We start from the raw sequence: 576,716 nt of genomic DNA on the forward strand, positions 1-576,716 counted from the left end.
ATTCTGCTACTGCTATTTTAGTATTGCAGTGAGCCATACAGCAGTATGTGTTTATCTATACACTGTTTTAAAAGTGAAGCAGTTATACATTCAGCTCGACACTCCTTGGACAACTGTAATCATCCAGTCAATATCCAAGTAGTCATGGAGCAAAGTAGGCCTTAGGCCATGGACTGTTTTAAACTCTTATAGACTATGCTTGCAGTCTTCTATGCACCTGCAAACTTGCCTTTTATATGTTCGATTCCCCCGTCTCTATCCTTACACTTCCAGCAAACACTCTGTCACTCCTGTTATAGTTTTGTAGTTATTGATCAGTGTGTACTAATCCATTCACTATATTAAAACACTAATGGGTAGATGTACAATAACTGCCATATCCCCAGGGATATGCCAGTTATTGTGCACTGTGACATCATCACTATGGATGTGCCGTATTTAGAATATGGTGCACTATGGAGCAAAAACGGTACAGATATGTGATGTATCTGTGCCGTGAAGGCTGCGCATTGCTTAAGTTTCTAGCAATGCTCGTTGGCTCTATGTTCGCAATGCTGAGACAATCCTTTCACCTGGTTCGAGCAAGTGCAGGGTTTTAACGCAGCATGAGTTCAAAAGTGACAAAGTGAAATTTTTTATATTTCACTCAGCCACTTTTAGGAGGTGTTCCTGCGCTGGAACGCCCTCCCCCCATACCCCTGCTTCAAATCATTATAGACTATGCATACACTGTTGTATACAGTAGCAAACTTGCCTTCTATATCTTCAATTACCCAGTGTGTATCGTTACACTTTCACTAAACACTCTTACACTACTGTTTCAGTTTTTTAGTGAACCATACAACAGTATATGCTTATCTATACACTGTTGTAAAAGTAAAGCTGCTATACATTCAGCCACACACTCTCCTTGCAGAATTGTAATCATTCAGCCAGTACCCAAGTACTCATGGTGGAAAGTGTGCCTTAGGGCAGTGTTTCCCAAACTGTGGTCCGCGGACACATTTTAAAAGCACAAAAACGTTTCTTGTATAATTAGCAGCCTTCCAGCAACAATAAAAGTGTCAAGAGAATGCCAGTGATTAATGTACCTGCTGGAGCTGAGGAGAGTTTTGTTCAGGGGCAGATTTGATTGAACTAATGTAGCACAGAGGGTTAATGTGCCTACTGCAAAGAAGGTGTATCATGCATCTTAAAAATCAGTATTTTATGTGCATAGGTTCGTGGTTACTGCTTTTGTCACAGAAATTCTTTTGTTACTGTGCACTTCATAAGTGACCATCATAATCTAGCAGAAGGACCTATAACCTGTCATCACAGAGCCGCTTGCAAACTGCATGGTACCAGTTATTAACTTATATTTTTTCCCAGTTTTTCATTATCCTGATGCTGCTAAAAAGATTTATTTGGGTGGAAATGCATTTTTTATGTTAGTCAATGCTAGCTACTGTGTTATGTTCTGAATCCTGAGTTTGTGCTTTTCCAGACCAAGCACTCTTTAAACATTGTATATACACACTGATTTACATGTATGATTCAATGTCTCTATATGTGTGTGTGATGTAAAGTGCTCTGACATCCTACAATGGTATGAGACATGCGATACAACAAATGAAATACATGTGGCAGAGGGGCTATTACTTCAATATTAAATACTAAGTGCCAGATGTACAATCTGTTTTATATGTTTTATAAGCACTGGTATCTTTTTAAAAATGATCCAGTGCTCGGCCCTAAGGTTCAGAAAAATCCTGAAATCACTTATAGGAGATCTAAATCTTTAAAAGATTTAATTGTTAGTAGTGAATTTCAGGAAAGAAAGAAGGGTTCTTCTGATTGGCTGAAACAAAAACCGGGTTTTAAGAAATGTGCCAAGTGTAAGGCATGTCAACATGGCATGATCCGAACAAGTCTTAAAACATTTTTTAACAAAACTGTAACCATCAGGAGCTTCATAACTTGCAAGAGCAGCTTTGTTGTTTATCTGTTACAATGTTCATGCCCAAAAATATATATTGGCAGTACAACTGTACCTGTCCATCAAAGAATCTTACAGCACAGGCGAGCAATTGTCAATTGGGACAGAACTTATCCAGTCGCTAGACATTTTGAGACCCATCACCAGAGTAATCCCGAGAGTCTACAGTACACCTGTATAGCAGAAGTCCCCAAGAGAAAGAGAGGGGGGGGGGGTAAAGAAAGGGAAATCTGGAAGTTAGAGACATATTTCATCCTAGATTTCAACTGTAAAGAACCATATGGTCTCAATGTGGACGAGGATCTTTATACATGTCTGTCTTAAGAAATGTAAAATAATATGAAGAAGAGTTGAAACATAGGTGCGCATCTGTAACCATTAATTAATTGAGTTTTTAACTAGGAATATTTTTTCTTTAAACAGGTGTAGTATTGTTTGAACATATAAGAAATGGACCAGTATATTTAGAATGTTCTTGCATTTTATGAATTATTTTGCATTTGCACGTTAAGACAGAATTTTAGTACGGATTGGGAGTGAAAATTATACTGCTATTGAGTGGAAATGTTTACTATAAGAGAGATAAATCTAGTTTACATAAGCACTTGCACTTTATTATTGGAGTACTGTATTGAAAAAGAGTGAAATGTTTACATTGAGAAAATTATCAAAGTTTACATGAGGGTACTTTCTCTTTTTAAAGAATTTGTTATTTATAATGTGCGTAAACGACAGCAATTGGTTGTTCCGTACTGAATTTTGAATTGATTTTTCTTTATTTTTGTTGCAAATGCATAATTTCTAGGAATGTTGTATTAGCACTTTATCTTCTTGCAAGGATAAATAAATTACTGGAAAAGGCACTTGCCATCCACCATCGAAGGTAAGACTTTAAGTGAGAACTCTTTCAAATGCACTTGCACTTTAATTATATATCGTTTACATATGGCAATCCATGCTGAATTTTTGGATATGTTTTTAGAGGAATTGATATTCCCTAGTAATATACATAATGAAAATGGAAAAAGATAGCAAAATGCAAAATATCTTTTTTTTATAGAAGTAATAGGAACCATTGTGACAAGGTAAAATGTCCAAGTGATTACTGACTAGGAACACGTTAAAAGATGGCCGCCATATTCCAGTCAATTGTGGTTTCTGTGTTAAACACTGAGTCCATTCTTTGTTTTTACTATCCCTGTGACGTGTATTTTAACCAGGTGAAAATAATGGTGAAACATCGTGAGCAAGGGAGCGTGACTCCTGAAACGCGTCGATGTAATTGTCATTTTTAATTAAATAAAAAGGACTTCTTTCAACCTACCTTGGAGTGCCGGATGGTTTGCTGTTGGAATTGGGGGAGATCTCATAAACAATATTGAGCGGCGGGACGGATCGCCGCTGCAACCGGCACCGCCAGTGCTTTGGAAGCACGCCAGTACAACTCGTCGAAACTTGGAGCCACACGGAGACAGGCGTGCCCCCCGGATTTGCTTGCAAGTAGAACCCGGAAGCGAGGAGTGAGCAGAGCTGCACCTGGATTGCTGGGAGTTCGGGGTCGGAGGATCGCGGAATCCCGGTAAGGTGACGCGGCTATACATCTCCTCTCCAAGCGGGGGTAACCACGCGGCAACGGGAGCTGGGTCGTTTTTGGTCGCACGTTTGTAATTGTGCAGTGTGTACGACCGTTCTGTTCTGGAGTAAGAACGGATATAACTGTAAAAAAAGTACGAACTTGGTAGGAAGTCCTGCAATTGGAAACATGAGTGATGAGGAATGCGCAGCCAGGGAACTAGAAGCCCAAAAACTCTTCGAGGAGACGATGCGACCTGCGCAAAAGGAGAGAGGGGCAGCTGCCCCAATAGGCAATTCATATTTAACGCAACAACTGCAAAGTTATGAAAGATTGAAAAAGAGGGAGATCTCACGATGGTGGGAAGTTGCTTCCCTACATAAATACCTGGAAGTGAATCGTGTTCCGCGAGGATTGAGAATCATGATCACCCCCTCATACGAAAACACTGACATAGAGATGCTCGGAGAATGGGCAGAGAATAGCGCGGCCAGTTCTATCAATATGGTGCGCATTCTACTAAAGTATGCAGAAAAAGAACGTATAGAAGTGGTGGCAAAAATCAAAGAGTTAAATGAGATCCTTGAGAAAAATGCAAACATTATAAGAAGCAAAGTAATCAGCATAGTTACTAGTCCATAGAATGCAAAAGGTGACAACATGCTAAAATGCTGAAATGAATCGGGTTTAACAACACTTAATTCTCACCCTCCCTAACTAGCATATTATATTATATCTAAGAAGGTCTCATTGGGTTTTAGCAGGGCGGCCCCATACCTCAAGATCCTAGTGATAAGGGATCACATCATCTTCCACCAGCTCTCTGCATGCGAAGCACCATCAAGTGTGTGTTTAGGTGGACTGCGTGAAGCAATATAAAACGTGCCTAAAGCCAGAATTTGGCTGCCGGTGCATGTATGTTATGTCTAGGAAGGTGCGAAGATAAGACCTCACAACAACCACTGTGTCGAGTTATCCTTGAAAGCTTCAGCACTCACTGTACAGACCCAGTTCACTAAGCAAAGCTGATATCAGAGAAACAACATATTATTCTCGTGTGAATCCAAAAGTGCTCTACTAGGCTCAAAGCTAAAACAACAGTTTATGTGTCGTGTGCAAAAGCAGCAGAAAGGAAAAATGGCGTTTAATTTTCTAATAAGCTCATGCTAACTTAACACAGCATATAGGCAAAGCGTATCTATATGACATCCCCCCATGATCCGAGCACGGATAAGACAAGATAAGATAAGGGACTCATTTTTGAAGTGCAGAGTTCAAGAACGATAGTCAGTTCAAATTTGAGTAAGTGAGAAAAATACTTTCGTCACTCAAAAAAAAAAAAATCTCACCATCTTGACAATTTGAGCAAAGTCAATAGGTCTGGGACAAGAACATTTTAGATATAATTCCCCCCAAAAAATCGGAAAAAAATCAATGCAGTCAAAGTCAATAGTTCTGGGACATGTAAATTCAGTCATCATTTAAAAAAAAAATCAATTTTTTTTTTCCATGTTAACAAAGTCCTCCATTAGTCTCAGCCCAGGACTGAATATGCAAAATAAGCAGCAACAGCTTCCAAAAGGAAGTCACTGTTATCATCCGAAAACAAATCAGCCATCCAATTTAATAGCGGGAAAGAACATTCATGCTCTTCAATTACCGGAGCCTCTGGCACCATCAGAGGACAACTCGGTGGGTTCTCAATGGATATATCTTGCGCCGCTGCAAATACATTCCAACGACCCAGTACTCAATGCATCGCTGCCAAGGCCATAATCCTTTCGTCGGAACAAAGCAACTCATGAGTAACTAAGGGACTCATGAGGTGATTAAAATCCACGTCAGGAGAAACCATCTTGCAGAGACACAAATCCAGGGCCCAATCGAAATTGCAGCTCAGGCAATGAAAGACAGGCTGGACACATGTAAAATAGGAAAATCGAAACGATAATCCATACGCTGCACCTAAGGTGGCGAGCGGCAGCGTACCATAGTATTCAAGCATTCTGTTGCGAAACAGTGCCAGGCAGGACTGAGCGCCTTGAAACACAGGATGGGCATCCATTTTTAACAAAACAAAATATCACCAGAATGCCAGCAGCAAACGCCAGTAAAACAGAAAACCCACCGAACAGGCTTGAAAAGATTGAATGAAAGAAAGCAGGAATGACTCCAAATATCTTTTCTAATGAAGTCACAAGACCGCTGCTAACTATTTTTAAAAAATTGGCAAGGCCCGAAGTGGACGGCGCGTTAAAGATTGTATGAATCAGTTCACTGAAATGCAATGGCAGGTCAGTATTTAATAAAGCTTGCACCTCTGTGCGGGTGTTGGCTATGTGAAGGACAAATGTTTCACGAGCTGAAGTCAGCGCAACTTCTTTTTGTGACAATAGGGCTCTTATTCTACTCATTCCATTGAACTCTGCCTTCAAGGTTGGAATTCGCGACCAGATGGAAACATCCGAGTTCCCATGCGGAGGAGGATACAAAACATTTTTACAGCACACCACACGTTCAGAGACTGTAACCACATAAGCGATGCCTTTCAATAACCCACATCAATCTTCATTATTTAAAAGTAAATAGCTGCCGTTTGCCAGTAATGTGAAAGGGGGGACTATTGCTGGAACGGGAGTACCTTTCAAAACACAGGCTAAATTAGGCTGTTCTTGGTTGCAAGAACCGTGCAATTGGATATGTCTACACATTAATGAGTGATCAGGCGTTTCTGTGCACTCTTCACCCTTGAGATAAACTTCCCTCCCTTCTCTAAGGCATCTGTAAGTAAAAGGGAGCGGCTTCATGGAGGTATGAAGTACCCAGTGGCTCTTATCTACCAATGGCAAAATATTTCATACAATTTGTAAACTTAAAGAAAGCAAACAGTAACGTAATTAAACCGTGGATAAGCCACGTTGCAGCCGTGTTCTCTGCCACAGAGAATGGTAAAGACTCCAACTTTACAATGTGTAACATGGAAAAAGATGCATCTCTCATTGAAAGCAAACACTGCTTATCTGTCAAATTAAAAGGGGCAAAGAGAGAGGAGACATTCATGTAATTCCAAGGCACTTTTCCGGCCTTAAGTGTCTGCAGGGTCCATGCAAACTGCATAATGGAACGCAATTGATTTTGACCATGGTATAACACAGACACTTCATCTTGCACAATATCAACAACAGACGATACAATATTATCCAATGTGTAAATGCGGGAAGAAAGCGTGTTAATGCTATTATCTACAACTGCAAGCACTTTCTCAAAGTTAGCTTGATCAATAGCCCTAAGGTGGGTAGCCGCTTCAATCTGTGATGTTTTCCAGATTTCATTATAAACCGCATATATCCATCTTTTTGATCTACCACTAGCCGGGCCTTTTATAAAATCATTTAAATCAACATCACCCGTTAGTTTAGATAGATGCAGTTTAACTGATGCCAAGGTAAAATGTTGGAGCCAATTCTGACATAATTTGTCTATTGAATAAGTGGTGACAGAATGGTCATTCTCAAAATGGGGATCGGCCCTTATTTGTTTGAAGCCATCAGCTAAACCCAGAAAACGATGTTGACACGAATCAGCACCTCTGTGCCACAACAGCCAACCATTAGGATCCAAACTGGATATATTAAAGGACGAGTTATGCAACAGAGTTTGCAATTCCCTAATGGAAAATTTGGTAGAATTACCCCAACCTGAATATTCTTCTAGATCAGGTATGGAAGGAGTATTCCATTTTTTAGAAGAAGCCAATCCAAAGCATGTTTTTTTCGAAATGGTAGAGTTCAAAAATAACATATGATTAGGGATGAGACATGCACGGTGCAAAGCCTGAGTGCAATGGCCCCTGCCGACTTTTAGAACCCCAAATTGATTTAAGGTCAATTGTTTCCTTCCACAACTCGTAGCCTCCAGCAGCTAGCTGATGGAGAAAGGACCTCGAATACAATAACTTAGTATCGGTAAGTCTAACCTTGGACACAGATTTTTCTGTCATTTTAAAATAAAATGAAGCAGGATTGGACTGATTAAAATAAGTGTACTTTTTCAAAAATGGACTTGAACTGCCTTGTAAAGGAGCCGGGCAATGCTCCCACTGTGTATAATTTACAGTATTTCTTCCGGAACTAGTTTTGTGTAAAAAGTGGTTGCCAAAATGTTGGAAGCAAAATAAATCACCATAATTAGCAGAATCTAAATATAAATCTTCAGCATCAAAGGCAGCATAATATTTCAAATCAGAAAACAATGCCTCCACGGCCTGAACATCCCAATCATCAGAGCGTATGTTTTGTTTCACCACATCCCCCATGTTAACTCTAAGCACATTAGGGACATTAATGACTTCAGTGGGGCCATGGATTTGAAATTTAACAGCATCCCATACAATCCCATCTAGGACAGGCCAAGCAGTGATGTTAACAAATGCCAAGTCTCTCTTCAGTCTGTGGGCAGAATGTGAGGAGGAAAGGGGTGCCAATGTTCCATTTAGATGTCGAATGCATGTTCGCTCTTCGACATAGTGTCCGTTGACTAACCGGAAAAAATAAAACACAAAACCAATTGACATAAAAAGGTAAATTGAAAAAAGCACTAGCCAAATATATGTCCAAGGAGAAATTAAAAAATGTTTTTTAAATAAACTTGTATATACTGCAATCCGAGAGGGCTTTCCTGATGTGTGCGAGACAGTGTCAAATGGAAATCTGGATTCTGTGGCCAAACATGTTTGCAAATCAGGCATTGATAAGTCAGTTGGGTAAGTGTCTATTTCATCAAGGTTAGTACCAGGCAATGTACTTAATAAAGGACTGGAAATTGTAGGCATCTCGATGGCCACCTCCGGCTCAGGATTAGAAGCCGTGGCCAAAACAGAATTTCTCACAATCGAAGGACAGGAGACCGCCGGTGTCATACTAAGAAGAATCGGCCGCTCTGTGTATCTTGACATTGTCAATTGAGATAAACCTGTTTTCCTTACGACCTGGAAGTGGTGGTAAAATTACTGTTCTTGTGCCCTTCACACCAAGCACAGGAACTGGAGCTCGGTAGGAGGGTCCAAATTATTTTTTTGTTCTCGATCTTCTCCCGAACCAGTTCTCCAACTTGGGGTAGCCAGCCAACTACCGGCATCTGCAACGCATCGTCCGAAGTGGAGGGCAAATGTTCCTTTGCAAGACTGTCTCTTGTCTTTTGTAGAGTCTGTAAAACATTGCAAAGGAGGCAGCGCTAGCCACCGAGTCTAGACCGTCAAGGTCCGGTACATACATCTTGATACCAAAGAGCATTTCGTATGGGGTCCGCCCACCCAGAGACCTTCTAGGGAGATTATTAAGAGCACGCTTCACGCCATTGAGATGGGCTAGCCAGTTCCTGTCAGTGCCTATAACTCGGGCTGTCAAAGATTGCTTTAAGTCACGGTTCATTCGTTCCACTACACTATTACCCTCAGGTCTGTATGGAGACGAAAACTTGACTTGGACCCCCATCGAAATCATGGCATCCTTATACGCCTTAGAGGCGAAAGCCGGACCCTGATCCGAATGGAAGGTACCACAGGCAAAAATCCCTACAAAGACGCGCAAATCTCTTATGACAGTCCGTGAATCAGCGCTGCGATGGGGCCAGACCCAGACAAAGCGTGTGCATGAATCAACTGCGACTAAGATATACTTATATGCAGTATCAGAAGAAAAAGGACTGCAGTGATCTAAATAAACACATCCTAGTGGTTTATTAGAAATGTACAACTGTGTCTGGGGCGGACGCGCAGCAGTCGAAGGCTTAATCTGCTGGCAAATGTCGCATTGAAGGACATAATCGTGCGTCTGTACAGTCCCCGCCACCAAAAACGTTGTTATAACTGAGACACAGTGGCCGAAACGCCCGCATACGCAGACGCAATACCTTCATGCACCGCTGTGATCAATGTATGTCTGCGATCCGAGTTGGTATTGAACCGCTCCCCAACTTCAGGAATTTTCACATAAGGAACCTTATCGGGACTTAAGTGGTATGTGTACTTCGAAGGGAACTCCGTAGGATATTTACTTCCCTTCTCAGTGGCAGCAACAGCTGCCAAGATATCATCATCAATCTTACTTTTGGACCGTGTAACTGCTGCAACTAAATATGTCGATACTGCAGATTTCGCTGCCTCATCAGCAAGCGAGTTGTCAACAGCGTGTACTCCCACGCGCTGATGACCTAAAGTGTGAATTACAAACACGAGCGGCAACTGCTCTTTAAGCTCAGCCACCCGGACCCAGATCATTTTATGTTTTATTGTGCTACCCTTGGAATCACGAAAGTCATTTTGAATCCAAAAGAACAAGTTCTCATTGTAAGACTGGACACAGTAGTAAGAATCACTTACAATAAGAGCCGTCACACCAGGATCAGCATACTCCAATGCAAGCATCAGAGCACGAAGCTCTGCCAATTGTGCGGTGCAGTCCCCTAGTGTCTGCGTGTGCACGACACTGGACTTGAACTCATCGTTCACCATGGCACCGACCACAATGGTGCATGTGGAAACATAGGCGTGTTTAGAACCATGCGCAACCTGCGCCGAACCATCAGTGTAAATGATGCAGTGGAAATCCTCCAAAGGCCTCATAGCTAAAGGAGCTGAATGAACGAATTCATACTGTAAATACTCCTGAGACTGTAAGAAGGCATCAAAAATAAACGTGACATCCGGGGACGTCAATGAAGCAGCCCATTGTATCCACCGAGGGTGCAAAGGTTTTGAATTAGGTACACTAGCTTTCGTAACTGCCTCCAATGCAGGACAAGGGGTAACAACTAACATGCGTTTTCCCTGTGACAGAGCACGTTCCTTAAGAATCGCCATCTGTACAGCCGTCAAAACTTTCTCCACAGTGGAAAATCGCATTTCAGCCGAAGTGTACAAGTGTGACTTGTAAGCAATAGGTACTGTGTCTCCTTCGTTAAAAGTCAGGTAAGTGAAACCCACCGTCCCAGGGATGATTCTTATCACCAGGTTGGTGTGGTTCTCACGTGTCGGTAAGAATTTAGAAGCGAGCAGATCAGCCAGCAAAGATTGCAGGATAGCTGAGTGCTCAGGCAGCCAGTTTGATTTGGTAAAAGTTGGTTGTATCAAAGCATACAAAGGCTTGATACGCTGGGCATATTCAGGAATATATGTTCTCCCGAAATTCAAAAATCCCGGCAAAGACTGTAATTTTTTCAGAGTTGTCGGAGCGCGCAGCTGTGTGCATTTCTCCAAGAAGTGAGGAGCCAATCCTCTACCTTCATTGTTGAGCTCGTAGCCCAGGAACAACACTGTATACTCTGCAATGTGCGATTTTGCAAAGTTGAATTTGTAACCGAAGTCCGCAAAGCTACAAATTAAGCGGTCAACTCGACACAGATGCTCCCAAAGTTTGTCGTCTGAGAGATAAATGTCATCCACATACGAGCATGCATCAGGATCGATTCTCTCCAAGAGAGACTATGCGGGCAGTAAAAACCCCAGGACTATTTATGTAGCCCATAGGTAAACGTCAAAATTGTTTTTGCACACTGCCGCAAGTAAAGGAGGTCCATTGGGAACTCAGACCGTCCAAATGGTGGGCATAAAAACCGTTGGCAATCTCAAGCGTGGTCTTAAACCGCTTACGCACAAGACTATCCACCAATGCAGAGCTGTGAGTATTTTGTACTGCACAGGTACGGCAATGCGAGTTTAAATGCCGGTAATCCAATACCAAACGGTACGAACCGTCAGGCTTGGTCACATAAAAAGAGGGTTATTCATTGGTGGCACACATGTTTCAATCACTCCTTGATATTCCAATTGTTCAAGGATTTCCGCAACGGAAACCTTAGCTTTACGTCGAATGGGATATTGAGGTTGAGGCTGTGGCTGAGACCGCAAAGGAATCTCGTGGTGTGGGGAAAATTGATCCCAACCACACTGTGTACGGTACCGAGCCCGCGCCAGAGCCTTAGCCCACTCTTCTGCAAAATTCAGCGCATGCTCCTTCGAGACTGTGTGCGCGAAACTGGGGAGGATTACCTCCTCCCCTCGCGGAGCTGCGAGAACAAAAGGTGGGGGCCAGTCAGCCTTCGCTAACAAAATGTCATAAGTAGTCGTGAGATTTTCCCAAAATATCCCTTGTATGGTACGCTGTATGTCACCCTCTATTAAAAGGACTATTTCATAAAGTCTGTCTGGGGGAGCAAGTCTAGTGTCAGCTGTTTCCAGTACAACATAACGGTCAGTCGCTGTCACCTTCAGTAGTGGACGCAGGGCCTCTCGCACTATGGTAATCTCCGCCGTGCTGTCCAGCAAGGTCAGAGCCCATGTCAGATTCCGAAGCCGCGTTCTCACTATCTGTGGCATATCTCGCTGTTAAAGCGGCGACTTTCTTCTTTTGAAACTGGGGTCTCTCCGGTGTAGAGCCGTCCTGCTTTCCTGCACTGTCTTTCGGGCGGGGCTGATCGCGTCCTTGCTGGGCACCCTGACCCCCACCGCCTCCTCCACCACCGGTCGCCGAGGCCGATGAATCCTGAAAAGAACGAGGAGAGCATTGATCAGAAACCTGAAAACGATCAGGTGATTTAATCGTTGCGCGATCGCGCAAGTCATAAACACGTTCTGTGGGGGCTGGCAATGGAGACGCAGGACAAGACTCCTGTTTCTGTTACTGTTGCTTTCCCTGTTTTTGTTTCTTAGGCCAATTTTGCTTTTTGGTCTTGGGCTGGACGTCTGTCTCTGACTTTTGCCCTTGGGGTTGGTTTTTCTCTTTAGTAGAAAAAGGCTTGAGACCCCTACTATTGCGGCCCACGGACTTATAAGCCACCACAATAATCCTCGCTAACTGACGGGGTTTCTCGGCATCGGGAAGCGCCTGCAAAGCATTGGCCACCTGAAAGTTCAATCAATCAATCAAGACATTTATAGAGCGCACTACTCACCCGTGGGGTCTCAAGGCGCTAGGGGGGGGGGGGTGCCGTTACTGCTCGAACAGCCAGGTCTTGAGCTTCTTCCTGAAGGAGAGGTGGTCTTGGGTCAGGCGCAGGTCGGTCGGGAGGGAGTTCCAGGTCTTGGCGGCCAGGTAGGAGAAGGACCTTCCTCCTGTTGTCGCTCTTCGGATGCGGGGGACGGCGGCGAGGGCGTGGTTGGTCGATCTGAGGTGGCGCATGGGAGCGTAGAAGTTGATTCGGTTGTTGAGGTAGCTCGGGCCTTGATCGTGTAGGGCTTTGTGTGCGTGGGTGAGGAGACGGAAGGTGATTCTTTTGTTGACGGGGAGCCAGTGCAGATTTCTCAGGTGTCCGGAGATGTGGCTGTTTCGTGGGATGTCGAGGATGAGTCTGGCACTGCATCTCCCTTGACATTAGCAAGTACGAGATCGCAAACCACATCAAAGGTGCCACATAGGCGCATACCCAATTCAACAGCAGCCTCGGGTCCGTGCTCATCGTGAACACGCTTAAGGACCGTAGGCAGGACAGTCATAGACGGAGTGCCGTAACACCTTGCATAGACCGCCGCAAATGTTCTGCCCCAGGTCTCGCAGTCACCGATTTCAGGGGCCAAGTCTTTAGGTAAGCTTATCTTAAGAATCCTGTGTTTTTTACCAGGAGTCGTGTTAGGAAATACTGCTTCCAGCTGGTCAAATTTCTCTGCAAGCCAGAAAGGAAAATTATCCTTATCCAGGGGACGCTTGCCCATCACTGCATTGACCATCACTGGACTGAGCTTCATGCCGCCCTGTCCTGCAGGAAGCGACGCACCACCCGGGGCCCCGCCCAGGAGATTACGGGTTATGTATTGTACTAACGACCGAATCACGCTAATCGCGACCACATGTAGTCGTCTTAACTCAACCTCGGTACATGCACCGTGTTGAAGATGAGGAGTAAATCCAGCCAAAACAGGCCAATTTGCGCCCGGAATGGACAAAGGACCTAACCTCAGAGCTGTCAAAGAGTGGGGGAGGGCGCCACCAAACCAAACGCGGTGCTGCCAAGTATCTATAGGTACTTCCTGTGCCCTATACGGAGTATATTCATTCGGCACAGCAGTGTGAGTGTATGTGTGGAACACACCTGAAGTTCCGTCCACAGCTGGGAATGTCACCCACGAGTAAAAGATTTCGTAAGGGTAAGCTACCTCTGCACTCACCACCATTATCACCGCCATGCCATCCACGAGAACATTATACTGCAGCAAATGGTTGCGCACCTCAATGCGACTATGCAGCGGAATGTCCACCGCGGCCATAACGACACAGGAAGATAAAAGGACAAAGTAAACTTTTTAGCACAACTGGGTTGTAATTCAAGGAAACCGTTAGAAAGATTCAAGCTTGAAAATACCTATTTACAAAAATAGGTAGGTTTTTCCGACACAACCGTTTTCCGGAAACGATAGTGAAGGGGTTAAGAATCGAAAGATGTACTACTCAAGTGTCATGTAATAAGCCCACCGAAAACGTTGGGCGCCATGTAGCAGGGATCCTGTTCTTCTACAGAACTGTGCATAGAGACTTGGAACCTCAGTAAGTTAGGGTGTGCCAAAACTCACCTTAGTACCCAAAATCCCCTTACCTGACTAGCTACAGTGTCTCATTGGTCATTACAAACTCCCAATATTTTGACAAACCAGAACATGGACTTAGATTACCTCAGGTAACGTGGAACACATGAACACTCTTTCGTTATACAGCCATTTCAATTCAAAAGAAGGAGTAAATGAGGACGCAAGCATATTTGAAATGTTTATTCACTAATGCAGGGTTCTCAAACGCAGTATCTTAGATAATACCAGCAAACATATTATAAGAAGCAAAGTAATCAGCATAGTTACTAGTCCATAGAATGCAAAAGGTGACAACATGCTAAAATGCTGAAATTAATCCGGTTTAACAACACCTAATTCTCACCCTCCCTAACTAGCATATTATATTTTATCTAAGAAGGTCTCATTGGGTTTTAGCAGGGCGGCCCCATACCTCAAGATCCTAGTGTTAAGAGATCACATCATCTTCCACCAGCTCTCTGCATGCGAAGCACCATCAAGTGTGTGTTTGGGTGCGCTGCGTGAAGCAATATATAACGTGCCTAAAGCCAGAATGTGGCTGCCGCTGCATGTATGTTATGTCTAGGAAGGTGCGAAGATCAGACCTCACAACAACCACTGTGTCGAGTTATCCTTGAAAGCTTCAGCACTCACTGTACAGACACAGATCACTAAGCAAAGCTGATATCAGAGTAACAACATATTATTCTCGTGTGAATCCAAAAGCGCTCTACTAGGCTCAAAGCTAAAACAACAGTTTATGTGTCGTGTGCAAAAGCAGCAGAAAGGAAAAATGGTGTTTAATCTTCTAATAAGCTCATGCTAACTTAACACTGCATATAGGCAAAACGTATCTATATGACATCCCAGGAAAGCTTTATTTCATAAGACAGTAAAGAGACTACAGGAGAAAGATGGACTCCTCATTAAGCCCTCGGATAAAGGAGGGAAATGTTGTTTTGTGGGGGAAGGAGCAGTATAAAAAAGAAGCTCTTAGTCAATTGCAGGATTGTAGTTGTTACAATAAAATCCATCCCAAAGAGTATGATAAGGTAGTGACAAATTTCTTTGTGAGGTTGGATAATTGGAGGGATGAAGGGCTCCTCAGCTGGGATGAGCATAAGTTTATTAAAAGAGAAAAACCAACCATCTCAGTATTTTACATGCTCCCAAAGGTGCATAAGAACCCCACTAGCCTGCCAGGGAGACCCATCATTTCATCTTGTGGCAGTCTATTTGAGAATGCTTCCCGTTACATAGATTATTTCTTGAATCCTATAGCTAGGTCCCTTCCCTCATACATCAAAGATTCAACCAATTTTTTTAAAATGTATTTTTGAAATCCGATGGGACAGTGAAACTATGGTCTTGTTGACATTAGATATTGCTATGTTGTATACTAGCATTAGACACGTAGACGGCTTGAGAGCTAGCGAATATTATCTCAATAGAAGACCAGCTCGCTTTGGGGCCCAAAATAGGATGATCCTGGAACTAATGGAATGGTGCCTCACCAAGAATATTTTCTTATTTGGCAATGATTTCTTCTTACAGGAAAGGGGGACCACGATGGGCACCTGTTTTGCCCCAAATTATGCCAACCTACATCTTGGCTGGTGGGAGGAACGGGTGCTCGGGGGTGGTCCCCTGGACCATTGGACAGAACATGTCCTGCTGTGGGTCAGATTTATCGATGACGTCTTTGTGCTGTGGCAGGGCACAGAGACGGACATTGAACTATTCATTAGTGACCTTAATCAGAACACCATAAATTTTGAGTTTGTGGGCCACCACAGCAAGACCACAATAGATTTTTTAGATGTCAGAATAAGACCAAGTAATGATAGGTTGGAAACAACAGTTTTTCGAAAAACAACTGCTGGGAACTCTGTTCTCCATGCGGATAGTGCTCACTCTGCCACATTAATCAGAAGTATTCCTTTTGGGGAATACTACAGAGCAAGGGGAACCTGTAGTAGCGAAGAGGAGTTTGACAAAATTGAAAAAGAGATGACCAATAGATTCATCCAAAGAGGATATAAACAAGGCATTCTTAAGGGAGCTGCGAGCAAAGCTAGGAATCTAAAACGACACAAGATTTTATTTGAACCCTCAAGGACCAAAAAACAGAAAGAACAGAACAAACAACAGGGAAACCAGATAAACTCCAGATTTATCACTACTTTTAATGTAAAACATAGGGAAGTAAGATCAATTCTAAAGAAGCACTGGTTTCTTGTTAAAAATGATCCAGTGCTCGACCCTAAGTTTCAGAAAAATCCTGAAATCACTTATAGGAAATCTAAATCTTTAAAGATTTAATTGTTAGTAGTGAATTTCAGGAAAAAAAGAAGGGTTCTTCTGATTGGCTGAAACAAAAACCAGGTTTTAAGAAATGTGCCAAGTGTAAGGCATGTCAACATGGCATGAACCAAACAAGTCTTAAAACATTTTTTAACAAAACTGTCACCATCAGGAGCTTCATAACTTGCAAAAGCAGCTTTGTTGTTTATCTGTTACAATGTTCATGCCCAAAATTATATATTTAACAACAAGGGGTGGTGATGGACAGAGTTTCTGAATTAAGCAGAATACTCTCACCCAGTCAAGAGATCAGGGCTAGATCCAACACCGTTTTTTAGCTCACTGCACCATCCCAGTTCAGAACCTGGCTATATGCAAATTAGTCTGTTCCTGTCTCAGTGCATGATGGGAACAGGGCAAACCAAACTACCAAGCCAATTCTTACACTGGGAAGGAAACAAGCTTCCGGGGACCGGTTTCTGGCATTTCAGCCGTCGTCGGCCCGGCTTGCTTGAATCCTGATGGTGCAATGAGCAAGGGACTCACATCTGAGTATACCCTTCCACGCTTAGGGTGGACAAAATATTTAACAACAAGGGGTGGTGATGGACAGAGTTTCTGAATTAAGCAGAATACTCTCACCCAGTCAAGAGATCAGGGCTAGATCCAACACCGTTTTTTAGCTCACTGCACCATCCCAGTTCAGAACCTGGCTATATGCAAATTAGTCTGTTCCTGTCCCAGTGCATGATGGGAACAGGGCAAACCAAACTACCAAGCCAATTCTTACACTGGGAAGGAAACAAGCTTCCGGGGACCGGTTTCTGGCATTTCAGCCGTCGTCGGCCCGGCTTGCTTGAATCCTGATGGTGCAATGAGCAAGGGACTCACATCTGAGTATACCCTTCCACGCTTAGGGTGGACAAAATGTGAGCTAAAAAACGGTGATGGATCAAGCCCTGATCTGTTGACTGGGTAGGAGTGTTCTGATTAACTCAGATACTCTGTCCATCACCACCCCCTTTTTGTAATTATTTTGGCCACCATGAGTGTGGAAGGGTATGCTCAGACAGGAGTCCCTTGCTCATTGCACCATCAGGATTCAAGCAAGCCGGGCCGAAGACGGCTGTAATGCCAGAAACCGGTCCCCGGAAGCTTGTTTCCTTTCCAGTGAAGAATTGGCTTGGTAGTTTGGTCTGCCCTGTTCCCATGATGCACTGGGCCAGGGACAGACTAATTTGCATATAGCCAGGTTCTGAACTGGGATGGTGCAGTGAGCTAAAAAACGGTGATGGATCAAGCCCTGATCTGTTGACTGGGTAGGAGTGTTCTGATTAACTCAGATACTCTGTCCATCACCACCCCCTTTTTGTAATTATTTTGGCCACCATGAGTGTGGAAGGGTATGCTCAGACATGAGTCCCTTGCTCATTGCACCATCAGGATTCAAGCAAGCCGGGCCGAAGACGGCTGTAATCCCAGAAACCGGTCCCCGGAAGCTTGTTTCCTTTCCAGTGAAGAATTGGCTTGGTAGTTTGGTCTGCCCTGTTCCCATGATGCACTGGGCCAGGGACAGACTAATTTGCATATAGCCAGGTTCTGAACTGGGATGGTGCAGTGAGCTAAAAAACGGTGATGGATCAAGCCCTGATCTGTTGACTGGGTAGGAGTGTTCTGATTAACTCAGATACTCTGTCCATCACCACCCCCTTTTTGTAATTATTTTGGCCACCATGAGTGTGGAAGGGTATGCTCAGACATGAGTCCCTTGCTCATTGCACCATCAGGATTCAAGCAAGCCGGGCCGAAGACGGCTGTAATGCCAGAAACCGGTCCCCGGAAGCTTGTTTCCTTTCCAGTGAAGAATTGGCTTGGTAGTTTGGTCTGCCCTGTTCCCATGATGCACTGGGCCAGGGACAGACTAATTTGCATATAGCCAGGTTCTGAACTGGGATGGTGCAGTGAGCTAAAAAACGGTGATGGATCAAGCCCTGATCTGTTGACTGGGTAGGAGTGTTCTGATTAACTCAGATACTCTGTCCATCACCACCCCCTTTTTGTAATTATTTTGGCCACCATGAGTGTGGAAGGGTATGCTCAGACATGAGTCCCTTGCTCATTGCACCATCAGGATTCAAGCAAGCCGGGCCGAAGACGGCTGTAATGCCAGAAACCGGTCCCCGGAAGCTTGTTTCCTTTCCAGTGAAGAATTGGCTTGGTAGTTTGGTCTGCCCTGTTCCCATGATGCACTGGGCCAGGGACAGACTAATTTGCATATAGCCAGGTTCTGAACTGGGATGGTGCAGTGAGCTAAAAAACGGTGATGGATCAAGCCCTGATCTGTTGACTGGGTAGGAGTGTTCTGATTAACTCAGATACTCTGTCCATCACCACCCCCTTTTTGTAATCAAAATTATATATTGGCAGTACAACTGTACCTGTCCATCAAAGAATCTTACAGCACAGGCGAGCAATTGTCAATCGGGACAGAACTTATCCCGTCGCTAGACATTTTGAGACCCAACAGTTTTAAAAGCACAGAAACGTTTCTTGTATAATTATCAGCCTGCCAGCAACAATAAAAGTATCAAGAGAATGCCAGTGATTAGTGTACCTGCTGGAGCTGAAGAGAGTTTTGTTCAGTGGCAGATTTGATTGAACTAATGTAGCACAGAGGGTTAATGTGCCTACTGCAAAGGTTTATCATGCATCTTAAAAAGCAGTATTTTATGTGCATAGATCCGTGGTTACTGCTTTTGTCACAGAAATTCTTTTGTTACTGTGCACTTCATATATCAAGATAATCTAGCAGAAGGACCTATAACCTGTCATCAAAGAGCCGCTTGCAAACTGCATGGTACCAGTTATTAACTTATATTTTTTCCCAGTTATTCATTATCCTGATACTGCTAAAAAGATTTATTTGAGTGGAAATGCATTTTTTATGTTAAAGTCAGTGCTAGCTACTGTGTTATGTTCTGAATCCTGAGTTTGTGCTTTTCCAGACCAAGCACTCTTTAAACATTGTATTTACACACTGATTTACATGTATGAATCAATGTCTCTATATGTGTGTGTGATGTAAAGTGCTCTGACATCCTACAATGATATGAGAGGTGCTATAAAACAAATGAAATACATGTGACAGAGGGGCTATTACTTCAATATAAAATATACTAAGTGCCAGATGTACGATCTGTTTTTATATGTTAAAAATGATCCAGTGCTCGGCCCTAAGGTTCAGAAAAATCCTGAAATCACTTATAGGAAATCAAAGTCTTTAAAAGATTTAATTGTTAGTAGTGAATTTCAGGAAAAAAGAAGGGTTCTTCTGATTGGCTGCAACAAAAAACGGGTTTTAAGAAATGTGCCAAGTGTAAGGCATGTCAACATGGCATGATCCGAACAAGTCTTAAAACATTTTTTAACAAAACTGTCACCATCAGAAGCTTCATAACTTGCAAAAGCAGCTTTGTTGTTTATCTGTTACAATGTTCATGCCCAAAAATATATATTGGCAGTACAACTGTACCTGTCCATCAAAGAATCTTATAGCACAGACGAGCAATTGTCAATCGGGACAGAACTTATCCCGTCGCTAGACATTTTGAGACCCATCACCAGAGTAATCCCGAGAGTCTGCAGTAGACCTGTATAGCAGAAGTCCCCAAGAGAAAGAGAGGGGGGGATAGAGAAAGGGAACTCCGGAAGTTAGAGACATATTTCATCCTAGATTTCAACTGTAAAGAACCATATGGTCTCAATGTGGACGAGGATCTTTATACATGTCTTTATACATGTCTGTCTTAAGAAATGTAAAATAATATGAAGAAGAGTTGAAACATAGATGCGCATCTGTAACCATTAATTAATTGAGTTTTTAACTAGGAATATTTTTTCTTTAAACAGGGGTGGTATTGTCTGAACATATAACAAATGGACCAGTATAATTAGATTGTTCTTGCATTGTATGAATTATTTTGCATTTGCACGTTAAGACAGAATTTTAGTACGGATTAGGAGTGAAAATTATACTGCTATAGAGTGGAAATGTTTACTATAAGAGAGATGAATCTAGTTTACAATAGCACTTGCACTTTATTATTAGAGTACTGTATTGAAAAAGAGTGAAATGTTTACATTGAGAAAATTATCAAAGTTTACATGAGCACAAGCACTTTTTTCTATGTAATGGTTTACATAGGCACAAGCACTTTTTCTAAGAGGGTACTTTCTCTTTTTAAAGAATTTGTTAGTTTTTTTTTATAATGTGCGTAAACGGCAGCAATTGGTTGGTCCGTACTGAATTTTGAATTGATTTTTCTTTATTTTTGTTGCAAATGCATAATTCATAGGAATGTAGTATTAACACTTATCTTCTTGCAAGGATAAATAAATTACTGGAAAAGGCACTTGCCATCCACCATCAAAGGAAAGACTTCAAGTGAGAACTCTTTCAAATGCACTTGCAGTTTAATTATATATCGTTTACATATGGTAATCCATGCTGAATTTTTGAATATGTTTTTAGAGGAATTGATATTCTCTAGTAATATACATAATGAAAATGGAAAAGATAGCGAAATGCAAAATATCTTTTGTATAGAAGACGTAATAGGAACCATTGTGACAAGGTAAAATGTCCAAGTGATTACTGACTAGGAACACGTTAAAAGATGGCCGCCATATTCCAGTCAATTGTGGTTTCTGTGTTAAACACTGAGTCCATTCTTTGTTTTTTCTATCCCTGTGAAGTGTATTTTAACCAGGTGAAAATACTGGTGAAACATCGTGAGCAAGGGAGCGTGACTCCCGAAACGCGTCGATGTAATTGTCATTTTTAATTAAATAAAAAAGGACTTCTTTCAACCTACCTTGGAGTGCCGGATGGTTTGCTGTTAGAATTGGGGGAGATCTCATAAACAATATATATATATATCGCAGTTTATGTTCTCACGTGCACCTGCGGCTTAAATTATGTAGGAAGTACAAAGCTACAGGTGCACGTGAGAATACTGCAACACCTAAGGACAATACTCCATAATGACCAGGCCTACCCGGTGGCTCGCCACTTTAAAGATGTCCATAATCAGGATTTGGACTGTCTCAGGTATTATGTGGTGGGAGCCATTCCAAAACTTAAAAGAGGAGGCAATCTGGAGTGCTTACTGAGACAATTAGAAACTAAGATGATTTTAGAGTTTGATGGTATGTGGCCCAATGGATTGAATAACATTGAGGAAATGCATAGCTTTATATACATTTTAGAACCATACCAGGAGGTTGCATTTTAGCAGTTTTACATGTAGATTTATTAGTCTATCCCCCATACATATCTTACCATGTTAACAATTTCCAAGATATAGGTTCCCTAATATTGGAAATAATGTTTTTGAATGGACAGACTATGCAGGATAACACACAAGCATAATATACATTATTTTTTTATATTTATCCATGTATTCACACTGCTTATCATGAATTTATAAATTGGAGGTTAGGGTTATACTATTTCTGATATCTGTTGCTTTTTGTTGGCATATTATATATTTTTTGATATCTATCAATGTGTATATAGCATCAATTTGATACAGTATGTTCGTATTGTCATGTGAAAGAAGAGATGTATATATTTTTATGAAACAATTTTTATATAATCTGAAAAATCAATTACAATGTATATATGCTCATATGCATTTGAAGTTGTTACATTCCCCTTTTGTTTTTTCAGTCTTTTTTGGCTGAATTTCTTATTTATTTCCTCAAGTATGATTTTTTCTGCATTGATGAATTTTAGAAGATAATTTATATGATTTTAACATATGTTACAGGGCTCTGTAACAGATCTGTGTTAACAATATTGATACGCTTCTTATACCAATCGGTTATTTTGCACCTTAAATTCAAAATGCCTTCTTTGCACTTCAACTTTGCACAACTTTTTTGCACTTTAAAATTCTTGCTGCTTTTCACTATGAATGTTTACATTTTTTTGTGGTCATGTAAATAACAGACACTATTAGTCATGATTTTGAGCAGATAGGGTCTGAAGAAATCTGTGTTGCATTTATATTGATATATTGTGATCATGTGTCATTTCTATGTTTTGGATTCATCCATTATTATTACACCACCAGCTAAATATGTTGGAACTGGATAAATGGTATATATTTTTACATGTGCATATTTGGATTTAACCAGTTATATTGCACTATGAATAATTTATTTACACGAATCACATTGCGCATTTATGCTGCTATAATCTTATGATGACTAACAATCAAAATATATGTGTAAACATACTATGTTTAGTATGTTTTCTCCCTTCATGACCACGTGATATATGATGTCACTGTTTAGAGCGTGCATTTGCACACACACACATAAAAAAGCAACAAAAACTTTAATGACTTACAGCGTGAACAAGGGCTCGTGTAGCCTGAAACGCGTAGCTGTTTTTCAGTGCAGAATAAAATCTTTGCACCTGATCCTGTGGTCCGTCTCCTTTCTCGCTGGTTTTGCTGGGTAGCTTGCCGGAGTTGTTGTGGAGCCTTTGTTGAATATATTTATATATCTATATCTATCTCGCTGCTGAACCTAGTTTGTATCCCTTCACTCACCGGCGGGTGCTTTGAGCGCGAAGACGAGAATCACACTACTATATCCCAGCTGCAAGGTAGAAATTCACCATCACTCGCACTCGATATATATATATATATAGATAGATAGATGGATATCTGATAGAAACACGTAGTGATAGATTCCTTACCATAGAATTATCCCCAGGAGTCAGACTGGATCCGGAAAGTTTTTCGTCAGCAGTACCGCTGCGCGTCGCTAGGCGTCATCGTGCGGCTCTGCGTTGGCGCTGTGATGACGTCGTCGGAGCTACTTAGACACGCCCACGCGCGCTGACATCAGTTCTTTCTTTTTCCGTGCCAGCAAGCGCAGATACGGGAAGAGCAAGTACCCCCAGTCAATTTTTGACTGACTTTTTCGAGGCCTTTTACCTCATCCTTTCGAGTGGATCGACTCCTGGTGTTGTAGGGATGCCCGGTTTTAAGAACTGTGGGGACTGTCATTGCATGCTGTCGGTGACAAACCCCTTCCGTGTGTGTCTCTACTGCCTGGGGAGCGACCACGACCCCAAGTCGTGGCCGAGTGCTGGCCATGGCGCCGAAGACTTTGCGGATCCGGTCCCGAAAGTTGCTTGAAGCCCGGAGTCGGCTCTGCGCCGCTCGAGGTCCCGTGGGAGGTCGAGGGACCGGTCGCTGAGTCGTCCTCACCACTCCTCTGGATCTAAGTCTTCGCACTCGGGGTCAGGTAAGGCGAAGCACACCAAGAAGTCGTCGAAGAAGTATTGTCGCTCTTCGACTTCCCCTCGCCTGTCGCGGCTGAGCGTGTGGGCGGTTCCACCCCTGCGGCTCCGACGCCTGCCCAGGTGCAATAGTTTCTCGGGGCCATGGCCTGACTCTTTGGGCCGTCTGGCCCGGCCGGCGCGCCTACGGGCCCCCGTGGGCCCGACAGGGGGTCCTGCCTTACCATCTCCGGCGGCTCCAGCCCCGGTGCCGCCTCCTGCTCTGTTGCCGCAGGCCCCCTAGGGATCCGGGAACGGACCCCATCGACTCCGGTTGACCTCGTAACACCTCCACCGGCACCAGTCTCCCCGGCACCGCTTCCGACGTCACCCCCTCCTCGGGACAACGTCGTCCCCAGCTTCAGCCCTGACCCGGACACGGTGCCGAATCGGCGTCGCTCGATGCTGATACAGACGTCGATGTGGCCTTTCATGCCTTATGTCCGGCCTCCTTATTTTGAGCCTGTTCCACAGACTTCAGAGGAAGTGGAGGACTGGGAGGGGTCTGAGGACTCTCTAGCACAGGACTGTGCTTATGAACAGGACTGGGCCGAGGAATTGGGGGAGGCCAGTGGTCTTGATACCTCACCTGACCCTGGCATGCTGTCTCCTACCGTGGCTACGGAGGAGGGAGTCAGTTACGCAGTGGTGTCGCGCAGGGCAGCCGAGGCTCTCCACTTCGAACTCCCTACGGTGGCCGTCAGGACTAACCTCTTGACAGAAGTGCTCCAACCGGCTCCTACCTCTTCGGATCCCTTGCTGCCGTTTAAGGACACGTTGACGGACGTTCTTTTGGGCACCTGGTCCAGGCCCAACACAGGGGCTCCTGTGGATAGGAATGTGGCCCGAAGCCATCGCCCGGCTCCGGGCGACCCCCTCTTCCTCACCCAACATCCCACCCGAGAGCTTGGTGGTCCAAGCTTCAGCTTCCCAAAGCACGTTCCCTACCGCACCTCTGGATAGGGAATCCAAGAAGCTGGATCAGTTTGGCAAGAAACTGTTTTCATCTGCCAGCTTAGGCCTGTGGTCGGTGAACACCGCATGCCTCTTGGGCCGTCATACCCACTCTCTGTGGGACATGGTTGCGTAGGTGCTGCCCAACGGCCCGGAGGAGGCCCGGGCAGTTCTCTCCCAAGCGATTGCAGCCGGAAGAGATGCAGCAAAGTTCACCATACGTTGTGGATACCGCCGACTCACTTGGCAGGTCGATTTCCACGATGGTGGCACTTAAGCGCCACGCCTGGTTGAGGACAACTGGCTTCTCGGGGGATGTCCAGAGCACCTTGATGGACATGTCCTTTGATGGCATCCGCCTTTTTGGCAACAAGGCAGACAGTGCGTTGGAGCGCTTCACGGACTCCCAGGCTACAGCCAAGTCCTTGGACATGTCGGCCGCTCGGCCTCCTCCGCCTTCTGCTTTTCGCTCCTTTCGTGGCCACCGAAGGGGCGCCCCACAGGGTTCGCAAAGCCACAGGCCTCAGCCGCAACAACCTCTGCGTGGCCGCGGGCGTGGGAACCGTCGAGACGGTTTAGGGGGCCAGCGGGCTGGACAGTCCACTTCCACTCCCGCAGCATCATCTTCAAAGCCCTCCTAGTCCGACTTTTTAGGCCCATCAGATGCCAGTGGTGGACGAATGCGCCATCATTTCCACCACTGGCGTGACATCACTTCTGACAAGTGGGTGCTGCAAATTGTCCGAAGGGGCTACTCCCTCTTCTTCGAGGCAACCCCTCCAGCCATGCCACCTCAGTACCACCGCATGTCGGGGGATCACTTGGAGCTTCTCCAGCAGGAAGTTGCGGCCCTCTTGGCCAAGGGGGCCATCGAGCGTATTCCGACGCCAGAAGTAGGTCGTGGTTGTTATTCCCACCACTTTCTGGTCCCAAAGAAGGACAAAGGGGGCCTGCTTCCGATCTTAGACCTTCGGAATGTCAATCGCTTACCCCGGAAGGAGAAGTTCAAGATGCTCACGCTGGTTCAGGTCTTGTCTACCCTAGACCCGCAAGACTGGATGGTGGCATTGGACTTGCAGGATGCCTATTTCCATGTCCCCGTCCTGCCTGCCCACAGACGCTACCTGCTATTCACAGTAGGCCACGAGCATTTTCAGTTAACCGTGCTCCCCCTTGGCCTTACCAGCGCCCCTCGGGTGTTCACGAAAGTGATGGCAGTAGTCGCAGCTCATCTGCACAGATCAGGGGTTTCAGTCTTCCCCAATCTCGACGACTGGTTGTTGAAGGCAGGCTCGCCCCAGTCAGTTGTCTCCCACCTTCAGACGACGGCCGACCTCCTGCATTTGCTGGGGTTCTCCATCAACGTGCTGAAGTGGCATCTGATTCCCTCGCAGAAGCTCCTTTTCATCGGGGCGGTTCTGAAGTCGGCATGGTTTCTGTTTTATCCTCCCGAACAGCGAGTCAGGAACATTCAGGCTATGATTCCGATCATTCGGCCTCTGTCCCGGGTTTCAGTCAGGATGACCCTTCGGCTGCTGGGCTTGATGGCCTCCTCCATCCTGCTTGTGGATCATGCCAGATAGCATATGCGGGCTCTGCAGTGGGACCTAAAGTTCCAGTGGGCACAGCATCAGGGCAACCTGTCCGATTACGTCCAGCTCTCGGAGGGCACTCCACGGCAATTGCAGTGGTGGTTCACAAATCACGATTGGGTCAATGGCAGAGCCCTCTCCCTTCCCCAACCGGAGCATACAGTTGTGATGGACGCGTCCTTTCTGGGATGGGGCGGCCACATGGGAGAGGCAAAGATCAGAGGCCTCTGGTCTCTGTCAGAGTCCCAGCTCCATATCAACCTGCTGGCACTGCAGGCATTCCTTTCCTCTGTCCGGGGAAGTGTAGTGCAGGTGTTCACGGACATCTCCACCGCCATGTGGTACTGCAACAAACAGGGCGTGGTGGGGTCGTGGACCCTATGCCAAAAGGCTCTGCGTCTCTGGGCTTGGCTGGAACATCAGGGTATGTCCCTGGTGGTTCAACACCTGGCAGGTTCTCTGAACGCCAGGGCGGACAAACTCAGCCGTTGGTGCATGTTGGATCACGAATGGCGTCTGAACTCAGACGTGGCGCAAGGTCTCTTTCAGCAGTGGGGAGAGCCTTGGTTAGATCTGTTCACCAACGAAGAGAACGCGCAATGTCATCAGAACACTCGCTCGGCGACGCTTTTCATTGCGAGTGGAATTGCGGTCTGTTGTACGCCTTTCCGACTATACCACTTCTGCCCAGAGTGCTGAAGATCAGGTGCAACTGGGCCCAAGTCATCATTGTGGGTCCGGACTGGGCTCAAAGAGTATGGTATCCCAAGCTACTCAGTATGAGCATCGATTCCCCGATCCGTCTGCCTCTTCGGGAGGATCTTCTGTCGCAGCAGCAGGGGACGGTCCTCCACCCGAACCTGTCCAGTCTTCACCTCCTTGCGTGGAGATTGAGCGGCGGCAGTTGACGTCTTTCGACCTGCCTCCTGAAGTCTGTAATGTTATTCTGGCAGCCAAGCGTCCCTCCACAAAAACGGTATACGCCTGTAGGTGGAATACGTTTGTGGCATGATGCACAGCAAAGGCTGTGGATTCCCTTTCTGCCCCTCTTTCAGAGGTCCTGCTGTTTCTTCTTTCTTTGTCCCAGCAGGGCTCTGCTCTGGGCACTATCAAGGGCTATCTCTCGGCCATTTCCGCCTTTCTAAGGCTTCCAGATCAGCCTTCCCTTTTCAAGTCCCCTGTTGTAAATAGATTCTTGAAAGGCATCATGCACATGTTTACTCCGGTTCCTTTCGTGGGAGCTCTGAAGTCGAGCTCCAGGCACTAAAACATTTTGTCCATGCAGCGAGCCTTCCCCCGATGCCTCCCACCCAGCCTATGGACCCGCACCGGACTGCCTAATTCTAGGATGGAACCTGGCTCGTGAAGGAAGACGGGGAATCCCGCCGCATCGAAACCCGAAGGTGATCGGCGCTCCCCTGCCCTCTCCCGACCCCAGGACACCGTCTTACCTGAGACGCTGGAGCCGGAACACGCTTGAGCACCAGTCCTTGCTCCCGCCCGCAATCTCTATGGGACGCCCTCCACTCGTCGTCATCTGGGGAGGCCAGATGCCCCCTCTGATCCAGAGGAAACTCGGTGCACGAATCCCGAGCGCAGCTCTCCGTCTCGCCGCGCCTGATTGAAAGATGGCGGATCACCAGGACCTTCCGGACCAGTGACAATGGCAACAACCAACCTGCAGGGCTCGTAGTCAGAGGCACAGGGGAGTCGCGCCGGCGTTGACCCCCGGCGACCTGCCTCCGACTCACCCCTAAGCGGCCACCACGCAATAAGCAGAGCCCCCAACTCCCCTCCTCACCCCTGCCTGCCCTACAAATGGTGGCCGAGCAGGGTCGTCCTAACCAGCCTCTCCAGGAGTCCATCGTGAACGGGAAAAGGCGAGCTTCACCCACCAGCAAGCCCCAGTGACTACCCTTACCACAACACTCACCCCGAGCCGCCCTCACCCGGGCGATGAGCCGGGCGATGAGCCCCACCTGACTTCAAAATGGCGGCCCCCGAAGACAATCGCACCCAGCTATCTCAGGCCACTCTCTCTCTCTGAAATAATGAGACAATATTGTGCCCCCTCTTGCTCATGAGTCTCCTCCTGCCTCAGATCTTTCTTCCTCCAGCTGCTCCTGCCCCAAACCGGAAACAATCAAGGAACGCTGCGCCCCGCCTGACCAAAAAAAAAAAAAGTGGCTGATCTCAATCACATCGCCATCTGAGACTCTCAGCGCTAGAGGCTGCACCTTTGCCCCTGCCCTCTCTCCCAGCTGCCTGCACCTAAATCTGGAGACTCGAGTTCCTGTGATTTTCCAGGCCTCCGCTAACCAGGCCCTCCCCGCAGCGGCCACCGCTTCGCTCCCTTGGTCTGTAACTAGCCCTCCTCAAATTAGACACCATCCTCACTAAGCCCTCTCCCTCTACCCAGTTAGAATGCCTTACTCCACACCTCCCTCCCTTAACCCTCTCTCCTCACCCTACATAAAACAGCACAGCCGTAATTCCTTCTTGATCTCCCTCCCACCCATCCTCTCTCTGAAATAAAAAAATCCCTAAACACAAACTACTCAGACAATTCCCGCAATCCCTCTTTGCCGACCTTTACCATTCCTCCGCCTTAGGCCAATTAAAAATGGATCTCATATTCCACACAACCAGACCCACCTATTGGATATCAGTCCTGAGAGACAGATGCCAAATCACCAAAACGACCAAGACGACCCATAGCTGCAAATTCTCCTTCTACGCCCCCTCCCCCCTGCCACTCTGTGGGATCACCTCGGTGACCATCTACTCTAACGGCACAGTCCTTATCCAAGACAACAATGCCAACCTGGAAGCTTTCGACCTCCTCTTCCCTTCCCTACTTACTATCAGCACCCCCACTCCTCCCCCTGCCCGCCGATCACCCGCCACCTGAAAAGCCAATCTCCCTCAAGGAACTCTCACCACACTCCATCTCCTGCTACCCCATCCTCCATAGCGCATCCTCTGACAACCGGAATTCCTCCTCTCGCCAGGGAGACGGCCCCCTCTGCTTTACCACTCCCCCCCAGACCCTCCCCCACCACGGATCCCACAACACCCTATGCTAGGTACCCACTCCGCAAGACTCCCCCCCTGTCCCCCTCCCCCTAACAAGAACAATAGGTCATCTCTCCCCATCTCTCCCCATCCCCATCAACCCATCTCCTCCACTGACAATAGAAGTCATCCTAAATCCGCCAACGCTCCCCCGCGACAAAGAGATCACCCCCAACGGCACCCCATCCCCCGTCAAGAAGAGATGGATTGCCGCCTCGCCAGCATTGAACGCCTACTCTCCTCCTTACTACAGGGCATGAGTCTCATCCTAATCAACTTCCCGTCACTCCCCCTCAACACCACCCCCTGCCCCCTTGCCCCCTCCTACACCCACTTTCAGCCTCCGAACTCCCACCCCCTAAGCAGACAACCCACCCTCCCTTCCCCCAGGCCCCGCGACCAAGGAGAGCTAAGGAAGCGATCGAGCTGGCCTCCTCCTATTTCTCCCCTCCAACCCCCGACCCGCACTCCGCTATCCAGGTAATCTTTGGGACCAGAACTGAGCCCTCTGTCCAAAAAAACCCCAGATCCCCCTCCTCTCTCATCACCGTCCCCAGGGAACCAATAAACGAGACCCACCGCTCTAACTGCATGCTCATAAACTCCAGGTCTGCCTCGAAAAATGCAACAGAGCTAGCCGAAGCCATTCTCTCCCATGACATTGACATTGCCTTCATCACCGAGACCTGGCTCAATGATTCCTCCCCTCCGATCCCAGATATGCTCGTACCGCCGTGGTTCTCTATCATCAAGAAAGATAGAATAGACCAAAAAGGCGGAGGTGTGGCAATCACCACAACAATAACCTATCGGTGTCCGAAACTGATAACTACACTTACAACTCATTTGAAGCCTTTCCGGCAACATCAAAACCACCAACAATAACCTAGTGCACTTCTACCTCCTATACCACCCCCCCAGGCAACTCCGTCACTTTCATAGAACACCTATCTGACCTAATCGCACATTGCTCGCTCCAAAAATCCAACAATATCATTCTAGGCGACCTTAACCTTCACTGGAATGATAAGAACAGAGCTCCTGTACAAAGCTTAAATAACCTCCTTTCCAACAACCTCACCCAGCACTGCTCTCAAGAAACCCACAACAAAGGAGCTATCCTGGACGCCAATCACGACGCAATCATCATAGACCACATCCTGCCCGTCGGCTGGTCAGACCATCACCTTATCCTATTCCACCTCCCACATCAGACCTTACCTCTGCCCTCCATCTCTAACCCCCCCTCATGATCAAGAAACATATTGCAGATCAACACAGAGGAGTTAGAAGAAAAAATATCGTCCCGCCTGCCCATCTCCCCGGTAGGCCTCTCCACTGAAGAACTCACAACCCACTACAACGTTACCATGTCATCCATCCTTGGCGAACTAGCCCCCTTGAAACTGAAAAAATCCAGGAACACTCTCTCCAGATCCTGGTTCAATAAGGACATTAATGAGGAATGAAGGCAACTCAGAGCCTCTGAACGCCTCTGGAGAAAAGACCCCTCCTCCAACCGTTACGAGGAACTCAGAGCATCAAGAAGAAACTACAAACAACATATCAACAACGTAAAATCCAACTTCTTCTCCAACGCCCTGGACCAGGCCAAAAACAGACCAAGAGAACTCTTTGACATCATTAAAAAACAAACGTCCAAGTCAACAGCATCCCTCGTCCATCCCTCAAAAACCTTATGCGACAACTTCGCCAACTTCTTCAACGAAAAAATCAACTTGATTGAACTCTCTCTTAACCTTCTTCCCCCAAAAAAAGACTGCTCTCCAACAAGCGAAGTCTCCCAAAAAAAAGTCCAGCTACAAACTGGTCCTCCTTTGACCCCATATCAGAATCGGAAATCCTCAAACTTATCTCCTCCTCCAAGCCTTCCTCTTACATCCTCGATCCCATTTCCGCCCAAATGGTCAAGGAGCAGAAACTCTCCCTAGCTCCACTTTGGTGCAAAATCATAAACAGTTCTCTAAAAACTGGCACCATTCCAGACTGCCTTAAAGTCGGCCAAGTCACTCCTCTTCTGAAAAAGCCAGACCTAGACGCAACCGACCTGAATAATTTCAGACCCATCTCCAATCTCCCTTTCCTTGCCAAAGTCCTCGAAAAATGTGTCCTTGGTCAACTGAACAAACCAATATTGACAACATAAACTTGCTCGACCAACACCAATCTGGGTTCAGGAAAGGATACAGCACCGAAACTGCAATCCTCAACATCATGGACGACATCTTCAACTCCCTCTACGCTGGCCATTGCGGTCTCCTCATCCTCCTAGACTTGTCTGCCGCTTTTGACACTGTAGACCACAGTCTTCTCATAAAAGCTCTCAAAGAACGGGCAGGCGCAGAGAAAGTGGTCCTTCAGTGGTTCTCCTTCTTCCAAAACCGCTCACAAAGAGTAAAAATCAAATCCTCTGCCTCCGATCTCATTCCCGTTAACAGAGGCATACCTCAAGGCTCCATTCTCTCCCCTCAACTGTTCAACATATATATGGAGCCTCTCACCTCCATTCTGAAAAAAGCGAATACCCCCTTTCATCTCTATGCAGATGATATTCGGATCTCCTTGGAAACCTCCTCCTTTAACGACATTCAAAGACTCAACAATACACTCCATGAAGTCCAAGAATGGCTATCAACGAACCACCTCAAACTCAATCCGGGCAAAACCGAGATCCTCCTCATCTCCAACAAGGACGAAAACCCGCAAATCGTGGAATGGCTGAAAGCTATTGATGCCCTCAATGGAAATCTCACCTTGGCAACCTCGGTCAAATCACTGGGAATCACCCTTGACCACAAACTCTCCATGTCCAATCACACCAAGAACTCCGCCAAGAGCACCTTCCTCAATCTGAAGCTCCTTAACAAAATCAAACGCCACATCCCTGCCTCTGACCTCAAGCAAGCCACCCAAGCCCTGGTATTATCCAGACCCGACTATGGGAACGCAGTTTTCTCCGGGACGGCTCACTCTCACCTAGCCCCACTTAAAACCACCCTCAATGCTGCAGCCAGAATGGTCACCGGAATCAAGAAATTTGACCACATTTCTCCTGCGCTCGGAGATCTAAAGTGGCTCCCCGTCGAAATGCGGGCCAGTTTCAGAACTGCATGCCTCACACACAAAGCCCTGCACACAGGGAAAACAGAATACGTAGCCTCCAAGCTCAAGAAAGCCGGGCAAGCGAGAAGCCTCAGGAGTTCCAACTCTCTCCTACTCATTCCCTTAAAAACGCTTAAACATAAGACTGCTGCCCGCTCTTTTGCAGGAAACGCCCCGAAAATCTGGAATGCCATCCAAGTCAACATCAGAACCACCCCCTCCTTTTCAAAATTCAAAAGCCTCCTTAGATCTCTCTACCTCAACCGCGCCTTCCCGAACGCAATTACGTGATTCTCTCATCTCCACCAGGCGACAACTCTAGTTGTGCGTCCCCTAGGCCTTGAAACTACCTCATGACCCCTCCCCCGCAATGCCTCGCCTCGCCCCCCTCGACCTCTCTACTCCAACGGCTCACCGCGAACACTCAGCAGAACTATAAAGCCTCCTTTCTGAACATTTTCTCCCTCAACGGCTTACCTCGGACACAAAGCAGAATCTGTAAAGCCTCCTTTTTAAAAAAAACTTTTTCTGTATTTCTCCTTCAATGCCTTTGCCCTGTATTTTGTCTCCTTTTTCATCATGTTGTAAAGCGCTCCGATACCCTCGGGTCTGGCTAGCGCTATAGAAGACTTCCAAATAAACTTGAATCTGGTTCTTACCTTTCTGATGTGCACTCCCTTTGAGCCACTTCATAATTGCCCTCTTTGTCTTCTGACTCTAAAAACTGCTTTCCTGTTTGCCATCAACTCTGCCAGAAGAGTTAGTGAGCTCCAGGCTCTTTCTTCTAAACCTCCTTTTCTCTCTGTCCATCCGGACAAAGTTGTTCTGAGGACTCGTCCTTCCTTTCTGCCAAAAGTTGTCACCGCCTTTCACATCGGGCAGACCATCACTTTGCCCACCTTCTTTCCGCCTCCACATCCCTCTAAAGAGGAAGAGAGGCTCCACCGTCTGGATCCAAAACGTACGCTCTCCTTCTATCTGAGTCGCACACAACAGTTCCGGGTGGATGACCAGCTCTTTGTTGGCTACGTGGGCACCAAGAAAGATTGGGCTGTGCACAAACAGACCATCTCTCTGTGGGTCGTTCTGTGCATAAAGGCTTGCTACTCCTTGGCTAAAAAGGAGACTCCGGTGGAGTTGTGCGCCCATTCTACCAGGGTGACGCGGCCACTACTGCTCCTTGCAGGACATTTTTCAGGCAGCTACGTGGGCCTCACTGTACACTTTTACCAAGCACTACTGCCTTGACAACCAATTCCGGAGAGAAGGCTTCTTTGACCATTCTGTTCTCCAGGACTTTCCGGTGTGATCTTGGTTTGCAGACCCACCACCGGGGTTGGTATTGCTAGGGTATCTATTCTAAGGTAAGGAATCTGTCACTACGTGTTTCTTTCATATGCACAAGGTACTTACCTTCTGTAACGATATATCTGTAAGAAACATTAGTACGGATAGATTCCTTACCGCCCCACCCATCCTCCCAGTTCTGCTAAGTGTTTTCTAGGTTTAAGGTCATCCCTTTCAGGGCCCTAGTATCATGGCACCAGTGGTCAGTATCTCGCATGGCTCTGTGTTCCTGGCGCTGAAAATTGTGTACAGAACTGATGTAAGCGCACTTGGGCGCGTCTAAGTTGCTCCGACGATGTCATCACAGCGCCAACGATGCACGTGGAGCCGCACAACGATGCCTACCGACGCGTAGGGGTATTCCTGACAAAAAACTTTCCGGATCCAGTCTGATGCCTGGGGGTAATTCTAAGGTAAGGAATCTATCACTACTAATGTTTCTTACAGATATATCGTTACCGAAGGTAAGTAACTTGTGCTTTAACTATCATGCTCTAGTATGCATGCCACAACTAAGGAGCCTGAGGGTAGGCAGAGAAAGAGAGGGAGGGTGGTGGGTACGCGCGGCCTACTGATGAGCAAAGCGCAGGGGGGCGTGTGTGGTAGCAATAGCATCTGTAATGTGCATGGTGATCAAGGACACAGCCGGGCCGGGTCTGCGGGGACAATTGCATCCTCGAAGAGGTGCAAAGCTCGGAGTCTAGTGGGCATATGTCGCGCATATTCTATAGAGCAGAGGTGTCGCACTAAGGGCTCCCAAACCGCCTTGAAGCGTGTGTCCCGCGCCTGCAACCTTGCCGTGAGTAGCTCCATCGCCAGGACCTGCCAAAGGCGCACAAACCAGGAAACTATGGGCGGCGCCTCTGTTCTCTTCCAGTATAAGGCGATGAGTTGTTTAGCTGCACCCAGCATTTGGAGCGTAAGGATCCAGTCGCTGCGGGTAAGCGCCTTGAGTGTGGTAGGGTGGATGCCAAGGAGGATCGTGCTCACTTCCTCAGGCAGGGGGAACTCCAGCACCCCTTTGATATGGCTAAGCACCTCCTTCCAGAAAACAGCCAGGGTCGGACACGTCCACCATATATGCACAAAGTCACCAGTCGCAGAGCCACATCTCCAGCACGTCGGTGAGGCGGTGGGAAACATTTTGCTAAGACGTAGAGGGGTGTAGTACCATTGAGTGAGCAGCTTATAGGCGTTTTCCCTCTGTGGGATACTGCGGTACACCTTGGGTATATCCCGCCACAGTCTGTTCCATTGGGGGAGGTCAATGTCTTTTTCCGACGCCAATTGCCATTGTCTCTGATAGGGGTGTGCAGGCGTCGGTGTAGGGTGCTGCAGTATGTAGTATATTTGCGAGATTAGCCTCCTCAGCCCCCCAAGGGAGCGTGCCAACTTCTCGAAGGGCGTATACTCCCGGGTGGCCGCTTGATACATGTCGTCACTCACAGTCCAGTGGCGCAGCTGAGCGTGCTGCAAGCCAGCCGTCTTCGGCACCCTAAATTCCTCCCTGCAGTCCTTCCAAGTCTTGGGCGAGCCCCCAAGGAAAAGGTCTCCAACTACTCTGCAGTCCCCTTGTGTCCATTGGTCGAACGCCCGAGTCTGATGGGCCGGGGGGAACTGCGGGTTCCCCGCTATCGGGGTGTGCGGGGATGGGAACGTGGTGAGACCTCGAGACACGGCTACACTATCCCAGATGTCCAGAACCATTTTTGTGGGGACTGCAAGGTATGCACTTCTGGAGCGTGCCACCCGCGGGAGCCAGGGCAGATCCCATATGGTACGTCCTGTGACCGCTCGATCCATGTGGAACCAATGCTTGTCGCTTTCACGTGAGCCCCACTCTACCACAAAGCGGAGGTGCGCGGCCCAGTAATAGTGCACCAAGTTGGGACATGCCAGGCCGCCTCTATCCCTTGGTTCCATAAGAACCTTCTGCGAGAATCGGGGGCGCTTCCCGCCCCAGATGAAGAACGTGATCTCGCGCTGGAGGCTCCGAATGCAGTGGAGCGGGATAGGGGTGGGCAGACATTGGAATAGGTATAGAATTCTAGGAAGGATCAACATCTTAACCGCGTTAAGGCGTCCCAGCCATGAGATCATCAGAGGCTTCCACTTCCGAAGGTCCTCTAACACCGCTTTGCGACACTCCGTCCGGTTTACCGAGGACCAGGAATCTAAGCGGGGGTAAGGGTAAGGCCCAAGTACCTGATGTGGTTCTCCGCCCATTGATAGGGCACAGCCTTCTTCAGGGATGGGATGTCCTCCGCAGGCACAGTGAGGTTGAGTGCCCAAGATTTAGTATGATTTATTTTAAGGCCTGACGCTTGTTCAAATAGACAAAGCACCTCGTGGACCGCTGGGAGGGATTCACGAGGGTGCGTAAGGGTGAGGATCAGGTCGTCCGCGAATAGCGCCACCTTGTTGTCCCTCCCCCCATGGGCTATTTCATGTATTCTAGGGTCGCGCCTTATCAGTGCCGCAAGGGGTTCCACTGCAAGGGCGAACAGGAGCGGCGAAAGTGGGCACCCCTGCCTGGTGCCTCTGTGTATCGTCAGCGGTGGCGTTAATTGACCATTTACCCTGATTCTGGCCTGCGGCCCTAGGTATGGGGCCATAATACTCGCTATCATTTTGGGGCCTAGACCCAGTTTCTGGAGGACCTCTTTCAGGAAGGCCCAGTCCACCCGGTCAAAGGCCTTCTCCGCGTCAAGCGAGAGAAGACAAGCCGGGATGTCCCAATGCCGCACCTTGCCCACCAAGTGTGCCAGTCTGCGCACATTATCGGCCCCCTGCCGGTCCCGGATGAACCCCACCTGGTCCGGGTTCACCAGTCCCGGCATGTAGGGGTCGAGTCGCTTAGCCAGTATCTTGGTATAGATCTTCAGGTCGGTGTTCAGGAGGGCGATGGGGCGGTAGGAGGGACATAGCGCAGGATCCTTCCCCGGCTTCGGTATCAACGCAATCTCCGCCATTCCCATATCAGGGGACGGACCAGATGTGTCTGAGAAAGAGTGGAACAGCCTAAGCAAATGGGGGCGAAGTTGAGTCTGGAAGATTCGGTAGAAGGTCAGTGGCAGGCCATCTGGCCCCGGAGTTTTCCCCGCGGGGAGATCTTTAAGAGCCGCAGAGACCTCATCCTCCAGTATGGGCTCTTCCAGCTCCATCGCGCATACCGGCGGTAGCGGAGTTCCCTCGTATTCAGCGAGGACGGCCGCTCGCGCCTCCACTGATGTGGATTCCCCCGCGTACAGAGAGGTATAGTAGGCTACAAAGGCATCCTGTTTGGCTCTTTCAGTGATGGCACTAGTACCATCCTGGCATTGTACAGTAGCAATATGGGCTCTGGCTGCTCTCGCCCTCAGTCTTCCTGCCAGCAGGCGTCCCACCTTGTCCCCCCCCTCATAGTAGTTTTGTTTTAGCGCTAGCAAGGAGTGTTCCGCCTTGTTGGTGCGTAGGAGGCGAAGTTGTCCCCTAAGGTTCGCTAACTTCCTCCTGGACGCCAGGGAAGGTCGGTCCTTGTCCTGCGCCTCCGCCTGTTTGATCTCACCCATTAGGTCAGCCTCCAGCTTATAGGCCGCCCGTCTTCTCGCTATCGCCAGGGAGGTAATGTGACCCCGTATGGTGGCCTTAAAGGCATCCCACACTACCGGGAATGGCGTTTCCGGGATATCGTTGATAGTGAAGTACGAGTCTATGGCTTCACGGATGCTGTTAACATCCTCCGGGTCCTGAAGGACGCTCGGTGGGAGGGTCCATCTTCGTTCCCGGGGAGTTTGCGCCAGTGGATCCTGCAGTGTCAGTGCTACATGCGCGTGGTCCGACAGCGAGATATCCGATATGGCAACCTTCAGCGTGTCCCGCATCAGGTCTAGGGAGGTAAAGAAGTGGTTGATGCGCGAGTAGGTGCGGTGGGAGTGCGAGTAAAAAGTGTAGTCGCGAATCCCCGGGTTATGATAGCGCCACACATCGACGAGTCCTAGGTCCGTAATCTGCTCCCTTAGCGTGGCTGACATCGCGCCCGTGCCGCTAAACGCGTTGTCCCCGCGCTCTATGTCTGGGTCCCAAACTAGATTGAAATCCCCGCCTAGTATTGTGCGCGGTTCGCCGGTCTGAAACTGTTCCCGTAGGAGCGACTGGAGATATTTATCTTGCGACTGGTTGGGTGCATATACATTACCTAGAGTGAACTGCATCCCTCCCACCTGAACCGTGGCCCGAAGGAAGCGTCCATCGCCACTCTTGTAGGGTTTTGTGGATCCCCGCCTAAAGCCAGCTCTGCACAGAATCCCCACCCCGCCGCTTTAGTGTCAGCCGATGCCCAGAATTGTGTGGGGTATCTGGGATGCGCCATGCGTCTAGTGTCCCCCCGCAAAAGATGTGTCTCCTGAAGGAAGACAATGTCAGGGGAATGATGGAGAAGGTAGCGCCATACCTGATTCCGCTTATTGGGGGAGTTAAGGCCTTTGACATTAAGCATCAGGACCTTTAGGGGCTTAGGAACGTTCACCGCCATGACACTAAGGGGGTTAGAGCCGCCTCATCACCCAACATCTCCCACCCTGTGGAGCGAAGGGGGTCAGCCTCCCCCACCCACCGCAGTCGCGCAGGCATCTCCGATAGTCTCCGAGCCACAACTCTACACCAAGGGAGAAGAGGCCTAGTACAGGAAAGGCTCAGATGAGAAGTAGGAAGAATAGTACAAGTAGGAAAAAAGAAAGTACATAGAGGGTATATAACCACAACAGGCCAACATGGCCGTAATATAATGTCCCAGGTTCCGGGCATCCTCTACCCGAGGGTTTGGATGGTCTCAGGAATGTCACTTCCTAAGGGACAAAGAGGGGGGTGTTCTGCTAGAAAGGTGGGTCTCGGTTGCCCCGAGGCCCGTCTGCCCCGCTGCCCAGGGCGGATTCGGAGGTCGTTAACACAAGTTCAGCGCAAAGGTAGACGTGGCTCATCAATCGGCTCAGAAGCGCCAGGCCCCAACGGTGAGGAGACCACTCCTGGACTGTAGGACCGCAGGGACCGACCCTCATGGTCCCCTTCAGAAGAGCAGCTGCACCCCATGTCACTTCTCCTCAGCCCCTTTTCTCGCTGGTGACTCATCAGGGCCACCTCCAGTGCCCAGCTGTCCCCACTCATCGGGGTGGCGGGTTCAATTCCAGGGGCGCACTCTGCCAGCGATGTCTGGGAATGTAGTCTCATAGGGGCCGCAGTAGTGTAAAGGTCGTCCTATCGCCTTTCAGGGGGCGCCAAGCCACGGTAGTTGTCTATTACAATATCAGGGATTGGGGCGGTGTTCTCCTCGCTGGCCGTTGATTACCTAAGGTCGGGAGCTGGTCCTCTGCAGTTCACGGAGTGCGGGGCTTCGTGAGGTGCCCCTCGCGGTCATCTTCAAGGGAGCGAATGTGTTCTATGATATCCCGCTTGGCCTGGGACGTGGAGCAGGCATCCATTGGGGGTGTTCGGCGACGTCGAGTCACCGTGGTCCAGTCCGGTCGGGCCGGGAGTCTCTCTTGGCGCTTGGGGCGGAAGGGGCTGCGCTCCGGGGATTCCGAGAGTCCAAGCAATTGTGCCGCCTCGCGGTAGGAGCGGATGACTCTGCGCTTGTCCTCCCAGCGAAAGATGAGGGCAAAGGGATGTCCCCACTGGTAGGGTATGTCGAGAGCCCGCAGCTTCTCTGTCACCGGGCGGAAGACCTTCCTTCTATGCAGCGTGTTGGGGGCCAAGTCTTGGAAGATTTGGATCTTGTGCCCTCCGTAGCGTAGGTCCTGCTTGTCCCTCGCCGCTTTCAGTATGGCCTCTTTCTCCGTGAAGTAGTGCACTCGAGTTATAATGTCCGGGAGGAGGCTCGTCTTGCCTCCCGCACCGAAGATCCGATGGGCACGGTCCAAGAGTGGCGGGGGGGCTTCTTCATTGCCCCACAACTCGTGCAGGAGTAGGGCCACATAGGCCATGGTGTCAGTCCCTTCTTCCCCGAGTGGCACGCCCCGGATACGGAGGTTGTTGAGGCGCCCCCTATTTTCAAGGTCCTCCTGCTTGACCTGGAGCTCGATGTTTTGCTCCTCCAGGGCCGCCACTCTCTGCCACAGCTGCTCCATATCTTCCGTGCGCGTATCAACAGTTTTCTAGAGTCCGTCAACCCTGTCTCCCAGCTCGGTCACTTCCTTGCGCAGCTCTTTGACGCACGAGTGCACCTCCGATCTCAGGGACCCTATCTCCGATTTCAGGTCTGCCATGAAAGATGACATGAAGGCCTGGGTCACCGGCGGGGAGGCAGCAAGAGGCGGCGGCACCTCCTCCGTTGGCGCTGACGCTCCTGCTTTGCCCCACATGGCAACCACCGATGTGTCCTTGGACGCCGACGCCGAGTCCGCCCTGCCCCCTCTGCCGCGGGTCATTGTCAGTCCGGAGCGCAGGGCCCAGCCACCCGAAGCGTCGCCCGGCTCCGTGGGCGCGAATCCTCGATGGCGCTGCAGTAGCGTGGGGGCTGTTTAGTAAACCACCAGTAGTCTTCTCCCCTCTCGAGCACCTACTCACATGCAGACCCGCTTCGCCCAGGAGATGGGGTAAGGCCTGTGCCCTCAACAGGCCATAAGGTGGCACCAATGTGTGAGCGGACCGCTATGGGGGCCAGCTGCCCCCTCGAGCCAAGGACGCTGCACCATTCACCCCCGCGGCACGTGACGGTCCCTCACGGGGGTAGCCGAGGTGCACTCCGCTCCCCCACCACTGTCGTTCCTCTCGGGGGGGGCAAAGGAGCAGCGCACAGATCACCCCAGGGCCCCAGTGCAAATGGAGGGGTACTCACGCGGCTGCAGTCGTTCCTTCCCCTCGTCCCAGACCGGCCGGCCAGGCCGCGGGGGTGCAGGCACCAGCGGATGAAGCGGCCCGCCCAGCCGCTGACAGCAAAGTTCTCTCCAGGCAGGGGGGCCGGGCCTCACTCCCCCCGCAGCACCCATCCAGTAGGCAGGCCCAGTCCGGCCCGCCGGTGAGGGGAGAAGCGCGCGAGCCGCCTCTGCAGCCACCCAGGCAGCGTCGTCTCCTCCGAGGTCCCCTCTGAGTCGGGGGGGTGGAGGGTCCGGTCCAGCGTGGGCACCCAGGCAAGGGCAGCGGGCTGAATAGCGGCGCAGGGCCGAGGCCAGCGAGCACCCCTCGAGGCAGGGCCCCGTCGCACTCACCGGGTGCCCCGACGGGCAGCTGGTTCGGGCACCCGGGCCAGAGGCGCCAGTAGGAGTAGTCAAGATGGCGGCTGTGACTCAGTCCGGGGGCGCGAGATGGCGGGCAGCACTTGTAGTGGGCCTAGTCGTGGCGCAGTAGCCCAGGGCGCTGCCGAGGCATCAGGCGGTAGGCAGAAGGGGGTTGCAGTGGAGACAGGTCACTAGGGCGCCCCCGCGGCAGCCCGTGGTCCCGTGGTCCCGTGGCAGGGTCCCCAGACAGTGGGTTAGCCGGCGCTTTCCCGCGTCTAGCGCGGCCTTGCGCCTCTGCCAAAGCCGGGTCCTCTCATAGGGCCGGCAGCCGAGCGACCCCCACACCCTTGCCCGGGGGTCGCCCCGACGCCGGCAACTCCGTCCCCTCCGTCCGCTGGTCTCGCTACGCTCAGTCCGCGTACAGGGATACACCTCCGAAGGTCCTCTGGTGGCTCCGATCACCCCCTCAGCGTTGTGCGCCGCCCGCAGGGGAAGCGAGGCCAAGGCTCCGGCCGCCAGACGCGGTGAAGAAATGGTGGCGGTGCACCGGCAGCAGAGCGTCAAGGTCTCCAGGTGCCCTCAGCCGGGTCTCTCGCACCAAAGTGGCCGCTCCGAGGGTCGCCTCACGTCCAGGGCTCAGATCGGAGACAGGGTCCCCCAAGTAGCCCCCTGAATGTCGCTTTAGAAGGCTTATTTAGGCAGCGGGGCAGCGGAGCTCACTCGAGGTGCGCCCGTTCACATCGTCGCCTTAGCCACGCCCCCCCTTTAGCCATTTTTTGGCTAACCTTTTTTCAAGGTGTTTTCTGAGTCTTGGACTCATCGAGATGTCCCAATGTAGGACCGGATTCAACCCTGTGGATCCTGTCATCAGATGATGACCATGACTGATCCGCACCTCGTGTGCCTCTGGTGCTTGGAGCGCGACCATGACTCAAAGTTGTGCTCCGAGTGCCGGGCCATGAATCGGAAGGCTTTGCGGGAGCAATCCCATAAGCTGTTGGAGGTCCATTACTCAGCTCTGCCTCGCTCCCCTTCTCGATCGAGAGGAAGGTCCAGAGAATGGTCACAGAACCTGCACTCCTCGTCCCATTAAAAACCCATGCGGCACTCAGGTAAGCACAACAAGAAGTCAAAGAAGCATAGATGATCTTTGACTACACCCCGTCCATCAGCCGACGCAGGACACAGGAGCATCTTTCCGAGACTTCTCTGCACCTCCCCACTTTTCCGGGAGCCGGAGCATCTCCTGCCCAACTACAAAAGTTTTATGTGGTCCTGCATCTTTTCTTTGGGCAGCCCCGCTCCGCTGGCGCACCTTTGGTCCCTGCGGAGTCAGTTGGGGGCCCACGCATTTGATGCCAGTGGCCCCGGCTGCGGAGGCCCCCCGTGGATCCGTTATTGGATCCGGACCGATGTTGGTTGTTCCAACTCGATCTTCCCCAATGTCAATCCCGGCGGTGATGCTCCCAATGCTGACCTTGCACCCACAAAGCATTGACCACATCCTCATCACTGACGTGGACATGGAGCCAGACCTACTTCAGTTTCAACGCTGGAAGGGACTTTTGTCCCTGTGTTCATCTCTGGTGTTTATTTTGTGCCAGGAGGTGGTGAAGAGGACTGGGATGGGCAGCAGGACCCTTTACCTGACCAACTTGAAGGCCCCATGGACTGGCGGATGGACCTGGGTGAGGCTAGTGGGTTGGATACTTGAGACACTGGCTTGCTTTCTCCCCTTACCGTGGCTATGGGGGAGGGGGCTTCCTTCACAGTGGTGGAGAGGAGGGCAGCCTAGGTCCTTGGCCTCAAGCTCCCTTCGGTGGCAGTCATGACTGACCTCCTGACATGACATAGGTGCTTTAGCCTGTGGCTTCTACCGCTTAACCTTTTTTCCACTTTAAAGAAGCACTCACTGATGTCCTTCTGGGCACTTGATCCAAGCCCAGGACAGGGGTTCCTGTGAACAGGACAATTGCCCGCCGCCATCGCCTGCTCCGGGAGACCCAGTTTTCCTTACGTAAAATCTTACCCCTGAAAGCTTGGTTGTCCAAACCTCATCTTCCAAAGGTGCATTCCCTTCTGGACGCCCTGATAGGAATCCAAGAAGCTGGACCATCATGGGAAGAGGCTGTTTTCTTCCTCAAGCTTGGCATTTCGGTCGGTGAATACTGCTTGCCTTTTGGGCTCATACTCCCATTTCATCTGGGATATGGTTGCACAGGTGCTGCCTCAGCGCCTGGAGGAGGCCCTGGCAGTTCTCTCCTAAGCAGTTGAAGATAGGAGAGTGACAGTGAAATTCACCATTTGTTGTGGACTGGACACCACTGACTCACTAGGCAGAACAGGAGCCTCATCGGTAGCGTTATGATGCTACGCCTGGTTGAGGACTTCTAGCTTTTCAGGGGAGGTCCAATCTTCCCCCGATGGACATGCCCTTTGATGACACTCACCTTTTCGGCAACAAGGAAGCCTTGGCACTTGAGTGCTTCAAGGAATCTTGCGCTATGGCCAGATCCTTGAGCCTCATGGCTACAATCTGTTCCCCTCAGTCAGCCTTTTGGCCCTTTTGTGGCTATGGAATGAGTGCCCAGCCATGTCCTGTCCAGCCCAGCCACTGAGTCATGCAAGCTGTCCAGTCTCTGCTTGGCCACGGACATGGGAACCAGTGTCCTCATGGGTCAGGGAGCCAGCTGGCAGTCTAGTACACCCTTTCCCTCTTTGACACTGCCTCCAAACCCTCCTAGTCTGACGTTTCAGACCCATCATCGGCCAGTCTGAGGCAGAATTCACCATCACCTACTCCGGTGGCAGTCCATCACATCGTACAGGTGGGTTCTGCAGATAGTTTGCAGGGACTACTCCCTCCCCTTCAAGACCGCCCCTCCCTTATGCCACCCTCCTACGACCTTATGTCTGAAGATCATTTGGCATTTCTCTGGAAGGAAGATACGGCTTTCTTGGCCAAGGGGGCCACAGAGATGTTCTTTGTGCCAGAAGTAGGATGTGGTTGTTATTCCTGTTACTTTCTAGTGCCCAAAAAGGACGAGGACCTGCGTCCTATTCTAGAACTCTGGACCCTCAACTTCTTCCTTCGGAAGGAGAAGTTCAAAATGCTCACTTTGGCCAGGGTCCTTTCTGCCCTCGACCAGGGAGACTGGATGGTAGCTTTGGACTTGCAGGGTGCTTATTTCCATATCCCCGTCCTGCCTGCCCACAGACATTACTTACGGTTCATGGTGAGCCACGAGCACTTTCAGTTTACTGTGCTCCCCTTTTCCTTACCAGTGCCCATCTGGTGTTCACAAAAGTGATGGCAGTGTTCGCAGCTCATCTGGGCAGATCAGGTGTACCAGTCTTCCCCTATCTTGATGACTGGCAGTTGAAGGTGGGCTCGTCCCAGGCTGTCGTCTCCCCCCTTTAGACTGCAGAGGACCTCCTGCACTCGCTGGGGTTCACTATCAACATGCCAAAGTCACACCTGACTACCTCTCAGATGCTCCCTTTCATCGGAGCGATTCTGGACACTGCAGTTTCGGGCCTATCCTCCCGAGCAGCCAGTCCTGGATATTCTGGCTATGATACTGATGTTTCAGCCTCTAGCCTGGATTTCGATGAGAATCTCTCTGAGGCTGCTGGGCCTCATGGCCTCCTGCCGGTGGATCATGCCAGATGGCATATGCGGGTTCTGTAGTGGGACCTGAAGTTCCAGTAGGCGCAGCATCCGGGGAATCTTTCTGACTGTGTCCATATCTCGGAGGGAACAGCACACCAACTGCAGTGAGGGCTAACAAACCAAGATTGGGTCAGAGGCAGATCCCTCTCCATTCCCCAACCAGATATGACAGTGGTGATGGGCCGGCCACCTGGGAGAGGCAGAGCTCAGAGGCATCTGGTCTCAGGGGAAGTCCAGTCTCCATATCAACCTTTTGGCGCACGGGCGATCAGACTGCCACTGAAGACATTCCTTCCCTCTCTCAAAGGAAAAGTGGTGCAGGTGTTCACGGACAACACCACTGCTGTGTGGTACTGCAACAAACTGGGCAGGGTGGGGACGTGGACCCTTTGTCAGGAGGCTCTGCGTCTCTGGACATGGCTGGTACATCAGGAAATATCCCTGGTTCACCACCTGGTGGGTTCTCTGAACGCCAGAGCGATCAAACTCATCCATCAGTGCCTGGTTAATCATGAATGGCGTCTCCATCTGGAGGTGGCCCAAGGTCTCTTTCAGCGGTGGGGAGAGCCTTGGTTAAATCTTTTTGCCTCCGAAGAGAACACACAGTGTCAGCTGTATTGCGCGTTGGAGTTTCCAAGGCAGTGCTCGCTCAGCGACGCTTTTCATCGCAAGTGGAGCTTTGGCCTCCTCTACCCCTTCCCACCTATGCCACTTCTGCCCAGAGTGCTTCGGAAGATCAAGCACGACCGGGCTCAAGTCATTCTTGTGGCTCTGGATTGGACACAAAGAGTCTGGTATTCTGACCTTCTGAGCATGGCCATCAATCCTCCGATCAGACTGCGCCTATGGGAGGATATTCTGTTGCAGCAGCAGGGGATGGGTTTTCACCCAAACCTGTCTAGTCTCCACCTTCTTGCATGGAGATTGAGTGGCAGCAGTTGATAGCTTTCGACCTTCCACCCGAAGTCTGTGATGTCATTTTGGCAGCCAGGCGTCCCCCCACTATAACGGTATATGCCTGTAGAACAAATTTGTGGCTCGTGCACAGCAAAGGCTGTTGATCCCCTTTCTGCCCCTGTTTCTGAATTCTGTTGTATATACTTTCTTTGGCCCAGCAGGGCTTAGCTTTGTGCACCCTTAACGGTTATCTTTTGGCTATCTCTGCCTTTCTGAGACTTCCAGATCAGCACTATTTGTTCAAATCTCCCATTGTTAATAGGTTTCTTAATAGCCTTACTCACTTGATTCCTCCGTCTCCTTTCATAATACCTTCATACGACTTAAATTTGGTCTTGACGTTTCTTATGTGTGCTCCCTTCGAGCCGCTTCATAATTGCTGTTAGATCTGGCACCATTGGCGTGGGTCTCCCTTCCATTTTTTGCTGTTGCCTCATGTGTTTTTGCTCCGTTAGATGCTTTGGGCACTGTGCCACTGCTATTCAGTGCCACAGTGCAAGTGCTCCCTATTGTAAATTGATGTATGGATTAGTAATTCCATGTTTGGCTACTTTGGTTTACTTGTCAGACCCTAGTCTAGTGCACTGAGTGTGCCAAGGCGTGTTACCCAAATGATGCTAGTGGGCCTGCAGCACTGGTTGTGCCACCCACAGAAGCAGCCTTGTAAAATGTGTCTAAGGTCTGCCATTACAGAGCCTGCGTACAGTCTGGTACTGTCATGCTGACTGGGCAAGTGCACCCACTTCCCAATCCCTAAACCTTCCCTTTTCTTCATATCAGTCACCCCTATGGTAGGCCCAAGCACAGGGTGCATTGTAAGTATAAGGTAGGACAAGCCCTGGTGTGTGGCATGTCCTAATAGTGAATTACAGCCATTTTCGTTTTTGACTATTGCAAGGCTACCTGTTCTCCATAGGCCAGAATGGGATGTTAGAATCGTTACATTTTATCATCCTAACAGGCTCAGAGAACATGGTAGAAATTCGAGTTTAGTATGCCTGAACTCAGAATAATAAAATACATCTTTTAGTAAAGTTTATTTTAATATTCTGTGTTTGCAAATACCACTTTTAGAAAGTAGTTATTTGCTTGTCTAACCATTCAAACCTGCCTCAGCTAGTTTGTGTATTCCTATGTCTGGTTTCTGTGATTGACAGGGCTGGGGAATTCCAGGAGACAGACTGAGTCACCCAGTGGTGAATAGAGATCTGCATCCAGATGGGAGGGAGGAGTGCACCTGAACTTTGAATAGGGCTGTGCCTGCCTTCCACAATGCTGGCTCCACCCCCTGGGGAGCAGCTGATGTCTCTGCCCTGTACACTGAAAGAAGAGAAGGAGTCCTGTCAACAGAGTGCTCCAGGACTGTACTTGCCTTCCACAAAGCTGGCTCCACCTCCTGTGGGGCGTCTGATGTGCATGCCCTGCACTGTGAAAGGAAAGGAGACGTCTGGTAAACAGAGTGCTCCAGAACTGGTTTGGACTGGGCAAAGGCCCCTCTCCCCTCAGAAAACAACGGATTTCTGGGTATAAATATTGGGACCCTGATCCCATGAAATTAGATCACTTTGGACTACAAGAAGAAACCTTTACTGAGGAGAGGAACCTGAAGAAACTGAGGAGAGACTATTCCCAAGCTGAAGTGCTGCTTAGGGGATTGGCCTGCAGTGGTTGTCTTACTGCCAAAGGAAGGAGAAAGGAACTTTGTAACTTTGCTTTCAACTTGTGAAGGATCTCCAAGGGCTTGGAAAAGAGCTTGCCTCCTCCTGAAGTCTCAGGGACAACAGCCTTCACCCCCCAGCTCCCCAGAGTCCTTGTGGAAGTGCCTGCTGCTGTTCTGGGCCTTCTGAGGAACTATGTGTCGCAAGGAGCTGGAAGCGCGACTCAATGAGAAGAAGCGTGTTGCTGTGCCTGCCGTCGCAACTCCGGAGAAACAAGGGTGTTGCCGCGGGAACTGTCGCACTGCACCGCATCAGAGAGAATCGTGCCGCAACAAAGAGGAAGCGTGTCCCCGTCGCTGCTGCTGCCGTTGCAACTCAGAAGGAGGGTGTCGCCGCTGGAGCTGTCGCACTGCACCGCATCAGGAGAAGAATCTCGCAACGAGGTCGGAGTCTGTCGCCGTCGCTGTACCTGCCGTCGCAACTCCGAAGGAGGGTATTGCCGCTGGAACTGTCACATTGCACTGCATCGACCAAGAGCACCTCGCATCCCCGAGAAGCGCGCCGCCGTCGGAGCTGCTGCCGTCGCATCTTGAATTTCGCCGCTGTAGTTGTCGCATCGAGCGGAAGCTTCACGCATCCTTGAGAAGAGCGTCGCCGCTAGAGCTGTTGCCGTCGCATCGTAAGGGTGTCTCCGCTGCAGTCCACGCATCGAACCGAAAGCTTCTCGCATCCCCGAGAAGCGTGCCGCATCTGGAAGATCTTCACGTCTTTATTTCTTTGCACCTGAACTGTGCCGTATTTCCCATCGCTGCGACATTGCTTGTAGTGGAAGCGCAACGCAACTTAAAGTACATTGACGCAGAGTGTCGCATCTAAGAACTGAACTGAACTAAGCTTAATCTACCATCTTAAAGTAATCATAGTGTGTATTTTTGTCGTTTATGGTCTTGTGGTAACTCTATATAAAGTCTACTTATTTTTTATATAAAACCTGTGTGGTGTCCATTTGTAGTGTTGTCACTTGGTTACTGTATGTGGTCACAACTGCTTAACTTACAAAGCCTCTGAAATAAGCCTTGAATGCTCGTGCCACGCAACCTAGAGGGTGAGCAGGGGTTATTTTAGGTGTGTAATCCCCTTTCACTGACTAGAGGAGAGTGTCCCTTTTTGCCACAAGCACCTACCTGTGCCAACTAGAGACCCCCAAATCTAACAATTGTCCTCTCAGGCTCCTAAGCCTTAAGACTGCTTTCCTGATTCCAGGCTCTGTCTTCCAACCTTCCCTATCTGTCTGTCCATCCAGATAAAGTGGTGCTTCGAACAAAAGCTTTGTTCCTCCCTAAAGTGGTCATGCCCTTTCAGGTGGGACAATCCATTACTCTGCCCACCTTTTATACACCCCACATCCCTCCAAGGTAGATCAGCCTGCACTCAAAACATGTGTTGTCTTTTTATCTTGATCATACCAAAGACTTCTCGGTGGACGATCAACTCTTCATTGGCTATGTGGGTGCGAAGAAAGGTCAGACAGTGCAGAAAATGACCATCTCCCGATGGAGTGTCCTCTGCATTAAATTGTGCTACGCATTGGTAAAGAAGGAACCTCCTGTGGTGTCACATGCTCACTCTACTAGAGCAACAGCAGCAATCACTGGGTTAACACGTGGAGTCTCAGTCCTGGATATCTGTCAGGCAGCAACGTGGGCATCCCTACAAACTTTTACCTGACACTACTGCCTGGACAGCTAAGTCCGGAGGGATGGGTACTTTGCCCGTTCGGTCTTCCAGGACCTCCTAGTGTGATCTTCATTCTCAGACACTCCTCCGGGGTTGGTATTGCTGTGGTATCTATTCTAAGGTAAGGAATCTACAACTAGAAGTCTCTATCAGATGAACAAGTTTCTTACCTTCGGTAACGATGTACCTGGTAGAGACATATTCTAGTGTAGATTCCTTACTGCCTGTAGGAAGCTGGCTCTGCATATACTATACTAAAGTAAGGTATAGTATGTAGGGAGTCCCCAGAGGTATAAGAAAGGCTAAATTAGGTAAGTACTAACGGCTCTCTTTGTGGTAGTGAGGGTGAGCAGTTAGGCTTATCCAGAGGATGTGTCGAGCATTTCTTGTATTCACTCAATCAAGACTAATGGCACACACTCAGAGACTGAATCCAGATGACTTGGGTAATTATAAAAAGGTATACTTATGTTTTATTCTTAGAACCAAGCAGGACTTGGCACAGGTATGTAAACTATATTCTCAAATGCACGACTTTACAAGGAAATGCAGTTGTGGTTGAATTTGCATCTTTACAGGTTGGTATTGGTTCAAAAACTAATTTAAATTACACAGTAATTACTTTTGGATTACTTTTAGATTACTTTTAGATTACATTGACTACTCAGGGTGGTATGCCTATATACCATGCTGGGGTTCTCACAATACATGGTAAGTAAGACTTCTAAAGATTTGCAGTGTAGTTACTTTTTCTCCATACAAAACATCAGTTCAACAAAAAAACATCTTAGGGACAAAAACGCATAACATTGGTTGCTATGGGACAAAAATGGTTATCAGTCTCACAGGTAAGTACATGTCTAACAAGTGGGAGTTATAATGGTTAGGACCAAGGTTCCCCAAGATCTAGGTTGGAACTCAAGTTGCACCACCAGTGGCACTGGGGCAGCCGGGTGCAGGGGCTAATGGGGCCATTGGTCAGGGACTGCTCACCTGCAGGCCACTTGGCTGTAGGAGCAAAGCTCCTGTTGTTAAGATCCGCACTGCAGGGGCCATCAATCAGCACATGAGCTTCACCATCAGCGACACAGGGGCGGCCGGGTGCAGAGGGCCAAGGCGACGGCGGGGACCCAGTGGATGTCAATGGAGATCTTCAGTTCGGCAAAGATGCTGCAGGCTTGGGCAGGGAGACTTCCTGGAGGCGACCATTAGCTGGAGAGGTAATTTGGGATCTTGGGGGATGCCTGCACACCGTTGATTGGGCCACAGAAGGCCGTGGGGAGTCAGGTGCAGGGGTGTCTTTTGGCTGCGGGTTCTTCTAACCAGCTCCGGTCGGGGTACCCTTCAGGTTGAGGCTGCATGGTCGTCTTGAAGCTTTAGAGAGGTCGGGATTAACTGATCCCAAGTCAGGATTGCTGGGGAGACCTACTCGTAGTCACTCGAACTCAGATCGTGGGCATTGTGTGCAGAGTGGTTCAGAACCACGGAGCCGCCTGGATCCGGATCCAGTGTGCGAGTCTTGGCTTGAGCAAATCCGGTGCTCACGCGAGATAACCTGTTAGATGAGTGCAGGTCCGGTACTCCGGGCTCTGGGGGTTGCTGGCTGCTGGACTCGCCGGGGTTCTCGCTGTCAGCACACTGAAGTCTAATGTGTAAAGAGAAAAACGCATTTGATAGTACAACTAGGGAACAGACCAATATGTAAAGCACAAAAATCAATTAAAAATTTAACAAATTCAATTTATTAATAAAATTACAGTTTCAAATTTTAAAAAACATAATCACTACAATGTTATTAAAAGATACACAAAATTATGTATGAAAGAAATATTCGTGACACAATTATACAAGAAAAATACATAAGACGTAGGTGGCAAACAATACAATTTATCGTAGGTGGCAAACAATACAATTTATCGACGCGCGTTTCGGCGTTGTCAGAACGCCTTCATCAGGAGCCACATTCAATCTGTAAAACATGTTTTAAAAAAAGAGTTAGAAACAACTCTAGATCAGAAAATTCCTAACCAATAAACAATATTTTAAAACATCTCATTGTGCTTACATAACAAGGAAATCCCTACAAGAAGCAGTTACCATATGTAGCTGCAACTGATACAAACTAGTTAATGTATATTTGAGCAGTAATTCAACCCCACAATTATGTTTGGGGGGAAGAGGGGGGGGTTTTAGGTGTTTTCAAGGTCTAAATGACATCAGACTATCTGTCGTTTATCAACTGGTAAGTATCAAGTGTGTGCACTATGCCATTGTTAAGGTTATTACATCCGTTAGATGGTAATAGTTTAGACATAACTTCTTCTCTGTCTTCTTACCTAGTGAACACTGGATGGGTGCTCTCTATTGGTTCTGGATAAAATCCAACATCTGTTTTCTTAACGGTACTCTGAGTCACCTGGTTAAAAAGTTTTGGTCTGAAAAAGATATATTAATTAACCATATGTACCCCTATGATCAAAAAGTTGTTCTTGGGGGGGGGAAAAATTGAAATCAGTTTGCTGCACTTCTAGATACAAGCATATTTTTATAATTACAGTGCTTATTTTGTAAAGGATCATTTAACAGGTAGCTCTTCTACTCAGTCTCTCATTATGTCTGGTTTTTTCTGGGAATTTACAGAAAAAATGAAAACCCTTATTTCACGTTTTCAGAGAAGAGGGAGGTATCGAGGATCTCTCCTACGTTAGCACACTGAAGTCTAGACAGGCTAGCACCAAAGCAGAAGGTGTCCTCTCCTTCCAGTGTCAGCACAGCTCTTCTGTCCTTCCTTCCTTCCTCGAATCTGAGGAGACAGGGGTGTGCATGTCGGGACCAATGGGTCCCTTCCTTGGGGTGAGTACACCCCCTATAGTCTACCCTGCAGTGGGATGGGGGTATGAGCCTCTTCCTGATTGGTTGGGTCCCCTCATCTCCAGATGTAGGGGACTGAGATGTGTGCTTCACCTTGCCTCCCCCACCTGAGGGGTGGGGTTGTCAAAGGTGGGCACACCTGAACTCCTTGCTCGGTTTTCCTGCAGATTCTCCAGCCCAAAGTGGGGGTCCGACCGGGTGGTAGCCATTTGCCGGGGGCAGCAAAATGCAGGGTCAGCGTACAAAGGTGGCAGGCCTTTGAAGCTTCCCCTTTCATGGACCCAACCCATCCTCGGGGGGGGGGCATGACACCTCTGCACAGGATGGGCTTTGTTTCTGGACCCAGGGAGCTGAGGCTCTCTATCCAGATGTCCAGAAACCTGTCTGGTGGCGGCAAATGGCAGGCAGACGTTCAGGGTCCACACTAGGGCTCGTTGCTTTTCAGGGGGCATCTCTTTAAGATCCCCTCTGTGTGCTTTGTACATTAATTCCCACACTGGCATGTGGGTTTAATGTCCTGAGAAGTTTGCTACCAAACTTCTCATATTTTAGTAAAGCCATTATGAAGCTGTGGAGTTTGTAATGACCAACTCCGAGACCATATACTCTTTATGGCTTTACTACACTTACAAGTCTAAGAATGGACTTAGACACTGTAGGGGCACAGGGTTCTAAGGGTGGCACAATAGGTGTTTCAGTCCTTCGAGGTCTTCCCTGGCCTTAATGCCCTTGGTACCCAATGTACCATTTACAAGGGGCTTACCTGTGGCCAGAGGTGAGCCAATTGTGGGTACAAAGGCACAGTTTTGCGAAAGAACACAGGACCTGGGAACCTGATTGGCAGGGACCCAGGGCACACCAAGTCAAAGTGCATCATGTGTCAGGCAAAAAGTGTGTGTGGGGGGATAACAATGCAAACAGGGGCACTTTCCTAAAAGGTCCTAGTTTTGCCTCACCAGTGGTCAGTCTTTCATGGCTCTGCGCTTTTGGGGTGGAAAGTAGTGTTAAGAACTAACTTCTGTGTGCCCTGGCGACGTCTATGTAGGTCCTGCGACGTCATTCAGACATGCAGGATGCCGATGATGGACGCGGTGCAGATGGCCGCCACCTACCGACGTGCAGGGGTACTGCTAAAGAAAAATCTCCAGATCCAGACTGACTCCTGGGGGAAATTCTAAGGTAAGGAATCTACAACTAGAATATGTCTCTAGCAGATGCATCATTACCGAAGGTAAGTAACCTGTTCATTTAATTTAATTATTTGTATTTACTATAATGTAACATTACATTACCCTTACTTAAACCATCAAAACCTCCGTTCTACCCCTATACACAATCCATTCCTGAACTCTAAAGCCCCTTACTACTGCTAAACACAACCAGCCCTAAGCTCTAAAAAAACCTTATTTCTTACTCATACCTAAACCTAAAAATAAATAAGATGAAAACCACATTTCCATATAATAAATTACAAAACTGATAGTTAGAATTATTATTCCTGTTTTTTTCATTTCAAGCTACTTTAATATTGATTACTTTACATTTAATTATCAAAAAGTAATTGCATTTTAACTTATAAATTAACTAAATAAATTCAAATTAAATAAATGTACTGACAGTATTACAAATTAAGTCAATATTTCTTAACAATATATATGTATGACCTCTCCAGCAGATTCCTTGTTGCCCATCTTGATTCTCTGCTGAGGATAGTACTTCATTTTATTTCTTTTTGACTCCTCCCTCTTCTCTCTTAGTGTCTCTCGGTGGGTGGGGTACCTCCGACTCCGCACTTAACATCTGGCAGCTTTACTATCTGTCAGTCGTATGACATTGCAAAAAAAAAAAATCTATATCCAATCGGATGTCCAGGGGAACGGGTCCATATCTTTGCATAAGAATGCTACCCTAGATAAGTAACTTTTCTTCGGGCCATACAAGCATGCTATTTATAACAAAAACCCTATGGTGTGAGCAGAGAATTTTTTTTAAAGAAACATTTACAGAGAGCACAAGTCAGACGTGCGACCAATCAAATGATGGGTTGAAGAATGCTGAGCCCACCCTATCTCAGTTTGACTTTTTATGTGCACTGTGTTACTAGATATTATTAGAGTGAGATCCCTTTTTAGTTTATCCATGTGTTTTATATGAATTAAGGATTCCACTATTGATAGGGGGTTCTTGTTGATTGAGTGACTCAAGGCATAATTTGTTTTTGCACTGTATTACCCCACCATTGCATAAGACAGCGTGCAACTCCACCGGAAGTACTCCATATTTAGTCATTACTTTTGATCCAAGGCTTCACTGCCACATCCATACTCATAGGTGGCAAACACCTGAACTTGAGGTGATTGATGGTTGGTGACAGCGGGTTCTAGAGCTGAAAGCACAGGCCTTTGTTGTTGTTGTTTTTTTTTTATCTATCTCTGCCCCAGCTGGGGACGTAGCCTACTGGCTCTCTACTATAAAATCAGTACAGTAACCAAATAAGTACCCAAAACTTCCATTCATGGTGTGTGGTGTGTTGATGTGAATATTGTGCAAGGATAATGTTTCTTGGTGAATAGATTGCACAGGATGTGTACCTGCAGGTTTGATGTATTCCTTTATGGGATACGGCATCAGGATTTAGTTTGTTCTGGGTACCTTCTTTCTGTTGGGTTGGGGGAATCCACACCTGATCGCTGCCAGGTTGTTCCGTGTTTACATTGAACCTGACCTCCCTGTCTTCTATAGTGAGTTTTGCCTAACAACTAGACAATCTTGACTTTGGATCTGGTTGCAATTCATTCTTCCACTTACGATCTGCAACAGGTTATTCTCTGCCTGCTCAAAAGCATGGGCTATGGTTGTTGTCATGATATGGTTAAAGTGAAGAAAAACTATGGTTTCCTGTTATTGTACCAGCATTATGATATATGCTGGTCCCGTTGGATCAGCGTTTTGTACATCATCTGGGTGTCGATGGCACTGCACCAGACCAGACAGACATTCAGCCAAGAGAGGACAGTATTGCAGCTGTATACTCCTTTAAGTGTTGGGACTAAGCCCTAGACTCTGAAGGAGACATGCTGCTGTTGCCTAGGAGACAGAAGATGAATTGCCAGGTGTACAGAGAAGACCTGCCTTGCTGACTAAGAATGTTAGCGCGTGACCCAGCTGACTGCTGCCTTGATGGATGACTCCGCAAGGAAGTTAACTAGCCACAATCAATGCGAAACTGGTAGTTCATCTGGTCGGAATGAATAAGAAGCAGCCACTGGCGGACAAGAGGTCAAGAACCAGTGTTTAATTTAAAAAACATTAGGGTTTAAAATTCTTCCTAGGAGGGTGTCGCCCAAATCCACTACCTTAACTTCTCACGTTTACCCCTTGGCAGTTTGGGCCTCTTCTAGGTACCTGCACTACTCCATACATGCCTGACCCCATCTAGATCTCCAGGTTAAGAGTAATGGAAACGTGCCCTTGAGACGCAGCGGGTTCCAGGATCTAGGTAGTGGAGTCCTGGTCTCACCGTAGATACCAGGAAATATAGTGACCAGAAATAGTGTCCCTTAGATCTTCTGTAGGCATTAGGGCCTGAACTCTGCAGTCTGCACGAGCTGGACATTCACATAAAGATGGGGACCCCCCTTCAAATGCACTTTTAGGTCTGGGAGAAAAGGGAGAAAATAATCAAAAGTAAGCTCAACACTTCCCACTTGACCTATATGTCTTTTGTTAAGGCTATATCAGCACAATCGGGCCCTTTGCATGAGAGACCAGATTCACAGCAATTTTATATTTTTATTGACCATTGTTTTTATTTTTTTATTTTTCATATGATCGTTTCATTTTTTTATCAAAAAGGATTAAAAACATGCATTGTATTCAGAATATTCCTCCCTTGTTTTAATTTCCAAGAATGTTATACATTTAATATTTTTACAAAAGGAAAACAATCACTGTGGATAAATTCATTCACATGAAGTTTCTTTTTTGACAACCCCTGTGTATTGAACCACCAACATATGCTAGCCTCTTACACACACATGCATACTCATTCATACTCCACAGCATATCGTACCCTCCCAAGATCACACCCGCTAGATGGTCATACAAGAGACATGAGCAGATTGAAGCCCAGTATGGCGGTAGCACCATCCTGTCCCCAGAAAGAAGAATGACACCAGCTTGCAGCACACCCCTTGTCTCAACTAAATGTTCCTCAAGACCAGATACTTTGCCCCTTGCGGGGTTGCATGTGGCAATACAAGGTTTTAATGTGTGGCTAAAGGCCACCCACCTAGACCAGTAACATGTTTTCTCTATTCATGGCCACCTTGGGAAGCCAGGAAAGAAATGTTATTTTGCTATAATTAAAGCCTAAATATCTTGGTCTTTGTGGTTCCTGAATGAGGGCCGGTGCGCATTCACACAGCGCACCTGAGATTTTGGATCAACAGCTGCAAAATCTCCTCTTTCAGGAACATCATGTACCTCTGGATTGCACATTGCCTGCTAGGAAGCAGGTCATCAGAATTATACCAACCAAATTGTTCTGGATATGACATTTATACAATGCTCATCGTGTTGGACAATATTCACACACTGTTCATCCCATGAGCGTATAATAGTCGTACGCTGTCCATCAAGTGAGGATATTATATTCATACCATGCTCATCATGTAAGATACACTACTTACTAACTGTCCGTCACGAAGATATGATATTCATGCATTCAATCAGGCAAAGACAAACCATGGCCATTGTGTAGGCTAAAATATTTACACACTATCCATCACAAGATGGTATAATATTCACACCGTCCATCACCTGAGGGTATAATATTGACACAGTGTCCATCACATAATGCTATAATATTCACACAGTCCATCATGTGAGGGTATATTATGTACACACTGTCCATCACAAGATGGTATAATATTCACACTGTCCATCACCTGAGGGTATAATATTGCACACTGTCCATCATATGATGGTATAATATTCACTACAATAGACATACAATTATTTGAGGGTTCGAGGGAAGTTTTTAAGACCTAAACACAGTTATAACCCCCCAAGCAAGTTATAAAGAACAACAACTAACTGTGGGTCTAATGATCTGCTCAAAACATGATATGTATAGCTGGCTATGTGTCTGCTAGTACCGTGTTAGATAGAAGACAGACTGGACAATTAACCACTGTGAAAAATGTCCATCAGTTACTCGTTCTTAGTCACCCAGTACATCATATGGTCTACTCCACAGTAGTTTGTCCACCACTCTATCCCCATAGATATGTGTCGGAGATAAGTAGTGTGGGATGGATGTCTGGTAGGTGTTCTTCACTCGTAACTGAGAGCAGTGCATAAATAATAAGTGAAAAAGAATATATAGAGTGTAAGATTGGATAGTGCATACAATATTCGCTTTATTCTGGGGTCATGCACCTCCAATATTAAAAACAACAATAGTGCAAAAAAGTCAGGTGGTTCAAACAAATACCTTCTGACTGGGTAATCTGGTCGACATGTTTCTGCGGACTATGGTCAACTAATATACCTGCCGCTTCCTCAGGACCCATAAACTTAATTGCTACTGCTTACGTGAATTAAATAATAAATACAACAGGACATTCGTGAACAGAAAAAAGTGTCACCTGTACACTTCCATTTTCCTCCTTTAGATCAAAAGGTCCGATTGTAAATAGGCCAGCATATCCACATGAAATGAGATATAGAAAAAATAATAATAACACCTTCATTAGTAAGGGCTACAAAAGAGACATTGCTAAGATAATATTAGTACCACATCTTGGTCAAGTGACCTTAGTATGTATTTCATTGTGTAAGTTATCAATGCCTCATCTAAATTTGTAAGGGGAATTGCCTCACCTCACCTGGCAAACAGCTCAGGAAAATGAAGCACCGCTCTATAGTGCAGAGAATGTAGAAAAGTCAAAATTAAAAATCTGCGTCAGGTAGAGCCAGTTCAGAGTCACAGCCTGTAGGTTGCTAGCCAGCGCACCACAGGGGCTGTTGAACTTACAATACTCAAGTTTCTTAACATTCTTAATGATTGGCAAATTTACTTCAATGCCGTCAGGCGTGAAATATCTGTATAAAAGTCTACTAGATAACCAATTTGCACGTTTATATGGCCATCGTGATGTGAGATATAATTGCCTCTAATCCCAATTTATTAACTTGGGAATTAAAGTCGTCACATTCTGGCATTTGCTTTAAAGAACCTAACTCTTAGTACTCAGACAGAGCCAAGTTTGAACAAAGTATGAACAGACTATGAACAAACTGTCAACTCGGTTAAGGTGCACGCATGGGGGCGCGCCCACGCGCTGTAATTCATTGTTATAGCGTGCTCACTCTATTTAGAAACATTTCGAGCTCACTCTTTTTAAAAAAAAATCATTTCCAATTATCCCATCGTGCAAGCAAGGGGTTAATCAGGATCTCTCCTGCACCCTTACCTCTCCGTCGGTACTTCAGGCAGCCGGCCGGGCTGTTTGGGGAGGTGCCGCGGGAGAAGACAAACACTTCCTTATCGTTTCTACTCGAGCGTGATTGGTCAGACACGCATCCACTGAAACTACCCAAGCTTCTGGGAAATGTAGTCTGATTCGCGCTATGCACTCTCGCATGAGTGGAGAGTGTTTGGACTACACATGCTCATGGGAAATGTAGTCATTTTTGTGGCGAGCCATTGAAATAGCGTGATAAATGTAAATAGTATCGTGATCTTTTATAACCTGATTGAAATCAAGCGCGCTATTAAGGATACTATTAATCATGAAGTGTAAGCGCTATTAAGGTACTGTTAGTGAAACTTCATGGTTACTATACTTCCAAGATATTAAGGGATGTCTCCACAGGCGCTTTCGTGCACTTTATTACATTTATCACCGTGGACATTAATAGGAGACAGATAGGTTCACGGCCTTATAGATATGATTACAGTCAGTTGGAATAGCACTGTTATTGCTGATGTTAATCAATATGGTCAATCACTCCTATAAGCATTTAGCGGAGCAACCACACTTTGTCGTCAGGATACTAGCAAGTGGCCGGTGTTATTCATGCCAAATCTGTATAAGTCAGTCACCTTGCAAGCCATATTACTGTTCATGAGATCATTATGGAAAATCGTGAGGTGATGATTCTATAGTATCATCCATGGGATGTCTTCGTTCAGCCCCGATTTATCGCAATTGAGTCTGTACACCCATTTTTGCTCTATTTTAAACAGGTGTTTGGATACATCCGTGATATGCATAGGGATGTTGGGTTGTTCTAGTACAGTCCATTCAAACTCTGTAGGTTTATGCCCTACTTGGATGTAGTGATTCGTCAACCTTGTTGCTTGTTTTTTGCACCTTATTGTGCTCTTATGTTCCGACATACCTCAGTGAGCACGGGCAAGTAATGAGGTAAATCAGATTGCTACTATTGCAATTTGTGAACCGCTTTTGTTCCCAGGGACGGCTAGTCCCTATATCGATTGATGTGGTGTGTTTAGTCTGCGGGCACGCGGCACAATTGCCACATGGATGATGTCCTCTCACTGGTGGCATATTCCATATTGTGCCCACTTGATGGATCTCCTTAGGTGGGGGTGTGGTGTGTATCAACTTATCTCTTAAGCTAGTTGCTCTTTTAAAAGCAAAAAGCGGTTGAGCCAAAGACTCCTTCCCGGTGTTCAAGATCTTCCAATGCTTTCGGACTATGCGTTGGATTGCATTAGATCTTGTGCTGAAAGTGTTCACGAATGTTAACCTTTCGTTCTTTTCTTTGGGGACCGGTGGTTCCAGTAGAGCTTCCCTGTTATTATTCGCTGCTCTCTTCATTGAGCGCTTAATGAGTTTCTTCGGATAGCTCCGTTCAGCAAGTTTCACAGCCAGGTCTTCGGAATGTTTTTTTGAGTCTTCTTTAGTGGTGCAGTTACGCTGTACACGCAAAAACTGTCCATACGGTAAGTTATCACGTAAGGACTTAGGATGGCAACTGGTGTACTGTAGTAAGGAATTACGGGCCATGGGCTTCCTATATAGTTCTGATTTGAGGCCCTGTGGTGTCGCAGTGATCAGCAGGTCTAAGAATGCCAATGAATTTTTTGCACTATTGTTGTTTTTAATATTGGAGGTGCATGACCCCAGAATAAAGCGAATATTGTATGCACTATCCAATCTTACACTCTATATATTCTTTTTCACTTATTATTTATGCACTGCTCTCAGTTACGAGTGAAGAACACCTACCAGACATCCATCCCACACTACTTATCTCCAACACATATCTATGGGGATAGAGTGGTGGACAAACTACTGTGGAGTAGACCATATGATGTACTGGGTGACTAAGAACGAGTAACTGATGGACTTTTTTCACAGTGGTTAATTGTCCAGTCTGTCTTCTATCTAACACGGTACTAGCAGACACATAGCCAGCTATACATATCATGTTTTGAGCAGATCATTAGACCCACAGTTAGGTATAATATTCACACCATCCATCACATGAGGGTATAATATTCACACCGTCCATCACATGAGGGTATAATCTTGATACACTGTCCATCACATGAGGGTATAATATTCACACTGTCCATCACATGAGGGTATAATACTAACACACTGTCCACCATATGGATATGATATTCATACTAAGCTCATTGCGTAGGACAGAATTGTGTTGTCGCTACCTCCCTGGTGATATCATATTTGATGGTTACTTTTCACATTGTCCAATTTCCCTGTATGACATATTCAGTTGTATTAACAGGGGGTCCTTGATACTTTTCGTCTGTAGGACAGAATATCCACATACTCTCCATGTGAGTGTATAATAGTCACATTCTGTCCGTCATGTGTGGAAATGATAATCATACTATGGTTGTTGTATCCAATATAATATTCCTGAACTGTCCATCATGTAAGGGTGTTATTTCCATACACTGTTCATCATGTAAGGGTATAATATTCACACATTGTCCGTCGTGTAAGGATGTGATATTTATAATGTACTTATCATGTAAGATATATCAAAACACTGGCCATCAAATAAGGATGTAATATTCATGCACTGCCCATCATATGAGGATATGATATTCATACAATGCTCATCATGAAATTCCTTAGCTACCCACATCAGATCCACTGAAAACCTTCTTACCTTGAGAAGATTAGTCCAGAACTGGCTCTTCTCCACAGAACAAATATACTCACAACACAACAGTATTCTAGAGCATGACAAACTATGCTTCTCAGGGCATAAAGATGATGTCATTATATATGTCTTCATTGTACGTTGAACTATGCTTCTTGTTATAAGCATATATATCTATATAAGGGGGAAATGTATAGTACACCACAAGATACATGTGTATATAAGAAAATTTCATAATTGTTGCTTCTATGTACATATAGGTGTATATATAGAGTGTGTTATTTGCCTGTTACCATAACTTTGAGAACTGTCATGACAAAATGTGCATACTTCACCACAAGATAAGTGTACAGAACTGACCATGTAAATATTGCTGCTTCGATACACGTATAGGTATTTTTATAGAAGTGTTTTCTTTAGCCAATAAAACCTTACCAAGTGTCATGTGCATGTAATGTCAGTTTCCCCTGTAAAGATTGTTCCTCCTTTCAACCTTTGCTCTATGCCTCCACTCTGACTCCTCCCAAACCTTTCTGATCAATGTACCCCCAAATATCCTTCTCAAACTTCTCCTCCTTTTTAGGTCTCAGCCTGCGATGGCTGCGCAGACATGCACAGTCTCGCTGGCGAGATTTAATGAGATAGAGAGAACATCACTAGCAAGGTTAAGCCCCGCCCCTCTTCTCCGTTGGCTGGCCTCCTAAACGGTGGGCAGTCATTGGAGAAGAGGTCCTAGTCACCTTCTTCTCTCTCTTTAAGCCCCGTCCTTTTCAGATTGGGTTCCTTGACTTACTGCTGAAGTAAAAGGTTTCTTATCTTTTTTATGGGCCCAGATGGCCCCATAAAGAAGATAAGGAACCTTTTACCCCAGCAGGAAGTCAGGGCGCCCAGTCTGAAAAGGACGGGGGTTAGAGACAAAAGGCTCCATACTGCCAGTAATTAAAACCCCTCGTAGGCAGTGGCGTGCGCACGCTGGGAGGAAACACTGCAAACTTGAAACATGAACATAAAACCGACCCACATGTTTTCAAATGGTTTCCAAATGATGGCGTTAAAAATGCAGCGTTGATGAATAAATGTTCCCCTCTGTATGCAGGCTGCCTTCATGCATATTTGCGAGGACCTGAAACGCACAGCAGTTATTGCTCGCAGTTGCGGTCAATAACGCTTAGTTACTATCAGTGCTCCTGCTGCATTTCACCTTTGAACTCTGTGCAGCGTGCTGGTGCCGTCTCTAGGCAGCCGCTGCGCTTCGTGGACGCATGCTGCTTTAAACACTGCACTGTGCCCATGGAAGCATAATACCGCACTGTGCCCATGCTGCATAACACTGCACTGTGCCCATGGAAGCATGCCGCATAATAACGCACTGTGCCCATAGAAGCATGCCTCATAACACCGCACTGTGCCCATGGAAGCATGCCGCATAACACAGCACTGTACCCATGGAAGCATGCCGCATAACACCGCACTGTGCCAGCGGAAGCATGCCGCATAACACCGCACTGAACTACCTAGCTGATGCATGCCACAGCCTCCCAGGATTCCATGCCACACTGAGGCACGCCATAGGCGCTACTCCATGGCCATCATGCTGTGGCACGCCCCGGATCCTCCCTACAACATACACTTGTTTGGCGCAAAGGGCACATTTGAATTTAATGTATTCTTAAGGTTCCCGAGCAACACATATTTTGGGGAGCCCTGTACTGGGCGAATTTGAATTGTATTACCCATTCCCTGCTGTGTTTAGTCCACATTTTGCTAAACAACAGTAATGTATGTTACTCTGTAAAAGGGTCAAACAAAAACAGCTGAACTGTGACTTGTTTGGAGCCCCAGAAATCATTAGGATGATGTTGTGAGCGGGGGGGGGGGAGGGGTGGGGGTAGGGGGATATTACAGCTGGGGTCGAGGTACAGGTGGATAAAGGAGGAGAGAGGTCTTGATAGACAAGTAAAATAGGCAGGTGTTAAACAGAGCCAAGTTTCACTTTCCAGAGGGGCTCCTTGGCAGGCGGGCGCCCTGTGCCATTGCCCGCTCTCCCCAGCCTTAAAACGCAGGCCTGGATACGGACGTGGCGGCACTTTGCTGGCCACATGCTCTACACCTCGTGTTGACTTTCAGTGCCCGCTTGAGTGATGCCTTATCAGCAGTGGGTGCCAGGCCAACAGTGCCAGGTTATGGTGTTTAGACACCGCAGGGTCCCCCCTCCCCCGCACTAGTGTACACAGTGTGTGTGTGTGTGAGGGTCTCACCGCTGGGGGGTTTGCTGTTGCGCGGGGAGTGTGTAGTGGGGAATCTCATACCTAATCAAGGCGAACCAGGCTGGTGACCACACCCACACTGCGCCATCCGTCAGATACCGCACCACACTGAACTATGCGGTGCACTACCACATCACACCACCACTCAATGCCGCCCGTCAGATACCACACAACACTGAACTATGCGGTACCCTACCACATCGTACCCCACTCGAGGCCATCACTCAGATACCGCACAACACTGAAGTATGCGCTGCCCTACCACATCGCACCGCCACTCGAGGCCATCACTCAGATACCGCACAACACTGAACCATGCAGTGCCCTACCACATCACGCCGCCACATGAGGCCATCAATCAGATACCGCACCACACAGAACTATGTTTCCATTCTACAACTTTAATGCATTTTTCAAACTTTTGGGCGTCTGAAAAAAGGAGCAACACTTATCTAAGACATAAGAAAACGCTATTTGGGAGGTAAATTGTGACCGACAAAACGTTTCACTCGTCACCGAGAGAGCTGGATTTCTTGGATATATAGAGCCCAGAAGCAGCCCTAGGTGCTTTACATGCAGTCCTTGCTGCCCCGAGGACAGTGGTCGGGTCCCTCCGCACATTCCACAGAGAGGAGCCCCAGCACTTCTGCAGATCCAGGGGTGTGCACCACCAGCCGTGCGTGCACATGTTATGTTATGTTATGTTAGTGATTTGGTAAAGCGCAACAGCTGCCCCAGCAAAGAGGCGTCCCGGCGCTGCTAGACCAGAAGGATCACATGCTCAAGGACAGTCAGGCAAGTAGAGGAACCTATGGCAGTGAGAACAAGATGGCCTTGATGGCTTTCCGAAAAGCTAGCAAATTCTCAATACCACGGATGTGGGCCGGCAAAGTGTTCCATAGTTTGGTCGCTAACAGCCGAAAGGAGCGAACGCCCATACGACAGAGTTTGGTACGTGGGACCTCCACCAAGTATTGCCCCGAAGAGCGCAAACTCCGGGGTGGCCTGTACCAAGACAGCAATGGGCGTAGTAGAACCGGTCTCCCGGTTTTAAGGATTTTAAATGCCATGACAAGGGCTTTAAATTTAATCCGCGACGCAATCGGGAGCCAGTGTAGTCTTCCAATCGTTGCTCTAGCAGAGCATCTGCGAGGGAGCCCAATCAGAGTTCTTGCTGCCAGATTCTGGACTCGTTGAAGTCGCAAAATCTCGGCTTTGTTCGCCCCTAGGAGCAGCACGCTAGCATAGTCCAGGCGCGAGATGATCGTGGCTTGAACTATGAGCTGGCGAGCTGTTGGTTCAAAGTACTTCAGGATAGGTTTTAGGCCTCTTAGCAAGCCCACACAAGTAGCTGCCACTCTCTTTGTGTGGGACTGAAAGCTAAGCGAGGCATCCATCCATACTCCCAAATTCTTCACTAGGGGCTTGGGTGTTGGTATAGTACCCAGAGATGCCAGCCACCAGTGTTCGTTCCAGAGGGCAGTGTTTTTCCCTGCCAGCAGAACCTCAGTTTTACTGGCATTGAGTTGCAGACAGTTCTCAGACATCCACTGGGCCACTGCTGCCATGCCATCTCTAAACCTCGAGGCAGACACCGATGGCCCTTCAGCTAGAGCAATGACCAGCTGTGTATCATCCGCATATGATACCAGCTCCAGGTCCCACTCTTTAGCCACGACCGCCAGGGGTTGCACATATAAACTAAACAAAGATGGACTAAGTGCCGAACCTTGCGGGACTCCCTGGCCAATAGAGTGAGACTGAGAAATATACGGTGGTGCCGAAACCCGAAAGGATCTCTCCTCTAGGAAAGATCAAAACCACTGTAAGGCAGCTCCCGTGATCCCTACCCCCTCCAATCGGTGCAGAAGGATCTCATGGGAAACCGTATCAAAGGCAGCGCTGAGATCTAACAGAATCAGCGCTGCACTTTGACCGGCATCGAGGATCAGCCTTAGATGTTCAGTAGAGGCAAGGAGGGCAGACTCCGTGCTATGGCCAGGCCTGAATCCGTTTTGCGACGGATCCAGAATGTTATTTTGGCTCATGTACTCAGAAAGAACATTATTAACATGGGCCTCGGCAATCTTGGCCATCCATGGAAGAAGGGAGATTGGCCTAAAGTTTTCGGGTTTGGAGGGGTCTAGTGAAGGTTTCTTAATGATGGGAGTAACTTGTGCCTGTTTCCAGGCCTTAGGAACTGTGGCAGTGGAGAAGGACAGGTTGAGTATTACACCGATCGGCTGTTGAAGGTGCGCCAGGGACTCCATAAATTGAGCAGGCCTCATAGGGTCAGATGGCGAGCCCGATTTCACTTTCCTGCAAAGTTTGACTAGCTCTTCTCCAGAAATCTCTGGGATAGATGTTAAAGTGGTGTCCCCCACCCTATTGTCTACAAGATCATATAGACCAGGATGGTGCAACGGGAAGGTCTTATAGATATTGTTCACCTTTTCAATAAAAAAGATAGCTAGTTCTTCGCATTGTTGTGCGGAGGATATCTTAGATATCCTAGATCTAGAGTTCTTCAATTCTTGCACAATTTTGAAAATGCATTTGGTGGGATTCGAGCTAGATTTTATTTCCTCCGCATAGAAGGCCGCACGCGCAGAACAAATCGCTTTGTGATACACCTTCAATTTTGCCAGATAGATTGCTTTATCATCCTCCTTGTAGTCCCTTCTCCAAGAGCGCTCGGCTCTCTTACATTGCTTCCTTAAAGCTCTCAGGATTTCATTATACCACGGGTTTGAGATGGACCTGCGACCCCTAGTCCATTTGACAGGAATGAGCGCATCAAGACCTTTCACAATCCAGTCGCAAAAGGCCGTATACGCCGCCTCCGGGTCAGCTATATTTTGAAAGGGTAATGTCCCTAAAGAAGCATGGAAGTCCTCCAAATTAAGTTTGTGCCAGGGCCTTTTTTGGACTCTGTGCACCCCCTCCACCAATAAAGGCTCCGGGATATCAATATTGACTTTGACCATACACGCACACCTGCTAGCGTGATGACCCCTCCCCCACCCCGCTACCCACCGGGGCCTCCTTCAAAGCAGGGCTGCCCTCCTGTTCCAGAGACCATTCTGTAGTGGGTGCGGTTTAAAGGGTTTGGCGGCTATGGGACCAGACGGACTCTTTTTAATCACAGCTTTACCAGAACAAAAGTGTGTGATCACAGGCAAATAAAGCCATCCACCGGTGACCCAGTTCTCGTGCCCAGAAATATTCACAAATGAGCACACCAACACGAAGCGCTTGTTTGTGATAAAGCGATTGCTCCGTTGAGCATGGATGCTCCTAGAAAGAAGCAGCTCCATGGCGCTTTTATGTACAAGTTAGTCTCCGGGTGTCGGGTTAAGTTTCTGTGACATGCACTTAACTAGAATAAAAGAGCTTGAGAAAGATGACGATTTTGCTCATTAGCTTCTGTTCATATTATAAAACCTGAATGTTCCTACCCTCTTTTTTTCCACTTGATTGCAAACACCTCTCAAATCACGAGCAGATCATTTTACCTGCAGTGTGTGGCTCTGTGTTTGTGGCTATGTGTGTGTGTATGTGGCTCTGTGTGTGTGTGGCTCTGTGTGTGTGTGGCTCTGTGTGTGTGTGGCTGTGTGTGTGTGTGGCTCTGTGTGTATGGCTCTGTGTGTGTGTGGCATGTGTGTATGTGCAGCTCTGTGTGCGTGTGTGTGGCTCTGTGTGCGTGTGTGGCTCTGTGTGTGTGTAGCTCTGTGTGTGTGTGTGTGTGTGGCTCTGTGTGTGTGTGTGGCTCTGTGTGGCTGTGTGTGGCTCTGTGTGTGGCTCTGTGTGTATGTGGCTCTGTGTGTGTGTGGCTATGTGTGTGTGTGGCTATGTGTGTGTGTGGGGGGGCTCATGTGTGTGTGTGGCTCTGTGTGTGTGTGGCTCTGTGTGTGTGTGTAGCTCTGTGTGTGTGTGTGTGTGTGGCTGTGTGTGTGTGGGGGGCTCTGTATGTGTGTGTAGCTCTGTGTGTGAGTGTTGGTGCAAATGCAAAAGGTCTCGCATTTGATACAGATTAAGCTATTGGCATTGTAAATGACAATGCCATTTATTTATCTGTTTTCAAAACCAACACATAAATAAAAATGTTGTCATTTACAATGCCAATAACTCTAACTTTTGCAAAGGCGAGACCGTTGCATTGTAAATGCTTGTTTAGCCATGTCACCTAACTAACAGCCACACAAAACCACTGCTTACAAAAACAACACATTACTTTCCCTTTCAAGTCCATTCCCATCATCCTATCCCTACTCCAAACTCTACTAAACACACAAGAAATTAAGAGCAAGGACAAAATATTATAACTAATCTTCTAACTTTTAATATAGGGTTCCAGAGTAGCATGCTACTCGCCGCAAAGCGCTTCACCATCTCGTCGGGAGTATTAAGCGCTCCATAAATACCATCTACAATTACAATCATGTAAATACACTGTCCATCACATGATATTTACACATTGTCCATCATCTAGCAATATTTTGTTACTATACTTGTTGTGTATGATATATCTCATAGAGACTTCTAACTGCAGATTCCTTAGCTTAGTGAAAGAAAAGTTCCCTTGAACTAGACTTCAATAACAGATAGAAAGAACAATCTATAACTACATTGACAATATTTCTGCCAAATCCGCAAATTAGTCTGAAAGTGGAAGTCATGATTTATTATGTATATAAATGTTAAAATACAATAAAAATTACAATAATGTACTAGACAACACAATCCTGGAAGCTAAATAAAAGCATTACATAACAAATCTTAACATTCAATTATGACCCGCATAATTGGTACACAAAGACAGAAACAGTAAGACAAAAAATGTGGGCAATACAGTTCGTATATTCAAACTCCTATTTTTGGCATCGATGTTATGTACTGAAATAATTGATGTATCGACAACGATGACAGAGTCTTGAATTATACAGGACAGGAAAGCGTCGACGCGTTTCGGTGGATTTTCCAGATTTTGGCCACCTTTCTCAAGACTGAACACAATATCTGTCGTAACCAGGGGTCAATGAAATTTCCCCTTGTGTGAGCAGGGATGGATCGATTCCCAAACTGAGTCCCTCTATCTACGGGGATGTTGCAGAGTGCATAAAATCAGGATAATAGGCCTGAAAAAGGGACGAGGATATTGCATCTGTTAATTAGAATGGTATCTCCCTATTCGGAACGTTAAAAAGCGTCTCTTTGTCTTTAAAACACCAGGGGGTAGCCTGGATGAATGGCCGTCGGAGGGTAACTGTTAGTTGGAATGTCGAGCCATGAGGATTGCTCCTATGTAAGCAATGTGAGGCTGAGCCCTCTTCACGCTTGGGCACTCGTTGCAGGGGTAAACCGCTTGTAGGTCGGTCCTCGGTGCCCAGCTTCTGTATTTTCCGTAGCGTGTTTGAGAGGATTCCTTAGCTTAGACATATCCCCAGGCATCAGACTGGATCTGGAAAGTTTCGGGAGCAGTACCCCTGCGCGACATTGGGTGGCATTGTTTGGCTCCATGTGGCGTTGTCCGTGCTTAAAGTGATGTACGCTGCGCCTATGTAGATGCCACCCCGTGCCCTGACTTCAGTTCTTTTCTTTCAATGCCAGTCAGTGCAGATTTGGAGAGAGCTACCCCTAGTCAATGTTTGACTGACATTTTTTGACTTTTGTTAGATCCTTTTTTAGATTTTTCTCCGGGTGTGACAGGATGTCAAAAAGGAAGGCTGGCTTCAAGCCCTGCGGCACCTGTCACCAACAAATGTCAGTGATAGACCTGTACTTTGTTTGCTTCTGGTGCCTCAAGCGTGACCACAATGTGACAACCTGCATCAACTGCCACGCTAAGCACCCCAAGGCCTTGAGGGAAGGCACTCCCTCAAGCTTCTTGCTGCCTGACGTGCAACGCCGCTACTGTGTCGATCCTGGTCGAGAGGAAGGTCCCGGGTTTTGCCACGGAGTCCAAGATCCTCGTCGCATTCGAAGTCATCTTCAGGTAAGTCCCACAAGCGTAAGAAGTCAAAGAGGTCTTTGACTTTGCCTCGTCTGTAGAAGTCATCTGACGAGATGAGGGAGCGTTGTCATTCGAGGCCTGGCTCCACGGTTGAGCCTGCCCCAGGGCTAGGTCTGCGCCTCTAGTTGTTTTGGGAATTGGAGGGACCTCCGCCCAACTTAGCGAGTTATATAAGGCCATGCACCTCATATTTGGGTGGCCTGTTCCCTCGCCTTTGTGCCCCACGGGTTTGGGAGGGGACCCAACTTGTTCTCTGCTGGCGGTGTTGCCCCTGGCTCCAGTCAGCCCCTTGGATCCACAGATGGATCCGTACAGGCGCTGGTCATACCACTTCAACCTTCCTAAATGCTGGTCTCGATAGCCATGCTCCCGGTGCCGTCCTCATTCTCATCCCTGACTCCAGCACAGACACTCTGGTTTCATCTGATGCTGACTCGAATGCCGACTGAAGCCTTGTCTTACTGGACGGTGCCCAAACCCTGTTCTTATGGGCTGGGACTCGGGGAGGATTGGGATGGGTTTCTGAGCCCTGAAGAATACCAGCCCCTATACCCCAACATGGACTGGTATGCGGAATTAGTGGACACCAACAAACTAGACACCTCTCCAAATACTGGCATGCTCTCTTCTATGTGGCTATGGAGGTGGGGGCTTTGTTTGCTACGGTGGTGAGAAGCGCGGCTGCGGTCCTGAACCTTAGCCCACCCTCAGTGGCAGTAAAGTCTTGCCAGAGGGGCTTCAGCTGGGAATGAGCCCCTCAGAACCACTTCTTTCATTCAATGAAGCTCTCATGACGCCCTGCTGGGGACTTTGGCCAAACTCTGCACAGGGTATGCTGTGAATAGGACAATTGGCTGCCATCGCTACTCTGCCCCAGGGGACCCCCACTTCCTCATGCACCACCCTACCCCAGAAAGCTTGGTGGTCCAACCCTCTACCTCCTGCGCAAATCCCAGGTATTCTCTGCCATTCCACCGGATAGGGAATCCAAGAGGCTGGACACCTTCGGTAAGATAATGTTTTCTTCCACCAGCCTGGCACTGTGGTCTGTGAACCCCATGTGCTTTTTAGGCCATTACTCCCATGCAGGATTTGGTTGTGCAGGTGAAGCCCATGGGCCAGGAGGTGGCCCAGGCCCTATTCTCCCAGGCTATGTCTTATGGGAGGGCACAGCAAAGTTCACGATTCAATATGGGCTAGACATGACTCACTGGGCAGAGAGGTTTATTTGTCTGTGGCCTTACAAGACCCCACCTGGCTGAGAAAAACTGGCTTTTCCAGGGATGTCCAAGCGTTGCTTATGGACATGCCCTTTGATGGCTTCCGCCTCTTCAGAAACCAGGCAAGCTCCGGGCGGGAGCCCTTCAAAGATAGCAGAGCAATGGCCAGGTCCTTGGTCCTTTCCATGGCCCCTCACCAACACCAGTCTGCTTTTCGCTCCTTTCATGGCCATGGAAAGGTCTTCCAACTGCGTCTTTACCAGCCCAGCCACCATGGCATGCAAGCTTCCCAGCCTCTACACGGCTAAGGACGCGGTACTCACAGACCTCTTGGGTCGAGCAGCCAGAGGTCAGGCCAGTCCATCACTCCCCCAGCAGCAGCCTCCAAACCTCTTTAGTTTGCCCTGTTACCATTATGGACACCCTTTGGGTAGCAGGATATGCTATCACCTGCCCTATTGGAGGTCTATAACATCAGACCGTTGGGTTCTTCAGAATGTCCGAAAGGGCTACTCCCTCTCTTTCATGACTACCCCTCAACCCATGCCACCCACTTGCGACAGGCTGTTGGAGGACCATCTCTTCTTGCTCCACCAGGAAGGGACAACTGTCTTGGCCAAGGGAGCTATAGAGTGGATGCCGATGCCAGACGTAGGTCATGGTTGTTATTCTCCAACTTTATGGTGCCGTTTCAATGTCTTCCTCAAGAAGGAGAAGTTCAAAATGCTCATGCTCGATTAAGTCTGGTCTGCCCTGGAGAATGGATGGTAGCGTTGGTCTTGCAGGATGCATACTTCCACATTTCTGTCCTGCCTGCCCACGGGGGCTACCTGCGGTTCACGGTGGGCCATGAGCACTTTTAGTTCACCATGCTCCCTTTTGGCCTTACCAGCACCCCTGGGGTGTTCACCAACGTGATGGTGGTGGTTTGCGCTCATCTGCAGAGATCAGGGGTGCCAGTCTTCCCCCTATCTTGATGACTGACTGTTGAAGGCAGGCTTGCCCCAGGATGTTGTCTCCTTCCTCCAGACTACAGCGAAACTCCTGCATTCACTGGGGTTCACTAGCAATGTGCTGAGGTCACACCTGACTCCCTCTCAGACACTCCCTTTCAACTGAGCTGTTCTGGACGCTGTGCAGTTTCAATTCTATTCTCCTGAGGGGTGAGTCCAGTATTTTCAGGCTATAATACTGATGTTTCTGCCTCTCTCCTGGATTTTGGTGAGACTGGCTCTGAGGCTGCTGGGTTGTAAGGCCTCCTGTATCCTTCTTGTGACTCATGCCCGCTGGCATATGCAGGCTCCGCAGTGGGACGTGAAGTTCCAGTGGGTGCAGCATCAGTGAAATCTATCTGACACGGTTCAGATGTCGGAGGGAACTGCAAAAGATCTGTAGTGGTGGCTAACAAACCATAATTGGATCAGCAGCAGACCCCTCTCCTTTCCCCAACCAGATGTGTCACTCCTGGGATGGGGCAGCCATCTGCGAGAGGTGGAGATCAGAGGACTCTGGTTTCAGGTAGAATCCAGGTTCCACATCAATCTACTAGAGCTCTGGGTGATCCGGTTGGTATTCAAAGCATTTCTACCCTCCATCAAGGGAAGGCTAGTGCAGATGTTCACGACAACACCACCATGTGGTACCGCAACAAACCTTGTGGGGTGGAGTCATGGACCCTTTGTCAAGAGCCCCTGTTCCTCTGGACATGGCTGGAACAGCAGGGCATGTCCCTGTTGGCTCAACACCTGGCGGGTTCTCTGAATGCCAGGGTGGATGAACTCAGCCAGAGATGCCTAGCAGATCATAATGGAGTGTCCATCCGGAGGTGGTACAAGGTCTCTTTCAGCAGTGGTGAGAGCCTTGGTTAGATCTGTTCACCACCATTGAGAGTGCACAATGTCAGCAGTTCAGCGCACTGGAGTTTCCAAGGCAGCTCTCGCTCAGAGAAACTTTTCGTCTTGAGTAGAGTTCAGACTTCCTGTACACCTTTCCACCCATACCACCATACCACTCCTGTTCAGAGTTCTTTAAAAAATCAGGAATAACCGGGCCCAATTCATCCTTGTGCCTCTGGACTGGGCTATGAAAGTTTGGTATCCCGAGCACTTTAACATAGCCATTGGTCCTCCGATCAGGCCGCCCCTTCAGGAGGATCTTCTGCCATAGTAGCAGGGGAGGGTTCGCCACTTGAACCCGTCAATGCTCCTCCTTAATGCTGTGGAGATTGAGCAGCTTTCAAGCCTCCGCCTGAAGTCTGGACTGTTATTTTGGCAGCCATTCGTCTCCCCACCAAAACTGTATAGGCCAGCCGGTGGGGTAAGTTTGTGGCATGGTTTGCAGAGAAACAGGCTGACCCTCTTTCTGCTCCTCTCTCTCTCAGGTCCTTCACTTTATCCTTTCTCTTCCCAGCAGGACTCTGCTCTGGGCACCCTAAAGTACTATATGTCTGTCATCTCAACTTTTATGCGGTTGCCTGATCAGCCACCCCCTTTCAAATCCTCTATTGTAAATAGGTTCTTGAAAGGTTTGCAACACGTTTACACCTTCGCCCTTCATCATGCATCAGTGGGACATTAATCTGGTATTAACTTTTATGATGTGCTCTCCCTATAAGCCATTGCAAAAATTGTCTTCTCAGGATACTTACCATCAAGACCGCCTTCCTTGTGGCAATAACATCTGCCCGGAGAGTCAGTGAGTTTCAGGTTTTGTCATCCAAGTCACGTACCTGAACATCTACCCAGACAAGCTGTTCTTCACATTAGAGATTCCTTTCTGCCAAACATTGTCCCTTCTTTTTATGTAGGCCAGTCCATCACTCTGCCTACCTTTACACTCTGCCACTGCACAAAAGAGTTACGGATGGACGACCAACTCTTCGTGGGATTTGTTGGAGCGAAGAAGGCAAAGGCCGTGCAGAAACAGACCATCTCCCGATGGATCGCGCTCTGCATTAAGATGGTATGTATTGGCCCAGAAGAAACCCCTGAGGGTTTGGGTGATCATTCCACCAGAGCTAAGGCTGGGACCACTATGTTAGCACATGGAGTTCAGGTCCTGGATTTCTGTCAGGTTGCAACGAGGGCTTCCCTACACACATTCACAAAGTATTTTTTTTAATGTATTTATTAATTTTACAATCAAATAAGACAGAACAAATAATATCAATTATAACTGAGGGAAAAAAATAAAAAACAATCATAGTATGGATAAATACTTGTTCCAGGGACATTTCCATGTGTAATGCACAATATTGCAGGGCTTTACAGTAAGAGATGATGAGCAATACAGGGAGACAATTACAATCATCGTTAAGAAGCAGTAATAACATTGTAGAGGATCAATATGTGGCGAGAGGTCCAAGGAAGGTAAAAAAAACTGCCCATGGGAGCAATACACTGAGCAGCCACTCAAAAACGATTCCCACGAGGGAGCCCAATAATATCCCGTCACTGGCCCCTGCCGGAAGAGAGAGAAGGATACCACAGTTATCTGGCTACGTTTATCTGATGGTCTTGAAATAGGCTCCAGAAATTCTTGGGAAGGCTCTGCTATATAATTCAGATTGTGTATTGCAATATAGCATATCTCTGGACCTTTGCACTATGGTGGGAGGGGGACCTCTGACCCAGTGCATTGCCACCACACGCTTAGCTAACAGCAGCCCCATGTCGGGTAAATGCCTAATACCTTTTTGCGAATGTGTTTGGAGAAGCCAAGCAGAGCCAGTAGTGGGTCAGGATTCAGATTCAGAGTCTCTCCAGCAATATCACTAAGTTTCCAGAAGATGGCCATCCAGTAGTTGGCCACTTCAAGGCATAACCAAGCCATGTGGATGAACCCTACAGGGTCAAGACTACTTATTTCACATCTCGTGGAGTCACGAAGACCATATTTGTGGAGACGGAACAAGGTGTAATATACTCTATTGATAAATTTAAAATGTATAAGGAGGTGCCGCCCATTCAGGGAGACATGTTGTGTGGCCTCGCAACAGTATCACCATGTGTCGTCATCTAGTACCCTTTCTAGATCAGTTTGCCAGTTGAGCCTGGCTTTAGTGAAATGATGTTTCCGATAATATTGGGTAAAAGAGTAAATGTTTGAAACAACCTTCTGAGGGGATTCTGCCCACAGCAAGAGGGAAAAGGGGGCCACTTCTGGCGGTTTGGACAGTTTTTTTTTTAAAAACAAATTTTATTGCCTTTTACATGTTATACAACAAGGCCTCTCTCCGCGGCGTTAACAGGCGGTTCGGACAGTTCACCGCCCAACATGCCACAAAGTGCTTGCCTAACCCTATAATAGTGAAATGTTGTCAGAGGGGTGCTGTCCATCCCATTAGAAAAAATGTCTTCCCATCCCTGTCCAACTCCGTCCTCAAAGAGGTCACCAATACGGGTAATGTTGAGTGATGCTGCACCTCCGGTTCAATGAGAACCGGCAGCCAAGAGCACAATTCTACTGGTGCTAATGGAGAATATAAAATTTTAGCTGCCTGCTTCTTCAGTATGTTGTACCATGCATGCGTAGTAGCATTGATTGAATCAAGTATACCAGAGCGTCTATACGGGGCATGGAACAGGAACGAAGCCAGTGAAGAGGGCGCAGCCACAACCCTCTCTATGTGCAAATGAGGTGGAGGGGCTTGCTGGTGTAGCCAGTAGAAGCAGGCAAACATTGTGCCGCATAATAGTAAAGTTCCAAGTCCGGGACGTCCAGACCTCCCATGGAATAAGGAAGCGTTAGAACATCCCATCTGACCCGTGGTTGTTTACCGGCCCAGGCTAGTTGAATCAACATCGACTTAACCTGCTTAAAGAAAGGAGCAGGGAGAATCATCTGTATGTTGCAAAATGTGTTTCCTGAAGGATGACATTGGGCTGGTGTCTCTTGATATATTGGAGCGCTATTCCCCTTTTGAGTTTGCCTCCCAATAATAATATAATTTTAAACAATATAAACAAAACTATAACATTCTATGAATAATACATATACTATTCCCACTCCAGTCTGTGCAACAATAGGGAAAGTACTGGACCTAGGAGGGGTAACATTTACCATACCCACACCAGTCAATGCAACAGTAGGGAAAGTGTTGGACACAGGTGAGGTAGAATTTACTATTTTCTCTCCTGTCTGTGCAACAGAAGGTAAAGCATTGGACCCAGGGGGGGGGGGGGTAGCATTTACCATTCCCACTCCAGTCTGTGAAACAGTATGGAAAGTATTGGACCTAGGAGGGGTAACATTTACTATTCCCACACCAGTCAGTGCAACAGTAGGGAAAGTGTTGGACACTGGTGGGGTAAAATTTACTATTTTCTCTCCAGTCTGTGGAACAGAAGGGAAAGCGTTGGACCCAGGAGGGGTAGCATTTACCATTCCCACTCCAGTCTGTGAAACAATAGGGAAAGGTTGGGCTCAGGAGGGGTAAAATGTACTATTCCCACTCCAGTCTGTGCAGTGCAACATTAGGGAAAGCATTTACTAATCCCACTCCAGTCGGTACAACATTTGGGAAAGGTTGAGCTCAGGAGGGGTAAAATGTACTATTCCCACTCCAGTCTGTGCAGTGAAACAGTAGGGAAAGCATTTACTAATCCCACGCCACTTGGTTCAACAGTAGGGAAAGGTTGGGCTCAGGAGGGGTAACCTTTACTATTTCCACACCAGTCTGTGCAACATTAGGGAAAGTACTTCACTTCAAACACATACTTTTTTTCATACAAGTATTAATTTCATAAAAGTATCAAACTATTAACTTAAAATTAAATATATACATAAAAAAACTATTAAAATAATTATACATAAGGAGGGGACAAAATAGTTGAGGTGGAAATATAGCTGGACAGAGGCGCAAAACCCTGACGCTTACAGTGGAGAAGTGTGGCTCACTGGTTAGAAGTGGCAGACCCTGAAGCAGAGGTCGGCCCGGGACCAGGGTTCAATTCCCGACGCGGCAGGGTCTTGGGTCAATGTCCGCGGACTGGATAATTCTCGCTTAGGTGCCTATGCTAACCATGGGTCCCACTCTGCAACTCTGGGCAATAGCTTGCTTAATCTCCACAACGGCCCCAGCAACGCCGGGGATGCCTGGCTTCACCTTGGGGTGCCCTCTCACAGGGAAAGCCAGGACGGGTTGCCCAGCGGTATACAGCGCCAGGACACCACGTAACGAGGTAACAGTGCGCTTTACAAGTATACATACATACAAGTATACATACATTTTTTTTTTTTTTTTTTTAAATTTGTTTTATTGTTGCATCAGAGTATACGGTACAGTGCAAATAAGCCGTTGACGTGGCCTCAACATTCAGCCATGCGTGCAACGCGTTTTTGTTTATACAACTGGTACAAATATCCATTTCCTCCAGAAATCAGTACATATCATGCAACCATGTTTGCAGGTCAGAAGACAGTGAGCCTACATAGCCAGGAGGACAGTGAATGATAACAGGAATATAAAGTCCCGTCTCAAATGGCGTTGGATCGGGGCCTGTTCAGTCCATAGAATGGTGTTACCAGAAAACAGGGGGGGACAAAACTGTGGGGGGGAAGCATGTGGGCGCTAGCGTGGTCGAAATACCGGTGATGGGCGCCGGGGAAACGGATCCAAGGAGCTATTCAGCCTGCGCTCCAGAAGGGTGGGAATGCTATCAGGATGCAGGGGGTATCCGGAACCTGTCCCAGGGAGGGGGACAACAGACAGATATCAACGGTCTTCTCCGGCCGGGGGGGGGGGGGAGGAGAAGGTGGGTCGCCCACTCGCGTGGACTGTCGAAAACTGTAGAGGAGCATGGCCCATTTCATGGATATGGGAAATTTACGCGCACCCCTGGCTTCTTCTTCTCTAAGAGCATCCTCTTCCGCCGCCGCCCATTTACTGACCGCCCCGTCCATGCTGCTATAGGGGGACCTTCCGGGGATCGCCAGCGCATGGCTATGCATCTGTTCGCCAGCAGGAGCGCTAAGGACACGAAGCGTCTATGTACTGGGGCTTGCTTAGGGACATGGAAGATGCCTAATGCGCTAGATTCCCAGGTGGAGAGTGTAGTGAGACCTGTCAGGTCTGACAGTGTGTTGTGTACCGCTTGCCAAAAGGGGTGAAGGTTTGGACAGCTCCAGAACATGTGGCGAAAGTCTGCAGCAGGGGAGCAGCATCTGGGGCATAAGAATGGTGTGGAGGGATAGAACTTCTGTAATCGCGCTGGGGTGAGGTACGCCCTGTGTAGGATATAGTATTGAATGTTCTTGAAGCGGGCGTTCCTAGAGACGCGTTTAGGGGCCTCGAGCGCTTTGGCCCACTCCGAGTCATGTAGTGCGCGACCCATGTCCTCCTCCCATGTAGCCCGCAAGGTCGTCAGAGGTGCGTGTGAGAGTTCCCGGATGGATTTATACAGCCAGGTGACTAAGTGGCGTCCCACCCCCATACGCAGGACAGCGTGTATTACTGGATGCGTGTCTGGCTCGCCAGTACGGAGGTTAAAATGGGGCCGGTATCCATCAACCAGCTGGCGATATCTGAGGAATTGGCCCGGGGGGAGCCCGTATTCAGCGGTCAGGCGGTCAAGTGATTTTAACTGGCCTTCCTCAAAGAGCGATTCTAGATCCATGATGCCACAGCGCGACCATTCGGTAAAGAGCGGAGCCGTGAAGTAGGAGTCTTGCCTGGGGCTGCCTATCAGTGGTAACAGCGGGGAGTACGGAGGCCTATTAGGGGACATTCGGTGGATCCGCATCATGCACCGGCGCGCTATCGCCACCTGGAGGGGGTACGTGCGCCGTGGCTTGGTGCCCGGGAGAAGAAGACGGGTGAGTTCCGGGGTTGCGATTCTGCCAGTCGAGGTGACAGTCTCCTGAGGGTAACGGTCCGCTGTCCATTGATCGGGGTGGACCAGCGGGCGTATGACCTGCGCATAACGATCAGCCAGAATTTTCCCCAGGATTTTACAGTCGGCCGACAGGAGCGTGATGGGGCGATACGATCCCATGTGGAGTGGGTCTCTGTGGGGTTTGGGAAAGGTGACAATCACAGATTCCCGCAGTGACTGGGGTAACCTCCCTTGATGAAGAGACGCCTCGAACACCCGTGATAAATGGGGGACCACTAGGGGCGAAAATGTCGAGTAGTACTCCAGCGGGAAGCCGTCCAGTCCCGGCGCTTTATTCCGGGACATGGCACGGATTGCCTGAGTGATGTCAGGGGGTTTTATCTTGGCGTCAAGGGTGCGCTTGTCTACATCCGAGATTGCGGGCAGCGTCAGTGGGTCCAAAAAACGATCCACAGAGAATGGGGAGTATTGGGCCGGGGTCCCGTACACTTGCGTATAGTGTCGCTGGAACGCTAGGAGGATCTCGGCCTGCGAGTGCACCAGTACACCGTCTGGATCGACGATATCCGTGATCGGCTTGATTTCGGTATCCTGCCTCGCCATCCAGGCTAGTAGCGCTCCAGTTTTGTCTCTGTCCTTATGTACCCTAGAGGCGTAAGCCCTAAAATTGTATCTTCGGAGGTCAGCGCAGGCAGTCTGATACTCCGTTTTAGCTTTGGCCGCGAGCACGGCGTGCTCCTCCGAGTCGTCTGGCCGTTTAGTGAGTGCGGCCAGAGATTGTTCTGAGGCTTGGAGCGTCCGTTCCAAGGTGCGGCGGACTCCCACCACCTGCTTGATGCATTCTCCCCGTGCCACCACCTTAAACGCGTCCCATTCCACCAGTACCGACGATGCCGTGTTTGTGTTGTGCGTAAAGTAGTCGCGGATACTGGTTTCGTGTGTGTCTCTGAATACTGGATCTGAAAGGCAGTCCCTAGGGAGGCGCCAGGTGGGGACAGGTGGGTGCGGGGGGCGCCAGGTTAGGCGAATGATGTGAGCGTCATGATCCGAGAGAATCCGACCCAGGTAATCTGTGGAAGTGATCTTAGGGAGGATTGGTGCAGAGCAGAGGAAACGGTCCAGGCGGACCCTGAGGTTATGTGGAATCGAGTGGAAGGAGTAAATGCGAGCCAGTGGGTGTAGGTGTCGCCATGCGTCAGTGAGTGCCCAGTGCGTGGTCCATGCCCTGAAGAGTTCTGCCTGTCGGGGAGCCGGGGAGTGTGTGGGGGGGGGATGGGAGCGGTCCAGGGTGGGGTCCAGCGTGCAATTGAAGTCACCTCCCAATATCCACGGAACTGTAGTGAACTGGGCTAAAACGCCCGTGAGGTGGTCCCAAAATTTATCCTGATCCGTATTGGGGGCGTAAATACTACCAAGGAGTATACCCTGACCATCAAGCATTCCCTCTAGAAGCGCATATCTGCCCTCTCTATCTATCACCCGTCGAAGCTCTCGGAAGGGAGTACCTGGCCTGACCCAAATTAACGCGCCGCGCGCAAACGCTGAGTAGTGAGTGGCACAGAAGGTCCCTCGCCATTTGACCTGCAAGCGAGAGAGTTCGGTGGTGTTCATGTGCGTCTCTTGCAGGAACGCAATACTGGCTGACATACGCCTAATGTATGAGTAAACAGAGTAGCGTTTGCTGGGCGTGTGTAGGCCTTGCACGTTCAGTGTAAGGACATTAATGTCTGAGCGTGAGTCTGCCATTCGTACGGTGTCGTGAGTGGGAAAGGGACCCCCCTGTAGCCCCCGCCGGCCGCCGGTGTGTATGTGTCACGTGTACTCCTAGTGCGCCAAGCTTCCACAGTCATGGGGGAGGGACTTAGGGAATTAACAACAAATAGAACTTTGGGCGGGAAACAGTCCCAATACTGAGGATATCTCACCGGAGGTGGCATATCCAAACTAGTGTCCCACTAGGGGAGAAATACAACGGATATCTGCGGGGGTGGCAGCGTGTGTCGCTGCTGGGCCTGTGCGCGGATCGGGCTCTGGCAGGATAAGCGTCTATCGCTCGCAAGCGCTCACAATTATTAGACAAAGCAGTCTAGGCTCCTAGACGTCGCGCAATACAATAGGCCACCATGAAAAGGATATAACAGTGAAAAGTTCTTTCATCATGAAGAGGTGCCGGGTTGGTTGGCCAGGGTAGCGTCCAAGGCATGCATCGTAACTAGGGGGGAGGAGATTGGTCCAATCCCCGACATTGTTCCGTCACTGTCCCGGTCCTTCTCAGGGGTGAACAGGTGCGGTCGACCTTCCAAATCCGACGCTATGGCTGACGTGTGCAGTCCGGTCACCGCTCGTAAGGCTTCTCGTCGCTCTTGCATGATTTGCGTGGGGTCGGGTGAGCCCGTGGGGGATGAGGATTGGCTTTTGGGGCGGCCTGATCGAGCACGGCTCGCACCTCGACGTCTGGGGCGTCTGAAGTCGTTGTTGCGTGTTCTCTGGGGTCCAGGATTAGGGATTATTGGGCAGTGAAACTCAGTCCAATCCTGTGCTTCCTCCGCCGTGTTAAAAAAGAGGGCTTTCCCCTTGTGCAGTACTTTCAGGCGGGCCGGGAACAGCAGGGAATATTGAAGATCATTTGCGCGGAGGCGCCTCTTGACGTCTAGGTAGGTGGAACGCTGGTGTTGGATCTCTCGGGCATAGTCCGGGAACACCATAACGTGCTGGTCTTCCACTTGTAGGGGGCCCGCCGTCCGGGCCGCAGGAAGCACCGCATCGCGGTCTCGGAAGTGCAAGAATTTAGCCAACATGGGTCGCGGAGGGAGGCCCGGCTTGGGCGCCCAGGCCGGGACCCTATGAGCTCTTTCAATGGAAAAATATGCCGACCTTTCCGCCTCCGGTGTGAAAGATTTGGTCCAGAGCTCCATGTATGTTAGAGGGTCCGAGTTCTCAATTCCTTCCGGCAGGCCCAGGACGCGGATGTTACAGCGCCTCGAGCGCCCTTCCAGGTCCACTGTGCGTTCCTCGAGGGCCGCCACGCGGTGCAGGACCTCCTTCAGTTCCGCCTCCTGTGTTTTCACCGCAGGTTGCAGCTCGGACACAATCCGTTCTCCGTCTTTCACTCTGTCCGCCAACTTGCGGTGGTCGTCGCGAATCAAACTGATGTCCGTTGTCAGGACGCCCAATCTCTCTTCCATTGAGAGGCGGAACAATTCGATTGCCGCCAACACCTGATCCAATTTTGCCGACAGGGTGGGGTCGGTTTGCGACGCGTTGGCTTGCGTCCATGTCCTTGTTTGTGGCATCCTCTCGGGGGCCGTCTCGGGGACAGTCGTCATCTGCGTGGGCCTCGTTTTCCCCATGAGTGCAGTCAGAGATGGGGAGGGCCCGGCCCTCCGTGCGCCCCGCAATCAGTAAGCCCCCGCTCCTCCGTGTATCCGGGCGGACAGCAGCTCGGTGCAGATCGGGCTCCTAGTCTCTCTTGGCCACGGGGCGTTCACTCTCCTCCTACCTTCTGGGGGACCTCCGCCAGAGTAACTTGCGGCATCAAGGGGGCGACAGCCCAGGCGTCAGGAGATGCACAGCAGAAGGGCACTGTTCCTGCAGTCCAGGCTTCTCCGGAGGGGTGCTTGTCAGTGAGGTCGGTCCCCCGCCTCCTCAGGCGACCCCGGGGGCCGAGGAGCCGGCGACCAGGGCCCGGGGAGGGAGGGGGGGTTGATGAGTTGCCCCGGTGTGGTGTGCTGTCGCCTCGGGGTCAGTGGAGCACCGTCCCTGCAGAGTGGAGCCCACGTCGATCACGGCGCCTCGGTCCCCGCGGGCGCCATTTTAAGGTCAGGCACCCGGGTCCACCGGGCCACACAGTGTGAAAGGAGCGTTCTGGCTCCCCCCCCCCCTTTTTGAGCAAGGGCCGACGCCCTCCGCGGACCCCCGACCGGCCCCAGAGGGGATAGGAGGCCGCCGGGTCACCGGCACCGAGATCCACGGGAAGAAGAGGGGGGGGGGAAGGGGTCGGCACTCACCGCCTCCAGATGGGATCGAGGCCGTCCGAAGGACCCCACGTCACACAGGTGGCACCCTCACTGGCGTCCCTCAGTCCGTGGCAGTGGGCTGATCAGTACTGGGATTAGGCTCCCGGTCGCGCAGGAGCGCCGATGTTGTGGATCGCCGGGATGGCGGCCGCCATCTTGTGTACCGGGCTGTCACCGCAATGGATAGCCCGTCTTGGCGCGAGAGCCCGCGGGTCGGTTACCCCGCTCCTCGCTGGGGTGCTGGGGCCGCTAGTCGTCTTCTCCGCCAAGGGCCGTCGCCTCGGGGACAGGCACTCAAAGGCGCCCACCGCAGGCAGAAGGAGCCGCGCCCGCCATCTTGAATATTCGGCGCTCGGCTCCGGTGTTGATGCGGGACGGTGTCAAACGCTCGTCCGCAGCTCCCGCAGTTTGATCAGAGGACGCCCACCACAGGTAAGCCTCCGTGGAATAGTTTCTGTAGGCTGAGGCTCCCAGCGATCTCAGGAAGTGGGCAAGATGCTAGCCCGATCGCGGAGCCTCAGCAGGACACAGCCGCCATCGTGGCTTGCCAAGCCACGCCCCCGTACAAGTATACATACATACCGTGTCACAGGACAAAAACAGTAGAGACTGCTGGTGCCGGATTAACATTTCAAGGCTATAGATGAGTATATTACCACAATGTGTGATTAATGGACATAAGGTCCGATCAACTAAGGGGGGGGCAGCGGGGGTAGGCTGAACCGGCTGTTGACCAGGCATCTTTTAATGGAGGGGGACGGCAGGCACTTTGCCTTGTTGGGGAGTGGGTAGTTTAAAATCCACTGGCAGGGGGGCACAGTGTCTCCACCGATGCAACCGCGAAGTTTCATTCTACCACATAATATGGGAATGTCCCCACATACAAACTCTATGGGAGAGGGCTACAAAACACATGTAGAGAGCGGTAGGAAAAGAGATTGTCTTAACACCCCAATTGGGACTCCTTAACATATGGGAGGTTACAGACCTCATGGAAGTAGAGGAACAAATTACCACGCTGGGATACACACTGGTGAAACGTGCAATTGTAATGAAATGGGGGGTGGAAAAGAGGCCATCGCCGAAGGGTTGGACTAAGGAATTAGACTAGTGTATGATAGCAGAAAAAGAGGTGTTTAAATCAAGAGGCTGCCCTAAAAAATGGGACAAAAAATGGAGCAAGTGGAATGTATACCGGGGTGAACTGTGTATCTCACCTACCAGGGAGATGGAGATGAGGGACAATACCCGAACAACAATGGGACTTAACGACTGATTTACTACTGATTCTTATTGACTGTATGACGAATGTAACTGTATAACTGTATACAAACCAAGAAATGTGACTTACTTGTTTGAAATCAATAAAAAGAGTTTTAAAAAAATAAAATAACTATACATTTTTCAAATAATTTATAGAAGAAATAAGTTAATAATTATTTCATTAAATTTACACCATATAGTCCTACATAACTAGAAACACACATTTATCATAAATCTAAACTAAACAATTATAATAATTACACACTTTACACAATTAACAATTAATTTGTAATATAATAAACTATAATTAAACAATTATTTAATTAACTTCCCAACCTATACCCCTGCAATCCGAACAACCTGCACCTAAAATATAACTTACAAAATATTATTTACACAATTTACATACTTAATTATCAAATAAATAATTAATACTAATTAAAAAATATATAAATTAATTATACATACCTCAAAAGCTGCTATAAAACAATACATTACTATTTTACAATTACATTAAAAATATAAATAACTTAAAATTACAAACTATATTTAAAAAACATTAACAATTGCACAAACAATTTAAAAGATATACAATTAAAAGATTATTTAAACACATAAAGAAACTTAAACAATATTTCTTACCTTAAACATTCATATTTCCCCCGCACAATATTTTTGCACACAATATTTCTGTGTTAAGATATTAAAAACTCGATATTTCTGCAACTCGATATTTGTAACTAGATATTTTGTCCGAAAACTCTTCGTTGCACAGATCCTCCTCCTCCACCGACTTTGTTTTTCAAATTTTTTGTGCAGTTTTATGTAGCATCAACACCACCCAAGGGTATTGAAGCTCTTTACAATTGCACCAGTTACTTTTTTTGTGCAGTTTTATATGGCACCAACACCACTCAATGGTATTGGAGTGCTTTACATCAGCATCAATTACTTTACACAAGGACACATATATTTGTGTAGGCATGGTGAGATTAAGTGATTTGACTAAAATCAAGGATGTTAAGATGAAGCCGAAGCTAATACCCAGTTTACGAGCTCCATTGTCGGCAGCTCTGGCCTTTACGCCACGTCCTCTCCCGAAAGGATGCCATATCATCACCCTCGCTTCGGCCTCAGTTCCACATTTTGTGATTACAGATAAATCACTTAATCTCCCTGTTTCTAAACACAACAAGGACAAAAGCCAGTAAGTTTCACCTGTGCGAAATCTATTGTTTTTAGGTCTCGGCTAGACAGCGCATGTGCTACTTGACTTGCCAGTGCATGCACTCTCTCAAAGAGACGTGCTGTGTTCTATCTGTGGGCTTACAGGCCACCCATCTCCTACCATTGGTAACTTCGGAGTTGCTCTCATTTTCTTTGATGCCATTAGTAATGGCATGTGGGCATCCTACCCTCTTCTTGGGTTTGTACCACCCAAAGCGCATGGACCAAGTACATGTCTCCTTACACTGCTCCCAGTTTGTGCAACTATTTTTTCTTTGTTTTTAAGCATTTGTAGGAGCACTTGTGTTTTCAGGCTGTCTCCTTTCTACACATACCACTAAATTGCATGTGTGTGCACATAAACAAATGCATTTCTTATGAAGTTGTTAAAACACAAAGCTCTTGTTTATTTTTCATTATTTTTCGTTGATTCAATGGTATTGGAGTCATCGCTCAGTCATCCGTATTACCATAGCGTGAACTTCGAGCTGATGGTATTGGAGCGCTTTAAGTGCTTACCAGTTACATTCCACAACAAAACATTAATTTTTGTCTCGGATCTTGCTTCAATTCATTTTTTTTTGCCCTTTCCTTGTTGCTTCCTCATGCCCTAACCCATTGTTGCTTGCTGATCTCCCCATCCCCTCCTGCTTGACTCGACCCCCCACTACATCCCTCATCGCTGTTGCTTTTATTTATTTTTGTATGACCAATGGTATTGGGGCCCTTGGTCTGTCCTCTGTCTAGCCATAGTCTCACTTGTACACATTTATTTATTTAGTTATTTATAAAGTTGTCATACATACCACTAATATGTATATTCACGTACCCAATGAATATATTTCTTAAAAAATTGTTAAATCATGAACAGCACTTGTTTATTTTTTTGCATGATCCGATGGTGTTGAAGTGCTCCGTCCGTCCTCCGTCTTGCCATACTGCGAACACGAGTCAATGACATTGGAGCTTTAAGTGATCACCAGTTACATTCTACAATGACACACTTATTTTTGTTGCTGATCCTGCTTCAATTAAGGTTTGTTCCCCTTCATTGTTGCTTCCTCCCGCCCTCTCCTGTCGTTGCTTGCCCTTCTCCCCATCCCCTCCTGCTTGACCTGCACCCCCTCGTTGCTGCTGCTTTTATTTATTTTTTATTTTTTTAACGATTAGATGGCATTGGAGCGCTTGTTCCGTCCTCCATCTTGCCAAAGTTCTAACACCAGCCGATGGTATTGTAGTGCTTTAACTGCTCATCAGTTACATTACACAATGACACATTCATTGTCGTGGGCAGGGGGAAGTGTAAGTGATTTGCCCAGAATCACAAACTGTTCAGCTGTCACCAGGATTCAAACCTGGTTCCCCAGTTCCCCTGTCTGCATCTCTGGCCATTAAGTCATATCCTCAATTCACTTCAGAGCTCCTCAGCTATTTCTCACTATCACTTCCAAAGTTGTTCAGCAAGACCTCATCAACACCGAACAAGCATTGGGAAAGCCAATAGATCTTGACAATGCCCAAGCTTTTGGCCTTGTCAATATAAATGTCTTTTGGCCATGTTGTCTAGTAGCACATCCGCTTTTCCGCGTGGCTGAAGGTCACTGAAAAAAGCACTATGATGCAACCAGCGCAGGCCACTTCATAGCGCTTCTTTGTGTTTGGAGGGGCATGACAATAAACTCAACATGGGGGGGGGGAAGAGACTCGGCGTCGGCTTAACATACTGTGAATATGGGCTTTGAGTGATTTTCAGCCATGCTGAACAGCAGATGTGCTGCTAGACAACATGGCTAAAAGACATTCACATTGACAAGGCCAATAGTTCGGGCATTGCTGAGACCTATTGGCTTTGCCGATGCTTGTTCTCCATGGCTGTTATCTGCCTCTTGGCTTCCCTGTTCATTTTTCATCTCCTCGGGATCAACCCACTGCCAGTGCGGTTCCTTTCAGCGGTTCTGCTCCTGGCTATGGGGGTCACTTATGAAGAGTGGACGCTCTAGCCATATTCATCTCTAGTGTCCTCCACTTCCTTCAAAGCTGCTTTCCTGACAAGTTTGGCCTCTGCCTACCAACCACGAGCATATAAAGGATTACTATCTGGTGCACGCAGCATAGCAGCCAGAACTCTTTCATGATAGAAGTAGCATCAGTGATTGGATATTTAAAATAATGCTACTCTGTGTCCTGCTCTCTTCGCATGCCACTAAAATTAATAAAATTAAAATATGCGTCATGTCTTTCGAGGTCTTCCCTCACAGATTTTTCCCCCAAAATGGAACATTTCCAAATTCTGCAGGTTATTTGGGACTCTGCCTTCCACCGTGATTTTTTTTTCAGGAGTTCTGAAATTGTACAGAAAATACTAGGAATATTAATCAGGCCTTTTAAAGCTGTGGGTAGCCTTGAGGTAACTTCAAAGTAGCCCTACGGTTGAAACAGGAAAAGTTAAAAAGGGAAAGGTACAAAAAAAATCCAGTCAGCGAAGGGGAGGCCACAGTCAATTAATTATGCACAGGTCACTAAAATAAAAGTTGTCCAGGCCAGACCTACCACTAAAGATGTCCCTTTGATGTTGTAAGGCATCAGCTGCTCCGTGAAAATAATGTTCGAACAAACCACCAGTGTTCAAAGCGCACTGCGGCTTTTTACCTGTGAACGTAAGTTTGGTGTTACTGCCTGTGAGAGTGTCCCTCACCTCGGATAGGTGTTCGCGCGCTCCTGTCACGCGGTGGACGTTGCCCTCTGTGCGCACCTGAGGTCGGTGGGGTTTTCCTTCGTTGCGCAGTTTTCCTTCCCTTCTTAAGGAAGGCGGCGGTGCATTTCGGGACCCGGGAGCGCGAGGGAGCAGTGCCGAAGTATAAAGGGCGCCGGAGGGCAGAGTTCAGTCTCCAGGCACAGGCGTCAGCGGTGCAGCTGCGGGACACGCTGCCATGGCCCTCCCGGCGCCTCTGTTGGTCCTTCTCGCCTCTCTTCACGCCGGTAAGTGGCCAGACCTCCACTTTAATCCTCGCCTTCAGCCATTGCTTGATTGGTGCTGGTGGTGGGGACCGGCGCCCATTTTGGGGACCGGAACTTGTTTTACAGCAACAGACTTTGACCCACAGCAAGAGAGATAACGGCAGAACAAGGAGGAGGATATAAAACATAGGGGAACAGTGACAAGGGCGGAGATCAGGCATAAAGAAAAACCCGCAAGAGTGGGATAAAGAGATATGAAGTGTAGAGGGGTGAAAAAAGATTTGGAATCAAGACCTCTGTATTCGCAGCAGAGTCATACACCAGCTCCAAGGGCAACTCCAAATAATAATTGTTGGTCCCTGTACGTCCTATTTTTATTTAATATATGTATTTAATAAACTATGCAGTTTCAATGGCAGCCCTTCCAAACTTTGCAGTAACCTCTTTGTGGGTCAAGGTAACAATTGTAGTTCTAAAAAGATCAGGAGTAAATGTTTTCAGGGTGGGAATGGAGCAGCGCTAAAATTGAAGGTGGTCTAGGAGATGTTCCCTGTGGAGAAACACAAAAACTAAAAGTGCAAACATATTTTTATATAACATTTACGCATGTAGAGCCATATAGAGTGACCAACTGGCATGCGTGCAAATTCAGGATAGTATGTGTAAAAATCCAGGACAGAGGGTCAAAATTCAGGACGGAAGGTCAAAATTCAGGACAAAACTTCGGGACAAAAGTTGTGCTTTATCGACACATCAGAGAAAGTTGCGTGATAGTATAAAAGTAAGTAAATAGAAAACCACTTGAGCACAAGTCAAAATACGTTTTATATTACGTTGAGACAATCGTGCGCCTCAAGGTTATTCGGTATGCTTGCAGCTTTGGGCAACTGTGCAGGTCTTTTTGTGGTATTTCATATGATAATCTATATTGTTACTGTGCTGGGTTTGTCCAGTCTGATATTTTGTTTACAACTCATGGTCCTAAGCAGGAATGTTTGTTGAGAGAAGTGGTCAGGAAGATCTGCTCGGAGAGACTTTGTTACAAGCATCTCATATCTGAGTGCCATTGTGAGATGTAAAGCGGTACACTTAGGAGAACTAAAGGGAGGATTGCTGTGAGGAACCCACTGTAGGGAACGCATTATGGGTGTTTCAGCAAGTGGAATTTAAAATATGGAATCTGACTTTGCTTTGGGGGCTTCACGGAGAGTTGTACTAGCTGATGGAAGTCGCAAAGGCATTTTTCCCTGCAACTTTCTTAAAGAAGGCACTGTCTATACACTATTACATAGTTTATTTTTGATACCTTGCCTATTGTTACAAACACAATATACATCTCAAGCACAGCTCATGGCACTACGAGGCTCTCCCTAACACCTTACACCTAAAACAAAACATGCAAACATTAACAATTACTAGTGTAACATTCAAGTAGCAGTTGGGTGTCACTCAGAATGTCATCTACTAATTCTTTCATCCATCATTCAGTCTTTCACCATTCATTCTGTCCTTCCATCTGTGTGACCATCCATATCCAAACCTTTTTAACCATTTGCAAACCTATCTATCATCTGTCCTTCCATCCATCATTTCACTCATCCATCCCTTCATCCAACCTTTCACTCCTCCATCCACTCCATCCTTTCACTCATCCATCCACTCTTCCACCCATCGAACCATTTACCCTTTCACCCAAGCTATCCTTTCACTCATCCGTCCACCCATTCACCCTTTCACCATCCATCCATCCTTTCTTCCAGCTCTACACCCTGCCTTCACTCATGTATGCATTCTTTCACTCATCCATCTTTACATCCTTTATTTCACTCATCCATGCACCCATTCGCCCATCTATTCTGTCAATCGTCCATCCATGCTTTCACTCATCCATCCATTGATCCTCCCTTTCTCTCTCCATTCCCCTTTCATTTAGTCACCCATCCTTCCATCTACCCATCCAGTTGCAGACAGAAGAGGTCCATCAAGAACTTCACCTTCGCTGTAGTTCCTAAAGCAAAGGGTGGGGTGGGGGAGGGTACAAAATGCCCCTGCACAAAGGCAATATGGTCCCGGATACGACTCAGAACACAATTCATGTAACACTTGTTGTTAAATATAAACAAATTCCAATTGAACAGAATTAATCTGTATCCGAGGAGATGTATGATTTGTAGATAACAAATTGATTTGCAGTGAACCCAACACACATGAATCTGAAGCCAAGGCTACTTTATATCACAAATTTATTTGCATAGTCCTAAAACTAATTGATCCAGAAGGCTGCAAAAAATTGCAGTAGAAAGAAAGGTGAAGTAAAGGGGTGCTCATGTGAAGTGAAGAGAGATAAGCTCGAGGGACAGAGTTAAAAAAATGCAGTACAACTCAAAAAACAAATTAATCAGTTGAACAAACAAGGCCTACCCACTCATTTATATATACATCAGTAGAAAACATTAGGGGAAAGGGGCATGTGAACAATAGGGGTGTAAGCCTTAGGGAGGGGGAAAAGCCGTCGACGTTTCGACCCAGGCGCATAAAACGGGCAATTGCGGGGCCTCTGCTGCGGGTCTTCTTCAGGACAAGGGTGGGAAGGACGGGGACTGGACCAGTGGACCAAGGGTGAGACAATGGGGTCACGTCAAATCAATTGGAACGGGCCACCAATTCTAGATGTATCAGGAATTCCAAGGGATGGAGAGGGTATCTACTCCAGCTGTGCTTGATATATATCCACACCTAGCACCACAGCCGTCTCAGCGTGGAATAAATTCACTACAGGTAATCAAGTAGAAGGCGTGGTGGAGGGAGGACAAACCCACGTGTAGTACCAGTTTCGAATATTATGGCAATCCTTGCACAATTGTTCTTGGCGAGACGCGGCTCAGGTTTACTGACAGAACGCGTTGGGATTTTCCTCCATGCCTTACTTCGACTAAGAGAAGAACTCCACTCACGATATCGTCTGTATGGAGTATTTTTTGATCCAATGAAACCTTCCTGCCCCTAATCCTTTCGCCAAGAACGATTGTGCAAGGATTGCCCACCCGGCCCCACTGCTCTTACCTGCACGAGCCTGGCTGCATACGGTTATTACATATCAGCATGCAGATAGTTGCAGAATTCCAGGAGTGCTCCCAGAATGCTTTGAGAATTCCTTAAAAGTTGTACTTGTATTCCAGATAGATGTTAAGTTATGTGATCATATGTTGATTTCTAAAGCGCTCTATCATTGGGAGGGCATCTTGGCACTGTGCAGGTGTGGGCATATCCCCTTCTTGGGCCTGGTGGGGTTAGTTGAAAGCCAGGTATTCAGCTTGTTGCAGAATTAAGGGGGTGAGGATGAGGCTTGAATGGGTAGTGGTAGGTCGTTTAACCCTTTATGAGCGATGCAGAAAAAGGCTCGACCACCGGATCAGGTTCTCTGTATGCATGGGATGTGAGCCACTAGGAGTCTGGCCGAGCGACGGTGTCTCAATGGTTTGTGGAAGCAGATACTGTTATTGAGGTATGCTGGGACAGTGTTATGGAGTGCCTTGAAAGTGTGGTTGAGGAGTGCGGAGCTGCTCATTTGTCATCATCATCAAAGCTTTATTTCGATATGCAAGATATCATAAAAGCACATACAAAATATAAGAAACCACAATTCATAGATATTACATTTTAAAAAGAAGGTTACAATAAAAACTTAGCTAAAACTAAGGTCATTTGTGATTGGGGGTGGGGCAGTGGAGCTCTATGATGTGTAGTGATGCAGATGCTGCTGGAGAGGTTGAGAGGGATGCTGACTGCTGAATTCTGAATGGTTTGATGATCCCAGTGTATCTAACAACCCTTACCACTAGCTGGTTAATGCTTATCTGAAGGCTGGCCATTTTATAGAAAACAATTCCAGCAGCAATGTCATGATTAGAGACATCCACAGAAGACAAACATGCAAACTACAAAAAACACAGGAGGGCAGCTTTTCATGAATGACATTAGAAGCATATCCAAAAAACCAAAGTCAGCACCAAATGGTTAAAGGTGCAATTCCGGATTACCAAAAGCAAATTATTAATGTTTCTATGTGTCCTTCATGAATCGAAGAGCGAGTGCATTGGTGCTGCACGTTTCAGCACACCAAGTGCTTTAGAACTTAAGTTCACAGTGTTATTTTTAAGTGTGATCACCCTTTCTTTTTCTGAGACTCTCTGTAGAAACTCATTTCTACTTAGGAAAACATTCCAGTCGTCGTTTACAAATGTCTCACTGCCACCAAGAAGAATTTTTTCATATCCATTGCTTTCTCAAGTATAACTTGAAGCAATGTGAGATGGTGTCATTTAATTTTCCTTAGCACCGTGCTTACACTTTTCGGCTTTCTAACTGATCAAAATATTTCCTTTAATACTATATTGTCTAATATAAAATATATTATATTATTCACCGCTTCCACATTTTATAGCCTCTTCCTTTGAATACATAATTTAGTCCTAATCAATATTTAATTATATAATGTATCTGTGTTTACTTTTAGAACCTATACATCAACCTATTGCTATCTTTTTTTGTATGCGTACAAAAGTAAAAATATTTAGCTCATATTTATGATTTTTCCGCAATAAAGTCATCTGAGCTTCATGCATAAGACTGCTTCATCTGGGGGGAGGAGCTTGGCGGGCATCCGAGATGGCCGCGTGAGCACAGCGCTCTCCGGACCCCCGCCACTCCCGGCATGATATCCTGAAGATATCCGGACTCTTCACGAGGATTTGTGTAGAGGACGCTGGGCTGATCTTCCTGGAACTTTTGGAATTTGATTTGGACCCGGGGTGACGAAGATACGGTGTTTCGAACTTTCGTGATCCGCCCTCGAGGTCCGCCTGGGACTGGGTGAGGCTCTGTGGCCGTCTTGGAGTTGAACAACAGCGGCAGGGGGATCGACTTGTGGGTCCCCCTCTTAAGTTTCGGTTTCGATTCTGCCTCAGACTGAGACATCTGGCAGGGGAGTCTGGCCTGGGCTGGTGTCCGGGGCGCGAGACGGCTGTCGGGCCTGTGGCTGGCTTTTTCTCCTTCTGGCTGGTCCTATCCTAGTGGTACCCTTGCAGCTGCTAGTTGGCCCTGACGCCCTACTCTCCTGTCGCCATTCCGTCGAGCCTGGTAACCCTCCTGGTGACGCAGTTTCCGACATGGCGGGCAGAGGGGACCGAGAGACTCGGAAGACCAAGACGCCCCTGCGTGGGGGCCCGGTCCAGTCTAACGTTATGGACCGTTACACCCATTCGAAGGGGTCCCCCGGAGCTGCCCTGCCTGGCCCAATTGCGGCCGACCACATTGTGGATGCGTCAACGGAGCCGTCCTTACAGGACATCATGGGCGCCATTTCTGGCATGAAGGAGGCGATAGGCCAACAATATGAAGCCTTGGCCCACAAAATCGACACCGTGGCCATTGATGTGAACTTGATTCGGGCCGACCTGTCTAAAACCAATGAGAAGGTGAAGTCATTGGATCTCAAGTCATCCAGCCTCACGGCAGACGTCTCGGAGATACAAACGGAGATTGGCAATCTCCGCAGGGTGAACGATTTCATGACCCGGCGCTTGGAGGACTTTGAGAACAGGGCACGTCGCTGTAATGTGCGCTTGGTTGGCGTTCCGGAGAATTCAGAACCTCACTCTGTTGATCTCCTGGTTGAGGACCTGATTCAGAACTACCTCTCTCCGTCTGGACTGAGTAAATTTTTCGCAGTGGAGCGTGCCCATCGTGTCCCGGGGGGCCAGGGTAAGCCGGGCGCCCCGCCGAGGCCTATTGTTTCGAAACTCTTCCATTATAGAGATCGGGACGCTATCCTGCAGGCCTCGCGTGTGAAGGGTCCAGTGGCCTTTGCGAACGCCACGGTGAACTTTTATCCGGACTTTTCTCAACAGGTCCAGAGACAGCGTATGGGCTTCCGTGGTGTCAAGAAACGTCTCTGGGACATGGGATTACGCTACGCTATGCTTTTTCCGACCAGGCTGCGTGTTGAGTACAATGACCGAACCTTTTTCTTTGATCGGCCTGATTCTGTGAATGACTGGCTGGACTCGCTGCCTGACCGACCTCCTACGACTGAGTCCGCCGCCCACCCGGGTGGTGCTGAGGGTGGTGTTGAGAGCTGAACAATTCGTCTACACCTGGGACCTCATATAGAGTGACTTCTTCTGGGAGTCTATGCCTAAGTGCCTCTTCTGTTTGTTTTTTCTCCTCGTTCTCTGTCTTGCTCGGGGTGGCGGGTGGGCCAGAGCCTTTCCTCCTCCGGGGTCTTTTTGTAGAATAGGGGTTCTTGGGCGACAGGCACACTGCATGTTGGGATGGCTTTTTAGCATTTTGCAGGGGTGCAGGGTGGGGGGTGTTTTCTTGATTGTTGGGGGGTGGGTGGGTGGGAAGTTCGATGTTTGTGTGTTATGTTCTCAAGGCGGTTCTATCTTGCTACTGATGTTTATTATGTCATGCTCATTGGAGAGGGGTTTCGGCGTTGCTGTGTGGGATGGGGGGTAGCGGGTTGAGGTTTGTTTCGTGGAATGTTAATGGTCTGGGGGATCGTATTAAGCGGGGTGTGGTGTTGCGATGTCTACGACGCTTGTCTCCAGATATTGTTTTTCTACAGGAGACTCATTTGGTGGGCAACACTTGTCGTGCAATGAATAGGTGGGGCTATCGCCTCGCCGCACATTCGGGGTTTACCACGGGTTCCAGGGGGGTGGGTATCCTTGTTCGGGCTTCCCTCCCCCTAGGTATTGATGATGTGATCCTTGATGATCGAGGGCGCTACGCTGTCCTCGTGGGTCGTTATGAGGGTCGTTCCCTCTCCCTATTTGCTGTTTATGTGCCCCCCGGCCTACAAACTTCAACCTTTTCCAACTTGGGCCGTGTGTTGTTGAACCTCCCTGATAGTACTCTCTTCATTGCAGGTGACTTTAATTCTGTGTTCTCCGGTCTACATGATCGTCACCCCCCTAGGGATACGCCTTCGGCCCAGCTGTGGCTGGGTGGGTTTCTGGAAACGTTTGGCTTGGTGGATTGCTGGAGGCTTATGCATCCTACTCAGCTTCAATACACTTTTCACTCCGGGGCTCATGGGAGTCTGTCTCGTCTGGATTATTTCCTGATGCCCGCAGCCCAGTCGCCTGCGGTGCGTGAGATTAGGCACCTCCCCCGGGGCATCTCCGATCATTCTCCGCTCTGGTTTGTTTTGAGCTGGGGGTGGAGGCGGCGGGCCGGGTGGCTCCTATCAACCCGTGGTACCTTACCTCCCCTGAGACCCGTACCCTTTTGACTAAGTCTTTGGACGATTACTTTTTGGACAACGAGGGTTCCGTCTCCTCTGCGGTATCCCTGTGGGAGGCCTTTAAGACAGTGCTTCGTGGGCAGGCCCTTTCCCTTATTGCTGAATCCAAGAAAGCGAGGAATCGGGAGGTGGTGGACCTTGAGAGGGAGATTACTGAGAGGGAGGCTGACCTAGAATCGGATGTTACTCCGGATAAACTCCACGCCCTGGGTCTGAAACAATTTGCTTATAGGTCTTTGGTCACAGATGCGGCAAAACTGATGTTCCGGGAGCAACAGGGTCGTTTGTATGATGTGGGGGACAAAGCGGGTAAATTATTGGCATGGTTGGATAAGAAAGAGAGGGCGAATCGTGTGGTGCCTGTGATTCAGTCTTCGAATGGTGTGAGAGTGACGGACCCGATTGGAATAGTTGAATGTTTTGCGGAGTACTTTCGTGTGGTTTATACCCCTGTGTCTGGACGGGATGTTGCTGACTCTCGCCTTTTGCTGCGCGATATAGCTTTGCCCAGTGTTTCCGACTTAGACCGTGTTTTTTTGGAGTCCCCTTTTACTACGGACGAGATAGCGACTGCCATTCGCTCACTCCGTTCGGGCAGAGCTTTGGGCCCGAATGGGTTGCCAATTGAACTGTACAAGTTACGCCCTGACGGGGTGGCGCCCCATCTTCGTGCCATGTTTTTGGAGTCCCGGGAGCGGGGTATTCTCCCGTATGATCAGCGTTTGGCTACGATAGTCGTAATTCCCAAAGACGGTAAACCGCGGGACCTTTGTTCGTCTTATAGGCCCATTTCCCTGTTAAATGTTGAGCCCAAGGTCCTGGCTAAGCTCCTGGCGTCCCGCCTCTTGACGGTCATTAGTGGCTTGGTTCATCCGGATCAATCCGGATTTATCCCACATCGCAACACGGCTCTTAACCTACGTCGTCTTCACGGTGCTGTTGCGAGGGCGGGGCTTCTGACAGAGCCGGCCATTTTGGCTTCGCTCGACGCCTCGATGGCTTTTGACACGATAGAGTGGCCCTATCTTTGGGCAGCTCTTGAAAAATTTGGTTTTGGACCTGAGTTTATTGGTTGGGTGAAGTTGTTATACGCTGAACCCTTGGCACAGGTAGTGGTAAATGGCAGAGTTTCTGTCCCCTTCTGTCTTGGTAGGGGGACCCGTCAGGGCTGCCCTTTGTCTCCACTGCTTTTCGCGCTTGCCCTGGAACCGTTAGCTGCGTGGCTTCGATGGGAGCCTTCACTCAAAGGGATCCGTTGATCACCGGATTTTGAGGACCGCGTCTCCCTTTACGCGGATGACATTCTTCTATATCTTACTTCCCCGCGTAAATCATTAAATGTTTTGTTTGACGTGCTTATTTCGTTTGGTGCCAACTCGGGCCTAGTTATTAATTGGGCTAAGTCTTGTGTGTATGTCCTTTCGGGCGTTTTGCCCCCTTTGCCGGACAGATTTCCTATCCAGGTGGTCCAGTCTGGCTTTAAGTATTTGGGGATTTTTATTACACTGGACTCCTCACTCCGGTTCGAGCGTAATCTCCTCCCCCCGCTTCTTAGATTGCGACTGGATGTTGCCCGTTGGCGCAAGCTACCCCTGTCTCCTCTGGGCAGGGCGGCCCTTTTTAAAATGATGTCCTTGCCGCGGTTCCTCTATGCGCTTCAAAATTCTTATGACGACATTCCCGCTTCCTATTTCCGAGAGATCGAGAGTCTTCAAAGGCAACTGATCTGGGACGGGCGTCCGCGTATTGCCCTAGCGAAACTTACCATCCCTTGGTATGACGGGGGCATGGCGCTCCCCGACATCAAGAGATATTACTGGGCTGCTCAGCTGTCTGCCATCAACCACGCGATGTATTCCCCGGGTCGGGATCCGGCCTTTGAGATGGATAGATTCCAGCTACCGGGAGGGGACTTTAATAGAGCGCTTTATTCTAGATCAGCCGGGCGCCATCTTATGGGCCCGTCCAAGATCGCGGTCAATGTGTGGCGAGCAGCCAATGTTAGTTTGGGATGGGAGAATCGACTCACAATGGCGACTCCGCTTTATGCTTCTGAACGTTTGGGGTGTCTCTGGTCTACTAAGGGCTTTGATCGCTGGGATATGATTGGGATATGTAAGGTGGGTGATGTCTGTGTGAAGGGTAGCGTGAAGTCTTTCCAGGCCCTTCAGGCGGAATACGACTTGAGTGATAGAGAGTTTTTTCGATATCTACAGGTCCGACATGCCCTGACCTCAGTTCTGACTCCTGATGTGGCCCTGCCCGAGTCCTCCCCCCTTGAGGATCGCATACTAGATGGGCACCTGCCCGATAGCACTATCTCCCTTATTTACAAGAAATTAATTAATAATCGCGCTGATTTATTGGTCCGACTTAGGGAAATGTGGGTCGGTGACGGATTGGAATTAGATGACGAGGATTGGCAGTCAGCACTCTCTTCTCCAAAAGAGGTCGCCATTCCCGCCCGTCTTCGTTTGGTGCAGCTTAAGATCCTCCACCGGGTGTATGTAACTGGTCCGCGTCTGGTTGTAATGGGCTTTACCCCGGATGGCTTATGTAAGCGTGGTTGTGGGATGAGTGCTACATTTTTGCATATACTTTGGGGGTGCCCGGTGGTAGTGGCCTACTGGATTGCTGTGCTTGAGGTGATGTCTGTTGTGACTGGTGTTACCCTGCGGCCTGAGGCCCGACGATGTCTGTTGAACGTGTGGGAACCCACTGATTACTCTGTGGCCCAGACCAGATGGGCGACCTTGGGGTACATGGTCGCGAAGCGGGACATTGCGCAGCTCTGGGGCGCATCCAGACCTCCCGACGTTTCGGTGTGGGAGGATAACATGGACTGGTCCATGTTCCGAGAGAAGACTGTCTATGTGGCTAGGGGCAGACCCAGGGCGTGGACGAAAATTTGGGGTCAGTGGAATGCTTATCGTGGAGAAATTTGCACCCCTCCCTTGGTTGACACTTCCGATGTTACCCTGTCTCCCTAGGCTGACGTTCCCGAAAACTTTTCATTCTGTTTTAGGATTTTCCTGTCCTCCCCGCTGTCCCCCTCCCCCCCCGGCCTTGCCGAATCTCATTGCTTTACTTTTGTCTCCTGATTAGTGGCCTTCCCCTCTGCCATCTGGGCTGACTTCATTGCTGCATTCGCCTTGTTTGGAGTTCGTTATTTTTAATTTTATGTTTCATATAGAAAATGGTTGTGTCCTGTTCTACGCTTTGAGCAATACTTAATCTATGATCTGTGCCTAGCCGCGTACGTGATTACTGGCTTCCTATGTTGTGCTTTGCGCATTAGCGGCCAGCCTGTGTGGTTGTAGGCCCATCGTTGTACTTCTTATCTGATTGCTCAATAAAAGTTTTTAACCAAAAAAAAAAAAAAAAAAAAAAAACGTCATCTCATATTTGAAGTAGTAAATTGGAACACCATTCTGTACATTTTTCATTTTTCATATCCTTTACTCACCTTCGGTCTATGCTTTCATACAGCCTTTAATGACCTAATGTGTTCCATTACTGTACTCTAAAGACCCAGATTTACACACAGAGTGAATGTACAATGTCCGTATCATTCATGAAAGCCAAGATTTACAAACTGTTTATCTTCATACTAATCCACCTCACATGAGCCATCATCTACCCATAATTGGCACAGCCTAACATTTTTCTCAGCATTGAACACTCCAGTCATATATTCATACCCTACACCTATATATTTTACTCATTATTTTATAATACAAGCTAATAATGTATTTCAAATTTTCATACCTTCGATTTTTCTTTTAGTATTCATTGCATGGCGGTGGCTTTATGTGGGTTTTATTTAATAAAATCAAAACACATGAGCTACACTAGTGTGCCAGAGTAACATATTTATCAAGCAGTTACAGCCAATTTATTATTGTCATGACTTTGACACATTCTTTTATTTGCTTTTGTTCAGTTATGGTTCTCTTATATTTGAGATTGACTGTGCATTCTAAGAGATAAATCACAAACTGAGAATACAAATTCAAAATGCTTTAATCACATACTTTCTGGCATGGGCATACTAGTATCTTGTTCACATGCTACAAGGGAAAACTCACACAAGACTCTCAGAAACTCTATTCACCTCTCCTAACCATGGCATGAGATGTACTTGAAGTTTTTTATATGTTATATGTGAGTGTATTCCTGAGACTGAAGCTAGCACTCTAGCTAAGATCAAGGTAAGTTCCACAGTGATGCTCCAATATCCTGCATTAATTGTTTTCCTCTTTACTATAACTTCTGATTAATATAAATCGGTTATCACAGTTCCTACAGTTAGGCTTCAGCAACAACTTCCTGTGCCTCCCATCTGCTTTCTATATGTCACTTCTAACATCACTTTCCGTGTGTTCTTCATATACGTTTTTGTGCCTATTCCTCTATCCATATTTACTGCTTCTTGCATATGACTAATTTCCAAAAGTATCATTCCTTTTACCTCTAACTATTTCACCATAAGGTGTACGCCAAATCACACAGTAAGATTGACAGCTTCTATGACATGATATAGAATTATTGACAGTACATTTCCTTCATATCTTCTAAATCAGTCTGTTTTCCTTGACTACCAATAAACTATTCAGATAATCTAAATATGACCTGCTGTGGATGTATGTGAAAAGTACATAATTATCAATAGATTTCATATAGAAATACCCATTTTCCGATACCATATCCAAATGAGACCATGAACATAGCTAAGCCATTATAGTGTGTATTCCGTATACTCATCATTGGACAAATGTGACAATATTATCTTTTCCTACAATCGCTTATAACGGTTATGGAATGAAGGTGCAAAGAAAGCCCCCATAGCCGTCACCTCAACACTTTGAGATAGAAGTCTTCACCAAACATGAACTCTGTATGATGTGGCAGAAATGTAGTCATTTTCAATAGCATCTTGTTTTGCATACTATGAAGAATTCCCCAACATTTTTCACAGCTTCCAGCACTTTATTGGGACCAATTCGCATTTATAATTATTCTGAATTTGATGAAAGTAAAATATAGTGTGGCTTACAAACAAACATATATAATTTTATCAGGACATTGCAGTATTTTGATTGCAAGTTTATTTAATATGCGTATTGATAGATTTTTAGTTTATGAACCTTGACTTGCTAAAATAGGGTGCCCTGGCCATTTCACAGTGAACATATGCGCTTTAGGAAGAAAATATATAATGGGAGGTCACGTGCTGTTTTGTTTTCAGAAATGACAATTCTTCATCAGACAGCAAGTAATCCCTCTTTTTGCCAACTTATTAGCAATTTTTAAAACTCATGTTCTCTTATTTGCTTTTTCAAAGTTCTGTTATGGTTCTCTTTTATTTGAGATTGACTGTGTATTCAAAGAGATGAATCACAAACTGAGAATACAATTTAAAAATTCTTTAATCACATACTTTCTGTCATGGACATAATAGTATCTTGTTCAGATGCTGCAAGGGAAAACTCACAGAAGACTCTCAGAAACTCTATTCACTTCTCACACTCTCCTAACCATGGCTTGAGATGTACTTGAAGTACTCTGTTTTTATATGTTATATGTGGGTGTATTCCTGAGACCGAAGCTAGCTAGCTCCATCCTACGCAGACTGGATTTAGACCCCAACAACGCACTGAGACGGCCCTTCTGGCTGCGGTAGAGGAAATTAGGAAGACCCTTGATAATAGAGGCTGCGCTGCCCTTATCTTATTGGACCTCAGCGTTGCCTTCGACACTGTAAATCACCAGCTAATGATATAAAGACTGAGGGATGTCAGAGTGACTCCACTAATGCACAAACAACAGTTGATGGACAGAATGCAGAGCAATGTCATACATTCTCTCCAGTACAGACATCTGGGCCTAAATCCATTGTTTTTTGCTCACAACACCACCCCAGTTCAGACATGGTCATATGCAAATCAGCCTTGACCCTGTGCCTCATGGGAACAGTCCAGCCCGAACTGCCAATCCATGTCTTCCTTGGCCCGGAATCAAGTATCCTAGGACCGGTTTCTGGCTATCAGCCGTCTTCAGCCAGGATAGCTTGACTCCAGTGGTGTGGCGAGCACGGGACTCACGTCTGAGAATACCCTTCCCACTTGGGGTGAGCAATGCAAAAACAACAGTTGATGGACAGAATGCAGAACAATGTCATACATTCACCCCAGTACAGAGATCTGGGCCTAAATCCATCGTTTTTTTGCTCACCACACCACCCCAGTTCAGACATGGCTATATGCAAATCAGCCTTGACCCTGTGCCTCATGGGAACAGTCCAGCCCGAACTGCCAAGCCATGACGTCCCTGGACCGGAATCAAGTATCCTAGGACCGGTTTCTGGCTATCAGCCGTCTTCAGGCAGGATAGCTTGACTCCAGTGGCGTGGAGAGCACTAAAATTGCTACAGTCTTTCCTACAAAACAGGGTTTTTACAGTCTTCGAACAGGAATGTTCTTCTACACAAATACCGTTGACTTGTGGGGTCCCACAGGGATCTTCCCTTAGCCCCACTATGTTCAATGTCTATATGAGCTCGCTGGCTGAAACGGTATGCCCATTTGGTGTACAAATCGTCACATACACCGACAACACTCCGTTAATTATCTCCTTGAAGCAATTTAACCAACTTGACCCTGATCTAGCCACCTGCCTTGAGAACGTCTTTAACTGGATGAGTGATTCCTTCATGAAACTCAACGGATCAAAGACCGAACTCCTGCTTTTAGGGAAGTCTGCTCCCCCAAACATAGACCACCTCTGGCCTAGCTGCCTTGCCCCCACGTTCCAAAAACAACAAAAAGTCTTGGAGTTTGGCTTGACGGTAATCTCGATTTTAAAGAACAATCACGCATAGTGGCAGCGAGTTGTTATGGTCTTCTAACAATGTTTAGAAAGTTACTCCCCCTGCTCCCTTTTGCTGCTAGACGGCTGCTGGTACAAGCCCTTGTCCTATCACAACTCAATTATGCCAATGCCATATACCAGGGAGCCCCCCAGGCCACCACCAAAAGACTTCAAATAGTACAGAACTGTGCAGCCCGCATGCTGTTGAACATTTCCAGACGATCCTTTGCAAGACCCGCTCTTGTTACCCTGCATTAGCTCCCTATCCAGGAAATAATTCGATTTAAGGCTCTGTGTATCACCTATAAGTCATTCTCTGGAAAAAGCCTGCCTCCGATCCGTCCCTGGATCCAACCATATGTACCCAACAGAGCCCTTAGATCTGAGAACAACATGCCTAAATCGTGTCATTGGTGGCAAACACGCACCTACAGTGCAAGTAAAAGAGCAGCACGGCTCCAGGTCCCCAATGTCCTTTATTTTAAATTCCACACTGGTGCAAAACACAAGACCAGCGCATTTCAGCCATAGTCTTTAGCAGGGTCATAAGGTTCCTAAAGTGCAAGTTGTGCTTTTAAAGGCATAAACCCTTTACCCCACTTCCATTGAAAAACAACCAGACTGCTAACCGAACAGTAAATATGGCGTATCTTTTACACCATTGTTTTGGAAATTATTTATATGTTTTCAATAACGAATTCAGGTAAAGTACCATATTACTACATTTTTGATTGTCATACAAAGTGTAGAAAAAAGAAGAAAGAAAAAACACGGTAAAGTACCCAAAACATATCCAATTCCTGGTATATAACAATATGAGAATCCAATTATAGCAAAGAGGTACATGAACATATATCAATTCATATATTTCTGTGATATTCGTTAAAAACAATGAGTCAGATAGAATCAGAGGGGGGAAACATATACATAAGATCATGAAACCACGTATCCCATATCTGTTTCTATATGAGTATCTCTGATCCTTATATTTTCTAGAATTCCATACTATATGACATCACAGGGATGCTGTTCACAGAATTAATCATCTCGTTTACAAAGACACTCACATTTCTTGTGCTATATCAACAATTCTTTACAATGGCCAATGGTTCCTAAGTGATACAATTCTATCATAAAATGCTACATAGCAATAGATTCAATTAATTAGAACCCAATACAGTAGATCAAATAAGGTGCAAATGCATATTCAGTAGAATCCATGTGCAACATCTGCAATCATAATGTCAAAACGACATATCAAAGTGCAAGGTACCACAAAACTCTGGTAATAGGATCCCTCTATGTAGATTGAATAAAGTGCAAACGCTTGATATGTCTGCATATATGCCAAGTAAAGTGCAAATGCTTTGTAAACAACAACCCCTATGCAATATTCACATACAGTACTATTGACTCAGTTATATAAGAGATTAGTAAAAGATTAGATACTTTCCCATTTTAAATAACATCTTTCAAACATCTAAAATTAAAAATCCTTAAAAGTGCATAATCAATAGAAGAGAGTCTCAGTTTAAAGATTGTTGTATAATTCTGCATCTGTATTGAGATCATGTGGGGACCCAGTGCCCATTAAGATAATCATTCTCTATTCTGCTCTCCGAAGGTCTACTTCTTGATTTCCTCCCCTCTTTCTGTTTACGACATGTTTAATTCCATAATATTTCATACAGTTTATATCTCCATTGTGCGTCCCCCATTTATGCTTTGCCATGGCATATTGGAAGTCCTGATTTTTTATCGCACAGAGATGTTACAAGATGCTTCATTTCAGCTTATTTACAGTACTTTACACATATGTTTTACCGCATCTGCACTTCAGGACGTACACCAAGAACTCAGTGGCACAAGTAATCCATTCCTTTATTTTACTCATGTTTTCATATTTCATTTTGAATTCAGTGGCGTTCCGGCCATGTATGCAAGCTTTACACTTTAGGCATTTCCAGAAACCATTCTTTTTTCTCCCAATCCAATTTGCAGAATTGTTTGCTTCCAAGACATCAGGTTTCATGTAACTATTAGTCAATAGATTTCCCAAAGAAGCTGTTTTTCTATATGTGATGTTATGAGATTCTGGTAAGGAGTATTTAAGATCCCCATCCTTCTTCAGAAGCTTCCAATTATGTTGTAGAAGTTCTTACATATCCCCATTAGACATATGAAAATCCATAATATATCTAATGGTTTGCATTTCTTTTTCACCTGGAGTACCATTTGGTTTAACTACAGGTAATGTTTCACGTTTTTTCAATTTTGCTCTTTGTAAGGCACCAGTTAAAACCATATCTGGTTATTCGCGTACTCTGAATCTTTCATACATTTCTGGTACTTGTTGATCAAAAACAGACTCCTCTGAACAGCTTTGCAGGGCTCAAAGTTGTTCTCCACAGGGAACACTCCTTTTAAGTGATTTTGGATACCCATTGTTTGCTTGCAAAATACTGTTTGTACTAGTAGGTTTCCTGTAACGCTTGATATAAATTTTGTCTCTTTCGAAATAAATACCTATGTCCAAATAATAATCTCTTCATCCTGTATGTCATAAGTGAATATCAGATTGAATCAATTGCTATTTAAATTATTCAAAAACCGCTCCAAGTCTGATCTCTCTCCCTCCTAAATCAAAAATAAATCGTCCATGAAACGAACACCCAGGATTACCTGCTCCATGTTTGATTTATTAGGCTCACTCCGTGCTTTTTCTGCCTCCCACGTCCCGTCAGTAGGTTTGCGTACACCTGTGAAAATTAGTTACCCATTGCAGTTCCCTGCACTTCCAAAAAGTACTTGTTAAATTTAAAAAAAACTCTTTGATGGAAGCAGAAGTCAGTCATCTCTGTCAGCATATTAAAGTGTTCCAGGAGTGAAACAGAACTAGTTTGCAAGAAGTATTTACACGCATTAATACCATCCTCATGTTGTTTGGGTATATATAAAGAGACTACATCAATTGTAGCCATATGGTAATTGGATTTCCATGGTAAATCACTAATCCTGTTTAAAAAATCATGTGAGTCACACAGATAAGATGACAGGTTTTCTACATAAAGAAACAAAAATGAATCTTGAAGTGTTTTCTAACAAAGAGCCTATTGAACTAACAATTGGTCTTCCTGGTGGATGCATGCTACTCCTGAGCACTTTAGGGAGGAAGTAAATCGTAGGCATAGTTGAAAGCATATATTTTAAGTAATTATACTCCTCCATGTCAAGCAGATTTCTGTCATGCCAGTTTTTTTTAGCATGAAACAGAAGGTTTTCATATACTCATCACTAGGATTTTTTGGAAGTTTCTTATAATGGTCTCGATTATTTAGTTATTTTATTTGCTTCAGCCAAGTACTTTTCCCGGCCGAGTATTACAATATTACATCCTTTGTCACTAGTTTTGATTATAATTCCACTATCTTGTTGTAAATCTGCCAGTGCTTCCCAATCTTCCAACGTCATATTGTAGGTTCTGTTCCTAAGCGCTGGGAGGCCTTCTGGTAGCCATGCGCTCTACAAATGCTATTTCATTCATTCATTCATAAGATTGAATTTTTTTGTGTCTTTTTGTTCCTTCAATTTTTACTCCCTTGGAAGCTATTTCATTGAATCCTTCAATCATTATCTCCTAAAATAGGTCGATCTTATTTCTTGCAGGGAGCTGAGGACAAAATTTCGATTTTAATTTGCATTCACTTTTAAGTATTGTATCTGTGGGGATCTCTAAGTGCTCACTTAACTTTAGATCTGACATGTCATCCATAGCACTCTGTTCTATATCAGAAGCTTCCATTTCCAGGTTCATCAGAGATCGTAACAGACTCAATTCCCTTGTTGTTACTGTTGACAACACTAATTTATTTTCCTCTTTCTTCTTTTTATTCTGTCTTTGTGAATAGAATTAATTTTTAAGATTAATGTTCCTTGCAACTTTAAAAAGATAAATTCTCGCATTTATAAGATTAAATCTTGAATTCGGACAGAAAATTAATCCCTTATTTAAAAGGTTTATGTAGCATTCTATTAATAATTTTGTAGAAAGGTTGATTATTACATTGTTGTATTTTTCTTTGATTGTTAATTTTTGTTTCTTGTTCCCGACCTCTTTTTGCCCAATTTAGATCATCTTCTTTTGGGGAATCTCTTTTTCTTTTTCATCATTCTTCTGCCCTCCTGCTCGGTACTCATTTGGTAAAGTCTTATTTCTCCAGAAAAATCCAATCTGCGAAATAAAGTCATGGGGCTTCGTCCCCCGAGCTAACTTCAGAGCTCTCTACACTTGATTCTTCCGCCATCATCCTAATCTTATTAGTGTCTATTGTAGAGATGATCAACTTCCTAGAGAAAGTATAAATTCTGCTTTCAGCATAGTCTTTTCTATCATGGTTAAATTTGTTTGTCGTATTTATTTTCCAGGTCTTGCTCATGTTTTTCCAGTTTTTTTCTCCATGCTCACATGGGCATCATTAATTTCTTCTGTCTCCTGCAGATTTTCCAAAATATCCTGCAACTCCTTTATTTGTTCCATAGTGTTAGCTAACTTTCTTCCAGCATGTAACACCAATGAGTGCATGAGCTTGGGCATTATTGTGACGCCAGCCTTTATCACCCATATCTACACATCACTGTTGGGATCTGCATACAAACTATAGTCCTTCGGTTTGACAGACCTACTCTGTCACAGACTGTACTGCAAAGCATATCCTCAGTACAATGAAGTTCCGAGCGAGGTTTTGACAAACTTGGTGAAAATGTTTCAGGGCTGATGGCCTCTCTTTGCCATTGTTTAGTCGTTTTTCTTGACTACATTTTTCAGCATCATGCCAGTAAGTGGCAAATTCAATAAACTCCTAGGTTGGGATCGTTTGCTTTCTGATATCTGTTATGTTCAACCCATTTTTCTTCACTAATCATTTCCACCTGGTATTAGTACTCTTTTAAACTGAAATGAGGTTTCAGCTACTACTTAATCAACTTGGATGGGCATAGCAGTTACTGTTAACAACTGTATTTCAAAGTTCAGGCTTGGGGCACGTTTAGAGTTTGGTGGATGGCTAGTCCGTCACAAATGAGGCAGATACCCCTTCTAGCGTATTAAAAGTCCATTAAGACACAACACACTTGTGATAAGGCACCCAGGTACGCTGTTATGAACTCTAAATCAGGCCATTACGTTTTGGGGGTCTTAACTTCTCATCAGGACCTTTTTCCCCTGCTTGAAACCGGGATTGCAGAGCCCTCCCTTTCTTCTTATTTGCTATTCTACCTGCTTCTGGAATGTTTGTTTGCAGAACACAAGGAAAGTACTTGGGTGGTTAAAGCTACAGGTCATGAGGAGACCTCTGTTTCTGTGGAGGAACCTCTTAAAGTGTGAGCAATAGTATGGTATCCTTTTAGAAAATGTAATGTGATCTGTATGCTGTCTTCTTCCTGTTGTGTTAAGGCAGATAAGAGTACTTTGTTGTGTTGGCATGAATGACACTACTTCCCTGTTCGATTTATGCCAGCACAGAGCTGTCTAGCAGCATCTTACCGCTGTGATTGAGATGTAGTTTTTATATTTTCTAACTTGAAACAGCAAGGCATTATCTGATAACCCCTCCCCTGGCAGTCCATTCAAGGTGAACGCTGCAATGGCCCGCACTTGGACCCTACCCACCTCAGACCTGTTCCACCCACTCCTGCCACCTTTCGCCCCTGTGCTCCTTTTCCTGTCTATTTCTTTTCTCAACTCCCATCTCCATATCCCTCAGTCTCCCTTCAGTGTGGTCTTCATTCTCATCTTCCACCTGCCCCACCCCCTGCTCCCAGCCACCTACATGGCTTCTGGCTCCTGCAGGCTTCCTGACTACATGCCTCTGCCTCACTCCTGTCTGCCCCACCCATTCTAACCTCCGAGTTGCTTCTCCTCCTCCTCTATTCCCTCTCTCCACTCGTGTTGTCGATCTCTGACCGTGTGTGCCACTATTGTGCTACCTCCATTGTCTGAGCCCATATGTTTCTTCTGCTGTCTCTAACTTTTTTCTGCATCATTTTTTCTTCCACTTCACAGCCAACTCCTCTTTCCCTCTGTCCTAGCACACACACTCATCTGCCCTCACTCCCCTCTCTGGGCTTGCACTTCCATTTGTCCCAGTGTGCGCGTCCTTCTGCGCCCAAAGACATTTCCCTCATGCCCCAGATGCATCGAATCTGACTCCAGCGCTCTCTAACCATCCCACATCCTTCCTCCAGGTCGGCTAACAACTCCTCTTTGCACCCCGGCTTAGCTGTACAGTGCCAATCTCAGCACACTTAAGTACCACTGTTTCTCTTTCCCACCACACCCTCTTGGGCTCCCCTCTATGCCTTTATTCTGCTTCTCACCTCATCTGCACCCTTCTGTCCTCCGCTACCTCTCCTCAGCTTATAGCTGACCCGTTGCCTTCACTATGCCCTGCTCTCTTCACGATGACTTGCTACGACCAGCAGTGTCTTCCCGGATCCTACAGCTGCTTCCATCGCCCATCTGATCCTCCTAGCCCAGACCTCCCCCAGCCCCTCCTCTGCTTGCTCCCACCACACCCTACTGCCCTGCCCAATTTAGACCACGTTGGCCCTCCTGTGCCCTTTGCTGCCTGGCCACCTCACTACACTCTCCAGCCCCCCTTCTAGGGCTCTCTTACTCTTGTTCCGCTCTCATCTTACAGTTCCACCAATCCACAGCCAGCTATCATCTGGTCTTCTGACAGTAGCATTTGCTGCTCCCATAATGCCCTTCTTCAGTCCTTTACAGCATTTTCCAATTTTCATGGGCCCCTCATGCCACACTCCACCCTTAAATCGAAAGACTAGGAGTCTGTCCAGGCTGGGCACACGGGTTTCCAGAATATTAAAAGAACTTGTATTTTGCTGCCATAAGTGGAATGGGGAGATGGTTTACAGGTTTGTGCCTATAAGATACAGGATTACAATTCAGGAAAATATGGAAGGATGAATACCAATATTATTGCGTTACTCGCTAGTATTGTACAGTCTGTAAGAAACATGGCCCAGTTGTGTGAACAAATGCAGTGCTTAATTAACGGTGACTACCTTGGGCATCACATTCTCAAATTAAATTCATTTATTACCATATTTTTTTTCCAGGCCCTGGGGAGAGCAGGCCTCCAGACATGTGATAAGCACCCATAAAGTGAAAACATACACAACTGTAGTTCCTGAAAACCTGGCGTAAATGTGCCAATTAAGGGTCTAATCCCCAAAATATTTTATAGTGGCGTTCTCTTTTACATATTCTTAAATTCCTTTGCGAGTAGTATAGAAATGCACAACTCCATATGAGTAAAAGTGAACAGACGGTACATGCCTGTCTATTTGTAATAATTGCCTATGAATGTAGTCCCATTTTATTCCAATCTTAGATGTTTAGCCCGATTCACAAAGGCATGTAAAAGGTTACTACAGGCGTAAAACTTTCTGTACTCCAAACTACCTTTGTAAAGAGAACCCTAGGTAAGGAAACGCCCAAACATGCACATTTTAAGGGGCTATGGAGGAAGAGAGGGCTGGGAAAAGGTGCAGAAAGTACATTTGGTTACTTTTCACCTTAAAGCTCACTGTGGTCTATCGGATAACCCACCTTCTTCACAACTTTTCATTTTTGTTCTTGTGGCTTTTTGTTAATCTCCTACACATTGGAAATCTGCTCAGCTACTAGGATTACATTTACTTTGCTTACTTTATTCGAAACAAGTTTCATAAAAGTACAACACACAATATCCAAAATAAGCTATACACAAAAATTAAAATTTTCCACCAGTAAACAGATTATTAACATAAAAATTATTTCAGACAATGGGCAAAAATTTTGACCTAATGAACCAAGCATTCGCCACATATTTAGCCACCCCACAAATCATATGCATTGAAATGACATTTGTTTGTAAAATACGCATGGCTAATCTATGTTCCCTCACCCCTAAATTCCTACAAACAGGTTTCAACCACCTATCTCTAGGTTTTTTGTAGGCTACACAAGCAAATAGGAAGTGTCCTAATGATTCTTTCGGGCAGGGACAACCTGGACATTTAACCCCTGTACCGCTATATCCCTTCCAACCTTCTTTGAATGTGTTAAGAGGTAAAATGCCATATCTGAATTCCAGAAACAAAGTTCTATCTCGAGGGACCTGGATAAAGTCCAAAAAGGGCTCCAATTTTCCAAGGGGCTTATGATCAAGGAAGGAGTTGGTTAAGTGGCCCCAATTTTGGTTCCTAAGATCTTTTGCAACAACCCAATCCCAATATAATTTCTTTACAATTGTTTTTGGGGGTGGCATTTGAGAGATCCAACTCTCCTCCAAACCTATGGCTTTCACGAGCCTCTTTAGATTATTCAACCATTTGATTTTGTTGGCTACATTCAAACTAATCAACTCATCCAAAACCATGGCATAGTTAGAGAGTTCTGGGGTCCTTCTAAGACGAACCCAAAATAACAAGGGGCGAATTTGCACCATATCTACTATTGATTTTTTGCCCAGGTCTAAAAATAAGGGTTTCAAGGGGGACGATAAAGGTAGCGAAACCATATTTCTAATAAACTTATTTTCCGCCACTTTTAAAGCTTTTGTATTTTCCGCACCCCAAAGTTCTGAACCATAAACTGCCGCCGCCAGTGCTTTCCCTTCGTACACTGCCAGGGTAGGGGCTATGGGTCTGCTAATAGAACGTCGCTGGTTTTTGAGAATCACTCCTGCCACCCTTTTAAGGTTTAAAACCATTTTAGTAATATGGGCAGACCAACTCAAATTATTACAAAGTCTTACTCCTAGGTAATCAAATTCTTGAACCACCTCCAGCGCGGTGCCATTCAACAAGAGGTTAACCTTCCTATGTTGCTTTTTCGATGTTAACACCATCAACTTTGTTTTAGAAGTGTTTATTGTCAACCCTCTTTCTTTACAAAAACTGCAAAACCGATCAAGCAGTTTCTGCAGACCCATAGGGGATTTAGACATGAGAAGAGTGTCATCGGCAAACAGGAGAGTAGGTGTTTTCTCACCGACAAGGGTGGGGGCATCAGCCTGGTCCTCCCTCAAATGGTCTACCACCCCATTAATAAAGAGGGAGAACAAGGTTGGAGCCATCACACACCCCTGTCTCACTCCCCTGTTTACCGGAATCCTCTCAGTCAGTTGACCCTGAGATCCCCAGCGGATTCTGGCATAATTTCCATCATGAAGTTTAACAATAAATTGTAGAAGGTAACTAGGAAAACCCATATCAGATAAGACCGACCAAAGCTTAGTCCGTGGGATGACGTCAAATGCTGTCTTCAAGTCTATAAAAGCCAAGTATAGACTACCCTTCATGATTAGCACTGACTTCCAACAGACTGCACAAAATCTGAAGACCTGATCTATTGCACCTATATTACTTCTAAACCCGGCCTGAAAATGGGACAAGATGTTATTATCCATAAGCCAAGATTCTGTGCGATTTATGATCACCCTTCCTACCACCTTCTGAATGGTGTCTATCAGACTTATTGGTCTGTAATTAGAGGGGTCATCCCTTTCGCCCTTTTTAAAAATAGTTATCACCTCAGCGCCTTTCCAGGAATCTGGAACAGGGTGACCAGCCTGGATCAAGTTCATCAGACACGAAATATACTTAGCCCATACATTTGGGTCATATTTTAACATATCCCCTGGAAGGCCATCTTGGCCTGGGGCCTTCCCGGGCAGTAGTTTAGAGATAGCATCTAATACTTCTCTCTGCGAAAATGGATCTATATTATGGATCAAAGTTTCACAGAGCATGTTTCCAGGGGTATTAGCTAATTGTGGTAGCGAGCTGTCCAAATTATCCTCGCAATATAACTTTAAAAAATGGGAATACCATTCCTGCTCCGTAATGTGATTTAAAATCATTCCTGCTCCCTTGCTATCTAAAATGTTGATTAATTTCCAAAAAGTAACAGCATTTTTCCCACGTGCTGCTTCCTTGAGCTGCTGCCAGTGCTCTTCCTCCCAGGCTCGTTTTGCGGATTTTATACTTCTTGTATAATCTTTCCTGGCAGCCCGAACGGCCACAGAATCCTTACTTTGTATTGCTTTGGTTATTGCTTTCCTCTTGATTCTACAATTACTCGTGTACCATGGGTTACTTGTGGTTTTAAAACCATTAAAACCTGATTTTGCCGGTTGCTTCTTACAAAAATGGGCTCCTATTTTACTTATTAAGTTACTATAGGATACCAACAAACTGGGACCGACTACCTTAACTTCAGAGAGGGGCAAAGCTGTCAAACTACTAATTTCTTTGGATACTAAATCCGTAATATTTTGGAGCTTCCCCTCATCACATTTGACTACATTCCATTTTAGCTTCCTATTATTATTTACAGGGAAGATTTCTTTAGTTAGCATCTCAGTTACCCGACTAGGTTCACGGCCACGTACCCACCTAAGATTACATTTACTAATTTAAGCTGTCCAGGCCTCTAATGCTGAATAAGCGCACAGCACCCTGCGATAAATAGTTCTCGCTGGTTTAAATATTTAGCAAGTAACATATTAAGACTGACACAATCTGTAAAAACACTGAAACCACAGCCATGTGATGATGAAGTACCCAAAGAAGGCTGAAAGAAGTCTGAATTTATTCCTTCGTTATTACTTGTAAAGATACCAATGGTGACGTATAATGCTAAAAGTCACTGGAAAATTAACCTTTGGGTTGGCAATCCAGCTAAAATCTCTTTCTCTGCTTGGGGGAAATGCTGTCTTTAAAAAATCAATAAAGGTTTACATCCTCGCTTGAGCTATTTGTGATCGTAAATTTGGCCAGCTAAAAAGAGGGCAGTGGGTAAAAAGCAAACTTGTGTTATGTTCATACATGGTTCCAAGTTTTCATTAGGTCTCAGAGAACCAAAGAGGCTAATTCAGAGTTTTCTTGGTGGAATTTCTGTCCATCAGTATGACAGATGTAGAGCCTTTGCCCCAGTGGAGGTGGAAAGTCTACCACAGTTGAGTTCTTCACATGGCAGCAGACATTTCTCCACTGAAGTAGCTCTGGGAGGAGAAACCTCTGGTGGAAATTCCCACAATGTGTTTGCTGCATGTTGTAATTTTCACCATCCACTTGGACACTGAAATCTACTCCTAAATTGATCTGGAAGGGTGGGAGTGGTGCTTTTTCAAAGCCACATATTTTGTCTCCCTGTCATGTAGTTGTGCATCCCGTCATGTTAAGGAGAGTAGACTCACCTTTCTGAGAAAGTACAACACCATTACCATGGTGGACTTGCACAGGTTTGTCTCCACCTGCCATGGTGGAGTACTAGTCACCGTCGGCTGGGAGGACACTTCACCACAATTTCTGGCGGTATTGCAACCAAAACTTAGCATACCCAATGATGGAGACAGAGTGGCCTCTGCCGATGCTGTCCACCAGAGAAGCTGATGAAGGACCCTACGTTATTTCGGTGATGCTCCATTCCCACCCTTCTCCTAGTCAGTATCATGTGCCTGATCTGCATTCATTTGTGTTTTGATTGAACCCTTGTAATTACTTTTTCAAAACTTGTGTTTTCAGTATAATTTTAGTTTTGTGATTTCACCATATCTCTGTAGGAAACTACAGACACCTAACCTTATTGCCACTCTTCCATGGAGCATGAGGTGATCAAGAATCCTAAATGTAAACATAGAGACATGTATAAATCTATAGACTTAACAAAAATGAGTAAGCCTTTGCATTTGTTTTAATTGCAAACATATGCAACAAGCGCTAAAAGTTTCAAAGTAATAAAAAGTAAAAATACAGTTGTCTAAAGGTGGAGTGCATGTTTGCAAAAAATAAGCAAATATGACCCATTCAAAATAAAGTAAATACGAAATGAGAGTTTAAGCAAGCAATCATGTATGAAGGCATTTTGAAAATGCATTTTCTTTGTAAAACCTCAGGCTATGGAAAGCTAACTGATACATTCCAACTACTATATTCAGAACCAATGACCTCTGTAATTCTGAGGCCACAGCCTTTTCTGGATAGTTATGGACTTACTGTTCTTGCCCCATTGTCTATCATCTGCTTCATAATGTGCAGATTGTAACAAAAAACAACTTTCTAGCTGAAACGGATCAAAAGTTAATAAAAGCACTGGCAGAGCCAATAGGTCTTGCCTTTAAAAGACAATTGCCGAACTATTTGCATTGCCAGTACTTGTTTATATTGGGTTTTGCAAAAAGAAAGCAATAATTGGTATTGCTAATACTTCCGGCCTTGTCAAGGGTGTACTGTTTTATTTTTAAACATAACATAAAAATAAAAAAGTTGCAAAAATATAAAAATAAAGGAGTGAGCGAACAGTTCATGCACACTAGGCCTGGCACTGAAGAGATGAAGTGGGCTGATTTACTGTCATATGATGGATGATTTGGTGGGCAGAAGCAAAATGTCAACGAAAGAAACACATTACAGTAGCGATTGCGACTGTGTAGTTAAAGTTGGGTAGAGTTTCCATAGAAAATACTCTGTTTGATTCTTTAATAACTTTGCGTGAAACTTTTCCCAAAAAAGTTCATCCACTTTGGCTCTTTCACGGATTGTTTCATGCCAGACTGTGAAGCAGGGGCCAAGAAAAGCAGAGAACCCCATAGGCACAAGTTTCCATGTTTATTCTGAATGGCTGAACGGAGTGACACCAGATTTGGCAAAAGGTTAGAACTTTGCTCAGAAGGTGTGATTTTTGTGATTTGTTGTCGCCGGGCTTTCCCGTGCCCGTATCTGGGGGACAGGAGTTCCTGGCCTGAAGTGTTTCTCCAGCTCTAAGCGTGGCGGGAAATCTGCATTGTGCATGTGGGAAGTGAGCAGGGGTCATGGGGACTCTGCCACTCCCACTGCAGCCCCCAATGATAAACTAATCCTGTGTTTGCCCCTGGTAGGACCACTTCACCCCTTAAAAAAAGTTGTTTTTCTGTGGCGGCCACATGCAAAAGCCACCATGGGGCTCAGAGTATCTGGGAGAAGTAGTGCCCTATAAACTCATAAAAGAGATTGTTGGACCCGGTCCTTTGGGCAGGTTCACCCCGTGACTTTTTTGCTTTTTCCTAGCCTGTTTTTGGAACCTGGATTGGTGATTTTAGGCCTCTGCGCACTTTTTCACTGTGGTACAATGTAATGTGCGTGTGCTCTCTGTGTATGGATGGTGAGTGACCTGCCCTCCCATAGGAATGAATGGGGAATATGTATGCCCATGGTAGATTCCTGATGCATGGGGAGTGCAGGGTCGAGTTTGATATGTGTGAACTCGTGAGAATGAAGGCTGCAGAATGGTATGTGCGGCATGGCTGTGTCTAGTCTAGAAGCGCTACTTTTAGAAGTTGGCATAATTGTGTAGTGAGTCTGCTGGCACATGATTGGCTGATGGGCCTGGCCCAGGCATGCCTAGGCCTGCTGGTAGATGGACTGTCTGGTGAGTAGGACGGGGTCTGCAGGGCCCCGGAGGAGGGGGTCTGAGTCAGCCGTAGATGAAAGGCCCCCATCTGCTGTCACGGATGGGAGGGAAGAGCTCTGGTGGTGCCAGGCTGTGCCTGTCAGCCCACCCTGCTGCCTCTCCCTCCGGATGGCCCACTGTCACCTCTGACCTGAGGCTGACAGGAGAGGGAAACCAGATGCACCCAGGGCTTAGGGCTCGCTTACACAAAGACTTCAAAAGACTTCAAAGCCTTTTCTGTGTATAAGAAGGGGCTGTGTTCCCTTCCAATTTGTTCTTGTTCTTACTTCGGACTGGAATCTACCAGGGGCGGGCGCTGCCCAGCCCCTGGATGCCTGGACTTCTGGGGGACCCCTCTGCCTGTCCTGGAAGGATGGGGGACTTTGCTTTACCCTGGAGGGACCTTGCTGTATCCCCCTGAAGGACTTGGCTGGACTTGTCCCTTTAGCGCTTGGGAGCGCTTATTCTGGCCGTTAGCGCTGGGAGCGCTTTATTTGCCCTAGCGAGTGGCCCCCTCGCTTATTTTTTACTTTTATTTAACTTCGGCTGCCCACGCCGTGGTTGCCGCTGCCCGGGGGCCTAAAGGTGCCCAGGAGCCGCCGTTCGCCTGTGCACGGCCGTGGACGAAGCCACGAAGGGGCCGCGACCTGATTGGCCGTCCCTCGGCAGGAGCCGCGCTCTGATTGGCCGTGGCAGGAGGCCTGTCCCCGAGAGCCGCGCTCCGATTGGCCAAGCAAGCTACACGTCAGAGGAGGCTCGTCCCGAAGGCCGCGCTGGGATTGGCCCAGCGCTCGTGGACGCCTGGGGGAGAGACCGGAGTGGCGGCGAGGAAGAAGATGGCCGGTGAACAGGGCTCCCGTGTGTGTCGGGGGAGCCCTGCAACGAGCGGAGAGAGAGCAGCTGAGAGTGCAGGCGGGGCTCCGTGGTGAAAGAGGAGCCCCGCGCTGCCCAGAAGAAGAGACCGCCCCGCGTCGGAGTCCCGGTGAGTCTGGGCGGAGGGCCGGGTAGAGTGGGGCAGAGGTGAAGGGAGGGGCGCCGGGACACATGGTCGGTGTCCGCGCCCCCCCCAGGGGCGCGAGCTCGCGCCCATTGCCAGTGCGAAGCCACGAGGGCTTCAAGGGCGGCCCCGGTAGGCAGTGGGTCGCCCCAACGTACGTAGAGCCCTGAGAGGCTCCAATGCCGCATCGATATTTACGAGCCTGCAAGGCTCCAGCCGGCATACTCGTGTTTTCGAGCCCTGATGGCTCCAACTTGGGGGCAGAATTGTTTAGAGAGCCTGTGTGGCTCAGAGGGCCAGTGAGAGCCCAAGCCGCATTTTTGTTTGGTGGCCAGAGCCTGAGAGCTCCAACGTTTGGGGCATGTGTACTTACCGAGCCAGATGGCTCCAACGCCCCACAGCTGTGTCAAGAGCCTGTGTGGCTCCAACGTCTGTGTAGTGTCGCCCAGAGCCTGTGTGGCTCCTACAGTTTGGCGCAGTTTTGTCTCCTAAGGGCTAGCGAGAGCCCTGTCGCAGTTTGTCTCCAGCTGCCCAGCAGTTAGTGGGCAGCTGCACCGTTTAGGCGCAATTTCAGGAGAGAGTCCCTGTGTGGGACAGCGAGGGCACCGTGGTGCCAGGCCTTCCCAGCTGCGCAGCACTTAGTGCCAGCTGCAACGTTTAGGCCCTTGTGAGTGTTCCCAGGGGCTCAGCAAGTAGTGGGCCCCTGCATCGTTTAGGCCCCTAACATTGAGACTCAGGGCATTCTAGCCCCAACAAGGCCAGTTGGCCTAGGGACTGCCACAGGTGGTGGCTTATGTAGGTTTTGCGCAATTGTATGGTTCTTGCACCTCTGAATGTGATTTCTTGCATCATGTCTTATTCCTGCACCTCTGAAAGTTTTTAGACATCATGTGACTATTGCGCTACTGTATTATTCTGGTACCTCTGAATGTAATTTTATTGCATCATGTGCTTTATTCTTAACACCGCTGAATGTGTAGGTTTATGCATTATGTGTTTTTCTTTACTACTCCTCTGAATGTGTTTTATACATCATGGGTAATGTGTTCTTTCTTAGACCCCTAAATGCTGTGTGATACTTAGGGTGTTGTTCTTTTTAGTACAGGTGGTCCTAGTGAGGTCCTGGTCCCCTGCGTGACAGTCTCCTAAGGGGTTAGGGTTGCGTAGGTGGTACTTACCTGTTCCCAGTAGTTACTGGATGTGATCTATAACTGTTACTTTGTGTTACAGTGAAGTTTCTATACTTTTATTCTAATTACTGACAAGTATTTCTATATCTGCAAAGTGTTGATTCAGACAGTGGCCCATGTGGCCCTGTCTTGTAAATAATCCCTTGTGAATATTGCCGTGCCAGTTGGCACAATGTACATGTGTAATTTGTATCTGATATGTTTTGACAATACAAAAGTTATTTTAATATAACCTTGTGTGGAGTCTCTTTTGTGGTGTACCTAGTATGTTGCTGTTGTGCGCTGACGCCAATGCTTTACACATCGCCTCCGAGTTTAGCCTAGACTGCTCGTGCCAAGCTACCTAGAGGGTGAGCAGGGGTTATCTTGGCGTGTGACTTCCTTGCCCTGACTGGAATGGTGGTTTCGGCCTGGCTTTGGCGTCAGCCTTAGCCTACCCGAAATAGCCGGTTTCCTACAGAGATATTTTAAATTATCATAGTCTAGCTGTGGTGGCCCAGAGACAGTGAGAACACTAGAAACATGTTCTTAAATGTTTGTGGCTCTGCCATGAGTGAGGCAGGCCACACGGTAACTCCTCTAAATGTTTTTCAAAGTTACCCTCACTCTGCTAGGGGGTTTCATTATTGACCCCAGGAGAGTTTTTATATAGTTTCAGCACTCTTAGAGATTGGGGTTTGTTCAGAGGTTCTCAGGTGTGGGGCCTTGTTTTGGGGGTCCTAAGGTGGTGTTTAAGGTTTATTGAAAGATAAAGAAAAATTCATGCTCATATTTTGTAGAAATTGTAATTCTTTAGTGACAATACAAAAATTGACAATGGCGCTTTGTCTTAATGAAGGTAATGCTAATGCTTTATTGATTATTGCTAGTTTAACAGTAAATCAATATAAGTTCTAATGAATGTCATTGTAAGGTGGTATAATTCCCAGCTATTTTAATGGTGTTGCACTGGTCTATTATGATATGTTTTTCTCCTTTTATGACTATGGTGACACCCTGACAAAGCTAGCGGGCCTACCGTTTGATAACTATACACCTTTATATTGTGTCTAGTATATAGGGGTGGCTCGCTAGGGGTGTTGGACTGTTAGGAGGGCGCAACTTTAGGTACTTCTACCTGCACATAATTGTACATTATTACATAATATTAAAGTAATGCACTGCATGGACAATAATTTATTGAGAGGTGTTAGTTGCACTAGCTCAGACCACTCCCCTAAGTAGGCCTTGGACTGCTCTGCCTCACTACCCTGAGAGAGTCAAGAGCTAGAACAGGGAAGTTGGTTCCATCAGCCAGAAGATTGCAGACTTATTACTTGAGAAGTGCACACCTCCTTTCAAATTAATAACCCACTTTCTTACATTGGTAGGAGTTGGACACAGGGCGTGGCCAAAGGCAGTATGCTACAAGGGGGCACCTGTAGGGGACTTGAGTGCAGGTCTTGGCACCCACCAGCAGTTGGCCTTCATCCTCATTCCTCTAAATGATTACAGTGCTCCTTGGTGACTTACAATATCCTTACAATGTACAGCAGGGGGTACTTTATGACATATACCCTTACACTATGAAAAAACAGGGGGAGAGGAGGATAATTAAGTCTAGGTCGTCCTCCTAAGGGTCAGTAAGTAACAAAGTGGATCCCAGTCATGGGACCCTAGGACCTAGCTCAGCTCAGGTATATGATTGTTCTGAATCATAGTACCTAGAAGAAAGAAAAATTTCTTTCTAGTGTCCCCTCACTCACCGGGGTTTCCCCACGGTGACATGCTTCATCATTGGGGCCCTCCCAGTTCCCTACGAAAGGGGCGTGCTGCGACTCACGGACTACGCAGGAGCACTTCAGTGTGAAAGACTATGTGTGGTGCAAAAAAGAATAAGTGGAGTTGGGTGTGTGTGAGTATTAAAAATACCATACTTAGTGGGCCTAACTGTTTTATTGAGCTCCTATGTAGGTATATTAAAAGTGGGGTTAATGTCACTGTAGGGCAACCTATAATGTGGTTGACTCAGTGATCTATATGGTCGACATGTTTCATGCTACCCCTAGCATTTCTTCGGGACCATGCTGGGACCAGCCCTGCATATGCCACTCCTAAATCCCAATAGTGGGGACAGTGAATCTATTACTGTAAATAAGTGATATTATTTGCATGCATTTCTAATAAAATACATACTTCTGTTCCTCTCAAATAGTAGGTACTGTAAAATAAAGCACATTGTTAAAACCAGACCTTCCCCTAGGGAAGGCACACATAGTACATTTGTAAGCCACTCTCATTCTGTGATAATAAAGAATGATTTGCGCCATATTGGCGCGTGCAGGCTCTCCAAATCCTTAGTCATAAAACGTTGTGAAATTTGTTTGTGAATTCACACAAATAAACAAGACAGGACTTGATGTGATCAAAACATATAACATACACAACATATACATAGTACACAGAATAAGAAGAACTTCAATAGTTACTTTTTAAAGCGAAAATTGACACTTCCTGGTCACTCTGGGGGGTCAATTTCACTTATGGGATACACTGCTGGAAGAACGAAGTATATATATACATAAATCGTTAAGTCGGAAAAACCACCTTCGTAAATAATTAGAGTGGCTTTCTCCAACGGGACAGAGATATAATACTTACATCCTGTGTTGTGAAATCGCGTATCTCTACCTACTCAAACACCTCCCCGGGACCGCATCTTGCCTTGTTCCCGCCGGGTTGAGGTTTATGTTTGTTCCGGTGTTTCGAGCTAGGGAGGGCCCGCCCTCAGCAACTAGACCGGTCCGACTCTGGCGGCCATTTTGGACGTATGCTTCTGTCCGCATGTAAACGGAAAGAGAAGAGGGCTTGTATTCCCGGGTTTCAAAAACTCTCGTTTGTTGCCGGTTCGAGGCTGGCCTTGGTTTATGTTGTATCCACATGTTTTAAATGTACATATGGCGATTCTTATTACCATAGTTTAAATATATTACGATAGAATTAAAATAACTGTGACAGAATTATTGCGTGATATGCAAAGTAGGGGCCAGAGGGATGATATCCAGTGTATTAATGATAAAACCTCTGTCTAATGACTTTGCCAATTTTAGAAAATTTTAGAAAACGGGCATATGTTTTCTTGCAGTAGGGGTATAAGTGTGAGGTTGGATGATGAATTTTTGATTTATTGGGAACAACCAATCACAGTCAGAATATAGCTGGTAATGGTGGCATGCTGCATCTGCGATGTTCCACTATCCTTGTGCTCACCTTGCGTGTGGTCATTCCAATATAATGTAGATTGCAAGTGCATGTAATCATATATACTACCCCGCTGGTGTTACAATTTGACATCTGCCTTAATTCCCATTTGGTTCCATCATAAAAAGGTCACATTTTTCGGTTGAAGTAGATTCCTTTTTTGAATGGCTGAACCAGCAGGACAAATTCCTCAAATTCCCCATAACCCTCAGCAGATCCCAATTAGTGTTCCTAGATCTGAATATCATAGCAGAAGAGGGTCATCTGAAAACGACAACACATTTCAAGGCAACAGCCCGGAACTGTTTACTAATGTATGACAGTTTCCATCCGAGGCATCTGAAACAGAACCTCCCCTTCAGACAATTTCTGAGGTTGAGGAGAAATTGCTCGAGTAAAGATGACTATAAAACACAGGCAGAAGACCTAAGTGTAAAATTGCAGGAACGCAATTATCCTGAAAAACTAGTAAGAAAGGCAAAGAAACGGGCATCCAACAACCATAGAGATGCTCTTTTGGAACCAAAGATGAAGAACACAAATGAGAATCAAAGACCGATCTGTATTACCACGTTCACAAAGGTATCAGACCAAGTGACAAAAATAGTGAAAAAACACTGGCCCATTGTTAACAGTGGGGAATTAACCATCCCAGTCCCAATGTTCAGCCACCGACGAGCCAAGAGCCTGAGAGATCACTTGGTCCATACGCGTCCAAGATCCAGCCAGCCTCCTGCTAGACATCAAACCCTACCCACTGGCCACTATGCATGCAACAACTGCAGCGTCTGCCATTTGACAACCAACACGAAAAATGTGACCTTTAATGATGGAACCAAATGGGAATTAAGGCAGCTGTCAAATTGTAACACCAGCGGGTAGTATATATGATTACATGCACTTGCAATCTACATTATATTGGAATGACCACACGCAAGGTGAGCACAAGGATAGTGGAACATCGCAGCACCATCAGGTGCAAGAGAACCACAACAAGAATGACGAATCATTTCATCGAATCAAATCATACCCCTAATGACATGCGGTGGGTGGTGTTGAAAACTGCAAAAACCAAAGAAAACCAAGAAAGGTTTCTTCATGAACGCGAACGATGGGTGTACAAATTACGTACGGGGTGCTTTTCACTAATTAAGGATTCATAATCATGTTTTTCCTCCATCAGCGGGACTTCCCATGAAGTCTGATATCAACATATAGAATAGCCAAATGAGACCTCATTGTTATGGCAGGCACGCTTCGTTACGTCACTGATTATGATGCAGCATGCCACCATTACCAGCTATATTCTGACTGTGATTGGTTGTTCCCAATAAATCAAAAATTCATCATCCAACCTCACACTTATACCCCTACTGCAAGAAAACATATGCCCGTTTTCTAATATTTTCTAAAATTGGCAAAGTCATTAGACAGAGGTTTTATCATTAATACACTGGATATCATTCCTCTGGCCCCTACTTTGCATATCACGCAATAATTCTGTCACAGTTATTTTAATTCTATCGTAATATATTTAAACTATGGTAATAAGAATCGCCATATGTACATTTAAAACATGTGGATACAACATAAACCAAGGCCAGCCTCGAACCGGCAACAAACGAGAGTTTTTGAAACCCGGGAATACAAGCCCTCTTCTCTTTCCGTTTACATGCGGACAGAAGCATACGTCCAAAATGGCCACCAGAGTCGGACCGGTCTAGTTGCTGAGGGCGGGCCCTCCCTAGCTCGAAACACCGGAACAAACATAAACCTCAACCCGGCGGGAACAAGGCAAGATGCGGCCCTGGGGAGGTGTTTGAGTAGGTAGAGATACGCGATTTCACAACACAGGATGTAAGTATTATATCTCTGTCCCGTTGGAGAAAGCCACTCTAATTATTTACGAAGGTGGTTTTTCCGACATAACGATTTATGTATATATATATACTTCGTTCTTCCAGCAGTGTATCCCATAAGTGAAATTGACCCCCCAGAGTGACCAGGAAGTGTCAATTTTCGCTTTAAAAAGTAACTATTGAAGTTCTTCTTATTCTGTGTACTATGTATATGTTGTGTATGTTATATGTTTTGATCACATTAAGTCCTGTCTTGTTTATTTGTGTGAATTCACAAACAAATTTCACGACGTTTTATGACTAAGGATTTGGAGAGCCTGCACGCGCCAATATGGCGCAAATCATTCTTTATTATCACAGAATGAGAGTGGCTTACAAATGTACTATGTGTGCCTCCCCAAGGGGAAGGTCTGGTTTTAACAATGTGCTTTATTTTACAGTACCTACTATTTGAGAGGAACAGAAGTATGTATTTTATTAGAAATGCATGCAAATAATATCACTTATTTACAGTAATAGATTCACTGTCCCCACTATTGGGATTTAGGAGTGGCATATGCAGGGCTGGTCCCAGCATGGTCCCGAAGAAATGCTAGGGGTAGCATGAAACATGTCGACCATATAGATCACTGAGTCAACCACATTATAGGTTGCCCTACAGTGACATTAACCCCACTTTTAATATACCTACATAGGAGCTCAATAAAACAGTTAGGCCCACTAAGTATGGTATTTTTAATACTCACACACACCCACTCCACTTATTCTTTTTGCACCACACATAGTCTTTCACACTGAAGTGCTCCTGCGTAGTCCGTGAGTCGCAGCACGCCCCTTTTCGTAGAGAACTGGGAGGGCCCCAATGATGAAGCATGTCACCGTGGGGAAACCCCGGTGAGTGAGGGGACACTAGAAAGAAATTTTTCTTTCTTCTAGGTACTATGATTCAGAACAATCATATACCTGAGCTGAGCTAGGTCCTAGGGTCCCATGACTGGGATCCACTTTGCTATATACCCTTAGACCACATGCTGTCATTGTAATGGTTTATTGACAATACTGCTTTAAATGTCTAAATAATGGTCAGGCTATAGCTGGTGAATATCAGTGTTTGTTCGATTCTTAAATATTAGTTCTTAACATATTTCAATACTTACCTATAAAGTCACTTTAACAGGTGCACACAAAGATACATAATGATAATTGTGATCATAGTCCATGATTGCCATCGACGACTTCAAGTGGCATAATAAACCATAAGGCCGATGGCAGAGTGGTTTGTAAATTTCACCAGAACCTCCCCATTGCAAACTATTGCCATATTGCACATTGTTTTCATGATGTATTTCATATAATGCATGTTTATTTTGGGATAGTTAGCTTGAAAAAGTTGTTTTCCTCAAAGTGCAGTTAACAATGGGCACTAATTGAGATTACAGTGCAGTGTTTAAGTTTTATTTACCTCTCATGAGTAATCTGTTCATAAAATAATAGGCATTTTCTATTTAAAGACTTCAGAAATTAAAGGACAAATTGAAGGATAGCTGGAATCATGGCTCTATATCAGCGTTATGCAAATAGCAGTGGCAGCTGGCAGGGGGCGGGAGGTGGAGAGCGGTGGGTGGGAGTGTGGTGGGGAACAAAATATTTTTAAAACCCTTACCTCCTCACGCTGTGGCCACCTCTGTCTCACCTCCGTCATTGCAGAAGAGTCCGGAAGCACACAGGCTCCCCATAGCCAATCACAACGCTGCAATGCAGCGTTGTGTTTGGTCTGAGCGCCATGGATCGGCGCTCAGATGGGGACTGGTGGCTTGGGCATATTCCCCTCCAAGCTGTGTAATGCAGTGTTCCAGCGGAAATACCACGGTAATCTCGCTTTGGAAAGTCTAGGAAATGCGGCACCATTGCCTCTGATTACCGCTACCCTGATTTCCGCTAAAGGTCGATGGATCTTTGCCACCGTTTATGACCAGGGAGCTTCTACATAAACATGAGCAATTCACAAAATGCAAATAAACATTTTAGCCAATAATGAGAGTTGTGCCCAGTTTTAAAGGGATTCATTTTCCAATCAAAATTTAAGAATCTCTGACTCTTCATTCAGTAGTCCGGTATCAATCAGGTTACAGAATTGATAACAGAAAAAGTAGGTTAGCACAAAGCATCATAATTTGCAAACAGCAGGTTCCATAAAGGAAATAATCCCTATTCTAAGACAATGGGGCTCAAAAGATGTCAGTCAGGACTCATGAAAAGTCCCAGAAGCAAGAGTGAGTTTGCATAAGCCAATCAATAATTAATAATGGCAGAATCTCCCATGAAGGGAAACAACGAATAGAACAAATAAGCCTTGGCAAACCAATTAGTCAAAGCACAAATCAGAATGGAATTAAACCTACAAACTAATCTGCCTACATCTGCCTACATTCTGCTCTCCATCAAAGGTCTGCCCTCTCCTTCCCTGCATCTGTAAATCACTTCTGCTCTCTCCATTTCTGCATCGGAGTCTGAAAATACCTTGCAGCCTTGCATCTCTAAATCTCTGTCTGTCTGTCTCTCTGAAAGGGCTCCTAAAGTCTTCCTGTCTGTGTTCTGAAAGGCATCCTGTCTCCTCCTCTTCTCTCTCCTCTCTCTGCTTTCTGCTCTCTTCTTTCTGCTTTCTGCTTTCTCCTAACTAGGAACGCGTATATCAAATAATAATGTTACAAAGCATGTAACGTGACTTTCTCTTCCTCCAACTGCAATCCAGCATTCTCCAAAAGGATACCTCCACCCATCTGCAGATTTCATACGTCATCTCAGAAAGTCAAAGTTCCTTCCCACGGTACTTTCTGCATCTTATTTAATACAATTTCATCTCCCAACCTTCCTTTTAAAAGAGACATTTTATTTCTAACTACACACATGTCATGAGCTGCAAAAGAACCTTTTTTAACTAAGCAAGAAACATTAAACTTGGTAATGCACTTTTAAAATACGTGATTTTCTACTCTCACTAAAGCAAAGAATTAAATGAGGCTTTGTTCAACATTTCCAGCAACTACAGAGATAAAACTCAGACCAAGGTTACAGCAGCAAATCATGCCTCTGTTCTCACACGGAGAGCAACATTCCTTTGCTTTTCTTTAAGGTCGGCAGAAACTAACAGAGCAAGCTGAATCACAAGCTTGTTCTGTTTTCTACATTATAAAATGTTGTGCTAATTGAAATGCAAGTTATTTTCTACTAAAGCACATTTAACAGTTTTCACAAGTTAGAGTCACACTTTCAGAATGAGAACATCTAACTAAACACATTTAAATCAAGCTTTGAATTACTTGCACATGGGTTACATAAATTACTAAATAAAAGTGTCTGGCTGAAGTCTGTGGATTTCAAGAGCTTAAGTTTTCACTCTGTGGCACAGAAATGTGAGTGTCACCTTTCAAAAGCAGCTCTATATTTCTGAAGCAAAGGCAGGTTTTCCATTAGTAAAGAAAGCACAGGTTTAGGCTCTTTCAATCCTCCCTCTGATGATTTAAAATCATCACACCTCTGAGGATTTGTAATCATCACTCCAATTTCATTTCACACTTGAGATCAATCAGATCATATATAGCCAGGCTCAAAGGTTCAGTGCAGAGTTCTATTAGTAGCTTCTTAGAACGGTTAGTTTTCAGCAGAACAGTTCTTTTTTTTTTCTCTTTGCTTTTTCTTTTTTTTTCTTCAACAATCATTTTTCCTTTAAAGCTTTTGACAGTTCTCAGTCATTGTTTCAGCTTTGCTCACTTCTCTTTTTGTCTCAAGCTTGAAATCAAGGTGGCTTATACAGTTCAAATCCTGCATCAATTGTGACATTCAGTGCTTTGTCCATGCAACATGACTATTCAGGTGCTGGATATCTCCGACAGAGCACCATCGATCTTTTGGACTTTCTCAATCCAAGCCTTCCACCTTCGCCTTCACTTTGTTCTGATTCAGACGTTTCAGCTATGAGTGTAAATGTTTTCCCAGGGGACAACTGCAGACTTTTCGTGTATCCCTTTAGCCAGCTTTCTTCCACTCTCACTCGTAGGCCCACAGCACTAGTTCTTTCATCAGAGGCTGGACCTGGCTCTTTCACCACTTCGCTATCAGTTTCATCCGAGCCAATTTCCACTTCTTGCTTTTCGAGTCCCACCTCGGTTTGCTTTAGTGCTGCTTCAGACTCAGTGTGTTCCCTTACAGCTTGACTGACCCTCTCCCGTGGCCTTTCGACCACCGATGGCATCTCTTCTGGAAGAGGAGCTGTTTCATCAAGGGGACACTGGACCCTACGAGCATGGAAGACATGCACCCAGTTCGGAAGGCCATCATTCTTCAGAACAATCGTTGTGACAAGGATCATTTGGAATAGTCTTTTCCATCTTAGTTCCAACCAAGTCTTATCAATGTCACCATCTCTCAGATTGAGGTTGTCGCACAATTCACTATGCAGATCTCATGTAGCCACTGCAACTTGGCGAGAAACTGTATGCACCACATCAGCCAATCCTTCACAGCAATAGCTCATCTTCTCATCTGCATTTGTCACAAGTGCTTTTACTGGTACATCATTAAGCCACTCTAGAAATGTTGAGACACAGTCCTTTGCAAAGCGAGACTCATCAGTGTCTTTTTGTTCATTGATTATGCTTGAAACGTAAGGTCGATAGCTACAGTGCAATACTTGTTCAGTCTGTAGTTCTGCACATATCATTTTCTGGACATCATTGATAGAGTGGGTCTTTTGATCTGATTTCAGAGAAACTGTCAATCTATACCTGGAGATCGATTTTTGCAATAACACATTTGCTACCATGTGGTTGTCATCTCTTCTGGTTGTATAGGAATCAGACATTTTGATTACAGTGTCCTCTTGCATTCTTTTGAAGGGACCTTCTGATCTCCTTATGTGACTCAATGTAGCATGTGTCCTTTTCCCTGCATTCATTGGTTGACATGTCACATCTCGATGACACTCTCCTTCTGTGAGCTTCCTAAACATTTGCTGATATCTATATTTTCTAAAGAAACGTTTCATTGAATCCCTCTCTAAGTGTGTATGTCCATGCATGTATCCTCTCATTGGCAACGACAAACTGTCTGGCAACATTGATCTCTCATCAGCAGATGCTTGGATATCATTTGCGTTTTTCTCAAAATCTGTTCTGATCCATTCTTGTTGTTCTTCCTCTGAAACAGTTTCCTGTACACACTTCAACTCTTCACAAGTGTTCGATATTGACATCAACATTGGATAGATAATGTCCTTTTCACATTCACATGTGAAATTTCCCTTAAATGTGTAAGCAAAGAGGACACTATATTGAGCAACCAAATTAGCATCTATCTTTCCAATTACAATTGTTACTCTCATTTGAGCAGTTAGACTGCATTCTAGTAAGGGCATTCAATTTTGTATCTTGTGCTGAGGTAACTTCTCGTAAACATTGGCCATCTGTAAAATTGACATGATCAGGCTCAATCAGGGGTTCATCGTCAGTGCCTAACCTTGGCTTCATGCATTGATCCATGACACCTAGGCATTCATGTTCAACTTCATCACAAACAGTAGACTCAACACATCTGAATGATGACATGTTTCAATCTCAAACTATTTCAGTAACAATTCCCTAAAACAAGAAACCATTTCAGCTACTTGACATTCCATCATTATATCCTCACTCTTTTTGTGACTGAAATCAACCACAGCTACTAAGTTAAGGCAGCTGGGCATTTCTGTGACGATGGGGTCAAAGGTCATTAGGAAAAACGTCACAGACTTTTGAAAATCTTCATGTTTTTGAACAGGCACTGAGAGAGCGTAGCCCTCCCTCTCACTGCAAATTGGTGTATATTCTATTGAATAAACTTGCATCCCTAGTGCCGGGGTCACGACACATTTTCTCTTTCGACTCTAGGCATGCTTTTGTGTAATTGTTGTCCAATGGACACAGATCAGACACATCCTTGTGTGTCAGCCTCAGTAAAGGTTTAGCCACTAGGGATAGGTCTGGTGTCAACTGTCTACAGTAGCCAACCTTTCCCAATAGCATTCTGACTTCTTTCTGAATTCGAGGTGGATCCATCTGGTGAATTGCTTCCACTCTCTCTGGTGACACCTTTCTAGCTCCTTCTTCAATCATGTGTCCCAGATATTGATCTCCTTTCTGGCAGTAGTCCTGACTATCCTCATTATAAACCTGACAGATATCAATAAAGGTAAGCCATTCGTCAGAACATGTAATTTGAAAAGGTATGTTGGCTGGATCCGGTTCCACAGGACAACTATGCTGCTAATCTTCTGCATTATTCTGTACTTCTCATTGGGTTTCGGTAAACCTGTGATTAGAGAGTTACATGAACTTCTAATCAATTTCTCCAAAAGTCCCTCGCTCAGTTCATTTTCAATTCCTGCAACTGTCTCTTGTGTCAAATTGTATGATGGTGTTGCTGTATACATAGCATCTGATTCTAATTTGACTAAGACTGGTTCTGCACTTTCTATTAATTCGACATCTTTCGCTGTGAACTCCCATACTATTTGGTTCACTGTTTCTTCCAAATCAGAGGGTAATTTTCCAACTGTAGTTTCTGAAACCAATCCTTCAGCTGTCTCTTGTTTGCCATTTTAAACTCTACATCCTCATCAGGAGTCTGACATTTAATATCATCTGGAGTACAGTAAATTGTGCAGTTTAACTTGCACCACAAATGTTTTCCTAACAGGCCTACATTACTTGAGTCACAAAGAACAATTTGGTAACCTTCCTCAAATGAACCTAATTTTGCTAAAACCTGCTCTAAAATGGAGTTTGCAATCTGTCTGTTTAGAACTCCTACAAATTGGGCCTTTTTCCCCTAAGTAAGGTAGGTCTGGAACTTTCACTGTCCTCACAATGGATCTGGTGATCTCAGAAAAATAAGGACCAAAACTGTCACTTTTAAATACAGCAGACTGTTGAAACGTGTTCTGATTTTGGTTCTGAAAATAATTCAAATTTGCTTTGGACAACTCTTTTAAGTTAATCTGAGGGTTTCTCATATTTTGTGGGACCATCTGGGCTTGGAGAATTTGTGTCATTGGTACCTGTTTCTGAATTGACATTTGCTTTTGCTGAACTGGCATCTGCATTTCTCCCTCTATTTGTGCATTTCCATTTACTGCATCAGCTTTAAGTCTACACTTCCTCTTCCAAGGCTCAAATCTGTTACAAAGAAGGCAAAAGGTCACTTTCTTCAGCATTACGACATCCATACTCGAATTTGAACCAACCAAAACTTGTATACCTCTGTCCTGTAAAACACCAGATCCTCCTTCAGCACCTTGTATTCCTGCTTGTAGAACCACACCTTGTATCTCACCTTCATCATTTGCAATCCCATCTATCAACTTTCTTTGCCAACCCCCCACATTTTGCTGAATGTATATACCGATCTGACCAAAGATCATTAATCCAATAACAAATTGAGACACAAAGAATCTCATTTCAATAACATCAGCACACTCTCTCTTGCTGTGCTGTTGACAATTCTGACACACTCTTTCACAAAATTCATGAATCAAATCTTTTAGTTCTTGTAACGTTCTCTTGATCTTTACCCAATTAGGATCTTTTGGTGGCACTCGGTCCTTCAGAAAAGTAATCTCTGCTTCATTTTTCTCCCTAACAACAGAAGATGGTGCATTAGTGCAAGACTCTCTCATTGTCTCCTCACTTGCCCCTTGCACAACAACTTTACATTCAGACCACAATTCAATTGGCTCTGCAGTTTCAAAGAACATTTTGAAATTAACTCACAACACATCTGATATTTCAACAAATCCATCAACTTGTGTGGTATGCATAGCGTTGTCTCTCAATTTTGGAAATTTGTTCTCAAATGCTGCAAGTTCACCTTTGTCCCGTGGTACATGAACATGCGCTTCTCCCACTATATCTCTCATTGGATAAGCTGAAGCTTCTCCCTCAACCTGGGCATTGTTTTCCTCAGCTAGGTCTGGTGGTTTCTTTTTTTCCCCATTTCCTTGCTGGGTCTGGTGGTTTCTTTTTCTTTTCATGTTTCCTTGCTAACTTATTTCCTAATTTCTCAAAACCCTTCTATTCACAACTGTATTTCACCCATTCTGTAATGTGTAATCGCATTCGTGAAGAACGCGTTGTCTCACTTGCTTCATCATCCATCTGTTTCCTGAAATTTTTCTGAAATTGAAAACTTCCTGAAACATCAATCTCATCTTTTTGGGCAAAATCAGTCAGTCTGTCACGTATATTTTCTGCACATTTTGTAATTTCCTTACTCAAGTAAACTAAGTCTTTTTCCTAATACTTTTTCAAATTCTCAAGATCTAAACCTTCCCTGACAAGTTCAATTTTTAAATTTGAAACATTAAGTGGTCTCTCCTTTTCAGGTTCTAGGTCAAATTGTTCTACCATGTTTTCTGTCTTTTCAATCCCTGCTGCTTCCTCAAACCATGGTCGAAAAATCCCATCTTTAATTAACTCTGTTTCTCCCTTTGCTATTGGTGTTGTAAAGGCATTTTTTTCTCTATCTTTCAATGCTTGAACTGTCTGGGGCAGTTTCTGTTGTATAATCTGTGAATTCTGATATGTCGAGATAAATCCTGATACTCCTTCTACAATTCTTTGAGCTTCTTGAGTTGGAACCATATTAATTTGGACAGTCAAAATGTGTCCAAGCATTGTTTGTGCAGCTACAGTTTGTAATATTTGTACCCAATCAGTCACAATTGGAGCATTAACACCCGGAGGTATCACTATCGGTATCGAATCAACGGGTGGTGGGGCAATTTGGAACATCTGTTGAGTTCCCTCAATCTGCATTTCCTTTAGTTCAACAGAAGCAGTAGCCACTGTTGTACTTGCTGGTACACTATTATCAGAATTTGTACTGGGGACCACATTAGGTTGAGGACACTCAGTTAATAATGCATCCAATATTCCATCCCCTAAATATCGGTTTGAGGCTCTTTGTCATCTATAATTTCCTCCTCCTGTATCTGATTCTTTACCCTTTCATCCTCTCTTTCTTTGTCTCTTGCCATCTTTTCCCACAAGCTTAAGGCTTCAAATTGTGCAGCTCTAGATGGGGACTTTATTTCAAATACCATTTCTCTTAATCTGTCAATAATTTGCAGTTCAAAAGTACCAAATTTTGGAAAACTCAAAGGACCCTCTTTCTCAGTAACCTTGCACCATTGGCGAATCCACAAACATGAAAACAATCCCACATTTTCTAACATAAAATGTGCAGGCGTTCCATCAGGTGGGGTCTCGTCACTGAACCAAATCGAATTTGTCGATTTACCTCTCAAAAGTGACTTAAAACCTTTAAACAATTTCATTTCTGCAATAATTCAATCCAATGTTTTGATTCAATTCTGTAAATGTCAACTTTTTCCCTCCAATCCTGTTACAGTTTACATTTTTGAAGACTTTCAACCAATCTCGAAACGGTAATCACACAACGAACCTATCACAGCGTGGCTTCACTCTGATGTCACTTTTCCCTCGCTTGCAGCGGTTCACCCTCCTTTATAATTTTCTCACTCCCTCACGCACACGTCCCATGCATACACTGAAATGATCACTTACGACCAAGCAATTACTTCGCTGACTGAACGTCCACAGTCTGACTGTACGTCCACAGTCGTGTAATTGTCTCTGAACTGGCAACTGTGTGTCCACGAAACGACCGGACAATCACCTCAACTGATAGGTTACAATCACTCAGTAACCCACGGCCAGCGTGTCAGTTACTCACACACTCACACATTCGCACCCCCTATCTTGTTCCGGGTAGTCGATGACGTCTCACGACTCCCTTAACAATGGTCGACAATTACTCTGGGTGTTCAATACACCCGAACCACTTAAGCTACTCCTGGAGCCTAAGATTTTCCCGGGCTGCGTGTGCTCCCAGCCTGATCTCCTTTCATACAACAGGCATTCCCACTCCACAAGACATCACGACATAAACACCGCAAGACATCACAACATAAACACCGCAATCTAACACACTACATACAATTACCGCAACTGCCGTTACCACACCTGGAATTACCACAACTGGAATTACCGCATACCACAATCTAATTCAATGCAATTACCACATATGCCATTACTGCATACCATTATCTAATCAAACGCAATCACCGCAAATGCAATTACCGCAATCAAAATGTAATGCAATCCGAAATTACCGCAAATGCGCTGCTCCCTATTAATACTCACACCTTCTTCAGTAACCGCCTTCTTGGACCGCCTTCTAATACCACTTTGCCAATCTTCAAGTTCTGGGCATTGGAATCAGAAATCAGGACTTTTTGGGGCTTGGGCCTTATGCTAACTTGGGCAATTTTTTCCAGGGCATTAACCTAAACTCTGCTCCATCTGGTTAAGGTGTAGAACCATATCTCTGCTACCATCGTGTTCCAGCGGAAATCCCACTGTAATCTCGCTTTGGAAAATCTAGGAAATGCGGCACCATTACCTCTGATTTCCGTTACCCTGATTTCCGCTAAAGGTCGATGGATCTTTGCCACCGTTTATGACCAGGGAGCTTCTACATAAACATGAGCAATTCATAAAATGCAAATAAACATTTTAGCCAATAATGAGAGTTATGCGCAGTTTTAAAGGGATTTATTTTCCAATCAAAATGTAATAATCTCTGACTCTTCATTCAGTAGTCATGTATCAATCAGGTTACAGAATTGATAACAGAAAAATTAGGTTAGCACAAAGCATCATAATTTGCAAACAGCAGGTTCCATAAAGGAAACAATCCCTATTCTAAGACAATAGGGCTCAAAAGATGTCAGTCAGAATTCATGAAAAGTCCCAGAAGCAAGAATGAGTTTGCATAAGCCAATTAATCATTAATAATTGCAGAATCTTCCATGAAGGGAAACAAAGAATAGAACAAATAAGCCTTGGCAAAGCCAATTAGTCAAAGCACAAATCAGAATGGAATTAAACCTACAAACTAATTTGCCTACGTCTGCCTACATTCTGCTCTCCATCAAAGGTCTGCCCTCTCCTTCCCTGCATCTGTAAATCACTTCTGGTCTCTCCATATCTGCATGGGAGCCTGAAACTCCCTTGCAGCCTTGCATCTCTAAATCTCTGTCTGTCTGTCTCTTTCAAAGGGCTCCTAAAGTCTTCCTCTCTGTGTTCTGAAAGGCATCCTGTCTCCTCCTCTTCTCTCTCCTCTCTCTGCTTTCTGCTCTCTTTCTGCTTTCTGTTTTCTCCTAACAAGGAACGCGTTTATCAAATAATAATGTTACAAAGCATGTAACGTGACTTTCTTTTCCTCCAACTGCAATCCAGCATTCTCCAAAAGGATGCCTCCACCCATCTGCAGATTTCATATGTCATCTCAGACAGGCAAAGTTCCTTCCCACGGTACTTTCTGCATCTTATTTAATACAATTTTATCTCCTAACCTTCCTTTTAAAAGAGACATTTTATTTTTAACTACACACATCTCATGAGCTGCAAAATAACCTTTTTTAACTAAGCAAGAAACATTAAACTTGGTAATACACTTTTAAAATACGTGATTTTCTACTCTCACTAAAGCAAAGAATTAAATGAGGCTTTGTTCAACATTTCCAGCAACTACAGAGATAAAACTCAGACCAAGGTTACAGCTGCAAATCATGCCACTGTTCTCACATGGAGAGCAACATTCCTTTGCTTATCTTTAAGGTCGACAGAAACTAACAGAGCAAGCTGAATCACGAGCTGGTTCTGTTTTCTACATTATAAAATGTCGTGCTAATTCAAATGCAAGTTATTTTCGACTGAAGCACATTTTTCAGTTTTCACAAGTTAGAGTCACATTTTCATAGTGAGAACAACATCTAACTGCACAGCTTCCCACAATGGTAATTGCTTATGTCTTGGGTGATGGTGATCACCTTTATGGATGAGTATATTTAATTTTTCATTGCCCCTTCAATGTTTGACCTCTGCACTGAGACTGCCCACTGAGGGCCATGTTCAGCTCAGGTTCGATGGCACCTTTCAGTAAAGTTGACTACCGGTAGCTTTAGTGCGCCAGTAACTGGACGGAGACCCGCACTTCATTCTGTGGAGGTCCCTCAACAGCTGTTGCCTTGGGAATGGCTTCGGGCATCACCAGCCAGAGTTTGACGCCGTTTTTTAAAAACCTTTTAAAAAGATACTTTTAACGTTTGCTTTAGGGCACTCTGATTCGGAGGTCACTTTATTGTGCACCTAATCTTACACAAGCAAAATACCTTCTTCAGTACAGTAGCAACTGCAAAGAAATATATTTCACTCACACAGAGCAAGTGAACAGTTTCCCCCTTCTTCAAAATGCAAATAAGGTATTCTCTCCGTCACTTCCGGTGATATGAACAGGAAGGACGATGTGCTTTAGATGACACATGGCCTTGGTCCTTTTAGATTGTGTGATTTTAGGAGGCAGGGCTTAATTGTGGATAAAAACACATTTCACGGATGAAAGACTCACACAAATGGAGGCCTTGAAACCATAAGGCAGGCGGTGCTTTCAACGGTCTAGTCAAGACCATTACATTGCTCTCTTCAAGGTCTCTGAGGTAGGGAACTGGACTCCATGGTGCACTGCACACACGTTACCTGGAGGGTGGAAAAGCTTTTGTTCGCCCTAGTAGAGTGTATATGTACCAATAGGAAAAGTGTATCCATGACCCTGAAAGGATCTTTACCAATATCTTCTGCTACAGCGAGCTATAGATTGGAAGTCGACTTTGAAAGGGTAATCAATGGGTGGCAATATACACTACTGCAGCCCGCCCAAAAACCCACAAGGCAGATGAATGAAATGAAATTAAATTAAATTAATTTGTACTTGTAAAGCGCACTGCTGCCCCAGCAAAGGGGCGTCCTGGCGCTGTACTCATACCGCTGTGAAACCCTTCCTGGCTTTTCCCTGTGAAATGTCCACTCCTGGGCACCCCCAAGGTGAAGCCAGGCATCCCAGCGCTGTTTGGGCCGTTGTGGAGATTAAGCAAGCTATTGCCCAGAGTTGGACCCATGATTAGAATAGGCACCGAGGCGAGAATAATCAGGTCCAAGGAAATTGAGCCCAAGACCCGCCGAGGCGGGAATTGAACCCTGGTCCCGGGCCAGACCTCTGCATCAGGGTCTGCTGCTCTAACCATTGAGCCACACTTAAGAGAGAATCGAAGTACCCATAATTAATTAGCAAACCAGCCAGAAAAAATATCAAGAAAGGCAATGAGGACTTTTGAAGGTTGATTAGTGCTGTTTTGAAACACCCAAACTTTCAGGGTAGGTTGTTTTTATAAGGAAGGCATTCCCTGGTCTGGCAGCTGGAATAGGACCACAGCTTAGTGTTCGAGGGGGGAGCAGAGGTTTAGATGCCAGTGGTACAGCAGGTGTAGTGACACCCGGTCCCATCGAACCCTGATAATTGCCATAGTTTACCACTGAAACAGCAGTCAAAGGGGCCATTTTCATTTCTTGCACAAGGGCCAAAAAACTTGTTATTTGAATTGCCTTGGATAGCAGTTTCTAGCATTTGCAATCTTTACTCCGATTTCATAGGCCTAAACCCATTTTTTCCAGTGTTGGTTCTACAGGGTCACAATCCCAACAGCTGTCAAGATAACCTCTGCCTTTGTTAGTGAATTCCATTGAGGTGAACAGTTCCCGTGGCTTTCCTAAAATATCGGGGTGGCTACATCCGTCCACTTTCAACTTCGGTGACCCTTCAGGTAAACAATCATTCATTGACCGCACTGTGATGCTGCACGTTATTTTTGTCTGAAACAAAATATGGCAATCAGCTCACAGCTCACATCTACCCCTGGCTTGCCTCTGGTACATCTAGTACACTAAACCCGTTATCATTTAAAATATTTAATGCCCTTTCCCTTAGTCTGTATCAAATACAATAGTGAGTCACACCACTAAGTGGCAGTAGCGGGAAATCAATTCCTCCCTTATAGTGTCTGTCTGCAGTGCATGGCAGCTGGACCTGCTACGGGTCTGCTTCTTGGCCATCTCTCGTTTACTCAGCATATTTGGCCCAATCTTCAAATTAATATTTTCACAGTTGATCTGTGGTGGGATCAATCATACTCTCCTGTAGAGTAAATAAATATACATGGATTTCAAGTAAAATAATTTGAATACAACTACCTGGAAGCTGTGCACATTACTTTCTTGTTTCTGTTTTTACTATTTTCCAACTCATATCATCTGTGTTTTACTTAGTTCCATCCTGCCTTAGTCTCAGCAATCTGGAGCTGCCTGGACATGGCACGTGAGGTCAGAGGAGTCACCAATAAATAAAGGATTGTTTTTAAAAAAAGATTTTTATTTGCATTTTTAACCAACATAAACACGGTCGGTGGCCTTTGACACGGTCCATCATAAAATTTTGATGGACTGGTTGTCTGGGATTGGTGTGGCAGGGCTTGCATGGAAACTCATACAGTCCTTCTTAGCCGACAGGTCCCAAACAGTAGATCTGGATGGCAATACATCTAAGCCATTCTTACTCCCATGCGGGGTGCCACAGGGCTCATCTCTGAGCCCTATGCTTTTTAATATATATGTGGCTCCTTTCGCTGGAGTTATCAGGGCCTTTGGCTTCCAGCTCACCTCCTATGCTGACGACACACAAATTGTGTTGTCTATAAGCAAGGGTAGTGAGAAAGAGACCAGGGAGCACTTTCATAAGTGTATGAGTGCCATATCCCGTTGGATGTCATCTAATTGTTTGAAACTTAACTCCAGTAAAACTGAGGTGGTAAAGTTTGGGAACAATCCCTTGGTGTGGACACCAGAATGGTGGCCAGAAGAATTAGGGCTTTGCCCCACACCAACCAAGAAGGCTAAAAACCTTGGGGTAGTGGTGGATGATAGGCTTATCATGGGGGACCAGATTAGCCAGGTGACCTCAGCATGCTTTATGATTCTCAGAATCATAAGGAAAATAAGATTCTTTCTGACAGAGAACAGTTTGAAGACAGTGGTCATGGCCCTGATAACATCGCGGCTGGACTACTGTAATAGTCTATACCTGAATCTGCAAAAATGTCAGATGTATAGACTTCAGTTAGTTCAGAACGCAGCAGCCAGGCTGCTGTCTGGCATCCCCAAATTTGCCTCTGTCAAAGGCGAGCTTAGGAAGCTACATTGGCTTCCTATAAAACAAAGATCTCACTTTAAAGCGCTGTGTATAGTCTTTAAGTCCATTAAAGGTATTGGTCCAGAATTCCTCAGGCATAAGTTCCAATGGTATGAGCCTAGGAGGACACTGAGATCTACCAGTGCCAAATTAACACAAACTCACAGGATAAAAAAACTCAACTGGGGAGGTAGGAGCTTTATCTACTGTGCCTCAAAAGCCTGGAATGAGATACCATTGTCTCTTAAAAATGCTCCAAATCTCCTTATGTTTCGGAAGAGCTTGAAGACGTGGCTTTTTTCACAATGATACCTCAGCTAGTTTTCGGAGGCCAATGCTTAGCGCCAGGACACCCAAGGGTAATCGTGCGCTCTATAAGTGTTAATAACATAACATAACATACCATATACAGATCCATACCCCGCCTCCATTCCTCCACCTGTGGCGGTGACTGCGCTTCCCACCCCCTTGCCACATCTCTCTTCGCCACCACCAGGGCCAGCATAGCAAAAATTAGGTGCGGACGGCTCAGGTCCACATCATTAGCAATTCCTAACAGGACAAACTTAGGTTCCATGGTAAGCTCAGTCTCCAGAACCTCCCCCAGCTCTCCTAGTATCTGAGTCCTGTAAGTGCGGATAACAGGGCACTCCCATAGAATATGATAAAAGTCCCCTTGTGGGTGTCTACATCTAAGACAGCAAGAATCACTGGCCCATCCCATACAATGCAGCCTGACTCTATCGTAGTAAGCCCTATGTAGTATTTTGTATTGGATGAGTCGTAGCCGTGACTTTATTGCCACCTCCCTGTGGTGCATTAGGGCTGCTTCCCAGTCCACCATGTCCATCTCACCCACGTCCTGTTCCCAAGCTGCCCTAAGTTTCCCCAGTCCATCCGGTACATTATTATTCAGGGTCTTGTACGTCAGGGAAACCAGTTTGTTGGGTACCTGTTCCTGCAGCAAATGCCCCTCTAACAGGGCATACTCCGGCAAGGGGGAGGGGAGCGCCGGTTTAGCCCTCCATGCATGGCGTAGTTGTGCATATTTAAGGAAATGTGTGGGACAGAGGCCAAACTCCGCCTGCAGGGTTTGGTAAGATTTAAGGTCCCCTCGCGCCATCAGGTCCCCGAGAGTGGAAATCCCAATGTCATCCCACCCCTTAAACCCTCTGAGTTTGTGGAGCTCCTTCAGCCAAGAGCAGGACCATATCGGTGTCTATTTTGTAGGTTTGTGCACCCACCCCATCATCTTTGTCACCCTATCCCAGACCCCTATGGTCACTTGTGTGGCCGGAAGTAGTCGTCTCCTACCCGTTCCTCCACATAAGTAGTGCAAACTGGTACATCTGGCCATAGTGTCCCTTTCCAAATGATCTGTAGGGTGGTCAGCCGATGCATGAAGCCAGTCATTGATCGGCGCTAGATGCTCAGCCCAATAGTAGGCCTCCATATTCGGTAGCGAGATCCCTCCATTATACTGGTTCCTCTGGAGCGTGGCAAGAGCTATTCTGGGTTGTTTTCCCAGCCACAGCAGGAGCGCAATTCTGCGTGTATCATTGTGAATGTCTGTCGGGGGAGCAGAAAATATTAATTTTGTAGGGCATCCAGGAAGCGGGGCAGCGTGATCATTTTAAACATTGCGGCTCTGCCTAGTATCGTGAGAGGGAGAGCTTTCCATCTAAGAGTATACTCCACAAAGTTTGCCAGGACCCGCAAGATGTTCTTTTGATAGAAATGAAATGATGATTGAAATGATTACGCTCTTGTATAGCGCACGACTACCCGTAGGCATCTCGGCGCTTGCTTAGGGAACCCGTCCTGGTATTCCCCTGTGAGATACCCCGGCAGGGTGTCCACAAGGTGAAAGCCAGGCATCCCGCCGCGAGGGGCCGTAGTGGAGATTAAGCAAGCTATTGCCCAGAGTCGCAGAGTGTGACCCCGTGAGTTGAGTAGGCACCGCAACGAGAATTATCAAGTCCGTGGAATTTTTGAGCCCGAGACCCGCCGAGGCGGGGAATCGAACCCTGGTCCACGGCTGATCTCAGCTTCCGGGTCTGCCGCCTCTAACCACTGAGCCACGCTTCTCCGATAGGACACTGCCCTGTCAATTGTCAGGTAGATACCCAGATAGGTAAACCCTGCTTGAGTTACCTGGAAGGCCCTAGGCAGGGGTGACCACAATACTTCCTTCCACGGACTATACAGAATTGACTTGTGCCAGATTATCGTATACCCCGAAAAGGAGCCATATCGGTCTAAGAGTCTAAACAGAGCTGGGACTGTAGTGTCTGGCCAGGTGATATAAAGTAGTATTTCATCCTCATATAGCAAGATTTTCTCTTCCTGGGTATCTGTAGGTGATATCCGAAATCCCCTTACCTCCGCCTCCTGCCGAACTGCACAGGCCACTATTTCAATAGTGAGGGCGAAAAGCAGTGGGGACAGAGGGCATCCCTGCCGTGTCCCCCTTCGGAGAGGAACCTATTCACGTTAACTCGGGCTCTAGGATTGGCATACAGGAGTCCCACCCACTTACGAAAGTTAGGGCCAATGCCAAACTTAATCAGAGCCGCCTCCAGGAAGGGCCAATGGACCGCGTCAAATACTTTTTCAGCGTCTAGAGAGAGGAACAGGTGTGGAGCATCTCGCCCCTCTACCTCCATAAGCCAATTATGGGTCCGCCTCAAATTTTGCCTCGTCGCCCTATCCGGTAAGAACCCGGTCTGGTCCTGATGTACCAGGCCCGAAATTACCCGATGCAGGCGGAGAGCCAAAATCTTTGCCAGGAGCTTCTCCTCCACGTCAGGAGAGAGATCGGGCGGTAGGACGCACAGTCCTCCGGAGGCTTGCCTTGCTTATATATGGGTACAGTCGTGGCCATTCGCAGAATACCCTCCTGGGCTGCATCTTGGAACAATGCTAATAGGTGGGGTGTCAGCAAGTCAGCTCCATTTTTGAAGAATTCTGCCGGTAGCCCGTTGGGGCCCGGTGACTTCCCCGGCCTTACTCTGGCGATGGCCTCCCTGATTTCGGTGACTGAGATATCCTCCTCTAAGGTCTCCCTATCCTCGTCTGCTAGGGTCAATGTGGAGACAGTAGTCAAGTAGTCCTCAATCTCTGCCGGGTCACCCAGATCCCTGGCTCTATAGAAGTCACCAAAGTACGTCGCGAATGGCCGCAAAACCTCAGCGTTCCCCCTCTGCAGTTGTCCCTGCTCATCTACCACGCCCTCTATCCACCTGGCTAAATAAAGGATTGTTGAGCACCACATTGTGCCAGGCATTGTGTTACAATGAAGATGGATCCTTGTAAGTTATGAGCATAGGTTTTGTTGTATATGAATCTAGGATCCTAATGTAATTTCCCCGATTCATGCCCATATATAGGTATAAATCACCCTGTCCTTATATAGGCACAGAAATCATAACCATATTTAGACTTAGCCTATGCAGTCCAAATACGTCACGGCTACTTCCACTAGTTCCGAGAATCCACAACGATTTCTTGGAAAAACTCGCCTTCAGCAGTCAGGGACTTCCCCTTGCTTGAATATTGATTTATCCAAGAACTCAAGGAGTTTTCACAGAACTGAGTCTTTGATGACGGTATTATGTCCAACCTTACGTCCAACTCGGCACCTTCAAGGTATAAATATGCCCACACTTGCCCAGGCAAACACACGGTGGTTTGGAGCAGTTCGACTATCTACCTACACGACACAGCTCGCCGCAGCAAGTGCCGACAGAAGCCGACCCTCCAGCAGACGCACTGAGAGAGACGCTGTCTTTTCTCTAGCCGAGAAATCCTGCTCCAGTGTTTCCAGGCTACCCTTGCGGGTTGCTGGGAAATCGGGACCTGAGAGAGAGATACAAGACCTCCTTCATTCTAAACCAAGGTACGGGGCTGATTAGACCCTTAGAGAATTCTTGGAATAGATTCTTGGCAAAGAATAGTAAAACTAAGCTACACCTCACTTACTTCTTCCCTTGTTCTAGACTTAGGTTAGGTACACTGGGGTAGGCGTATTTTAGAAGCACCCGTCGAGTACTTTTAGTCTTTATTTATTAAATGTATGTATTCTATGTATTTTATGGCTTAGAAACCATATCATGCTTTTACAGTATTATTTTATAATACTCTTCGTACTGTATGCATTATACTTTGCAACCAGTATTACGATTGTACCAGTTCATTTCTGATGCATGAGAAAGAAGACTGTTCAATAAATACCCTTTTTATTGAAAATGCCAGTCTCTCTACTTCTCTGCACCTCTGGTGACACGAAGCATGCACGATTGACTGAGTGAAATAACTATCTGTTGTTTCCGCGACTCTAGAGATAATTTTCTTATTCTTGGTAAAAAAAAGTTGTCATGTTTATGCGGTTATCAGAAACTAATCCCTTCTAGTGATCTCTGAGCTAGCTGGCACTCACAATTAAGTCTAATATACTCGGTAGAGACCTAGTCGACCTCAGTCCTACGTCTAAGCTACAGGATATATTATTCCAATGCGCAGAGCCTATTGGGAATATAGGAACTACACTACATGGCGCCCAACGTTTGGTAAGGCGATAATTTAACGCTAGATACTAGAGTAACTCAGTCGTGCTTTTCACACAGACCCCTTTTTTCCCGTAAAATACTCCAATAGACGTCTGGAGTGGGTGAAAGGATAATATCCGCCAAAACTGAGTAGGACGAAAAATCCTAAGTATTAGTTTTTAGTTTGTTCAATGTTGAAGGATAAAATGTTCCAAAATATTGTGCACCTAATCCTTGTTTCCTTGAAACTTGTTTTGCAACACTTCCAGTCAACAAAAATGACGGATATTGACGAAGAATTAGAAAGAGTTGCAGCAGCAGCTCAAGTAGTTTTAGATGACACAACTCTCCAACAAAATGACCCGGGTACTATACTAATCCCGGTAAATGTAAGAAAAACTTTAACTTTCAAACTCATAAATAATGGAGTATCATCGAGAGGTGGTAAAGTAATATTTGTCATAGAGGCACATGAATATCGACAGCAAATGCAGTAACACATGAGTTCCACTACTACAAAGTAGAGGAACATCCAGCGGAATACGTTCCTTACGATGGCGTTGAAATTCCCTTAACTTACCAAGAGCATCAGCTCTGGTTTAAAGGTGCCCTACAACATCAAAATCACATGACTAGGCTCGGTCCAATAGGTAGACCAGGAGCAACATGGCCGGTGCTAGCCAGCTATACACCACATCCTGGCATTGAAAAAATGACAGGTCAAGAACTGTTAGCTCAGCTAAAACAGTTAATTAAAATACATAAACAATTGGTTCAATATGTCATGCGGACCTTAACAGTCCAACCTACTGTAAGGATTCCACAGCACACCCCTCACCAGGGGAACACAAACAAAATCACACCACAGACTATAAAATCAGTCATTGGTAAATTGCCCGCAAAAAGCGAACAAATTCCATTTTGGTTAGCCCAAAAAATTACTCAGATAGAGGCAGTATTTCCTGATAGTACACTTCATGAGAAACACAGAATTCTGACAATCTGTTTACCAATGGGGATAGCACCACATGTGGAGGACTGTGACACTTGGGGTACAGTCCTCGCTTCAATCTACACAAAAACACATGGTGCCCCGTCTATGGCGGTAATACTAGACGTTCTAAGACAGATTCAAAATGAATAAGGTCCAGAACCTGCTTTAAATCTCGGTATGAAGTTACTAAAAGATTTGAAACAGGTCTCCGCTATACTATTAGCCAACATTAAAGGTGAAGCAGCATCCGTGGCGATCTGCCAAAAACCAAAAAGAAACAGATATAACAGAGCAACCATATGAACTTGCAAGAATTATTGAAAAATCCTATGAAGAACTAGGTAGAGATAGTTTGGGTGGGAAAACACTAAAACCCCAACTAACTGAAAATCCTGAAAATGTTTTTATTAAAAATAATCTCACTACTCCTAAAAAGAAGTGGGAAACACTAAACAAACACTTTCTATAGAGTAGCTTTCTCAGTCCAGAGGAAGGTCTCCCCAACGGGAGCCATCTGAAAAGAGGTGCCACCTCAGAAATAGGGATAACTCAGAAAACCTGATAGATATCAAGATACTGATACACACTCCTCTCGTACCTTTCAGACTTCCTCGCAGAAATCCGAAAGAAGAGGACGATCAGAACAGAAAGAAGAACGCGTGAAGTCCAAAGACGAACAGCACGTTCCAAAAAATAAGAAAACTCAATTCACCAAGAAGAAGGTAGCAAGTGTAAAGATCAGACATGCTGAGGATCTTGAGGACACAACTCAAGAACGGGGAGTGGGCCCAGACAATGCTAGACAGCTCAGCAGAAGTCACCATAGCTCGCAAGATCCTAAAGGATCATCTGGAGACAGTGGACTTGAATGAATACATTCAAGTTGAAACTGCCGACACCAGGGTTAGTGTACCCCATAAGTTAAATGAAGTAACACTCCGGATAGAGGGGGACATAACTAGGAAAATTAAGGCACTCTTCTGGGAGAAGCTATCTAAGGGTTATGACAGTCTTCTAGCTGAACAAGTCTGGCCACCTGAATTTGTCAGGGAGTGCCCACGTGGCGAAGAAATCATTATGCCAGCCTGCTCAAATCACATTGCAATTCATAACAAGTACACATATGCCAGAAAATGGGCTGTAGCCCAGGCTCCAGCATTATACAAGAATCACGTAGGATGGGATGAGGATTCTCCCCACCATAAAATCCAGTTAAAAACTCAACCAACAATGTAAAGGCAATATCCTGTTAAACAGGAAGCTAAAAAAACAGGTCAGGGAGATTTTAAATCAACTTGAATACCAAGGGGTGATTGAAACATGCACCTCATTTATGAACAACACCTTGTTTCCTGTCTCCATGCCAGACAATACATATCGTCTAGTTTTGGACTACAGACACTTAAACTCTTGTTGCAAAACTTTTGCAGTACAAAATGCACACAGTGCAGCACTGATGAATAACATCGTGCGGAAAAAATATAAAACCACATTAGATATTTCAAATGGGCTTTTCTGTCAAAACATAGCACCGGAAAGCAGGTACTTGACCGCTTTCTCAATTATGGGGACACAACGATAACTTTGCCGTCTCCCCCAGGGATTCAAGAATAGTCCAGGGTTATTTTCAGCAAGAGTAACGGAGTTACTACAAACGTATGATGAGGCATTATCCTATGTCGATGACATCTATCTTACAGATGATGATTTGGACGTGCACTTGAAAAGAGTGAACACCATAATACTTGGGTTCGCTTCTGAGGGGTATAAGTTCAATTTTAAGAAATCACGAATTTCCCACCTCAACGTCCTATTCTTAGGATACGTTTCTTGAATTTTGGTAGAACATATGTTCTAAATTACGCAGAAAGGGTTAAACCTCTCTACGAACTAATCAAACCTGATTTCAAACCAACCAATTGGACTCAAAAACACACAGAAATGTTACGTTACGTGCAAACAGACATGTTAGCAAAAACACAGTTACAGGCACGTGGCAACGTGCGCAACCTTGTGATCCGAATCATCCCAGGGAGATGCGGATTCACAAACCTGACCTTTAATGGAGGTGAAAAGGTACCAATAGCATATAAATCACACTTGTACACACAAGCTGAAATTAAATTCACTTCTACAGAAGAAATTCTGACAGCGGTTCAAACTGCAGTACCAAAAGAGAGAGCCCTAGCGCAGGGTATACGCATAATGATCGTTACACCTGTACCTGCCTTAGAGGCAGTAACGAAAGCAAGCATTCCAAATGCTAAGGCTTTACATCTGAGATGGATACAATGGGTCAATTCTCTTGCTGCAACAGACGTTGAATACGTTTTTTACCCCTACTTGAAAACACAAGAATTTCTACAATACAAACACGAATGTCCTCTGCCAATCGAGATCCTGCCGCTAGAACATAACGGATGTATAATCTATACAGACGGATCAGCACAGCCCGCAATTAGGGGTAAACAAGCTTATAGTGCTGCGTGCGCGATTGTTAAAGGTCGCTGGCACGAAGGTAAAGTTAGACCTATGGTCACTAAAACTCAATCACTCGGAGACTGTACAGCTCAGCGAGCTGAACTACAGGCTTTCAAGATGGCGCTTGAAAATACCGATCGCGAATTCCCCACACTCATAGTGTGCGATTCATATTACTGCATCCAGTCTTACAATGAATACGTGCAGAACTGGGTTCAAAATGGTTTCAAAGACGCAAAAGGTGGCACAATTAAGCATAAAATGCTTTAGGAACAAGTAGTTATTTTGCAAAAAGAACTACAAAAGACTCACGTGATTCATACACTGAGTCATCAGCGTGATGGCGTTCACGTTGCAGGGAAATCATTGGATGACGAAGCCGTAAAGGCAGCTGTGCAAACGGCTTCCGTAGCTGCAATCACTCGTTCTAAAATGAAAACAGACAGCGAAATAATGCAAGCTGTCACCGCTTCAGTGAAAGACAGTGGTAAACCACTCCCGAAAGGCTTTCCAGTAAAATACTCGTATATAACTGATGCAAATAATGTTCCTTTTGCTCGAATCCCTGGAGTGGGGGATAGGGCAATTCCAAACATGGAACATAGGTTAGGACTAATCTTAGCAGCACATGAAGGGCTAGCCTCTGCACATGCAGGAGTTTCCGCCACAGTATCATTATTAAAACAGAGATATTGGTGGCCCCACATGAGGAAACAAACTAGAAACTATGTTCTAGAATGTGAAATCTGCCAAAAAATCAAAGTTTCTACAGGGAAAAGACCTGCAGAGACGGCCCTTCTGATTTCAGATAAACCATTAGCGTGTGTTTACCTGGATCACTGTGGTCCCTTACAAAGGGATAGAAACTATAAATATATCATGGTCGCAGTGAATTCCTGCACAAAATTCATTTAGATGTGGCCTCAGCGCTCGGCTGACTCCCGAACTGTTATGAAAGATTTGCGAGTCTTTATCGGCACATACACAATCGACACGCTACATTCTGACCAGGGTCCTGCGTTTAGCTCTCGAGCTTACAAGGAGGCCATGACCAGCTTGGGCGTTGCATTGCGGTACTCAAGTCCATTCCATCCTGAGGGAAATGCGGTAGTGGAAAGAAAAAACCGTGACATAAAGCAATCTATAACAGCTAGGGTATTAGGCTCGGGTGATGGGATGGTCAAACATCTAATAAGTGTCCAACGTAGTCTTAACAATCTGCCAAGAAATTCTCTGGGTGGAATCACTCTATATGAATTACTGTTTGGTACTAGAATGATAATCGAAGACCTCGATCGTCAAACTTAAGTTGTGGAACAAAAACCCTTTGATATCAAAGATCGTTTGGCTGTTTTACAGGACTTAAATGAAACAAGAAGAAGTCTGAGCAACACAACGCAAAAGTCAACGACCACTGAAGAAAAACCACCTGTCCCAGCCAGACCTGTCTGGATTCCAAAGATTGGGGATCTAGTCAGGGAAAATATTGCGGTAAAGAAGGAATGTGGGCCTTCTTATAGAAAGCAGTACTTGTCTTCGCAATCCACGGAACAAGATCAGTGCTACTACCGCCCCTTGCTGGTAAAAGGGAGAACAGAGTTGTATCGATCGACCTGGTCAAACCACATCATGTGGCCGATAATAAGTAGTAGGCCTAGTGGACTCCCAAGATGTAGCAGACGACCAAATCTTGCTACAATCTAAGAGGTTCAAACTGAAAGACTTATCACCTTTGATAAACCTGCAGTAAGAAAAGAAGGACTATGCAACAAAGCCATGGAACTTGTACCTCTTGAAACACAAATTACAGTTTGTCAAGAAACACCTGTCTACAATGATATAGCCTCTGACTATACTGATATGACAAAAGAAGAAAAAGCTCCAGCGATTCCAAACAATCCTGATGCAATTCCAACAATTGACAGAACTGCCTCTGGCTATTTCATCAACTTTGATACATTTTCTGAGGATCCCAGCGAACCTGAAAATAAGCCAGCAAACAAAAAATTCAAAGAAAAGATAACAGAACTCTTTCATCAACTTGAAAATACATATCTGATTTCACCATGGGTTGAATTTTGGATTGTGTTAGGTGTACTTTTTCTCCTACTTTGGCTCATTCTCGTTTTAAGTTTGGGAAAAATGATAGATGGAAAATACAGTACAATAGACACAGCAAGTAAGAACATCAACTTTCTCCTGAAACCTCACAAATCATCTCATCGTGAACGAAGAGGCCTGTCATCAGTAAACATCACAGCCGTTCCTATACCTGGAGGTATAGCATGGGATACAACTAATTGTGACATTTATGGCCCGGTGGAACGGTTGAAGATTCTACACCAGTTTAAGGTTTCTTTGAGTGACTTTGTCTCACCCAGCACATTTTCTGATGATTGGGACTTTGAAACTGTTAATAACATGATGACAGATTTAGAAATGTCAGCTAAATTCACAAAACATGAATACCTAGAAGGGTAATCAGATTATGAACAAATGTATTGTTTTAATCATTATGGTCACCATTATTTGCATAAATCTGCAAACCCTAGAAATGTTTTTAATTATAATCAATGGGAACATTGTCCAACGCCACCAAAGGGTAGCTCGAAAACATTTTATGAAAAGTTTCCATACAACTCAGGGTTTAATGTCACAAATCCAGAAACGTTTTATTTAAAAAATGTGAATAAGACAGGAATGAAAAACATGCTGACCAATACTAAACAAATTTATTCTGCAAACTTTTATGCTCAGCTGTCTACATTAGGTTTTGACTTTTGGAAAGACAACATTGAGACAAAAACTGTCTGGGGCACAAAAGATTGGCAGGTACAAGGTTTAGAAGCCTTATTTAGAGCCTGCATCATTCCAGAACAAATAATGTTTTTAAATGATACAATTCAACAAACATCTTGTCTTGGCTTGGCTAAGATAAAAGATTTAAACAAACCGTCAATACCTAAACCCACGCCTGACAGTAATACCACTGCAGATGAGGAGGTAGACGTGAAACAGATTATAAAACACAACAGAACTAATCCTGATTGGAAAAAATGGTTAATCTGGCCCACAGACATGAATAACTGTCAAGATAGATTCCTGAACAAAACACAAGGGTTCACAGTAACCAGGCCTCATTCAAGATACTCCCAGAGACAACATACAGGGATAGTTACAACATACAGTGTAGGAAAACTGTGCCTTGAGTGGCTACAGAAATCCACACTTCCAGAAATTAAACAGTACTTATCTTTAGTTAAAGAAGGCGTTGACTTATGAGACTTCTTACTTGGACCTCGTAAGCCACGTCAAAAACTTTTCATATACGCCGGTATATACGCTGCTTACAATGAAGCATGGAAAATCACACAAATGGAAACTGCAGAAAGAATACGAGAAATTGATCATATTAATTTAGAGAAAGCTCTCTCTGTAGTGGACAATGGGTTAACGACTATGTCCTCCAGAATTTATTCTTTGGACAGCATTGTATCATCTGCCATTGACATAATAGAGCAGGACTTGCTAATGTTACAACATGGCCAGTCTCAATTACGTTCTATAATGCTGCTAGGCTGGACGTTACAAAATCTCCGTTCAAGCTACGTGCCATGGCGTCTAATCAACACCATGTCATTGTTTTCTGTATTTAACCTTACAGATAAACAAGGAGCAGACTATACGGTGCTGAGCGTAGAAAAACTGGAAAGATAACCATTAACTGTTTCTGAGAGCCTGTCGTGGAATGGTTAATACATGGCACCATCACGATACCAGTGACGATTTTCCAGTTTCAATAATGCTTAAGACACATACCAGCAGGCATGTATGAAAGGTTGGGTAAAGAATACATTAAGTCAACCTGAAATTTACCATACACACACAAATGTTGGAGTGGGGGAAAGGAAGTATTTCTTAGTGGTAAAAATTGTAAGAACTCACTAAGTGGTACACTTTTATGTGAAGGTATTAATTTACATGGAGCCTGCAAAGGTTCTTCAAGTAACCGCTCTTGCCACCTGCACGGTTCACCAGCAGCAGTGATAGAACCAATTTTCAGGCAGCTTTCCAATGGCAGCTACGTTATGCTCAATGATCACAGATGTTGTGGCATGTTGCCAGGAAAAACGTATCTAGTTAGTGTGTCAGCCAGGGTCACTTGTTGTATGCAAGTAATGTTTCCATAAAGCAAGACAGACAGGGAGTCGGCTTTATGGCCTTCACTGAATATCTCTTCTATACCAATTGATACTTTAAGCAGAATGAAAGCCATTCTTTTGCAAAAAACTGTGCCACTGATCTCGTATAGAGAAACGTATGATCTGCAAGTTGCAAGGACTTCTGCAGAGATACATGCATTATTATCAACAAACTGCCCAGTACATTTCGCAGAAATGTTAGGTAAAATCTTAAACATGTCTGATACCAGCGGCATCGCACATGTATTTAAGATGATTTTTTCGGGTCTGTTAGCACCCTTTGAAGCAGTCCTCGGCATTTTTCCAAATTTTGTGCACTGTGTGTTCGGTGGCCTGCCTCTCATTTTGGGACTCGTAGCAGGAATTCTATTTTTGTTTCTTCTGCTCTGATATGGCAAGTCCAGTCACCAACGACACCCAGACTACCATGGAACAAGCTCTCCTAGCCATGCGGTATCGTGACAGGATTACACAGATTCTTGGCTTGGCTCGTTTAAGAGATCTGAATACCACTTGGTTCCTTTCGTTCAGACCAATCTGGCAAGATTGCATCTTACCTGTTCTACGATGCCTGCTTTGCGGAGAAGAATGCGTGTTGGACATATGTCTTACACTTCCATCAGTACTGCCATCGGATGTTGACGCCTTGCTAGGTCCGGTAACGACTCATGCATCGTGTTGCCCCCAACGGCTACCAATCCTGATGACGGCATTCATTGAGGTCTCACCGGCAAGTCTAACTGATGTTGAGATACGAGGAACAGCAGGCACACAGGTACCATTTGATATGAACATGGCTAACGCGGCAACTGGAGCTGACGGCGATGTTTCTCATCTGTGCACATTTGATCTACTTGATGAAGTAGTTCCACTTTCACCTACTATGGTAGACAATTTCTTTGCCAGCTTAGACGATTTGATGTTTTCTCCTGGCACCGAGAGTAACTTTTGAAATCTGCACACAGCGTTCCATGAACTCTGAAATTCGACCTTCGCTTTTCAAAAACAAAACTTCTAATTTGGGAACTTTATATTTCTACAATTTAATTTGAACTTTTTTCGAAATTGAACTTTTTCCTTTTGGCACAGAGTAATCTGCTTAAAGTAGAACTATTCTTAGAGAACAAGAAATTCTTTTTGAAACACTTCCTAGTGACAATATTTGGCCTTATCCTCGAAACCAAAACAATTTTTAAATTCTGCTATGAGATGGTCTCGCCCTTTTCTTTCCTGTATTTAAGAGACATTTTCATGAATGTAATTACGTGATTCATTCAATTTGCATTACCGATATCACACTTTATACTTAAAATGACATCATTTCCTTTAAATGCATACTATAGACATACTCATTTTTTCGTGTACAGCCACTTCAAATGCGTATTTTGGTTGGGATTGTAAACACATACTTTAGATATGTTTAGATGCTTATTAATTAGTAAAGTTGAACATATTAAAGTGGAGTGGGTGTTGTATATGAATCTAGGACCCTAGTGTAATTTTCCCGATTCATGCCCATATATAGGTATAAATCACCCTGTCCTTATATAGGCATAGAAATAATAACCATATTTAGACTTAGCCTATGCAGTCAAAATACGTCATGGCTACTTCCACTAGTTCCGAGAATCCACAACGATTTCTTGGAAAAACCCACCTTCAACAGTCAGGGACTTTCCCTTGCTTGAATATTGATTTATTCAAGAACTCAAGGAGTTTTTCACAGAACTGAGTTTTTGATGACGTTATTATGTCCAACCTTACGTCAAACTCGGCACCTTCAAGGTATAAATCTGCCCACACTTGCCCAGGCAAACACACGGTGGTTTGGAGCAGTTCGACTATCTACCTACACGACACAGCTCGCCGCAGCAAGTGCCGAAGGAAGCCGACCCTCCAGCAGACGCACTGAGAGAGATGCTGTCTTTTCTATTGCCGAGAAATGCAGCTCCAGTGTTTCCAGGCTACCCTTGTGGGTTGCTGGGAAATCGAGTCCTGAGAGAGAGATACAAGACATCCTTCATTCTAAACCAAGGTACGGAGCTGATTAGATCCTTAGAGAATTCTTGGAATAGATTCTTGGCAAAGAATACTAAAACTAAGCTACACCTCACTTACTTCTTCACTTGTACTAGACCTAGGTTAGGTACACCGGGGTAGGCGTATTTTAGAAGCACCATTTGAGTACTTTTAGTCTTTATTTATTAAATGTATGTGGTTCTATGTATTTTATGGCTTAGAAACCATATCATGCTTTTACAGTATTATTTTATAATACTCTTCGTACTGTACGCATTATACTTTGCAACCAGTATTACGATTGTAGCAGTTCATTTCTTATGCATGAGAAAGAAGACTGTTCAATAAATACCCTTTTTATTGAAAACGCCTGTCTCTCTACTTCCCTGCACCTCTGGTGAAACGAAGCATGCACGATTGACTGAGTGAAATTACTATCTATTGTTTCCGTGACTCTAGAGATAATTTTCTTATTCTTGGGAAACAAAGTTGTCATGTTTATGCGGTTATCAGAAACTAATCCCTTCTTGTGTATTCGAGAAAGTTTCTAGTGATCTCTGAGCTAGCTGGCACTCACAATTAAGTCTAATATACTCGGTAGAGACCTAGTCGACCTCAGTCCTACGTCTAAGCTACAGGATATATTATTCAAATGTGCAGAGCATATTGGGAATATAGGAACTACACTACAGCCCCAGCAGGAGCAGCATCCATGCTGCTCAGCCCATCCACTTCAACTGGCGCTCATCCAAACACAAACACTCTCAACATCCCAATTACCTCATACGTTGACTGGACAGCAGGGAAGAGAACATCAATAAGCATCAAAGGGGAGGATGCAGTATACTCAACAGTATTTTACAACACATTGCAATGACACGCTGCTTACCTTAATCCGCCAACCTTCTGAGGGGTCCCCTATTTAGTTCTTTGCAAGCACAGGCTACTGGAGTCACAGAGGCTTCCTCCCTGGGGTGGGGTGTGTTAAAACACTGCGTCCATATAATTTTGTATAGCGTTTATTGTGTACATCATACACTACCAACACAATGTCAGTTCCGCTGGTTAGCTCCCCAGTCTCCAACTAACATGGAGAATGTGAACATTCCTTCCATGAGCTGACCACCTGCACTTAAAGCTAAACTCCCTACTATACAACTACAACAGATAAACAATATGGGCATGCATGCTTACAATGATATGAATAACCAAAACAACAAATATATCTAAAATAACAAACAAATCATGCTGTGTAAGAACATGAAAAGCATGTGCATAAAAACAAACCATGCTGAGTAGGAACATGAGAAACAAAACATGCTGTGTAGGAACATGAAAAGCACATGAACTAGTGCATGACATAATCTCTAAATCACACATGTACTTTTCTATACCTCCTGGCAGATCTGACAGGAGGAACAATTCTTCTCCCTTTGTGAAGATCACCAGATTCACTCATCTCATCCTCATGTGCCCCAGCTCCAGGCAGAACCATGACATCCTTTCACTTCACTTGCTCCCACATCATCTTTTCTTTCAGCTTCCTGTATCTTGCATCGATATTGTCACTACAATACTTCACATACTTTAAAATATCATCTATGAGCTTACTTTGCCAGCTAAGCATATGCTGTTGAATTATTTGACTAATTTCTGATCTCAATCCATACACAGTGGGGCTACGGGGTGCGGTCGCTAGTGAAATTGAGCCTAGCCCAGCCGTAAGGAACAGCGAGGAGTAGAGGAGAGGAACCGGCTGGGCAAGATCGGGGTCAGCAGCAGCAGCGGCATGAGGTGAGGCCCGCTGTCAGTTTTTTGGTCAGCCGAGGCTGAGGCTGAGGGGGGAGGACTGTGGGGGGTGTATGGGCCCTGAGCCTGCATACAGCCTCCTTACAGCCTACATACAGCAGCTGACACCCGAGACACCTGCAGTGGCAGGAGCAGGAGTCTCGAGAGATACCCCTGAAGTCAGCTGTTAGGAGCTTTGGTGCCACCCCAGTTGTGCTTCAGCTGTTCACTTATCCGCCGTCCCCCGTTTGGCTTAGCAACGAGGAGCACCTAGAGAGCACTCAGAGAGGCAGAGAGGCTTAAGAACGAGCATAAGAGCAAGCGGGAGTCTTGAGACCAGTATTGGAAAAAAACTTGACACCAGGAAGACTGTGGCCATAATAGACAGTCAACAGACAGTCAACAGACAGTCAAGACAGCTACCTCAATCTAGGAGCTTATAGCATCTTGCACGCAATAATGCGGTCTGGAAAGACAAGGCAGCCGGCACAAGTAAACCCTGCCAAAAAGATGAAGAGAGCAGTCAAACAGTTCCTAAACAAGGGTGGCGCCGAAGCAGACGTAAAAATAAAAGACGAAGTCTTCATTTTAATTTCTCCGCTCCTTACCAATTCCAATCCCGAACCCTCGACAAGCGGGATAGTAAGCAGTACATGCAGCGACCCAATCCTGACCAAGCCATGTTACCAACCCAAAATTTACACAAAGTTCTCATTTCTAAAAGATGCTGGGCCGGTACTGTGTATAAACAGCAGCAAAGTAACTAATCTCCCCGAGCCACTCCAACCTCTACATGCACATCAAGGGGAACTCCAGTTGGTAGAACAACAGCAATGGCAGCAGCAGTGGCAGCAGCAGTGGCAGCAGCGGGGGCCATCTGCAGTCTCCAGCAAAAGCTACGCTAGCGGAGATGTGGACTCTAAAGAGGGAGAAGTTGCACCGGCTATAACTAAGAAGGCAAAACTTCAGGGACCTGAGAAAAGCGATTACTCGGGACACAATGTCCTGAGTCATCCGGAGACACCCTCTCCTACAACCATTGCAATAGACAATGAGCGCAATGAGTGCAAGCAAAACACACCCGGACAGGCAGCTAGCAGCAGAGCATCAACTACAAAGGGCGGAGAAGAAGGTCCGGAGGAAAAAATGGGGGCAATGATCAATAACTGCATCCCCTATAACTATAACAGCACCTCTGACAAGCATGTCAAGGACGGATCCCTAGACAAAATGTCCCCACAGGCACAGGAAGGAGATGTGGAAACTTATGGAAACCTGAGGCTCAGCATTGCTTCTCATGATTCCCCACAGCAACTGGACATGCTATTAAAGGCCAACATGGAGGATGATCATAACTGTAACGAAAACCGCCTCATCCTGGGCACCTTTGAGCAGGACTCATCGGAGAGACTGGGGTCACATAAGCACAAGGAGGCGTGCAAAGAAAACATGAGCACGGCTAACATGAGCAAAGAAGATAGTAAAGACTCCTACAATATACAAAAAAATACCAACGTTGGGGAAATACCGTCAACACATGATGGCCAGGAAAAATCTAATATTCAACATGGTCTAGTCTCTCTCTCTGTCACAGCTCAATCAGCTCAATCTGTCTGTAACACGAATCAGGCACCAATAGGATCAGTAACGTCTCACGGAACTGAACCTGAGTTATCATATCTTACTCCTGAAGAATGGGAGGAATTGGTCGCGTCTTACCCCACTGCCTCTGGAGGCAAGTCAGAAATAAGAAACAACAATTCTCCAATATCCAACATTGAAAAAGCTAAGAGACAAAGCAAAGACGACGTCTGGTGCACTTTATTGCGAACAATGCAAATGTCTGTGAATGCACTGCAGTACCATTCAGACAAGATGGACCTCCAGCTGTCAGTCCTCAACACACTCTCCATTTTTGTCGCTGGCATAGACGACAAGTTGGCAGACCTTAACAACCTGATCAAGAGGGCCCAGTCAGAGACAAAATTCGCCCAGGCTAGCTGCACCTGTTTAACAATTGTGGACAAGCTAGCAACATTACCATTAGCACTGGACAACCTCCTTGCCAACATTAGGAAAGCAGTGCCAGCCCAAACAGTACCTGGCGTGGCCCACACCAGCAATAGTAGCCACCAAACAACAAAGCCAAGAAAAGCCCAGGGCCTCGCGGCCCAGGCTAAGCTAACTGCAAGTGCGGCCCAGACAATAGACGGGAGGCAGGCTGCTGAGGAAGGGGACTTACCCACTTCAGGGCCAAATAACGGTGCTCTAGCCGAAAGAACAACAGCAGCCCTGACGAGTAAGACCACTCAACCCAGTAAATCCCCGGAAAATCAAGAACCGATAGAAGGTGTGCAGTTATCGTCCAAACAGCGGAGAAATCAAAGGAGGAAGGGGCGAAACCAAAAATCCATCCAGGCACTGCCACACAGCAAGGATGAAATATATAGCCCCCGGGCCGAACCCACGGACGATCAACTAATCTATCCTTGTATGGAAGAAGCAAACGCGGTCCCAGGTCGGGAAGAGGAAAATAACCCAACCCAGGATAAAGCACTGGAAATCACTGTGCGTACAATCGTCAATGACTCAATCATTGATGGTTTGGTACAAAAACTGGGGACCAACAGCAGGATCATGATAGGGGAACCACTGATAACTACAACATTATCAACAAATGGACCGCCGGAGCCAGCAGGGGAGAAAACAGCCTCACAAAGAAGTACTTGCAGGGAGGGGGAGACAACTAAAACAACAGCGCAAAGTATGGAGAAAGCTCCAGCAAACAACATCCAGCTTCTTGGCCTGACTATACCAGTGTGGAGGCCATCACCATTAACAGAGGTCTCAACAGAGACAGAGAACACTCAGGATTCACAATCCGGGCAGTCTGGTATAACAACTACAATTATGTTTCACCCAGAGTATATATCAAAGGGACGGGTTGATATATTAAACAGAGGTAACATTTTGTGTTTACTAAGGTCCATCAACTCTTTAAAGAACATAAAATCCACTGACCTGGAGTCAGTTGAGTTTAAAGAATCGCCTGATCACCCATGCACAGAGTCAACGAAAACAGTCTGGGCTACACCAGACCTAGTTGAGAGAATCCTAAAAGTAAAAAATAGGTTCAATGATTGGGGCATCAAACTCCAGCCACTTGAAAAACCAAGGTATCCTGACCCCTTGTTGGCCGAACCTAAGCACCAAAAGAAAACCCTGGCTCTGGACAACCAAGCCCACGATTATTCTCAGTGCTGTGAGGGGCGCGTAGCAACAGCAGAGAGCACAGGGGGAATAGAGAACACATTGCACTTAGGGCATATGCGGACAGAATCAGATCGACACCAGAGTGGAACACAGTTACCAGGACAATAAACATCAAAACTGAAAGACCGTGACACTCTGAGAGGCATGCACTCCCACTCAAAAATTCACTGAAAATCTGCCCCTGCAATATCAATGGGCAGGGAGATAAGATCTCGGACCCGGAACTGCAATCTTACCTGCAAAAATGTGATATAATTTCACTCCAAGAAACATGGACCGGCAACCAGAAGCGCTAAATTTGGTCACAAAAAGGGAGGTCTAGCGACATACAGCTCCATAGGCAGTATTTTTGCAGCAGAACCCCTACCATACAACCCAGCACCACCAAACAAAATACAAGTAATCCGAATCACTCTCCAGGGGAAGACAAGAAAAGAACATATAATACTTGTGAACCTCTATCTGCACCCACGCGATAAAAATAAAGGGAGTCAACAATTAAAGGAGGAGCTGGTGAAAATTATAACAGAGGAGAAAACAAACAACTAGATAATAACTGGGGACTTCAACCTATACATGATGAGGAAACTAGCTGTTGACATCAACTCAGAGGAGGATCCATTTGCTTGGGAGGAAATGCCCCAAGACATCAGTACAGATGGAAGATCCACAAACACCTTGAAAAGTCTGCTGTCGTTCTTAGAGCAACTGGGCTCACATGCATTAAACGGCAGATTTCCTGGAGATCGCCCACAAACAGCAACACTTAAAAATGCATCAACAAGGTCCACAATTGACTACACATTCTGCTCTCGCCATATGTTCACAAGAGTAAAATACTATTGCATTGGAAGCGTAGATTTCAGTGACCACTTACCCCAAGAAATCACAATAGAAGATCAATCATTATACAAACTGCCCCCTGCAAACACAATCTGCTCAGAATACACCAACAACGAAAGAAGAGTAAAATGTAGAACCAATGATCCCGAGGAACTCCTCTCTTTAGCAAAACAAATCTGGGAAGAAGGGAAAGCAGGCAATCCCGATATAATTGTAGGCTGGGAGGCATTCACAAACGCCCTACGTAACAGCTATGGAGATTTAAAGGGCCATTCTCGAAACAGGAGAATAAAGTGCTATCAAAATCTACGGTCAGGCCCCATCCTACGTAACAACGGCAAACTAAAACAGCTAAAAGTATGGATTAACTACAAACTGCGGAGGCTGAAGAATGATCACTCAGCACTGCGAGAACTGCGGCAGTTAAAAGCTACCCGGAAAAAACTTATATGGCAAGCCAAAAAGGAAGCCGAGGAATCCCTTTGGGCTACACTTCTGTACGATATTAAAAGCAACAATAGTGCACAGTTCTAGAAAAAAATGAATGCCCTATCTAACTCGCAAGGTCAGCACATCAGCTCCAACGTCACAGAAGATGCTTGGATAAGCTACCTCGAATCCCATTTTAACAAAATACAGACTCCCCAAAGTGGTTCAAATATCCCAGCGTCCAGCATGGAAACCCACCCGCACCAGCGAAACCTCATGGCAGAACACAGCCAGAACCTCATGATTACTAAAAACCAAGTTTACAAGAGAATTTTGAAGGGTAGGCGAGAGGGAGCTCCTGGCCCAAACGGGATCCCACCTATACTATTCAAACAAGATCCTGAATTTTGGGCCATAGTCCTAAAACCTATATTTGATAAAATCCTACAGACTGCAATAATACCATCATCATGGAGGGGCTCAATAATCTCACCCATTTATAAAAAAGGTAACAGGAGTGACCCAAAGAGCTACCGGCTAGTAGCTCTTCTGAACAATGAGGCTAAATACTATGCCGGGGTACTTTTACAGGAATTAACAACTAGGGCCACAGAAATCAGAGCAATACCCTATAATCAAACTGGATTTTGCAGAGATATGGGCACTGCTACTAACATCTCTGCCCTCTCACTAATGATTGACACTGCACTTGTAATCTGCTTCATTGATTACAGTTCAGCATTTGATCATATAAACAGAAATATTCTGTGGCAAAAATTAAAAACGTTAGGTATCCCACCATTACTCCTGAGACAACTAATCCTTCTGCATAGTAACACCTGGGTACAAATAAAGTTGGGGGCAGGAGACCACTTATCAAAAAAGATCAACACAACTTCAGGTCTAAAACAAGGGTGTGTACTTGCCCTGACACTTTTTAAACTATGAATGGCCGAGCTTTCAGTCCAACTCAATGGAATTAATGGGCATGACCCGAAGCTAGGAGGTCGTCAGCTATCCAACATTCTATATGCAGACGACTTAATCATCAGCAGGACACCCATAGGACTACAACGCCTGCTGGACACTACATTTCAATACTCAGACATCATTAGACTAAGCATCAATCAAGATAAAACAAAAGTCATGTGTGTAAATCAACGGAAAACAAAAACAAAGTACAACTGGCACCTGGCAAAAGTTAAGCTTGAAGTCGTGCAAGAATATAAATACTTGGGAGTCATGATCGATAGCAAAGGCAACTACAAAGCCCAATGTGAGGCAATAAAAAAGAGGGGATTAACAACAGCGATTGCACTAAGGAACTTGAAAAATATAACCGCTGGGCCAAGCTTTCTCCCTCTAATCAAGGTGATACAGGCCATACTTATTACATCAATCACATATGGAAGTGAAGCCATGAGAGGGAGGGACGCGGAAATATTGAACTGCATCATTGCTAGGGCGCTGAAAATAATATATGGGCTGCCTGGATACACATCTCCTGCGCAAATGCGGCTTGAATTTGGGATACAAAGACAGGAGCTAGCCAGAAAAGGAGCTTTTGTTAAAACCTGGTTCAAGATCAAAAAAGGGCAGCCAGAAACACTAAACTTCTACTTGTGGAGAGAAGTAGAGACCATAGAAACCTGCCCAGCCAGACACTTCTTGGACACTGCACTGAACCAGCTGAGGGTACGGCAACTCTGGGTAACGTCGGGGACTATGACAAGCTTCAAAATAATTGTGAACAACATTGTTAAAAAAGAGTCCTTTATACAAGACAAAGCGGCCCTGACTGAGCGTTCACATGGCTGGCTCACTATTCAATCTTACAGTAAAGTGTCTCCTCAAGCTTACCTACTCGCTAACTTCTCTAAAACCACCAAAGAGAAGTTTCTGAAATTCAGGTTAGGTTTATTGCCAACAGCATACCATCTGCCACCTTGTTTGTGCCCGCCAAAGCCAGCAATGTGCCGCCTCTCCGGGGAAGGAGAGGAGGACATAGTCCATATCATAACCATCTGCCCTAAGCTGATGCGGGAACGCCGGTCACTACTTAGACCAATGTTTAACAAAAATCAAATACGGTCGTGCCGACAAGCAGTGCTTGCAAGCTTCTCTGGCGAAGATATTCAATTAAGCTGCTACCTGGTAAAAAAATTTAACTGCAGCGGACCTTCGATTAAAACAGACATCAACGGATCATAGATGAAGCTGCACTGGAATAGAGATGGCGACGACCTTTTACTCCTTTGCGCTCACATCTGTAACTGTGTTTTTAAGCACACAATTTTAAGCATTTTGTGCATATATAAGCCTCAAAGGAAATGATCAATAGCCTATTTATCCTTGCACAAACTAATGAATGTTGAGACGGGATGACGCACTACAAATATGCATCTGTTAGCATGTTTTTATTTTGTAGCCAAGACTCTCACTAGCGGGGCAATTCTGTCTCATGAACTGCTGCTAACCTCAAATGATAAAAATGGAGAAACAAGACTACGGGTTATCAGGGTTGAGGGAGTGGATCCTTTCCGTGATCTCAACGTGTGCTTTTACTTCTGGTCATAAACATATTTTAAATTGATGTTTTATTGCTTACAAACGATATTCAATCATTTTGTAATGGGTTTAATTAACTGCACAATAAACATATTACTTACTTATCAATCCATACACAAATCTATACAGGAAATGTCCCATATCATTATCACCAAAGAATTCAAATCTACTATATTGCTTAAATACCTGCAATAACCTCTCATAATATGCATGCACCGACTCCTTTGGTTCTTGAGTTCGACTATCTATTTTAACCCAATCCGTTTCCTTTGGAGGAATTTTGCCTTTCAAGAAAGTAATCACCTGTTGATACTTTTTCATCACATCCTCTGAAGGCACACCTGTCTTTGCATCTGTGGAATACTCTTCAGTTGGCCAATCAATAGTAATCTTACTATTACTATAAAAGTCCACAAATCAGTTGGTACCACTATGTCAAACAGGCCATCCAAATCTTTCAACAAAACCTTTGAAACTTTCACAAACCTCTCTACCGGTTTGTACCATTCAACTTGATTCTCTCTCAATCTAGGGAAATCATTTGAGAAAGATAAAATATCCTGTCTATTCCAAGAAACATGAACATATCCACCACCAGGAACTCTCATTGGACACACTCTCTCAACCTGTTCTACCTCTCTTAATGGGAATGTAGATGTTTCCTTCGCAGCTGCATCATCCCTCTTTCTTGTTCATCTACCTCTCCATTTCTTCAGAATATTAAGTATGGACAAAATTTGCGAATTCGCGGTCCGCGAAATCGTGAGAAAGCGAATTCGCGATCCGCAGAATTCGCGAATTCGTGCGAATTTGCGGATTTCTTTTTTTTGCGTGTTTGCGGGGGTTTTTGCTTATTCGCGGACCGCTTGCAGCGCACCGACCGCCCTCTTGTGCGCGTTGCGTATTTCCGTTTCCGGGCGCTATTGGCAATGTCGCGTTGTGAGCGGCGCGCTATTAAAAGTTTGCACATGGTTTTGCATACTCGCGGGGGAAATATCGCGCGAACTTACCCACGCGGTCCTCAATGGGCACGGCCATCTTGTTTTTCATTCATTGCTATGGTTCTGTGCATTCTTTCTAATCCTCCTTTCATCTGTGCAATCCTTTCTTTCTTTGGACTTTTTTTTATCTTTTCTACTCTATATCTATCCCTCTTGTTTCTAGATCTATATTTTGTGTTTTTTTCAACTTTTCGTTACTTTTAAAGCTACTTTTTAAACTTTTTTTTATTTACTTTTTCCCTATTCTTTCCTTTTTTTTTTCTTTCTGCTGTACCGGACCATGGCAAAGGGAGCCGGGAAGGAGAAGGGGAAGGGTCCCGCACCCCGTACCCGGCTCCCTTGCGGGCGGTTATGAGGGGAGGAAGTGATGGCCAGGGAGACATTCAGAGCGGTGGAGGTGTCCGCAGTGATCTTTTATGTGCAGCGCCACCTCCCCAAGACCGTGGCAGCAGGGGGCAGGATCGCGGCAGGGTATGGCCTCCGGGAGCTTCGCCAGCTGTGGGAAAAGGTGTGCCGTGCCATGCGAAGGGAGTCGGGGGTCCGGCGCACCTACCAGCAAGCGACTCACCGGTGGTCGGACCTCCTTGACCGCGAGCAGGACCTACTCCACCTGCTCGGTGTGGCGATCTCTGGCCTTGGTGAGTAGCTATTTAATAACTACTTTGTTTTCTTCTGCTCTGTGTTATATTGCTAATATATGTTTTTCCCGAAGAGCAAGAATGCTGCCAATTCGATTACATTGCAGGTAAATTAACGTTTAAATAGTTTCTGTGATTGCAGATGCTCGCCTGCTCAGTGGGGTTGCTACTATGCGAGGTATGATTGATAGGTTCAGGTTGAGTATATTATGACTTGTTATTAGTAGTAGTAGTAGGACATTTTTTAGTGCTCTGCAATCATGATGACGGACTGTGTCTGTCACGTCGCGTGCTGCTGAGTGCTGGCAGTTGTAGTAGAACCTTTTTGTTGTTGGTTTAGTTAGGGATTTACATAACTTTCCAAGTAGACGGTCTGCGAATCCAGCAATACTGTACCAGTATCCTCCTAGTTGACCAGATCAGATAGGTCAATACATGTAGTGCAATTCTTGCTAATTTGTTTCCCCGAGATAATTTAGGATTGTGGTCAAAGAAATCAAATATTTCCCAAAAACAATCATCAATGTTTGTGTTTATTTCATGATCATCAGCACCTCCCAGGGGCAAGAGGATAGCACCACCCCAGACTCCGGCGGAACAGAGTGGGCAGGAGGAACGGTCCACTGCAGGCTCTTCTGATGGCCCCAGTAAGTAGTTCTGTTGTTAATATAATTATACTTCCCTAACTCTATTTTTTACAAAATAGTCTTTGATCTCCTTGTACACTGTTTCTACATTCTTATCCTGCCTCTCTACCATCACTCTCTGTGCTACTACTATTTACTATTATTTATGAGTCGGTCTGTGTAGGTAGCTAAGCTTGCCTAGTCGGCAAACGGTGTTAAACAAAACTCTGATCCAGCAATAGCTCTAGAGGCACTCAGTGCAGTCCTCTGGGTTGCCCTTGCTGTCTATTCCAGTCTTCTTAATGTTAGTGCTTTGACAATTTCCAACAACAAAATGTCAATATCTACCAAGAATAAGCTAGTAGTTGTCTTTTTGATTTGATAGTAGCACATACCATACCGCTAGTGTTTCAGGGACTATTCTGCACATACAGAAGTATGGACAAGAGAAATAGGACATTGTTGATGATAGGTGCAGTTCGACTTTCCACATACCTCAGTCAGAAGTAACTGTGCGGGACTCGGGAGCCCTCACCTTGTTGGAACTTCAAGTCCTCCTGGTGGTGATGAGGAGTAGTTGGTTCTGTCTGTAATTATAAAAATGTTGCACGTTAAAGAGCAAGCATTCATCAGTTGCATGTTATGTCTAAGCATATAAGTTAACACCCTCCCCAAAACCGTGACTTCTTTTCACTCCCAATAATAAAAAATTGTTTAACATTTTCTCTTCCATTACGAGACGAAGTAGGGGGTGGTGTATGGCATCTAAAAATATGACATGTTTTTTCTAGGCGTCACAACATCTGATGCAGCACTTGCCACCACCTGTGCCGGGGCCAGCAGCGTGGAGGGGTCCACTCAAGCGGCGGCGCCACCAGGAGGAGCTGTGGGGGATGGCTCAGCAGCGGCGGACGGTGGTAAGTTATTATTATACTCCTAACTTATTGACATTTTAGAGTAGGCTCCCAAAGGAGTGTATGATGTACTGTACAGTAGAAAGTACACTACTACAAGTACACTGTACTGTTAAGAACAGTTACTGATTTAGAACTACATTTTTTTTTAGCCAATCACGGAGAAGACAGTCACCCTTGACTTAGCAATAGCATTAGCGGCGGTAGTTCTCGAGTAAGCAATGGTCCCCTCTATTTGACTTCAAATCAGCTGGGAAACTTTTATCGTGAAGCCAAGTCATATCAGATGAACTTGAGGGATGTGATGAGCGAAATGGGAAAGAACTTAGGGTCAATGGAAGGACAAGCGAGTCGTAACATTTATGACTAAAGAATGATACGTGTTTTTGAATGCAGGCAGAGGTGGCTGATAGGAAGGAATCAGATGCATGGCTGCTTGAAGCAAGGATGGTTGGAGGAGAAAGAAAAAATTACTGCCTGTGTGGGTCAATCAGAAAATTCATGTGTGGTGTGCATTGCAATATATCATTTGGGTGAATCTCAAATGCAAGTCAAGACGGTGGCTTACCAAATAAAATGAAGAGGGTGTTATTTGGTTGTTGAGAAAAAGTAAAGTTGTTATAGTTGAGACATTAAGAAGAATGATGGACGTTTACTTTGGAAGCCTGGATGGTATCTTCTTCCTCATACATAGCAGAGGTGTATGTAGAGCAGACGCTCAGTGCATGAAGAGTGTTACTTTGTTCGAACAGCATGTCCGTGCCAGAGTAGCAAAGCAGAGGAAATCCAAATACTACAAGTTGTGATTGTTCTGAAACTCTCCCTTGCCTAAAGTAACAGTACCGTTGTTTACTTTGCAAGCACAGCATATATTGTGTATGTATTGTATAGTTGACAATTATATCAAGTCAAGTCCCTTCCTCCGGCAATTATGGTTACCACACTCACTCCCTAGTTTCATAATTTTCTTTCTGCTGTGTTAATCATGGGTGGACTATCGCTGTTGTTCACTCAATCTATCAGAATAAAGCACCTAAAGTCATGCATCACATAAGCAAAGAGATCATGTGATCGGCTGGAGACATGATTAGAAATGAATAATCTTCATTTTCCTTTTGTAGTACTGAAGGCCCGGGGGGGGGGGGGGCAGTGCGAAATATAAATTACATTGAGCAGTAGGCCTTGATGTAACCGAGTATGGCCAGTGCCACCCCTATACAAAAGTAAGAGCTTCCCTATCCCCCCCTGCATATACTGCTTAAAGTAATGCATGCAAGTCTGCGTCATCATGGCTTGTGTCTCTTTTTCTTGGGTGCAAGCTGACTGAGCTGGCATTATGCCGGCTACCACAAGTTCACGTACAAGTAATTTATTTCGCAAAAGTAGAGAAAAAAGACGAATACTGGTGTACTCTCTGACTATATATTGAGTCCATAGTGCTGCCTAGTAGTAGAATTCCTGAAACTCCCACTGTTACAGACCTACAAAGACGGCGGAAAGATACATGCCAAAATGTTATACTATGCTTCCAAATTGCTAGTGTTACTGTGAGACAACTTTCTGTTGAATTATTTTGTGTTATTGTTAAAGAGTATTGGTTACATTATTTTTCTTTCTTTCTTCATATAGATGCTCCCAAAAAGCTCACCAGAGGGGAGATGGCTGTCCGGGCCAGGGCCCGGAAGATGGAGGCCATTCGAGTTGAATATTGCTGGCTGTGGGCTTGGGAAAACGAGGAGGGAACATCAACAACCTCCTCCAGCACTGCCACCATGTCCCCCAGCCAGCAGCCTCCATCCCAGCGCCGTGCTCGGACAGCCCCCCACCGCCGATCAGCTGCAAGACCATCATCAGCTGGCCCCCGCAGAGCCTGGAAGGCACGCTTGCGCCGCCTAAGCCTAAGAGTCGACTACCTTGAGCGCAAGGTGGACGACCTTGAAAAACAGCTCCGGGACCTCCGCAAGGACCGCCTGTCCAAACACCGCCGGAAGTGACTCTGTCCCTTGCCCCTTTTTTAAAGACTGTTGGGGGGGGAGGGAATCGGGAGTTGGGGATTATTTATTTTTGGACTACTTGAAATGGACAATTGTTTGGGTTAGGCAGGGGTGGGACTAGTTTATTTTTGTTAGGGGAAATACATCATTATTCATTTTACATACTTCAACATAGTATACCCTTTGATCTTATTTTGTGGGGTGGTGGGCGGGAGTTACGGCACGTTTGGTTTTCCTCAAACTTACCAACATGAATTATCTAAAACGTCCAAAAATGTTCAAAAGTGCCGCTAACAGAGTTAGTGAATTCATTGGCCTACTAGTACTTTACTTGTACTACTATCAGTCTCTCCTCCGCATCCTAGCCCATCTTTCTACCTCCCCCAAATGCTTATCTTACCTGTGATTCGTGTTTGAGAATAGAGCTAGGCACAGCGCTGGCTGCATGGGAAATGGCGATTACACCATCCCGGACCGAAATTACGTTGTTGTGGTGTTAGTAGTAGGATTGGTACCACACTAGCAGTAGCAGCATATGAAAAACAAAGTAAAAAAATTAGACATTGAGGGGCCTGAGAGGAGTATTAGAAGGAGGAACAGTAGCCTAAGCACTGCTGAAGATAAGTATGGGGAAAAAAGAATTGCATGGATGATTATGGCTACAACAAGAACAGTGACACAGCAGCGTAACACAAGCAATCGATGGTGGGCATGAAATTCAGAATTTATTTTAAAATACTCATTGTTGTTTTTTTACCCAGAATTACACTATCCTAGGATTCATCTAGCTGCCTTAAAATTGAGTTGAGGAGGTTGCTTGCACCTTATCCTCCCCAGCAAGTGTGTGGAATTATTGTTGTAATTTACTCACACCTCAATGAAAACCACACAGCCCGGGAGAAGAGGGTTAGGGTTTGAAACTTGGATGGGAATGGGGTTTGTGGGTAAAGTTTTGTGGAGAGAGGAAAAAAAACACAGCATGGACAAAAGACAAATGAAGATAAACAAATCTTTGGATACGAAGCTATTCATAAATCTTTTAAGGGACATAAAGGAAGTGCATGCACTACTGCATGCATGAAGTTATTTGCTAAATGGATAGGTTTTTGTAAAGTAAGTAGTACTTTCTACAATGTATTATGAAGAAACAACAATGTGACAGTACAGGGCTGCAGTAATTACACAATTTCACTTGCCTATCTGCCCTCAGAGAGAAGAACCACTTCGTACATTAAATTAGTTTAAAAAATAGCAAAGAAAAAAGTATACAATGGTTGGAGGGATGAATTGAAGCAGAGAGCAAACAAATGCACAGTGTCACACTCACAGTAGTTCACAGCAATAACATTACTTAAAAGATAAGTCGAAATGAAGATGGATACTGTAACTGTATGTTGTTGTAGTTGTCCTGTTGAATTTGGGAAGTTGCATGCATCCAGCCATTCCTCTTTCGCGGTACTCCTCCATTCCATCTGACGCTCCGCCGATCAATGTTGGGGACCAGAAGACACCTTGTCCACTGCCTGCCTGGCGGATGCTGAATTGTGGGTCACTAAGCCTGAGGTCATCCTTTTTGTCATTGCACAGGGTAAAAGCCGGCCTGTAATTGTTGATGGGAAAACAGGAAGTGATATTAAAACACCACGGAGAAAAAAATATAAGGTACGCTGTGTAGTGCAAAAATAACACTTTCAGTTTCAGAGTCGACAGTATTACAAAACATACAAGCATCATTTCGAAAGTGCGAAATTTGAGGATCTTTCCCCTCAAGCTATGTGTAAAGTGTAAACAGCGATTTCAGAACCCTAACCCTAACCCTAACTCTAACCCTAGGCCCTAACCCCCCTTTTTCACCATGGATTTTGTCAAAACCACTTGATTCCGATATTAGACCTTCCCAGCAATGCCCCAGGACCCGCCAACCCACCCGCAAAAAAGCAGAACCCCCCCAAACAGGCGAAAAGCAAAAATGGAAAATCTCATACTTAGAATATTTTCGGCCTAGTTCCCAAATCACTTCATGCGCGCTCTGCAGCTAGGCCCTAACTCCCCTTTCCAACCATGGATTTTCTTCAAACCACTTGCAACCACTATTAGGCATGCCCAAAATTGCTCAAAGACCCCCAACCCCCCAAACAGCAGGAACCCCCCAAACAGCCCCCCCAAAACAGGCAAGTTAGCAAAAACAGAAAAAGAAATTCGCCATGGATTTTGTCCAAACCACTTGATTCCGATATTAGACCTTCCCAGCAATGCCCCAAGAGCCGCCAACCCACCCGCAAAAACGTAGAAGACCCCCAAGCAGGCAAAAAGCAAAAATGCCAAAACGGGGACTTAGAACAATGTAGGCCTAGTTCCCACATCACTCCATGCGCGCTCTGCAGCTAGGCCCTAACTCCCCTTTCCAACCATGGATTTTCTTCAAACCACTTGCAACCAAAATTAGGCATGCCCAGCATTGCTCAAAGACCCCCAAAACGCGCTCCGCAGCTAGGCCATAACTCCCCTTTTCCATCATGGATTTCCTTAAAAACAAATGCAATCAAAATTAGACTGCGCCAGCAGTGCTCCCAGACCCCAAAACCCACCCCCAAACAGCCCTCCAAAAACAGGCAAGTGAGCAAAAACAGAAAAAAAATTCACCATGGATTTAGTCCAAACCACTTGATTCCGATATTAGACCTTCCCAGCAATGCCCCAAGACCCCCCCAAACAGGTAAAAAGCAAAAATGGAAAATCTCATACTTAGAATATTTTCGGCCTAGTTCCCAAATCACTTCATGCGCGCTCTGCAGCTAGGCCCTAACTCCCCTTTCCAACCATGGATTTTCTTCAAACCACTTGCAACCAATATAAGGCATGCCCAAAATTGCTCAAAGACCCCCAACCCCCCAAACAGCAGGAACCCCCCCAAACAGCCCCCCAAAAACAGGCAAGTGAGCAAAAATGGAAAAAAAAGTTTACCATGGATTTTGTCCAAACCACTTGATTCCGATATTAGACCTTCCCAGCAATGCCCCAAGAGCCGCCAACCCACCCGCAAAAAAGCAGAACCCCCCCAAACAGGCAAAAAACAAAAATGGAAAATCTCATACTTAGAATATTTTCTGCCTTCTTTCAATTCTGTCCAAGCGCGCTCCGCAACTAGGCCATAACTCCCCGTTTCCATCATGGATTTCCTTAAAAACAAATGCAATTAAAATTAGACTGCGCCAGCAGTGCTCCCAGAACACAAAACCCACCCCCAAACACCAGGAACCCCCCCCCAAACAGCCCCCCAAAAACAGGCAAGTGAGCAAAAACGGAAAAAAAATGTTGCCATGGATTTAGTCCAAACCACTTGATTCCGATATTAGACCTTCCCAGCAACGCCCCAAGAGCCGCCAACCCACCCGCAAAAAAGTAGAAGACCCCCAAATAGGCAAAAAGCAAAAATGCCAAAACGGGGACTTAGAAAAATTTAGGCCTAGTTCCCAAATCACTCCATGCGCGCTCTGCAGCTAGGCCCTAACTCCCCATTCCAACCATGGATTTTCTTCAAACCACTTGCAACCAAAATTAGGCATGCCCAGCATTGTTCAAGGACCCCCCAACCCCCCCAAACACCAGGAACCCCCAAACAGCCCCCCGAAAACAGGCAAGTGAGCAGAAACGGTAAAAAAATGTCACCATGGATTTAGTCCAAAACACTTGATTCCGATATTAGACCTTCCCAGCAATGCCCCAAGACCCGCCAATCCACCCGCAAAAAAGCAGAACCCCCCCAAACAGGCAAAAAACAAAAATGCATAATCTCATACTTAAACTTTTTCGTCCTTCCTTAAATTCTGTCCAAACGCGCTCTGCAGCTAGGCGATAACTCCCCTTTTCCAGCATGGATTTCCTTAAAAAGAAATGCAATCAAAATTAGACTGTGCCAGCAGTGCTCCCAGACCCCAAAACCCACCCCCAAACAGCCCCCCCAAAACAGGCAAGTGAGCAAAAACGGAAAAAAGTTGTCACCATGGATTTAGTCCAAACCACTTGATTCCGATATTAGACCTTCCCAGCAATGCCCCAAGACCCGCCAACCCACCCGCAAAAAAGCAGAACCCCCCAAACAGGCAAAAAACAAAAATGCATAATCTCATACTTAAATATTTTCGTCCTTCCTTCAATTCTGTCCAAACGCGCTCTGCAGCTAGGCAATAACTCCCCTTTTCCACCATGGATTTCCTTAAAAACAAATGCAATCAAAATTAGACTGTGCCAGCAGTGCTCCCAGACCCCAAAACCCACCCCCAAACACCAGGAACCCCCCCAAACAGCCCCCCAAAAACAGGCAAGTGAGCAAAAACGGAAAAAAAAGTCACCATGGATTTAGTCCAAACCACTTAATTCCGATATTAGACCTTTCCAGCAATGCCCCAAGACCCACCAACCCACCCGCAAAAAATCAGAACCCCCCAAACAGGCAAAAAGCAAAAATGCATAATCTCACACTTAGAACATTTTCGGCCTTCCTTCAATTCTGTCCGAACGCGCTCTGCAGCTAGGCCATAACCCCCCTTTTCCACCATGGATTTTCTTCAAACCACTTGCAATCAAAATTAGACATTCCCAGCAATGCTCCAAGACCCCCCGACCCAGCACTGCAAATCTAGAACACCCCCAAAGAAACCCCAAAAGCCTGCAATACTGGAATATTCAAAACATGCCAAATTGCGCTGTTCACAAAAAACACAAAAAACAAACAGCAATTGGTTTCAACAGAGACAGACAGCCATTGCTGTCCACTGCATGCCATCTTCTCATTATTCACTACCTGTTCTACTTTTTGTCCACATCTTCTTCCGAAAATGAGGGCCCACAGGGCAGCCTCTCCTGTCAATTTCAGAAGTAAGTCTGTCAACAATCAGCAAGCATGTAGTCAGTCAGTAATTTCAGTCCCACTTGAGGGGACTCGTCTACGAAGACAAAGCTTATTTGTTCTCCATAATCCATCCATCTGCCTTGAGGGAAATGGATAGGGGGAGTCTGGAGGAGGAGGATAGAGGAGCATGATTGAGTTGTGAACTTGTGAACCTCGGGAATACAGACTGCGGCACCTTAAAATCAATAAAAAAATAAGATGAAGACAGTGCTGCTGATGAACTTGTTGTGATTAGGTGATTAGAGTTTTGTTGTGGTAAAAGTTGCAAAACAAAGAAAGACACAGAGGAATAAAAGTGAATAAGGATGAAAAAAAAGGAGGTAATTTTCAGGCCTCGGTGTCAGGGAAGTAGAGCTCGTCCTCAAAGCCTATGAATTGAGACGGGAGTAGGTCAGGTAACAGAGAAGAACTTTCGTCTGAGTCACCTACGTCGGTGTCCTCTTCTTCCTGCGTGCATTCACGTATTTTTGTAATCGGGTGGTATGAAGTGCTGATTCATCTTGATTATTGTTAACCTCTCCACATTTTTGGGCAAGAAGCGGGTCCTTTTTGAAGTTACAATGGCACCAGCAGCACTGAAAACACGTTCAGAAGACACTCTTGCGAGTGGGCAAGACAAATCATTTAGAGCCAGGTTGGTGATCAGTCGCCAATGAGGCCTTTTCCGATACCAATACAGCAATGGGTTCTCATTAAGACAGACCTCTGTTGGGTCATCCAGATAGGCCTGCAACATCGACTCAAGGTTCTCCAGGGTTGCTCCACTTTGCGTACCATCTGTGGCCTTTGCAGCAGTGGACCGAGCAAACCCTTGCTGAGTTAGCCAATCCGCTTCCGACAATATTTTTTTGGGTAATTGCAAACACAACAGTGATGGACAGAATGTGGATCAATGTCACACATTCACCCCAGTCCAAAGATCTGGGCCCAAATCCATCGTTTTTCCCACTCCACACCACCCTGGGTTAGACAATGGCGATATGCAAATCAGCGCTGACCCTGTGCCCCATGGGAACAGTCCAGTCCGAACTACAAAAGCCATGTCCTTCCCAGAACGGAAACAAGCATCCGAGGACCGGCCCGGTTTCGAGGTAACACCTCTCATCAGCCCGGCTAGCTTGATTCCAGTGGTGTGGAGTGCCTGGGACTCACGTCTGAGCATCCCCAGTACACTTAGAGCGGTAATTGCAAACACAACAGTGATGGACAGAATGTGGATCAATGTCACACATTCACCCCAGTCCAAAGATCTGGGCCCAAATCCATCGTTTTCCACTCCACACCACCCTGGGTTAGACAATGGCGATATGCAAATCAGCGCTGACCCTGTGCCCCATGGGAACAGTCCAGTCCGAACTACAAAAGCCATGTCCTTCCCAGAACGGAAACAAGCATCCGAGGACCGGCCCGGTTTCGAGGTAACACCTCTCATCAGCACGGCTATTTTTTTTGGGCCTGGTGCAGGTGAGGATGATGATACGGTCGCTGTGTCGTTAACGGCTGTGAGGGAAAGTGACTCCCTTCGGCCACGGATTCAGAAGTGGAACTTGGCGCTGGATGGCCTGCTGATTCAGTTGTACTTGTGCTGCCTCCTTGAAGGTTCTGCCGCTCTTTTTCGAACCGAGTGGCTGACACAGCTAGCCAATGTTTGTACTTTGAAACATCTGCTTCATCAAAAGGAATGAATGTTTTGCTAGCCACTGCCTTTTTGTACCGTGGATCTAGAATAGTGTCACAAATGTAATGTTGTTGTGTATGTATGTTTTTAAGCCTTTCATTGTGAAGTAGGCGCCTTAATAACTTTTCCGCCAAATCATATGCTTCTCGCTTTTCAGCATCATCTCTGAACGTTGAAGACACGTCCTTCAGTTGGTGCTCTAGCATGCGCAACAATGGGATAGCTTTGCCCAAAGAACAGTCCTCCCTGCTGACTTCACTCGTGAAGATCTCAAGAGGACGAAGCATGTCTGTCAGGCTTGCAATTAGCTTCCATTCCTCCAACTCTAGCCTCATCTCTTTCTGAGTAGAACCCAGTGTATAGACATACTCATTTATTACCTCCCACTGCTCAGACTACGCTCAAGCATGTAAAAGGTTGAGTTCCAACGTGTTGCCACCTCCTGGATAAGTCCTTTGACTGGCAGTTTACGTTCATGTTGAATGCTCCTCAGCTGCTTCCGGGCCTTAAAAGAATGGCTGAAATGTGTGCAGATTCTTCGGCAGATGGTCAGTAATTTGATGACTGGGTCTTCTTTTTTCCAGAATTCTTGCACCACGATGTTAATACTGTGCGCCAAACACGGCACTCTGAAATATCCACCATTAGACATAGCCCTAACTATATTACTGCCATTATCCGTGGAAACATAACCAACTATGCGATGTCTTGGATGCAGCCATTCATTGACCTTCCTGTTAAACTCCTCCAAAAGGTTAGGTGCAGTGTGAGATTTCTCCATGGCAAACATGCCTACTGTTGCATGTTTGCGAGTAGCTTGAAAAACTTTGTCCGTGTCAAAACCTGCTTGTTTTAACTGTTCGTTGACCCCTGCAAAAGAGACCCAGTGTGCAGTGATGCACATGTAATCAAGGGCTTGGCAACTGGTCAACATCTCTGTTGTCAAGTGAATAGTGTGAACAGCACTCTTCTGCAAAGCTGCCCCAATCACCTCCAGCACATCTTGATGTAGTGCTGGAACCGCAACTCTGGCAAAAGAGGACCGGCTAGGAACCTTCCATTTAGGGCAGACTGTTGCCACAAATTCTAGAAAACCCACTGTTTCCACGAAAGAAAATGGGAAAAGGTCCAGCGCTAGCATTTTAACCTACTTTGCGTTATACATTGGGTGGTTGCGTTCAAATGGCGCCTCCGACCAAAACATGCTGCTAATGGTGGGCTGGACCGTTTTACGTGATGATGATGATGATGCAGACTTCACACCAGTTAGGCTCATTGATGTAGTTTTTTACATTGGTGTCTGTCCCACACTCTTAGTGTGCCTCATACATGTTGCAGGGGTAGAGGGTGTGGGCGCTACCACTGCAGTGCTGCTGCCAGGGGTACTGGGTGTACCAGAAAAAATGTCGGTCGGTTCTTGACTTCCCCCCATGCACAATCAGCCCCTCTTCGTCAGCATCAGATGCAATGTGAATGGATACATTTGGATCAGTTCTACTTTGGACTTCCTGGATCTTACTTAGGTGCGCATACCACTGGATAGGGTGGTGTTTTTTGAGATGACCTCTCTGGCCTCCGGTACCATAGTTGGTACCAAGCTTACCCCGACTAACTGATACTTTACAAATCAAACAAACAAGGATGTTTTCTGCCTTTTGGCTAACAGTAAAGAAGTCCCAAACTGGGGACTGGAGATGTCTGCTGGTGGTGGAGGTGCTACTTTGACTTTCAATGCCAGATGAAGTGGAGGATGGGCGTGGCTGAATTTGTTTCTGTTGTTCACTTACAGCACCAATACTTGAGGTAATGGAGGTCGAGCTGGATGGAGGTCCCTGCCGGCCCTTCTGACTAAAAAAAATGGAAGCTCTAGGTCGTGTTGGTGTTGTAGTTAACTGCGTTGGTGGTGGTACCAGGGCCACGCCGCCCACATCCCGCTCAGCAGCCATTCGGGATAGGGTGAAAAAGTCAGTCTGCTGCATGCCCGCTGGGGCTAGAGTGACGTCTGTGATGACTGGGTCATCGTCAGACTGTTCATCAGCAGCAGAAGACACCACTTCTTGTTCGTCGTCATCACCCATAAGTCGAAGTCTTGCGGGAACCTTCCTTTTAGGCTTAGCTACCTTTGTCGGCTCATGGCGTGCCTCACTGTCAGACTGCATTGCTGGGTTCCAATCAAGATCAAGGTCATCTGAATGAAGGGGGCTTGAAGAAGAACTTGTAGTAGTAGTAGTAGCAGCCCTCCTTGACCTTTTTCTTGCTGGGGATCTGGAAGACAATGGATCATCCTCAGGAGGAGTGGCTTCCTCGGATGATACCACCACTTGAATATCAATTTCCTGATGTGCCCCTACTTCTGGAGGAACAAGCGTTGTAGGCAGTTGTGCCGCTCCATGAACCTCAAGTTGCACAACTCCATGCACCTCTACTTGCGTCTCTCCTTGTGCATGTACTTGTGCCTCTCCTTGCCCATGTACTTGCGCCTCTCCTTGTCCATGTACTGGCGCCTCTCCTTGCCCATGTACTGGCGCCTCTCCTTGCCCATGTACTTGCGCCTCTCCTTGCCCATGTACTTGCGCCTCTCCTTGCCCATGTACTTGCGCCTCTCCTTGCCCATGTACTTGCGCTTGTACTAGTTGCACTTGTGGTTGTCGTTGCGGCTGTGATTGTTGAACACTCGCCAGCTGAGTTACACCCGGCGTTGATTGGATGGTACTTTTTTGTGATGAGCCAACATCACTGGTCGATGGTGATTGAGAAAGTAAAGTGGCTGCCTCAGCAGCACTCATGGTCTTGGACCTAACTTGGCGTGGTGGCACTGAGCCCAATGAGGCGGAGGTGCTGCTTCCAGCTTGGTCCCCGGTGGACACCGCTGCTGCTGCAGGCGTAGTTTTTTTTCTCCCCAAAAAGGTGTCGGGGGCACACCAGTCTCCTTGGTAGGTGGTGCCACTTGCTTCCTCTGCTCCTTCTTACGGGCAGTGGCACTGGCAACTTTTTCGCTGAGGCGCTACGGCCACCTTTCTTTGGGCCCATCTTCAGATGTCAACACAGCAGGCCGCAGTTGCAGGAGTTGTCTTGTCTGTGGCCACACGTGATGTCACGTGACATTGTGCTGCACACACCGCTGCAGGACTTAATCCTGGCACTGGTGGTTCTCTTGTACACCTAAAAACAATGGAAGCCAGAGGAACATCAGTTAAACGCCCCCAAAAGTCGAAAAACACACAAAAATCACCACAATCCAATGCCATCCATGCCCACAATTATGTTTAAATTCAAGGCACCCCACAGAAAGACTTGGTCCATGCACCACTGAGTACCCCTGGGCCTAATAGAAGAAAGCAAGGCAAACTGGGTGCAGGCCTGAGCACACTGCCTGGCTTCAAAATGGGCCCTTGACCCCCAGCTACATGGCCAGTCCCTGCCTGGACCAGGCCTCAAAATGGCCCCCACCCACATAGCCAGGCCCCAGCACCACCCCAAGAAGTCGAAAAACAAACAAAAATCGCCACAATCCAATGCCATCCATGCCCTCAATGATGTTTAAATTCAAGATACCCCACAGAAAGACTTGGTTCATGCACCACTGAGTACCCCTGGGCCTAATGGATGAAAGCAAGTCAACCTGGGTGCAGGCCTGAGCACACTGCCTGGCTTCAAAATGCCCCCTTGACCCCTACCACATGGCCAGGCCCTGCCTGGACCAGGCCTCAAAATGGACCCCACACACATGGCCAGGCCCTAACACCACCCCAAAATGTCAAAAAACACACACAAATCACCACAATCCAATGCCATCCATGCCCTCAATGATGTTTAAATTCAAGACACCCCACAGAAAGACTTGTGCACCACTGAGTACCCCTGGGCCTAATGGATGAAAGCAAGGCAACCTGGGTGCAGGCCTGAGCACACTGCCTGGCTTCAAAATGGCCCCTTGACCCCCATCACATGGCCAGGCCCTGCCTGGACCAGGCCTCAAAATGGCCCCCACACACATGGCCAGGCCCCAACACCACCCCAAAAAGTTGAAAAACACGCACAAATCACCACAATCCAATGCCATCCATGCCCTCAATGATGTTTAAATTCAAGACACCCCACAGAAAGACTTGGTTCATGCACCACTGAGTACCCCTGGGCCTAATGGATGAAAGCAAGGCAACCTGGGTACAGGCCTGAGCGCACTGCCTGGCTTCAAAATGGCCCCTTGACCCCCACCACATGGCCAGGCCCTGCCTGGACCAGGCCTCAAAATGGCCCCCACACACATGGCCAGGCCCCAACACCACCCCAAAAAGTCGAAAAACACACACAAATCACCACAATCCAATGCCATCCATGCCCTCAATGATGTTTAAATTCAAGACACCCACAGAAAGACTTGGTCCATGCACCACTGAGTACCCCTGGGCCTAATGGACGAAAGCAAGGCAACCTGGGTGCAGGCCTGAGCACACTGCCTGGCTTCAAAAGGGCCCCTTGACCCCCACCACATGGCCAGGCCCTGCCTGGACCAGGACTCAAAATGGCCCCCACACACATGGCCAGGCACCACCCCGAAAAGTCGAAAAACACACACAAATCATCACAATCCAATGCCATCCATGCCCTCAATGATGTTTAAATTCAAGACACCCCACTGAAAGACTTGGTCCATGCACCACTCACTACCCTTGGGCCTACTGGCTAGTGTGGCTTTACAGGCACCCCAAAATAAAATAAAAAAATCCACATATAGTGAGCTAAAATTCAATGACATAAATGAGATTTAAGTTCAATTAAACTCACAGAAACAGTTGTATCATGCACCCATGACTAACCCTGGGCCTACTGGATACTGTGGCTACCCACAATATATTTTTTTAAAGTTGTGAAAAAGTTTTAAAATTGTAGTTGCAGCAACTGCAATGCCCCAAACAAACAACACCAACTTACTTGTAAAATCTCAAATCCAAAAGTGAAGTCCAAAAAGTCCTCAAATACAAATATCCAGCAGCAACCACAAAAAGTAATCCTTCCAGCTCCAGATCCAAATGAAAAGTGACCAGGAGATGGACAAAGCACTGGGAGGAGCCTGCTGGACAGGAAGTTGGAGACTCTGGGGCACTTTCTTCCTCCCACCCCCCCTCCCCAAAAAATGGACTCCTTCCACAAAAAAGTGCAGCCAAATCTCAATCTGAGGAGTTATTCTGATCAAAATCATGATTTTCAGAAGGTTTATGCTGCCTGCGGTGGATTTCTTGTGCAGAATTGCAATTTTTGCAATTTCGGGAAAGCGAGCTGTTCAAATCTCCCACCGGATGTCAGCTGCGCGCCGCATCTACGTGTTCGGCATTGTTTACTCCCGCGATGCGTGATCGCGGGCCCTTATGACGTACTCGCGTTGTCAAACTCTCGCTGTGCAAGATGGCAAACCGCGATGACGTAATTGGGGTCGAAAAACTCACGCGCGATCACGCAGCAAGATCCAAAATGGCGCAGCACACGCAAACCGGGAGAAAAACAACTTGGCGGACTATTGTATTTTACAAGCGCGACCAAGCAAAATAATTTGCAGCTTGCGAATTTGCGGATTTTTGGGTTAAATTCGCGCGATTCGCGGACCGCGAAATCGCCAAAAATTTGGATTTTACGTCCATACTTACAGAATATACATGAATTCTTTTATCTTTAATCTCCTTCCTGACGCGTTCAAACTTTTCAAATCCTTCGCAGTAAATTCTGATCTATATGGTTTTTGTAATATCTTTGACTTTTCTACATCTATTCCAAATTCTGTAGCCACTTCTACTATTTTCTCGTGAAGATTCTTTGCTCTCCAAGTTATACTTTTGCACAAAAACAACAATTCATCATCTCTATATGTACCTTATCTGTCTGAACTTATTGTACCAATAATCATTTCTTCCAAATCCACTCTCAACTTGCTTACATCTATATTTTGTGGTGGGGGGATTCTTTTCTATTCCTTTTGCCCACTCCTCTAGGTCATCTGGCAAAAACCCAGTAGAACTTCCTGCCACTGGAGTGACCGGTGGTACTTTCCTCCTTGTATCTACTGGTGAAATTCTCTTCGGGGTTTCAGCCACTGTTTCAAAATTTGGGAGATCTAACAACGAGACATTCAAATCAATCTCACTAGTTTGACCTTCTAGCATCACTACCTCTTTTCTAACACTATTCTGTGAGACTGTCACCGTTTGTAATTTGGGGGTGTCTTGTTTATTACCATTCAATGGAATTCCAGGACCAATTGTTACTGGTACTGTCAATGCCTCAGTATTTAAACCTAATTGATTTATTTTCTGAATTATTTCTTCTTTTGTCTTATTCAATGCATCCCTTTCCTTTTCTTGTAATACTCGGGTAACTGTTGGATCATATAGAACTTGTGGAACTAATGGAGTTCCTATCATTGGTGCACTTGGAGTTGTATCGCTAGCATTCTCTTGATAAGGTGGAGGTCTTTTAACTAAAATGCCCTCTAATAAATCATCATCAAATTCATCACATCCTGCTCCAGTCATACTTATGTGTTTTGTTTTTTCTTTACTCCCTACTTGATCCTCAGCCATCAACACTGGATACAAGGCCTCCGTTACTACAGCTCTTCTCCATCTTTTCAATTGATCCCCTCAAGTGTAAAACGGGTATCTGGGTAAAAATCCTCAATTAATTCTTCTACCTCCTCTGTATTTCTCTCGTTCAAATGCCTCAACTTCCCATTCCTCCAAAGCTTTATACTGGGTTAACCTAGGATTTGGTTGGTGACCCGTGAACTGGCAACTCGGCGCCGCATTTTCAGAAGCCTCAGACCCGGTGGGTTCGGGCCAGACGTCATAACCCCCCGGGTGCCCTGAAACCTGCCTGCTACCGGGCTGATGAGAGGCCGTCGGCCCGACACCGCCAACACTGAGATCACAGACCCGCTAGGCTGGGGCCCGCGACAAGATCCCCTGCAGCATTCAGCAATCCGTCTATCTACGTCCCAAATCACCGAGTAGGCGGTACAATCGGGACTGAGTGAAGGGGCCCGGGAGGCGGGAGGATCCCCTGGCCCCGGTCGGGGTTATCGCTGGTCTGCATGGTGGAGGAGTTACCGATGGTACAAAGCACGGGAGGGAATGCAGCGATCAGCGAGTTGTGAAGAGGCAGATCCCAAAGCAGTGGCCTCATGTCTGCCGCGTATTAGAAGTCGAGATCTCTCAAGACCAGCCACGGAGGAGAAGGGCAACCTCACGACCTGTCCTCCTGGCGCCCTATGGTGAAGAAGGTATGTTGTGAGGGGGAACACCACAGCCAAACCAAGGCCCCCCTGCACTCCCATTCATTCATCAGTGCATACAGTGTGAGGGGATAGGGAGGGTCAACAAGACACACACGAGAGGCAAGTTTCTGCACCCCGGCTGCAGGGCCCAACGATACAACGCTGCAGCCCCCCCCGCCCTGCTAGCCCTGTCTGACTGACGGAGGAGCCCGGGACGATCCTTTGGCTGGCCGGCAATGCAGTCGGGAATACCACAACACCAACTTGCTCACTACCTGGTGGTGGGTCCACAGTTGAACCATCTCATCGCTACCAACCGGTTGGAACGTAGATTGGCGGTGTCGGAAAGACAGAGCCACTGTTGCCCTGCTGTGACCTTGACGGAGCAATAGATCGCTTTCTGGACACAACTGCCAAGCAGTCACACAAAAGCAGCACGCTGGGACGTCGTTGATGACCCTCCCCGCCTTTGGGGCATGTGAGACGAAGGGAGATGCGGTGTGAAGGTATGCAGGGGACGGCACTAAAGAGTTGGCCGAGTGGTGTGCTACGCACACAGTGGAGCAGTGACACGTAGAGGACATCAGTGGGAGGTGAGGAGTGACGGAGGCAACCTAGAGGGAGGCAGAGGCCCCCGGGTGAAAACCTGCCACCAGCAGCTGGCCATAGATCAAAGATTGGAATAGGACGGTGTTGGGCGCTGTCTGCCGCAAAAGGAGAAGAGTGGTAAAAACCCCCCTCCCAAACCATGGGTTGGCAATGCGCGGTGGGGACACAACACGTCCCGGATCAGCAGAAAGTGATTCCTCTGACCCCGTGGTGACCAGATCAAAAGAGGGTCCCCGTGCCGAAGACTCAATGTCCGGCAAATTAGACCGAGTCCTAGCAGCTATCGAACAGTCCAGAGTAACGTTGGAAAACAAATTCGGAGAATTGGCCACACACCTCAATATTCTTTGTAACGATCACAGGAAATTGACGGATAAGGTCACCCTGAATGAACAAACGGTCCAAACCATAGAGCCACAGGTCCAGCAACACCACAACGCCATAAAAGATCTGCAATCCAGGATAAAGGTGTTGGAAAACAAGACGGACGATTTGGAAGGACGTTCTCGAAGGAGCAATATCCGAATTATGAATCTTCCGGAGGGAACGGAAGGGATGGACCCGATCAAATACATCACCTCCTGGATCACCACATTCACGCCAGTAAAAGACTTAACCCCCTACTTCTCGATAGAGAGGGCGCATAGGGTCCCGACTCGCAAACCAAAACCGGGCCTACCCCCTCGGCCACTCCTCGTGAAGCTCCTACATTATCAGGATAGAGACACCATCCTCCGTGCAGCCTGGCAACATGGGTGGCTACAAGTGGAAGATAAACAGGTCATGCTCTTCCCCGATTACTCGCGAGCTGTTCAGCAACAGAGAGCCCAATTCCTTGCAGTTAAGTGGCCCTACGCCAAACGAACATACAATATGCTCTACTCTTCCCTGCCAAACTCAAAATCATCCACAATGGTACAACTCACTTTTTCACGGACCCCAAAGATGCTGACACCTGGGTGGAGCAACACGTGCACCATTCTACAAGCGACAGCGATCAACGAAATGCACGACAGTCCAGGACGGCGTTTTCGAAGGGTCACTCTCACGCAGCTAAGCGTGCAGCCAGGTTCGGCCACTACCAGCTCCCTGGATCTCGCACAAATCATATCGGAGCGCAAGAAAGCATTACAAGCAGTAACGGCACTGAGTCCCGCGGAGAGAGAGTTGGATGTAGAGAGAGGCCCACACCTGTTCAGCTCGGAAGATGAAGGCAGCGACGCACACTCGTCTCGAGAGGGCTAGTTGACACCTCCAGTAGTGACCCCTCAAATGGCTGACACACTGATATAACAAAACAACGGTCCTCTGAGACCTCGATCCAATGTATGGGCAGACGGAGCGACATTCACGACTGGCGGCATCATAAATGGACTGTCCAGACGTGGTGCAACAGTCGTAACCGTGAACAAAATTCCAGCCAGGAACCGATGACCAAGAACAGATATGGTGCTAGAGGGCACCTCCATGATGTGGTCTTCTAGACGGGCAGCCGCGACAATGGAGACCGGGGAGAAGCGAGCCACCACCCCGCAGCAACGGACTAAAGTTTACATATGGAAACCAGTTTGGACGTACCGCCTCGTGCGGTAGGTCCCCGAAGTTGGGACAGTTCCCCAAAGGTTCAAGTTACCCCCCCATCTCTCTCTTATCCCTCAGGTATCCTCTCGCAGGCAAGGTGACAGGAATGGACAATGCAGATCAATTGTAAGTAGCAGGTGGTGGGTGGATGGATGGGCTCGACGGGTACAAGGATCACTGTACAACGAGGGTACGCCGATTCTCATGCACAATACATGACGCACAAAGTCCCTAATACAGGCATAACATTTATCACTTTGAACGTCAGGGGGTTGCACACGGCCCACAAGTGGTATTCCATCTATGCATACATTAAGAGACAACAGGCCCAAATAGCCCTCCTCCAGGAGACGCACCTGACGGAGAAGGAGGTAGCCCATCTGCGCAAAAAGTGGTGGGTCATAATCTGCGCCACAACGTACTCCGCGTTTGCCAGGGGTGCACTCATATGGATAAGGCCAGGGGTACCATTCAAAGAGCAAACGCGAATCATAGATAAAGATGGGAGATATGTGTTGATGGCAGGGTTATTAGAGGGCCAATCACTGCTTATAGGGAGTATATACGCCCCCAATGGAGACCAAGACCAATACTGGGATAGACTCACAGGCGTGTTGGCCCTTCACACATCGACGCCATGGCTCCTGGGGGGAGACTACAATTGCACATTAGATGTGCACCTAGACAGATCACATTCCCCACCACTACATTTGCCTGCATATAAACAAACTGAGCGCTTCCGGCACTGGACGGATAGATGGACGTTGATGGATGCCTGGAGAGCTAGAAACCCAGCTGTCAAACTCTACTCCTTTCACTCTATCCCTCACAATCTAAAAGTTAGGCTTGACAGGTTTCTGTGCTCCGCGGCACTCTTGCCCAAAGTGGAACACACAGAGTACTTGGGCAGGATAGTGTCGGATCACGATGCACACATAGCGACCCTGAGATGGTGACTGCCCCATCCCCCAGTCCCGACATGGAAGCTATCTCAAGAATGCCTCACCGATCAGGTGTTTCGCCAAGTCCACGGGGAATTCATTCAGGATCACTTCCAGCAAAACGCTGGGACGGCATCCTCCAGATTACTAGAATGGGACACATTTGAGGTTTGCGCCAGAGGACACTGTATCCAACAGGTGGTGGGGGCAAGGAGGGTACTGGAGAGCGCCTTACAAACTGCAGAGACTAGATTAGCTGAACTATCGAAAGCTATGGACCAAGGGACAGCTACACACTAGCACAGTTGTCAGCAGCTAAAGCCTCTCACGCAGAAACAATGCGGGACCTACGCAAATACAACTTTCACGCTTATGCAGCTAAAGTACATCGGGAGGGTAACAGAACGGGGTCACTATTGGCATGGCGAGCCAAACAGGACACCGTGGCGCATCCGATCACAGAACTCATAGACACGGATGGACACCCCAAATACTCCCAAATTGACATATTGCACATATTTCACTGCTACTATGCCAAAATTTACCGCGCTCCAACCAGGGAGACACCACGAGAATTGGCCCAGTTTCTGGACTCATTGCCCATGCCTGAAGTCTCGGCCGCAGATAGAAAGGAATTCGATGGGAAAATCACGCCTGCAGGCATAACGCATGCAATTAGGTCGTTAGCAAGAAAGAAGGCACCGCGAATGGATGGCTTCCCACTTGAGTACTATAGCACGTTCATGGCCCAGGTGGCACCTCGGTTGACAGCTATGTACAAGGACGCACTAACCAGAGGAGTGCTCCCGGAATCACTTCGAACATCGGCCCTGGTGACATTCCCAAAGCCGCACAGAGACCCCACACTCCCCGCCTCATACAGACCGATCACGCTTTTAAATGCGGATTGCAAAATCTTGGGGAAGATATTGGCCGACCATTACAGTCAAATTCTCCCAGCGTTGGTGCACCCTGACCAATGCGGGTTTGTTCTATGACATAATACCTCACAATACCTGCGTAGGCTATTCCATATTCAAGACAGAGCAAAAGACCGATTCCCACTAGCAGCATGCCTGATCTTAGATCTAGAGAAAACGTTTGATACCTTGATATGGCCCTACTTGTTCGCAGTCCTTCGGAAAATCAATGTCGGCCCCATACTCATGGCCTACACTCAGCTCCTCTACAGAGACCTTATCTCAAGGTACGAATAGGCAAGCTTATTTCAGCCCTGTTCCCAGTAGCGCGTGGGACTAGACAGGAGTGCCCCCTTCCTCTCTACTCTTCGCCCTGGCAATGGAACTTTTGGCCATAAGATGACGGCGGGAGGGAAAGGCATGGGGAATTTCAATAGCTCACGTGACGCATTGCGTGTCACTATACGCAGACGATCTTTTAATTTATGTTCGGGACATTACAAAAGATCTCACCCCAATCTGGACGACGCTGCAGGAGTTCGGCGAGGCCTCGGGACTCAAAGTTAACTGGGAAAAATCACAGGTTTTCCCACTTTGGCACCCTTGGAGGTAGCAGTGGGCACTCAGACAGTAGCGTGGAAAGCCACGGCCCCCAGATATCTGGGAGTGTGACTGTACCATACCTCCGAAGATCTCTATGAGGGTAACCACCGTAAATTGCTAGCGGGCTTGCGAACAGCGGTGGGTTTCTGGAAGACACTGCCCCTGGCGCCCATAGGCAAAATGATTATGGTCCCGAGAATGCTCTCCCATTTTACGAATCTCCCGGTCATCCCCCCGCGTTCCTTCTTCCGGGAACTAAACGTGATACTCACAGCTTTGGTATGGGGAGATGGTCGTCATAGAGTAGCACTTAGCACGTTGTACCTGCCTACAACGGGTGGAGGTTTGGGAGCTCCGTCCTTCGAATCATATTTTCTGGCAGCGCAACTTCAATGGCTGTCTCACTGGACGGCCGAAAGGCACGTAGGAGAAACAGTAACAGAAGACGGTAGACTACTACCCCTCCCCGCTATTAGAAGAATGTTACTGCCGGGCACCAAACCGGTACGCACGCACCTGCTACATGTCTCTATAGCCCGCAAATGCATGATGCGGGTGCACCGCATGTCAAAGGGGCGGCCATTATACTCACCGTTGCTCCCCCTGGTGGGATTCCCCCGAAAGAGTGCATAGTTCACTGCAGGTGCCCTTCGGGTATGGACCGATCATGATGTGACAGAGGTAGAGGCACTGTTTCATGAGGGGCAACTGAAGACGTATGGTCACTTGGTCGAATGGTATGACCTCCCGCAGGGACAATTTTTAATACACAGGCACCTCTTGGACAGCGGTCACCAGTGCTGGGATCTTCGGGACGGGGAGCCCCCGACACATCCAGCATTACACACGATATTACGAATGGGAACAGGTAGACACTTAATCACCTGGCACTACAAAGCGATCCGGGAGCTGGTTAATGTCTCCCTAGATAGACTGAGACAGACGTGGGAGGACGAGGTGGGTCGGATATTCCATGACTCGGAATGGAACCAAGCTTTAGAATACCCTAAAAAGGTCTCCAGAAATGCACGGTTTAAAAACATATAATTTAATATCCTACACCGCACATACCTCACTCCAGACAAATTGCACCGGTTTTACCCTGACACACAATTCACATGCCTCGATGCCAAACACAGGAAGCGAACTTTTAGACACATGTTTTGGGACTGTCCCACCATACAACCATACTGGGCAAGGGTACATCACATGCTCCGAACAACGGTGGATATCCAGAACATATCCATGTGGGAGGCATGTGCTCTGGGGGTCCTCCGGAGAAAGAAGTCAGTAAAGTTGCAGTGGCGCTTTGCATCATTAGCCATCCTCTCGGCACAGAGGAATATAGCCATGCATTGGAGAGCCTCTGCTGGGCCTCTGGAAGCAGCTTGGGTGGGAGCAATGAATAAAAAGGGGGCAGCGGAGGAAGAGACCCTGAGAGAGGAAGAAGTAAGGGGTACACGTAAACATCCAGAAGCTATGGAATGGGTGCAGCTATTACATCAGTTTTAGCAAGAGACAACAGCAGGGGAAACACAGGCAGCAACACAGTCCCTGCCCCACACCCCTCCTCAATCCCCCGCGGCACGGCTCCGGACAATCGCAGAATAATATATAGGCAAGAGAACCAAATAGATCAGCTGGGTTGAGTCCCTAGAATGACTACCCATGCCCGCGCACTCCCCCCACGATGATCACAAGATGTGGCAGTTAGACCCGTGCCCAAACAACTCACCACTCAGCACAACAGATCATTCTTGCCGACCTACAGAGTTCCCCTTCCCTCCGCCCCTAGGGTTATCCCCTTTTCTCTTTCCACGGTTCACAGTTGAGTTCTTATCGGCAGGTTTTACGTCGACTTAAATATACGGAACGAATGATTAGACACACTAGAGGGGAAGGCATGTACGGATGGAGGGGGAGACACTATACCATCTTTCGGCCCCAAGTGACACAGCAGCTCAGACACAGCAGAACACATGATTACCCAAAGGGACAAAACAGCAGTAAGCCGAAAAGAATGATATGCTAACGTATTTTGAGAATAGGAAAATAAATGTGATCGCTATCTCTAACCAGTACTGGTGCACAATATGTGCACATAAGATTGCTCAACTGTGAAATGTCTGATGTCTCACATGGAATATTGTAATGCAAAACCCTAATAAACAAATTTAAACAAAAACCTAGGATTTGGTTCTAATGAATTCATCTGATTTCTCAAATTCTGAAGGATCCTCACATTGAACGTACCATGCTCTGGAAAAGCTAGAACACCATCATCTTTCGTATATTCTACCCAATTTTCCAACCAGACACAAGTATGATATCCTCGTTCCATCATCATAAAGGAAGCAGGCGTGTTAGGAGGTGGCATATAAATTCCTTCCCTAGTACCTACACGCTTGTCCTTCTTAAAGAAATTTTTGATTTTATTCTTCCGACTCCTGTGACCAACTAATTCAATAAGCAAACTTCAGACAAATTCTCCGTATTCTCATGTATTCTATTTGTTAACACTCGTCCTATACCAGGGCGTCTCACACCAACCTTCCAATCAGGGTGCACTACGTATTCTCTTCCGTAACCAATACCAGCGCAGTTATTGTCTACTGGCCAATCAGAGCTTTCAAGACACTCACTTGTCTAACCAATGCCAGCTCTTTGTTACGTCAGTATTACTCCTACTACTGACCCGCCCTTTACAATCTGCACATGTTACACGCCCACTGTTTCAACCAATACCAGCGCGGCTCTCTGTAATGTCAGTATGACTCCTGCTACTGACCCTCCCTTCACAAGGTAAAACGACAATTTATTTTCTAACTTTTCTTCACAAATTTCTATTAGTAACAACTTCAAAACAGCGCTACTCTGTCTGCTTCACTTAAGCTTGGAAATGACCTATTACTCCTCTAGGGATATTCCTCTTTTGGGATAAGGCCAAAGTTTCACAGGTGGACCCTTCGCTATCACTCACACTCTACTCTTACACAATATATTCCCTAATAAAACACCTACAGCCCTCCATAGCTTTTAGGTATTATGACAACATACAAGTAACCTTTTGCAGTGTGATTTCCTTACCACACTCTTCTAAATTCCATTCCCGGGATTCCCAGGTATCTCTGTACCTGTACTTCCAGACAACATAGAACGCAACACTAACTCTTAGGGCCCCATTAGGATGGCGGGCGGATCACCCCCACCAGGCCGGCGGTAGCCACTGCCGGCCTGGCGGGGGCGATCCGCCCGCCATCCGTGCCGGAATGACTCCCCACCATATAATATTGGCTAGGGGGTCCGCGGCGGACGGAAAGACCGTCCGCCTCTTTTCCGCGCGGTCGACATGTCGACCGGGCGGAAAAGGGTTCTATATGGTGGCGGTGTTTTTCAGACACTGCCAGACATATTAGAATGTGCTATTGTGAATGCCTTATGAAAGGCATGCGGGCCCCCATGGACTCGGGTGGCGTGGTGCCTGTTACATTGTGCTTTGAAATGCACAACATGTATTTTTTGCATTGCGGAGGGGGGTGCTTTCAGCACAGCACCGCCGCAATGTTAAAAATATGGGATGCGCCCGCCACTGTGGCAGGCGCATCCTAATTACCCCCACGGGACCCCCGCCCTTATGGCAGGCAGTCCCATTCACCGTAAGGATGGTGGGCGGACAAAGTCCACTCGCCATCCTAATGGGGCCCTTAGTGTTATACCCCCAGATTCATCAAACCCAAATTCTGCGAATTATAAATTGCGAGAAATACCGAATCGCAATTTAGAATTCACAGAATGGGATTCATCAACAAATTCAACCAAAAAGAGCGATACGCAAACGGCCGCAATTGCCGTTTGCGATTTTTCTCAAATCGCTAAATAAATTGCAGAATCGGCCTTTTTCTGAGAACAAATTGCGATCTCGCAATTACCGAAATCGCAAATTGCGATCTCGCTAATTGCGAGATCGCAAAAACGGGAAGTCGCATTTCAAGCACTGTGATGACATCACAACCAGGAAGCAGGCAGTTCCCTCCCTCATTCTGCATACTGAGCCTGAAGTGGAAGCAGCACTGGCCAGAGCTCCACTCCAGACCACCTCCAGCTCAAATTCAGGAGACACCCCACAGTAGAAAATGTCCCAGGGAGCAGTTCCACAGGAAGGAAACGTAAAATCAAATTCTCTGAGCAAGAATTGGAATTCTTAATTGAGGGAGTGAGCAAAGACCATGACTGGCTCTTTGGGAAGGACTCGAGAAGTGTGCCTGAGGCGGAGAAAAGGCGCATTTGGATGCGCATCCCCACCAAAGTAAATGCAGTTGGAGTGACCCAGCGCTCCATAGAAGATTTGAAGAAGAGGTGGTATGACCTCAGAGGGCGTGCCAAGGAAAGGATTGCAGAGAGGCTGGGGGAGCGTGTTGCAACTGGAGGAGGAGAGCCCACCGTACCACCCAACACCCCACTGGAGGACCTCATGGAGGACTCCCTTAATCCCGAGGCATGCGTGGGAGTAACCCAGCTGGACTCCTCCCTACCCACCCAGGAATCCCAAGGTAAGTGCCATGCGACTGAGACCCTGTCCCCTAACAATGGCCATGACCCCAGAGCTACCCATTAGAAACCCCAGTCATGCAGCCCATGCACACCAGAAAAGCCCTATTGCATTGTGGGACATGTAGTCTGACCACAATTTCCATTTAGCCCCATACAGCCAGACCTGTCCAGTGAGAGTCAATCCTACAGTCAGTCAGGGAATGCCAGCCTGCATGCATGTAGAAACCTTCCATGTGCAAGATACATGTCATTAATCAACGTCCACTTTACATCACAGGTGGCTCTGAAGAACCCAGCACTGATAGTGAGGTCCTGCAAATAGACGACAATCCCGAGGACACCGAGGGAGACGTCCATCCTTCCCCTCAACCAGGACCATCAGGGCCAGCACCAGCAGTAGTTCCACCACCTGCCCCTGTGGACAGGGCCACCTCAGCAACAACAGGCGCGCCACAACCACCCCGTGGGACACCCACGCCAGTGGCACTGGCAACTACAGCAGCTGCACGGAAGCAAACAAGGCGCACAGCCACTGTGAGATCACAGTCCAGCGGACTGGTGAGGGAGCAGCGTGACAGAACACCACACGCCGGTAGGGGGGTGAATATGCGGGTACCTGGCCTGTCAATTGAGCGTTGTATGCTCCGCGTACACCAAGAGCAGGCACGTCACCTTGCAGCCATCCACCTGCAGATGCACAAGACTGCACGGAATGTGGGAGAGCTCTCTGACAGAATGGAGAGGATTACCACGGCAGTCGAGAAAAAACACCCAGGCCATGTTGACCCAGCGGGACGTCAACCGGCGCCGCCACCGCCAGCTGCTGACCCACCTGTCAGCGTACACACGCTCAAACCACATTATTGGGAATGCCACCTCCCAACTATCACGTCGCTTGTTGGCGATGCAAGTTCAAATGGTGCAATGCTGCCAGGATGTCGCCAGGGCACTGTAGCAAGTCACCACTGCAGTGCAGAGTCTGCAGGTGACTGGCCATGGCCAGGCAGGTGGGGGGATGACGCAAGTGAGGGCAATTCAAGCCACAGCAGCCTGTCGGTGCCATTGGTGACAGTACCTCGCCGCAGCACCTGGCCCACTGCTGCCTCACGGGCAAATGCTGAGGAAGATGTGGAAAGGCGACTGGGAGCGTCCGCCCGGAGGCGCCACTGACAATTTATTGTGTACCATGCAGGGCCATGCTGATGAAACAAGCATGCCCTCCTCACATACATGGGGATGTATGAATCAATACAGCTCTCATGTAACTGTTAGTAAAATGCCACATTATTGTGAATAAAACAATAATATTTATTCAGTACCAGTTAATCAGACTCATGTCATTATTTCTATTGTCATGCATGAGTGAAGTGTTGGGTGAAGGGAGTGGGTGCACTAGAAACAGTTAATTTTGATTTGGTTGCGGTGCCTGTGTCCTTCAGCAGGATTCTCCCCGCGTGCATGACGCACATGTGCAGGTGGGCGGTTGTCCCCTTCCGACTCACTGCCAGAGATCTCTACAGGTATCCTGCACTTGGTAGCAATGTTGTGGAGTATTGCACACACTGCCACGATGCGGCAACAGACCTCAGGCTGGTATTTGAGGGCCCCACCAGTCTTGTGAAGTATGCGGAATCTGCTCTTCAAAAGCCCAAATGTCCTCTCAATGCAATTTATTGTGCGGATGTGTGCAGCATTGTAACGCCGTTGCTGCGGTGTGGCAGGGTTGAGGTATGGGGTGAGGAGGTACTCACGGAGACCGTAGGCGCTGTCACCTAAATGAAAGGAGCAGAGGGTGAGTGCCTGTTATGCGCAGCTACATGGTCACAATGTAATATTTGGTGGCATGTGTACTTACCTAGAACGTGTCCTTCGCCAAAGTCTCCCCTGGCCAGTCGTGTGTGCATGCCTCTGTGCCGGAATATGAAGAAGTCATCTGTGCTCCCCGGGTATTGTGCCACTATGTCCGTGATGATTGTCTTAGCGTTCCACACCATCTGGATATTCAGGGAGTGGTAGGACTTGCGGTTCCGGTACATGTATTCGTTTTGTGCAGGTGGGCAGATGTGGATGTGGGTACAGTCAATGCATCCGATTACATGTGGTAATTGCGCAATGTTGTAAAAAGCAAGCTTGGTTTGATTCAAGTACTGTTGGGTGGTCGGGAATGTGATATGATGGTGTAGCCGGGTCAGCATTTCCTCCAGGAAACTCCTTAGGCAGCGGGACATGGTGCTCTGGGAGATCCCCCCTGCAATGGCAACTACCCCCTGGAAGCTTCCGGAGGCCAGGAGGTGCAGGCTGCACAAGACCTGGACATGGGTGGGCACGGCATTGGTCCTCCTTGTTGGGTGCTGCATCAGGGGGTCTAGGTCCCGGATCAGCTTAGTGATTATTGCCCCATTCAGGCGGTACTTGGAGTAGATTTGCTCCTCAGTTTGGCCCAGAAGGGTGATCCGCAGGCGGAATATTCGCTCATGGATCCTGCGTCTGTTCCTTGCTGCAGCCTGGAGCCTTCGCCGCCTGACCACCATGTAGAGTCCTTGCATTGTGAGAGTCCTCATGCTCCAACTGCGTCTCCTTATGTGTGTTTGGTCAGGCCTGCACCTGTGGCTAGTTTAGTTTTTTTTTTGTATTGACTTCATGGTTACCACCTGGTTTGGGTTCTCCTTAAATTGCGCGTCGCAAATAGCGATTTTCTCATTTTTCGCTATTTGCGTGTTTTCATGAATTGCGTTTACGATTATTTAGCGAGTTCGCACAATATTTCGCAGAATACTTGGATTCTCGCTATTTCCGAATCGCTCAAGGGGTTCCACCTAGATTCTGCGATTTATTTTGCGAATTCGCAAAATATTTTTTGCGATTTCGCAATTTTGGACTTTTTTTATCATGACTTGCTTTTCTTTTAATTACGATCGCAATAGCTAATTCGCAGCTATTGCGATCGCAATTTTGGTTGATGAATCTGGCTGATAATCAATAATCGATAAACACCAAACTAATCAATCATAACAATAACTCTGCTACCAGAAAAACTGATCCAGCGCAAGGCCAGGGATGAATAATTCACAACTAAAATATTTCAATGGGGCCCATACACATTTTCCCAAATGCTCATCCACGCTCCCTGGCTAATCCGCTGGGAGGGGGGTCCAGTTTTGTAATTCACTTAAGTTCTAATTAGTTAAGTTACTGTAAACTTAAACAATTTAGAACAATATTCAATATCTAACTAATCTTCACAGATCTACACTCTTTCCTCTGGTTGATGGACCATTAGTTGAGTTAGTTGATGGTGATATTAACAGTTATCTAACTAATTCACAGAGCTCCGTGAAATAACCACAGATTCTGGGTAAGATTCATGAGTTTATCTAAAATTTCAGTCATAAATTGAACACTCAGTAATACAAATTCACAGTGCAAACTCCATCATTCTTCACATGGGAGAGAAAAATTAATTTAGCAAATACGTTTCTTGATACAAAAATACATTCAACAAATCAATGCATAAGAGTGGATAGATAGAGACAAAAGGCAAAAAGAAAATACATTTGCAAAAGAATATGCAAATTTCGAAACAGGATAATAGTTACCTAATTTAGAAAATACCGAACACCACCCCTCTGACAAACCCGACAAACCAGGGGGATTCCCTCTCTTACACTCTCTCTCCTCGATATTCTTCCGCAATCTTCGAATCTAATCAAGCTGTGATTTGAATCTGAATCTTCCCAGACTGTTCTCTCCTTCTTTCTTTTAGCAATCGATATGACTTGACACTTGATTCTCCTCTCAGCATCAGCAACAGTAACTCATTATCATTCTTTTTTTTATTTTATTTTTTATTTTTTTATTAGCAACTCCAATACAACAAACAATAAGCTTTTCAAAGTACATCCAAAACCAAATCATATAAGCGTAATATTTGAAAGGAACAACAATCAAAAAAAAGAAGAAAAATAGATAAGTAAATAAATTAAAAAAAACATGATATTAAATGCAGAAGTCAGAAAATGCAAAATTGTCTAAAGCTTCCTATGCTTTTGTATGATTGTTTTAGCTAGATAGTATTTTGCACATTATTTTGAGCTATTATTAAGAATTAGCCGCAGCTGCCCAAGCTATAATAGGGGACCAGATTTTTTCGCCTCGTCTCTTAGATTTCAAACCCCTGGTGGCATAGATTGCTATTTCATGATTGTAAACACCCAAAAAGCGTGCAAGCCACATTTGGAAGCACGGGGGGGGTTACTATCCTTCCAACGTGCGGCCAATATTATTCGATACACAGCGACTCCAATGAAAAGCATAGCTTCTTCCCTGGGGCTCAGATTTTATGTGCCATTGTATCCAAGCAAGCAAATAGTAGGTGACTCGGGCAAGGCTCGACCAAAAACCTCCTGCCAAAATTCCCATATCATTTTTCTATATAGTATCAGTTTATTGCATTCGTAGAACATATGTAGAAGTGTGGCGGGTCCATAGTTACACCTGGGGCACTGATCGTTACTACTTTTGCCCCATGAGTACAGTATTGCTGGGGTGTAATAAAGATTGAATATTGTTTTATAAAGTTGTGCTTTAAGATTAGTAGAGAGTAATAATTGTGACATCATTGCCAAGACCTTATCAATATCTATATCTGGATTTTCAAGTCTATTTGTCCATAATATTTCTGTGTGTTCTATGTCATCAGGTGATTTTTTGGTGTAAGTGAGAATAAATTGTGCCAATTCTGGTGGAAGGTCTCATGATATCTTCAATAAGGGGTATTCTATCCCAACTTATACCTGACAGCTTGAGATTTATGATAGTTCTTACTTGATAATACTTTAAATAATCTGTAATGGGTATATTAAATTTGTTCTGAAGGGTGACGAAGTTAGCCTTCATATCAATACCGATGAGGTCAGAAAGGGAGATAATTCCCAATCTTTCCCAGCTAGGTGAAATCATATTGTTCACATTTTGAGGAAGCAGAGATGAGTGCCAAAGTGGGGTGTACCGGGTTAGTTTGGGAATTAGGATATGTTTGCTAATTTTTGACCATACTTTCCATGCCCCAATAATAGTTTTAAATTTGTTTTTTTTTTAAATAACTGGGTTCAAGTTGTCTTAAAAGTAGTCCTCTGGCTTTGTGGCCAAGGGATAATTCATAAATTGACGGTATTCCCGATTCCTCCCCGTTGATTGCAGGATTAAGCAAGGGAGCAAATTGTTGTAAAAAGGCTGCCCAAAAACATAAGAATAGATTTGGAATTGCAAGGCCCCCTCTATCAAACGGTAGGGATAACAATTTAAGCGACCTCCTAATCTTGCCATGTTGCCATATGAATTTGGAGATCTGGGAATCGAGAATTTTATTATATTTGTCTTCAACTAATAAAGGGATTGCCCTGAATAAATATAATATTTTTGGAAAGATAGTCATTTTTATATAATTTCCTCACCCTATGATTGATAAATGAAGGCTATTCACCCTGGTAAGATTTTGTTTAATAGAATTAATAAGTGGTTCGTAGTTACTTTTAATGATACTATCAACCTTGGCAGATATACAGACCCCTAAGTATGTCGCTTTGCTTGTTCTTCTTGCATCAATCAGGTCGGTATTGTCTGTACATAATATAATAGTTTTGCTTTTATTAAGAGAATAGCCTGAATTTGACCCAAACTGGTAGGTAATAGCCTCAACTCGGTTATAGCTGTATCTGGGTCTGGAGTTAAGATTGCTACGTCGTCAGCGTAGGCTAAGACTTTTGTTTCAAAAAGTCCTATCTTCACTGGGATGATTCTGGTGTTATCAAGAATTTTCAGTATCAGAGGGTTGATATAGAGGGCGAATAATATTGGGGAACATGGGCAGCCCTGTCTTGTTCCCCTTGAGATGTTGATAATACCCGATTCACCCCCCATAATTTGGAGTTTAGCCTTTGGGTCAATATACATGGCTTTAATTGACTTAATAAAACTATGTCCAAAGTTGTAGTGTTCTAAAATAGCCCACAAGAATTCCCACGACACTCTATCGAATGCCTTCTCGGCATCAAGAAGGATCATTGACATCTGGCCGCCCGTTACTGGCATAATATCAAAAAGTGATATTGCTCTACGAGTATGTTCAGTGGTACCCTTCCCTGGGATGAAACCATGTTGCCACGGACTAGCCAGATGCGCAATGATCCCCCTTAGCCGATTGGCCAAGACTTTTGCGTATAATTTTCAATCTGAGTTGATCAAAGAGATCGGACGGTATGATGATGGGGAATCGGTAGGATTTCCCTTTTTGGCAAAAATGATAATATTAGTATCTTTCCAAGACGCGGGAGTAGTACCGTTCCACTGTACCCCCCGGAATAGATCTAATAACAGTGGTAATATTATATCTCCTAGAATTTGGTATAATTCCAAGGGTATCTTGTCGGGGCCTGCTGCTTTCCCCGAGGCTAATTCTGCAAGTGCAAGCTCAATCTCTGACATAGAGATTTCTTTTTCCAGGTCATTTTTAGTAGTGCTGTCTAAGCTATTATCAGGAGAGGTTAGGAAATCTTTGAGAAAATTCTTTATATCTTCTTTATTATGGATGATATCATTCTTATATAATTTCTGATAGTAATCTTGGAAAATCTCCACTATTTCTTCCCTTTGTGTAAATTCTTGACCATTCATTTTTATAGATGAGATTGCATTGCGGGTCGTTTTTTGTCTTGTTCGTAGAGCTAGTTGTTTTCCAACCTTTTCCCCATTCTCGTAAAGGTCTTTTTGGTGAGTTCTAAATGTTTCGGCAGACTTCTGAGTTAGTCCTTTATTTAAGTCAGTTTTGAGGATTAGGATCTGGTGAAGTAAGTTAGTCCCATCGGATTTTTGAGCAATTATTGTTGTATGAGCAGCTTCTAACCTTGCTAATTCCGCTATTTTATTGTTATATTCAGTAGTCTGCTGTTTCTTAAGTCTGGCTACATAACTAATGGTCTCTCCCCTGAGTACAGATTTAAAACAGTCCCATACGATGTTTCTTGGGGCACTGTAGCGATTTGTATCAAAGTAGCCCTGAGCCCAATTCCTAATGAAGTTAATATATTCTCTATTAACCAGAAGTTTTCTATCAAATGTCCATACTGAGGGTTTTTTAGTGGTATTGGTTACATTTATAGTGAGGACCAAGGCATTATGGTCAGAAATTAGCTTTGGGTGTTTGATAATGGTTGATTGGGCAGAGATGTCTTTGGTAGTGAAGATGTAGTCGATCCTGGAATATTTACTATGGGGGTATGAGTAGAATGTGTACCCTGGTCCCCCTTGATGCTTAAGAGACCAGATATCAACCAGATTGTGACTAGTTATAAGAGAATTAATAGCCTTGAATACCCTAGGTTTACGACCTGTGTAGTTTTGTTTTGTTAAATCACTACGGATAGGGTCGAGTGTAATATTAAGGTCCCAGCAAAGATCAAAGGACCGGGCCAACCTGCCAGTTCCAATTCTAGGCTCTCAAACAGCAATGGTTCGTCAACATTTGAGCCATAGACCGAGCAAAGGGTGAGCCCAAGCGCTAGCTCTACAATTACCCATCTACCATGTTGATCTGATGCAAAACGTACGGGTTTCCCTATATGGTTCTTACCTAGTATGGCTACCCCTCGGGTATTTGTAGTTTGAGTTGTGGCAGCGAGAACATTATACCCCTGAATTTTAAGTAAAGTTTGTTTTGCCAGGGTAGATGAGTCTCTTGAAGACATATAATGTCTAGAGAATTCCGCTTGATTATCTCAGAAAGCCGTCCACGTTTGTCACTATCATGTAGCCCTGCGATATTCCAGCTGCAGATAGTTATCCTCCCCATAGATCTACAGAATATTTTCCCATGCTTCTGCTGATATTCATAGTTGTAGCAGAAAACGTATTTTTGTCAATCATTACTTTTATTCGGATTATTTGGATTATTTGATATGGAGTTGTTTGCATTTTTAGAATTTTTTTCCCCTTCCCACCCAGCCTCCCCAAACTTGACCCACCCTTTCTCCCCCCCTCCCCCCCCCAAATTAAGGCAGTTCCAGTTCGACAGCTCCTGAGCTGTCGAACTGGAACTGGGATAGTGAAATACAGTGCGCCCACCGCATGCCACTCACTCTAAAAAACCCCGCAAAACCCGGAGCATATCCTAGGGCCATCCTAATTTACTTTGGCAATTTTCTTCTTAGACAGGCTGTGTTTGAGAAGGCCCGGCCCGAAGCTAGACGAACCTTCAAAGATATTACATATTTTTCACGCCCCGATTTTTGCCATACCACTGTTGAGAAAAGGTGGAGGCTGCACCAACTTATAAAACCCTTCCAAGACAAAAAGGCAACAGTGTATCTCAATAACCCAGCACGGCTCAAGCTTATATATGGGGGTGAGACAAGGTTCTTCATTTCCGAGATTGCCGCACAAGAATATCTCGAGAGCCTAAATTAACTCTACAAAGACAGAGTGCAGTTGGAGAATCGGATAAATTAATTTTGACTTTGGTGTGCCCATCTGGGATCACGAAACTATACGGAGATATACTAACACTCTTCACCTTGTCAATAATGTCACCTTGGGGGAGGTTGGTGGGTCGGTGGGGTTTTTTTTTTGGAAATGTTTTAGTACTAGCATATGGTGGTGGTCACTAGCGCAGAGGCGATAAGATAGGCATTTTCTATTCGCAATGAGAAGCACTTTTGTATCATAAAACTCATTATCATTCTAAAGTCACTCTAGTTATAGTCTTCATTTCAACATGTCCCACCTTCAATAGTTGCAAATATTAGTAAAATACAAAACATGATTGGACAGGGCTAGGGGAGTCTTCATCACACTATGCTAACATATTCATTTTTATTAAATTTCTATTGTCTCTCAAACCCTTTCCCTTTAGCTCATTCACAAAATTGTATTCCCATACATGTATTGTTGCAATATTTTATTACAATCATTATAGGCTCCATGGACGAGGGATACATGTCTTCCTTTTCTCACGTCTTCTGACCTTGCTCTTTGGCAGTTATTCAACTTGATGGTCATTAGGTCACATTGCGATTCCACTGAGCATGTGCGGCTCCCTTTAATCCAGCGCCATTTTCCTCCCTGTGTTATAGACTTAACGGGCCCAAATGTACACTACTAACAAAAGAATCATAAACAGATGTTATTTTCTCAAACATATACTTTTCAGTGTTCACCACCTGCTTCTACTCTATCCCCTGTTATTATTAATTTTCTGAGCAAAAACATTAACAACAGCAGCTGTCTTTTAAATTTAAGCAAGCAGATGCCGGGCATGCAGTGCTTCACAATCATAGGTTAGTCCTTCTTGCGCATGCGTGAGAGTTTTTCCCTCTTAAGATGAGTTAGTCACGTTATCTCTACGTAATTCTGCTTTGCACCTGCGCAAAGAGCTTTTCCAAATTTAAGCAGGTTTTAGTCGTGTTACACTGCATTCCACATTAATTAAGCATGTGTAAAGCTTTTTCTCCATGTCTCGGTGTGTGGTGTATATTAGTTTAATCACATCTATGGTTTTAACGGTTAGCAAAAGTTAATGGAGGATTGCTCAGAGCAAGTTTCGTTTTCTTGAATCCTTGCTCCATCAATGTCATCTGCCAGGCAGCTGCGTTGCCACCTGTAATGCTTTTGTCAGTGTTTATTTCACTAAACGTTGATCGACAGTTAATGGGTATTACCAGCCGATTTCACTATTTCAGTAAACTCACATCCATCACGTTAGGAAATAGACGGAGTAGTCGCCGAGTTAATTTCACCTTCGCGCTTGACTAAAAGTGAAAATTACTTCAAAAGTCTTGTGCTTTTAGTCACTGTAAATAACGCGCTTAGCTAATTTCACCCTCGCGCTTCAGTGACGCTGCGGAGCACTCCCGAATCTCGCGCTTGGCTTAAGATGCATCTTTTGAATCAGACACAAAACTCCATCCACGTGCAAAGTCTCTGGCTCAAACAACGTTGTTTTCGAAGATTTAGATCATCAGATTTAATTGAATCATTAAATAAACATAGCAGATATAAACACAGTCGATCCACATTACTTTCAGTATTTCTTTCGAAATCTAACTGCCCAAGACTTTAAACTGAACAAAAACAAACGTTGCAGGCTATTTTGTATACCATGGAAGATGTAGCGTTTCAGAAGTGTTCACTTAATTTAATTTCTCTCTTGCTTTTAACTCGAGATAGGAAGCCTTTGTTTAAATAACAAGCTGTCATGAACGTGGAAATATCTCAATTTCAACAAAGTTAGACACTTACGTGTGTCTGTTTAACTATAAGGCAGCTTCTGTTTTAAATAAACAGTCAATTAAGGAACATAAGCTACTTGTTGTTTTTTTTTTTTTTTTAGTCTTAAGTTTTTAAATAAACAATCCACAATTAAAGATGTGAAAAGGAAGGTATACAAGCCTGAGCCTTCTTGATGATGTCGAGTTTTCTTTCCAAAATTCAAATTACTCGGTCTTCTTAAAGAGTAATTGATTGAATAGGCAGCACTTTCTTTTAATGAGGCAGCACTTTCTTTTAATGCGTGAGTTCGTTGCTGTGATCAAATCGTCGCCAATTTGTAATGAAGTAAATCACCAGGAAACAGGATTACTTCAGGTTGTAGGTTTATTGAACACAGCTGTTGCAGGTCCCAAGAAACTGACATATGGAATGTCCCAAGCTGGTAGAAACATTACACATTCTAGATTCATATGACATGGGAGCTTATGTCATCCACCCAGATCACCACACCACCCTTACATACTTTTGACAAGTACCACTTCCTCTCATCTCAGGCATGTTGTTATGGGTATGTTATCTGAGCTGTGTTGCATGAGTTCCTTGATTAATTGTCACTAGTCAGAGGGATACTGCTTTGGGACTAATTCATAAGCTAAGGTCTCATTAGAAAGATGTATCCTATCCATCGGGAGAAAAAGTTACTTACTTTTGGTACCCCTATTTCTAGTGGATACATAATCTTCCCACAAATTCATTGCTACCCTCCCTTGTCTCCGGAGAGCTAGTGGTGTGAGTAATAATATTTCAATGCATTTTATGTGCTGTATTTGTTGCTAGCATGCCTCTCTGACTTTCTCTTCTTGATGGGGCGTGGGGAAAAATAGATCATGGACTGACATCAATCTCCTGACTGGTACCTAATACACTGCAGTGATGTGCCAGCATTGGAGAGCCATTGCTAGAGAGAAAGTTTTCTTGACCACTTAGCAGTCTGTGAGCAGTCATAAGGTGAAGAATCTGGGGAAGATTATGCATACACCAGAACTGTTGTCACCAGAGGTAATTAATGATTTCTTCATTTTATAACCTACATTACAAAAGAACTGGTTCTGTTGTGTTCTAATTTAAATTATATTTGAGAAAAGCAATTTGTTGGAAAACGTGCATTCTTACAGTGCCAGGCACTGACGAGCACTTCCAATTGGTTGCACCCATCGGAATATATTCTACACGTGTTGGGCAAAAACAACTCTTGAGGGAAGGCAATTGATATAGATAGATTTTCTCTTTAGTTCTCAATAGAGGAACTTCCCCTCTTATAAAATAGGAATTGTGGCAGGTCAAAAACACAACTTTCACAAAATCACCAAAGGCATAGTTTGTTACTAGGACTGAATTGTGATGAGGAATCGCTCATGACACCATGCCCCTGAAGAGGGAGTGACAGTATCCTGACTGTCATCTAACTTCTTCATCGACCCTGATGACATGGCGTCAAAAGCCATCTAAGGTAAGGCATTTGCAGTTAGTATAGTAACTCTGCACCTCAATATGCATGCTTACTCTGACTATATATTGATAATCGATATTGTAATGGTGATATTTTAGTAGTTCGATACTACCAACCTTGATATGTTTACCTTCAACCTGATCTACGTGCTTTCTCCATTAAAAAGATAGATCCTGAATGGATCGAGAAAGGAGCCTAGTACTGTTACAATGTCTACTCATCCTTACGCTACATTGTTTCTTCTCCTTTTCCTACTCTAGTTTCTAGCCTGAGTGCAGTGCGATGGTGTGCTATCACTGACCAGGAAATTCAAAAATGTGAGGGCATGAGAGGTGCCTTCTTGAGTGCCAGAATTTCCCCTGCGCTGTCTTGTGTCAAGGCCTCCTCTGGAATGGACTGCGCCAAGATGATAGCGGTAAATTTTTCTTTTATGAAATTTATATGCAAAACTATATCCAAATATTCAACAATTCATAGTGAAGAAGGCTCATTCTTTGCTGGGCACGAAAGATACTTTCCATACACCCGCTCCCCTTCACAACCTGCTGACAGGCATTTCTTCACCTACAACTGTAGCGCTATTTAATTATGCACCTCTGTGCAGGCGGTGACATGTCCATCGGCAGAAGGAACGCAGCCCAAAGTCCACATACCAATAATCTGTGAACCTGCTGCTACCTTGTTAGCAAATTGCTGCTACAGATCCCACCATTGCATAACATGCAGAGGCCAAAGATTGTGTTTTACTGAATGTGGTTGACCTGCGGCTAAAGAGTAACTGAGCAGTGTGTTGTGAGCAAGGATGATGAAATGTGTCATAATTTTACAGAAAGGGCTTGGCCGGCGATGTGAGCAGACGCGTGACTGCGGAGCTCCCGTCGCCGTTGGGCCCATCATTGGCTATTTACGCGGGATTCAGGAGTCCAGACCCGCCACACACCTCCCTAGTGCCCCTGACCAGCTGGGCAATGTGTCCGGACTCGAAGCCTCCGTGCTCCGGCTGATAGACGGCGGAAACGAGCGGCCGGCTCGCTACGAGAGGGGCCGCCCGGTCCATCCGCCATCTTGAGACCTCGGAGGAGGCGGCCTGGGGCGATCACTGGCTAGAGCGACCCCCGCCCTTCCCACACGGGAGACTTGCGGCGCCCTTACCTGTGGCCGCAGCGGTGTGGCGGGGTGACTGGGCGGGGGCACCTGAGAGGCTTCTGGGTCCGGAGCGCCCCGTTTCCCGCGCTCCGGGGTGGAGCTGAGAGGCGGCAAGACCCGGTATCTGGCCACAGTGAGGATCGGAGGCACTGCTAGCCTCACCTCCCCGGCGGGCTGCGGAGAGAGAACGGCCCTGCGGAACCGCCGCGGGAAACAGCGGGGATGATCAGAGCGGCGATCTGATGTGGACGGTGCCCCTGGGGAACTTTGGAGAGCAGACGAGATACAGCCTGCGGGGAAACGCCGTGACGGCGCGATTTCACAGCGGCTCCTCCTTGGGGGTGAGTGCAGGCCTGGGACTATAGTGAGTGGCACTCTCTGGTGCTGACCCCCCCCACTCTAGGGAACTAGTGGCCCCCGCTGGGGACGAGCGGATCTGCTCATTGGCCTGGCTGGCCGCGCATTGGGAACGGAGGCACCGTGGCCTAGAGATCCCTGGACTGCCTGCTCTGCTGCGTGGGGTGTGTACTGGGAGCTCGTTGCTGTGGGGAGTGACGTTACGGGGCCCGGACCCCCTGAGTGCGCTGTGTCTTCGCGCCGGTGCTTCCCACCACCCCCCCTCTGTGCTTCCACCCAGGCGGCCTACATCGGGCGAGGGACCTGACGCGGCCTAGGCGACACCCTGTGGACCACGCGAAGGATGACGCGCACGCGCACGAACAGGAACAGCAAGGCGGAACCAGCGCCGACCCCCAAGGGGAACCCAGTGACGGCCATGTGGGGCAAAGTGGGAGTGCCGGCGGCCAGTGGTGGCCCACCCGCAGAGATGGCGGATTCCCCCCCGGTCACGCAAGCGTTCATGGCCGCCTTCATGACCGACCTTAAGACTGAGATCGGATCCCTGAGGTCGGAGGTCCACTCATGTGTCACGGAGCTTCGGAAAGAAGTCACGGAACTGGGGGACCGTGTGGACAGCCTGGAGAGAACCGCGGACACGCGCACCGAGGACCAGGAACATCTATGGCAGCGCTTAACGGCCCTGGAACAACAGAACATTGAACTCCAAATCAAGCAGGAGGACTTGGGGAATCGGGGAAGACGGAATAACCTCCGCATCCGCGGCGTGCCGCTCGGAGAAGAAGGGGAGGACGTAATGGACTTTGTGGCACAACTCCTCCACGAGGTGCGGGGCGACGAGGATGTGTCGCCTCCCACACTAGACCGGGCTCATCGTGTAGCGGCGCTTGCGGGGAGATCGGGGCTTCTCCCGGATATCATCACACGGGTGCACTTCTTTGTGGAAAAAGAGGAGATTTGGAAGCGCGCTCGAGACAAGCCGGACCTGCAGTACAAGGGCCACAAGATTCAGCTCTTCCAGGATTTAGCGCCTAACACCCTGAAGCGGCGACGCGCTTTCCGCCCAGTAACGGAGAACTGCGGTCCCTGAACATCCCGTACCAATGGGGCCATCCCTTTGCACTTATTTTTCAATGGGAGGGTAAGCGTAAATCCTTGCGATCCTACCATGAGGCGGTGCGACTCCTCAACATTGCAGGCTCTCCTCCGGGGAGCCCCTCCAGACACCCTCCAAGCAAGAGGACACCGCTTACCCCGGACTGGACCACGGTGCCGAGGAGACAGCGTGCGACGCCTGTTGACGCGCCAACGACTAGCCAGGCCAGGCAGGAGGTCATCGCCCACATTAGAGCGCTGGAGGAGGCGGAGATCGACCGTGCAGACCGCTCCCCTGCGGGACGGTCCTCCACACCGTGAGATGGACAGCACACATGTGTCGCTCTACTTGAGGTACTGTTCTCTTATACCCCTCCGGAGGGTGGGGGGATAGTTGTGGGCGGGAAGGAAGTTGCTTGGACTCCTGATCCCCTTGTGCTGGGCCTAGGAAGGTGGGGGCTCCATACCTTCTAGTGTTCCCGGCCAGTTATGTCCCACCGAGACTGTCTCCTGGGGAGTGACATCCCGATGGACATTCGAACCCGTGGGTGTAGGATGCCCTACTCTGGAGACAGTGTACTTTGGCCCAGTTGGCCACGTCTTTACGGCCTAGGCCGTCAGCCCTTCAGGCTGCTGAAAGTTTGGCTTTCTCATTTGACTTTCTTTTTTCTCTTTTTTCTACCTTTCCTTCCTTTTTCTGTCCACTATGGGGGGGTGGGGGATGGTGCGAGGAGCAGAGGCGGGCCCTTTGGGTGGGGCTCTGAGCTGGTGGGTGCTCTGCCGCGCGTAACTTTGCGTACTAACCTTAGGGACCCCCACGATGGCGAGTGATATAGCCAGACCCCTTAAGATTTTATCACTCAATGTCAAAGGCCTTAATTCACCTAATAAGCGCCAACAGCTCTGGCATTACTTCCTGCAACATGACCCAGACATCATTTTCATACAGGAGACCCACCTTCTTCAGGCAGATACGAAGCGCATGGCGCACCCTAGATACCCCCTCCAATTCTGGGCTACAGCAGATACGAAAACGGCAGGGGTAGCGGTTTTGTGCAAAGCTGGCATCAGGCGGGGTTCTGACAAGCTCTTCCGGGGTGGTGACAATCGCTTCCTCAAGGTATCGGTCGAGGTGGGCTCCCGCCGTCTTACATTGTGCAATGTGTATGCGCCCAACCTGGCACAAGATCGCTTCCTTCGGGATCTTTTGCGTGCTCACGTCCTTCAGGGTGGGCCCTCGATTGTTCTGGGGGGCGACCTTAACCTGGTCTGGTGCCCTACGATGGACCGGAGTGTGAGCTCCTTTCATGGGGCAGGGGCGATGTCCTCGGCGCTACGCAAACAGATAGGCGATTTGGGTCTCTTCGACGCGTGGCGCTACTTCTCCCCCGACAAAAGGGACTATTCTTTTTATTCTAGTGCTCACCGCTCTTATTCCCGCATCGATCATCTGTTCGTTTCGCATGACCTGCTTTGTGATGTGGTCGATGTGGAAATGTCAGACATATCCATCTCGGACCATGCGCATGTGGAGTTGCTCCTTAGAGATCTACGGAGTGGTCCCCCTAGGGAACGGAAGTGGCATTTGCCCCCACACCTCCTCAGAGATACAGCGTCGGTTGACGACATCCGCACGGCCATTGCCTCCTACTTTGAGTTCAACGATTTGCCGGAAACGCCGTTCCCGGTGGTGCGGGACGCCTTCAAGGCTACAATTCGGGGTCACATCACCTCCCTCGAGATTGCGAGAGCGCGTGAACGGAGGGCTGTAGAGGAGGGCCTGATAGCGGATTTGCGGGGGGCAGAGGCGCAGAATCAAGAGGAATCCACTCTGAAGACGCGGAGACACCTAGCGAATCTGAGGGGGCAATTGCGCATGCTACGGGCGAATCGGGCGGAGAAATCTCTCTTGGCACTAAAGCGCATGCATTTTGACGGTGGGGACAAAGTGGGGAAGCTTTTGGCGAGACGGCTGAGGATCAAGGCGGCCAGATCCCACATAGCGAACGTGAATCTCCCAGACGGGTCTCAGGCAACGGCGATGGAGGCTAAAATGAAGGCGTTCCGAGACTATTACGCCTCCTTGTACACGGCGGCTCCGCCGGGCGCTATCCCGCCGGAGGAGGTTCTGGAGCAGTATGGCGGGACGCGCTTGCATTCCGAGGCGGCGGAAAGGTTAGAGGAGCCACTCTCGCTTGCCGAGGTGACTGAGGCCATCAAGGATCTGAATTTGGGAAAGACACCGGGCCCTGACGGCTTACCGCTTTCCTTTTACCGCCTATTTCGGGAACAGCTAGGTCCTTATCTTCTCAGACTCTTTGCTTCCTTCGATGGTGGCCAGGGTCCCTCTCCGGACATGGGAATGGCGGAAATAGCTCTAGTCCCTAAGCCTGGGAAAGATCCGGCGCTTTGCTCGTCATACCGCCCGGTTGCGCTGCTTAATACTGATTTTAAAATTTACACGAAGGTGCTGGCTAAGAGACTTGATCCCCACATGCCGGACCTTGTTGACCCTGACCAAGTGGGCTTCATCCGGGGCCGTCAAGGGGCAGATAATGTGCGGAGACTGGCACATTTGGTGGGGAAGGTGCATCACTGGCACATTCCGGCGTGCCTCCTGTCGTTAGACGCTGAGAAAGCGTTTGATCGCGTGGACTGGGGGTTTCTCCAAGCGGTCCTCTGTAGGATGGGGCTCGGCCCAAGGATGATTGCCAGGATCATGGCACCTTACGGGGCGCCGCGGGCGAGGGTCAGGGTGAATGGGAGGTTGACAGAACCGTTCGCCATTGGCAGAGGGACAAGGCAGGGCTGCCCTCTTTCGCCATTGCTGTTCGCCCTGGCGATTGAACCGCTGGCGGACTTGATCAGGCGTAACCCAGACATATGCGGCGTTCAGATGGGGGGGCAAACTCATAAGGTGGCGTTATACGCGGACGACCTCATCCTCACTCTAACGGAACCGCGACAGTCCTTGCCGGCGCTTCGTGAGGTGCTTTGCTCCTTCGAAGGCGCCTCTGGCTTGAAAATTAATCACGATAAATCGTGGGTGCTTAACCTCACGATCCCTCAAGCCGATGTCCCTCCCCTGGAAGCGCTGTGCCCCTACCGGTGGACGGACCAACATATCCGATACCTCGGCCTCTCCCTGACTCCCTCTTTGGGAGGCTGGTCGGCGCTCAATTGTGCGGAATGTCGCAAATCCATCCTCACTGATCTACAACGGTGGAAGCCTCTTATCCCCTCTTGGCTGGGAAGATTGAACGCGATCAAAATTTCTATATTACCCAAAATACTCTACCTGTTCCAATGCCTTCCTACACCTATCCCTCTGCCGAAGATTAGAGCCTTGCAAAGGGACTGTACTAAATTCATTTGGGGGGGCAAGAGACCCCGCTTCTCTCAGTCACTCCTTATGGCCCCGCGAGATCGTGGAGGACAAGGGTGCCCGAATCTTGTGGACTATTATTGGGCCGCTCATTTGCGGTTTGTAATAGAGTGGGGTATTAGGCGGAGTGAGAAGGGGTGGCTACATCTGGATCGGGCGGTCACGGGTCGCACAATCTGGAACCTTGCTTGGACCCATAGGGCGGGACGGTCCCCTAGTGCTTATTTGGCGGTTCTCACGAGGACGGTCCTGGACGTGTGGGACAAGGTGGCGGTGCGGAAAGGCTTGACAACTTTCCCCTCACCGCACACCCCCATAGAGGATAATCCATGGTTCCCACCGGCCAACCACACTCCCGCCTTTCGCAGGTGGACACGAGAAGACTGCAAAGTCCTTACGGATCTCTTTGACGGAAGCACCATTAAGTCCTTTGCTCACTGTCGGGAGGAGTTCCATCTTCCCCCAGAGGCCGAATTGCAGTTTTTGCAGTTGCGTCACTGGGCCCTATCGGATGCGATATACCCTGGGGCCACTCGGGCCTTCACCCCGTTCGAGAGGCTGGCCCGCTCTGGTGCGGGCACGAAGGGCCTTATATCGAAAATTTATCAGATTCTGCAGCATCCTCTTACTCCCCCTGCTCACCCGTATCAGCGACATTGGAAGGAGACGCTGGGCGCTGATGTTGAACATGCGCAGTGGACCCGCCTCTGGAGGGATGTTCCTAGGGTGTATCGCAGCGTGCCGCAACAAGAAAACGCGTATAAGGTAATGACGCAGTGGTACTATACGCCTCAACGCCTACACAGGATGTTCCCCTCTGTACCGCCCGGTTGCTGGAGATGCCATCATGTGCCTGGTGACTTCTTGCACATCTGGTGGACCTGCCCTGTGATCGCTATCTTTTGGAAGGAGGTGTTGAGCCACATTCGGGGGGTGCTGGGATTTCCTCTGCCTGATGCTGCTAGTACAATACTGCTGGGACTCAAACCTGTTGACCTGCTGGCCCTGACCCGCAGTGACTGGACCTTAGCGATGCAAATGTTGGGTGCCGCCAGACAACTTATCGCTCTGTATTGGAAAAAGGTGGAGGCCCCCCCTCTAGCTGTATGGTTCGGCAGATTGTGGCAGGTCATCACTATGGAATTACTCTCGGCTAGGCTACAGTCTAGCACGACCCACTTTGAAAAGGTTTGGTGGCCACTAGTGACCTATCTTTGCAAGAGCGAATATGCTAGGAATATGCCCCCAGCGCTGCGAGCATTGCAACTTGTGAAAGATGCGGTGCTCCCCTTTACCCCTCGCAACCTGTGACGTGAGAATGGACCCTCTGAAGGATGCTCTGATGGCTACGGCCCCCCCCCTCTCCCCGGGCTCTCTCGCCCTCGCAGCTGTGACTGTCCCCCCTAGTTTCCTCTGCTCTTCCTCTCTGCTCCCTCTAACCGCTGCTTTACTCTTTTTGCTGCCTACTACTAGGCCTCTGGTTGAGTGTTAGGCCCCTAGGGCCAGTTGTTTGTTTCTGTTTGATCTGTTTGTATCTGCCCGCCTCGCGGGATGATGTATAAGGCGGGGTATCACTGGGGTGTGCTGGACTGCGCTATTGGACCCCCTTCTGGAGCAACTTAATGGGAACTGGACTGCTCTTGATGTGCAGGTCGACAAGTGTGATTGGAGATACCGACCCACGCAGAGTTCACACCATGAGTTTATTCACGCGGCCGGCCCCATGAGGGTTGTAGGCTTATCGCTGTGTCAATGTGACCCTTTTATTATGTGTGTCTCAAACTGAGACTTAATAAAAAGATGTTGGAATAATTTAACAGAAAGTAGGGCTTTTGGCAATCATGTAGGTGTGTAAATTTCTCACTCTAAAGTAATTTAGTAAATCGTTGCTCTGTGTTTATGGGTGTTTCTTGAAATTGCCTGGTAGAGTTAAGACTGATGCCAATGAGATGAATCCGGCTGTTTCAAAAAGTTGAAGTTAGGTTTGCAACTACGGTAATATGGGAATGCACACTTACATTTGATATCCATAAAATGTAAACAGAAATTGATAACCCATTTGCTCACACCTAATATTATGCCACTATGGGGCAAAATTATACGTATGGGGATCGACTCAGTGAATTTAGTTGTGTTCATTTCGTAGTATGGATGCCTGTAAAAGTTTTTGTGGTTATTGAGAAATCTTTTCCAGGCACATTTTCACCTGGCGTGGTTGTGAAACTCTCAAGGGATTTAGAGTTCACCGGATGAGATACTTTATCACAATTGTGATGGATTTCCCATCCTTATCACCGGTGCCATAGACAGTAATGCACTTGTAGTATGGCAGACTGGACATAAAGATTATGTTATGTTAACTGGGTATTTATAAAGCGTACAGCTACTCAATAGAGTGTCCTGGCACTGTAAGACCTCAAGACAGGGCTGACAGTTTGCTGTCTTACACTCGACCGATGTACTATTGCTGGAATACCCATGTTTTCAGTGACTTTCTTAAAGTGAGAATGTCCTGCACCTGTCTAAGTGCTAAAGGCAGACTGTTTCAAAGTCGAGCGGCTTGCACCTGAAAGGAGTGTCCGCCTATACGAGCGAGGAAAACTTGGGGGTGAGCGCCTGCTGCAGTGATGAGGACCAAGGTGTGGTGCAGAATGTAATACTGGACTCTTTTCGTGATATAAGAAGCACCTGTACCATGGAGAGCTTTAAAGGCTAGAACTAAAGCTTTGAAACAGATCCTCTTGCGGATCGGTAGCCAGTGAAGGGATTTCAAATGAGAGGACATCTGTGTTCAATGGACAAGCATAAGTATCGCCCTAGCCACTGCGTTCTGGACCACCTGCAGACATTCCAATAAATATTCCGGTAGACCCAGGTACAGAACGTTTACATAGTCCAGCCTAGATACAATTAAAGCCTGGACCACCGTTTTCCTGTGTGCAACCGGAAGAAGGGGCAAAAACTGTTTTAGCATTTTGAGCAACCCGACGCAGGACCCCATTACAGCTTGAATCTGGGCATTCATGGATAAATTATCCTCTAGCTTAACCCCTAGATTCTTGACTGTCTTTACCAAAGCTGTAGGGGGGCATGTCCAAGGGCCACCATTTGCGCCACACATCGCTACGGGGGAGACCAAAGAAAATGATCTCTGATTTCTCGGAGTTGCACTTGAGTTGAGTCAATTGAAGCCAGGAGAACACCTCTGATAGGCAGGTGTTGATCACATCTCCTCTAATATCAGCGTCCTTATCACAAGTGAAGAGCAACTGCGTATCGTCCGCATATGATACTATTTTTGCTCCATGGGCCTTAGCCAAATGCGCAAGTGGGGTCATATAAAGGTTAAAAAGTGTTGGACTCAAGATCGGGCCCAGCGGGTCCCCCATTTTTTATGGGGAGAATGGGAGCAACAAAGGGTAGGGACCAAACCGTTTGCTGACGGTCCTTCAAACAGGAGGAAAACCAGTTGAGTACTGTGCCCCCAAAACCGCACTCCTGGAGTCTTTGTAGAAGCCGGTCATGGGGCACAGTATTATAGGCCACAGATAAGTACAATAATATCAGCACGGCCTTCCCTCCCTTGTTTAACCGCATGCGTGCGGCATGATTCCCCCCCGTACGCTGGATTTTGCGAAAGCGCACTTTACATGACGAGCTGGGCTCGTCATGAGCGTGCGAGGAGGCTACCTCATGACGAGCCCAGCTCGTCATGAGCGTCGAAGGGGTTAAAGTCCCCTTAATAACCTCAGAGACTTCCAGAAGCACTGTTTCAGTGCTAAAGTTTGCCCTGAAGCTGGACTGGCTCTGGTGAAGCACTTGATTGGCTTCAACATATGTGGTGGTGATGAGATTCACATATTTTCCCAGAGCTTTAGAAAAGAAGGGGAGCAAAGATATTGGCCTGTAATTTGAGGCTATCTCAGGATCAGATAAAGGTTTTTGTAATAGGGGGAGATTTTTGCCTTTTTCCACCTGTCGGGGACCTGCCCATTCTGCAGTGAAGCATTAAGAATCAGATTAACCGCAGGATTGATTATCTCCGCAATAGATGCCAATACTTTGGCTGGGCACGGGTCAGAAGGTGAACCTGATTTAAGGGCTCTCATAATTTCCAAGGATTTATCCATGGGGATAAGGGGAACTGTGTGAGAAACGGTCCCTTTACCCGAGTGAAGGGGACAGAAACTCCAAATATTCACCACAAACTGGGGGCTGCTCAGGGAAAGTATCTTGTATATTTCTAATTTTTTCATGGAAGTAAGAGGCCAAGTGGCTAGTCCTTACTTCAGTGGAGGTCAATGGCCTGACAGCCGCACTCGGAGATGAGAACTCTCTTACTATTTCAAAAATGTATTTTATTATAAAGATACATCCGTGAGTTCCAAAAGGGTTTCTCAATTTATTTTCATGGAGATTAGTTGTTGGAGCTCCGTGGTCTGTCCAGTGCTTGAAAAGATTCTTAGCACTGATCTAACTTTGTTGAATTTGCAGGTCTCTGTTACATCCAAGGATGACAAGGAAGATATTTATAATAAAAGAAGATTTAATCTTAAAGATAAGTACAGCACTCAGATCCAACAGAGTGTTTCTTCATACAGCTCCAGCCTTCAACTGAAGAGCTGGAGCTCAACATTCCATAACTGCTAAGCAACACAGGATCAAAAGATACATTCCTATCTAATACGCAATACATTTTTGAAACATATACAGTAAATAATTAAACATAAAATCACAAATGATTAAACATAAAATCAGAGAATATAACACACCTCTCCTCCAATATCAAAAACTAGAAACAAAATAAAGCTAAGTAATGTCATCTTCAAGATACTTAGGTTTAAATTTCAATCTTGAACTGGACTTCATGCAAGAATTGGATAAATTAGAAAACAAAGAATAATAATTGACAAATTAAGATGAAGAAGCATCATTGACAAATTCATCAAGATTTTCAACACAATTTTCAGCATTTTCTTCCGAGACTAACCCATCATGTTGTAAGATGTCTCCTTGGGAAGTTAAGTCACCAACTTGCAAAGACATACTCCCTGTAGAACGAACTAAATCATCTTTACCATAAAAAACATCACCAGATTCAGGGGTATTATCTGGATTGTTCACCTTAGCAACATTTCTTTTACTCTACCATTTCCCACCCAAGACCTGACCTTGACAGCATGTTCACTCACATTGAATATTGTTGACTCAGGATAATATCTTGAACCTCTTACTTTAAATGGTCTCCTGATCCTAACTTTGTCTTGTACCTCAAACAAATCATCAATTCATCATATCTAATTTTTGATTTAATTTGACATTTTTCTACATTTCTTTTAATTTGATCAAAACAGGGAACACTCTTCTCAGATTTAGTTTTCCTGACAACGCACTCTCGAGACAACTCATTGAAAGATTGCCTCCCTCTCAGCATAGCAAACGGAGTTACTCCTGTTGTTGAGTGGGGAGTATTGTTGTATGACCAAATTCTATCACTCACTACCTCTTGAACTTGTAAACCTGAAGATGAAGCTAATTGGATGGAATCTTTTAAAATGCGGTTCACTCTTTCCACTAAACCATTTCCTTGTGGACTATACAACGCAGTGGTTAAATGTTTAATACCAAGATTACTTAAAAAATAAAAAATAAATCATTTTATGTGAGACAGATTGTACCCCATTGTCTGATACAAGAAAAGCAGGTATACCTTCAGATCTAAAATGTTGCGTCAAAAACTTGATTACATTTTCAGTATTAGGATCCCTCGTGAATTTAAACGACACCCACTTAGAATAGTAATCAACCACAGTTACGATACATCTAAAACCTTGGTTCAATCGACCTATAGGCCCCAAAAAATCTATGCCTAATTGTTCCCATGGATTTTTTGGAAAATTAACGGGACATAAAGGGGAGTTCGCAGCATGCACATACTCAACGCAGTTATTCAATAACGTGTCTACACAAATATCCATGCTGGATCACCAGTAAGGGAACCTCTCATAATGAAATTGCTTTCAAGACTCAATTCCTCCTTGACTTTTGAAACAAGCATTTACAATGCAATGGTTTTGCCTTTGTTAAAGTTTGAGCTATTGGCATTGCTCTTGACAATATTTTTATTTATTTATTTTTAACATAAATAAATAGCATTGTCATTTACAATGCCACTAGCTTGATCTCTCGCAAATGACACACACAAACACCCACAGAGAGCCCCCCAATACACACTCAGAGGCCTCCCCACACACACCCACACAGAGCCCCCCACACACACACCCACACACTGCAAGCCCCCAACACACTGCAAGCCCCCCAACACACTGCAAGCCCTCACACACTGCGAGCCCCCCCACACACTGCGAGCCCCCCAACACACTGCAAGCCCCCCCACACACTGCAAGCCCCCCCCACACACTGCAAGCCCCCCCACACACTGCAAGCCCCCCCCAACACACTGCAAGCCCCCACACACACTGCAAGCCCCCACACACACTGCAAGCCCCCACACACACTGCAAGCCCCCACACACACTGCAAGCCCCCACACACACATTCAAGATGGCAGAAGGGAGTGTCCCTCTCATGTGTTCTGAGTTCCCTCCCAGATCCAACTATATCGAATGAGGAACTACCCCCTCTTCCTGTTCTGCACACAGTTTCCCCTCCTGTGAGTTGAGATGATTGCTCGAGAATTTCTTCTGTATGAAAGCCTCTGTCACCTGGCTCCCCCTTTGTGATCTTTGTATGAAAAGGAAGACCACAACAGTCTTGCTGTCTCCAGATGTGGGTGTATTGCTTTGTGGAAGCACAACTCTTCACAACAAATTATTATGCTAAAAATAGTTACTGTGGAAAGGGTGTCCAGCAGATCATACTTAGTTTGTTTTGGCTTTCAGGCAGCTTAAGAGCACTTTTAAGTTTGGCTTGGTAGCATAGCTGTCATCAAACCATGCCTGACGAATAGAAGATAGAAGATAGATAGAAGCTACATCCAGTGCCGGACCGCTGGGGCCGAGCCGAAGGAAAGTGGCGCTTCCAGGCACAAGCAACTCACACGAAGCCGTGGCTGCGGCCTGGGTCGCATTAACCCTGCAAGTGAGCGCGGGTGGCGCAGCTGACCCTGAAGGTGTGTTGATAGAGAGCTGTTGAGAGCTGCTACTGAATGACATCAAAGGGGATAAACATTTGATGAGAACCAGATTAAAAATGTATTTTCTGTATCAATTAAGGGTCCTCTCAAAATAACACGTCCTCTTGGAGCCATCCAAACCAGGAGAGCGGGAGGGGGGAGAGCGGGAGGGGGGACGGCGGCGGGAGGAGGGACACGGACAACCTGAAAACTCACCGGACTGCTCCCAGGAGGCGGCGGGGGCGCTTGCGGTGTCCTTCCTCTGCCGGGGCCTGGGCTCTCTTCTCGGGTGCCGCGGGCGGGGCTCTCCTGCACCGGGGCCTCGCTGGCAGCCGCACTCCTTTCTCCTGGCATAGAAAGACCGGCGCCGACTTCCGGCTTGCCTGCGGCCCGGCCGGACCAGATTCGGGGGCGTTCCCGGCTTTCGGCTGACGTCGCGTGACGTCGGCAAAAGCCAAAGAATCTCGGGAACGCCCCCGAATCTGGTCCGGCATTGACGGACAGGCCCCTCGTCCAATGGCTAGGCTCCATTTATGGAGCCAGCCAATAAATGACGAGGGCCGACTTTCTCTGGGCCAGCCATTAGAAATATTTTTTTTACAATGGTTTGAGAATTATCTAAAGAAGAGGCTTGTAACCAATCAGATTGAGAAATAACTTCTTCCGTTGATTTAAAACCTTCAATCAAGGTAACCACTACCTCTTTGTCATCAACGACAGTATCGAATTCAGAATTATTTGAAAGACACCTTGATTAAAAATCAGCTTTAAAGTTTTTTCCCCCGGAATATGTCTCATTACAAAATTGTAGTCATATAGCTTAGAAAAAAGGTGAACTAACCTGGGGCTGGCATTTCTCAATCCCTTATCATTCCATATGAAAATGAGTGGCTTATGATCTGAAATCAGGACAAATTCTCTTCCCCAAACATAAGTTGAAAAGTGTCTAACACCCTACACACAAGCAAGATCCTCTTTTTCTATAGTGCTATAATTTTTCTCTGATGAAGAAAGTTGACGGGATGCAATAGCAATAACATTTTCATTGCCATCAACCATTTGACTAAGTACAGCACCTATTCCAGCATTACTAGCATCAACTGTAATGTAAGAAGTGGAATTTTCATTGGATGGTTTAAGAGCAGGAGCACCTATTATCAAATTCTTTAGGCTTTCAAATGCAATTTTTTGTTCATTTCCCCACATAAACTTAACTTTGTTCCTTGTCAAGAGTCTCAAAGGTTCACTAACGAGTGCAACATTTTGAACAAATCTTGAGTAAAACTCCCTCAACCCCAAAAATGACCTCAACTGATCCTTGTTAGAAGGTTGGGCACATTCTCGAATAGCTTTTAAGAGGTCTTGTTTAGGACTAATACCACTTTGTGAAATGACATGACCTAAATATTCCACCTGATTCAGTAGGAATTTACACTTTTGTTTCTTGACTGTCATACCATGTTTGTTCAGAATACCTAAAATTTGATCTAACTTGGTGAGATGTTCTTGGACAGTATTAGTAGATATTAATATGTCATCCTGGTAAGCTAAAACATCTTTAACATCACCAAAAAGTTGAGACATCAATTTTTGAAAAACTGAGGCCGCTGAGGCCAGGCCAAATGGTAGTCTCAAAAATCTGAAAGGACCAAATTTTGTGTTGAACGCGGTTAAATCTTTAGAATCATCATGCAACTCGATTTGATGATAGGCCGCCCTCAAATCTATTGTGGAAAAAATCTTAGTACCTTTTAGTTGAGCTAGCAATTCTTGAATGCGTGGCAGAGGAAAGCAGTCAACTTATATACTCTTATTTAATGATCTTAAATCAATATACAGCCTGAGTTCATCACAATTTTTTTAAAGTGTGACAACTATGGGAGAAATCCATAAGGATGAATCAATTTGTTCAATCACACTCTCCTCACATAGTTGATTAAGATGATTTTTAAGCTTGTCCCTAATACTTAGAGGCACGTATCTAACCTTGTGAATTGTCGAAATGGCATCAGGTTTTAATATAATTTTGTATTTGAATTCTTTAACCGAACCTAACTTATCTGAAAATACAGCTTGGTGTTTATTGATTACAGTTTCTAAAGAAGAGCATTCATAAAGTACTGAATTGTCATTGCTAGAACTATCTAATGAAATGGGATTGTCAGTGCCCGGTCTAAAAACCATTCCAAATTTTCCTTGATCTTTCCAGCCAAGAATATTAAACCCTTTTTTTGCTATATAAACTTTTAACGCAATGGTTCTGTCTTCAAAAGTGAGACTATCATTAAAGTATCCCATCATGTCAATTTCTTGTCCGTCAAAAGCTACTGTGCGTATGTCAGGGGGTATTAACTCAACTCCTTTCCATTCTTTAAAAAAAAAACAACACATCAGAAAGAATGGTGACAGGAGATCCAGAATCCACGGTAACCTTCACAGATACATTGCCCATTTTTATATCACACACTGGATCACTACTATTAGAGTTTTGCTGTGAATCAACCATATCTACAGACAACAGAATTTTCTTTACAGTAGTTTCCTCCTTATGAGATCCTAAATCATCAAAGTCTACAGCTTCTACATACATTGTTTTAGATTTAAATTTACATACATAGGTAAAATGTCCAATTTTCTTGCAATTAGTGCATTGTTTCTTTAATGCTGGGCAAGGGGGAGAATTAGCTAGATGTGATTTTTTTTATTTTTTTAAAAAACTTTTTTATTGTGGTGTATCAGCAAAATAGCAGATGCATATGCACAACTGCGTCCATACAGGCAATGATAAAAGGTTTGAAGCAGGTTAAGTAATATTACACAGACTTCGGTCCACAACCCGGAGGTCGGACGGCATCAGAGTAGAGCAGAGCCATAAAAAACACAGCAGCATCAGCCTTGGACACAAACAGGGTAATCACACCACTATTTTCATTTAAACAAAACAATACTCTAAGAGAGAAATCCAGCAGAGAGAGTCAAGATAGCCCACACTCCACCCCAGGGGTCCAGTTCGTGTTAGTGATGCTACAGCGCCCTAGGCCTTGTTGATGTAAAGCTGAATGATAGGAACATCTCACATTGCGCTAAGGGAATAGAGGGAGATAAGAGTAGAAGCCAGTCCCACCCTCCTCAGCCCACACACCCGCCCCTAGGTCCTCTACGGGGCATCGCCAGTTCCGCCGTTGGAGAATCACATAGGTCGCCACGGAATGCATTCCAGTGTCCCCACTTCTTATCCCACACCGCGGGACAGCCCCTTATTTTATATACGGTTTTCTCATCTATCATGCATTGGTCCATTGCGGCCACCCATCTCACCACCAGTGGTCTGTCCGGGGAGCCCCATCCCATCACTATGGAGCGTTTGATCAACAGAAACTCCAGTGCCGCCCACCGTAGTTCGGAGGCAGTGAGGTGGTTCGGCCCCCAAACATTGAGGACACATTCCTTGGGCGATGTGGAGAGTGGTTTGCCCAAGGAGCTGCTCATTTTCCGCAACGCAGCCGACCAGAACTGCTGTATCACGGGGCAGTCCCACAGGATATGATAGAAGGTCCCAGGGAGACCGCACCCAAGCAGGCACAATGCATCGGGTCGCCGACCAATCTTGGCCAGGGTGAGGGCGGACATGTATACTCGGTGCAGCACTTTTAGTTGGATCAATCGAAACCTGTGGCATATGGCCGATTCCCTCGGGGACATTAGCGCTGAGCGCCACTCATTGTCTTCCAAAGGACCCAGGTCAGCTTCCCATTTGGCCCGCAGTGGCAGGAAGGAGTCAGGAAGGTTGTTGCAAAGCTTACGGTAGGTCAGAGATATGGCCTTTTCAGGAAGAAGTTCCGACAACAGCCTGTCCTCCAAAGGGGAGGTAGCAGGTATGGAGGTGAAGTCCGGAAAGGCGGCCTGTAGGGCGTGTGTGATTTGTAGGTACCGAAAATACTCGGTGGATGCTAGGTCATATTTAGCTTGTAGGTCACTAAAGGTCAGCAATTTACCTTTATGTAGGAGGTCACTGATCTGAGAAATCCCTATCGCGTCCCACCGATCAAAACCACGGGAAAAACAAAGGGAGCCCAGACGTTACGCGGACCACAGAGGCGAGGTTTTGGTAAGTTTGTCAGCCCAGCCCAACCTTGTATTGGTTCTGTGCCAGACGGCCACCGTATGTGCCATAGGCCCAACGTACCTAGCTTTCGTGGGTTTACTATACAAGGCCCCCAAGTAGCCCTCTCGCCCCGTCTGGTCTCTATCTAATAAAAAGGCTGGGTTCTGGGGTGAGCCATGTATCCAGTGGTTAACCACCACCAGCTGGGAAGCCCAACAGTAAAGACGGAGATTAGGGAGGGCTATTCCCCTGTCATACCATCCCTGAAACAGCTTACTGAGAGCAATACGAGCAGCTCCGCCATCCCAGAGTAACAGTCGGTGCTCACTTTCCACCGTCCTGAAATATGAATCTGGAATGAAGAAGGGGCAGTTCTGTAGGACATAGAGGAAGCGCGGGAGCGCTAGCATTTTAAACAGTGCCGCCCGTCCCAGAAGAGAGAGCGAGAGGGAGCGCCAATGAGCAGCATCGCTACGAAGCCTGCGGAGTGGGCCCAGCAAATTACGATCATAGAATTGTTGGAAGTCAGGGGTAATGAAGATACCAAGATATGTAAAGCCTTCAGAGGCTAAGGTGATCGAGAACCCCCTAGGCAGGCGAGGCGGTGGACCATGTAACATGTACAGCACCGATTTGGACCAATTTATGGCATAGCCCGAGTATTTTCCAAAGTTGGTAAGGACGTGGAACATGCTGTTGATGGAGGATTGAGGGGACGACACGTATATTAGGATGTCGTCGGCGTAGAGAGAGATCTTGTCAACAGTCTCTTCGCCCCACCATAAGCCTCTGATTGAGGCATCCGTACAAACCCAATGAGCCAAAGGCTCCAGGGTGAGGGCAAACAACAAGGGGGAAAGGGGACAGCCCTGTCTGGTGCCTCGATGGAGAGGAAATCTCCGGGATAGGAAGTTATTGACCCAGACTTGGCCAAAGAGGTCTGTATATAAGAGACGCACCCATCCGATAAATTTGGGTCCGAAGCCAAAGCGATGGAGGACCTCAAACATGTAGGGCCACTCAATCGAGTCGAATGCCATCGCTGCATCAAGGGATAAAATAGCGGCATCCTGGGACCAGGTGGGCCGGCGGCTCAACACGCTCTGCACCCTACGGAGATTTAGCGCCGTGTTACGGCCCGGGAGGAAACCGGACTGGTCGTCATGAATAAGGGAGGGGAGGACCAGAAGGAGCCGAGTCACCAGTAATTTAGCCAGGACTTTGGCCCCAGCGCTGATCAAGGAAATCGGCCGATAGGAGCTACATGCAGTGGGGGGCTTGTCAGGTTTGAGAATGACCGCTATAGAGGCCAGTCTTTGATCGAGAGGGAGCACTCCAAGTTCCAGGCTCTTCGTAAACATATTTAAAAGATGGGGAATAATATCAGGGACCATTCCCTTCAGAAACTCGACTGGGACTCCGTCGGGACCCATAGCTTTCCCGGAGTTCACAGCAAAAAGCGCCGTGGTGAGCTCGTCAGTGGAGAGGTCGGCGTCCAGGGCAAGCCGGTCAGAGTCCGAGACGGTCGGGAGGCGCATCTCCTCCAACAGTTGTCTAGATTTGGCAGCCGAGTAGCCACTACCAGCGGTGTATACATTTTCAAGGTGATCGGCGAACACCTCCGCAATGTCCTGGGGGTCCACTACCACAGATCCATCAGGCCTAGTTATGGATGACACCCATCTAGATCCCTGGTCGAGATGCTCCAGCCAAGCGAGCATCTTGCCTGCACTGTCTCCTAGTTCGTAGATCCGATGACGCCTGTGGAGCAAGCGCGCCTGTGCCTTCTCTTGGGTCAGCGCTTTGTAGATCAATTGTTGGGCTTGGAGACGTTCAGCCGCGGAATCCGATGGTGCCGCGTTATAGGACGCCTCAAGGCCGATGAGAGTGGTTTCCGCCTGCGTAATGTGCTCGGCATGTTTACGCAGGTGATTTGTCTTAAGGGCTAGTGCTTCACCTTTTACGACTGCTACGTAGGCCTCCCAGAGCGTAACAGCCGAGTCCACCGAGCCCACGTTTTCCGCAAAGTAGAGTTCGGTACGCTCCCGCAACGCCTCTCTAATGTCGGGAACCTGCAAGAGCCAGGGATTAATAACTATAGGTCCCCTCACCGACTGGCGATTGTAAGTTAGGTCCACCATGAGCGGCGAATGGTCGGAAATACCGCGAGGGAGACCTCTCGGGCGGACAAAGCAGGCTATGTCTGCGACGGGGCAGAAGAAATAGTCAATTCTTGATGTACTGTTGTGTGCATTAGAGTAGTACGTGAAGTATGGAGTGTCTGGGAAATGAATGCGCCAAATGTCTTTTAAACCTAAAGCCTGGGCGAAGTCCGCCAGGTCCGAGCTCTGACGATATGAGCCCCTCTTAGGCTTACGGTCCAGGTCGTCGCACATCGTGGCGTTGCAATCTCCACCAATTATGAGTGTGTCCGGGGAGAGGCCCAACAGTTGAGTGCCCAGTTCTTTGAGGGAGTCTCGTACCAAGGTTGGCGGGAGGTATGCAGAGATGATATTCAAGGGACGCCCCTCCCAGTAAGTCTCCACAATAGCAAACCGGCCCAGGGGGTCGGCCCAGCAGCGTGAGTAAGTGAGCGGAAGAGATTTCCTAACTAAAATCCCAGTACCTCGGGATCCAGGATAAGCATGGGCGGATTTTGCGGATCCACGATTCGCGGATTTAGCGGATCCACGGATCGTGGATCCGCAAAATCCGCGGATTTAGCGGATTTGCGGATTGGGGGGCGGGGCTTCATCGAGTGTGTGGGCGGGGCCAAACGGACGGGGCTTCCACGCGAGCGCACATGCCTCTTGTGTGTCTAAAAGGTCAGAGACCGATCAGAGCAGCATCACAGCGGATTTTCGATGGTATATTTGGGAAGAAGGCACATCTGCCCAGCCTCCCAACGCTCACGATTTTTTTTGGGCTGATGAATGAGTCACTGCATTTGCGCTTCAACTAGTTCCAGCGGCCAAGTGTGTGCTACTATGCAATCGCGCCGAAGTGCGCAGGGGTCCCTTGAGTGAAATGTCCATCATAGTGGGTAAATGGTGGGAAGACGGTGCACACCTCGAGTGTGTGGGCGGGGCCAAACGGACGGGGCGTCCATGCGAGCATGCCTCTTGTGTGTATAAAAGGGCAGAGACCGATCAGAGCAGCAGATTAATTTTGGGGCTGATGAATGAGTCACTGCATTTGCGCTTCAACTAGTTCCAGCGGCCAAGTGTGTGTTACTATGCAATCGCGCCGAAGTGCGCAGGGGTCCCTTGAGTGAAATGTCCATCATAGTGGGTAAATGGCGGGAAGACGGTGCACACCTCGAGTGTGTGGGCGGGGCCAAACGGACGGGGCGTCCATGCGAGCATGCCTCTTGTGTGTATAAAAGGGCAGAGACCGATCAGAGCAGCAGATTAATTTTTGGGCTGATGAATGAGTCACTGAATTTAAGCTTCAACTAGGGCACATGCTTTATTGATATCTGCAAGTGTTTCCTGTTGAGGTTTATTTTTTTGTGCCAGGACCGTCGTGCCCGAATGAACCCTGCCCTTCATATTTATTCAAAAGACACCACCGTTGAAATAATTTACGATGGCGCCGGCAAGCTGCCAGCGCCATCCTGCAATAGTTACTTAATTAGCTTCAACAGGAAGCTCCAACTGTTAAAATAAAGCAGGCGCTCGAGCCCCTGCTGTATCTTATCTATTAGAGCTTCCTGTTGAAGCTAATTAAGTAACTATTGCAGGATGGCGCTGGCAGCTTGCCGGCGCCATCGTTAATTAGGCTCGCTTGAACTTTTGACCGCAAAATCCGCTCCGATCGCGGATTGCGGATTTTCGGCAAATTCGCGAGAGTTCGCGGATCGCGGATTTGCCGAAAATCCGCAAAATCCGCGATCGGAGCGGATTTTGCGCTCATGCTTAATCCAGGAGTAAACCCAGCATGGACCAAGAGCTTGTAACCCCCTCGCTGCAGCGCCCGACAGGTGTTGCCGACCAAGTGGGTCTCCTGCAAAAGGACTATGTCATGGGAGTGGCGCCTGAGGAACTGGAGGACCACACCTCTTTTTATTTTGTGACCCAGACCATTAACGTTCCATGTGAGGATAGTAAGGTACCTAGAAAGTAGTTGAGCCATGGCTGCGAGATTGGGGGGTCGAGTATATGGGGCGCCCCAGAAAGAACCACCAACGGCAGCGGGGCCACGGGGCCGCTCGAGGCATGGGACATCTCAGGATACGGTGTCTCCGGAGACCAAAGGGCAGCCAGGACAACAGGCCAGGCACTACGGGACCCTGGACGGACAGGAAGGCTAAACTAAAGACGGCTCCGCTGGAAACGAGGATAAATGAGCAAAAAAAAACTAACTGTAAAGACTCTGCTAAGGACAAAAATGAGCAATATGACAGCAGCAAAACAATGCCAACCCCTCCCACCCCCCGCCCCCTACCCCCACCCTGCTTCCCTGCCCGCGGATTCAAAACTATCCACACCCCAACTAGGCAGAGTGCCTGTCGCCCTCCCACTCGTAATCGGGGCGCTGAGGGCCCGACAGTACCACTTGCCCGACTGAAAAACTTTATGAATTTACTACACATTGTAAAGTTGTACCATAAGACTTAAACAGCATTCACACAATAGAAAAGTTACTTGTCAGTCAGCTGGTGTAGCCCGATCTCGGCCGAAGGAAACAGGACCCAGAGATAGAGGTCAGCGCAAAAAGGAAAGTGAGCCGCCCCCGGCAGCCCCATCGATCAGGCAACAGCCGCATGGAGGAGACCCCAGTGTTCTGTGGCGGGGCCAGTCTCTACAAGGGGTTGTCATTCCACTCCATCAAGAGGTCCAGTGAAGAGGTCCTGACTCTCAGGCAGACAGTCCTCCCGCATGGTCGCATCCGGCGTAGATCGGTTCCGTGGAGAGCCTCCCGCTCTACTCCAACCCTCTAGCCAGTCCCACACCTCCTCCGGCGAGAAAAAGAACCATGTTTTCCCATCCTTTTCGACCCGAAGTTTCGCCGGGAAGAGCATGGAGTATTTGACGCCCTTCTCGCGCAGCGCTCTCTTGACCTCTAGAAAGCTGCGACGCCTCGCCTGCACCTTGACTGTGAAGTCCGGGAAAATGGAGATGCGAGTGTTCTCCAAGAGAAGAGGTGGACCAGATCTGGCAGCCTGTAAGATAGCGTTACGGTCCCTAAAGTTAAAGACCCTCGAAATGATGGGACGTGGGGGGGCCCCCGGCTTAGGTTTGCCCCCAGGGACCCTGTGCGCTCTTTCAATAGAAAAGTAATTCTAGAGCTGTTTCGGTTTGAGATGCGTTGTGACCAGGGGTTCCACAAACAGGTCGGCCGAGGGCTCCTCCATTCGTTCCGGGACCCCCAAAATGCGGATGTTGTTCCGTCTCGCCCTCCCTTCATAGTCGTCCAACTGGTCACTCATCAGCTTCTGCTGTTTCTGAAGCTGGGCAACTTGCTGCTGAAGAGTTGAGGTATCGTCGATCAAAGCTGCTGTCTTGACCTCCACGTCTTTTACTTTCGTGTCGATTTTACGCAGGTCAGCACGCAGGAGAGTCACCTCAATGTTCACGGAGTCGATTCGAGTCTCCAAGGAGGAGCGGACCCCAGCGATGGCCGCCATCACGTCTTCAAGGGTAGTCGCCTTTGCTCCCTGCGTGGGGGACGCAATCTTCGGTTCGCCCGAGGGAGCAGGCTCCCTGTTGTCTCCCCTGGCGCCCCAGGAATTCTTATTAATCTGTCTCTGGGTTGGGGGCCGTGACCCCTTGCCGGACGCCATATCGTCTCACTAGTAGGAGCCAAGCACAAACCGGGCAGGGCGGCACCGAGGTAGAGAATGAAGGCCGGCACGTCCCCACGGCGTAGGAGCAGAGCAGGAGCACCCCACACAGGACCCACGAAACCACTCAGCACAGCACACCTCACGTGAGTCAAGGGGCGCGGGAATCCAGGTGCTGCGTGTGGGGCGAGGCAGGTGGGGCCAAGGAGCAGACGAAGTAAATATGAAGGAGGGCAGTCCCCACCCCCGTTTTGGCGCAACTACGTGTACCTGGTCTCCTGGTGCAGCAATGTAAGCTCAGGGGAGGTGGGGCCCTCTTCGGTGCAGGTCGGAAGCGCCGAGCCCATGGGCAATGGGGGGCAACACAACCAGTAGCGCCCCCACCACTTCAGACCAGGGTCGGTTGGCGGAACAGCCCCAGCTAGATGTGATTTTGAACCACATCTAAAGCATTGAAATGGTTTATCAGTTTTTCTCCAATCACCTTTGGTAGAAGATTTGTCTCGTTGAGTGGCAGATTGTGATGTTTATTGTGAAACTTTATTCACTGGTTCAGTAACCAGGGGCTTGTTGTTTCCAAGTTCCTTGGAAGCTGAAACAGATCTTTCAATGCCCCTTGCTATTTCTAAAGTTTCAATAAGTGACGGGTTCCTACGGCATAATATTCTTTCTTGAACCTTGTTACTGTAACAATTTACAACAATCTGAACCCTGAGGTATTGTTCAATGGGACCCTCAAACTCACACGAAGCAGCAAGAATTCTTAATTCTGCTTAAAAATTACATAACTTTCAAGTTCTTGTTGTTTTTGAGTATAAAACTTATGTCTCTCAACAATTATACTTGGCTCATCTTTAAAATGTTTTTCTAATCTCATCGCAGCTTCAGTGTATTCATTCCAATCATCTGAGGGTGGGCGAATAATTTCTGTCCCTCAACACCCAAAGCATTATATAACATAACATTTTTCCTGTCAGGAGAACATTTTACTCCACCTATAGCTATGATATAACTATTGAAGGACTTAAACCACTGAACCCATTTAATTTTTGGTGTGCCAGGTTCTGGAAGAAAAAGGGAAGGAAGTACTACAGTTTGAAGAGCCATAGTAAACTGTATATAATGTAAAGTAAGTAAAAATAAACAAAATTAGAATAAAATTATTATTAGTAATAAATGTGGTGAAAATAAAGGTATTAGTCACAATACTGTAAAATGTTCAAAAATATGAATAAAGTTCAAAGAGAAGTACACAATATTCAAATTAGAAGCTGTGCTCCATATTCAATTCAACTGCTGTGCACATCAGAGAACTTTTATAAAAATATGCACGATGAATTCTCTGTAAGATGAAGTTGGGTTTTAACTGTGAGCATCAGTGTTTTATAATGGTGCACAAAGTCACGTTTAGAGAGCGTGGAGATCCCATCCTCGTCGCCAAATTTATGTTACATCCAAGGATGACAAGGAAGATATTTATAATAAAAGAAGATTTAACTTAATGATAAGTACAGCACTCAGATCCAACAGCGTGTTTCTTCATCCAGCTCCAGCCTTCAACTGAAGAGCTGGAGCTCAACATTCCATAACTGCTAAGCAACACAGAGTCAAAAGATACATTCCTATCTAACATGCAATACATGTTTGAAACATATACAGTAAATAATTAAACATAAAATCACAAATGATTAAACATAAAATCAGAGAATATAACAGTCTCTTTTTCTATCCACTTTCAGGATTGTTGTCATACAGTATTATCCATTTATTTCTGTACTCTGAAAAACAGATTGCGTCTGTAAACTGCCCTCCTCTATGTGTGTCTATGTTCCTCTCCAGTAAGTTTAAATGCTTTTGGAAAATAGAATCTATTTTTTGACCCAGTAGATCTCTCAGCGTTAATCTGTTATGCTTTCTAGTATGGGTAATCCTTGTCTGTGCATGCACTACCTGTCCCACTGTTGTATATCTAGGATCTCCTGCACTTTTTCTATTATTACACGTAAAGCCATCACACAGTCTGTCTGTAGTGGCATTGGTGAGTCTAACCATAGCCATCCTGTGTCTGGGTGTAATTACCATTCAGGTCTTACCTTCTACTCACTCTGAAACTGTGTCACTTTAAAAGTACACCATGTCTGTGTATTTTACTGCACTGCTTTGGGTGCATGTTGAATGTTTGGGCAGCATTTGGCTGGTGGTGTCCATGGTACTTGACACCCACAGCGCACGTTTGGGTGACCCCATTCCCATAGGCAGAGGCATGCGGCAGGGATGTCCTCTCTCCCTGCTCCTCTTTGTCCTCGCCATTGAACCACTAGCGAAGCTCATCTGTTGTGATGCTTGAATATGGGTGTGGAAGTGGGTTGGAGGAGAAGATTGAGAAGACATTGTTCTTTTTCTTATGGACCCTCATAGTTTGAGCCCCTGTGTCCTAGAAATTCTGAATTTATATTGACAGGTCTCAGGACTACAGGTGAATTGGAACAAATCACTCCTAGGTCTGCTACAGGGCGATCGCGAGACATGACCTGGTAATCTCAGGTGCCAGTTCGGTAGCTCAGTTTCCCTTATCTGGGTGTCTTCCTCTCCAAGACCCTGATTTAGCCTAGAGCCATAACCTACCACCTCTGGTCACGAAGATAGAGCATGATTTGCAGAACAGGACCCATCTCCCTCTCTGTGTGTGTGTGTGTGTGTGTGTATGTATATATATATATATATAGATATATATATATATCTATATATATATTCACTGAAAAAACCATAGGTTATAGACCATATATAGTTAGGAATTAGCATTTAAAAAACCTTATTTTACTCACACAAAACCATTGAAATTCCATATATAGTTAGTTGCACTAACTATATATCGCGCACCCGCAATCCACTGCTGATGATGTCACATATTACATCATTCATGACATGGTCAGTGACATCACTGATGACATCACTGATGACATCTCAAATGACATCACTGATGACATCACTGATGACATCTCATTTGACGTCAATGACCACATCACTGATGATATCATTCATGTGACAATACAATGCATCTCCTCACATTTTAATATAACCTCTGTTTCACCCAGTGTTAAATACAGAGTATAATTTTTGAAACCATTGACACACCAATACTAGTTACTAAATACGCACTCACTGATTCCTACGTCTACACACACATTCACTCATTCACCCATACAATCATTCATACATACAATCACTCATCTTTACAACACTATCATATGCACTCATACACCTATACAGACACTCACACTCTGCCACTCATCCATGGAGTTACTCACACACCTAGTCAGTCCTGTAAAGAATCAATCACACTTCCATTTTCTTGTCTATACAGTTAAACATAGAGCACCTTACATTTTCAAACATATACTAACACATACTTACTTTCTTATACAATCATTGATACAAGTACACATTGATCTGCACAGAGTCACACACCTCCCAGCCAGCCACACACACACTCAGTCTCCCATACAAATACTTGGACAATCAATCAATAACCCATATAGTTAATCATATAGCTACTGATCAACACATGCAGCAGTTTACAGAACAACAGACATAATGATGCACAAATTAAGACAGTTTAGTCACTAACCCATGCACTCAGTGAGACACATTTAATCACTCACTCATACATTCAGTCACGCACCTACTAAATCCTTCGTCCAGACACTTATACATCTACTCATTCTTCAATATGTAAAACATATTTAAACTTTACAGAAACACACAGTCACTGGATGATGTCATCAGTGATGTCATCAGTGATGTCATTTGAGATGTCATCAGTGATGTCATCAGTGATGTCACTGACCATGTCATGAATGATGTAATATGTGACATCATCAGCAGTGGATTGCGGGTGCGCGATATATAGTTAGTGCAACTAACTATATATGGAATTTCAATGGTTTTGTGTGAGTAAAATAAGGTTTTTTAAATGCTAATTCCTAACTATATATGGTCTATAACCTATGGTTTTTTCAGTGAATTTTCAAGGTTTTGTAAATGCTAATTCCTAACTATATATGGTCTATAACCTATGGTTTTTTCAGTGAATTTCAATGGTTTTTTAATAGCAAATATCATAAGCTGTCGAATGTCAAGTACGTGGTAAGTGAAAACATTTTCGTGTTTATGCACACTGATCTGCTTTGAATGGTGCCCCCCCCCCCTCATTTCTATTAGGAGTACTCTCTCTTTGCAGATAGTGAAAGGTAGTTAACGCAGGCCTTTGCCCCCGTTGTAATCCGTCGTGCCTGCTTCTCTCTCCATTTGATTGATTGTTATCCAAGTATTTACTGTTTTAGAATTAGTTCTCTTTGGTTCATTCTCTATTTACAAACAAACACAGAGTCGCAATACTCTGTTTAGTCTTTGCAGATAACGAAAAATCGTGTAAAAAAAAAGAAAAGGAATCGAGCAAAATCAGTAGGCCACTAATGGGATCTCTTTTTGACCTCGCTAAAATAGAAACATTAGGAACAACCCCTCATGACAAATACAAAACTAGTGAGATGAACTGAACTCCACACAATGATGGCTGCAAAACAGCTCGGCTCCGCCACCCACCCCGCCCAAAATAACGATAAAGAGCGGCTGCCATGATTGGTTGCGGAATGGCCACGACGGAGCTACGAAATGATGCTGCTCTCATGCTAACCCCAGCTTCAGTCTGAAACATCCAGAAACACTGTAGACTACCAATTCGATCAGTTCCGGTAGCGCCCCAATGTAACCCGGTAGAGAAGAACTAGCCCTCCCCTCTTTCACTGATGGTTCTTGTTGCCTGTCCCTTCTGTTCTCATTTAACAGAACTATTTAGCCTGCTGAAAGGGGTTGTGTTCCGACCGCTGGTTGGTGGAGACATTTTGACTATATTCTGGACCTGCGTTGTCGCGTAATGCGTCATATGACGCGCCGCGTTAGTGCATCCGGAAGTCATCCGGGGCGCGCAGCGCGTAACGTAAGCATAACAAGTCATGTGACTCGTTAATAAAACTTTACATTGGTTCATTTTACTTTTCTTATTGTAATGATGAAAGGCTTGCTCATATGACCTAAAAATTACGCTTTTCATTACTTCCGAACATTATTTTTTCTTAAATATATGTTATAATGTTCCAGGCTAATGTACTTTCCCGGAAATTTTACAACTGTCCTGCAAGTAAAATATATTCTTTTTTCGAGAAAAAGAGCGTTTCTTCGTCCCATGATGGAGCCGTTGAGCAAAAGAGGGTCGACCTGCTGTCTTAGTCGCCGATACGCCTGAATATGAGATTCTTATCGATCACTTTATGTTGCAGGAATAGAAAACACAACAGCCCTTGACCATTTATCTTTACTGCGTTCCTTCGTATTATACCTTTTACCCTTCATGTAATTGGTCTGCTTTATTTCACTTGCCTTTTAATGATTCTAAAACAGTGACTATTATTACAAACTTTACCAATGTATATACTACTACCATGTTTTCTTTTAAAAACCTTTATTGTGAAAATTTCATTATACAAATACGAGCCTATAACCACGTGGGCCGGCCACGGAGCAAACTGTAATCGTATGTGATGAGTAGACATTTACACTGTAGAGGAACGTAACGGGCGGGCCATTAGGTTGCAAGAACTAAGGTGTCTAACAGTTATGGAATCGGTGGACGTACATTTTATAATTAAAATACGACAGGGCCAGTTACAATAAAATTATCTAGATATACATTTGCGGGCAAGTACCATGGGTGACGTTAATTCGAACTTTCAACAGTACAGTAATCAATAACACATCAGAACTTAATATCAATAGGGATGTCGAAATATTCAATCAATTCTCGTCCCCGCCCGCCATGTGCTTCAAAACTGCATACGTATCTCGTGATTTCAAGGTTCTGCAACCAGTACACAACAAGGAGTTACGAGTCCCATTTATTCCGGCGCCATTTTGGGCGAGGACGGGCAGGTCCAGGATATAGTCAAAATGTCTCTACCAACCATCGACTATGATGATGTTCATATGCTGTATTTATTAGAGTAACACTCATCTGCCCACATGAAATTAATTTACCACAATCTAAACATGTCATTTTAATCTTTCCAAAGTTCTTCTAAATATTTGGGACCGTTTCCCTTGCCTCTGAAGCTCTCAGTGCCACTTCTTTGATGAATGTACTAGCAGGTCAGGGGTTCTCCTCCAAATCTCTCTTTTATGCAGCACTATAATTAATTGGTGCCACCTCTCCATATGACGATGCATGGTATAGTTACCACAACTATATATTTTTTCGTTTCCTCTGGAGAGTTCATCGTGGCAGATGAAGCGTGTAACATACCGGGCATTTACCTTTTTTTGCATGTACAGGAAAGGAAAAAAAAATCGAGCGTTCGAGTTCTTAGGTGTCCCAGGGCCATTTTAGTGGACCAGGCCCAAATCCAAAGAACAGCTATCTCACAGGCTAATGGGGCGACCCACGCCGAGTTTCAGCATTGTAGGATGACCACACAAGTACAGCAACTTGCTAGACATCACCTCGGTGCCATCCGGATCTCGGCGCCCCACTGCAGATGAAGTGCCTCTCAACTATGAAACCACCAGAAAACGCTTGAGTCAGCTTTGTGTGAAGCCGCCATTTTGATTCAATCAATAGCGTCCCCCTGCACACATTCAGGGACCTGGTCGTGTCTTCAGGTCAAACGAATTTGGGACAAGATGCAGAAAGGAAAAGGAAAAAAGTTCCGCCGGACCCCGGGAGGTGGCCGCCTATGTCATGGGCGATCTTAGGCCACACCAGGGCAATAGTGAAGCTGCAGCAGGTGCAAATAAGCTTCAGACAGTGTTACAAGCGCTGCTCAGAACTCTCAACTATGACACCACCTCGGTGCCATCCGGATCTTGGCGCCTTGTGCTGGTTCCGGCCTATTCACACATCGGTCCGCTACTGACGCCACCTCACAGGCCAACGGGGCACCCCACGCCGACTTTCGGCGCAGCATTGTAGGATGGCCACACCAGTGCGGCAAATTGCTGGACACCACCTCGGTGCCATCCAGATCTCGGCGCGTTGTGCTGCCTTCGGCCTATTCGCCACAAGTGCGCACGCAACTCAGCTGCATAGCGAGTGAAACACCAAGGGGCGCCCCACTGCAGCCGAGGAACCTCCATCTTGGGGGCGACGCACAGCATCACATTGCTTTCCAATGCAGTCAGATCCTCAAACAGCCCCCACTGACTGACGCGAACTCACAGGCCAACGGGGCGCCCCACGCCGACTTTCGGCGCAGCATTGTAGGATGGCCACACCAGTGCGGCAAGTTGCTGGACACCACCTCGGTGCCATCCGGATCTTGGCGCGTTGTGCTGCCTTTGGCCCCATTCGCACATCAGTCCGCTACTGACGCCATCTCACAGGCTAATGGGGCGCCCCACGCCGACTTTCAGCATTGTAGGATGACCACACCAGTACAGCAACTTGCTAGACATCACCTCGGTGCCATCCGGATCTCGGCGCCCCACTGCAGATGAAGTGCCTCTCAACTATGAAACCACCACTGTGACATCCGGATCTTGGCGCGTTGTGCTGCCTTCGGCCTATTCGCACATCGGTCCGCTACTGACGCCATCTCACAGGCTAATGGGGCGACCCACGCCGAGTTTCAGCATTGTAGGATGACCACACCAACTTGCTAGACATCACCTCGGTGCCATCCGAATCTTGGCATCTCAACGCCTAGTGGTATCTTCCATACAGAAAATATTGTTACGCTACCTTTGGCCCCATTCGCACATCAGTCCGCAACTTAGACATCACCTCGGTGCCATCCGGATCTTGGCATCTCAGCGCCTTGTGGTGTCTTCTCGTCAGAAAATATTGTTGCGCTGCCTTTGGCCCCATTCGCACATCAGTCCGCTACTGACACCATCTCACAGGCCAACAGGGCGCCCCACGCCGACTTTCAGCATTGTAGGATGGCCACACCAGTGCGGCAACTTACTAGACACCACCTCGGTGCCATCCGGATCTTGGCGCGTTGTGCTGCCTTCGGCCTATTCGCACATCGGTCCGCTACTGACGCAAACTCACAGGCCAACGGGGCGCCCCACGCCGACTTTCAACATTGTAGGATGGCCACACCAGTGCTGCAACTTGCTGGACACCACCTCGGTGCCATCCGGATCTTGGCGCGTTGTGCTGCCTTCGGCCTATTCGCACATCGGTCCGCTACTGACGCCGCCTCACGTGCCAACGTATTTTCTCCGCATTTTATACCCTATGCCGCATAACAGGTCATGTGACTTGTTTATAAAACTTTTCATTGGTTCATTTTACTTTTGGTTTCCTAATGATGGAAGGCTTGATCATATGACCTAAAAACAACACTTTTCATTGGATGAAAACTTTTTTTTTTTCCAAACGATGAAAGCCCCACCTTGTTTCTGGATGTTTCAGACTGAAGCTGGCTTCAGCATGAGAGCACCACCATCTCGTAGCTCCGTCGTAGTCATTCCGCGAGCAATCATGGCAGCCGCTCCCCACCAGAAGCCTGCAGGAGTCGGGGCCCCCAAAACTTTTGATGAATTCTCAAGGCGGAGGGGACGCTTTCGAGAATGGGGTCCAAGACCTAGCAGACAAGCGTCCGATTTCCAAGGTGTCCCAGGGCCATTTCAGTGGACCAGGCCCAAAAAGGAAAGAGCCTGCCGCCATTTTGAGAGTCCTGTGACAGCCGCCTATCGCTGCACCGCAAGAGTGGGCGCAACTCAGCTGAATTGCGGCTTTTGACACAGTGGACCAAAAACGGACGGAATGGCAACTGAAACGGTAAAGGGGCGCCCCACTACAACAGATGACACTCCACCTGGAGAGGCCCGTTCACGCCGCCTCCCCCGGGGCGCCCCACGCCGTTATTCGGAGCAGCATTGTAGGATACCAAAACCAGTGCGGCAACTTACTGGACATCACCTTGGTGCCATCGTTCTGCTGCCTTGGAACTATTCGCACAACAGTTTGCTACTGAAGACCCACCCCCCGCGACGCCCCACGCCGTTATTTGCTGGGTGGCAACTTACTAGACATCACTTTCGTGTCATCTAGATTTCAGCGCGTTCTGCTGCCTTGGAACTATTCGCACAACAGTTTGCTACTGATGACCCGCCCCACGCCGGAAATCTGGACGTTGTGCTGCGTTGGGACTATTCGCACAGCCGACCGCTACTTCGTTGTTTTTCCCTAAAAATGTTTATATGTTATTACTATTTTTGTTTTCTTGTATATATTTATAAATTATTAAAGTTTTATAATCTTACTACTTTGTCGGAGTGCTATATATTTTTAATGTGACACATAATTGTAAAAACTTTGATGTACAAAGAGTCATCCCTGGAATCTTCCGCTTCACGCTCGGTCCCCTCCCCAATCACAATACAGGATGGTTTTCAGATAATAGCAACGCTTCTGCTGTGACGGATCTCATCGAGTGTGGGCCTTGATCTACTATAACTCCTTTGAAGAGGGGTGAATCTTTACAGCTGTGGCCATAAACTACATCTGCAGGGCTAGCTGATACCCTAGGACCAGCCTGGACAATCGGACACAGAGGAAAAGGAGTGTCAGAGGGTGCAGTAGTGAATAGGGCGAAAGGGAGGTGTCGGGCGGGCACAGGGTGTGATTCTCAGGAAAGAGCAGCGCAGATGGGGGGAGGTTTATTACCCATGCATAAGACAGAGAGCGGGGGTGACCACTGCCTGGGGGAGATGCTTGCGAGGGTGGGGAGCCATGCTAAGGATCGACAGCGTGCACAGAGTGGGTCTGGTCAAGGCATCTAAAATGGCTGCCGTGCACGACAAAAGTGTGGCATTTGAAAAAAGACAAGATGGCGCAGACAATGTTTTTCAACACTTCCTGATTTCCTTCGAATCGAACGTTAACAGACGTTGGGGCATATTACCAAAGTTAAGCGATATTTATCCCTAACGATGCATTGCAAAGATTTTTTTACCGTCAGAAATTATCGCAGATAAACCTTGCTATTATCAAAGTTTATCGCAAATACGATAAAAACCGACCGCAATGCATTAATATCGCTGAAAACTCAGCGATATTCATGCATTACCGAGCTAATCCTCTTAGCCATGTTATCCACCTCCCATAGGATAACATGGCTAAGAACTGCTCAGGGCAGCTGTTACTTTTTGGAGATATTCGCGCTTATCTCGAATATTTCCAAAAGTTGATAATAGGAGATAGCGATGTTAGCGACTGTTTCCAGTCGCTAACATCTTGGCATGCCCACTTTGCATGTCATTAGTGATAAATATCACTCACATGCAAAGTGGGGCCCAAGATGGTCGCTATCTCCTACTAGCCGTCGCTAACTGGTGTTAGCAACAGCTAGGTAATACAGATATAATTTTATCTCCGCGAAGCGGAGCGCTGTTACAGATATATATCTTGTTTTTGAACGTTAATTTCTCAAAATGCACTGAAGCACATATATTGAGACCTAGCAAAGGCACATCGGGCTACCAGTCCCTAATATTTTACCAAGTTTCGTGCAAATCCATTCAGCCGTTCGATTATTATTATTATTTATTTTTTTTGCCCCGCGGGGCCCTTTTAAAACCTCCACATCAAACCTAGGGGATCAGCGAGGATCTACTATGCCCCCTTATGGTCATTTGCCCCTTCGCTTTGGCCTCCTCTTGTCTCTCGATCCTACCGAGAGACAAGATGGCGGCCGCTACGGACTGTTTGGAATGTTTACAGACACCGGAGAGCCAATCAGCTTCGCTTCGCAAAGCTCCGTAACGCGAAAAGTACGCGAAGCGGTGCGCTGTTACAGATATATATCTTTTTTTGAACGTTAATTTCTCAAAATCCACTGAAGCACATATATTGAGACCTAGCAAAGGCACATCGGGCTACCAGTCCCTACAATTTTGCCAAGTTTCGTGCAAATCCATTCAGCCGTAAGATTATTATTATAATTTTTTTTTTTTGCCCCGCGGGGCCCTTTTAAAACCTCCACATCAAACCTAGGGGGTCAGCGAGGATCTACTATTCCCCCTTATGGTCATTTACCCCTTCGCTTTGGCCTCCTCTTGTCTCTCGATCCTACCGAGAGACAAGATGGCGGCCACTACGGACTGTTTGCGGCCACTACGGACTGTTTGGAATGTTGACAGACGCCGGAGAACCAATCAGCTTCGCTTCACAAAGCTCCGTTGCGCGAAAAGTACGCGTCCTAGGCCGCTGCCCGGTCCGCGCTTACAGATATATATCTTTTTTTAAACGTTAATTTCTCAAAATCCACTGGAGCACATATATTGAGACCTACAAAAGGCACATCGGGCTACCAGTCCCTACAATTTTGCCAAGTTTCGTGCAAATCCATTCAGCCGTTCGGTCTAAAAGTGAGGCCAACCGCCCTATGGAAATTAACATGGGAAAAACGCGTTTTGGGACCCCCCTTTTTTCTCGGCCCCCCCTTGACGAACCCCCCCCAAATTTTCAAAGGCTGCTCAGAAACAAAATGTGCCATTTTCCTGAAAATTTCAGCCAATTCCGTCCACAAACGGCAAAGTTATTAGACATAGAATTTTCAAAAATCCCATAGAGAAAAAATCCTAACTATATATACCTACTGGCGACCGCCAGTAGGTAATATATATATTGGAGGGCAATAACAAAAATAAAGTAGCTGGAGTCTTAGGTCATTGCCTAGCACAGGTTAGCAACATATTTCTTGGCTCGGATGATCACTAGGTGAACCTGGGTGATAGATAGTGCTTAATTTGAGCAGGTGGTTTCCGCTGCTTGGCAGCGCCGCTTGTGACAATCTGCCGCACAGTGGCGCTGTCTTGCGAATTTATAGATGACCGCAACAACAGTTAGCCACTTTATAATGTATAATGAATTAATAATGATTACTTGCCATCCAAGCCATTCTTACAGCTTAGGGGGTCTGAAATAGTCTGAATTATCACACTTGTAGGAGTGTGATGGTTAGTAGTTGTGTGAATATTAGGTTGGTAGCATGGCAGAGGCAATGTGTGGTGCAAGCTGCAGAGGCCTCCTGACGGGAGCCCTGGCACTAATATTTTTTTTCACATCAAGCACTGGCGATAGGGTCATGCAAGATATAGTGAATGAATATTTAAATGGTGACTGCCTGGATAACATGGACTGCACAATTAGTCAGAGGGAAATTAATGTTCTCGAGGAGAAACATCTGGGTAATTAAATGCAAGCTAGTCATCTAGGTAAGAATGATGTTATCCCTGTGGAGTGTAGAAAAACTAAGCTGCACTCCCACTCCAATACAAGAGAGGCCGTAAACCCAGAAACGAGCAAGAGTAATTACCACACAATAAGGACTAGAAATTGTCCCGTTACTCAGGTCCTTTTAAGTAGCACTTTATTGTAAATATTTGGCATAATAATGGGCATAGGTTGAATGAAGTCTGAAGATATGTAAGTATTAGGTTCTTACCTGTAAAACAGAGTTAAAAATTAATATATGCAAGGGATAATTTAGATATGAACATAATGGATTAAAAAAATAAGAAATAATGCAACCAAACCTTTAGAGCAGCATAAAAGATGAGAAGTGAGTAGAGGGCGCCTACTCCAATATTCTACGACCAAAAGTGACAATAGATAGTACTTCATCGAATAAAATATTTCTTATACACGAGGACAATGTTGTACTAGTCTTGGTAGATGGGAAAACTCCGAAATTGAAGCCCACCCTAAATAGCTAATAGTTCTAATGGAAGCTAACACTCACACTCTAGGGTGTGGAGCCCACATGGTTTGGTTTAATAAAAAATGAACCATTGATGGTCGCTTAATATGGAGTGATGATTTGGTAGAGGCTTGAACATGGGTGAGAAGAGCATTAACATGAAGTTTAACATACCAAGAAATTAGAAGCAATTTAACTAGCAAGGTCAAGTTGGGATGCTGCACTTCTGGATGTGCCATCACAATCTCTCCTGATGAGGTTCTTATTTGTGAGGACACAAGCAAAGAATGGTCCTTCCATGCAGCTTTATCGTCTGATTGCTCACTAGCATGGTACATAAATGCTTAAAATTAACAACAGTGCCTTTGTTATGCCCTATTAATATGGTGTTTGCTCACTAGAGACATTCCTTACTGGCAATAAGCCATATTCTCTTTATTCAATCACTGCAGGTTGCTTTTTCTTACAATAAAATGGTTTGTTAGATTCTGTAACCTTGTACTGTCATCCCCACTTGCGAAGCACCATGTTTAGCCTTGATTCTAACATCCCTCATCCAAATTTGAGGATTTACTTTTCAAATGTGTCCCCTTCGACAGGCTTCACCGCTCTCTTATATCATGTGGATTAGAAACAATTATTTTTTAATACATTTGTCAGTGTGTTTGACGCTGTCAGAACTGCACACTGACTTATCTAGAAATCAACTAGAGCAGAGTACTTTCTGAGGGACCCTCTGCATAGCCGACGTATGTACCATTACCCCTTTTGATATGTGTGGGAAATATCCAGGAGAGAAGGACTACCTGGGAAGTTAGTCTCTCCACGTGCGTGCATAGGGACTTATCCCAGAAGTCCCCCTTTGGAGAAACATCTTTCTCTACATATATGCTAATACCATGGGTATTGAATATCATGAGAAATATATGCACCTTTAATTCAGAAAGAGTCGAAGTTTAGAAAAATCCAGCATCCTATATAAGAGAGTATCCAGCTCCCTCGCCTAATGTGATGATAGCTGGAATAATAACTTCTTAATCAAAAATTCTCAATTTGCATGGCCTTCCAATAGGCAAAACCTCTCTTTCTGCAAGAAGATCTCATTGTCTTCACTGGCACTTGCAGCAAGCTCCCTTAAATTGGTATCTTCCTTGTTCCGGAAATCTAACAGTGATGCAGGGTCAAGTGCTTTTACCAACTTAACCTACTCAGTAGGTTATACTTCTGCTTTTACTGTGAGCCTATCCAATTTTCCTGAAAAAACTAGTAATCAACGCTCTATCTAGGCTTCTACTATTCACTGCTGACGAAAAACATGTAGTATACTCTGTGATCTGTGTCTGCTCTCTGTGTACATAACTATTCACCACTCAGATACCCTGGGACTACATTTTATTTACAACCTTATCACCAGGTTACCTCCTGCACATCTGCATGCATCAGTGACCATACCCTAACGAACAATTTCCTATCCATGTTATGTTGTGGCTCCGCCTCTTTCTCTGACTGTGAGAATATCAGATAGAGGCACTCTTCTTGCAGGTCTAAACCTGGACATTAAAATCTTGTATTAAGCAAATTAAGCCATTTAAAACAACTGATAATATAAATGTGGTCTTACATGATTCTTCTCTGATAGTCCACTTTGGATATTACCCAAGTTTACACCAGAAATAAAGACGGGACGATTGGCATATATAATTCCAAAATGAACCCTGTAAGAGAATATTAGAACCAGCAAAACTAAATATCTAACTTCCAGTGCATAGTCATTATACCACTTCCAGAGTAATTTCTAAATAAGACGAAACCTGAAGTGGTCTTTCCATGGCATTTTACTATGAATTTCCTTTGCTTAATGACACTGGTTGACTTCTCAAAACAGGTGGAAGTCCAGTTTTAGTGCCCAGGGTATGCCCTACTACCTGATGAAGAAAGGTGGCATCGTGCATTTTATACTAAACCAAGAGATGTGGCTTATTGGACACACCTAACGTAGATGAGAAGGTATTTAAATCAGTTAACTCTTGTTCAGTGATGAAGAAGCTAAAAGATTTAGCAAAAAAATTGCAAAACACAATCCATTTATCTGAACTTGAGTGCAGTATGTAGTATTCACATGTCTGATGGATAGTGCATGAAAAGCATAGAACTTTATTATTATTATTATTTTTTTTTATTGGTCAGCTTGAGAATACACAAAGAAAATACAATAACCGTTGATTAAATCCTGGCAAACATAATAGAATCCAATTACACATCATTGTAAACATTAAAATCAAAATGCATAAAGCAAAATATGAAAGAAATGCATTGGGGAAAAATTGGTGTGCGTTAATCTAACGAAAGAGTATACAGGCTACAGAAACCAAGTAACAATATTAACACTACAGACAATTAATTATTAAACCAAAGCCTAAAAGGCCCCCAGATTTTCAGACCCTTTTCGCGCCGCCTCTTACCCCCTCTCAAAAAAACTGCTGATTCCAAGTTATAAAGGGCTAATATCCTTGCGTTCCAATTTAGAAAAGTGGGCGGGACCGGGTTGATCCATTCCGAAGTTATACATAATCGAATTAGCGACATAAAAATACACAGAAGCGCTGCCTCATGGAAGGACCTAGCCACAGACATATCTGACTCACACCCCATAATGACCAGTTCTGCAGATGGTACCGGCGATAGCTTAAGAGACGTATTAATGAATGATTGAACATCTTGTAAAAATTAGTCTAGCTTAACACACGAAAAATACATATGTATGTCATTAGCTGCCAAAAGACCACATCTTGGACACCCATGGACAGTGGTACCTCCCCATTTCGATATTTTAGCGGGGGTGAAATACAAGTCAAATAGGGCCACATAGCTTTGAGAGCGTAGGCTCCCAGAAATTAACATGGAGTTAGAAAGTTATAATGCATAAACAACATCCAAACCACCCTTCCCTAACTTAGCTTCTAATTTTGCGTTCTGTACATCAAGGTCGTCCGGAAGGGCCAATATTAAATTTTGGTAAAGATCGCCAATGCAAGCCCTCCTTAAGATCAAGTCCATAAGTGAGCTTCTAGATAACGCAGCTGGAACGGTATGAAGAAGCTGAGTTAGGTAACTACGTACCTGAAGATACTTAAAAAATTCATGAGTATCCAATCCATACTTGTCTTTTATAAATGAAAACGAAGCTACACTACCACCATGAGCTAAATCACCCAATACATTAATACCCAAAGAGCTCCACCTAAATGTAATAGAATCTTGAAAGATAGATGGCAAAAGCCTAGCCGCAGTCAAGGGTGTATAAAAATTGATATTGGTGATGGAACAATTCTGGCGCACCTTCCTCCAGACTGAAAACAATGCTAAAATAACCTTGAACTTTGTTTTTTTATAGTAGCTGGGTTCTATAACTGAGAGAACAGTCCCATTGGCATCTGCCCCAGGCCAATCTCAAAAATAGAAGGACTACATGCTGGTGGAAGAGAAGCTCGTGTGGCAAAGAGTGGGACAGCCAGATGCTGTACAAGAGCCGCCCAGTTATAAAGCAATAAATTAGGGACTGACCACCCACCCCGACCTAGTGGAAGACACATCCATTTGGCAGCCCTACGCGGAGAATGATAACTCCACAGGAACCGATTGCAGCATCTTTGCGCACTAGAAAGACTAGGTTGGGCAAATTCCAGGGGTATAGTCCTAAAGATATATACATTTTGTGGCCGTACCAACATTTTCAGTACATTCCTCCTGCCAAATAAGAACAAATTAAGATTTTCGAGCCTTTGCAGAGTAGAATTCACAGTATCTATAATGGGCAAAATATTCATTTCCGGTAGTTGCTCGACTGCAGCGGTAATCTTAATACCCAAATACATAGCACTTTGCACGACTGGAGCATCAGACATTCTCATGGCCGATGACTGAATAACCTGTTTTTTTTAACATTAAGTTTATAGCCTGAAAGTTGTCCAAAGGCTACCGCCAAGGTCTTAATTGCTGTAAACGAGAGAGACACATTGCTAGTGAGAACCACAATATCATCAGCGTATGCCAATGCTTTGAAATCAACCGTATTGATCTTAACCGGCTGGATGTTACGGGAAAGCTCTATCTTGCTAATAAAGGGGTCGATATATAGGGGAAATAGAAGAGGTGAGCAGGGACAGCCCTGCCTTGTACCCCTGCCGATAACAAAAGGTTTTGAAATAACCCGAGATTGACAAGGTTGCTTCGGGGGCTATATACAATGACTGTAAGGCATGAATAAAATTTGGGGAAAACCCCTTCCAATGCAAAACCTTCCACAAGAAACCCCAAGCAACCCTGTCAAACGCTTTTTCCGCATCTAGCGGAGACCGTGTGACTTGGGCCCAATCAAGAAGAGCTATGACACGGCGGACATGGTCCGCAGTGTCCCTTCCAGGAATGAATCCATGTTGGCGGATAGAAACCAACGGGGAAACTACCAATGCTAATCTAGAAGCCAAGATTTTCGAGAAGATTTTGGAATCGGTGTTAATTAAGGAAATCGGGCAAAATGAAGCTGGATCTAGGTCAGGCTTACCTTTTTTTTTTAAACAGGATGATAGTTGTTAAACGCCAGGAATCTGGGATCCTACCAAGCTGAGCTTCCCTAAGAATTAATAAAAGGTCCTGCTGGATCTCAGCCCGAAATGTGGTGTAGAATTCCAGAGGGATAGAATCAGGACCCGCTGCCTTACCGCTGCCCAACGAGTTTAACGCTATATCTAGCTCTTCACATGTAATAGGCGCAGAAAGAGCCTCATTATTGTAGTCCGAAATTTTCAAGGTAGTGAGCCCCTCTATGAAGGCACTAAACCCGAGGTCAACTACTTGGTCACTAACTTCCTCAGTATACAGAGACTGATAAAAATCTGAAAAAACTGAAACCACTCCTGCAGGGGTATCCTGGACAACCCCCTGAGAGTCCTGAATTCTGCTAATACGGTTAGCTAATCCACGCTGCTGGAGTCGTTTGGCAAGGACCCGGCCCGATCTTTCGCCATACTCAAACATCATCGAGCGGTACTGCAGGTACCTGGATGCAAGATCCTGTCCAAAGAACTCCAGCAACGAAGCCTTTATACGGGCAACACGCGACTGACTAAGGAGTGTGTCACTACCCGCTCTAATCATATTGGTCAACTGAACCTCTGCACAACGCAATTCCTCCATCCGCCCCCTTATTTGATCTTGAATTTGCTGCTGGCGAAAAAGGGAAAAGCTTTTGGTCTCGCCGCGTACTGCGGCCTTAAGTGAGTCCCAGACAATGTTACTAGGAGCAGAACCCCTATTAATATTCAAAAATTCTATCAGCCAAGGTTTCATATGACCTATATAAGTTGGCTCTGACAATAGCTTTCTTTCAAACGTCCATAGTCTGGGTGGTCTGAATCACTCTGCCCCTGGCTCAGATTAGGGCGTAGGTGTTAACTTTTTAAACAGATAGGTCTTCAAGTTCTTCCTGAAAGACAGTAATTGCAAGTCTTCCTTCAGGCTGGCTGGTAACTCGTTCCAGATTTGCGGGATAAGTACGGACAGGGCTTTGCCCCCTTTGGATTTTAACTTAAGTCTGGGTTGAAACAAGTTGGAGACTTTACTCGAGCGCAAGGCTCTACCTGGAATGTGCTTCCTCAGACGTTGTTTGATGTATTCCGGGGCATTACCAAAAATGGCTTTATGGGCCACGCAAAGACATTTGAACTGCACTCTGAATCCAACAGGCAGGCAGTGCAACTTCCGGAGCAAAGGGGTTGCATGCGAATTCCTAGGTAGTGAATAGATCAATCTGGCTGCGTCGTTCTGAACAACCTGCAGTTTCCTCAAAAGCTTCTGCGGAAGGCCTAGATACAGGGCATTCCCATAGTCCAGCCGCGAGATGACTGTGGCTGACACTATGGATTGTAGTCCTTGTGCCCAAAAACATTCCTCAATGATACATTCTCTCCCCATTCATCTTCACTTAGCACATGTAGGCCGTAGCAACCCTTCCCAATCCTGGGATCAAGATCTACCAATATGCCAATGATACCCAATTGATGGAATTATTTATTTTGTCTTTTCTAACTGATCACAATGGGAAATAAGATTGTGTCCAGGGTAAAATGTCTTACTGAAGAATTTAATATTAGGGTTTGGTGTTAGGAGCCTCACAGCAAACATTTGGTTGGATCTGTTCAGTAGCAACTCTTGTGCAGGCGAGAGCTACACCTTAGAATACCTCGAGGGATGCTAATAGCTGGTAATTGCTGCCATTCAGAATAAATAAGTGTGTCTTCATTCATATTGTCTTTTCTGTAGGCTAACAAGGTGGATGCTGTGACACTGAGTGGTGACCTTATTTACGAGGCGGGAAAGATGTATAATTTAAAACCCGTTGCTGGAGAGGTATATGATCAAGGTATGTTGAGAAATTAAATAAGTTATAATTATGTAATCATTACGTGCATTTTTAACACCTTTCTTCCACTGTGTTGTTATAAAGACATCTGTAGGTATCCAGAGATTTAGAACTTTGAGTACAAATATGTGGAACCCTAGACTGGAGTTCTTCTTATTTGTCTACTCTTAAAAAAGCCGGTTAGTGGCAACATTGAGCAAAGTCTAATTTTTGGTGGCTATGTGGCTGATTCAAAAGCATTTATGTGGTTGGAAATTAGTGTTCTTACAGGCTATTCAGAATTGGTCCTGAAACTACAGAGAGGGTACAATCCTTTCTATTTGTACTAATTATACATGAATAATCCCTAAATAGTACCATAGTACCATTTTCTTCCCATTATGGATGCGTTGTGGCCAATTCTCAAAGATAAGAATGGGCACTACAGGAGTACTGCTTTATGCAATCTAAAAGAACTTTGTGAATAGGCCTCTATGTGCCCCGCGCCCCTCTGTGCATTACTGATGCTGTTGTCCTTGTGGTTTTGCCATCTGCTCTAACTTGTGTTCATTCTTTAAAATTAGTGAAAAGGTACATTATTTTCAGGCCAGTATATGAATGTTCTGCCTGGACAGAGGGTGTGCACTGGTGAAACATACTTCGAAATTATTGACACTCTCTTTATTAAATGCTTCTTCTGATTGAGCCTCCCTATCGTAACCTTCTCTACGTTCTTTATGTAATTAAAAAAAAAGTGCCTTAAATGATAAACATTTTTTAATCTAGCGCTTTATGTTGCAATTTTGATATTTCTATGTAAGTATCAGGTGGTACTACTAACCAATTTTATTGTATTTGATTGATCAGTCTCAGAAGGATGAAAGGCTTATTTTGGCCTACCAAAATTTGAACTAATGACATAAGGGTCAACAACAAGCACTTACTCAATGAACTATAATGTTCTTTACATATCTTGTATCTAAACCGGGCATGAACCTTTATGTATATATGGACAATGTTGTATTTGAACAGGTTTTATTTATGGTAGACAAATTGATAACAAAGGCATTGCAACACAATAGATGTCACATATTTTAACCAAACATGTTGCTTGATTTTAATTGTATACTACACATAATAAATGCAAATCTTTTCATTCCAAATCTTCAGTGCACTTCTCTCCTTGCAACCTTTTAGTGCTTAATTTGGGATGGTGGTTGCCGGTTGGAGGCACCAGCACTTACTTTTCTGATATCAGATATTTACCAAGAGCAAGAGAGGGGAAAACACATAGATTGAAAATACGGAGGAAGGAAAGATGGCAAATCCATCTTAAACAGAGAGCAGAAACCAGCAAGTGCAAGAAAAAGGGGCAGGGAGTGTCTGGTAGCGGATTAAAGACTACCGACCTTGGTTTTCGCAGCGCCGACTTTTAAATACACCAGCTGACGGCTTCTCAGCAAAGCGTCGAGCACCACAGCACTGCCTTTGTCTTAAGTGAAGTGACTCCCCTGCAGAGGCATAAACGTTCACTGATAAATTCAGCAGGCGCCTCAACTGAGCTGTGATTATAAGTAATGAGTACTTCAGCAGGTACCAGCAGTGGTTACCCACGTTGAAAACCTCACACACGGACCACTGACAATCAATGAGACACCTACGTTTGTGTATGTTGGAAGTACTAGCTGCAGTTTATTAAGCATTTGATTTAAAGCATGAGCCCCCAACTTACTTTATTGGGGGCCATAAATCAGTTGTGACAGTCAAAACATAAATCACATCTGACAGCTGACAACATATGGTAATTAGTGCATGCCGTAATCAAGCCATAAATCATTTAAAGTATCATCTCACGTCATAGCCTGTTCGCCATTAATCATAATGCCATAAATCAATTCAATGGTTTGAGAGGAAAATTGAGTCTTTGATCTGGTGCTATCATTTTGTGTGTGGGGGTACTCCTTTTACCATTTGAAGGCTTAATTGGCTACCTTTGACCATTCGTTGTGTCCTGCCCTTCGGCAGACCTGGGCTGCATGTGCCATGTTTCGTGTACCCCTCACGGACTGTCTTACCCTGTCGTAAGCTATCCCAAGGTAAGCAGCTTTGTCTGCCAACCCACTCTCTTGGGTGTGGCCTATCCATCATCCTTATGCTCATCTCCTTACCAGTCTCACCTTTCTGCAACATTAGCTGCTTTCTCACTAGTTCTTCAGGTGTGGGTGGGTCTTTTCCTAACTCGCTGTCCTGTCGGCCTGCAGAAAAGACGGGGTCCTAGCCATGGCAGCCTCCTTTTAACTTTTTGAAACCCCCTCATGGTGTATTTTAAAAATTGCCCCTGCCTTCCATTGGCAACCCCCCTCACCTGGGGTTGAGGGTGCAACATCCGGCCTTCTTAACTTTTGCTCCTTTTTAGGGCAACAATCCTTTGTCTGGGCCTTGGTGGGGTTTCCGCTCCCTCCCCTCCATGCCCCATGAGGGCCTTTTCTTTTAGCTGTCACTGTTGGCCCACCTCCTTGGGCTCTGTCTTCCCTCCTTCCTTATTGATACTTCCACATTCTCTGTCTCCCCCCCCCCTCTCTCTCTCTCAGCTGTGTGTGATTTCTCAAATTTCCTGCCTCCTGCAAATTTTCAAAATCTGAAAGAACTAAAAGTCTGCCCTACAGTAAATTATGGTTCTATTTGACTATTTACTGAATTCATCCCCTACTTTAGTAGTTAAGGACATACAAGTCCAAAACATTTGAGTAACCTTACACTCGTAAATGTTGAATAGCCAAAAGTTACTGAAAAATGTAAGACTAAATTATCTTGCACAAAATCTAAATTTACCTTTGAGTTCAAGATGAGATGCCCATGTCTAACACCTCAACAAACAACGTTTATTAGGACAATAATTTCTAAACAAACATGTATACACTGTGTCTAAGGTAATAGGAATCTTATATAATCTAAAAACTGGGGTATTATATGCTGTCTTTTTTTTATGTTATGGAAGTCAGTAAAATTGTATGTCTCTGCCTCTTTGGAAGTTGAGAATGCTAGCAAATAAAATATCTTAGAGTTGAACAACGACATATATTTGGTAAAGAGCAAGAGGCAAGGGATTCTTTATTACAAGCTTACTGCAGTAGCCTAGTGTGGTGCCAGTCAAAACAGGTTACCATACTTCAGAGGTCTTTTGGACTTCATAAGGTTTTCAGACATGGTTGCCTGCTAGCTGGTGTCCTTCCTCCCACACCTGAACTACAGATCATGCACCAGCCCGCAGCACCTGCACATCTCGAAGAGACATACAGGCAGACAGGTCGGTCAAGGCTGATGTACTCATTGCAGTCAAAATCCTTCATTTACTGGTCACTTGCCTCAATTCTAGATGCCACTGGACAGAGAGCCACACCAGGTACATACACCATCTGAGTACATGCAGTGCTTTGCCACAATATTATGGTTGAATTGTTTACCTAGAAAATATATTGCGTACGGTCGATTGACTACCAGTTTATCATCAAGATGTAGTTAAGGATAGTACTTGTAGGTTGATATTCAAAACTTTATGTGACAAGGCAGCATGTTATAGAATGCAATGAGAGGTAAATGAACACCTGGGCCTCAAGATAGGGTGTCCTTGTGACATGAAATCCTATTGTTACCCCATCAAACCACTGAACTCAAAGATAGTTTTTGATACAAGTATTTATAAAGCACAAACATCACATTAGAAGGAGGCAAAGCAATGTTTAAATAAACATTACTAAAGCCAGTAGATCTTGCCTATAAGACCTATTGGATCTGCTAATATTCTTAGCCATGCTGCACAGCATTGTGGCTCTTGTTAAACACACCTGCGTGAGGCTACAAAGAACATCTTTTTTATTTTTTACCCATAGAAGATGAATCAGGAAATTTTATAAAGTAGCATTAAAGCACTGTTTTAAAACAGAGCTCAAAAGTGCTTTTAGATAAACCCATAAAATAATGGATGAGTGGGTTGCAGGAGTGGGTGGGAGAGTGCAATAACGCGGGAGAAGCAACAATAGGGAGAAAGAGCACAGGCAAAAGAGAGCAATGTGAAACATGGCAGTTCAGAAACACACTTCGACAGACAGAGAGACGCGTGGAGTGAGGTGGAGAGAAGCACATGGGTGAGTAGAGAACAACACAAGTGCAGGTGGAGGTTTAGATGCACACCGGCATAGAGAGAGGGGGTAAAAGCCCAGAAGGGAGACGACTGGAAAGCACATGCGTTTTCATGGAAGTCTTAAACAAAAAGAAAAATGTAATTCCCTAAAAGTGAGCATACGACTCATAGAAGCTGGCTACTCAAAGGCATGGGTAAAGAGTAATGCTCTATGGGACGGACAAGCGCAAGATTGACAAATAAACATCTAATATCAAGTAGGGAAATAAGAGTGACAGAAAAGCCAACCAGTGGTAAGCAATGTATGTTCTTGGTATCCTCACAGTATGTCTTTCGCAACTAGACAACATGCACTGTTTCAGGCAGGAAACAAAACACACAAAAAGATCAGATACAGCTAGGTTGGAGAACTAGAAGTGCAAAAATGAAAAAATCAAGATCAGTAAAAATTAGAATCTAAAACATATCTCTAGCTAAGTTAGTATCAGTGTTGACCAGCATAAAGCAGTCACACCCTTTATAACATGTACAGCTTTGTGTGCGATGCGAGTATCCCCTTGGTGGTTCTGGCCAAACTCACACCAAAAGTTAAGTTTATTTGTTTCACTGGCAGATTATCATTTATATGTTACCTGAGATTTTTCTGTTATGGCGCCATCTGCCAGTCTGCAGTAGGGCCAATATAAATATAGGATATCTAACAATTTAAGAGATTTGCAGTTTGAGATAAGACCTCGATCCATTCGATTCATCAGCATGCAACAACACTCTTATAGTGCAGTCATAAGCAATATAACAGTTATTAGATTAAGCTCTCTGCTAAAAAGGGTTATTAACATAGTATGCATTTACTAACCCAATAAATCCATGGAAAACATTATTTGAAGCTTGTAGTGTTTTGCGCCCATGACCACATAATATGGTCAAGGCTGCAAATCTGTGCTAGAAAAATGTCATCCCAAAGCAGTAATAAACAGACATACGGGCAAGAGCCAGATGTGACCCTTGAGCGGCTGCTTATTACAGACTCTGTCGTCAGCGGCCCACTGTACTATTTTATATAAGGTTCTTAATAAACGAATTCATGCGGGTTTGTCAAAAAATGTATGATTGTTCAGAACCAAAACGAGGACATGGTCTTCCCTAAATGATTTGCTTTTTTATTACAAAAAAGGCACATATGCAACTTCCTGTGAATTGGGAAAGAAGCTAGCTTATGAAAGTGAAACATGTTTTTATGATTATTGTAATGTACGCAGAAGGGCAACACTCCCCATATTCAAGTGCCAAACAATAGATGAAAGTAACTGAGTTATCCAAATTTATGTATTGTACAAAGTGAAAATCATGTTCCAAGAAAGCAAAGGGGTGCTTGTTCCACAGTATTTAAACATTCCAGAGAAATGCAATAAAGAACTAAAATGAACTGTTAACCACTGCGAAGTATGATAATTTCCAAAAGAAGTGAAAACATCTCTGATCAGATGATTTATGTCGCGTTAAAGGATCACATTTAGTACCAGCGTTATGTACCTTAAACGAGACAAAAGTAGGAACAGAAAACATTTGGACAATTTGTATATTTCGTTGCCTGTTCAGGCCACTTGACATGCAGCAGATGGACCAGAGATTATTTTTTGGCATGCTATATACATAACATCATGCTCTCTTCACGGGACAAATCTTAGCAGTTGTAAAACCAAAATGACAGCTCCTGGCACCCCAGGGAAAGGTATGCTGTGTGGCTGTCAGTGAAACAATGAGGGAATTTAGAAACAAGCACTCTGAAAAGGGATCTCTACAATATCAGTCATGGCTCAGAAAGGGTAGCTAAACAAAACATATTTCATACATAAAGAGTCTGAAATGTAGCTCAAAAACCAAGGCAAACTAAACAGCTTCTTGTAAAAGTGACTGCTGAATCTACTAGGTGCCTCACAGAAGACAAGAATAATAAGCAGTTGGAAGTTATTACATTGGCTAAATGCTCTTAGAAACAATGCCCCATTTTAGGTTAATAAAACAAAATGGGGTGATGACACAGATAGTACATAGGAATAAGGAAGGCACATAGGGAGAGTGAAAAGTACAAGGAGAGACTGCTGGAAATGATGCTGGAATGAAGTGCTTCATGAAAATAAAAGAGTTCCCATATAGCTCGCAGTTATGGAAGGAGGCAATCGCAGAGGTGGTAAAGAGGGTATTTTCCAGAGGAGTGACTAAGATACGTTTGATAGCCTAAAATAAATAAAAGTCAAGCAAATGCGAATGACAAAAGCCAAAGCCAATGGTAAGCAGTGATCAAAATGCACTTGTAGGAAAGCTTTTAGCAGACCCCCTAGAAATCTTTGCAACCAGACAGCGGGGTGGCTTCGACCTAAAAATGATGGTTAAATACAATATACATAATGAAAGACCACCCCGTCCGTTGAACCCTGCAGGTGGGCTTCAACTGATGTGGACGGAGCATCCTGTTGAAAAACAAATCCTGAAGAAAAAATACTTTGCAAGTGCACTCTAGGAACTGTATGCCATCAAGTGTCACTGAATCACGTGCTGTCTGGATTTAAAAACAAGTGTTTACTGTTAACTGTGAACCCACTCACCTGTGATCAAGGCTTTGCAATAAACTGAAACGTGTCAGGGAACAGAACATGCTGTAATCTTTTCTTTGAAATAATACGTTTGGCTGGCTCATGAATTGGGCTTCGGCAATTTTTCCTGTGGATTTGTTTTTCAACGGTATGCTCCATCCGCATCAGTTGAAGCCGCCCTGCGACTATTTACAGAGATGCTGTGCTTGGATATATATATATATATATATATATATGTGTATATGTATATATGTGTGTGTATATATATATATATATATATATATATATATATATATATATATATATATATATATATATATATATATATATATATGTATGTATATATATATATATATATGTATATTACCTACTGGCGGTCGCCAGTAGGTATATATAGTTAGGATTTTTTCTCTATGGGATTTTTGAAAATTCTATGTCTAATAACTTTGGCGTTTGTGGACGGAATTGGCTGAAATTTTCAGGAAAATGGAACATTTTGTTTCTGAGCAGCCCCTGAAAATTTGGGGGGGTTTCGTCAAGGGGGGGCCGAGAAAAAAGGGGGGTCCCAAAACGTGTTTTTAACATTGAGTTTTCCATAGGGCGGTTGGCCTCACTTTTAGCCCGAACGGCTGAATGGATTTGCACGAAACTTGGCAAAATTGTAGGGACTGGTAGCCCGATGTGCCTTTGCTAGGTCTCAATATATGTGCTCCAGTGGATTTTGAGAAATTAACGTTCAAAAAAAGATATATATCTGTAACAGCGGACCAGGCAGCGCTCCAGTTCGCGTACTTTTCGCGTTACGAAGCTTTGTGAAGCGAAGCTGATTGGTTCTCCGGCGTCTGTAAACATTCCAAACAGTCCGTAGCGGCCGCCATCTTGTCTCTCGGTAGGATCGAGAGACAAGAGGAGGCCAAAGCGAAGGGGCAAATGACCATAAGGGGGCATAGTAGATCCTCCCTGACCCTCTAGGTTTGATGTGGAGGTTTTAAAAGGGCCCCGCGGGGCAAAAAAAAAAAAAATAATAATAATCGAACGGCTGAATGGATTTGCACGAAACTTGGCAAAATTGTAGGGACTGGTAGCCCGATGTGCCTTTGCTAGGTCTCAATATATGTGCTCCAGTGGATTTTGAGAAATTAACGTTCAAAAAAAGATATATATCTGTAACAGCGCTCCGCTTCGCGTACTTTTCGCGTAACGGAGCTTTGCGAAGCTGATTGGTTCTCCGGCGTCTGTAAACATTGCAAACAGTCCGTAGCGGCCGCCATCTTGTCTCTCGGTAGGATCGAGAGACAAGAGGAGGCCAAAGCGAAGGGGCAAATGACCATAAGGGGGCATAGTAGATCCTCCCTGACCTCTTAGGTTTGATGTACCATTTTGCCAAGTTTGGTGTAATTCCGTTCAGCCATTCAGGCTGTAGACGTATCTAAATGTCCTATGGAAAGTTGCATGGGGAAAACACATTTGAAAGTGTTGAAATTTAGAACCAATTAAAATGTTACTTTGGTTTTGTATTTGTGTGTGATGAAAGTTAATTGGTTATTTATATATCTAAAATGAGAGGAAACCACAGCCATTTTGTGATACTACTGTCTGAGGTACATTTGTGAGGAATTTTTGGTGCTCAATTTCTGGTGTTTGGTTTACACAGTACTAACACTTCTCCTACTTTTAAAAAGGTGAGTTGTTAATTTGTAAGGGGAACTATGTTGTACACTTTAAGATAATTTGAAAAATGTTTTCTGTTATTTATTTACAGTCCTTCTGTTATACTAAATACTTGATAAAGTTAGTTTTATATTATGTATTACTAAAAACGATAAATGAAAGTGATTATTTTTTTCTGCAATTTACAGCAAGCAATTTCAAAATAAAATGGCTCACAATGAAGAGACCGTGGCAATTTCTTTTGAATTATCCACTACATTTATTGAAATTGACAGCACCAATAATGAAGTATTCTCAGAAGGAGGAGATGACTTGAATGATTTTTTGGATCAATCTCTTGATGGCGAATTTATCGAATGTTTGGAGACCATAGAGTTACAAGAATCATCATTGCAGACTTTTCATGAGGAGATTCCAGATGAGATGATTGAAGAGGAAATTCCTGATGAGGACATGTTACTAGTTCTTTCAAATTTTGAAAATTCAGAAGAATAAATTTATATTTAGAAATACAAAAATTGTTTGAGACATTATTCATTTTTATTTTTAATTTATGAGGTTGTAGCGAAGTGATTGTAGTATAAAATGAGACTTATAGTATAGAGTGGAAAATTTTTATGTTACATGGTAAGTTTACTCATATTTACTTTCCTTCTTCCACTATATTATCTCCAATGTGTATTTGACATCTCTTCTTCATCTCCGGCCTCCTTTCTCTCACTGTCTGTCTCTGATGCATCTTATCGCTGCCATTTTGTGTAATTACAGAAGAGAGTAAAATAAAATAGTTCGGAACGTGAAAAGGGGGCAAAGTAGAGTACCCCTCACCCCCTAGGCCTTCTCAGGCGGTCCCAAAAGGATCAGTTTCTGCTTTCCTGAGAGATTATGGTATGAGTTCCATATACCACAATAACTTGCATTACAACATGCAAGATATCTATCTCCTATTACCAACTTTTGGAGATATTCGCGCTAAGCGCGAATATCTCCAAAAACTAACACTTGCCCTGAGCAGTTCTTAGCCATGTTATCCAATGGGAGGTGGATAACATGGCTAAGAGCATTAGCTCGGTAATGCATGAATATCGCTGACTTTTTAGCGATATTCATGCATTGCGGCCGTTTTTTATCGCATTTGCGATAAACCTTGATAATAGCAAGGTTTATCTTCGATAATTTCTGACGATGCTTAGCGGTAAAAAAATTAGTTGCTAAGCATCGTTAGCGATAAATATCGCTTAAATTTGGCAATATGCACCAACGTCTGTTAACGTTCGATTCGAAGGAAATGAGGAAGTGTTGAAAAACATTGTCTGCGCCATCTTGCCTTTTTTGAAATGCCACACTTTTGTTGTGCACGGCAGCCATTTTAGATGCCTTGACCAGACCCACTCTCTGCACGCTGTCGATTCGTAGCATGGCTCCCCACCCTCGCAAGCATCTTCCCCAGGCACTGCTCACCCCCGCTCTCTGTCTTATGCATGGGCAATAAACCTTCCCCCATCTGCGCTGCTCTTCCCTGAGAATCACACTCTGTGCCCGCCCGACACCTCCCTTTCGCCCTATTCACTACCGCACCCTCTGACACTCCTCTTCTTCTGTGTCCGATTGTCCAGGCCAGTCCTAGGCTATCAGCTAGCCCTGCAGATGTAGTTTATGGCCCCAGCTGTAAAGAATCACCCCTCTTCAAAGGAGTTATAGTAGATCAAGGCCCACACCCGATGAGATCCGTCACACCACACGTGTTCATACTATCTGAAAACCATCCTGTATTGTGATTGGGGAGGGGACCGAGCCTGAAGCGGAAGATTCCAGGGATGACTCTTTGTACATCAAAGTTTTTACAATTATGTGTCCCATTAAAAATATATAGCACTCCAACAAAGTAGTAGGAATATAAAACTTTAATAACTTATAAATATATACAACAAAACAAAAACAGTAAAAACATTTAAACAATGAAGAGACCGTGGCAATTTCTTTTGAATTATCCACTACATTTAATGAAATTGACAGCACCAATAATGAAATATTCTCACAAGGAGGAGATGACTTGAATGATTTTTTTGATCAATCTCTTGATGGCGAATTTATCGAATGTTTGGAGACCATAGAGTTACAAGAATCATCATTGCAGACTTTTCATGAGGAGATTCCTGATGAGATGATTGAAGAGGAAATTCCTGATGAGGACATGTTACTAGTTCTTTCAAATTATGAAAATTCAGAAGATGTTGCCTGGGGGTGGGTCGTCAGTAGCAGTCTGTTGTGCGAATAGTTCCAAGGCAGCAGAACGCGCTGAAATCTAGATGGCACGAAGGTGATGTCTAGTAAGTTGCCGCCCAGCAAATAACAGCGTGGGGCGCGGCGGGGGGGGGGGGGAGGCAGTCCAAAGTTCCGTTAAAAGGGCAAAGGAAAGGATCGGTGGTTTGAACCATCAGTCAAAAAGGGGAGGGGGTGCAACAATTTTTCCTACCGGGTCACACTGTGCTTTCACCGGAACTGAGGTCTGCAGGATTCTAGTCATTCAAACTGAGGCTGGCGCCAGCATGGGAGCGCCGACGTCCCGCGGCTACAGTTTCGTCACTCCACGGGCGATCATGGCAGTCATTCCCCATCGGGGGTGTCTGCGGGGGTCGGGGACTCCCGCGGCTCCTCTAGAATCTTCAAGGTCGTGGAGGACTACGGTGGTGGAGTCAACCAGTGACCGGGCCATTTCTTTATGCTGGGCCCGCTCTTGCCAGGTCGACCGCCATTTTGAGAGTTCGGTAGCTACTGGCGATCGCGGGGTCAAATGAGCGGACGGGCTCCACCCTGCCGGGCGAGACGTTGCAGCATCGCCACAGTGGAAGAACCCTTTTCCGGGCGCCTGGAGCGCTGAGGGTGCAGGTGGGAAGCCTCCACCTGGGGAGGCGGGAGAGGCCTGTTCGCACCGTCTCTCCCTCCCAGTGCACCCCACGGCGTCTCGCTTGAGATTTGTTATGGCCGGACCAGGCGATGAGGACGAGAGGGGGGGGGGGGTCGGAGGCATGTGCAAGACATCCCCCCCCCAGGGTTGTTGCAGCAATTATTCAAGAAAGAAGAAATGTCCCGTCCGTCTTTGGGCCGGACCTCCGGTGGATGGCGGCCGGACACCCTTTGCTCTGGCCCCATGAACGGGTTCCTTGGCTCATCGGCTGCAGCCGGATCCCGTCGGCCCCAGCCCCCGGCCGTTGGTGGCCGGACCGGGAGAGAGTGTGGAGGGACAACCTGCAACTCTCAAGGGCCACCGCGGCCGGACTGGGAGAGAGAGGGGAGGGTCAAGGACACGGACATTCCCCCCCCCTAAAACTCTCCAGTGTTGTCAATCCCCCTGGCCGGGTCCCGCTGGCCTCGGCCTCTCCTCCGGCTACACCCTACGTGATGATCTCCTGGCCGAGGCGTGGCAGCAGGACCCGCCTTATATGTGTTGCTTCCGGCTGGGCGTAGCCGAAAACCTGTTGCCCTTTGGAAGTTTCTAGAATGGGGCGGATGTCTGCTGACTTCTATCTTTCCCAGTTTGCCGTTATTTGGCCGTGGCAGGCGGTGGGACAGACACGTTTTGGGGCAGTGAGTGGCGATGTTTTCAGGTTTCTTATTACGGGCTTACTTCTAACGTTTCTTGTTTCTAGGACAATAATAGGTTTTATCATTACGTATTGTTATCGTTTCTTTGTTTGTTATTTAATAAAAAGTTCATCAGTGGCCTACTGATGTTCGTTTTCCTATTCTTTTCTTTCCAGGTTGTTTCATGCTAAAGTTTCTGTTAACAGGATACAGTGATCACTTCGTTATTATTGCATATGTCCTTTTCACTAGGGGTGCTCTCTTGTCGGGCCAGATGACCTATCTCTAGTAAATGGTCCGGGTGAAACAGGTGCATCAATCAGTGGGGAGTAGATAGGCATGACAGATTACAACGGGGGAGAAAGGTCCGCATTACGTACCCTTTCACTACTTGCAAAGATTTTCCTACGTTTATTTGCAAACAGGGAATACCTCCAAAAAGAACTAATTCCCAAACAGTCAATGTTCGGACAATCAATCAATCAATGAGGAATGAAATAGGTACGACGTGTTAAAGGCTTGCGTTACCTACCCTTCACTATCTGCAAAGGGAGAGAGAATATTCCTATTCTTCCTCGTTTGCAGGCAGAGAAGATCCTTAAGAGAACCAACTTCGAACAATTCAATGCTCGATTCAAACAATCAACAAGGGGTACTGTGAACACAAATGAACGCCGCTTATGTACATACACATTGCTATTTTCAACAGGTTGTTCCTAATGTTTCTATTTTAGCGAGGTCAAAAAGAGATCCCATTAGTGGCCTACTGATTTTGCTCGATTTCTTTTGTTTTTTTACACGATTTTTCGCTATCTGCAAAGACTAAACAGAGTATTGCGACTCTGTGCTTGTTTGTAAATAGAGAATGAACCAAAGAGAACAATCAATCAAATGGAGAGAGAAGCAGGCACGACGGATTACAACGGGGGCAAAGGCCTGCGTTAACTACCCTTCACTATCTGCAAAGAGAGAGTACTCCTAATAGAAATGAGGGGTGGGGGGCAGCATTCAAAGCAGATCAGTGTGCATAAACACGAAAATGTTTTTACTTACCACGTACTTGACATTCGACAGCTTATGATATTTGCTATTAAAAAACCATTGAAATTCACTGAAAAAACCATAGGTTATAGACCATATATAGTTAGGAATTAGCATTTACAAAACCTTGAAAATTCACTGAAAAAACCATAGGTTATAGACCATATATAGTTAGGAATTAGCATTTACAAAACCTTTAAAATTCACTGAAAAAAACATAGGTTATAGACCATATATCGTTAGGAATTAGCATTTAAAAAACCTTATTTTACCCACACAAAACCATTGAAATTCCATATATAGTTAGTTGCACTAACTATATATCGCGCACCCGCAATCCACTGCTGATGATGTCACATATTACATCATTCATGACATGGTCAGTGACATCACTGATGACATCACTGATGACATCTCAAATGACATCACTGATGACATCACTGATGACATCTCATTTGACATCAATGACCACATCACTGATGATATCATTCATGTGACAATACAATGCATCTCCTCACATTTTAATATAACCTTTGTTACACCCAGTGTTAAATACAGAGTATAACTTTTGAAACCATTCTCACACCAATACTAGTTACTACATACGCACTCACTGATTCCTACGTCTACACACACATTCACTTATTCACCCATACAATCATTCATACATACAATCACTCATCTTTACAACACTATCATATGCACTCATACACCTATACAGATACTCACACTCTGCCACTCATCCATGGAGTTACTCACACACCTAGTCAGTCCTGTAAAGAATCAATCACACTTCCATTTTCTTGTCTATACAGTTAAACATAGAGCACCTTACATTTTCAAACATATACTAACACATACTTCCTCTCTTATACAATCATTGATACAAGTACACATTGATCTGCACAGAGTCACACACCTCCCAGCCAGCCACACACACACTCAGTCTCCCATACAAATACTTGGACAATCAATCAATAACCCATATAGTTAATCATATAGCTACTGATCAACACATGCAGCAGTTTACAGAACAACAGACATAATGATGCACAAATTAAGACAGTTTAGTCACTAACCCATGCACTCAGTGAGACACATTTAATCACTCACTCATACATTCAGTCATGCACCTACTAAATCCTTCATCCAGACACTTATACTTCCACTCATTCTTCAATATGTAAGACATATTTTAACTTTACAGAAACATACAGTCACTGGATGTTGTCATCAGTGATGTCATCAGTGATGTAATTTGAGATGTCATCAGTGATGTCATCAGTGATGTCACTGACCATGTCATGAATGATGTAATATGTGACATCATCAGCAGTGGATTGCGGGTGCGCGATATATAGTTAGTGCAACTAACTATATATGGAATTTCAATGGTTTTGTGTGGGTAAAATAATGTTTTTTAAATGCTAATTCCTAACGATATATGGTCTATAACCTATGGTTTTTTCAGTGAATTTTCAAGGTTTTGTAAATGCTAATTCCTAACTATATATGGTCTATAACCTATGGTTTTTTCAGTGAATTTTCAAGGTTTTGTAAATGCTAATTCCTAACTATATATGGTCTATAACCTATGGTTTTTTCAGTGAATATATATATATATATATGTATATATGTATATATGTGTGCATATATATATATATATGTGTATATATATGTATATATATATATGTGTATATATATATATATATATGTGTATATATATATATATATGTGTGTATATATGTATATATATATGTATGTATATATATATATATATATGTGTGTATATATGTATATATATATGTGGGTATATATATATATGTGTATATATCCCCGCTTCACGATTGCCGGAAAAGAGACCAAGGCTGTCTTGGCGGTCCGAGTCCCGAAAGCCGGCGCTTTCCAACAATTCTCTACAAGGCTCCCTATTCCAAGGAACCACTCAGACTCTTCAGGTGCTGTATCCAAATTTATTCAGCAAGGGAAAAACGACGCGTTTCGGGGGTAAACCCTTGATCACGCTCGTGTGTACCATAAACCACCATGTTTAAATACGTGAACAACACACAGTAAACACATCATGTGACAATCAAAGGAACAACGGCGGCCATTTTGTAATGTGCAAATAAACATTACCTAAATCATAAAGATATTAATAGCTCCTTTCCTGATGGAAAATTATACGTTTTTTTGCACTGAACATGAAAAATATATAAATGTATAAAATATATTTCATTGTGATTATTTGTTATAATTCATGTGACAGTATACAAGAATTGTTCGTAAACCATGCCTTCAAGGGACGAACTTTCACTGTCTAACGCCACTTATGAAATAAGTATTTGTGGAATGAATAACATTTGTTAATCATACTGCATGCCCAAGTGGGCAGAATTCTTATCTCAGTTATTGGGTTCTCAGCTGAATATATTTTGGCCGCCGTTGTTCCTTTGATTGTCACATGATGTGTTTACTGTGTGTTGTTCACGTATTTAAACATGGTGGTTTATGGTACACACGAGCGTGATCAAGGGTTTACCCCCGAAACGCGTCGTTTTTCCTTGGAATAGGGAGCCTTGTAGAGAATATGTGTATATATATCTATATGTATGTATATATATATATATATATGTATGTATATATATATATATATATATATATATATATGTATGTGTATATATATATATATATGTATGTATATATATATATATATATATATGTGTGTGTGTGTATATATATATCATATCAAATCCCAATTTCACACACGAAAAAGGGGCACGCACACGAAGATTCTCAAATTGGCTGTTTTAATGAAGCCTGGTGTCTCCAGACCAGGCAAAAGATCACTGAGACGCGTTTCAGCTGCACTCAGCCTTTCTCAATCAGTAAATTAACATAATTGCCAACTGTTTAAAAACCCCATACATCTTGAACATAGAAAAGGTTCTGCTTTCAAAATACGAAAACTTTAGCAAGCAGGAATGTTTAAACACATGTAATGCAATCGAGCGCGCTTGACCTATTGTGGCACTATGCAAACACATTGTGAAATTCCGTGACCAAACTGATCCATGACACAACACTTGCACTGTTAGCGCTGCACGTTGTCAACAACATTAAACCTGCCAACATTTGTTATGCTATTGAAATAATAATATAATCATTTAAAAGACCTCTTTTAAAATGTGTCAAATCGGGGCATTTAAAACATTATTTGAAGCGTTGTACTTTGAACATAATAGCACTTTCCCAAATGTACATGGCAATGACGTGCGGCAAATCACGCACACTGAGTTTGCACGTGGCATCCCCACACAAAGTAAAGTAAAAGCGTTATTGCAGGAGTCCCATTGTCTTTACTACTCCTCATGTAACTTATCGAAGTAACTAGGAACACATAAACGTTCATCATAAAATATGAACAAAATGGTTTTGCATGGTGTATAGTCTTCCCAAAAGGAAATCGTTCAAAGTTTAGACATTGAGCCAGGAATGGAGACATCCTCACCGCGAAAATATAGCCACAAATCCTCACCGTAAAGCAACAATGTTGCAGGGTGCCCAGCACCAGAGTTTACTTCGGAACTTCTGAGTGAGACAGCAAGCTCGTAGCGAAAATTATATATATATGGATGTATGTATGTATAAATATATATGTATATATATATTACCTACTGGCAGTCGCCAGTAGGCAGTTATTGTTAGGACCTATTTTCCAAAGGAAATTCACAACATTCTATTTTCAATAACTTTGGCGCTGGTTGATTAATCTTCGCGAAATTTTCAAAACTCGTGGGGCGCTCTAGTCCGCTCCTATCCTGAAAGTTTCGGGGTGATTCGGTAAGCGGGGGTTGAGAAAAAAGAGGGGTCCCAAAACGTGTTTTCCCCATGCAGTTTTCCATAGGAATTTTTAGACACAGTTACAGCCCGAACTGCTGAACGGAATTACACCAAATTTGGCAAAGAGGTACTTGTCTGAACCAAGAACCAAGGTTGCTGAACCTTGGTTCAGACCTTGTTAAATGGTGGGCTAGTTGGCCCCCAGGGACCTTCAGGATTGAAGAGGAATTAATCCCCCAAATTAAAAAGCGCCACAGGGCGTGTTTGCAGACATGTCACCTCAGGCCCCGCCCCCTTCCTTCACCATTGTGCAAACGTGCCCTGTGGCGAGTTGTAAGTTGGGAAATTAATTCTCTTTCAATACTGAGGGTCCCTGAGGGCCAACTAGCCCACGAGGTATCTCCAGTATGCGCCAGGGAGCTGCGTTCAGAGGCCACGTCCCTTTTTGCAACACCTTGCAACGCAGCTCTGTGGCGCTTACTGGAGGTACCTAGTGGGCTAGTTTGACCCTAGGGACCCTTAGGATTCAAGGGGACTTAATCTCCCAATTTTGAACCGCCACAGGGTGTATTTACACAGTGGTGAAGGGAGGGGACAGGGCCTGAGGTGGCGTGTGCAAACACGCCCTGTGGTGTGTTTTAAATTGGGGAATCGATTTCCCTTCAATCCTCAGGGCCCCTGGGGGCCAACTAGCCCACCCGTTGTTTCCAGTAAGTAACACTGCACTGCGTTGCAGAGAGATGGTGCAGACGGTGCCTCTTTTTACACCTCTCTGCAACGGCGCTTACTCGAGGTTCCTAGTGGGCTAGTTTGACCCTAGGGACCCTCAGGATTCAAGGGGACTTAATCTCCCAACTTAAAACAGCCACAGGACGAGTTTACACTGTGGGGAAGGGAGGGGACGGGGCCTGAGGTGACGTGTGCAAACACGCCCTGTGGCACGTTTCAAGTTGGGGAAATAATTCCCCTTCAATACTGAGGGCCTATCGGGGCTAACTAGCCCACCAGGTGCTTCCAGTAAGCTGTGCTGCGTTGCAGAGAGGTGGTCCAGGCTATGCTCCTTTTTACACCTCTCTGCAACTGGAGGTACCTAGTGGGCTAGTTGGACCCTAGGGACCCTCAGGATTCAAATTAAAATGGCCACAGAGCGTGTTTACACAGTGGTGAAGGCAGGGGACAGGGCCTGAAGGTGACGTGTGCAAACACGCCCTGTGGCACGTTTTAAGTTGGGGAATTAAGTCCTCTTTAATCTTTGAGTAACTGGGTCCAACTAGTCCACCATGTACCTCCAGTAAGCACCAGAGAGATGCGTTGCAGAGAGGTGGTCCGAGGCCATGCCCCATTGTACACCTCTCTGCAATGCAACTATGTGGCACTTACTGGACATACTGGTGGGTTAGTTGGCCCCCAGGGACCCTCAGGATTCAAGGGGACTTTATCCCCCAACTTGAAACGCCCACAGGTCGTGTTTGCACACATGTTATCTCAGGCCCCCCTCCCTTCACCAGTGTGCAAACGCACCCCGTGGCACATTTTAAGAGGTAGTTTTAATCCCCCGGCCCTATTATATACTAGGGGCTTACAGAGGAGGTCATGCTAATCACAGGGGACCCCAACGCATAGTGTTCCCTAGTGTATGTAGGTGTTTCCACTCTATTCTAAGTGTCTTTTAACATATCACTGCCTCTAGGACTCTAGAACTCGCGCACCCGCAATGCACTGCTGATGACGTCACATATTACATCACTCATGACATGGTCAGTGACATCACTCATGATGTCACTGATGACTTCTCAAATGACATCACTGATGACATCAGTGATGACATCATCCTTGTAATAGAGTGGCAGACCTCCTCTCACCCTAATATAACCTTTGATACACACATACAAAAATAGAAACTAAAATTTTCAAAACAATGGACATACCAATACCAGTAAAAACAACCTATTCAGTAATTCCAAGATCCACATCCACATCCACTCATTCACCAACAGTCCTATATAGCCCCTCATACATGTACTCACTCGTCATATGTACTCCTACACCTATACATCCTGTTACACACCGCCACTCATCCATAGAGTTACTCACACACATAGTCACTCATGCTAATAAAGAATCAAACCTCTATTTACTTGCATATACAGTTATACACACACCACCACACTTACTTCTACAGAAACTTACACATACTTACTCTTTTGAACAATCACTTATTGAAACACATACTTATTCATACAGGAACTCTTCCAATCTCTCACTCTCACATATACTCACTTATATACACCAATACTCACATATACTAATTTAAAATGCTTTTGGGCAAGGGGAGCTGCATGTTAGCAGCTCCCCTTGCCCAAAAGCAATGCTGTCTCCAGCAGGAGGCGGGGAGCTGGCAGGGACAGTGGGGGGCATTGGGTCTACCCCCACGGTCCCCATCATAGAGGCCAGGCCAGGGGGTGAGGCACATGGGGCCACAAGTGGCCCAGGGCGGGCACTCAGTCCCCCTCCCATTTTTTTTTTTTTTTTTTACAAGGAAGGCCGGCCCCAGGGGTGGGGTCCACGGGGCAGTAATTGCCCACAGGAGAGGGGCAACGAGGGCCTCCTCCCAAAAAAACAAGGTGGGCAGGCCCCGGGTGATGGTGTCCCCGGGGCCAGAAGTGGGCCTTGGGAGGGGGGCCATGCGGCTCCCCTCCCAGGAAAACAAACAAACGAGGCCAGGCCCTGGGGGATGGGGTACCCAGGGCCAGAAATGGCCAAGGGGAGGGGGGCCGTGCAGCCCCACTCCCAGGAATAAAAATCATAAAAACAAGGCCAGGTCCGGGGGATGGGGTCCCCAGGGCCAATTATGGTCCGGGCAAGGGAGGCCATGCGGCCCCCTTCCCGTTTTTTTAAAAGAAAAAAAATCCTCAGGCCCTCCGGAATGGGGTCCCCAGGGCCCCAAAAATACTAAAAGAAAGGGGCCCACCTGGCCCCCCTTCTAAAAATATATTTAAAAAAGAAGATCCGGCATCGCGCCGGAGCTCCCGCCTCTCCCTGCACCACTCTGCAAACGCGGCGCATTCTAAGTTGGGGGAATTAAGTCCCCTTGAATCCTGATGGTCCCTGGGGGCCAACTAGCCCACCAGGTACCTCCAGTAAACCCTACACAGTGAGATTGCTGAGAGGTGTTATAAGGCCACGCCCCTTTTTACATCACTCTGCAAACACACCTCTTGGCGCACTGCTGGTGGGGCAATGAGGTCCTCTTGTGTCCTGAGGACCTCAGGACACATGTGGACTTCATCCCCTGAGCAGCAGTGCACCAGGAGGCGTGTTTGCAGAGTGGTGTAAAAAGAGGGGCATGGCCTCAGACCACTCTCAGTAATCCAGCTTTGTGGGGCTTACTGGAGGTACCTGGTGGGCTAGTTGGCCCCCAGGGACCCTCAAGAGGCAAGGGGACTTTATCCTCCAACCAAGAGCGCGCCGGGAGGTGTGTTTGCAGATTGGTGGACAAAGGGGGTGTGGCCTGTGTCCACCTATCAGCAATCCCACTATCTGGGGCATACTGGAGGTATCAGGTAGGCTAGTTGGCCCCTAAGGGCCCCCGGCAGCGAAGGGGACTTTAATCCCTATCCATGATTACGCCAGAGAGTGCATTTGCAGAGTGGTGGGGAAACGGGGCATGGCCTGCTACGGCAACCTAGCAATACTGCTGTGTGGGACTTACTGGAGGTATTAGGAGGGGTAGTTGGCCCCCAAGGTTGTCCTTGGGGCCAACCACCTCTCCTATTACCTCCACTAAGTCCCACACGGTGGGATTGCTAAGAGGTCTTCGGAGGCCACACCCCCCCTTTCTCCACCACTCTGCAAATGCGCCTCCTGGCACAGTACTGGTTGGGGGATCAAGTCCACTTTACTCCTGAGGGACTTTGAGGGCCATGAAGCCTTCCTGGTACCTCCTGTACATCCTACACAGTGGAATTCCTGAGCACTAGTTGGCGCCTAGCCTCCTTTCTGCACCACTCTGCAAATGGAAAAGATTTTTACTAATGTTTTTTGGCGTAGAGGGGATGTACGTTGTGTGTAGTGGAATTATGTGGTATGTTGTGCAGTGAAATTATGTGAATAGAAAGTATGTGGTATTTAGTGTATAGGAATTATGTGGAGTGGGATTATGTGTTTTGGATAGTAATTATGTGGTATTGTAGTCTGTGTCGTGGAGTGGTAACCTTAGGTTTAGTCTTCCTCGTTTCCGTAGAAGCTAAACTATAAACTCAATGACACACAAAAAAAGAAGTAACCATTGAGGAGCACTTCTGGACCTAGTCGGAGGTATGAGCAGGGCCACGGGAATTATGTGACTGTTTGGCTGCACCAATTTTCAAATAATTAAACATTTTCCGCATTTCCCAAATATTCCATCATTTGCTGCCTAATCTGCAGGTTCAAACAAAAAAAGCCTTGTTTCTAGCTCAAACGGCTCAAATGTTCCCAAAAATGCAGCGTCATGTGTTACAGCGTGGTGGAAGGGCCTTTGCAAAGCTGGAATGGTCATGTGTTACTTATTGCAAAATGTGGGTGTTAAACTGTTACTAATGGTGCACAACCCTCTCTTCTTTCTGTGCCTCACTTGCCTCTTTCTGCATTTCTTTTGCTTCTTTCTGCCAATTTCTTCTCTTTCTGCACCTCATTGTCTTCTTTCTGCACTTCTCTTGCCTCTTTCTGCACTTCTCTTGCCTCTTTCTGCACCTCACTTGCCTCTTTCAGCACCTGTTGCTTTTTTATGCAGATCTCTTGCCACTTTCTGCACCTCTCTTGCCTCTTTCTGCACCTCACTTGCCTCTTTCTGCACTTCTCTTTCTTCTTTCTATCTCTCTCTTGCCTCTTTCTGCTCCTCTCTTGCCACTTTGTGCATTTCTCTTGCCTGTTTCTGTAGTTCCCTTGCCTCTTTCTGGTCCTCTCTTGCCTCTTTCTGTACCGTACTTGCCTCTTCCTGCACCTCACGCTCTTGCTTCTGCACCTCTCTTGCCTCTTTCTACACTTCTCTTACCTCTTTCTGCACTTCTCGAGCCTCTTTCTGTACCGCTTTTACCTCTTTCTGCACCTCAACTGCCTCTTTCTGCACTTCTCTTAACTCTTTCTACACTTATCTTGCCTCTTTCTATATATCTCTTGCCTCTTTCTGCATCTCAGTTGCCACTTAATGCTCTTCTCTTGCCTCTTTCTGAACCACACTCTCTTCTTTCTGCACCTCTTTTGCCTCTTTCTGCTCCTCACATGCTTCTTTCTGAACCTCTATTGCCTCTTTCTGCTACTCTGTTGCTTCTTTCTGAACTTCTCTTGCCTTTTCTGCACCCTTCTTGTCCGTTTCAGCACCTCTGTTGCTTATTTCTGCACTTCTCTTCTTTCTTTCTGCTTCCCTCTTTCCCCTTTCTGTACCCTCCTTGCCTCTTTGTGCACCTCTCCTACCTCTTTCTGCACCCCTCTTGCCTCTTCCTTCACCTCTGTTGGTTCTTTCTGCACTGCTCTTGCTTCTTTCTGCACCTCATTTGCAAATTTCGGTATCCCTCTTGCCGCTTTCTATACCCCTGTTCCCTCTTTCTGTACCTTTCTTGCCTGTTTCTGTCCCTCTCTTGCCTCTTTACGGACCTCTGTTGCTTCTTGCTGCACCCCACTTGTCTCTTTCAACACCTGTTGCTTCTCTCTGCACGTCTCTTGCTTCTTTCTGCACCCTTCTTGCCTCTTTCTGCACCTCTCCTGACTCTGTCTGTACCTCTCCTGACTCTTTCTGCACCTCTCTTGCCTTTTTCTACAGTTCTCTTGTACTTCTTTTGCTTCTTTCTGCACTTCTCTCTCCACTTTCTGCACCCCTCTTGCATCTTTCTGCACCTCTGTTAGTTTATTAAGCACTGCTCTTGCTTCTTTCTGCACCTCTGTTTCAAATGTCTGCACACCTGTTCCCTCTTTCTGCACCCCATTTGCCTGTTTCTGCAACTCCCTTGCCTTTTTCTGCAGTTCTTTTGCCTCCTTCTGTTGCTTTTTGTTGCACTTGTCTTGCCTCTTTCTGCACCCGTCTAGTCTCTTTCTACACCCCGTTGCATCTTTCTGCACTTCTCTGGCTTCTTTCTATACCTCTCTTGCTTCTTTCTGGACCCATCTTGTCTCTTTTTTCACCCTTCCTCCCTCTTTCTGCACCCCTCTTGCCTCTTCCTGCACCCCTGTTGTCTTTTTCTAAACTTTTCTTACCTCTTTCTGCACCTCTCTTCTTTCTGCACTTCTCCTGCTTCTTCCTGTGCCTCTCTTGCTTCTTTATTGCATCCTTCTTCCCCTTTTTCACCTCTCTTACATCTTATGCACCACTGTTGCCTCTTTCTGTACCTCACTTGCTTCTTTCTTCACCTCTCTTGCCTCTTTCTGTACCTCTCTTGCCTCTTTCTGCACCCTTCTCCCCTCTTTGTGTACCTCTCTTGCTCCTTTCTGCACCCCTGTTCCCTCTTTCTGCACCTTTCCTGCCTGTTTCTGCACTTCTCCTGTCTCTTTCTGCACACTTGGTGCCTCTTTCAGCACCTCTGTTGCTTCTTTCTGCACTTCTCTTCCTTCTTTCTGCACTCCTGCTTCTTTCTGCATATTTTTTGTAAATTTCTGCATCCCTCATGTCTATTTATGCACCCCTCTTCCCTATTTCTCCACTTGCTTCTTTCTTTACTTCTCTGCTTTTGCTTCTTTCTGCAACTCTTGCATATTTCTGTATCCCTCTTACCTCTTTCTGCACTCCTGTTCCCTCTTACTGTACCTTTATTGCCTATTTCTCCATCCCTCTTGCATCTTTCTGCACCTCTGTTGCTTCTTTCTGACCTGCTCGTGCTTCTTTCTGCACATATTTTGCAAATCTCTGCATCCCTCATGCCTCTGTCTCCACCCCTCTTCCCTATTTCTTCATTTGCTTCTTTCTGCACTCCTCCCTTGCTTCTTTCTGCACTGCTTTTGCTTCTTTCTCCAACCCTCTTGCATATTTCTGTATCCCCCTTATCACTTTCTGCACCTCTGTTCCCTCTTTCTGTACCTTTATTGCCTGTTTCTGCACCTCTCGTGTCTCTTTCGGCACCTCTGTTGCTTCTTTGTGCACTTCTCTTGCCTCTTTCAGCACCCCTCTTGCCTCTGTAAGCACCTCTATTGCTTCTTCTGCACTTCTGTTGCCTCTTTCTGCACCTCTTTTTGGTCATTCTGCACTGCTCTTGATTCTTTCTGCCCCTCTGTTGCAAATGTATGCATCCCTCTGACCTCTTTCAGCACCACTCTTCCGTCTTTCTGCACCTCTGATGCCTCTGTCTGCACACCTGTTCCCTCTTTCTGCATCCCTTTTGCCTGTTTCTGCAACTCTTGCCTTTTTCTGCAGTTCTTTTGCCTCCTTCTGTATCTCTGTTGCTTCTTGCTGCACCCCTCTAGCCTCTTTCTGCACCCCTGTTGCTTCGTTCTGTACTTCTCTTGCTTTTTTCTGTACCTCTCTAGCTTCTTTTTGCACCCATATTGCCTCTTTTTGTATCCCTCCTCCCTCTTTCTGCACCTCTCTTGTCTATTTCTCTACCTCTGTTGCTTCTTTCTGTACTTCATTTGCCTCTTTCTGTACTTCTTTTGGCTCTTTATGTACCTCTCGTACTTCTTTCTGGACCCCTGTTGTCTCTTTTTACACTTGTCTTCCCTCTTTCTGCACCTCTCTTGCTTCTTTCTGCACTTCTCTTGCTTCTTTCTGCACCTCACTTGCTTCTTTAAGCACCCTGCATCCCCCTTTCTGCAGTTCTCTTGCCATTTCCTGCAACCATTTCCTGCACCTCTCTTGCTTTTCTGCACTTCTCTTGCTTCTTTCTACACCTCTGTAGCTTCTTTCAGCAATTCTCTTCCCTCTTTCTGCACTTCTCTTGCTTGCTTCTGCCCCACTCTTGCCTCTTTCTGTACCCTCTCTCCTCTTTCTGAACTCTCTTGACGCCTTTTGAATCCCTGTACCCTATTTTTGCACCTTTACTACTTGTTTCTGCACCTCTCTTGCCTCTTTCTGTACCTCTGTTGCTTCCTTCTGCAACTCTCTTGACTCTTGCTGCACCCTTCGTGCCTCTTCAGCACCTCTGTTGCTTCTTTCTGCACAACTCCTTCCTTCTTTCTGTACCCCTCATGCTTCTTTCTGGACCCCTCACGCCTCTTTGTGCGCCTCTCCTACCTATTTCTGCACCCCTCTTGCCTCTTTTTGCACCTCTGTTGGGTCCTTCTCCACAGCTCTTGCTTCTTTCTGTACCTCATTTGCACATTTCTGCATCCCTCTTGCCTCTTTCTGCACCCCTCTTCCCTATTTCTCCACCTCTCTTGCTTATTTCTTCACTTCTCTTGCTTCTTTCTGCACTGCTCTTGGTTCTTTCTGCACCTCTTTTGCAAATTTCTCTATCCCTCTTATCTCTTTCTGCACCCCTGTTCCTTCTTTCTGTGCCTTTCCTGCCTGTTTCTACACCTTTCTTGCCTCTTTCTGCACCTCTGTTGCTTCTTTCTGCACTTCTCTTGCCTCTTGCTACACCCCATCTTGCCTCTTTAAGCTCCTCTTTTGCTTCTTTCTGTACTTCCATTGTTTCTTTCTGCACCCCTCTCTCCTTTATCTGTATCCCTGTTGTCTCTTTGTGCACCTCTCCTGGCTCTTTCTGCACCTCTCACATTTTTCTGCAGTTCTCTTGCCTCTTTGTGCACCTTTTTTTCTTCTTTCCGCACTTCCCTCTCCTCTTTCTGCACCCCCTTGCCTCTTTCTGCATCTCTGTTGCTTCTTTCTGCTCTTCTATTGCCTCTTTCTGCACCTCTCCTGGTTCTTTCTGCACCCCTGCTGTTTCTTTCTATACCCCTGTTTGTCTTTCTGCACTCGTCTTCCCGCTTTCTGCACCTCCTTTGCGTCTTTCTGCACCTCTCTTGATTCTTTCTGCACCTCTCTTGCTTCTTTATGCACCCTTCTTCCCTTTTTTGCATATCTCTTGCCTCGCTGCAGTTTTCTTGCCATTTTCTGTACCTCTCTTGCCTCTTTCTGCACCTCACTTGCCTCTTTCTGCACTTCTCTTGCTTCTTTCTACACATCTGTTGCTTCTTTCAGCAATTATCTTGCCTCTTTCTGCACTGCTCTTGTTTCTGCACTTATGTTGCTTTTTCTGCACCTCTCTTGCCTCTTTCTGCACCTATCTTTCCTCTTTCTGCACTTCTCTTGCTTCTTTCCACACCTCTGTTGCTTCTTTCAGCAATTCTCTAGCCTCTTTTTGCAATTCTCCTGCTTGTTTCTGCACCTCTCTAGTGTCTTTCTGCACCTCTCTTGCCTCTTTCTGTACCTCACTTGCTTCTTTCTGCAGCCCTCTTGCTTCTTTTTGCGCCCCTCTTTTCTCTTTCTGTACCTCTCTTGCCTCTTTCTGCACCCCTGTTCCCTCTTTCTGTACCCTTCCTGCCCATTTATGTACCTCTCTTGCCTCTTTCTGTCTTTAGCTTTTTTTACATTTCTCTTGCTCTTTCTGCACCCTTCCCGCCTCTTTCAGCACCTCTGTTGCTTCTTTCTTCACTTTTCTTCCTTCTTTCGGCACCCCTCCTGCCTCATTCTGTAACTCTCTAGCCTCTTTGTGTAACTCTCCTACCTTTTCTGCACTCCTCTTACCTCTTTTTGCACCTCTGTTGGTTCTTTCCGCACTACTCTTGATTCTTTTCTGCACCTCACTTGTCTCTTTCTGTACTTCTATTGCTGCTTTCTACACCCCAGTTGCTTCTTTCAGCAATTTTGTTGCCTCTTTATGCACTTCTCTTGCTTGTTTCTGCACCTCTCTTTTCTTTCTGCACCTCTCTTGCCTCTTTCTGTACCTCACTTGCTTCTTTCTGCACCCCACTTGCCTCTTTCTGTATCTCTCTCCCCTCTTTCTGCACCCCTCTGTGCCTTTCCTGCCTGTTTCTTTACCTCTCTTGCCTCTTTCTATACCTCTAGTGCTTCTTCTGCACTTTCTTGCCTTTTTCTGCACCCTTTAGGCCTCTTTTAGCACCTCTGTTGCTGCTTTCTGTACTTTTTCCCCTTGTTTCTGCACCACTCCTGTCTTTTTCTGTGTCCCTCTTGCCTCTTTTTGCACCTCTGTTGGTTCATTCTGCACTGCTCTTGCTTCTTTCTGCACCTCACTTGCCTCTTTCTGAACTTCTCTTGCTTCTTTCTACACCTCTGTTGCTTCTGTCAGAAATTCTGTTGCCTCTTTCTGCACTTCTCTTGCTTCTTTCTGCACCTCTCTTGAGTCTTTCTGCACCTCTGTTGCATCTTTCTGCACTTCACTTACTTCTTTCTGCACCTCTCCTGCCTCTTTATGCACCTCTGTTGCTTATTTCTGCACTTCTGCTGCCTCTTTCTGCACCTCTGACTTAGAGGTAGTTTTAATCCCTCTGCCCTATTATGTACTAGGGCCTTACTGGGGTGGTCATGCCAATCACAGGGGTACCCCGACCCATAGTGTACCCTAGTGTATGTAGGTGTTTTTACTGTATTCTAAGTGTCTTTCAGCATAGCACTGGTTCCGGGCCTGGTTAGTCAGTCAGTTAGCACCAGTACCAGTCAGCAGTAAGTTGGGGGCACAGGATGACTTTGCAAAAAGGCCTCTTTCTGTCCCTCTGTTGGTTCTTTCTGCATATTTGTTGCTTCTGTCTGCACCTTTCTTTGTCTTTCTGGACATCTGTTGCCTCTTTTTGCATTTCTATTGCTTTTTTCTGTGCTTTTCTTCCTCTTTCTGCACATGTCCTACCTCTGTAGGCATAGTTAGAAATTAGCATTTAAAAAATCTTTAAAATTCACTGAAAAAACCCATAGGTTTCAGGGACATTATAGTTAGGAATTAGCATTAAACCTTAGAAATATACTGAAAAAAACATAGGTTTCATGGACGTTGTAGTTAGAAATTAGCATTTAAAAAACCTTTGAAATTCATTGAAAAAACCATAGGTTTCAGGGACGTTATAGTTAGAAATTAGTATTTAAAAAGCCTTTAAAATTCACTGAAAAAATCATTTGTTTTAAGGAAGTTATAGTTAGAAATTTGTATTTAAAAAATCTTTGAAATTCACTGAAAAACCACAGGTTTCAGGAAAGTTATAGTTAGTTGGACATTTCACTCTTACAAAACCAGAGAAATTTGGCCGTAATAGTTAGTTGAGCTAACTGTAACTCGTGCCCCTGCAATGTACTGATGGCATCATATATTACATCATTCATAACATGATCAGTGACATCACTGATGACATCACACATGACATCACTGATGACATCATCCATGTGCTAATCTGATATACCTTATCACACCATAATATAACCTTTGATACATCCACTCTAAAACACAGACTACCATTTTCGAAACCATAGACACACCAATACCAGTTACTACATACCCATTCACTGATTCCTAGGTATACACACACATCCACTCATTCACCCATACAGTCACTCATACATGCAGTCACTCATCTATACAGCACTATCGTGTGCACTCATACATCTATACAGACACTCACACACTGCCACTCATCCATAGAGTTATTCAGACACCTAGTCTGTCATGCAAAGAATCAATCACACTCCCATTTACTCACCTATACAGTTATTCACACATCATCTAACTTATACATACAGATGCTAACACATACTTACTCTCTTATACAATCACTGATACAAGCACACACTCATCCATACATGCACTCTCACAATCACTCACTCTCACATATAGTCATTTATATACTCCAACACTCACATATACTGCCTTTCACATATGTAGTTACTCACACATGTACCACTGAGACATCCATTCACTCACCAACACACCCATACACACACTCACCCACCCATAAAGCCCTTCACAGATGCACTCTCACACCCATACACCCAGTGAATCACCCACTCACACATCTATGCACACACCCCACCCACCCACAAAGACACTCAGGCAGCCATACAGATATTCAGACAACCAATCAATAACCCATATAGACACTCATGTAGCTATTCACCAACCCATGCCGCCGCTTACACACCAACTGACAAACTGATACAGACATTCACACAGTTTAGTAACTAACCCATGCATTCAGTAAGATACATTAATCACTCACTTATACAGTCAGTCACGCACCTACTAAATCATCCATTCAGACACTTATACACCCACTCATTCTTCAATACACATTGGCATATATATATATATAAAACATATTTAAACTTTACAGAAACACACAGTCACTGGATGATGTCATCAGTGATGTCATTTGAGATGTTATCAGTGATGTCATCAGTGATGTCACTGACCATGTCATGAATGATGTAATTTGTGATGTCATCAGCAGTGTGTGCGGGGGGGGCGCGAGTTATAGTTAGCTCAACTAAGTATAACTGCCAAATTTCTCTGGTTTTGTATGAGTGAAATGTCCAACTAACTATAACGTCCCCGAAACCTGTGTTTTTTTCAGTGAATTCCTAAGGTTTTTGAAATGCTAATTTCTAACTATAACGTCCCTGAAATCTATGTTTTTTCAATGAATTTCAAAGGTTTTTTAAATGCTAATTTCTAACTATAATGTCACTGAAACCTATGGCTTTCTCAATGAATTTCAAAGGTTTTTTAAATGCTAATTTCTAACTAAAACGTCCCTGAAACCTATGTTTTTTTCAATGAATTTCAAAGGTTTTTTAAATGCTACTTTCTAACTATAACGTCCCTGAAACCTATGTTTTTTTCAGGAAATTTCTTAGGTTTTTAAATGCTAATTCATAACTATAATGTCCCTGAAACCACCTATTTTTCATTGAATATATATGTATATGTTTACATACATATATATGTATATATCAGCTCAAAACATCCTCATAACCAAGAAAGACGCCGCACTCACAGGTGAAATTCTCTTGTCGGTTTTATTAGCAAAAAGCGGGACGCGTTTCGCGTAAGCCTTTCTCGACCACTATCAAAATAAAGTAGGGCAATTTTAATCTAGTGTTGCGCTGCGCGTCATAACATTCCATCACAATAAACAAAGGACAATTAATTTTCCTCAGATCAAGCATCAGCGCCATTACTTAAAGTGCAGTGCAAGTGTTAAAGTATTTACATAATTTACAATTTCACGATGTTTTGTGGAAAATACAATTATTGCGCCCTGGATGGGCAGATTAATTGATAGTACATCTTGAAGTTCTTACTTTCATAATCAAATTAGATTTCATAGTAAACATTAAATAACTATGTCAAAATCAAGACATTATTTTGCACGATTTAGATAAAGAAAAAGAAAGAGAAAAATTATTATTAAACCCTTGATGGGCCAACTCAAATGGATTCATTATTAAATAAGCAACCACATTTTTATATATCTTACGATCTAGTCCTTCATCTTAAGATTAAGTAAGAAAGTATTTGGCATGATATTGTACCACAAATTAATTTGTTAAACACTATATCATGTGAGACAGGGACAATGTTATGTTTCCAATATTTACAATAAATGGATCGCTAACTCTTCTTCTGTATTCAGACCTCCCGAATTTTTAGTTTGGAGATTAATTATGTACCTTGATTCGAGCTTTCTTAACCGAAGTTCTCGATTCCCTCCTCTCTCGGTGTATGGTATATGGTCAATGCAAAAGAATTTTAACAAGTTCCTATTGCTTGAATGATGTTTGGCAAAGTGCCTGGCAATAGGGTATGTTGGATCTTTTTTTTCAATTGCTCTGGCATGTTCGAGAATTCTCTTTTTGGTGGGATTGATCTTGCTGCCTATGTACCATAAATTACATGGGCATATCAGCACATAGACACAAAATGGCATGTTACAGGTAAGGAATTTGGTGATTTTCCTTTCTATTTTTGAACCTGGCAGTGGATATGTTAATCTCTTGCTGCTATGTTTACACACCTTACATTTAGTGCAAGGAAAAAATCCCATTAGATTACTGACCCGTGGATTCTTTTTCACTTCTTCCAAATGACTGTGGGTTCGACTGTCTTTTAATGATCTACACCTCCTATAAGTTATCTTGGGATAGTTGGACAAGTCTTGTCTTATCACTGGGTCAGTTTGCAGGATGTGCCAGTTGTGTTTGACAATTTTGGCAATGTTATGTATCTCACTGGTATAGGTCATAATTAATCTTGTATCAGATATACTGGAATCCTTGGGTGGTCTGTCTCTTTCTTTCAGAAGACTGCTTCTTGGAATTTTTCCAACACGTTTAAGTGTCAAATCCAGCAGGTTTCTTGAATACCCTCTTCTTTCAAATATTTCAATGGCCTCTGTAGCAGCTTTATTGAAATCTATTTCTCTAGTGCAGTTTCTTTTCAGCCTTAGAAGTTCTCCATAGGGAATACTTCCTTTGAAGGGACCGGGTGACTGCTGTTAGCTTCCAAGATTGAATTCCTAGCCGTCTGTTTTCTCTGGTTTTGTATGAGTGAATTGTCCAACTAACTATAACGTCCCCGAAACCTGTGGTTTTTTCAGTGAATTTCCAAGGATTTTTCAATGCTAATTTCTAACTATAACGTCCCTGAAACCTATGTTTTTTTTCAATGAATTTCAAAGGTTTTTTAAATGCTAATTTCTAACTATAACGTCCCTGAAACCTATGGTTTTTTCAGTGAATTTCTAAGGTTTTTAAATGCTAAATCGTAACTATAATGTCCCTGAAACCACCTATTTTTCATTGAATATATATATGTATATATTGACATACATATATATGTAAGTATATATATATAGCTGACAGAGACACTTACTTGCAAATGCGAACCAACTGCATGCTGGATAATGCAGTCTTTCAACATTAAACAGCGTGAGTGTTTCCGGTTGTGATGCATTTCAGGTGAGGCCAACACTACTTCAGTGGGATGGGCCGATCAACAAAATGAGGAAATAAACTGACCCCCAGCACCCGAGGCATCTGATGATGCTAATCGCCGAAACGCGTAATGCCACAAATCAAAATAAATGGTTTTTAAATGTTCCGCCGTGTCCCCTTATCTATTTTTACCGAAGTGGATATTCTTGGAAATATATATATATATATATATATATATGTATATATCCAAACAAAAAGACATGCGCCATTTGCCACGGCACACGGACCACACCAGCATACTTGACAGAGTTCTATAATTATTTGTGAAAATACAGGCATAGCGTGTTTCGAGTTTCAACAACTCTTCTTCAAATGCCATCAGCTACCATGTTCGTGGGTTCGTTAGGGTTTTAATAACGTAACTCTAAAAACTGTGAAAAAGGACTTGAGTTCATTCCTTCCAGTTAAAGGGTCAGCAGTTCAGGAATTTTCTCCACGCTCCTTTCCAAGCATAACAGCAGAGGTGAGTACTTCACAATGTTACGAGTAACCCCCCAGTGGCTCTTATATCTCAGTTACCTCTGTTGTTCAACTTCAAAACTTAGTATCCGTTCGTCAGGGACTACATTGCCCAGAATACTCCATTGCTGCCCTTCACATTTACACTGGTTTTCACTGCCGATTATGGTAAAAGCCAAATTGTACAAAGTGTCCCGAGTGCAAATCATGCATTCAAAAGGAGAGAGTTCCATACCTCGGTTTTCATTGTACTATTAACATTTCACTACCACGTAGATGTCATGTAGCTTTTCATGTTTCCCCAATTGTAGCTTCAAGTGTGTCGTGCTCAGGAAAATCCTCAGCATACCCTTGCTGCACAAATGTCCATCCACCAAGTTCGGGCAGGCCCCTCCTGGGGGCCCTTCCAATACAAACTCAGTTTGTGTAAATTACAGCAGCCGGAGGGCACCCTTTTAAAGAAGCTCCACGCTTCATGTCCCAAAGCTCTGACAAGAAAAGGTGCCTCTTCCTCGCGGGTCGGGGTCCGTCTTGAGATGTGTCAGGCATCTCTGTTACGTCCAAACAAAAAGACGTGCGCCATTCGCCACACCACACGGACCACACCAGCATACTTGACAGAGTTCTTTTATTTGTGAAAATACAGGCATAACACGTTTCGAGTTTCAACAACTCTTCTTCAAATGCCATCAGCAAACATGTTTGTGGGTTTGTTAGGGTTTTAATAACGTAACTCTAAAAACAGTGAAAAAGGACTTGAGTCCATTCCTTCCAGTTAAAGGGACAGCAGTTCAGGAATTTTCTCCATGCTCCTTTCCAAGCATAACAGCAGAGGTGAGTACTTCACAATGTTACGAGTAACCCCCCAGTGGTGCTTATATCTCAGTTACCTCTGTTGTTCAACTTCAAAACTTAGTATCCGTTCGTCAGGGACTACATTGCCCAGAATACTCCATTGTTGCCCTTCACATTTACACTGGTTTTCACTGCCAATTATGGTAAAAGCCAAATTGTACAAAGTGTCCCGAGTGCAAATCATGCATTCAAAAGGAGAGAGTTCCATACCTCGGTTTTCATTGTACTATTAACATTTCACTACCACGTAGATGTCATGTAGCTTTTCATGTTTCCCCTTCCCCAATTGTAGCTTCAAATGTGTCGTGCTCAGGAAAATCCTCAGCATACCCTTGCTGTACAAATGTCCATCCACCAAGTTCGGGCGGGACCCTCCTGGGGGCCCTTCCAATACAAACTCCGTTCGTGTAAATTACAGCAGCCGGAGGGCACCCTTTTAAAGAAGCTCCACGCTTCATGTCCCAAAGCTCTGACAAGAAAAGGGGCCTCTTCCTCGCGGGTCGGGGTCCGTCTTGAGATGTGTCAGGCATCTCTGTTACGTCCAAACAAAAAGACGTTCGCCATTCGCCACGCCACAGGGACCACACCAGCATACTTGACAGAGTTCTTTTATTTGTGAAAATACAGGCATAACGCGTTTCGAGTTTCAACAACTCTTCTTCAAATGCCATCAGCAAACATGTTTGTGGGTTCGTTAGGGTTTTAATAACGTAACTCTAAAAACAGTGAAAAAGGACTTGAGTCCATTCCTTCCAGTTAAAGGGACAGCAGTTCAGGAATTTTCTCCATGCTCCTTTCCAAGCATAACAGCAGAGGTGAGTACTTCACAATGTTACGAGTAACCCCCCAGTGGTGCTTATATCTCAGTTACCTCTGTTGTTCAACTTCAAAACTTAGTATCCGTTCGTCAGGGACTACATTGCCCAGAATACTCCATTGTTGCCCTTCACATTTACCCTGGTTTTCACTGCCAATTATGGTAAAAGCCAAATTGTACAAAGTGTCCCGAATGCAAATCATGCATTCAAAAGGAGAGAGTTCCATACCTAGGTTTTCATTGTACTATTAACATTTCACTACCACGTAGATGTCATGTAGCTTTTCATGTTTCCCCTTCCCCAATTGTAGCTTCAAATGTGTCGTGCTCAGGAAAATCCTCAGCATACCCTTGCTGTACAAATGTCCATCCACCAAGTTCGGGCGGGACCCTCCTGGGGGCCCTTCCAATACAAACTCCGTTCGTGTAAATTACAGCAGCCGGAGGGCACCCTTTTAAAGAAGCTCCACGCTTCATGTCCCAAAGCTCTGACAAGAAAAGGTGCCTCTTCCTCGCGGGTCGGGGTCCGTCTTGAGATGTGTCAGGCATCTCTGTTACGTCCAAACAAAAAGACGTTCGCCATTCGCCACGCCACAGGGACCACACCAGCATACTTGACAGAGTTCTTTTATTTGTGAAAATACAGGCATAATGCGTTTCGAGTTTCAACAACCCTTCTTCAAATGCCATCAGCTACCATGTTCGTGGGTTCGTTAGGGTTTTAATAACGTAACACTAAAAACAGTGAAAAAGGACTTGAGTCCATTCCTTCCAGTTAAAGGGACAGCAGTTCAGGAATTTTATCCACCCTCCTTTCCAAGCATAACAGCAGAGGTGAGTACTTCACAATGTTACGAGTAACCCCCCAGTGGTGCTTATATCTCAGTTACCTCTGTTGTTCAACTTCAAAACTTAGTATCTGTTCGTCAGGGACTACATTGCCCAGAATACTCCATTGTTGCCCTTCACATTTACACTGGTTTTCACTGCCGATTATGGTAAAAGCCAAATTGTACAAAGTGTCCCGAGTGCAAATCATGCATTCAAAAAGAGAGAGTTCCATACCTCGGTTTTCATTGTACTATTAACATTTCACTACCACGTAGATGTCATGTAGCTTTTCATGTTTCCCCAATTGTAGCTTCAAGTGTGTCGTGCTCAGGAAAATCCTCAGCATACCCTTGCTGCACAAATGTCCATTCACGAAGTTCGGGCGGGCCCCTCCTGGTATATATACACACACACATATATGTGCATGCATATATTTGTTTATATGTACACATATTTTATGTCTATATATGTTGGACATTTAGCTTATTGCTGCCTCTATCTCACACTCTTGACTCCTACCACTTCCCCGTAAGTAGGGTGCCATGGGGCCGAAGGCATAGATAAAACCAATATTTGCTTGAGAGCTGTTCCTTCTGGGACTTAGAATTTCATGGAATGTTCCAAACAGACATTGAAATAGAAGGAGACACAAGTTATCAATTGACAAATGTCATATTTATACAAAGTTATAAAACTGTTGAGGATACAAAGATACAGTGATGGTGCATTGATGATGTGTATCAAACATGAATAACAGTGATTAGCAATGTGCTGCATTATGGATACTGTGCATTGCCCCACTCTGCATCACAATGCTCATTTGATTAGGTGTACCAGGTGCAAACCCAGACAGTGCACTGTGTCACAGCCACTGTGGTTCCCAGTGCTGGTACATGCGGCACCCGGATGGGGGACAGCACATTAGTCTTGGCGGTTGGTGACATTTTTGAGTGGCGTGGCAACAAGATCAACCATGAATTTCACTGATCGAGGAACCAATCTGAACTGGTCTATCTCTCCCATGGGGCATAAGGAAGGTTTCTAGCATTGGCAAGATGGCAGCCGCGTGGCTAGATGGCGGCCGCGTAGAATGGCTGTGTGCGATGAAGCAGTGGAGATGAGCGAGCAACCCTGGTTCTGGCTGGAAATGCTGTGTGGAAACCCGCACAAATCGGCAATCTACGTATAATCTCCACACAAAAGTTTGCTAAAAGCTTTCTTTTTTCTGGGCCAGCAGGCTAGGCAGAAGGAGGAGAGCGGAGGAGATTGGCAGATCGGCAGACCGGAGACCGGAGAGCAGTGAACGACTCATGTTCCTGCCTCTTACCTGCCGCGGGCCCATTGGACGATTGCTCCGGGAGCTAACGCTAGCGGTGAGAGCGCTGACATTGGGAGGCAAAGCTTATGCGGAGGGGAGGAGTACGGTGATACGAAGCCCGCAAAGCCAGCGAAGCCTGCGGAGCAGGCAGGAGAACCCCGCATCGGCAGGAGATTCGCGAGGGAAAGGCGCTAGCGGGAACAAAGGTCGGAGAATAGCCATGGCGCCGAAACCTAACACGATTTCCAAAGCAGCCGCGAAAAGGAAAGCCACCGCCGAAGCTGCAGCAGAGGCCGATGAAGAAGACGCCCAGAAGATGAAGCAGACGCCTCCGGTAAGGAAACATCAACATGGGAACAAAGTTAAGCCGGCTGTTACCCCTATCATCAGTCTGTTAGCTAAAATGGGTAAAGAAAAGGACTCTAAGACTGGCGCGCTGATTGTGGAGGAAGGGCAGGAGAAAGTGGCCGTAGGGGGTATAGCAGGAGTGGATGCTGAAGGGGGGGGTAGTCATACCCCCCTCCTCACTACCGGAGTTAATAGCCGAGCCTCCCTCCAGCTTAATAGAGACCAACCTAAAGACTACTGGGCAATCTAGTGATCCGGTATCAGAGAATGAAGCAATAGAGGCTCAGGAGGTGGCAGGGGAAAACTCAGAGGCTGCAAATCTAGGCTTAAATGAGACAACAAAAGATAAAACGGAATCTGCAGTATCTCAAGAGAGTGTCTTGGGAAATATGGTGAATTATCCTGGCCATGGAAAATTAACTGACAAGGACAAGGACAAGGAAAAAACCCCTAGCGAATGCTTCTTTTCCGTTTCAGAAGGGGGTGAGTGGTCGAAGGAGGATGATAGCTCGATACAGGAAGGAAGTAACTTGGATACAGAAAGTGAGCCAGAACATTCTCATATATCCGCAGCTAGACCACCTGCTGGGATTAAAATCCAGGAGCTTAGTTGGGACCACTCGTCAGCCACTCCATTGCTTGGGAGCCCACATGTGGAAGCCGCACAGTAATCCCTCTTAGAGGCAATACACAAGGAGATCCTTGCACACAGGGAAGAGACTCGTCAGGACAGCCGTAAGGCACAGGCCGCTGTTAGGAAAATGCAAGGCGCTGTAAGAAAACTGTCTAAAGTGTGCGTCAACTTAGGCGACCGAGTAACAAACTTAGAAGAAAGAGTGGTCGCGGCGGAGACGGAGTCGGCGGAGGCCATAACTAAGGTGGACGCCCAAAGTGCCCAAATAACGGACATTCAATGGAAGCTGGAAGATCTAGAGAACCGGCAAAGGCGGAATAACCTCCGAGTGCTAGGGATACAGGAGGGGGCAGAATGGTCAGATGCGAGAGCATTCGTCATAAGGCTCTTCGAGCAAGCATTTGCAGATTTACCAGGTTGGAACTGGGCTGAGGAAATACAGCGAGCACACCGTACCCCTTTTAAGCCAAAAAAACCTACAAAGGAAGGGGACAAGCCTAGAGCGATATTGATATTCTTGGGCAACTACCTATTGAGACAAGCGATATCGGAAAAAGCAAGACCAGACTCAAGAAAAGCCGTTGGGGAGATATCGTTCTTTGTCAGGCCCGACTTCTGCCGTATAACAGTTGAGAGGCGATGGAGGTTGAGACAGCTGATCTTACCCTTTCAAGCTAAGAAGATGCAGGCTTACTTGATCAACCCGGCACAGCTGAAGATAATCAATGCTGGTAGAACATTGTACTTCACTTCGGAGGTGAAAGCCAAAGAATATTTGGGCTCTCAAGTGGCATGAGTCTGTCGAAACAATCTGTATCTTTTGTTTTCCCTCTCTTTTTGAGTAATATATACAATGGTATAATGTCAAGCCCCGATAAGATTGTTTACAGGTAAAAAGCACGGTATTATGGCTGTATTATGGCTGTATGAGGTATGGTGTGCGGTTATCTTACGGCATTAAGCTATGAAGTCAATTATCGCCAGTTCTTTTGTTTTTTTTTATCCAGGGCATGGATCTTATGAACGCCTTTTGAGAAATTTCATCTCCACCGCTTTAATCGACTCTCCATCACGTGCACAGACCAGGTCTGAGCGCCTTACTTGAGTGGGTGTGTGGGTGGTGGGTGGTGTTGGGGGTGGCAAGGGGGGAATGGTGTGGGGGGTGGGTGGGAGAATGGGGGAAGGGAGGGGGAGGGAGGGGAGGGAGGAAAAAGCAAAAAATTAGATGTTTGTGTATAAAGAGGTTTTTGGTTTCAGTCAGGGAGCCTCAACAACAACAATTGATAATTCAAGACTTTGTCCTTTATATTATCAGGGAAAGATAATACAAGTCTATGCCACACATTAAAATTTGCTCTATCAATGTTGCTGGACTAAATGATTGGAGGAAGCGCCAGAGACTGGGTCACTTTGCCAGATTTAATAACTTAGACATTCTTTGTGTACAAGAAACACACTTGCCATGGGGTAATAAAAATCTATTAAATATTAGGGGCTATGAGATATTGGCCTGTTCATCTCAAACTTCAATGGTCAGGGGGTGGCCATTCTTGCCAGACAAAGTCTAGGTGGGGCAAAGAGAGTGAAGGCGGATAGCTCAGGAAGATGGGCGATAGCAGAATTGACCCTGGGATATACGCTGTTTACCGTGTACGGCTCAAACTACGATGATCCGGAAGTCTTTGATATCCTAGAGGAAGAGCTAGTAGACTGGCCGACGCCGATCATAATGTGTGGGGATATGAATATTTCGGTCAATTGGAATATGCTAGGTAGCTACTCAGGATCTAAGCCAAAAGTGTTTAGGTCGCTGACTTTGCTTATGAGATCGCATGGGCTTGAAGATGTGTGGAAGGTGAAAAATCCCACTGAACTGGGCTTTACCTATTTCTCTTTCCCGCATCAAAAATATTCTAAATTGGATTATTTTCTCCTCTCTTCAGACAAGCTCTCTAAAGTCAACATAATGAAATTGCCCAAATATATCTCTGACCATAATCCACTGATTTTAACATGTGTGGTTGATAATGTTGAAAGGCGACAAACAAATTGGTCATTCGAAAGAAAGCTTCTTGCAGACGTTAGATTTGTGAGACATATAAGGCAATGGGCTAAGGAATTTTATGAGATGAATAGGTATAGCGCCTCTCGCAATATAGTTTGGGACACATTTAAAGCGTCTCGAGGGGGGAGACAATAAGCTGTTCAGCTAGATTGAGGAAGGAGGATAGGATGAAGGTTGAAACCCTGATCGGGGAGCTGGGTATAGTAGAAACGCAACATATTAAAGAATTAGAGCAGGGGGTTGATGGTCAGGCAAGCTTAAACAGAATGGCCATCGTTAAGGCTGATCTCCAGGAGGTATTGACACAGAAGGAGTCTAGAGAGTATCAGTCTTCAAGGGCGAAGCGTTACGAGACGGGGGAACAAGCAGGAAGAGTGTTAGCACTCCGGATCAGGCAGGAAAGATCAGGAAATCTGATCTCCAGCATACAGGAAAATGGGACTGAATATACTGATCCGAAGGAGATTTTGAGAGTATTCCAGACCTTCTACCAAAATTTATATGATGAAGAGGGTGGGGGGGCAGTACAAAGTCCAATCCTCAAAGATGATGGTCCCAGAATTAGATGAAAGAAGTAGGGAGATGCTGGAATGTGATCTGTCTCTGAACGAGATAAAGTTGGCGCTTCAGGAACTAGCAGCTGGTAAAGCTGCGGGACCTGATGGGATTCCCCTTGAAGTTTATAAGTGTTTAGAGGAGGAAATTGCCCCAATACTGCTGGATCTATTCAATGGTATAGTGCATTCAGGGTTAATTCCCGAAACCTGGAGGAGACAAATATAGTCATATTTCACAAAAAAGGCAAACCCAAAAACATCCCAGGCTCATATCGTCCGATCTCTCTTATTAATACAGACAACAAACTATATTCCAAGGTTTGGGCGAAGAGGTTGGGGAGAATCATTGGTCATCTGGTCTCCCCGTGGCAGCATGGGTTCGTGCCAGGTCGAGGCACTACCGACCATATAAGATGGGCTATAGCACTATTCGATGCCCATGCTGCCACGGGTGGGGATATGGCCATGATCCTTCTTGATGCTGAGAAAGCATTCGACCGTGTGACCTGGGAATGTCTGTGGGGGATCTTGGCCGGAAGAGGGTTTGGGAAGAAGAGCTTAAAGGCAATCAAGGCAATGTATAGTGACCCCATTGCCAGGGTTATGGGTCAAAGCTCGGATAAGATAATAATCAGAAGGGGAACCCGGCAAGGGTGCCCCTGCTCCCCGATCTTATTCTCGCTGTATATTGATCCTTTGAACCAAAAAATGTTGCTGTCCGAACAGATCATTCCGGTGACATTAAATGGCCACACTACCAAACTCCTGGCATACGCCGACGATTTGGCAATTATTACAACGGCCCCCCAACAAGCTATGGTTGAGATATGTCAGCTGGCTAAGGATTTTGGGGCATGGTCAGGATATCGCCTGAATGAGGAAAAAACACAGATTATATGTACTAATAATATTATCAAGCTGGATCAAAGATACGTGGAATCAGCAGTGTATCTGGGGGTAAGGGTGAATGCTAATGTGAACAAGATTATTGCGGATAACTATCTCCCACTGATAGATTCAATTGAAAGGGAGCTTAAGAGGATAGACGTATTACATTTATCATTGATTGGCAGGGTAAATGTATTGAAAATGACTATGTTTCCCATGCTGCTCTACCTGTTTCGTGCCATACCATTGCTACTGGAAGAAGGGACAATCAGGAAAATTGAAGCAATATTTATTCGCTTCATCTGGCAGTATGGGAAAGTTAGAAGATCGATTGCCCGTATGTCTCTACCACTTGAGAGGGGTGGCCTGGCGATGCCTAACATTAGGCTATATCATTGGACTTGTTTGTTGGTTCAAATGAATGTATTGTTTCAATGTGATCTGGAGACAGTAGAATCCCAGCCTGAGACTCAAGTACTTCCCACTATTTTTGAGCTCTTAGTGGGAAGGAAGGCGATAGGATTGTTGATGTGTCAAGTTGAAAGGAGGTACTACAAGAGAGCAAGATATAAGATTCTGATGGGTGCATGGGGAACCTGGAAGTTGGTAATGAAATTTTTGAATATCCCAAAACTCCACGCTAATATTGATATATGGAAATCTAACATCTTTGCCCATGTAGGCCAAAACATAAATAGCCGTTTGTGGAGGGAGCAGGGAGTTAGGCGTCTAAAGGACGTTATATCAGGTAATGAGATCCTCGGCTTTAATATACTGCAACAAAAATTTGGGCTCCCAATGAGTCAATGGTTACTATATGCGCAATTAGCTCAAACAATTCGCTCATTCAGGCCTAGGCTATCTCCCTTGTTGAGCTATCCAATCGTAGAATATTTGAAAAAGGGAGGCAGTAAAATTAAAATATGTTATAAAAATCTTCTACAGGAGCTGGAGGATGACATGGAAAAGACAGAAACCACCCTAGCTCAAAAAATTGGTGACCCAGATGTGGACCTAGATTTAGCCATAGTACTAAATAAAAATATTTTTGTCTTCAAATCTGAGGGCCCAGCATTACAAGACCCTTTTTAACTTATATTATACCCCTTCAAAAATGTTTGCCTGGGGAGTAAGAGATAATGATAGATGCCCTAGGTGTAATATGGGTCCGGCAGGTTTACTCCATATGTTTTATAAGTGCCCGAATCTGACACCAATTATTAGGGAGATACAGCTATTTTTGGAGGGGCTGCTAGAACAAAACATCGTTATATCCCCTACCGTGGTTTTAATGGGCACGGATGGTAAACGGAAGGCAGAAGGTGCGGTGGAAGCCCTGGTTTTCATTTCTGTCGCTATATTGCGTTTATTAATTTCCGCAGGATGGAAAGATACATCTGCACCTACTTTCCAACAGTGGTTAACACGGTTCTTAGGAATGCATAATATAGAGGAGTGCCTGTATGAGTTTAAGGGTAAGAAAACCCGTGAATTGGGCAGAAGCATATGGGCACCGGTCAGAAAATGGAGGGAATCTAGGCACTGAAAATATAAAACGAATTGTATATAAGACTCGACGGTCCTCATGCCTACTCTGGTGTATGTTTTAATTTTATATCCTGTATTTTTCTCTTTTAGCCACATCGTTTTTCTATTGCTTTTATATGATATTATATTACATTCTATTTATTGTTGTTGATGTACTTATATATTCTGACTGTGTAATGAATTGATATATGTAAAGACCACTTTTTACCTTAAATACCTGAAACATCTCAATAAAAAAAATGAAGGTTTCTAGCATTTATCAGAACAATAACAGTGAAACCTGAGGCAGGATGTACTACATGTCCAACATTAAATGTTTTACAACAATACCTTTTGTTTGTAATGCTTGCAGAGGAGCGGGCCCAGGGTTAGGTCGTATACAGAGTAGCAGTACTCTCATCTCCAGGTACTAATAGACTCTTGGCCCACATCCTGTTGTACTCTGGAGATGAGAGAGGAGCCAAAGTGTGGAAGTTGCACAGTGCCGGTAACCCCTTGGAGTGCGGGTCCCCAGCGTTGCTTGGGCTATTGTTACGCCACTGTGTGAAACGCTCACACAGCAGGAAAGAGTTTTGGGAAAGCCAATGAGTGAGAATTAGCTTTAGACAAAAAAGCCCAGACAATAACTGTGAACATGGCACATCTGGTACACACAACGAGTAAAGGTGAAAGGATGAATTCAGGGGAGATGTTACATATTGTTGCTATCACCAGGAAAGAACTGCAGCAATGTTTCAAAGTAAGCATTAGTTCATCTTAAAAAACAGAGTCTCGAAAAGAAACTAGTTAACATCCAAATTATCTAAGCTGTAGTTATCTGAACATATTGATTGCACTAAATAAATTAATTTAAAGATTTTTCACTCACCTTCACACAACAATGCCGTCAGTACACAATGAATAAAAGCTACTGGGTGGGTAGAGTGTCTTCAAGTGAACATTGAAGATGGACTGTTGAAAAGGTAGCTTTAACCATAACAAAAATGTGAGAGGGTGATGGCATCACGCAGGGCTTTTATGCCCATTGCCCTATGAGACCAAATTCCCTCTGAACCAGTCTTGTGTCTGCTGCATCCCCTCTTGCTATGAGATCTATGGGTGGAGACAAAGTCAGCCCGTCGATGCAGGCTTCATGATAAGGCTTCTTGATCAGGCTCAGTATGAGGGGAGCAAAGACAGTTGCTTTTAGCATTGGTTGAAGACGGAGGCAATGCATTTTTACATTGTGGAAACTGGAAGGCTGTGGCCCTAATGATGAAACGGCCTCTGGCATTTGTGAAAGGCAAACCAGCTGTTTGAAGTGACTAGTTTCTCCAGTATTAGGGTGTCTTTCATAGATTCACATGCTTGAATATTCCCCGTCATCGGAGTGGGAGTCCCACTGTAAATAAAATAGCAATAACATACTAATAATATGTATATGTAAAACATAACACATGAAATACACATTAGAAAAAAGGCAGTAAATGCCTAGACATAATGCCACATAGGAATACATGAAGAGAGAAAAAACACTTGTAGTCTATTCCTGTCATTATGCTGGTCCAAACTGTAGCCAATTAGGCGCCAGCAGCCCTCCTGAACCTTCTCCTCAGAGCTCAGTACCTCAGATTTTCTACCGCCCGTCGTGTGTAAGGGAGTCTCCCTGAGCTCTGCTCAGTTTTCTCTACTTCTTCAGGTTTTCCTGTGTCTTCAAAATGTCTACAAGTAAGAAGTCTCTCTTCAGACCTTGCTCTTCTTGTGGAAAGCTGCGTCTTTATTCAGAAGATCCACACAGTAAGTGTATTTACTGTCTTTACCCCGACCATGATGTGGGTAAGTGGAAGTTCGGTAGAACTTTTTCTACAAAACCTCTAAAGGACAGGGAAGGCCATCTCCTGCTGTGGCTTCAGAGACTTAAGGACAAGGATGGTGTACTTTCTGATGCCGAAAGTCTCACTTCTGGTCGTTCCCAAGCAGTTTCAAAACGTAGTAGTGTGCAGGAGTTGCCCTCACCTTTCATCAAGAGGAAAAGATGTCTCTCTCTTTGGCCCCTGCGGTGTCTTCACCACTACCTACTACTTCCACGCCCACGAGACCTGGCTCTCAGGCGTCTACTGCATCTTCTACTCATGTTTCTGTGAAAAAACATGTCTCTGCGTCGACGTGAGCGTCGACAGTCGTTCCGACGACGAAATCTGCCGTCTCCGGATCGTCGACGACGACAGTGACGACGACATTTGCTTCAGGATCGTCGACGACTGTCTCGTCGACGTCATCGTCGTCGACGAAGGTAACCCTTAGTTTCAAGACTGTGCCATCTGTCATTCCGATTGCTTTGTCGTTGACGAAGAAGCCTCCCCCATCGACGACCAATTCATCGTCGACGAAGAGTGTAAAGAAATTGCCTTCGTTGACGGTCTCGTCGACGAGTGCCCCCTCGATGACTGCCCCGTCGACGACCGCTCCATCGACGAAAAAGAAGTCATCTTCGAGGCTCCGTCAACGCCATTACTGTCGACGGCGGTACCGTCGACCATAACAGATTCTGCCAGTGTGGTTCCATCGTCGTCGCCAGCTCCATCGACGACTTCTTCTGCGTTTGCCTCTCTGTCATTGCTGCCATTGTCATCCACTGTGTCTGCCAATGTCAAGTCTCTTCACCAGCGCCGCAAGGTGCCTGTGGACTAGATTTCCATCGCCAGTGATCCACAGCCTCCCTCGCCCTTGTTTGCCACAGATTCGGAGCAGGACTCGGAGGAAGATGTACACAAGTCTTTTAGAGCAGCACGTAGTCCACCTAATTTGGTCATCAAGTGCCAAGATTATAGTAATGATGATGATGACCAATATTTCCAACAGGAAACTACGCCGGTTCAAGTTCCTACTGCGACGTTACCCTTGTCGCTCATCTCTAATCTCCCGAAAAGGGGGTGGTGATGAATAGAGTGTCTGAATTAAGCAGACCACTCTTACCCAGTCCAAAGATCAGGGCTTGATCCATCACCGTTATTTAGCTCACTGCCCCATCCCAGCTCAGAACCTGGCTATATGCAAATTAGTCCGTCCCTGGCCCAGTGCATCATGGGAACAGGGCAGACCAAACTACCAAGCCAATTCTTCACCAGAAAGGAGACAAGCTTCCGGGGACCGGTTTCTGCCATTTCAGGCGTCGTCGGCCCGGCTTGCTTGAATCCTGATGGAGCAGTGAGCAAGGGACTCATGTCTGAGTATACCCTTCCACGCTTATGGTGGACAAAATGATTCAGAAAAGGGGGTGGTGATGAATAGAGTGTCTGAATTAAGCAGACCACTCTTACCCAGTCCAAAGATCAGGGCTTGATCCATCACCGTTATTTAGCTCACTGCCCCATCCCAGCTCAGAACCTGGCTATATGCAAATTAGTCCGTCCCTGGCCCAGTGCATCATGGGAACAGGGCAGACCAAACTACCAAGCCAATTCTTCACCAGAAAGGAGACAAGCTTCCGGGGACCGGTTTCTGCCATTTCAGGCGTCGTCGGCCCGGCTTGCTTGAATCCTGATGGAGCAGTGAGCAAGGGACTCATGTCTGAGTATACCCTTCCACGCTTATGGTGGACAAAATGATTCAGAAAAGGGGGTGGTGATGAATAGAGTGTCTGAATTAAGCAGACCACTCTTACCCAGTCCAAAGATCAGGGCTTGATCCATCACCGTTATTTAGCTCACTGCCCCATCCCAGCTCAGAACCTGGCTATATGCAAATTAGTCCGTCCCTGGCCCAGTGCATCATGGGAACAGGGCAGACCAAACTACCAAGCCAATTCTTCACCAGAAAGGAGACAAGCTTCCGGGGACCGGTTTCTGCCATTTCAGGCGTCGTCGGCCCGGCTTGCTTGAATCCTGATGGAGCAGTGAGCAAGGGACTCATGTCTGAGTATACCCTTCCACGCTTATGGTGGACAAAATGATTCAGAAAAGGGGGTGGTGATGAATAGAGTGTCTGAATTAAACAGACCACTCTTACCCAGTCCAAAGATCAGGGCTTGATCCATCACCGTTATTTAGCTCACTGCCCCATCCCAGCTCAGAACCTGGCTATATGCAAATTAGTCCGTCCCTGGCCCAGTGCATCATGGGAACAGGGCAAACCAAACTACCAAGCCAATTCTTCACCAGAAAGGAGACAAGCTTCCGGGGACCGGTTTCTGCCATTTCAGGCGTCGTCGGCCCGGCTTGCTTGAATCCTGATGGAGCAGTGAGCAAGGGACTCATGTCTGAGTATACCCTTCCACGCTTATGGTGGACAAAATGATTCAGAAAAGGGGGTGGTGATGAATAGAGTGTCTGAATTAAGCAGACCACTCTTACCCAGTCCAAAGATCAGGGCTTGATCCATCACCGTTATTTAGCTCACTGCCCCATCCCAGCTCAGAACCTGGCTATATGCAAATTAGTCCGTCCCTGGCCCAGTGCATCATGGGAACAGGGCAGACCAAACTACCAAGCCAATTCTTCACCAGAAAGGAGACAAGCTTCCGGGGACCGGTTTCTGCCATTTCAGGCGTCGTCGGCCCGGCTTGCTTGAATCCTGATGGAGCAGTGAGCAAGGGACTCATGTCTGAGTATACCCTTCCACGCTTATGGTGGACAAAATGATTCAGAAAAGGGGGTGGTGATGAATAGAGTGTCTGAATTAAGCAGACCACTCTTACCCAGTCCAAAGATCAGGGCTTGATCCATCACCGTTATTTAGCTCACTGCCCCATCCCAGCTCAGAACCTGGCTATATGCAAATTAGTCCGTCCCTGGCCCAGTGCATCATGGGAACAGGGCAGACCAAACTACCAAGCCAATTCTTCACCAGAAAGGAGACAAGCTTCCGGGGACCAGTATCTGCCATTTCAGGCGTCGTCGGCCCGGCTTGCTTGAATCCTGATGGAGCAGTGAGCAAGGGACTCATGTCTGAGTATACCCTTCCACGCTTATGGTGGACAAAATGATTCAGAAAAGGGGGTGGTGATGAATAGAGTGTCTGAATTAAGCAGACCACTCTTACCCAGTCCAAAGATCAGGGCTTGATCCATCACCGTTATTTAGCTCACTGCCCCATCCCAGCTCAGAACCTGGCTATATGCAAATTAGTCCGTCCCTGGCCCAGTGCATCATGGGAACAGGGCAGACCAAACTACCAAGCCAATTCTTCACCAGAAAGGAGACAAGCTTCCGGGGACCAGTTTCTGCCATTTCAGGCGCCGTCGGCCCGGCTTGCTTGAATCCTGATGGAGCAGTGAGCAAGGGACTCATGTCTGAGTATACCCTTCCACGCTTATGGTGGACAAAATGATTCAGAAAAGGGGGTGTTGATGAATAGAGTGTCTGAATTAAGCAGACCACTCTTACCCAGTCCAAAGATCAGGGCTTGATCCATCACCGTTATTTAGCTCACTGCCCCATCCCAGCTCAGAACCTGGCTATATGCAAATTAGTCCGTCCCTGGCCCAGTGCATCATGGGAACAGGGCAGACCAAACTACCAAGCCAATTCTTCACCAGAAAGGAGACAAGCTTCCGGGGACAGGTTTCTGCCATTTCAGGCGTCGTCGGCCTGGCTTGCTTGAATCCTGATGGAGCAGTGAGCAAGGGACTCATGTCTGAGTATACCCTTCCACGCTTATGGTGGACAAAATGATTCAGAAAAGGGGGTGGTGATGAATAGAGTGTCTGAATTAAGCAGACCACTCTTACCCAGTCCAAAGATCAGGGCTTGATCCATCACCGTTATTTAGCTCACTGCCCCATCCCAGCTCAGAACCTGGCTATATGCAAATTAGTCCGTCCCTGGCCCAGTGCATCATGGGAACAGGGCAGACCAAACTACCAAGCCAATTCTTCACCAGAAAGGAGACAAGCTTCCGGGGACAGGTTTCTGCCATTTCAGGCGTCGTCGGCCCGGCTTGCTTGAATCCTGATGGAGCAGTGAGCAAGGGACTCATGTCTGAGTATACCCTTCCACGCTTATGGTGGACAAAATGATTCAGAAAAGGGGGTGGTGATGAATAGAGTGTCTGAATTAAGCAGACCACTCTTACCCAGTCCAAAGATCAGGGCTTGATCCATCACCGTTATTAGCGTGGAAGGGTATACTCAGATGTGAGTCCCTTGCTCATTGCACCATCAGGATTCAAGCAAGCCGGGCCGATGACGCCTGAAATGGCAGAAACCGGTCCCCGGAAGCTTGTTTCCTTCCCAGTACAAGAATTGGCTTGGTAGTTTGGTTTGTCCTGTTCCCATCATGCACTGGGACAGGAACAGACTAATTTGCATATAGCCAAGTTCTGAGCTGGGATGGTGCAGTGAGCTAAAAAACGGTGATGGATCAAGCCCCGATCTTTGGACTCGGTAAGAGTGGTCTGCTTAATTCAGGTACTCTGTTCATCACCACCCCCTTTTCTGAATCATTTTGTCCACCATTAGCGTGGAAGGGTATACTCAGATGTGAGTCCCTTGCTCATTGCACCATCAGGATTCAAGCAAGCCGTGCCGACGACGCCTGAAATGGCAGAAACCGGTCCCCGGAAGCTTGTCTCCTTCCCAGTACAAGAATTGGCTTGGTAGTTTGGTGTGCCCTGTTCCCATCATGCACTGGGACAGGAACAGACTAATTTGCATATAGCCAAGTTCTGAGCTGGGATGGTGCAGTGAGCTAAAAAACGGTGATGGATCAAGCCCTGATCTTTGGACTGGGTAAGAGTGGTCTGCTTAATTCAGGCACTCTGTTCATCACCACCCCCTTTTCTGAATCAATTTGTCCACCATTAGCGTGGAAGGGTATACTCAGATGTGAGTCCCTTGCTCATTGCACCATCAGGATTCAAGCAAGCCGGGCCGACAATGCCTGAAATGGCAGAAACCGGTCCCCGGAAGCTTGTTTCCTTCCCAGCACAAGAATTGGCTTGGTAGTTTGGTTTGCCCTGTTCCCATCATGCACTGGGACAGGAACAGACTAATTTGCATATAGCCAAGTTCTGAGCTGGGATGGTGCAGTGAGCTAAAAAACGGTGATGGATCAAGCCCTGATCTTTGGACTGGGTAAGAGTGGTCTGCTTAATTCAGGCACTCTGTTCATCACCACCCCCTTTTCTGAATCATTTTGTCCACCATTAGCGTGGAAGGGTATACTCAGATGTGAGTCCCTTGCTCATTGCACCATCAGGATTCAAGCAAGCCGGGCCGACGACGCCTGAAATGGCAGAAACCGGTCCCCGGAAGCTTGTTTCCTTCCCAGTACAAGAATTGGCTTGGTAGTTTGGTTTGCCCTGTTCCCATCATGCACTGGGACAGGAACAGACTAATTTGCATATAGCCAAGTTCTGAGCTGGGATGGTGCAGTGAGCTAAAAAACGGTGATGAATCAAGCCCTGATCTTTGGACTGGGTAAGAGTGGTCTGCTTAATTCAGGCACTCTGTTCATCACCACCCCCTTTTCTGAATCATTTTGTCCACCATTAGCGTGGAAGGGTATACTCAGATGTGAGTCCCTTGCTCATTGCACCATCAGGATTCAAGCAAGCCGGGCCGACGACGCCTGAAATGGCAGAAACCGGTCCCCGGAAGCTTGTTTCCTTCCCAGTACAAGAATTGGCTTGGTAGTTTGGTTTGCCCTGTTCCCATCATGCACTGGGACAGGAACAGACTAATTTGCATATAGCCAAGTTCTGAGCTGGGATGGTGCAGTGAGCTAAAAAACGGTGATGGATCAAGCCCTGATCTTTGGACTGGGTAAGAGTGGTCTGCTTAATTCCGGCACTCTGTTCATCACCACCCCCTTTTCTGAATCATTTTGTCCTCCATTAGCGTGGAAGGGTATACTCAGATGTGAGTCCCTTGCTCATTGCACCATCAGGATTCAAGCAAGCCGGGCCAACGACGCCTGAAATGGCAGAAACCGGTCCCCGGAAGCTTGTTTCCTTCCCAGTACAAGAATTGGCTTGGTAGTTTGGTTTGCCCTGTTCCCATCATGCACTGGGACAGGAACAGACTAATTTGCATATAGCCAAGTTCTGAGCTGGGATGGTGCAGTGAGCTATAAAACGGTGATGAATCAAGCCCTGATCTTTGGACTGGGTAAGAGTGGTCTGCTTAATTCAGGCACTCTGTTCATCACCACCCCCTTTTCTGAATCATTTTGTCCACCATTAGCGTGGAAGGGTATACTCAGATGTGAGTCCCTTGCTCATTGCACCATCAGGATTCAAGCAACCCGGGCCGACGACGCTTGAAATGGCAGAAACCGGTCCCCGGAAGCTTGTTTCCTTCCCAGTACAAGAATTGGCTTGGTAGTTTGGTTTGCCCTGTTCCCATCATGCACTGGGACAGGAACAGACTAATTTGCATATAGCCAAGTTCTGAGCTGGGATGGTGCAGTGAGCTAAAAAACGGTGATGGATCAAGCCCTGATCTTTGGACTGGGTAAGAGTGGTCTGCTTAATTCAGGCACTCTGTTCATCACCACCCCCTTTTCTGAATCATTTTGTCCACCATTAGCGTGGAAGGGTATACTCAGATGTGAGTCCCTTGCTCATTGCACCATCAGGATTCAAGCAAGCCGGGCCGACGACGCCTGAAATAGCAGAAACCGGTCCCCGAAAGCTTGTTTCCTTCCCAGTACAAGAATTGGCTTGGTAGTTTGGTTTGCCCTGTTCCCATCATGCACTGGGACAGGAACAGACTAATTTGCATATAGCCAAGTTCTGAGCTGGGATGGTGCAGTGAGCTAAAAAACGGTGATGGATCAAGCCCTGATCTTCGGACTGGGTAAGAGTGGTCTGCTTAATTCAGGCACTCTGTTCATCACCACCCCCTTTTCTGAATCATTTTGTCCACCATTAGCGTGGAAGGGTATACTCAGATGTGAGTCCCTTGCTCATTGCACCATCAGGATTCAAGCAAGCTGGGCCGACGATGCCTGAAATGGCAGAAACCGGTCCCCGGAAGCTTGTTTCCTTCCCAGTACAAGAATTGGCTTGGTAGTTTGGTTTGCCCTGTTCCCATCATGCACTGGGACAGGAACAGACTAATTTGCATATAGCCAAGTTCTGAGCTGGGATGGTGCAGTGAGCTAAAAAACGGTGATGGATCAAGCCCTGATCTTTGGACTGGGTAAGAGTGGTCTGCTTAATTCAGGCACTCTGTTCATCACCACCCCCTTTTCTGAATCATCTCTAATCTCCAGCATATGTTGGACGACTATAATAGACGTTTCCCGTCATCTCAACAGGTGCCTGCAGTCCCTTCTATTCTGCCGCCTGTTACGGTACCGACTCCGGTTCCTCTGGCGCCTCTGCCAACTTCTGCTCCTCAAGTTCAAATGTCAGTTCAGATACACATGACTGTGTATGCCAACAAGAAGGATGAGGTTTCTCCAGACCGCGAAGATGGTGAGGTTCGAGATGATGATGATGACGATATGGCGGAGTGGGATAACTACCAAGTTCAGACACCGTCCCCATCTCCGGTCACACCAGGAGATTCTCCTCCTGTGGATATTGCGAGTGTCCATCAGCTAATGGATAGGGCGGCGCAACGCTTTAAGTTACCTAGAGTCCAGAGGGAGGGGGATTGCTTCCTCTATGATTTTAAAAATCAGCCATTCAAGCAAGTTCATACTGTTCCCATTATTGACTTTATCTGGGCTGAAGGAGTAAAGTTGATGCAGACCCCAAATTCACTACCGGCTCAGATGCCCCGATTGGAAAAGAAGTATAAAGCACCTGTCGGCACTCCAGCGTGCCTCTTTGGACAGCCAAAACCAGATTCGGTGGTTACACAAGCAGCTCAGCGTCGTTCTCGGAACCCTGCGTCTGCTGTTACTGCCCCACCAGATCGTGAAGGTTGTCACATGGATGCTATAGGCCGTAAGTTTTCCACGATGGCATCCACCACAGTGAGAGCGGCCAATGCTTTGGCCATTTTGGGGCATTACGACCGCCAGATGTGGGCAGACATGTCAGCTTTTGTGGCCTTGTTTCCGGATGCTTCAAAGGCGGAAGCTTTGCAACATCTCCAAGAAGGAGAGAGAACATCGGAAGAGATAATTGATTGTGCCGTTGACATCGCCTGTACTGGTTTCCGACAACTCTCTGGAGCGGCTGTTCTACGCAGGCAAGGTTGGTTGCGTTCCACATCTTTCCGACAAGAGGTACAAGCGAAGATCCTGGATATGCCGTATGACGGCGAGTCATTGTTTGGGGCCCATGTTGATGAAGCGTTGCAGTCCATCAAAAAAGACACTGACACTGCTCGCTCTCTAGAAACCTTGCAGTTTCGGAAACAGCCCTTTCGGGGTGCACGTGGACGCGGCACCTCGTCTACTTTTCAAGGGGGAAGCAATCAATATCGCTCCTACAACCAAGGCAACCAACGCTACTCTAACACCCAGCAACAGTCTTCCCGACAACAGTCTTCTAAAACCTATAGAGTGAAATCTTCTTACAGAGGATCTGCTCCCAAGCGACAATGACTTGCCTTTACCCCAAAAAGTTGGAGGTCGAATCTCCCTGTTCTGTTCTCAATGGTCTCCATCACCTCGGACCGTTGGGTTCTGAACATCGTGGGGAAGGGCCATGCTTTAGAGTTCATCAAACTTACTCCGCCCACTCCACCTTCCGGACCACCACCAGCACACATCAAGGAACTATTACATCAAGTTCACCTTATGATACAGAAGGGTGCCGTCGAAGTGGTGCCCAAGTCTCAAAGGGGGAAGGGATTTTATTCTCGCTTTTTCCTTGTCATCAAAAAGACGCTGGATTGGCGGCCGATATTGGACTGGCGAGCACTCAACAAATATCTCAAGTGCCAATCCTTCCGCATGTTAACGCTGGTGGAGATCTTACGATTACTCTCAATGGGGGATTTCATGGCAACTATCGACCTCCAGGACGCCTACTTCCATGTCCCTATTCTTCCGCGCCATCGGAAGTACTTGCGTTTCCGCGTGGGACGGAGGGACTTCCAGTTCAGAGTACTGCCTTTTGGCCTACGTTCAGCCCCTCGCGTCTTTACGAAGGTGTTAGCTCCTGTGGTAGCTTATCTGCGTCTTCAGAGTGTCCAGATTTTTCCTTACCTGGACGACTGTCTCCTAAAATCACAGTCTCGCACGCAGCTGCTTCAGGACACTCGTCTTTGTCAGGAGGTGTTTCGCTCCCTCGGTCTTTCCATCAACATGGCCAAGTCCCAATTGCATCCAGCGCCCTGCAAGAACTTTCTAGGGGCCACGTTGAATACAACTCTTGCAAAAGCATTTGTATCTCAGGAGCGTCAACAAAAGATTCTTCAATTGGTGTCTCTTCTACGGACAAAACAGTCCGTTTCAGTCCGACTATTAAAGTCATTTCTAGGGATGGCGTCATCGTGCATTGCATTGATTCCAAATTGCAGACTACGGACACGCCCCATTCAAGAGGAACTGGATGGACAGTGGCGCCAGGTCACCGGTTCCTTCAACGACATAGTCTGTGTCACCACCCATATGAGAGCGGCCCTCAAATGGTGGGCGCGGCCATCCAATCTTTCAACAGGGTTGTCGTTCCTTTCCATCACTCCGGAACTTACTCTGACGACGGACGCCTCATTGGAAGGATGGGGTGCTCATCTTCAAGGCCTGTCCATAAAGGGCAAGTGGACTTTGCCTCAGAGAGCCTGGCACATCAACCGGCTGGAGCTGATGGCCATTTTTCTGGCGCTCAAGTCCTTTCATCTCTTGATTCAAGGAGAGTCAGTTCTTATTCAGACAGACAACACAACCAGCAAGCATTATATAAACATGCAGGGCGGAACAAAGTCTCCAATCTTGTCTCATCTGGTGCAGTCGATCTGGGACTGGGCTCTAAGTCACCACGTCACTCTCACTGCAGTCCATCTCCCAGGAGTCTCCAACATCTTAGCGGATTCCCTCAGCAGGTCCACGTCATCGACCCACGAGTGGGAGTTACATTAACCGTCACTCGAGGTGATTTTTCGGAGATGGGTGCGTCGGCCGCTGGATCTCTTTGCCACTCCACAGAACCGGAAATGCCCATCTTATGCAAGCTGGCATCCCCACCGAGGGTCACAGGGCAATGCCCTTTTGATGAATTGGTGCAATTTGTTTGCTTACGCTTTTCCTCCAATCCCTCTGGTGCCTCGGGTATTGTGGAAGATGCGGAGACATCCTTGCCACATTCTTCTGATCGCCCCCAGATGGCCTCATCAGGCTTGGTTTTCAGAGCTGCTTCTTCTATCCCAGTGCGAGCCCATCCATCTTCATCCTCGGGTGGACCTCCTCACGATGGACAAGGGTCAGATTTGCCATCCAGACCCCTCCTCTCTGAATTTGTCAGCTTGGAACCTGAGCACCTTGAATTTGCTCATCTAGCCATCCCGCCAGACTCTAGAGACATTCTCGCTCAGGCCAGAGCTCCGTCAACTGTTAAAACCTACAAACTTAAATGGAAGAGATTCTGCCATTGGTGCGCAGCTGCTGGGGTCCATCCCATTCATTCCATGCCTGCGCAGCTCCTTCCATTCTTTTTGCAACTTGCTCAGTCTGGACTCTCGCATTCAAGTTTGAGAGTTTTTCTGGCGGCAATTTCCCGCTTCCGCTAGGATGGCGTCACCTCACTCTGTTCTTCCAGGATAATACGCCAATTTTTCAAAGGATTATTCCGCAAATTCGCACTGATTCGGCACCCTTCTCCTACTTGACACCTTAACATCGTGTTGGCACAACTTATGAAAGCACCATTCGAACCTATACACAAGGCAGACTTGAAGTTTCTCACTTGGAAGGTTGCTCTTCTCCTTGCACTGACATCTTCACGTCGAGTAAGTGATATTCATGCCTTCACTATAAATCCTCCTTTTCTGCAATTTCAGCCGGACTGTGTAGTGCTTCGCACTAATCCCACCTTCCTGCCTAAGGTGCCTCTGGATTTCCACAGCAACTAACCTGTTTTCTTAAAGACTTTCTTTGCTAATCCACAGTCTCCAGCGGAGCAGCGCTTGCACTCCTTGGACATTAAAAGGTGCTTGAAGTTTTACATCAGCAGAACAGCCCCTTTTCGCAAAGCTGATCAACTGTTCATAGCTTATGGACGTTTTCGCAAAGGGCGTCCAGTTACCTAACCTACTATTGCTCGTTGGGTTTCCTCGGCCATCGCTTTCTGCCATCAACAGGCAGGCAAGCCTCTACAGTCTTCAGTGAGGGCCCATTTCACCAGGGCGATGTCGTCTTCAACTGCCCTGTTCGCCAGTGTGCCTCTGCATCAGATCTGCAGAGCAGCCACGTGGTCCAGCAGGCACACGTTTACGAAACACTACTGCCTGGGTGCCATCAACGAAGCAGATACTGCAGTGGGACAGGCTGTGCTTCTCAATCTTTTTCAATAAGGTGAGCCTCTGTCTTCCCTCCTCCATTATGGTTTACCTTTTTATTGTATGACTTGCATGACTATATATATTTGGTCTTATAAGTCTGTTCATGTGTATATTGACTTGGAAGCCTTCTTTCGGCTATTACTGCTTTCTATTCTATATTCAAGCATGTGAATCTATGAAAGACACCCTAATACTGGAGAAAAACAATTGTTACTTACCTGTAAACAGGTGGTTCTCCAGTATTGGTGTCTTTCATAGATTCACATGCGACCCGCCCACCTCCCCTCAGAGGCTCTCTTCTCCTCATAGACTCTGTGGTCACTCTTGTGCTACGAAAATCTGAGGTACTGAGCTCTGAGGAGAAGGTTCTGGAGGGCTGCTGGCGCCTGATTGGCTACAGTTTGGACCAACATAATGACAGGAATAGACTACAAGTGTTTTTTCTCTCTTCATGTATTCCTATGTGGATTATGTCTAGGCATTTACTGCCTTTTTTCTAATGTGTATTTCATGTGTTATGTTTTACATATACATATTATTAGTATGTTATTGCTATTTTATTTACCGTGGGACTCCCACTCCGACAATGGGGAATATTCAAGCATGTGAATCTATGAAAGACACCAATACTGGGGAACCACCTGTTTACAGGTAAGTAACAATTGTTCTTCGCTTTCATTGTGCAGGCCACAAATGGCCTCCATTCCTTAGGGGGCAGCAATCCCCCTGCAGGGGTGAACAGTGATTGATGGCACTGGTCTTTAGGGCTATGCCAAGGGGGGCCCCAGTACCCCCTTCTTCCTCTGTCAATGTGAGCCCTCAAGGAGCATCATCTCTATGTGGCATAGTCACTGTGCCTAATGACGGCCTCTTTGCCTCTGCAACTGTAACATGTCCGCCTCACAGAGACATGATTTCATCACTTGTTTGGCACCACATCCCCATGCAAAAAAGGGAATGTCACTTTGAGATTGTGTCAGTGTACATTTAATTACCACAGTTGTCCGGGTGGGGCACCAAAATCGGGTGTACATTTCCATTGTGCCATCAGTGCAATATGGTCCCAGGAATGTATTTGAGGGTGTATTTCAAAGGGTGCCCTAAAGCTGATGATTGACAGTCCAGTAGGATAGTAATTTCTGGGTGGAAAGAAAAAATAAATTTAAAAAACGCTTGTTTTTCCCTACGTATTTAACCCAATTTCCAGGAGAGGCAAGCGTTTCCCTATGTTTTTAGTATGGGTCCTTCTGCAAGCAGAGAATGAGGCCGCTTTTGCTCTTTCAGAAAATGACCAAAATTATAAAGGTGTATGGGGGCGTGGCTTGCAAGATGGCCGCACTGTAAGTCGGCTCTGCCGGCCAAGCTTCATTATCCGGCAACATCCGTCAGGCATCGCTTTTTCACCGGCATCACACTACGATTTCCCGACCCTGTGAGCCCCGGGGCACCTGCTGATCCGACCCCGGTCTCGCTGCGTGACATAGTAGCGGAGATACACCTTCCGGGTCTGGCGCCGCGGACCCGACCCGGAGGCCTGCTCTTGACGAGCCCGTGGATTCCTGGTGTGCTTGGGGGCCTGCGGTAGAGACAGCCTGCGGACAGCCTGCCGTCCCGGTGAGCGGCGCATCCAGTGCGGGAGCTACCGGCGAGGTTGGGGGCCGCCCGCCGCGCTATCCGGGCCGCGAACGCCATGGCCTAGTTGCGGCCTACTGCATTCCTCCGGCCTGGTGTGCCTGCAGCGGCGCTCGGGCCAGGCTGTGGGAGCTGCGGCCCCCCTTGCATCCTCAGTTGGCGGCATTCCCCTCTGGGGCGCACTCATGGCGGCCTCCGGTGCACCCCCTGCCATCACCTGGTGGGAAGGCCCTACCATCGGCTCGCCTGGCATTATCACCAGCCCCTGCCTCGGCCCGAGCCTACTGTGCTCCCCGGCTCCTGATCTGACGTTGCTGCCTGGGTCGCAATGCGGGGGCCTGCTGCTGTCCCTTGATTTGCCTCAAGGGAGCCCCCAGCTCGGCTCAGACTCGTCCCACCCGCTGGGCCTTCTCTGCATCTCAGGCGGTCTGGGCCTCAACGTGTCCCCTGGATTTTGCCTGCCGCTCTGGGTCTCCTCTGGGCCCTTCCTGCAACGCCATCTTCCCGCTCACCTCCAGGGTCTCTTGGCGTCTTACCTGCGACCGGCTGGGGACACCGCTCCGCCGGCCACCGTTCCTCTCTTCAGGCCGAGATCACCCTGCGGAGCAACATCGAACTCCCGCCTTAGCAACAGGCGCTTTTTCCCCCATCTGCTGTCGTCGCTGCACCTGCTGAGCACTGCTCCTGTTGGGGCCCTGACCATATCTGCCGATCTACCCGGGCTGAGGACCTGGCACTGCTCCCTTCTGAGGGGCATCTTCTGCGGACACTTGTGTTACTGCCTGGGCTGGAGACTGCCTGCTCACTGCGTTGGATCCCTAGCTGCATTTTGCGCCGAGTGTTGGGGGTCCCCTCCATAGACTTTTGGGACGGAGGGGTCTGCTGGCTGCCAATTCGCGCCCCCGGTGGACGTCCCCGCTCTGGTCTGGTTGCCCCCTGCACCGCCATCACTCCCTCTCAACTCCCCCTCTCCCGCAGGGCGGCTGGCACCTTCTGGAGCGCACGGTGCTATGGGGATGAACGATCCCAAGCAGCCTAAGATTGCTTTCGACCTGCGAAGATCCTCGCGCCAGGACAACGTGGGCTCTGAGGGAACCGTCTCTGCTGCCACTAGGCTATAGATCCCCCCCAGGTCAGGTGGCGGACCTGAAGGCGATCATGCTGGAGGTGAAATCAATGGTCACTGGCATTGCGTCCCAGCTCGACCAATTGGTGAAGGCTCGGGTGGACTCCCACGACAACCGTCTGCTCCACCTTGAATCTCGGGTGTCGGATGCGGAAGATGCTGCCACTCAAGACAGGCAGAAGCTCCTTCAGATGGCCAAAATCCTTGCTGTTATTTGTGAAAAGAACGAGGATCTGGAGGCGCGCTCTCGACAGAGCAACCTGCGCATAACGGGCCTTCCGGAGTCCACCAACATCTCCAAGATGGAGGATTTCGTTGAGCAACTTATCCGGGACCTCTTCGGGGATGTCCTATCCCAATGCTTTATAGTGGAACGTGCACATTGCTCCCTTGGCCCGCGCCCGAAACCCGGCTTGCCTCCTCGCCCCATAGTGGCGAAAATTCGGAACTTTCGAGATCGGGATGCCATCCTCCGGGCGGCGCGGGAGAAGGGCACCATTACGCATCAGGGTAACTCCCTCTCCTTTTACCCGGACTACACCTTATCTGTCCAAGCTGCCAGAAGAGAATTTTTACTGGCCAAGTGTATCCTTCAAAAGCATGGGGTCTCCTACTCCTTGGCCTATCCCGCCAAACTGAGGATCCGTCAGGGTGCACAGACACTTATCTTCCCTGACCCACGAGATGCCATGACCTTCGCCAAACGCCTGGACTAAGAATCACATGCCTCACCTTCTAAATCTCTGCTGGGAAACGATGGCCGTTTAAGCGACGTTGAATGACTGTGTGATTGCTGAACTTTTTGCTGTACTTTACCTTATCTGTTAATGCCTCTGTCTCATCCATGCTTCGCAGGGGTGTACGCCGAGTCTCGCCATGCCCCCACAGGGATGACTCTGATGTTCGCATCTTTTTTGCTCCTTCCTAGTTGTGGGTTCTCTGGGCGGGGTGGGTTGGTTGCTCGGCCTGATTGGGGGGGTTGGAGTGGGTGTGGGGTGGGGGGTATTTTGTTGTGTTGGTGTGTTTTGCATGGCTTGGGATGGAGAGGGTGGGGGACCGGCTGCTCTATGGGTTTCGTGCAGCACTGGGTCTGTTGAGAAAGGGGGATGGGGGGTGGTTCCGTTTCTTTATGGGGTGGTGGCTCGGTTTTGCTGCCTTTTTGCTGAATCTGATTGTTTATATTTGCTCCTTCATTGACGCTGTGCTATGTCTGCTGCCATGCTTCTTTGACTCTTGTGCTAGGAGTTCCATTCTATGCCATGGCTTTTGCTCACTTCTGTGGCTCCATTTCCTACCCAATATGCCAACCGCATTACGATGGCTCGTAGGTGGCACACTTAACCCTCGTTATCCCTGGTGCGCGAGGCCGCACCTCCTGGGCTGGCTTATGTTCCCCTGGGCTGCTACTGGTCACACACCCCCAAATAGGTCTCCTAACCTCCCCGCTGTGACCGGGTGTTGGACACGATTTCGCGCCCTGTGGCATACACCGCGCTGCCCTTCTTCTCCCCTCTTATGGCTAATCTAACGTGTTGGACATGGAATGTCCGTGGCCTAAATGATTACCGTAAGGCTCGCTTGACCCATGCCCATTTACAGCACCATAACGTGGACATTTGTCTCTTACAAGAAACCCACCTGCTTCCCAGCTCAGTTTCTAGGCTCCACGCGCGTTACTGGGGGGAAACCCTCTCCTCCACTTACTCCTCCTATGCCAAGGGGGTCTCTATTCTGCTGCGCCGTGGTCTCCCCTGGCAAACTTCAAGTGCCCTGGTAGATATGTGATCTTGGACGGCCTTTTGCTGGCTCAGCCGGTCACTATTACCGCGGTGTATGGCCCAAACTCCGATGATCCAGATTTCTTCCATCGCGTCTGGCATCTAATTTCTTCCTGTGGTCTCGCGGACGTGATCTGGGGTGGGGGTTTTAACGTTTCCCTCTCCACGACGCTAGACCGATCGGGCTCTCACCTATCTCACCCGCGAGCCGCCACTTCTCTTTCCTCCATCTTGGCCGACAATTCACTCTTTGACGTTTGGCGTCATCTTCGCCCTGAGGTCCGGGAGGGAACTTGCGTAACGGGTGCGCGAGGCTGCTGGTCGAGAATCGACCTCTGGATCGCCTCGCCGTATGTCCTGTCCTGGACTATTGATGGCACCCATATGGCCGGCACCCTTTGCGATCACGCGCCGGTCCGGCTCCTTATTCGACCCCCCTGTTCTCTGCGACGGGCCTTCTCTTGGCATCTTTCTCCCAACGCCCTTAAGGACTCAGTCTTTTGTGACGAAATCCAGACCGCCATCACTAACTACTTTGAGCTTAACGTGGGTTCCGTTGACTCTGCCTCCACCCTTTGGGAGAGTTTTAAGGTATTCATTCGGGGGGAATGCATCTCGAAAAACAATCGGGCATTCTACGGGCTATTCGCATCAGGCTAGCCAGTTTGGAGGGAGAGATTCGTGAGCTGGATGCTGCTCTAGTAAATGGCCCCAGTCCTGATGCGCTGGGGCTCCTGCGCCAAAAGCATTCTGAATTCTCGGACGAGGCTGGCCGCGAGCTGTCCTTTTTGGACAGGGAGGGCCGGGCTCGCCGTTTTGGGGAGAGGGACCGCCCTGGGCGCACCCTTGCTAACCTACTGCACCCACCGCGGGCTGCTTCTTACATCACAGCCCTCAATGATGGGGGTCCGGATCGCGCCACGTCCTCGGAAGAAATTAATGCCAGATTCGTCGCCTTCTATTCCAGCCTCTACTCCGCGGGTTCTCCTCCCTCTTCGGAGGAGTTTGACCTATACTTTGAGTCGATCGCCCTGTCTGGCTGGCGGATTATCATCCTAAATTTCTCGACGAGCCTTTTTCAAAAGAGGAGATACTGGCAGCCATTAGCAGCCTCCCGAGCGACAAGGCACCGGGCCTAGACGGCCTGCCTGTCTCCTTTTATAAAACGTATGCCTTTCTCCTGGTCCCCCACCTGGCTGCCATGTTCAATGAATCCTGTGATACGGGCATGCTGCCGCCATCTCTCCGCGAGGCCTCGCTGATTTTGCTTCTTAAACCCGATAAACCTGCTGATCGATGTGATTCCTACAGCCCCCTCTCCCTTATTAACATAGATAATAAGATCTTCGCCAAGCTGATTGCCTCTCGCCTTTTATTACTAATGCCTACTATCGCCTTCCCCGATCAGTCCGACTTCATCCCCAGTAGAGCTACCTCCCACAATCTCCGCACCATCTTTTCTGTTTTACACCAAATTAACCCTGATCTTCCAGCCGTGGCGGTACTGCTCGACGCCACGAAGGCGTTTGACCCCTTGGAGTGGCCCTACCTCTTTTATATCCTGTCTCGTATGGGTATCAGCGCCCATTGCTTGCGGAACATTCAACTCCTATATACTGACCCCACAGCTCGGCTTCGTTTGAATGAACTGGTGTCCGACCCCATTGGCATCTCTCGCGGAACTCGGCAGGGGTGTATATTATCGCCCATGCTTTTTGCCATCGCCATGGAGCCCCTTGTGGCCCGACTGCGGCAACACCACACCCACAGGGGTATTGGCTTTTCATCCCGCTCCCTCCTGGTCTCCATGTATGCTGATGACGTTACTCTTTATCTACGCCATCCCCAGGAGAATCTCAGCCCCCTGGTACGAGAGGTCATTCAATTTGGCGGGCTCTCGGGCATCCAAATCAACTGGGGTAAGTCCGTGCTCTTTCCATTAACGGACGCCACTCACCCGTTTGCGCCTGACTTTCCTTTTGAGTGGGCGTCTGGCCCCACGCGATACTTGGGCATTTGGCTGAGCAAAGACCCGGACGAGCTCTGGAGATCCAACTTTGGCCACGCAGTGGATTGATTCGAGTCTAAAATCCCTCAGTGGAGTTGATTGCCGCTTTCCTTGACGGGTCGTATCGCCATAGCCAAGATGGTGGTCCTCCCCAAATTCCTTTATCTCTTCTCTAACATACCTATCTCCATCACCTCCTATTTCTTCCGTCGGCTCCGCTCGCTGGTGGTATCGCTGGTCTGGTCTGGGAGACGGCCCAGGATTACCTACGACATTCTTACCCTGCCTATGTCAGCTGGCGGGCTGGGTGTGCCGGATTTCCGTCTGTACGCTCTTTGCGCTCAGGCAAGTTTTCTTCATTTTTGGCTGCATCCTACCCCTTACCAACCCCACGTCGCGGTGGAATCGGATGTTGCCTCGCCCTGGCCCTTGTCCACGGCGCTTTTTGCCCCTGTGGTGCGGCCCCGGGCGGAGGTAAATACTGTGGAGATATTGTAAATCAAAATGAGACTAGCTAAGTTAGACAAGGAAAAACAAAAAATTTAAACATTGGAGGATCATCAACTCAGGACAAAGGAATTGGGACACTCCAAGATTTGCCTATAAAAGGAACAAAAACCTCAAGGACCAACTGGTGAGCACTCGACCAAGACCACCACCTAAACAACCTACGCACACCATTCTGAACGCTTGGGGACTGCCCAAAGTTATTGGACATTACCCCTGCAACGACTGCAGTGTGTGTCATCTGACCACACATACCAAAACACTGAACCTTGAGCCCAACAAAACATGGACACAGCAAAATCACACTAACTGTAACTCACGCAATGTAATATACCTTCTGACGTGCACGTGTGGCCTCCGCTACGTGGGGATGACCACACGGAAGATCAAAACCAGAATCACTAAGCATCGAAGCACCATAAGATGCAAGAAAAGCGTGAGCAAACTGACAAACCATTTCATCACTCTCTGCCACACACCCAATGACTTCAATTGGACAGTAATTGAGCAAATCCCTGAGAGCATTGTTGAGAACGACAAAAAACTCCTGGGCAAAGAACAAAGATGGATATATCGCCTTTCAACAGCCACCAATGGGCTGAACGATGCCATTCCCTGGAATTCCTTGTCATACACGTAATATATACGTGACCCTTAGACTGTGTCCCCGCGTTTGACTATAACGGAGTATGAATCCAATGTCCTTATACTAATACTAACTATATACCTCCACTCATGTCTTTGACTTCATGCAACTTATGTCTTTGACTTCATAAACTCTAGCCAGATAACACCCCCAACTTTATGCCATCTATATATGATGGGCTTCCAATTGCCTCCATCATGTGTGCAAGAAACAGCATTTTTTCGCACTATCTCGCTCGCGCATGCGCGAGTGTATAGCACACACGCGCTCCCCCAGGCGCGCATGCGCAGAAACAGCTCTCTCCCGCGCATGCGCGGTAAGGCGCATTGCAACGCACATGCGCGAAGCCACACCGCTGCAATCCCTAGCGCTCGCGAGCGCGATGACTCGACAGATCGAGTCTCTCTACCCTTTCTCCACCATGCAGGTGATCTCAATTGGGCAATTAACCAACAGTATAAAAACCTCCACCACCAGGGCCATTCCTAACCGGTTCTGCGAAGGAGGCACTACAGGTCCACAGCAGGCTCTGACCAAGAACTCTGTGAGTACTATGACCGTCCAAGATCACTGGTAAGCGTTTCTCTCCCACAGGTCTCTCTCTCTCTCTCCTTAACCAAGTGGCAAAACTACTGTTTTTATCCTACAGGGTCAACCCTTGCCACTTCTCAAACCTTGGAGTAGCACTATTGAAAAACTAGCGTAAGACTGAATTCTTATGTTCTTATTTTGTACCACCATGCACTAACTATGTACATTCCGTGTTTTAGCCACCCCACCTCCGAAATCCAGTGCGAACCCCACTCTAATGGTACCACCAATACCATTACACCATAGCCGCTTATAGCCAGCACCCAAACCGCTATAAAGTCGGCAACCAACTGTATATAACATTATACAGTCAAGTGACTCTATCTTCTCCCTGTATGTTTTTGTCCATGTCCTATATGTTATTTGTACAGGTGTTTTCTTTGAGATGGGAATCCCCCACTCACACATAGAAAAACACTTTAGGGCGTGTATACACATAGTCTGAAATATACACCCACTAGTTCTTAACCACACACACCTTTTTATCCGTCCTGAAGAAAGCCAGCTTATTCATAAGGCACTGGCTGAAACATGTTGACACATTTCAGGATGTGGGAGGTCGTAACTCGCCTCTAACATCCAACAGCCTTATTTGTAACCGCTGACGGTGACCCAGCTATTAAAGTGTAATTTGCCTCCGGGCACTGGGATCCCCGCCAAGCCGTTTTAAACTCACTAATCATCACAGTCTTCACCGCACACACAGCGACATACCTGCTCCGCTGTAATCAGGCGTCGAAGCACACCCGGGACACGCTAGGTGTCACTGGGTGGGCCCGATGATGAAGCATGCCACCAACTAGGTTGGTGGGTGAGGGCTTCATGAGCACACCTACCAGGTGCCACCAACCCGCGACGAAACATACTTGAGTCCTTGAAAAAGTAATTTTTTTTTTTGTTTTTTTTTGTTTTTTGTTTTTGTTTTTCCTTGTCTAACTTAGCTAGTCTCATTTTGATTTACAATATATAAACCGGGGGATATGGACTAGCTATCTGGTCCTCTCTCTCTCTCTTGATACACGCAAATACTGTGGAGACTCTGCACTGGGCATGGTCATATCTGTGCCGCCTTTCAGGTCTTTCTTTATTGTCCGCCAACGCCGTACCCATTGTTGACCATCCGAATTTCCCGCCCCTTCAATCCTCTAGTATGTCTAGGCACGCGGTGCTGCGGGGCCTCAAGACTGTTGCGGATCTATACCCGAATAACTCCTTCTACCCCCTTCCCGAGTCCCCTTCCTTGATGGACACTCTCCTATTTTATCAGCTGCGTGCTACCTGCCGGAAACTACACCCGACCTTTCCGCAACCCCTGCCCACTTTCCCGGCGCTGGATTTCGTGTACACTTCTGCGTCCCCACACATGCTCGTTACTAGATTGTACGCCTTTGCTTTGGTGGCCTCTCCCATCTCCTCGACGCGGGCGCGCGAGGCGTGGAGTACGGACCTTGGCGTGGATATCTCTGACGCCGACTGGCTTTACTGCTGCAGCCAAACTACCAAGCTATCCCCGAACTATCGGCTCCGTTTGATTCACTTTAAGTTTTTGCACAGGTTCTATCGCACTCCAGTGTATCTTCACCGCAGGATTCCTGTGCGCGATGCTCTGCACCAGCTGCGGACTTTGCCCATCTGTCTTGGCTCTGCCCTAGGGTGCAGATGTTCTGGCTGGAGGTATGCTCCATTATCTCCGAGATTACCGGCACAGCGGTGCTTCCGGACCCCCTTCTCTGCCTCCTTGGTTTGTCAAACCGTGTCCCGACGCTTCACGCCGGCTGATCTCAATGCTCCTGGTACTGGCGAGACGTAGGGTTGCTATGTGCTGGGGCAGTCAGCCCGCACCTGTAGCAGCAAGCTGGCTGGAGGATGCCTCCCGCTGTCAGACGCTGCTTTCTGAGTTTTGGGACCTGATGCCTGCTAGATCATGACCGGTCGACATTTGGGGCTCCTTGGTCGCTTACCTTCTTTCCCGCCCCTCTCCCGGCGGGGCTGCCTCCCCTGGCTCCCTGCCGGCCCTGGGCCCGCGGCGGCCGCGATGTTGGCCGTTGCCTGATTCCCCTTTCTGCCCCTGCCCGGTGACTGCGATGCCCACAGACCCCCCCGGTGTTGCCTCCCCCGCGCTCCCCGCCGGCCCTTGGTCCGCTGCGGCCGCTGGTGCTGGTTCATGCCAATGCCCCAACTTTGCTTTTCCTGACTGTTGCTGCACCTCTGCTCCTGGGCCTCCCTCTTCCCATGCTAGCCCATCCCGGTGCCTTTCTTCCTCATGAAGCACTGCGCTGCCACATCCATGTTTCAAGATTTGACTGCCGTCTTTTGGACATGTATTGCACTGAATACGAATTTGATAGAATGTACCCCACCAATTTGCACTGTGTCATGATATGGAGCTTTTGTAGTTGTGTTGTTGTATTGCAACCTCCTTAATAAAAACTAATAAATAAAAAATAAAAAAAGAATTATAAAGGCGTATTAGGCCCTTACTTCTGTGGGCCCTGGTGCAACAGCACCTTTTGAACTAGTGATAGCTATGCATAAATTGGTTATGAAAAAACAATGCAAATATTTGATGCAGTCCATATATATGTTATAGTATTGATCAAATGAATCTGTATGAAATAACTAATTATGAAAGCAACATTTGAATCAAGCTAACCATGATGTTGTTGGACTTTATCATTTTTCAAGAATTTGGCACTTCCTACCATGCAGTAGCTGTTGTCCATAAAAACTCCACCTTGACCATCAACCGTCTAAAAGGGGCAAAGTCATGCCACACAGGCATTCGGAGAACAGCAGGCTGGAATGTGCCCATTGGCTGGCTTACCTACAGCGGTCAGATGCCTGTCGTGGGATGTGATTTTGAGCAAGGTGAGGAGACAAGAATTGTATATTGGACTGACAACCCACATTGGGGAGGGACTTTATCAGAAGCAAATAAGTGCAAAGGCCTAACATTTTTCTTAACTGCTTTGCTGCCTATTGCCAGGGTGGCCAAATACCAAGGCTGTCTTGTTTCGATTCCACCTAATGTCTCTTTCTTCCACACCTATATTTCATATCTCTTTATCTCACTCTTGTAGATCTTTTTAAGCCCTGCTTTTCATCTTTTTTGCTGTTTTTATCTTCTCTTTTCTTGCTCATTTTCTGCCTTTGAGGTCAAAGTCAAATGATGAGATATAAGTTTCGATCTCAAAAAGTGAGTGCTGGTACCAAACGCCTGCATCTACCGCCACAAATTAAGCCCTGACCTTGGTGCAGTAGCATAACGGTGTCCTGATACATCTGTGTAAATTTGACATGTGTGTGCTGGTATCTTCAATTTAGAGACTTTTTTAACCTTTTTTAAACAGATCTAATTGTAACAAATTTGATGTAGGTGACTGTCATATAATGACAATCTAATGACTAAAAGCGCATTAAAGCCTGTCTACAGGCCATTAAGGGCCCTCTCCAGCATTAAAGGCCCAAGCCAAAGTAGCGGTCAACATTCCAATGTTCTAATCTGAGATATGTATTTACTATAGTGATCTGCTAGTCCACAATATACTTTCAGTAACCCATACAATTTCCTTGAGGACCAGACTTAACATTTATCCTGTTGGGCATTTTACTGTATGGATGGAGCCATCCGAGGCTAGTTTTGATGGTTGCCAGCCACTGTCTCTCTCCAGCTTTCCGGAGCTTATGATAGCGGGGGTAAAGGGGAGAGCAGAGAGAGCTTGAGAATGAATGGAAAGTGATAGCCAGATGGCAGGTTTGGTTTGCTAATTTTTGCCAGAGCTGTTATTGGTTCATAGTTCTGCCCTGTTTGCTTTCCTTTCTATTCTGCAGTATATGTAATACTTATGTGTACAACAGCACAGGCTTTTCATCTCAGTGTGATATAAAATATATAGATACATCTTTGATTCAATTAATTATGTTATTTGTGATGTCATCTGTGATGTCATTAACAGTGAATTGGGAGCTTTTTGGTTGTACATAATCTGGAAATTTCTCAGACCTCCAACTGAAGTGAGATATATATATATATATATCACACATCAAGGTTGCCCTCTTAGAGATGTCACACGAGGAAGGGTTACTGCACACCACCTCCGGCAGCAACCGTCAAAGTTTCTCCTTGTCCTCCTCAGTACATTCTGCCATACGCGTTTCGAGCGTAATGTCGCTCTTGATCACTGGCTCAAAGAATTACAGGGAACACGGTGTTTGATTGGAGGCTCCATATTTATTGGCAAACCAAGTCTCGCCCAAGTGGGTGTCAGAAAGCACAGCTTTATGGTACTGATAGTCCCAGTGCTTCTAAGACTCGTGCTCCATAAAAGACGGGCGCAGTCTTGGTGAGCGGCGCAGTCTTCTCCTTTGTTCCACCGCCCACTTGTATTTTGATAAATAATTTTTCTATTGGGACTAATATTTTTAAAGAGAACACGGGACCCACCCGGGTCTTTTATGGAGCACGAGTCTTAAAAGCACTGGGACTATCAGTACGATTCCATCCCTTGAGCGGCTGAGCTGTTCTCTTGCTCAAGCAGTCATCTAAGAAGGTGCCTTTTACTGGATATGTTGTTAACATGATTGTAGCGATTACCAAAGTTCCCACTATATCATGCAAATAATGTTTCCTTCCACATTATTGCATCCTCAGATTGTTGTATGCAATTGCAACAAAAAAATCCTCTGTATCCCCATGAACATTGCCTTGACTTAAACTTCAAATTGTTGTCTTTCTTTTTCTTCCAAATGCATTTCTCCTTACTTTCTATCATCTGCAGGACTGCTCTCTCTCATCACAGCCTACCATAAGCCATGTGCATATTTGTCTCAATCCATATGATGATATTTCTGCATTTTGCCCACTTCTCCTTTTCAAAGATCACAACCTTTCCTATTAAAAGTCATACCCCTGGGACCTAACAATACCCAATCTCCTGATGCTCATCTATTAATACCATCAACCATTGCATGAATTCACCTGCTCCCCTATTAAAGAACTCAACTAACTCCTATTAATTAATGTACAACATAGTAACTGTAATAAATGCATCTAATGGTTTTCCTTAAGAGCAGAGACAAATCCCAATAACCAGCAATCTCCTGTAAAAAAGAAAGAAATATCATTGGATTTCGGAGTAGCATGCTGCCTGGCATAAAGCGCTTCAGTGCCTCATTAAGCATGGAAAACGCTACATAAATACAAATACAAATACAATACACCCCTTCCTGCCCACATCAATATAAAAAACAAAACCACAACAAGTACTCCTCGAGTAAGTGAACTAAAGTCTACGATTTATCACAGGCAAACCTAGGTGAGAAAAGGATGGGAAGTCCCTATGTGAAGTTATGACTTGTTACCCACTAGGGAGTGGGGAAGGAAACAATTCCTTTTGTTTTAATTACTCTCACACACCCTAGTGGTGCCATGCTTCATCATCGGGTCACCCTGACGCTTAAAAGTCAGGGTGGGCGCGACCATATTCCAGGGAGCTCTTGATGATATATGTCCAGGGAGAGTTAAAAATTTAAAAAGTCCGCAGACAGATCCCAGTTTCCCTTTATTCTTGGAACTGTCAGGGATATTAAAATGTAAGAAAAAGGGGTCAGTAAGGGTATTATGGTCCTATAACCCTAGTGCCAACATGTTTCAGTGTACGTTGCCCCAAAATGGGTGCTGGACTTTCTTCAGGGCTGAAATGAGTCCTCCCTGGAAAATGCAAAAGGGGAATCCTATACTGCTTTTTATGTAAGGACAGTTAGCTGCTCCTTGTCTCAGCGTAAAGATAATTTATCTATTTCAATTGGTCCATCTGCAAATACAAGAACAAAATGAAGGAGATCATAGTGTATCATTGTTGGATTAAAATAACTGCTTCCCATATGTGATGTGTTAACCAATACACCTGTGTAGTCACACAATCATCATACACATCATCCAGCACAACTATTTGATGAGTGAAATCAATACTGTATAACTTTACCACACTCGACTAGGTGGTAAAACGTAGTGTGGTGGCGACATATATCGCATCCTGTCGCTATCCGCATCCTGTGCGTGTTCTATCAATGTGAAACCAACCTGTGTCACTCACACCACAACCCTGCTATCAGTCGCCATGGTTGACCATACATTCTCTTCATTCATGCTGCACCCCTTACCCCATTTCGAAATTTGCAGGTGTCTCAGAGGACCTTACAGCTTTATGGGGTATCCCTGTAGTCAAACACTGCATTGCGGTGGTTAACAATGCCCAGCAATAAGGAAAAATAACAAGGACAAAACACAGCATATAGCGAAGTTAATGTCAGGAGATAGTGCTTCGTATTAGAGCAAATTTAGCAGGTACCTGTAGTCGGTAAAGTCGTAACCCATATTACTTATGGCATAAAGGGTCCTGCCCTGCTTGGCAACCTACTCGGTGCAGGTCCTCGTGCTTTTGTTCCGAGTGAGCGAAGAAAGGCGTTTAAAAGCACCATGAAAATGCAGAAATGCCGGCAAAAAACCCGCACTTTGGGTGTGTCCCGTCTCGCTGGTGATGAGAGGTGCATGTATTGTGTCATCTAATGAGTGTGAATGCTGGGAATCGTAGTCCTCAATCAAACAATCAATCATATAATTTGTAAAGCGCACTACTCACCCATGAGGGTCTCAAGGCGCTGGGGTGGGGAATGCTGCTACCGCTCAAAAAGCCAGGTCTTGATGAGTTTTCTGAAGGTCAGCAGGTCTTGGGTCTGCCATAGGTGGATGGGGAGGGTGTTCCAGGTCTTGGCGGTGAGGTGGGAGAACGATCTGCCACCGGAGGTCGCTCTTCGGAAGTGGGGGAATGTGGCGAGGGCGAGGTCGGCGGAGCGGAGCTGGCAGGTGGGGGTGTAGAATCAATCAATCAATCAATCATTTGTAAAGCGCACTACATACCCTCGATGGTCTCAAGGCGCTGGGGGGGGCGCTACGGATCGAACAGCCAGGTCTTGAGTATTCTCCTGAAGGTCAGCAGGTCTTGGGTCTGTCGTAGGCTCAGTGGGAGGGTGTTCAATGTCTTGGCGGTGAGGTGGGAGAATGATCTCCCACTGGTGGTTGTTCTTCAGATGCGTGGGACGGTGGTGAGTGAGAGGTCGACGGAGCGTAGTTGGCGGTTGTGGATGTAGAAGGAGAGCCGTCCGTTGAGGTAGGCTGGGCCGGTCTTGTGGAGTGTCTTGTGTGCATGGGTGAGGAGCTTGTAGGATATCCTCTTGTTGACCATGAGCCAGTGCAGGTTTCTCAGGTGGGGGGTGATGTGGCCGTGGCATGGTACATCGAGGATCAGTCATGCTGAGGCGTTTTGGATGCATTGTACTCGTTTGATGAGCTTGGTCGGGGCTCCCGCGTAGAGGGCATTTCCGAACACGAGTCTGCTGCTGACGAGGGCCTGGGTGACTGTCTTTTTTGTATCTGTTGGTATCCATCTGTAGATCTTGCGGAGCATGCGGAGGGTGTTGAAGCAGGAGGAGGAGACGGCGTTGACTTGCTTGGTCATTGAGAGCATTAAGTCGAGGCTGATTCCCAGGTTGCGTGCATGGTCTGTGGGTGTCGGGGCTGCCCCCAGTGCCGTCGGCCACCAGGAGTCGTCCCAGGCTGAAGGGTTGGAGCTGAGGATGAGGACCTTCGTCTTGTCCAAGTTCAGCGTCAGACGGCTGGTCTTCATCCAGTCGGCGAAGGCCTTCGTTCCTTCGTGGAGGTTGGCTTTGGCTGTGATGAGGTCCTTGGTGAGGGAGAGGATCAGCTGAGTGTCGTCGGTGTAGATTATGTTGTTGTTGTGCTGTCAGGCTACGTATGTGAGAGGGGCCATGTAAATGTCGAACAGCGCCGGGCTGAGGGAGGATCCCTGGAGTGCGCCGCAGATGATCTCGGAGGCTTTGGAACGGAAGGGGGGAGGCGGACGCTCTGGGTTCTGCCGGAGAGGAAGGAGGTGGTCCAATCCAGAGCCTTGTCTCGGATCCCTGCGGCGTGGAGGCGTGCGCGTAGTGTGCGGTGGCAGACGGTGTCAAAGGTGGCAGAGAGGTCTAGGAGGATGAGTGCTGCGGTCTCGCCGCTGTCCAGCAGGGTCCTGATGTCGTCGGTGGCGGCGATGAGAGCAGTCTCGGTGCTGTGGTTACTGCGGAACCCTAACTGGGAAGGTTCCAGGATTCTGTTTTCTTTGAGGTATCGGGTTAGCTGTCTGTTGACGGTTTTCTCGATGACCTTGGCCGGGAAGGGGAGCAGAGAGATGGGTCGGAAGTTCTTGAGGTCTCTTGGGTCTGCCTTAGGTTTTTTGAGTAGGGCGTTGATCTTGGCCTGTTTCCAGATCTCTGGGAAGGTTGCGGTGTCGAGGAAGAGATTGATGACGTTGCGCAGGTGGGGTGCGATGGAGCTGCTTGCTCTGTTGAAGACGTGGTGCGGAAATGGGTCTGACGGAGAGCCGGAGTGGATTGTGCGCATGGTCTTGATGGTGTCATCGATGCTCACGCTGGCCCAGGCTAGCAGGGGGTCGTGGTCAATGGTGTGCGGAGGGTCTGTTGTGTTGTGTTGCTGTCTGTTGGGGCTGTCTGGGTGTTGAAGCTGTTTTGGATGTCTGCTATCTTGCGGTGGAAGAAGGTGGCGAGGGAGTCGCACAGGGCTTGCGACGGCTGGATGTCGTTGGTGTTGGAGAGTTCCTTCACGATGTTGAAGAGCTACTTGCTATTGTGTGTGTTGTTGTCAAGGCGGTCTTTGAAGGAGGTCCTCTTGGCCACCCTGATGAGGAGGTGGTGGTTGCAGATGGCGTCCTTGTGTGCTGCGTGGCTGTCCGGAGTTTGTTCACTGTGCTATTTCTTCTCTGGTTTCCCAAGCTTCTCAATCGTAGTCCTCAACGTACATCGTGCCCCGATAAACGAATGAATGTAACATTCTGAAGAGCCTGGTTATGCTCAAATAGAGAAATTTTTTAATACAACCTGTGAGTAAAGTCAATCTATATCTGGTGATAATAACATTGCTATAGCATCATGTTTATATATTATAAGAACCTGTGCACGGTTCAAAACTGGGCAACTTTATTGTCAAATGTTAGTGTGGCTGTCAAACCATGAATGCTCGTTTTTAAGCAACCGGAGGTACTCATGGATGAGCCGCCGCTAAATTCCAAACATTTTCATTTTCAGCCATGTTAATAATCCCTGTGCTCTCCTGCTTGTGTGCTATATAATCCCAAATCAGGTTCAAACATAGTCAACTTTATTAACACCCCATCCCATCATGCATACAAGATGACTTGGTCCATGTATGTAAAAGTGTCGGGGTTCGAGCCAGAGGAACTTAATGGGCACGTTTATTACACATGTGTGAAAGGGATAAACAACCCTACTATTCAAATTAAACACCAATGTTGTGTGATGTTCAGGGCAACATAATCAAAAGGGTATGTGCCTCTGTGTAGGTGAGGATACTGCTAAAAATGTATCATGTTTGAACCGACCACTATCTACGATTTTCATAGCGAGGCCCTGCATCACAGACCAGAGCTGGAGTATGAATATTCATAGATAGAAAACAACGTGGACAAGTTCTTTTAAAGGTAGAGATCAGGGTTATTTCCCCGTCACCTAATAGTGGAACGCTGACAACAGGTCGTTGTTTCATGAAACCCCTCACCCACCTACCTGGTAGGTGGCATGCTTCATTATCGGGGTCCAGCCGGATTGCCGAATGCAACCCAGCTGTGCTTCGACGCCTGTTTACAGCGGAGCAGGATTTTGTGTTAAGACATGCATGAAAAGTCATCTTCAATGTGAACATATCTGTTGGCTTCTATTGTTTCCTTTTCAGATACTTTTCTCGTCGGATCTGTAAGTAACCTGATCCACCACTCTCACAGCGCACTTTAGGGTGTGCGCTGATATATACACCTCAGTGGCCTCCTACCCTTTTAGGTCACTCACACTACCCATGGTCCCGAAGAAAGCCTCACGACTACCGTAGAAGGCTGAAACTAGTTGACCTACACTTTTTTAAGGGATATTGAAGCACATTCATACCTCATACATATCCCGCCTATGTTTTTACTCATGCCATAGGACCCGTTCTATTAAAACTTTTACAAGGGCACTTCCTATAGGCAATTTTAGCATTTAATCTCACTTCACATAGCACTTCACTTCGCACAAAATCCTGCTCCACTGTAAACAGGCGTCGAAGCACAGCTGGGTTGCATTCGGCATTACGGCTGGACCCCGATGATGAAGCATGCCACCTACCAGGTAGGTGGGTGAGGGGTTTCATAAAACAACGACCTGTTGTCAGCGTTCCACTATTAGGTGAGTACTGAGACTTTGTCTGCCCGGGAGAATAGCTGATCCAGCCCCCAGCCTTGCACTTTAACTTTGCTGCTTTATTATCTGTTTTTAAATAGTTTTCTCGCTATTGCGCAAGCCCTTTTAAATCAATTTTTAAATTGTACTGCCGCCTCAGTGCGAGCTTCTATTAATTGTGCTGACCTTTCTCGCACAGGTTCGCTGCACTTTGCACTTTTCCTCGCGTCTTTGCACACTTCTTGTTCGCGCCGCCCTCAGCGCTCGGCCCCAGCGGTTCCCGGAAGTGAGGCGGGACCGCATTGCACCGGGGTTGGCGCTCTAGTCTCCTGCCTCGCCCGCCCCTATTTATTTGGATCAGGGAGGCGAGTGCTGGTCTATGTGAGTACTGAGACTTTGTCTGCCCGGGAGAATTGCTGATCCAGCCCCCAGCCTTGCACTTTAACTTTGCTGCTTTATTATCTGTTTTTAAATTGTTTTCTCGCTATTGCGCAAGCCCTTTTAAATCAATTTTTAAATTGTACTGCCGCCTCAGTGCGAGCTTTTATTAATTGTGCTGACCTTTCTCGCACATGTTCGCTGCACTTTGCACTTTTCCTCGCGTCTTTGCACACTTCTTGTTCGCGCCGCCCTCAGCGCTCGGCCCCAGCGGTTCCCGGAAGTGAGGCGGGACCGCATTGCACCGGGGTTGGCGCTCTAGTCTCCTGCCTCGCCCGCCCCTATTTAACGCGTCGATGAGGCGAGCGCGCAGCGGACGCGCGCTGCGGGCGCGCCGTCTGCGCGCCGAAGGAGCGCCAAAGGAGGGCCCATCTGTGCCCGTCCGTGTCCCGGACGGGCCCTGGGCCAGAGCACCCCCTTACCTCCCTCGTCGTCTCCAGGCTGGCTCTCTGAGGTATTCTTCTGAGGAGCTGCTTGCCCTCAATACCTACAGCTGCGATGCCGCCAAACACTGGGAGGTTTTAGATACTTTGTCCCATCGGTGCCCAGCATGCGGGTTCAGCTTTTTGATTCCGCAGCCCTCAGTCGACGTGACTAGGAACAGCTCAGAGGTCATAAAAGCGGGCCTGATTAATGCAAGATCAATGGTCAGACACGCGCCCGACATATTTGAGCTGCTGGATGAGAATGAGCTGGATCTCCTTTTCGTCACTGAAACCTGGCTCTCCGAGTCCTGTTCGCTGGTGGTGGAGCTTGCTATACCACAGGGCTTCTGGATTACTAGGACTGATCGACCCTCCGGTAGGGGTGGCGGCCTGGCGGTGATTCATCGGGATCACTGGGTAGTTGTCAGTGATCCTCCTGATCAATTGGGTGAGACGGAAATGATACACTTTGTAGTGGTCCTCTCCCCCCATTTCACCTTGGGAGGCACCCTTCTTTACCGCCCCCGGGACATGCGGGCAGTTTTGTCGCTAATATTGAAGAGGTTATTGTTCCCCGCGCTCTGAAATTCACCAGATATCTCCTTTTGGGGGATTTTAACATCCATATGGACGCGGTGGATTCGTCGGAAGCGGTGCGCTTAGCCGAAGCCTTCTCGCTGGCTCACCTCACGCAATGGGGGAATTTTCCCACCCATGAGGCCGGCCACTGGTTGGACCTGGTGTGCTCGAATTTTGAGATCACTATGTTTCCCCCTAGGGGGGTTCCTTGGTCAGACCATGCCCTAATTCAGTTCACCTGGCCCCTGAGCAAAGAAGGGTTGAGGGGACTGCCCCCCCCTCAAGCGCATTCTCAGCGGATCAACCTGGCCTCCTTTTCGGACTCCCTTGTGCTTAATCGCCCGACTTTGCCGTCGGAACTTGATTCAGCGGTTGAGGCCTTCAACTCCTGGGTCGAACAAGGCTCCGCCTTGCCCAATAATAAAGGTAGCAGCAGGCGGACTAGGTCCTCCCCTTCTAAACCCTGGTTTTCCCATGCTCCTAGGGAACTCAAATCCGGCTGCAAAAAGCTGGAGCGAGCTTGGCGCCTTGATTTCCGGCCTGAACTGAAGAGCAATGTGCGGAGGGCCCAGAAGGCGTACTATGCGGAGATTAAGGTTGCTAAAAGCAGATATTTCGCAGGGAGGATTGAGAAGGCGGACAACAATGGCAGAGAAATCTTTGCCATTGTCCAGAGCTTCCTCTCCCCTTGTGCTGCTCTACCAGCTCTCCCGGCGTCCGATCTTTGGTGTGAGGAACTGTCATGTTTTTTTGACATAAGATTGCCAAAATTCAAGAGGAGCTTCAAAACTCCTGTGGTTTCCTACAGCCCTTACCGGCCGCCACTGGTTCTGGACCGACTCCACCTGCTACTCAATTCTCTAACTTTGAGCCAGCTCAGCAAGCGGATGTGTTGGCTGTCCTTGAAGCTCTAAAGTCGGGATCTCCCTCTGACCTGTGTCCTGCAAGGGTCTTAGGGGAGTGGCGAGTCTAGTTTATCAGGAGGTTACCCAGATTGTGAATCTGTCTTTGGCTTCTGCCTCCGTGCCCCTTTGCTGGAAACAGGCGAAACTTCTCCCCCTGCTAAAGAAGCCTGGCTTGGATCCTCTGGCCACTTCCAGCTATCGTCCGATTTTGCTGCTCCCGGCCCTTGCGAAAGTATGCAAAAAGGTCGTATTCAGGCAACTGAACAACTTCATTGAGTCCTCCCAGGCCCGGCACAATCTGGGTTCAGGGCTGCCTTTAGCACTGAGACGGCACTGGTTGAGGTATCAGAGGCCATCAGGGAGTGCCTGGACGGGGGCGGCAGGGCGGTCCTGGTTCTGTTGGACCTCTCTGCCGCCTTCGATACGGTGCCCCATACTCAGCTGCTGACGAGGCTGGCAGAGGTAGGCCTGACGGGTGCGGTCCTTGCCTGGATTTCGTCGTTCTTGTCTGATCGGACACAGCAGGTATGGATGCCACCACACGCCTCGCTACCCAAGAAGCTCACCACTGGGGTGCCGCAGGGCTCTACATTGAGTCCTCTGCTGTTCAACGTTTATATGACCCCGTTAATCTATTTGGCCGAGCAGTGGGGAGCAAAAATAATGGCGTATGCTGATGACACGCAGCTGTTGTTCACCTGGCCAAAGGACTGTTTGGATGCCTTAATGGTCCGTACCTGTCTGTCCCATGTCTTTCGCTGGCTTGCTTTAGCTCAGCTCAAATGTAACTAGGACAAATCTGAGATTTTATTCTACGGTAATTTCCCGGCCAATTTCAGAGATCTCATTTGGCCGACTGATCTTCCGTGTCCCAGTTCTTTCGGAGGCCCGGCAAAAAACCTGGGGGTATGGTTCGGACAGGACCTTAAGTTTGAAGTCCACCTAAAAAAACGTACAGGGACCTGTTTCGCCACCCTCAAGTCACTCAAGAGGTTCTTTCCGCTTCTCCCTAGGGAGGCGAAAGAGACTGTTCTGCGGGCCCTGATTTTGGCAAGGCTTGACTATGCCAATGCACTGTTTAGTGGTCTCCCCGCATACCTCATAAAACGGTTGCAGATTATACAGAACGACTCCTGTTTCATCTCCCGAGAAGAACCAGTGTGCGTGCCCATCTCCGGGACCTTCATTGGCTCCCAGTGGCCCATCGCATTTCGTTTAAATCGCTGGTCCTGGCCTATCGTGCCTTGTACCAACTTGGGCCACAATATCTGCATAAAAGGTTCATTTTGTACACCCCTCGCCGCGCTCTCCGATCGGCTAATCTGCATTTGATTACAATGCCCAAAGTCAGATACGCAAGATTGGGCGGTCAATCCATTTCTGTTCAAACAGCTCGATCATGGAATTCTCTGCCGCTTTCTTTGAGAGCTTCACCCACACTGGCGGGGTTCAAAAAAGGGCTCAAAACCCACTTATTCAATCTCAGCATTTAATTTCCCCCTTTGACTGATTTCTCTGGTCAATCTCACATATCGCGCCAGGATACTTTGCAGTAGCAGAGCGCGCTACAAAACATTTTATAACATAACATAACATAACAGGTGACAGGGGAACCACTCTGATCTCTACCTGTAAAAGGACTTGTCCACGTTGTTTTCTATACATTATTAGGGAAAGGGACAAGTACTAAGGTCAGTTCCTCGCTCTCTTGTTGTTACATTGTATGAATATTCATGCCTGTCATGATGTAGTTCTGTAATCATCTTTTTTTTAAGTTGATTCTATGGTATGGAATCATTTAGTCCAGTTTCATGGGTCTTCAGACGGTAAACCCACCGTTCGCGTTCGAAGAGCACCGATTGAAATAGTTGACCTGGATGATGTGTATGATGTGTATGATGTGTATTTTACACTGGTCTGATGTGACTACACAGGTGTATTGGTTAACACATCACATATGGGAAGCAGTTATTTTAATCCAACAATGATACACTATGATCTCCTTCATTCTGTTCTTGTATTTGCAGATGGACCAATTGAAAAAGATCAATTATCTTTACGCTGAGACAAGGAGCAGCTAATTGTCCTTACATAAATAGCATTATAGGGATTCCCCTTCAGCATTTTCCAGGGAGGACTCATTTCAGCCCTGAAGAAAGTCCAGCACCCATTTTGGAGAAACATAGGACTGAAACTTGTTGGCACTAGGACCATAATACCCTTATTGACCCCTCTTTCTTACATTTTAACATCCCTGGCAGTTCCAAGAATAAGGGGACACGGATTTTTAATCTTTAACTCCCCCTGGACATATATCATCAAGAGCTCCCTGGAATATGGTTGAGCCCACCCTGACTTTTAGGCGTGAGGGTGACCCAATGATGAAGCATGACACCACTAGGGTGTGTGAGGATAATTAAAACAAGGAATTGTTTCCTTCCCCACTCCCTAGTGGGTAACAAGCATAACTTCACATAGGGACTTCCCGTTCTTTTCACACCAAGGTTTGCCTGTGATAAATCGTGGACGTTAGTTCAAGTACCCGAGGAGTAGTTGTTGTGGTTTAGTGTTAGAACACGGGAGGGTGTACTCCCTTCTGAGAGTTCCTCTCGGCCCTTACGGCAGACGGGAAGGACTCTTGTCCTTTTTGCCATATTTTGAGCCACATCAATATAGTCAATTGCATAATAAGCTCCTTGTAATAAGTAACATACTTACAGTCGCATAAGATAAACGACCCATCACCAACTGAACATTCATAGAATAACTGAAGAGATAGGCTACATGCCGCTGGCCAATGGAGGACTTTAATTTAGTCCACTACTGCAGGTCACAACAAGCTACATGCTATGACTGCTTTTTGGGAGCTGATAATGACAGTCAGCTACAGGGCGATTTTAAAAAAGTTCATCCCATTAAATCTCTCTCCAACAGCTTAGGATCATAAACGTAAACAAAGCATCTGAGGATGGGAAACCCTGTGCAGTAACCAGCTAAGTGGACTATGAAAATAAGAAATACCATAAAGGGACCTGCAGAGCTGTTCTAAGCAGCCAGCTCACTGAAAACCACAAACTGCAGGTCTCTTAAGTTTCTTCATTAATCACACTGCTAAGAGCTATGCCCCATAACATGATATCCGCATCTCAATGGTCTTTGCGCACAACATGAAGACACTTCCCTCATAGGATCAAAGCAAAGACAACACCCTTCCAACTAAACACCCTACAAGCGCTTCAGTTTCATATCCGGATGGGACCCTCAACCCTCATCAAAACCTCCCTCCGTAGAAAGCCACTGTTCGCGCAGTAAGCTTTAAAATTATATAACATTCACCCTTCGTACACTAATAGGAAACATCACCATCCGCTTACCACCAACAAGTGACACCATGGGAGTGAGAAGGGGGGAGATACATGCCGAAAGCCAGTCATAAACAGGGTCCCGTAGGAAGTCACCCAGTGCTTAATTTGTAAAAAAAGAAGTGCAGGTGCTGAAAATGTTGCCAAGGAGGCCACCGCACACATCTTCCTCTGGTGAGCCCCACTTTCAACACTCTCACTGCCTCAGTCTCTATCTTCTAACCTTGATCTGTTGTCTGTCCCCTAAGTCTTTGCTCTAAGAGTCTATCCTCTCACCTCTCTAATTGTTTTCTATCAACTTTGTCACACCCTGTATTTCTGATTTGCCCTCTATTCATTTTAGCCCTGCCCTTTTTTCTATTCACTTTTATCCATGCTCTGCTCTCTCTCCCCTCGATCTTGGCTGTTTACTATCACTCTATAGCAGTGATTAGCTGTGTCTCCATTTTATCATTTGTATGCTTTTTTTCCTCTGACCTGTCCTCCAGATCCTTTCCTTCTATCTTCTCAATGCTCTCTTCATCACACCATGGCTGCTTTCTCTTTGTATCTGATTTGCTCTCCTCCTTTTCTTTTACTTTGCTCCGTTTTATCTCTCTCCTCTCTTGTTGTTTCTTCTCCTCTTTACTCTCGCTGTCGCTCATCTCTAACACTGCTGCTGCCTGTGACCCGTTGTCAACCTGTACATGTCCCTGCTATTTTGAACTCTGCGTTTTCCAGTTGTCCTTCCTAAAGAAGCGGAAGATGTTTTACTTTCTTACCTACACTGAGTGCAAAAACAAAATGTACACCAAATGAAAATGCTTTTTTGCATATATTAATCAGTGTGGTATGACTGGGTATATTGCGGAACAGGAGGGTGCTTGACCACAGCAGGTCATGTCACTGCTAGTGCTGCCTGCAATTAGTAGGTCCAGGGATGGCGACAGCATCGGCATCCACTGCTCAGCTTGCTGTGATCCTGCCTGCTACAGCACAGGCATTGTCCCCTGCAGTAATGCTGCCAATGCCGGTAATTATGGCTGTGGTGCCTACTGAACTCACTCACGCTCAGCAATTACCATGCTGGGGTGCAGCGCACAGATTCTAATGGTGATGCCATGGTGCACAAAAGTTATGTTAGGCCACAGCCTCATCGAGCACATTGAGGATAGAAGCAATGCAGGGCTGCCGGATATGCTACTCTGGCTACGCAACAAGTGGAAACTCAATACTTACTTTCATTTATTCTTCCTCAAGAGCCCTCACTCCCAAGTTCCAAATGCGCTCTTGCAGCTTCCTTGCCCCAACTCTGTCATGAGCTAGCTCCCAGCTGCAATTATTAAATGGGAGGTTTAGGCTCAGGCAGTGGCAGGGTGCAGGGTGCAGCAGACTAGGGGAATAGAATGCAAGCCATTGTTTGTCGATGACTTCTTGGATTTGTGATCAGCTTGATGACATCATCACTAACGTGGTGATACACAATCATGCCTGCCTGGACAGGCGTATGCCAGCCTGCCTATGAACATTTACCAGCCAGTCACCATGCAATGTATGTTATTCTTTTTATTTTGAATTGAACAACTAATATTGAGACCACCACCTGCGGGTTTAGAAATTGTAGCCCCGGCCCTGTGAAAGAAGTGCAGGTGCTGAGCACCTGCTCAAATTAAGCACTGAAGTCACCTACTACCAAACAGTAGGTAAATTGATCCCTAACATCTTTACCCCCCCCAGTCTGCAATCTGCCAGACAGACACAAAATATACTTTTTTTCAAAGAGTATCCTTAATTGTACGCACATATCAGCCCTGCGTTGCAATGTTCACAGAACACAATTTGAAATGTATATATTTTTGGGGTTTTATTTTTACTAACTAGTAATGAAAATGCTTTTAGAAAGTGATTTGTTCCGCATGTCTACCGTTTGTGAGCGCTGTATACAGCAGGTGTGACTAAAACCAAAGTTAATGGTACAGAATTTGGCGGCCTCGAAAGAACAGAATGCTTAAACTTGTCACATTGTTGTATAGACTACCCTAGAAAACAATTTAAACAGATGCTAATGTTCCTTTTCAGCTGCAGCTTACTTTTTTACTAAGAGTTGTGTTCCTGGAGCCAACAAGACGAAATACAGTGACACTTTATGCGGTCTTTGTCAGGGGTCAACTGCGGAAAGTACTTGTGCAATGACCGAGGAGGAGAAATACTACGATTACAGTGGCGCGTTCAGGTACTGACACCATGTTTGGAATAGATACAGCTTGAAAAGAATCCATGTGAAGACCTCTAGGGGCACTGCAGCATTAGAGTAAATGTGTGATATCAAACTACATGTTTATTGACGTCACTGCAGGTCTTGCCTGTTATAATCCTAATCGATTATGAATAGTATTTATATATTCGAGGCCCACGTCAGCTAAGGAAAAGTGATTTTGTTGGCAATCTAGCAGGTTTGTATGTAAGTTGCTCAAGTGTCCCTTGGGCGGGGTTCACCGAGTTGAACTCCGCGGAATTCTGCATAGTAGTGGAATTCTGGGTAGGCCTGGGCAGTAAATTCCGTTCCGCTCGCGGAATTTAGGTAATTTCGCGTTCCGCGGAGAATGCCAAATTGCCAAAAATTCCAAGATCCGCGACTTCGCTGAATTTTTTGCTTGTTCGCGCTTTCAAAATGCGTGTTTGAGAGATATTTCTCCCCGAGCATGCAAACAGTGTTTGCGAACAGGAAAAAAGCATCGCAAACAGGCAGAACAAGCAATTCCGCGTGTGCGCGTAACTTTGCGTGCTTGCAGAGATTTTTTACAGTTTTGCAGAGCTTTGCAGAGAGCGACTATGCAAATTCCGCCCACCCCTAATTCCGGGGAGCCCCTCCCCCGCCATAGAAATGAGGTGTGCTCTCAAAAAAGGGCCGAGCGTGCAACAGCTGAATTAAAATTGCATGCAGGCATTGTCCGCTCTCCAAACACGGCCAGTGCAAGCAGCGCTGGAAAACGACCTTATCTGCCGCTTCATATGGAGCAGAGAAAATTAAAAGGGCCTCATGGCACAAAATCAAAGTTTTTTAGTGTACCTGTAGGATGCCCAGGCTCTGCAGGACTGCAAACGCTCTTTGCATATCGATCATAAGTTAGTGCGTGGCTGGTGATGTCACGCTTCATTCCACGCTGACCGGAAGAGATGGGCACGCCGCCCTGGAACTGAAAGCAGTTCACTTTAGGGAGAAGAGGAAAATAATCAAAGAACAACGAGGGCTGTTTATCCCACTTCCCCTTTCTGTCTCTAGATTTTGTCAAGAATATCCAGATCCTCCCTCAGGAAGAGGACCTTATTCTTATCAATGGGCCATTCCAACATGAGGTGCTGAGAGCAGTGGTGAAAATTCCCTTATCGTGCTAAATTGTGTTGATGCAGTGTAGATTTTGGGGAAGAGTGCTCTATGTGGCATACATGTGGCATACATTTGCACTGTGTCAGATTACCATCATGGCACACTTTCTGTAAAGGTGCCTTTTTTGGTTTTTCAACACATTAGGAGGAACGCATACTGGTCCTTTAATAATAAGTATGTGTAATGGAAAAAGAACAAATCAGCGTTCCCTGCTGAACTCACGCATACACTATTGCCACTTACAGGATAACATTCAGGGTCAATTTTACAAGCCCCTTACGCCACATTTGAGCCAACGTTGCGTCACTTTTGTGACGCAGCGGTGGCGCAAAGCCAGCGCCATGCTGCGGGGTATTTACAACGCGACGCATCTAGGGAGATGCATCACGTTGTAAAGCCCTGCACCACATGTGGGCGCTCCTGCACGGGGGGGGCGTTCCGGCGCAGGAATGCCTCCGAAAAGTGACTGAGTGAAATCTACAAGATTTCACTCAGTCACCTTTACGGCCATGCTGCGTCAAAACCCTGTGCCTGCTTGAAGGCATAAGAATTGACGCAGCATGTTTGGGAAAGGGGCACCCCGAGCCTTGCTGGACCTGCGTTGTGCTTGCAACGCAACTCCAGCAATGCGCCGCCTTTCCGCTGGGGGATGGCCCATCTGTGCGACACGGTGCGCTGCATTGTAAATGCGGCGCATCAATGGTGGCGCACCGGTGGGCAGATGTGTCGCAACTCTTCTGGCGCATCCCTGCTGATTAGCAGAGATGCTCCAGAAGTAGTAAATCTGCCCCTCAGCTGAACAATCTCTAATGGCGCAGACGTTACATCAGGGTACTTCGAGTTCCTTCCCTGGCACATAGTGCAGGCGTACTGTTTGTTTCTGTAGTTCGAGCTATGCTCGGTGGCCATGAGAGGTTTCTACTGGGTTTATGCAGCAGAATGCAATTTTATTCCAAGCATTGACTTGCTCCGCCAGAGCAACTCTTGAAGATAAAGGTTTTCAAACCGGTCTCTGAAGAATATGTAAATAGGTTGGGACAGACATCTGTAAGAAGGATTTCTTGATGGAGCGGCCCTCATGTTGACATTTCAACTAGTCCAGTGGTTCGTTGATATTCTTTTGCAAAAAGTTTAAGATTTGGAGCTTTGCTTTTAAACATGCAAGTATTAAACACACCTGCAGATAACCTCTCTCTCACCATTCTCAACATGAAGAAAGTCGCATGATGAACGCGGTGCTGTACAAGGAAACCTATTGTAAAATATCAGTGTAAAAGAATAATGCGTCGTCTTGCTTTCTTTGTGTCTTAATCTTCCTGCGTAGTATGGTCTTGCATCTTGAAGGCATTTTGCAACCTCATACATGCATGCTCCTTGCTAGCCAAAGATGAGTCTTAATTTGGGTGGTGAACTCCGCCACTGTGCGGCCGACAGAGTTTTTTTTTGCTAAACTCCACTCTCCGCCGGAGCGCAGAGTAGGAAAAACTCGGCAAGCGTCGTTGGCGGAGCGGAGTTTGCCTCCAGCCTTAATAATAATAACAATAAGAAGAAGTATGAGGAGAAGAGAAACCAGAAGAACAACAACAAAAGAAGTCAGACAAGAAGAACAACAACTTCTTTTCATATTGACACTTCTTTTTTCCAAATATGTTTTATTAATTTTCATTTGAGCAAAGGCATCCTTCATAACAGTGACATTAACCGTATTGGCATCATATTATAATGAAACATATGAAAGAGTTACATTAACCTTGTGGTGCATCATATTATAATTAAACATAGGAGTGGGTAAGTGTATATGTATTTCAAGCACAATGGCGTCTCAATGTGCACAGACATAAAAAGAGAGAAGAGCATTGCTATTTTTGTCAGGCCTAATTAAAATCCTCGCCGCCCTTGGGTGCCCATGTAATACATAGGATATGGAACAGTTACTCGGAGATTGGCAATGGCTGGGAGTAGTTCAGACATGGTCCCCATATCCTGTCATGTTTTTGGGGGCAACCTCTAGCTTTGTACACTTCACGTTCCATGACTGAGCATTGACTAATTCCAGTTTTCGACTCATACCGGGAAGGCTGAGTCACAGTCTACCATCTACGAGCCATATCCCTTTTGGCAAGTCTCCAGCCCATACCCATCCAGAGACAAGCATCTCTTTGTCCGGCCTTCTCCTCCAGCAGACCCTGTAAGGACATCTTGGGGGTAAGCCCCAATGGTCTACCTAGTGTTGCAGTCGGCGCCCTCGCCACCTGAGACCAAAACACAGATTGGCTGGACATGACCAACTCATATGCAAAAAGGAAACATTCCATGCTGAACATTGGGAGCACGTGGGGTTTGATGTGAGATATATTTACCACAATCTATCTGGGGTGTAATATATCCTGTGCAAGTCTTTAATTTGAATGAAGTGGAGGCGAGCTGGTACTGTGGAGGATATTTGTGCATTTATTTTTCTGTGCATCATTAACAGCATGCGCAATGTTATTTCACACTTGATTACTGTGGGGTTTCGGGAGGGTTGCCAAACAGATCCACGGACACCTGGATGGTGGGTAAAGCCGGTTTTATTGATTTATACAATTTCCTCTGTTGTACCGGGATTCGGTAATAAGGAAGCGGGTTTGCTGCGTCCTCCGTCGCCTCCCGTTCCAGTCCGTGTCTTCGTAGCTCCCGTTGTCTTCTGGGAGGCGTAGTCCTGGCTTCCGCCGTTGTGGCACACGGGCCCGGTTCCGACGGAATACAAACAAAAGGGAGACCAATATTACTGGGCTGTCCGCTACCTGGTTTACAACAAGGGGGGGGGTCGGTGAGGGAACACTCGTGCAACTAAGTACCCCGCTATCCTTGAGGTGCAAAGTGAGGGGAATCACGGGGTTTAAGTGCACGGTTATGGTCGCTGGTGGGTGTCCCGCCTACGTCCCGCCCAACCCAGGAAACGTGACCGTACCTGTCTTAGCCACACTTCCCGAGAAGCGTGGCTGGGCGATGCGCCTTCCCGTAGGCCTCCTGGCTTGTCGCGGGGGTCTCTCTCCTCCTCCTCCGCTGCTTCTCTGGTTCTCTGACCTTCGTGGTCCGTCGGGTCTCCTCTCCCGCTCTGCTCCTCAGCTCCTCTCCACTCGACTGCGTCCTCGTTCTTCTTCCCGTCCTCCTCCTCGCGCCTCCCCCACTCCGAACCGTCCTCTCGCTGAATCCTCGCTTCTCCGTCCTCACTCCTTCTCCACTCCTCGCCGTCCTCTCGATACTTCCACTCCTCTCCGTCCTCGCTCGACCTCCGCTCCGCTCCGCCTTCGCTCTCCAGTCTCCACTCGACTCCTCCGGGTGTAACACACACCTGTCTGGTTTCTTGGGTGTGTTTTACCTTGTCGAAGGGGGCCGGTCCCGCATCCGGAGCCGCCCACTTAAAGAAACAGGCTTCATCGGTGTCTGTCCCCGGACTGCATACGATGTCGGCAGTCTTCCACGCTTCTGTGTGCTGTGTAGAGAGAGGAGATATATGAGTAGGTATACCGGGGGGGCCCGAGTCAGGGTCCCCCCGTCACACACCTCCCCCCTAGGACTCTCCCGATCGGGGAGAGGAAACCTGGACAGGAAGTCCGCGTTGACATTGTCACTTCCTTTCCTATGGCGCACCTGGAAGCGAAAAGGTTGTAGGGCAAGGAACCATCTCATAACCCTTGGATTGTTCGAGATGTTCCTGCTCATCCATAACAAGGGGGCGTGGTCGGTGTATAACACAAACGGATGCCCCTCCAGGTAATACCGTAGCTTGTCAATAGCCCACCGTATAGCAAGACACTCCTTTTCGATAGTGGGATATTTCACCTCTCTAGGGAATAACTTCCTGCTGATGTACAGTATGGGCCTTTCCCCCCCCTCCCTCGAGTCCTGCGACAAGACTGCTCCGATGCCGAAGTCTGAGGCATCGGTATGTAGGATGAAGGGCCTCGTAAAGTCTGGTGAAGTCAACACTGGGCTTGTGGTAATGGCTCTTTTGAGCGTCTGGAAGGCTTTCCACATGGCAGGCGTGGGTTTGAGGAAGTCGATACCCTTTTGTTGCTTCTTCAAAGTGTCCGTCAAGGGCGCCGCCACATCCGAAAAGGAGGGGATGAACCTCCTGTAGTATCCTACTAATCCCAAGAAGGCCCTCATGTCCTTTGTGTTCTTGGGGAATGGGGTGTCGGCTATAGCTCTTACTTTTTCTATCTGGGGTTCGATAGCCCCATGACCTAGCAAGTAGCCGAGGTATTTAACCTTTTGGAATCCCACCCTGGACTTCTTGGCATTGACATGTAGGCCTGCGTCGCTTAGCTGTTGGAGAATGACCCGTAGGTGTTGCAGGTGGGCTTCCCATGACGGACTGAAGATAATAATATCGTCTAGATACGCCGAGCTATACTTCAGGTGCCATCGTAATACCTCATTCATCAGTCTCTGGAAGGTTGCTGGGGCTCCATGCAAGCCGAAGGGGAGGACGTTGAACTCATAAAGTCTGTCTGGCGTGGCGAAGGCGGTCTTCTTTCTATCCTCTTCCCGCAAGGGCACCTGCCAGTAGCCTTTGGTCAGGTCTAGGGTACTGATATATTTGGAGTCCCCCAGCTTTTCAATGAGCTCATCGATTCGGGGTATTGGGTATGCGTCGAAGGTGGACACTGCGTTCAAAGCCCGGAAGTCCATACAGAACCTGCTACTGCCGTCGGGTTTCGGCACCATCACTATGGGTGAGGACCACTTGCTTCGGGACGGGCGGATCACCCCAAGTCTAAGCATTTCATCCACTTCTTTCCGTATGGCTTCTCTCTTGGCTGCTGGTATCCGGTACGGGCGTTGTTTGACTGAGACGCCCTCAGGGGTGTCTATCCGGTGTTCTGCCAGCCGTGTAAGGCCTGGAAGGTTAGAAAAGATCGGCTTAAAAGGGCGTAGGGTCTCTTGCAGGCCTTCTTGCTCGATTTGGTACAGCTCATCGTTGACTACCAGTTCACCCAGCGTGGTTTCAGTGTTTTTCGCGACCGGTGTGACAAGGTGGGAGGACACCGGGGTTGCTCCCAACCACTTCTTCAGAAGATTGATATGAAAGATCTGTGTCTTCCTCCCACTCAGGTGCAAGCGATAGGTGGTTTTCCCTATCGTCTCTACCACTTCGTACGGGCCTTGCCATTAGTTCTGGAATTTCTTCGATGGCGAGGGCAGAAGAACAAGGGCCCATTCACCACGAAGGAGTTGTCTCCACTTCTTTCCCTTATTGTACTGGGCCTGTTGTTTTCTTTGGCTCACTTCGAGATGAGCAAACGCCAGCTCGCGAATTTTACCCAGTTTATTCTTTAGGTTTTGCGTGTACTCCAACAGGTGTCTGGTGTCTCCTGTTGGTTCCCTCTCCCACACCTCTTTGGTCATGTCCAGGAGGCTTCGGGGTTGTCTCCCATACAGCATCTCGAATGAAGAGCACCCTAAGCTGCTTTGTTTCTGGCCTCGGATGACGTAGAGGGCCAGAGGAAGAAGTGAGTCCAGTCGGTCTCGTTGACCGTCAACATTTTCTTCAATACGGACTTTAGGGTGCCGTTGTATCGCTCCACCAGACCATCCGTCTGGGGATGATATACCGAGGTTTTTATCTGGTGTAGTCCGAGTAAGCTGCATACTTCTTTCATGACCCTCGACATGAACGGGGTACCCTGGTCGGTGAGGATTTCTTTGGGAAACCCCACCCTTGAGAACAGCTCCATGAACTTGTCCGCTATGTTCCTGGATGTCGGATTTTTCAGGGGAAATGCCTCAGGAAAACGCGTGGCGTAATCCACGATTACCAGCGCGTATTTATGTCCCCTCTTCGTCTGGGGTAATGGTCCAATGAGATCCATACCGACCCTTTCAAACGGGGTTCCGATTATGGGAAGGGGTTGTAGTGGTACGGCTGGGGCTCGGTGGGTGTTTTTCCTTTGACACAAGTCGCAGGTTTGACAGTGTTTCTTGATATCGTGGTAAATACCTGGCCAGTAGAAGCTCCTAAGGACATTCTGCGTTGTCTTTTCGCTCCCTATGTGACCAGCAAGCAAATGAGTGTGGGCATAAAACATGATTTGGTCACGAAAACATGTTGGCACCAACAGCTGCATGGGTTCATCCAGTTTGGCTTGTCGGTATAGGAGGTCCTCTTTAATCAAGAAGCGCGGGTATCGGGGTTGGGGATCGTTCTGCTCTCTGTGGGCTTGTTCCCAGGCCTTGAATAAGCTGTGGTTGTTGGCCTGTGCAAACCTGAAGCTCCTATCCCCCTCCCAGGGATCCGGGGAGGTCAGGGCTGGGATCGCCATCCCATCGTTCCCCCTATCCTGCTGCAGCCGGTCCTTAAAGAGGTCAAGGAAGTGGGGATTGTCCGTCCCTAGTATAAGATGCTCGGGGAGGGCGTCCAAGACACCCACCTTTACAACCATGGTCTCTTTTCCCTCTACTGTTATGGGGACATACGCCACTGGGTACCCCTTAACATCCCAGTGTACACATTTGATAAACACTAAGGCATCTGGCTTTACCTGGAGGGGCTCCACATAACAACCCTGTATAACTGATTTCCTGCAGCCCGAATCCAGGAGGGCCCGGACCACCACACCATTGACCCCAACACTCACGTGGTAAGCTCCACCCAGCTCCGCGGAATACATGACTGCCTTTGGTAAATAGCTGACATCCATGGGTTCTTCCTGGTGTCTTTTCTGTGGGCATAGTCGGGCGATGTGCCCCCACATTCCACAGTCGAAACACTGCGGACCACGAAAAGGGGGGGTTCTCTGCTGTCACCGGTCTCGGGAGAGGTAGTCCAGGGGGGGGCCTCAACCTCCGTTCTGGTCTGGGCGCAGGTTTGGATGGTTTCTCTGGCTCCGTCGTATGTAATCGTGGTTGGGCGCGGGCGTACGTGGTTGCCATTTCAATGGCCTGGATAGTAGACAGATTGGAGTGTTGGCGGAGCCACCTCTGAGTCCCAAATGGTAGGGCTTCGAGGTATTGCTCCAGATAGATCTTATCCATGATCTCCTCCTTTGTGCTGGTTGTCGGGGTGAGCCACTTGTCTGCTGCGGTCTTCAAGCGGAAAAACAACGTTTTTGGGTTATCCCCCGCCTGCCCCCTTTCCTTCCGGAAACGCACTCTGTATGCCTCTGCATCCAATCCCAAGTGATCAAGGATAAGTGCTTTAATTTGTCCGTAAGGGGTCTGTCCGGTACTGTTGGCGACCTGATAGGCTGCCTGGGCCTCTCCGGATAATAGCGGTGCAAGAAAAAACGGCCATTTGTCCAAAGGCCATCCACACGCCAATGCCACTCTCTCAAAGTTAGTGAGGAATGCGTCCGGATCCTCTCCCACAACATACTTCTGTAGGGAAATACCGGGTGGTGTGGCTGGAGGTCGGCTCTCTCTTACTTGAGGGATGCTGGGGTCGACTGTAGAGTGCATTCCCTCGAGCTGGGACACCACGGTGTGTCTGAACGTATCTCTGTCCAATTGGGCGGCGGCAAGCTGCTGTTCTACCGCCCACCCCAACTGCTCCTGTCCCTTTACCAGCGCCTGGATCATTTCTTCCATCTTTGTGTTCCTGATGGATTCCTCCTCTATGCCCGCATTCTCCACCACTTGTGGGGTTTCGGGAGGGTTGCCAAACAGATCCACGGACACCTGGATGGTGGGTAAAGCCGGTTTTATTGATTTATACAATTTCCTCTGTTGTACCGGGATTCGGTAATAAGGAAGTGGGTTTGCTGCGTCCTCCGTCGCCTCCCGTTCCAGTCCGCGTCTTCGTAGCTCCCGTTGTCTTCTGGGAGGCGTAGACCTGGCTTCCGCCGTTGTGGCACACGGGCCGGGTTCCGACGGAATACAAACAAAAGGGAGACCAATATTACTGGGCTGTCCGCTACCTGGTTTACAACAAGGGGGGGGGGGGTCGGTGAGGGAACACTCGTGCAACTAAGTACCCCGCTATCCTTGAGGTGCAAAGTGAGGGGAATCACGGGGTTTAAGTGCATGGTTATGGTCGCTGGTGGGTGTCCCGCCTACGTCCCGCCCAACCCAGGAAACGTGACCGTACCTGTCCTAGCCACACTTCCCGAGAAGCGTGGCTGGGCGATGTGCCTTCCCGTAGGCCTCCTGGCTTGTCGCGGGGGTCTCTCCCCTCCTCCTCCGCTGCTTCTCTGGTTCTCTGACCTTCGTGGTCCGTCGGGTCTCCTCTCCCGCTCTGCTCCTCAGCTCCTCTCCACTCGACTGCGTCCTCGTTCTTCTTCCCGTCCTCCTCCTCGCGCCTCCTCCACTCCGAACCGTCCTCTCGCTGAATCCTCGCTTCTCCGTCCTCACTCCTTCTCCACTCCTCGCCGTCCTCTCGATACTTCCACTCCTCTCCGTCCTCGCTCGACCTCCGCTCCGCTCCGCCTTCGCTCTCCAGTCTCCACTCGACTCCTCCGGGTGTAACACACACCTGTCTGGTTTCTTGGGTGTGTTTTACCTTGTTGAAGGGGGCCGGTCCCGCATCCGGAGCCGCCCACTTAAAGAAACAGGCTTCATCGGTGTCTGTCCCCGGACTGCATACGATGTCGGCAGTCTTCCACGCTTCTGTGTGCTGTTTAGAGAGAGGAGATATATGAGTAGGTATACCGGGGGGGCCCGAGTCAGGGTCCCCCCCGTCACAATTACACATGTACTCATTGATATATAACTGTTTCTTTTAAAATGAGTTTCCTATGTTATTTTAAAGTGTGTTTCCTGACATTTGTTAACTAGGCCTCACTGAGGGCCTAGCAGTCATGTTGTTAACAAAAAGGATGTCACCCTTGTTTCCCCCGTGCACATTTCACTGTTTATTATTTCTGCAGCACACAGCCAAGCAGGTTAATGTTTGTTTATTTTTGTCGTGCCTAGACAGTGGGCACTCGGACCCTGGGTCAGGAGTGTGGGAGGGGGACACCGGACACCACTTCCGGTCAGGGGAGCAGGGCGGGACACAACAGGACCGAGAGGGCAAGGGGCAGGACACATACTAATACTGTAAGCAAGATCGCCTGGGACTGCAGTTCAGAAGTGTAAGAGGAAGACCGGGAAGACTGCGGATGACGACGAGCAGAGATGTCAGACATGTAGAAACAGCAAACAGAAGCTCCTCGATAGAGTCAGGAGAAGAAGAGGAAGAATAAAAGGTAGAACGACTGTACCTCATGTCCGACACTGCTGCCATGCCCACCGATGAAGGCAGGAATCAAGAAAGCATCCACCTTGTGAACAAGAACAATATAAAGAAGACGGAGTCCGTGACCATAGAGGTGGGACCACACAAAGCACGTTTCGTGCCAGACAGCGGAACAACATGTGATATCATGAGTGTGTCGGAATATGAGAAGATGGAAGTAAAGCCAGTGTTGGTGCCGTCAAAAGTTGAGGTATTCACGTGGGGGTCAAGAAAACCAGTGACGAACATGGGAAAATTCACAGATGAGATAATCTGACATACAGAGGCCCAACCCTAAAGGAAGAAATTCACGTGTTGAAAGGTGACTTTCCGGCACCGTGCCTATTGAGCAATGTCACAGCGCAGGTGATGGGCCTCCTCGAAATGACATACAACATGTTAGAGAAGAAAAGCATCCTGAAAGAATATCCCAAACTACTATAGGGACTCGGGAAGTTGAAAGAACGTCAAATAACACTGCACATCAATGAAGCAGTGAAACCAGTAGCTCAACACCAACGGCGAGTGCCAAGAAGAGATTGAAGCGCTGCTCAAGCAGGACATCGTAGAGCCAGCCGAGGGACCGACGCCATGGGTATCACCAATAGTGGCTGTGCCGAAGAAGAATTCTTCCAAGATTCGCATCTGCGTCGACATGAGAATACCAAACACAGCAATCGAACGCGAAAGACATCCGGGACCTCACCTCGATGATATGATCAGTTGCCTAACAGGCACAAGACGCTTCTCCAAACTAGACCTATGCAAAGGATATCATCAGCCAGAACTCGACCCTCAGTCCAGATATATTACGACGTTTTCCACCCACCTGGGCCTCTGCCAATATAAACGTCTGAGCTTTGGAATATCATCAGCTGCTGAAATATTCCAAGACACAATACGGCAAGTAATAAGGCCAGTGAAAAACAGTCTGAACTACAGTGACGACATTCTGGTGTTCGGCAAGTCAGATGATGAACATGACAAGGCACTGCGAGATGTGTGTTCCCAACTGGAGCGGGCGGGGCTGACGCTAAATGAGGGCAAGTGCGAACTGGGGCGAGACGAACTGGTGTTCTTTGGACACATCTTCTCCAAAAAAGGAATGCGACCAGATCGCAGCAAAGTGGACACGCTAGAGAAAGCAAAACACCCAAGCAACGTTGCAGAAGTGAGGTCATTTCTCGGCCTTGCTAGCTACTGCGTAAGGCACATAAAAGCCTTTGCCACAGTGAGCGCACCATTGCGAGAACTAACTAAACAAGGACAGACCTTTGCATGGACAGAAGAATGCAGCAAAGCATTTGAAGCGATCAGGCACGCAGTGACAGCAGTAGATCACCTTGCATATTTTGACCCTTTGCTTTGTACCGAATTGACGGTGGGCGCCAGCCCAGTGGGGTTGGGTGCAATACTAGCACAACACAAACCAGACAAGGAATCACCAAGGTGTGTAGTAGCCTACGTAAGCAAGAGCCTGTCCGACATTGAAAGAGCATACTCTCAACTGGAGAAAGAGAGTCTGGCAGTAGTATGGGCATGCGAACACTATCACATGTTCATATACGGGAAACCGTTCACAATAATTACAGGCACTGATAACGATCTATGGAAATCCCAATGCAAAAATACCGCCCCAAATAGAGAGGTGGGGAATTCGATTAATGGACTACAACTTCAAGATCATACATAAACCAGGAAAGGAACACAACCCGGCGGACTACATGTCAAGACATCCTCTGCCACATGCAGTTGAGGCAACCTCAATGGGGAAGAATACCTGAACTTCATGCTGAAGCATAACACTCCGGCATCAATAACGATGGAAGAACTAGAGCAAGAAACGAAACAAGACCCCACAATGCAAGCAATCCAGAGGGTGACAAGACAACAGAGGTGGAGGCATGTCAATAACAACAGCATCGTGGAAGAAGGAGTAATAACAGAGGAACTGTTGGCATTCAAGAAGATCCATTAAGAGCTCTAAGAGACCAAAAATGGCATAATGATGAGAGGCAGAAGAATAGTAATGCCCCGGGCACTGAGGAGACGGACGGTAGACCTGGCGCATGAATCACACAGAGGCATGGTAGCAATAAAGAAAATGCTACGGGAAAAAGTGTGGTTCCCGGGACTAGCCTGCATGGTTGACGCCGCAGTCACATACTGCCATGTCTGCCAAGTGACTGGGCAGCCGTCCAAGCCGGAGCTGCTACAGATGTCGGAACTACCGAAGGTGGTGTGGACTGAATTGGCAGCCGATTTCTATGGGCCCCTGGAGACAGGAAATTACCTGCTAGTGATAATCGACAAATTCTTCAGATTTCCCATTGTAAGGCAAGTAGCGTCAACGTCAGCAAATGCAACGCTGCCAGTCATGAATGATGTTTTTGCAGCATGGGGCTCTCCGCAAACGCTAAAGACTGACAATAGCCCACCATTTTCAGGAGAAGAATTCAGAAAATTCATGGAGTACCTAGGGATCCGCCATCGGAAAATGACACCTTTGTGGTCACAGGCGTATGGGATGGCAGAAAGGTTCATGGGAACGATCAAGAAGGCGGTACAACGAGCTAAGATAACGCAGATATCGATAGGGCAGGCACTATGCCAGATACTAAGGGACTACAGGAACACTCCTCACAGCTCCACAGGGTGGTGCCCCGCCGAGCTCGTGCTAGGACGCTCCAGCAGGACAAGGCTACCACAGATGGAAGAGACACCAAGAGAGGAGCGAAGATGCATAGCTGCCAAAGACGAAGAAGCAAAAGCGAAAATGAAAGCGTACGCAGATAAAAGGAGACATGCCGTTCAAGCGAAACTAAAAGAAGGAGACACAGTGGTAGTGCGGCAACGACAGCTGAGGAAGTCAGACAGCCCGTTCTCAAAGGATCCACTGATGGTGACTGAAGTGAGAGGGCCCATGATAACAGCACATCACAAGAAACAGCTCGCACTTCAAGGAATTGAAAATCAAAGAAGAAGAACAGCAGGCACCAGTGCTGGAGGAAACTAGACAGGACGAAGGTACACAAATGGACAACGGAGAAACACGGCCAAGAAGGGAATGCAAGAAACCAAAGAGACTGATTGAAGAGATCTAAGGTGACGAGGCTCACCGTGAGACTCTCTCTCTCTCTCTCTCGTTATTTCTCTACCAGTGACAACAGGCAGTGTCATAGGAAATGTTTGTTTGCAACAAAGGGGGATATGTCTTGCCTAGACAGTGGGCACTAGGACCCTGGGTCAGGAGTGTGGGAGGGGGGACACCGGACACCAATTCCGGTCAGGGGAGCAGGGCGGGACACAACTGGACCGAGAGGGCAAGGGGCAGGACACATCCTAATGCTGTAAGCAAGATCAGAAATAAACATACCTGAAACCAAGCAACGGTCTCCTGTGATCCTTGGGGGCTCCACGATATGACAATTTTCATTGTCGCCATTCATGCTGTTCTCCATGAATCTTCCACGACTCAGTCACACAACTTCAACTATTAGTTCAGGGTCCTTCTGCTAGCTCACTGTATTCTACTCATTCCTAATTGCTGTTGTTCATGTATTTAGTTTGTTCCTCCATCTCCAGCTGGCATTAGTATAGAGCGTGCAAAATAATCATTCATTAAGTGAGATAGTGCATAGATGTTGTGCCAATGTGACACTTAATGGGACTGCGGTCTGATTTGCTAAAGGAATGATACATTTGCTCACACCACAGTGATTCTATAGGTTTGGTAATTTTGTATGCAAAAAAATGATTGAAAACCCTTGATTTGGGGAGTGAGACAGAGTTTTCCTGTGCTTCTCTGAATGATACTAGGTATGCTGTCCACCTTTCTTCTGATGTTGCTGCCTACGTGGGACGTATAATATTTTTGATTCTTCACTTCTCTGTGAAGGCTGAGAGCCTACATAGAATTTACTCTTTACTGCATTTTCTATGTTTTTTTTAAAAACTATTATGCTAATCTAGAACTCAGTTATTGAATGGGCCCTTTTACTCTAGTGATACATTAGTACATTTTTGTTCAACAAGACTATGATAAATTATTATCAGTTGTTTTCATTCTTTAGGTGTCTGACTGAGGGAGCCGGAGACGTTGCTTTTGTGAAACACAGTACAGTGGCAGAAAACACAGATGGTGAGTAAGGGAAATTGTTGGTGATAGTGAAATTAAACGTGGAGCCTTCACTCACTAAACCACATGAAAGTACTGTTACTACCTTGAAATGAATGATGAATAGAACAATCTAAATTCTAAACACAATCTGACTTCAAAATTTCAGAAGGACAGGTCACAGTGCTAGGGAGACACTGAATGCTGTTTCCTTTCTGATAATTCATAATTATTTATCATACATTTACAATTGAATCTAAGCGAACATTGATTTGCAGAAGGCAATTTCACACTTTATAATCATAATTAGGAGGAGGTTCAGAGATGGATGTGGAGGTCACTCCAGGCTTTGGCAGCGAGGTGGGAGAAGGCGTGCCCTCCAGCTTGAGTTCGCTGGATTCTAGGGAACGGTGGACTGTACCATTACCGAATAAAAGGGGGACTGGCTGGTTTCTCCCACTGCTCTTCTAGCAAGTCAGGCTCTGTTATTTCAACGTCTGTTTTTATTTTACCCCCCGAAGAGGGCACACAGGAAAACAGGTGACAATTACACAGCGATAAGCCTACAACCCTCAGTGGGCCGGCCGCGTCCAAAAAAGAATCAAAAACTTTTTTGCAATAATAAACTGTGTGTACGTGGTCAATAAGCACTTCAGGCGATATACAACAGTCTGCTAGACCCCCTAGCGGGCCGGGTGCGTTTAAAGAGTAGCGTGTGCCGCCCACCGTGCCAGAGTATCACCACTCTAAGGAGCAGGCCCGCAAGAGCGGGCAGCCACCCGAGGTCAAACCTAAACAATCAGCAGACCAGAACGATCCAACATACAACCAGAAGCCTAAAGGAAGGCAACAGAATAATAAGAATAGTGCAAGGAGGGAGTAGAGGGAAAGACAGAAAAGAGAAAGTCAGGGAAGAGGAGACCAGAGATCTCGGGGAGGAGCAGTCTTCAGCACACCGCAGGGAACATAGTCCAGTCGCCATGGTCGTCATCTCGTGGGACTACGTGGGGTGAAGGGGATCACAGCATCATCCACTAAACGCAGCGCCCTCAGCCGTGTTCAGTTTTGCACAGATAGGTCACCAAGGACTGCCACACTTTCTCAAAGCGCGTAGTGCGAGATTGCAATCTCGCGGTGAGTAATTCCATAGTGATGACTTGCCATAGTCTCCCAAACCATGCAGCAATGGGGGGGGTTTCCGCCTTCTTCCAGTACAGGGCAATGAGTTGTCTGGCAGCACCTAGCATTTGTAATGATATAATCCATTCACATCGGGTCAGGGCGAGCAGATCGGCAGGTTTAATTCCCAACAACACTGTACTAGCGGCATCAGGCAAAGGGAACCCCAAGACCCCTCTTATGTGGCTCAGGACCGCTTTCCAAAAGATGGCAATCAGGATGCAGGTCCACCAGATGTGCAGGAAATCCCCAGGCACATGATGGCACCTCCAGCAGCCGGGAGAGGAGGAGGAGAACGTTTTATGCAAGCGCTGAGGCGTGTAATACCACTGGGTCATTACCTTGTATGCGTTTTCTTGTTGCGGGATGCTGCGATACACTTTGGGGATATCTCTCCATAAGCGAGTCCACTGTGTCGGCGTGACAACGGCTCCTAGCGCCGTGTGCCATCTCTGTTGGTACGGTTGTGAGGGCGGGGCCTGAGGGTGTTGTAATATCTGGTAAATCTGGGAAATTAGGCCCTTCGTGTCAGTGCAGGAGCGGGCCAGGCGCTCGAACGGAGTAAAGTCCCGGGTGGCCCCCGGGTATATCGCGTCCGTCAAGACCCAGTGGCGCAGCTGGAGATATTGCAACTCAGCTTCAGGAGGAAGCCGGAACTCCTCTCTACAGTGGGCAAAAGATTTAATGGTACCCCCGTCAAAGAGATCAGTGAGGACCCTGCAGTCGCCCTGCGTCCATTTATCAAAGGCTCTGGTGCGATAAGCCGGCGGGAACCACGGGTTGCCCTCGATAGGGGTATGTGGGGAGGGAAAAGTCGTGAGGCCCCTGTGCACCGCTATCCTATCCCACACGTCCAGCACTGTCCTTGTGGGCACCGCCAGATACGCGCTCGGGGACCGCCCCGCTTTGAGTCCAAGCCAGATTCCAGATAGTACGCCCAGTGACCGCCCTGTCCATATGGAGCCATCCCTTCTCACTTCTCCTGGTGCCCCACTCCACCACAAAACGCAGGTGAGCTGCCCAATAATAATCCGCTAGATTAGGGCATGCGAGCCCTCCGCGATCCCTCGGGGCCATAAGGAGCGCTTGGGAGAAGCGAGGTCTCCTACCCCCTCATATGAAGTTGGTGCAGTCTTTTTGCAAGGCGCGGATACGCGGTAAGGGGATAGGTGTGGGCAGGCACTGGAATAGGTAAAGGAGTTTGGGCAGGATAGACATTTTGATTGCGTTGAGCCTCCCCAGCCATGAGGGGATGAGTGACTTCCACCGTCTCAGGTCTTCAAGGACCGATTTGCGACACTCGTTCCACTTAAGTGACGACCATCCGTCTAGCGAGGGGGTCAGGAGTATGCCGAGGTATCGAATGTGGCGAGTTGTCCATTGGTATGGGCATAACTGCTCCAACGAGGGAACGTCCGACGGAGGGATCGTGAGGTTAAGCACCCAGGACTTCTCATGATTGATTTTAAGACCGGAGGCGCCCTCGAAGGTGCAGAGTACCGCATGGAGCGCTGGTAAGGACTGTCGGGGCTCTGTAAGGGTGAGGATGAGGTCATCCGCGTAAAGCGCAACTTTATGTGTTTGCCCTGCCATGGATGCCCGGGTTGCGACGGATCATATCTGCCAGAGGCTCTATCACCAGGGCGAACAGCAAGGGCGAGAGAGGACAGCCCTGCCTAGTCCCTCTACCGATGTTAAACGGGTCCGTTAACCGCCCATTCACACGGATCCGGGCCCGCGGCGCAATATAGGGTGCCATGATCCTGGCGACCATCTTTGGACCGAGCCCCATCTTGCAAAGGACCGCCCGGAGGAACGACCAGTCCACCCGGTCGAACGCTTTCTCAGCGTCCAATGAGAGGAGACAGGCCGGGATCTGCCAATGTTGGGCCTTCCCCACTAAATGCGCGATTCTCCGCAAGTTGTCGGCCCCTTGGCTTCCAAGAATAAAGCCCACCTGGTCTGGGTCGACGAGATCGGGCATATGGGGGTCCAGCCGTTTAGCCAGTACCTTGGTGTATATTTTAAAGTCGGTATTGAGTAACGCTATCGGGCGATACGACGAGCAAAGTGCGGGGTCTTTCCCAGGTTTCGGGATTAAGGCTATTTCCGCCATCCTCATGTCTGGGGATGGGCCCTGACCCTCATCAAAAGAGGCGAAAAGTCGAAGGAGGTAGGGACTCAGCTGAGACTGGAACATGAGATAGAAGGAGAGGGGCAGGCCGTCAGGTCCCGGCGTCCTCCCCAGATTGAGCTCTCTAATAGCCGAGGCCACCTCTTCTTGCGTTATCGAGTCCTCCAGCAGCTCAGCCACGAGAGGGTGCAACGTCGACCCGCCATAGTGCTCCAAGACTTCCTCCGTCAGGGCAGGGATTGGCGGTTCCGCAGTGTACAGCGATGCGTAATAATCCCGGAACGCCCGCATCTTGTCCCCCGCTGCCGTTGCTCGCGCCCCGTTAGGGAGTGCCACGTTCGCTATATGGACCTGGCCGCCTTGACTCTCAGCCTTCTCGCTAGGAGTTTTCCGACCTTATCCCCGCCGTCAAAATGCAGTTGTTTCAGAGCCAAAAGGGAGCCCTCAGCCCTGTTCGCACGCAGCAATCGCAGTTGGCCCCTCAGATTCGCCAGGTGGCGTCTAGTTTGCAAGGTAGATCCCTCTTGATCCCGCGCCTCAGCAGCTCTCAGGTCCCTTACCAGGCCATCCTCCACCGCCCTCCCCTCACGTGCCTTCGCAATCACCAGGGATGTAATGTGGCCCCGTATCGTGGCCTTAAAGGCATCCCAGACCACCGAAAAAGGCGTCTCGGGCAGGTCATTAGTTTCAAAATAGGAGGTAATAGCTGCGCGAATGTCCTCTACAGACGCCTCGTCCGGAAGGCTGTGCGGTGGCAGATACCATCTCCGCTCTCGGGGGGGGACAATTCCGCGGATCCCGAAGAAGCAGTTCCACATGCGCGTGGTCCGAGATGGATATGTCCGACATCCCCACGTCTAGTACATCCCTGAGGAGGTCGTGGGACAGGAATAGATGGTCGATGCGGGAATAGGAGCGATGGGCGCTCGAATAGAAGGAGTATTCTCTCTTATCTGGGGAGAAGTAGCGCCACGCGTCAAACAAACCTAGGTCGCCAATCTGCCTACGAAGCGCCAAAGACATCGCCCCAGCCCCATTAAAGGAGCCCGCGCTCCGGTCAATCGAGGGACACCAAACCATATTAAAATCTCCCCCAAGGATGAGAGAGGGACTGCCCTGAAGTACCTGCTCCCGCAAGAGGTCTCGAAGGAAACGATCCTGCGCCAGATTGGGGGCATACACATTGCACAGTGTAAGTCTTCGCGGACCCACCTCAACAGCCACCTTAAGGAAACGACCATCTCCACCTCGGAAAGGCCTATTCTCCCCCGCCTGATGCCAGCCTTGCACAGTATCGCCACTCCCGCCGTCTTCGTATCTGCTGCCGCCCAGTACTGGAGAGGGTATCTAGGGTGCGCCATGCGCCCAGTGTCAGCCTGGAGAAGGTGGATCTCCTGTAGGAAAACGATGTCTGGGTCATGCCGCAGGAGGTAATGCCAGATCTGCTTGCGCTTATTGGGCGAGTTAAGGCCCTTAACATTAAGGGACAGGATCTTTAGGGGGCCATTCACACTACTAGCCATGACAAAGAGCTCTAGAGTACGCCTTCCAAACCATCCTCAGCAATCCACACAACAGCCACACACCCCGGCCATGTGTCCTCCCCCTCCGCCTCCCACCTGCCACCTCTGGCCCCCTCCCGGGTCCCACACAAAGGGAAAGAGAAAGAAGAAGAGAGAGAGAGAGGAAGATAAGGACAGATGGGAAGAGAGAACAAACAGTCGTCAGCCTAACCGGCTGGTAGCATGAACCATATAAGTGCGGCCAACAGGGCCAGAGTCTTCTGTCCCCAGAACAGGGCATTCTACACCCGAAGGTTCGAACGCTATTCGGGATGTCACTCCCCAGGGGGCAGTTCAAAGGGGACATGGTCATCAGGACGCACCAGGAGGTACGGAGCCCCCACCGCCCCAGGCCCAGTGTGCGGGATTCAGGGGCACGTCAGACCCCCCCCCCGCCACCAAGCCTCAGGTACGCAGAGGGAGCCATAAGAGTAATCCACCAAGAGGATCGCAGCATGTCGAGCTCCATCATCAGGGCGTCGGGGGGCTCGGTGTGGGAGAGTGTCCCCCGGAGGCAGCCTCAGCCTCCTCAAGAGCGCGGATGTGATCAATGACGTCCTGCCTGGCCTGGCTGTGTGCGGGCCCCGCAGCAGGCGGGGTGCGACGTCTCCTCGGCACCGTGGTTCAATCAGGTCCGGCCGGAGCCCTCTTGCGGGGCGAAGATCTAGAAGGGCTTTCCGGAGGAGAAGAAGAAATGCCGAGCAGCCTCGCCGCCTCATTGTAGGACCTCAAAGCCTTTCGCCTACCCTCCCACTGGAAAATAAGTGCAAAGGGGTGGCCCCATTGGTAGGGAATGTTCATACTCCGCAGCTTCTCCGTCACCGGGCGGAAGGCACGCCTACGCTTCAATGTGTTAGGTGCTAAGTCCTGAAATATTTGGATCTTGTGGCCCTTGTATTGGAGATCAGGCTTGTCTCTCGCGCACCTCCAAATGTCCTCCTTTTCCACAAAAAAGTGCACCCTGGTTAGGATGTCTGGGAGGAGGCCCGATCTCCCCGCCGGGGTCGGAACACGGTGCGCCCGATCCAAAGTGGGAGGTGAGACATCGTCGTCCCCTCGGACCTCGTGGAGAAGCTGCGCCACGTAACCCATCACGTCCTTCCCTTCTTCTCCGAGTGGCACACCACGGATACGGAGGTTGTTGCGTCGGCCTCTGTTTTCCAAATCTTCCTGCTTGACCTGGAGCTCAATGTTTTGTTCCTCAAGGGCCAGTAGGCGCTGCCACAGATGTTCCTGGTCTTCTGTGCGCGTGTCCATGGTCCTCTCCAGGCCATCCACTCGGTCGCCCAACTCTGTGACCTCCTTTTTAAGCTCAGTGACACAGGAATGCACCTCAGTTCGCAGGGATCCTATCTCCGTCTTGAGATCGGTCATGAAGGCAGCCAGAAACGCCTGGGTAACCGGCGGGGAGTCCGCAGCCCCTCGGGACGGGCCCTCCCCGGCCACCGGTGCCCCCGTCTTGCCCCACATGGCCACAACAGTGTTATCTTTAGGGGCCGCCGCTGGGTCGGCCCTGACGCCTTTGTTGGTACGTGTCATTGGTCCCTGCGATTGGCGAGAACCCCTGGAGGCCAGCGTACACCGCACTTTCTTGAGCTCCCAGCGCCAGTAAGCAGGCGAAAGCAGTAGCAAAGGGGGGGAGAGGCCCACTGGGATGGCACTAGAGTGTGGGGTACAGGGAGCAGATCCACCCTCCGGTCGCCCGAGGGCCCAAAGTCCAGAACACTCGGCACCCGCAGCAACAGGACAGCAGTGGGCCCGCACCCCTCCCCCTCCAGAGCAGTCCAAGCAGTCCTATTCCCACTGAGCCACAGTACCTCGAAATGTGCCGGTCAGCCCCTTCCACTCCAGAACCGCAGCAGCGCTCACCTCAGGGGCCCCACGTGTCACAGCTGCTCCTCCTCACCAGAGCCTCGCACCGCCAGGCCTCAGCGGCCCTCCTCCGCCAGTTCTCCCTATCCGCCGCTGGGAGAGTCCCGCCAGAATCAGGGCACCGCCGTTGGACCCCAGAGGGGGGAGCGCACCAGGTCCCTGCGCCCCCTCACAGCACGCCAACCGCCGAGGGTATCAAGATGGCGGGCGTCGTCCGCCTCAGCCAGTGCCCCCGGGGCACCCCACGCAGTCCGCCGCTGTCGGGCCCTCCACCCACGGCGTCTTCCTCTTCACGGCCTTGAGCAGCGGAGCCGCGGCGGGAGCACCCGGCTCTCAGTCCCCCGCCCGGTCCTCAAGCGTCAGCCCTCCGCCTCGGGGCTGCTGGGCGAAGGGCTCCGCTCTCACCGGGAGCGCCCGGTCAGCCAGGCAAGCGCAGATAGGCGCCCTCCGCCGCACGTTGGCCCACAGGCAGGCAAGGCCAGGTATCCCCCTCTCCAAGCGGGGTCAGGGGAGTAGGCAGACGTCCTCCGGTCCCCAGCGCTCCTCTCCCGCGGCCTTTATTGAGCCGCCGTTGCCGGGCACCAAGATGGCAGAATGGCGGGCTCCGGCCGCGCAAAGCCCCTCTTCCTCGCCAAGCGTCACTCAGGGCTCCGCCATGCCAGCACAGCTCGCGATCACCAGAGAGCAGCCGTCCCCCACTCAGAGGCACAGAGGGGAGAGGTCAGGCCCCCCCAAACCCGCAATAATAGCTTCTTATTAGGCCCTCGGCAGCGGGAGCTCCTCGAGTGTACGTCCGCTCACATCGCCGCCGAAGCCACGCCCCGCCGTCAGGCTCTGTTAGACAGGGATTGTTAGGAGGCTGACATACGTGTCAGAGAATCTCTTATCTGCAGGTAGTGATAAAATGGAGCCCTGCTGTCGCACCCACAAATCAGTATGCACATAGAATGAATGGGATAATTTATTATGCAGTCTCTCTGTCCCATCAGTTTGAATGGGATCAGAAAACATTGAGGGCCTGATTTACAAAGATCCTCCGCAGTCGTAGCGTAGGCTCTGTGATAGTGGAGGGATCTCCCCACTCTTGGAGGGATCTCCACACTGCAGTTTCGAAGTGCAGAGATCCCGCCCCGCCTGCTGATGCTTTTTGTGAATCGGGCCCTGTGTTTCTAAACAAGAAATATGGTGATCAAGAACAAAACAGGCCAACAGGTGGCCTGCTTTTCTAGGCCACACACACGTTCTCTGATATTAAATGCAGTCACAAAATGCATACAATCAAGCCTCTCTTGTATGTAATATGTATTATTATATGAAAGCCCTGCCAGTGCTGGAGCAGTATTGCTGTGATGTGGTGGCGCAAGCAGAGGTGGCGGTTGATGGTTTTGGGTGATAGTTCCATGCTGTTAAGTGGCAGTGTGTGTGCTGTCAATATATTGTGTTTTGTGTAAGGTGGTGGCAGCTGGTAATGCCCTGATGTAAGATGGTAGCACAGTTCTCTGGATTGTCATGCAGTGTTGGGGTATTAGTGAGGTTGTGGAAAGCTAGTGTAGTGCTTGGGACAATAGTATGTTGCTGCAGGATAGCAGTGTTGGGGCTTCATTGATGTGGTGGTAGGGCAGTGTTGGGGTGGTTATGTAATGGTTGGCAATTATAAATTTGTGTTGGAATGTGGTATTCTAGTGCTAGGCATTCGTTGTTGAGTTTTTGGTATGGTAGTGTGGCACTGGGAGTGACAGTGTAGAGTTGCAAGGTGGTAGGACATTCCATTCTTCTCTAGCATCTCCACGGTTTCCACCTCCTCTGCTCCACCCCTGCTTCTCATGCCCAATCCCCTCTTTATCGCTATCCCTTCTTCACAATCTGTCTGGACATCTAGTTCTTTCTCTCATGTGCAATCCTGTTCTCCTCCTACACATACATTACCCGGTCTCCTCAATCAGTTTGGGCATTTGGTCTATTCACCCACATATGTCTTTACCAGTTATTACATTTATGAACAATAATTAGCTTACATTTAAAGTTCAATGGCGAATATTCAAATAGATTTCTTGTATAGGTTAACTCAGATTTATTTCTATAGGTTAACTCAAATTTTACAACAAAGACTACAGTATACTAGCTTCAACCGTGGGTTTTGTTAGTGTCTGGTGTTAGTGGGGAAATCAAGCTTGTTTGGATAGAAAATAAAATGAGAAAAATGTGCACGAAGTGTGGTAGAAGTAACAGAACTTGAGAAGGAAGCTTAAGTTACTGTGCTGTGTTCTGTGTTCGGAAAACAACGCATAAAAAACCTACTTGTTCTGCTATTGGGTCTCCAAACAGAGAGATTTCAAAGACAATTCATTTCTCAAGTTCTTGCACAGAAGCTGTTTACCTTTTGTATTAATGAAATATTGTTTACTTGGGCAAGGTGTCACTCCTGTTCTCCTCTGACCTTGGGGCAAATGCCTCACCATCTCCATTTTTAAACCAATTCCAGTTTCTAGTTACACTGCCCCTCACAATTTAATTGAGCAACATTGACATTAAAGATGGTTTAGATACAAACTCTGTATTTTGATGCTCATTGCTTGTTTGGTAAATTGAATTTTCTCTTAGACAAAAGCCTTACCCTTCAGTCTAAGAACTTCAGACTCCTATGCAAGGATGGAAGCCTCCGAAACGTCACAGACTGGAAGAAATGCAGCCTGGCCAGGGTACCTGCTCGAGCCGTCATGGTGAGACCCGACGTTGACGGGTCTGAGATCTTTGAACTTCTCAATACGGGACAGGTAAGTTGGGTTTGTAATATTTTATGCCCCCCTGTTATCTAGAGTACAATGAGCATCCTCTCAAAGCCCCGGGAAGTAATATCAGCTATTACATAGGATATGCCTATGCTTTAAAACATTGTTATAGATGTCCTCTAGCAAACTTAACAACTAATGACAAATGCATTTAAAACCTGAGATTCCCTATTTAATCAAAGATAGGCTTCTGTTAACGACTTCGTAATCTGATGATCCTTTTCTCGATAACCATGTTTTAGGAATAGCACAAGTATATTACGCCATGCTATAAATGGTCAGACCAGTGGACTGTTCACTTGAGAAGCAGAATTCTGAAACTATGGTCCAGGCACATTTATCTGAGTTCAAGGCTAGAATATATTAATAATTCCTTTGCAGGGCTATCTGATTGCCAGTTTGGCATCTTGTAGATGAAGCAGAATGAAACGGATTGCTCGCGAATACTGGTGAAGTGCATTACACAGCTGCAGGCAATATTGCATCAATTAGCAATTAAAGACATACACAATATTATTCTTAAGAGTTGAATTTAGAAGAGAGTTTCCTATCTGGCTGACAAACTAAGGCCCCCAAATCCCTCCCTAGAATAGCTGGGAAATCTGAAAATCTTATTCAAATCTCTGATCCCTATTTTTGACCATGGACTAGAGTGTTTTGTGCATTTTCAAACCTTGAGGTCGAATGAGCTCTCTGCCAATCAAAGTAAACTGCGCACAGACCGGAAGTAAACACTGAACATAACAGAAGGACATGATGAGAGTGCACAGAGGTAGAATCAACCAATTCAGAAAGGGTACTAAAAACTGTCGGGCAAGTCCTGTGTATACCTTAAGATTTTTCAGACGTTCTAGAAGTATGCAAGCGGGAAAAATGGCATAGACAGACAGGGAAGGCGTTCAGCAGCTTCAGGACAAGAAGATCACAACATTGAAATTGAGTGTGGCCAAATGGGGGAGGAGAGGGTTCCCAGCCTGACTTTGGTGGCACAGTGTTTGCAGTAAGGACACATAAACAGTAAAAGGGGAGAAGTGATGTAAGGAGGGGACAGGCGGTAGAAAAAGGCAGCAGAACTGAAGAGGGAATGATAAAGGTAGCAAGCGAAGAGACACAAGATGGTCAGAAAGGACTGTCAGGACATCTGTAGTAAAATGTTTGAAGAGAAGAAGTATGACTGAATTAAATACCCATTCTAGATGTCGGATTTGAATTGGCAGTTAAGAAAAATCAGATAGATGGAACAGAGGACGTGGTCTTGCGGCTAGACTGCCGACTTTGGAGCTAGGAAACCAATGTTCGAGCCTCGTGTCGACTCAACATCCTGTGATTCTGGGAAAATCACATAATCTCCCCATGCCTACCAAAAAAATTAATGTGTCCTTGTGTATCGTAACTGGTGCTCATGTAAAGTGCTCCAATACCTTCGAGTCGAGTTTGCGCTCTATAAAAGCTGCAAAAAACATACAAAAAATAGTCAAGCAACGACAGAATAATTGTGAGGACGAAAGTTTTTTTGGCCTTCAATGTCAGACATACATGACAATTTTAGAGCTGCAAGCCGCAGGAGCGAGTGACGGTGAAAATGTGCCATTGAAATAGACTGTAAAATCGCCTCCCCCAGGTTAGGAGCAGAAGGGATAACAGAATGATGTGAAGAAGGAGCAAGTTAGAGGAGAGAGGATCAGTAATTCTGCAAATGTCAAGGTCTCTCCCAGGAGGGAAAGCATTGCCCAGTCTCCATGAAGACAGACTGTGGGGTGGCAAAGTCTCTTCTCTCAATTGTGACCATCCATGAAGCCTGTAACAGTTATACAAATATAAATTAGCATGAATAAAGAAGCATTAAACAGGAACTGGGAGAATCTCCAAATGAAACTGAAAAGAAAGGCTTTGCACATTTATTAACGGGAATCAAAATATATTATTCCATATATATATTCATGGGATCAAGGCCTCAGGTCGGCGGCCGATACGTGTCATATGGACCATGTGTTTGTGAAATAAAGCTGCATAATAATTGGAGTCTGTGTCCGAGTTATTTGCTTCCTCGTCAAACTTGGGTATATATATATATATATATATATATATATATATATATATATATATATATATATATATATATATATATATATATATATATATATATATATTGTTATATATATATTGTTATATATATATTGTTATATATATATTGTTATAGATGTCCTGCCGCAAAGTCAGGATTTCCAAGTGCTGGTTGTCCTCCCGGAAGGGATTTGTGAGGTGTTTAGTAAAACAACTTATACTAGCACATTTAGGGGCCGATTATGATGGCGGACGGACCTGAGTCCTTCCGCCACCATAGAGTAGGAGGGACCGTGCGCAGGGGCAGCGGCGGTCCCTCCATGCAGATTAGGATGTGACCACCAGGGTGGCAGTCACATCCTCTATTTTTAACATTGCGGCGGGTGCAGCTTCAAGCTGCACCCGTCGCAATGTTAAAAATGCATGCACAGCATTTGCCTGCACAAAGCGGCAGGCACCGTGCGGTGCCTGCCGCTTTGTGCACGCAAATGCAGGGGGGTACCATAGGTACCCCCCATGTGCACCCCCCCTTCACCCAGGGGGCCCGCAACGGGCCCCCAAAGTGAAGGTCCGAGTGCTTTTCCACGGCGGAAAAGCCGCCGTGGAAAAGCATACTTTCTACTCCATTATAATATGGCCGGCGGTGTCTGATAGACACCGCCAGCCATGTTAATGCTTTTCCGCCGCGGTCGGAAGGCGACCGCGGCGGAAAAGCGGCGGACAGATTCCAAGACCCACCAGCCATCCTAATTTGGCGGTGGGTCTTTCAAGCATCCGCGGCGGTTTTCCCGTATCCTCCGGGCCGGCGGTGGCTTCCGCCGGCCCGGAGGATGCGGGAAATCCGCGATCCTAATGACCCCCCTAGAGCTGAGGCAGTACATATTAACAAACTGGTAACATGTAAAACAGAATATGCAATATATGTGCTGGAGTGTCCCTGTGGCCTGCAGCATATTGGTAGCACCAGATTGCAAATTCACAAGATGATGCTCCAGCACATTAGGGCCAATAACAATTGTGACCCAGCATATCCTGTTGCGAGACACTTCAAGGACGCACATGGTAGCAACTCTGTCCATCTACAATACTATGTGATAGACACAATCCCACCATTACGAAGGGGAGATAATTGCACCAACTGGAAACAAGGCATATCCTGGAGTTAGACACTAAGGTCCCGTCAGGCTTGAACTCCAGTGAGGATTTTTATACCTGTTTACAAAGAATGTCAGCTTTATTTCCATTACTTTCTGATTAGCTTCAAGTGTACATGAATTTTGAGTAGTATAGTTAGATGCAGACTAACAATGAATTGAACTTTTTAATTGAACTACATCTCTGTAGCTTTATTATAAATGACCTTTTTTATTCTTATTGATGATTAGTTGTTACTGTTTTTACTGTGTATTTATTTGTGATTTTATGATTTTACAAATTGAAATCGAATAAAGATATCTGACTGAGTAGTAATGTTAGGCTTGAACTCCAGTGAGGATTTTTATACCTGTTTACAAAGAATGTCAGCTTTATTTCCATTACTTTCTGATTAGCTTCAAGTGTACATGAATTTTGAGTAGTAATGTTATGTCTATGGTTAGCCAGTTTTAATTGTATATATGTCTCCTTAATCAATATCCTTCCCCTTTTTCGAGCTATTAGTCTCAACACTTAGCACCTTTTGAGCCGTGACTGGTTCGTTTGGGTGGCACTTTTTGCACTAGCACTTTAGTTTATAATCATGGTGATGAGTTGATTCAAGGCCCACTTTGGGCATTATAAAACAAACAGGCATGTAACTAGTGCATGGCACACAAAGTTGCAGCTTTGAATTTTCAATTTAGTATTTAACCAGCATGCATTGGGCCTTTGCAGGAGTGTTTGTAGTTAAAATGTTTTCGTTGATATTGTGAAATCATTCGCAATTGAAATCAGTGTCATGTACGTAATAATTTTGTATTTCTATCAATTTGTTAGCCTAGTATATATCCGTACGAACTAACTGATGCGTAAAGCAGTGAATTGGCTTAACGCTCCGTTACAATTATGGTTTAAAAAGGTTCACATTTTGCTTCAATACGTTTATGTGATCAGGCTTGCGGTCGAAGCGCGTCATCTTGACATGTATATGAAATAAACATTCCTGTTTGCATCTATCACGGAGTCTGTGCCTGTGTTTGACCCGGTGTGGTCTTTCATTGGGATCGTGTGTGTGTGTGTCAGTCACACAGAGGTTTCATATATATATAACCACTAATGAGTGACATAACAATATTGCATCTGTCTGTACTCTTACAGCCTGATTCATCATTCTCCCGTTTTGCGAGCCCCTAATAGCGATTCATAAGGAATCGCTATTAAGGACTTGCCAAACGGGATTCATGTAGGAATTGCAAAAAATATTGCGATTCCTACATGTTCTTTATTTGCGATTAGCAAATTGCTAATCGCAAATAAGGAATAACTCCCCATGCATTCCTATGGGCCTACAGGCCCATAGGAATGCATGGGGAGTTATTCCTTATTTGCGATTAGCAATTAGCTAATCGCAAATAAGGATGCGATTTCAAGGGTGCAGGGGTGTCCAAAGGACACCCTGTAGCACCCCTGAAATGTAATCTACATTGGTGTTGCGCACACACATGTCCAAAGGACATGTGTGTGTGTAACATGCAACTTAGAAAAATGCATTTAAATGCATTTTTCTAAGTTTTCGCTATTTACCACGAAGTTTGACCTCGCGGTAAATAGCGGCCCGAAATTGCGATTTGGCAATTTATAAATGGATGATGAATTGCATTTAAGGAATCTCAAATTGAGATTCCTTAAATGTAATTCCTCGCAATTTAGCGAATTCGCAATTACCGATTTTTGCATTTGGGATGATGAATCCCAAATGCAAAAATCGCACTCGCAAAGGGCCAGATTCTCAGAATCTGGCCCTTTGCGAGCGCAATTGCGCTTCATGAATCAGGCTGTTAGTCCTACACGGTCTGGAATGAGAACTGAAAGAAGCCCTGGAAAATATTTAACTAACTGCCCCCTATTTCACTAAGCGATCGAGTGTACAGTTATATGTTAACGTTCTTCGGGGTGGGGGGGGGGGGGGAGTTACATTTGGAATGGTCGGGGCGAGGAGGGATTATGTATTTTACCCGAAGATTTTTAATTTTTTTATAATAAGACCAAATAAGTCTTTCTTTGGAGGAAGGTTCCAATATATATGCAGACAACCATATATTTTACCGTCGAATCTTTCTCGCACAGTGCCAAGAAGCATTATTTAACTATAGTGGGAAATTATGCTAAAACATAAAGCTGTAAATAGGAAGGACAAAGTTGACGAAAGGGTTTTGGACTGGCTACTGCAATACAGTAACCTACTCTAAAATATTTTATAAATCCCTTTTCCCAACATATCAAAAAGACAATATTTAAGTCTCACTCGCCCACAACCTGAGCTCAGCTGAATCTAAATGAATCCTTAAAGAGTTTGAAACTGTCAATATTATGGCATTAGAGCCTGCTGTATCCGGCTCTACAGGCATTACAGGCCCTCTCCGGTAGAGCCCTCTGCTGCAGTCTCTAACTGGCATATGCATCAACGTTCGTAAATACCAGTCGGTAATACCGAAAAATAACGAATCGCTAATATGAACATGCAAACCGCGATGCATCAAAGTAATCGGTAAAAAATACCGAGTCGGTAATAATCGCTAATAAAGAACGAGTAAACGCCAGCGCGAGTAACAAAAACCGTAATCGGAAATACCGAGTCGGTATTACCGGATCCGGTAATAGCGCAATCGGTAATACCGAAAACGGGAAAATAACGCGACGCTTCGGAAGCAGGCTGATGACATCACAACCAGGAAGTAGGACACCCACGCTGCATTCAGTGTCCGGAGTTGCACAGAGGAGGAGGCAGAGCTCAGGAGCTGAGGTCCCACACTGAACCAGAAGCAAGCAGGAAAAAGGTAGCAGGACAGGATGGAGAAGGAGGCCCCCCAGCATGGAAAGGACACATCCCGAAAGCGAAAACGAAAGTTTTCAGATAAGGAGCTGGAAATCCTCATACAGAGTGTGAGCAGCAACCATGATCGCATATTTGGCAAGTTGTCGCTTAAGGTGCCAGAGGCAGAAAAAAGGAAGATGTGGCTGCGCATCATGGACAAGGTGAATGCCTGCGGAGTCACCCACCGCAGCATCGACGACCTCAAAAAACGATGGTACGACCTGCGTAAGAGGGCCAAGGAGAAGATTGCGCAGAGGGTCAGGGATGCTGCTGGCACAGGAGGGGGACCATCAAACGTGACGCCTAACACTGACCTGGAGGATCTAGTGGAGGCCACCATAGAACGTGAAGCTGTTGTGGGGGTCACAAGTCTGGACACCTCAGGTGCTGCGGAAGGAGGACAAGGTAAGAGGCATGCCAGCGTAACGATGCAGCGTGTACGTAGTCCCTGCCCACTCCCCCATGCCAGACCCAGTGCACATGTAGCGTTGCCCTACACACACACCCTCACCACTGTGTTGCACCATGGGAGATGTAGTCAATACATGAATGGGTGCATGCCTGAGCCCAGAGATGAATACAGCTGCCAAGGGTCAAATGTCAGTCAACAAAAGTAATTTATTGTGAGATGCCACAGCTATTGTCACATACCATACCATGATATTAACTATGCACTGTTTCACACACAGATGCATCCCCCATCGATTCAGACGACAGTGGCCACCTTGTCATCTCAGAGACGCCAGTGTTGTCAGAAGCGGAGTGCTCAGAGGGAGCTGAAGTCATGTCCTCCCCTTCACCACCACGCCGGACAACACCTCCACCGTCCTCCCGGCCGAAGCAACCACCACCGCCACCGTCCTCCCGGCCGAAGCAACCACCACCGCCACCGTCCTCCCGGCCGAAGCAACCACCACCGCCACCGTCCTCCCGGCCGAAGCAACCACCACCACCACCATCCTCCCAGTCCAAGACACCACCACCACCACCCTCGCGGACCAAGACACCACCACCACCAGTGCTGCCCACTCCGCAGAGCCACAGAGCAGATGTTGCCGCCCTGTCCGTGATGGAGTCAGATCAATCTTCATCACACCCAAATGTTCCACGCCAGGCTGTCGTCACTCCAACCAGCCACACTGCAGGCCGACAGCGCATCAGGCAGAGGGTTGTGTCCCCGGGTCGGGCTGCTGCAAGACCGGTCGATCTGTCCGGAGGGTACGGAGTAGTGGAGGCCCGGATGCTGCGTGTCCAGCGCCTGCAGGGGAGACACATGGGTGCCATGAAACTCAGCATGACACAACTATGCAACAAACTAGGCTACATGACTGCCGCAGTGCGTGAGCACACCACTGCCGTATCTGCGGGCAACAAAGACATCAAGCTGTGCCTGCAAGAACTGACACGTGCCATACTCGCAGGCCAAAGGAGTGAGCGCCGGCGTCACAGGCAGGTCATGCTGGCAGTGAATACCACAAACAAGGCCATCAATAAGATGTGCAACAGCACGGCTGTGCTGTCACGCAGGTCCGTGTCCCTGCAAGTGGATCTTGGTCATTTATGTGGGGATGTGGCAAAGGCCCTTGAGAGGGTGACCACTGCAGTGGAGCAACTGCAGCCAGGGTCAGCCAGTGTCAGCAGTCTGGGGGCGGAAGAGGGGAGTGAGGCAGCCTCCAGTGTCAGCAGCGTCTCCCTGCCGGACACCAGCGTGAGGAGGCGCAGTGGCCGCAGTGCAACTGCCACTGACTCCCATCGTGTACAACCCGAGGAGTCACAGGACAAGAGACTGGGGGTACGCGGCAAACGGAAGTAAACATGTGGCATAGTCACACTGTCCTTGGTGAGGTAACCATGGACAGACCAAAGTGCCTCACGCGCCACCTGTTCTGAGAAGGGACATTGCTAGTTTTTTTCGCTGCGGCAGCAGCTTGTTTGTGTTACGTTTTTCTGCACCAGTCAGGTGTCCATGCCCATTAAACCCTTGCAAAACTGATCCTGTTGTCAAGTCACTCTCTTACCTGTCTCAGAAATGATTACGTGTGATGTATGCCCGTCTCCTTTGCCCTTCAGCTGTGTTGGGCACATGTGCCTGTTGGTGTTGTGGGGGGGGTTGCTGGGCACGCAGTTCTTCCTCTCCCTCCACCTCTATGTGTATCCCCATGCGCGTGGCGATGTTGTGCAGGATGGCACACACAGCAATTATCTGGCAGCAGGTCACTGGGTCGTACTGCAAAGCACCTCCAGTCTTGTGCAGTATTCGGAAGCGGCTCTTCAGGATGCCGAATGTTCGCTCAACCACATTCCTAGTACTGATGTGTGCCCTGTTGTAGCGCTGCTCTTGCGGGGTAGCTGGGTTGAGATAGGGCGTGAGGAGATATTCACGCAATGCGTATGCGCTGTCACCTGCAGGATGGGGAGAGAATGGTAATCAGCATTAATGGAATTATACATGTGGGGAAGGAGTGGATGGGGAGTACGATGATGCAGCTATTTGTACCTAGTAGGTGTCCCTCTCCGAATTCTCCGTTGATCAGGCGCCTGTGGAGGCCACAGTGACGGAAAATGTAGGCGTCATGTGTGCTCCCGGGAAATTGGGCTACAATGTCGGTAATGATCAACTTGGCATTGCACACCACCTGAACATTTATTGAATGATACGATTTCCGGTTGCGGTAAATGTATTCGGTGGCTGATGGAGGACAGATGGGGACATGCGTGCAGTCGACACACCCGATGACATGGGGGAATTGTGCCACCTGGTAGAATTCCCGTTTGGTGCGGGTTAGCTGCTGGGGGGTTCTGGGGAAGGTGATGTGGCGATTGAGAAATGTCAGCATGGCCTCTAGAAACCGGTGGAAAAAGCGTGATAAGGCACTTTGCGACACGCCTCCTGTCTCAGCTATTACCCCCTGGAAGCTTCCAGATGCAAGCAGGTGCAGGCAGCATAGCACCTGCACATGGGCAGGTATGGCGTTGGTCCGACGGGTCTCGTGCTGCAGTAAGGGTGTCAGGTCTGCTATTAGGTGCATTATCATGGCACGGTTCAGTCTGTACTTGACGTACACCTGTTCCTCGGTCTGCCCCAGCAAAGTGATGCGAACCCTGAAGATCCTGTCCTGTATCATCCTCCTGCGCTGGGCCTGGGCGTTGATCCTCCACCTCCTAGCAAGCACGTACAGGGCAGCCATTTTGGTGTACATGTGGGGTTTCCCAGGGCATTTATGAAGGGTAACTGATTGTCAGCACCTGCTGATGGGGTTTAAATTTTTTTTTCTGTCCTTCTGTTAACTTTACCTCCTGATTGTGATTCCCCTTATTTTGCTCATGCTAAATAGCGATTTTGGGGATTTCCGGTATTAGCGACTGTTCATGCATACCATTTCCATTCGTTATTGCCTATTCGGTATTTCCGAACTATTGCTTTGTGGTTCGGTATTTCCGAATGTCTGTTTAACGATTCGGTAATTTACCGCGGGGCCATTTAGCGGTTCTTTATTTTTTTCCGATTTTCGGTTTGATGCATTGCAATTTATGGTTTTGCGGTCGGTATCGGCCTGTTTTTCCGAATCGCTGTTTTACCGGGAGGTATTTCCGTTGATGCATATGCCAGTAAGTCTATTAGAACATTCCGCCTCTAGAGGCCAGAATGCTGTAATTTGTAAAACAAAGGACTCAGGGAGCCCCAGGGGTTTGAAATATCCTCCGGCTCCATGTGGCCATTGTTAAACATTGGAATGATGATAATCCGGGCTTCTACTGGCCATTAGAGGCCCGGAGCACTACACTGTTTTCAATTGAGCACTCAAATTCTAATTAGGAGCTAGACTTTTAGTCCCTACAATGGTGGGGTTTTACGAAATGCAGAATCAGTTTCGGCCATGTGTGTCTTGATGCCAAATATTAGCTTGAAAGCTACTCCTGGTTTGCTATTTTTATGTAACAATACATACCGTTTTCAAATGGAAAAAATTAAAGTAAATTGAAGGTAAAGTGGTAAAAGTATTTCAAGATAAATTTGCTTAGTTATTTTTAGAAAAGCTGAATGTAAAATGGTTCATGAATCCTAAAAGTATTTTTTAATTTTGCAATTATTTCCCAATCCGTTTTCTCTGTTTTTACCGTGGTGCCATCTTTCTGTTTGCTTCATTCCCTCCTACAATTAAGTAGTATTAAATAAATCTAAATTTGCTCTTTTTTTGCACCTCTGCTAAGTTTGCATAACCTGTCTTTTTGTGTAATCAGATACGTGTGCAAGATGTTATGAAACTCAGATTAGAAATAACCTAGTGTAATATTACTTTTTGAGCTACGATATAGTGGTCATGGGAGGTCAATTAAGGGTTGCCGGGGTAACAACTCCTACCCCTCGCCTTCCCTTTGTTAGTGGATTGAATAGAACTAAACAAGGCTCTAAAAGAGCTGTTTATGCTACAGTAGTAGTAACAAAGTCTCTTTATTCGGTTAAATAAATAACCATAAAAGATATAAAACAGATTAAAACTCCTGAGACATCAAGTCCATTCATCAATAGATAAAATACACTATATACAGTCCATAAAACATGAATGATAAACCAGGTACAATTAATGCGGGTATCAGTAAAAAAAGAGTGGATTCAATGTACCAGACTGAAGGGCGAGCAATTAAATACAGTCAACTAGTGCAAATAGTTATGACAAGCCCTCGGATCTTTGCAATACTACTTAAAATGTGTCCCACGTTTACACAGGTGCGCCTGGGCCACTTTTTAAGTAGTATTGTCAAGATCCGAGGGGTTTAGCCGTAACCGCTTAACCGCTGTGCGAATTCCGCTGCGGTGGTTTGAACGAGTTGGCGGGGCCGCATCGGCCAACGGACATGCGCAGCACTACCGAGGTAGTGCTTGCGACGGCAGTTGGCCAACGCGCGCAGCGAAGGGGTTAATTGTTTTGTTTATGTTATTGTTTTCAAACCTCCCATCCACCTCACCCAGCACCATCTCTTGGTTAGGGATGTATCCCACTCACACAGATCACCCAGGCACAGCCAGTCCTAACAATCTCATGTACATCCCCCTTACAACCTCTAATAAAGTACACACAAATAACACACTGCCTGTCATGCTCATCAATGCTATTACAACATGCCAGTGGAGTAACGCAAAATGATGGGGCTCCCCTGCAGATTTTGATGAGGGACCCGATGTCTTACAGACCTTCATTAGGCTTGGGCTCAGTGGGGACCTCCTGAACATTGTTGTGCCCCCTGCACTGTCGGAGCCTGCTCAGTAAAGCATAGTGCTTTCCTGAGAGCTTAACTATTTCTTATTACATGCCATTGCATGTATTCAGCAGGCAAGGCATGCAGTGGCCTGGTTTAGAGGGGAACCTTGTCAAATCTGAGCCTGCACGAGAGGACGCGCTGATAATCATCTCTTCCTGGATTAAGACTCACCGCTCTCCCAGACCCGCTGCGCGGGTCCCGCTTCGTCTTTTGGGACTTTGGAGTCTACTAACTTGCTTCTGTCTTTGGGGTTTGCTGGGGTGTGTGTGGGCTCAAGGCAGGGCTGCGAGTGGCGCTACAGGGACTCCAATTCCCAGGAGTCCCTGCTCAGCTGATCGATACCACCTGGTGCGCTCTCCCTGCTTGCCCCGCCCCCAAGCACACTTGACTCCTTTAAAACTATCCCGCCCTCTGAACTCAGTGGGAACCTTGTCAAATCTGAGCCTGCACGAGAGGACGCGCTGATAATCATCTCTTACTGGATTAAGACTCACCGCTCGCCGGACCCGCTGCGCGGGTCCCGCTTTGTCTTTTGGGACTTTGGAGTCTACTAACTTGCTTCTGTCTTTGGGGTTTGCTGGGGTGTGTGTGGGCTCAAGGCAGGGCTGCGAGTGCCGCTACAGGGACTCCAATTCCCAGGAGTCCCTGCTCAGCTGATCGATACCATCTGGTGCGCTCTCCCTGCTTGCCCCGCCCCCAAGCACACTTGGCGCCTTTAAAACTATCCCGCCCTCTGAACTCAGTGGGAACCTTGTCAAATCTGAGCCTGCACGAGAGGACGCGCTGATAATCATCTCTTCCTGGATTAAGACTCACCGCTCGCCGGACCCGCTGCGCGGGTCCCGCTTCGTCTTTTGGGACTTTGGAGTCTACTAACTTGCTTCTGTCTTTGGGGTTTGCTGGGGTGTGTGTGGGCTCAAGGCAGGGCTGCGAGTGGCGCTACAGGGACTCCAATTCCCAGGAGTCCCTGCTCAGCTGATCGATACCACCTGGTGCGCTCTCCCTGCTTGCCCCGCCCCCAGCATGTACTTAATTCACACAGGCAACCGCTGCACGGGAGTGCGCGGGAGCGCCCGGGCGAAGCCCGGGACAAGTGCGGGACCATCTGTGGCCGTCAGGGGCTGCAGGAGGCTGGCTGGGCCACCTCTCTGACATCTGTATCATAGCATTGGTTTAAAGTCCACGTGCTGGGAATATACGTATGTAAGTCGCGTTATATAAGTACCGCTTTATTCCGTGACACTGACTAGGTTGTCGTTTATTGGTAATCATATTTTATAGGCTTATGTTTGTCCAAAATCATTGTTTGACACTAACTAGTACTATATACCAAAGATGACGACACCGGTCTCGAACTCTCTACCGTCCAGCGTTGGGGTGTCCATACTTGGGCCTTTAGACAAATATTTCGCTAGAGCAACGAAAGAGATTGACAGAGAGATCTTGCTAGCAGAGAAACGGGCAGAGCGTCGTCTCTCTATAGAACTCTTTAAAAAAAAGGCATTGATTACCCCAAGGAAAACTGCAATGAGTATCTCACCACGCAATACACTGCCTGCTGACATAGATGCCGAGCTGTTTAGTACGGAAAACATCCCACTAATATTCCAGGACATTCCATCAGTGCCAGACGACATGGAAGCCAATATAGACCATAACATTATTGAGTCAACAGCTCTATCTCCTCTCCTAATAGACCTAAACACACCTGTACATATTGATGCGGTCCCTTTCTCAAATAGTAATACACTTTCCCCTGTCTTCAAACCTTCAGTTGTGGCAGTTGTGACGTTAGACTCTCAACCGCCCACAGTAGTCAGTGTAGCACATGACAAATTACTCACCAAGGCGAACACGGGAGTACTTCGTTCCCCACCCAAAAAGAGAAGAAGAAAGGCCGGGTCTAGTAAAGGGGATAGTACTTTAAGTAAGGCAACCCATGATATGGACCCAATACCTAAGCCATCTAAGGTAATAGGGAAGGAAGTTCAGATGGGGCCACCAACTTTAAGTTCTAAAGTATTAACTAATAAAGGGCTCTTAGAAGCTATTGAATGCCTATTAAGATCTCATATACTTCCTCTCACTGAAAGAGTAAAAAGGCTGGGGGGAAAAATGGATCTCCTTATGGTAGACCCTAACCCAATTAAAAACCCCAACCGAACTAATCAAAGCGTAGCCTGCACCAAAAATAAACAACACATTGAAAATTCATCAAAGCAACACAAAGACCCCGTGATATCCAAAAACGTGCCTGCAGATAAAAACTCTAACAAATCTTCAGGCCCAAATGTAATAGGCAAAGATAAGACTCAATTAGGCAAAGATAAGATTCAATCAGGTGCCTCGAAAGTTGACCCTACCAGAAACAATCCCCCAACGAAGGCAAGTCATACGTCTAGAGTAAAATCCAACTTTACTAATATAGCAGACTTGCCCCCGGATTCGTCCAATTATGTCATTATTTTAACAGGTGTTCCGGCTGTGACAGCGGGAAATGTAGAAACTAATACCAGTCTCAAAAATAAGGTTATCCATTGGCTGTGTATTAACAGACCGCTCCCTTCACATCTAAACGGGGATATTGTATCAGTGAGACGGTGCAATTGGGTGGGCCTACGCCCTAAAGACATTGAAGGGGATGTAGTAATAGTAAATTTTAGGGACCATAGAGTGGTTACATATATCAGTGACTGGTTCCCAGGGAGAAGTGAGGGGGGAGTATCATCGAGAAATCTGAGCTACTTCTATCCAGAAGCCCTGATGATGCCCCCAAACAACCCTCCAACTCTGTGTAACCACGATGCTCCCCATCGACCAAAAGAATTCTCGCACTTTATCGTTCCTAGATACAATAATAAAAATTACAGCCCTGTATTCCCACCCAAACGCATAAATAGGCATTTTACTCCATTTGATAACAAATATTATCCTACCAACCCAAACGAGTACTGGAGCATCCCACTGCACAATTTATATTATCCCCTCTCTGGCCTAGATGCAAACGAATGACTTTTGACATCTATACCTTATGAGGGAATTGTTAGTGAGTACTCGTCATATAGTAACATCTTTGACAAAGTAGTTAGCCCTGTACCAGGGATGTTCAATCAGGTTAACTTGGGTACTGGAAGTATTAGTGAAATAACAAAAGATGTAACCACTACTGATAGCAATGGTACAATAAGCTCTGATTATGGGCAAGTTAAAACTGGTAGGTCACTACCTGAGAAAGGTCTGTCTCAAAAAAACAATGAAATTAATGCCAGTAAGGCAAACCCGGGGGGAGTCCCGCTGATATCTCTGAAGTTAGTGTGGCGCTTCACAACCAAGGGTCTAATAGAAGGACTCGAGGAAAATGGTCCATTATATTTTGGAATATAGCCGGCCTTAAGGCGAAACTAGCTAATCCAAACTGGGTAAACATTATCGATAAATGCGATGTTATATGCTTACAAGAAACATGGGCCGAGAAGGAATATCATATGTGTGGTTTTAAAACTGTATCTATCCCTGCCGTAGGCTCTGCACATGGCCGAGCAAAGGGGGGATTATGTATGTTTATTTCCAATTGTCTTACCTATATAAAAATTGAGTTGTATTTTTATAACTGTTTTTATCATATAGTTGGGCTACATTTTAATAACACTGTCTGTATACTAATAGTAAATCTTTACAATAATATCCCTGTACAAGATATCCCAGTGATGCTTAAAACCCTGAACACGAAACTTAATAGCATAAACAATAGCTCCCATAAACAGTTTATTGTCATACGGGGTGGTGATTTTAATTGCTCCCTATGTGAAAGATCAGGAACAGGAACCTGTGGGTTAAGGATAGATAGGGAAACCACCCTGTCACATTTTGAACACACTTTAACGGGGAATGCTTTCAACGAGATCATGTTTAACAACGATCTAGGGTTCTCAAATGAATTATACAACTCTATGACCCCTTTTTCCCCAACTTTTAATGGTAGAGGTTTATTGTCTACAATTGATTTTATTCTTATTTCTTCGTGTTATAGGGAATGTATTGATAGCTTTAAAGTCTTAAAATCTCCCCTAAGCGATCATTTCCCTATCAGGATTGAATTAATGGATCCACAATTATTAGTGCACAAAAAAGCTGAGGTTACCACTGAAAACCTAGAAATTATTAGGCAAAATGGATATGCCATAAAATGGACTAGTGTGGTTCCCGAGCAGTTTCTTAGCAACCTAATTAACGCTTGTAGTACAAATATTGATGCCTGCTTGGACCCGGCAACTAATGACCCTGACATTATTAGTAATTTTAAAGAAATAACTGACTGTATAAAGAGGAGTCTATGGGTAAATGCCAAGGAACAGAAGGTCCAAAGGAAAGCTGAAGGCTGGTTTAAATCAACATGCAGTAAGGCCCTATAAACAACTAAAATTGGCCCTGCATAAGCCAATTAGAAACCAGGCCCTGATAAGGGCTCTACGTAAGGAGTATAAAAATGCACTAAAAGTCCAAAGGCAGATGATAAAGAGGGAAGCATGGGCCGCTATTATGGAGGCCTCAGAATCAAAGAATATGATCGCTTTTTGGAAAGCGGTGAATTCCCCTTTTTTCAAAGATAGTACAAAGGCCCGCATGGAGATAGCCATCACCGAGGATGAATGGGTTGAGCATTTTGAAACACTCTATATCCCAGCAGCAAGCAATACTGATATAGCAAGAGAATCTATGAGCAAGTGTCAAGATATGGAAGGGTTGCAACTTAACTTCTCACTGGAGGAGATAATTAAGGGTATTGCGACCAGTCGTGGGGGAAAGGCACCCGGCCCCGACGGAGTGCCTGTGGACATTTTTAAGAATAATATGCTGCCCTGGGCACCTTTGCTGACTAGAACCGTAAATGCTGCTTGCTCAATAAGGCTGATTAGTACTTGGTACAAGTTGATCATAATCCCCATTTACAAAAAGGGAGACAGAGCAAGCTGTGTGTGCTATCGGCCCATATCTTTGCTTGACTCCACCATCAAAATTATTGGTAGAGTCATCTTAGATAGACTGCACAAATGGGCAGAGGAACACCATATTATCAGCGACCTTCAATATGGGTTCCGTGAAGGAGTGGGTACCACTGAACAAGCACTAAATCTATCTATATTGATTGAGAAATATACTACAGCAAAGGGAGGTAGACTATTTTTAACTTTTTTAGATTTGACATCTGCTTTCGATTTTGTTAATCATGGGAAATTGTGGATAATTTTAACCCGACTAGGAGTAGAAGCAAATATTATAAAATTTTTGAAAGAATTGTATAACGGGGCTAGTGCAATGGTTAGATACAGTAAAAATGGGGAGTGCACAAGGGAGTTCAGTGTTGCAAGGGTGTGTCCTTGCTCCATTTTTATTTTCTATTTATATAAACAATTTGGAGGACACCCTGTTCCAAAACTGCACTGATATGCCAACTGCCTCAGCCCGTCGTATTCCCGTTCTCATCTATGCAGATGATGCTGTCCTTATGGCAAGGACTCCCATAGCCATGCAGGACATGATCACTTCCTTTAACACGTTCATGGCCAAACTAGAACTAAAAGTAAATTGTACGAAGACTTTTGCCATGAATTGTGGCAGTAATGTGAACCGAAGGAAAAAAACCATGTTCATAGGATCAACCCCACTACAACATACCCCGACATTCCCTTATTTGGGGATTTTGTATGATCACACGGGCAAATGGGGCTGTGCGATTAAAGCTAGGAATTTATTGTTTTCTAAATCCATAATGGCTCTTAGGTCTTTCAGCAAGAAGATGGGTAGAAAGCCAGTCAAAGAGCTTTTGTATATATATATAAAGCAAGCTGTGTCTCGGTGGCATTGTATGTGGCTGGAATTTGGGGCGATTCAAATGTCAGTTGCCTGCAAGTCACCGAAAATGGCTTCCTGCGATATCTCCTACTACTCCCAAATAGTATGTCCAGCTATAATTGCCATACAGAATTGGGCATTTCCTATCTGGAAGATCTAATTAAGGTGCAACCGATTCTGTTATGGCACCGGGTATGGACCATGGAGAAATGCCACTTAAACCGCCTTATTCTGGGAGATGCTCTGAAACTAGATGGGGGAAAAAGAATCAAATGGTTGTGTTATATAAAAGCCTTCTGTGGTAATATTAAGCACCCGGAATTTTTCACTGACCCTATGTCAATGTTTGACAGGGAAACATCCTTTACAACGCAACTTTAACCACGCAGTGCCTTTACGACGCAACTTTTACAACGCAAACCATTACAACGCATTGCGCTGGGGGGCGCTCTAGGATAGGGAATTAGTTTAATTTACTGTCCAACACCTTCCCTAGTGTCCACGGGGACTGGAGTTGGAATAGTAAATTAAACTATTCACTATCCAGCACCCCAAAAGCGCTATGCGTTGTAAAGGTATGCGATGTAAAAACCGCGTTGTAAAGGCATGCGATGTAAAAGTATGCGTTGTAACGTCATACATCCGTTTGACATCACTAGGAAAGCTCTGAAACAGTTAAGCCTAAATTTCCTTGAAAAACAAAGAGAACAAACAGAGTTGTCAAAAAAGACAGTAATTGCTCACCAGATGATAATTAAACCAAGGATCATCCAGCCTTATCTAAATCTCCAAATGAAGGAACAAGAAAGGTTCTTGTTGACTAGATTCTGTTTAGACTGTTGAGCTACCCTGTCATAAATGATTGGTCTAAGGAAATCTGCAAATGTCCGTGTGATAATGTTTCTACCCAATCGGATATACACATTTTATTTTTCTGCAGATTTTATGTTATACCTAGGAAGAGATGGATTATGCCCATTTTAAAATATATGAAATTGAGACAGTGCCGTCCAGCATTTCTAGCTATACAACTCCTGGAGGATATTTTCTCTGTTGCATCTGTTGTGGCCTTTCTTAAAAGCACTTTTTATCTACGTAAGACAATGATTATATGAATTCTATTATTTTAACTTTTTGGCCTATGCTTATACTGTGTATACTGTTTTCTAAATATTTTAAAGTAACATCTTGATGTATTTGATGTACTTTTATGGTTATTCATGAATATAACCGAATAAAGTCTTTTTGATTTGATTTGATTTAGAGGGTGAGGGTCCTAGTCCAAAACAAAAAACTCTGGGAGTCCCCCCTGCATTGTGGAGGCTGCTTGGGGCCTTTGTTACACCCCTACAGCATGCGGCAGAGATGGTAGACAACATATTGTCAGATGTACTGAATGCTATCTTGATCATGGACACCTGACCATCCAATGCCAATCAAATTCTGTTTTATTTGAATCAAGCCCATGGTACTCCACCTTCATGGTTTCGGATGCCCATAATGATAGGATATTTGATGACCGCATACGACAGAGCTATGTGTGATTGGTTTCAGTGCACTTTTGGGACATCTTCATCTTACAATCCAGTATGGGTATGGCTGTTCCATTCGTCTCTTAAAAAAATCCTAGGACTTTTGATATAATCAGATCAACAAGTCATCATGGTTGAAACATTTACATTTTCCTAGGAAGACTATAGGACTCCTCTGTATCTGGGCCTAACAGTAGTGCAGATCGATAGATGATAACTGATACAGAATTGGGCCACCTAATATGAGGTCTTAACAAATTAAACCATGTATTCTATGCCAATCGTGGGATTCATTGGCAGCCAGTTCAGGGAAGTATCCACTTTAAGGAGCTCTATTTTGGACATTAGGTCATCCGTCAAAAAGAACCCTCCTTTGCCATGAAACAACACAGGCTCTACCTCTTTCCTAAAGTCTAGTACAGATTGCATGCTGGCAACTATTCATGAATACAGGAACGGGCTTCAACACATAGCCCCTTAACATGGCAACGCTTAAAACCAATATGTGCAAGGAATTAAAACAGACTTTCTCTGCAATGCGCAAAGAATTTAAATATGACAGGCACCATTTCTCCTCCATTTCAGGAAAAATCAAAAGACACACGTTTTCAGGAAACAACTTGCGACAAGCATTAACCTGCACTTCGTCCTTATAATAAATTGGATTATTTGGGGTGGGTGATTACTAAGGGTGGGCGTAGTTCCCGAAGTAGCGCTACGCGAAGTGCACTTTGCACTACGCAAACTTCACGTAGCACTACGCGAGCTGCGTAGTAGCATGTTCGCACTGTGCAAGATGCATTTTCAATGATTGCACAGTGCAAAGAAGCATCCGGCACTGTGCAATCATTGAAAACGGCATCTTGCACAGTGCGAGCTGTAGTTTTCTGCGGCTCGAGTAGATTTTTACTCGAGTGGCAGCTTTCTCAACGCGAACTTGTAGTTTCTCATCGCGAGCGGTCGCGAGCATGCACGACCACTCGCAATGAGAAACCTGACCTCCCCGCGTTGAGAGTCTCGCCGGGATGTCATTTTGCTTGCTCGCGGTCGCGAACATGACGTTGAGGACCGCGAAAAAGCAAAAAATGACCGCTGCACTACGCTACGCTGCGCTACGCATGTTTGCACTGTGCTACGTGCAGCTCGCGTAGTGCGAAGTTGCGCAAACTTCGCAAACTACGCGAGCGTAGCGTAGTGCTTCGCCCAGGGTTAGTGATTACCCACCTCAAGAAATAATCACAACATTTATCAGGGTGAGCTCTCAAATTCACTAATTTATATTAGCTCAACCTCCTGTTAGCTATGGCACAGGTTTGCTATTGCAGCCTGTTTCCTAATATATTTAAAAGGGAGGTTTTGACCTGACAAGAGTATATTTTGACAGGTCGAACTGCAGTTTTTAAACTGCCATAGTAAGTGACATGCCTGACCCATGTTTTACACTGTCCGTCTAGTGGACGACACAATAGGAGCTGCAGTCCACTGGTGACATTTAACTTACAGGCCCTGGGTACGTTTTGTAACAAATACTAGGCATTTATATGGAAGTCAAATATACTGATTAGGAATATGCTCATTCAAACATGTTTAAAGGGGAGCACATGAGCTGGAGTGCACAGAGTTATAAAAGCAGAAAAAACATAGGGTCCAGCTGAAAGTGAAAAACCTGTAGTGACCATACAGAAAAAGCGGGTTTCCTACAATTCTCCAAAAGACTCTATCTATTATCCATATGCAAGTTGTACTTGCCCTCCCTTTAGTATTGCTCCGGCTCTTGCCTTTGGACTCAAGTTGCATGTCACGTAGGGAGTCCATTGTGGCTGAATTCAGTGTTGGGTTGACTCCGTTAGTGGAAGACCAAAGTTGATTTGAGTGAGTCTGACCTCTGGTAGACCACTTGGAAAAAATATAATGAACTGGTAAGAGGCTCAGAATAAATAGCAGTGGCTGTGAATAATTCAAGCTTCCCATTCGATGCTTTTTTACTGTTTTGTTTTTCTTGATGAATCTATGCACAGTAACAAGCATTGGTAAAGCCAGTATGTCTAGCTTCAATTTGAGTCCTGACTAAAACATTAAAGAAAACCTGCTGCACTGCAAGTAGACAAAATACATTCTCTTGCTTTCTGTATAAAATGCATATATGTGATAAAAAATTTCAATGTCTAATGATCTAGTGTACTACTGAGATGTAAAATAGTACCTTATGCATTATAATGCAAATACTGTATAGGAGGTGGACTGATAAACCACAGAGCCAATGGTAGGAGTTGAGAGAATAATACTCCTTGAGGCAGTGCTTAATTTGTAAACAAAAAAGTGCCAGGGCTCTCCTCCGTAGGCCACTGCCAATGGCAGTACCAAAAACAATTACTAATCATCGCACTCTTACAATTGTAACAATTCAGTCAACTCTAGGCTGTCAAAGCTATAAGAATGGCTTGGGCGGGAATCAAGTCATTTTTAGCAGCACTACCATGTGGCCGACTGGTACATGCCCCGGTGTTGACACTTAAGTGCCGGCGCTGGGCACCGGAAACCACCAGCTCAAATTAAGCATTGCCTGGAGGTGGAATTTAAGATATTATATCGTCGTGGCGGACTGTGAAAAAATAAGGAAAAGTAATTTTGCACAAAGTAATGGTGTCCGTATCCTGACGTCCACTGGTGGGAGAGTGACATGAAAGGATCGAAAGTGATACATGTGTATATGGCGTATTGTTACCTTCTTAAAAGAAAAAATATATATTTATTTATATAATTTTATAAGAAGGTAACAATACGATATATATATATATATATATATATATACATGCCAGACCTCATCAACAAAGCTCAGTACTTGTTTATGGAAATACAACAGTCAGAGAGGTGAAAATATAAAAATAGTAATAAAAAGATAGAAGAGCAAAGGTCCTCTCATAAACACAATTCGTGAATTTTTTTGCCAAACTCTTCATTTGTAGTAGAGGGTCTGCCACGGAAACAAGGGTTATTGTTCCTCTTCAGATATGAGAAGCCCACATTGTAGCATTCTACATGGAAATCTCCAACATTCTCGATGCCCCTCCAGAGCTGTAAGGAGGCTTCAACATAAGGTATTTCTACTTACATTGCATGACCAAAGATATTGCATTAACATTATACAATGAAGCCTTATTTATCATTAACTGTCCAAATAAAAAATAGAAGAAAGACTGTGAATAAAACTGTATTTATGTTTGGTTTTTGGAAAGTTCTACATAAAGCTGGTAACTGCCTCTAAGCACTTTGCAAGGGGGAAGGGTTGTATTAGGATACTGCTAATTGATGTTCAGAGGTGTTATGCATCTTGATGGATCATTGGTAGTCAGTTGTTGTACCTCAAGTTCGGCCCACGGAAGTGCCCGGTGTAGGGGTTGACCAGGTGGTCAGATAGGTCCCAGAAGCTTTGGATGGTATCCAAACAAGTGTTTTGTGAAGCCACTTGATAGGTGATAGCTAGACTGTAAAGCCCTGGTTGATCAAAGCATTAGCTAACAGGCCAATTGGGTACGGATATTGTGTTTAATATGTACTTGGTTAATACCCTTTGCTTTACTTTTTAATACCACAGAAACTATTTCATGATGGAAGCTCCACTTTTAAGATGTTCGACTCTTCAAGCTATGGTGGAAAGAATCTTCTATTCAGGGATTCCACAACACAACTTACCGTGATTTCAAATCCAGCATACCAGGCCTGGTTGGGTGAAGCATTCTTGACTGCAATGAAGGGCTTGGATTGTAAATCAAGCAGTAAGTACTCGGCTCACTGTGATACACATATAGGGCATTCCAATCCTGGTGCTAGGCCTGGGCAAATTTGATGCACAAATTCCATACCGACAATGTGTGAAATGATGGTGTGTGGTAATTAGCAAGTGTGTGATTATGGCATCGCCCCATGTTTCAGACCCCAAGATGGGGATTAATGTGCCAATTGTGCTTTTTTCAATGTTATAAAGTCTGCAAAATCCGAATCAGCTTTATCAGTCTGCAAGATTTGCAATAGGATTTCCCATAGAGAAATCCTGTATACAAGCACACACCGAGAGCAGGGTGCACGATTTACACCCCTATTTAGAATCTTGGTTTGCACATAAAATGAGTGCGTAGACCACCCAAGACAAACTTGGAATAATGTGAAATTTTATTATGAAAATACACAATATGGTATAATACTCTATATAGGGTCCATAAAACGTTGTAAAATAGCTTGATGGTAAACAAATTACGCATTGTCCTGCTCTTTTATTTAATGCTTCCAAGTTTTGCCAATCAATGTTTTTTTTTAGCTTTTGTATTGACTAAAATATCTTGAAAAAGTTGTTTACTTTACTTTCAATAAGATAAATGTGACAGATAACAACACAGCTGCTTTGAATGCAGAACTTACGAAACATTGGTGAATATTTCACTGAGAAAAGAACTTCCATAAATGCAATGATTTAGTAAGTGAAAGCTAAGCCTCTATTTTTTGTAAGCAGAATGGCAGACATTTGCTGTTTGAAACTGCTGCTTAATACTTTGGATATTTAAGGAGAACACTCAGTGCTTGTTTATGTGATACAGGTTTGCCCAACAGCCTGCGCTGGTGCACTTTGTCCACTGCAGAGATATGGAAGTGCAGCGAGATGGCCACTCAATTTAAAAAGATGAATATTACGCCATCAATCCAATGTGTTTCAGCACAGTCCACAGAAGCCTGCATGAAGCTTATTAAGGTGAGTTGAGGAGTAAGAAAATCCTAAAATACGTGCATCCTTTAATACTTTTTGAAGCAAAAGCGTACATTAGGAAATACATTGAAAGTGCTGCATGCTTTCAATGACCCTAAAAAGTCATTGCACCTATGTAATGTGGATGGGCCATACCCTCATTGATATGTGGGAAGCCCCTATGCCAATGAATGAAACCCTGTCCCTCCTTTTCCATTTATGCCATATTGCAAACAATGGTGCTCTAAATCATTTATATCAGTGGTTCTTAACCAGTGGTCCGGAGACCTCTGAGGGTCTGCAAAACCTTTTCAGGGGGTTCAGGACTGCTTACAAAATTAAATATTATTAAGATATTAATAAAGTCTATACAAATAAAGACAAAAAGAACAATTGATGGGCAGAGTGCAGAACAATGTCATACATTCTCCCCAGTACAGAGATCTGGGCCTAGATCCATCGATTTTTTGCTCACCATGCCTTTCCAGTTTGAAACCAGCCATATGCAAATCAGCTTTGACCCTGTGCCCAATGGGAACAGTCCAGCCCGAACTGCCAGACAGGTCCTCCCTGGACTGGAAACAAGCATCCTAAGACCAGTTTCGAGGTTTCACCCCTCATCAGTCAGGATACCTTGACTCCAGTGGCATGGAAAGCACGGGACCCACGTCTGGGCATACCGGTCCCACTCAGGGTGACAAATGCAAAAAAAACAATAAATATAAATAAAGAGGCAAAATGTAAAATTCCAAATTTTAAATCATTCTGTAAATGCTAAGGAATTTGAAGGCTAAAAATGAAGTTAGTATCTTCAGATTGATTAGTGGGATGCAGTGAAAAGGCATTTAACCGAATATAGTATGGTATGGACAATGAATGGCCTAAATCGAATTTAGAAGAGCTCCAACGTTCCCATTAAAATAAAAAAGTGATTTTTATAATGTCTTTGTGAATTAAATAAAATATTCCAGTGTTTGTGTATTTGTTTCATGAATGCTTGTTTCTGTATTTGTTGTGCATTGTTTGTGGTTCAAATCATCAAAAATACTTAATCTGGGTCTCCACCTTACAATAATTAATTAAAGGGCGTTCCTGGATTCCAATACAAATTCACTGGGGGTCCCCTGGTTCCAGTAATTATTAAGTGGGGGTCCACAGAAGTCAAAAGGTTAAGAACCGTTGATTTACATGTTCAGTGCTTTCAGCAAAGCATTGTGGGGATACAGCTACCAGACCACTTACCTGAAGCAATTCAGCACCAAGTAACAACCTTAACATCACTTCAACTAGAGTTTATGTAAATAATATCCTTTTATCAATACATCAAGTTTCCAACATACATGCCACACTGTTGATTTTAAGGCTCTGTTGTTTGAAGATGAGTTTATAGATAGTGAAACAGGAGTGCAACTGGGGAGGGAGTTAGAAACAGTGGAGATGGAGAGCAGATATGGAGAGAGAGAGAGAGAGTGAAAGGATAGAAGAGAGACAATGGGAATAGACATGAACACTGGGGAGAGAGGGTGGAAAACTAGGGGCAAGTGTGGGAGAGAGCCAGAGGGGATGAGAGAGAGAACAACCTTTCCTCTGTAGCCTCACCAAAGTCATTTCTCTCATTGGCAACCAATTCCAGAAAAGAAATGAAAACCTGAAATAGAAAGGTAGGTTTACAGCAAGTTTTGTGAGTAAATGTCTGGTTTTGCTGGAATTCAGATTATTCCACAGGTATTCCTCAGAACTGTGACTGTTGCAACTTTCAGGAGCACTCACAAGCATTAACATTTACCTATTCAGAAATGTAGAAGGTGTGGGTAATAGTAGGGTGTGAGCATAATTGCACTTATATTTTTTCTCCCCAGTTAAATTATATATCACCTTAGAGACACCCCTTTGCCATTAACTGACGGCCACGTGGTAACAACAGAAATCAGCTCTGGCAAAGATGTTCCAACCTGACACTCTATTATCTTCTGTCTTTCATATTTGATCCCTTCTGGCCTTTTTCAGTAAGCCGGGAGTTGGAGCCAGTGGCAAAGTAGGCCGTAGGCCTTCAAAAAACAGCCTCCAATGGTGCCAGCCCTCTGGGGAATTGGCGGGTTGGATAAATGGCTGGTCCATCACTGCATACCCCTACGAATTTCGGTGCTCTTCCAACCTTGAAAACTGATTTACTATTGCCTTTGCCCAGACTTTAGTTTGAATCTGCATGCAGAAAGTCAGAGAATACCCAGAAATCTGCACATTTGTAGCTTTTTGCTACCTTTTGCAGCTGTGGTCAGTGTAGGATGTGCTCACAAGGCACATTCTATCCTATTAGTGTATCTGGACATGCCAGCAAATTCATGTACAAAGGCAAATCTGAGTTTTGTGACTCATGAACATGATGGTACAGTTGTGATTGCGATATGAGTGCTCTTGTAGAGCGAACGCAAAATAACAATTGATGGACAGAATGCTGCATAATGTCAAACATTCACCCCAGTACAGAGATCTGAGCCTAAATCCATAGTTTTTTTTATACCCATGCCATTCCAGTTCTGGAGCGTACAGCACTGTGAATCGGACAACATGTGGTTGGTATTATATCTTCTCAAACTCTGGCCCAATGCCGTGAAAACGGGCATTTCCCAGGTGGGCTGGAGGCAAAGGAGGTCAGTTTTGTTAGCCCAGGGACATGGCTGATGCCTCAGTCACTTTTCCCAACTCAACGACATTAAATGCAGTAAGCACAGGGGGCATTCAAGAGTTGAGGGAGAGAGGGAAAAATGGGGACTTGGGGGGGCAGCCAACCACAGGAGATCCATCCCTGGACTTTCATGGGGAGTGGTGCAGTCCAGCGACTGCACTGGAGTTTGTGCTACTTATGTAGCCCAAGCTATGTATAGCCTGCCACCTTAAGGTACCAGCCACCATTTTGTCTTGGTAACCTGGTGGCTGGTTCTTTAGGCAATAGCATTTTGAAAGACTTAAAGCGAGGAGAGAGAGGATGGAAGCAGGGCCGGTTTGAGCATTTTTGTCGGGCCTGCTTTCCCCCCAGTCATTCCCTGCCGAGAAAAGAGTATTTCAGAACCACTGAATACCTATATCTTCTCCTCCTAACTGAGAGTTTAGTATTAAGCATCAAAGGTGCCCAGATGGTTACATATAGCAGTACGTAGCAAAGAATGTGATTACTATAGTAAATGTATTTAAGAGCAGGTGCCTCTAAATCCATTATAAGTACAAACTTGCATTTTGTGATTGTCGTCATGTGCCAGACTGTAAACAGTTGTATTTTTTATTTTTAGGCTAAAGAAGTGGATGTGGTAACTCTAGGAGGACAGGACATTTATTTGGCTGGAAAACAATATGGCCTGGTGCCAGCGGCGGGTGAAAACTATCCCGGTGAGTGCTCTGTTGTTACAATGAGCCCATTTATCCAGTTGCTTTCACCTATCTGGTATTGGAGAAAATTATTTGGTAAAAGTTAATAAAATTTGTATTTTGTGTATACTTAGAAACCACAGGACAAGAGTGATGATTTAATTTTTATACTAGTGATGTGACAATCCAAAGATCTGATATAGTAAAGGTGCACCTTTTAGTCAACAGAATGAGTCTGGATTTTCTACTGCCTTGCCCTCGCACTCTTCATTATGATGAGTTAGGCTCGTCCAGATTCTGAGTTTTCTGAGTCTGACAACACTGCCAGAGAAACTCATATCTGCAGAGGGTGACATACATAGCTGCTTTTATTTTTCACAGAAATGTTATAATATAACCTTATAACCCTCTGCAGAGGGCTATACTGGTTGTTAAAGGCCTTGAACCCGAGTTATAGTCCCGAGCCGCAGGCGAGGACCTTGAACGAGGTTTAGGGGCCTGAAAAACCAGTATAGCCCGAGGCGGAAGGGCTATAAGGCTGCTCGAACATTCCACCCACTAAGGGTAGATTGTTACAAATATAAAGGGAGAAAACAGAAAAACAAACATTGGAATGTTGGAGCAGAAGGCTTATACCACCAATTATAAGCCTGGAGCCACTTCAAAGTCATAAGTGGAGCGCTCAACATTCCAGATTTCTATTTATTATGAAAATCTTTGCATTCATAACTAAAGCTAGAACCAAACCATGGGAAGCATCAACCTTGCTGATCACATTTCCGTATTCCTGTTTGTCTAAAATCCCTATCAATTGTTCAGAAGTATCTTCAGCTGTGTAATTACTTGCTGTATCTCCTACCTAGTAGTAGTACTTGTATAGCGCCCAAATCGACACCCGAACGGGTATCTCAGATGCTTGTACGCATACCGCTGTGGAACCCTTCCTGGCTTTCCATGTGAAGTGTCCACTCCTGGGCACCCCCAAGGTGAAGCCAGGCATCCTAGCGTTGTTGGGGCCGTTGTGGAGATTAAGCAAGCTATTGCCCGGAGTTGCAGAGTGGGACCCATGATTAGAATAGGCACCGAGGCGAGAAATATCAGGTCCGAGGAAATTGAGCCCAAGCCCTGCCGAGGCGGGAATTGAACCTTGGTCCCGGGCTAGACCTCTGCATCAGGGTCTGCCGCTCTAACCATTGAGCCACACTTCCCCACCTACCTGATTTACAGAATGCTTAGTCATGCTTGTTTTCTCAGTACTTTGCTGCTGTGCCTGCAGGCGGAAATAATTTTTCAGCATGTCCCACGTCAGCCTCGAGTCCCTTTGTCTAACCCCCTACCTGTTCTGGCTTCTCTTTGTCCCTTAATGTCCAATGATATCTTATGAGGGGAGAAGGGGCCATTCCTGGTCAGTTTATTTGTTGCTCCTTCTGTTTGGAAACAATTCTTTCTTGCAGAAGAGCACTTAATGCGAGCTAATTCTGTACAAGGCTACATGGCCTTTTTTTTTTTTTTTTGGAGAGTTTTATATAGCGCGAACTAGACCCGAACCGAATCAGGTATCAGAGCGCTTTACATAGCACCAGTTACGTTACATGAGGACGGACACACATTCATTTTAGGCCTTGTGGCGGCATGCAAAATGGACATTAAAAAATAAAACCATAGTAAAAGTGCACACATTTGGTAGCATTACCGTGCAAGCAGTGACCATTCAAAACCGCTTTTTAGCCCATTAAATGTAATATTTGCATACTCTTATAATGTATTACTGTGCCCATGTTGTCATACGATAAGGCCCAACTTGTAGGCAACATGCATGTATTAAGAATCAAACAAACAATGGTGGTTAGGGGACCCATTTATCAAAAAATCATGTGTTACTGCGAGTAGAAAAGAAATTACCACATTTTTAATTGCCCACCTCAAGAAATGGTTCGCCACCAATTTGAACCACAAATAAATTAGCAAATGACACAGGAATCTGAGAGGCAACAAGGGTAATACATGGCACAATACGGCAAAATTGGCAGACCAAGCAAATGAAATGAGAGATTAGTGTTTAACAGTTATGTCCTTTATTTCATGTACCATGTGCTGCTGATGCCCAAGGGAAAGACTTCATCATCCTGCTTTAGGTAAACCATGGGGTTCTGCGAATTCCACCATATTTTCCAGCCGTTCTTGAAGAAGATTTGAAAGATCTAATGCCCACTACGTCCCCCGACTTTGTAAGCACCGTTGATATCAACAGCTAGTACATAGTGGGTGCAATCTATGGGCAAACCATGCAGGAAGGAGGAAGCAGGCCAGATGGGAGGGGGGGGGGGGGTACAGAAGTTACTTTTTATTTCAATTCTCTGGTGGACCTTGTTGCTTACACAGACAAAAACGTGCCCTGGGTCCTCTCATTAGTGGTAGGGCTTTTCAAACCATATCAACTTTAATTAAATGTCCATGATATATATATAGTATTCTTTTTCATTACCCTGGACCAGGTTGCACCATTGTCTGAGCCAAGGACTCCTCAAAGTCGGCTCTAGGGGCAGGATCCAGATTTTTAGCATATCCACATTTAGATAAATGCAGTTATCTTAAAAATCTGCCATGGGTCTGACCCTCCAGGACCAACTTTGGAGAACCCAAGTCTAAGCCTTTGATGCTCAGAAGAACTGCCCTTGGTGGTCTTCCACCACAACCCTCTTCTCGTCCCAACTATTGAGTCTTGGACATAGTGTGCATTCCAAAGATATGGTGTGTGTAAACACATGCTGCAATTTTCAGTAGACTCTGTAGACTTGCATTCGGAAACACAGGTGTTTGTTTACGAGTTCACAGAACACAACAATTACATGCAAAGTCTCTCAGACTACCTTGAGGACCATAGAAGGTCAGGTCAGCTCAACCCTTGATTTAATCGACCAAACCAGGACACCCGGGAAATTAACAAATTAAAAAGGGAGGAGAGCCAGGTACAACAGGAACTGTACTATATGGAGGACCCTTTGATCCTCTATTAGATATATGCTAAAAAGAAGCAGACTAATTTATATACATTTAAAAATTAATTTACCAGTAAATGATTATAAGTTTGTAAATCAATCAACATAATTTTATCACAATAAACTGTTGATTGGTTTACAGACATGCAATAATGGAAAATGCAGCTGGAAATCAGAATGAGTACTCTGCTGTGTCTCACAGTTTCTTTAAAATACTAAGTAGGACATACTTAGAAACACAGTTAGTTATACATATGCTTTTTTAATTTTTTTTTTTCTTTTTTTTTTTATAAAAACAAAAAAAAATTGTCCTCATACATGCCATCAAACAAGAGCGCTCAAGTTGGAATACCTCTACTTCCCTCCATTATTGAGAGCCGCCCAGGTGGAAAAGGCCCAAGGAAGTAGCAGAGCCCTCCTAGAGACACGGCTGTATCCTTGTCCCACTCCCGTTATCGTTTCTCGAAAGGCCACCTGATGTTAGGGAGGACCGGACCGACAAGCCTTGGCATAATCATTGGACTGATCTTACTGATTTTACTTCTCTCTCCAGATCTCCAATGCTGACCAGATCTTATTAGCACTAGAATTATCACAGGCCATGTTCGATTGGCTTATCATAATGATGTTTTTTAAACAGCCCGCAAAGGTAGGTGGTGTCTCAAGCTTCCAAACTCTGCAGATTTCCCTCCTGGCGATAATCACCACGTATTGCACAAACTTTGAGGCTTGAACGTTCAAACCATAATTGTCTAACAGACCAAAGAAAATTAGCCTAGCACTTACTTCAATCTTCAGACCCAGTACGTCCTCCAAAAAACCACATACCTCCATCCAGAAGGGCTGATCTTTGGGCAGTTTATAAAGATATGGAGGTCATCTGCAGCAGGAAACTTACATCTGGCACAGTGGTGCATTGTTGCGGACATCTTAGATAATTTACCTGGGGTCCAATACACCCTATACATGGTGTACAAATGGTTTCTCCGAAGATTAGCTGGTTTGACCACAGCCTGTAACATAGAAAAAGAGTCACACCAGAGCTTCCGCAAATCGTCTCTATTATCAATGATAGTATTACCCCAGAGTTTGACCAATTCCGATTCCAACCCGGCCACTGTTTCTATGAATGCCCCGTACCAAAAGGACACCTTGTGTTTCCATGCTCCAGTTCTAGCAATGGAGTCAATGGTTATACTGGAATCTTCATTGTCCCATAGTTGTGATGACCACCATGTGGATAACTGATAAAACTTAAATTTCGTCAGTGTCCCTCTAGTTAATCGGGACATTAGGTCCCAGCTCATAAGATATGAATCCACCTGGCGATCTCCCCACAATCTAATACCTGCAGACCTAAGCGGTTGTGATAATTGATCCTGAAGACTATCCGGGGTACCTGGGGAGTCCCAGATTGGGGCCTGAGGTGCAAAATATGATATTCGTAGTGTTTTCCTAATATACCCCCAGTTTCTTAGTGCAGCCGATAGAACCTTGAGTCTGACTTTCTTGTAGAATTTGGGATCCCCAAATTTATAGAGAAAAAATTCCTGTCCCTGCGGAATGTCATGCAGTAATGCCCGTAACAGGCGGCCCAAGGACGAAGAATCAATGGTATTAGCACTGGCATTCTAAAATTCTTAAAATGGAAAGCGTGACAATAAGAAAGCAGGTCAGGTAAAGCTAATCCTCCCAGCTTTAGTCAACTCCTTAGCTTTTTCCATGCTATCCTGTGGGTTTTTGTTGCTCAGATAAATGACCCGATTTTGCCTTGAAGGATAGCAAGCTCTCTAACATTGAAGGAAAGTGGGATTGAATTAAACAAAAAAGTTAACTTCGGTAAAATTATCATTTTTATAAGGTTCACCCTTCCATATATATTTAATGGGAGATTCTCCCAGCGTACCAGTAAGTAGCCCACCTCCTTAGAAACCTTCTCCCAGCTGATCCTAGGTGTATCATTCAGCTGCTGCGCTAGGTGAATTCCTAAATATCTCATCTGACCCTTCACCCCCGGTATTACGTCTGTACAGTTCCAGCTCATTATTTCAGTTTTCTCCCTGTTAATTTTATAGCCGGAGACCTTGCCAAATTCTCCCGCTAACTTATATAATGTGGGTATAGCTGTTACATTATCGGATGTATACATTAAAAGGTCGTCTGCATAAAGGGCAACCTTAAGGTCCAAATCTGCAATCTTAAAAGGCAAAATTGAGGGTTCTTCTCTAAGGGAGCAAACAAAAGGTTCGATATATACATTAAACAATATGGGGACAGGGGACAGCCCTGCCTAGTGCCTCTTGAAATATTGAACCATTCAGATAGGGTGCCATTGACTAAAACTTTTGCACGTGGGCTCGCATACAAAGATTTAATGGCCTCAATAAAGTTCGATGGGAAGCCAAAACTACGCATGGTCTCCCAAAGACATTTCCAATTAACTTGATCAAAAGCCTTAGCGGCATCTATTGCAACAAGTATCAATGGCAACCCCTTCTCAATTGCAACATCAATGGCTCCTATGGCTTGAAAGGTGAGCTCGTTGAGCTGCCTTCCTGGTATAAACCCTCTCTGGTCAGGGTGTATAACAGTTTAAATAATTTTTGCCATTCTGGTAGCCAAAATGCCAGAGAAAATCTTAAGATCTGAATTGAGTAATGAAATTGGCCTATAATGCTCAATTCTTTGAGGGTCTTTGTCCGGCTTAAGAATCAGAGAAACTGTTGCCTCTGACCATGAGGGAGGGATGGCTTCATTCTCTAAGAATATTTTATTAAAGAGAGTTTTTAAAACAGGTACAACCCTATCCAATAGGCTCAAATATATCTCGACCGGGAGCCCATCTGGCCCCGCGGCTTTGCCCTTGCTCATCTTTTTGAGCTGCTCCCTGATCTCCCCCTCGGAAATGCTAGTAGCTAGGTATGTCCTATCACCCTCAGACAGATGAGGAAGATCTCTCTTATTCAGCCATGTTTTTACTGCTTCAGGACTATATTCTATTCCTTCCTTATAGAGACCGTACATAAAAGATCTGGCCTCCCCCCTGATTTCGTCCTCTTTCTGCAGCAGTAATCCCGACCCTCTTTGGACTAAGTTCTTTATGTTGTTCCAGACTCGGTCCGCCCTGGACTTCCAGGCGAGAAGAGAACCGCATTTTTCGCCATAGGCAAAGTGCTGGAGTTTACTTCCATCCCATCTGTCCTTTACAATTTTCTCCATCCTAGCTTTAAAACCTGCTTGTAAAGAAACCAACTCCCTCTCAAGCTGTGGTATAAGACTTCTGGACGTAAGAGCTGCCTGTTGCAGTTCCCTCTCCTTATCCTTAATTCTCCTAGAACTGTCGGCATCTGCTTCCTTAGCCAAACAGCTTTTAATAATCATCATGGAACTCAAAAGCCTCCTTGCATATGCCTTGAAGGTTTCCAAACCTATGTGATCACTAGACGTGGCAACATTAAACCAAAATAACTCTTCTGTTTTCCCCTCGAGATCTATCCTCACCCTCTCTTCCAATAATAGAGTCCTATTTAAAGTCCATCTCCTTTGGCACTCATCTGATTTAAGGTTAAGTCTCATTTCTACTGCAGAGTGATCTGATATTGGAGCAGGAGTATATGCTATGGATTTAAGGTCTGATAGTAGGCGCTGATCAGCTAAGAAATAGTCGATTCTTGAATATTGCCTATATTTTTTACTATAAAAGGAATACTCTCTAGCTTTCCCTTTATCCTCTCTCCATATGTCTAATAGCCTAAACTCCTTGACCAATGTCTTAAGTGTGGAGAAGGTTCTAGATGGCACCTTATACTTTACTTTAGATGTGCGATCCAAGTCGGGGTCAAGTATTACATTGAAATCCCCACCCAATATCAGTGGACCAGATGTTTCTAACAGGTTTGCCTGAAGTTTTAAAAGAGGACCTGAATAAGCCTCATTTGGACCGTAGTACACAGCGCATACTACCAAGATACCTTTAATGGAGAGAGTTGCAGTTAGCCACCTCCCCGACTGATCAGTACTCCATTTCTCCACCTTAATCACTCTATTAGATCTTACAACCACAGCTACCCCTCTTGTACAGCCCCCTTGGTTGGAGGACATCACCTCTTGGACCCAGCTGAGCTTGTTAAAACTCTGATTATATTTTTGGGCTTCCAGGTGGGTTTCCTGCAGCAAATAGATGTGAGCCTCACTCTTCTTTAAAAACTCGATCACCTGGGATAACTTTCTAGGATTTCTTAGACCGTTAACATTCCAGGAGAGGAACTTAATCTCCTGACGTCCACTCATATCGGATCTCGAATTTCAATAAGGATAACCCAACTTGAGCCATTTAACATTACTACTATTTGTATGAGGACAATTTTCCAAGTTTTCTCACCCCCCTCACCCCCCTTCCGCCCCCCTTGAGGAACCCACCTTCCATCTTTGGTGCAAAGAGCCAGATGGGACCCTCCATGTAGCGAACCGGCGTCTCACTATTCTATTATTTTCTTACACCGGCAACTATAAATATCTCACCTCTACAGGGTGCCAAATGCCCTTTACCCATTAACCATGACTTGGTGATCCAATTCCACACCTGGTGGTATTACAGGATTAGACATTTGCAGATCCAACCCAGCCCCTTGTCCCCTTGTTTTTGTTTTTTTCCTTTCCTTTTTCCCCCTTTATCCAGTATTAGGGTATCTTTCATAGATTCACATGCCTGAATCATTCCCCGTCGTCGAGGCGGGAGTCCCACGGTAAATAATATATATAATAGCAGTGCCTAAAATCTCTTGTAGTAGGCTGGAAAAGCCCAAAGGCCTAACTAGGCCTCAAAACTTAGCAGCCTATCTACATCATTATGTAAAAAGACCTGAAATAGTAGCCTCAGCCAATCAGCTGTCCTCACCCTCTAGAACCTTCCCAGCCCAGGCAGTTCTCCTCAGATTTTCACCGCACTTCGTGTGTAAGGGAGTCTCCCTGAGTGCCTACTCAGTTTTTTGATCTTCAAACCTTAAAATGTCGGAAAAGAAGGCTCTTTTCAAACCTTGTGGGACCTGCTTCAAGAAGAGAGTCCATGTAGATGACAAGCACTCTGACTGTATATATTGCCTGCACCCTTCACATGTGGTGAAGGACTGTCGAATTTGCCGTACCTTCCCTCAGAAAACCATCAGGGATAGGGAGGGAAGTCTTCATCCACAGATGATGAGGACAAAGCCTCTACTTCTAGCAAGAGAGCTAGATCCACAGAGAATGCTTCTCCTGAGAGACAGAAAAAGTTAAAAACCTCTCAGAAAGCTTCAGAACCCTCTAAGAGTGCACCGGCTTCTTCAACTGTGAGTACAACCCAGGCTAAGACTATCTCTCTGGTGTCTGTACCTACTACTACTTGGACTTCTACCTCCTCTTCTACTTCTATGGTTACCACTTCAGCTATTACGTCACCTTTGATGTCTGTACCACCATTGCTGTCTAAATCCAAGTTACCGTCGTCGAAATCCTTCTCAACGAAGGCCCCGTCGACTAAATCTACTGCTCCGTCGACGACCACAAGGCCGTCGTCGACGAAACCATTGACGCCAAAGGACTCGTCATCGAAGCCACGATCGACGGCCTCGTCGTCCACGAAGACATCATCGACGGTCTCGTCGACGAAGAACTCGTCGACGAACACTCCAACGTCGAACCCGTCGACGAAGGCCTCGTCGACGAAGACACCATCGACGGTCCCGACGACGAAGGCCTCGTCGGTGAAGACACCATCGACGGTCCCGACGACGAAGGACTCGTCGACGAAGATACCATCGACGGTCCCGACGACGAGGGACCCGTCGACGACATCATCGACGGTTCCAACGACGAAGGTCTCGTCGACGAAGACATTATCGACGGTCCCAACTACGAAGGACTCGTCGACGACGATACCATTGACAGCCTCGTCGACGGCAAGATCTTTTACATTGACAGGACCGTCGACGGAGAATCCGTTTACCGGGTCTTCTGCTCATCGAATGCATGGTTCCCCTCCAGCAAAGATACAATTCACTCATTTTCAAATGAAAACGTATAAAAGGCAGGATTATTCCCATATTTCTCCACTTTTGCCATCGCACATTTTGGAGACATACATGCAAGAAGAGTCGGATGAAGGGGAAGAGGATGATGGTCCCTTTGGGATTGCCCGTCACCCTTCTCAATTAAATATTAAATATCAGGAGGATGATGAAGAGGAAGTTCAAGAACAATATATGCATGACGTTTATTCAACACCATATCAGTCCCCTCATACTAGACCTCCTCGGTCTGAGGACACGACACATTTACCAACTTCCTTAATACAGGATTTGCAGGCTATGTTGGCAGATTATCGCCAGAGATTTCCATCCAATGAAGGTGCGCCTGCTGGGTCACCTGTTCCAGTTACTGTGCCAAGACCTCCGTCGCCAAGAGCTCCATTGTCGCCACAACAACATACTGCTCCACTTCCTCACGTTGTAGACAGTTCTTCCAATGATGGTGAAGACAGCAGGGAAGAGGGAGAGTTACCGGATAACACTCCGGTGGATCCTTGGGAGGATTATATCATCCCTACGCCTTCTCCACCTCCTCCCCGTCCTTCAGACTCTCCACCTGAAGATATTGGAGGTTTCCACAATATTATGCAGAGAGCTGCTAATCGATTTGAGTTAGTTGTCACAGTTGAGAAGTCGGACTGCTTTTTACATGACTTTAAAGAGGGATATCGGAGAGTGGTCAGGGCCATACCTATTATTGATTATATATGGAAGGAAGGCCTCAACATAATGAAAACTCCAGCTTCCATTCCGGCAGTCTTGCCAAGGATAGACAAAAAGTATCGAGCACCATCTGATACTCCTGCTTGTTTAATCGGTCATCCTCGACCGGATTCGGTCATTTCTCAGGCTGCGCAGCAGAAGTCCAAAAATCCTTCTGCTCCCATTTCAACGCCACCTGACAAAGAGGGAAGAAGGCTTGATGCAATTGGAAAGAAGTTTTCAGCAAATGCAGCAGCATCCATTAAGGCTGCTAATTCATTAGCTATCCTGGCTCGTTATGATAGACAAATGTGGTCTGAGCTCACGGAATATCTTGAATTGATCCCGGAGGATCAACAGATGGAGGTGCGCAGAATTGTGCAAGAAGGCGAAAGGGCGGCATCAGAAATTATTGATTGCGCCCTGGACATTTCTAATACCAACTTTAGACAATTGGCTGGAGCAATTGTGCTTAGACGTCAAGGTTGGCTCAAGGCAACCACTTTCAGACCTGAGGTCCAAACCAAAATCTTGGACATGTCATTCGATGGGGAGTCATTGTTTGGGAAGCACATTGATGATGCTTTATTGGCTATTAAAACTGATACCGACACAGCTAAATCTCTGGGAACCCTGCAATACAAGAGGGGGTCCTTTAGAGGAGCAAGAGGCCGTGGTTACTCAGAGGCAATTATTCCAACCAACAAAATCGACAGTATCAATCCAACTACAACAAGCCCTATTACCAATCTTCTCACAGGCAGCCTGCCTCTGGTTCTTTCTCTCGGCAAGGAGGGAAACGACGCTCAGGCAATCAAGGGCGAGATTCTAACAAGCGCCAATGAGCTTTGCCAGATGTCAGCCACTCACCTTTCCCTTCCCGTGGGCGCCAAGATTTCCGCCTTTTACCACCAATGGCGGAAGATAACTTCAGATCAGTGGGTCCGGGATTTGGTCAGCAAGGGACACACTTTGGAGTTTTTGCAGAAGCCTCCAACAACGCCGCCCAGGGGTCCCCCTCCCCCTCGTCTGCGCTTACTCTTCAAAGAAGCCTTAAAGATGCAACGCAAGAATGCGATAGAACGAGTCCCTCCTTCTCAAAGAGGGATGGGGTTTTATTCTCGCTTCTTCCTCGTGGAGAAAAATTCGGAAGAGTGGCGTCCGATATTGGATCTGCGCAAACTCAACAAATATCTAAAGAAACAGAGTTTGCGCATGGTGACGTTGAAGGACATTCTGAATTGTCTCAACGAAGGGGACTTTCTGGCTTCTCTGGATATGCAAGACGCATATTTCCACATCCCTATTCACCCGAACCACCGCAAATTCCTAAGGTTTCAAGTGGCCGGCGTCCATTTCCAGTTCAAAGTGCTCCCGTTCGGCCTCAAATCGGCCCCCAGAATATTCACCAAATGCCTGGCTCCAGTGGCTGCAATGTTGAGGTCCCTGGGAATGCAGGTGTTCCCATACCTCGACGACTGGCTGTTAAAAGGTCCAACCAGAAAATCGACAATGGAAGCGGTCAGCAGAACGCTTTCACTTTTCTCGAATCTAGGACTGACCCTCAATTCAAAGAAATCTCAGCTCCAACCTCGTCAACAATTGACTTTTCTGGGTGCAGTCTTGGACACATGCCAGTGCAAGGCATACCTGACACAGGAGCGACAAAACAAGCTCGTAAAACTAGCAAAACAGATATCCGCAAAAAAGTCACTTTCTGTTCGGATATATGCTTCCCTTCTGGGGATGTGTTCATCTGCGATCAACCTCATTCCTATGGCAAGGCTCAGAATGAGACCGTTGCAGGAAGAGTTACTTCGTCAGTGGAAGCAGGTCGAGGGATCATTCGACGACCGCATCAAAGTCACTGTCAAAATGAAACAGGCTCTTCTCTGGTGGTCAAAGGCACACAACTTGTCGCCGGGACTCACCTTTCTCCAAGAGATTCCGGAGTTTACCCTGACTACGGATGCGTCCATGGAAGGTTGGGGAGGTCACCTTCAGGACCTTCGGATCCAGGGAAGATGGTCTCATCAGTACCAACAGATGCACATCAACATCTTGGAACTAAGGGCCATTTTTCTTTCCCTACAAGCTTTTCTACCAAGGATTGTGAATTCGTCCGTGCTGGTGCGTACGGACAATACCACCACCATGTTCTACATAAACAAACAGGGAGGAACGAAATCTCTTACCCTGTCACTGCAAGCTCAGGAGATGTGGGAATGGGCCCTAAGTCACGGCATGTCCCTCAGGGCAGAGCATGTACAAGGGGTTCGCAACTCTCTAGCAGACAGTCTCAGCAGAACGTTTGTGGGCTGTCACGAGTGGGAACTCGAACAACATCAAGTAGAGAAAAAATTTCGGCTTTGGGGGAAGCCGACGCTGGATTTGTTTGCCACACAGCAGAACAGCAAGTGCCTGTTTTATGCCAGCAGATTCCCAGGACAGGGGTCAAGAGGAAACGCCCTCCTGAAGAGATGGACCGGAATGTTTGCGTACGCTTATCCTCCGATTCCGCTCATTCCCAGGGTGCTGCAAAAGATGAAGAGGGAACACTGCACCCTCATCCTCATTGCTCCATGTTGGCCAAGGCAATTTTGGTTTCAGGAGCTTCTCCTACTATCTCAACAACCTCCGTTTCGGCTCAGACCGACAGTGTCGATGCTGACAAGAGAGGGAGGTCAAATCCATCATCCAGATCCTCAATCGCTGCACTTGCACGCTTGGCTCCTGACTTCCTAGAGTTCAAAGACCTAAACATCTCCTCGGACTGCAGGGAGATATTGTCACAAGCACGTGCGCAAAGCACCATCAAAACATATCGTTTCAAGTGGAAGAGGTTCTGTTCATGGTGTGGAGATAATGAGGTTCATCCACTTCAGGCTCCTCCTGAAGCCATCCTTCCATACCTACTGTCATTGGCTAAGTCAGGTCTAGCCTTTTCTTCTATTAACCCCTTCGACGCTCATGACGAGCTCAGCTCGTCATGGAGTTTCCATTGATTTCAATGGAAATTACATTGAAGTGGTACCAGGGGCTCAGCATCCAAGTGGTTAAAGTGCATCTGGCAGCAATTTCCAGATTCAGGAAGAATTCCAACAAACCATCCTTATGTTCATCCTCTTTGATCAAACAATTCCTTAAAGGACTATTCCGGGCTTTCCCTCCAGTTCGTCCTCCTCCTCCGGAGTGGGATCTTAATGTTGTTCTTTCCCAACTTCTGGAAAGGCCTTTTGAACCAATCCATAAAGCAGAACTGAAGTTTTTGACTTGGAAAGTTGCAATCCTGTTGGCTCTTACTTCTGCTCGCAGAGTGAGTGAAATACAGGCATTCACTATTACTCACCCTTTTCTGCAATTCTCTAAGGACTTTGTTACGCTTAGGACCAATCCAAAATTCATTCCTAAAGTGCCAACTCAATTCCACATTAATCAACCGGTCAAACTCAGAACCTTTTTCCCGGATCCAAAAACTCCTGCAGAGAGGGTTTTACATTCTCTGGAAGTGAAAAGGTGTTTGAAATTTTATCTGCAGAAAACAAAAGACATCCGTAAATCTACACAACTTTTTGTTGCCTATGGAAGAACCACCTTCGGTCAAGCTGTCACAAAAGCAACTATTGCCAGGTGGTTGTCTTCTACAATTACCTTCTGTCATGACAAGGCCAACAGACCTTTATCAAGGAAGGTCAAAGCTCATTCCACAAGAACAGTGTCGACATCTACGGCCCTTTTCGCTGGAGTGACGCTGGAGAACATTTGCCGAGCTGCTACTTGGAAAAGTGTCCACACTTTTACCGAACATTACTGTCTGCAGTCGGCGGTTCAGGATGACACAGCTGTTGGTGATGCAGTGTTGCAGCATCTTCTTCACTAAGGTTGTATAGCTTATAGTCTTTCTTATACTGCTTTAAAGTTTACATATTTATAATGCTGTCCTATCAGTCATATTTTGAAGGTTTTGATGCATATGTTATGTTAAACAGGTTTTGTACTCTATTACCTTCCTGGTTGAGTGGGGATAGATATATGTTTTTTCTTTGTCTCCCACCTTCCTCTATCGACAGACATGATGTTACTGCTTGCTATTCTGATTCAGGCATGTGAATCTATGAAAGATACCCTAATACTGGATAAGAAAACGAGTTACTTACCTGTAACTACGGTTATCCAGTATTGGTATCTTTCATAGATTCACATGCACCCACCCTCCTCCCCGGTAGGGCAGTTCTTTCTATGGATACTAATTCTCACTTGTGCTGGGAAAATCTGAGGAGAACTGCCTGGGCTGGGAAGGTTCTAGAGGGTGAGGACAGCTGATTGGCTGAGGCTACTATTTCAGGTCTTTTTACATAATGATGTAGATAGGCTGCTAAGTTTTGAGGCCTAGTTAGGCCTTTGGGCTTTTCCAGCCTACTACAAGAAATTTTAGGCACTGCTATTATATATATTATTTACCGTGGGACTCCCACCTCGACGACGGGGAATGATTCAGGCATGTGAATCTATGAAAGATACCAATACTGGATAACCGTAGTTACAGGTAAGTAACTCGTTTTCTTCCTTTCTTTCCCCCTTTTATTTGTTTTATTTTCCCTTTTATATCTATATATATATTTTTTTTCTTCCTTTCCTTCCTTTAATCTTCTCTTTACAACTCACTCATGTAACCTCCATCCCTCTACTCTCCCCTGACGCCCCGGCTCATACCTTATACTCAACTACAATCAACTATTTCAAGTGCACCATATAAGTCTATCTCCATCTCCCCCCTGATCTGAAGCAGTAGAGCATCCACATCTTCCGGAGAGCTGAAGCTGTGCATCTTATTATTCCACATTACCTTAAGTAATGCAGGAAACTTCATTTGGATCTGTGCCCCTAAACTCCTAAGTTCTGGCATTCTGGAACCTAGCTCCCACTGCCACTGCGCTGTTCTGCTACTTATATCCGATTGGATCTGATATGCTCCCATCTCATGATGTGATGTCACCCCCTTCAGGGATCTCCCGAGGATCAGCTCTTTAACTGTGTATGTCTGGAAATTAACCAAGATTTTCCTAGGTGTTTTCCTGTCTGGGTGGGGTTTAAACGGATCCCTATGAACTCCCTGGATCTCTGCTTCTAAATTGATGTCTTCTCAATCTTTCAAAACCCTCTCCCATAGCAGCTTACACACGAAGACCTTAATGTCCCCTTTCTCCACTCCCTCCGGGATTTTAAGGATCCTCAGGTTGTTTCTTCGAGCCTGCGTTTCCAGCTGCTCCAAGTCCTGCTGCAGTGCTCTATTCTGGGATTTCAAGACCTCGATATCCTTCGTGTTTCCCTGGACTGAGACTGAGAGAGTCTTAACCTCAAGTTCCAACGAGCCGGTACGTGCACAAATATCATCAAGCTTGGACTCTAATGCATCGCATTTGTTTTGTATCCCCTTCTGATTCGTCTCAGAGATTGCAAATTTAGAGGGTAAGTCGCCCCTTATTATCAACCTCCTTTCCTACGGAGGACATCACTTCCGGGCTTTCATGTGCTAATTCCTGCATATCAGGGGGAACAACAGGTAGAGGCTGAGGAGATATTTGGGTTACTCGACAGGATGATTGAGTAGGATCTTGTGAGGCAGTGATAGCAGTAGCACCCTCTAACGATAAATCCTCTAGCTGACTTGAGGAACTTGCGGAACTCCCTGAATCCGCAGTCGTTCCCACTTCCTGCACCTCTTGCACCTCGACAAAGGGAGAAAAGCGGGGGGAGGAACATGGCGGCGGGCTGACGCCGGTCGCGGGAGGCTCCGGGAGCAGCTCAGCGCCTTAGAGCGGACATGGCGACGTACGAGATTCATCGCGCATAGAAGACTCACCCGGTAAGAATAGGTTATTATTTGAAGCCCCAGGGGTGTCCCCAATTTGATGTGCTCTTTCCTTGATGTCCTAGTCTCGAGTCCCGAGGTTGAACGCCGACGCCAGCTGGCACTAGGACCGAGGGAGATCGAATGGCCCTAGAACCTGAGGCGGAGCTGGGGGCTGGGTCAGAGCCTCACTGCAGTCTGTGGAGAAATCGAGCGAGGCTGTGGACGAGGATCAGGGCGGCAACGGCAAGGCTTCGCTCTGGCTCTGGAGGTTTGAGTGGAGGGAGCGGAGTGAGTATTTTGCCGATACCTTCGGCTGCTTTGGATCTACAGAGCGTTTTGGATTGTTATGAGGGAAGGAAGGCACCTAAAAGAGGTCAGTGTGAGTGTATGGCTCTAGTCCTCACCTATCCTGCAATACCATCTGAAAGTGGTGCCGGGCTTGATATTTCTGCGGGAGGTAGGTGCACCTGGGGGTCCTTCGGCTAAAAGAGGGGGAAGGAAGGAAAGAGTTATAGAGGAACCAGTTACTGGGGGATATATATAGCAAAGAATAGATACCAGCTTCGTCCCAGACCCAGGTGGCATTTAAAATCAGGGGCACTCTGGATTCCTCAGAAAATTTAAATAAAGTCGTACCTGTGACCCCTCGCAAAAAGAAGAGCACTAAGTCAGGGAGCATTGTGAAAACTAAAACCACTGTCGGAACTTCTGTCCGGTCTACTCCCTCTCTGAAATCCTATTTTAAAATTATGGAGCTGGCTGTGAGGCTACAAGAAATAGGAACAGGGACAGTCTCTGATATAGCCCCAGCCTTGCGAGTAGTCCCTCACAAATTCCTCTCAAAAACCGCTTTTCAGTTATACATATGCTTAGGGAGACACATCATTCTATATTTTTAGATATTTGTGTATATTTCTTATGCTCTCACATATAAAGTAGCATGATGTAATTTTCACAGGTACGTATATGATATTCATCTACATTGCTGACTTACATGTATTTTTAGAACTATGTGTATTTAATGTGCTTTAAGTTTAAAGTTATGAAAAGTGAAGGATTTTTCTTTTTTCTACTTAATTTTGCCTGTATTTTTCATACACAGGCGGCCCATTTTGAACACAAATTCTGTAAATAATGACAAACTTTATCACACTTTCCATACGATAGAAGTCATTTTGTTCTAATTTAGTTGTCAACAAAAGTGAGTATGGGAGATGATATGTAAGACATGAAGAAGTAAAAGGAGAGACAGATACAGGGAGATGGATGACACTTTCTGAATAGACATGCCACAACACACAATGAGAAATAAGGAAGAGGAACAAGGGAGAGAAGTAGGAGTATGCATGGCAAGATACAGGGGTAAAAAAAGAAGAATCAGGAGGGGTGTCCGATGAGACACAAAAAAGAGAATGAAAAAGTAGAATGAGGATGAAAAATGTATGGGCATTGGGTCATGTGATAGTATGTGAAGAAAAAAGAAAGGGCAGTAATATCTGAGACATTAGGTAAAGGGGTGTGGGTAAGAGAGATTGAATTTAAATGTAAGTAGGAATAAGCTTTGGTTAAGACTTTAGTTCTGGTGTAAATGTACTAAGGCTTAAACAGTTAATTTTTTCACGTTTTGCATATCCAAATGCTTGTTAGCGTATTACAGTAATGACTATTTGCTGTGCCAGTACTGGGGGAAAAAAGTAGCAAAAAAGGATTACTTTTGGTATAGAAAGTATATAGGAGATGAAGAACTGAGTGTAACACACAGCTTGAGTATACCTTATAGCTGTAAAATAGACCCTGGTGCATTCTAATTGAAGCACTTCCGAGAAGGCAGAATGATGCAACAAACAGCCAATAGAATGAGGTGCGATGGCTACTTCCTAGGGATGTAGCCAAAGCCCACTCTGTATACTTACAAGAATTGGTAGCAGTAGGTCTTGCAGACAACTGGACACTCAAACCATACCAGCCACAGGTAGTCATGTGGGCTCTATGTGTGAAGTAATGCCCATATGAGAGTGAGGCATCCAGAAAATGTAGACTCTAAAACCAATATTGACTTCCTGACCACTTATCATTCAGATTGATTTTGCATTTTAATCTGACATCCAAATAATATTGATTGTCTTTGATTAATGAATTATTACAACCTCTTACTATATTCATAAAAGTACATGCTGGCTTCCACGCCGAATGGAACATACACTTAATTTTAGCTACTATCAAATGTGGATTATGTGTTTGTTTTCTACTATTAAATAAACACTCATAAAAGTTTACATATATTTAATTCACACACCATTGCGTTTGACATTTCTTATTATAATTAGCTTTTCTCTTCTGCAGTGCAGACGTCCAGGTAATGTAACCCGTTGGCAATCCTGTTTACTTATACATGTTAAAAAAGGGATACCCAGTGTATGTAATGTGCAGGAGGCACAAATGATAAGGAAAACGCCCGTCACGTGCGCAATAGCTCGGTGGAAATGTTTGAAAAGGTGTCTGCCACAGGAAAATGTGCATACCTTGGAAATGAAGATGTTAACTTTGTTCTTAACATTCTCCTCTCCTATGTAGCTTGTGGGCTTTGTGTACCCCTGTAAATACAGGCTTGTATTTCTAATATCAATTGTTTAGAACATTGTTTCAGTATCATTTGGAATCCCCTTTGGCATGTCACATTACGTTTTAATAGTAATGTGTCCAATGGAAAATAGAACAGTTGACATGCCAGGGTTTTCCTGAATGACCACATCTTAATGGTAGTGTTTCGAGCAAATGTTCAGCTAAAGTCTCCAGAACGGCATGTTCTGTCTTGAACAAAAAAATCCCAAGTTTCTTTTGTGTCATAAACATTATATTCAATAGTTTGCATTGACACCTTCACCAGACAGGGCTTCACTCACAAAAGTAGAATGATCCTCGGACTCCCTGCTTTCATGCTACATGCCAGATTTACTTTGGTTGAATGAGAAATCTCTGTCTGATGATCAAAACACAGCTACTAAGGTTCATGGCAATAGTTCTTTATTTTCCCTACATTTAGCTTTGGCCATGGTCACAAATGTAGCCTTTACTAGGTAGATGTCCTCCCAATTGACAATGAGGCTTGTTTCACCTTACCTAGGACTAAATACATCTCAACATATGTATGTCAGGATGCGTGGTGTTATCATCAATAGAGTTTAGACAATCCACCCACCTCCCCAGCACGCAGCTCCATCTCTACGTGAGTGACCACGAATAGCAGAACTCAACTCAGGAGGGAAGGGGGAATAGGAGTGATAGAGAATGGAGACAGCTGGAATGGTGTCAATTGATCAACAACATGTGTCTTGTACTTCAGGGGATTCACAATAGCATGTTCAAAGGTGAATGCCAAACGTATATTAGGTACTCCCAGACTCAAGAGAAGCAGTTCATTAGTAGCTGGATGTATTGCAAGGCAGAGAAAAAAAACTTACAGACCTTTCTGCATTATATGACATAAGCTACACCTGTAACTAAGAATAATCTGTGAATCTTGTTTATGAACTTAATGCTCCTGCACAGCCGTGATACTCTATCATTCATGTTCAATACACTATTTAAATACGTAACTCCCACAATAAAAGGCTATCTTGTTTTGTGCAATTTAATTTTTCGTCTAACTGATGTCAAGATGTGCAAGGCTTTTCAAATATATGGAGCGTCTTTTGATCAATATTTATTCAGTATTTCTCAGGTTCTGTATTGGGTTGTTCGGTGGGGGGGGGGGTTAAAGGTTAGCTTACCGGTGACTCATGGAAGTTGCCCTGAAATTGGACACTGAAGAAAGTGGGTTTAGAAACCAAATGGGGGAATAACGTTAGGTCCAACTATCATATCTATTTTGGTGCTATTTACCATTTATATGCGGTTGGAACTTCACTCAAGATGAAACAACATCGCTTTTCTATGTTACTGAAGAAGTGCAATCAATTAAATGTAACATCACTCAAAGGATCTTACAACATGGGGATATGAGACCATGGATCACCCATTCATATTCATTAGAAGGCCAACAGTTCAACAATAACATATAACCCTGATGAAATTCCAAGTATGGGGCGAAATGTGTTGGTTGCCTGTGCGGACAAACATTTTAATTATGTTTATCCTCAGTAAAAGATTTTGTCTTTCACAAGAAGAAAAGACCATAGTCCAATCCTTATACCCTGAAATTGTGGAATAAATAGAACAGTGAACTTTATCGTACAATAACCGTGCTTCTGGGTATGATTAATTCATATTTCGAATTTCAATGTTTGCACCATATTCAAATATTTTTCATGTACAACAGAGAATAATGTCCCCATCTTCGCATCATGGGCCAGATGTACAGTGGATTGTTGTGGTTGAAAAGTCGCAGATTTTGTCAAATACAGCGTTTGCAAAAGTAAAATATATTTCTCATACATACTGAGCCCATTTTACAGATCTGAAAAAGTTGACTTCAGTGCAAAATGGATTTGGAAATGACTCCGTTCAAGTAATTTGGATAGGGAGCTTTTGGGGTGTCACTTGCAAATTGCGATCTCTTTATATCAATGGTTTACAACAGTAATTCAGCCTGCAATCCATTGATCAATTACTGACTCACACATTCGGGAGGTAACTTATTTGCAGTTGACTTTGGCCCCCGTCCCCTCTGGGAATCAGGGTGACAGCTTAAGGGAGTGTAGGAATGGTCCAGGAGAGCACTGCCTGATCTTAGTTAAGTTTTCCAAAACATTAAAGTCTTTTAAAAAAAAAGTAGTCCTGTGTTCTTTAAGGACCTCTGGCTGTTTTAATAAGACATTTTTCCTGTTTTAGAATACAAATCAGTGGATGGTGGCCTGGTGTCCTTCAGGCCACCAATTCTGTGATTATAGCCAATCGCAGGGGTTCAGAAATTGAACACTTCATAATGAATATTAATAAGGCAGGTTGTTTCGCCACCCCCTAGGATTAATTCTTTTGTAAACCATATAGTATATAGGGCGGTTAGCAAAATAAAACGGTGGTCTCGAAAAGTCGGTGTGCAATTTGCAGCCACTAGTCTGGTGCATCTTACATCATCTTCCTCTTTGGGCATTGCTTTCCCCAGGCATTGTTGGTGCAAACAAATGGTGTAAACACAATATGTATAGAATTCTGAATGTGGTCGAGGCAGGGGCACTGGAATAAGGGTGCAGGGGGTGCTGAAGCACCCCCAGCATAACCTTGCAGGACTTCAAAAGGAGAGTGATACATTTTGTTTTTATCTTGTAACATTTGCTTTGAATTCAAAAACAGAGGTCCAATTCCAGGCAATGTGATCTGACAAAATACTTCTGTTTTTTAACAAGGAGACTGGTGTTTACTGTTCCCTTCTTATAATGCAAAGTGAGTTTATTTTGCTATAAAGTGATAATCATCCTAGGGTACAGAGAGGGTGAAAGGAGAAGGCTGTATGTAGTATGCCATATATTTTCCAACAGACAACAAAAGTGAAACACATTTTTTATTTTTTTATTTATTAAGTTTTATATTTCCGCACAATATTAAATCAATCAGTTTTTACATATAGCACAGACGCTCATCCAAAATACAATAACAAATAGGAGAAACAAAACATAAGCAAGCAATCGATATTTTCAGTGTAAAGGGATCAACCTAAAGAAAATAATAAAAGATAAGGGGATTCAAAGTTCCAAGAGATTTTTACACATTCTCCTTCCACCTCATAATAGGTTCCCAGATAAGTTTCCCAAGCACTCTACCTTTCTTACCCTTTCTATCATATATCCTTTTTTTTCAAATTGTATACAGACAGCAACCTAGCCAACCACTGATGGAAAGTAGGGGATGCACATTCATAATACCGACATGGCCATAAATAAAAAGTAATGTAGTGTACAATGGTCGTCCACCCCGCTTACACCAAGAAGATTCCAAACAGGTGTAAGGGTCACACTAATTCCCAAAGTTTTATCCAAAAAGGACTCAATAGCCCTATGCAGTAACTGGAGTTGCGGACAGGATGCAAAGATATGGATTATATCTGCATCGACACCGCTACACCGAGGACACATAGTACCTGCAGTCCCCCCCCCTACTGAGCTATCCTAGCAGGTGTATGGTACAACGAATAAATCGTTTTGTAGTGTTGAGCCTCCAGAGTATAGTCCGCCCTAATTCAAGGGAGTCTTGAAAGGTGTCCTGATCTACCCCAAGCTTGTCTGCCCACTTCTTCCCATACTTTTCCAGATCATCCCCCTTTAGGGTAGCCAGCTCAGAGTAGAACCATCTAATGGAACCCTCCGCCCAAGCCTCAATACCATCCAAAATCCTGTTCTTACAAAACCCGGCAGAGCCTCCCTGTTTATTTACTAGATAACTCCGAACCTGTAGATACTTAAAAAAATTATTGATGTTGATACCATACAGCTTCTGGATATCTGTAAACTGACGTACTCCATCACCTCCAATCAAATCACCAAATTTCCGGATCCCGCATCGTCCCCATTCAGCCATTACAGGGTCTGCAAATATTTCCCCCGGTAGAGAACTGTTACTTTCAGTTCGAATATATACATTAAATCTGCCTAGCCCCAGCTTTTTACAAAATTATGCCCATATTTTATAGGCTGCCATTAGGGTCTTAAATCTAGTTCTTTTAAAATAACTGGGATCAGTATATTTAAGAAAACAGTTCTCCGCGTTCTCGCGCCGATAAGTATCACGTACATATCAATTGAACCTAGTTTAATCTCTGGATCTAAGGGATCGCCCCCCAGTAAGCCTGTACTGGAGAGCTGCTGCCCAATAATACCTCCAGAAATCAGGAACCCCCCACCCTCCCTTATCCCTAGAGAGAGTCATGAAACGCAGGGCTCTCCTGGTCTTCCCTTGCGCCCAGATAAATCGATTAATTAGGTGTTCTAATGCAACAAACCATTTGCCCTCAAATATCAACGGGATTGTTCTAAATAAATAAAGGTACTTGGGTAATATTATCATTTTCACAATGTTGGAGCGCCCCACCAAGGAGAGGTGTAAGTTATTCATCCTATCCAGGTCCTTTTTCCAATTACTGGTTCAATATTTCTGTCCACGATCTTATCTAAATCAGCTGATATACTGATCCCCAAATACACGGCAGAGTTAACCGCCCGTGTCATCACATACCACCTGGTTATTCATGATAATCAGGGTCTTGGGACCATTCAATGCATAGCCTGAGATCTGACCGAATAACGCGGCCTCCCTTTTAACTTCCAATATAGCACTAGGAGGGGAAGGAGTCACTATCGCCACGTCGTCCGCATAGGCCAGTTTTTTAAAACCTTGGCCCTGGATCCTGATAGGAAAGATCTTCTCATTAGCTTTTAATTTGTGGATCAGCGGGTCGATAAATACAGCGAATAGCAGGGGCGAACATGGGCACCCTTGGCGAGTGCCACGTTTAATCTGCACCTCCGAGGTGTACCCGCCAATAATTCTGAGTCGGGCTGTAGGCATTTGATAAAGTGCCTGGATTGCCTTAATAAACCCTTCGCCTATACCGCATCGAGCCATGTCTGCCCAGAAAAAGTCCCAGGATACCCGATCATTTGCCTTTTCTGCATCCAAGAACATAGCCGCCTGAGACTTCCATGGTGTCAAACAGAGTGATCACCTTACGGACGTGCTGTGTGCTACCTCTCCCTGGGATAAAACTATGCTGGGTAGGAATGACCAACTGTCCTATAATCTTGCATAGCCTGAGACCCATTGCCTTGGAGTAGATCTTGGCATCTGAATTCATAAGGGTTATAGGTCTATAAGACCCCGGTTCCAGAGGTGACTTGCCTTTTTTGGTGCCACCACGATGTCAGCACCTGCCCATGTCTTCGGGCCAGAGTTTCCTAATTGGGCCTGCAGAATTGTATCCACCAGATCAAAACAAATTACCCCTTGGAATGTTTTATAAAAATTGAATAGGGATCTGGTCGGGCCCTGCTGCTTTGCCCGATGGGAAACTATTAGTGCCTCCCTGTCTGCCTCGGTGAGAACGGGGCCAGTGACCTCCATGAGATACTGTTGAATACCTGAGAGATCCCCTGGGAGCTCTTCGCAATACAGTCTGGCATAAAACTGTCGAAACACCTCCCTGTCCCCCTCGGAATCCGCAACTGTTCCTCCCTTACCATCCGATACTTCTTTAATTTCTCCGGAGGCTGATCTCTGTCTTGTGCGAACCGCAAGTATATGCCCCACGCGCTCACTTAGCTTGTGACATTGTTCTCTTTTTGTCAAATAAGTAGCAGCTGCCTACTATACTTTCATTCACCTCTGCTTTGGCACATACAATTTTCATAAGTATCTGATCCACAGAGGTCCCGGAGAGAATTGCCCGGTATAATTCTTCCTCTGCGTCAGAGACTACTTTAACCAGGTTCTTAACTTTAGTTCCTTCTTGCTTTTGTTTATGAAGACTGTAACTTAATGTCTCCCCACGAATGCCAGCCTTGAAAGCATCCCAGCTTACTCCTGTGGTAGTACTTCCTCGATTAATCTCCCAGAAAGCTACTATCCAATCGTTCCTGTTCTTAAGATAACCCTCATCCTTGATTAATCCTCTCTCAAAGGTCCTTACTCGCTCCCGCCTAACCTCACCCATCATTTGTACTGTTAAAACCAGGGGATTATGGTCAGGCACAATCCTAGGGTATTTCTCGATCTGGCTTTTTGTCATTAACAAGTTATATATAAAAAAATAGTCAAGCCTAACACAGACCTTGTGCGGAGCAGAATAATAAGTGGTGCCATTGTCAGGCGGGTTCAACCGTGCCCACACATCCACTAAAGAGTTATGATTTGCCAGACTAATTATTGCTCAACATGGTTTTTTTTTCCTTCCCTGATATCGCTGCCCATGCTCTATACCAAGACCCCCGACCCCATCTATGTCAAAGTCTCCGCACAGGGTAATTGGCTCGGGCCAACTCTGCATCCAAGAATTAAAAGATATCTGGGTCGTCCTCTGTTGATCCATATACTGATCCGATGGTAACTACTTAGTTGTTAATTATACATTCCAGCAAAACCCATTTACGTCACTGATCTAAAAGTGAAATACGTTTAAACGTACTTTACAAATGTTTCAAAATGTATTAGCAGCAAGTTAGGAGCAAATAAGGTATTTTGTATTTTTCTTTATCTTAGATTGCCCTTCATGTGCTACCTCTTCTGGTTTTGACCACAACCAACAAGGAGGGACAAACGTTTAACCCTTTCTTGACTACCATATTATCACACACTGGTAGTTCATTGAAGACCTTGAGATATGGCCTGACAGTGAGTGCCACTGAACTTTCCATCCAACTTCCTGAATTTTTTTCTTCACTCCTCTACTGTAATGGTTGTGCACCCCCTACCTTCATCACATATTTCACTGACACCACTGCACTCTCACTTTCCCTTGCCAAAACAGCAGGGTCCTCAACCTCACGCCAGTTGAGCGACAACCTAGATAAGCATTCAGCTTGATAGTTCCTCCACCCTTGAATATACTGCAGTGTATAATAATACTCCTGATGCAAATCTGGCCAGGCTCGCAGATCCCTTGGCTGCTCCTCCTAGAAGCAGAACATTTACGAACGGTTTTGGGTCTGTTTGTAAAACAAACTTGGTTCCCCAAAGGTAAATTCAGAAATATTCAGCCCCCCATGATGCTTCTAGTGCTTTGCGCTCTATAAGCGAGCAATTTCTCTCAGAGGTTTTCAAGGTTCTGGAGGCAAATGCCACTATTTTCTCATGTTTGCCATGGATTTGCGAGCAAACTGCCCGATACCCATGGCACTGGCATCAACAGTGAGCAGAAACTTCGGTTTGGTGTCAAACGATGTCAGGATTCCAGCATCACAAATTTCTTTTTGTATAAGATCAAAACACTTTTGCTGTTCATCACCCCACACAAAGCTGGCCCCTTCCTTTCACACTAATCTTTGGCATTCTGTCTTATCAGAAAACCTTTGAATGAATCTGGCATAATATTCGATGAGGCCTTGTAAAGATCTTACATGGTCTTTATCAACAGTTGAAGGAGCTAACCTAATATCATCTAACAAATTCTCTTTGGATTTTACTCCATCTGCAGTAATATTGTAACCAAAATATTCTACTTGGTCCACCCAAAAATGTCATTTATTATTTTGGAGGGACAGGCCTGCCTCTCCTACTCTATGTAAAGCCTGACTGAGGATCTTGTTGTGCTGTACATTCAAATCAACAAAGATTAAGATATCATCCTGGCAGTATAGGATGTTGCTTATACCCTTAAGGATCTTTGATCATTATTTGAAAGACCCTGGCTGCCTAACATAAACCAAACGACATCCATGTGATTTGAAAAGTACCCCCCATAGTAATAAAGACCGTCAGTGGTTTGGATTCTTTATGTAGTTTGATTTGGTGGTAAGCATTTTACAAATCTAGTTTGAAAAATTCTTGCCACCCCTCCCCCCCCCCACCGCCCCCCCCCCCAAGCCAATATCAGTTTGTTTATGTTCACCAACGGGTAAGTGTCTAGTACCACATTCTGGTTAAGAGAACAATGATGGATTCAACTCAGATCTGTGACTGGGGGTGAGTGTCAGGAAAATGTAACAACCCATCCATCATCTCTTTGTGTTTGCTTTGTTTGCCCTAATTTGTCAGGGTATGCCCAGATTTGGGTCCCGTGCTCACGTTGCCACTGGATTTAACCTAGCCTGCCTGATGATGGGATTTACCCCGAAACTGGTCCCAGGATGCTTGTTTCTGGTCCAGGGAGGACCTGGCCTGGCAGGTCGGGCTGGGCTGGACTGTCCCCATGAGGCACAGGGTCAAGAATTATTTGCATATGGCTGGGTCGAAACTGGGGTGGTGAAGTGAGCTAAAGAATGACTGGGGATGAGTTTCTTAAAAGTTTCAGCACTCCGTCCATCATCTCTTTGTATTTGATAAGTGATCTGAGGTCAACACAAAACCTGTACTTCCCATCAGACTTCTCTGTGATTACTACCAGAGCTATCATCTGGCCGTCTCTACGGTTCAGTCACTCCATTCAAAAGCATCTCTTCTAACATCTTCACTGCAGCCTGACTAATTTGGGGAATTTTCAGTACCTTGTGCTGAATTGGTATAGCATCAGGCCTCAACACTATTTTGTGAATGTATCCTTTCAGATGGTCTAATTTTTGTCTAAAAACATCCCGGGCTTTATTTAAAATGTCAGATAATGAGACGTCCTCTACTACCATTACCTGATTGGGTACTCTTGGGTTTATGACAATGTTGAGTTCGTATTGATGTATCCAACCCAATGTAGGTGGTCCATCCACCTCTATGTAGACCTTCCCTTTAATCCCTCTCCTTTCAAATTCCACAGTAGACTCCATGTACCTCACCAAGTTAATGGTATCCCCTTGATACCCCCCCACCCCCGGGTAAATAACTTTGGGCAGAATGTCCATGCGAGACCAATGCTTTGCTAACATTTCCTTGGGAATAAACATATACATGGAGCCCCAGTCCACCATAAGTTCTACAATCTCCCCATTGATCACAAATTCCACTTTTAGGGTGTTTCCCCCTCTTCTTGGCCTCTGCATCTCCTACACTAAGGCTTCTATTCCCATATACCTCCCCCATGCATTCTTCATACACAGTAGCAACTCTTGGTTTCTTCTCCTTTTCACAAACCGCTACAAAGTGACCTGTACACCCACACTTCCTGTAGTCTTTGTTAATTGCTTTACATTTGCGATTGCCCTCAGTGTGAAAATGGCTCCCACACTCATAGCATGACTTGGTATGCTGCTTGGTTTCCCAGTACTATTATCCAACTTAAATACCACACTCACATCAGTTTCTGCTTTCACTGTGGCAGAAACTACACTACAGTTGTTTCTCCATTTCCTCCATATACAGTTCCGACTGCTCTACTACCTTGGCAATGTCTATGGCATCTTTAAGTGACTGATTCTTCGCAGCCCACAAACGCTCTTGAATATTTTTACTTTTACAATGAACAATTAATTGGTCACGAATTAGTTCATCTGTCATTGCCTAAAATTTGCATTTCATTGATAGTTCTCTTAGTTTAGAAATAAATTCATTCATTGACTCACTTTGAGGATGTGTATAAAACGTATACCTATTCATGACTAAATTCACTTCATTAGCAACTCTGCTCTCAAGACATTTTTTGCCTCAACATACACATCTTCAATAGGATCACCATTGTACTCAGTCGCTATAGGTTAGTATTTAATAATATGTAGACCTTCCTTTCCCAGTGTATTTAAAAGTAGAGCTATTTCATAGTCATACTAAATTCCTGACCATCTAGCTTCTCTATATGTGTTTCAGACATTTCTATCCAATCCTCCCATTCCACTGGCAATAGACCTGGTCGTGATGGTTGTGATAGGAATGATGAAGGTGAAATATTGGCACTTTGAGATTGCATAGTGGTCAGTGATAGCCGACTAAGCACAAGTTGAAAACGAGATAGCTGCCCCTCTCTCTGAGTGTAACATGAATAATAATTACATTTCAGTCACACAAGCTCTTATTATAAAAACTAAGAAAAAAGTCACAGCAGATGTGCATGTCACCGAAGCAGATATCAGCAATTGGACAAGCTGTAAACCTTGATGTATTACTCACCCATAGATAATTAAGATGACTGGCTAACCATTAATCCTGGTGTGCAAGTCACCAATGCAATTTATGACAGCTTAAGTTAGAATTGCATAAGTTACGGCGTTGCAGCGTTTGTATGAACACAATCTGTGCTAAAACAGCTGATGTATCAGCATCAAAATTGCTGATACAGCATTGCGGCGTTTACATGGAAACCGATGCGAGTCAAAACAGTGCATATGTGTCCATATCACCATATGTGGGCCCAAATCAAGATGGCAGCCATGCACACTGCTACCACTAGGATTGGCTGTTAATAGCTGACATGCTACGCTTCTCTTCACAGTCTGTCGCCTTGCACGTCTGACAATCTGGTCGCGCGTCACTTACCCAAAGTCTTGCGCTGCTCTTCTCTACACGCTCCTTACTGCACATGTCCATCACCGCCTGGACCCCGGTCACCACTGAAGATACCACCACAACTATGAAGAGCACCCCAACCATGAAGAGCACCCACTCAGGAGCCCCTACGGACCCCTGCCCTCTGCGCATCTTCCACAGAGCCGCTGTTGCCGTAGTGCCCCTGCTACGATGCACCATCAATGGCTCCTTCGAATCTGGCACCTTCCCCGACGACTGGATTTGGGCTGAAGGCAAGCCCCTACTCAAGGAACCTGTTGTACATGGACTTTGTCTCTTTTCCCCAGGTTTGTATTTCCTTGATGCTCACTTGATGTCACTGTATGTTTACCGGGTGACATCATAGAATGTTGTAGTTATTGCCTAAGCCTACTGACAGTTGGAGGCAGGCTGAGTGACAAGGAGGTCACTCCTGGTGGGGTCTCTTATTAATTATCTTAAGAACTGGACCTGTAACTATCCATGAATAAAGCTACATGAAATATATTATGACTCAAGAACATCTTTTATATACCACATTTTGGCGACGTTTGGACATCTTCAACAACCTACTGCGTGCAAAAGAAGATTAAAGAACCTACAGCGTGCAAAAGAGAATTAAAATATATCTACAGCGTACTCAAGGATAAATAAAGAATAAAATAAAGAAATTAAAGGATACAGATATCCATTATTCATAAAGAAAAGGAACCGGAACTACAAAAGAAAACAACCTCACGACCTTCAAGTAAGCCTTTGTTAATATTTCTATTTAAAACTCTCATTGACTTTTAAACTTTATTTATATTACAAGTAACGCCTTGTCTGGCCCCACCAGTGTCCGTTACTATCCGGACAGCCTGTACCCAAGGCGTCTAATTATCTTTTGGAAAAAGTATTGAGAGGAATTTAGGCGAGGAATGAAGATTTATCGAGTCATGTTTTATGAATGAAGCCCTGGTGTGAAGGTTCGTGTAACCCTACAGCGTTTGAACTTTTTCTGCAGATTTTAGCTTCTCAGAACAATTGCTGTGGAAATTTCGTAGTGACAAAGACAAAAAAAAAAACAACAAGGAAATACTTTAATTAAAAAGGTGATTTGGTGAGGTTTTTCCTGTTTTACCGTTTACATTTCAGACTGATTAGAGCGTTGTTGCTGTCATCTACTAGTTAAAGCGTTATTGCTGCCATCTGCTGGTTAAAAAAAATGTATGGTAAAAGAATTCAATTTTCGAGTTGGTGCTCGAGCAAAGTAACTGCGTGATGCAGTTTACTTTACATGAAGGATTGTTAAACTTAAAAAAAAAAACTTCTGTGAGACTGATGGAAGTGTGCTGGCAGTTACTAGAAGAAAACGACAGTTGGCTTGAACGCTAACTGTGTGGAATTAAAGCTGAAGTGAACCTACCGCTGACTGTGAGGATCTGATGACGTATACTGCGCTGCCTGAGGTGTTGGCGACTCTTTCCTCGAAGAAGGCATTCTGAGGTTAGAATGTGACGAGGAGGTCTCATTGCGCGCACACGTCACAACGTACTGCTGCGTCCTTCCATCATCACGTTTCATCACCGTTGTTTTTTGGTGACTCATCGGAAGCTAAAAGCGCTACCTCACCTACTCCTCAAGATCTCTATGACGTCTGACTACTCCTACTATAGACGCATTGGTACACGCATTCTTCTCCAGCCATCCGACACGCCTGCGTCCATGCCTATCATGTACACCATTGTGTACGTCCCTTGCTCACAGACAGACATTATGCTGCTACAAGATTTTCATTTTCTTCATGTTCTCCGACACGATCTCGGAGTGGTATTTGGTGACTGTAGTATTAAGCATCCTTCCTATGAGGTGAGCGTTCTTCTTCTGTTGGTTCTTTCACCTACTCGCAATATTACAAACTTAACAAACACGATGTCACTCTTCAAGACTTTTCCACCATGACTCAATGTTATATGCAATTGCCTCAGTCCTCCATTGACCCAGACTACGGTGACTACGTTTTTTATTTTAATTTATTATTTTTGATATTTTTTATGCTATCTCTATGTTTAGCTATTAAGAAATGTTTGGTTCAACGTGGGGTCATTAACTCTTAACAGAGTTTACATATTATTGTAAGTATTAGGTCATTTATTGGCATGATTCGATATTTTAAATAAGTGCACATGAATTGTTGATATGTTACACTAGTTTCTGTACAAGCCTATTCTTATAAATTGTGCACCTGAGTTTATAGTGATGACACTTTTGGTTATGACATAGCCTATTCTTATATATTGTGCACCTGAGTTTATAGTGATGACACTTTAGTTTTGATATATTCATTTTCACGGGTTTGGATTTCCTTGTAATCCCCGTTACATTCAAGTGCAATTATGGGTGAGCGTATCCCTGCAACTTGTTCTAGGGTGAGTGTATCCCTCAAAACATTTTGGGAAATTCACGGGTTAAGTATTTCTTGTAAACCCCGTTAAGTTATAGTTGCATTCCTGGGTGAGTGTATCCCTGTAACTTGTTTTAGGATAAATATATCCCTTTAAATTCTTGAAATTCGGAAAAGGGTGAGTGTATCCCTTGACATGATATTTATGAAGGATAGATGTATCCCTAATTATACTTTAAGGGTGAGAACATCCCCAATATGATATTTATGTAGGATGAATACATCCTTTTCATATAATTTCTACACGTGTAATTCCTGCAGGTCGTTTACGTGTTACGTTATTAGCATTTAGTGTTGAGTAATTGTTGAGTGAGTTTATACCTTTTTACTATTAGCAAGTGTGACTAAATGTATTCCACTGATTGTTTCCGGGTTGAGTGATTGTTGGGTGAGTGTATCCCTTCATTCATATATTCAATTTCTTCTTGAACTTTCTAATTTTCTGTAATTTGGTGTGTAGTCTCCTGCCTTTACTCTTTGTGCTGGTTCACTTGTGTTTTGGCGGATTCTTTTTCACTATACTTAGGGTGCCGGAGACGTCTGGTATTCTTTCTCCTGTGTTTTTTTTTCATTAACTTCTTGTATGTTTCTTGCTTTTGACCATTATTAGGAAGAGGATGGTGGTGTGCGCTACCCCATTGGTGGTTATTGTGTCTTCCTTGTTTTTCCACTCCTCTTTCTTTCTTATGGCTTCTTACATGTTCGTATCTTCTTGTTTGGCGCCATAGTTTATTTGCAAATTTAACAAAGTTATTAGTATATATCATTTTGTTCTTTTCCCTAAAGAAAGGAGATATGTTGTACATGGACTTTGTCTCTTTTCCCCAGGTTTGTATTTCCTTGATGCTCACTTGATGTCACTGTATGTTTACCGGGTGACATCATAGAATGTTGTAGTTATTGCCTAAGCCTACTGACAGTTGGAGGCAGGCTGAGTGACAAGGAGGTCACTCCTGGTGGGGTCTCTTATTAATTATCTTAAGAACTGGACCTGTAACTATCCATGAATAAAGCTACATGAAATATATTATGACTCAAGAACATCTTTTATATACCACAGAACCCTCTGCAGACCTGATGGACCCGAAAAACTACAGACCGATCTCTCTCCTTCCCTTCACCGCCAAAGTCACCAAGAAGATTGTCAATGCACAGTTGACTAACTTCATTAAAAACAAGCACTGGCGTTGCCAATAGGTTTCGCATTTGGAAAGTTGGAGCTATTGGTTTTGTAAATGACATTTTATATTTAAATATCGTTATTGGCATTGTCAATAACAATATATAAATATAAAATGTCATTTACAAAACCAATAGCTCCAACTTTCCAAATGCGAAACCTATTGGCAACGCCAGTGCTTGTCTTTTCTATGCAGTTAAAATTCTAGACGAACCCTTGAAACGTTCTGTACGAGAACCAGTAGGGGAGACGGATTTTTAGACACATACTCATGTTTTTTTTAATTCATGATAGTAATCCAGTTTACTTGTTCCAATCACTGGCAAAGCCAATGGGTGTATCTACCGTTTGGAGTCCTACCTAAACGATTTAAAGCCTACAGCAGGGATAAAAAAATGTTTCTGTATACAACGTGTTCATGAGACATAGATGTAATGTTTTTGGTATACATTGGAGATGTAAAACAATCCCATGTACATTGCAGCGCGAGCTCGCCATAGGAAGCAGGATTTTCCACCAGAATTATTCTGAGCAAATCAATTAATCTCCATGTGCCTAAAAAAATGAATGTGACCTCGTGTAATGTAACAGGCGCTCATGCACCCAATACCATTGGCTCGAGTTTGACTTATATTAAAGTGCACAAATAAAAACATATAAACTCCTGTGACGTTCTCAAGACCACGGTGCCGTGAGAAAGCCGACTTTCATTATCACTCCAGCGGCTATTCCGTTTACCACCACAAGGAGGTGTTCAGGCGCCTGGGGTCAGGTCAGGCTGGCCCTGAGAACCACTGGTAATCGCAGCATAGGAGACGTGCAAATGTGAAACCAAACAGACGGGGTGGGGGAGTCGAGCTGCAGAAACATTTCACGTGAGTGCTAGAATGGCTTAGAATACAGGGGCATCTGCGAGCGGCTGCGGGAGCCACAGACAAGGGGCATGTATTCGGCTGTAGTTCACATGCATGGGAGTCCTCTGCGTCCCTAGGTACTTACTGTGAAGAGAGGCTGGCTCGCAGTGAAGAAAGGGAAAAGGCACACTAAGGCTGCAAGAAGGAAAGGAAAAAAAAGGGAGGAAACCAAAGGAACGAAAAAAAAACCTTCGAAAAGAAAGAAAGAAAGAATCTTCAAAAACCCTCCGGCATGTTGTGTCTTGCGTGCTACATTACGTACTGGTGAAAACAGGAGTTGTTAACTGATTCTTTGTTTAATTTGAAGTACATTTATTTATGTCTAAGTTTCGCCTTTGTGTCCATGTAAAGGCAAATGGCCTCGCAATGCTGGCAAATGGCCGGATGGGGGCGGGAGAGCCTGGTGGGGGGGCGGGAATGCGAGCGAGGGGAGAAGTGTGGCAGGCGGATTAGGGAGATGCGCGTGCTTGTGTGGTCACGTGACCCGCTTTTGTGGTCACGTGACCCTCACATGCACTGTGGAAAAACCGCAGTGGTTTGACGAGTCGATCGAGCCCTTGAATTTTCGCCTATTACATTCGCAAGCGAATGATAATAGGCGAAACCTAAAAACTACATCTTCGACCCCTCCCAATCTGTATTCCGCAGCAACCACAGCACGGAGACTGCCCTCCTCACTGCCACAGAAAACATATGCACGCTCAATCAAGGCCACACCGCAGCCCTCATCCTACTCGAGCTCTCCGCAGCCTACGACACCTTCTCCCACCACACCCTCGTAGACAGAATCCACAATGCCAGAATGCAGGAAACCACCCTCGACTGGCTCCGCTCCTTCCTCACCGGCAGAACTCAAAGAATCAGTCTTCTGCCTTTCCTCTCTGAACCCAAAGAGATCAACTGTGGAGTGCCACAAGGATCATCCCTCAGCCCCATGCTACTCAACATCTAATTGCCCCCCGTCGCTGCCATCCTCCGACAGCATGGGCTCAGCATTGTGTCTTACGTTGACAACACCCAGCTCATCCTCTCTCTCACGAAGGACCCCGAAACCACCAGACTCCGTTTCCAAGAAGGAATAAAAAAAACATTGCTGCCTGGATGAGCAGCAGCTGTCTGAAACTCAACTCGTAGAAGACAGAGGTCCTAGTTCTCGGACACTCCCCCTCTGCGTGGGACAACTCCTGGTGGCTCTCTGCCCTCAGCACCCCCGCCAAACCCACAGACCACGCCCGGAACCTCGGCATCATACTCGACTCCTCCCTCACCATGACCCGACATATCAATGCAGTCACCTCCACCTGGTTCAACACCATCCGCATCCTCTGCAAGACCTTCAAGAGGATCTCCCACCGTCACTCATGCCCTCATAGCAAGCAGACTGGACTACGGAAACACCCTCTATGCTGGAATCAACAAATCCCTGCTACGCAAACTCCAGACCATCCAGAACACATCAGCCAGACTCGTCCTCGACATCCCATGGCATGAGCACATTACCCACCACCTGCGAGACCTCCACTGGCTCCCAGTTGAGAAAAGAGTAACCTTCAAACTACTCACCCACACCTACAAATCCATTCCCAACATCGGGCCAAAATACCTCAACAAAAGGGTCTCCTTCCACGTACCCAAAAGGAACCTCCGCTCCGCAGACCTCGCTCTGGCAGAAACCCTGCGCATCCGCAGAACCAGAGCGGTGGAAGAGCCTTCTCCTACATCGCAGCCAAAGCCTGGAACAAGCTCCCAGTCAGCATCAGACACTCCCTTAATCTGCACGCCTTCAGGAAGAGCCTCAAGTCCTGGCTCATCGGCTGATCTGGAGCTGTACCCCCTCCCCCAGCGCCTTGAGACCCTCCCGGGTGAGTAGCGCGCCTTAAACCCCCTGATTGATTGATTGGGTTCACTGTGTTCACGCCTCAACATACCTGCTGCACAAAAATGAAGGGATCAAAAACAGTATCAATTCGGCTACGATCCCTTTGCTTGTGTGTTGACGTCGATTCACAAGTATCCGAGCCCCAAGGAGTTTTACTGGTTTCCGCGGTCCAGCAATCTGGCTGCGCTAAAACAATAGGTTCTCAGCTACCTCGTCATGTTGTTGGTGTTGGTTTGCTTGTCATTGCCCATTCTTGCATCCCACATCGAAGACACCACAGCCAGGGGTGAGTATAGAACTAGTTTATTGGTTCAGTTTCCCTACAACTTAAGCGTAGTTATCCCTCAGCCAGCCAGACTCCAATAGACATCCTTAGGACGCTTGCTCAATAACTAGAACCTGGACACAGCTGCGTTCCTATTTCTATATGACATAGTTATAACATTGCCTGCAAGCGTATATCATAATGCTTATTGCAACTACACTGCCCAGCATAAATAAATAACTTAATTAGAGTGAACCCTCTTTTTAGCTTAAGATTCTTTCAACATGATCAATTGTTTTGGTTTGAATACATGATGGCAAAAGATAGGAAAACAAAGAGAGAGACTGGCGACTTATGGGTTTGTTTAGAGTGGATGGTAATTGAAAATCCCAGAAATACAGCAAGGAGACCTAAATATGGTGGAGGATCAACCAGGGAAATTTTGTCCAAGATTTTGTTCCTATGGTGGAGGTATTACCACTGCTTGATTCTCCTCCGGATTTTGGCATAGATGCATCAAGCGATATTGCGATCGCAATCGCTGAGAAACAGCGATTGCGAATGCAATTCCCACTTCCGCAATGCATCAAGTACAAAAGCAGAAAATAGCGAAATCGCAAAACAAAGAATCGTAAAACCATTTGGAAACCCCCATTGCGATTCCTTAACAGCGATTACCCACACAATTAGCAAAATCAATAGCGAATTGGCAAGCAAATTGCGAAATCGCGAATAAATCGCTATTCCCATTCATCAACATTCGCAAATAGCGAAAATACCATAAATCGCTAATTACGAGTCGCAATTTAAGGAGAAGCCAAACCAGGTGGTAACCATGATGTCCAATTGGGGCAAAAAAAAAAATGGCAAACAAGAAACAGGTGTTGGGTAAATCATACACACTTAAGGAGACTCAGTAGGAGCAGGAGGAAAGTCACAATGGCAGGTCTCTACATCGTGGCAAGGCGGCTTAGGCTCCAGGCTGCAGCCCAGAACCGACGCAGGATCCAGGAGCGCATCTTCCGGCTGCGGAGTACACTCCTGGGTCAGACTGAAGAGGAGATCTACTCCAAATACAGGCTCAATGGGGCAATGATTAAGAAGCTCATCAGAGACTTTGACCCCCTGATGCAGCACCCAACACGGAGGACCAATGCCGTGCCCACCCATGTCCAGGTCCTGTGCTGCCTGCACCTCCTGGCCTCCGGCAGCTTCCAGGGGATAGTCACCTATGCAGGGGGCATATCCCAGAGTACACTGTCACGCTGCCTACAGAGTTTCCTGGACGCCATGCTGAGCCGGATATATCACTACATCACCTTCCCAACAACCCAACAGGACTTAATGCAAACAAAACTGGACTTCTACAACACCGCCCATTTCCCCTATGTAATTGGCTGCATCGACTGCATCTACATTCACATCTGTCCACCCGCAGAGACCGAATACATGTACCGGAACCGCAAGTCCTACCACTCCCTCAACATTCAGATGGTCTGCAATGCGCAGACCATCATTACAGACATTACCCGGGGAGCCCGCATGATTCGTTTATCTTCCGGCACAGCGGCATACACACCCGCTTGGCCGGGGTGAATTTGGCGAGGGACATCTCCTAGGTAAGTACACATGCCCACATACAGTATGTTAAAACCATGTTGCCGCGCATAACAGGCAGTGACCCTCTGCTCCTCTGCTCCTCCATTCAGGTGACAGCACCTACGGGCTCCGTGAATACCTCCTCACCCCATACCTCAACCCTGCAACACCACAGGAACGGCGGTACAATGCTGCGCATATACACACCAGAAATGTGATAGAGCGGACATTTGGCGTGTTAAAGAGTTGTTTCCGCATCCTCCACAAGTCTGGCGGCGCCCTCAAATACCGGCCTGAGATCTGCTGCCGCATCGTGGCCGTGTGCGCCATACTTCACAATATTGCCACCAAGCGGAGGATACCTGTGGAAGTGTCTGGTAGTGAGTTGGAGGGGGACAACATCATGCACACGGGGAGAATCCTGCTGAAGGTCACAGGCGCCGCGCCAACATCACACAGAACTATTTCTAGTGCACCCATACCCCTCACACAACACTGCACTCATGCAAGCCACATGAATGATTGACATGAGGAAGATTTCTTTTCAAAATAAAGCTTTTGTTTAATTCACAAGCTCTCGATGTGCTTTAATCAGTAAACAATAGTGCAACTGTATTCAGACATACAGGCTCATGTAACCTGAGCAGGCGTGCATGGTTACCTCACCCAGGCACTGCCGGAAATGTTGAGTAACTAGCGCCTCCTACCGGAAACACCCTGTCACCTCTCACTCTCCACGTTGGGTTGGTTTTGTCGTGATGCATTGTTGGGCCGGGAAGTGTGCAACATCAGCACAGCATTGGACCATCTGGATCTGCATGGCCAATGATCTGCGCGAAAGCTGGGAAGTGGCATTCCCAATCAGGTGGTTTGAACGTGTGTAGGCTGATAGCCGTGTCAGCAGCTGCCTGTGGCGTCTGCGGGTGATGTCCTGCTGCGCCACCATCAGCTGATTGCTCTCCTTCACCTCTGTGGTTAGTTCCTGCACACTCTCAGTGAGGAGACTAATGTTGCGTGCAGTTTTGTATAGCTGCAGCTGCATTGCTGCCAAGTGCTGCGCCTGTTTACGGTGCACAGCAAGCACCCGAGCCTCAATGCCCAGGCCCAAGTTGTGTGCCTGTTGCTCCATATCTGCTGTGGTGGGCACAGAGCGCTGCTGCCTCAACCTGCTGCTGGCATGGCCCCGCACACTTGCTGGGCGTCGTGTCTGCGTCCTGGGTGGGGGTGGGATCTGCTCCACTGCCATGCGTGCCGAGTGGTGAGGCCGTGCTCCACCTGTAGCTGCAGGGGTGTCCCTGTGTCTTGGTGCAGGTGCAGGTCCAGGTGCTGGCTGGCTCTCTCCCTCCGTCTCATCAGGTGTCTCCGCAATGTGGAGTATCTCACTGTCAGACGTGTCATCATCTGCAGCACCTGTGATGTGGATGAGTGCATGATTAATGATATGATTCAGGCACCTGGGATGTAGCAACATGCATGCAGGCTCGCTATTGCTTGATCTCTGCATTCCCTGACTGGCTTTAGGGGTCTGTTTTACTTGACTTTCTGACTGTGTGTGGCTATCAGGGCACATTGACAAACTACAGGTCCCACAATGCATTTGGGCGTTTGGGAGGAGCAGGGATTGGATTACTGGGGTTACAAATATGGCTTGCACTGGGGGCATGGGCATTGTTAGGGTATGGGGTCGCAGTAGCATGGCTCTGACCTTGAGATTGGTGTGTGGCATGGGAGGTGTCCAGTTGAGTGACGCCCACGCAGGCTGCAGGATTGATGGTGTCCTCCACTAGGTCCTCCATGGGTGTGTTCTCAGGGACTGTGGAGTGTCCTCCTCCTGTAGCCAGTCTCTTCCCCAGTCTCTCTGCAATGTGCTCCTTGGCACGGCCTCTGCGGTCGTACCACCTCTTTTTTAGGTCATCGATGGACCGGTGCGTGACTCTCACCGCGTTCACCTTAGCCTTGATGCGCACCCAGATGCGCCTCTTGGTAGCCTCGGGCACCTTCCGGGACAGCTTCCCAAACAGTTGGTCATGGTCCCTGCTGACTCCTTCTATCAGGTACTCCAGTTCTTTTTCACTGAATCTTATTTTGCGCTGCCTGGGTTTTTCACTTTGTCCTGCAGCTTCCTGGGACATTGTGGTATTTATTTCTGTCCTGTATTGGAACTGCAGGGTGTGTCTCTTGGAGCTCAGTGCTCTGCCTTCTCCTGTATCCAGCTCTGTGATCCAAATGATGCATGGAGCAGGCTACTTCCTGGTAGTGATGTCATCATTGTGCTCAAGATGCGACTTCACGTTTTTGCGATCTCGCAATCTGCGAGATTGCTAATTGCGATTTTGGTAATTGCGAAATCGCAATTTGGGGGTTGGAAATAGCCAAATCTGCGAATTTGTAGCGATCCCATTCAGCGATTTCTAAATAGCGATTCGGTATTTTTCGCTATTTACGATACGCAGAGTGGGTGCTTGATGCATCTGGGGTTAGTTCTTATTCCATCCAGAAACTGCGATATTTCCATTACCATCCATTTCTAAATCATGTGCTGATTACGCCCCAGATAAAATTTCCATCTCCCAGGTGTAATTTTTGTAATTGCACATTACAATTGTAATGCAAAATTCCCTAAACTACGCTATTATGCCACAGTTCGAGAGAACCACCAGAACATGAGTGGCTGCATGTGTTTTTTTAAATCATTTTTTAAACACGAAATGCTTCAGAGAGCTTTTCATGGTAAAATTTAGTGCCAGAAGCTGGTTTTGGTTTTTGCATGATTACGCAAACGTTTTCCAAAATTTCGCAGTTCCGCAAAAGAAAATTACCCAAATCCTGCAGACATCTAGTGGTGACATAAAGGATCTGTAAACCGTCTGCACAGATTCATACGCTTGTGCTAGATATAAGTCCACAGCCTGTGCTTTCTATATTGAAGCTTCTGGTCCCAGTACTTACATAGTGATGAATGAACTGTATCAGACATACTTTCTCTTTCAGTTCCTTCTGCAGCAGACACACCTAGGTCCAAAATAAATCTTGGATGCCCTAAAATATTCTCTATGTAAGCCTGTCCACTAATCAGTTTTGTTCTGAAAAAATAGCGTCTATGATTTTCTACTGTAATAACCTAATACATTTACTTTCTTCTTTCTCAACTAGAGACAGACAATAGCAGCAGTTATTATGCGGTTGCAGTAGTTAAAAAAAACAGCCAGAATGCATCCACCATCAATGACCTTAGAGGAAAAAAATCCTGTCACACTGGCTATGGAAGGACGGCTGGATGGAGGATACCAATAGGAGCTCTAATTAAAAGGGGCATGATCAGGCCTACGGATTGCAGTGATTCTAATATTGCCAAAGGTAAGAATATTCAGAAGCACACTTTCAAAAAGTATTCATCAGATGCAGTGTGCACTCAATTGAGTGCATATTCTTACATATGTTGTAAACCATAAAAGGACGCTTCTATTCCGTTTCAGGGCGGGTTCGGTATGGCCCCTTTTTAGGTCTCGCTGGTGTTAGCAGCGCGAAGCGCTGCGTCCAGCAAAAGACCTTATGTTGTTCACTTGCCGGGAATGTTGGACAGGGGAAGGGTACACGCTTTCCCTCGGCGATTTCATCTCTAGGATGCGCTTCTGCTCGCGGGCTTTCATCACGTGTGCAGAATCTCTTGGGCGCTGCTGGTGTTGTGAGCGCGCCTAATGACTTCCGTGTCTCGCTTTTTTTAGGTCGAGTGCCCGCCCCCCCTTCCCGGGCACACGCAGGGCTTACATACACACCCCCCCACCCCACTCACTGGGCACACGTGGGGCTTACATACACACCCTCCCCACCTCACTCACCGGGCACACGCAGGGCTTACATACACACACCCCCCCACCCCACTCACCGGGCACACGCGGGGCTTACATACACCCCCCCACCCCACTCACCGGGCACAAGCGGGGCTTCCCTCACTGGGGGGGCGGGCACCGGCAATATGCCCCGACGCCCCCCCCCCCTCACCGGATCTGTCGGACTCCTCTCGCCCCGTCCTGCGGTAGTGGCGGCTGCACAGGATTCGTAGGTGGCTGGCTCCCTTCTCTTCACAGGAGCGCGGGGTAGGCTCCCGTCCGCTCCCTGTCTGTGCTGGTGGCCCCGCCCTCAAGCAGGCAGTCCCGGGCACTTCCGCCTGGCATCCTGTGTCTCGCCCGTGCAGAGAGGACCCCGAATTTCGTGGTCGAAACTAGGTACTTCCCCTGCTCTGCCGCTTGTTTGAAATTGTCAATTATTTTTTGTAAAAGAGAATGATTTAGTTCACGCATACCTAATAGTTGTGAAACCGGGAAATGCACGGCAGAGTCCCCTGTATTTTTTTATTTTTTTTCCGAACCTTTATTTGTAGCAAATCAGAGTACAGAGATGGGCCTACAACCATCTCGGCCGCCCGCTAGTAAAGTCAAAACATTGCGAGCGATAAGCATTGTGGCAACAATTCAAGGCACAGGATAATACAGTAACAGTACAGAATTCGGATGCGGCATAGCAGCTCGAGTAAGGATATGAAAGGTTCATTTTACTAATAAGGAGCAAAAAGAAGCGTCACGCAGTCACACGCATTCCCACGATAGTGTGTAAATCAGGATAGATGAAACAGTGTCTATACGATGAGGGGGGCCCCAGGGGACAAAATATACATAACAGGAGAAGCAAAGGCACAGCCCCAGCATACAACAGGTCCAAACCCACCCTTCAGCGCCATACACACCGCAAGAAACACAGGCAACGACGACAACTGAGAAAAAAAAAGACTAAAGGGCCATAGTAACGAACACAAACATACGCCCCACCCGCAACCCTGCACACCCGCAGAAGGTCATGGCCTACCCCCCAGCCGCGTGCCTGTCGCCCTAATAGAACCCGAAATATAGAAAGATAGAAAAGAAGGAAAACAAAAAGAAAAAGAGAGAAATGGAGGAGGACCCCCAGTGCGCCGCTCGGCCCCGCCCTGCACCCCAACACTACGAAAATCCCAAAAAGGAGTCAATACCACAAAGAAGATCAATAGAGCCTGGGTACAGGAACAAAGAAATAGCAATCACAGATATCCACGACACCGCCCGTCAATAATAAAGCAAATAGAGGACAGGCCACCTCAGCCCTGACCCTGTCTGATAAGAATACTGCCTGAAGTTCTATCAATAAGCAATGGGAAGTACAGTCTCGAAGGTCCGAACAGGATAGGCGGGCCCGGACGGAACAAGGCCATAAAAAAGCATAATAATTCAAAGCCACCCAAATACAGACAGTAAAGATAAGGCAACCACAGCGCCGGGCCCATGAACTTCCAAAAGCTGACACAAAAGAACAGCATCCAGGAGGAGAAAATCAAACAGTCCGGCCATGGCCGCGAACCCCCGGGGCCAGTCCAAGAAGGAAAACAGCGCTCCACTCCCAGCCGCCAGTCAAACATGTGCCCCGAGGACAAAGTCATACAGGCGATCAAGACGGCCAGCACGGGCAAAGAAGTTCGGGCTCCAAGCGGTCCGAGGAGCCTCCGAGGAACCAAAACCTTCCCCACAGAGGCAGCAGCATGGTCAGCGGCCGACTCCCGGAGTAGGACCATGGTCGACATAGGTAGCGAAACAGCGATGGCGTCCAGTCCTGTACCCAGGACTCGGGCGTAGCAATCAACAGTCTCCTGCAAAGTCGTCAAGGCAGCCAACACATCTCGGGGTGTGAACTCCGTCGTGCTATGCGGGCATCCCTGTCCCATCTCTGCAACAGCCGCCCGGCCCGGACGTGAGCCGCGAAGAAAGGTGCCAGCCGCCATCTTGAGCCGATCGGCGCCGGTACCCTGCACAGATCCAGGGAGCGGGCCGCACCGTGGGGACACCGCAGGATGCATCTCCAGGACAAACAAATTGTGGGGCAGGGTCCAGAAAGGAGAGCCACCAAAAGGCTAAAGTCCCGCCGGGCCCCGGGAGTCGCCCACCTACATCAGAGCGATTTTCGGTTATGCCTGGGCAACAAACGTTGGGGAGGGGGCAGGAGTCAAGCGCCCCCTCCGATCCCACGCCGCCACTCTGTCCCACGAGGGTCCACGTCGATCAGTTCATGTCGTTACCGCTGGCAGCGGTCGTTCAGAACATCGGCCCCCACCGGCGAGGCGCCGCTCCACCCTCGACGGCCGTTGATGCTGCGGCCGAGGCCGAAGGCCCTGCCTAATCAACGCCCCGGTCCCACCATCACACGGGCCGCAAAGCAGACGGGGAGATTTCTCAGGATCGGCGGCACGTAGACGCTCCGGAAGCAGACGGTAGGTGTTCGCTTTCTCTCCGGAGGCAAAGGAGGGCACTTTGGGTCAGGATATTCGGCAGGATAGTCGTGTGGGGCAAAGGGGCTCGCGGAGCCGAGCGACTATGCGGCCATTTCAGATGGCTGCTTGGCTTCTCCTCAGTCCCCTGTATTTTAATGCTCATTGCGAGAATTGGTTAAGAGCTGCTCAGGGACAGCAATAATCATTAGAGAGCAAAATGCAGCTGAAACTGGCGGATCAATATAATTATGTGAATAAAGGGAAGGCAAAACACTATGGCCTTGAAGACCGCAGTGCAAGAGATCTTGTCTGGATAATTAAAACGTGATTGCTGAGCTAAAGAAGTCAGATAAATAATTCTGATGAGACGAGGTCTCCAGCCTCGTATAATATTACTTGCACTGTCTGTAATCTATATTCAGTGCATTTTGCTCACATAGCCCAGAAAGATGTGCGGGTGGCGTCCGGCATAAGCCTGAGTTTGCAGATAACTCTCCTGTAAAAAGATTAAATAGTGCCCGGCTTACAGTACCTGTTCCATCATGGCTAAAATACGTGCTTCTGGGGGGTAGATGGGGCTTCATCGAACAGATCAGATTCCATCACACACAAAACTTGTTTCTTACACTTCATATTCCGGTAGGGAGACGGAAAATTGTACTTTTATGACCAGAGATAGCGAATTGAAGGAATGCGTTCAGCATGCGACGCTTGAGGGGCACGAGGGGCCCCAGGCTAGCAGGGCTGGAACCTCCACTCCCATACAGCAGGGTTAACGAGAGGTGAGATTGGCTCAATTTTTCCACAAGAGCTTTTTAAAAAAATTATTTCACATTTTCTATATAGCACAACTCTGCCTAGTCCGGTGTCGTGCATTTTACAAAATCGAGAGGTAGAGAACTGCGTCTGTTTACATCCAAGTAGAGATCTGGAAACAGTGAAACAATGAGCTTCAGGCTAGTTACATTTGGCATCCGGAAAGGGTTTGAAACACAAAGTAATGCAGGTACAGAGTGGGATACAGAACAAGCATTTGCAATGCAATTGGTCTCGCATTTACGCGAGTTAGAGCTGTTGTCATTGTAAATGACGATGCCTTTTATTTATGTTTTGGTTTTTAAAACATAAATAAAAGGCATTGTCATTTACATTGCCAAGGGCTTAAACTCGCGTAAATGCGAGACCTATTGCATTACAAATGCTTGTTATGTTTTTGGGAACTGTCAACTTCTGCTGGGACCATGTGTTCAGGCTTGCCCTAAGCGACCGCCTTACACACAAACTCTGATGTATTTTATGTTTTTGCAAATCTTATAGAGCTCCTTTCGTTATCTACCTGTAGCCAATTTTAAAGTTTCTGGAATTTAGAAAGTGTTGTGATGCTTTATTTTATTTACAGCTTCTAGGTAGCTTAGATGTGTGTTTTAGAGTCTCCTCTTTTCTCAGAGTGGCTGTGTGGTGTAGAAAACTTATGGAGGGCTGACCCAGGATTTTATTACCTGTTCGTCTAGTCTGATAGCAAATAGAAGGCTAATTGCAATCTCATTTGATTATCTGTAATCGTATTTGTTCTGTATATTTCGTATAGTCTTTCTGTAAAGTATTTAGTGATATTTAAAATGTGTTTTATGTGATTTCGATTATAATTTTACTATAGTTTATGGTTTGATGCAAAGCCGAATATAGAGTATTTTGACTTTGAGATAAAGCAATTAGTATGCAGCACTACAGCGCATACATTTTTCACATATTGAATGTTTATACCAATTCGACGATGTAATATTTGCACACGTCATGAAAGAGCATGTCAGGAACCCTTTCATGTCTCTGTCACATATTACAAAGCATGCTCACAAAATTGAATGGGAAAAATTCAGATACTTGATGAAAATATTTTCTTTGAACCAATGTGCTCATGTTTCATTTGGTGAATCGTCTACATCATATGAGTATATTTATTTAAGTTCAAAAGAAGTTTATTGGTGAAAAAATAGGGTGTCAATACAAAATGCAAAGCAGACTTAGGAGAAACATAAAAATAAATGAGTCAAACAATATATCAAGAGCAATAGTACATACCTAAAAGCGGACTGTAAAACGGAGCAATACAATAATGGAGAGATAAAAGGAATAATGAAGAAACAAGGAATGTCAAAGGGAATCAAGGGGGTTTGGAAACTTCTTGTTGAATAGGCAATAAATGAAATGAACGTTTGGCAAAAATATCAAGGTACAATGTAATAGGAAGCCACAGTGCAGCACGTTTCGTCGCCATGTGTATAGGAAAAACAAAAGCAGTATCCAGTCTGTGATTATGACATACATTGTACCACCATGCTCTAAAGGAGATATTTGAAAAGTTTTTCCAGTTAATTGTAATCTGTTGGAAAGCTGCAGCCAATAACAAATCAACAATGTGAACATTAAGTGAAACATTTTCCCAGCAGGAAGAGAGGCTTTTCCCAAGAAGATGTGAGTGAAGGAAAAAGGGATGCAGGTGTGGAAAATGGCATTAACTTGGGACCAAACCTGTTTCCAGAAATCACTAACAGCGCTACATGTAAACAGCATGTGGAAAAGAGTAGCCTGCTGGGAAGAACAAGACCAACAGAGGTTCGGGGTCATGGGGAACTTTTTGTGAAGAGTGGAAGGTGTAAGCAAAAGCCTATTATAAATGAAGAACAAGGATTGCGTCAGGGTTGCTGCCCTAGAGGATTTGCGAATCTTAGTCCACAACTTATTCCATAAGGAAATAGGCCAAGACGTGGCAAAATCACATTCCCATTCCTCTTCAACCTTAGACTTAGGACGAATGGTCTCTATGTCGTGTAGGTACTTGTAAATAGTAGAAGCTTTAGGTTTTTCACTGTAGAAAAGAATATAGTTTTAAAGTGGAGGTGGGGGGATTAAGGGGAGCATATGAGTGTAAAAGTCGGGTATAAGTTGCTATCACTGCCTCCTTAAGTCGGACGTAATTATTAGCAAAAGAATTGGGTAAACCGAAAGACTGACTAAGGTGCCAGAATGGTAAAAAATTTGAAGATGAGAATAATTGAGACACCCAGAATAATCCTTTTTGCCTCCAAGACTTCCAATAAAATGGTTTGTTGTTGATTAAAAGGTTCTGATTGTGCCAAATGGTAGAGGTGAGAAATTCATCAACAGTAACAGGAGGAGGAAGAGCAGAAGAGAGAAGCAATTTGGTAGTGAACTTGTGTAAGGGAGTGATTACTGAAGAAGGTTTGCGAGAAAAGGAGAGAAATTCAGCAAAAGAGAAAGGAGAAAGGGAGAGACGCTCAACCTCAACCCATAAGGCACAGGGGTCACCAGGATCTTGCTTGGCGCAGTAGAAATGCTTTTAGGTAAGCAGGAAAGTCTGGGAAATTAACTCCACCTTCTGATTTTGGGCGTTTTAACCTGGCAATGGACATCCTGAATTTTTTCCCATTCCAAATAAAAAAAGATAACACTGAGTTAAACTTTTTGAAAAATTTTGAGGGAATAGGCAGAGGGATGTTGGAAATCGTATAAAGAATTATGGGGGACAGCATCATCTTAATAGTGTCGAGGCGGCCCCACCACGACAGATAGAGAGGGTGCCATCTGGTTGTCAAATCAGTTATTTTCTGGATACATTTAGTTATGCAAAGAGAAATCGTATCTGAAACGGAAGGAGTAACGTGTAGGCCTAAATATTTAATGTGCGAAGAGCTCCAAGTGAAGTTGGAAGCGCTAAACTCAGATTTAAAAGTAAACTTTGTCAAGGGCAGAATCTCACATTTATCATGAATAAGTTTATAGCCTGAAATGGACGAGTACGCACGGACCTCGTCCAAGAAGGCGGGTATGGATTCGGTAGGGTTGGATATGAAAAGCAGAATGTCAGCCGCATAAGCAGCCAATTTGATGTGAGAGTGCGTGGTGTGGAAACCCTGTATGTTAGGATTTTGACGGAGTTTGGAAAGGAAAGGTTCTAAAGCCAAATTAAAAAGAAACGGGGACAATGTACACCCTTGACGGACTCCTCTTCCGAGGTCAAAGAAGGAGGAGACTAAACCGTTGGCACAAACAGCCGCACGAGGATTGGAATAAAGATGGGAAACTAAAAAAATAAATTTGGGACCAAAACCAAACCATTTAAGGGCATGAAAAAGGTAAGTTCATTCAACCCTGTTAAATGCTTTCGCAGAATCTAATGCAATTGCTGCAAGGGAATGGTTTAGGCACGGGGACTTCGACAGGACATTAAACAGAAGTCTAGTATTATCAGTGATAAAACGTCCTTTGACAAAACCAGACTGTTCAGGTCCCAGCAGATCAGGCAGTATGGGGTCTAACCTTGCTGCAAGCGGTTTGTCAAATATTTTATAGTCCATATTATCTAAAGAAATGGGCCTATAATTCTTACAATATTTGGTGTCCTTACCGTCCTTGGGAATGAGGCAAATGTGCGCATCAGAAAAGGAACCTGAAGAGGCACCTAAGGTAGAAAAGTTGTGTAACAAAGAATGCAATTTAGGTAGCAATAGTTGAGAAAAGTGAAGATAAACTTCAACTGTAAAACCGTCTGGTCCTGGGGCTTTGTCGGGTTTAAGATGCTGAAGTGCAGTGAGTAATTCCTGTTGGGATGTATCTAATTCTAAGGAGGTAAGATCCAAAGGAAAATGTTGGGGTTTGCAAATGATGGAGAAAAAGTGTGATAAGGATTGAGGAGAGGGTTGAGTTTCTGAAGAATAAAGGGTCTTATAGAAGAGAGAGAATGCAGAGAGAATGTCAGCATCTTTATGTTTAAGGTCAGAATTATTACCAAAAACAGATTCAATATTAAGCTTATTTTGCTTGACTTTCAAATAATTCGCCAAAACCTTCCCAGCCTTGTTTCGGCCCCCGTAAAATTTTGCACTAGACTTCAGTAGGTACAGAGAAGCATCATCAGTGGATTTCTTGTTAAACTGCATCTTAGCATCAACTAAGGCTGTCAAACTATCTTGAGAGTGGGAAGTAAAATAGGCGTGTTCCAATTTCTTAATTTTCTGAAGAAGATCCCCAGTATGTTTATGGGCGACTTTCCTTTTTTTAGCCACAAAACCAATTACAAAATCTCTCGCCGCAGCCTTAAAGGCATCCCAAATGGTATGTTTCGGTATGGAGCGAGTATCATTAAATGCAAAGAACTCACTAAAACATTCAGTAAATGAAGCGGTGATTTTAGGATTCAAAAGAAGAGCGTTGTTAAAGCGCCACCTTTTAGGTCCATCAATTTTAGGCAGAATGTCAATATTATTCAAAACAGGGGCATGATCAGACAATAATATGGGACCAATTTCAGCACTGGTGAGAGTTTGGGCTATGTTATGAGAAACAAAAATATAATCAATTCTTGACTGGGAATGATGGGCCGGCGAATAAAAAGCAAACTCTTTCGTCATTGGATTACATAGGCGCCAAGCATCAATGAGTTTATGTTGGGAAATCGCTTGGGCAAAAAGTTTATGGGATTTATTTGGGATATATGAAACTTTAGAAATCCTATCCAGAAAGGGGTCAAGCGATTGAAATGCAAAATCAACATTTAATTTGGGCAAGTGAGATAAAATTCTTTGTCTTTTGTTTGGAGAGTTGATACCCTTAACATTCCATGTAATAGCCCTTAATGACAGAACATAAAATACATGTTATAACAAACTTGACGAAGAAAACCGTAAAAAAAAGTCCGCAAAAAGGAGTGAACAGAGAATAGACAAAGACTTGTAGAAGAAGGGAGAGAAGAAGTGAAAGAATAAAGCAAATGAGTCTAAAGCGAGAAGAATACCAGCGGACAAGATAAAGAAAATAGAGAGAAGAAAAATGAGAAAAGATGGAAAATTGCTGTAAAGTAAGACATAACATGAGAGGAAGTAAAAAGGGCAATATGAGAGAATGAAAAATATGAAAAGAGATAAAGGTGAAAATGAACTGACACCAGTCAAAAAGGGAATGAAAAGAAAGGGATGAGGAGAGAAGAAAAGATGCATAGATAACTACATGAAACAAGGGAAGGAAAGACATACTTACAAAGGAGAGGGAAGTGGGGACACTATAGGAATCAAAACCAGGAGAGAAGGGAGGGAGGATGAAGCCACACGGAGTAGGCAGGGCGGCCAGGGTCAGCGAAACGCCACACCAGGGGACATCACGGAGCGGGGCTGTTGATCTATAAGAATACGAGACAAGCAACGGTGAAAAATGGTCAAGTAACAAACACAAGAAACGAAAACTAGAACATCAGTAAGTAAGTAATGCTAGTAAACAAATGGATTACGAAACAGCAATCCTGCGAAGTAACTAACATGCATAATAAAACACACATGAAGGGAGCAACAGAGAATCAGATTAATCAGAGAGGAAAGGAAGAATAAGAAGACGTGGATGAGCCAGAGAGGTCCATATCAGGTGTACGACAAGAGTTTAGGAAACTTTGAGGGCGAGCAGGATCTTCGTAGGTTGTAGTCTTGTTGTTGAAGGTAACCTTAAACAGGCAAGGATAAAAAAAGTCCGTATCTGGCCACTATAGAACGGAGATCAGCACGCATGTCCAGGTAAGACGAGGAGCAGCTCTGGCTGCTGATAGGACTTTCAGGAGATCCGTGTATTCCAGGAAATACATGATGACGCCTCTCGGTCTTGACGTGATGGAAGTTGAAGTCGGAGCACGACCAAGCCTGTGTGCACGCTGGATATTAAGCACAGTACCCTCTGACATGTGAAGAAGCTTGGGAAGGAAAGATTTGAAAAAGGCAACAGGATCATTCCCCTCACATCCCTCCACCAGGCCGTAGATGCGTAGGTTATTACGCCTATTATGATTTTCAAGGTCTTCCACTTGTTTTTGAAGAGATTGGACCAGCGATTGCAAATGAGAGACTTTGGTAGACGATTCTTGATGAGAGGAAACATTCCGCTCCACTGTAGAGACTCTTACATCCATCTGTGCCCAATTGTCAGTCAAGGTTTGCAGTTTGGCGTTGGTTTCTTCCATGAAAGGGCGGAGGTCCCTTATTTCTTCCAACAGAAGCTCCATAGAAATAGACGTTGTGGATTTAGGTGGTGAGGGGGGATCTTTTTTTAGTCTTTTGGTGGTAGCCTTCTCCGGGGTAATCGCAGGTGGTTCCATCACAAACTGTAAGTCACTATTAAAGGTGGGTTGAGAAGCCTGGTATCTAGCAAACTCAGAGAATAGTTTAGAGTTCTTAAGAAAAATGCACTGTGGGTTTTTATTAGCAGAGGTTGCTGAATTCCTGCTCATAAGATATAATGACACACTGAGAGAAAAATAAAAAATAAATAAATAAAAGAATATCTGAACAAGCGGTGTGATACACTATGGAACCATGAAGAGTGTGAAAAGGCAGCAAAACAACATGAGGAGTGAGACCGAATTAGCTATTGAGTAGCTCAATTCACGGAAACAGTGCGCTCAGCATCATGCAGGAAGATTCAAGTAGACATGGCCAGAATACACAGGAACTATATGTAGTATGCCATAAAAACCAGTAGAAAAGCTTCCAGCAGCAGGGGTAAAGCTCCAAACACGGAATTCCTGAGAGAGAACATCAGCAGAAGCAATTCAAGGAGATTAGCAGGTTCATGCGACAATGTAAAAATTGCCGTGGGTGCTGAGAGACCCACAAAATGGCCGCAAAACGTTGTGAAGAGGTAATGCCTCAAAGATTGACAAATGAAAGTAAAAGTACAATGGAGATATCAGGCATCAGGAAATGGCTCACCAGGATATAGGCATTGCAGCGTGGAGCCGTTTAGAGGAGCAGGCAGTAGCAGTTGGCTGCAGCAGGTCGCCAAACAGTACGCGCAGAACACACTTGAGGAGACAAAATGGCGGCCGCGACTGAGAAAGAGACGCGACCGGAGCGACCTCAGAGGAAAACGGAGCAATACAGCTTCAAAGGGCAGTGAAAAGCGCTTCCAGACGTTCCAGAGGCATTCTGCAAATCAAAGCCTCCATTTCCGAAGCCTGGGATGCCCGCAAACCGTGGATGTCCACCGGCGTAGGTGGAGCGCTCACATCGGAGCCGCCACACTCGTCGGGCGTTAAGCCACGCCCCCCTCATGAGTATATTTATTCACAGTGAAAGTTTGCCACACCAGTGGATTTTCTGTGTGAGCAAATCCCATTCACAACATTAAAATCCCAATACTAATGACTCTTTGAATATAAAACAGCAATTTGCCCTCATATCAGCGGGTAAGTAAGCACATCAGCTTCACTTAGACGTGCAGGTACCTTTGAGAACAGGATCCTCAATACTTTCTGAGGATCTCAGAGCATCATTGTGACACATACTTGGTGCTGTTTTGCCACAGTTAGCAACTAAATTGGTTAGAGGCTATAGCAATAGCAAATATCATTCTACAATCATATAAAAGGTAACTACATTTGAAGGAATAGTTATATATCTCAATAAATTGGTATATTGTTAGTCAAATATAAATGTAAAATGTCAGTAATTTGACCCAAAGGAGAAATCTAAAGCCAATGAAATGTATTACAATAGAAAAGCATAGAAGCTACATAAGTCACTTCAGAATGGGATGGCCAACATAATTTATCATAGGTGCCCTGAGGTTATATTCAGCTAAGGTATAGTATAAAAGATTTCAGAGTCAACGTACTTAATAAAATCAGTTATTTAAATGAAAGCATAGATTGAAAGTATTCAACTGTGGGTACCACAATACTTCTCAGGGCGTCTCACCCACCATGATAAGTACTCTGGAGATCGATGCTTCATAAATAATTCACATTCTCTTTTACAGTATTAGGAATAATACAGCTAATGCCACAAATGTCCTTTGCATACCAAATTCATCAGTTTTTTTTATTTTACATTAACATTCATATCCACAAAACAGAGTGCAATCAAATAAAACACTACAGGAGAGGATTTAAGATTTGCCAATGTTTCTTTAATAACTAGAAAGTTTTAATTCTATGGAATTGACAGGTATAACAGAATATCATCTGCATAAACAGAGATCTTTTTCATCTTTACAAAATGCAAATCTTGCTAATTATTGGGAGTGCAAGGGCGTGGCTGACCATCAGGCAAGATGGCTGCTTAATTTAGCGGTTTCCAAAACCCACTGACCGAATCCCCAGCAATTCGCCCTATAATCCATTCTCAGTGAATTCCTGGCTATCGTTTTCATGTCCAGGCGCCATGGCAATGCCAATAATATCTTTATAATGCAGTTGCCTGCTGTGGATTGTTGATAGGTATAAGTGGCCTGCACCCTCGTGTGAAGCAGCGGGCTCAAGTGCGTGACCTGCGTCACCAATTGCAGTGGGCAAGAAGCAGTCGATCCTCATCCCTGAGTCCCCCACTAACTGTTGAGTGTGCTCTTGACTAAGGCTGGCACAAGAGTGTGTGGCCCCGTGATCGCCAAGGGGCGAGAAGAAAATCTGGTCCAATCGGAGCCCACCCAATCGCAAAATGCGACAAGGATCCATAGCGGTGTGGCAAGGCGCAGCGGCAGAGCCGCCATCTTATGATTGTGTAATTTTTATTGTTTTTAAAGTACAACATGTTTCGCCTACATCCTTTGGCCGGCTAAGAGAAATACAAGAGGAAAAAAGAGAAGAAAACAAAGAAGAAGTGGGATGGGGACAAGACATAGAGAGGGATAAAACACAACAGCCATGCTCTTCTCTGATGATGCCCTCTGAGTCTGTCTTCTCCCACATCCATGAGCGCATCACTTTCAAGCCTGGGTTTTGGAAGTAAGACGTAAGATACGCACGTATATTGGACAGGTAAGCTCACGAAATGTAGAGCAGATATGTTCTATACATGATCCCCAATTTTTCTTACATTTTGTCAGGGTATGGTTGATCACCGCTGACAGCTTTTCCATGCCCACCAAGTCACGTAGTTTGTGCAGCCAGTCCAAGTGTGATGGGATTCTGTCTGTTCCCCATTTTGATAACAGGACCTGCTTTGCCACGCATAGCGACAAGGTGTTGGCCATCCACTTAGTGGAACGTAGTTGATATGTTTGGACATTAGGAAACCCCAGAAGAATATAGCTGGGGAAACGGGGCAGTTCCGTGCCGAACATCTGAGCTACGTCTGCCAACACCTCCCCCCAGTATCGGTGAAGTTTAGGACAGTGCCACAGCAAGTGGGAGAGCATACCGGAATGGCTGCACTGCTGCCAACATTTATCTTCCCTCCCTTTTTGCGACTGGGCTAGACAAGCAGGTGTATAGTTCCAGTAGTGAACTGTTTTAAGCAATGTCTCTTTCCCAAAGGCACTAGTAGCTCTTGTACAGGCCCGATGAATAGTGTCTGCCCATTCTTTATCTGTGAATCGGCGGCCACATTCTGTTTCCCCTCGTTTCCCAACAGGTGTGCTTAAGGGATTCACTACAGTGTTTAACTGTGCTGCAGTTGATTCCGGGAGTGGCGTTAGCGATAACTGCACCAAGTAAGAGGAGCAGCTTGCAGTGAGGGAAGTGTCCGCCTTATACAGTTGCGCATAGAATTGGCCAAACTCCTCTGCTATGTCCTCGTCTCTCTTCTTGAGTTTCTGATCCTGGCCTATCAAGCTGTGCATGCATCTAGAGTATGTTTGGACTCTCAATCTAGCTTCCCAGCCTTGTTGCCCCCTGCATAATATTTCTGTCTCGTTCGGAGCAAGGCATGCTCCGCCATATCCATGTCAAAGGCTCTGAGCTGTTTTCCGGCAATAGTCAACTGTCTCCATGTTTTGTGAGAGCCCGTCTGTCTGTGTGTCTCCTCCAACTCCCTCACCTGTGTCACCAGCCCGTTGCGATTTGTCTTGCGCTCCCTATTGAGCTGCGCCACTATGGCTATGTATGTTCACGGCATCACTGCCTTGAGAGCGTCCCATAGTGTCGCTATTGGTGTATGTGGTTTGTCGTTAATTGCGAGGTAGTCAGCGATTGATTGCTCCACCTCCTAACTGCGTGCTCATAGGATAGCAATTTGGGGTTGAGATGCCGCATCTTGGAGCCCTTGTTACAGGCCATCAGGCGCAGCACTATTTGTATTTTGTATTTGTAGTTGGCCTAACGGCTCGGGCGCTCGACCTGGGACCTGGGGATCTGGGTTCGAGTCTCGGTAACGACGCCAAAAACCTCCTGTGATTCTGGGCAAATCACTTAATCTCCCCGTGCCTAAAATGAATGCGTGTCCTCATGTAACGTAACTGGTGCTATGTAAAGCGCTCTGATACCTGATTCAGTTCGGGTCCAGTTTGCGCTATATAAAACTCTGCAAAAAAAAAAAAAATGATCTGAGATGTAAGCTACGTTGATGCCCGCATGCATCACTACAGAGAGAAGAGATGCTGAGAGAAGAAAATAATCAATTCTGGAATAGGCTTGTTGTGCGGACGACAAGAAGGATGCAGTGTCCGCCATATGTCAATCAGCCCTGCATCTGCTAACCAGCGAGTGCCCCGTGGCGAAATTATCTCAGTCTACCCTGTTCTTTGGGGAAATCGGTCCATGGCAGCTTTACGAGCCAAATTAAAGTCTCCCCCTACCACTATGCGTACATCTTGGGTGGTAAGTATGGTCCCGATTGCTTGGCGAATAAAGGGCTCTTGGTGATCATTAGGACCATAAATACATGCTACAGTGAATGAGTGACTGGATAATGAGATGCATACAGATAGCATCCGGCCTGTGATCTCTGAGTGTGTTTGGATGACACGTCCCAATCCTGCTTTTCCCCCGGACCTGCAGACCATACTTGTCGGGCAAACCATTTGGACCTCATTCGACCCCAATCTTTCCTTTGGTGGTGCATCTCTTGCAGAAGACGTATGTCACAACGTAAAGCCTTGAGTTGCGCCAATAGTACTATTCTCTTGGCTGGTGAATTCAGACCCCTCACGTTGAGGCTAACTATTCGTACCATCTAGTACCAATGGTAACTAGGAATCTGGGTAGAGCAATCGGTGTCCCCCCTCTCTTCCCATGTGGTGTGATGAGACAGAGTAGCGCAAAGTGGAGCATTGCGGTGTGTAATAACTGTATAAACATTAAAACGGAAAGAACTAAAACACCAATTGGTGCTAAACTAGCAACTACGTAGTAGGGGTGCATGTCATTGGTCCCTTCCGACAGTCCTCAAGGAAGGAGTAAGGATGCAGAAGCCTCCGCTGCTACCTGCGCTTTGCTGTCTTGTTGACAGCTAACCCGGGGGGGATCATCCGGGCACCAATCCCGAGTCCACTGAGTTGTCCTATTGCAAGCTGCAGCCATGTCAATAGGTTCATGTCTGAGTTTCCAGCACAGCCTATATTAATCACCTTCTCGCTCTGGTGATTGGTTTTGTACGGTGAGGTGTTGTAGTATCGCTGATGTCTCTCTGAGGCTTTTGGTGGCTGGCGGTTTGTTCAGTTTGTTGTTGAGTCCAAGTCTTGGATTTCCGCCATCTGTTACGGTCCTATGAGGGGCCCTGAGAACTCTGCTGCAGAGGAAGATCCCCTTGTTCCAATTCCAACCCAAGGAGCATCTGGGGGTGTGTGGACCACATGGGTTTCCCCTTCCCAGACAAAGATTAGGCTAAAAGGTTGTCCCCATTTGTAACACACTGCTTTGTCCCTTAGGAATTCTGTGATTGGCTTTATGGTGCGTCGTCACTGCAAGGTAATAATGGACAAGTCCTGGTAGAGGCGGATCTTGTTCCTTTCGAAGGTTTTACGGGATTGGTCCCTTACAGCAGAGATTATGTACTTCTTTTGGTGGTAGTCATGGAGGCAGGTAAGAATGTCTTGTGGGGAGCCAGTCGTCTGAGAATGATGACCAGCTCTGTGCACACGGTCCAGCGGGAGGTCCTTCCTTTCTAATTCTGGGACAATGTGACGTAACAATCGTAGAACATACTCCTCCAGGCGGCCCGCATCTCCCTGCAACGGGACACCCTTGATGTGGATATTGGGTCTGTGGGACCTGTTTTCCAAATCTTCCAAGAGGTAGTTAAGATCTGCATTGCAGCCTTTGAGTTCTAGGATCTCCGTACAACACTTTTCTAGTTCTTCCTCTCTTGCACCCCCGACTTTTCCACCATGTCCACTCCTTTTTCCAGTACGCTCATTTCTTGGCACAGCTTTTTAATAACCTCCTTAGTCACTTCAGTCCTCAGAGTTGCTGTGTCTTCTCGCACCGTGCTAAAGAGGGACTCCATAAAGCTGCACGTGATGGGAGCCTCCTCACTCGCTTCCTGCTTTCCCACCATATCCAAGGCGGCAGGGTCCGGAGAAGCCGATACCAAAGTAGGCCCCATTCATTTAGTAGAGCTCTTGGCGAGGAGATCCTGATGGTGGCATCCTTTTTTGGCCTGGTGGAAGTCATGGGGACAGCTCTAGTGGTACCTACTTGGTTGCTCCCAAGTTCTCACTGTCGTCGTCCCCTCCAATGAACAGGCAGGTCCACTTCCCGCAGGGCCCCACATCTACCGCTGGCCGTTCTGGCCACCAAACTCAGTTAAACCAGTCCGGATCCTCTATCGGCCAAAGGTGGTGTAGGGAGAGGTTTCACTGCTGACCTGTTTGTGTGTCTTGAGGTTGACCTCTTGATGAAGTTCCTCCATGCTGACCAAGCCCCTCTCTGTGCTCTGGTTGTAGCCACAGTGTGTACCTTCGTTAGAGCCCAACTTCTGTCGGTTCCAAGTCACTGACTCGCTCACTATCTTGTGGCTGGTATCTCCAGTCAGTTCCAGGGTCTGCTGTCTCCCAAGTGTTGTGATCACCAGCACAGGTCCGCTGTTCATTCAGCCTATCACCCTTGCCCTCAGCCTGATCATCGTCTCTCGGCCTCTAGAGAGCCTTCCTTTCTGCTCTGGTGAGTGGGATGGGAGGGAAGGGTGATGCTCAGTCAGCCGCTGCTACAACGCCTTCACTCTCATTGCCTTACCGCAACTAAGGCACTTTCCACTCTCACTAAGTTCCCCTGCCGCCCTTGTCTGTCCAAACCTCTCTCCTTAGTTTGTGGCCCCTTTGTGCTGCTTCTCCCAGATCAGACCCACTCGGCCGCCGTCTTCAAGTCAGGCAGGCTCAGGCACTCTCAGGGATTGTTGCCAGCGGAATCTGTTGTTGTTGGATGACTTTAGGACTGAATGGGGTGCAACCTGTACATACACCAAATTGTCATCAACTTAAAGTGAGATAGTGTGTATCATTGAACCCACTGATATATCCACTTGTCTCCTATTTACCTGATGTCTCCGCCACCGGCTCCATCATTAGAGCAAACAACAAGTGGTAGAGAGGGCAACCCTGACGAGTAGCCCCCTCTGGGTAGGCCAGGGGTAATAAAACACAGTACCAGTTCACAACCTCACCCCAAGCATGTATACAACAGCCGGATCTATCATAGGAGCATAGACAGTTAGGACATAAGTGCCACAAAGGGTCTCTGTGGATGATTAAAAAAGATAAAATAATTGGGTAGCTCCTGCCACACATGGGTACATTGGAGTAAATTTCTTACTAAAATAGACTTCACTGAGGATTCCACAGCTTCTCATGGCAATATGACACAGTCACAGAGTCCTAGGAATAGTTGTGAATTTCTTTGTGAATTCTGTATTATTCAACATTTTTATACCCGTGGATAAAACCTTAGTAGTGTTTCTCAGCAAAATTCATAAGGTAATAAGGATCCAAAATAGTCATATATGTGCTCCTGCTCAGAGCTGGATTATGTTGAGCACCACCAATGGCCACTCAGAGGTACTGCAATACCATCCCATAGAAAAATAATGGAAGGGGGACTTAAAATATATGAACACATTTGTTTTTTTATTTATTTAAAATACTAACATAAAGCTGTTTAACATTAAAATTTAATATATACACCTTTTATTTATTTTTTACATTTTAATAAGCTTTTATTATTTCCTTATACTTTACCATAGGGAGATCTCTGCCCTGATTGCAGAGGTCTCTGTCAAATGTGCATATTGTCAAATATGGTGGTGAACTGTCTACTAGTAGTAACTTTACGTTTAGATTTGACGGTTTACCTGATTCCATTGCTTATGTCAGGGACATGCAAGTCTACACTTTTGAGTAACTTTACATGTGTAAAGGGTGAATAACTAAAAGTAGCAAATGTACTCAAAAGTTTAAGAGTAAACTCACACATGTAGATTTACTAATGTGCAAGTTTACCATTGTGAAAATCCCCTCTATGATATTCCGGAAAACACTGATGGCAAAGAAAAAGCATTGTGTCGATAAAACCATCATCATTTCGTTATTGATATAATGCTGCGTGATGAGTAATATCATCAATTTCAATGGCAGAACAAGAAAAATATAATTTGTTAATGTTATCACCCAATACCCTCATGTAGATAGTCAGAAATAAGTTACTCCTCTTAAAATAGCTTTAAAGGTTGGCATGGAGACAAACCAAAATGGCAGTAGTCACTGTGGAAAATACAGAAAGAAATGTTTGGTATACTGCATTTGGAATAATTTACATAGCATCCCACTTAATGGGGATTAAGTGGGATGCTATGTAAATTATGCTGTAAAATTATGCTAATTATTATACAGTTGGGTATAATAATGTATTTTCAGAAGGAAATTAATGTTTGTTAATCTAAAATTAGTAATGAATACAGTGTAGGAACAATTGCAGGACCATGTCACTACCTTGCTGTTTTTCCACATTAATTCACTTTGAAAAATGTTTTACTGTGTAAGAGGAGGACCTTGGAGGGGTGAAATCTGGAGACGGGGCAGGGGTTGAGCCCATCACCACCAAGTCAACTATGGAAGGGTGGGACTTAGAATGTAGCAGTTACTGAGCAGACCCTTCCACTCTCTGCCAAAAACACATAAATACTTCTGAGGCTGCTAGGCACACCCTGCGGAGGTTAATCAGTGTCTGCTATGAGAAACCTACACACAGCCGGGAGACCCGCTCTAAGCAGGGGTTCCCAGCTCACCTTGTGCACCTTGTATACTAACAGCTCCTCTCTAGGAGACCTTGTAAAAGGAGCAAATATTGCGTAACACACACTGGCACCACATAAGTAGCACCCAGTATTTGTGAGTCTCCAGTTTGTAGAGGTAACCCAATGTTTTTTTACATGAGCACCATGGAACTCCTATGAGAGTCCTCCGCTCAAGAGGTTTTGCTATGATATATCTAATTGGTGTGGAGCTAAAGTCCTTGCTATCGACTTTTGCAGAAATGCAAATCTTCTGACACCGGGGCCTACCCACAAAGGTAAACGTAAACATGTAAATGTACTCATGTGTAAGTCTACTCATGAACGAGGTGTAAATGTACACTTATGTGCTTTCCACCATTCCCGAATGCTGATTTACCTCTAAGGGTAAATTTACATGTCTCCACCCTTTTCTTCAGAGACATATATGACTGAATATACTTGTCTTAACTACAAGTAACTTTTCACACCTCGTGGAGATCTGCACCACTGTGGCGGAGATCTCCATATGGAAAAGAACAGGGAAAATTAATAAAATGTTTTATTCTTGAAAAATGATCACACATTTTTTGAATGTAAACTGTAAAATACTTTAAAATATATAATATTAATATAGAATATGATAAATAAAATGTCGCAGCATATTAACTCATTAAATTAAATGTGTATTAGTTAATTAATCCAAATATATTTATTTAATTTATGAATCATATTTCTAAAAAGACAATTAAAAAATATTCCCACTCACAGTAACTTTTTTATTTTTGTTTAATGTGTATGCCTTTTAAATGCTATATGTTAAATTAATGTTATTTATCATTTATAGAAAAAAATTAAAGTATAATTTAATTTGACTTTTAAATTCTATTTATTGTTCCATTTTAAAATAACAAAACTATTTATTATTATACATATTTGTAAACATTGAACAGTATATACTTACTGTATTTTCTGGCGTACAAGGCGACTGGGCTTATAAGACGACCCCCTACTTTTCCTTTAAAATATAGGGTTTGGGCTATATTCGCTTGCTCATAAAATGACCCCGGCGTATAAGACGACCTCTGACTTTTGAAAAGATTTTCAAGGGTTAAAAAGTCGTCTTATACGCCAGAAAATACGGTATATACATATGTATATATATATATATGTAAGTTAACAAGCACAATTAATATTATTTATTAAGCGTTATTTCCTATGGAGTGTTTTTTAAGTCCATGCCGCCATTATTTTCTAAGGGAGTGTGCTGCAGTAACGGTGAGGGTCATTGTCCTACTCCAAGTCGAAGATGGCCTGGCGTATTTTTACTGCCGATTTTTGGACATTTAGGGCTGTGTAAATTTAGAAACATAAGGCCAGATTATGGATTTGTTGGTCTTTCCATCGGACTGCTGTTGCAGCAGTCCCAGGAAGAACGACAAACCTGCGGCTCCCGCCCGCCGGATTACGATTATAATCCACTGCTGGTGGAGCCGCGGCAGCAGTCCCATGACGGTGGCATGCTTTGGATGAGGATTACAGCCAGCAGTCATGCAGCCGCCATGGGACCGCTGCCACGTCAGGTGCGCTGTGTGTCATTCGCCATGCCGTGCATGCCACACTGTACACGAACTAAGGTGCAATTCTAGGGGGGGCACAACATGGGCAGACTTGCCCCGGTGGCCCTGTTTGGGCCACCTTACCTGAATTTCTGCCACCCTTTTCATGGCGGGATACACTCCATGAAAAGGGTGGTGGAAATACAAGTCGAAATCTGCTCTGTGGTGCCGGAATCAGCACCGCCACCATTTCCTGCCCCTTTCACCACTGCAGCGGGATCTTGGATATCGGTGGAGGCAGCGGGCATGTGGCAGTCCCACCACCACCATTATAACTGGGCCAGACACGATGGCCGCGGTAGGACTGCCATCCCCGGGTATGGTGGTCCTACCCCCCCCATTTGCTACTAAGTTGTAAGCATACATGTGTGCAGATACCTCATAGAAAAGATGGGAGAGGTGGAGATTTACACTCGTAGGTTTGTGAATTACATTTTGAAATAAGTAGAGATTCTTGCATGCCTTTCCCTTATACACACATTTGGCCATGTCTTTACTGGCAAATTCAGAACGAGAAAAAGTACATAGATAGGGTGCAATTTTCTCTGATTTGTCAGATAAAAGAAGTTACTGGCCAGATCATCCAGCAACTCTTGTTACCCACTATATTGGGATGACCTTCTGGCTTGTAATGAGAGCCTTAGTGAGTTCTAGGTAGGTTTTTAATGCATCAACTGAATTACAAACAGCAGTGTAATGTGTATAAATAGAAAATGTTTAGTATAGCAGGGTTATCTTGATCAGGAGGCTCTTGGCATGCAACACTTTGGTCTGTTGGGTCAGGTTAAGGTGAATACAAGATGCAGAATTGGATGAACAAAAAGTGAAACACATATGAGACAGTTGCTTTTTACATTTTAACAATGTTCACACATCACATGGGCAAGTCATGAAAAACACCACCTGACATATCAATATTAATATCGTCTCTTTTGTTTCATAGCCGAGAACTTTAATATATCTTCTTGAACGTAATATTATGTATTATGTTGGGTTTGCATGACCTTTGAATGGGACTTTCCAAAAATGTGTATCTTGTTTGTGTGCATAATTCTATTTATTTTGTGTAATTTATTAAAGCACCGTGCGGATGTTATAAGTGCTTCACATCCTAATTTGTGACCTTCTCTTTTGTTATATGATTTTTGCTCATCAGCTGTGGGTGAATTCTTTCCGGCTAGCTGTGTTCCTGGAGCCAACCTGGAGGGCTTTGCACCACAGCTCTGCAGCCTCTGCCAGGGTAAGGGACCGGACCGGTGTGCCACCTCTGCCAGTGAGCCATATTTTGGCTACTCCGGTGCCTTCAGGTAACTGAATCAAAAAGCCACTGATGATTGTTGATGTCGATGTTGCTAGTGGTGGTGGTCTTATTGCTAATAATAATTCAGGTGACCTAAGCCAAGTGAACACGATTGACCAAAATCTTGCAAGATGTCTCTTCAAATAGGATGTACGTTCAAGTCTTTGAGTGGCTTAAAGTTTGCTTTTTGTTGAAAATTGAGATTAGACTTCAAATCTTTCTCAACACCTAAAGCTGGCACATTCTCATAAGTTAACAGCACAATTCCAAGGCCAGACTCGAAACTCTATTTCAAACCCTGGGTACCATCTGTATCTGTCGACACAAGCTCCATCATCCAATGGTTTTCCTGACTTGCAAAGTCTGAGCATGATTGAGTAATTTCAGGGCCACTGACTACATTCAGCAAGCATACCTGCAATAGTCCCATTTTGTACTCGGATCATGGACTAGAACAAGTGCAGTTCCACCTATAATGTACAGTAAATCATCGAGGGACAAGGAAAGGATGAACTTCTTTGAAATGTTATATATTGTGTATGCTTGTTATATATGTATACATGCAGACATTTTGTAATTCTTTCACAAACAATGAAGAGTGAGATGTTCACAGTTATATACACAGATATTGGTGGCAGCATGAATAAATTATGTTAAATTATGAGATGTGATTGAGTCACATTGCCAGTGTGAATTATTGTGATAAATTACCAATTTATCCCCAACACTGACCTTGTTTTTCTTTTGTTCATAGACTCAGCCCAGGTTATGTGGGGTTATATGGGCAAATCCTGTGCTTTGGTATACTGCCCTCTGGTAGAAGTAATCTAGGTTTAATACTAACCAGGGGATCTCACTGCATAAACTCAAAGAAAGCTATAAATTGGTGTTTGTACTTAACATTGTTTTTGACTATTCCCTCACCTTAAAGTTATCCCCTCATAACATAAATCAGGTAGTATTTTGACCTTTACAAGAAGTGATTCATACATTTTTTAATTTTTAAATGAATGAACCATTGTATTTCTTTTATTTCAAGGTGCCTGGTCGATGGGACTGGAGAGGTGGCCTTTGTCAAGCATTCAACGGTGCTTGACAATACCGATGGTAAGAGTTGACATTGCTGAATACAGTTTCATCAGACTCACGTCTGGTATTGGTACTAAGTAATATCCTTTCTCTATATCTCATGGTAGGCAAGAACAAGGATGACTGGGCTTCACCACTGAAATCGACTGATTATCAATTACTATGCCTAAATGGAGCACTAGCAGAAGTACATCAATTTGAATTTTGTAACTGGGGCCAGGTACCTGCTCGGGCAGTGATGGTCCACCCAGACACCAACACATTTGCTATTTCTGGATTGCTAGGGAAAGCTCAGGTAAGATTAAAGAGCATGCTCAAATATTGCATTAGCCAGTGTTTAATAAATAAATATATATATATATATATATATTTAATTTGTTTATTAGCATTTAGAAAAACTACAAAAGAATATTGTTCATAAGCATACATCCTGATGTTACAGTGTGAAGAAAAACTTATATCTGAACATTTAAAACAAAAACGAAGCAGAGGCAAAACAGTCTGGATATGCAATGGTTTGACATTCTACAGTTCGAGCAGTGAAAGGCAAAATGTATATATGAACAATTTCGAATAATGTTGTCAGATGCAAGGGCTCTACATGAGAAGTGACATATTTCCAGTAAGTTAGTTACTCTGTAGGAAAACGTGTTACTCATTGGCTGTTGTTTGATCACTTTCACGAAAAGGTGAAGTAGCTGGGGTAGGAGCTAAATTGAGGCCAGCTAGCCAGGCAAGGAATGGGCCCCAGATGTCTTTGGGCCTGGATGCTTGTGGTAGTAATTCCCAATGTATGCTCAGTTGCTCCTGGCAGAATGTGATGTCTAAAACACAGGGTTTGATGTCAGGGGATTTACGTTTACCCCAATGCATCCTGACTCTTCGCTTAACTAGCAGTAGGAGCATGGGGAGCAGTCTGCGGTGGCCGATTTGGGCCTCCTTAACGTAACCCAATGAGGCCACTCTAGGCGATGGAGTCATGTTAGTCTCCAGAAATATATTTATTTTGCTGAATATTTCTGACCAGAATTTCCCCATAATTGGGCAGTTCCAAGCCATGTTTAGGAATGTACCGTTGGGCGCGTTGCAGCGCCGGCAGTTTGCATCTTGGCATATATAGATGCGCTTAAGTTGTATAGGGGTCCTATAAATCCGATGCAGATATTTGAAGTGTATATGGAGCAATTTGTAATTGGGCAAAATCATTTCTAATTGTCCACAACAGAACTTCCATTGTTCATCTGAAACTGTGTCTTCTAGCTCCTCATTCCAGCTGTCTAATGCCTTCGGTTGAATGACTGGGGACCAGTGTTGCATGGAACTATATGGGCGAGTCTTGAGTTTGCTAGGTGAAGGGTTTATGAGTAATGACTCTAGGGCCGGAAGGGGAGTAGGTGGAGAGGAAAATGTATCGTAGAGCTTGTGGCATGTGCTTCTGATACTGTAGTATAACAATAATTCAGAGAATCTGGAGTTAATTCCAGGAGCTGCTGCAGGAGTTGTCATGAAGTGTTCGTTTGGATACAGATCAGCGAACGTGTCCCATCCTAAGCACGCGAGGAATTACCTTTGTCTTGCAGTATGGGCATCTGTGGATTTTGCGTGAGCTTTATAGATGGTGCGTATAAGGTCTGATGTCCCTGCCCTTAGACGGAGTCTATTCCAGGCCCATCGTAATGTTTATCCAGTATTGGGGTATCTTTCATAGATTCACATGCCTGAATCATTCCCCGTCGTCGAGGCGGGAGTTCCACGGTAAAAATATATACAATAGCAGTGCCTAAAAATTCTTGTAGTGGGCTGGAAAAGCCTAAAGGCCTAACTAGGCCTCAAAACTTAGCAGCCTATCTACATCATTATGTAAAAAGACCTGAAATAGTAGCCTCAGCCAATCAGCTGTCCTCACCCTCTAGAACCTTACCAGCCCAGGCAGTTCTCCTCAGATTTTCACCGCACTTCGTGTGTAAGGGAGTCTCCCTGAGTGCCTACTCAGTTTTTTGGCTTTTTTGGCTTTTTCTTCAGGAAAATGTCTGAAAAGAAGGCTCTTTTCAAGGCTTGTGGAACCTGCTTTAAGAAGAGAGTCCATGTGGATGACCAGTACTCTGACTGCATTTATTGTCTGCACCCATCACATGTTGTGAAGGACTGTAGAATTTGCCGTACCTTCCCTTCAAAAACTATCAGGGATAAGGAGGCAAGGGTTCTTTTGTGGTTGAAATCTTCTTCCACTGATGATGAGGACAAGGCCTCTACCTCCAGCAAGAGAGCCAGATCCAAGGAAAGCTCTTCTCCTGAGAGAAAGAAGAAACTTAAATCCTCTCAGAGAGCCTCAGAACCCTCAAAGAGTGCATCTTCTCCTCGGACGACAACTGTGAGTACAGCCCAGGCTAAAACTGTTTCTCTGGTGTCTGCTCATACTACTACTGTGACTTCTACTTCTACAACTACTTTTACGGTCACCACTTCAGCTATTACCTCACCTCTGATGTCTATAAAAATTTTGTCATCATCTGTGAAGTCTTCGCCGACAAAAACAAAGTTACCAATGGTCCCGTCATCGACGTCTCCGTCGACGACGGCTCCGTCTACCAAAACTTCCGGTCCATCGACGACAATCCCGTCGACGAAACCATCATCGTCGTCGACGAAGATCTCGTCGACGAAGTCACCAACGACGCTCTCGTCGACGAAGGACCCGCCGACGAAGACGCCATCGACGGCCTCGTCGACGAAGGGCCCGTCGACGAAGACGCCATCGATGGCCTGTCGACGAAGGGCCCGTCGACGAAGACACCATCGACGGCCTCGTCGACGAAGGACTTGTCGACGAAGACACCATCGACGACCTCGTCGACGAAGGACTCGTCGACGAAGACACCATCGACAGCGTCGTCGACGAAGGGTTCGTCGACGCAGCCACCATTGACAACGGACAAGCCATCGACGGTTCCGTCGACGGACAATCCGATTAGAATGGCTTCATCGTCATTGACGACAGCAGTGGCATCTGCGCATCCGTTGCCCAGTTCTACCCCTACGAAAGTCCATCATACACATTTTCAAATGAAGACGTATCAGCGAGATTATTCCCACATTTCTCCGCTTTTACCATCACATATTTTGGAGACATATATGGAGGTAGATTCAGATAACGGTGAGGAGGATGAGGGTCCTTTTGGGGTTGCCCGTCACCCGTCTCAATTGAACATCAAATATCAGGAGGACGATGAAGATGATGACCAGGGTCATTATGAACATGGGGATTTCTCGACGCCATATCAATCACCCCATGCCAGACCTCACCAATCCGAGGCCACTACTCAATTGCCATCAACTCTAATTCAAGATTTACCAGCAATGTTGGCCGACTATCGCCAGAGATTTCCTCCAACTCCGGTTGCATCTGTAGTGCCGGCTACCCCAGTTAACTTGCCAAGGCCTTTGTCACCGCGGACATCATTGTCTCCAAGACAAGATACTGTTCCAGCGCCTCAACATGACACTGATACTTCTTCTCATGATGACGATGATGACAGGGAAGAGGGCGAATTGCCAGATAATACACCTATAGATCCATGGGAGGATTACGTCATTCCTATGCCTTCACCGCCTGCGCCCCGCCCTTCAGATTCTCCACCTGAGGATATCGGCGGATTTCATAATATTATGCAACGTGCGGCAAATAGATTGGAATTGACCGTCACAGTGGAGCAGTCTGTCTGCTTTTTGCATGACTTTAAAGAGGGATATCGCAGAGTTACCAGAGCTATCCCCATTATTGAATATATATGGAAGGAGGGCCTCAACATCATGAAAACGCCTGCTTCCATTCCTGCAGTCCTTCCACGAATAGAGAAGAAGTATCGAGCACCATCAGATACTCCATCTTGTTTAATAGGTCACCCTCGACCAGACTCTGTCATATCACAGGCTGCACAACAGAAGTCCAAGAATCCTTCTGTTCCCATTTCCACACCACCTGACAAGGAAGGCAGGAGACTGGATGCCATTGGAAAGAAGTTCTCTGCAAATGCAGCAGCCTCCATTAAAGCTTCTAATTCGTTAGCTATCTTGGCCCGTTACGATAGGCAGATGTGGTCCGATCTGTCTGAATACCTTGAGATGATCCCTGAGGATCAGCAACAAGAGGTGCGCAGGATTGTACTGGAGGGAGAAAGGGCAGCTTCCGAAATCATTGATTGCGCCCTTGATATTTCTAACACCAACTTCAGACAATTGGCAGGTGCAGCAGTACTTAGGCGTCAAGGTTGGCTCCGGGCTACCACCTTCAGGCCTGAGGTCCACACAAAAATCTTGGACATGGCGTACGATGGAGATTCACTTTTTGGTAAACACATCGATGACGCTTTGCTGGCAATAAAAACAGATACAGAAACAGCTAAATCTCTGGGTACCCTACAATACAAGAGGGGATCCTTTAGAGGAGCAAGAGGCCGTGGTTACTCCTCCAGGGGGAACTATTCCAATCAGCAAAATCGCCAATACCAATCTCAATACAAACAACCATACTATCAAAGCTCTTACAGACAGCCTGCCTCTGGATCTTTCTCTCGTCAGGGAGGGAAACGACGCTCTAACAATCAAGGGCGTGATTCCAACAAGCGCCAATGAGCTTTGCCGGACGTCAGCCACTTATCCTCCCCTTCCCGTGGGCGCCAGTATTTCCGCCTTTTACCAACACTGGCGGACAATAACTTCGGATCGGTGGGTCCTGGATCTTGTCAGGAACGGACACACTCTGGAGTTTTTACAGAAGCCACCAACAGCGCCGCCCAGGGGTCCCCCTCCCCCTCGTCTTCACTTACTCTTCAAAGAAGCCTTAAAGATGCTACACAAGAATGCGATAGAACGAGTTCCTCCTTCTCAAAAAGGGAAAGGGTTTTATTCTCGCTTCTTCCTCGTGGAGAAAACTTCAGAAGAGTGGCGTCCAATATTAGATCTGCACAAACTCAACAAATATCTAAAGAAACAGAGTTTTCGCATGGTAACGTTGACGGACATTCTGAATTGTCTCAACAAAGGGGACTTTATGGCTTCTCTGGATCTGCAAGACGCCTACTTCCACATCCCTATTCACCCAAAACACCGCAAATACCTACGGTTTCAGATGGCTGGCGTCCACTTCCAGTTCAAAGTACTTCCATTTGGCCTCAAATCGGCCCCCAGGATCTTCACCAAATGTTTAGCCCCAGTGGCAGCGCTGTTGAGGTCACAGGGAATGCAAGTCTTCCCATACCTCGACGACTGGCTGTTAAAAGGACCATCGAGAAACTCCACAATGGAAGCGGTCAGGCGTTCCCTCTCCCTCTTTTCGAATCTGGGTCTGACTCTCAATTCGAGCAATTCTCAGCTTCAACCTCGTCAGGAGTTGACTTTTCTGGGAGCAGTCTTGAACACACGCCAGTGCAAGGCGTTCTTGACTCTGGAGCGGCAGAACAAACTGTTGAACCTAGCAAAACAAATCTTTGCAAGAAGGTCACTTTCAGTTCGGACATTTGCTTCCCTTCTAGGGATGTGCTCCTCTGCAATCAGCCTCATCCCTATGGCGAGACTCAGAATGCGACCGTTACAGGAGGAGTTACTTCGTCAGTGGAGGCAGGTCGACGGATCGTTCGACGACCGCATCAAAGTAACTACCAAAATGAAGCAAGCCCTTCTTTGGTGGTTGAAGGCGCCCAATTTGTCACCAGGCCTCACCTTTCTACAAGACATTCCAGAGTTCACCCTGACTACGGACGCTTCTATGGAAGGTTGGGGAGGCCACCTTCAGGACCTTCAGATCCAGGAACGATGGCCTCGTCGGTACCGACGAAAACACATCAACAGCCTAGAGCTGAGGGCCATTTTTCTGTCCCTGCAAGCCTTCCTTCCCAGGATTGCGAACTCGTCCGTGCTGGTGCGTACGGACAATACCGCCAGCATGTACTATATCAACAAACAGGGAGGAACGAAATCTCTCACCCTGTCGCTAGAGGCTCAGGAGATGTGGGAATGGGCCATACACCACGGCATATCCCTCAGAGCAGAACATGTGCAAGGCGTCCAGAACTCTCTTGCCGACAACCTCAGCAGAGCTTTCAAGGGCTGTCACGAATGGGAGCTCGAACAACATCAAGTGGACAGGATATTTCAAACTTGGGGAACACCAACGCTGGATCTGTTCGCCACGCAGCAGAACAGCAAATGCCTGTTTTATGCCAGCAGGTTTCCTCAACCGCAGTCCAGGGGAAATGCCCTTTTGATGAGATGGTCCGGAATCTTTGCGTACGCTTATCCTCCGATTCCGCTCATTCCGAAGGTACTGCAAAAGATGAAGATAGAACATTGCACTCTCATCCTCATTGCTCCCCGTTGGCCACGGCAGTTTTGGTTTCAGGAGCTCCTTCTACTATCTCAGCAGCCTCCACTTCGTCTCAAACCGACAGTGTCGATGTTAACAAGGGAGGGAGGCCAGATCCAACATCCGGATCCTCAATCACTGCACTTGCACGCTTGGCTCCTGACTTCCTAGAGTTCAAGGATCTTAACATCTCCTCAGACTGCAGGGCGATTTTATCGCAAGCCCGTGCTCAAAGTACCATTAAAACCTATCGTTTTAAGTGGAAGCGATTCTGCTCATGGTGTGAAGCGAATAATGTTCATCCACTTCAAGCTCCTCCGGAGGCCATCCTTCCATATCTGCTCTCTTTAGCTAGGGCTGGCCTGGTTTTTTCGTCCATTAAGGTGCATCTGGCGGCGATATCCAGGTTCAGGAAGAGTTCCAACAAACCATCCTTATGTTCCTCATCTTTGATCAAACAATTCCTTAAGGGGCTATTCCGAGCTTTTCCACCAGTTCGTCCCCCTCCTCCTGAGTGGGATCTTAATATTGTTCTTTCTCAACTTCTAAAAAGACCGTTTGAACCTATTCATAGGGCGGATCTAAAGTTTCTAACTTGGAAAGTGGATATCTTGCTGGCTCTCACTTCACCCCGCAGAGTCAGTGAGATACAGGCCTTCACTGTTACACAGCCTTTCTTACAATTCTCTAAAGACTTTGTGACACTTAGGACTAACCCAAGATTAATTCCAAAAGTACCAACTCAATTCCACATCAATCAACCGGTCAAACTCAAAACTTTTTTCCCGGATCCTAAGACTTCAGCGGAGAAGGTTTTACATTCTCTGGATGTGAAACGGTGCCTGAAGTTTTATCTTCAAAAAACAAAAGACATCCGCAAATCAAATCAACTTTTTGTTGCTTATGGTCAAGCCACCTTGGGTCAAGCTGTAACAAAGGCAACTATAGCTAGATGGTTGTCTTCTACCATTGTCTTCTGTCATGACAAACCAACAAACCTTTAACAAGGAAGGTCAAAGCGCATTCCACCAGAACAATGTCAGCGTCAACGGCCCTTTTCGCTGGAGTGACGCTGGAGAACATTTGCCGAGCTGCTACGTGGAAAAGTGTGCACACTTTTACCAAACATTACTGTTTGCAGTCGGCAGTTCATGATGATACAGCAGTTGGAGAAGCGGTACTGCAGCATCTTCTTCACTAAAGTTAGACTTTTTACAGTCTTTTCTTCTTCATTTGCCTATTTTGAGCATATGTTTCATTATGATGTTTTAGAGTTTTCAAATGCTGTAATGTATATAATGTTCTTATGAAGGTTTTGATGCATATGTAATGTCAACAAGTTTGTGCTCTATTACCTTCCTGGTTGTGTGGGGATGTATATGGTTTATTTTGTCTCCCACCTTCCTCTAACGACAGACATGATGTCACTGCTTGCTACTCTGATTCAGGCATGTGAATCTATGAAAGATACCCCAATACTGGATAAGAAAACAAGTTACTTACCTGTAACTACGGTTATCCAGTATTGGTATCTTTCATAGATTCACATGCACCCACCCTCTTCCCCGGCATGGCAGTTCTGTTTTATGGATACTCATTCTCACTTGTGCTGGGAAAATCTGAGGAGAACTGCCTGGGCTGGGAAGGTTCTAGAGGGTGAGGACAGCTGATTGGCTGAGGCTACTATTTCAGGTCTTTTTACATAATGATGTAGATAGGCTGCTAAGTTTTGAGGCCTAGTTAGGCCTTTAGGCTTTTCCAGCCTACTACAAGAATTTTTAGGCACTGCTATTGTATATATTTTTACCGTGGGACTCCCGCCTCGACGACGGGGAATGATTCAGGCATGTGAATCTATGAAAGATACCAATACTGGATAACCGTAGTTACAGGTAAGTAACTTGTTTTCTTCTCCAGTCTTTAGGGTTGTGTGTTGGCGTTTATGGGAACGGTAAAGAGCAACCGCCAAGGGCACCGGAGCTTCAATGTCTGTTTCAGCTTCCACATGGGGTTGAAAGGGGGTAGGGAAGATCCAGTAGGGGAGAAATTGTGCCTGTGCGCAGAAGGCGTGTAAGGCAAGGTCAGGCGCCCTGTCTGCCTTGGGTTATTGGGAGCATGAGAACTTCCCAGTATATATGTGGTTGTTTCCCAGCCCATACGAGTGAGATCATTAAAGATCTAAGAGTTTCCAGGAAGGATTGAGTTAGTTGCAGCCGTAAATTGACAAATAAATATAACAGTTTAGGTAAAACTATAATTTTAATGGTAGTGATGCGTCCAGCTAGAGACATGGGGAGTTTAGACCAGATGACTCTCTTATCTTTCAGCCATGTTAGTGTACAGCCAGAGTTCATGTCCCAGAGTTCTTGAAAATTATTGCTGAGCTATATGCCTAAATAACGAACCGGACTGGTTGCCCATTGGATAGGGTAATCCAGCTCAAAGGGGACTGTTGTGTCAGTGAGCAGAAGCAAGAAGATTTGGACCAATTAATGTGGATACCAGAAAGACCTCCGAATCTGGTGAGTTCACGGAGGACTGGGTGCAGGTTAACAAATGGATCTCAAGGTATAAGGTAAAATTGAACTTTTGATTATGATGTCATCTATGTAAATACTCTTGTAGATATGTTTTGCAATAATGGCTACTAAATAAGTCAAACTTCTTTGAGATCAAGATGATTGTAGTACATTTCTTTTTGTAAATATTTGAATAAATTGAACTATAGTATTCACACATTTGAAACCTTAGGGACATTTGGGGTGAGCTCCCGGTTTTCAGACCTAGTCTACACTAGGTCTCTACAGAGTTGTCTTATTCTTGCCACAAGGGGTTCCATAGCAATGGCAAACAGGAGGGGCGACAGAGGGCATCCCTGCCGGGTGCCACGTGTGAATGCGAATAGGGCTGAAGTTAATCCATTTGCACGTAGTCTGGCGGTGGGGCTGGAATACAAAAGTCTGATCTGTTTTATGAATAGAGGGCTTTACTCCAGTCTGGCAAGAATGGTGAAGAGGTATGGCCATTCAAGTGAGTCAAAAGCCTTGGTGCCGTTGAGAAACGCTGTCGCAGCAGGGGTTTGGGGGTCCAACTAATGTATGATGAAGAAAAAGGTTCTTAGATCATGTGATGTGGAGCGCCCTGATATAAACCTGGATTGATCAGGCTGTGCTGTAAATGATAATAGTGGCTGCAGACGGTTTGTGAGAAGTTTTGCATAAATCTTATTATCTATATTGATGAGGGAAAGGGGTCTGTGAGAGTCGCACTTATTTGGTGTTCTGCCTGGTTTAAGTAGTGTTAAAATGACTGCTTCCCTGGTAGTTGGGGGTAGTGACCCACTCTCTAGAGATTCAGAGTACATTGCCATGAGAGGCGGGGCTAGGATCTTGGCATAGGTTTTATAGAAGGCGGTTGTTAGGCCATCGAGGCCTGGAGCGTTATCAGTGGGAAGACTGTTAATCACTTGAGTTATATCATCTATGGTAAAACGCTCATCCAAATATTCCCTGTGGGCATTACTGAGCCATAGAAGCTCCAGAGAGTCTAGATAAGCAGTTAGTTTGGAATCAACCTATGGTGTTTTGGAAGTATATAATGAATTATAGAATTCGGTGAAGTGATCGTGCATTTCTTTGGGGCCTCTGATGGGTTCCTCGTCATCGTCTAAGAGTTCTGCTATAAACGGAGAGCTGCACGACGGTTTAAGTATATTTGCGAGTGTTTTTCCGGGTCTGTCCCCTTCTCTGTAACGCCTAGTTGCGGCAAACTTCCAGAGGAATTTAAATTCCTTGCTTCTTCTTCAAATTCCGAAATCTTTTCACGGACAGGCATCAGGAGTGAGGCATCGTTAGTGTCGAAGTATTGGAGTTCAAGTGTTCTAATTTCAGCTTCTAGTTTCAGTAGTGAGCCACGTAAGGCTTTCAACACTCCCGCCTAGCGAGCTATAAATTTCCCTCTTATGATGACTTTCAGTGCCTCCCATAGAACTGAGGAAGACGAAACTGATCCCTGATTTAGGGAGAAATATTCAACAATGTCCTCTTCAATTTTTGCCTGAAATGCTGCGTCTTACAGAGCGTGGAGAGGAAGTCTCCACGTGAATTTGCGTTTAATAGATGTAGGGAGTATAACCTTGAGGGAGCAAGGGGAGTGACCAGATAGGGACCTTGGTAGGTGCTGTGCATCTATCGTCCATGTTGCTACATCACCAGATACCAGCCAGCTGTCTAGTCTGGACCAGGAGTTATGTTGTTAGGAGATACAAGTTCCCCCCGTTTTTGTGGGTTCTGACATCTCCATATATCCGCCAAATGACTGTCCGTTATGATCGCGTTGAATGCGTGACATGAGCGAGGGTGAAGAGCGCGGGCAGATCCCAGTCTATTTAGGTCATCACAAAGTATTGCATTTAATCTCCTGAGGGCGGAAAGCCGGGAGAAGTGCTTTTTAATCGTTGCTTTTCATTTATTTGCACCATATTCGTTTGTGTGGTATTTGTTTTTAAAACTTTCACACTCAGCAGGCTGACTTTCATTTATCCTACCCGCTCACCTCACTCAGCCGATCCAGGCGCTGGGCAGTGAGAATCACCCTACTACCCAACAGGCGGCCGGTGGAGCGAGCAGCCATCTTGCGGGTAGGGAAGGGTGGCGGGCTAGTTGTGGAACCAATTTACATGCTATAAAATGAGCGTACTAACACACACGTGCAGCGGACGCGCGCTGCGGGCGATCCGTCGGCGCGCCAATTGAAAGCCCGTTGGCGCCCGACCGAGCCCAGAGGCCATAAACCCTGCCCGATTCGAGGAAAATTCTTCTATCATCCCTCGTATCTCCTACTCGGTTAATGCATTACGGAGGCTCAGAACCAGGGAGCCAGGTAATCACCTCAAACATTTGTGCTGCCAGCAGAAATTTCCCAGCACTTTGGAAGGCCCCGTGGCATGCAGCCTATGTAAATTCCAAGGCTCCCAGATGCTTGCTGGTCCTGAGACTAGGAACTACCTTATGGAACAAAATATTGGCAGTGTAAAGTGCATATTAGTCAATGTAAGATCGCTTGTTAGGCACCCTTTCGAAATCTGGGATATGATTTCTTCTCATGCTCCAGACATATGCTTCTTCATGGAAACATGGCTTAAATCTACTAACTATCCCCTGATTGCAGTGGTTATTCCTGAGAACTACTCCTTTTTGCATCTGGACAGGGAGGGTAAGACAGGTGGGGGGATAGCGATTGTTTTTAAGAATCATCTCTCAGTAAACTGGATTTCCTCTCTAAGTAAGGACAGCATGGAATTAGGAATGTTTAAGGTCACAACCTCTCCTACTGATAGTTGGAACGGAGCACTATTATACCGTCCCCCGGGCCAAAAAAATGACTTTGCGGTTAACCTGATCAAATTAATTGACATGCATGTGCTTGCTACAAATAAGTTCCTTCTACTGGGGGATATCAATTTTCACGGAGAAAACCTAACGAGTCAGGAGGTAAACAAACTTATGTCTGCTCTTGATATGCTTGGCTTGACCCAAAGAGTGACTGGTCCAACCCACATTGCGGGGCATATGTTAGATTTAATTTTTTCTAACATTGAGCATCTAACTTGTAATCCCCCAGAGCCTCTCACTTGGTCTGACCACGCCATGATCAACTTTGTCATCAAATTGCCATGTCCCAGGTCCTCGACTGTAAAATCGGGCAAGAAGCAGAGTATGCTGAGGCCCTGGCGTAATCTATCAGCTGAAGCCTTTCAGGAGGCATTTCAATCTGAAATGGGGAGAATGGGGATGGGAAAGGAGATAACGTTGGAGGGTTTCAATAAGGCATTTGTTTCTGCCTTGGATGCAGTGATTCCCAAGAAAAACTTGGTTCAATTGTAAAATCGTCCATCAGCCCCAAGTTACACCACAGAGCTTAGGACAGAAAAGTCCAAATGCAAAAGGTAGGAGAGAGTTTGGCGCGTCAGTAAAACGACACTAGACAGATCACAGTATAAACAAACCCTGTCCACCTACCATCTAATTTTAAGACTATCACGACTTCTATTTATTCTTAATCAAATTGAGGACGCCGCCAATGCCCCAAAACCCTCTTCAACATAGTAAAGGAATTTGTGTCGCCTCTCGCATGTAGACAATCACCCTTAGAAACTCAAGGTTTCTGTAACCAGCTAGCCAGCTATTTCCAAGATAAGATCATCAGAATCTATGCCTACTTTCCATCCGATACTGCACAGGTTGCTGAGTATCCCAGTAAACACTTGGAGCTCGAAAAAAGGACAGGTAGTACCTTAGATTGCTTTGACCCAATCACCCTCGAAGAAGTTGCAAAAGCACTTCTCTCTGCTAAATCAGGCTCCCCCTCTGATCCGTGCCCCCCCAAGATGATGGCCCTCTTAGCCAACAGCTGCGCGCCAGCCATTCACCAACTGTTTAATTCACCTATACAATTGGGGGAAATCCCAAGAATGTGGAAGGAAGCACTTGTACGGCCGATTCTGAAGAAACCTACGGCGGACCCACGAGAATTGGGTAACTACCGTCCGATTTCCCTCCTACCACTATTGGGCAAGACGTTGGAAAGCATGATCAACAAACAATTGAGTCTCTAGTTGGAGCGAAACGAACTATTAGATCCATCACAATCTGGATTCCAATAGGGCTTAATACGGAGACAGCCATTTTAGCAGTCACGGACTCACTTAGGCTACAAATAGATAAGGGCGGTTCGGCAATCCTGATACTAATAGATCTCTCTGCGGCATTCGATACCATCTCTCATGAAATGCTAGCGGAGAGACTGGAGTCCTGTGGCATCCAAGGAACAGCACTAAAATGGTTGCGAAATTTTCTGTCCGAAAGGACACAAACAATCATGCTTGGCCCACACAGGTCCGATGCAATTAATTTAGACAGAGGTGTCCCTCAGGGATCCTGCCTAAGTCCTACCCTATTTAATGTTTATATGGCCCCACTAGCTAGGAGAGCGGAACAACTGGGCTTTGAGATCATCTTGTATGCTGATGATACTCAGCTCATGTTCTCGTTTGGTACAGACTTAGTTGCAGAGAAAGCAAGGTTTTCCAGACGCATGCTTGAGATCTCCAGCTGGATGACACAGAATTGTCTCCAGCTGAACCCTGGTAAAACTGAATTAATGTTAATGGGCAAAGCCACAGCAAGCTGGTCTGATGACGGGTGGCCCGCTGTGTTGGGAGCAGCCCCAGTGCCCACTCATTGTGTGAAAAACCTAGGGATAAAATTAGATCAGTCCCTATCAATGAAAGACCATATTGCCACAACGGCCCGCTCTTGCTACTATAGCATGCGTTTGCTGCGTAAAATCCTCCCCTTCATGCCTATCACTCATCACAAAACCTTGATCCAGGCTATGGTTATTAGTCAATAGGATTACGGCAACGCTTTACTAGCAGGAGCAGGAGAGACCTTGTTAAACAAGCTGCAGGTGATTCTGAACACTGCAGCCAGGATGGTTCTCAATCGCCCAGCAGGCTCCTCATCGGCACCCCTTTTGCGTGAACTCCACTGGCTAGCTGTGAGGAAAAGATCCATTTTTAAGATCTGCTGCCTTACATACACAGCACTCAAGAGTAGAGGTCCTAAATACCTCCAAAAAGACTTATCAAACATGTTCCTAATAGGAACTTGAGGTCTGGTATGTGTGGTCTCCTACAAATACCACGTATAAGGCTACGTCGTTCGAGAGGAAAAGCTTTCTCATATCTAGCGCCAAGATACTGGAATGAGTTACCAGATCCCCTTTGTAAAATTGATAATTATGGCACATTTATGAAACAGTTAAAAGCCTTCCTTTTCTAATTCATTCGGTCCTCTTCCAATCGCAGGAATTAGTTCTAGTCAAGCGCCGAGATGCCCCCGGGTGATTCAAGCGCTATAAAAGAGCATATAACGTAACATAACATAACATGACATTGAAATCACCTCCCCTTATCACCGTGGCATAGCCCATAGCAACAACACTTACCCACACATCATGAAAAAAGTCTGGGCTGTCCACATTTGGCCCATGTTTGGCAATCATAACTATCTGTGTACCTCACAGAGATCCCTTTGAAATAATATATCTCCCCTCTGAATCTATAAGTGACTGTGTCAGGGTCCAATCGATCCCCTTGCGTATCAGAATTGCCACTTCCCTAGCATAAGAAGAATGGTATTCACCCCAACGCTTGTGTTTCAATTTATGTGTATCCGTAGAGTTTAAGTGAGTTTAATGGAGGAAACATATGTCCACCTGTTGTCTGGCCAGGAAGGCCTGGGCAAGTCGTGACTTCCTGTGGTTGTTAAGGACACGAATATTCCAGGTTAAGAAATTGTATGTCGCCATCCTGCCTTGTCAATAATCAAATGCAGAATTATTGCATATATCTTTAATTGTCATTGAGATAAGAGTCGACTATCTCAGTGTGTCAGAGCCTTGTTGTGTATATTGCAACCGTTGACATATAGAGAAAGGACCTAAGCTGTGATGTAGAACATCGATTAGTACCAACTAATGTTGCTTTCGTTCCTCTTCGTGAACCAATAAGACCTTTTTAACATCCCCTCCAACCCCCCACCCACACCAACCCTCCAAATAGGTTGAGTATTGTAATCCCCCCACCCGCTCCCACAACCAAAACAGTGAACATTAATAGTGCTCAAAGGGAGATCTCCCGTTGCCATGGGGTCGCCGGCGTACTGCCCAACCTTCCGGAAGGGTGACCGAGCTTCAAAGGGATATTAAAAGGAACTCATCCCCAAGTTACCCTAGGCAATAGCCTATAGTGTGATAGGTCGAGCCCCACCACTACCCAACCTGTTTGTTACCTGAATAACAAATATAGAAACATGATCCCTATTCTTCACATAGTGTTCAGGTAACCACATAGATCAGTCATTGTGGCTTAGATTTGCATCCAGAGTATTGCGATTAGTTGCAGCTGGAGTTTTTTGCTCCAATTTATCAATGTGCTTAGCAAATCTAAGTGCGGACTTAGCATCGGTGAAATAGTGCGGTACTCCCTCATGTGTGATCTTCAGTTTTGCAGGATAAAAGAGCCCATATGATGTGCCAGATTTCTGGAGTAGTCGCTTAACAGGCCCAAATGCGCATCTGGCAGCTTGCACCGTGGGTGTGAAATTTGGAAAGAAGGATAAGCTGTTGCCTTGATGGGTAATGTTACCCCTTTCCCTGGATTTTCTCAGGATCGCATCCCTGTCTCAGTAATTTAGCAGACGCGCTATAATGGGCCTGGGTTGGCACCCACTGGAGGTCAGAGTCCGATGCGCTCTCTCCACAATGAACATGGTTGATAGGTATTTACCAAATAGTTCACGCAAAAGGTCCGCTATGAATAATTCCATGTTTGTGATTGCGGTAGTCCTAGGAACACCAAGGACGCGTATATTGTTCCTCCTTGAGTGCACCTAAAGGTATTCATTCTTTGCTTTTTTTACATTCAAGACCTTCTCCATGTGTAATAGGTGCTCTTTTGATTCTACCTGGAAGTCATGAGCATCAGGTGCTCTATTTTCTAGCTGGTCTAAACGCATCTCATAAGTGTCCGTGCGGCTCCTGACTTGATCAAGTTGGGTGGTAAGTTTGTCTAGTTTGTCGTCTATAGTCTTGAGACTGGTTCAAAACTCCAGTAAAATGCTGCGTATGTCATCATCTTGTGCTCCTGGTGGATTATTCGTCGGCAATTCCGTGTCGTGACCCACCTTGGTCTCTGCAGTTTGGGTAGATCTTCTGTTATCAAACTAAATTTTCATTTGCTTGGTGTCTGTTTTCCCCATTATGATTTACGTAGGAGTGACTTCTGGGGAGTGCCAGAGAACGTATGTTTAGGTTGATGCTAGTATCAATATAGGTTGCCTGGATTTCCCTGATGAATGGTGGTCGACGTGCGCTATGACGCGAGTGTAACACAGGTTACAATGCAACTGTTTATTACACCCAAGCAGCTTGATGTAAATCTCTAAAGTGTCCTTTGTTGTGTTGTACCGCCGAGTATGTAATAGCCGTGGGTAGTATTCGCCCCAGGATACAGCCTCGCGGTTGTCAGTGCAGGTCCCAGCCGGCTGCCGTTCAATGCGAGTGATGGGAAGCTATTATCCTCGAGTGGAAACCAAGGAGTTCGATATGCGACACAGAGAGATTCTTGAAGGCGATAATTAAGGGCTTTACATGTTAATGTCTTGATAGCTTCACGCAGGGCTTGTGGGTGATCGAAGATTTTCTGCTTAGGGCCACTTAGCGTCCACAATAAAGACCCTCCGGCTAGCAGATGTATAATGTAGTGAGGAATGGGTTCAAGGGCAGCCACCAACCTGTACATTATGCGAATCCCACAGGAGAACAGGCCGTCCCTGTCCTCTCTGGTGCACAGGTGATGGCCTGGATCACGAATCCTGGCTCCAGCAGGAGGGCACACGTTCAGTCGGCCACCAGCAACAGTCCGACCCACAGTGTCGCAGAGCGCGCACGCACGCCGAGATGCGGTGTCCAGGATGTCTCCCAGGTGCGGGTTTGTCTCTCCAGCCAGGCTCGTCCCAAGAGCGATACGGTGATGCCCGCCCGCACCGGGCCTCAGCTGATCTCTAGGATGCGCCTCCGGCCTCGATGTAGCTTGGATGGGTTCTAACGAACCGGGCCTGGGACACCACCTCTACAGCGGCGCCCAAGCCGGTGCCCACAGAGCAGATACGGGGGTCCAACAACAGATTCAGGCGGCACCTCGCTGCGCTCCGTCACAGCAAAGCCATGCGTCTATGGGAGCGCCAAGGTCTCTCCCCCAGCGCAGCCTCCAGTTTCGGATCAATCTTCCGTTTGGCAGCTAGGGTGAGTTCTGCTTTTGCAATATGGAGATCGCATGCTCAACCTCAGTTGCATGGAGATAAGACAAGGGATCGTCCCTTATAATCAGGATAAGTGCCGGATTTGTAGCTCGGCTGGCAAAGCACAACTAAATGGCGGCCATCTTGCTGCGTGGCTTAAGCCACGCCCCCAGCCAGTGTTTATTATTTGAACCACTAGTATGATTAATGATTGGGATTTTTTTAATCTACTTATTAACATACAACAAAGTTCACCCCATAACTTTTTGTGGGGCCTAATAACCCTAGAAAATAAGAAAATTAGAAAGATATTTATTTTACTGGGCCTCCTACTTGCAAAGCTCCGCATTGCAATAAAATGCTTAGGTGCCACACCCCTATAATACTCCGACTGTCTTTGAGACATGTCAGAATGGGCAGTGGCAGTGGAAGTACTATTAAAGCATGTACGGAGAGACAAGAAAGTAGAAGATGACCTGGCTGCCTGGGCGGCGATGCTGACTGACTTAGGTGATACCCCAGGGACTACTGTGAGTACTGGGGAGATGATGGGCATGAACCAGTGCCTTAATTTTTGATGAGTTGCCAGTAGGTGGCAGGAGTGTCATAGACACCTAGGGGAGACAGATGGAGTTGAGAGCAGCGGAGACCGAATGGTGGACACGCGAGGGGAATAGGCTGGGATCGAGGCTACACTAACATGTAGGCCAAGAGAACTACTCGCAGTCCCAGGAGATGGCTGCAGGGCTCGGAATGTTTGCCTCTATGCACAAAAAATGAGTGCCAGTTTAAAAACTACTACTACTGATGGATGAGACCAGCAAGTGGGGTGAGGAGGGAGTTGGGGATTTGTTATTAACCATGTCCTACTTACAACTTTGATATGTACTGGAACTAATGATACAAAGTGATCTATTTATATCCTGTGAAAATCAATAAAGAGTACATTAAAAACACACAATAAAGTTGAATGATCCATGAAGGGTCAAATAAGATCATAGCACAAGCAAACTCCGAAGTACACTGTAACATTTGTATACAACATAAGGTCAGGTTACTCAGTGTCAGCAGAGTGAACACTGTGTCCAAAAGTTATGAGGTATTTATTCCACAGGTCATTCACGTCGCTCTCTGTTCACTCATCCTATCAGTGGATTAGATCCGATCTTTAGAGTGGAGTTTGTCCACTGAAATCTCCTCTAATAATGAACTTGAGGTGCCTCCCTCCACATCCACCACAGCAGAATTCTGCATTTTGTTAGGAGAAAGATCACCTGTATGAAGTTCCAATAAATATATATTTGCCACCACACAGTTATCCAGCCTACATTAAGAATATGACGTATGAGCTCATCTACTTTCTTATGGACATCTTTAGAGAATTTTTTAATAATGTCCCTACCCTGTGTAGGTATCTGTGGCATGCAATTGTGTGTGTAGGGTACATTTATTCTACATTTAATATAATGTATGTAGGCATCTGAACTAGACAAAATTGTGTTTGATGTTACAAACTACCTTCTTCACTAGATAGCAGCACACTCTGAGTTTTGTGGTTTATAACCAAGGTCTAAATGACATTTCTCCCAGGGGTTAACAGATATCGCAGGAAATCCTTCACTAATTACCTTATACAAGTTTGTGACCTCTCCCCTTGCAATAGCTATATTTGAATTGATATATTCAGTGCTACATATAGTGTGCTAGAGGATTAGTTAGGGTAACTATGCACATGACAATACAGAAGACACATCAGAGCTTGTATTTAAAGTCTTGTGTATGGTCACCGGGCAGTCCATTCACTTAAGGGCTTTGAGGTCAAACTAATCCACCAGTGTGGCTAAATTGCACACACTGAAGAAAGATATGATCCTGCCTCTCACATGTTGTGGTAAAATGCATAAGCAGCGCTAACTTATAGCAACATTGAAATCAGCTCCTGGGGCCTGTTCTGTATCATGCTCATTGCATTGCCCCAAAAATCTATGCAATCAACATTGGTTGCAATCCTCCTACTGTCTTCTCACTGCCTCATATGCTACTGTGTGAGTCTAAATGCCCACACATGCATGCTGTACCAGAGGTTCTCTACGAACTGATACCCCCTTTAGAGCTCCATGGCTCCGCCCCATAAAATGGGTGGCAAACACTGCCCTGCAGGAAGACAAAATGAGGTATTTACTTCCTTACTCAGCCCCTTCAGACCCAGTTAAAGCAAAGCAAAGCACTACTGCTGGCTCCAGCATGGCCATTCTCTTGCTGACCATAACTTTCCAGGGAACATAAGAGAAAATAACATTCCCTAGATATTCTAATATGTGGAGCTTGCTCTAATATTCACTCTCTCAATCTACAGGATATGTAAGACAAGTTTTTTTACCCAAACCGAATACTTAGAGGTTGCTATTTTTATTGCTAAGAACTTAGACTGTAGTAAACCTAGTGAAGGATGTGCTTGGTCCTGACCATCAATACTGCTTCATCTGCCCAGGATAATGGGTCTCTATAGTTATATTACACTTAACTTGCAGATGATAAGTGTAACATACTTACATTACAACTATCTATGGGAAATTACTAGCCATTCAAGTTCCCACACCATCTTCATGACTACAATGTAAATCCGGTGAACAAACCAATCCCAGCACCGTCAGTGGTGAAATCATCACACAATGCAGACTTAGTAGTACACCACTCACATACCGTGTCTTCTAATGGGAATGCAGCTGAAGTTTGAACTATGTCAAAATATTTGCATCAGTATTTGAAATTCAAATGCATATATGTTTGATCAACGCCAGCATATTTCCCCCAAATGGTCGGCAGCTGCTTTTTTAGTTCATCCCTGGTGCACCTTCCTAGTCTCTTGATGAAAGGAAAGTTTGTCACTTCCATGCTTCAGTCTACTATGCATTATTTGTGCATGGACAAATGCGTGGGTCATTCCACTGTTTGCTAAATCACCATGTTTGAGCTGGGGCTAGTATTCTGGCCACCACACACCGGTTCGTTTGATGCACTGAGCAAGGTTATCCTGTCTCGGAAATGAAGGCACTTCACAATCCTATGTCAGTGAGAGGGTGCTGCACATGGTACATTTGGCCTATGTCACCAACAAGGTGTTACAGTAAAGCTCTTGGTCCCTTTTGGAGCAGCTGATGTACTACCCCCCCCCCCCCCCCCACCCCCGTATAAGGTTCTGTGCAGTTTCTTCCACTTTACGTCAGCCAAACTAAGTCTTAAATTGTCGTCTCAAGCTACCTTTCATGTCTCATAGTTTTTTCTGATTTTGCCCTGGCTGCATAAACATAAGCTTGACTCTCCTTTCCAAGCTCTAAGGTCATCTTGTGGATTGTAGAATGCTCAACAAACCATATTGAGACTGCTTTTAAACATGCCCATTTTTACACCTAAAGCCTTGTCAGTTGCTGTATGTCCGGTTATGGCTTCGTGGTTGCTGGATTGTTCCTCCACTCATCACGGAAGAACTCTGACAGTGTGCTGGTGGCGTCTGACTTGTCTTTGCATTTGAAAAACCTTCTTTGATTGGTTGCTTGAGACATGTGCTATGGACCTGCTCTGGGGACTTGTGGTCAATCAGTGCGGGGCAACAAGTACAACAATAAGAGATTGGAGGTATAGCAGGGGCAATAAAACCACTCAGCCTAAGTTACAGTGAATATAACTGATGCATGCGAAGGATTGAATAGGTTGTATTCTATCCTTTTGTTTATGCCAAGATTTAATGGGTAGAACACATACAAAGGGTAAATTCCCATGTGGGCATACAGGTTATACCCACATGACTACCTCTATGTGTGGAAAATTCCGTTCCGCTCGCGGAATTTGCGGAATGTGGGTAATTTCGCGTTCCGCAGAGAACGCAGAATTTCCAAATATTTTGCGATCCGCGCATTTGTGGAATCTTTTATTTGTTCGCGCTTTCAAAATGCGTGTTCGCGAGATATTGTGCTCCGAGCACGCAAACAGCGTTCCCGAACAGGAAACAAAGCATTGCGAACGGGCGGAACAAGCAATTCCGCTTGTTCGCGGAACTTTTGCGTGCTCGTGGAGATTTTTTACCATTTCGCGGAGCTTTGCGTAGCGCGACTACGCAAATTCCGCCCACCCCTATGCCCACCAGGGCCAGTTAGTACTAACGGCTCAGACTGAGGCAGAGGTCTGTAACTTCCTGGGCTTCAGGAGGGTGCAGAATCCACTCAGTGCCACCCTCAGGAGAACTCCAGTCACCAGCTGCAGCCCCAGGTAAAAGCTCAGCAGTGTCTGAGTTTGCACATGCTGAGGTACAGTGCCATGAAACACTAGCAAAAGAGTTCCTGTGAGCTAGTGAACAACAAGAAATAGGTCCCTCAGGAATGTTGATACCTCCACATGGCTTGAAGCTTTAGTCCTGTGACCAGCTTCTGCATATGTGCAGGAGGACCCAGACATGGAAGCAGTGAGGCAGCAGGTAAGGGGTTTCTCATCCAGCAGATGTGCAGTGGCTTGCTGCGATCCCATACAGTCCCTCAACCCTGTCAGCTCACACTAGGAAATTACACAGGTCTGGTGGTTTAGTATACTATTGCGTCCACTGTAGGGTCCTGTGTTAGCCCTCATAGTCACAGGTTCAGATCCTGCTGGGTCCACTCAGCCTTTCATCCTGTTGAGGTCAATAAGCTGAGTACGATTGAGTTGGGCAACAATAAACATCTGTTATTCAGGCAGCAAGACACCCTTCTGGGTGAACATGCGCTATACAAATCCATGTTATGTTATGACAGGTCCCCTCAATCAGCAATAAAGTGCTGATGAGAATCAGGTTAGGCTGATCCTAAGACGGCAGAAGTTCATCAACACCCGCCTACCTGGGTTGGCCCCATCCACCCAGGACAAGCACTCAATAGATCCTCAATGAGAGTCGACTACATGGGCCACTCGAGTGAATGTGTCCAGCAGGACACACCTGTAGTGTCCTGCTGGCCACTTTCTAGTGTCTCAGCAGGCACTAGGTTACCAGCCACTCCCTTGAGGGCTGGCCTTTACACCCACCACACACCCATCTAAGACAGGTGTCACCTGCCAATAAAAGAGTCAGAGTGCACTTGCTCGAGGCCAGTTTTAGTAACAATACCCACTGTGTATGTCTTTGTGAATTATTCACTAGCATGCAGGCCTGGAGCCCATGACAACACACTGACTGCCATATTAAGTAGTGATGGACACATTTGGGAGTCGAGATGCCCCATGCCTACCTAATTTCCAAGGAATGTCCACCTGCCAAGCCACACAGCAAGAGGCCATCAGCAGTAGCCTACCTGGGGGGCAAGCTTCCAGTAAAGTACGAATGGTGATGGTACTGGTCGCTCACTATTGAACATCCGTGCACATATTTCTAAGTGTCCAGATGCTCAGCAGTGAGCGACCAGTAACATCACCAGCTGTCTTGCTCCTGTTTAGGATTTAACAGCTGAGAATATCCAGGTTTCATCCAGATTATCTGGATTTTTGCTGCACAATTCGTGTCTTTTGTGGTCATGATCAATTTCCTAAATGCCATCCGATTTTTATTTGCCTTTCCCTGAAATCAGTTACTACTAGAGTTTTGCCCGAATTTCAGTATAGGTTTTTGCACTTTTAATTATATGTCTGGTGCATCTTAGATTTGTTTTGACCGTATAGGGTATTGCTAAGAAATTATTTAAATTCAGTATCACATATTGTTCCCAAAATAATGACTTGCAGTTGTGGATAACTAACTTTGTTTAATGATGCAATAAAGAGGGTGAAGCTTGCCACTTTTCCCCATATTACCAATATATGGTGCATTCCTGCTCTCTGCATGCGCTGGCACAAAATCTGCTGCCTAGCACTAACACAGGCACCCTTGTGCCGTGGTGCAAGTATGCCTGCGTTTCAGATGGGATTATTCTTGTGCATGAAGGGATACCTTCCTGCATAAAATCAATCCTTTGAGGCTTGTTTCTCTTTCTAAGTGTTCTGTGGAATGCAGCACGTGTAGAAGGAGGAAACAACGAAGAGAAATAAAAATATTTCTCATTGTTGCGACTCCCCTTCGAAGGTGTATCGTTTTTATGCATTCCCAGGTTTACAAGGCTAGGTATATCAGGGAATGTGTCAGAATCCTTTGGTGGATGGGTGGGAACACCCACACTACAACCATGGAATACCTTCCTGGGGCAGCAACGCAGGGCCACAAAAGGTGGCCTTGCGTTGCTTGGTAAGTCAGACTTTTGTATTGTGTTGCCCTTACGACACCTTGCGTGACGCAAGGGCAACACAATACTATGATAAATCTGGGCCAAAATGTTTTTCATCATACCTTTGCTTTAACGTTTGAATGTGCTTGAAAGTTGGAGCATAAAGACATGGTAGATGTTACTGCATGGTATGGTAACGGAACCTGTATAGCGCAAATGTTCGCCAATGCTTCTTTGGGCTCACACCATCACCCAAAAGCACTTATTTGATTTGACTCTATGATTTAAACAGGTGTGTTTTTAGAAGTTGCCTAAAACAGGCTTAGATTTTAGCTATAGAGGTTAGAAAACCTAGCTCAGCGTCTATCCCCACGATTTCTTATAAATGAAGTAGGTGGGTGTATGGCTCTGACAAAGACAACCAGATTCTGCCTAGAACTGATATCTCCTATTTTCAGTCAAAAAAACAGGAAGCAAACAAGATGTTTCGACCAGGCTGATGGAATCTGATTCAACATATAATATTCTTTGCAGGAATACTTTGCAGCGGACAGTGGCAACTTTTCCATGTTCAGTTCAATAGAATATGGTGGGAAGGACCTCATCTTTAAGGACGCAACAGAAAGAATTGTGGCAGTGGGCGATAAAGACACGTATACAGAATGGCTTGGTAAAGAGTACATCGACTCACTGGAAGGAATGCAATGCAATGGAAAAGGTAAGACATCAATGTTGATTTCTTTGTCTAGATATAAGATCAGACATTTTTTATGCTCAATATTAACCCTAAAATGTGTGTAGTAAAAGCACTGTCCATTCCTCCTATTGCAAAATTCTCTTTGACTCATACAGAGCACTTGGTGGATTGATAGTCTCCTAGACACCTATAAAATCAAAACTATAGTCATAAACTCTGTTTTGAATAATATGAGTCGTACACGGTAGGACTACTCATATGCTACAAAATACAATTCACAAATCAACATGCAGAGACCTGCTTGTCCTATCTTTTTAGGTCTCGGCTAGCGTAAGGCTGCGCACATGCGCAGTCTCGCTGGCGAGACTTAATGACATAGAGGTATTTTCACTAGCGAGGTTAAGCCCCGCCCCTCTTTTCCATTGGCTGGCGTCACTGTTCATGCTAAACGGTGGCCAGCCATTCGAGAAGAGGTCCTAGTGACGTTCTTCTTTATCTTTTAGCCCCGTCCTTTTCAGACTGGGTTCTTTGACTTACTGGTGGTGTAAAAGGTTTCTTATCTTCTTTTTGGGCGAAACAAATGGCCCCATGAAGAAGCTAAGGAACCTTTTACCACAGCAGTAAGTTGGGGCACCCAGTCTGAAAGGGACGGCTCTAAAAGAGAAATTTCTTTCATGTTAGTATAATCGCGGCACCCGCGCTTTGCTTTTAAAATGTTACAAGTAAAGCGCGGGTCCCGAGATTATACCAAAATGAAAGAACTTCTATTTCTTTGATTTTGGTATAAACGCGGCACCCGCGCTTTACTTTCAAAATGTTACAAGTAAAGCGTGGGTGCCGCGATTATCCTAAAATGAAAGAAATAGATCTTTTTTCTATTTCTTTCATTTTGGTATAATCGCGACACCCGCGCATTACTTTTAAAATGTTACAAGTAAAGGCGTGTGCCGCAATGATATCAAAATTTAAGAAATAGAAGAAACATCTATTTCTTTCATTTTAGTATAATCGCGGCACCCGCGCTTTACTTGTAACATTTTGAAAGTAAAGCGCGGGTGCCGCGATTATACCAAAATGAAAGAAATAGATGTTTTTTCCATTTCTTTCATTTTAGTATGAAGCAAGACTATTCAAAGATGGCCGCTTCCCGTGCAGTCGTCTGATCCTATTTACGCTATCTGCGCGTGCAGTTGCAGTGTGGAGCGCAGTCACCGGGCTCTTAGTTTCGTTTTTTCTAGCGGTGTGCACAGCTCTATGTAAGCGATTTAGTGCCGGGAAATACTTTCCACAAGCTGCGAGCAGACACTTTAAAGAGCACAACCCGGGAGCATTAGACTTTTGGGCTTTTGTTCTATGTACATGTGTGATAGTGGAATTGTTGTTCATCGCATTACCACGGCAGACCAAGCAGTTTGTCTCTGTCAACGGCGCATACAGTGGGTAAGTGGGGTCATTTGTATGCGTCATCCTTAACTTCCTGTGTGCCAGGAAATGTTTAAATGAAACAAGTTCTTCTGAAGTCGGACAGTAGTCTTGTGGGGGGAGGGGCGAAATGCAGCGCCTGTCCACCTCACGATAAAGTTGTCCTCAGTGAGGTTTTCAGAACAACGAACCCAATGTCTTCCCTCAATTATCCGTCCCCTGACCACTCTCTCACAAGAGGAGTGGTTGAAAGATTTGTTCAGGTGTTTTTTTGTTTTTTTTTTTGTTTTTTTTTTTGTTTTTGTGTCTTTCTGTTCAAGAAATTTGACATGACTTGTTTGTGCCACAACACGGGAGCGCGTAAAGGAGGCGACGGCGCTGAAAGGCTCTCAGACCTGCCTCTGTTAGCACCATGGTGGGAAGTCGTCAGACTTTTAGTAGAAAGACTGTGCACACTGCACCCCTTTCGCTGCCCCCCCCCCTGCGAGCGCCACCGTATTGTGTTCCAACGTAAAGTTCATTGGGTGAAGGAGTCCTTCATCAAGACACCAGAGGAACTTTACGTTGCCTAGGGAGTCCTTCATCAAGACACCTGAGGAACTTTACGTTGCCTAGTACCTTCTGGGCAGTAATGCACTCTCTCACTTAACAACCCAGTGTAGTCTGGGAGTTGTAGTACTGCCTCTCCTCAATTGAATCTTTTTTTTTTTAGGAAACGTGGTGTCCCAGGCGACACGGAGTCTTGTAAACTTTCCTTGGCGGAACAAATCAATGGGCCAAGTGTGCTAAGTTCATATTTTAGCCGCTCACAGTTTGTAGAACCTACCGTTCTGCATTCTGGGGCTAGTAGGCCTTCACTAGTAAAGCAAAGTTGAAACTACAAGATCCAAAATACTAAGTGCCTGTAGTTTACACATAATAGCTGTTCGAGCTAAAGTAGGAGTGGGTTGGCAAGATGTCCCAGCAACTGTGGCCTCACCAAGAACAGTCACAAGTTCCATTCTCAGCAGGGCCACTGCTTCCTTTCATCCTTCTAGATCGGTGTCCGAAGTACTGTTTAATTGGGTCACTTTTTAAGTGGCAGCCCCTAGTCTGCTCCTAGTCTGCCGCTGTTAGAACTGAGCCGAGAGGGTTCACTTGGGTTTCTGTGCAAACTCATTCCCGTGGGGGGTGGGGTGTCTGTTTGTACTGACCCCAGGGGTGAAACCTTGCTCCATTGAATCCAGTTACCGTATTTTGAGTCCTAGCCTTTATATGACAGCCCCGCGCCCAGTTATTTTCTGTCTGTCTCCATGGCTTGAGATTCGAGCTCAGATGATCGTGCACCTGACCGGCCTATTTAGTGACAGGAGTGCAGACATGGTGTCCCAACACACGCAGTTAAGTATCAACACTGAGACACTTACTAGAAATGCACCCCAGATCTCTGAGAGGCAGAGATTTTATAAGGCATGGGAAAAATGGGCTCTGGCCATTCTGAGTTATAATATAAACTCTGAAAGTCTCCACTCTGAAACGGATAACTGTACAAACCCCCCCCCCCCCCCACCCCACTCCCGTGGAGGATACCCACACCACTTTCTCTATCCCATCACACTTATTGAAGTCAAACCCAGCACTATTGCTTTTCTTGTTAGAGGAATATGCATGCATCCTGTTGTATCTCATCCTGCACCCCACACTTTTCTTGCACAGGCAGCGAAATGCAATGCAATAGGTCTCGCATTTGCGAGAGATTAAGCTATTGGCATTGTAAATGACAATGCCATTTATTTATCTGTTTTCAAAACCAACACATAAATAAAAAGTTTAACATTTACAATGCCAATAGCTCTAAATTTTGCAAAGGCGAGACTATTGCATTGTAAATGCTTGTTTATACGTAGCTCTCTGTCAGCGTGGCAGAGATCTTTGCACAGGTAAGTATACAATTTAGGCGTAAATATGGGATGGAACAGGTGAGTGGTAAGAAAATTGGAAATAATTACTCAAAAATGGAAGAGGTTTAAGCAAATGTATGAAAGTATTTACAGAGAGACATGTTATGGTAATACACTCACTCACTAAGGAGTAAGAAGGCCACTGCTGTTCACAAAATAGACTAAAGTTACTCTAGTCCATATATATATGTTTTGCATGGCTGCATGCATCGAACTCCACGCCAGACACAGTGTGGGTGGGGGGGTTGCCTGCCCATGGGGTGCTCGACGTGGCCATACCAACATCACGCACAGCCAAAGACCATGCGTGCCAATAGACACCTGGGTGCAGGGTCTCACCACAGGCCAGGTTCTGCAAGCACCCGCAAGCTGCGGCGATGCACAGCAGAAGGTTGTCTGTCTGTGGGATGGTTGAGCACAAGCCCTGTAGCCAACCCTGCACCAGGCTTTGCACATGGGGGCTGGCTGCCTGCTGGTGGTTGAATGCTTGGCTTGGCTGCAGCCCTGGTCTTGGTCTTACAGTCAACCTCACTCCACAGACAGTCAAAGGAGTACATGGCAAGTTTATAGTTATTTCTGGTAACTATAACCTGCGCCCTTGCCATGCACTGCTTCTGACCTCACATATTACAATGCTCATGACATGTCTGTGACATGATAACATTACTGATGACGTCTGAACTGATATTGTTGACGGCAACACTGTGCATAGCAGGTACTCAGATTATAGTTACTTGAAGTAACATTAACTGTTACATTTTTGTGTTTTTTTTGCTTAGAAAGTTGAGTTAAACTGACATGTTCACCTAACTATAATGTCACTTTAACCGTTATTTTTTCAGTGCATCTAAATCTATAGATCTGTATCTATATATATATTTGTGTTGACATTTCTACAACATTGCTAATTAGACAATATATCATTTAAAAAAGTAAATAGTAAAGTTATTTAATAAAAAACAAAATTATAGTTTTCAAACTTTATAAAAAATACACAAAATGTACATTAATGAAACACATAGTTACCAATTGAAAATATGCTTGGAAGGGTGGGGTTTGCTTTGTTTTGATTGAAAGTGTATTTATAAAATTAGTTAATATATTTAAATTATATAAATATTTTTAAAAACATTTATTTTGAAATGTTTAAATGATTTCACAATTACATTTTTCATTTGAATATATATATATCTATATATATCTATATATATCTATATATATCTATATATATATATATATTCTTTGTGGTGGAAGTAACGTTGTTACCAGGATCTCCGTTCCTGGCTCTAGAGCTCGCCCTGCAGGACCCGAGGCACCCGGTAAAATGGAGAACTTTGTGGATTTAATTGAGGGTGCGTGGTCCGCTCATGAAAGCGCCAGCAAGAAGGATTTCCTCTGCAATTTGGTAGTTTTCTGTTGAGAAAGGGAGAAGGGAATGAGAATTCTTTCCCCGGCGGCATCGCATGACAAGCGGTTATTTTATGAGAACGGAGCAAACCGCACTATGCAGAGATGAAGTATGGATTTTTCATTGGGACATTGCAAATACACGCCACTGATGCTAAACTGTAATTATGCCATGTCCCGATGCCAGTTAACAAAGAACAGTGCAAGACAGCAAGGAACGTTGCACTCTGGGGCTTGTAGTATGTGTCAAGCCATGTGACCACTGGGACTACTATTGACTACTACACTCACCTGTGACCAAGGCTTAACGGCTGAAACGCGTAAGGATATATGGGTGTATTCAGCTCCGTTTTCAAGACGCATTAAAGTCTAGCTTGCCAATCAGTCGATGTTGGGCTCTTCTTTGTGGTGGAAGTAACGTTGTTACCAGGATCTCCGTTCCTGGCTCTAGAGCTCGCCCTGCAGGACCCGAGGCACCCGGTAAAATGGAGAACTTTGTGGATTTAATTGAGGGTGCGTGGTCCGCTCATGAAAGCGCCAGCAAGAAGGATTTCCTCTGCAATTTGGTAGTTTTCTGTTGAGAAAGGGAGAAGGGAATGAGAATTCTTTCCCCGGCGGCATCGCATGACAAGCGGTTATTTTATGAGAACGGAGCAAACCGCACTATGCAGAGATGAAGTATGGATTTTTCATTGGGACATTGCAAATACACGCCACTGATGCTAAACTGTAATTATGCCATGTCCCGATGCCAGTTAACAAAGAACAGTGCAAGACAGCAAGGAACGTTGCACTCTGGGGCTTGTAGTATGTGTCAAGCCATGTGACCACTGGGACTACTATTGACTACTACACTCACCTGTGACCAAGGCTTAACGGCTGAAACGCGTAAGGATATATGGGTGTATTCAGCTCCGTTTTCAAGACGCATTAAAGTCTAGCTTGCCAATCAGTCGATGTTGGGCTCTTCTTTGTGGTGGATATATATATATATGTATATATATATATGTATATATATATATATTACCTACTGGCGGTCGCCAGTAGGTAGTTATAGTTAGGACCTAGTTTCCATAGGAAATACGCAACATTCTATTGAGAATAACTTTGGCGCCGGTGGACGAATCTTTGCGAATTTCTCAAAGAAGATGGCCTGCTCCGCTTCGCTCCTTCCCTGAAAGTTTGGGGGGGATTCGTCAAGTTGGGGCTGAAATAAAAGGGGGTCCCAAAATGTGTTTTCCCCATGTTATTTTCCGTAGGACGTTTAGACACGGCTACAGCTCGAACGGCTGAATAGATTTATAAGAAATTTGGTAGAAAGGTAGAGTCCAGCTCGCAGATTACGCTTTTCTTTGAATGGTGTAAATCTGTTCAGTAGTTGCTGAGAAAATTAACTTTGAAAAAATATATATTGGGCTACATTGGGCTATATATATGTTAGAGCCCAAATGTAGCCCAATGTAGCCCAAAGATGGCCACCAGAGACAAAAAAAAACCAAATGTAGCCCAAATATCAGCCAGATGTAGCCCAACTATAGCCCAATGACAGAATGTCCCAGAGTGTTCTAAAGAACAACTAGAGCGCTAACAGTCTTACTTATGACAAAAGTATGGCACACCTGAAGTCATCTTGATTGGAATAAAGTGTTAACACTTAAAACATTTAATTTGCAAAGGAACAAAATGAGGGGGTTCATTTTGCCATAGAAATTATGATTAGTGCTGAAGAAAGAAAAATTAGGGCACATTTTGAGTGACTTCTCAAATCCTCTTATATTTCATTTAAAAAATTCTGATATGCAGTCTCCCAAGATGGCCACCAGAGGCAAAAGAGCCCAAATGTAGCCCAAATATCAGCCAGACGTAGCCCAACTATAGCCCAATGACAGTAGTTAGGACCTAGTTTCCATATGAAATCCGCAACATTCTATTGAAAATAACTTTGGCGCCGGTGGACGAATCTTTGCGAATTTCTCAAAGAAGATGGCCTTCTCCGCTCCGCTCTTTCCCTGAAAGTTTGGGGGGGATTCATCAAGTGGGGGCTGAGATAAAAGGGGGGTCCCAAAACGTGTTTTCCCCATGTTATTTTCCATAGGACATTTAGACACGGCTACAGCTCGAACGGCTGAATGGATTTATAAGAAATTTGGTAGAAAGGTAGAGTCCGGCTCGCAGATTACGCTTTTCTTTGAATGGTGTACATTTGTTCAGTAGTTGCTGAGAAAATTAACTTTGAAAAAATATATATTGGGCTACATTGGGCTATATATATGTTAGAGCTCAATGTAGCCCAATGTAGCCCAATGTAGCCCAAAGATGGCCACCAGAGACAAAAAAAAACAAATGTAGCCCAAATATCAGCCAGATGTAGCCCAACTATAGCCCAATGACAGAATGTCCCAGAGTGTTCTAAAGAACAACTAGAGCGCTAACAGTCTTACTTATGACAAAAGTATGGCACACCTGAAGTCATCTTGATTGGAATAAAGTGTTACACTTAAAACATTTAATTTGCAAAGGAACAAAATGAGGGGTTTCATTTTGCCATAGAAATTTTATATATATATATATTCACTGAAAAAACCATAGGTTTTAAACACGTTATAGTTAGGAAGTAGCATTTAAAAAACCTATGAAATTCACTGAAAAAACCATAGGTTTTACACACGTTATAGTTAGGAAATAGCATTTACAAAACCTATGAAATTCACTGAAAAAACCATATGTTTGACACCAGTTATAGTTAGCTGGAAATTTTACTCGCATAAAACCAATGAAATTCCCACGTTATAGTTAGTTGGACTCACTATAACCTGCGCGTGCAATGCACTGCTGATGACGTCACATATTACATCACTCATGACATGGTCAGTGACATCAGTCATGACATCACTGATGACACCATCCTTGTGACAGAGTGACAGACCTCTTTTCACTGTAATGTAACTCTTGAAACACATATTCAAAAATAGAAACTAAAATTTTCAAAAAAATGGAGATACCCATACCAGTTACAACAACCAATTCAATAATTCCACCATCTATATACACATCCACTCATTGATGAACAGTTCTTTATAGTCACTCGTACATATACTCACTCATGATATGTAGTGATACACCTATACATCCTGTTACACACCGACAGTCATCCAAAAGATACTCTCACACATATTCACACATGCAAATAAACTATTGAACATCCATTTATTTGCATATACAGCTATACACATACAACCACCTTACTTCTATGGAAACTTACACATACTTACTCGCTTAAATAATCAATTATAGAAACACATACTTATCTAAACAGGAACTCTTACAATCTCTTTCTCTCACATATACTCACTTATATACATCAATATTCACATATATTACATTAAAACATATGTAGTTACTGATAAAGACAATAGTGAGACAGTCATTCACACACTAACACACACATATACACATTCGTCCACCCATACAGTCCTGCACATATGCTGTCTTCAAAACACATACAAAGAGAGAGTCAGTCATTCATGCATCTATGTGTTAAGTAATACCCCCACCAAACCATACAAACACTCATACTGATACTAACAAAAACATCTAATAACCCATATACATACACATGTAGCTACTCACCAACCCATGCAACCACTTATACACAAAGTGAAACACTAATACATATATTTAAATATTTAAACATTACTCTCTAATATATGTATTCACTAAGATACACTTAATAAACCAGTTAACCAATCAATTCTAAAAAAAAAAAAATCCAAGTAATCACTTATTTAAACATTTATTCTTCCATCAACTTTTACATATACATATATAACACATATTTTTTTTTTTTAAAAGACACACATTCACTGGATAGTGCCATCAGTGATGTCATGACCACAGGATCAGGTGCAAGGATTTTATTCAGCACAGGAATAAATAAACGTTATTATTTTCTCTATACTCTCATATAGGGTGGTGATGATATCCACTTATGTGCGAAAATGTATTAGTGGCAGGTTTACACCTATAAATTCAGTATTGAATGTTTCCACCCTCTAAATTGAGGGAATGGGGACATGTAAGTCTACATCTATGTGTGAATCTATATGTGACTAGCGCAACATGTAGATTTTCACCTAGGCGCATGAGTTGATTTCAATGTATCTTTGTGAATAAGCAGTTATATTTTTCAGAGGGTCTACTTACACATTAGGGGCAGAGATAGATGCTGTGTATTGAGAGGTTGTACATTATCTAAAATACAAAAATTATTCCTCTATTTGCAAAATCTAGAATTATTGGATAATGGAAACACATTATTGACATGAATTTGCAGCATAAATGCTTCAGGTGTATCTTTTAGCCATCAAGTAGGCTCAAGGGTGCATGATCTGCAGGTGCTCCTAAACCCAGGAGTTTGAATGCTAACGATCAAATGATCGCTGCTATTGATCCTTTCGAATACATGCTGCAAATTTAACACACTAACCATCTTAGGTTATGCTTTGTTTCATGCTAAAGAGATCCTCCACATTCAGACTGATGAAAGTAAAAATTGAATCATTCCGCATTCTATTCAATCTTGCTTCATTCCACCGGATTCAAAGCTGCAGTACTATCACGTAAAGTCTGAATAATTTGTACATCCTCACAGAGACTACATGTACACTGCATGCACACACCACTTAATCTAATCCAATATGATGCTCTTTTCAAATGTCTCTGGTTTAAGTCCTATCAGATGGCTTCAATAAAATAAGACTTGTTACCAGACACATAACAGTGCCTGGAGGTCCTCCATCATGTAAGCCATGTTGACTGGCCAATAGAAATCCATATCTCAAATAGGTTATTTGCCTCAATACCTGTCCTATCTTTTAGCCTTTACTTCACTTCCGGTGGCCAGCAGTGCCACAGGATGTGCACTGAGTGAAGATTGTACAATGCATCCTGAACTTTGTTTATTTCAGGCAGCTGCAAAAAGAGTGAGGATGCTCTGTATTACTCTAATATTGACCGCTACCTTGAGCCAGAAACAATCTCCAGACAGAAGCGAACAACTTATGGTGAACAAAGTGGTACAAAAGGGGGTGGTGATGGACGGAGCATCTGAACCAATCAAACACTCATAAGTTGGCAGTGTATGCTCAGACGTGAGTCCCTTGCTCACTTTGCCACTGGATTCAAGCAAGCCTGACTAAAGACGGCTGAAATGCCAGAAACCGGTCCTATGAAGCTTGTTTCCGGTCCCGGGAAGGCCTGGCTTGGCAGTTCGGGATGTACTGTTCCCATGAGGCACAGGGTCAGACTGATTTGCATATGGCCATGTCTGAACTGGGGTGGCAGAGTGGGCTAAAGAACGGTGATGGATTAAACCCAGATCTGTTGACTGGGTGTGAGTGTTTGGTTGGTTCAGATGCTCCGTCCATCACCACCCCCTTTTGTACCGCTTTGTTCGCTATAAGTTGGCAGGGTATGCTCAGACTTGAGTCCCTTGCTCACTTTGCCACTGGATTCAAGCAAGCCTGGCTGAAGACGGCTGAAATGCCAGAAACCGGTCCTAGGAAGCTTTTTTCCGGTCCAGGGAAGGCATGGCTTGGCAGTTCGGGCTGGACTGTTCCCATGAGGCACAGGGTCAGACTGATTTGCATATGGCCATGTCTGAACTGGGGTAGCAGAGTGGGCTAAAGAACGGTGATGGATTAAACCCAGATCTGTTGACTGGGTGTGAGTGTTTGATTGGTTCAGATGCTCCGTCCATCACCACCCCCTTTTGTGCCGCTTTCTCAATAGATGTTTGTCTGAATAAAGGTAGCTCATCTACACATTTTCAGTTCCTTGGTAATTTGTCGCTGATAATTAGAGGCTTCAAAAGTGTCTGTGGTATAGACATAAAAACGAGAACTCCAGATGTTGGTTTAGGCACTGCTTCTATACATTCTTTAATTTCCCTATTATGATTTTCTTTGAAATTCTATTTTTAGATGTGTTTTGTCAGAATGGGGGCCATTGCCTTTGTTGCATTGTTCTGTTGACAGCCTTAAGACTGATTATTCATTCCATGGCTCCGCATATTGAATGATGAGGTGAATGACAGATTGTTAGGGGGGAAAGAAGAGCCTGCCATACTTCCAAAGACTGGTGCTAGACACCATATACTGAGTTTCAACTGACAGCAGGGCCATCCCTTTCTCCGCTGAATTATTCTTTGCTCCAAGGAGACAGCAGAGATATATCGCTCAATTTATTCACATACAGCAGATCTACCTCTCACATGCCACAGTCAGTACATCTATTGCTCACCTTTAGAAGATCAATCCCATGCTCAGATGGCTGGAATCTCACTTAGTGCAGACAGCAGAGATACCACTCATTGGTTACAGTCTACAGAGGTGTGCCTTTGCTCCGCTGAGCTATCCGTAGACTGGTGTGTCTGTTTAATTATCCATCGGTTGTGCAAGTCTATTTTGATCACCCATCTAGCTCATGAAGCCTTGACATAATGACTGAAGGACAAGGACACTTGAAGGTCAGGTAGGATTGGAATATGCAGCCTTGTGGTAAAGAAACCTTGGAGTTTACTTGGGCGGAAGAAGCAAAAGTATGGAACACAGAGACCTGAGTAGAGGGGACCAAGTGTGGAGCCACTGTCATAAATGAGTAGCAACATGGGAAAGTGGTACTCTTGAATAATAGAAACAGTGCAAGATAGGGACACACCTCTTACAACAACATGGTGTCAAGGGAACACTAACCTAAGTTGGAATGTTTCATGTGAACCTAGATCAGGATCTATGCTTCCCAGACTAGTACCAAAAACTCCACAAATACAGTCACGGAAAGAGCCTGATACACTGCCTTGGAGGTTGTTGGCAAGGCCATAAAATCTATTGCTCCAACATAACAACACAACCGTAACTGACCAATTTAGATGGACAGCCTTAAGACCAGAAACCTCACCAAAAGAGACAACCCACTACACAATTGAATTTTGCAGCGGTTAGCTTAGAAGATCCAAGCGCTCCCCAGCCAAAGAACACCTCATTGAGAATAATCATCACCCTCTAAACCACGGACCCACACAAATGTTTTGAAGAAAGCACAACTCCTGCTTGTGCAAAGCCCCAAAAGGCACTTGGCCTTGATGAGTCCTTTGCTGTAGAAATACACAGTAACATAGCACACAATCCCTCTTCCCTCAATGTCACAAGTTATTTAGTTGTAGAATTTCCTTTCTCTCAAGTGTGCAATCTAATGGGTCACCCAGCACCCTTTCCTGGCTATTGTAACCCCTTGGGTCATACAATTATTGAACTCCTGAACATGTTAACCTCAGTAAATTCAGTACTCCATCCCTCAGATTTGCAATCTCTTGGGTCTTGCAGGCCAAAGAATCCTCTTTCTCTATTTGTGGCTACATAATCCCACTTGAATGAATGTTGAAACTTCTTTTGGTTATACAAATCCTCTGTAATGATTGTTGTATTTTCTGAGATTATCCTTGACTAGTCCTCTTTGTTCAAAGCTGTAAACTCTTGGGTCACATCATCAACTTTCCATATATGTTATAAACTCTTGGATCATGAAGTCCCTATACCCAAGTTTTGCAGCCTGATAGGTCAATCTCAGGGTTGTAACAAGTGGGGGCATACAGTTCCCCAAGCCCTGAGCACATCATTTGTGCCTGAAATGTCCAAAATAAGTGTAACATGAATTTGTTGTCTTACATAATATTTCTCTTTCTGTCCCACAGCTGAAATACCTGTGAGGATAGGACCACTGCTGATGTCCAACATCCTTCTAACAAGGTTTATCTTGTGAAAATTAACAACAGAAAAGTCCTTCTTCAAAACGACATAAAGAATCCAAGAAAGCGTGGGCTAGATATTCTCTGTTATAAAACCACTACGATTCTGCAGGAAAGTTGCCCTTTTCTGACTAGTTCCTCCAAAGTTTTACTAGATCATAAAAGGGAAGTAGCTTAATCCTGAGTTTTTGTGAAATGCTTAATAAAGTCTCCAGAATTACCTATAATAAATTATTCAAATGTATCAAGGTTTTGCAAATACCGCTAAAAGAGAGAGCTGGCAGAGGAGCAGAAGATACCATTTTAATCTTTGCAGCAGAAGTATTCCTTGTATACACTGACTCTTTTTTTCTTATATGTAAAAAGTTCCTCCAAGGTAGAGGAAATGTTGGATAGTCATACTGAATTGGGGAAACTCACTAGAAAGTAGAACTTGAACAACTAATGGTTGACCAGATTTGTCATCATTTTATTTGCTTTTATTGTGTCATCTCAGATATGGAAGTCTGTTGGAAACTGCAAGTGATGCATCTGAAGGACGGTATCTATTGCCTTACTGTGTACTGGGGTAGAAATTGTAGCAACATGTGCTATGGATTTAGTGCAGACATCAGCACAGCACTTCTACTTTCGGAAGTTACAGAAGGAAGGAAAGCTGAATGTTCACCAAAGAGCTCCAATAAAGAAAACAAAACTAATGAGTGCATTGATTTTTTTTTTAAATCATTTTTATTGGGTGTGTTAACCTGAGTTAACAACATTATTTGAAAATTCCGCAAATAGGAATCACAATGTCAACTGCCTCTCCATGTTTGCCAAGCTGGATATTTCATTTTTAATTTGTTCATGTTTCATAAACCATATTAATGTTTTGAACAAAGATGTCCGAAAAATATCATTGGCTTGATAAATAAGATCTCTGTGGAGTACAGGATGAGCAACGGATGAAAATACCAAAGAAAGAGATTTTTTTAATGTAAAACAAATATTTAGTGGCTTGGTCAGTGCAGTTGCTCCTTCACAACACAGACCTAACGTAGGACTTTTGGAAAGTGTTCACGGTGGTGGCCATCATTAATGAACTAGAGATTGTAATGAATTAACGTCAACAGCCAATGGTCCTGTTCTTATGATCTTGATGATGAAGAGCAGATGTTGGTAAACAATACCAACACAAAATGTTTAACTTAGGTTTGAAAATGTTAAATAAACACTAAGGGCCTGATTTAGACTTTGGCGGATGGAATTTACTCCATCAGGGAAATGGAGTAAAGTACTCCGTCGCTCCGAGGGAGTACCCGGGCCGTATGCTAAATTTAAAGCTGTCAAGTGGCCAAGCAGACATCTCTTGCATTGGCAGGAACCGCTATCATGGTGGTTTCTGACAATAGATTAAAAGTTTGACAGACATCTCCATCAACATGACGGAGCCATACGGCAAACTTTCAATGTTTTATTTATTTTCAAAAACAAAATCCTAAAGCATTGACTCGCTCACCATGGGAGCTTAACAGCATGAAGTGGGGGCCATGGAGTGGGTCGTTTTGCCGGTTTCACTGCCCCTTATTGCCAGGTTTCACCTGTCGGTGATGGACATTGAAAAGTTGCCGGTTGTTCACCCACTCTAAATACAGCAGGCAGACAAATGGCAAAGCCTCAGATGGCTGTTACTCTGTTGCATGGAAGTCAGTCGAGCAGAAAGGAAGGTTGTTTTTCAGTGTCCTAGACCTCCGTGTAGCCTTTGATCTGGTGGACCGGAACTGCTTATGGGGAACCATGATAAAATGTTATATTCCAAAGGGAAGTTTGACCCTACTACAGGAGCTAAATAAGCATAATTGGGCCCAGGTCATTGTGGACACATAGGGGACATTGACACAGAGAATAGCAATCAATAATGGACTTTTTAAAATTGTATCAGTTTAGGTATGAATTTTGTTGTTGAAATTTTAAATATTGCAATATTTAATTTTGAAATTGTTAGGATAAGGTGATTATATGTGTAATTATGTTGTTTAAAGACCATTGGTCTAAATAAACATTTATTTGACTGACTGTTGGGCTGTCGAAGCTGTATGTCGTAGTCGGATAGTGTTTGCCGTAAACATACTGAAGTCTGTCCAACTCTAAAAGAGGCAGATGCACCTTCAGTTTGGCAGAGAGGGTACTCTGTTGCCTTCGCAACAATTTACGCTCTCTGCCAAACCTGAAATTGGGGCCAAAATTACGAACGCAAAGTACTTAATGTAATAACTGGTCATTCATGTTCATGCTTTGACCGGTTTCTTCTATCGTGTAAATTGTTACTGACCTCTCATGTGGATCATCTGACCTGGACTCGATACCTCAATGGATGCTAAATTATAGCACCTTAAAATCTCTGCAAAGTGTGAGTTATGTTTCCCCTGTTCAACAGTTAGTTTTAGTTGTTGGAAGTATGTGGTGTGAATTGACAGCAGCACTACTACCTCAACTTTTTTTGACACAATGATACATCCACACAAAGCTTTATACTGGCCAAACGCCGCAGGATAAGACACAGCCTGGGCTACTGTAAGACAATGCCACAAAGTCATGTAATATCAGATTAATAGGAGCGCTTGCACTTAAATTGGGAATCCAATGGGAGTACATCTCTCATTGCCCAGTGTTCATGCCAACCTACAGACAGACTTTTTAGTTCATACCAGCCACCATAATGTACCCCCACAATTCAATATGCCCTAAAAGATTGGTGTACCCAATTCAGAAACCCAGTTGCACCTCTATGCTAACAGAAGGGATGTAAAAAGTACCATCTGTAGGCTCAAATTAGAGATTCTGGTAGAAGTTTGTACCTGTAGTGTAGACAGAATGAACTATCTTGAAAAACCTGAAAATAACATGGTAAGCAGATTTTCCACAGTCAGGAATGTAAGGTTGGAACTTAAAGGTAGGATCACATTAGCTCCCATGAAGAGGGTGAGATCATGTGGTAACATCCACTTAGGGCATTTTACACGTTCCCTGGATGTAGGTGCGGGGGTAGCTATGTACTGGAATTACAGGATACTTCCCACATAATGAGGAACAGCACTTGGATTGAGTACGGTTCTTTTTGTTTGACCTTTTCTGGGGGAAATATTGACCCAAATCCACAAACATTTACCACCTGTTTGCAGTAGGTAGTAATGTTCGGGGGGCTTTACTTTCAGTTTTGGTGAGGGGGATGGGTGTGGTGAGAGGGCCTAGTGGATTTAGTTTGAGCCGAGGGAGATTTTTCGTCTCTCCCCCATTCTGCAGCATGTGAGCTGGTGTGGCTGGGCACAGAAGTTGGCAGGAGCAAACATAGCTCTGCTGACGAATCAGGGTTCAAATGATCAGGTCTGGAGTATACAGACCTGATCATTTCTGTCCCGGTGATAAAAAGAATGGTATACTTGCCCAGCACTGTATCCACCATGGGGCTACTGCTCTGGGCAACTCGTAATGAAGCCCACAGATGGATAGTTGTGGATATCCAAAAATATTTTCTATCCTATTTGCACATGTACATTTGCAAGTGTGAAAGCATAGAGAAAAAAAATCCTTTACAGGCCAATATTTTCAGGTGTTGTATGGAGAAGCCAATTCCATACAAGGAACTATATTTTACATGCAGAAATGTTTCCAATAAAAACAAGTTACAAGTGTAAATTAACATTTTGGATTTACCTCCCGGCACACAGTCCAAAAGTAAGCATAATCATGGAGGGGGGTGCAAGGAGAGCTTTCATTTATGTCGTTCCAACGCACAATTCTATACAAATGGTAGGAGGACACCCATGATGTGTACATTTCTGCACTTTTCCACCAGTATTTGCATGTACCCTTACTGCAATTTCCATGGACTTTCAGGATATTTTATGTATTGGTGAACAAACGCATAGATTTGCCCTGAAGACTCAGTGTTGATCTTAACACGCTAGGAGCCCAATATACAACCGTATGTTCCAGCCACAAAGCCTGCAGTTAGCAAAATCACATGCTTTGCGACTGGATAATACTTAGTCGCATTACACTGTGTGTATTTTACGAGTCAGAAATGTCTTTCCACTTTGCAAATTGTCTTTTTATTATTCATTGCGAAACGCAAAGAGGATGGGAAACAACCTTTACAACACAACTTTTACATCGCACTACCATTACAACGCAGTCATTACATCGCAACATCCTTTACATCGCATGCCATTACAACGCAACCATTGCATCGCATGTCACTACAACGCATACCATTACAACGCATGTCATTACAACGCAGTCATTACAACGAATACCATTACAACACATACCATTACAACGCATAGTACCCTTACACTATCCAACACTTACCCTACTGTTGCACCCCCTGGAGTTAGAATAATAATTTTTACCCCTATACTATCAAACACTTACCCTACTGTTGCACCCCCTGGAGTTAGAATAGTAATTTTTACCCCTATACTACCCAATACTTACCATAAATGCAATGTAATTGTATGTGTTGTAATGGTGTGCATTGTTAAGGTAGTATGCGATGTAATGGAATGCGTTGTAAAGGTAGTTTCTTAAAATGCGATGTCGTGTCATGCGATGTAATGGAATGTGTTGTAAAGGATGTTGCGATGTAAAAAATGCTTTGTAAAGGCATGCGTTGTAAAAGTATGCGTTGTAACGTCATACAACCAAGAGGATGGACCATGAAAGTACTGCCTCCTTTATTTCTCTGCACTTGCAAACCATCTGACAGACACTTGCATCCGACTTGGGGCAGTACTTGATTCACAAAGTGCCAGGTGTTCCCATGAGTGCTGATGATTGGTTTGGTTCCATCGCTGTGCTGGCTTCTCAATCAATTTGACTTAAATCAATTTAACTGTCATGCGATCTGGTCCTCTCGTCCATACAAAACCCTAGAGGTACAATAGAACTGATACAATTTTAAAATCACCCCTGGGGACCATGTACCTATTCTGTGTGCATAATTAGCAATTGCCCCTAGAGATTTTGTCATATCCCTTAGATTCCCCCCTTTCAGAATTTTCCAATTTAATTTATCATCAAACACAACGCCCAGGTATGACACTAGCTAGACTATGTGAGCCTGCCTTGAACGTTTTTGATCTAGACCCTCCATTGCCTAGCTCCATCACAAAGGATCTAGTAAAATTAGGGGACAGGTCCAACCCATTCATAAAGGAGACAAACCTGTCTATTAGGACTTGCAACGCCCGCGATGTACGTGCTAAGAGAATGCCATCATCCGCGTACAACAAGACAAGCACTGATCTCCTGCCTATTCTTGATATATCTGTATGTAAAGATGTCAAGGCAGATTCTAATCTATTTATATATAGGTGAAAAGAAAAGGAGTAAGGATACACCCTTGGCAGACCCCTCTTGTGCAAATAAAATTCTCTGTGAGTTCTTCTTTAGTATTGATAAGCGTGGGTCAAATCCACTTGAGCGACTTACCTCACTCATCTATCATTCTCATATAACAAACCAGCCGGACAGTGGAGAAGAATTAGAAATATATTTATTAGGACATAAGATTCATCTGCAGATGGGCCCCGTCAGGTCTACACCCCAGGGAGTGCGCCGAGAGGACTGACCCATCCCATCAGGATAATACATTATAACATAGCATGGCAGGGTAAAGACACGCCCAGACTGGAAAAGTACTGGGCTCAGCAGAGGGCGAACAATAGCCTCACACAAGAAGCATCTGCACCTGCAAAAGAAACATTTTCTCTCAAGGCCACGGAGCCGAGACTCGGCTTCTCCAGAGCATGGAAACATTTCTGCAAGAAAAATACCAAAGGCGAGAGATGCTGAAACCAGGGATTTTCTGCTCAAAAGGGAGGGGGGAAAACTGTACCATGAGACATTGGAGCTGCAGAGCAAATGTCAGCATCAGAAGTCTCTCTCTGCCGCCATAGACAAGCCTCTCTCTCTTATGAGAGAAGTTGAAGCCTGCATATTACAAAAATAGCTCAGTGGGTTGCAGCACATGAATAATAAGCTGTAACTGCATATTGGTTAGACACATTAGGCTAACATATTCATAACATCATTAGAACATTCTGCAACAGGAAAATTACTATCTATCAGACCGACCCTCCTTTTAGCCTATTGTGGCTAACATAAGTGCAGCCTTTATTGCTTAAAGGTAAGGACTATACAATTCTAAAGGCATCACTCATCAATCAAAGGGAAACAAAAAAACACAAGAATAACCAATAGTATATAATCATAAAAGATATCTGGTATCGGGAAATGAAATACTAGGATGAGCATGATCACAGAAGTAGTGCAGCATACTATAGGGCAGGAAATGCACAGGCAACAAGTAAAAGAACAACCCCTGCAATACCTACTAAGACAATAATTATTCTCTGGGTGTGAGACACCCTCCTTTTGACTAATCTAAGCATATGTTCTCGGGGTACCATTTCTCTATAACACTATGTCATGATCGGACTACTTAAAAATACATCACAGTTTAAGTCATGAGCAGGAATTAATGCAAATAAGATCAAACTGTCATTATCAGGGAAAACACCCTATTGAATTCTATACTGAGGGCTCACTTGCATTATCAGCGAGGACCTATATCTAACATCCATGAAGTAGATGTTTATCGGGCTGAGAAATGTGTTTTACTAAACTACTCAAAGTATACTAACCCTCACAGCTACTTCCATAGGGCAAGAATACAAGCAACAGTTTTCCACCCCTGTGTGTGTATGAAGGCAATGACCCACACACCCAATAATTTGCAGTACTATAAATAACATGTGTCTGGTGCAACATTTGAATACTACATCATCCTAATGAACTTCCCAGTGCTCCTCTTCATGAGGAGCTAGGGTATCAATGACATTCTCAGGTGGCGTTGGAATAATACCCATGAGGGTATGCGCCAAGCAACAAGAAACTAATTCTCTAAAGAGAAATATGAAAGCAATATTTAGGATATAAACAAACACAATATTACATTTGTAGACCATGAGAACCAAATGAGATCAGGTACATCTGGACAAGGAGCCGCAGAGGCTGCTCCTCCTGGGGAATAGGAACATTCAAAGGGACTCATTTTCCTAGCTAAAGGTCCAAAACTAAACTAAAAAGGTAATCAAACAGTCACAGGCACACTGAAGCCGGCCAGGGGGTTCTTCACCCTCAGAAGGGATCTTCTCCCTGTGTCTGTTAAAGCCTCACAGGCAGGCTTCTATTGTTCGTTCCCTAATCCCACGACGGAGTCGCACAGCTTTTGCAACTCAGGAGCACTTAATCCGGGCCCAGGCGCAATCCTAGTGTGTCCCATCTGACAATGTCTCGACAGTGCACCAGGGCTCTTACCAGCAGTTCGTCCCTAACACTTAACTATTCTTCAGGCACAGTTCTCTTCTAAGTCCCTAACTCAGCCCTTCTTCCAGTGCTCTGTTCTCCTTCCTTCCTTTCCTGGGCCGCAGATTAAAACGAGTGCTCCCTCGCACCTCTGGATCTGTGAACAGAATGGGGGGGCTCAATGGCAGGGGACTTATTCGCTGACGTTTGCTCACTGTGATCAGGAGAGGCCTCACCACTTGCAATCAGAGCCGGCCTCCCCTCTCTTTGATCCGGCTCCTCACCCCTCAACAAAGCATCCGAGAAGGGTATGTACCGAGGAACTGCTTCACATTCGTCATCAGCGACGCCGTTTCTCACCCATTCGTCATATGGCAGTGGCAGGGGAACGCGCCTTGCGGCCCTGGATCCGGAGTGCGGTGCGGGTTGTAAGGAGCACTTGCCTCAGCTCCGACCACCTTGGATCCAAGCAGGACTTCCGCTGGTACTTCTTGACGACAACCCAGTCCCCGGGTTGTATAGTCTGTCCTTTCCCCTCCGGCAGCGGCCTCAGGGTGTCTGCTACCTGCTGATGAACAGAACGGAGATCTTTAGTCAAAGCATTGGAATAAAATTCAATTACAAAGAAACCAAATGAGGTCTATTCTGTGCTTTCATATCGCTCTACCAATGTCAATCTGAAGGTGAACACATCTCAGGCCTATCAATAAATTTGTGCACTGACAATAGGTAATACATTACGTATCTGACTTTTCGCTGTATTACCTGTGGACGGGCGTATGCATTTACTGAATTCTAAGAGAAGAGAAAAAAATAAAACAAAACAGACATGTTGTATTCCCGCATTTGCACTTGAGAAACAGCAAAAAGGGAAGTTCAAACCGCTATTCCTATAGCGAGCACACAGCGTCTACTTTGTGAACTTTCACTGTTGTGCAAAACTTCAAACACTTCTAATATTCTTTTTCTTACTCAAAACAACTATATTTTTGCTCATGATCATGCTCACATATTATAAATGCAGCAGGAAACTAACTTCTACAAAGCTTTAATTTCTAAAAATATTTTGCTGAGGATCACACAAGAATCTTTCACCTTTCTCACTATTTAGACCATGTAACATTTTGTTTAGGGGAAACCTGTTCACCAGCTCTAATAGGGATTGTCAGCTCAACTATACAGGCTAACTGATAAGAGACTTGTACACCTTTACTTACTGCTGCACAATAATGATGTTGTTACCTAGGAATGTGAAGCAAAAAAAACAACAAAAAAGTACCGACCTATTGTTCCCTTCAAAGGTCAAATAAGGAAAAACTAGTCTGGCCTGTTCCCTTCATAGGTCAAATAAGGAAACACTAGTCTGGGGCTACCAGTCCTTTCATCCCTATCCAATTAAAATAATCCTCTAATAAAGACTATCATTTTATTTTCACAGACTAATTAATAAAGAACTAGCAATGTACTTGCAAGACTACAATATTGGTATTATCACCCAACACTGTAGAACAAAACTACCCACATCGAATTCCCCTTTTAGATCAAAGCAGGACAGGCTAATAAAAATTTGAGAAGAGGAGGAAGCAATATACATGTTACCTAGTTTTAATTTATGAGAGCAAGCGGGGAGCTAGCTTCCAGTGGGGAGCTAGCCTCCTCCCCCAGTTTGACAGGAAGAAATCTGAAACATATTTCACTTCAGTCAACACCATCAACCCCCGGGTGTAGCACTGAGCATAAACAAAATTCTAGGAGAGACATAGCACTTTTGAGAGGGCTAGAACGCCTTTGAGCACATGTACAAATGTCATTGCCACAAAATGATGTGTGTGCCTATTAATATCTAATACAATGCAGCTAAGGAAAATTCATTATAATTATTTATCTATTACAAAACACACTATTTCTTTTTTTAGGCCTTTTATTCCCAAGAAGGAGTAAGGAAAAGGAAATGGGACTGGGACACAGCTAAAGTCCCCCATAACTAGGCACTATGCGACATTCATTAGGGAAATGGCGGCAAAAGGAAAATCTATAAAAGAACAAAAATTACTTAGGTGATGGTCAGGCTTGTGACACAACACCATGAGTACACAATAGAACTCTTGTATTTGTCTTCTATACCATTTGACCAAATAGACATACACTGCTGAAGTGAAGTTTAGGGACCAGAACAAATTCCCCACAGAGGAGCTTGTACTAGTATCAAAAATAGAGTGGTCAAAACAATGCAAAACAGAAACATACATAAAATAAAAACAAGCATACCAAGGCAGCAGGTATACTTGCCGTGCTAAGCACAGAAAGCATAGACAAATCACAGTAACACATGCAAATGAGCTGTGACACACAACACGATGCCATGCATTTCATGCACAGTGAGCCTGCGGCCCAAAACCCAGCATGCTGGCCTGCTTAATTTGTCAGGCTTAAGATCGATCAGCATACCTACCCCGCAGAACCGAACAAGCAATGCACAATAAGCCAAAGAAAACATAAAACACACAATATAGGTACATGCGTATAACATAAAATAATACGCAATAATACATATACCAAACACAAATGCCACAAAAGGAAAACACAATATTATTTACTCAAAGGACTATGGGCCAGATGTAGGTGTCCAAAAACCGGTCGGAAACGGCCGTTTCCGACCGGTATTTGGACATTGGTATGTAGGGGTCTGAAAAACCTACAGATTCGGTAATTTTACCGAATCGGTAAAATTACAGAATCGTAAATTTACCGATTCTGTAAATTTTACCGATTCGGTAAAATTACCGATCGGTAAAAATACCGAATCTGTAATTTGCTATGTAGGTAGCAATGTTAACAGTGCCACAGGCCATTCAGGATTCGGTATTTACCATGTAATACTATTACATGGTAAATAACGAATTCCTGTGTACATGCACATCTGTGCATGTACACCTGTGCCATGTGGCACACAGACATGCCCTAAGGGCATGTATGTGTGTCACATGGCACATGAGCCTGAAACAGGGGTGCAACAGGGTGTCAAAGTGACACCCTGTCCCCCTTGTAAAATCGGTAATTACCGAATCGGTATTTGCTATGGAATCCTATGGCCTTCAAGGCCCATAGGATTACATAGCGATACAAAAGGGGATGATGGACGGAGCATTTGAGCAAATCAAACCCTCACCCCCAGTCAACTGATCTGGGTTTAATCCATCACCATTCTTTAGCCCACTCAGCCACCCCATTTCAGACATGGCTATATGCAAATCAGTCTGACCCTGTGCCTCATGGGAACAGTCCAGCCCGAACTGCCAAGCCATGTCTTCCATGGACCGGAAACAAGCATCCTGGGACCGGTTTCGGATTCATAATCCTCATCAGCCAGGCTATCTTGAATCCAGTGGCCAAGTGAGCAAGGGACTCACGTCTGAGCATACCCTGCCACACTTAGGGCGAACAAAGCGATACAAAAGGGGATGATGGACGGAGCATTTGAGCAAATCAAACACTTACCCCCAGTCAACTGATCTGGGTTTAATCCATCGCCATTTTTAGCCCACTCAGCCACCCCATTTCAGACATGGCTATATGCAAATCAGTCTGACCCTGTGCCTCATGGGAACAGTCCAGCCCGAACTGCCAAGCCATGTCTTCCATGGACCGGAAACAAGCATCCTGGGACCGGTATCGGATTCCATAGCAAATACCGAATCGGTAATTACCGAATCGGTAATTACCGAATCTTACCGATTCGGTATTTTTACCGATTTTTTTACCTACATAGCAATTACCGAATAGTAAATACCGAATCGATAAAATTCGGTATTTACCATTCGGTAATTTGCTATTACCTACATCTGGGCCTATATTTTTCTCATGCATGTCATGCATCATGCGGTGTCAGTGCACACTTAATCTGGCTAGCACAAAGCTGCATCAATACTCACCGTAACACACAGATAAAAATATTTCCCATTGCACTGAAACAAAACAAATCAAACCACAAAAAAACAACACAAAATATTGGACAAAAAGGCAACCATTTAGTAAAAATACCTTCTACAAATACTTACCTTAAAACCTATGCTTGGAGCTTATTCACACCAGTTCATCTATATTATCTATCATCACCCTATATATACTAACTGTTCACTTTCCGTTCTGAAAACCCTGTCTGCTGTTTTAGACAAGAAACAGACTTAACCTCTTTAACCGTCAGCCAAAAAGATAAAACATTTAGCAGCATTGAAAATCACATGACAATCTTGTAATGACATTTAATGCAGCATCAAAAAGGGAAAAAGATATACATTTACTTTCACATCTTTCACTTGCCTAAATGGGCCGTTTTATAACCAATGCAATTTCTCATCTTTAACCAAAAAGGGCGCCATCTCACTGCATTTAATCCTGTTGCCAAATGTATATTCTCACCCCAGAACATACTAAATATTCCAGTGCACACTAGCAGACATTTGCACAAAACACGCACTCTTCACCTCCACTCAGCGGGTGGGGCACTGGGCCCACTGCAATGGTGTCCCATGGACAAACTGCATACAATACTGTTACACACATATATACATTCCCACCAGGCCGCTCCTATGAGCAACACAATCAATATTCTTTACCTAATAGGCGCTATGCATTTACCTACCCTCGCATGATCAGTACTCTCCACTAGGGATCCACTAGCAAAGTCACTAATCAGTATGCCAATCAGAGACCCCCCAACTCAATAATTATTTAAATAGAAAACTTTTATACTATGACATGGACCAACAGTGAAACAAAAAAAAATCAACAACAAAATGGACACAACAGACAACCAATACATCTCTTTTTCTCTGTGCCTTTAAACTGCACATAAATCAGTCACTTATTCTGAATACTATTCAAACAATAGGAGTAACATGTGCTTAAACTATTGCATCTGAAACACTCACTAACATATTTAGTAAATTAATTTTTCTCAAAACAATCCATCTTTTCTCAGACTAGGTTAAGTACAAAGTGGTTCTGTCGGGTAGCGAAAGATTGCTTTAAAGAATGGCTGGCTCAGCTCAATCTACATATAGAGTAAACCCTCTCAAAACAGTCCAATCAAAAATAAAGTCTTTATATTAACAGAAAATCACGATACACAGGAATTACTTCATTCTGTGATGGCACAAGTTTCAATAAATGGTAAAATCATTACAAAAAACATGTGGTGAGCGTGACTGTTGGTGAACAAAGTGATCAGTGCATTCAATCCAGTGACACATATATACAATATATACAGGGGGAAGGGGGGAAAAAGGGGCCAGTATGTTAAGTTCGTCCTCCAAGGAGACAAGGGGTAATTGTACAAGCTCCTGGAGTTATCTTGACCGGTGGTGAGCGTCGACGTTTCGACCCTAGAGCGCCCCAGTTGGTGGTCGCGGCGGGTCTTTATCAAGACAGGGACAGTCTGAAATGAGAGGACGGAGGGTTTACAAAAGGTTTTTTTTTTAAAAGGGCGTCTGGGTTGACGTGTCTGAGAGCCAGTTACTCACATGAAAGGCAGGTCGAAAATATCACTGCCTGATGGGTGGCCAAAAGGTCCAACCTGGAGAGGTAAATTAAAGGGGCTGTAAATGCCAGAAAAATAGCGAGGTCTATCTTAAAAATACTCTATGAGTAGCCTTTTCACAGTGTGGGGTGAATGCATGCATGGGCATGAGCACTTATTCAATTGACACTACTGGGTGAACAAAAGCCGTCTTAGGGGCATCATGTGTTTCATGCAAGAGTACCTTCAGACGAAACTGGGGTATGGAGATGATTAAACTATCCCTTGGTCATGCAGGAGTCTATGGTACAGAAAAGGGATACCAATTAAAATGTGGTTACGGAGTGGCTGAGCACAGAGTCGGAGCAAGGCTCGGCATGGAGATTTTATAAACAAGCAAGTGCCCCAAATGCTTGGAAGGTCAATACGGTGTGCGAGTGCTCAAAATTAAAAATTAAAACGGAACGTTACGGTTACCAATTAACATGTGGTCACGGCGTGGCTGAGCAACGAGTCTGAGCATTACTCGGCATGGAGATTTAAATAACCATGCAAGTGCCCCAAACGCTTAGAAGGTCAATACGGTGTGCGGGTGCTCAAAATTAAAATTAAAACGAAACAGATCAAGCCCAACTGAGAGGATAGTGACTTACCCCTGGAAAGTAGGAAACGCGGAGTGAGGCTATTCGTCCGTGCGCGACTACTGCCAGCAATGAAGGCGGCAACCCTTAGTGAGTGTTATTAGGAACCCTCGTGTAGGTCCAAAACGTAGGTTGCTAGGCAACTCGAGGAACCTCCTGTCATACGCTAAACATGCAATGACGACGGCAAGCTAGCTGGTTGTCATGCAACGAGCGTACGCTTCCCGAATGCACGCATCACGTGTGAGGTAAGGTGGGATTAGACCGTGTCCCTGCGCAATACAAACAATTGAGGACAGGGAGGCCTCGTGTTGAACAAGTGTGGAAGTACACGGTACCCAACAGATTGGACATGTTGAAATGATGAGGCTGAGCAAAATCATAAGACATAAATAACGAATGAATCATGAAATTAGTTTGAGAAAATGGCACATTCAGAGAACATGTTAGACATGCTGAACTAATCAAGCTAAACACAATCATAAAACATAATGCAGGTGAATCATAAATAAAGCTTGAGTAAATGGCACATTTGGAAAGCTTAATGACAATGGATCATGGACGATTGAATAGTCAAGGCTAGATATCATCCCATGTCGAGAAATCTAGAAAAACAAAATATGCGGTTGATGTTGAAGGGACATCAATTAACAGTTAATGTGGTTAGGTAATGTGATTGCTGATCAAGGAAACATCAATTGACAGAACAGTTAGGCAAAGTGGAACAGTGTCACATGGGTTGCTAAATGTGACCAGAGGGATTATAGTAAGCCCATTTGCTTAGAGATTTCCTCGTGTTCATTCAGTCCATGCATTACAGAGTTCAAAGTATGTATCCATTTACACTCTTTTCTGTTGAGTGCTGAGGTCATGGATCCTCCTCTTGGGTTGGCATTGATCTTTTCAAGTATGCGCCACCTTAGACTGTCTGGGTCATGATTGTGGCTTACAAAGTGGTCTACCATCGGGGCACCCTGAACCTTACAATGGATTTTGCTCATGTGTTGTAATATTCGTGCTTTGGCCTTCTGCGTTGTTTGGCCCACATATGGCTTATCACAAGGACATAGAATGATGTATATTACGTTAGAAGTGTTGCAGTTCGTCAATTCTGGTAGTGCGTATGTCCTGTTGTTGTGAGACAAGGCTGGTCCTTCAATACAAAGAGGGCATACCTTACAGTTACTGCATTTGAAGTGTCCTATTACAGGTGGCAAGCCTAGATGATCTCTTAAAGTTGGTTGTTTAGGAGGCTCAAGAAACGATTTGACCACATTGTCCTTTATATTGCGTCCTCTCTTAAATGCAAACAATGGACTTTTATCCATCTTCAACTCTGAAGACACCAAATTCCAATATTTCTTCACAGTTTTTTTCATGACGTTGCTCCTGGAGTGAAAGGTTGTGACACAGACCAGATTGTTTGTGGCTGGTTTCTTATCTTTTGGGTTAAGCAAATCCTCTCGTGGACAGTACCTAGCTCTCTTTTTAGCACGTTTGAGTAAACCAAGAGGGTAGCCACGATCACGTGGGCGTTTGGTTAGTATCTCGCTTTCCTTAAAGAAGTCAGCTTTTTTTGTACAATTACGCCTCATTCGTAAATACTGTCCAAATGGTAAATTGTCGCGTAGATTACGCGCATGGTGGGAATCGTACTTGAGCAAAGTGTTCCTTTCCGTTGGCTTTCTGTATAGATCACAGAATATAAGTCCATCTTCAACCTGGAACAGAAGATCCAAGAAAGCGATGTTTTTTCTGTCATAGTTCATAGTGAACTGTATATCATTACATCTGGTGTTTAACCATACGAAGAAGTCTTTTAAATCAGCCTCTGTTCCTGACCAGATCATAATCACGTCATCGATATATCTTTTCCATATCGATATTGAATTGATGTAAGGGTTTTCTTCCGTGTATAGATGTTGTTCCTCGTAATTATCCATATACAGATTCGCTAGGCTCGGTGCATAAGTCGCACCCATGGCTACCCCTTTGCACTGTAGGTAGAACTCTTTTTGGAAAATAAAGTAGTTACGCTTCATAGCAATTTCTAAAAGATTGGTCAAAAAGTTTGTAGGTATCCAATGTGGCGCAGGGTGGTTTTCCAGTATGGTGTGGATGACCTTGATGGCTTTGTCTTGGGGTATCGAGGTATATAAAGAGGCGACATCAAGTGTGACCATAAACTGTGTGTTCTCATCATAAGACTGACCTTCCAACAGTTGGATATTATGCATCGAGTCTCTTACGTATGACTTGGTTTCGGACACCAAAGGTTGGAGGAAGTGATCAATGAACTGGTTCACAGGCTCCAGTACAGAACCACAACCGGATATGATCGGTCTCCCTGGAGGGTTATTCAGCCTCTTATGGACCTTAGGTAAGGTGTAGATCGCCGGGATGCGAGGTTCCTTTTTTATCAAGAAGTCTCTTTCTGGTGGGCTGAGGAAGCCCTTGTTGACGCCATCCTCCACCAGGGTCTCAATCAATGTTTTTATACACGCTGTGGGGTCTCTGGGTGTGGGTTGATAACTTTCTCGCACCTCTAGTTGGTTCTTGATCTCAGCTACGTAGGCCTCAGTATTCTGCAGCACCACGGCCCCACCCACATCTGCTGCCTTCACAACGATAGAGGTGTTCTTACCGAGTTCTTTCAGTGCCAGATTTTCCTCTTTAGAGATGTTGTATTTGATGTAATGTTTCTCCTCCAAACTCGACATCACCTCTTGCATTACTATTTGTTCGAATGCTAGTATCCGTTGACTCATACAGTATGAACCAGGGGTGAAGGAAGATGGAGGTTTGAATGGTGTGGCCGCCACTCTTGGAGTGTATTCATTTCTACCAAAATAGTACTTTGAACTTATCTTCCGAAAGAATTTTTGCAATTCCAGCTTGGTTGTAAAAGCATCCGGTCTGCTGGTCGGGACAAAAGAGAGCCCTTTGCTCAGAATACTCCTTTCTGCAGGTGATATTTCATGATTGGATAGATTGATGATGGGATCAGTCAATGCACGAGTGTCATTGGTATCTAAGAGCAACCCCGGCATCTGATTCCGAATTGGTTCTGTGGGGGCGGCGAAAATGACTTCTCCCACCAAAATTGGGATATTTGCTACAGGTTGATTCAGCTCTTCTCCACTTCCTACATTAGTCTCCTCCGGGTGGACCGGCTCTGCTTCCACCCCGAACAAACCCACTGGTGTACTCCTCTCTGTGACTTATTCTACCACCTGTAGGTCTGCTTCCGAGTAGAGATTTCGCAGTGTACTTCCGGTTGGTAAAACCTCACTCTGGTATTCCCTCTCGGTGCTCCTCTTGATCTGTTTCATGATCTTCTGGGTGCCCAACCTTGCACGGCAGTACCACCCCGGTTGGGTTGGCGGTAGCCTTGGTCTAAAATTTTTTGTTGTGGGGCTTGAGGGGGTTGATTGCTGCTGATTGATGCACCCTCGTGTTCAGACTCGGATCCGCTGCCGGCTGACGAGTCGGAAAAGGTGGTGAACCTCCTTGGCCCCTGTCTGCTTCTGTTGGTGAAGAAGCCTTGTTGATCTTGTTGGTAATATTCGTCCGCAAGGTACGGATAGGTGACTCTTTTGTCGTAATTTTCTCAGACTAGGCCATTTTAAAGTGTAATTCTCTATGTCCAAATACAATAATCTGTTGAAAGTTATTCATAATTTTTGTTCCTAATACTAAATCACATGTGTTCTGACCAAATGTTTGCACTCATAATTATGCAGACTCGCTCCAAATTCACAATTCACATGGCTCCGACTGTGTATCTCTGCCTGTCTGTGCCAAGAGCTGAGCCTCCTAGCCCCCCCCCCCCCACAATCTGCTGCCTGTGCTCTGCAAACCCATTGGAATGCTCTTATCACACCAAGGTCACATCTGCTCTGCTCTGCATCTTATTTTCCCTTTTCTAATTAACCCTTCCAGAACGGAATAAAAATTCACACACTGTTATTCTAAACCTTACCAGCCCAGAGCTCTACAACCCTTTTTTTTATTATTGTGGACTGAAACACATCCACTCAACAGGTCATGTTTAAAACTAACTAAACAACTCCTGCTCTCCACCCCCTTTTGAGGCCCGCTTTTGCCGTTCAGAAATGCATTTCACTCTTACAGTCTTCCAAGAGCTAAGAATTCTGGGCTGCTAGCCAGCCTTCCAGCCTTTCTGGCCCTTCACCACCTTACAGACCTCAAGGCCAAAATCTGCCTCGCGCTCTGCGCTCCTCGTTCTGGAGCTGACAAAGCCAATAAGCCTTCCTAACTCCTTCTAACATGCAATAATTAACCCTATTTAAAAAAAAACATTTCTCTTTTTTTTTCACTTCTTTCTAACTTTACACTCTTTCTACATTCTATTAATATACATTCTAATTACTGGTAATCAAATCCTTAGTCTTTTCTTCATCTACTACTGTTCACAAATTAAGGGGATGAAAGAAACCAAATTAAATAAGTTCCAAACACATTTTTTTTTTTTGAAAAGGCCACAGTGTTTTTTTTCTCATTCTTTTCTTTTCTGAGAGCCAGGCACAACCATCTCATGTAGCTCACAAGCACCAGACAATCTAACTCATGCAACAAGACGCACTCACTTCATTCAAACAAACATTTACACAAACAAAAGGCAGCCCACAGACTGCTCTCAAACCAAACCAATTATAACCAAATCAAACATATTACATGAAATACATACCCCATCCTCTTAATCACTAATCACATTGGCTCACTGAGCCATTAAAAGCAACTTTAAATGGGAACCACCTGCAATTTCCAAATGTACACATTTTGTCTTCTTTTAAAACTAAACTTTTGATCTGTCCATATTCTGGGCTATCCTCTCATCTGTCTTTGCTGAACCTCTTTCTGCCACCACCTTAGGGAATCAAACATGCTCTGACAGCTGTGCCTAGCAAACAATCTCTCCTGTGTGTAATCTATCTTAGCTGCATCAAAAATATTAAACAAAATCGGGATAAATCCATATTCACATACATCTCAAAATTCAAAGAGTCTTCTACAGGAGCGGTTTGGCTCTCGGCCAATCTGACATCAGTTGAACTGCAGCAATACCCAAAACATCGCAACTTACTGAAACGCGGCATCTTCCACACTCAATCAAACACCACCAAACTCACTCAATCAGACACTGCCAAAGAACCCACACATACCCAGACACAAAAGAACCAAGCAACTATCTCCACACACAACCACTTACAACCGCACACGCACGTCCTATGCATCGAGTCCCTGCCAAACACGTGTTACCATAATGGGACAAGGCCCGTCGACCAAGTCCTGGGGAACCTGGACCCTACCGCAGACCGTACAGTACACTAACTGTTCTGAGGTTGGAGGACACATCTGCCACCCGGGCGGCACTACAGACCGTTGCGCAATTTACCCCGGAAGATCTGGGACTCTTCCATCAAACCACTCACACTAGGGGTTTGGGTCCTTTCCCAGTATTCAACCGTGATGAGCCACACTCCAGTCTCAGTACCACCCGGTCGGATGCTCTAAAACAGACATCCACCCGAAACCCTCGTCACCAATAGTCTGTCAGAGCGCCACTTGCACTCTGAGTTCCCCGGAGCACACTAGCCCCAGGAGCACACTAGCTCCTTTAACCACTGGGGACACACTAGTACCGGAGCACACCAGCTCCCTTAACCACTGGGGACACACTAGTCCCTGGAGCACCCTAGCTCCTTCAATCACCAGTCGGACCACTCACCTCCTGCTCGCAGAACCGACATCCACCGTTCTCCACCCTTCGGCTGCTGGGACCAACACGGTCAGCTCCAAAGTCCCGCCTTCTGGACCCCGGCGCAGGATCATGAACCGGGACCTCTCCCGATCAGCAGGGTGGGGCAGCGCTGCGAGAACCAAGCTCGGCATCAAAGGGGGTACCCAGACCCACCGTGCCGACCAGAGGGTCCCCGGCCTTCTGCTACCCACTTGCGGGTAAGAAAGATCCTTATCGCCGAGTCCCTGTTCGGGCGCCATCTGATAAGCGTGGCTCAAATCCACTTGAGCGACTTACCTCACTCATCTATCATTCTCATATAACAAACCAGCCGGACAGTGGAGAAGAATTAGAAATATATTTATTAGGACATAAGATTCATCTGCAGATGGGCCCCGTCAGGTCTACACCCCAGGGAGTGCGCTGAGAGGACTGACCCATCCCATCAGGACAATACATTATAACATAGCATGGCAGGGTAAAGACACGCCCAGACTGGAAAAGTACTGGGCTCAGCAGAGGGCGAACAATAGCCTCACACAAGAAGCATCTGCACCTGCAAAAGAAACATTTTCTCTCAAGGCCACGGAGCCGAGACTCGGCTTCTCCAGAGCATGGAAACATTTCTGTAAGAAAAATACCCAAGGCGAGAGATGCTGAAACCAGGGATTTTCTGCTCACAAGGGAGGGGGAAAAACTGTACCATGAGACATTGGAGCTGCAGAGCAAATGTCAGCATCAGAAGTCTCTCTCTGCCATAGACAAGCCTCTCTCTCTTATTAGAGAAGTTGAAGCTTGCATATTACAAAAATAGCTCAGTGGGTTGCAGCACATGAATAATAAGCTGTAACTGCATATTGGTTAGACACATTAGGCTAACATATTCATAACATCATTAGAACATTCTGCAACAGGAAAATTACTATCTATCAGTATACCTAACTTTAGCAGAGGTGTCTGTATAGAGGGTCATTAAAACATTTATGATTGTAGGCTCAACACCCAGCTCCCTCAATATCATCCACAGTTTGTTCCTGTTCACTCGATTGAATGCTGCGGTCAGGTCCATAAAACCCACAAAAAGTGATCCTTCCTTGGCAATCGTATATTTAGAGATTCAAAGATAAAGTTTCAGACACTAGTCTACTGTAGATTTACCTATACGAAAGCCATATTGCACCGCCGATAACATTTGATTATTATCTGCCCACTCAGCAAGCCTATTTAATAACACCCTCCCCAGAACCTTCACTGATGAATCAATAAGTGAGATAGGCCGATAACAATACAGGTAATCCCTGCCTTCCTTTTTGAAAATCAGCACAATAGTCGCCGTGGACACAAACTGGACCAAAACTACAGCATTTAATACACTTGTCAGAACCGGGGCCCACACCATAATATTGTTCAGGAACAGGTCTGGTGGGATCCCGTCCGGTCCTGGGGCCTTATTCCAAGACTGTCCCTGTATGCCTAACCTAACCTCATCCATAGGAACTTAATAGGGACCTCACAGGGCAAGGGCTGTGAGTCATTAATAACTCCCTCTTAGTGAACAAAATTGTAAAAAGTCTGGAAGTGAGCCTTCCATTGGTGAGCAGTAATATGATGACATATTTTTGGCATATCTGGTTCGGACAAACAGGGACTGTTAATGACCTTCCAGAAAAGAGTACTATCTTTTAAATGACTAGCTTGTAGCAACTCTTCCTAAACTTGTTTTTGTAACTTTCTCCTCCGTTCCTTGGTGGCCCTTTTATAATTCCACCGACAACTGGCCACCCAGGGTCTATTACTACGAGACTGTTACAGGGCCAGTTTGAGGTTTCTGTATGCTCTGGGACAACCTTTGCAGCTTATCTGGACAATTAGAAACTCCTGGGGTGGTTAACAAACTTGCCCCAGACTGAGCAATAACGATAAATGAGCTAGCTATTTCTTCTTCTGAGGATGACATGTCCAAACACTTTGTTATCTCCTGTTGCCGCAATTTAAAAAGTTAGTTATTAAAAACATTAATATCCACCAGTGACCAACATAGGTGATTTCCCTGATCTGTGGCTGCTAGTGGACCCATGTTCCTGCCATCTGGCGCAACCTGAATACCCTATGTCACAAGTGACAAAACCAGTGGGTTGTGGTCACTAAAAGGGCTACATAACATTGTAAAAGAATATATGAAGCATAACAAGAATGGAGAAACAAAAATAAAACCAATAGTTGTTGCACAACCTCTCCCTTTATAACCGGTAAATTCATTTATTGTATAGTTAATAAAAACCATTACAAAAAATAAAATGCAGTAGTATTTAAAACTGATCGAAATATACATACATAATTAGAAGTTAAAATCATAAATGAAAATATCCTTCGAACTTCAAAAAGCCGAGTCAGTTACAGAGAAAACAGTTACACAAGAAATGTGAGTTCAGGGTATGGATTGGATCTTTGCCAACGTTCCTCTTATTTTCTCAAAGTTGGTGATAAATTTAACTGCTCTACAGATGAGTTGAGGGTCCGCTGAGCACAGGACTTGTATGATCGCGGAACGACAGGTGCGGATTCCATATTCCTTGAACTTCGCTTTTAACCTGTTCTGGCGTTCCTGGTCCAGTGCAAGACAAATGCAGATCAGATGAATGAAGTCTTGTTTTGCGGCATCACATAGGTCACACTCCTTGATGTCTTGGGTCCTCCATTTAGGTTGATCGGCATTTGTTGGCAGGTTGCCCATCCTTAGGCTGAGGTATTTATGTTTGACATATGATGAAAATGTGAGTTTTAGATAGGCTGCCGGCGTAGACTTTTTGTATGATTGTATTGTCATCCAGGCATGTGAGCGATGGCTCAAAGTTGACTTGTCATTGAACAATGAGTGCCTGTTGGCAGCCTTTTTTATCGCCTGTTTGAACGTTGGTACAGGTAACTTGGTTTCCCAAAGTGCTACTAGTTCGGTGGTTTTAAGGGAGTGTTGCAAAAATTTGGCGTACTGGGAGTTCGGACTGTTGTGAATTGCTTCCCACATGGCATGATTGAGCTCAATTTCCTGATTCATCCAGACGTCATACCAGAATTTAACAGTCTCGTATTTTTTCAACAATACTTGGGACTGCAAGCCGAACTCGAGTCGCACTTGCGCAGGTGATGCGTTGTGCGGTAAGCCGAATACGCGCTTGTAGACTTTCGTTTGAATCTTGTCTATAAGCTGTGCACTCTTTCCGTGATGTAACACGCTGCCGTAAGTTATTGTTGGGAGTAGCTTGGCTTTCATTACGGTTAATAGGGGGTTGAACAAAGGGCCTTTGAGTTTGTTTGCTAAACTGCTAAATGCGTGTAAAAGGGCAGTTCCCTTCTTTTCAATGGCGTTGAAATGCAAGGAAAAATTAAGGCGCTTGTCCAGTTGTATCCCCAAATACTTATAGCTTTCCACTACTTCCAATTTGTCGTTGTCTATTACAAAGGTTGGTGATGCTTTGCGGCTTCGAGTTATTATCATGATCTACGTTTTCTTGCTATTTATTTCAAGCAGGTTCTGTTTTGTGTATCCGGTCAGTTCTTGCAGGAGACACTGCAGGCCTATTTTCGTCTGGATCAGTAGGACCACATCGTCGGCATAAGATAGATGTGTTAGACGAAGGTTTCCTAGCCGTGGTGGATGAGCATTGATCCTGTCTAGCCTTGATGTCAGGTCGGCCATGAATAAATTGAAAAGATGGGGGGCCAAAACGCAGCCTTGTTTTAGTCCATCAAATGTGCTGATCTTCCGAGTTAGCCAATGTCCATTGTCGATCTTTACCTGCATCCAGGTGTTGGTGTACAGGTCCATTATTGGGGTTAAGATTGAATCCGGCAGGCCCTGCTGCTTCAGTTTGGACCAGAGTAGTTGCCTGTTGACACGGTCGAACGCCGCCTTAAAGTCTATGAAACAGGCGTACAGTGCCTGATGATTTTGTAGACTTTTTTCGGCTATTATACTTAACGCCATTGTATTTGCCATAGTGCCCGTGCCACGGCGAAGCCCTGTCTGGTTTATCGGGATTTTGTTGTTGACTTCGGACCATTGTGCAAGGTCAGTTAATACCAGGGATGCATAATATTTAGCTTCAGCATCGATGAGTGCTATAAGGTGGTAATTAGCTGGATTTTTGCGATCTCCGCCTTTATAGATTGGATTAACGATCGCCCCTCTCCAGCTTTCTGGGAGCCGACTTGTGTTGTTTATTGACCTGAACAGGAGGTTGAAGTTACGCGCCCAGTAGTAGGGGTCCTCCTTATAAATTGCCTGGGGGACGCCGTTCGGTCCTGGTGCACTGTCTTGCCTACTTTTTTTTAATTATTTGTAGTATTTGAAGTTCATCATCTGTACACGGTGGTTGGTCTGAACCTTCCTGTTGGTTGCCCAGGACGTTTGACCAGAAAAAGGCAGAGCCCTACAGGGCCGCAATATTTGATGTTTTATGTTCAATAGTTGCAGTTGTTATCAGCGGCGTCGGTGTTTTTATTGAGAAGGTATCAACTAGGTACTGGACCCATGCCTTTTCAGTGATACAGGTCATGCTTATTGTTTGTGCTGGTCTATTCAGAGAATTAACTTGCAACCAGAATGCCCTTGAATCGGATTTTTTTATGTTATGTAATAATTTGGTCCAAAAGTCAGTGACTCGTTTTTTTCCCCCCCGTCCAAATTAGATTCTTATATTGTTTCCTTGTTGATCGAACTGCTTGCCAAACGTTTGTATTTACATTGTGTCCTTGCACTCGCCTTGTGAGCTTCCGCAGACGTCTTCTTAGGGAAAGTGTGGACTTTGTGAAATCGGCATTGATCATTGGGTTGGCCTTCTTTTTGTGGTTGACACCAGTCCTGGGTAGTTTGTTTAAGAAGTAAGACCAAGTTTCTGCGCACAGTTCATTTTCTCAAGTTAGTGTTTGAAATAGCTTCTTAGCGTCCTGCGCTATTTGTGGTAATGAATTACTCGTCCACCTTAACCTCTTCAGGTTAATTGTTGAGGTTTCACCTGCTGTCATGGGAGCTTGTGAGTGCTTCGATGGTGCCAATTTCATTTCAATGTGCTGCATTGAATGGTCGCTGTCTAAAGAGCATATTATTTGGAAATTTTGTATTAGTCTCAATAGAGATATTGAGACTATGGTGTAATCCAAAATTGTACTTGTGCTGTGACCTGTGTAGGTGGTGGAGGGGGGTTTGTCCTGGTTAGTTCTTCCATTTAGCACCCGTAACCCAAGGTGCTCGAGGTCCCACATCAGCTGTCTACCCACTTTGTCTATCTTCTTTGTGGGTGGGATCTCCTGAGTTTCAACGCCCCAAAGTTCATTGGCCGTGACGATGTTGTCCTCATCTTCCGGGTGATGTAGGAGATTAGCATTAAAATCGCCTGTGAGTATTATCTCCCATGCTAGTTGTTCAAGGCGTAAATCAGATCCGACGTTATTAATACGTTTGAAAAGCTCTTTTTTAACTGTGTTTTTCGGGTGGGCATATATGTTAATTAAAATAATAGTTCCCATTTTTACCTGCGATATCCTTTCCAGTTTGAAGATTTGTATGTCTGCCGCCGGTGTGGCCAGTTGGGAGGCCTTGATGTTCAATGCGGTGGTTATATAGACCGACAGTCCCCCCTTCGCACGCCCATGACGCTGAGTGCGAGTCGCACTGACGTGAAAGCATAGCCTGCCTGGTATATCGATTGGCTCGGTTAACCACGTTTCCTGTAGGGCTATGATGTCATAGGTGTCCCAGGTGTCTGTTTTTCTGTTGTCATTTAAGATGTCTTTTGCACCAGCGATATTCCAAGAAAGGAGTTTTAATGACTTTCGTTCGGTTTTCGCCGCCCGGCTATAGGTTCAGTCATCGTTTGTACCCTGTTTCTGTCTATTCAAGTGTTTGCTGTTAACTGATTCAGCGCCCCTGGCACCTTGCAATACTGAATATATAGGTCGACTTGCCCATATATGATCTTCTCTTTTGGCACGCTTCCTTAGTAGGGGGGACCAATAACCCGGTGTTACCTCTTCTTTGTGAGTAATTGCCCACTCTTCAAATTTGGCAGTTTCAGTAAGAATTTTCTTGACAATTTCCGTATTCCTCCAGGTTCCTTCCTTAGCTGTGTTGTTGCTGAGGGTAATAAATTCTATTGTTAATAGGTCAGTAGATGTTATGTGGTTAAGGCTTGGGATTGCAGATGTCAAATAAAGGATGTTTCTCGATTTAAATAATCTTGTTTGCCTTGTGCTTTATAGTTAGGGATGAAAAGTAACCTTCCTACTGTTGCTGTTTTCGTATCATGCGATCGCTCACAGATGAAGTGTGTATGGTCATTTGATCGAGTTTTCCTCGGTTTCTGACTTTCATGGTCCTTTTCATCATCACGTGAGTTTTTTACTTTTTGGCTGTTTTGACCACGCAGTTCTGTGTAGTGCACGTGTTCATTGGCGGCGATCGCAGGGCAGGGTCCTAACCTTGTTGTATTTACGGATCCTACGCTTTGTTGCTGTACATTCTGATCTGTGATTATCATTACTTGTAATTGGTCATGAGCGCTCTTGTCCGCCTTTGCTGTGACTAGTCTGGCATTTTTTGTTTCCTTTTTGTCAGATGTGAAGTTAGCGCTTGGGATTGTATTCGGGATGGAAGATATTGTATGATTGTTATCCGCACCTTTGATGACCACCCTTTGGCATCCATGCTTACTTGCCTCGAACTTATTTTTTTCCTGCTCCTTGGTATAGTGTTTTATATGCTGCTGAGGAGTACGTATTTTTTGTCCGGGCTTGTTCCCCGTATTTTGTGGTTCGCACTTCAGACTCCCTGAGATTATGTTCGATTGTGCGACGTCACAATCTGCTATTTCCAGACTCCAGTCTAAGCCACTAGAAGCAGTGGATAGAGTCGCGTGCTCGACATTGATTGAGTCCTCAGTTCCTAAACGTGTTGTGTGGACAACCCCCTCTGTAAGCGTAGATGTTTTTGATCTTACCGTATGAACTAGGTCATTTGCTGCTATGGTCGTGGGCTTTTGTCCTTCGTCTTTGAAACTGCTCTTCAGAATTTTACTTTGGAGCTTTGTCGTTATGAGTGGCTGGTGTGACCCCTCTTTAGTATCAGGTTTAGATTTCAGTTGAGTTTTTGGACGATTAAAGATAGGAAAGTTGATCAAAGCCTGCTTGTTGGCAGGTAAGCAATTTGACAATTGATTTCGATTTTTTCTCGCACGTATTTTCTGCCGTTTGGTTAGAGCTTGCTGGTTGCATGGATTTTTTTCCCCGTCCTGTTTAAGTTGGTCTTTTTTTGATGGTTTGTGGTTGTTGTTGTTCCTATGACCCCTATTAAATTTAGTTCTTCTATTAATTCATCAGTTCTTATTTTTGTTGATTTGTTTTGCTTCGTTTTTCGGTCTTTTGTTTGTTGTGGGGGACTGCAGCTGTTTGGTCTTCGTTCCTTTTTTCGAATTTAACTGTATTTTTTTGGGTGTGTTTTTGCAATGGGCTAAAGTAATTAGGTCACTTCCATTTAATATACTGTTGGTACCCTGGTTAGCGTGCTTGCATTCCTTTAAGATGTCTTTAAGTATTGTTGGTAGGTCCTTCAGTTTTTCCAGTATGGGACTACAGGTACCTGTCGGGGGCGGTACCCAAGGGCGAATCTGGTCCTGAATAGTATCAAATGTGTTGGCCATGGTGTCCAATTTTTTATTTATGCTAGATATATGTTCAGCTTTTGTGCTCACGAGATGTATTTGAATGTCAAGTTTGTCAGACTGCATGTTTATAGTTTTAATTGAAGTTTCAAGTATGCTGCCTAGTGCGCCATGTAGGGTAATTATGGACTCCTTAAGACCCTGCTTTCCTGCTTGCTGGCATTGGTTTACTTTATTTTTGTTTATAGTGGGTTTCAGGTGTAAGTGCTCTTTAGGTGTCGAAGCAATTTGCAGGTCCACACTTTTTTTATATATATTTCCAGGACTTTTTGCAATTGCTGGATCGGGCAAGACCAGGACACTTGAAATTTCTATTATTGATGGTTCCTTACGGCAATCAACATCATGCCCATTAAATGAATCTGTATGCGCATGGGCATCTACGTCCTGATTCGATCCACTGGATATCTCCCTTTATAATATGGCAGCTATATTCAGTTTGGGGGTTTAGGCGCCTTAGCAATTGTAAATATTAGCCCAAAGGTATCTAGAATTGCATTTAGCTCGCAACCATTTGAAGTATGCTCCATATGCAGGCCTTCAATTTCCCATCTCGCAAAGACTAACCCATATTATGACATAAGTGCCAATTAAAATCTCCTAACAACATAATGTTCTCCTGGGGGAGATCATCTCCCTGTAGCGTTTCCATGAGGTTGCTTAACTCCTGCTTGTCTCTTTTGGCATTATAAAGTGAAATACTGTTAGCCCCATCGCTCTCCCTACCACTAATTTGAGGCCTTGTGCCACTTTAGAATCCCAGTTCACCAGTTTCACAGACCCCTCCAAGCCTAAGTGCTAAGAAAATGATTAGTCCTCCCCTCGCTCTTCCTGACATGGAGATCAATGCGAGAAGGAAAAATATCTTATAGCCTTCAATGAAGAATTTGTTAACCTCTTCCAATGTCTCCTGGATGCAGATAATATTAAATGCTCTAATAAATTTGAGCCTCCCAGCATCCCCCTTTTAGGGGGTAGACAAAAATAACAATGGGTATGTATAGACACATGAGCTTTGCTGAATACGCCTTCAAAAGCTGTATGACAAAATGGTATTAATTAATTTAGATGATTAGAGGTCCCAATTTGGAACAATCAGCATATTCTCTTTTATAGTATACCTCTCATATTGTTGACTTGAATAGAATGCAATATAATTTCAATAAAGCAAGCAGTGCTAGAAGAGAACAGTTTCTCTGGGCTAAGAATTAAATACAATTTACCACTGGGAGAAATATTGAATTATCTGCATCTAAATCAAATTATCTGAGAAATATAAGAAGCAGTAAGCAGCTTCAGAAATCAAAACAAAAATTGTATTCTCCTTTTTATAAAAGAAATAATGTAGCTACTTAGCTGTAATAAGTTATTATAGTTGTGCTCCGATCTCACATTACGTCCTGCCAGAATCAGCAGCCACGAGGGAAAAGCAGGTCAGGTCATGTAGGATAATTAAAGCAACTGTATAAAGAAATAAAACAATATGTTGCTTTTCTTTCTTCAGCTCTGTTTGTCTAGCTGTACAGCCACAAGCACAAAGAAGATATTTAGGGTAGCACGTTTCATTTTTGCACTCCTTAGGTAATTAAGATTTCTGCATGTGTATAAAATTCTGAACTACTAAGCCTTTAAAAAAAATGTATCTTGTATTAAACTAATTCTAATATATGTTTGCAGTACTATCTAACAGCTTTGTATGTGTTTAATTTCGAACTAAAGATTCAATTATTAATTTTCATATTTGCAAACATGCCCTCTCTTTCATATGAAAGAACTACTCACCTAGGATTTAAGTGGTTTGTGGGAAAGTCGATGGTGTGACCGACCGTGTATTATAATGAATAAAACACCACCTGCTGTACATGATAAGGATTTCGCAAGTCACAGCAAAGCTCCATAACCTTATAAAGGAACTGTTCCTATGGCCTTGTTCCTCTATGTGGTCATGAAACTCCTCTTTAAGTTGCAATATCTTTATGATGTACAGATGTTGGTTCTTTATCCCATGTGCACTAACAAACTAAGCACATAGGTAGATGGTAACATTAACTTATATTGCAGTGGTACTACAGGGAATTTACTTTTAAAATGTAAAAGTACTTGGGGAGAAATTAAGAAACTGGTATTGTTTAAGTCTTAAATTGAAATACCACATTTCTTTTCAGATCAGTCTTCTAGTTGCATGATCTGTATTAACATTATTCTGTAGACAAGTGCAAAAAGTGTTGAGGACATTGGTAGTGTCCCAAGACTACATTAATTAATCTACAGCATTAAAGTTTGTTAGGTGTATCAGGAGGTGTGTGCCTGTGGAAGGCTTTTATCCCCAGGGTACTTAACAGGATAATTAGCTTGTGGGCCCAAACAATAATTTCTTTAATTTAATACATTAAAAAAAATTCTCATCAATTAGTGTACATTTGCCAAGTACAGAGCACTAATGAACATATTAGTGTAAAAAACAGTGGAATTTGATATTATATATGATCTTTGTTGATGCATTATATAGATATATAATTCACACTAGGTAAACTGAGCTTCAACGATGGTTTCACCCTGTGTGGGTTTTGGAAAGTGGGGTATTGGTAGGGGTAAGTATGCACCTACCACTAGTAATAAGGCCAGCAACACGGTATAGGGTCCAGTAAAGGTTTCAGTAAATTAGCCCGCGCTCAGCCCTTGATAGCTGACAAAGAGCAGTATGGCCTAACTTAGGAGACAGGAGTATAAAGCATTTAAAAACACAATACATAAAATACAAATCCCACAAAAATTTATAAAAATAGGAAATATATTTATGAACAAATAGATACCAATACGACAAACATCCAAGTTAGGGGACTGGAGATATTCATTTTTGATGATTAACCACTTTATAGTACTTAAAAACATATAGCTCCACTCTGGGACAGCTGGTCGTGCGTGATTAGCACAAAGTCAAAGTTTGAGGCCGACCATGATGGAGCCCTGGGCAGATACACTAAGCGGGAAGCCTCCATCAAAATTTTACCTTCACACTTAGAAACTTTTCTGGAGATTTTTTTCCCGACGTTACTCGACCCTCCACAACAGGCTTGATTCGAAGAGGGCTCACAGGCTTGAATTAAAATCCTGGAAGTCTGGAGTTCCGGAGCTTTCATCTGGACAACCTGAAATCCTGGCCGGGTCGTGGTTGAAAGTAATCGGCTTGATTCTGGACGTCGGGTTGGTCACCTTATGGAGCTTTTTCACAAAAGTTCTAGAAAAGTTCGCCAAACCTCAGGAGGTGCTTCCTGAAAGTCGCCTGTGGGTTCAAAGTGTCCAAATCACCAATCCAAAGGTCTGGGATCTCCTAGATGGTCTCTGGGATGTCTGGACCACATTCCCACAATGCACCTGGCCAAACCCTTAAATGTCCACTGGGCACACTCACTCTGGTAATCTGTAGCTTGCAGGGAGTCTCCTCCTTAATCCTTCTTGAAGCAAGGCACAGTCCCAAGGGCCGTAGTACCAGATTGTGCAGCAGGTGCAGTCATTCAGAGTACAGATCCAGATTCCAGCAGGGCCGTCCTTCCTTTCCTTGTAGTTTCAGGCAGCAGAATTGAGAGACTATGCAGCTCTCACATTAATCTTCAGTGTTCTGGGGCGACAAGCAGGGGGCACCTCTGTCCAATGAGATGCTGGGTGCCACCCCAAAGCATGACAACTTCCTCTAAAGTGTGGCATCTTCTTGTCCCACAAAGCACTGCACTTCCAAAATTCAATATGGATGATTTCTCTCTAGAGGAGTAAGAACTAGCTAGCCCAACCCACAGTGTGGCTCTTTTCATTAGCTCTCCTCCCCATGACCTCTGCAAATTCCTGTCCTAAACCTGCCATCTGGTTGGAGGACAGGATGTGGGGGAGGTACATCTTGCATTCCTTTTTGATCTGCTCTCTCTTTGAGCTCAGTTTGATTTACCCAGCCCCCTCTGCAGGACCCATCCTTCTCAGCTTCAGGGCTCTCTCCATCTGATAACCTCTGCTCTGGCCTGGCCATGTATCACCTAATCAAATCAGCCAGACTAACATGTTAAGGGTGACCAATCAGTAGAGACCACTAGAATGCTGGATTCTGGCGTACTGAATAGAAAGTTCTATAACCTTTCTTCTATACTAGTTATGATAAATTCAACAGTGCCAAGTTGTTGAATTTATCAATACCACTCTTTTAAGTCCTTAAATGAGATTTTCACTCCTTCTCTAGCAATAGTTATACCTAAATAAAATATTTCAATGTTAGCCTATGGAGCTAACAGGCCCATGCATCAAAGCCTTTTGCGATCGCAAACGGTGCGATTCGCAAAAATCGTCTGTTTTCGATTGCAAAATTAGCTTTTGAGATGCATCAAGGGTCAAGGCCCTCGCAATGTAAGAATTCACAGTTAATTGCGAGTTTTCAAATTGCGATTGCATTAAAGGAATCGCATTTTGCGATTTCTTAAATGCAATGCATTAAAGTAACAAAATCAGCGATTTCGCTAATAGGGGGAGCAAATTACCATGAAGTTGAACTTCATGGTAATTTGCAAAAACTTTGAAAAATGCTCAAAAGTGCATTTTTCAAAGTTTTTGCAAATTACCATGAAGTTCAACTTCATGGTAATTTGCTCCCCCTATTCATGTTGTGCACACACATGCCCCTTAGGGCATGTGTGTGCGCAACATATGTGCACAGATCAATTTCAGGGGTGCAACAGGGTGTCCTTTTGACACCCTGTCACGGTCACCAGGTATCCTCAGGATCAGATTGAAGCAAAAATGGGTCCACCTCTTGACAGCCCCAAGTCCGGATGGAATAAATCCCCTCGGACTAGTGAGATGGTCAAGTGAGGGAAGGAAAGGGTAGGAACAGCAGGGAGGGAGATCTGAGAACAGAGAAAAGAGAAAGAAAACAATATCACAACACAATTCGATGTCTCTGGGTTGGCAATCACAGTATGCATTAATAAAGAGAACCCACTCTACCTGTAAAGGAAAATAATGAGAACTTTCAATTGGGTGAGATGTGTGGGAGAGTACCGGGTAACAACTCATTCAATCTATTTAAAGACAAAGAAAGATTAGCTTTGCCTTTCCTATACTTTAGACCGTACCTTTGATGAACATATAATATACACTGATTATCCCTCCTACCTTTAGTCAGAGAAGGGGCTTGCTTTTACCAGACTCTCAACAGATCTCCCCTAAAAATGGGAATGACATAACATCCATGAGCTTCAGTCTTTTGTATACCATGTTTAAACACCAATGCTAATTATTCAGGTAAGTCTCCGTATTGGTTAAATAAACATGTAAGCATTCAAAGTCATCTCCAGGATGTGATTACCATGATATAATCTTTGTTGGCATAAATGATAACGATGGTTTGCATCCGCAGTTTATAGTACACACAAGGTTCTTTCTCCTGATAGAGAGTAGAAACAAAAGTAAAGAGCCAAAACCCAACTACCCAGGTTCAAACGTCACCAAGGTATGGTTATGCCTCCCGCATGAGACCGCCGACAATGCAGGTCTCTTTCAACGGGAGGAAATTGAGAAAACACCACCTAGAACGCTACAGGGTTCCACTAAGCCTACCGCATGAGACCGCCGACATTGCAGGTCTCTTCCAACGGGAGAAAAACAAAGGATGAACAATAGAAGCCTCCGTTGTTCTTGAACATAAAGACGGAAGCCAAAAAGTGGTGCTGTGTTGCACCCTTACCAGAACCGCACAGCATACACGGGACCTCAGGAGAATAATCGGCGTCTTCACCGCATCTTTCTCCTCCCGATAACCTTTTCCGGGAACAGCATGTCTTCGGCGTGCCGCGTCATCGTGTCCTTCCGACGGCGACAAAGGATGATGGGAATTGTAGTTTCATTCCCCATTCCTGTCGCCGCTGTTTGTCAGTGCGATTGCGCTACGTGGGCTCTGACACACCCTGGCACCCTTGAAATTGCATTCTCAATTTGCCATTCTCTAATTGAGAATCGCAAATTGAGAATGTCTTCCCATTCATTCCTATGGGCCTCTAGGCCCATAGGAATGAATGGGAAGCCATTCCTTAATTGCGACTCTCAATTTGCGACTCGCAATTAACGAATGTTTAGAAATCGCTATTTTTTAAGCAATTTCTACATGCATAGGCTTTTGCGATTCCTTAATTGCGATTCCTTACAAATCGCAATTAAGGAATTGCAAAAGCCAACATTGATGCATGTGCCTGTAAGTATCCCCAATAGGGAAAATTAAATGGGCAGTTTCTTCCTTGCCAGGGCATATTAAACAACTGTTTACGGTCCCTGTTTATAGTTACATGGCCCCCACCCCTGGGACACTTAGGGGAGACCTTGTGTGCCAAATATGTCAAAATAAGGTCAATTATCACTTTTGAAGCACCCATACCACCAAAGTTGAGTTTGCACACAATTTACTTTTAAAGACAGTCTGCAAAGCCAGGCTGCCTTTAAACTGATAACAGACCCTCAGCCGTGCACACTTGCAAGTGCAGGAAATCTGCTGGGCCGCTAACATCCAAGCCTCATTATATACTAGGACTTATAGGTAGATTGCACCCCTAGTCCTGTTATCTACTAGGGACTTTTTAAGGTTTTTCATTGGCAATTGTAAGTGTACCTATTACATGTACCTTTTTAAAGATAGCACTGGCCCTGGGCCTGAGTAGCAGAGCCAGTTACAACGAGTATCATTCATTAAAAAAAACAGGGGTGACCAGGGAAAGAGGATGACTTTCTAACAGTGAGCATCTGCAAAAGGACAGCTCAAGGCTGTACATTTAACAGGCGTAGGGATAATCAAGTCTAAAGTCTTTCAAGATGAAACAGAAAGCATGAGTTCACACTTGAGTGAGGCACGGCGTGGCCACACAATTTTCCTGGTGTTAAAATTATGCCATTACATTGTTTTTGGAAACTATTTTGTTCAATAATGTTCTATACTTAGCAAATGTATACCAATTAATGAGAAAAAATATATTGTTTTTATGAACGTGGGGGCATTAGTTATAAATGGTTGGTAAGGGTGATCGCGTGGCGCAAACCAGCGCAAAATGATGCAAAGAATTGCATCCATTCACTTATTAAAATGGCCTTTGAGTGCAGTGGAGAAATGCTCAGCATCCCATGAGCTTCTGTGCAGTTCAAAAAAATCTGGGCTTAAGTGTCTGGCTTTTCAATCTACTTGTATTATTATTCTACATTAGTTATACTTTGATGTTCCCTGTCTATTGACCAAAGAAAGAGCTTTTTAACTTTTTTGTGATGGAAAGAGAGGATGTATCCATCAACGTGTAGAAGCAGAAATGATTACCTGTAGAAAGAAGTGTAAAGAATGGACTGGCTTTTGAAGGAACTCACGCTCTGATTTCCTTCATCTGAGACTGAGGCCAGGAAAGGTTTTAGACATCAGGGGAAGATGACTTGGTTTTTTTGAAGCAGAGAGACAGTGTTGTGTGATTAACCAAATAGGATGGGGTGAGATGTCTTTTAACAGAAAATACTAACTTCCACTGTTCTTTTGTAGTGGGAATAATTCTATAGTTCATGAAAAGTTATAAAATCGAAATGAGATGAGTAGCATAAACAAAGACACTTTAAAAATAATTAACTGTTGCGTTTCTTAGCAAGATGGCCCAATGAGTAGATGCTTCAGTGACATCTATTGTAAGCTGTGGGGCATCAGTTTGAATGCAGCTTGGCCAACAAAGACTTCCATCCTGTAAAGGTCATAAACTAAGTACCACTAAATTGGGCAATAGAAGAACCTGTTTTTTACCATTTAGAAGCCCCAGGGGCGTGGTGTAAGTGATGTACATAAAACATATTATTACTATTGTTGTTACCCGCCTTTAAAAAGCTTGGCCTGGGTTCTTTGCAAAACAGAATAGTCAAAATTCAGTTGGGTTTTCAGAATCACCTACAAATATGTTTAAAATCTTCACTGAAATTCAGCTTTACATCTAGAGTGTCCTTACATACTTTAGTTATGGGTCTTCTAATAAACATGGCTGGCTTTTTTACTGTTTGGATGTTTCACTAGTCCAGCCCTAAATTGAAAAAGTATTGTAGTTGTTTCACTTAAAGATAGCACACTGCTGCAAGTTGTGTGTTTTAAAAATAGTCTGTATGCTTTAACTTAAATTACGACTTTAGCATATTGTGAACATTGAACTGTATAGCAACGAGATTGTAAAAACACGTCTTAGTTTTAAAAATAACTTTTTTCTAAAAATGATGTAGTTTGAGACTTGTTTAAATCAAAGTACTGCTTTCTTACAAGTCTGATTTTAGCGCGATACCAGTTAGGTGATGAAAATCCTAAACTTCAGAGTAAATAGGGCACAACAAATAAGGTCTACTGACTGCTGAAGAAGTGTGCATGTGCATAAAATATAGGTTTCTTCAGGGGCACGAGTTTCATGAATCATTGACTTGCAACTTTGCAAGTTCAGTCTGGCTGCCAGGCCCTGGGGAACTTTATTCACCCCTCGGTTTGTATGACCAAGTTACAGTTTTACTACATGTACTTATTTACATCCTGTTTTCCCTATATTCACCTTGATGATCTTAGCAACACACGTGCCTTCCAAGACCAGTGTTCTGGCTAGATATCAAACCATAATAATATATGTTTATATAGTGCTTCAGTCAGACGTTTCTGTCACTGAGCGCTGAAATAGTGGCAGTATTGTGAAGGGCAGTAGTGACTGAGTACCTTTCGTTTTGCGTTAGAGGTGTCTGCAGTTTATGCATACTACATTAAATGGCTGTGTTAATGCATGGAATGTGGACAGCATAGTCGGAAACATTGAGTAAGGTTTGCCTCGGTCTTTTTCCGACTTGTTCAGTCTAAAGGTCATGTACTAACTCCGAAATTCCGAGTTAAATATGTGAGCTGTAGATACCTAACCTGCAAAAACAGTAGTGTGGCCCCTGAACCAGCATATTTCTTAATGTTTTGGTTTCAGGTACCTTGATCCCAATCTTTGCACTGTGCTCAGGGCCGGACAGGCCGTAGTGGGAACCGGGCGTTTCCCCAGTGGGCCGGAGGGGTGATGGATGGTTTTGAGGCAGTGGGGGCCGGTTTTGCCGCAGTGCTGTAATATCAGTCCCATGTAACAAAAGCAGGAGCTGTGTTTCTTACTAGCATCCCCTACTCCCTTCCACCCCCCCTCCTCCCCCTGCCCTCCCTAGAGCCGATCGAGCAGCAATCTGCCAGGGCTGGTGCTGTTCCCAGGTGGACGCAGAAGGGTTCTGGGCCGGGTGTTTTCTTTTTCCAGCTACAGCTCGAACATAAGCGTAATTTCCGAATCTGTGCACACGCTGCTGACACCAGAGCACAGAAAAACGTAGAGGTGATGGATGACTGTCCTCTGTTTCCCAGCTCTGTTGTCTGCAACCCATACACAAACTCAGAGATTTTTTGAGTTAATGCATGTGCTGAAGAAGGGGGGGAAAGTGCACCCGCCCCTGCGTTGAAGCAGCACAGTGAATAGGATTATGATGTGGATATGGTACACTGTCCTACACTGCTCTGCGGTGCACACCTAAATATGTTTACAAGTGCACTGTATCACAACAAACAAGCTGGTCTGACTTAGGGTCATGGGCCTGCCATGGGAATAGTGCATTAGTAAAAGATGGACCATTTGTTTGCAGCAGCTGGAAACCCTTTGAGTGGGCGGGTGGCAACAAGGCCTGCATTTGAAAGGGGGTAAGCAGCACTTAATTTGAGCCTGTGGTTTCTGGTGCTCGGCACTGGCACTTAATTGCCAACACTGGTGCTTGTTACAGTCTGCCACAAGGTGGTGCTGTCTGGCTAATTTAGAGGTGCCACAACAACAGTTAATTAATAATTCAATATATATTAAAAATGACTATTACCTGCCTCTTAAGCCATTCTTATAGCTTTGGGTGCCTGAAATAGTCTGAATTATCACACTTGTAGGAGGAGTAAACTGGTTAGTAGTTGTTACTTTGATTAGCAGTATGGCAGGGGCAATATATGGTGCAAGCTGCAGTGGGCTCCTGAGGAGAGTTCTGGCAATTATGTTCTTCACAAGTTAAGCTCTAGGGGTAAGGGATCCCCCTTGCAGGTGGGTGGGTTAAGGGAGCCACTGCACCTGCCAGCAGGGGAATGGCTTGGTTGTCCATTGGTCCCCTTGTGCGCCCATTTCAAGGGGCACCCTCTGGTGGTGCTTTGACTGTGTGCTCACCTCAATGTTGCCTGCAGTGAGGGCGCCTCCTGGCAACTCCTTTGCGCCTGTGTCCAAATCTGCAATATGGCCCCGGCACAGAGACGCATTGTTTCCTTATTTGCATAGGGCAAACCCCTACTTGCAGATGTGGCAACGCCCCATTGAGTCATTCGAGGGGATGAGGATACGTCCTTTTGAACATATGGTGGGGAGGGGGTATCTGTGTGTGGATGTGTGTGAAAAACTGCACGAGGAGAAGATCTAGGGCCAGATGCATTTTTCTGGTCATAAACAGCCGTTTGCGACCTGTAAAGTACATTTTGTCATGTATCAACCCTATTTTGTGAGCAGGTAACCTATTACTGACTCTCAAGATAGGGTTTGCGAGTCGCTAGTAGGAAGGGGCATGTTAAGGGTATCCCTTACTAATAGCGAGCCGCACTGATAAGCAGTAATATTTCGCGACTGAGAATACGGTCACAAACATTTGCAGTTACCACCAACTTCAAGTTGGTGGTAACCTATTCGCAAACGGGAAGGTGTCCCCAGGTGATCTCTTCCCCTTTGTGAATGTGGGTGACAACATTTTTTAAGAGCAGGCAGTGGTCCACAGACCACTGCCTACTCTTGAAAAATGAAAAAGTAGCTATACATTTTTTTAATTTTTTGAAATGTATCCCATTTTCCTTTCCAGAACACGGACTACATTACAAAAAAAATATATAGTTTTAAGCAATCACAGACATGGTGGTCTGCTGACCCCAGCAGGCCGCTATCCCTGTAAGTTCAGGCCATTCCCAAAGGGTCGCAAAGTGAGACCTACCTCATAAATATGAAAGAGGTAGGTTTATTTGTGACTCACTGGGAATTGCAAAATGTATCTATGTTTGGTAGTACACTTAAGCCTCAACAACGCATGCCTGTACTATGCAGTCTTTCACCACAGCTGCGTCTTTACCAGGTATGGCTTTACCACGCATACATTTACCATGCAAAATCGTGATAAAGACATGATGGGTAAGGGGACATGGGTGCTAAAGACCATATCCCTGCCCTGTAAATTGTCCCCTTTCCCTTGCCCTAAGCCCCAAAAACTAGCCCGACATCAAAACCCCCGCCCTGAGCCCTAAAACTGCCCCTGTCTTGTAAACTATACCTTTTCCCCCACCCCACCCTTAAAAACTGGCCCCACCCTAAAAACTACCCCAACCCCAGCCCCCCACCCTGAGCCCTAAAACTGCTCCCTGCCCTATAATCAGCCCCAACCCCTTCCTGAATCTTAACCCCTAACGCCACTCAGAAAAACTACCCATGGCTCCAGCAACGACGACTGGACCATGTTTCCGCGGTTTGGATGTGGGACAGGTAGAGGTGAGGAGTAAGGGAGGAATCTAAAAGGGACACAAGTGAGAAAGCATGTGCAGGAGGCCAGCTGCTTCATAAAAAGGAGACACATAAAAGAGTTAAGAAGTAATTGAATGAAGGACTGATGCGTTCTTCCTGCTTCTGAGCCTCTGTCCACTGGGTGGACAGTGACTTCACAATCAAAAATGTGGCACACAATAAGGTGACTCCTGAGTTAATGTGAATCTTGGATAAACTATCTAAAACTGCAGGAAGAAAGCCTTACGATGCCAGAGTGGTGGAGCGTTGACAGGACACTACATGGGCAGGCCATTGCTGGAAAAAAACACAACACCATAGGGTGACAATGCATGGACAGGATACTGCTGAGACAGAGCTTGCTTGCTGGACTCCTGTAGCACTGACAGGACCCTGCCAGACAAAGATAACAATATCTCAGCTCTATTGTGCAACCTCAACTTCCATTTATATCCATACCATTCACACACAATGTGCACCCACATTATTTACATATGTACTCACATCATTTACACCTACCATCCAACTCCGCGGCAATTATACACTTACACTATTTACATACATGTATTACAGACACACACACATACAAAGTTCAAACTCACACAATGGAGGGGAGCACAAGAGGTTTGGATTAACAATGCAAAGTGATTTTTCTCATAACACATTCCTTCGGAAATTAGGTCATAATTGATGGCTTTGGACGCAGTCTCGAGCTCCTCTCTTGGTGACGGGTCAGGAAGATGTCCAGAGTTGCCTTACCCTGGACCAGTGCTTAGTTTGAACCAGTAGTTTCCGGTGCTCGTCACTAGCACTTAATTGTCGGCACTGGCACTTATGACAATCTGCCACATGGGGGCACCCCCTGCCTAATTTAGAGAGTAACACAACAAAAGTTGTTTAATAAATCAATATAAACTTAAAAGTACTACTACCTGATGGCCAATACATTCTTGTAGCTTTGAAGGCATAGAATTGTCTGAATTGTCACACTTGTAGCAGTGTGATGGTTAGTAGTTGTGCAGGTACTGGCATTGGCAGCGCTGGCAGGGGCAATGGGTGGTGCAAGCTGCAATGGCCTCCTGACAAGGGCCTGGCACACATTTTTAACAACAAATTAAGCACTGCCCTGGGCCTACTATTATACTTGCTCTGTTTACCCAGACGATTCAAGTCAACAACACTATTTTTTCTCTCTCTCTCTCTCTCTCTCTCTCTCTCTCTCTCTCTCTCTCTCTCTCTCTCTCTCTCTCTTTCCTTCTCTCTCTGCCTCTCCATCTCTCTTCCTCTTTTCTCTCCGTCTCTTTCTCTGTTTCTCTGTCCCTCTCTGCTGTTGCCTCTTCTCCTCCATCTCCCTCTTTTACTTTCTCCCTCTTTTCAGCCCAGTAGTTTTAATTCACACCTGCCAGGTAAGTGTCCAATGTACCTGGTTTAACAAATATTTTAGCCTGCTGTGTTTAACCAATACCCATGTATGCCCATTCATTTATTATCTGCTTTTTCTAAATCAAAAATAATAATTAATGAGCAGAAGTGATTGTACATTGTTTTGGTAAACTTGTGTGGCAATATCTTAAAAATGTACAACTTTGCTAACTTTGACTGAATATATTTTGAGAGTGCTAGGGGAGAATCAGCCTAGCCCACACTAGGAAGCGTGCACTGAACGCAAAAAGATTTTAGGCAAAAACATTGAACAGTGCGTCCTTTAAAAAAATGTACAACGTTGGTCTTTTTTTAACTTTCACTTTTTATCACATCGCCAATCACCATTAAAGCTGTTTATCTGAATCAGTCACAACTTATAGAGACCCATCACCAAACAGAGGGCCTCATTTACGAGGTTTTGGGGCAGGCATGTTGCTGTGCTGCCCTGCATCAAAAGAAAAGGGCAGAAATGCACTGTATCTATGAGGCTGCAATGCACCAACACAGGCACCCTTGCGCCTTGCTGCAAGGGTGTCTGTGTTGTAGAGATGATTGTCTATGTGTCCGATTCCATGGATGTTGTGTGGGAAAACACCCACAGCAACACCAATTGAACGCCCCTTTCACACAGAGTAGTGCGTGAAAGGGAGCATATTTATAAGCAAAACAGCAGAAACCGGTCCTGGGAAGCTTGATTCCGGTCCAGGGAAGACATGGCTTGGCAGTTCGGGCTGGACTGTTCCCATGAGGCACAGGGTCAGACTGATTTGCATATGGCCATGTCTGAACTGGGGTGGTGGAGTGGGCTAAAGAACGGTGATGGATTAAACCCAGATCAGTCGACTGGGGGTGAGTGTTTGTATTGTCAACGCTCCGTCCATCATCACCTTTGGTTTTACCATATTTATAAGGCCATGAAAAGCCACGCATGGTGGCTTTACGTGGCCTTGTAAATATGGGCAGGCACACTGCGCCGCATCTAAAAAAGTGGCACACCGGCAGCGCAATGGGCTTGTAAATAAGCCACACAGTACCTCTAGCCATACATTTTTTAGTCATGTTTGTGGTCCTTGTAGTGGCCCAAAGTACATGAGGGTTACCCCATCCTTTTGAGAAACCATGGCAACACTAGTTTATGCAGTAAACATAAAGAAGATGTTAGGAACATTTCTCAAACCCTACACTGTACCATCTGCCTCGTGTATTTCACTTTGAACAAATAACTGAGCAAATAGAAAAATGTATATCTCCACTTCAATATTTCCCATATTCGTGCATGAGTCATGCTATCCACCTCCTACTGTCACTGCTGTCCCAGCCACATGTTCCTTTGGCTTTCTTCCTGGAGTTCTTGTTGTTTTCTCCTGAGATGTCTGTGCTTTATGTGAAGATGCTGCTGCTGTTACCATAGTGTGCCGGGGTCCAACCCGGTGCTCCCTCATGCAGCCTCAAACCCACAACCTCGTATCACATTGACATGGATCTGAGAGCAAAAAGGTACAGAAGATAGGTGTGCTGCAGGTAGGCGGGCAGGTAGGCGAGAAGGAATGAGCAACATTTGTCACCTCTCATTTGTCATAAATGGATTCTACCTCGGAATATCGAGCACAGAAATGTTGTGGTATCATAATATCTTAGAGGAAATATATATGAAGGGACAAAATAACGAAAACTAAGTGCACATGTAGGAGGTATAAATCTACTCTTCCTTAATCTATATATACATATCTTGAAAATATACACATATATTGTGATGGTACATATATGTGGAGTTATGTGTAGAATATTTGTACATACATACTTTTTGAAAAAATTTCCATCGCTATTCTGTCCACAATTTTAAAGCCTCATTATATTCCCTTCTCAATATTTAGGAGGCACACCTCATGGATGTACAGCAAATGCCCAGCTCGCAGTAGTATGCATGCCTTAAAAAGTTACATAGTTCTTTTAACATCACAATTAGGGCTCCCTGTTTTATGGTATTTATTTTTTAACATTTCAGTTTGTATTTATCCATATTTATTTTTTGGCCATCTTATCTGTATTTAACCATATTTAGTCTGTGTTTTGCAGATAAATGAAGTTGTAAAATTGTACATTTTCATATTTATTTAATTGATAGACGGACACATATAATTTGATGTCTGTCATGTTTTAGCTATTTAAGCTGCCAAATGTAACAATACAACCTCTGGTAAACATTAACATTATACCACAAATGTATGTTCACATATGCCGTTATTTAAGGAAATTTTTATCCTTTTTTTAAATTCCCCATACTATCTATGGAGCAGTTGCCCTGGCCTTCTGGCCTGGGAACCGCTCTCCCCCTCCACGCAGCTCCGCCTGGACATCACCATCTCTGAGCCAGAAGAGCAGGGTTCGAGACCGCTCTCGACCCGCTCTCCGTGCCTGCTCTGTTTTTGTTGCATTGTGTAAGTTATTTTTGCATTGGTGTAATTTTGGTGTAATTTTATTGTGTTGGCTTAGTTCTTCCGTTTTGCCCCTTAGTTTCTTCTTGCTCTCTCTTGATTCCCTTTGGTCGCAGGCCCTGCCCGCATCCCGCTCATCGCTTTCCGCCCTTACCGCCTCCCAGCTGCACTTACCCTCCCCTACTTAATGCAGGCCGCTGCGCAAAGGCAAGCCAATCCACGCCTCAACTGCGACCAGCAACAGGAACCCTGAACCCCCGCACCGCCAATGCTACGAGCCAGCGACACTCCACACACTCAACCCAGGCCGCAACAACAACTGGAAGCTAGCGTCACCAGCCGACACCCACGGACCCTTCAGTTGTCACCGCTAACGGCACACCTACTGCACTGCCAGGAACATGGACCCAGCACAACCCGCCCGCAAGAACACACCCGAACCGATGACTCTGCAATGCATCCTCCTCAACGTCAGATCACTCCACAAACACGCTACGGAAATCTGGGACCTCCTCGACAGCACCACCCGGGACATAGCTGTGTAGGAAGGTGGATACCTGACTATGGTTACCCCCAACTTTTTGCCTAGTGTTTAGCTGGTTTTCGACTTAGTTGGCCTGGGATCCTGCTATTCAGGACCCCAGGCTATCTGCTCTCTCTGTAAAATGGACTCCATGTACTGTAGGTACATACCAAATTGGATGTTGGGTCACCCTTGTGAGTCCCTGTATAAGTGTACCATAGGTACCCAGGGCATAGGTGCACCCAAGACCTACCAGGGGCTGCACCCCTGGCTGGCCACCTAAATTGACCCAACTGGCTGATCACTCAGCTGGGCCAAGGTCGTGTAATCACCCCTTTATTAGGTATAGTATCCGTATACCTACCTTATATATATTGACACATAGTAACCTATAAGTCACTCCTATGGCAGGTCTTAACAATCCTGGAGGCAGAGTGCTTGGTTATGTGTGAGATGGTGCTCTAGCATGAGCTGAGCCTGTCTGCAGCTTTTGGAACCATGTCCTTATAGCTGTTCTATGATATTGCCATACCATATACTCTTAAGTGCATTATAATCCTCGCGGTTGAATGCTAACTTTGGTTTGGCTTTATCTAAACATGTCGTGTAAGGTGTCATACGCTTTGGAATACTACCCCCTCGCCAATTCTGGCAACGGGGGTTAGCATTCCACCCTTCTAGAGGGAGAAGACGTGTTGTTGCTGACTATCCTGGTAAAAGTTAACCAAAGCCCCAGCGTCACAAAATGGACGCTGCTGCCACAGACACAAATCTGACCTCCTGTTGCTGGGAGTCCTTCCAGTCACGGAGGTTTGGACAATAGGTTTCCTGCCTGGAGAGGTGCGAGCACCACCCCAGACAGGAGTTTGTGTATTGGGACAGGGAGGGCTGAATAGATTGAGACATTGCCTGGGGCACCTTAGGTGCTCCATGCATACCCCGGTTCAAACCGGTTGCAGGGGCACTCCAGCCCCAGCTCTGGCGCGAAACTGGACAAAGGAAAGGGGGTGTAACCACCCCCCTTCCTGGTCCCACCCATAGGAGGGACCTAGAATGTAATCCAGCCCCTTTTAGTTGTATAAAGGTAGGAGCTGAACCCCAGGACTTTAGATTTTGATCCTGAAACTTGAAATGAAACTCTGGACCTTCGAAGTTCTGCTGAAGCTGAAGATTGAAGAATATCCCTTGGGGCCAAGGAGTGACCACCCTGGGCAACCAGGCACCATCCAGCAAATCAATGGCTTGCTTTGTCGATGCTCCCGCCGGGACCCGAGCACAGAGCCTGACAAGACCCAGACTTCCAGACCTCTCTGACCCTCTCTTCATGCCTGCAGCATAGCTGAGATCCGTGGAGGCGACGAGACATGTGGGACTGGCCATCTTGAAAAGTCCACGACTTGCTAACTGTGCAGCTCCTGAGGTATTCTCAAAGCTGTGCACTGGGGATTGAGAAGCCCCGAATCCGAGCTCCACCTGCACCGAAGATCAGCCCTCCACACTCCACGAGATCTGCGTGGGGCCCTTCTGCTTGTGTTCTGCTCGACGCGTTGTCCAGTTGCTGGCCTGTTGGCTAGTAGCCTCTCTGATGACAATCCTTTTGAATCACTTCACTGGTCTGGTTGCTCCAGACTGGCCCTTGCCTCCCTGCAAAGGTGAGGCACCTCAGACCTTGCTGGTCTGCACCAGAAGCCTTCTTTGAATCCTGTGTGGGTTGCCTTTGCCAAGGCTTGTTGACTCCAATCCGGCGGTTGACCCCTCCATCTGCGAGAACCTTCATGGGACAGCTCGCCTCCAGCACCTGGTTGTCCTCAACACCTCCTGGTCCGCGTGGCTGAAGAGACAAGCTTCACAACAGCACCTGATTGCTCCTTGACGTCTTCTGGTTCCTTCCTGGTTCCACCCGGTCACTGGCTAGTGACCCAGACTCTGTCCCCTCTGCTTTCAGGTCCTCTTCATCCTCGATCCACCCTTGGATCCACCCGGACATCTTCTTCCTGGTCGCCTGCATCTTTCTTCACAGGCTCCATAGACTTCAATGGCGAAACCCGACACATCTTCACACCTATGCACCTGCTTCCTGTGGGTGAGGTACTGCGAGTACTTCGGTGCTCCCAAGGGTATTGACTTTCCAAGTGTCTAGGTTTTTAGTTGTTTCCTTCTAGCTAGACCGGAAGTGTCCTAAATCCTTCTTTTTCTAAACTCTAAGTTCCCATTGACTTAACATTGACTCACGTGTGTGTGTAAAGACACTGCACGCGCCGCCTGTGGGCCTCCTACTCCTAACCTAAGGTTCAGATAGTGTAGCCCCAGCGATTCTCCAGGCCCTAGGCCTTTCCTTTTCTCGTGACGTGGTACTTATACCACTTTCTTAGTATATGGTTTGCTTCGCCCCTAGGGCAACTGTATTTTGTGCAACTTAAGGTATTCTGATTAAGTAACTTGTTATGTGCTTTGGCCTCTGATCTCATAAAGAGTTCAGAGGAGTGTGTTAGTAAATAAATACATATATATTTTATATATATCCTGTGTGGTGTCCTTTCATTTGGTATTCCAGGGGTTACATATGGTAAAACAGCTGGCTTTACACGCCCTCAAGAGTCTTTTAGCCTAAGACTGTTCTGTCCACGCTACCACTAGGATAGCTGGTCTATAAGGTTGACTTACAACCATCACCATAAGGGTTGTTTGGACTGGTGCAAGGTGTTCACTAGAATAGTGAACATCATATACCAGGCCAACTTCTCACAAGCATTACTCACCGAAACCTGGACCAGCACCAGCTCGGGACCGGACATCGCCATCGCCATTCCCCAATGATACAAGATCTCCAGGAAAGACTCCCCACCCGCCCAGGAGGAGGGATCGCCATTGTCCACAAATCCACCCTCTGTCTGAGCACACTCCCCGACGAGCCCATAGACCTGATGGAACACCTGCACTTCAAGATACTGGCCAGCCCTACCACCACCCTCCGGGGAACTCTCATCTACAATCCTGGACCCCGTGGACCTTTTTCCGACTCAATAACAGACATCATCTCCCCTCATACCATCACATCCACCAACTACACCCTGCTGGGAGACCTCAACTTCCACCTCGACAACCAACTAGACCCCAATACCGTATCCCTCCTGGAGAACCTCCACAACATTGGACTTCGCCAGATCGTGACCGAACCCACGCACTCAGCAGGACACACCCTCAACCTCCTCTTCACAACAGGAAACTCCATCACCTTCAGCCACACCACTGAACTACCGGAGACACACCATTGATGCATCCACTTTACCTTCAGCGCACCCACCATCTACAGACACCAACCCTGGCTCCCATGAAGAAACTGGACCAAAATCACTAACGACCAGCTTACCTCCTCACTCAACAGCTCCACCCGACGACGCCCCCAACACCGCCGCCCGAACTCTACGCAGATGGATCAGCGACAGTGTCAACACCTTAGCTCCCCTCAAGAAGAACAACAATGCACACACCAAGCAGGCCAGATGGTTCACCCCTGAACTCCGAGAGTCCAGGCGCACCTGCCGTCGACTGTAGAAGACCTGGAGGAACTCAAAATCCACAGACGCCCACACCAACTTCAAAGCCGCCACCACCGGCTCATCAGAAATATGAGGAAATCTGCAATTGAAGACAGAATCTCCACACACGCACACAACAGCAAATAACTCTTCAACATCATCAAGGAATTCCCCCAACCCACCAGCGAGTCGACTGACATTCCCCCCTCACAAGACCTCTGCAACAAACTCAGCTCCTTCTTCCACTGCTAAATCAAGAACATCTAAGACAACTTTGTCAAAGATAACCAACACATGGAACCCCCACCAGCCACCCCGACGAGCTGAAGCCAACGATTGACAGCTGGATAGCCATCACCACCGAGACACACTGAAGACGATAAAGTCAATCCACTCTGGAGCCCCTACAGACCCCTGCCCCCACCACATCTTCAAAAGAGTCCCTGTCACCATCGCACCCATGCTTCGCAACACCATCAACCGCTCCCTGGTGAATGCCTCCTTCCCCGATGACTGGAAACACGCTGAGATCAACCCCCTCCTGAAGAAGCCCTCTGCGAACCCCATCGACCTAAAAAACTACAGACCCATCTCCCTGCTCCCTTTTCCAGCGAAAGTAATCGAGAAAGCCGTCAACAGCCAACTCGCCACCTTCATCGAAGAACATAACATTCTCGACCCGTCACAATCCGGATTCAGAAAAAAACACAGCACAGACACCGCCCTCCTCGCAGCAACAGACTACATCAGCTCCCTACTGGACAAATGAGGAACAGTAGCCCTCATCCTCCTCGACCTCTCAGCGGCTTTTGACACAGTATCCCACCGCACCCTAATACGCAGACTCCACGATGCAGGTATCCGGGACAAGGCCCTGAACTGGATCTGCTCCTTCCTCTCTGGCAGAACGCAGCGGGTCATCCTCCCCCCTTTCCTCTCGGACCCTACACCAACCACCTGCGGAGTCCTGCAGGGGACCTCCCTCAGCCCAACACTCTTCAACGTCTACACAGCTCCTCTCGCTTGCATCGTCAGAACCTACGGACTCAACATTGTCTCATACGCAGACAACACCCAACTCATCCTCTTCCTATCCAACGAAGCCAAAGCAGCCAAACACAACTTCCAAGAAGGCATGGAAGCTGTCGCCAAATGGATGAAAAGCAGCTGCCTACAACTCAACACTGATAAAACAGAAGTACTCCTCATGGGCCCACACCCCGATGCCTGGAACGACACCTGGTGGCACCCCGCTCCCGGCAGCCCACCCGCCCCCACGGACCATGCATGCAACCTTGGAATCCTCCTAGACTCCGAGCTCAAAGTGGTCCGCCAGATCAAATCTGTCTCATCCTCCTGCTTCCACATCTTCCACCCCCTACATAAGACCTTCAATGGATCCCCCTCGAGCACAGAAAAACCATAACCCATGCCCTCGTCACCAGCAGACTCGACTACGGCAACTCACTCTACGCCGGAATAAACTAAAACCTCACTCGCAAGCTATAAAACATCCAGAACGCCGCCGCCAGACTTGTCCTCAACCTACCACGACACTGCCACATCTCCCAACACCTGCGCACACTGCACTGGCTCCCCATTGAGGCTAGAATCACCTTCAAGATTCTCATCCACGCACACAAAGCCCTCCACAATACCGTACCAGCATACAGCCGAATCAACTTCCACGCACCCCAAAGAACCCTACAATCAGCCCAGCTCTCCTACGCCGTGGTTCCCAACACCAGAAAGACCAGATCAGGAGACCGCTCCTTCTCCTTCGGCGGCCAGAGCATGGAACGCCCTACCTCTCCACCTCAGGCAGACAACATCACTCCCCATCTTCACGAGAAACCTCAAGACGTGGCTCTTCGATGATTAGACCCCTCCTCGAGGTACTCTAGGCGTGCCTCCCCCCCACAGCGCCTTGAGACCCTTACGGGTGAGTAGTCACGCTTAACAAACCCAGGATTGATTGATCTATCTGCTAAGATGTAGGCCTGCAATTCACAAAAGACAGCAGCACAGAGTCACTTAAAGGAAGCCCAATTTTCGGTATCGATCCACTTTAAAAAATAAATGCAGACAGAAAATATATTGTTTTTTTATCTGTAAAAATCAGTAGAAACGGAAAACTGGGAGCCTTGATCCCAATCTACAATTGCTGTTTCAATTGTTATTTTGCGCACTTGGACTAAATGTACTGCAATGTGCCAGCCCTCAAAAGGCCTCATACTTTCTGCTTGTGTCACTATCTGGAAAACTGGACCTGCTGTGATGAAGCTATTTTGATGCAGACAGGGGAGGGCATTGCCCCCTAATAAGTACAAGCTTTTTCTATGTTATATCCTCAATTGCATTCTGACATCAGCAAGGGAAAGCTGATCGCAGAAACCAGGTACAACAACAAAAAGCTCAGATGGCGAGGAATCAGGCTATTGGACACTAAACTCTGGAATGTGTTACCAAGCAGCAGGAACTGTCTTATCATGGACATCATTTAGAGGGCACAAGGACTCCATCAAAACCAGGAACATATTTGGTAGACATTTTCATATGAAACTTAAAGCAGTTCTGAAATACGCGGTTCTTGGTAGAGGCAAGCTCAGTTAAAACTCACAACTGGTGCAGCTTGTCCCATGGCTAAGGGTTTGCTAAAGAGTTGCCTAGCAACACACCCTGTAAGGCCTCCCAGATACAAGAATGCACCAGGCAGGAGCATACCTCACCTGCAGGCTCCGGTTTGGACATAGCACAAGGAAGGAGTTGTCAGACCTCCTGTCAGTAGTCTGTGCCTGTCACCCTGTGCTGCTGGTCCACAGCTGTTCCTCTGGCCCTGTGCACAGTGCTGCCAACAGCCTTGCAGACAGTCACAGTAGCTGATTTAATTTTTCCATTTACAATAGCTGTTAAGTTTTGATTACTTATGTGAGACATGTCTTCAGTGTATTTAGATGTGTCATGTAATTCTCCTGTGTGTGACCCTCTGAGAATTATTTTATTGCAAATAAAACTAAGTAGTGATCAGGACCAGACTGCGGACCAAAAGATACCCAGGATAAAATGCTTAAACCAGCCACACTCTATTTGTCTTCTTGTGCTAGTGCTCTCTATCCATCCATCCAGTCATCCACCCATCCATCCATCCAGACAGACAAATATACTTTATTTGATTTTAAAAAATCATAAAAGGGTGGACTTACCACCATGCAAGCGACAATTACATCCATCCATCCATCCATCCATCCATCCATTCTCTCTCTCTCCCTCCTTTTTCTCTCTCTTTGATTGATTTCCTTCATTCCTCTTCCCTTTGCTCCCTTCCCTTTCTCTCTCTCTTGAAGCCTACTTTATTCAACCTCAGGGAGCTTTGGAAAGTAACAAAAGGGCAAGTGGCCTCTGTAGGCTGCAGCCCACAGATGGAATAAAAGATCTGTCCGGCCCTGGCAGTGATGCATTGACCTTGAGGTACATTTCAGAAATGAGTGTCTTGCCCCTCCTAACCCTTTTATGCAGTTTGATACAGAATGTTGCTTTCTGGGGCTTGTAGTTTTTCTTTTGACATGAGCTGTAGGTTTAGAAACCCTGAACTTACTGAAAGTGTGTCACATTCAGCATATATAACATAATGTTGCTAGACTATAAAGCCAAGAGTTAGTTGGGGCGTTTCTCTGGGGAGTGTTGCACATATATGCACAAACAAATGTAATAATGCACGTGTTGGCACAACTTACAAACAATAAAATGTTTCATGGAGTTGCTTTGGTTGGAAGACTTGACTAAACAGAACATGGGGTCAGAAGCACAAAGCATTTTGCGGTTTCAAAGTCTACGCTTAACAAAATCACAGGGTCTGCAACTGGAAAATGGCTTTTTGCTATACATTAGACCCATTTTTTGATTTTGTAAATAGTTAACTAATCGCAAAAATGGGCTTAGAAATACATACAAAATCGCTGTTTGGAAGGAGTGTGTGTGTGGGACGTTCCTTCTAAACTGTGATTCTTAATGCAATGTATTAATGTTTTGTGACCAAAATACGGTAGCAAAACATTGAACAGTAACTGATGCCTGAATTGGGAGGGTAACCCGTTCACAAATAGGAAGGGTTCCCCTTCTGACCCCTTCCTCTTTCTGAATGTTAAAAAAATAATAGTCGCTGGGTCACAGGCAGTGTTGCCGGGGACCACTGTATACTCTCAAACAGACTTTTTAAAAAAAGAAACCTCTTTTTATACACTGACCCGTTTCCTTTAAGGTAAACAGATTGCTTTTTTTTTAAAATATGTGAAAAGCAATTACAGACATGCTGGTCTGCTGACCCCCTCAGGCCATTATCTCTGTGATGTCCTTCAATAGGAAAGAGTCACAATTTGCAACCTACTTCATGGATATTAATGAGGTATGTCAGATTGTGATCAAATCTGAATGGAAATTTTGCAAGCTGACCTATTAGTAGGTCAGATAATAATCTTCTATTCCATTCGCAAAAAGTTGTTGGGTAATTTGAAACCACTTTTTGAAAACTGAATTTTTATGCATGTGACCCATTGTGTTTTATGAGTTCAAAGGGAAGGTACTATGAACCTTAAAGAGCTCTAAAGTGCTTTTAAAGTTGTCTAACTCTTAGCACACTGTAGATGTTGATATTCCAAGTTAGCAGCCCAGGCTGCACGATTTGATATACTTATTTACTTATAAATTGTAAAAGGAGCGATTACTTTGGGATGATGGATCAGTGGTAGGCAATAGTCTAGTGGTGCTGTGTCACTGGTACACTTATATAGTGCACCAGTCGCTGCCAAAGATTTTGTGTCTTAGCTGGTTCCGGTTGCCGGATCAGTATGGGTAGCTGGACCTCCAGCCACTTCGAGATTAAAGAAGCCCACTCACCAGGTTGAAGAGTCACGCATTGCTGTGAGTCATGGTCACTTGCAGTTTCGTCCATGGCTTGCCAGTTGCAGCTACACTTACCTGCCCGGAGTTGGTGAGTTTCCCAAGCAGCAAGTTACTAGTTTAGCAAGCAACACAGGCGTGGCCAGGTCAATAGTGACAGTGACTATCAATTACTAGTCGAATAGGGGTTCTTATTTCCGACACAAAACCCTTTCTTTCTTTGAATAGACTTTTCCTTATGGTAGCTTAGCAGCGCCATTTATAAACTCACTCCACTGGCTGTACGTCTCAGATGGTGGATACTTTCCAGATGCTCCCCTCTTCTATAGCTATTTCCTCATGACTGTCCTATCCCCTGGTGGTGTCTGAACAGCACCACATTTGTGGGGCTGGCTCATTGTAGTAACAATTATCACTTACTTAATCAGTGCCGGATGAAGGAACTAAGGGCCTGATTACAAGTCTGATTGCCAGACTCCCTGTAACACAGAAGTGGCGGTCCACCATTTTGCCGATTACGACCTTGTAAGTCACATTGGCGTGAACCGTCGGCTGAGTCAGGGAACAGTAATTCCCTTATTACACACATATATATATATATATATATCTCTCTCTATATATATATCTCTATATATATATATATCTCTCTAATATAAGACAAGTGTCGAAACGCGTCTTTACTTTTTTGTGCAATAAACCGAATTGGTTTAACTTACTGATAGTGCTGGTGTGTCGACTTCGGTCTGGCAGAGGAGCTGTGACTATATATATATATATATATATATATATATATATATATATATATATATACACACACCCTACTGGCGGTCGCCAGTAGGTGTATATATAGTTAGGACCTAGTTTCCATAGGTAATCCTCAACATTCTATTGGGAATAACTTTGGCGCCGGTTGATGAATCTATGTGAATTTCTAAAAGAAGATGGTCCGTCACGCTCCGCTGCCTCCCTGAAAGTTTTGGGGGGATTTGTCAAGTGGGGGCTGAGAAAAAAGGGGGGTCCCAAAACGTGTTTTCCCCATGTTATTTTCCATAGGGCGATTAGACACGGCTACAGCCCGAACCGCTGAACGGAATTACACCAAAATTGGCAAAATGGTAGGGACTGGTACGCAGTATGGCCTTTTGTTTAAATGGTGTAAATTCCTCCAGTTGTTGTTGAGAAAATCGAATTTGAAAAAATGGATATATCTATAAGCGTGCACCATGCGCGCACCCGTGCGAGCACCCCGCGATTTAAAAAAAAAAATGTTTTTGGGGCCTTGGGGGTCCTTGTGGGATACCCTGAGCAGGCCTAGAGGGTCAGGGTGCTTCGACCTTGCCCCCTTTTTGAGTTCTACGCATTTGTTTTTCTGCTTTCCTGTGCCTCAGTCTACCGAGGCACAAGATGGCTGCCAACAATTTCTGTTTTGGAGTGTTGATCCTGATGCTGTTGCATTTTTTGAATAACTGCATTTGTGCTTTGTTAAGAATTACTGGTCATCGTCCCACATGCTTGTATCCAACCAATTTCAGTGAAATGCAGTGCATCTTTTGTTTATACTAATGTTTCCTTTAAATAGAAGAACCAATATGGCACATACCAGGTTGAGAAAGGCAGCTTGACTGCCGAAACGCATTCCTGTTTTGTCCATGGGTCTTTTACAGCCTGCGCAATAAACAAGAGAACACCCCACGATGGCGAGTGCTGGCTCTTCAATCAGATAAGGTTGGGAACTATATATATATATATATATATATATACACACACCAGATTCCCGTATTGTAGCCAGTACCCGCTCACAAAAGGGTCGTTGTCAGGGTCTCGGAAACCCAATATTTCAAACCAAAGAGTTCCTCGGTAGAAGAAAACGTGCAACGACACACCAGGAATTGCTGTGCTGTAAAGGTTTATTCGGCAGCAAAAAACAACAAACAACGCGTTTCACCTCTCGGCTTGTTCACGTTTGCCGTGGACCCAAAACAATAGTCCTTTTACGTTCTCAGTGATTTGGTCTAAACATAGACAAAGGACTTTTTTGTGCACACCCTTTAGTGTCATAAGTGTAGCGGACATATTGGAGTGGAGATTTCAGCATATATCACGTACTTCATTAGTTAAATTCATGTCTGATCATGCACTTAGGTTATGGCAACAAATATCAAAAGTATTTGCGGTTTTTGTCTGAAGGATAGCTTTTTCAAAGCCAATCATTGTTTACATATATTAACATAAATTGTATATAAATGTGCACACCCCTCAACGACATCAGTATAACAAACTTGTTGGAAAAGAAATTTCAATGTATATCATATAGTCCATAAATTAAATCCATGTCTGATCAGACACTAAAATGTGGCAATAGGTTTCTGGAGTATTTACACAGTCTATATTATGATTGGCTTATTCATAGTAAGTCACTATTTGCGTGTATTTACATTAATTGTGTGAAAAATGCATGAGACAACCAAACTTCAAAATAAATTGATATTACTCGATGCTACATTGATGTAATAGCTCTATTAATTCCATAGAGCGTCTTTTAGCTTATGCCCCAGTGGGCAGAGTGTCAATAGGCACAAAGAGACTAAGCAGGTCGGTGAAGTATCAAAGTCCAAAGTGGACACATTTCTATCACATAATTAGAGCCCAAGTGGGCATATAAACAACAGGAGATATACATGCCGATATATAGTCATCTACATTTAGTTGTGTCTCTGAAATATTGGTTTAGCCTCATTATGTCCCAAAGTCCATTAAGACTGTAGCATATCCATATTTGTTGGTTGCGTTTAAGTCTATAAAAACCATATCAAACGACAAGTTTCTTCTGTGCCACTCCAAATTAATTTTCTAATGAATTTTCTTGATCTCGTTCTCCAGTGTCCAAAAATTACAAAATCAGTTTCTGTGAATTAAAACATAAATGTACATTTTGTTTAAAAAAGACGACTTCAAGTTATGACAGCTGACAATTTACATACAGATTCTCAATAGTCCCATTCTCAATATCATATGTTATTTGTTAAGATGAACTGACAATTCTTCATGGTTATTCAAGCCCTGAGGGAACGTACATTCAAAGTCAATGATAAATCTAGATTCTAATTTGCGGAGGCATGATGTTCTATCGCCTCCACGTATTCCCATGTCTATTTTATCTAGCACCACCATTCTCAACAAATTTTCATTTTGGAAATGCTGTTCAAAGAAATGTCTAGCCACAGGGTATTGAGTGTTATTGTTTTTGATTGCTCGAAGATGTTGTAACACTCTATCCTTGGCTTTCAGAGTGGTGCTCCCCACATACCACTTATCACAGGGGCATATGAGTAGATAGACACAGTACATGGTATTACATGTTAAGGTCTTATTTATTGTGAAAACTTTTCCTGTACTAGGTACAGTTACTTCTTTGCAGTTACTGCTGTTGCGGCATGCCTTACAAGACCTACAGCATCTAAAACCAGGTATATCCTTTGATTTGATAGAGCTTGTTACAGAATTAGGACTCAGTTCATCTCTAAGAGACCTGTTTTTCCTAAATGTCACTTGTGGAGTATGGTTTAAATGTGATTTCAAATGTTGGTCAGTCAGCAGTACATGCCAATGTTTGTTTAAAATCTTCTTTACATCACTTGCTTGGCCTGAGAAGGTTGTAATGAATCTAATTTTGGATTCTGCATCTTTCTCCAAATTAGTATTCAATAGATCCTTCCTCTCTTTGGTGTCAGCTCTCACAATGGCCCCTTGTATGGTTTTGTTGTTATAGCCCCGTTGTTTAAATCTTTTGACCATTGTTTCTTTCTCACTTTCAAACGCCTCAGGTGTACTACAGTTGCGTTTGGCCCGTAGCAGTTCCCCATAGGGGATGCTGTCTATCAGGTTTCTTGGGTGTGCACTTCTTGCATTAAGGAGGCTATTGCCAGCTGTGGCTTTTCTATGTAAGCTGGTGACCATCTCTGTCCCTTTTATTTCAATGACAACATCTAGAAATTCAATCCTGGACCTTTGTATGTGTTCAGTAAAACCAAGATTGAGTGAGTTGTCATTCAACTTATCTACGAATTGCTTCGCAGATTCCTCATCACCATCCCAGATTAGGAAGATATCATCGATATACCTAAGCCACAGGACAACCTGGTTGTTAAATTCGGCGATCTCGTTGGACACCTGCTCCTCCCACCAACCCATGAAAAGGTTGGCATAGCTGGGAGCGAAGCAGGTGCCCATCGCCGTGCCCTGTGACTGTCGGTATACCAATTCATCAAAGATGAAAAAGTTGTGTTCGAGACAGAAGTTGATTAGTTCTAACAACATCTCAGAGTGTTCAAGGTGCATGATAGACCTAGATTTGAGGAAGTGTCTTACTGCCTGTAGACCCAAGTTATGTTTAATGCACGTGTAGAGGCTGCTGACGTCCAACGTAACCAAGATGTAGGTTGGCTCCCAGACTATACCCTCTATGCTTTTCAAAAAATGTGTTGTATCTTTTAGATATGTAGGCAGAGATACCACAAATGGTCTCAGATAGTAATCGATATACTGTGAAGTTTTCTCCAAAAGTGCACCTATAGAGGACACTATAGGTCTCCCTGGTGGATCAGTGGCGTTCTTGTGTATTTTGGGGAGAAGGTATAAAATAGGGATTTTTGGATGATCACATTTAAGGAACAAATATTCCTCCCATGTGAGTAAGCCTTTGTCTCTATAATCCTGTAACTTGGTGTCAAATGTGTTTTTAGTTAGTCTTAGATCGGAAAAGGAGCTTGGTTCATAACAGTTGCAATCTCCCAACTGCCTACGCCCTTCTGCCAAATATCTCTCTTTGTCTAAGACCACAACATTTCCACCTTTGTCCGCATGGCGGATCACAATGTCATTATATTCTTTCAGATTTTTAATAGCTTTATGTTGTTCAAATGACAAGTTTTTCTTATTGTTAGGCATACGGGTTGATCTTAATTTCCTAAGATCCTGTAATACCCCCTTCTCAAAAACTTCCACTGCCTCACACACAACCTGAGGAATAAATCTCGATTTTTCTTTAAACTTACTTCCTGGGTTCAAGTGAGTATCAACCTCATCATCCATTAAATACTCATTACCATCAATAGTACCAGAGGAAATAATTTCCATTAGTTCAATATCATTCAAATCCAGATTACTTTCTTGAATGGTTCCCCGTGTAGGTGGAGGTTTCGGGGGATGGGTTTCAAACCATTTTTTTAGTTTAAGTTTTCGTGAAAAGTAAAACAAGTCAATCCTTGTTTGGGCGTAATTTAGATCATTAGAGGGGCAAAATGATAAACCCAAGGAGAGTACATCATGTTCATGAACAGTTAAAGATCTAGTGGATAGATTTATTACCGTCATAGTTGTGTCTTGCTGCCCCTTGTCGTCATTCCCACGGGTTGTTTTGCGGCGTTGTTGCCTGATTTTGGCTTTCTTGTTCCTTTCGGTCTTCCCCGATTTCCTCTGCCGCGGCCTCTTTGACCTCCCTGGTCTTGTTGTTGTTCTGCCCTTCCCTGATTTAATACCTGGAACTGTAACAAAAAACGCTTCCTTATTTCTTCTTGGTCATCTACCGCAATTTGATTAAGATCAGTAGAAGACAGATCCTGCAGACTTCCATCAGAAACATCGCTTTCTTCAATTTCCAAAAGCACGGGCTTTGTTGCGTTTTTTGTTGGTTTTGGAGCTGATTTATCAAAGAGATGATCATATTTGCGGTGGAATGTTAGGGTACGGCCAGCCTGATAATCTTTGTAATCCCGCAAGAATTTACGCTGTTTTTTCGCGGTTATCTCCTCTTCCAGTTTTAGAATCTTGACCTCCAGATTTTTTGCATATTCGTCAAAGGCATCTTTCCCCATTATTGGGACTATTTCAGCAATTAATAGTTCAATCTGATCCAAAAGTTTTTTCCGGTCTTTCAGCGCATATTTCACCAGAATGCGCATCATTATTTCTGAACACGCAGCGCTGTTTTTTGACCACTCATCCAGCATGTCAGGATCCGGGTCCTCAAAAGTGGGGATGGTAAATACTCTAAGACCTCGCGGTACTCTTCCAACGTCAATGTAACGTTGAAGGGATTCTGCTTCCCACCATTTTCCAAGTTCTTTTTTGTACAATTTTTCTAATTTAGAAAGTAAGGTGTGAACATGTACTTCCTTGTTGATACTGACTGCTTGGGTCTTAGGATCAGTTGAAGTTATATCTTGCATAAAAAATAATTTGTCAGCTGTCGCTTTGCGTCTTGTATCCATTGCTGCCATTGTAGATGTATTACACTTTTCACTGTAAAGCAGTTCCTGCCGACTTCAGAGGACGCCTCCTCTTTTTAATAGTCGGATTCTATCGCTGCTCTCAATGCCATGGGTTACTCCCTCGCTCGCTTAAACAAGAGTTTCACGTACTTTGCGAGCCGCAGCCGCAGCCCCTCCACCCGCTCGGGATGTCACAGGCAGTGTAAGATTAAAGGGCCGCAGTCCTTCTCACTCGCGCGTTCTGGACAAGCTCGCGGTAGGTAGGCAGCTGCCGCAGCCCGCTCTTCCGCGAAAAAACTTGCAAAGCGGCTTGGAACCTCATGGACCACAATCCTTCCTACCTTGCGTCGTCCCGTCGATGGCCACAATTTTCCGTTCCTGCTTAGTCTCTTTGTGCCTATTGACACTCTGCCCACTGGGGCATAAGCTAAAAGACGCTCTATGGAATTAATAGAGCTATTACATCAATGTAGCATCGAGTAATATCAATTTATTTTGAAGTTTGGTTGTCTCATGCATTTTTCACACAATTAATGTAAATACACGCAAATAGTGACTTACTATGAATAAGCCAATCATAATATAGACTGTGTAAATACTCCAGAAACCTATTGCCACATTTTAGTGTCTGATCAGACATGGATTTAATTTATGGACTATATGATATACATTGAAATTTCTTTTCCAACAAGTTTGTTATACTGATGTCGTTGAGGGGTGTGCACATTTATATACAATTTATGTTAATATATGTAAACAATGATTGGCTTTGAAAAAGCTATCCTTCAGACAAAAACCGCAAATACTTTTGATATTTGTTGCCATAACCTAAGTGCATGATCAGACATGAATTTAACTAATGAAGTACGTGATATATGCTGAAATCTCCACTCCAATATGTCCGCTACACTTATGACACTAAAGGGTGTGCACAAAAAAGTCCTTTGTCTATGTTTAGACCAAATCACTGAGAACGTAAAAGGACTATTGTTTTGGGTCCACGGCAAACGTGAACAAGCCGAGAGGTGAAACGCGTTGTTTGTTGTTTTTTGCTGCCGAATAAACCTTTACAGCACAGCAATTCCTGGTGTGTCGTTGCACGTTTTCTTCTACCGAGGAACTCTTTGGTTTGATATATATATATATATATATATATATATATATATATATATATATATATATATAATATTTTGAGTTCCTGGACCGTCAGCCTTTTCATGGCAGAAAACTCCCATGAAAAAGCTGGTGCTGTGGGTACAGAGGGGGCCCTACAGGGACCCCATATCCCCTCTGCCATGGGGATACATTCAGGGGAGCACCACAAGTGCCCCCTGTCTGTATCCCCCCCAGTTCCAGCACGGCATGGACGTCGCTGTGATGGAACTTTTTGGCCGTTCCTATTGTGTTGCCTGTGTGCCTGTTGTCAAGGCACTGCCATGGGAAACGCCAAAAGACCACCGACCGTATTACGAGCTGTATTTTTACAACTCGTAATACGGCCTGCGGTCCATGCGCAGGTTTGGTGCAGCGGAGCCGGCGTTGAGCCGGCACCGCTGCTCCAAACTCATAATCAAATTTGAGTTGAGCGTTCGGCTTAATGCACTCATTCTGCCATAACCAGGACATGATGTAAGGCTTGAGTCTCACCTGTCAAGATGTATTACTACCCTGCCGGAAATACTGCGTTGCACCACTACAATGCAAGGAGAGAGGAAAACATGTAACAAACTTTGTTTACTCAGCTAGAACTACACGGCAATCTTCAGTCCTCATGATGATGTGGCCAAATTAACAAAATGTATTGCCAAACCCAAGAGGTGTGGTACACCACTATGTGTGTTTGTCGCTCCTGCAATGCTGCAACAGCTACAAAGTTTTCCCTGTGATTGTGTGTGGCATTTTCATATATCCATTGTATCTATGTGATGATACAACGTCTTACATTCACACTCTGAGTGACACTTTATCACTACAGGTGTGAAAAAATTGTGCAGAGGAGCATCACAATCACGGATTCCAATGGGGGAGCATTGATGGGGTCTCTGCCAAATGATGGTTGGCCCTAAGTGTGTGCAGGCTACACCCCAGACATGGAAGCAGCCCTGTAGATATATGTGTAATAACTAAAATAGTTTTATACCTCCTCTAATAACCTTATTTTTAATTGTATTATTCCTGAACATATTCTTTAATTGTGCATTTATTGTACTTTTTTTTGTTCCGTAACATCACTTCCTGTGGTGCCATCAACGGCAAAGGTCATGGATCAAGGATCACCTTCTTTTATGTTGCAAGGAGTGAGATTATGTGATGTCAGTTCCTGTGATGTATCCAAGGTCAAAGGGCTCCTGATGTCACTACCCTTGGCATTTTGGTGAATCTACGTCCATGTGTTCTATCCTTTGATCACGGAAAACGTTTGAACAAAATTATTCACAGAGGAATTTCCATCACCTCTTGAAGCACCCAGGTCTTCCTCCCACCCCTCCAAACCACTATTATGAGAAATCGGTAAACAAAAATCTCGAAGCTGACTTGAAGTAAGTTAGTAATTGAGTAATCTTTATTATTACCTCGACCAACCACCAACATAGGCCCATTTGTGTTGGGGTTGTTGGATGCCATGGTTTTTGCACAAACTTGCTCTCTAAAGTGCAACAGAGATAAGATGTGTCTGTTGTCGCAAGTCTTCGCTTTACAAAACATTTAAATAAAGAAACACTCAGAGGGCTCAGCCGCCCTTCTGATAAGGTTTCAGGTATGGAGATGCCTCTAAGCAACCACGAAACCCAAACACTTTCCAAACACAGTAACAGTTGTTACAGTACATGTCACAACAACCACACAAAACTTCCAAAAGACACAATAGACAGGCACCTTGCATAATCCAACATCAACATAACATGGCGTGTATTTGTAAAGCGCACCTTCACCCAAGGGCATCTCGGTGCTGAATAACAGATGTTTATTGCTACCCAACTCAATGGTACTCGTTTTATTGACTTCTGAAGGATGAAAACCTGAGTAGACCCGCCAAGATTTGAATCTGTGATCATGAGGTCGAACACAGGACTCTACACTGGATGCATTAGTCCACTCAGCCACCAGACACGGCAACTACCACGCTCACCACAGTGCATTGGACAGAATTCCTAACATGATCCAGTTTCGCCCAGATTCACCACATAGGATGTATATCAGGGTACACAACAGTACTCGCCATCAACTAACCGCACAAAGACAAATCTTCATCTGGCGGTAAGTGGGCATGGCTAGTGGCCTGGAAGTTGATTAAAAAGGTGGTAAAATCACTTGACCAAGACTATTATATACCAAAGCCACACTCATTTATTTTTGTGTGTGGAGTTTTATATAGCAGGAACTAGACCAGAAGGTATCAGAGCTCTTTGCATGAGCACCAGTTACGTTACAGATGAACACATTCCTTTTTATTAGGCATAGGGATATTAAGAAGTAATTTGCCCAGAATGACAGAATGTTGAGCGTCCCTGCCGAGTCTCGAACCCAGTTCCCCAGCTTCAAGGTCGACTGCCCTAGCCGTTAAGCCACATTCTCTCCCCAAAAAATGGAATCAATGAGACATAGCCACCTGAGGAAGAGACAGCCTCCTTAACACATCATATCAAGCTGAATCACACTCCAGTCTGTCATGGTAGCCAAGGAGTTATATGCAAAATTAACAAACTGCCAACAGTGCCACCAGACCATACTATGATCAGAATCTGTGATATGCAACTGATGATAATATAACTAGGGCCGTCATTTTTATGGTATTTTTTTTACATTTCCATCTGTATTTATCCATATTTATTATTTGCTGCTTTTATCTGAATTTATCCATATTTATTTTGGGTGTTGTGAAAAAAATGAAGCTGAAATTAGTATATCTCCACATTTATTTAACTGATTAAAATATGCACTTATGCTTCAATGTCTGCCAGGTTTCAATGCTATGAAATCCCACAGAAGATAAATCTATTCACTTATATGACAATATGCAAATTTCAGTATCAATCTTTTGCGTATCTACTGCTTTTTAAGCCTCTTTCCTAAATTAGTTTCAGTTTTTTACCCCTTACCTATCAATCCACACAGGTTGTCCTGGCAGTCATGGCAGACAGTATTTAGAATCACTCAAAAAAACAACCCGATTTCAATTTTTATCCACATTTAAAAATAAATGCATACAAGAAAATAAATGTTTTTCTGTCAGTATTTATCTGTAAAAATCATTAAAAACGGAAATCAGGGAGCCTTAAATATAACATAGCATAAGATAACGTCATGTGACCGAAACTAAAATGGCAAGAGGTCAGGATTCCAATGAACATTTTGGAGTGGGTCCATTTTGTTTCCCTTCTTCTAAAAGTTGGGACTAAACTGACAATTTAGGCAGGGAAACGTATTCTCAATTTATATAGTAAGTATTTTTGTGAGACTACACATTTTCTTTTCATCTAGAAATTAAATATTTTTGCATGTGTTTCTCTCTGTCTCCCCATTTCTGTTTCCTCTCTTGCCCATTTTCATTTCTGTCTTTTTGTCACTTATTTTCCTCTTTTATCTCTTACTTTTTTTTATATTGCTTGTATCGTGTGTACTACTTAATGAGGTCAATGTATGCCTACATATCTGCCTCTTTAATCAGATCTGGGTGTTAACTGAGAGAAACCTTTAGGTCTTATTTGCAAGTCGGGCAGAGCAGTATCCTCAGACGAGCAAGTCATGAATGTTAATTCACGAAAATGCCAGGGGTGGCGGAAGAGACACCTCACGCCGTTGAGACATCACATAACGTTATACCTTAATTTCACTCACGCACACACATACACACACACACACATGCTAACACATACTCACACATACTCACATAAACGCGGTGTCACCAAAAACATGCACACAACATACATTTAAAAGCATTTTTTCCTTACCTTAGCTGCCACGGAGAGTCATATTCTAGCTAATTGAACCCTTTTCTTTATTACACTAATAGTGAATAATGTCATATAATATTATTCACTATTAGTGTAATAACAAATTGCCAGAAAACTAGGAAACTGGAGCCCCAAACAACGTCCAGGAGGACGAGTTGCCCCTGTCTTCCTGACACTGATTTTGCTACCTCTGAGGCCAGGGGTCGCAAAAGCAATGCCAGGGGTCAGATGCGTGCACATTTGATTACAAATCCAGAGACGGATTAAGGCTCAGCCAAAGTGGGCAATGGCCTAGGGCCCCCACCTTCCAGGAGCCCCCTGGGAAATTGAATTTTTCCCAACCTCACTTATGCATATTTTTATATTTCAGTCTTTAATGTTTAATTCAATTTTGTTCAGTAACAGAGGGCTTGAACCAGCAGAAAATAGATACCATTCTGGGGGTGCCGCTCGCAGCCGTATTGCCGGTCATTTGCCACATGTTTGCTGATTGCCGCCCTTGCTGGAGAATTAATTCCGCCGCGAGGACTTTGGGGAAAGCTTCTTTTCATCTTGGACTGTGGGTGTGGGACTGCGAGTCCCAGCAGGAACCGCGCAACAGGCACCAGCGCACCTGCGTCTCTTCCCGCCCCACTCCTCCCTCACCTTCATAAGGGCTCGCGGCCCCCGCTACGCGGGAGCCGCTCGCAGCCATATTGCCGGTCATTTGCCACATGTTTGCTGATTGCCGCCCTTGCTGGAGAATTAATTCCGCCGCGAGGACTTTGGGGAAAGCTTCTTTTCATCTTGGACTGTGGGTGTGGGACTGCGAGTCCCAGCAGGAACCGCGCAACAGGCACCAGCGCACCTGCGTCTCTTTCCGCCCCACTCCTCCCTCACCTTCATAACGGCTCGCGGCCCCCGCTTCGCGGGAGCCGCTCGCAGCCGTATTGCCGGTCATTTGCCACATGTTTGCTGATTGCTGATTGCCGCCCTTGCTGGAGAATTAATTCCGCCGCGAGGACTTTGGGGAAAGCTTCTTTTCATCTTGGACTGTGGGTGTGGGACTGCGAGTCCCAGCAGGAACCGCGCAACAGGCACCAGCGCACCTGCGTCTCTTTCCGCCCCACTCCTCCCTCACCTTCATAACGGCTCGCGGCCCCCGCTTCGCGGGAGCCGCTCGCAGCCGTATTGCCGGTCATTTGCCACATGTTTGCTGATTGCTGATTGCCGCCCTTGCTGGAGAATTAATTCCGCCGCGAGGACTTTGGGGAAAGCTTCTTTTCATCTTGGACTGTGGGTGTGGGACTGCGAGTCCCAGCAGGAACCGCGCAACAGGCACCAGCGCACCTGCGTCTCTTCCCGCCCCACTCCTCCCTCTGACGTCCCAGACTTCCTGTACTTGACCCCTCTCCATCCCGCGAACGCGGGACGCGCGCGGGACGGAGCACGGGGCGAAGCCCGGGCAAAGGGCGGGCCGTTGTGTGGCCGTTAGGTGGCTGTGGGAGGCTGGGTTGGGGCCCTTCCCTTTCCTTTACTGCCAACCTCGTCTAGCAGATTTTTGATTAGAGCGGTGATATCGCTGCTGGCTTTTTATATTGAAGTGGTTCTACTAAACTAGGATTTCTTTTCTTTTTGTACTCTATCCAGTTATTGTTTGTTTTCTTGGTAGGGTTTATATTGTTAATCTATTAGCGTTTCTTAAGAAACAATTCTCAGGATTCCATCCACTCTGGTATTTGATTAGTCGCCCTATAGTTATTACTATGGATTCTTCTCTTGTAACCTGTGTGGGGGGTAACCCTAATAAGGGCACCTTAGACAACTATTTTAAAAAGTCCACTTCCGATATAGATAGGGAAGATGCATTGGCCGAAAGAAGGGTGGAACGTCGTCGTTCCATTGAAGGCTGTAAAGCTAGACTTTCTTTAACATCAGTCCCCTGCACCTTAACCCCTGGTCCAGGGGTGGCCTAATTAATTGAGGACCCTTTTGCCACTCAGGGTATCCCGGTATTCCTAAGAGATACCTCTCCTCCACCCTCCTTAATAGTGGCCTTAAATAGCACCCCCACAATCTCTACTACACCTTTAGGTAATCCAGGCGCAGGTCCGGAAGTTGCATCAGCTGCCCTATGTACAGCCAAACTGTCTGTAAGAAATAAACTTAGAATAACTGAGGTCCCAAAAGTTCATGGTCCACCGCCTAATAAAAGGAGGAAGAGGGGGGGCTCACTTCAAAAAGGCAGGGTTAGTCACTCAGATTTTGGTAAGGGGAAAGGGGGGAATTCAGTTCCTGTTCCCAAACCAAGGGACGACTCAAGACCTGAAACAATTTCTACGACCACTCAAGAAATATCATCATCCCCCCTGTCATTTGCCCCAACAACTGGTACAGAATCCTCGAGTGGCAGCCTGAAGGATTCTCAGTCGTCCTTCCCCACTCCTGACTTTTTTGATCATCTATTTAGAATATACACTTCTCCAATTTTAGAAAGATTATTGGGTATAGAGCAAAGACTGGGGAAACTGGAAATGGCAATTTCCAGTAAACCGGAACAACAGAAAGTTCCTGATAACCCAATTCTCGCCCCGGCTGTTGTGGTTGCATCCTCCACTATCACATCTGACATAATTGAAGAGCCAAACGCACCTAGTAAAATAGTGAATCGAAATTTACAAGGGGCTAAACCCTCGATTACTGCACCCCGACCAGCCATGCATGCTGCTGGAGCCATCCCGAAGGGGAGAAATAGCTCGGCTGCAACAACTTTGAGGCCGGTCAGAGGGAGGGCATCCCCAAATAGAGCTGAACATCGAAGGGGCCGACAGGTTGAACTTCCCCCGGAAGCAGTTCCCTATGTGGTGGTGCTTACGGGTGTTCCTACTCTTGAGCCTGATAAGCGAGAAGGTCCCCAACAGCTCAAAAACAAAACCATGCACTGGTTTATTCGGAATAGACCACTCCCCGGTAATGTTAATGGGGAGATTGTGCATGTACGTCGATTCCCATGGCTGGGGGGTCGAGAAAAAGACATCGAGGGTGATATTATTGTGGTAAATTTTAGAGACCCTGAAGCAGTTAGGCATATACTGAGTTGGATGCCAGGGAACGTAGGCAAATCAATCATGCCCTGTGACCTCACTTACTTCTATCCGAGAGCTCTAGTGGCTCCCATGTCATGTCCCTGGCTACCCCCTGTCCAGTTGAGAAACTCTGGCCCAAATTTTAACAATCAATACTTGCCCTCGTTGCCTGGTCCTATGGCCCCTAAGAACGCATTTGGGTGGGAAACCGTTCCCCAAAGGGGCTATGGCAGTAATCTGGGGAGGTTGGATCACACATTTGAAATAAGGGGGATGGAACATTTACTCCCTTTTACTCCTCTGGAAGTTAAAAATAGATTTGAAGCTTTTTCAGGACTGGATTTTTGCGACGGACGGTTGGGTACTTGCTGTAACCCTTTGCCTGCTTTGAGGGGCATTACTAACAATATGCAGCTTAATTGTTGCAAACAGACTAGTTCAATTATTAATGTGCAGGAAGATAAAGGGAATGTGGGAGGGAATGTAGTTAGTACCTTTGGTGGAAATAACATGATGCAGATAGATAATCCAATTTCGTGTTGCATGAGGGTCCAAGATAATATCCCCCCTGACAGCGCATATTTACATGCACAGACTCCTTATGACCTGCCTGACATGACCTCACCTCTCTTAGTCCCACCGAACCAGGATCCATTATTTCTACTCGGGTCCCCTGCTCCGCATGTGGGAAATGATTATGTTAAAGCTGGGACACCAGGCCTTAAATCCAAAGCTCCTCTTGAAGCCCTGAAGGTCTTGTCATGGAATGTTGCAGGTATAGTCAACAAACTACATACAGATGACTGGGACTCCTTAGTATCTAATAGTGACGTCTGTCTCTTCCAAGAGACTTGGGCTAGGGAATCCCTGTCAAGGTCGGGATACGCAATTTTCGAAATTAAGGCTAGTTGGAGTGGCAAGGGGAGGCCTTCGGGTGGCTTGGCGGTTTGGGTAGCTAGCCACATTGGATGCACTGCGGAGAATATACCCACGTTCTCCCAGGACATACAGTGTGTTGTCCTGAAGTGGCCTGGCGCTCCCAAGCTGGCAATTATAAATGTCTATTCCCGCCCTGTTGGCCCAACCATGGAGTCATCTACACTTGAAGATCTCTCGTCCTTCTTGGGTCTGCTACCAGCTGACTACAAGATAGTGATGGGTGGAGACTTCAATTGTCATTTCGAACCATTGGAGGGGTTAAGGGAAGGGGCACTAACTGCCGAAGATGACTATTGGGGCATTCCGGTGTGTCAATCGCCCCACCCTAAATCTTGGTCCCCTCTTGCGGTACAAATTATGTCCCTGACCCTAAACTTTGCATTAAGAGCATGCAATGGTCGAACCATTTCAGATACCCCCTCACAATGCACTTTCAATAGGAAGGACCATGAGTCGCGATTAGACTACATTTTCGTAGATACTAGTTTGTGGCCTAAGGTCAAGGATTTTAATGTAGTCGTGCGTTCAGATAGCGACCATAATGCACTTTTACTTCATCTGGTGCATTTTGCATTAGTACCTGGCCCCCAGCCTTCTGAAATGCGGGAAGAATCAGGTAATCTGGTACTTACGTCAAACAGGCGTAGGGTAAGATGGGAGAAACTGTCAAATTCGAAGGAAAGCAATAGGAAAATGTATGAGCTAGTACTGCCCACATTTGAGGAACTGGACAATTTAATCAATCAACCCAAACCCCAAGACTTTAATAAGAGTTTAGCTGTAATTCACGAAGAGCTAGTGGGGCTTTTGGGTCAGGTCCTCTACCCGGATGTAGAGATGCGTAAGCAAAAGACCCAAACTTCCTCCTGGTATAACTCAGACTGTAAGAAGGCCAAGTCTGAATTAATTGCAGCAGTAAAAGCTGGTATAGATAGGAATAGGGTGACCGAGCTTAGGCGTCAGTACAAGGGTGCTATGGCCCAGGCCAGGTCAGACTGGGATTGGGACAGATGGCAGGATCTCTCTTCTGCCCTTGGAACCAAGGATTCTAGGAGATTTTGGTCACTAGTCAATATTGGCTCAGGAGAACCTAAAGCTGCAGTAGAGCCAAATATTGCAGCCCCCATGTGGGAAGCCCATTTTGGTAAACTCTATGAGGACAGTTCTGATGATATCAACGTTGTGACCGCCGCCCTTCTATCCCTTCCTGGCGACGGATTGGAGTTCAGTCTCGGGGAGGTGGTCAGTGCTATAGATAGACTGGCGCTGGGTAAAGCACCGGGACTTGATAAACTGCCTGGCGACCTTTTTAGGTCCCATCCCGAGATTTGGGCCCCATATCTTCACATTCTTTTCAACTCTATCGTACGAGGCATGGCGATCCCCTGTACTTGGCTGGGGGCAGAGATAGTTCCCATCTTCAAGAAGGGCTGTCCTCTCCTCCCAGCCAACTATAGGCCGATCAGCCTCATAGATGTGCCTCAAAAACTTTTTTCCCGCCTCATACTGGACCATCTCCTGGACTGGATGGAGGATAACGACATTCTAAGCCCCCTTCAGGCTGGCTTCAGGAAAAACACGTCCACCATGGACCAGATGTTCCGCCTTGTACTCCTCTATTGGAAATCTGTGAGGATTGAGGGTGGGAGGTTGTACATGGTGTTCGTGGACCTGAAGTCAGCATTTGACTTGGTACCCCGGAAAAAACTTTGGGAGGTTTTAAATGAGATGGGAGTCCCCACCCATCTCTTACAGGCCATAATTAGACTCCATGAGGGCAATTTTGCTCAAGTTCGGTGTGGGAGGGGTGGAGTTTTATCAAAGAGGTTCCCTGTTCTAAGGGGGGTAAGGCAGGGTTGCGTCTTGGCGCCAACACTGTTTTGCCTTTACGTTAACAACGTCCTGACCCATCTAAGTAAGGTCAGGGACAATGATGCCCCTTTTTTGGTGGGCAGAAGGGTGCCGGCTATTATGTTTGCCGACGACACCCTCTTGCTCTCCAAATCCCCAATGGGTATACAGCGGATCCTGGATGGATTTGGTCTTTTCTGTAGACAGTATGGTCTGGAGATCAATACAGGGAAGACCAAATTCATGATATTTAACCCCTCCCCTAAGACAAGACCTAACCCCTCACTGAGCTCAGTAACTTTGGAGAGGGTAAAAACATTTCAGTATTTGAGCGTAACATTGCATGAGAATTTATCCTGGGAACCACAGATATCAAGCTCACGGTTAAGGCTGTCACAACTGTCCGGGGAAATCTTGAAGGTTACGAACACTTCTACCTATAAACCTATAGCCCCTGCAGTTGAAATATAAAAAACACAAGCCAAGTCGGCTGCATTATATGGCAGCGAGTTGTGGGGATACAAAGCTGGAAAAGAGTTGTCTAGTGTTGAAAATAACTTCTTGAGACGCCTTTTGGCCCTTCCGCGTGGTACACCTTTGTTTCCTTTACGACTAGATACAGGTCTACCTTCTATAGTGGAGGATCTTGAGTTAAAACCATTAAGATTTTGGCATAGGCTTTGGTCTACTAATGAGCTTAAACATTATAGACAAGATCTCCTTCCTGTTATGAACTTAAATCATAGTGGAAAAATTCCATGGTTATCCTTTGTAAAGCAGGAATTGTTTCGGTTGAGTCTCCAGGAGTTGTGGGAGGCTCCTGAGTTAGGTTGCCAAATGGTTTCCCGGAAAAGACTTGTAGAAGTTCATAAGGAAAAAAGTCTTGCCTCCCTTGTGCTTGCACCCCGCACTGGGATTTTAACTGAACGTTTCCTGGATTCCAAAAATTCATATTACTTCGAAAGTTTTATGGACATCATCTTCCCGATTCTGGCAAGAAAGCTATTTATCCAATGGAGGTTTGGCACTTTACCTATCAAATCCTTCACGTGCAAGTGGGCCAATGGGGGGGATAAAATATGCCCCGGCTGTAGCCACTGTGATAAGGAGGAATCTCATGTTCTCTTCTTCTGCCCTGCCTACGAGAGACCTAGGAAACATTGGCTAGTGCCTCTGTGTAGGAATCTGGGCGTAAGGAGCTATGTGAACTCGCACAGAATATTGAAAACCGACTCCTCCCCTCATATTGTATTCGCAGTTGCTAAATTTTTAATGGCCATGTGGCACATCAGGAGTAAATTACTCAAAGTCTGATTCTTACAGGACTTTATTGCCAATTTAACTTAAATGCCATTGAATTTTTTGACTATTTTACGGGCAGTGGTTGTTCCTTTACATATCCTTTCCAATTATGTCTTAAATCTATGTTTTATCTAAAAAGTTTTTTAACGCATGTTTTTATCTATTAAGTATGTCTTAATCTGATGTTATCTAAAATGTTTTTATGTATGTTTTTATGCATCTTTTATGGCCTAAATGGCCGAAATAAAGAATGTTTGGATTGGATTGGATTGGATACCATTCTAAGATGTTCTAAACAGAGAACCCCAAAAAATATTCTAATTGGGGATCCCAAAATCCTTAATGTGACTGATTGGTCCTGCAGACCTTTATGAACCACTGTTGGTAAGACAGGTGAGAGAAGAGATGTATTAGCCCTCTGAGCTTTTCTAGTCTAGATAAGGGTCAGGCAGGATCTCACGTAAAGGGCCAGGTTATTCTAGAATCTGAGGGGATGGGCATTGAATCCCTTGTCTGCTTTATTGACATATTTGGAAGAGGGTGTGTTAAGAAGGCGGTAAATGCCAGAAAATAGGAGTCTGCTGAGAGCACAGAGAGCGATCCTGTTGCTGAGGTAGGAGGAGGGGGCCTATGCTTATCTAGTAGCAGACCATCTGTTACAGCCAAGGACATTGGTGCATTGTTAATTTATTTAATACATTTTCTGTGAACAATTTTCTGAATCACCAGAGCATGGACACCCTCATGGGTGACAAGAAGCGCTTTACAAATCTTCTGATTGATTTATTGATTGATTGAAGTTCAAATAACCGTTACATTGCTTGAAAGGCCTAGGAACAGTTCTGGGACAGACACTGTCCACCGTCTCTTTGAGGTCAAGGGTATTTTTAGATGAACCTGCGGTTTCAGAGCACAATTTCCTGTTGGGTGTACAGAGCTACCACAGCAGAGTGGTACTTATGTATGAGGCAGAGGCATGCAAGTTTGATTGAGGCTTTAAGTAAGAGCCAATTGAATCAGTTCCATGTTATATTGTATGACACTATATTTAGATTGAGTGCCTGCCTGCCTATCTTGTGAAAGTTTTAATGCAAATACCTTCTTGCTGATTTTCAAGTGTTGATGGTGGTCACTTGTATATGATCACTGATATATAAGGGCGATTGTCTGAGTCAGGGGCTCTGTCTCGGAATGGTTGAAGTTTCTAAAAATGTTCTCTCACATGCAAGCTTGAATGATTTGAAGACACCAGGCCTTCAGAGTCACAAGTCTCTGACACGATTTAAAGACTTCCCCATCTGTCTCGCTAGGCCTTTCTTTCATGCCTCGTGATTCCATCAGCATCCATTCCATAGATCTACCTCTGTGTGCTCTAGGATTTCTGGCTCCCTTTCATTCATATGTCTATTTTGCTTTCTACTGTGCCTGTCTCTATTCCCTATGTAGGCCCATTCAGGAAACCAAAATCAGCCCTGGCAAAGATGTTCAAACCAGTCCCACATTACTGGAGATCATGACTAGAATGGGCCAAATGTGCATGTTTGGGTCACAGCATCCCATCCAGCTCTGGAAGCTGCTACTTAGCATATGATGAAGCAAGATTTTAAAAATTATAATACACAACACATTTACTGATTAAAGACACGAAACGCTGAAAGTGCACTTTGCATACGTTGGACACAGTGACACATGAAAATGAGACAAGTGTAGTAGAAGCATCGTAAAAGCGTGCTTAAAACTGCAAGACGAAGGGAACATAAATACAAGGCAATACTAATACATATAAATCAGTTGCACTGATGAGAGTTTCTTATGAACATGTTGTTTGTTAACGTTTACTGATGAAATAAAGTGGCCTAGTATTTCTAATGCTGTTTGTTAGACGGCCCATTTAGAAAAGGTGATGCAAAAATGTGTAGAAACTAGGTACAATCTTTAAATTTCACATAGTAATAATAGAGATTCTATAGTTCATGAAAAATAAAAATCGAATTTTGTAGTATGAACTTAACTCCTTAACCGCTGTGCGAATTCAACCGCGTTGCAGGAGTTTTAATGAGTGGGTGGGGCCACGTCGGCCAACGAACGTGCACAGCACTAGCCAGGTAGTGCTTGCGACGGCCGTTGGCGGACGCGCGCACGGAACGTGTTAAAGAGTTATACACTTATATGAATGTTGAGAAAATTTGTGGTAGTAGGGTATTTCTGACATTAGCTATTTCCATGTAATAATCTTTGGTGAAAGTTCTACATATTCCCTATTTTAATTGATTTTATTACAACTATGTTTGATATGATCTCGAGTGTATTTAATTTAAAAACGTGTGATGCTAACTTAAAACCTTTTGAAAAAAAAATTCTCTAATGCTGACATTTCCCTAGACCTAATACAACAGACCATTTGAAACTAGTGAAATGTTGCTTTATATGTTGTGTACACATATATATCTCAACATTCCTGAAAGTTTCTTCAATGATCACAGAGAAATATTCCTGTGGGAACAGGATTCCAGCTGTAGCTAAAGATGGATACTTTCTATTTTTTTCTCCATTCTTTGGCCTATGTGAATTTTTCAATCTTTCGTTTCTCATGAGTAGTGTGGGTAAGCATCTCACTATTACAAGTGTCCTAGGTACAATATATGAATTTGAGCACAGTCTGGTGGTGTGATGCTACATCACTGGAAATTGCTAGAGACTTTATAAAAGAAAAACACCATGGATTTTTGCTTCTTGATGAAAAGACATTCAGATTTTTTCTACTCTGAGACCCGGATGCTATGCTGATCAATTTTGTGATGATTACTAAGAACCTTCTTTATACTTTTGGACTGCTTGGCTGATACTAGGGTCGGTAGCTGATGAACTGAAAACTTCTTTGCTAAACCATTTCCATTGTCATCCTTATTTATGCTAATACACTCGTCCTACATGGAGTTTAACCCCTTCCATGCTGATGACGGCCCCCAGCCATCATGTATCACGGTGATCGTGTGCTGATGACGCTGGGGGCCGTCATGAACACGCCCACTCTTCAAATCGGCAGCACAAGGGGTTAAATCTGAACCCTTTCCCCTTCCATGTAGGATTTGAGGTGTTAGACAACGATCAATCCTTCAGCCTTAATGGTAGTGCAACTCTGTAACTCTACAAACTGATTTTGATAATAACCATCCGATAAAGTCTTGCCTAAGGGATTAATGCTTTAATGCAAGCTTTGATATACTTAACTTAAATTCTCTAACAGCAGACTGCCTAATCGTAAAGGGCCCAGTATGGTTAGAGTAGTAAGGAGAGTAAACATATAATAACATTTTACCACGCTTCCGCTGCAATGCATGCAACCTACTGGAAAAATGCCACAGAGTCAGACAGTGCTTAATTTGGGGGGCAGCTTTTACTCTTCTGCATCAGATATTAGGAAAGAGCAAGAGAAGAAGAAATCACACAGAGTGGACAGATGGAGGAAAAGAATGATGGAAAACCTGTCAAAATGGGAGAAATCAGGAACCCAAAGGAGTGAGATAAAGGGGCAGAGATAGTCTGGTAGTGGATTAAAGAGGCATCAGCTGGTTTTAATGTAATGCAGCCTCGATATTTACTGCACCAACATTCAATAGCATCAGCCGCTGGAATCCGAGAAGAGATTTGGGCACTGCCAGGTGTAGCAGGGTGTCTGTATTCCCACTATAGCCTTATAACCCGCCGTAGAGGGCTATACCGGCTATTAAAGGCCCTCTCCAGCGTTAAAGGCCCCGAGCCGAAGGGGACATCAACAAACATCTTGGCTTTATCTCTAATAATGGACAAGTCAATTAGTCTTAAACAGCCCTTGTATCTTTGTTTCGTTGATTTTAAATCAGCCTTCGATTGTGTTCAAAGGAACTTACTGTGGAAAAAGCTCAGAGAAAAGAACATTCCAACGGCCCTACTGAAAATGATCCAGCTATTGTATAGCAAAACTTGGGTTAGGGTAAGGATGGGGGATGGGCAAACGCTGTCGAAGGAAATCCCAGCCAACGAAGGATTAAAACAAGGCTGTGTACTGGCCCCCCTTCTTTTTAATATAGTCTTGGCAAATCTGTCAGGGACTTTAGATGAATTAAATGCTCACCCCCCGAAATTAGCGGATAGGCATATTTCAAACCTACTGTATGCCGACGATGCCATCCTGCTAAGCCAAACAAAACTTGGGCTGCAGCGACTAATTTCTGGAACATGTACCTACGCAAGGGAAAATGGGATGGTGATCAACGAAACCAAAACAAAGATCATGATTGACGCAAAGAGTAAAAAATTAAGAAAAAAATGTAATTGGTATATGGAAAACACCAAACTAGAACAGGTTGAAGTATATAAGTACCTGGGCGTACTTTTTGATGAGAAGGGTAGTTACCAGCCCCAAATAAAAGATATTCAGAGGAAGTCCAACTCCCTAACAGCCGCATTTAGAATCTTGCAGAGATCGCTGGGCAACCTCACATATGGGCCATTTTTAAAGGTTATAGCGGCAAGATTACTACCAACAATCACATACGGCAGTGAGTCATTAATGAGAAGGGTTACGGAAACAATCAATAATGCTGTATCTAAAACATACAAATTACTATTTCATCTCCCAACAAATGCCTCACCAGCCCAAATTAGACTTGAGTTTGGTTTAACCAACCAATATTATGCGAGGAAGGGACATTTTATTAAAACCTGGAATCGGATTAAAAACGACCAAGATAACCAAATCTCTCAGTTATTATGGAAGGAGATAAGTAATAATACAAAGGCACTACCATGGATTTTTCTTAAAGAGGCTATAGAAGAGTTTGCAGTCATCGCAATTTGGGATTATACCATAAGTAACGCTTCCTTTAAGAAAATAATTAATAGAACGTCAAATCAACTATCAATTTTAAGTGATAAAGATAGTCTGACAAAAAGAAAACATGCCTGGACAATAATAAATGGATATAAAATAAAGAAGGTTCAAGACTATTTAGAAATACCATGGTCAGGAAACAACAAACAAATCCTTCTAAAAGGAAGATTTGGAATCCTTCCGGGAAACTGCCACCTCCCGCCTTGGAAAATCTCTGAAAGGAGTTTAATATGTAGACTATGTAACAACGGAAAGGAGAATATTGTCCACTTGCTCTGTATTTGTCCGGGACTACGAAGGAGAAAACTACTCAAAGTCCCTTTTATTGTACGCGGAATACGATCATGTAGGCAAGCCCTGAAATGTTGTCTTCAATCAAATGATATAGCCATGAATGCTACCTTTGTAAAAATGTTATTAATGGTAAAACCAAAATTAGTAGATTAAGTCCTAAATGAAGTATACTAAGGATATATTTTAATGAATTTTATGATGAAAGTTGTATTGGTTTTATACTAAAAGTATTTTTGTAACTGTATATTGTAAGATTTTAAATAATCAACAATAAAGTAATTATTATTATAATTATCCCTTAGTACAAAGCATGTAAGATGTGCTCTACTAAGTGTCCTATTATAACTATTAGCCTACAAGTACCAGCATGCTTAGTGTTTTTGCTAAAAGTCACCCTGCTCTTACCTTCCACCTTGGAGCTGCTAGAGTACATTGCAAATTCATATGAACATTGACAAGTTAACTACTGTGGTATGTTATTTGTTATTGGGTTTTAATAAAGAGCACGGCTAATCAAAGAGCGTCCTGGCACTAAGTACTGGTAACCACTAGTCAGAAGAAGCATTTCAGAAGGAAAGTTTGAACAGTCAAGTTTTGAGGCTGTGTTTGAAGGTACCTTCATCGTTGATAGCCCTCAGATTCAAAGAAAGAGCATTCTAGCAAGAGGCGGCTAGAGCCGATATAGAGGATCAATGAGACTGTATGTGTGCAGAACATCTCAAGTAACTGTACATTTCCAGCCAGTTAAATACTGCGCAGTCTGCTAGATATAAGTACCTGACTTCCAGAGCTTAATTTGAACCAGTGGTTTCCGGTGCTCAGCACTGGCACTTTATTCTCATCATTTGCGCTAAAGATGGGCCACCACAAGGTGTCACTGTCTGCCTCATTTGGAGATAAATTTAACCCAGATCTACTGACTGGGGGTGAATGCTTGAATTGCTCTTCATTCCGTCCATCATCTGTGTGTCTTTTGGTTTCTTGCCCTAAGTGTGCCGGGTATGCCCAGACGGAGGTCCCGGGCTAACTGTGCCACTGGATTCAAGCTAGCCTGGTTGATGAGGGGTGATGCCCCGAAACTGGTCCCAGGATGCTTGTTTCTGGTCCAGGTAGGACCTGGCATGGCAGTTCGGTCTGGACTGTTCCCATGAGGCACAGGGTCAAAACCGATTTGCACATGGCTGGGTCTAAACTGGGGTGGCATGGTGAGCAAAAGAACAATGAATTAAACCAAATCTGTTGGCTGGGGTGAATGTTTGATTTGCTCTACATTCTGTCCATTATGTGAGTGTCTTTTTCATTTTGAAATGAGCACAACAAGATTGTTTAATAATTCAATATACATTAATAAGGTCAATTCCGACTATTCCACTCATTCGTATAGCTTTAGATGGCCCGGAGTAGTCTGAATTATCACACTTGTAGGAGTGTGATGGTTAATAATTGCGTTGGTACGTTATTAGCTGTGCTAGCAGGCTCAGTGGATGGTTCAGGCTACAGCAGTCTTCTAAGGAGGGCACTGGCACTTACGATTTTTCTTTTTCCTTCTTTTTTTTTTTTACAAAGTAAGCACTGCTGACATCCAACCACTAACTCGGATTACAGCAGCAGAGATAAAGGAACCAGAAACTGGTCTCAGGAAAAAAAGTACCCCGGACATGGATACAGCCAAACGCAGCAATTAGGGGACAAAGGACCAGGTGAAATATGGCTCCGACTTGGAGATATGATTTAAAACCCTAGTCAAGATACAAAATGCTATTAATCTCATATCTAATGCAGCCACGGTCCGTGTAGTCAAGAGAGGTGGGGCCAGGTGAGGGGAATTTCGACGGACGATGAAGAAAGGAAATTAATTATTTATTTAATTTTCCCTTGTCATCGTCCGTCAAAATCCCCCCTCACCAGGCACCACCGCCCTACTGCTCTTACCTGCATGGCCCCCGGCTGATCTAAGGAAAGAACAGACCACTTTACTGCACTGTGAACGCTAGGCCCAGCTAAAGCTTATTTACAAGCCCCTTTATTTAATGCAATTTTATATAGCGCGAACATTACCCGAAGGTGTCAAAGCGCTTTACATATGAACCAGTTGCGATACATAAGGACTTAGGATTACATAAGTTACATAAAAGATGCAAACAGAAAAAAATTGCAAATGTACAAGTGGTAAAGTCACACAAGGAAGAGATGCAAGCAGAAAAAATGGCAAATGTACAAGTTGTAGAGTCACACAAGGAAGAGATACAAACAGAAAAAATTGCAAATGTACAAGTTGTAACGTCACTCAAGGAAGAGATAGAAACAGAAAAAAATTGCAAATGTACAAGTGGTAAAGTTACACAAGGAAGAGATACAAGCAGAAATAAATGCAAATGTACAAGTTGTAGAGTCACACAAGGAAGAGATACAAACAGAAAACATTTCAAATGTACAAGTTGTAACGTCACTCAAGGAAGAGATACAAATGAATAAACTTGAAGAGTCGCATAGGAATCGTAGAGAGTACAAGGGTCTACTACATATACTAGTGGTTAGAGTTTTCTCTATATACATATATATACAAATAGTAGAATTTCTCAGGTCAAAGCCCAAAAAAAAAAACAAAAAAACAGGAGAGCAGAGTTCCATTAAAGGCGTCAGAGGGGGGACGTAGTCACAGCACCAAGGGAGGGTGGGAGGGATACAAGGGTATGGAGAAAAGGCAAATCAGAGGATCGTCAAGGGGGAAAAGAGGGAAAAGAGTAAAGGACAAGGGAATGGACAAGATGGCGGGTCAGGGACCAGAGAAAAACGGCAGAGAACAGCAGCAAAATGGCGGGCAGGACAAAAGGAAAGAAGTCCACGAGAGTGACCCAGTGAGTTCTTAAGGTGCAACGGAGTCAAGGGAAACCACTGGGACCTCGCTGCCGTAGCAGCGGTCGGTCCTTACACTGGGTCCCCCTGCAGACTAATCCGGTACTCCGTTTGTTGATCCTTTCGCCCCTGAAGCCTCGGAGGCTGAATCTCGATCAGCTCCAGAGCCAAGGGAATTCGTTGGGTCCTCAATGCCATAGCAGTGGTTGGACCTTCCACTGGGCCCACCCCCGCATACTAGTCTGGCGGTTTATCCTGTTCCCAAGACCTTTGGGACACGACTCTGGATCGGACCCTGCACTGGCCTCCCTGCACATTGGTCCGACGGTCGATCTCGTACCCTGGACCTTCGGGACACGACCCGGGCTTCCCCGCGTTGATGCCCAGGAGTGATCTCCTTTTACCCACAGGATATTCTATTTTCAGGAATGACAGACCTATCAAAGTTGGGGGAGGTGTTGCAGTCATCTTTAGAAACTCCCTTCAACTCAAGGCTTTTCCCATTAGCGCCTTCCGCACTTTTGAATGTCTATCTCTTGAGCTTCAACTATACCACCACTCACCCCTCAGATTCCATGTCATATACCGCCCTCCTGGCAGCGGCCCTTCGTTTATGGAGGAACTCACTGACTTCATCAGTGAGCAATACGCACAAAGTGACAATCAGACCTTCGTGGGTGACTTCAATCTCCACTGGGGCTCCCTGCAAGACTCTTCCGCGAACTTGCTGGCCACCTTCCTCTCTACAAACGATCTTATCCAACACTGCACAGAATCAACACACTTTAAGGGCTCAATCCTGGACCTTGTTATTTCTAAAGCAGGCATGCTTTCTATCGCTACCCCTATTCACGTAGACTGGTCTGACCACCTCCTCATTCCATTCTCTCTTCACCTAGCACACTCTATAACTCTTGGCCAACCTAAGAGGGCTACCTCCTGGTTCTGTGACGCTAAAAATATTGACACTGTTTCCCTCTGTGAATCAGCTTTGCTGTCACTTCCAAGGCTAGACCCGAACCTAGATGTTGACGATCTCACCTCACAATGCCTCTCAGTCCTTGCATTCGAAATCAATAGCGTCGCTCCTCTCCAAAGCAAAAAGAAAAGGCCCATTCCCTCAGCACCCTGGTTCAACAAATCCCTATATGAAGAAAGGAAGCACCTAAGACTCCTGGAGAAACAATGGAGGCAAGCACCCTCCACCGAGAATTTGGCTAAGCTTCGTTCAGCAAGATCCAAGTACCACAAGCACATCTTCCTTGGGAAAGCATCACACTTCAGAACCCTCCTTGACTCAGCCAAAAATAGACCCAAAAAACTATTTGATCTCATCAAGAATACTAACTACTCTCCCCCAACCTCCAAATTGGAGGATTCTACTAAGAAAGCTGCTGACTTCGCTGTATGTATTCTTTGACGAAAAAGTGAAATCACTTGTGGTTCAGGTCGCTCATCCTACCCCTCCAGAGGAGCGCAAATCACTAGCCATTTGGCAGAACTTCGACCCCATCTCTGAAGCTGTCCTCCTCAAGTGCATCCTCGAAACAAAGCCCTCCAACCACTCGCTCGACCCCATCCCTAGTGCCATTGCCATTGCCTTCTATACCCATTCTCTTCCCTATTGGACCACTCTGGTCAACCTCTCCCTCTGTCAAGGCTCCCTTCCTGTTCCCTTCAAAACTGGGTAGGTCACCCCTCTGCTTAAAAAACCCACTGCTGATGCGAATGACCTCAACAACTTCCGCCCCATCACTAACCTACCCTTTCTTGCGAAGATCACAGAAAAATGTGTTGCGAAACAACTCTCTCGTCATATCAAAGACAATGATCTTCTGGACAATCTTCAGTCCGGCTTCATCCAAAACTGCAGCACTGAAACTGCCCTGCTGCAAGTGATCGATGACGCGCTGCGAATACTAGACTCGGGGGGTCTTGTCTTCTAATTCTCCTTGACCTTTCGGCAGCCTTTGACACTGTCAATCACAACACCCTCCTCAACACTCTTCAACAGAGAATGGGCATGGAGGGCACTGTGCTTAAATGGTTTGCTTCTTTCCTTTCTGATAGATCCCAAATGATCAAAATAGCAGACAGTCTTTCATCTCCTTTGGCGGTGGGTCAAGGTGTTCCCCAAGGCTCTATTCTTGCACCCACATTGTTCAATCTCTATTTGGAACCTCTGGGAAATCTCCTAAGTAAATCTGGGGTAAACTATCATCTCTACGCAGACGACACTCAAATCTACCTCAAGGTTGCCTCCACTCACGATCTCTCCGTCCTAAGCTCTACCCTCGACTCCATTCAAAACTGGATGTCAACACATCAACTGATTCTGAATCCCTCCAAAACTGAATTCCTCCTCCTCTCCTCCTCTCTTTCTCCTCCCCCGGTTCAATCATGGATGGACCAGATGAATCTGCTGAACAATAAACCCATCATTGTCGACAGCGCAAAATCCCTCGGTGTCATACTCGACACAAAACTCAATCTACTCTCCCACATTAATTCAATTGCAAAGTCTGCCCGATACCAACTGCGCCTTCTTTGGGGGATTCGTCGATCCTTCCCGAAGCATGACCTTAAAACCCTGGTCCAATCGCTGGTCCTCTCCAGACTGGACTACTGCAATTCTCTTCTGACTGGCCTCCCCAAATCCCACCTATCCCCCCTTAAGTCTGTTCTCCATTCAGCAGCTTGTTTCATTTATGGGGCCAAAAGAAGCGACCACATCACTCCCATGTTATCCACCCTCCGCTGGCTTCCCATCAAGCTAGAGCTATCTACAAGACTGCCTGCATCACCCACAAAGCCTTGCACTCCTCCTCTCTGCGCTACCTGGCGAATAAACTGAAACTCTCTGGAGGCTCTAGACCATTACAAAATGCGGAAAATCTACTGCTGGAACCTCCCATTTTCAAGAAGGAAAGATCGAGGGCCCAATACTTTTCAGGCTGCGCAGTGAGAATCTGGAACTCACTTCCGCCTCAGCTCCGGACCACCACCTCCTTCCAGGCCTTCAAAACTGACCTCAAAGTTCTCCTCCTTCAAAGACACTTCCAAATGTAATCCATGCCCTCTCTATTATCTGAAGGAAGCCCTTCAATATTTGAAAAATCTACTTTACATGACTATGGAAGTGTCTTCCCAGTGTGTTCTTGTGGTTTGAGAGTCTGCCATTTATTGCAGTACTATCCTTCTACCTGTGTTTGGTACTCGTGTGTAACATACACCCGTCACTTTCTCTTGTAACACACTGTTTTCTACCTCTTAAATTTGTTTGTTTTCGATACCTGCACAAGTGCCACCAGTGCCTACGTAACGTTTGTTCTTGTGCTTGAGTGTCCTCCATATATTGCAGTATTATACCTCTATGTTTACTTTGTACGCTTTTGTAACCTGCACACGTCACTTTTTCCTCCTGTAATGCACCGTTTGCTACTTCTTGTATTTTGTTGGCTCACGATTGTCACTTTTGTAATGCACCGTTTGCTACCTCTTGTATTTTGTTGGCTCACGATTGTCGTTTTTGCTTCATTTAATGTAACGTTTGCTTTTGTATTTTGTTCACTTGTAATGTTCTCATGTATCAGTTCTGTTCCTATTGTGAAGCGCTCTGACACCTTCGGGTAAAGTCCGCGCTATATAAAAACGCATAAATAAATAAATAAATGCTCCTGAAGCGCCCCTAAGACAACCGGGTGTTATGGTCATCGCCCCTGGAGCTGCAGCAGGGCGCTGACTGAGCACGCCACGGTGAATGTAGCACACGGCTCGCCGGCTCCTCTCCAGGCTTCGGGAGCTCGCCCCGCTGCAGTTCTCCGCCCCCGGAGGCCTCGTACCTTCCCCCTTGTGCCGCCTGTACGTCACTTTTTCCCATATTAAAAGTGACACACCGGCAGCGCAAGGTAACTATGCCCCAACTATATAAGGGATAGCTGCAGCTTGCACCACATTCCAACACCCGCATAATCAGGCACCAAAACACAGGAAAGATCCAATGCAGCAGCACAGGGTCCCATGGATGGACGACCACCAGAGCTGACTCGGGATTGGGGAAGAAACGACCACACCCCCACAGTTACACACACCTCTGCATGGATAACCCAACCTCGTGACAATTCCACAGGGGTTTTGCAGGTTATAAACATCAATTCGTAAATTTAGTTCAAGAGCACTTTGCATAGTATAAGAACATTTCGGTTATCACTTAAGCAACGAAGCTGTATTTTTAGGTTTCAAATCGTTTTATCTACTTAACTCATGAATCTGAACTTGAGTGGTCCGAGACCCCTTTGAGATCCATTGGGGGGGATCTCAAAGGGGCGTGGTCAATGTGATTGAGGGCGTGGCTTAAAACACATAAGCTAAAAATCTGTGTTTAGCACAGTGTGCTGCCCGACTTGTATTTTGCTGTTTCTGTCATTGCGCCTAGATATATGATACAAGTCTCATCATACCTACTACAAGTCACGACTATTGGCTTTGTCAAAGGGTGCTAGTTGCATAAGATAAATAAGCAGAAACTATGACTTGTATATAATATTGAAAAAACTTCCACTTGAAGCCTGTGACACCGTGACAATGTTGCTGCTCCTGAGTTTCAAAAAGAGAAAGGAATTCCAGAGAGAAATGACTCTCTTTAAAGGATTTCATTTCCCCTACAACGCTCACCACGGCACGCACACATGGATATTTCACTGCTGTCACTGCAGTCCGGAAAAAAAAAACGAACAGCCTGTGCCAGGGTAAAACACAGAGCCCGATAGAGACCCGTTTCGAGGCCCGCTGAAATACGCTGCCGGTGCTCAGACCCGGCCCACTTAAAGCCCTGGATGAACTTCAAATCTCAACCATGTGCTGCCTCGCTTCAATCCATCTGACTGTGAGGCCTAGTTTTGCCAATATTCGTATTGTATCTAATTGTGTACACCTTTGTTGATCGGCTATGTAAAGCGCTATGAAACTGGCGCGCGTAAAACTACAGATAATAAATCTTAATGGAGAGCGCAAATGCCTTGTGTGGTTCCACTTTCGGAAAGACTTTATCCTGGTGCGCCACCACGCGGTCATTTGCAAAAAATGCAGAAGAAAAGTGTATTTTGAAAGGAATTATCAATGAGCTATTGGAATCGGGGCCACCTGGGAGATTAATTTTGGTAAAGAGGCTTGAAAGCTATTTTGCTGTCTATAACTCCCTATTATTTCAACCCAGTGCTAACCTTTTCTGAGGGGCACCTATATGAAGCCCATGATGTTGCCACCCTTGTGTTTGCACTCTTCTGCAAAAAGTAATCCGTGCGCAGAAGGAAGTATTAATGCCTGTAATGCCTGCAAGGGTCCCTGTTTAGGGCTCGCCTGCTGTGCGCATGCGCATAGCTGGCGAAGCTCTATAGGGGCTTAAACAGCGTTTACCCAAGCACGATTCCACTGGCGATTTCTTGAAGTGCATGTGCTTTTTAGGTCATTGCGCAAGCGCAAGCCCTAAAAAGCGCGTGCACAATGCCACCAGCCGCCTGCCTGCCTGCCTCGCATTACCACATCAAAGGCAGCTTCTCAGCGTGCGCTCATCCCCTAATTATTCACGGCCTGCCGGCCGTACTTTCAGTTTCACGGCCGCCGGCCATGTCTCCTTTTATGCTAACTCCCTCTGTACCTCTCCTTGCATCCTCCTCTTTACTTCGATTCCTGCCGTTTTCTCTCTTCTCCGGCTGTTTGCTTTGCTTCCTTGTTAGGACTTGTGCCCCCCTCACCCTCACCCTCACACTCACTCACCCTCACACTCACTCACCCTCAACCCCTCACCCTCACACTCACCCTCAACCCCTCACCCTCACTCACCCTCAACCCCTCACCCTCAACCCCTCACCCTCAACCCCTCACCCTCACCCCCTCACCCTCAACCCCTCACCCTCAACCCCTCACCCACAACCCCTCACCCTCAACCCCTCACCCCCTCACCCTCAACCCCGCACCCTCAACCCCTCACCCCCTCACCCCCTCACCCCCTCACCCTCACCCTCAACCCCTCACCCTCAACCCCTCACCCTCAACCCCTCACCCTCAACCCCTCACCCCCTCACCCTCAACCCCTCACCCTCAACCCCTCACCCCCTCACCCTCAAAACCACACCCTCAACCCCTCACCCCCTCACCCTCAACCCCGCACCCTCAACCCCTCACCCTCAACCCCTCACCCTCAACCCCTCACCCTCAACCCCTCACCCTCAACCCCGCACCCTCAACCCCTCACCCCCTCACCCTCAACCCCGCACCCTCAACCCCTCACCCTCAACCCTTCACCCTCAACCCCTCACCCTCAACCCCTCACCCTCAACCCCTCACCCTCAACCCCTCACCCTCACCCTCACTCACCCTCACCCTCACTCACCCTCAACCCCTCACTCACCCTCACCCTCACTCACCCTCACCCTCACCCTCACTCACCCTCACCCTCACTCACCCTCACCCTCACTCACCCTCACCCTCACTCACCCTCAACCCCTCACCCTCACTCACCCTCACCCTCACTCACCCTCAACCCCTCACCCTCACTCACCCTCACCCTCACTCACCCTCAACCCCTCACCCTCACTCACCCTCAATCCCTCACCCTCAACCCCTCACCCTCAACCCCTCACCCTCAACCCCTCACCCTCAACCCCTCACTCACCCTCACCCCAACCCCTCACCCTCAACCCCTCACCCTCAACCCCTCACCCTCAACCCCTCACCCTCAACCCCTCACCCTCACCCCCTCACCCTCAACCCCTCACCCTCACCCTCAACCCCTCACCCTCAACCCCTCACCCCCTCACCCTCAACCCCTCACTCACCCTCACCCCCTCACCCTCAACCCCTCACCCTCACCCCCTCACCCTCAACTCCTCACTCACCCTCACACCCTCAACCCCTCACCCTCACCCCCTCACTCACCCTCACCCTCAACCCCTCACTCACCCTCACCCCCTCACCCTCAACCCCTCACCCTCACCCCCTCACCCTCAACCCCTCACTCACCCTCACCCCCTCACCCTCAACCCCTCACCCTCACCCCTTCACTCACCCTCACCCTCAACCCCTCACCCTCACACCCTCACCCTCACACTCACTCACCCTCAACCCCTCACCCTCACTCACCCTCAACCCCTCACCCTCACTCACCCTCAACCCCTCACCCTCACTCACCCTCAACCCCTCACCCTCACCCACCCTCAACCCCTCACCCTCACCCACCCTCAACCCCTCACCCTCACCCACCCTCAACCCCTCACCCTCACTCACCCTCAACCCCTCACCCTCACCCACCCTCAACCCCTCACCCTCACCCACCCTCAACCCCTCATGCTCACCCACCCTCAACCCTTCACCCTCACCCACCCTCAACCCCTCACCCTCAACCCCTCACCCACCCTCAACCCCTCACACTCACCCTCAACCCCTCACCCTCACCCACCCTCACCCACCCTCAACCCCTCACCCACCCTCAACCCCTCACCCTCACACTCACTCACCCTCACCCTCACTCACCCTCACTCACCCTCAACCCCTCACCCTCACCCTCTCACCCTCAACCCCTCACTCTCACTCACCCTCACCCTCACTCACCCTCAACCCCTCACCCTCAACCCCTCACCCTCAACCCCTCACCCTCAACCCCTCAACCCCTCACCCCCTCACCCTCAACCCCTCACCCTCAACCCCTCACCCTCAACCCCTCACCCTCAACCCCTCACCCTCAACTCCTCACTCACCCTCACCCCCTCACCCTCAACCCCTCACCCTCACCCCCTCACTCACCCTCACCCCCTCACCCTCACCCCTCACCCTCACCCTCACACTCACTCACCCTCAACCCCTCACACTCACTCACCCTCAACCCCTCACCCTCTCACCCTCAACCCCTCACCCTCACTCACCCTCACCCTCACTCACCCTCAACCCCTCACCCTCAGCCCCTCACCCTCAACCCCTCACCCTCAACCCCTCACCCTCAACCCCTCACCCCCTCACCCTCAACCCCTCACCCCCTCACCCTCAACCCCTCAACCTCAACCCCTCACCCTCAACCCCTCACCCTCACACCCTCAACCCCTCACCCTCAACCCCTCACCCCCTCACCCTCAACCCCTCACCCTCAACCCCTCACCCTCAACCCCTCACTCACCCTCACCCCCTCACCCTCAACCCCTCACCCTCACCCCCTCACCCTCACCCCCTCACCCTCACCCCCTCACCCTCACACTCACTCACCCTCAACCCCTCACCCTCACACTCACCCTCACCCCTCACCCTCACTCACCCTCAACCCCTCACCCTCAACCCCTCACCCTCACCCACCCTCAACCCCTCACCCTCACCCACCCTCAACCCCTCACCCTCACCACCCTCAACCCCTCACCCTCACCCTCACCCACCCTCAACCCCTCACCCTCACCCACCCTCAACCCCTCACCCTCAACCCCTCACCCTCACCCACCCTCAACCCCTCACCCTCACCCACCCTCAACCCCTCACCCTCACCCACCCTCAACCCCTCACCCTCAACCCCTCACCCTCACACTCATCCTCAACCCCTTACCCTCACTCACCCTCACCCACCCTCTACCCCTCACCCTCACCCACCCTCAACCCCTCACCCTCACACTCACTCACCCTCACCCTCACTCACCCTCACCCTCAACCCCTCACCCTCACCCTCACTCACCCTCAACCCCTCACCCTCACCCTCACTCACCCTCACCCTCACTCACCCTCAACCCCTCACCCTCACTCACCCTCACTCACCCTCACCCTCACTCACCCTCAACCCCTCACCCTCACTCACCCTCACCCTCACTCACCCTCAACCCCTCACCCTCACTCACCCTCAACCCCTCACCCTCAACCCCTCACCCTCAACCCCTCACTCACCCTCACCCCCAACCCCTCACCCCCAACCCCTCACCCTCAACCCCTCACCCTCAACCCCTCACCCTCAACCCCTCACCCCCTCACCCTCAACCCCTCACCCCCTCACCCTCAACCCCGCACCCTAACCCCCTCACCCCCTCACCCCCTCACCCTCACCCTCAACCCCTCACCCCCTCACCCCCTCACCCTCAAACCCTCACCCTCAAACCCTCACCCTCAACCCCTCACCCTCAACCCCACACTCACCCTCAACCCCTCACCCTCAACCCCTCTCCCTCACCCCCTCACCCCTCACCCTCACCCTCAACCCCTCACCCTCAACCCCTCACTCACCCTCACCCCCTCACCCTCAACCCCTCACCCTCACACCCTCACCCTCAACCCCTCACCCTCACCCCCTCACCCCCTCACCCTCAACCCCTCACCCTCACCCCCTTACTCACCCTCACCCTCAACCCCTCACCCTCACCCCCTCACCCTCAACCCCTCACTCACCCTCACCCCCTCACCCTCACCCCCTCACCCCCTCACCCTCAACCCCTCACCCTCAACCCCTCACCCTCAACCCTTCACCCTCAACCCCTCACCCCCTCACCCTCACCCCCTCACCCTCACCCCCTCACCCTCAACCCCTCAACCCCTCACCCTCACCCCCTCACCCTCAACCCCTCACCCTCAACCCCTCACCCTCAACCCCTCACCCTCAACCCCTCAACCCCTCACCCTCAACCCTGCACCCTCAACCCCTCACCCCCTCACCCCCTCACCCTCACCCTCAACCCCTCACCCCCTCACCCCCTCACCCTCAACCCCTCCCCTTCACCCTCAACCCCTCACCCCCTCACCCTCAACCCCTCACCCTCAACCCCGTACCCTCAACCCCTCACCCCCTCACCCTCAACCCCTCACCCTCAACCCCTCACCCTCAACCCCTCACCCTCAACCCCTCACCCCCTCACCCTCAACCCCGCACCCTCAACCCCTCACCCCCTCACCCTCAACCCCGCACCCTCAACCCCGCACCCTCAACCCCTCACCCTCAACCCCTCACCCTCAACCCCTCACCCTCAACCCCTCACCCTCACCCTCACTCACCCTCACCCTCACTCACCCTCAACCCCTCACCCTCACTCACCCTCACCCTCACTCATCCTCAACCCCTCACCCTCACTCACCCTCACCCTCACTCACCCTCAACCCCTCACCCTCACTCACCCTCAACCCCTCACCCTCAACCCCTCACCCTCAACCCCTCACTCACCCTCACCCCCAACCCCTCACCCCCAACCCCTCACCCTCAACCCCTCACCCTCAACCCCTCACCCTCAACCCCTCACCCTCAACCCCTCACCCCCTCACCCTCACCCCCTCACCCTCAACCCCTCACCCTCACCCTCAACCCCTCACCCTCAACCCCTCACCCCCTCACCCTCAACCCCTCACTCACCCTCAACCCCTCACCCTCAACGCCTCACCCTCACCCCCTCACCCTCAACCCCTCACTCACCCTCACACCCTCAACCCCTCACCCTCACCCCCTCACCCCCTCACTCACCCTCACCCTCAACCCCTCACTCACCCTCACCCCCTCACCCTCAACCCCTCACCCTCACCCCCTCACCCTCAACCCCTCACTCACCCTCACCCCCTCACCCTCAACCCCTCACCCTCACCCCCTCACTCACCCTCACCCTCAACCCCTCACCCTCACACCCTCACCCTCACACTCACTCACCCTCAACCCCTCACCCTCACTCACCCTCAACCCCTCACCCTCACTCACCCTCAACCCCTCACCCTCACTCACCCTCAACCCCTCACCCTCACCCACCCTCAACCCCTCACCCTCACCCACCCTCAACCCCTCACCCTCACTCACCCTCAATCCCTCACCCTCACCCACCCTCAACCCCTCACCCTCACCGACCCTCAACCCCTCACGCTCACCCACCCTCAACCCTTCACCCTCACCCACCCTCAACCTGTGGTAAATAAATAATTAATTACCGGTACTATTTTTGAATACATTGAATAAAACAGATAGCTCAATAAATAAGAGACAGGATTCGAGGTATCTGAGTCTAACAGGCTTTAATCAGGCATAAGGGAAGGGACAGGAACGGGATAGCCTGCACGGAAATAGAATGGATGGCAGCTGCAATGCCTCATCGACAGTGCAGCATATATATAGTATAATACATTACATTACATTGCATACAATAGGCGTAGCAGTAGGCGTAACTCGTAGCAGTCGCGAAAGATAAGAACAAAATGGGTGTAACAAGAAGGCGTGTACATGGACATGTGATGTAGACGTCACAGAAGTGTCATAAAATAGGCGGAAACACGGAGGGGGCTACCTGAGCAGCTGGGACCTTTAACCTAGTGGTGCGTGCAAACGGGCTATGACGTGTGACTAGGAAGAACTGGGGGCTATGACTTCTGCACTAGAAGAGGAGACTAAAGTCTACGGTGTCAGGACGACATGTACCTATGGCATATCTGGTATCTGGTGTTTGGAGTACATGTTGATAGAAACTAAAAGCTATCAGGGCAGAGGCTACTTGACTCTAAGACTGGTGCATGCATTTATTCTACATGTATTGCGTGTGCTAGGAATATTCTATGAATATTAATACAGTAATTCTCTTACATGGAGACATAAAGACTAGACTATAGCTGAACTGTTTATGCGGTTCAGTAGCTTAGGAATGCAAAGAAGGAAAGCTGGACTGATAACTAGAAGCATAACATACTCTTGGCAGACAGGCAGGCAGAGCCAGGCCGGGCCGGGCACCGTGCTGCGCGGAAGTAAGTGAAGGGTCAGGGATGCAGGTGGGGGCCTTTTGAGGCCTAGAAACGGGGACAATTCAATGAATTAACGTGTACACTGTAAAACATGGCAACATAGGCCTAATACTCGTTGCTTTCACGAGAACTGGATACTGGCATACTAGAGTTGGACACAACTGTAATTGCGTCTTTAATCGATCATAGGGGGATACATGCATATCGATCATGCACATATAACATAGGATGGGGAACACGTAGGGACATATAACATGGCAAAATTTACTTTTCCACATTCCCTCCTTGACCCTACGTTTCCATCAGGAAACATCAATATTCATGATACCATCTATCTGTTCATATAGCATCATTTGCTCGTCTCGAATTATTTTGGAACGGGATTTAGGACTAGGAATACAGGATGTAGCACACAAGCCGCAAATCGCAGGGCCACATTGTAAACAGAGGCAGCAACTGAATATGATCATTACTGCTATACCTATAAATGACAATACTTTCCATCCCCAGGCAGATATGATACTCCAGAGCCAACCGGACCATGTCCAGGTGCCTGGATCTTGGTGTAACTGATGGGCAATTTTATGAAGTCTGGTTATAGCTGAATAAACAGACGGTGCGTTATTAGGAATGAAAATGCAGCAACTAGATCCGATGACTCTACAAGCTCCTCCTCTATCGGCCAGTATGACGTCAAGGACGAGACGATTTTGGAGCACGACAAATCTCATAGCAGATTGCTCTTCAGTTAAATTACCTAGAGCGGAAGTAGTCTCATTCACTACTGCTTCAAGGGTTCTGGTTAACCTACGTATTAACTTACTATTCTGGACAGGACCTATGAAGAAAAAGAAACCTTTATTGAAGTCTTGATATTGTTCTAGGGCAGTTTCAGTTTGATCGACAATTGGGGACTCAGTCTCCCTTCTATGTCTAACGTGTACTAGATGTGTGTCTCTGTGATAATCAGATGGGGCTAGAAAAACTGGTGGCAGTAGGAAGGCAATATAACATGTTCCATCCCAATCGAGGGGCAGACGTATATATGCGGTCTGACCACACACAAAATAAGAATGACGTGAGGCTTTGAAAATAGATTTCCCACTGTCACTATACTCGACAATAGTAGTACAATCACTATGTCCTACATGTGCGGAACCATTCTTTCTGACACATAATTCGCCTTTAACTGGTAGTACTGAAATAGCAGGCAAATCTGGAGTAGTATCGGACTGAACATTCAGAACCATGAAATTCGAGGAATAATTACCTAAATCATATACTTCGTTTTCTAGATCTAACCCTGTTCTATGGGAAAGACCTTGCTTGTCTGGGAAACATGTTCGATTCAGAAGGGACATATCAGTTGAGGATGACGTTAATGTGGACCATGCTCCACACGAACCATTGTGTGAAAACGGATAAGGAAAAAGTGGCAGAACTCCCTTCGGTGTCTGGAAAGGGGGGAGTCGACCACACACCCAACAATTAGTGGTATTGCTGGTCTGGTGTGAATAGTGTAACATTCTGATAAATGTGTTATTACGCATAGCAAGACGATAGGATAACTCGTGAGGAGGCAGGTCACTAAATGTGTGCTCTACTGTAACATTAGGAAACATATGTACATGTGAAATAGGAAAACATAAATGAAAAGCATAACTTATGCAGGTAACCATAAGACTCAGAAACATAAAAAATAACAGAGAAACGATGCATCTACTGCAAATATTCTTTTGATAGCGTATTCTCTTAGAGTTTTGACTAACTCTCTCACTATGTGGGTCTATCTCATACATGTCAGGAACCTGTCTAACCGCTTCACCCGAGAGGGACTTAAACCATTAAACTGTCTGACTTGCTAGACCTCAACTTGGCTTTATACTCCTGCTGCGGAGTTTTCTCTAACAGGGGAAGTTTAGATTCATTTTCGGGGCAGTCCTTGAGAACGGGGCAGTCTTTGATAAATGTCTTTGGTCGTAATCCATGGAATTTCTTGATGTGGCTGGTATGTACCCAGCCCTTGCGTCCTTCGAGCTTGACTGCGGTCCTTGTTGTTAATAACACCAACTTGGGCTCCTTCCAGCGGGGCTCCAGCGGACTTGAACGATCAAAATTTCTCACGAGGACGAAGTCGCCTGGTATGACTTCGTGCGGTTTCACTTCGGTGTTGTCTGGAAAAGCAGCGGCGACCTGTGAACGACAAGAGTGTAGGGCAGACATCAAGGAAGCTAGGTAATCTGTCAGCATATTACTGGAAACGTCTGTAATCTTTCGGGGCATAGGTGTACCCCACATGTTTGGAGGTCGGCCAAATACGACCTCGTACGGGGACAGACCTGATCTAGAGTGTGCAACCATTCTCATATAAAAAAGGGCAACTGGCAGTGCTACCAACCAATCTACACCTTTCTCTGCGCATACTTTTGCAATGCGGATTTTTAATGTCTGATTATGTCTCTCAACTAGACCAGCTGCTTCGGGGTGCCGTACACAATGGAACTTCCACTGGTACCCTAACAGAAGGGAAACTTGTTTCATGAGTTCAGATGAGAATGGCTGGCCGTTGTCTGAATACACGACCCTTGGTAAACCATAGCGGGGAAAATACTCACGAACCAACTGCCTGGCAGTGGTCGTGGCAGTAAATGTACAGGAATTTATATAGCGCAAATCACCGAGCGGTTTCTAAGCGCTTGCTTAGGGAACCCGTCCTGGTATTCCCCTGTGAGATAACCCCGGCAGGGTATCCGCAAGGTGAAAGCCAGGCATCCCACCGCGAGGGGCCGTTGTGGAGATTAAGCAAGCTATTGCCCAGAGTCGCAGAGTGTGAACCCGTGAATTGAGTAGGCACCGGAGCGAGAATTGTCGGGTCCATGGACATTTTAGGACTCAAGACCCCGCCGAGCCGGGAATTGAACCCTGGTCCCGGGCTGACCTCTGCTTCCAGGTCTGCCTCCTCTAACCAGTGAGCCACACTTCTCCACCAGTCTCCACTTAGTTCCATGAGAAGTCATGAAACCTCTCTCTTGCCAGAGCACTCCAAAGTCGTGTACGACTCCGAATGCATACCGTGAATCTGTGTATATGTTAACTTTCAGGTTCTTTGCACGTATACAGGCTTGGGTCAGAGCAACTAGCTCTGCTGCTTGAGTGGACAGGGTATCAATACGGTGTGTTTCTATAACTTCGGTTTCAGTAGTCACTGCATACGCGGCTACTAGTTCTCCTGTACTTGTTCTCATACATGAACCATCCACATAAAGTGTCAGGTCAGGATCAGGTAATGCAATATCTGTCAAGTCTTGTCTTGGCTTTGTCATGGTGTTAACAATTTCCACACAGTCATGAGTGGCAGTATTTGAAGTAACTGACGGTAACAGTGTAGCTGGATTTAAAACGTTGCAGCGTCTGATTTCTATGTGTGGCTGAAACAGTGTCAGTTCATAACCTGTTAAACGTGCAATTGTCAAGTGCTGAGTCTGAGTTCGGTTTAAAAGAACTTCCACGGAGTGTGGAACTTGTACTGTCAGGGAATGTCCTAACACTATGGAATCACTCTGTCTGATAGCTAGAGATGTGGCTGCAACTGACTTGAGGCACGCAGGCAGAGCCTGGGCTACTGGATCTAATGTGCTAGAAAAATAAGCACAGGGCTTGTATTGTCCTGCTTGATCTTGTGTAAGAACAGATAATGCAGTACCATCACGTTCAGTAACAAAAAGTGTAAAAGGCTTACTGTAGTTTGGTGTTGCTAGAACAGGTGCATTACATAAAGCTTTCTTTAACTCATTAAAAACAAGTGTATGTTCCTGGGTCCAAGGGAGGACAGTCGATACGGCTGCCTCCTGTGTCGTTAACTGTATCAGTGGGTTGGCTAGAAATGCATACTGGGGAATCCATTGTCTGCAGTAAGAAGTGAGGCCGATAAAAGCTCGTACCTCCTTCTGAGTCTTGGGCTGTGGAAGATGCGCTATTAACTGGATACGGTCAGGTGTCAACTGCCTACCCCTCTTGGACAGTAAGTGTCCCAAGTATACCACTTGCTGGACACAGAATTGCAATTTGGAAGGGGACACCTTGTGCCCCATCTCGGCCAGAAAATACAGAACTGTAAGTGACGCACGTTCGCAGTCACGTTCAGAACGGGCTGTGATCAGTAGGTCATCGACATACTGGAGCAGGGCAGTGTTAGTTCGCATGTGAATATTGTCTAGTTGTCTTTTAAGTGCTTGACTGTAAATACTAGGACTTTCTGTGAAACCTTGAGGAGCTCGTGTGAATTTATAGCTTCTTCCATTTAAACAGAATCCGAAAAGAAACTGGCTGTCTGGATGAATGGGGACACTAAAGAATGCGTTCTTGAGATCAATTACAGTAAAGAACGTGGCTTCAGAATCAATGGCTGTCAAGAGTGAGGAAATATCAGGGACTACTGGGTACTGGTGTATGATACATTTATTAAGTTCTCGAAGGTCGATCACTAATCGATAAACTGGAGGTGCATTTGGATCAGTACGTTTCAAGACTGGAATGATAGGAGAATTACATACATTGGAGTCAGTTTCTACAACCACTCCTTGAACAATAAGCTCGTCAATAATTTTGGATAAGGCTGCTACAGCCTCAGGTGGCAATTTGTACTGTCTGATTCGTGGTAATACAACACCTTTTTTCAGAGTGACACGATAGGGTGTAATGTGCATACAACCTACATCAGTTGGACCTTGCGCCCATAAATGCTGTGGTACATTCAATAATCTTGGATCAAAATCACGTAATACATAATGACCTTTAAAATCTCGCAGGAACAGTCTTACTCCCTCTGGGGAGCAACAAATTATGGCACCTAATTCTTTCAGTGTCTTAATGCCTAATACATTTTCTGGACATGACTTCGTAAGTAACAAATCAGTAGTTCGGGACAATGGACCAACTTCTAGAGTAACTGGTTTCGATATTTCATTAACAATAGGCTTTCCTGAAAATCCAAGGGAAACATTTCTTGAGCCTGAGAGCGGAGCCCCTGGAACCTCGTCATGACTGATGGTAGTCCTACTTGCCCCTGTATCAATCAGAAACTTTCTGTCTTTTCCTAATACTTGACTATGTACATAGGGACCCTCTTGATCTACAGGAATCTCGATGAGAGGCAAGCCAACCTCCCTCTCTAGGCTGTTTCATGAATACGGCTTATAATCTGGATACTCTGTCTGTGCATACTGGTACATCTGCTGTGTAACATGCTGTGTTGCAGCTATAGGCTGCGGTACTGTAACTGTCTGTTGTGCGTTCTGCGGTGGCTGGGAAGTCTGTAAAACATGTTCTTGTCTAGGCGGACGCGGTCTCTCTTTAGTCTTACCAGTAGCTATGTTATGTTTCAGAACTACACATTCGTTTATAAAATGACCTGGCTGTTTACAATAATTGCATGTCCCTTTAACGGGAGCTGTAGGATGACTGTCTTGATTCGGACCCCTCTTCTGACTGTCTTGTGGAACAGACTGTGCAACTAATACTTTCATTTTCGTGTCTTTCATACGTCTTCTTTCATGTTCCTGCTCTTCCCTGATTCTGTTCTGGTGATACTGGAGCATCTGGAGCATTTGTGACGGAGTATTAGCTTGCCAAGAACTCTCGACTTTCAGTACTCGATTTTTAACTTGTGGACTTGAATTCTCGACTAGTTTGGTAACAAAAAGATGTGGATACGATTCACTACTTGTTTTCAGACCACTATTAATAATGAAACATTTCTCGAATCTAGAATAAAAGTCACTAGTATCTTCATCTTGTTTCTGTTTACAGGCTGAGATGGCATCCCAGTCTTCCTTTTTCGTGGCCAGTAATCTTGGCAAGACTTGTATTAACAGTTCGGGCAAAGCTTTAGCTTTATCCCCAAGACCGGTACCTGGTACTCGTGTATTATCTTCGGCTTCTAATGCGGACCAATCTATCTTATTCTCTCCCACCTCCCATTCTTTTTCTTTAAGTTTTTCATATATGCCCGCGGGCAACAAGACCTTTAACATTTTAATGATATCAGGATACGTGTATTCTCCCATACGGAGCATGTCTTTTAGTTCACGGTGGAACCCTGCTGGATCTTTGTCATGACAGGGAATTAACTTTTTCATTTCCAAGAGTTCTATTTTCGTGATGGGGGTGTAAACAAATACTCGTTCTAGACCACCCCCCGTTGTCCTAACTGGATGTACTTCTCGTAACGGATTCTGTCTATCTATGTAGAATGACTTCCTTACTGGGGGTGGAACGGGAACAAAATGTGGAGTCAGGAACGTACTGTATTTGTGGCGCTGTTCTAGAATGACATTAATTAAATCGGTACCTAGACCTTTCCATCTGTACTGGAGTAACTCGTTCAATACATCATGTAAAGGACCTGGATCAGAATGCTGAACCTCATACAGTGTGATGAGGTGCTGGATCATATACATACCCACCAGACGTTGCTCGGCTGGGGGTAGTTTCAGGAACATTTGTGCCACGATTTCATCTGGAAACGTGGTAGAATCACTAGTCCATCGGACTGCTGATCGGGCTAGTTCTTGTTCATGCATGGTATTAAGTTCACTATAACCTATTCGTGATTTCAGAATTTTATCGGTAGCTTGGAATACTTGCTCAAGAGAACATTGTTCTGGCACTGGAGGAGGAAAACTTTTCTTGTAATCTGGACGTGAATGTCTGTCGGAAAGTCTAGTTCTACCTACATATGCTATTCTGTCGGGATTCTCGCTGTCTACCTCTTCACTTGAAGAGTCATTCTCTTTCTCGGCTATTTTCCTTGCTTTCTCTTTTTCGTGTATGTCTAGAATTTCCTTACGGATTTTCCTGTACATAGCGTCTATACAATTCTGTGTCTTGTGTTTTCCCTCGGCTATATTATCACTCCACTTTGTCAGGACTTTCATCTTATCTTTATCTTTCTCAGGATAGTCTTGTTCTCTTATTAAACAGTTAATCAAAAACTGTAAAATCAGATGTTGAGTCTCGACTTTTCTGTGTGCCATAGCTTCGTGAATACTTTCTGGATCCTCCCCTGTACGGATAAAACGATATATTCTATCTAGATGGTCCTTCATGTCTGGCAGAGTAACCAAAAAGGTGGTAACTCGTCGTAAACGTACTGAATACAGTATCATGTAATCTTCACCTGGTACTGAATCATATACGCAATCAGTAAGGTATTTCTTGAGGGCTGCGTAAGTAGAGACTTTCGGTGTACGTTGTAACGCTGCTTCTCTCAGCGTCAATCGTTTCGTTTGAGGCGGGGTGGTAGGAGCGCCTCCCGCCGCCCCTCCTGGGCTAGAGTCGTCAGGTAATACCGGACGTGCGGGTGCTGGTAACGTGACTGGTAAAACGGGTGCATTTACTGTAGTCTGGGCCGGGGGTACATTAACTTGGTCCCCGGGACCAGTGGCTGGAGGAACAGGGATTACATTATTAACAGGGTGCTGAGGTTGAACAGGCGGAATATGATTTGCATATTCTGGAACTGTATCGTCCAAATAGGACGAAAGGAAAATTTCAGCTGCGGTCGGTTTATGACGTAGCTTAGTCGGGACTAATGGTGGCGGAAAATTACTGGATGCTTCCGGGGTTGCCTTCGGCAAGCCCTCGGCAAGAAGAGGATACATGCCCCTTATAAGAGCATTTCTCTGTCTGGCTGACTGTTCTGCTCTAACTCGTTCACCTTCTTCTAGAAGTTCCCTTTCTTGGGCTCTCTCTGAGGATTCCCTACTTAACTCTGTTTTTCTGATTTCTTTTTCGGTTCTTCTATGAGATTCTTTGCGCCATAACTCGATGGCATCTTTCTGGGACTGTCGGGCTTTCTTTTTCCATAATGCCTCTTCTACTCGCATGATGCACTCGGCATCCCATGTACCTGATACAGGCCATCTATATTTCTCTTCTAGATCCTTGGTATAGTCGACCCATAAATCTAAATACAATATGGCACTTAAGCCATGCTTATGATACATAAAATGTCCTGGACTGTCCCTAGGCGGGACAGGAACTGATTTTTCGAGTAACCCTTTCCGGGTTCCTATCTGACGTAACTTAGAAAACAGAGGCATTCTAGACTTGAATCCAAACACAATACAATACACGATAAACACAGTAATGAATAGCAAAACAAATCACTCATACCACGACATTGAGAACACATTAAATAACATTAATAACAGTTCGAACAGAATATTACCTGGTACATTTAAAACATAATACTCGGACTTCTCGAGAACAGACTTACTAGAATTACTGGATGCACTGCTAAAACAGTACAGAACATACCGGTCCCATAAAGAGACACGTCGGACCCGTATCCACCTAAGTGAATACTTCGGACTGGATCTGTGTACCCAAACCCATCGGACCAGAGACAAATTAATTGACCCTGTCTAGATACTACCCCAGCAACGGTACTCACCGGGCAGCAAGAACGGAAGGCCTCGGACTGGACTGGACTGCTACGACGTCGGACTACGAACTTCGGACTTCAGTTACAGGTGGGCCTCCGGATACCTCGGACCTTGTACTCTCGACTTGGGCTCTGGTCGGGACTCGCCGCATTCCTCACCGCCTCGTCTGGATGCTGGACCGCAGTCTCCGTCTCCTCCGTGGGCCTGAGGGATACTTGAAGCAGAAATATCTGCACGTGCACGGTATGGTTCCGTCACGGCTGCAGAGGGTCAGGGGGCCTGCGTGGCTTCGCCGGCGCGTGGGGAGAGGGCAAGTCCCTATTCGGGCGCCATTATGTGGTAAATAAATAATTAATTACCGGTACTATTTTTGAATACATTGAATAAAACAGATAGCTCAATAAATAAGAGACAGGATTCGAGGTATCTGAGTCTAACAGGCTTTAATCAGGCATAAGGGAAGGGACAGGAACGGGATAGCCTGCACGGAAATAGAATGGATGGCAGCTGCAATGCCTCATCGACAGTGCAGCATATATATAGTATAATACATTACATTACATTGCATACAATAGGCGTAGCAGTAGGCGTAACTCGTAGCAGTCGCGAAAGATAAGAACAAAATGGGTGTAACAAGAAGGCGTGTACATGGACATGTGATGTAGACGTCACAGAAGTGTCATAAAATAGGCGGAAACACGGAGGGGGCTACCTGAGCAGCTGGGACCTTTAACCTAGTGGTGCGCGCAAACGGGCTATGACGTGTGACTAGGAAGAACTGGGGGCTATGACTTCTGCACTAGAAGAGGAGACTAAAGTCTACGGTGTCAGGACGACATGTACCTATGGCATATCTGGTATCTGGTGTTTGGAGTACATGTTGATAGAAACTAAAAGCTATCAGGGCAGAGGCTACTTGACTCTAAGACTGGTGCATGCATTTATTCTACATGTATTGCGTGTGCTAGGAATATTCTATGAATATTAATACAGTAATTCTCTTACATGGAGACATAAAGACTAGACTATAGCTGAACTGTTTATGCGGTTCAGTAGCTTAGGAATGCAAAGAAGGAAAGCTGGACTGATAACTAGAAGCATAACATACTCTTGGCAGACAGGCAGGCAGAGCCAGGCCGGGCCGGGCACCGTGCTGCGCGGAAGTAAGTGAAGGGTCAGGGATGCAGGTGGGGGCAGTATCACTCCTCAGAGTGGGTTCAGGAGACTGGAGCTTGAATCTGATGTCCGGGCCCTTTTGAGGCCTAGAAACGGGGACAATTCAATGAATTAACGTGTACACTGTAAAACATGGCAACATAGGCCTAATACTCGTTGCTTTCACGAGAACTGGATACTGGCATACTAGAGTTGGACACAACTGTAATTGCGTCTTTAATCGATCATAGGGGGATACATGCATATCGATCATGCACATATAACATAGGATGGGGAACACGTAGGGACATATAACATGGCAACATTTACTTTTCCACAAACCCCTCACCCTCAACCCCTCACCCACCCTCAACCCCCCTCACACTCACCCTCCCCCTCACCCTCACCCCCTCAACATCACTAACGTAAATCACCCTCACCCACCCTCAACCCCTCACCTCTCCACTCCTCACCCTCACCTCACCCGCCTCACCCCTCACCTCACACTCACTCACCCTCACCCTCTCACCCTCAACCCCTCACCCTCATTCACCCTCACCCTCACCTTCACCCTCAACCCCTCACCCTCAACCCCTCACCCTCACCCCTCACCCTCAACCCCTCAACCCCTCACCTCCTCACCCTCAACCACTCACCCTCAACCCCTCACCCTCAACCCCTCACCCTCAACCCCTCAGCCTCAACCCCTCACTCACCCTCACCCCCTCACCCTCACCCCTCACCCTCACCCCCTCACTCACCCTCACCCCCTCACCCTCACCCCCTCACCCTCACACTCACTCACCCTCAACCCCTCACACTCACTCACCCTCAACCCCTCACCCTCTCACCCTCAACCCCTCACCCTCACTCACCCTCACTCACCCTCAACCCCTCACCCTCACCCCCTCACCCTCACACTCACTCACCCTCAACCCCTCACACTCACTCACCCTCAACCCCTCACCCTCTCACCCTCAACCCCTCACCCTCACTCACCCTCACCCTCACTCACCCTCAACCCCTCACCCTCAGCCCTCACCCTCACCCCTCACCCTCAACCCCTCACCCTCAACCCCTCACCCCCTCACCCTCAATCCCTCACCCCCTCACCTCAACCCCTCAACCCCTCAACCTCAACCCCTCACCCTCAACCCCTCACCCTCACACCCTCAACCCCTCACCCTCAACCCCTCACCCTCACCCTCAACCCCTCACCCTCAACCCCTCACCCTCACCCTCACCCTCAACCCCTCACTCACCCTCACCCCCTCACCCTCAACCCCTCACCCCCTCACTCACCCTCACCCCCTCACCCTCACCCCCTCACCCTCACACTCACTCACCCTCAACCCCCACCCTCAAATCACCCTCACCCCTCACCCTCACTCACCCTCAACCCCTCACCCCTCACCCCT

The 576,716-nt window shown here is 45.7% G+C and overlaps 1 protein-coding gene across 1 annotated transcript; it reads left to right on the plus strand.

Moving 5' to 3' along the window:
• The first annotated feature begins 87,430 nt into the window (after positions 1-87,430).
• Positions 87,431-476,860, plus strand: MELTF (melanotransferrin). Its single transcript, XM_078666484.1, has 16 exons — positions 87,431-87,935; positions 201,482-201,636; positions 243,317-243,416; positions 309,841-310,023; positions 325,228-325,381; positions 339,812-339,879; positions 349,204-349,376; positions 371,710-371,890; positions 372,707-372,858; positions 376,140-376,236; positions 416,322-416,525; positions 438,213-438,363; positions 439,396-439,463; positions 439,553-439,740; positions 463,427-463,610; positions 476,109-476,860. The coding sequence occupies exons 1-16, from the start codon at positions 87,887-87,889 to the stop codon at positions 476,174-476,176; spliced, it is 2,175 nt and encodes a 724-aa protein (XP_078522610.1). The 5' UTR covers positions 87,431-87,886; the 3' UTR covers positions 476,177-476,860.
• The last annotated feature ends 99,856 nt before the right edge of the window (positions 476,861-576,716 follow it).

Source organism: Lissotriton helveticus, chromosome 11 (assembly GCF_964261635.1).
Source record: "Lissotriton helveticus chromosome 11, aLisHel1.1, whole genome shotgun sequence".
NCBI lineage: Eukaryota > Metazoa > Chordata > Amphibia > Caudata > Salamandridae > Lissotriton > Lissotriton helveticus.

Excerpts from the sequence above, each read along its gene's own strand:
- MELTF (XM_078666484.1), top strand. The coding sequence starts at position 87,887 with ATGGCCCTCCCGGCGCCTCTGTTGGTCCTTCTCGCCTCTCTTCACGCC. Across the intron at positions 87,936-201,481 it reads TCTCGCCTCTCTTCACGCCG|TTTCTAGCCTGAGTGCAGTG; the intron begins GTAAGTGGCCAG and ends TTCCTACTCTAG. Across the intron at positions 416,526-438,212 it reads TGATTCTAATATTGCCAAAG|CTGTGGGTGAATTCTTTCCG; the intron begins GTAAGAATATTC and ends TTTGCTCATCAG.